This window comes from Diabrotica virgifera, chromosome 8 (assembly GCF_917563875.1).
Source record: "Diabrotica virgifera virgifera chromosome 8, PGI_DIABVI_V3a".
Taxonomy (NCBI): domain Eukaryota; kingdom Metazoa; phylum Arthropoda; class Insecta; order Coleoptera; family Chrysomelidae; genus Diabrotica; species Diabrotica virgifera.
The window spans coordinates 201310453-201860747 of record NC_065450.1 but is presented as its reverse complement, the minus strand read 5'-3'; the positions used below and the strand labels follow the sequence as shown (position 1 = coordinate 201860747).

Genomic DNA, 550295 nt, shown 5'->3' with positions numbered 1-550295 from the left:
TTTTGGGGTTTTTTGAGCGACCCGGCTTGCGGAGCGGGTGGGGGTGGCTCGGGGGTGGAGAAGATTAAGTTGTAGAAGGAAATTAGGGTTTGTGAAGTAAAGGGTCTTGTCTTTTTAATATCTAGGTATGAGGAATTCATTTTTTGTTAATTTAATAAAAATTATGTACTTACCTACCTACACGTACGTTGCCAATGAAGAGAAGTGTAATTTTTTATGAGATATGTATTTTAAATATCATGTAAAGATCATCATTATAAATAAACATATCAAGATGAAAATGCAGTAAAACAAATGACTACAAACACAATAGCCGATTAATATTATTACAAAAACCAATACCTATTAAACTCACCAGGCTTCCGGGTTGAACCGCGTCAATTGTCACTGTGCTGAGCTTTCGACATCCTCTTTTTTGTCTTCCTCAGGGCTTCGAGGATCTCAGTCTCCCGAGCTCCCAGATACTACACTCTTCACTACTCACTGCACTACAGCACTACTAAATAATAGTAGTGTCTACTAAATCGAAAAAATGTACCTACTATATTGCAGCTACATACTACTAAAAAACTGGAGATCCTAAAAAACTAAGAAACAGAAACTGTCTTGAAAGGTTACATCAAAACAAGTTGCTACTTAACTCCTTGTAAATGGAAGAACTAAGAATCGAAATAAGACCCAAACACTGAAACACTGGAAGAATACTGAATCAGGAGACAATACCACCTAGGAACTCCATTTACACTAAAACAACTCCACGATGGTATGAGCAGGTTAATATACGGAAGGAAAGAAGGAAAAGAGCAAAAAATGGATCCTACAACTTTAACACATTAACACGTGCTGGAGATCACGAAGAAAATCTAAAATAATAGCCTTGTTAATACCCGGAAATAACCAAAAATCAAAAAAATCCCAGTAGTCACAGGCCTATTTCCCCGTTGTGTCAATTTTTTAAACTATACGACAGACTCATCCTGGCCAGAGCAGAGAAAATATCGACAAGCACCTCATCTCACAACAAGGAGGATTAAGACCCGGCAGGTATATCTTGCACCTTGCACCGATCAACTCCTCACACTAACAGAACACATTGCTTAGGGCATCGAAGAAAAACTTTATAACAGGGGCTGCTTTCGTAGATCTGACAGCAGCCTATGACACAGTAAGGCACAATAAATTGCTCCAAAAACTGTACAACATTTTCCATGAAAGTTTTATCGTCAGCTAGAGGGCAAAGTAAGTAGGTAGAGAGTTCAAAAGCTTGGCTTCCAATTTTCAATATTACAAACGACTAACCCAGGCCGACCGAAACCAAGCACTTCCTCTATGCTGACAATCTCGCAATATGTGCTCAATGGACAGTTTTGAAGAAGTAGAAGAAAAACTGCCTCAAAAACAATGACTGCATACCTACTACCTGCAGAATTCCACCCAATCCTTAACACCCAAGTTTATGACTTCCATCTTCTCGCAGAGGAAGCTGCACGAAAATTGTAAATTGCGTGGAATGGTAATACATTAGGCAGATAATCTAAACATCTTGGAGCGGTCTCTCTGGACCGGCTCCTCACCTACAAACCACACTGCATAAGGACGAGAGGGAAAGTAACAACTTGGAATAGCATACTCATGAAGCTAACGGGAAGTAAATGAGATGCATGTCATGAGATCTTAAGAACAACGACATAGGCACTGTGTTTTTTAACTGTTGAATATGCGTGCCCCGTTTGGAACACATCTGCCCACACCAAACAAGTTACTATCATGAAACGGACACCACTCTCAAATCTATATAAAGCAGGGGGTTTTGCAAATCTCTTAACACGCAGAAATATCGCATAGCACATAGAGAAAATTAAACAAATTGCGGACGAGCTGCAGGATCTATACAGAGCTCGAACACCAAGAAAGCGACTAAGATCCAGGAAAAGCTTCCTTAGAATACTGCAGGACGAATATTTTCCTTTTCCCCAGGTTCAATGGACCGGCTAATCTCTAGACTTTAAAACGTGGAAAACTATGAATAGGATAAGAACGGGGGTTGTTCCAGTAAAGTCAAACATGGCAAAATAGGGGAAAATAAACCAACATAATATAAATAATGACTAAAGAAATGCAAAATTTGGATCATCTTCTTAAATGCAGAAACTGTCCTCATCGGTTTATCAAAAAGTGAATTAATGTTTTTTTTTAAAATTGTCACCCTTGTTGCAAAATAGCAATAATTTCGAAAAAAAAAACAAAAAAAAAACAAGTATTCGCATTTTACATTTTTCAACCATTTATGATACACTTAGGACCGTCATATTTTATCCAGAAAAACTTTATGATATAGTAAAAAAATACTGTGAATTTCATTAAGATCGGCTCAACAGCTTTTGCAAAATAAATTTTGCAATCCAGCTTTCGCAAAAAAATTCATTTTTTCAAAATGTTACAGGACTGAAAATAAAGCAATCAGCAAGTTGAATTTTTGTTTACATATAGAACAAAACTATATCTTTGATTAGCAATTTTCAAAATTAAAATTGGTTAACCACCACGACGTCAGGAATTCTTTTAAATAAACATTAATTTTTGGTGCTACGGGCAGGACAGCGGATAGTTTGCTCTGATTGAGTATTCCCTATCAATGACCTTTGATAATGATTGATACATTTTAATTTTTAGTACATTTCCATATAAATAAATAAATTTGTTTATTGCAAAATAAAAACACGTACACTGTCCTTTGAAATAACACTTTTTTTAGCAACTGTTTAGCTTTTTTTCTTTGTTCCTATATTTTAACTTAGAGAATAAAAGTTTATTATTTTTAAACATATGCAATATTGTTTAAACAATATTTCACAAACAATAATCAAATTATTTTGATTTTTGTAGAATTAAAATATTAAAATACAACAAAATATAGATTAAGAAAATAATATGTATATTAGATAAAGATTGGAAGAAATTTTGGTGGAAATTAACTTGTGTGAATCGAACACCGCTGTCCTGCGCGTAGCACCAAATATTATTGTTTATTTAAAAAAAATTCTGACACCGTGGTAGTTAATCGATTTTAATTCTGCAAATTGAAAATGTAAGGTACGGTACTTTTCTATATGCATAAAAAAATTCAACTTGCTAACTGCTTTATTTTCAGTCCTGCAACATGTTGAAAAAATGAATTTTTTTAGCTAAACCTGGATTGCAAAATTAATTTGCAAAATCTGTTGAACCGATCTTAATGAAATTTACAGCATTGTTTTATGTTATCATTTAGTTTTTCTGTGTAAAATATAAAGGTCCTAAGTGTGGCATAAAAGGTTGAAAAACGTAAAATGCAAATATTTGTTTTTTGATGTTTTTTTTTGCAATTATTGCTATGTTGCAACAAGGGTAACAATTTTTAAAAATTTTAACTAATCTTATATTATAGGAAATTTAATTACGCAACTTTTATGTTACTGCTACTTTTCTCGGAAATGAATACTTTTAAAGTTACAGTGGAACCCCGTTAACTCGGATTAATTGGGACCGCGGCCGATCCGGGTTATCGAAAATCCGGGTTAGCCGGAGAAGATGGTAAAAATTAATAAAATATGGTATGCTTACAGATAAACTCCGTTATAATTGTCACACAGACATTGGTAAACCACGTTCGCATTCCACACAAAACCACACATACAAAGCGTCGTCAAAAGTCTCATTCTTAGCTTTATTAGCTTTGCACCGATTAAACTGTCTTTTGTTATCATTTTGAAAAAAAAATTCTTCGATTTTAGTTCTATTTTTCTTCCAATCCGATACTGTAGATGTACCGACACCATAATATAATGCTCCAAGATTCACCTTTATCAATTCTACTTAATGCTTCTAGTTTCTTTTCCATTGTCACTACAACATTTTTACGTTTTGTTGCCCTTATAGACAAAAGACACGCAAACACAAAATCTGAATAAATTTACGAACGATTACAAAACAGAAGCGAACAATAATACGACTTTACTACACACAATACCGTCTCTGATGTTATGTTATTTAATAACAATGATGACTAAGACCATTGTTAAAAAAAGAATTTTAATAGTCTTTTCTAAACAATGCTAACACAGACAGTTTCAAAAAAATAAAGGATAATACAAGTGCCTGTTGTTTTCGACAATGAATGTGGTGTATCATGAGTCATTTTTACTATGATATATGTAGTTCAATCCGGTTCCATTATCTCTCAAATATTATATTACATAGAGTTGGTACAAAACCTCGTGAACCTTGAAAATGCGTATGTATAACCGAAATAAAATGAAGCCAAAAACATACGACTATTTTATTTGCTGCGAATTGCGCGACAGGGTCCCATCTGCACCCTGATATTTTCAGTAATGTCGGATTCATCAATCGTTTCGTTCGTATATTGACGTCACCAAATGAATGAATTAGGTTCACGAGATTTTGTAACAGCAATACATTTTTATTGTTGAAATGTTTGTCTGATAAAAATCGGTCCGGGTTAGCCGGAGTTCCGGGTTATCGGGGGCCGACTTATCGGGGTTCCACTGTATAATCAAAAAACGGAGAAAAAATTCGAATTTTTCCTTCATTTCTTGACATTTTGATTATCTAAACAAAGTTCCGGACCTTTTTGAGTGGGAGGATAACTCAATTATTATTATTTAAGTTATTTTCAAGCAATTTCTGCAAAAAATATTGAGTCACCTCTCAACGTCCATCTTAAAACAGATGTGCCCTGGACTATAAAAGTTGTCACAGTTCTTATTTATCAGTCTTAAAATCAGACTATATCGAAATCGCAGGTATTTCGTAGTCTTTTTCTCTATTTAAAAAAAATATGGTCCTCGATTATTTAGCGGACTTTAATTTGTTATTAATACGGGCCCCTGGGCGCCCGCCCAAAGCGCCCAATGGATAAAACGGCACTGCATGGAACGAATGATAGTTGAAGGCAACATAGAGGCTAAATAGTATAAGAGCTGTGAGACATTTTTGAGTAGGTATTTTAGGCAACCTGAACATTTTTCAGGTGACTTTTCCATGATAGCCTAATACAAAAATGCCGGTCTGGCTGGAGGGTAGCGGTTATTTGCCCCAAAAAACCCCCCCCCCCAAATTTAAAAAAAAAAGGTAAAAATTGTTATTACAAAAAATATCATTGATGTGACTTTAAAGTAAATTTAAATATTCAAATATAAAAAAATAAACAGGCCAGGCGAGTTGAGGGCGATTTTAACTCTGCAAGATACTTGCATGGGCGTCCCAGCATTATTTTCATGGGATGCATCTGAACTTCAGAAGATTTCATCTGAATCTGTATATACTATTAACGAGTATAAAATATACAACTATACATGCATAGCTATGTACATCTCTTCCGGACAGGGAGGTGCAATTGTTATTTTGACAGGGTATTTTTTAATTTTAAAAATAAATATTCTACAAAAGACAGGTTTTTTTTGGTGAAATTTTCCAACTGCCATATGATCAATCAAATTACGCGTGCATTATAAATGAAAAGCGCTATAGGTAAGCACCAGTGTGAGAAAGAGCGTATACCGATAGCTGTTTGCGTCCTTTGTTGTAACTGAGCGAGTCCGTTCACTCGAGAAAAATCACGTGACCTGGCGATACCCATGTTGTTGTAAGTAACTTTTTTTTAATTAAAGGAAAATAATACGGACTATACAATAGATTTTGCAAATACGATGAAGAAGACAAATTTATTATTATAAATATATAGGTAGAAAAGTATAAAGCTATAAACTAAATTAATTCTGTGTCCGAATCTTGTACTTCTTCAAACTCCTCATCTGAGCTTAAATATTCATTCTCTTTTTCATCGTCAGACTCCCCTCGAGACTCAGATTCCTCTTCTACCTGATCTGTAAATAGTTGTAATATGTATTTAGAGTTAATTAAAAATTAATTAGTGATTAATTAATTGAGTTGCTACGTATTCTTACTTATATAACCAATACTTAATACTTTTCCTTATATAACCAATCACATCAGGTTTTTTATTTCTTAGTATATGACCAAAGTAGCTCATTTTTTTCCTTCATAGTGTTGAGTATTTCTTTTTCCTTTTTCATCTTTCTTAATGTTTTCGTGTTTGCTACGTGGTGTGTCCATGATATTTTTTACATTATTCGATAACACCACATCTCACCAATGGCAAGTCTTTCTTCAGATGCGCCCGTGATTGTGCAGGCTTCGACTGACGAGTCTGAGGAAGAAGAAGAGAATGAATATTTAAGCTCAGATGAGGAGTTTTGAAGAAGAAGTACAAGATTCGGACACCGAATTTATTTAGCTTATAGTTTTATACTTTTCTACCTATATATTTATAATAATAAATTTGTTTTTTCTGTCATATTTGCAAAATATATTGTATAGTACGTATTATTTTCCTTTAATTAAGAAAAAGTTACTTAAAAAACTATAATATATAATAATTACTCTAACGTTTCGATGCACAACAACATGGGTATCGCCAGGTCACGTGATTTTTCTCGAGCAAACAACTCGCTCCGCTAGAACAGAGGACGCAAACAGCTATCGGTATACGCCCTTTCTCACAGTGCTGCTTACCTATAGCGCTTTTCATTTATATGCACGAGTAATTTGTTTGATGACATGGCAGTTGGAAAATTTCACCAAAAAAACCTGTCTTTTAGAATACTTATTTTTAATATTAAAAAATACCCTGTCAAAATAACAATTGCACCTCCCTGTCATAGCTATGTATGTATAGTTGCATATTTTATACTCGTTAATAGTATGTACAGATTCAGATGAAATCTTCTGAAGTTCAGATGCATCCCCTGAAAATAAACCTGGGACGGCCATGCAAGTATCTTGCAGAGTTAAAATCGCTCTCAAATCGCCTGGCTTGTTTATTTTCTTTATATTTGAATATTTAAATTTACTTTAAAGTCACGTCACTGATATTTTTTGTAATAACAATTTTTACCCTTTTGTTTAACTTTGGGGGGGATTTTTGGGGAAAATAACCGCTACCCTCCAGCCAGACCGGCATTTTTGTATTAGGCTATCATGGAAGAGTCACCTGAAAATTTTTCAGGTTGCCTAAAATACCTACTCAAAAATGTCTCACAGCTCTTAGACCAAAAAGATCCAGTAGAGATGCATCAAGTCAAACTAGTTTGATTTTATTCAACAAACTTGAACCAAACTTTTTTTGTAAAAAAGTTTGACTTGACTTGATTTCAATATCTTTAGGTTTGACTTGAAATCAAACTTCTTCAAAAAGTTTGAAGTTTGAATATCATATTGAACAACGTGTTTATTTCGAATTCTAATTGAGAGGGTAACGACTTTTGTTTTGACTTATTTGGATAGGTCTGAATCTGCTACTCTGCAAATTAGTTTGTAGTTCATATTATTAAGAAGTATATGTTTGGCTTGTTTATTAAGTTCGTTTTGAAGTGTGTGCTTTGTGAAATAATAACTGAACCTGAATATTTTTCGGCTCAGAATAAGTACCAGATCAAATTGAGTCTGATTTTGAAGGTATTCCCAGTGCAAAAATTAAGAGAAAAAAATCTGCATATGTACTTGTATTATGTAAAAATAAAGAACATCCTTATAAAATGACAAATAGTGAACCAATTCTTTAAGACGACAGTACAAAGTCGCAAAAAATTCATTAAAGTTACTCTATCAAAAATATAATATTTTGTAGTTCCTTCATAAATTTTTGTTAAACTGGCTGTTCAATTATTACGAAACGAAATTTTTGAAGCTCTTACAACCTCTTTATCCCACCTGTATCTTTTCATCTTTTGTTGTGAATAAAGGTCCAGCTATTTATTGCAAACACGTGTTACTGTGCTGGATCTGGTTAATACAAATTTTAAGATTTTTTTACTTCAATACTAGTGTCCTATTGTAACATGAGCGGAGCGTGAGGGGGCAATATAATACAATCCAGGGGTTCTATGTACAATATAAACGAAAGTTGAAAAGTTGGGAGATTGTGATTCCGTAGTTTTTTTATATAGGTTAAAAAACAATGTTACGTAACGCGCTGTTCAAACCCCCCTCCCTACCCCCCGTATAACGCGCCGTAACGTTTTACTTGGCCCCCTCCCCCAACTTGCGTTACGTAATAGTTGAAAGATTCCAAAGTAGATTAAATTACACTTGGTATGATAAAAAAACTATACAACGAATTCTTTGTTTTAATCTAGTAACACTCAAATATAAAAAAGTTATATCGATAAAACGAAACTTACCAGCATGCAATTCTAAACATACAGGAATCATTTTCAAAAAATTTACCCTATTTTCATTATTCGCGGTGTGCAAGTACTTGGAAGGGAAACGAGAAACGACCGTGCGCGAGTCACGGAGAAATATTGCAACTATCTTAAATAATTCATATTGTCAGTTGAACTTGTCAAATTGACGTATATTTCATACCTTCTGTCATTGAAGCAGAAAAATTATATATTGCTTCACAATATTGATATGATATGCAATTATTATATAAAGGTAAATTTAATTAATTGTATTTTGCTTGCAGTACTGCATTTTAATAACTAATTTTATTTACTACATACAATTGTTTACGTTTGCATAACATAACCTGCATCTTATTTTTTCTTCTTATTATTTTTTTGGACTATGGCCTTGACAATTATCCAGTAACCAGGACTAATATAATTGGCCAATATAATTAAAAGTGCGAATAAAAGTACAGAGCGCAGAAATAGGTGTCGCTTTGCCGAACTTGCACGGTCCCAATATTCGCTTCCTGTATCGAGGTACTTTTATGTGGCACTCCTTGTATTATTAATTTTATTATCTTAATTGGCAACTAACATGTCAATCTCGACAAAAAAGTATAGATATCTACTAAATTTTCAAACTCTTTCAAACTAGTTTGACAAACAGTTTGAATTTTCAAACCTGTACGATTGACCAGTTTGACTTGACTTGGATTATTTGCCAGAAGGATTGACTTGAGTTTGACTTGAAATTAAGTCAAACTCAAGTCAAGTTCAAACATTCAAGTTAAACTTGTGCAACTCTAAGCGGAAGATCTCCAGTACGATGGTCGGACCAAATAAAGTACGTGACTGGTTAGGTACTCATTCTCCGAAGCAAAACAACACAGGAGAGGGGAATTGGACAGAAATAGTCAAACAAATTACATATTACATGATGCCTCCACATCCTTACGAAGGAGAAAAGTTAGAGGCGGAGGAGTTTCTTATGATATTTATCTAATTCTCCTTAATTATACCTTTAAGAGCCAAATCCTGCAAGGGAACAATCTACTAATGTAACAAATGTCCTAGCACATTTTTGCATTGCTACAAAGATCTCGGTCGTAGCTTTATACCAACAGTTTGTCTTTTGTTAGAGTTTTAATATGGCTGTGATTCTTTTGACATGGTAATGTCGTCGTCTGGTTTAAAAGTTCGTATTAAATCCAACGTAAAAAAGTTAATATTGCACTTTAGAGCGGCGGAGGCGATTGCGGATTGCTCAATATGCAGCCCTCAGAACGATTACGCCAGTGGCGTAGGGCCAATTTTGAAGTCCACCACAAAATGCTATTACGATAAAGGTAGAAAAAACTTTCACAAAGTATAGTGAAATTAAATGATAAACAATGTTAGCAAAGTCGAGAGAGGTTCTCACAATTAAAACTAATTATTAATTGTATGAACCAAAAAAACGAACATGATAGAAAAAGCTACAAACAATGAAACAATAATATTAATGCCAGTTAGTCCAAAAACTAGTGGAAGAAAATACGTGGACGGAACGGGAAATAGAAAAAGCACATAATAAGGACATGAGTTAATATAAACATGATAATGGAGACAGGCAGAAACCGTATTTAAAGAGCAACAAAATGACAAACAACCAAACAAGGAGAAGGCTATTTTAAAAATGGCTACATGGAATGTAACAGGTAGAAACTGCAAGATGTGATAAATGATTGTATAGAAATAAAAAGCACAGAAGACAAGAATAAGAGATACAAGGAAATAATTAAAATATGTACACAAACTAAGGGAAGAACCAACGAAAATCACATATAAGGAGGCGTTAGAGAAAGAAATGTGCAGAGAAAGAGAAATGGCAGAAAGAAGAAGAATGGGAAAAATTTAGAAATGGTATGATAAATACAGCAAAACTAGTATGTGGGATCACAAGAGATAATCGGAAAGAGTAACGGGTACCATGGTGGAATAGGGAGGTAAAAATCGAAAAGAGAAAAATAGAAAAGAATAGAAATTTATGAAAAGAATACATGTGTGACAAACCGTAACAAAAATATAAGCTTAACAACCAAAAATACAAAGAAAAAAAAAAAAGAATGTGTGTGTACTTTGTACGCACGTAATAAGTTATTCTTCTATTATAGAATTTCAACGAAGTAAATATACTTAACAGGTTATTTGTATTTTATTTAAATATTAAACTAACTTTCTTACCTACCACTTTCAAAATTTTTTTATTAACCCGGGAGTAGTCGCGCTCACTTCTGTAACGTCGATAGTCGCGTGTGAGATTCTATCTCAAAATACGAATTTAAAACAAATTTTCATTTTGTACTACTTTTATCTACTTTTTATATCGAAAATATATATTTCTAACAATTATATTAAAAAAACCTGTGTTAACGGCCACCTGCCAACATCGGCCACCTGTCCTAATGGCCAGTTTAAAAATTTCCCAAACCAATTATATGTAGACTACAAAAACTGGCAATACTGTCTATCTTTCTATATCGGCCAATAGTTCTTTCATTTTTAGTGGCCGTTACTGACAAATTTTACTGTACAGTAAAACGTATGTTAACGGCCACCTGCCAACATCGGCCACCTGTAATTACGGCCAGTTTAAAAATTTCCCAAACCAACTATATCTAGACTACAAAAACTGGCAATAGCGGCCACCTTTCTATATCGGCCAATAGTTCTTTCTTTTAGTGGTCGTTACTGACAGGTTTTACTGTATTACGAAAAAGGATGAAATGTGAGATTCTATCTAACGGCGCGACTACTCGCGTGTTAAAGCTAATTGGCTGTCCCCAAAGCCATAAATTCCACAAAAAAAGAAGAAGAAAAGAAAAAAAATCCTACGCATTACTACACCCTTCCTCGATACACTTACGAAATTTTTTCAAAATTGCAAAATTTTTCATCAAGTTATCGCGAAAAAGGATAAAAATTGAGATTCTATCTCACCGCGCGACTACTCGCGGGTTAAAACAACCAAAAATTAAAAAAAAAATATATGAATCGTCCAGGATTGGAACCCGCAACCTTCCAATCATTGACCCAACGCTCTACCAACTACGCCACCGAGCTTCTTCAAGTGACACGTAAGTTTCGGATATAATTACTCAATACGGTGACAAATAGACATATAAAAATGTTATACCTACATACATAATATTTTATTATCTTACTACAGAGAAAGACAAATCCAAAAATTATAATAAATAATACATTTACTAAAAACACTAATATATTCTTTTAATGACTTATTTGCGCTGATACAGATACATACATACCTATCTTGAAAGATTAGCAACGAACTATTACTGTCTGTGTGCGCATGCGCGCAGATTTATGAAATTTTACTCTCAATCGCGCCTAAAGAAGAATAACTTAAAAAAATACAAAGGTTAAAACCTTTTAAATGTTGACTAAATTTGTAAGTACCTAGTTAAATCAATTATGAAGTCCAAAGGATGGATATAATCGCTAAGGATAAGGCCCTGTGTACATGGGTTTCTAGGTGAACATAAGTCTTCACATTGAGAGTGGTGAATGGCAACAACTCCATTTTTTTCAAGTTGTTGCCATTCACCGCTATCAGTATGAAGACCAGGCCCGGCCCCAGGGGTGGACGAACTGGGTGGCTGACCAGGGCGGCAAAAATTTAGGGGCGCCAAATTTTAGAGGACAGCCAATCTTTGAAATTGAAGAAATAATAAATTATGCTTTTAATATTAGAAAAAATCAATAGGTATTATGAACAAGAGCGGCAAAAATGCAAATGTAAAAACGAGAATTAAATAAGTGAAAATTGCAAGGTTCATTCGACGGGAGATCGACAACACCGTCTTCTTCACCATCGCTCATCACATAAGAATAGTGGGATCAGAACAAACTATAGTCGGTTCGCTAAACTCAGACACAACTGGCTAGTGATTTTAGTAAGTAGTTTTGCCAATTTTGGAATTTTGTCAAAATTGCCAATTTGCCAAAAAACCAAAAACAAAAAAAATACCTACTAAATTCACTAGCCAGTTGTATCTCAGTTTAGCGAACCGACTATAGCACTCACCACAACTCCCTCCCAGGATTGTTTTTATGCTTCAGGTGCAGTAGCACCGACTGATTCAATCAACTGATATCAATCTGTTGACTCGCGCTTTTCGTATTCTGTTACCAAGTTTCCATAGGTCATAGATGTGCCGTTAACAAATTTTATTGTGTGTTTGTAGGTGTTTTACTGTGTTTAGTTTTTAAATAAATTTAGATCAATTATTGTACAATGAAGTTTCCGTAGCGGTGTGTGCCAGGATATTCTTAAGTGTTTAGTGTTATTAAAACTTGTGTAAGTGCAATCATGGATGGTAGAATACGTCTTTCTGGTAGTCAGTACAGGAAATAGAGAGCAGAGAAAGAGATTGAAACAAAAAGGCTTAAAATTTCCCTAGGTAAATTTTTGAAACCGTTACACATTGATGCTGACAATATTGCTCAACCTAGAGAACATACAGCTGCTACCGTTCCTTTTGAGTCTGACAACATTCACCCAGACCTAGGCCTATCATGTAGGCCAGGTCTACTGCCGCCCCCTCCCAGTCCAATGACAGTCACGTAGAACAATCATCAGCATCCACGTTTTCTGCCATCGCCTCTCAGTCCAACGAAAGTCATCTAGGACAATCATCAGCATCTATATCATATTTCTGGGGCGGAACAGATGACTATTGTTGTACATTTTGTCGATTTAGGTTCTTGTTCACAAAGTGTTAAAATTGCAGAACATTTTCTTGGATTTGTACCTGTACTGGAAACCACTGGCTTGGGAGTTACAGAAAAGTTATTTTGCAAAAACTTAATTAACTGGGAATACCTTTGGAAGATATGAGAGGACAAGTGTATGATAACAGGGCAAACATGGAAGGGAAGAACTTGGGAGTTAAAAGAAGAATTTTGAAAATGAATCCTAGAGCATTTTTTGACCCATGTTCTAGCCATTCACTTAGCTTAGTCGTGAACGATGCTGCTAAAGCCTCACAGTTTGCAGTTTCTTTCTTTTCCTTAGTGACAAAAAAATTTACAACATTTTCTCAGCATCTATTCATCGTTGGGCTATGCTGAAAAATCATATTTCTAGCCTAAAATTAAAACCTTTGTCCGAAACTAGATGGGAAAGTAGTATTGATGCAATTACTCCCATCAGATACCAAATTGAAGAAATTTACGATTTACGAAAAAACAACGATAAAATGGTTGCTCATGAGGCAAGTTGTTTGGCAAATCAAATTGAGAACCCGAAAAGGAGACACAGTAATAGCCAGAAAGAGGAAAGTGAAAAGACAATTTGGTCATGAGGCTGAATATGAAAGTATGGACCTAGATCCAGAGACACGATATAAAGTTGACTTATATTTAAAAATTATAGACACAACCGTTAATACATTAAGGCCCGGTTGTTCAAACGCTAATCAAGAAGTTGATTATAATTAAGTATTAAGTCCCCTTAACAACCATCAAATAACAACACCCCTCGTTCGTATGCCAATCAGTTGATTGTAATCAATTAGGTTAATTATCATTTTATGATAATTAACATAATTGATTGATTAATTAATTATCAATTAACATAACAATTATTAACATAATTAATTAATAAATCTCATAATTGCAATCGATTATGTTTTCAGCAACCCAAACAAAGTTGACATTGACAGCTGGTGACAGTAATTAAATATTTGATAATGATCAGTTGATTCCATTTTTGATCAGCGTTCGAACAACGAGTGATAGATTTCAGCAAATTTATTAGAAGCCATGGTGAAATTTTTGAGTTTTTGGGTGTAGGTACCAAGGGGGCGGCAATCACCGACCTTGCCCAGGGCGGCCAAATCCCTAGGGCCGGGTCTGGTGAAGACTTTTGTTCACCTAGCAACCCACGTACCTCTTGGGAGTCATATAGTGCCCCAGGGCCTTATCCTTAGGGATAAGGCCCTGGATATCCATCCTTTGGATTTCATAATTGATTTAACTATGTGAGACATCTAGTCAACATTTAAAAGGTTTTAACCTTTGTATTTTTGGGTGGATCAGCATGTTAAGCTTGTAACACTGATGATGCTCTTTTTAGAGAGCGAAAACGTTCTGTGCTATTTGTGGCCCTTTTAAGGATTTTTTTAAATAAATATACCTTTTACTAAGAGAATCTTTTTCATTAAATGTACTTCTTATAATGTAGGTACAATAGAGTGGACAATTATTGGCTATCGAGTCTAGCGATATAATCCAAAAGAGTGGCAAATTCGTGTCTCACGATACAGATCTCAAGAAACGCATATCTTCATTTTCGTCAGTCTATGATTTATTTTCAGCTACTGAAGGAATAGTTATTTGTATAACAAGGGAGGAAAGTGCTACTTTTCCTCCCGAGAATGAAGTTTACTGCCCGACGCGTAGCGGAGGGCAGTAATCATTCAAGGATTATGATTTATTATTATTTATTATCATTCAAACATATATGATTTTTCCACCTTCCTCAAATAACAAGTCATTTTTTCATTTTTAAATAATTTATTTATGTAACTAACTAACACAATAATTTATTAGAAAACTAAAACTAACAAGTAGGTACATAGCAGAACTGTCAATCGTCAAATATAAGTCAAATTATTAACAGGGGCGGCCCGTCGGGGTAGGCAAGGTAGGCGCCGCCTACCTTCTTCAAATGTAGTACAATAATATAAATTATTAATATAAATTACTTATTTCAAAATTGTAATTTATAAATGTTGACACAATACCTACAATAAAATAGCAAAAATTATCCAAATTATTTTTAAAAATATCCAAAAAATTTTCTCCGTAGTTATAATTATTGTACGCTCCTTGTAGTATCAGTAGTACTGTATAAGATTCTATATTCTTCCTTGGTCAGGCACTTGAAAACGTAGCCTGAAATAGAACGACGCCAACACCGAACTGACGTGCGATCTCTCTCTGTTTACGCGAGCACGCCTGCTGCAGGTCTGCTGGTAGCGACCGTATTCTATGATTTTGAACGGGCGGATAGGCACAGAGTCTTATAGCCGGACCTACAAAATTTTATCAGTTGCTTCTCTTGTGTCTTGTGAAACTGTTTTAAATAATTGTTTTTTGATTTTGGCTGTTATTAGTAGGTTAAGTATTGAATAAAACTAGGTAGGACAATTTAAATTTGTTTATGAAAACTGAATAATAAACAGGTCAATTTGAGATCGGTCTATTGAAGGGCATTTTAATTTTATATTAATTTAGTAATAATTCACTAACGACAAATAAATCTGTGAATAGTTATTTGTCAGTCGTCCATTATATTTTTATTGTGTTTCAATACAATTTGGATAATTTAAAGTTAAACTGACGAATTGTGTTATTAGATTATGTAGATAATTAAAAATTTAAAGCGAGGTTAATTGTTAACTTATCAATTTATTCGAAGAGTAAATTATTATTATTTGATACATAAATAAAATAAGTAATATTTGACGTTGCTGAAACGTAGGTGTGTTAGTTTTATTGGTGGAAAAACTTTAGTCATCGAATATGAATATTTTAAACGATGTAATATGCAGTTTGATCGAGACGCCTTTCTCAAGGCGCCAAAATCAAGAAAGATCAGAAATTATTTCAATGGGCCGGCCTTTACCAAATTTAACAATTTTATCCACAGATAAGACAAAAGACAATCGACCATTTTCGAGATCGTTTAAAACAATATGGTATGAAAATCATAAATGGCTAAGCGGAAGTTATTTTAAAAATTCACTTTTCTGTTGGCCTTGTCTGTTGCTCTCAAATTTGAAGCAAAATGTTTGGGTGAGTCAGAGATATTCAGATTTGAAAAATTTATCAGCTAGGTAAAAAAACATGAATCTTCGAAAGAACATTTAAACAATTGCTTAGGTTTAAAACGGTTAGAAAAAAATAAACAAACTATTGACAGTGCTTTAGCTGGACAAATTTCTCTATCTAATAAGATATATAATGAAGAAGTTGAAAAAGATTGAAGAAGTTGAAGAAATTGATGTTACAATTCTGTTAGTAAAACAAGAACTTGCATTTCGCGGTCGTGATGAGAGCCATAATTCTTCAAACATGGGTAATTTTAAAGAAATTTTTAATTTAGTAGTTAAACGCGATCAGGAAATCCAGGATCATGTTAAAAAATAGAAGGGGTGTTCACGGGTTTCTCAAAAACAATACAATATGATTTAATAGATTGCCTTGCCGATTACGTAAAAAATGAAATTTCAACAGAAATTAATGAAAGTCAATTTTTTTCTATACTTAGTAGCGGACGATACTACTGATATAACCGAAAAATCACAGTGTACTTTAACAATCCGTTTTGTTAACAAAGTTGGTCAGGTAACAGAAAGAGTTTTAGGGTTTTTTGATGTTAGCGAGAATAGGTAGATCTGCAGACGCTAAATATAGTTTAATTTCAAACGTGCTTGAGCCATATGATTACAAAAATAAATTAATTGCTCAATTTTACGATGGTGCAAGTGTAGTGGCTGGCTCTTTAAACGGATTACAATAAAAAATTAAAGTAGATGCTCCAATAGCAATTCTTACACATTGTTGCGCTCAAGATTATTAAATCAAAATAACAATTTACTGTTTTTTCCATTCTGTAAAATACAGGGTGTTCTATAAATAAACGTTAAAATGTATATATACTTACGTAATAGATAATAGAATATTGTATATGTTTACTTTTACACCCTAGGGAGTAAAAGTACTTTGTCTCCCTAGGGAGGAAAAGTACGACTTTGCTCCCTACAATCAGGTCCGGAACGGTATACTTTCGGTAGAGGTAGGTGGAAAAATAATTATTAAAATCGTTTGTTGGGATGTTGCATGAATTTTATTTTTTTTATTTTACATTATTTTCCTATCATAATGATAACTTTTCAAGTATAATGAGGCATATTTTCAGATAGTCAGATTTTAGTTATATTTTTGATTGATAGTAGAGTGGTTTAAAAACTTTTTATATACATCGCAATTTTTTATAAAGTTGGCAATAGTCGTATAATTAATAAAATGCGTTAAAGATGCAACAGAAATAGATGAAACATGGTTGTAGGTGTTTTTGTCATTCATAAAAGTTACTTTTTCTAATAAAGTTATTATTACTGATACCAATGTGGATATTGTGTAGACAGTTCTTCATTCTAATTGATTTTCAAGTCTTCTTATCCTTAAATTTTGAACAAAAACCCAGTCTTATCAAAAGCCATCCTCGGGTTTGAACCAGACCACAGCAAAAAGATCCCAGATTATGTGGTTAGATAACATTATTATCCGTCAGGAAGCCCAGCATCCCCAGCATCCCCGCTTGTAATTGTCTCTCCCTCGCAGCGGGGTGCAAGGGCAAACTCCGCCCCGTCGGTTCATCTTTGTTCTCAATCGACATGCGCCATACAGGGGTGAGCAGGTAGTGAACGCCCCCGTTATTCAGTCCAGGTTGTGCGTCATCCCTCCCCCTCCCGCTTTCCAGGAAATGCGCTTCCTTCATTACCTCTTTTCTAAATTAGTTAATTATAAAGGGGTTAACTTCGGGTTTGTTTTAATTAGCTGTGTTCTTTAAGGCGATCAATTAGTGTAATGAGATTATGGGCCTCTTTTTGTAACTCTATCAAATGTTTTTTCTGCCTAAATGAATACGAGATCTTTGACAATAGTTTAGTTGTTATTTTTGTTAGTTTTATACATTACTGTTATAAACAAAGTATGCTCTGATAAATAGGGCCACTACAAAAGTAGGTAGGTATAGCTGTCAATGTAAGTAGGTAAGTACATCCAAATTACTATCTGGTGGAAAGTGGGAAATGAAATGGTGAAAGGTGAAATTTCATGAATCAAAAATACGATATAAGGAACAAAAAGATAACAACAGGAAAAACAATATAAAAAAGTAGAAAAAGAAGACTAGGACTAACGTCTATATTCGTTGCTAGGACATTGACAAAAACAAAAAGATATAAGTATACAAAGAATGGGACAGTGGCGGCCGATCAAGGTCGGCAGGGTCGGCAGTGCCAACTCACACATTTATAGATAGATTTTTTTTAATATTGAATTTAATCAGAGTTGATGTCATTTGTATCTGTGAAATAAAAAAAATCTGTAAGATAATAGAGACTGAATTTTATTCATGATTTTACAAAAAAAAATGAATGATCCGAGCCATTCATCTGACTGTTTTCGGCAAGCCGACCCCAGCTCATCTCGAGCTTGACGATTTACACGTAAAACTCAACGAAATACGAGTCGAAGAGCAATCAAACGTATATTTCTCTCCGTAGGCATTAAGCGGCAGGGACGGCACATTTAAATCTGCTGATGTATCATTTGGGAGCATCGGCAGAAATTGTAAAAAATAATCACGCCGTTTTACGTCGTTTAATTGATATTGTAATTTATTTAAGTTGTCAGGAATTATCATTAACGGGACATGATGAATCAGAGCATTGAGCATTCGTTAAGTCACAGTAATTATAGAGAACTAATAAAATTGTTTAAGAAATACGATTTGAAATTGTCCAATTTTTTTTTCTGATTCGAAGATATTTAGCGGCGTGTCTAAAACAGTACAGAATGAACCAATATAATGAATTAGTTACATTTTGAATAACGTTATTGAATCTGAGATTCTGAAAACCATTTGCTTTTCGCTAGAAGTAGATGAAACTTCTGATTATCATGTCATTCACAACTATCAATTTGTTGTTCGATAGGCGTTACGTGGTAATATTTATAAGAGGTTTTTAGGTTTTACAGACGTCAGTAAAAGCAATAAGGCAGAATATATTTTTGGTATTTTAAAGGACACATTAAAATTTTTGGATATCAAAAATACATTGTAAGGCAAATTTACGACGGCGCTGCCGTGATGTCCGATGAATTGAATGGTCTCCAGGCAAAAGTTAAAACTATTGCACCACAAGCTTTATTTACTCACTGTCATGCGCTTATAATGAATATATTTTTGCAGGATACGTGTAAAAAAATTAAAGAATATCGTCTTTACTTGCCATTTCAGCTCGCCTAAACAGACTACTGTTTTAGAACAATTTGTTTCGAAAAAAAAAAAAAATTGCCAACAGTTTGTCAGACGCGATGGAATTTTAAATCTCGGTTAGTTTTCACTGTAGCAGATTTTCGTGAACAGCTTTTTGGAAGTTTTTTTATTTTATTATCGAAGGCGACGATTTTGAAAGCGGTGATATCTCGATTCGTGAAGCAATCGGTTTGAGAACTTTATTAATGATTACTCTTTTAATATACTTTTAAATATTTTTAAGAAAGTGTTTGCCCAAACCCATTTGATATTCATTGTTGTTCAAAATCAGTCAATTGTCATTATTTATTCCAAAAATAAAATAAGAAATCTGGTGCAAAATCTCAGAGATTTTCGTAATGATAAAAGTTTCCAATATATAGTGACGTTTTGGATTCGCTTGATATTTTCGAACCACCCCAAAAAAGACAAAGGCCAAAGGCATGATACATACGTCGAAAAACAAGTATATTTTGAAATTTTGGATACCTGCTATTATGCAAATAGATACTCGTTTTTCGAATTTTGAAGATTAGCACATTTTTGACCTCTTTGATAATTCAAAATTTAAAAGTTACCTTTGCCAAAAAATTTCCAATATATTTATTTACAAGTTACTTAAAAATTATGCTGATTCAAATATTTACGGAAAGTGGGATAAGTTACAAATATGTATAATTTTATATAGTAAGTACTGCAATTCACTACAACAAACTGTTCATAAATTCTCTTATTGCCACTAATTTCTGCCTCAAATGAACGGGATTTCTCTTGTCTCAAAATAATCAAAACGTATTGTCGAAACACTATGACAAGAGAGAATGTCAAGTAAACCAAACAAAAAAAAAAACAAAAAAATCTCCTATGATGATTTAAGTCTATTAATTAGATGGTATACCTATATGAGGATACAACAAAATCTTGCCGACACTGTCTCTAAGGCCACGAGCCGCCACGAGCCGCCACTGGAATGGGACACATGTAATAGCATTAGAACATTAGGAAGGAAATTCTGGACATGCAGAAAAAAGAACACAAAATAGTGCAAAAACATATATACTTTACTTAACAGAATAAACAGAAAGAATGAATAATGCATACCGACGAAGGAAGAAGCGAGAGAATATACATACTTAGCGTATGCCACCCCATCTCGGGGGTAGAAATTTTTTATTTTATTTTGACCGCATAAGTTGATAAAAACAGTCATTCTAAGCAAAAAATATTCTATACATTTTTTTGATAAAGTTAATAGTTTTCGATTTATTCGCTATAGGAAGTGTTAGTGTTGTATAGAAAAAATCAATGTTTTTCGATATACTCATTTACGATTCACTTAATTTTTGCCGCAGAAAAATTTTTTCAAACCAAGTTCTTGAAAATTAAATAACCTACAATTTTATATTGAAATATTTTTTCGTATCTTTGATGCTAATCTTTCTATTCTGAAGAAAATGGCATTTTTTACCAAACTACAAAAATTCGTTATTCGCTTTTACCTCCAGTTTTTTAAAAACTAATCATTCTAAGCCAGTCAACCTTCTATAATCTATTAATAATACACAAATAAATAAGAATGAACAAGGCCAATGACTAAAAACACCGCTAACTTACATTATTATGCTCCAAATTGGATTTCCCTTTTTTTTTTCAAAAAAAAAATATATATTGATTTTTTAACCGTAACTTTTTATTTTTTATCTTAAAAAGATTGAAAAATAATTTTGTAGTATTTTACAAGATCTATAAGCCCATTAATATTAAATCTTTTTAAAATCCTCATTCGCAAAAAGAGGTGACTTTAAAAGGGTTGGTAAAGGTGATTTTAGTGTTATTATAAGTTTTAATAATTATTGTCAATAGCTCACTCAATTTCTGACGCAGAAAAAATTTTTGCAAACCATGTTCTTGCGAATTAAATAAGCTATAATTTCATATTAAAGATTTTTTCGCATCTCTTATGCTAATCTTGCTATTCTGAAGAAAAGGCCATTTTTTTCCAAACTACAAAAATTCTTTATTCGCTTTTAACTCCATTTTTTTTTAAACTAATCATTCTAAGCCGTTCAAACTTCTAGAACCTATTAATAATACATAAATAAAAAAGACCAAATAAGGTTAATGACTAATTTTAATTAGGGTGGTGATTAGGAGGTTGCTTGCGATTACTTTTTCGCTGAAATAAATAGGGACTGACATTCTTTTCATTATGTCACTTAATTTTTGAGCTAGACTTTTTTATTTTTGACGATAGATATTTTTAAATACTTTAAATTAGTTTATATAAGTTATTCTCGAAAAATGCAAAGTTTTCCCGTCTTTTGACTTTGAAACTACAATATTTAGCATTTGACGAAGAAGAGCCAACATATAATAAAGTATAGCTCGATTACTCTTGGTCTTAAAGAAAATTTAAAAAAATGGTTTGGTTTATTTTTTCAAAACGTACATTTTTTTAAGTAAAGTTGTTTTGAAAAAACGAAAAATTTGGAGTTATTAGCAGAAAACTTATTAAAAACATTGATTCTTTCGATATAAAACCAACACTTTCGATAGCGAATAAATCGAAAACTATCAATTTTATAAAAAAAATGTAAAGAACGTTTTTTGCTTAGAATGAACATTGTTACCAACTTTTGCGATTAAAATATAATAAAAAGTTTCCACCCCCGAGATGGGGTGGCAACCACCCCCATAGTAAAAGCGCTTTTCGGCATGATATAGATTTTGATCCTTAGACTATCCACTACTTATTCTCAAATTTTCAAGCAAATCGATCCATTCTGTAAAAATTGCGAGGTTTTGTCCTATTTTAAGCTTCATTACTTGGACTAGTAGTAACATTACTCTTTCTAAGATGGGGAAAAACCCTTTTACTGCTCTATTAGATATTTTATGAACAATTATTGCCACGCCGTGTCTATGTTGGTTGTCCTCGCTACTTGAATGCTCGCTATGTCTATTCTGACCCATATTTCATATTTCTGTTGTTTGATCATTATTTTCTTAAATCCAGTTTCCTATACTAAGTACAATCACAATAAAGATGCACTAGAAATAGACAAACCAAGACGCATTGAATGTTACAAGGAGCATTTCCAAATCATGATTCACAGATTTTTGAAATATAGGTATAGTATAGGTTCTGCATGTACTTAACTTATCTTGTCTTAATCTGACGATAAACAGAGTTTAAACTAAGAACAATGATGTGCAGAGGCAAGAGAGAACGAGATATACCTGTTAATGAGACAAAGTAAAATTTTAAAAAAATTAACAAAAGAGGAATTCAGTACGACTTTTTTCATCCAATTTTCTTCATTTTAGTTAAAACCGAATTTTGCCTAACTACAATAGGTACCTACATACAAACAATACTAGATTTCCATAAATCCTATTGATTTATTTACATAAGGATTTCGCTATATTGACTTTAATGCAGTCGCGGATGCGTCCGATGTCCAATTTACAGGGCTTTGCGTTAGCGTATTTGTACCGGTAATCCAATTTGGGTCCAGTTTTAATTGCCAAGCAGATTAAGCTCGTTACCTACCTGCGATAGGATGGTTACGTCACAGCTTTTCAAAATTTAATGACGATTTGTTTTCGAATCGGGGGATTATTTTTCAACGGCTAGTTACGTACTTGAGAAAAAAGAGTAAAGGTCACTGCATATTATCATGCACACAGCGTTCCCAGCACGTAGCGTTTAGTTGCCGAAAAATATGATTCATTGGTTTTAAATATGAACAATTCACACTGTCTGGATCGTATCGTATCAGACACCTTACGTTTCCGTTGAGGAAAATCAAATTTTTCGGAAAATAAACGCTACGTGATGAAAACGCTACGTGCATGATAATATGCAGCGATCTTTAGTGATGATTTTGAAAATAAAAGATACTCTCAAATTAAAACAGTTTTTATACACAAATATTGGAAAAAATCTTCTGTAAAAGGTATAAAATTTTATTAAAATCCCTTTAAATGGCTACATCACAACAATACAATTTTATAAAAAATCATCATTAGTGTTAGATCTAGAAATAAGTATAATCGATTTAATGAATGTAAAGTTATTATTTAAATTTTGACTAATGTTAGAGCAAGTTGGTTATAACCCAACCTTAGTCAAAATTTAAATACCAACTTTACATTCATTAAATCGGTTATACTTATTTTTAGATGTAACACTGATGATGATTTTTTATAAAATCGAAAACGTTTTGTTGCGATAGCTGTGTTATTGTAGCCATTTAAAAGGATTTTAATAAAATTTTATACCTTTTACAAAGGATTTTTTCCAATTTTTGTGATTGATTGTATACAGCCAACTACAGGAAAAACATTTTCTTTTCCTTGTGGATTTTTTATACACGTTATTGGTAGAGGCGGAATATCTGCAGCATAAAACAGCGTAAATATGTGCATATACAGGGTGATTCATTAGCCCTCCATTACTCGCACAACGGTGTATGAGACCGGCCCTCTAAATATCTTCCTATAACTCTGATTGTGGTGGAGATTTTGAATTGCTGCTGCATATACCTCTTCAGTTATCAGTCAACTGTGGGTGAAGTTCACGGACAGTGTAAAAAAGAGTTTTGTACTTTTATTATTAGGCAACACGGTGCGGTACAACGGGTGTGAGTATTTGTGCACAAATTTTTGTGTTTAAATCAGACATTGACAGTTTTAATTAGTAAGGTAATTTAAGATCTTTTTCGTATTGTCAATGTTTATACATTTGTTTATTTATATTTAGATATGGATTACGAGAAGGAGAAGCAAAGTTTATTAAAATTATTTAAGGAAGTATCGACTGACGAGGAAACGTATGAAGATGATAATGAACAAAGTTACTTTTTTTAAAGTAATATAATATTGACACAAACGCATATCTACAAAATTATATGATCAGAATATACAGGGTGTCCCGAAAAGATTGGTCATAAATTATACCACAGATTCTGGGGTCAAAAATAGTTTGATTGAACCTCACTTACCTATATACAATAGTGCACACAAAAAAAGTTATAGCCCTTTGAAATTACAAAATGAAAATCGATTTTTTTTCATATATCGAAAACTTCCAGAGATATTTTATTAAAAATGGACATGTGGCATTTTTATGGCAGCAGAATCTTAAAAAAAAATAAAGTGAAATTTGTCCACTCCATAAAAATTTTATGGGGGTTTCGTTCCCTTAAACCCCCCCAAACTTTTGTGTACGTTCCAATTAAATTATTATTGTGGCACCATTAGTTAAACACAATATTTCTAAAACTTTTTTGCCTCTTCGTACTTTTTCGATAAGTCAGTGTTTATTGAGATATTTTGATTATTTGTCGAAATCCACCACATATTTGTATAGATATGGTAAGTACGATTATACAGTGATGAGCGCGCTAATAACCGGCAAAACAGCGCAAAAGATGGAAAAGGTATTAAATTGTGAGATAAAAAGAAATAAAACTAGTAGAGATGTTAACTTTAGCAGTAGTAACATATAAACTGACATTATATTGATTGTTTCCCACCTTTAGACGTATCAGACAAGTATTTCAACTAAAACTGTCACTGTGACAGTGGAATTTCTCAAACTCGTCCTATACGTCCCAAGGTGGGAAACAATCAATATAATGTTAATTTATAAGTTACTATCGCTAAATTTAACACCTCTAGTAGGTTCATCTCTTTTTATCTCACAAGTTAATATGTTTTCCATCTTTTGCGTTATTTTGCCGGTTATTAGTGTGCTCATCACTGTACATAGAGACCTGTTAATAATCTGAAAATTTATTTATAATTTACATTTTTAGGTATATTTTGAAAAAGAGGCTACATCTCAATAAAAGGTGACTTATGAAAAAAAGACTAAAAGGCAAAAGTTTTAAAAACATTGTGTTTAACTAATGGTGCCACAATAATAGTTTAATTGGAACGTACACAAACATTTGGGGGTTTAAAGGAACAAAACCCCCATAAAAATTTTACGTAAATATATTGAAAAAGAAGCCACATCGCGATAAAAACTGCCTTAGCGAAAAAGTACTAAGAGGCAAAAAGTTTTAACAACGTTGTGTTTAACTAATGGTACCACAATAATGAATTAACTGGAACGTACACAAAAGTTTGGGTGGGTTTAAGGGAACAAAATCCCCATAATTTTTTATGGGGTGGACAAATTTCACTATAATTTTGTTTTAAGATGTTCCTGCCATAAGAATGATACATGTCCATTTTCAATAAAAATCTCTAATAGTTTTCAATATATTGAAAAAAATCGATTTTCATTTTGTAACTTCAAAGGACTGTAACTTTTTTACGAGCACATTTTGTACTAAGGTAAGTTAGGTTCAATCGAACTATTTTTGACCCCAAAATGTGTGGTATAATTTATGACCAATCTTTTCGGGACACCCTGTATATTCATTAAATACTAACTATAATTGTAAACAATTTTGCAAATTTTTTTTTGTAAATATTGCTGACCCATGTTTTTGGACCCGATCTACTGCACAGTGCGCGAGTATTCGATCACAAAAAATTGGCGCGAGAAACGGAAGGTTAAGAATGTCCAATCTCTGACTTGTAGATTTTAGATCTCAAAATATTAAAATTTAACCCAAATCACTTAAATAAAATGTGGCTCCTTAATGACTTACAGGGAGTTTTATTTAAAACTTTAAAAACTGTTTGTACCCAGTACTTTAAAACTATCTGACATATCCTTGCTATACTTGGCAGATAGTGTAGCTACTAAATTTTGTTAAATAAACGTTTCTGGCTACTACTAGAAACACACGACAGAGGAAAGTGAAAAGTTGAGCCTTTCCAAATTCTACGCCACTGGAGCAATGGCTATTTTAGCATAATTTTTTGATTCTCCAATACTTTATCTGTAAATAATATACTCTTTATTCGTAACGATAAAATCGTTAGTTTTAGAGATATTTGAAGTTAAAAATGAAGGGGCACAAAATACAATTTTATCAAAATAACTGTGGCGTTTAATTTTTAACTTCAAATATCTCGAAGACTAACGACTTTATCGTTACTAACGAAGAGTATATTTATTTACATATAAAGTATTGGACAAGCGAAAAATTGTGCTAAAATAGCAATTCCTCCAGTGGCGTAGATTTTGAGAAGGGTCAATCATTCACTTACCCCGGATGTACGCCTCTGGTAGCAGTCAGAAACGTTTTTTTATTATAAATTAGTAGGGGATACAGTACCTACACTTTACAGTAGGTACTCTGCCAAATATGACAAGAATATGTCAAATCAGGGGCATACCGATAAATCAGCGGGCCCTGGTTCCAGTTGGGATGCGGGCCCGTCTGTCTAATAAAAATACACATTGTATATTAAAAGTTTTTAATAAACATCAAATAATTATCATAATATATCATAAAATATAAGTATATCATTTATATTTACCGTATATTTGTCGTAAATTTTAAAGAACCGCATGGATTGACATGAAATTTGGCACACGCATAGCTAACATGTCAAATAAAAAAAGTGATAGTGTGCCGATATGTGCTTTTGCCCTGGGGGTGAGTTTCATCCCTTCTCGAGAGTGAAAAAAATACGTTCACGATAAGTTCGGAGGATAAACTGACTAATTTTAAACTTTAGTTCTATAGGTTTTTTCACTAAGTCAATACTTTTCAAGTTATTTGTAAGGGAATATCTTTATTTTTCAACAAAGGAAAAACACGTTTTTAGACAATTTTTCGTAAATAACTCAAAAAGTGAGTATTTTATCGAAAAAAATTTTCTTAGTAAAAATATAGCTCATAATAAAGTGCAAAGAATAGTGTAGGCGAAGTCTGTAGCCCCAGTAGCAGCAGAGTTGTAGGTTGTAGGTAACGAAAAGTAGGCTCTTATTCGTCAAATTCCAAATCAAATATTTCAACGTGGAATAATCAAAAAATGAAGTACGGCAAAAACTTATCACAACATTTTTAAAGTTATAAAAAATTTTATTTTTGTGTATTTTTTAGTTTCTAGCATCAATATTAAGTAGGTATGTAACGCTCAAAATAAAGTTAATCACTTTTTTTAGTAAAAAAATCGTAAAAATCACCCCTAATAACCAATTAAAATAATCGTTACCGTCTCACAAGTTACTTGACTTATGTATTTTTTATATGATCCGGAAGTTGTATTGGTTCCAAGTGCTCATGTAAAAAAAAATTGGTTTTAAATTAATTCTTTTTTAAATAAAAATGTATACCATTTTTATTCAGTTGCAATGCGAAGGCAAAACAATCTTACTTTTCAATTAGAATACGGAGTGCAGTCCAGTCCCTTGAATCGCGATTTTCGGCTCTTATTGGAGCCTCATCGGAAAGAACGTAGGCACTGTTCTCCATATTTTAACTGATTCGCATAGAGAGCTTTCCCCACCCATTGCAACCGAAGTGATGATAGTAGGTGGCTAGCGCCATCTGGCATTGAAAGACGAAGTAGTTTTCAATCCTAATAGTAAATTATTAATATTGAACATATTAAAAATATTACTAAAAGATTTTTAAATTGAAAACTTATTGGTACACTTTCCTGGTGATACCTCCAAGACTTCTACAATTTGCAAGTCAAATGGATGCTGCAGTAAAGACGAGAGGGAAGGAATTCTACACTATGCAATTCACATCCCCCGTCTGCAGCTGGTAAAGTTCCAACGGAAAAATGCACCTAGTTACTCTACGGAGTAATACGACTATAAAATAAAAATGTAAACCATTTTTATTCAGTTGCAATGCGAAGGCAAAACAATCTTACTTTTCAATTAGAATACGGAGTGCAGTCCAGTCCCTTGAATCGCGATTTTCGGCTCTTATTGGAGCCTCATCGGAAAGAACGTAGGCACTGTTCTCCATATTTTAACTGATTCGCATAGAGAGCTTTTCCCACCCATTGCAACCGAAGTGATGATAGTAGGTGGCTGATGATGGACTGGACTGCACTCCGTATTCTAATTAAAAAGTAAGATTGTTTTGCCTTCGCATTGCAACTGAATAAAAATGGTATACATTTTTATTTTTTATTTTATAGTCGTATTACTCCGTAGAGTAACTAGGTGCATTTTTCCGTTGGAACTTTACCAGCTGCAGACAGGGGATGTGAATTGCATAGTGTAGAATTCCTTCCCTCTCGTCTTCACTGCAGCATCCATTTGACTTGCAAATTGTAGAAGTCTTGGAGGTGTCACCAGGAAAGTGTACCAATAAGTTTTCAATTTAAAAATCTTTTAGTAATATTTTTAATATTTTCAATATTAATAATTTACTATTAGGATTGAAAACTACTTCGTCTAACTTTTTTTAATTTATTTTTTTTAAATCACTTAAAAAGTATTGGTGATACCAAAAATCTCAACTAGTAAAAAAATATAGGTTTTGCTATTGTGAATATTTTGGACTTTTTGTTTTCCTGAAGACAAAAATTGGTTATATACCTAATAAGATATGGCTGTTCAAAATTTGCATACACTCGTGATTAATGACTCGTTTAAGCCCATTTAACTACAGCCTTTTTAAAAATAAGCACTTTGAACCAACGAATCTTACATATCTTTTAAAAAACACATCAGTAAAATAATTTGTGAAGCAGTAATTTGTAAAGCGGTTTTCTTTAAAAAAATAGTGTCTATATGTATCCTTATTATCCTTACCACTATTGTCTATATTTAGAATTTAATTTCAGTTATGAAGAATTACCTAAAAGTACAGGCTGAAGGATGAGGGTGCTATAAACACGAATATCAACCATGGAGCCTATTGTATTGGGATTATTTTTATGACCCACCGTATAAAACTTGCACTGAATATTTCAGTTTACGAATTTCTGCAACTTTGTAGTTTACCTACATCTATTTCATGGATCGTGCTAATATAAAAAAATACAAGTGTTTACGTTAGCACGTGTAGGTAGGCACCGGCGGTTAGTTTTCGAAAGACATGCTGAAACAAGGGCTTCGGTAAACAGGTAAAACGAGTAAGGAACCTTACAAAAGCGTTTCCTGTGTTTCTTAATAAATTTTGTTTTCAAATTTTTTGATGAATAGGTATTTTTCGTTTTTAGTTATAAGTACCTACACAAAAATTAAAATTTAATAAGCAGTTACATTTCCTAGTGTGTACTTATGTAGCTCAAAATGTCCCTATCAAATTAGAAAGAAAAGAAGCAAAAACCCCGTTAGAGAGGGCCCCTGCGGGGCCCGGGCCCTGATTCCGCGGAAGCCGCGGAACCATGCTCAGTACGCCACTGTGTCAAATAGTTTTGAAGTACTGGGTACAAATAGTTTTGATATTTTTAAATAAAACGTAACTCAGTAAGGAGCCACATTTTATTTAAGTGATGTTAGTTAAATCTTAATATTTTGAGGTCTAGAATCTACAACTCAGAACTCAGTGATTGGACATTCTTAATGAATCACCCTGTATAGATATGCACCAAATTGGCTCAAATTTTGTAAAAAATTTAAATAATAATGCATAATATACTCAGGTGTGCGGACGTTAATTATCGTCTTGTTAATGGATGCATTTAAAACCAATTCATTATACATAGTTACATAATAATAATAGGTGTACTCTAAAATGCCTTCTTGCTAGTATTTAAAAAATCGTGTTTTTTTTAATATTGTGACACTTACTTATTTTAACATTAATATACCAAATAACAATATTTTAAGAAATGCAGTAACCATACATAGTAGATAGGCAATATTGGCTATCTGTGTATCAGTCTAACTACACCGCTCATTTGTTGCGCACAAAAAATCAAAATCCGTGTTGTTATATTTATTTGTGTCTATTAGAGCCTCATAAATGGTAATTTTCACACAGGAAACGTTCCTCTATAAACGCCTACATAAAATATGGTGACGTAAACAACTAGTGTTTGCAATTAATCCCAAATTGCTGTTCGATTTTGGATTTTATAGGGAATAATGGAAATTAAAATCGCTGTTAACCTATCGTCCCTGAAACGCCATAAAAACTTACCACAAGTCATCAAACCGACCGTTGAGAGTGAGTGCGTATGACAACGCTTTTCCGATTAAGTATTTTCCAAGGCAGCTTAAGGACGCAATAGGCCAGTCGCTCGATACGAGAGTGTCACAGAAACGTCCATATGCAAATGCCACAACAGCAATAAACCTCCACACCTAAACTCAAAAAATAAAACTAAAAAGTGGAGTTAGACAAGGAGACAACCTGTCATCAAAACTATTAAATGCCGTATAATGCACCATGCATTGCAGATGTTTGCCAGAATGGGAAAACAGAGGTTTGAATGTCGATGGCGAAAGGCTGAACCACCTACGATTTGCAGATACTAATAACCGACGACCGTTCTTCATTAAAGGAAGCCTACGAAATGCTGCAAGAACTACAAGTTTCCCAAAAGGTAGAGTTGAAAATAAACTTTGGGAAAACTAAAATGATGACCACTTTAGTACTTTGTACCATTGAAACTAGAAAACTGGCATATTGAAACAGTTGAAAAATACATCTATCTGGGCCACGAAATACAAATAGGTAGAGACAACCAAACATGCGAATTATCTAGAAGAATAGCTTTAGGATGGCAGGGTTTTCAAATTAAGAGACATGTTCAAGGAAAACATCACAATAAAGCTAAAAAGAAAAGTATTTAACAAGTGCGTACTTCATGTGCTCACTTATGGAGCTGAAACACTGACACGGACCAGGGGCGGCTCGTGATAGTAGAAGGTGGTGAGGCACACTACACCTAAGGAATTTTATTATGATGGTTAGCTTCGCTTTAATGGCCGGAAGGTCCATTTTGTGACGTCATAATGCTAGGACAAAGCTAGGACAAATAATCCCGGACAAAAAATCCCTACAAATTATCCCTGGACAAAAAATTCCCAGACAAATAATCCCCGGACAAAAAATTCCCACAAAAAATCCCCGGACATATAATCTCCGGACAAAAAATCCCCACAAAAATCCCGGGCAAATAATCTCCACAAATTATTTAGACAAAATATCCCCACAAAAAATTCCGGACAGAAAATCCTTAAGAAATATTTGCTGCCGATTAGTTCTCTAAAAGTTTTCCCGTGAATGCGATTGACTCAAATGCTTTCAGCCTCAGTGTATAGAGTTATTTTGAATTCCAATTCCATATCGAAAACTTCAAATTTTACGTAACAAAACAGTGCGAGTTTTTTTTCAAAAATCGTGGAAGATATGGGGAATGAGATAAGGCTGTGAGAATTATGTTCCAATATTATTTGCTTAAATCTTTTGCTCAGTCTTAATAGAATAACTATGCTCAAAACATTGCCATTGTCCAAAAAAATTTGTGGGGATTATTTGTCCGGGATTTTTTGTGGGGATTTTTTGTCCGGGGATTTTGTCCGGGGATTTTTGTGGGGATTTTTTATCCGGGATTATTTGTCCGGAGATTATTTGCCGAACCCTCGCTAGGGCGTCTACAGAACGGCGCCGTATTTATTTTAATGCTTGCAAACGATATTAAAATATTAAACAACAATTTTATTCGCTAAAGAATAGCAACGAAAGCTCTAAGCCTCCAACAGGTTCACACTCATAGGAGCTGTTTTTTAGTTAAAAATAATTACTATAGTATACGATAATACCACATATCAAACCAATATGAATCAGATGTTTCGTCCTTCCTTGGTCTCATCAGCGTTGTACAGCCATATTAAGCAAACTTTACATTAGGTACATACTACATGACAACAACGAACAACTGATTCTGTTATTATTAATCATTTGCCAAAATGAAATTATTGTACGCCAACAATATACCCATAAACACGTGATAATTTCATTTTAGAACCAATCTTATATTGTAAATGTAAGCAAGTAAGCAAATTACTGTTATATTATAAGATTGATTTTTATGTTAAGTAAAACTTCGTTTTTTTGGTATTTTATTTTATGTTTTTTTTTTATAAAAATCGTGCTTATAAGAAAATAAATCATTATAAAAGAAAGCATGATTTCAAAATTTTTTATTTATTTATTTAATTGGTATTGATAAATGCCACACAGCCAGTATGACATTGATAAAATCTAAACATAATCTAAACTAATATAAAACTATCTATATCTAAAACTACTTTACAAAACTACAATATAAGCGTCCATAGCAAATAAGGGAAGCAAGGTCAAGTACTTAACTTTATAACTAAAAAACACCTTATTGAGGCGTGCCTCAAGGATGGATGAATTTCGTTTCCAGAATTGGTGGCACATTTTTCAAATTTTGCCGCTTTGACTGTCCTATTTTAAGAAATAGTAGTGTGCTAGACAAGGAGGTTTGAAGCAATCCTCATCTGTAATGATTTGAGAAAAATGGAATGAGATGCATGATACATATAATAGTGGCACGTGGAAGACGGATACAAAGATAAAGAGTCAGGGCCGTACCGATTTTAATTTTTTTCATAAAAATAAAGTTATTTAGGAAATTTCAAAAAGCTAAATTATATTTAAAAAACTGATTATGAAATAAGGAAATAACGCAAATAATCGATTGATATACTGGTGAGGCACTGCCTCACCTGCCTCATAGGACAAGCCACCACTGACATGGACTAAAGCATCAATAAGAAAATTATAAGTAGCACAACGAAAAATGGAAAGATCCATTCTTGGTCTAAGTTTGAGAGACAGAATACGAAATGATGAGATGCGGCGAAGAACTGGAGTGAAAGACATCATAAAATGCATGACACAGTTGAAGTGGAAATGGTCAGGACACGTCGCAAGACAGAGAGACAATAGATGGACAAAGAAGATCGTATAAATTCCACTGTCGGAGCACAAGACAAAAGGTTTCTACGAGAAACAACCTTCTCCGGAAACTTGTAGGGAGCAAGTGGGGTGCAAATACTCAGGTCTTAAAGTCAACAGCTGAGGCCTTATGTTTCTCAACGGGGGAATATGCTTGTTCCGTCTGGGGTAGATATAGACACGCTCAACAAGTCACCACGGCGTTAAATGAAACATGTAGAATAATTACCGGTTGTATGAAGCCTACCTCTCTGCCCCTACTGTACTGGGCAGCTGGTTTCGCATCACCAGACGACCGTAGATGCGCCTCACAATAATATGTGGAGAAGTCCAGGCAAACTTTCGATGAAAGGCACCAATTATACGGGTTTGATGAACTGTCAGGAACCAGCCGACTTAAATCAAGGAAAAGGTTTATGAGTAATGTCAGCGTCGAACCACCCGAACTAATCCCCCTACATCCAGAACGACCTAATGGAATGAACCTGGACTGGAGAACCTGGAGGACACTCAAGCGCATACGTACAGGTGTTGCCCCTGTTAAACAGAACCTTATTAAATGGGGCATCAAGACAGATAACGACGCACTTTGCGAATGTGGGGAAATACAGAACGTGGAGCACCTGAGAGTATGCAGACTTTGCGTATCACATAGTGCACCCTCGATGATTTATGGCTCGCAAATACAAAGGGTGTAGACGTAGCCCGATACTGGGCAGAAAAACTGTAGTCGGATCCAGACACGAAAAAGTAAAGTAAGTTTCAGATCGAAAACGTTTTGTGATTTTGATGTAGCCCTTTAAGGGATTATAATAAATATACAGGGTGTTTCATTAATAATTGTCCATATAGTAACTGGAGAAACATTAGCACAAAATACGAAGATTTAACCTAAAACACTTAAATAAAATGTGGTTCCTTACCGAGTTACAGGGTGTTTTATCTTAAAATTTAAAAACTATTTTTACTCAGAATTTTAAAACTATTCGACATATCCTTTTCATACTTGGCAGAAAGTATAGATACTGTACAAACTACTAAATTATGTCAAACAAACGTTTGTGGCTATTACCAGAGGCGTACGACGGGGGAAAGTGAATGGTTGACCCTTTCCAAATTCTACGCCACTGGCGAAATTGCTATTTTAGTTCAATTTTTGGATTCTCCAATACTTTCTATAAAAATAATATACTCTTCATTCGTAACGATAAAGTCATTAGTTTTCGAGATATTTGAAGTTAAAAATGAAACGACACGGTTATTTTGATTAATGTATTGTGTCACTTCATTTTTATTTTCAAATATATCGAAAACTAATCATTTTATCGTTACGAATGAAGAGTATATTATTTACATAAAAAGTATTGCAAAATCAAAAAATTACACTAAAATAGCAATTTCGTCAGTGGCGTAGAATTTGGGAAGGGTCAACCAGACACTATCCCCTGTCGTACGCCTCTGGTAGTAGCTAGAAACGTTTATTTATCTTAATTTAGTAGGGTGTACAGTACCTACACTTTCTGCCAAGTATGATAAGGATACGCCAAATAGTTTTAAAGTACTGGGTACAAATAATTTTTAAATTTTAATCATATGGATCATATCATAAATCAATCAAAATAACTGTGCCGTTTTATATTTAACTTCAAAAATCTCGAAAACTAATGACTTTATCGTTACCAATGAGGAGCATATTATTTACGTAGAAAGTATTGGAGAATCTAAAAATGGCACTAAAATAGTAATTCCTCCAGTGGTGTAGAATTTGAGAAGGGTCAACCATTCATCATCCCCTGTCGTACGCCTCTGGTATAGCTAGAAACGTTTGTTTATCATAATTTCGTAGGGTGTCTAGTAGTCGCACTTTCTGCCAAGTATGAAAAGGATACGTCGAATAGTTTTAAAATGCTGAGCCAAAATAGTTTTTAATATTTTAGATAAAACACCCTGTAACTCAGTAAGGAACCACATTTTATTTAAGTGTTTTAGGTTAAATCTTCGTATTTTGTGCTAAGGTTTCTCCAGTTACTATATGGACAATTATTAATGAAACACCCGTATACCTTATTTATATAAAGGATTTTAATGAATTTTTTGTGATTAATGGTATACAGCATGAAAATTTTTCCTCGTGGATTTTGATTTTACAGTAGTTTTTAGCGAATATTTTTGTTTAATGCTCTTTTACCATATAAAAAACTGTCGTCATTAAAAAACAAGCTTTTTTAATTTCCATTGCTAACATTTGGAGAAAAACGTTCAGCACCTGTCCTATCGGTGGTTGGTATTGCGCAGATCAGGGCTGCTGGCTGATGGAGTTTGGGGTAAACAACACCCGCTATGTGTTTTCTATATAAGAGGCTAATTAAAAATCACAATGGTATTTCGTTTTTCGTTTTCCCGAACTCAGGCAATACACAGTTGATTGGGTAAGTTGGCATTATTCTATTCAGTGAAAAAGTCACACAAGTTTGGTGTTGAGTTTAATAATAATAATAGTAACGTTTATTTTCCATGAAAGTAGGTATACAATTAATAATAATAATACAATACTATACTTACATCACAATACAATAATTAATTTAATATTACATTTATTTAATTGTTCTGTACTTTGTTCAAGGTAAACAAACAATAGTGCCCATTAAAACAATGAAGTTGAGCATGGGCCAAATTTTTTTTTACATTGTTCATTTATATTGAGCTTACATTAAATTTTTATTTAAGCGATTAAACAATTTTACATAATGTAACAATTTTATTAAGTTTAAAAATTTTTTTAAGCGATTTTAATTAATTTAGCAATTCTATTAAAATAATTGACATAAAAAAGAATTTCTACAAAGGAGAGATATTTCGTGCCTATAACAATTGATGCATATATTTAATCTGAGACTACCAACTTTATTAATTGGTTTCAAAAAGGTGGCTGAATATTTTCCTGTGATTTTGTTTCAAATACCTACTAAACAATTTCTTAATCATTTTCAGGGAATTTATAGTGATTAGGTATGTTTTGTAAATTTAAGGGATCAAATTGTAGATTCTTCCTTGTAAATACTCAAAGTTTCGTTTCCCAACTGTTTTCTTTGCAATATTTAATCTAACACAGGACTGTGCTCTTGTTCTTGTATTATAGGTATGCTCTAATGGTGTGAGTAAATGTTTATTTTTGTATAGATTGGCAATTATGGTAAGAATATATAATTGTCTTGTATCTAACGTTTGAGATTCGCTATATAGATCATTAGTAGAGTATCTCGAAGGTCTATTGAAAACAAATTTCAATATTTTTCTCTGGATAATGTCTAATTGGTTTAGGTGTGTATTTACAACTCCACCCCAACTAAGGATTCCATAACGTATGGATTCTACCAAAGAATAGTAAATAACCTTTAGATGATGGATATCCAGTATGTTACGTAAATATCGAAATTTGTACAACATACAGTTTGAAACTTTAGTTTTGAAACTGTTTTCTTGTGGCATGTCTAAGTTAAATATTATGTTTATAGTCCTTGGGTTCACCATTTAAAAAAATGTATTACCTCCCTTATGAGCCTTTTTTTATCCAGTTATTCATGCCGAGTCGGACAACTTTTCTATTTCGGAAAATTTTCTGGAGGGTATTTTTCGTAAATATAGAGGATTCTAAGCTTTGGTGGTCCGACAACTGGAGTACTCTTAATAATATTTTTATCAAATAATTTTGCAAACATCAGCTGTGAGGGTATACACTTTATGAGTAGAAGGCCCCCTCTATGGGGGATGCACTATGGAGTCATAAATGATGATTTTTTTGCAGGATTGTTTGATAATAATACTTACAATTTACTGGTGATATTGTCCGACACATCTTTAAGGGTACTTCAGTTGTCGGGCGCATCAAAGTTTAGAAATCTCTATATTTACGAAATGCCCCCTCCCAAAAATTTTCCGAAATAGAAAAGTTGTCCGATTCGACATGAATAACTGAATAAAAAATATTATTAAATGCTTTTTATTTGAATTGACGTTTCGACAGGTATTCCATGTCTTTATCAAAACGATATCTAAAATACATCAATATTTCATAGTATTTACAAAAAACTAATAAAAACTTATTATAAATCGTAAATTACTTTATTTGGAATAAAATTTAATAACAGTCATTGGTGCATATAACACATAAACACAATTTTTGATGAAATTAATTCAACATTTTTAAAAATTTAGTGGTTGTTTCTTCTACCAACTTATCAATAATTTGGGAATATAAGTGGTGTGTTGAAAAGTAATGTGTTTGATGTATGTGTGGTAGTTAGTACAGGGTCGATTGCAATATCTTAAAATAAATTTTATTTAATAAATTCGTGTCTTTAATGTCATTTATAGCGTTTGTAAACTGTTTGATATAAACTTACGTGCATAGAAATAGGCCCACTTAAAAAGATGGTCATTTTTGATGTCTCATATTTCCTAAACCAGTTGGCCCATTTAAGTGATTTTTTGAACATGTTATAGCCTGATTCTTTAACAATACCACTGTAATAATATTGTTGCTAAACATGTAAATTTTCATTGTATACCGGGTGTACCAATCAAACTGTGTTTGTTTCTCAAAGTTCGCATCACCCTGTGGAATATTCTAGCATCTAGCATATAGATGACCGATCATATTACCCGTATGCACGCTAATGGTGAATATAAAATCCTTAATTTTATGTCAGAGAATCCGCAATAACTGTCTCTTAACACCTACCAAATTTCATTTGAATATCTCAACTGGTTTTAAAGCAATAAATAAATCGCCAGTTTGTAAGAAAAAATTCAACATCCCGTATCTCGGGAACGAAACATTTGCGGACATACGTTTATAAAGACAACTGTCATTATTTTTTCATGCAGAGTTACCCCTTAAAGTTGGTAGCACTTATTTAAAAATTATTTAAAAACACCGTGTATTGATGAAGAGCATATCTAGTTGTTGAAGTACCTAACTTTTTTATTATCCTGAGGCTATAATCACAGTTTGATTGGTATACCCGGTATATAATGAAAATGTACACGTTTAGCAACAATATTATTACAGTAGTACTGTTGAAGAATCAGGCTATAACATGTTCAAAGAATCACTTAAATCGGTCAACAGGTTTAGGAAATATAAGACATCAAAAATGACCAAATTTTTAAGTGGGCCGATTTCTATGCACGTACGTTTATTATATTGATTCATATATTTTTCTTCTTTTTTGTTTTGTTTAATTTTAAAATTTTTGTTTGCTCAAAATTGAAAGTTTGATCTCGTTGTTTTTCATATTGAAATGACTTTATTCAAGAATGTAGGTGCTGACTTGTTTTAATATGAACTCCTTGACAATCTTGATATGGAATTTCATAGACTATTATCTGTGTTTTTTATAGGGGAGTTTTACTTCAAAGTTTGCTAAAATATTTATTAAAAGATTATATCCTTTATACGCTATTTGTATATTATGTTTGGCAATTAAATAGTTAAATTTACGGCAAAGTTAAATAGATACATGGATTAGGTTTATTGTTTACTGAATTGTTAGTTTGATTGTAATGTCTATGAATTCTAGATTTAAAGATTTTGTGAATTACATGGTGAAGATGACTATTTTCTAACAGTGCTTGGTCATAAATTTTGTCTATGAGGTGTTAATTTTAAGACCAGATTTTTTTGACTCTAAATAGAGCGTTTCCAGCATTTTTGTAGCTTTATTAACTCTATCCAATATTTTTTTTTTAATTTGGCTTAAATGTATCGACAACTAAGGCCTTTGGCATGGTACCGTTGATTTCGCAATCAGATTCTAGTATAATGTGTATTGTGTGTGTTGAGTAAATGTCTTGGTATTTAGTAAAGTAGACTTCATTGTCTTTACAAAGAGACGCTAATTGTATCCGAACATCTGCGGCACTAAAACGATGTAATCGGTTAATCTTATAGTAGAGGATACGATATAAGGTCGATTTGCACCATCTGTTTAATGGATAAAAATTATTGGATATGTAATTTAGCATATTAACAATTACAAAAAACAAGGATTGCCGATCTAATCTTGTTCTAACTATATAATTAATTGATAATAAAAAAATGGCATTTTTTTATGAATTAAAAAAAATTCGACCCGGGCAGATATTATATCAGCTTTTTGGACCATTCTAAACACAAAAGGTCTTGTGTAATTTTTCTCTAAATTTGATCGTTTTCGAGTTATAAACAATTGAAAATTGAAAAAAGAACGAAAGATGACAATTTTCAAGGCTCAAAAACATAAGTAAAAAATATCATTTTTGTAATCGTCAAGTACAAAAATTTTAGTTCAAACCTTTTTCTATCAGGTCTCGGTAAGAATTTTAGCCATACTTTATTCTAAAACATATGTTTTTAATTGTTAATGAGGAAGGTTTTTTATGGTGAGATGTGCATTAACAACTAAAAATCAATGTTTCAGAATGAAATAATTTCAAAAGACTTATCAAGAGCTGATAGAATAAGGTTTGAACTTGAATTTAGGTATTTCGTAATTTCAAAAATGATATTTTATAGGTACTTATATTTTTGAGCCTTGAAAATCGTCATCTTTCGTTCTTTTTTCAGTTTTAAATTGTTTATTACTAGAAAACGATCAACTTTGGGGAAAAATTACAAGAACTTTTTTGTTTAGAATGACCTAAAAAATCTGAAATAATATCTGCCAGGTTCGAAATTTCTAATTTATAAAAAAAATGTAATTTTTGAATTATTAATTAATTATAGTTAGAACAAGATTAGATCGGGCTTGTTTTTTGTAATTGTTAAGGTCATGGGTACATTATTCGCAAATATTTTACGGTTATCCCTACTTTTTATGTCTTTACACGGCAAATTACTTGTAGTAAAATTTACACTGGTATGGATATGTAAATATTACTAGAATGTGATAGAACATATTTTTAACATACACCAAATATGTATGATGAATGTCGACATTCACCGGTGAATTTGTGACCGGTGATTTGTACCCCAGGCTGTGGGTGAAAAATAGGTCGATTTCAGGATATAATTCAGGAATTTTTGAAACCTATCAGGTGTTGTAAAGGACGAAGCCAGGAATAACTTCTACTAAAATGTAACCAAAAATATTGTGCGCTTTTTTTTAATTGCGATTTGCATTTGTTAAATTTGAAATTTTTATTGATTTTTAATTTTGTAGCTTAGGATATTGATTTTAGAGAAAAACTGTTTAATAGAAAGTTGTAGTAAATTAAAAAACCTACAATTTGAGCTATGGTAAGTTTAATTTCGTTAATTGGTTATTGCAAAACAGCCTGCGAAAGGTCCAAAATGGCCGTTATTTACAATTGCATTATTTATTGTACAAATAAGTTTTTTTATTTTTTAAAGCTTTAAAATGAAGATCTTTCAATTCCAAACATAAAAAAAATTGTAAAGCCTGATTAACGAATTTGTTGCTTAGATATTATAAATTGTTTATCACAAGAGGTCAAATGTCGAAGGCTATAACTTTAAAAAAAAATCGTAGAATGTTAGTGAAACATCCAATCTCCTTCGAAAGATTTATATTTTCATATTCTGATGTAAATAAATGCGTAAAACATTTTTAAACCTCTAATTTTTGGGTTTGAAAATAAGGGGGCAAATTTCGTTATAAACATTTAGAGCTGAAGCGGCCCTGTACATCCTATGAGTTTTTAACTTACAGATTATTGTTGCTGAAGATGAAACAAAGATTTATAAAAAAATAAAAAATTTCTACGACCAACTGAAGCCGAGATAATTTTTGGGTTTGTAAATAAGGGGGCAAATTTCGTTATAAACATTTAGAGCTGTAGCGGCCCTGTACATCCTAGGAGTTTCTAACTTACAGATTATTATTACTGAAGACAAAACGAAGATTTATAAAAAAATAAAAATTTTCTACAACCAACTGAAGCCGAGATAATTGTTTTTTTTTTCTTAAGTCGTAGTGCCATTATTTATAACAATTAAGAAATTATTTTACAGTCATTGACTAAAGAAAGACTTATATTATCTTAAAATAAAAATTATTATAAAATATAATTACATTTAATTATTAAAAATTATTTTTAAAATCGGTGCTTTTGCGAGCGGCCGAATTTTGCAAATCGCCGGCTCGCTTCAAATCCGCGCGGTCGGAAAATTTTCACGTAACTTATTAAACGTATTAAATTTTGACAGAGAACAATTTAATAATATTACCGTTATAATATACAATCTATTTACCACTCTATTTGTTTTTCTTGATAAACTTTTATATGTGAAATTTTATTTCTGAAGAAATAATATTACAAAAATGATACATATATATGAAATATATAACTATATTTTTAATTTTTTCATTGTTATATAAATATAATAATAATAATGTTACTTCTTACTATACATAATATACATAAAACTTTTTCTTCTTGTAGTGACTATTCTTTTTGGATTTCACATATAAAAGTTTATAAAGAAAAACAAATACAGTGGTAAATAGACTGTATATTATAATGGTAATATTATTAAATTGTTTTCTGTCATTTAATACAAGTTACGTAAAAATTTTCCGAGCGCGCGGATTTGAAGCGAGCCGGGCGATTTGCAAAATTCGGCCGCTTGCAAAAGCACCGATTTAAAAAATAATTTTTAATAATTAAATATAATTATATTTTATAATAATTTTTATTTTAAGATAATATAAGTCTTTCTTTAGTCAATGACTGTAAAATAATTTCTTAATTGTTATAAATAAAGGCACTATGATTTAAGAAAAAAAAACAATTATCTCGGCTTCAGTTGGTTGTAGAAAATTTTAATTGTTTTATAAATCTTCGTTTCGTCTTTAGCAACAATAATCTGTAAGTTAGAAACTCATAGGATATACAGGGCCGCTTCAGCTCTAAATGTTTATAACGAAATTTGCCCCCTTATTTGCAAACCCAAAAATTATCTCGGCTTCAGTTGGTCGTAGAAATTTTTTATTTTTTTATAAACCTTCGTTTCATCTTCAGCAACAATAATATGTAAGTTAAAAATTCATAGGATGTACAGGGCCGCTTCAGCTCTAAATGTTTATAACGAAATTTGCCCCCTTATTTTCAAATCCAAAAATTAGAGGTTTAAAAATGTTTTACGCATTTATTTACATCAGAATATGAAAACATAACTCTTTCGAAGGAGATTGGATGTTTCACCAACTTTCTACGATTTTTTTTCAAAAAGTTATTGCCTTCGACATTTTACCTCTTGGGATAAACAATTTATAATATCTAAGCAACAAATTCGTTAATCTGGCTTTACAATTTTTTTTTATGTTTGGAATTGAAAGATCTTCATTTTAAAGCTTTAAAAAATAAAAAAATTATTTGTACAATCAATAATGCAATTGTAAAAAGCGGCCATTTTGGACCTTTCCCAGGCTGTTTTACAATAACCAATTAACGAAATTAAACTTACCACAGCTCAAATTGTAGGTTTTTTAATTTACTACAACTTTCTATTTAAAAGTTTTTCTCTAAAATCAATATCCTAAGCTACAAAATTAAAAATCAATAAAAATGGCAAATTTAACAAATGAAAATCGCAATTAAAAAAAAAAGCGCACAATATTTTTGGTTACATTTTAGTAGAAGTTATTCCTGGCATCGTCCTTTACAACACCTGATAGGTTTCAAAAATTCCTGAATTATATCAAGTTTTTTCACCCACAGCCTGGGGTATTGGTGAAGTCGACATTCACTGGTGTATGTTACATTTAGCGGATTTCGGACTTTCACAGTAACATATACATTGTAAATTATGATTTGGGAGTGCTCCTAGTAGCATTTAACGTGTCTTTGTTTGTTTATTTCTACTGCATCTTGATTGTAAATTTACAAAAGCATTAAAACATGTTACTGATCTTCATAATATTATTCCATCAGGAGTCAGGAAAAATAAAGGAGTTGTACTACATATTAGAGAAACAATTCCCAGAATTGTGTACTCCACAGTAAACCTCTTCCCCCAACACAGTCCAAACGGGAGTTAAGCCGAACACAATCAAAGCTTATAAAACGATTAGGAAGCTCCAGGGGGGAAGAGAGCAATGTCACCGGAGAGAGAACTAAGTGGTCCCGTTCCCCTTCCCTAACAGCCCCCTCGCATTCCAGCGCCGACGGGAACGGAAAGCATTTCATTGTCGTGTGCCGATAGGAGGTCATCTTCAAGCAGGAGTGTACTTACACCAGTTCATTTTCGAAAAATACGAGTACAAGAATGTAATAAGATGTTACCAAAATATAAGTTCATCGTTCAATTTAATTATACAATCAATATAACGATACGTCTAAATTAATAATCTTCCTTTTCATTTTAATATTCTTTTTAAGGACAATTCTTCTTCATTTCACTTTAGTATTTGTTTGTTTACACTGAAGACAGTTCTGGCCATACGCCTTAATTTTCCAGCCTATCATGTCTTGTGTTATTTATTTTTTTTATTATTTATTAAATTAACAATGCACCTAATCCTAAGCCTAACCAGTAGTCCTGGATTAAGGATCTTGAGGCCCCTAGGCAACCCAAACTAGGAGGCCCTTAAGAAACTTTTTCTTTTCCGTCCAAAACCTCCGGATAACCCCTCCATCTCCGAGAGGTATTCCTTTGTTAAGTCTATTTTGTGCCACTGTCGAACGGCGACAGTTTTTAATAATTGTCATTTTTTAAAATGATCGTTCGCCTGTTGCATTTGTAATCATTAGCGTAAGATGAATCTTAGAAGCTACTGACAAATTTTGAAACTTCGATTTGAACCGAAAAGAATTTGAACCATGAATAAATTGTTTCGCTATCAGTCCTAAAGATGGGCTATAAAATGTTTGAACTGCAATAGATCATCATACATTTCTGGTGCGGGAGCACGCCAAATAGAATTCTATTTTAGTGACGTCACGTTGCCTAGCAACCGTCAATTCTCCCATTATGGAATTCTATTTTATGACGTCAGAAAAATAGAATTCTATTTGGCGTGCTCCCGCACCAGGTTCAATATAATCAGTATAGTTTTCATGTAGTTTTGAAGCACATTCCTTTATTTGAGTATCACTCAGTTTTGGAAAAACAAACAAAACAACATATATTATACTGAGTTACCGACTCATACGCTGTAAACTGACGACTCAGCTCAATAATTCGGCTGTCTCAAGTAGAAACACTGTAAGCGCCAATTCGAAAAATGTTCACCAGAGTAGAAAACGTAAAGGACTTAACATTTCAAATTTCTGTTTTGTTTTAAATAAAGGTGAAAACACATTAATTTAGCAAAAAGTACTCTTGTTTTTTAGTAAATATTTTTATGTCTGCATTTTATTTCCTGACTAGGTTTTGAACACATACAGTGTTTCTATTTGGGAAACCTGAAAATATAGCACAAAATATCTCACTTTTTAAAGACATTAAGTACTACAAATGATACTTTATTCAAGTTCCTTTAAGAAATATATAACAAATTGCAACAATTTAATGGTCAATGTCTAAGTCATGTAATTGCTGCTATCCAGGGTTATGAAAAAGCTTGTCCACTAGTGTCTCAGAGACTGACCAAGTACGTCAAAACGACCTTTGACACCGTTTTCAGAGATCAAAGAAATAAGTTTCTCTATTATTTCTGTATACATATACAAATTATATTAAATTCTCTATATAAACAAATGTAGGATTGTAAATATTTTATCTTAATTTTTAAGATACCCTGCATATAATATTTCTTTAATTATTAGTATTTACAAACACGAAACGAGCGGTTGTCGGCGAGGCTCTAATGCACAGATGGGTGGGCGTATCTAATCGAGGGGTAGTTTAGTGAGCAGATTTTGTTTATTTTTAAGACATAAAAATAATAAAGTAGAGCCCTTTGACCCAATTTTTATTACTAATAGGCTAGTTCCCACAAAAGCGAATTAAACCATGAAAAGGGGAAGATTAGCATTAAGTAAAAGAATTTTGGTTGTGTTGGAATATACATTCAGTCGATATAACATCTCAGCGACCACAGACGCGCTTCTTAGGTATAATACTTAGAAAAAGACGAATTAAGACGGGTATTATATTGATTAGACGCAAATTATTCTATAAATACATTTCCCTTTTGTAAGAATAAGAACACGTAAGATTTTTGGTCGCAATTACACAAGTACTTTTACATTTCGTTAATTTAATAGTAACAATAATTTAGTCATCTATTTTATTAATTAAAACTGTTAAACATCAAACGGACTTTTATTACGATCGTCTATAAAGAAAACCTACACAAATAATTATATTTATTATGAATTTTTTAATAAAAAATTTCCGTTAATTGTTATAATTTTGTTATATTATTTTATTATACTATTATTTATAATATATATTAGATTAAGGTTTAGTTTTACAGCTTGTAGTATTTTTTATTTATTTGGGCTATTATAAAGTTATCTTACTCAAAATTCAGCATAGAGTTACAAGTGAAAAATCGACTAAATTCTGTAACTTTTGCAATGTTTTGGCACTCATTTTGCAGCACCTGTGGTCTAATTATTGGTCAAGGTTTACCAAACATCATTTTGTGCGTTTTTTTAAAAGACCAAAATGCATTTTTAAATATGATCTATATTTTTTAGTTTATGAATTATAATAACTTAAACAATTAAATTGTTTATAATAAATTATCGTCACTTCCGACGCAAATGCAAGTTTGAAATTCGAATTCAGTAGGTCAAAATATATAAGGATACACGTATAAAAAAACATTAATATAAACGTGTAGTTTGATCGACCACGAAACAGTCACGGTCCTAATAAAGTTTTTTATTATCTATAAATAATATCTTTCCTTTGAGTATGGATGATTCTCACGAGTCATTTTTGTTCTGATTTCACATGTTTATTATTAACTGAATTATTCGATTTTAATTCATATTTGATAATTAATAGGTAACATCCCGTTGAATTTTAAAAATATATAACTTAAATAATTTATACACGACAAATTTTTACTCCACTTATCACAATAATCATTAATAACTAAAAAACAACTAAAAATTGCTTTAGGGATATCAATGGTCTTGGCGAATGCAAAATGTAAATCCTATGATTCCCATGGTAAATCCATGTAAATCACAAAAACCAAATAAAAACACTGTATATCCCGTATTTACAGTGTTTATACTTGGAGATATGGATATAATGTGTTTTAAATTGGTGAAGTGAAGATGGAATGTGATATAATGTGTTTCATAGCAATGTTAAATTGTGGTTCTACTCATTTTTTATTTTTTTCTTCCTTGGTAAATGGTAGATAACAACACCCTAAATCCAAAAATGCAATAAAAGCGATTTTGAAAAAATTGGATATACAGTGTTTTTACTTGGGGCAGCCGAATTAGCTTATCCAAAATTGGTTGATTCGTTTCAACCTTTAACTTTTCTCCACCCTGCAGAAAAACTTCATTAGAATTAGCATCATTAAAACGTAGTTTTCCTGCTCGCGTTTGTTTGCTATCGTCGGCAGAGTATTGCAGAGTATACAAGCAAAATAATATCTTCGGAATTTTAAGAACTCCAAAAGTGAATTTAGAAACTGAACTGCAGTTTTAGGTTCAATATCTTCTCTCTGTAATGATTTACAGACAGAGTTGATACGTTGTAAAATTGTTGCCCAAAACTCATTAAATATGAAAGTTTCTTTTTTTTGACATTTCTCTCAACAAACACTTAGCTTCATGAACTGTTTCAGCTTTCTGATTAGAGTCTTCAGCAAGAGTATGAAGAACAGATTTGAAAGCGTTGTAACCTTTAGACAAAGGTCTTGTTGCATGTGTCCTCGCAGTCCATTTTGTGCTGCTTATTCTTTTAAGGTCTAGATAGTGGTGAATGAGATCGCTTATTGGAGTTTCATGTAAGCATTTGATCATAACTTCCCAACGGTGGGTAGAGGCTGAAAAAAAATTGTACACGGATTGAATAAACCCAAATTAAGATATTCCATTTAAGGGAGAATACGTTAACCGATCTCTTTTAATTTTTGCTCCACTGATATGTTTTCGAAAAACCATAGATTGTGTAAAAATCTTGTAGTGCCTACAAAATTTCCTTTTGATGCTGAAAAACTTCCATCAAGGTTTTTACATTCTGAAGACCTTTCCCAATTCAAAATTTTCGTACTTATTCAGTTATTGTATTCCGTAACACAACTCGTAAAAATAAATTCAATTTATCTTTAACTTGAATTTCTAAATTAGTTTCGGTTTCTGGTTCTTTAACTTCTTGAACTGGAATAGAGCTGCCGTTAGATGTTTTTCATCTTCTTCAGTTACGGAAGCTATGTTTCCCTCAGTTATTTCTATTTTATCACGTGCATTTTCATTGGTTGCACCAGCTATGAATTTCAGTGTGAAACTGAGTTTAAATAAGGTTTGGTTCTCTTTTAGATTTTGTTTAAGGATCTTTTCTTTCTCTTGATTTTTCTTGTGTTTTTCGGCTCCACTCTCGAATATTTTTTCTTATTTCCATCTAGTACTGTTCCTTCTACCAAAGCGCATTCGTTAGCGATTTATTCTCACAACATAGACTTTCTATGTGATCAAAAGTATGCATTCTAATGTAGTATTATACATTCAGCATCACTTTATGGTATTGCGCGATATTTGAATTTTTCAACATAATATGATTTATAGTTTTTATTTACTTATAATTATTATTTTTTCGTTTTGGGCCCTGCGAGACCCCCTTTGGGGCTGAGGCCCCTAGGCAACTGCCTTCTTTGCCTATTGGTTAATCCGGCACTGCTAACCAGCATCTTCCATTAAATTAATCTACTACTGTATTGCCCTCTCCTCCTTGAAGGAGCAATATACCGATCGGTTTGAAAAGACAAGTGTTTGATCAATGTGTGCTTCCGGTAATGGCATATGGAGCAGAGACACTGACTCTAACCAAGGCAACAGCGTCCAAAATGCTGGTTGCTCAAAGGCGTATGGAAAGTTCCATGCTGGGTGTAACCCTAAGGATAAAATAAGAAATAAAGATCTCAGACAAAGAACCGATATCGCAGATGTTGTATAACGTATCACCAGGCTCAAATGGAACTGGGCAGGACACGTCGTCAGGCTGAAAAACTCAAGATGGACACGAAAGCTGATGGAATGGAGACCAAGAGAAGATAAACGCAGTAGAGGAAGGCCGCCTACACGATGGACAGATGATATCAGGCGGATTAGTAAAAACTGGCAACAATCAGCACAAAACCGTGAAGTGTGGAAACAATTGGGGAGACCTATGTCCAGTAGTGGACGTGAATTGGTTGGATGATGTATTGCCCTCGGTATTCCCAACGGTTCACCTTACAATCTAATAATAATTATTTTTCTCTACCGAAGCAGAGGTCGTGCAGCAACAGAGTCCAGCACGTTCGACTGATAATCTAAAACGTTGTCATAGGAATTGGATGCAAGAGGCACAATATCGAAACAGATGGAAAATTATGAGGGAGATCTATATCCAGCAGTGGACAAGCGAAGATTGATTGATGATGATGATAAGTTCAAAAGGTTTGGTGCGTTTGAGCCTGCGTACTAGGTATTGATTATCTAACAGCTCTAACAGTTCCCTGTTGGTATGGTTGTGGAGTCGGTTTACTTCTTCTTTAATTGTTGCTATACGAAGTTCCCGATGTAGGTCTTTGTTGCGGATATACCATGGAGCGATGATTATGTTTCTTAGTTCTTAACATTTTCTATAACAGTTCCTTCATTCTTTAACGTTTTTCACACAAATGATATTATTAAAATATGTTTCTTATTTTTAGTAATTATGACAATATTTTCTCCAAAAATTCTCATCGCATTGGGCCACATCATCGTTTGTATGCTGTTTGCGGAAACAGAAGGTATCTTTCTTCCTAAGAAGGTAAGTTGGTATCTTAAAATTACATACTGTTGAACTGTGTTTGAGAGAATAGCTTGTTTAGAGCCACAAATTGACCCCTATAGTAGGGGAGGCAAGTATGCTAAATTTGCAGTTACTCGAGCGTTATGGGGACCTGTTGGGGCTGTGAAGATTAGGTCCTAAAACCAAAAAAAGTTAAGTTTTCCATTTTTGTAGACTTTTCATTTTTTAATTTAATTTTCCATTTCCAACAAAATTTTTTCCGATTATAGCGCCAACTGTCCATAATTCGAAAAAATGTCTCAAATAAAAGTTACTTATTTTTATGTAAGGAACTGAAATCTACAATAAAAAATGAGGGCTCCCATTTAAGATTTTAAAGCAACCCCCCATCCCACCTCCGTGGGTAGTCGTGTTTGATGTGATTCGATAGATTTTAAAAAAATATTGAACACTTTTTTTCAGTTTTTTTATCTGAGATTCATTTCGCGAAATATCGCGGAGTTCCTATTTAAAATTTTAAAGTTACCCCCACTCCTCTTCGTGGGGTGTCGTGGTTGGTATCACTCGATAGATTTTTTAAAAATATTTAACACGTATTTTTCAGTTTTTCGATCTGATGTTCATTTAGTGAAATATTCGCTTCTTTTGTGAAAATTTGGAACTCACCAATTTATTTACGCCCCGCTTAAATCGTCAGATTTTTGAAATATACACTGTTCTGCATATACTTAACTTACCTTATCTTAATCCGACGATTTCGAGTTTTTCTAGAGATACATTTTTTTCGGACCCCCTTAACGAATTCCAATTTATTAAGAGTGCATATATGATAGGGTTACATTTACAGAGTACAATGTTTCTCAGCATGTGATTTTCTGACGCACTTGAGTAACTGCAAAAATCCCCGCTTGGGCTCCTCTACCACTATTATATACTTCTTACAATCATATAATAGTACCTAATAAAGTAATTTCCTTCAATTCTTCCTCTCTACCTTACATATTTCGCAATTTTATCCTCTCATCTATCTTGTAATTGCAAACTTTGTATTATATTTATAATCGCTAGTCTTGTAGGTAAAGTTTTTCCAAGATTGCTGATCTGCTGATCAGCTTGTCTTGAAGCCTTTTACTTCGGTTCGAACTTACTAAGCTCAATATTATTGTGGGTGCCTTGATTTTCCAATTTTCCAAAATTTCCGAAACATATACAATAAATACCCATAGGTTTTGTACATAGTTTATAAATGTGTGATTACTGTGATTGATATTAAATTTGATCATAAATACTATCTAGGCATCACACTATCCAGCTACGGAAGGCTAGAAACAGAAGTGGAGGATCAAGTGAATAGAGCAAACAGAGCAGCAGGTTGCCTGAATTAAACAATATGTAGAAATAAAAATATCAGAAAAGAAATGAAAGGCAGGAATTACAAATCAGTCATCAGACCAATAATGACATACGCGGCAGAAACACGACCCAACACAGAGAGGACAAAAAGATTGCTCGAAACAGCAGAGATGAAAACCCTTCGAAAAATCTATGGTAGGACACTATGGGACAGAGCTAGAAGTACATATATACGACGGAGATGCAAGGTGGACAACATTAATAACGATAAGAAACAGAAAAATAGAATGGAATGACCACATAAGCCGAATGACAACAAATAAAGTAGAAAGGACAGCGAGAGGCGGTTCCCCAATAGGAAGACGACCAATGGGAAGACCACGAAAACGATGGAACGACAATTTACTAGAGGCATATTGAAAAAACAGACAGTCATGTCTATACAAAAATAAGAAGAAAAAGATATTTTTATTTTCACCATGTTAACAAGTCAAACCACAGCTCAGATGTTAGCTGGGGGCATATTAATGAAAATACTTTAAAAATTCATGCTTAAGTTAGCATTTATAACCGATGTTTCCTTGACGGATTACTTTACAGGGCTTTGACCCACATATTTTTGTAAAATTATATCTTGGTGGTTAGCATGTAAATTTCACGTAAGCACTGATGATGATTGGTAAACCAATCGAAAACTAGTTCTGTGATGTAGCCCTTTTTAGGGATTTTAAATATATACCATTTATAAAGGATTCTATTGTTTTTTTAAAGATATTTGATCTGCTAAAACAGAGCATAATATCGGTGCATGATTTTCCTGCACGAAATCAACTTTCTTCTTCTTCTTCATATTCTCTACACTATTCTCCAATCTTTGATTAAAGTTTTCACAAGCATTGGGGAACCAGTTTAATGTGTGAAGCCCCAACTAGGTTATTATCTGTTGTACATGTTGTATTTTCTAGTCTTTGTTGATTCGACAACTTAAGCTACTAAGTAGCAGATGCTTCGCCTGTACCTTATTTATTGCTATATAGTATCCATACCAAATGAACCCTTTTTATTTAAGAGAGTTTTTATTACTGAATACCACCTTTCTCAACTACCGCTTATTAAGACGAGGCTGCAACTGATATAGCGAAGATATTATATTTAAATGTTTATATAAAAAATTGTAAAATATTGAGATCTAATAACTAATTTTGTTAGGGTGACTATCCTTACCTCACTAGGGAGAGAGTTTTCATCGAACCCCACAAAAGACCATTTTGCAATGCCTTTACCGGTAAGTGTTTCATAGATTTTCTCATATACATACATATACAAGGTGGGCAAAAGAAAAGAGTCCACCTCGATATTTGGCAGTAGATATTAGATTTTAAGAAAATGCCAAAACAGGTCGATTTTTATTTTTAAATTACAATTTTTTTATATACTTATATATCATACTAGTGACATCATCCATCTGGGCGTGATGACGTAATCCATGTTTTTTTTTAAAATGGGAATAGGGGTCGTGTGGCAGCTCATTTGAAAGGGTGTTCAATCCTCTATTCAGTAATATAAACATTAATATCCTTATTTATACAGGATAGCCAAAAAATAATAATTTTTTAATTAAATTAATTGACGCAGAAAGAAGAATGTGTGTAATTTATTTAACTCAAAATACATTCTATTGCTGTCAGTAAATAGAAAAAAAATGTTTATTTGTTTAAAAAATGTTTAAAAAAAATTAAAAGTTCAAACTGCCAATAGATAGGTGGGAGGCTGTTTGTGATTTAATTTAAGTGAAAAGAGATGTGTATTTGTGAAACAAACACTTTTTTCTATTATCCGACAGCAGTACAATGTATTTTGAGTTAAACAGTGCTAGTCAAAAGTCCGTACCCCCCCTCGTATCTTTTGAACGGTTATACCTATAATGGAAATGGAAGTGAAATTTGGAGGGAGGAAATAAACGGACGTAAGCTTCTTAACTAGTCATGACAGGTGACGTAATAGTGACAGATGACGTTACAGAGCCACTGTGACCGATAATTTTAAATGGGACCTTATGGCAAGTGATACCTCGTTTGAAAGGTATTCAAAATACCTATTCAGTCATACTAACTTTTTTGGGTTTTAGTTGATTTTGATTTTGGTGAATAAATTAAATAAATATAATATTGTAGTTTCGCATTTAATTAATAAAAATTCAAATGTCCTCCTATGGTTTTTTTTGTCAAAAAATTGACGTTTTTCAATTCTCTAGTAGTTTTTACGTCAACGTCAACCTTTTTGGCAAGTAATCATATGTGAAATTTTGATTTTTTTTTAATTAAATGCGTAACTACAATTTTATATTTATTTCATTTATTCATCAAAATTAGATTCAACTTAAACAAAATTAATATGACTGAATAGGTATTTTCAAGACCTTCCAAACGAGGTATCACTTGTCATAAGGTCCCATTTAAAATTATATGTTACAGTGGCGCTGTAAAGTCATCTGTCGTAATTACGTCACCTGTCATGACTAGTTAAGAAGCTTACGTCCGTTTATTTCCTCCCTCCAAATTTGACTATTATAGGTATAACCGTTCAAAAGATACGAGGGGGTTACGGACTTTTGACTAGCACTGAATAAATTACATACATTCTTCTTTGTGTGTTAATTCAAGTTAATTCAAAAATAATTTTTTTTTGATCACCCTCTATAAAAAATTGTATTAATATTTATATTACTGAATAGACAATGGAACACTCTTTCAAATGAGCTACCACATGACACTTATTCCCTTTTAAAAAAATCATCGATTACGTCATCACGCCTAGATGGATGACGTCAATAGTATGAAATATATTTCAAAAAATTATAATTTAAAAATCAAAATCGACCTGTTTCAGCATTTCCTTAAAATCCAATAACTATGTACTGCTAAATATCGAGGTGGACTTTTTTCTTTGGCCCAACCTCATAATAAATCAAACTTGGTTAAACTTTTATTTGAACTATTTAATAAACTAATATTTTCTCGGAATAGGACGGATTCAACGATAACAAACAATGCGAGAAAAAGGAAAACGAAAAATCTTCTTCGAATTGGTACGTCGAACGTAAAATCACTAACCAAAAGAGAACAAGAAATAACCAAAGACCTTAAAGAGGAGAATATTGGTATATGTGCAAACAAAAAGGGAAAAGTCCAAATTATGTTAGATAACTACTTAATATTCTATACAGTGATTTGCGAAAGAAACCAGAACCAATCAAGGCGTTGTCTTATCAGTATACCAGAAATTTGCAAACCAAGAAGAAGACTGTAAATATGTATCAGAAAGAATATATTGGATAACGATTAAACTACATGTCAAGGCATTAAATGTGATCCTAATTTATGCAGCCGAGGTCAACAGAGATGTAAATACAAGAAAAAGTTTCTACGAACACCTCATGAGCACTGTGAAATACTCTGTTTTTAACTTTTAACATTAAGTAAAGACTCCTTTTTGTAACTGGTATAATTAAATTTTAATTAGGAATTAAAATTAAAAATACTCTGCTACGCAGACGACGCAATATTGATAGCCCAAGATGAAGATACTCTGCAAAGATTAGTCCACCCTAACATAAGAGCAAATGAATTCAATATGACAATTTCATCTCAGAAAACTAAAACAATAGTAATCAGTAAAGAACCAATCAGATTTAAAATAGAAATTGATGGTATTAGCATTGAATAGGTAATGGAAGTAGAATATCTTGGAATTTCATTGTCAAGTTACGGAGACCTGGACAAAGAAGTGAGAAATCAAGTACAAAAAGCACATAGACTGACAGGATGCCTTAATAACACTATATGCCGAAACCGATATATTAACACTGAGATGAAGTCAATAATTTATAAAGCCAATGTAAGACCAATAATGCAGTGGCGGCTCGTCAGAGGAGGCAAGAAAGGCTCAGCCTCCCCATAATTTTTTTACACATTCTACACTGTTTTGTTTATCATGAATCGCGAAAACAATAAGCACACTCACTATTATACAACGTGTAAATTCCATACTATCACTAATTATCCATACGTACGGAGCATTAGCATTAGAACGCATGATCGCGTCTCAGTTTTATTAAATATTATTGTAGGCAGGACCCTGGGTTATCCCGAGATGCATGGACGGAGCCGAGAAGCCCAGCAGTCTCCGTTGCTAATGCTCCGTGCAGCGCAGCAGGCGTTTAAGGAGACCCGGTCTCCTAACAGTGGCATCTACGGCGCCATCACACGCTGCCCGGAGATATACTAAGGGAGGCAGAGTAGCTTCTCGGTTCCGTTGCGTGGTTGCGTGCGTCTCGGGACAACGAATTTTAGGGTCCTGACTAAAAATAATGAAAAATCTAAAAGTGCGAATTTTGTTATGAAATTTGGTATGTGGGGTTATAATAATATTTGGAACAACTTGCTCAAATAACTTTTTCCGATATCTCTAACTCAAAGCAAAATATCGGTAATTTATCGTGTTTATGAATTCGCAGTAGGCCGCGTTTAGAATTAAAAAAATTCAGTTGAGTATCTTAAAAAATTTGAAGCTTCATTATGTATGGACTGCAAAACTTCAAATCTGTATTTATTTTGAAATGCATAGGTATCTATTTACAAATAGATGGAATTGTTAACAAATAAACGACACAAACTTTGGTATTAAACTTTTAGAATTAGACTAACTATTTTTAAAATGATATGATATCATGAAATTATGAATTAGGATGATATTATGAAATGTAAATAAAAAATGGTCAAAAAATGGAGCCTTAAATTACATTTTTTGGCGCATTTTTTGCTAGTGCAAATTTGTCTAGATATTTTACAGTTAGGTATAGCCTCCCCTATTGTAAAAATCACGAGCTGCCACTGCAATAATGACATATGCATCAGAAACAAGACCCGATACAGCCAACACAATAAAGACTACTGGAAACGGCAGGGATGAGAGTACTGAGAAGAATTACAGGAAATACGCTGAGCGATCGAAAGAGAAGTGAAGACATTAGAAGACAATATAACGTACAATGTATAAACGAATGGACACTAAATAGAAAAAAAGAATGGAATAACCACATAACCAGAATGGGCGAGACACGTGTGGTCAAAACAGCAAGAGATAAATCACCAATCGGTAGAAGAAGTATCGGCCAACCGCGCAAAAGATGGAGTGACAACCTTCCATAGAGGTATTTATCCGCACAATGAACAAGCAGAATTGCTTATAAAGACGAGAAGAAGAGAAGAAAATTGTAAAAATGAATTAAAGCCGATGATCCTGGATAACTGTTCGGGAACATGAGATTTCCCTACTCGAGTAGTCCAAAGTAGAGCAAGGCGTACGTGTTAACAACGTTCGAATAAAAACATTATGTGAACGGCATGTGAACGGCCTGAATTTAAATGTATATAGTTGTAATCTTCTTCTTCAAATGCAAATCCACTAATGGATGTTGGCGATCACATTTTCCATTAACTCTCTGTTTCTTGCAATGTGTATCAGAGGTTGTATGTCGTTAATCCCTGTCCATTGCCTTATGTTTCGGAGCCAGGACATTTTCTTGCGTCCTATTCCTCTCCTGCCTTCAATTTTACCCTGGATTATAAGTTGAAGGAACTGGTATTTTTCGTTTCGCATGATGTGACCCAAATACGCCGTTTTTCTTTTCTTGATGTTTTCGAAAAGCTGACGTTCTTGGTTGATTCTTTTAAGAACATCCACATTTGTGATTTTCGCTGTCCATGGTATCTTTAGGATACGGCGATAAAGCCACATTTCGAAGGCTTCTAATCTGTTTATATCCCTCGTTTTGAGTGTCCAGCCCTCTATGCCATATAGCAGCACCGACCACACGTAGCATTTAGTAAACCTTAGTCTCAGTGTAAGGTCGAACTCTGAGCAGGTCAGTACCTTCCTGAATTTTACGAAAGCTTGTCGAGCTTGCTCAATGCGACATTTTACTTCCCTGTCCGATGCCCAGTCTTCAAAAAGCCACGTTCCTAGGTATTTGAATTTGCTCACTCTCTCAATGGACTTAGTATTCAGTGTTATGGTGGAGTTTTCAAATGCATCCAAGTTTCTGGAGATGATCATGAATTTGGTCATTTTAGTATTAATCTCTAGTCCCATTCGCTTACTGTATTCTCCGATTATAGTGACAAGTTGTTGAAGATCTGCTATGTTGTCGCAAATTAAGACAGCATCATCAGCATATCGTATGTTGTTGATCAATACTCCATTCACTTTGATTCCCATCTCTGCATCTTCCAAAGACTCCTGAAATATGGCTTCCGAATAAATGTTAAATAAAAGAGGGGAAAGCACACATCCCTGCCGAACACCCCTTCTTATATGTATGGATTTGGATATAGAATTGTCTATTTTTAATTGTGCTGCCTGATACCAGTACAAGTTTTCAATGCATCTTATGTCTTTTTGGTCTATATCAGAGGTCGGCAACGTTCTTAATGTAAAGAGTGAAATACTAAATTAAAAATTCATGGCGGGCGCCAACTATTTTTTGACCTAACAAATTTATAAATATAAACGTATAAAAAATATACGTTTTGAATTTTTTGTCTAAATTAACAATAGTTAAAGGGCGCCCGCGGGCGCCGCGTTGCTGACCTCTGGTCTATATCAAGCTTCTTGAGGATCTGCATTAACTTGTGATGTTGGACACGATCAAACGCTTTCTCGTAGTCTAAAAAGCACAGTAATACGTCCTGTTGTATATATGTAATAGTTGTATGTAATAGTTGTATGTAATAGTTGTAATCGCGCGTTATCAAAACGCGCGTTAAGCGCTTTTCATATGAACGTACCCTTAGACCCCGTTCACATGACAAGCGCTTAACGCGCGTTTTGATAACGCCCGATTACAACTACATACATGTCATACATACATTTTACTTGAGCCCGTGCACATTCTAACGCGCGTTATACACGTGCACATGATAACGAGCGTTAAACACGTGTTTAAGGCGCGTTAGCATGCGAATGACCTCAAATAAAATGTAGTTTTAATCGCGCGTTAAGCGCTTGTCATTTGAACGTGGTCTTAAAGTTGTAGAATGGAAATAAATTATTTTTTCTCAATTTTTTCCAGGTTGCGGCCGCAAACGCTCTAACCTGCCGGCGCTGACCTCTCAAGGCGAGGAGATGGACGAATCCATCAACAGTCTCCTGGAATTGAGCGCCGAGCCCGCCGTCGAGGACCTCTCCCGGCAGATCATGTCTGAGGCCAAGTTGTGGGAAGCAATCCAGGAAGCGAACGTCGAACTGAACAGGCGCAAACAGAAACAAGCCCTAGAGGGCATCCAAAACGACCAACCGGTTCCTGCTCGGAGCGCTACTGCTAGTTGCGCTTTACCCCCATGTTACATTTAAGTACTTATAGATGGCGCTAGGAAATATGGTTCGAATCGATTATAAAATAAATAGTGATTTTTAGCGTTTTTTTTTATTTAAAAATTGTTTTTTGGCTCTTCAGATCTAAATCAAGTATAGCTATTCATTAATTCAATCTCTTTTAAATTCCTTATTTAAAAGTACTGCTTATAATCTCTTTGTCATAGGCACTTTTCAGTGCGTCACAGTTTTCGATTTCTTTCTAACGCATTAAGTTTGAAGTGACAGAAAAAAACGTTTAAATTTTTTTCTAATAATTCAGTTCTATTTGACTCATTCATGTTGATAATTCCGACATACTTATAATGTAATATTTTAAAGTAGACGACTTTAAATTGATATTGCCAATATTTATGAGTTGTGTACCTGGACTTTATTGGAAGATATATGGATGTTCATTATATGAAATAAACTTTAACTAAAAATTATAGCATGTGGTTTGTCTTTAAAAAGACAAACCACATGCAATGATGACAGTAAAATTATCGTGTCAGTGATCTTATAATAAATCATGAGGAAAAAACCAGGAAAAAAACCTCATTGGTCTTACACTGGTCTTACATTTAGTTTACTCTCAAAATTATCACTAAACAACACTGATTTTATATGTATGTTATTATAAAATATAAATTATTTGTATCCTTAATATGTTATTGACTCGTTATTTTCTTTATATTAATTTCCTCTTTTAATACCATATCCTACTACACTCTGCCGAGGAATTTGCGACGCAATTGGTTTCATTTAACAGAATTAGAAATCCGCTTCTTTGATTTTTCTCTTTTTAGCATCTGTTTCTATCAGCACTATGGACTATTGGAGCACTATCTGCACTATTTCTATCAGCACTATTGGAGAAGCTTGTTGAAGGAGGCTAAGGCTAAGATTAGAATGTCTTCACTGAACTCTATGTCCATTTTCACATGCGTGTTTACATATTTCAAGAAACTAATATATGTATCCATCCATCCAATGGCACTACAGCCCAAATCGAGCCTTAGCCTCCTTCAACAAGCTTCTCCAATCATTTCGATTTACCGATGTTCTTTTCCATGAACGCGTTCCCAGGAAGTTCCTGGCATCCTCATCCACTTCGTCTTCCCATCTCTTTTTAGGTCTTCCAACAGGTCTTCTTCCCTGCATTCTTGCATTCAGCAATTTTCTGGGGATTCTATTCTCATGCATGCGGACCACGTGCCCTGCCCACCGTAATCTCTGCAGTTTAGTGTATTGTGCTAGAGTTGGTTCGCTATATTGCTCGTATATTTCTCTATTATACCTAATTCGCCAGTTGTTATTTTCACTTATTGGGCCCAGTATCCTACGTAACACTTTTCTTTCAAACACATCTAATGCATTGGCAGATTTCTGTGTCACCACCCATGTTTCGCAGCCATAACTTACTATGGGCCTGATTATTTTTTATATACCCGGAGTTTTGTTTTCCGGTGTACGTCTCGCGATTTGAATATGTGGCCCATCGCGAAATAGGCTATATTTGCCAGCACAAGCCTTCTATTTATTTCCGGTTCTTCTTCATTGCTTGCAACCAGATCCATTCCTAGGTACGTGAATCTATTCACATGTTCTATATCGTCAATAAAGTGTTGTTGCGCCGGTCTATTTGATCTGGTTTGTATGAGTAGTTTTGTTTTATTTTCAATAACTCACTTTATTTTCAACTACATAACTGTTTCAACTCAACGTAGGTTTCTTCCGCTGCATTCATTGTTCTGCTCATTATGTTTATATCATCTGCGTATGCTGCTAATTGGGTAGATTTGTTTGTAAGTATGTTATTTCTGCTCACCGTCAACCGTCTAATTACATATTCAAGAACAAGATTAAAAAGCGTTGGAGCCAGTCCGTCGCCTTGTTTCAGTCCTTGCGTTATCGTAAACGCATCAGTGATCTGTCCTTGAATACATACCAGCAGAGTCCATTTCTGTTTGAAATTGAAATTATTAGAAGAATTTTTTACCAAAGAACAAAATCGAATTTTTTTAAATTGATTAATAGTTTTTGTATTTTGAGAACGAATTCCGAAGTGCAAATCGAAACGTCAAATAAATTTAAAGTAAAATTGTGACTTATTCATACCAAAAATAATAAATTATAAAAGCTTATTTAAAAGTATGTTTAATATTGTTAACAATTTTTTGTACCATGTAAGTTACTTAATTCTAAGCTTTTTGACTTAACGCCATGTTTATGTTTCTGTTTTGATCAACATTCTTTGGTCTATCTCCTTCCATTTGAGAGACACATCTTTGACATTCGACAGATGGCAATTCAGGGTTTAAAGTTGACATTTGACGTTAATAATGTTATATTTAAGTTCCACCCTGGATCCATGTTTGGATTTTGTAGTGGAGAAGCAGAAAAATATGTTAATTGAATTGTTGTTTTCTTCTGATCTTATATTTTGTACTAAGTTATAACGATTCCAACCATATTGAAATTTATCTGAGTATACAAAGCCATCGACTGACTAAAATTCTTCAATTAACCTATTGATACTTCAACAGAAGTGAGGAATTAATACTAAAAAGAAATTCATATCTTGAAAAATTATAAAAGATTGTTTAAATTTGCATAGTAGAGGTTGTGTTTATATTCTTAGATTATATGTAACAGATATATTTAGAAAATATATTATAGAATAAATGTTACAATATTATTGTTTTTCTATTGCCCGTATCATTATCTTTGTCTTAATCCCTATGTAAAGCCAAGTTCCGGATTGCCTTATGGCAATCGATTAAACCAGCAGCATAAGAACAACCAGATCGGAACGAATGTCGAAGAAGAACACAAAAGAATAACAGAAGGTGCTCATCAAGCTGCTAAGGAAGCATTTGACATGAATGAACAGGGTAAAAATAGAAATCTATCACGGATGGCCAAAGAAGCAGTAGGTACAAATAATTATTACAGAAAAGAAGGTATAATACAGAAGATTAATAGATTAAACCTAAAAACAGAAGCAACATAGAATGACGATAAATAATTATCTCTCTCGTTCCATCCCTCCTTGTGGAGTATTGGGCGCCTATGCGTTTCTTGGCCAAAAGTGTAAGATTGATGTCTGGCCGGGACAGCGCATCTTCTTTTGTTTTTATTCTCTGGATAAATTGTGAACTAATTCCCTCCATTCTCTTCTATCTTTTGCTCTGATTTTGACTTCGCCCCATCTTAGCCCAATTCTTTCGTGTTCTCTCGTTGTTGTTCTTTTCCAGCTGTTGTCTGGTCTGCCTCTCTTTCTTTTTCCCTCTGGTTGGTATTCAAGTGCTTGTCTTGCTATGATGTTTTGGTCTTTCCTCAAAATGTGGCCGATCCATTTCCATTTTTTTCCTTAACTGTAGCAGTAGATATGTTAGTTTGCTTTGTCCTTTCCCAAAGTTCAGTATTAGTTATTTTGTTTGGCCAGTATATTTTCAGGATTTTTCTTAGAGATTTGTTTACAAATGTGTGTAGTTTTTTAGTGGTATTTTCGTCCTGTTTCCATGTTTCTGCTCCATAGAGCAGTATACTCTTAATGCAACTATTAAAGATTTTAATTTTTGTTGAAATTGTTAGTAAACAGATACGTGAATATCTTCTACTTCTTTACCGTTTATCATTATTTTATTATTTGGATGGTTATTATTTTTTAGAAGTTTAGCTTTCTCTTTGTTTATTCGAAGTCCGATCGTGTCTGAGTACTATGGTTTCGGTATTCAGTTATCAGGCAGATGTCATCTGCAAATTCGAGATCTTCTAACTGTTTGAATAGGTTCCACCTGATGCCTGTTCAATCGTCGATTACTTTTCTCATTACCCAATCTGTCGTAATAAGGAATAGGGTAGGGGATGATAGTACACAACCCTGTTTGACTCCACTTTCTATGGATATTTCTTCTGTTACTTCACCTGAATGTTCTAGTTTGGCTTTGTATCCTTCGTAGAAGAGTTTAATAAAGTTTATGATTTTTAGTGGTATCCCATATAATCTAAGGATTTTCCACATCTGTGCCCTATTAACACGGTCAAATGCCTTTTTGAAGTCGATAAAACTCACATTTATATCTTTATTCCATTCATTTGTTTGTTCCAAGATAATTCTAAGGGTGCAAATGTGATCAATAGTGGAATGCTTGGAACGGAAGCCTGCTTGATTGTTTCTCAGTTTTTTATCTAGTTCCGGCTTCAATCTTTCCAATATGATTTTGGTCAGCACTTTGGATGTGGCACTTAGTAGTGTTATTGCACGCCAATTGTTGCATTTGCATTTGTCTCCTTTTTTGGGTATTTTTATAATCAATACCACCTTCCACTCCATTGGCAATTCTTCGTCCGTCCATATTTTATTCAAAAGTGTATGTAGCATCTCTACTGACTGCTCGGTGTCTGATTTTATTATGTCAATGGGTATATTGTCGATTTCTGCGGCTTTGCCATTTTTTAGAAGTTGTAGGGTGTTTCCAATTTCTTCCCTTGTAATTTCTCCAATATTCACTTCTAGCTCTGGTGATTCTACTTTATCCTCTATGATTTGAGTTATTTCATGCTTAGCATATATCTCTTCGAAGTATTCCTTTCATCTTTGTATTATTTGTTTCTCATTTTTTATTCTATTTCCTTGTTTATCCTTTACTTCTCGTATATTTTGTTGTGCTTTTCCTGTTAAGTTTCGTAAGATTGTATATTGTGTTCGTAAGTCGTTTTGTTTCGCTGCTTCTTCTGATATATGTAGCGTAGCATCATAGTTTCTTTTATCTTTTCTGGCTTGTTTTTTTACTTCTGCGTTTTTTGCCTTGTATTTCCTTTCAAGTGCCCTCTCTTCTTCCGATCATTCCTTTTGTAGAATTTCTTCTCAGATTTTTTTTCTTTCTTCTATCAGTAGTAGTGTATCTTTAGTAATCCATTTTTATTTTGTCTTCTTTTTAATCCGATTGTCTCTTTTGCTGTATCTATCATCACATCTTTAAAATATTTCCATGTTTCTTCGACTGACTCTCCAGTTTGTTGTGATATTGTTCGGTTAATTGTTAGTTTCTCACTGAATTTATTTCTTATACATTCTTGTTTTAGAGCATCAACGTTGTACTTGCTCCTTTTGTTGATTTTTTGATTTTTATCTCTGGCTAATTTCATTTTTAGTCTCGCTTTGATTAGCATGTGGTCTGACCCCAGATCAGCACCTCTTAAGCTCCTGACATCTTGCAGCCAGCTTCTCCATTTATATTCAATTATTATGTGATCTATTTGGTTGTTGTATTTCTCTCCTGGTGATTTCCATATTTCCTTATGTATCCGCTTATGTTTAAAGATACTTCCGCCTATTAAAAGTTCATTTTGCTCACAAAATTCGATTAATCGATTTCCATTGTCGTTTCTCTCTCCGATTTCCTCCTTTCCCATCACATGTTCATGTCCTGTATTATCATTTCCTATTTTAGCATTAAAGTCTCCGATTACTATTTTTATATCTCTTCTATATTTATTTTTAGTCCTATTAAACGTTGTTTGTAGTTGCTCGTAAAATTATTCCTTCTCATTTTCGTCGTTTTTATTCGTAGGAGCATATACATTTATTACTATTATGTTATAATAATACCTTGCCTTCAGTCTCGCCCAAATAATCCTTTCTGACACTGGTTCCCACTCTACTAGAGCCTTTCTCCCCTTTTGGGCTAGCAGTATTGCCACTTCCTCCTCGTATTTATTTACATCTGTGGTCCCAGAATATATCATTAGTTGTTGGTTTCCTACTCGGGTTAATCCACTGTCATTGCATCTTGTTTCGCTTAGTCCGACAATGTCTAATTTGTACTTATCAATCTCTTGGCTTACCTGCTCCAATTTGCCGGTTTCGTGTAGGGTTCGTACATTCCATGCTCCTATAAATATGTTCTCTCTTGTGTCTATTTCAGGTTTATTTTTCGTTTTTGCTCTATTTCTATTTTCGTCCTTGCTTAAATCCTTTTTCTGTGCTTTGTCTGTCGTGATTTGTGCTTTTGTTTGTGTATTTTCATCTTCTGTTAATTTTTTGGGTTTCCCTGGTCTTCTTCTAGCTGGTTGCTGTATTGATTCCATTTGTGTGTTTTCCATCTATTATTAATTTATTATATTTTATAATAAATAAAATCTACAAATCTCATAATCTACAAATCGATAACTATAATCGACAAATTGTTAGTTTTTGGCAAGAATTTGAATATATTTGTTAATAATGCATTTACTAAGTCATATTTTTATTATATCTTTATCGAACAATAAACACGATTAGTTAAAAATCTTGTTTTGTTTGCTTTCATTCCAAACTTTCATAGTTCATTTCTAAGATTAAGACAAGACGAACACACACCTGAGTGACTGAGCTAAGCTAAGGGTGTAGCGATGGCTATCTTGGATGATTGAGGTAATATTTTCGAATATAATTTCAATTAGCTGGGGTTGTCCATCGCCTTTTTCGTTTCAACCTCTTTGCTATTCTTAAACTGTTCATTACTTACTCTTAGAGCTACCGTTTTTTTAAAGATCCTTAAAAGAGTAAAGAATGACTAGAACGGATCTTAGATTTTGGTGGAGGCGTTCGTGTTAAGTCTGTGCATTCACCAAATCACAGAGGGGTGGAGGATAAATTTAAAATTTTAAATAGGAACCCCGCGATATTTCGTGAAATATATCTGTGGTTCAAAGGAAAAGGGGCATAAGTCACCTAGTTAGTCATTTTTAGGATTTGCCAATATTAGCAAAAGAGTAAATAGAAGCTATGCGCGAACTAAATATTTCAAAATAACAATATATATAAAGCCTTTCTAACCAGAGTAAGGATGATTTATTAATTAATCTTCTTTTGTGATATTTGTGTAATATTGTACTTTTTGAATTATTATTATTTTTTATTAGTTTTGTGACATATGTCTCTTTTCCAAATTATAAAACAGGTAACACATTATTGTTATCCATCCTTTGTATTGTCAGTGTGTAAATAAAAGAGAGGTTTTTTTAATTATTTATTTGGAAATTTTGTTTAGGATATTATTGAAACATATCGTCCGAATCACAAACATAATCTGCATCACTGACATTGTTGCCGTCTGGTTAATTTTCATAAAATGCATGGCATTCTGAATCTATTAAATTCAAAATACTTAGTAAATCTTTCTTTTTCTCTCTGCTTATGCTGAAGAGCTCAAGGGTCCGGTGTTGCACCTTTCGGGTTGCAATGGACCCTTCGATTTTTCCCTTTGGCAAAATGAAATCCACTTAAATGGTTCTTCTTGTTTTAGGGATGTTTTGTACTTAACAATGCCTTCATCAGTGCCATATGAAATCAATCTAATATCGTGCCACACAAATTTGCTTCCATTTATATCAAAATGTCTTAGTTGAAGTGGCCCTTTTAAAAGTTTGGAAAAGTTCAAAAAGTCACATGTGGTTGTGGTTTTTCCATGAACACAATTATTGGATTTTGAGAAGTGAATTTGGGATTCATTTTTATACTTAAATATTATACAAAGGTATATAAAATTTTGCTGACTTCTAAGGAACTATCAAAAATAATAGTCTACTATTTAAAAAATGAACAATGTGTCCTTCTTCCAAAATAAATTAATATGTAATAAAATATTTTTGGCACTAAAATACTGACAACCACAAAAGTCGCAAAGTAGACTATGAAAACGCTTTACGTAAGCTATCTGTTACATACAAAGAAATTTATTTTAAACTCATTTCTGTAATCAATCGCCGAAAAGATAAGGAACAAAAATATAATACTCAGGTTAAGCAATACAATACCAGTCGTCTGCTTAATCAGCCTGCTTAACCACAAAATAGATTAGGTATGTTACAGCTATCCATTACAAGGAAATTTAAACTCATTTCTTTAGTCAATCGCCGAACAGATAATTAAATCCACACAAATAATACACTATTATAACGTAGTGTTTGAAAGATAAAATTGATGAAAATGTCAAAATCTCAAAAAAGTGCACTTCGTGATAATTACCTCTAATAGGACGATATCAAGAAGATGGTTACAGGGTTTTAGAAAAAATATTAACAATAGAGGAAATAAGAACACATACTTAAGCATCTATAAAAAGTGTAATGTAGATATGTATGGCAAAGAAGGAACATTTAAAATAGTTAAAATATGTATGTGCACCCAGTTACCATCTTCAATACTTTTAGATTTATTAACAGTTGGTATTTGTTCTCCTACAAGAAAGTTACTGCTTGAAGAAGTGCCTGAAAAGAAGTAAACCAAACACTTTAACAGTATAGCTAATAATTAGGTACGCTGGTCCACATTATAGTCCTTAATTTCCTATACAAAGCATAATACAACTTTTATTATTTCATTTAAGGGGAATAAAGGCGCAAAAAGTCGCCTGTCAAAATTTTCAATGTGTTTTAAATATATTCATTTTTTTGTATCCTGAGAAAACTAATAAGTATTTTTGAAACATTTAAACGCAGAACGAAAGACTACGTTATTGCCTAGGGCCAAATATGGCAAAAGTTATGTTGTATTAACCTGCTTATTGTGATGCATTTTCCAACAACAAAACGTAATATCTGTCTGCTTCTATTAGACTGAGACATTTTCAACGATATTATTTATTAAATTTTCACTTAAATAGCTGTATTATTTACACAAAGGTATAAAATAAACACATAAAAACCCTTTAAACAACGTTAACCGTAAGAAGCGCCTGTGAGTTCTGAGCCGTTCCGTAGAGCATTCCAGAACTAAGTCGACAAGATGCCTTATTCCAAAAGTAAAACCCTGCGCTGCGTGCCATTTAATAGGCGTAATTTAAGTCGAGTCCCTGTTCTTTATTGGTGTAGATAAAATATTAACTCATGCCTAATTTTTGAATGGCCCTAATGAATAAATGCATTACATTTTTCAGACATGTGGCCTTTTACCAAATAGAACATTTAAAATAATTTTCGTTAAACCGTTTTGACGATTTCAAGAAAAAATGTTACTCATGCCCCTTTTCCTTGGAACCACAGATATATCAGATCGAAAAACTGAAAAATACATGTATTCAACATTTTTGCAAAATCTATCGACTGACACTAACCACGATCCCCCACGGAGGTGGGGTGGGGGGTTACTTTAATATATTAAGTAGGAGCCCCCATTTTCTATTGCAGATTTGGATTCCTTACGTAAAAATAAGTAACTTTTATTCGAGATATTTTTTCCAATTATGGATAAATGGCGCTATAATCGGAAAAAACGATTGTTAGAAATGAAAAATTAAATTAAAAAATGAAAAGTCGCCACTTAAATGTAAAACTTTACTTAACTTTTTTTGGTTTTAGGACCTAATCTTCACAATCCAATAGGTCCCCACAATGCTCGAGTAACTGCAAATTTAGCATATTTTACTATTAAAAAAATACTCCGTTAAACCCCAACTTTAATTCAAACCTGCTGTTATCTACCTACTTTTTAATTATGTATGGCAGAATACACAGCCGTGCTATCGATACACCACATTTAATTTCGGGGTAAAATATCATCTATTATTAAGAGCCTTCAACACATGACGTATTGCCCATTAGCGAGTCCCTCTGAACATAAATATTCCATGAATGTTTGAACACTGAAAATCGACCCGTGATTGCTATTTACTCTAGCGATTCATCGTTTTATTCGGCTAGTTAATATTGTTTTTTAAATCAGTTTAGTTTTAATTATAGAATAAATAATATACAGGATTCAGAATTGGTACAGAAACGACAATTGCACAATTAAACAGAGAAAAACGGCATACCTGGGGCACCTAATTAGAAACTAAAGATACCAGTTTCTGCAAACCTTAATTGAAGGAAAGATCGAAGGAAGAAGGGGAGTGGGCAGGAAGAAAATGTCATGGCTCCGTAATGTCAAACAATGGACATGGCTAAGAAACATAGGAGACCTAAAACATACTGCAAGGGATAGAGAAAAATGGTCAAACGTGATCGCTAACATCCATTAGTGGATTGCATAAGAAGAAGAAGAAAAGTAAGTCATATGTAGGATCGAGAGTTTTTCTCCAATTATTCTTCTGAGTAGTTTTATTCTGAAAACTCCAAATGGACATGGTGCTGACTACTATTCTAATGAAAACTCTTATAAATGGTACACCCGTAGCTACAGCTTGTGGCATACTAACGGACGAAATCACAGCCATTTTTTGAAGACTTTCTTCAAAACGAGTAAAACGATTCTTCCTCATTAAATATTTACTCTAGAGATACGTGGTACGAAAGAATCTATCTAGATGGAATATTACAAAGGCTAGGTTGACAAATATAAATTTATTTATGAATGTTTTTATTATGAATTTTTATTATGAATTACTTGTTGACTCGTTAACACACTTTTCATTGCATATGCAGTGTGCTAGATTATATTAACCACCCTTAATAATTAATATAAAATATACTTTACGTCTAATTCTCAATAAAAATGTTATTAACCTTATATATGTTTATAACAGTCATGTTTAAACAAGTTGTAATATTTTTTCTTGCTAAAAATTTTGATATAAAAACTTTGACTTTTCTTATAAAAGTTTGGTTAATTTCAGCTCTTAATGTTGTTACTTAACGTAACAGTGATTAAAAAAAGGGGCCATCTCAGCCCCCAAGGGTGGTAGAACATTTATTTTTGTTTTGAAAGTTTTGTATTTTAACCAGATTTCCCTATTTTTTATTGCCATTTAATTTGATCTAATTTCTACGGAGTTATTGTAATTGTTTATAAGCTTACAAAGTGCTATTTATTAAAAAATAATTTTGTGTACATAAATGTATTTTTTTTACTTTTTGTTCATAGGTTATTAATATACATCTTAACGAAGGAAATAAGCCCCTGATTATTGAGATCCATTCAGCCAAATTAACTGAACCAGCCTCAGAAATTAGCTCGTTTTTCAAATAATTTTATAAACAAATTCAATTTCGCAAAACTATGTAACATATCTGGACCATTTTTTGCACACCATTCAAACACCATAATACCCTCAAGATTAGGTACATTTGAACTAACCTTAATAAACAATAAAATTGTTATTAACAATATTCAAAGACAGCGATTTTGTCGTCCGTTTTGCAATAACTTTTTTATTTATTAACCGATTTTCATTTAGCGTATCTCATTCGATGTATCTTTTTTTCTGAAAAAGTTACTTGTGGACGTCAAATCTCCAAATAAACAAGTTTAACGTTTTGATTGTTTATTTAAAAATTGTTCCACTAAAAAATTGATGAATCCCAAGATGGCAGTCTTTTTGTAATATCTCATAGTACATATTATTTCAACTGTAAAACCTCGTCCTTTTAGTTATGTCGAAAAAAGGCTTATTTTTACTAACTTGATTGATGTACAATACTTTTTGGGTAGTTTGATTGTTTGCAAAATCTACATCAACATATTACCCTATATCTTTGTTTCTATCTTTGACAAATTTAAAAAACATAATTTTCTGTAGACTTCAACTATCTCAAAACATGTTTCAAAAATTTTCCAATGATCTTCAATGTATCTGAAATACTGAAATTGAATGAATGTGAAAAGAAAATTATTTTAAAAGTGTATAAAAATATTATTTCATTTCTACAATAATACACAATGTACTTATAATAAATGAAACACGTACATCTTCGTAACAATATTTATTTGAAAAATAATTGTGGAAAGAAAAGTAGTTTAAGAAACATGTGACAATCTATACAATATTAATAATAAATACGATAGAATAAAAAATCCAATATCATTTAGAGACAATATAAACAATTCAAATACAAATTTAATTTTTTCTATCTAAACGATTCTATACAAGTATAATCTTAACAGTCGTTTTTTTCATCAATATAGTAATAATTCGATGATAAACCTACAGATAATTTGCAGTGTGTTGACCGCTGCTCCATTCAGATCAGAGATTTATTACAGAAAATTATTGCAATTTCATAAATCCAAAACAAAAATTGGCTGTATACCATTTAGTTAAAAAAACTTTAACATAGAAGTAAAAAGACTACTGTTGTAATAACTGGCATAAATATTTAATTAAAAAATAAATTAAAAATCCAAATGGATTACAGTAGTTGCCCAGCACGAATGTTTTTGGACTTATCAGTCCATCTTTAGTGAACTTTGAAGTACTTGCATACATAACGGCAAAACCAAACAGTGGTACGTTTAAATTGATGATTACATGGGCCCCAGGACGAAGAAGAATATTCTGGCTTGCTAACCTGAGAGGATGGTATAGAAAGACCTCAACACAACTATTCCGTATAGCAACCAACAAAGTCATCATAGCCAGAATGATCGCCAACGTTCGGAACGGACAGGCACCCTAATAAAAATTACATACTTAAAAGTGTTAAATTAAATGACATCAAGTCTATAAAAATGAATGAAACTATCCGGGAACTGCATGTGTCCCTACTCGAAATGCAACTACATCGGTATTTGACCGCAATAGACTGCCAACTGTTTGATAGAAAAGAAAAGATCATTAATCTCTGCTGTTTAGGTTGGAGATAGGAGCTGTTCAAATAGCAATCAATAACAGCTTAAACTAAAAAATAAACATTACATCCACCAAAGAGGATGTTCTAGATCTAACTAGGAGGTGGGTCTCCAAATAAAAATCTCTACTCAGACACACCAGGAAATAGCAATACTATTTCAGACAAAGGTAGAGATTGAGGGAGTTGTTTAAAGGCTATAAATCGTTGATGATATTTAAAAAAAGTCATCAGTGAACGATAATTATGACCACTATTGGATCTTTTGTGATAATATCTGTCACAATTATTGCAGATGAAACGTCAGGAAAGAATAATTACACACCACCACTTTAAGCTATGACCATGTCAAATAAAGTTTGTAGTTACCTTATCAACTTGACATATTTTCTAGCACTAGCACATGTATTCACCAATGAATTTTTGGCTAATACCAGAAAATCTTTGATAACTGCTTCGTCGTTAAGAAGCTATTCCACAAAATTAGTTCAAGTTCAAGATCAAAACAATAAATCAAATGTTACAAAGTCCATCGCAACTGAAAAAAGACTAAAAAATATATAACGTTTTATAAATAATCATTTCGTTTTAAAACGAAACAAGAGCCGTTTTATATTTCAGTTTGTTCAGAGAGCATCAAAAGCACCTAACCGGTTTCAAATCTTATTAGGTTATAATCAGAGAGTGCATATTTGACTATCTCTGAACAAACTAAAATTCGGGCTGCCAGTATCGATTCACGACGAAATAACATGATGGTGTGGATGTCGTGGCGACATCTGTTAAAAAAAGCGAAAGTTTTGCTTTAATAAAATTATTATTAAAAACAAAACTTTATTGGGGCCAATTTTCTGATAACACCTTCGTGGTTTCTAAAATTTGCAAACCAACGGATTGTTGGAGCAAAGAAGGCTGAACACTGAAGGAGACCAGACAGAGATACCAGAAAATAATTTTATTAAAGTAAAACTTTCACTTAAATATAACATTTTACTTACGACAAAACAAAAATTCACACTTTAGTCATAAGGCTACTACAGTAAGTAAACAGACTGATGCGACGGGCCTTCGTTCACTTCGTTCACAAATATAATAGCTAGATTATACATACATTACAAATTAAGAAGTTTAAACGAAGAAAAAATCTGAACTACGTATGTAGGTTTTGATCTGAGGAACAGCAGTCACAAGGTTACTCTTTAAAATGTTTTTAAATGAAAGAGAAGATCCAATAAAAATAATCAATTCATTAATTAATTATCAGTTTCCTAATGTACGGTTATGAAGTCCCTGAATCTTTACCCGTGCGTGATCATTTAAAGCATACGAAATAAGTCGATCCTAAGTCGGAAATTGAAATTTACTAAACGCAACAGCAAGTCACTTACTGTCACTTGCTGTTGCGTTTAGTAAATTTCAATTTCCGACTTAGCATCGACTTATTTCGTATGCTTTAAATGATGACGCACGGGTAAAGATTCAGGGATTCAGGGACTTGTTTGTATCAGCAAACAAAAAGAATTGAAAAGTGAGGGATGATTTAATGATGCGGTAATTAGACAAATAGCTGACAAATCAACATAACACAACAAACTAGCCAATTTCGTAGACTTTTTGTATTAATAATAATGTACTAATAAAGCTTATAGGTCTGGATCCCGCGTATGAAAAAAAAGTTGATTAAGAGCAAGCTGAAAATTTGTTAATAGCTTAAGGGTGTCTAGTCGGACAAACTTTGTTATATGGGAACACTGGAACAGGGGAAGTTTAATTGTGGAACAGGTTAAAAATTTGGAATGGTCAGACCACGAAAACGTCACATGTATTTTGTCCGACAGAACAGACTTAAATTGTTTTCTGCTTACCTACTTTTTCTCTGATCTGTTCATTTCGAACATGGTCCCATCTCGATATTCTGGCAGATCTTCTAAAAAAATCCATTTCAGTAGTAAGCAGCTTATTTTCGGATTTTTTTGTCATTTGCCACACTTCGGAGCCATACGTTAAAATTGGTTTCAGAATAGCGTCGTACATCCTCATTTTTGTATTTAAATTTATGTTATGTTGCCATAAGACAGGGTTTAGGGCTCTAGTAACCTTTCTAGTGAGTGACGAAGGCTAGAAAGGTTACCAAAAATTGATCAGACTAGTAAAAGTGACACTAAATAATTATATCTGTTAAAATGCTTGGCACGGTCACATTTCAGATCAATTTACAGTTGCAAAAGGCTTGAGACAGGGCGATCCTTTATCCACTACATTATTCAATTTAGTGTTATAAATTGAAATGACAAAATGCAGCATGAAGGTAGATAAAACAATCATGAAAAATGAGCACCAGTGCATGGCATTTGCTGATGAACTAACTCTTAGCAAGAACCGCGAAAGTATTCAGAAGAGTGGCGAAGAAAATTATTGAAGAAGCACAGAAATTCGAATTAGAGCTAAATGAAGACCAAATCAAATATGTGATCATGGGAGGGACAAAAGAAAAAGAGAAGAAGATTTTAGTGTGAGGCCTGTAAGTGGTAGAAGCTATAGGTTTAAAAGAGTGGATAATTTTGAATACCTGGGTGTAGGATTTATAATGGAAAAGAGAAAGGGGAACTCGATGCCAGAATAGCAAAAGGGAATAAAACATTAGCCACTTTAAGAGCCTAATGCCTGGTTGCACCAACAGATCTTAAGCTCCAGCTTAGCTAAGCTCTGCTTATAGATAGGGCCACCGGAAATATTATTTACGTTGCACCATAATTTTGGAATCTTACCTTGTTATCAAGTATAACTATTATTATATTATGATATTTCTATTATATTTTATTGGAATTATATTACACTAATTCTTATGATATTCTCGGCTTAAGCCTAAGATCTGTTGGTGCAACCAGGCATTAGTGAATTCAAAGTATGTTTCTAGACAAGGCAAAAACAAGGAATATATAAAACAGTAATTAGACCCACCGTAACATATGCCTGCGAGGCATGGATATTAAATAAGAAGGAAGACGGTACTATGGGTAGTTACTGAGAAAGGAAAATAATGAGACGCGTATTCGGAGCAAGGAAGACAGAAGACGGGTGGGAGAGAATAACGAACAACGAATTAATGGCTTTTTAACAAAGAACCTTTTGTAAAAAAAACTACCATCACCAGTTTCGTCGAGTCGTAAAGAATCAGATGGCTGGGACATGTAGAAAGAATGGCAGAGAACAGAATGCCTAAATTAGTTATGGCCAGAAAACTAATCGGTCCCAAAAGAAGAGCTAGATCCAGAACGAGGCGGATAAATTGGAGGAAGGCCTTAAACTTGTGAATGTGAGGAACTGAAAAAGAGAAGGAAAAACAGAAGTGAATGGAGAAATATTGTTCATCAAGTCTTTCAGAGTCGTTAAGAATTTTGTGTATGCTTGTTTAATTTTTGTTTAAAATAATTTTAATTATGATTCAGTTATAAAAACTGCCCTTGGTCTTAACGGTTAACCTTGGAAAAACTAACAAACGGTTGGGAATTAATTGGCGCAGTCAATAGTATAATTAAATATTACTTTCTTTAATACAAAATTGACATTGTTTTCGTTCACCTTCTATATAGGTACTAAATATAACTTATAAGTAATTTTAAAAAGTAACCTCACACTGCGACTTTACATTAAACAATTAAGGAAGAACGGGAATTGTCTAAGCAAATTAGTTTAAAGTTTATCTACACCTAATCACTTAATAGTCCACTGTTTGTAACAGAAAGTTGATACACAAATATGTATACATTACGTTATAAACATTTATTTTTCCAACATTATATACAGAGTACACAAAAACAAAAATATGTAAGTGGTAAATTCGGGATGTTCATTGCTTGAGAGTCATTTCTATTTACCAAATTTTATAAAATTTAAGTTATTAGCAGGTAAACGAAACAACTAGTCGACTTAATATAAGTCTTTAATTGGTGATCAAAGATATCAGTAATGATATATCTTCTTCTTTTTTTATTCGTCAGCCAGTTTGCACTCTACTCCTGGACAAATGCCTTTCCATGAGTTCTTTTCTCTATTTTGTGCTATTTGGTGCCAGTTGCTCCCTTTTTTGTGGCCTTTCTCTACTACGACAGTGCTCGCGTGGTCTCCAATGTACAATGTTTCTCGTCATTTTCTCGTTGTTTTGTCGTGCCACGTGTTCTACTGCTTATCATAGTATCCATGCATAGTATGCATAGTATCCCGCTTGTTCAACAGGCTGGTAACTATGGAACTTATTTGATACTCAGTTGGTAATTGTTTTGGTAAGCAGTTTGTAAGGATGTGGTAACAGGCTTATTGGTCTGTAATTTTCTAGTTTGTGTTTGTCTCCTTTCTTGTGTAGTAAAAGTACCTGCGCATTTTAACAAGAGGTTGGAATAGCACCCACAAAGAGGCACTTGGTCGATTCGATAAGATTTTAACTGCCTCAAATTAGTTTGATCTCCAGCTGTTATCACCGCTTTTGTTATTCCGTCGTTTCCAGATTTTTTTATTTTTCGTATGTTTTAAGGCATCTTACATATTCTTCGTTCCATATAGTGGTTTTCAGGTTTTGCTACTCTGGACGAGTATAATTCTATATAGTAATCATCATGATCAACAATATTTATTATCTGGTTTTTGTCATTTATAGTGATTCTATTTTTATCTTTTATCTTGTGTATTTTTGTTGTCGGCCTTTGCTATTTAACACTTCCATGCTCTTGTTTTTGTCTATAATATTTTAGATTGTTTCGGTATTGTTGTCCCTGATGTCTTATCTAATTCTTTTTCTTATTACCTTTATTGCCTTATTAACTTCCATTATGTTCTAGTGAATTCTGGTGAGTTTCGATCCAAGCAGTTTCTGTCCTTAATTATCTGTTCTGTTTCACTCTTTAATTTATTATTTTAGACGATATTTGTAATACAAAAATATTGCGAAAGCAAATTTTTCAGGTCATAAATACCCATATTATTAAATATATCTTACTTAACTACAGGCGCTGGCGTATTTTGTACGCCAGATATAAGAATTCTACTGCAAATATATTTAAAAATTTCATTTTTGACCTTGTTTATCTATCTAACCTATCACTGGAATGTGCTTTACAATTTGGTTTTAGTTTCGTTATAATCGGCGTTCTAAGATCGTTATTTAGTTTATTATTTGTTGTTTCCGGTGTGGTGGGCAATATACCGTTTCCGTGGTGGACAATATACGACACGATTATATTGATATAAGTCGTAAGATGAGTACATATTTCAATTGTTTTTTAGTCATTATGGCACAAAATATATTTTTCTTTATAAACAATACTTTTTCTCCTGTAAAAAATCACATTTCAAAAAATTTTTTATTAGTAATTTCATTTATCATGGAATCCAGTTATTCCATGATTCCAGTTATAAATCCCAATTGGCTTACTGAGAAGGAACTCCAAGTATTCACTGATGCCGAATAAGGTTTATAACAAACAACTAAGTGTATTTAAAAAAAAAAAAACAAATCCGCTCTTTTTAAGTGTATTTTCTTGTGGCGTATAAAGTACGCCACGCGTGTAGTTATGTTATAACTTGATGCGCGGGTAGTTAAAGGTTAAAACTTTGTCTTCAAACCATGTTTACTGTTGGTTCCGTAACATATAAATTCCATATACAAATTTTAAAATAAGAATTATTTTAATATTATAAATATGCTGGAAAACCAAAAGCACTTGAACATCTCCAAAAATACCATTGTTTTGTCAATATAACAAGTTTTTCAAATTGAGTAAAGTACATAACGTTCACTAAAAATTAGAGTACTGATCTACAGTCCCTTTTGATGTGCTTATTCGCACATTGCTTTCCTACAAGATATACATAAAACTATACACTTTTGAGTTTTGGTATATTTTAGGCCTTAGATAACAAACAAGAGTTAAAATATATATAATCGATCAACTTTTTGTGAACCCTGTAGTTATTTGTAGGTACTATTAACATCCGTACATCTATAACAATTTATAAAAATACATTTGAAAAAGAAAAATCCCTAAAAACTATTTCAAATACGGTCAATTCTCATAAACCAACTAGACTCTAAATGAAACTAAATATTTAAAACAAATACAGTCGGAAAAATGAAAGAATACCCATGAACGATCACATCAATCACTTATTTTGTATTTACTGTCTTTTTCTATAAATAACAAACGTTTGTTATAGAAAAAGATATTGTTATTTATAGAAAAAGATAGCAAATACAAAATAAGTGATTGATGTGATCGTTCATGGGTATTCTTTCATTTTTCCGACTGTACGTACTCTAGCAAACAATAAGAATAATGTTGTTCTGAAACTATTTTTTGTAGCATATTGGCACATAGCATAGGTATCATATCAACATTAGAAATTAAGGATATTTTTTCGAGCTTTGAAGAAGCTGCATTAAACATCGGTCGAAAAATAAATGGAGACAAAACAAAATACATGGTCGTCTCAAAACAAGAACGATGGCGAATAAGGCAAAACATTACTATAAACGATCACAACTTCGAAGTGGTTAAAGAATTTAAATATCTAGGAGCAACAATCACAAATGACAACAAATTAGAGCGAGAAGTTGAAACGAGAATAATGGCAGGAAACAGAAATTTCTTTGCAATGAAACATCTAATGTAGTCAAAACTTCTTTCACGAGGTGCAAAAATCCAGATATATAAGACCATAATACGACCAGCAGTCGCGTATGGAAGCGAAACATGGACGCTAACAACAAGGGAAGTAAATAAATTGCTGGTGTGGGAACGTAAAATCCTTCGAATAATATATGGTCCTTGCAGAGACAGCGTCACAAACGAATCGAGGCGCAGATACTGTTTGAATTCCATTAGAATTGATTTGGTTGTTTTAAATAGTTCGAAATCATATCCCATTTTTACCCTTCTCGACGCCCGTGTTCCTTGCTATCCATGTGTTCCTATTATCGATATCGGAGTTAAGGAATGTGAAATGGGTCGAACGCTTACCACTTGAGATGCGAGATTTTACCCCCGATGACGATTGTAAGTACCTTGTATTTTTACCTTATATTTTGTTGTTACCTATATTATTTATCCTGTTATCGTTTTGAGCTATTTAACCACCAATTGATTTGAACATGTGTGTATTAGTAATATGTTGATGGCACCTATGAGAATTTCCATTAATCTCTACCAATAGAAGCTATTCGAAGAAACATAGTAGAGGGCAGGTACTGTAATTTGTATTGTTTATTGTTTGTTTTGATTTTATTACTCGTTTTCGTTCAATACCTGCTAATAACCCACAGATACAATAACGAGCTAGAGTCTCTATTCGGAAAAGAAAATCTAGTTAGATATATAAAGAACAATAGACTCAGATGGGAACGGCAATCGCCTTATAAACAATGTGTTCTGGGAAAGGCCAGATGGAAGAAGGTCTGTAGGGTGGCCTAGAAAAAGGTGGAAAGATGCAGTCAAAGAAGATCTAGAGAAAATGGGAGCGCGACAATGGGAATTAGTGGCACAGGACCAACAAACATGGAAGGCAATAGTAAACGCGGCAAAGACTCACAAATAGTTGTAGCGCCATTGATGATGATGATAGGTATATGTGTTAAGTATAGGTACGCTCTGGGGTAGAGTAATTAATAGAAAAGCCGAATTGAGCTCTTTACCAGCAATCTTCTAGAATTTCGAACACTTAAATCTCTGAATCCACAGAAAAACGTAACAATATTACCTACTATATTACTGAAACGATGTCCTTTCTTCTCTTGTTACATGTTTAACACAAATATCTTTTTTCTTCTCGTCTTTCCTTAAAATTCTTATCTTCTATGGATGCTGGCTATTACATTGGACCACATTGCTCTACCTACTACCGCTTTTAAATAAAGCTGTTCGTCATTACCGTACATGTTCGTAGGTTTGGCAGCCTCAATGTTTTTCTGCTTCCTGCAGATGTTAGATCTTTTGTTTTCTCCTGCAGAAGAAGCTGAAGTTTGAACATGTCTAATGAACAGAGGAACATTTTAACGATCCATTTTTTTTTAAATTCCATTTGGTTCAGACCGGAGTAACTTTTATGCGACCCTGTTTATATATCATAAAAATTAGTCATCATTAAATCTCTTTCGTCCACTTCTGGACATAGGTCTCTCCCATTTTTCGCCACTCTACACGGTTGTGTGCGTCTTTCTGCTCCGTATGTCATAATAGGAACAACGCATTGGTCAAATGTCTTCCGTTTCATAGCTATCGGGAAGTTTTTCTTTAAGATGTCTCTTAGTGAAGCATATGCCGCCCAAGCAAGTGTTATTCGTTGTTGAAATTCATTTCTGATTATCCTTGCTTATTCTGATTTCATGACCGAGATATATGTACTTTTCTGTCAATTCGGCCACTGGATTTTGGATGGTTAGGTGTTTGCTGGGAACTAAATTTGTCATAAATTTGTTCTCACTGAGGTTCACTTTTAGACCTATTGTTGAATATACGTTTTCTAATTCTTGTAGCATTTGTTGTGGTTCACCCAGACCTTCGGTGATAAGTAATATATCGTTGGAAAAAACGCAGATGATTGAGCATACCGCCATCTATTCTTATTCCTCTATTTTCCCACTAGCATTTTGAAAGCTTATTCAAGGACTGTTATAAATAATTTAGGTGAGAGAGTCCCTATCTCTCTCTCTCTTATCGTTTCCCCATTACTGAGGATCGTGATTTATTAATATTCCTAACAATGTTTCTCCATTGATCTCTATCTTCAGCTGCTCTAAGAGCTTCGCAGAATGAGTTTCCAGCTGACTTCTTTATTTGGTCGGACCATCTAGTTGGTGATCGTCCTCTTGATCTTCTCCACGGAACGTTTCCAGAAACAATTAATCTCTCCAAACTGTCGTCACCAATGCGAACCACGTGACCAAAGAATTGCAGTATTCGTTGCAGACATATTGTGGACAGCCTTTTTTTAATCTTGAGTTGGTTTAGAATGGAAACGTCTGTCCTATGAGCTATCCAAGGTATGCGCAGCATTCTTCTCCTGCACCATATCTCAAAGGCATCAATTGTTTGGCGCTCGCATGCGCGAAGAATCCAAGTCTCTGCTCCATATAGAAATATTGAGAATACAAGGGCATTCACCAGTCTCATCTTGATATTTTGAGAGATATATCTGTCTTTCCAAACTTTAGTTAGGCGACTCATCGCATCTTTTGCTATACCAATACGTCTCCGAACTTATGCTTTACAGTTACCATCGTTAGTTGTACTAGACCCGAGATAGACAAAGGTGTTTACTATTTGGTATTCCTGTAACATATTAGTCAGTTGAATAGTGTCGAATCTGTCGACCACCATTATTTTTGTCTTAGTTTTATTGATTTTCAGACCCTGTCTCATACCTCGCTTAATATGTATTTCTCTGGTGGTATCATGTAGTTTTACACGCATTGTGGCATTCTGGTACAGATGTACCACATGTGCAGATGTACAGAAACTTTGTAAAGCGGTAGTCCATTCTACTGCTGTTCAGAGCAGTTATAATGCTGTCTAGTTCCACGGTGTCAAAGGCTTTGTGACAGTCTACGAAGATACCAAATTAATCAAGGTAAAAATCAGTATAGTTTATATAATCATAAACGTTTTCCGGTTCAGAATTTCGAATGAAAAGGCATACTATAAGTGTTTGTTTATACAGTATTAATTGCATCAAATAGCTCTTTGTCTGTAATAACTGCTTCTTAAAAGTGTCGATTGGAATAAACAAAAATCCAATCATTTATTTGTATTAAGGTGATACAGTAGCGATCAACAGGTAGCCAAAACGCGTTCCAAGATTGCGGCTGTAATTTTGAATATTTTTTCGAGATATTTGGCACACGTATTCGTAATATAATAAATAATGGCGGTACAGAGCCCAATTTGAAAAATATATTAATATGTGGAAATTACTCTGTAATTAAATACAATATTAAAAAAACGAGCCTGTACCGCCATTAAGAAGAACAAAAAAATACACTTTCTTCAAATAAACTTTTTTATCCGATGCCTAGATTTTGTGTCATTTTGGAACTACTAATGAAATAAAAAAATTTTGTAGTTCCAAAATGACACAAAATCTAGGCATCGGATAAAAAAGTTTATTTGAAGAAAGTGTATTTTTTTGTTCTTCTTAATGGCGGTACAGGCTCGTTTTTTTAATATTGTTTTTAATTACAGAGTAATTTCCACATATTGATATATTTTTCAAATTGGGCTCTGTACCGCCATTATTTATTATATTACGAATACGTGTGCCAAATATCTCGAAAAAATATTCAAAATTACAGCCGCAATCTTGGAACGCGTTTTCGCTACCTGTTGATCGCTACTGTTTCCTCTTAAGAGCTGTCGATAGCAAAATTAATGTGTTTGTGAAATAACTTAACAAGAAGTTTTTTCTACTTTTAAAAATTAAAGCTATTCTTGTTTGACGAAAAATGAAAATACCTCGAAATATTCTCGAGGTATAGGGAATGCTTCATCAAAATGAAAGAGTATCATAGATGCAATCTTTTGAAGAAATAAAATATTGGGTTGTATATTTAAAAAATATGAAAAAATCGTACTTCTCTTTTGTAGTTCATCCCGTATAAAAATATTTGTTAATGTTGAATGTAAAATTTTTGTTGAATTTAATTTTTGAAAACTAGAATACATATACCTATTGGTTGCCTTGTTATGTAAAATGAGTAGTTATTGATGAGGTCATTTTGGTAAGCACTTTAACATGCGGCGAACTGTTTTTATATTTCTTCTAAAACTCAGATGGATTTGATTAATAAAACAAAGAAAGTATTTTTTTTTTCACAATATTCTTTTAGAGTCTAGTTTTAAATATTTTTGTCATTTGGAATAATTTTTAAGGTTATCAGCACATTTGGCAGCTAATGACCCAAGCCAAACATACAGAACGTACACAATTTCTCGTGACAAGACATCTCGTAACGCGACAATTCGTAACGTCGATAGTTCGTAACGGCGCCAGTTCGTAACTTTACATATTTCGTAACGTCAAAACTGAATTATTCCGTTTATTTTTGTTAACGTGAAAACTAACTTTTATTACAGTTACAATAGGCTATTGATTATGTTCAAAATAAAATAGTCCAGAGTAATAAGGTTTTTTTCATGACACTTCAACAGCCAGGGCACTGAAGCGTTTTTTCGACAGGTAATACCTATAAGAGCAAATTGTAACTATTTCCTGCTCAGGATCTGGCGGCCATTTTTATTTATAAACAATTTATTGTCCAAATAGTGAAACTTATGGCTTTTTTAGTACAAACATCTTCTAGAGCATGGAAAAAGCTTTAAAATGACGTATTACAAAGTTTGATATAATCATTTATTGTTAATATAATTGTGAAAAAAGGTAGAACTTGCAAAAAAAATTAATTTCGCAATAATTATTGTAAAAATTAGTGTACAGTGTATTGAAATTTTTTGAGGGTTCTTTGGTGTTTAATATGTGATAAAAATTTAAAAGCCATTCATTTAATTGTTTAAATTATATTCTAATTGTTTATCCTAGAGAGCATATGCAATTGGACGGCGTTATGCAGAAAGCTACCAACCCTCAATAATGGCAAACTGAGATAATCAAGTTTAAAGTTTTTATTGATTTATAAAATCTGTAGGATATGTTGCTACTACTTTGTAACTTTTTTTTGACTGTGGATAAATATTTTGGTATTTTCTACATGTTTAAATATTTTAATTGTAAATTAAAAAGAGAAATGGCAAATTTTTGTGGATTGGTAGGTTTCTGCATTTTGCAAAGTGGGAAATTAATACCAACAATATTAAATAAAAACAACAGTAAAGTTAGAAAAATTATTTTTATTTACAGGAAAGTTAAGGATATGAATGTTTAACGTATTAATTTAATAAATTTTAATATTAATCTACTCCATCCACTTCAAAATCTAGATTTTCAACATTGACATTGTAACCCTCAACATCTTCAGTTACATTGGCACCCTGCAAATTTTGATAAAAAGTCGATGCATCGGCACGAATAAGGTGCATAATTTCCTTTAAATTTTGTAATTTCGCCTCAGCGATAGGCTTTCCGTTAGGCCACAGTGGTATTAAATCGCTAAAGATTTCTTCGTTAGCAGTTCTATCTCGAGAAGATTTTTTTATAGAAATTTTTTGATACGGTTGTGAAAAATCGTGTTGTTGTATCATTAGCCGAAATGGGTCAGACTTTTCTATTTTGATTGACCTAATCTTCAAAAAATTAATTTTTTCTTTATCTTCGGTCACTTTGCGATTAGTAATTTTTTTCTCAATGTTTATTACGCCTAAAAAATCTTCGACGTGCATTTGGGTTACTACCAATGGTCTCTGCTTTCTACAAGAACGCATTAAGTACCTCGATATAGTCATTTGGGGTATATAGTCTTTGCTGTCGTTTAAGAGCCGACTCAATATCACTGAAATCAGTGTCGTTGGGGAAAAAACTATGACCAGAACAGAGATATTTTACGGTTATGCTTTCTAGGTTTGTGCGTGTCCCATGCAAAATTGATTTAAGCATAAATATTAACTTAATTAATATTTCGATTTTGCCCACCGCAAGAATCACACCAAAGCGTAAGATGTTTGACTTCTGGAGTTAATTTAGTTGTAACATGTTTTATAAGGCAAGAGCCTATTTCTTGGGCGCCCCTTCCAGCTGAACCTTCTACTCAAACGTAGCAGTATCCTCTATTTTCTTTAGCACTGTGCATTCCTGCATTATACACCCACAACTGACGCTTATAAAATACGATGTCTGTAGGTATTCTGGGAAGCGGTAGGGTTTATTCCAAGTCAAAAATTAAACACTCTTGATCTGTTTGTTCAGTCGCTATCTTGAAATCATCTCTTCTTATTTTCTCTGCCTCCTCTGCAACTTGCAAATGCTTCGTATGTTCCTGCTTGAACACTTCTTTTTTTTTCTTTGTCCTCTTCATTATCAATTTTCATTTTAAAAGTATCGCAAACATTGCAGGTGTCTTTTTTTAATGGATTTATTTTCAAATTAAATTTCGTGTAGAATATGTTCTTGTATGACATTAAGCTTACGGGATTGGTTTCTTCCTGCTTGTACATCTTAAGTAAACAATTTGATTACCTAATTTATTTAGTCTAGTTTGTTTAGTCTCAATCCGTCAGTAAGCTTTTGTACCAAAATTTGGAGGATAAAAATTAAATATTACAATAATAAAAGATACTTGCCTGAATTTTCCTGTATTGCAAGAGCAGCCTTTAAAATCCTAATACTTCGATTACTGTACATTATGCTAAATAAAAAGTGTACTTTCAACCACTTTTTCACTGTATTTAAAGTTCTTTTTAACTATCTAGACGTAGACAATCTAGACCACTACTAAAACCCATTAAACACGCCGGTAATCCGGTAAACCACACGAAAAACAATACATAAAATTATTAGGTTAGGTTATTATAACTGTAGAGTTGTAGAGCCCAATATTTGCAGAAAGCTACCAACCCACTTGGATGCAAGTGGCGCTTTATTAAAATTCTACCAAGTGGGTTGGTAGGTTTCTGCAAATTAGAATATCAGATAAATTTAATATGTGGCTTAGCATTTTCATAGTTTTATAGGTTATATATTAATCTAGAGGTGGTAGGTTTTTACAGAATGCAGAACTCGTATTTTGTTGTCCAAATATGCATCCAGCCCAATATCGGATATATTGAGGGTTGGTAGCTTTCTGCATAACGCCGTCCAATTGCAATAACATAAGTCAGAAAAAAATCATCTTCTTCTTCTTTTTTTTGTATAGACATGACTCTGTCTGTTTTTTCAATGTGCCTCTAGTAAGTTGTCGTTCCATCGTTTTCGTGGTCTTCCCACTGATCGTCTTCCTATTGGGGAACCGTCTCTTACTGTCCTGACTACCCTATTTGTTGTCATTCGGCTTATGTGGTCATTCCATTCTATTCTTCTGTTTCTTACCTAGTTATTAATGTTATCACCTTGCATCTCCGTCGTATATCTGTACTTCTAGCTCTGTCCCATACAGTCTTACCATCGATTTTTCGAAGGGTTTTCATCTCCGCTGTTTCGAGCAATCTTTTTGTCCTCTCTGTGTCGGGTGGTTTTTCTGGCGCTTATTTCATTATCGGTCTGATGACTGTTTTGTAAATTCTGCCTTTCATTTCTTTTCCGAAATTTTATTTTTCCATATTGTGTCATTCAGGCAACCTGCGGCTCTGTTTGCTCTATTCACTTGATCTTCCACTTCTGTTTCGAGCCTTCCGTAGCTAGATAGTGTGATGCCTAGGTATTTAAACTCCATCACTTGTTCTATTATCTGACCTTCCAGCTCCAATTTACAGAAAAAAATCATGTTAGAACCATTCCACAGGTGTCAAATGAAAGAGCATGAGCTATATTTTCAACTTGGTTTGAAAAAAGTTAATAAAAATTAATTTATTAATAATAAATAATTATGCAAAAGTATCGTCAATTTTTCTTTATAAACTTTTTATTTTTTTATATAATAAATTATATATATTTATTACAATTTTTTATCAATTATTAAATAAATAACATTATCTGGTAGTTGTGCACTTAAAACAGGGTGAAAAAATATATTTTTTTGAAAAAAGTTATTCAAAAAGTGTATAAGGAAAATTGACGATACTTTTGCATAATTATTTGTTACTGATAAATGCATTATTTTTTATTAACTTTTTCTTTATACCAATTTGAAAGTTTAGCATATTTTTTTCATTTGACACCTGTAGAATGGTTCTAAAATCATTTTTCTTTCTGCAAAAAGAGCTCTCCGAAATAAACAATTTGAATAAAATTTAAACAATTGAACTAATCGCTTTGAAATTTTTATCACATATTAAGCACTAAAGAACCCTCATTTGACAAAAATTTAAAAGCTGTACACTAATTTTTACAATAGTGAAATATTGCAAAATTAATTTTTTTGCAATTTCGACTTTTTTGCAATTATATTAACAATAAATGAGTCCCTATATTAAACTTTGTAATACGCCATTTTAAAGCTTTTGCCATGCTCTCGAAGATGTTTGTACTAAAGACGCCAATTTTTCACTATTTTCCATTGTTTTGAAAAAAAAAAGGAAAAAGGCCGTTTTTTGACACAAAATTGTTTAAAAATAAAAAAGGCCGCCAGATCCTGCGCAGGAAATAGTTACAATTTGCTCTCATAGGTATTACCTGTCGAAAAAACGCTTCAGTACCCTGGCTGTTGAAGTGTCACGAACAGGGTATTTTTGTCTTATTACCATGATCTAAAAGAGCTAAAAGGAACTACAACGTTAACGGGGTTTTATTGTTTCATATGGTCAATCAGTGGCGTCGGGCCGGGGGGGCACGGGGGGCACGTGCCCCCCCAACATTATGCAAAAAAAGAAAAAAATAATATAAATTATCTTTAAATTACGTATATGTATACACAAAAAGTTACGAATGAATAACTAATATAGATCCCCCGTTAGTCTATTTTTCTGTATGCATCTAATTTGATTCTGTGTGTGTAAAGTATGCGCGTGTTACAACTAAATTTACAAGTGCCGGTGAGCCGACTCTGGCCGGTTGTGCCCGAGCTGGAGCAGCCGATCGAATGCACACGAGCCCAGCCGACGCCTGGCGGAGGGATATCATACCAGCTCAGTGCGCGTGTGTTGTGTTGTGTAGGTGGTCGCCACGTCTTATTCGTTTAATAAGCTTATTGTTACTAGCTGAGCTGCTATTGTTTGTGTAATTTTTGCGGATGTTCGTTTGTTATCATGTCTAAGAAACAGTCCTCTGTACTAACATTCTTTAAAAAACTTGGAAATTCAAGTGAAAGTGTAAATGAAGATAGACATTTAGCGGGAAGTAGCACTGGAGGTAGCGTTGGTGATGAATCGCCATCTTGTTTACGCCCAGATCGTGATGCTACATTCCAGGGCGAAAGTAGAGATCCTTCATTGGGAGTACAAAGTGCAGATATTGCAAAAGGAGCATTTCAGCCTGTTGATTGTTTTAAGGTAAGCAAGATTCAATCCAAATCGAGGCAGTTCAAAGAATCCTGGTACAGTGAATTTAATTGGGTCGAATATAGCCCCATTACAGACGCTGCATTTTGTTACCCATGCCGACTATTTTGTCAACATAAGTCTGGTCGCGGGGAGGAGTCATTCACTAAACTGGGCATGAACAATTGGAAGAAAGCTTTGGAAAAATTCAGGAAACATGAGAAGAGTGAAATGCATCAAAAATCTAAACAGTTTCTCAATGAGTATAGAAAAGCAGGAAGCACGGTAGCAGATTCGTTGTCCTCGGCTTATACTAAAATGGTTGAGATGAATAGGAGGTATTTAAAATTCATAATTGAAAACATCCTATTCCTTGGAAAACAGAATCTTGCCTTAAGAGGACATGATGAGAGTACTGCTTCATTTAACAGGGGGAACTTTATAGAACTGCTAGAACTGAGATCTACTGAAATGGAGGAAGGAATCCAAACATTAATGAAATCCCCAGTCCATTCATACAAAAGTGCCCAGGTACAAAATGAGATAATAGATTGCATAAAAAGTGAAATGCTTCAACAAATTGTCCAAGAGGTGAGTGAGGCTTTGGCCTACTCAATTATTTGTGATGAAACTACGGATATTTCAACCCGTGAACAGCTTAGCATTTGCATTCGATACATTACTAAAATAGATGGACACATTAAAATCAATGAAAGGTTTTTGGGCTTCGTTGATGTGTCGGACACTACTGGTGAAAATTTACATCACACTATTAAACAGTATCTGCAGCAGTTGGGTATAAGCTTAAATAAAATGCACGGCCAGGCATATGATGGAGCTAGTAACATGAGCGGCAAATTCAAAGGTGTTGCCTCAAGGTTCCAAGAAGAAGAGCCTAAAGCTTTGTACACACACTGCCATGCCCACTTGCTTGATCTGGCTGTTCAGAGATTTTGTGAAGAAATAAGACAGCTTCGGAATTGCTTATCCATAGTAAATAACCTGTATAACTTAATTAATGCATCAGCTAACAGGTTTTCAATATTTGAATCAATATGTAAGCAAAGCGGAGAAACAAAAATGAAAAGACTGGTGAGCTTGTCTCGAACTAGATGGACAGTTCGACACAAAGCAATCCATGTAATTCTAGAGCAGCTCCCTGAAGTGTACGAAACTTTGGAAGTTATTGCAAACGATGTATCAAATCGTAAAATTGCAGCCGAAGCTGATGGTCTAGCCAAACAAATCAGCACATTTGAATTTGTATTCAGTTTAAAACTATTGCACAGCGTTTTGAGTCAGACTGATATACTCTCCAAAGAACTGCAGAGTGAATCTCTTGACATTTCTAAGGTTTTTGCAAAAGTTGAATCAGTCATTGACTGTTTAAAACTGGACAGAAATGATGATGGCTTTATTCAGATGTGGAATGAGTCAGAAGAACAGTGTAACAAATATGGTATGAAAGGTTTGTCAGTTGAAAGGCCTTCACTACCACGCAAACGGAAGATTCCGAAAAAACTTGAAGCTAGTAGTAGCTCTTCAGATGCTGCATTTCATCAATCACCTGAACAGATGTTCAAGACTGACATTTACTTTGCTGCTTTAGACACAGTAATTGTAAACTTGCAATCTCGTTTTTCCAAGAACGATTATGATAAAATCAACTGCATTGCCCAGTTACTATTTAATTGGACCGAAATTGACAACAACGCTGTTATGGCAATCCAAAAGTTTTATAACTTGTCTTTAAGTTTCTCTGCACATCTTAAGTTTTTTCACTGTTATGCAAAGAACAATTTTGTCAAAACAGACAAAGCAACCACAAGAGTAACGTTCCAAGAGTTGGCTGATTTTTTTATTGAGAATGATCTTCAAGCCAGTGCACCAGATGTTTGGCAGCTACTAGAAATATCACTTTCGTGGCCTATCACAACAGCAAGCGCAGAAAGATCGTTTTCTACACTACGAAGGCTAAAGACATTTCTTCGAAGCACCATGACAGAAGACCGCTTAAGTGGGCTTGCCCTGATGTCTATTGAGCAAGAATTGACGTCTGAATACATGAAAGATAAAAAACTAGATCTGTTAGTTGACAGATTTTCAAATCTAGACGATAGGAGGCTAATGCTTCATTAGAACTAACGAAAATTGGTTCGTTGAAAACCATTACTGTAGTTCTGTTCACCTTAAAACTTTGTCTTGTACACAAATTTGTTTTTGTGTTATAAATGTCCATGCAGTTATGTCTAGAATAGAATAAACTTGTATATTTTGAAATTGAGTCTTTTTACAATCCATCAATATAGTAAAAATTGATTAAAACCAATGTTTAACAAAAATACACATATACTTTACTTTAGTTCTTAAGTGGTAGTTTTCAAAAAAGTTTCCACGGGACCACCACTCCCCCCCCCCCCGTAGACCCCGTGCCCCCAAATTATTAGGTCACGCTACGCCTATGTGGTCAATGGACCTCTAAATATGAAAAAACCGCGGAGTGCTGTGGTATATGCGTATAGATAATGCGCTTTTGTATAAATTCAGTAATACTAAATTTGCTAACAAAATTTAAATGTTGGCGTTACGAATCATACCGTTACGAATAGGTATAATTACGAAATGTCGCCGTTACGCAGTTTGCAGTTACGAATTGACGGTGTTATCAATTGTCCGTTACCATTTGTGGGGTTACGAACTGTCGCGTTACAAGAAGTCATGGAACCACATTTTCCATAGAAAATATGTACGCGCTGTAGAACTATGGCCGGAAGTGACACTGTTTTTTCGTTTTGTTGCTTTTATTTCACATCTATGTTCATAAGATCTGTGTATTAATAATTTACATTGATAGTGTAGTAGTATGTACTAACATGGTTCAGTACTAAAGAGAAAAAACGTCATCCACGTTTTTGCAGAAGCTTCAATTGGGCGTTAAAAAGTGGATGAAGCTTTTTAGTCAATTGCGGAATTAATAATTTTTTTAGGGGGCTTTCGGGGAAGTCAGATCGGTTTATAAAACAAAATTTGTTGTTGACTTAAAGTTATATAATTTGTCGATAAAAAAAGACGAAACAATTTAATTTTTAAATTACCTAAAAATCAAATTGAAGGGTTTTTAACAGTTATTTTAAACAACACAGATTCTCATCTCTAATATTCCTAGAGTAATTTACTCTAGATTGTCTAGATGAACAAGTCCTTATTTTGAGAATTTTGTAATTAGACTTTGACTGATATTAATAGTTTCCAGCCAAATTTTATTAGACAAAAACTAATTTGGGGCCTGCTGACGTATAGATGCTATTAATGAAAGTTTCCAGAGTTTTTAGGGTAAAGCTGCAATGGAAGATTCAAATAGTCCAGGGCGCATCTGTTTTGAGATGGACGTTGAGAGGTGACTCAAATTTTTTTGCAGAAATTGCTTGAAAATAAATCAAATAATAATATTTGAGTTATCCTCCCTCTCAAAAAGGTCCGGAACATTGTTTAAATAATCAAAATGTCAAAAAATTAAGGAAAAATTCGATTTTTTTCTTGGTTTTTTGATTATAACTTTAAAAGTGTTCATTTCCGAGAAAAGTTGTACTGACATAAAAATTGCGTAATTAAATTTCCTATAATATAGAATTGGTTAAAAATTTAAAAAATAGTCACCCTAGTTGCAAAATAGCAATAATTGCGAAAAAAACATACAAAAACAAGTATTCGCATTTTACGTTTTTCAACTAGTTGTGCTACACTTAGGACCTTCATATTTCACCCACAAACACTTTATGATACAGTAAAACAATACTGTAAATTTCATTAAGATCAGTTCAATAGATTTTGCAAAATAAATTTTGCAATCCAGCTTTCGCAAAAAAATTCATTTTTTCAAAATGTTACAGGGCTGAAAATAAAGCAGGTAGAAAGTTGAAATTTTTTTTGCTTATAGAAGTGTACTGTACCTTTCATTTGCAATTGTCAAAATTAAAATCGATTAAGACTAAGTTTTGCTTGCAGCACTCTCTGATTGGACTGGAATATGGTTCGGCTGTATTTTCGTTTTGCAACGAAATTGAAAATGGTTATTCATTTTTAAAATCGATTCATTACCACGGCGTCAGACAATTTTTGAAATAAACAATAATTTTTGGTGCTACGCGCAGGACAGCGGTGTTCGATTCACACAAGTTGATTTCCACCAAAATTTCTTCCAATCTTTACCTAATATATTATTTTCTTACTCTATATTTTGTTGTATTTTAATATTTTAATTCCACAAAAATCAAACTAATTTTATTATTGTTTGTGAAATATTGTTTAAACAATTGCATACGTTTATAAATAATAAACTTTTATTATTTAAGTTAAAATATATGAACAAAGAAAGTTTTTGCTAATAAAAGTGTTATTTCAAAGGATAGAGTATGTGTTTTTATTTTGCAATAAACAAATTTATTTATTTATATCGAAATGTAATAAAAATTAAAATGTATCAATCATTATCAAAGGTCATTGGAATGCCCAATCAGAGCAAACTATCCGCTGTCCTGCGCGTAGCACCAATAATTAATGTTTATTTAAAAAAATTCCTGACGCCGTGGTGTTAATCGATTTTAATTTTGCAAAATTGCAAATGAAAGATACATTACACTTCTATACGTAAAAAAATTTTCAACTTGCTATCTGCTTTATTTTCAGTCCTGTACCATTTTGAAAAAATGAATTTTTTTTACGAAAGCTGGATTGCAAAATTTATTTTGCAAAATCTCTTGAACCGATCTTAATGAAATTTACAGTATTGTTTTACTGTATCATAAAGTTTTTCATAGTGAAATATGAAGGTCCTAAATGTAACATAAATGGTTGAAAAGCGTAAAATGCGAATACTTGTTTTTGTATGTTTTTTCACAATTATTGCTATTTTGCAACAAGGTTGACTATTTTTTAAATTTTTAGGCAATTCTATATTGTAGGAAATTTAATTACGCAACTTTTATGTCAGTACAACTTTTCTCGGAAATGAACACTTTTAAAGTTATAATCAAAAAACCAAGAAAAAAATCGAATTTTTCCTTAATTTTTTGACATTTTGATTATTTAAACAATGTTCTGGACCTTTTTGAGAGGGAGGATAACTCAAATATTATTATTTGATTTATTTTCAAGCAATTTCTGCAAAAAAATTTGAGTCACCTCTCAACGTCCAAATGTACTAATATTTTTACAGATGCGCCCTGGTCTAAAAAGGATTTGGCAAACTCCAGTAAGGGGTAATATTTCTTTATATACCGAATTTTCCAGATAGTCCTATTATATTTTAGGTATAATGGAATAGAGATAGGATTTTTATAATGTAATAATAACAATGATAACTTATTTCATAACGACCCGACGTTTTATTTTTTTCTTCTACATATCCACGTTAATTTTTTGTTATGATGGTCTTCTTTATGATTTCGTCATTCTAAGCACCTTCTTGGTAGTACCTACACGACATCTTCAGAATTGAACGACCGTATCACAGCTCAAATAAATCCAATCTGTTCTCTAATCTATCTAATCATCCAAGATCATCCATATTTGATTACATGCTTCCCTATCTTTCCTTCATTGTTCTCTCTTGGGATATTCACCTTCATCTTGGTCCAGGATTTGTTTTTATTGTCTAATTTTTTCAATTGTCGAATATAAGTAACCATTGGTCATGCCTTTCGAAGACTTTCGCAAAGTATTCGATACGATAGAAATTAACGGCGTAATGAGAGCGTTGGAAAAAAGTCGTATATATTATCGGTACTACAAACTGATCGAAAACATGTTCGATACAATAATGCAACCATTACCGTAAGGTTGTACAAATATACAAAATGTATAAGAATCAAAAGAGGAATCAGACAAGGAGACACGCTATCTCCCAAACTCTTTACGGCTCTTCTGAAACATACTTTCAAAACAATTGTAGCGGGACGCAAAAGTCCCATCAGTAAATGCATCCATCGTATACATGGCTCCATTTCGCATATCCACCCTTATCGTTCGGCTGTTTGATCCTTTGCCAATGTGCCGTGGGACATTTCCCTAATGCATGGCTTAATGAATCGGTTTTTTACACCCCATCCGGCACCTTCTATCATGTGGTGTATTTGACGGGATGCCCCTTGTTGGTAGGAGGTTTCCTCTCAGCTGAATCGCTCTAATGTAATAGCTCCCCAACTAGCAGGGCGATGGATTACTTATCCACGGCTAAGCACACGGTCCTATCAACTACCTTCAGTATCTATATATTTGTACAATAAAGACACGTACACACATGGAATTAATAATATAATTTCAGTCTTTGTGATGTATGAGGTTTCTGGTTCAAGTGGAATTAAAAGGTTAAGATAAACAGACAATATTATAAGACTCTCAAAGGCAATAAGAAAAGACATAAGAAACTACAACGTAGAAAAAACAAAACAAGCAATAGAGCAAAATAAGAACATGAATGTTTTGAAGAGAAGCGTACAAAAAGGAAAAATAGAAATCAACAAACTAAGAAACAGAACTGGAGAAGAAAACACAAACAGAGATGAAATATTAACAATAGTCGAAGAGTTCTACGAGTCAACCTAAGATGACAATATGCAACCTCCAATTACAGTCAAAACTGGGGTATTAAATGAAGGATCAGATTTAATGCCCAATATAACAAAATCAGAAATCAATGAGGCTCTGAAGAAAATGAAAAATAATCGAACCCCAGGCGAAGATGGAATAGTATCCGAAGCACTAAAAATTGGAGGAAATATAGTACTTGAAAAAATTAAACTACTTTTCAATCCAATATCTGCCTTCACAAAGCCAATATCCCAACAGACTGGAACAACGCTACTATGATTCTATTACACAAAGCAGGAGACAAAGCCAATTTAGAGAATTACAGACCGATTAGCCTCCTCAGCCATTACATAAGTTATTTACGCGAATAATACATAGTTAAGAGAATGGAAAGAAAGTTAGAAAATTATCAACCAAGAGAACAGGCAGGATTCCGAAAAAGTTACGAAACAAATGAATATCTACAAAGTATAAAAACCCTAATAGAGAAAGTAGTGGAATACAATAAACCTCTAGTTTGGTTTATATCGATTTTCACAAAGCCTTTGACACAGTTGAGCTTAGCAAAATATTACAGGCACTTAAAGAATGCAGGCTAGATTATAGGTATACAAAATTATTATACAAAATATACTTACAGGTAACAACCACTGTCAAATTGCATATTAACAGTAATCGCATAAAAATAGAACGGTGGGTTAGACAAGGAGACCCAATGTCACCTAAACTTTTGAATACGGTCTTAGAACATGCTCTCAAGAGTTTGGATTGGATGACAAAGGGAATAAAAATATATGGAGAATACCTAAACAACTTACGTTTCGCCGATGATATAGTCATAGTAGCTGAGGATCTAGATATGGAAAGAAGATGGTACAGGAACTCGTTGTGGCTGCAGAAAATGTAGGATTAAATATAAATATCTCGAAAACAAAAATAATGACAAATTTGGTAACCAACCAGAACATCAGTATTGGTGGGAAAGAAATAGAACTCCTAGATAGATATAAATACCTGGGAGATGAAATTACGATTGGCAGGGATAACCAGACTCATGAACTGAAGAGAAGAATCGGTTTTGGGTGGGCGGCATTTGGAAAACTGAGAGAAACTTTTAAAAGTGAGTTGCCCACATGCCTACAGAGAAAGGTATTTGATCAGTGCGTCCTTCCAGTCTTGACGTACGGATCAGAAACACTTACCTTAACTAAAGCCTCGGCTACCAAACTAAGAGTCACGCAGAGAAGAATGGAGAGGTCAATATTAGGAATAACTCTGCGAGACAAATTAAAAACGAAGAAATCAGGAGAAGAACAAAGGTGACTGACGTCATCGAAAGAATAGCCAGGTTGAAGTGGAGATGGGCAGGACACATAGCCAGAATGACAGATGGGCGATGGACAAAAAGGTTATTAGAATAGAGGCCAAGAGAAGACAAGAGAAGCGTCGGTCGACCGCCTACAAGATGGACTGACGACTTAAGAAAGCTAAGTAAAACTGGATGAGAGCGGCGCAGGATAGATGGGGTTGGAAACGAGGGGAGGAGGCCTATGTTCAGCAGTGGACTTTTGAGGCTGGATGATGATGATTATAAGTTTATAAAAATCTTACCAAGCCCTCTATAGTTACTGCCACTATATAGTTACTTTCCCGATGCCATCGGGTATTAATCGACAGCTTCCGTTCCACACCTCGCCTCAGCTGAGTATTCCCATGGTCCTTGGGTATTGACTTAAGATCTTCCTTCGTCCCACTCATCTGAACGCCGCTAACGTTTATTTTCCTTTCATCGGCATCAACTTCTGACTTCAGTCCGTTGACTTTATTTAAAAGGATTCATATTTTTATTTTAAGTATTGTATAGAAATAAATTTTATTTAATTGTTATTTATTCAAATATATTTTTAGTTCAATTAAACTTACGTTTTACTGAATTTTGTATCTAATACAGATTATCTTTCACAGTGAACAGGTACTCATAACTTAAATGAATGAATCTGTAAATACAATTGTATTAAAATTTTTCTTTGAATCAATTAAAATGACCGAATGTTATGTTTTATAAATCGATCTGTGAAATATTTCATAACTAAAATTAACAGAAATTTAATTGATGCAGATCAGAGGCATCAGCGTCTAAGAGGCGAAAACCAAACGTTTCCTGTTAACCTAGAAAGAAAACCACATTGTCTGTCTGCCTGTCTACATACATATAGCCCCGTTTGGAACTTTGGCGTTAATATTGCTTGGTTGTTGTTTGTGTATTTGTATAAAAGGAACTTGGCTTTGTTCCCGAGTAATCAATACATAATAATACATAGGGGTATTCCAGCCAAAACAACATATTTAGTTGATGTTTTAAGCAGATTTCAAAAGCCAGTATTGTGTTCGAATTAGTGAAATCAAATAAGAGTAAATTTTAATTAGAAAAGGATAATGTTAGTAGTAATAATGCTCTATCCTGCCGAAAAGTCTTAAAAAATAATTAAAAATGTATTTAAAACGGGTCCTTCTCATTCTTTAACCCATTAGCGCCCACGGATACCATATGGTATCAAAATCCCTCTCAATATTATTGAGGCTCCACTGGAATTGTTTTAGTGGGAATTCGAATATTTTCAGTTTCAAGGTTAGCAGACATGACAGACTTTCATTCTATCTCATTTGTAAGCCGATTGCTGTATGTTTTATTGGTGTGCAATTTTTTTTCCTGAACAGTTTTCATTTTCAGTCGAAATTATGGATGTTCGACGAGCTCAAGTATATTTTCGCAGTAGTATTGCATATTTTAGTAAAAGTTTGATATAAACGCTAATGTAAATAGATCAAATATTTGTTTTGAGCATAAATATTTTGAATCAATTTTAATTTGCTTTTGATATGAAGCCCTAAATTAGCGTGATACCATGTCAAATTAAAAATCATTTTAGAATTCCTTTTTTAAATCTTGAATGGGTTGCATGTTCCTCAATTCCTTTTTTCTTTTTTTTTCATATGAGGCGCCGTTTTTATGTAAAAAAATAAAATATCTTAACGTTTACAAAGTATTTGAAATAAGTTTCTATGCTACTTCGAATAATTTGTAAGCGTTAAGATGTTTTATTTTTTTACATAAAAACGGCTCGGCATATGAAAAAAAGACAGGAATTATTTTTTGTCGTAAATTGAATTATTATAGAGTTAGGATAAATTGTATACATCCTGAAAATGAAGTCAGTGAATGTTATTCAATATTGTTGTTAAAGAAATCTTATCAGAAGCATAAATTAATATGACAAATAACCCAATGGAAATACGATTGCCTACCATTCGTTGCCCATCAATTTTCGCTAAAATACCCCTATTGAAACTAAACGATATTCAACGATAAATAAAATAGCTAATAGTTTAATTAGGATGGAGTCATAGATTTTTTATGTTAAGATTCATTGTCTAAAGATATTTTAGATAAACATCGTAATATTTTATAACCAAATCGTTCTGAATGCAAAAGAAAAACAATATAGCTATGCAATTTTAATCAATAATAGAAAATTATAGGAAAGTATATAATACAATTCGATCAATATTGTATTAGTAGGGGAGGAAAGTATGCTAAATATGCAGTCACTCGAGCGCTTTGGGGACCTATTGGGTTGTGAAGAGTAGGTTCTAAAACCAAAAAAAGTTAAGTAAAATTTTCCACTTTAGTGGGGACTTTCCATTTTTAATTTAATTTTTCATTTCCAACAATCGTTTCTTCCGATTATAGCGCCATTTATCCATAATTCGAAAAAATGTTTCAAATAAAAGTTACTTATTTTTACGTAAGGAATCCGAATCTGTAATAAAAAATGGGGGCTCCTATTTAAAATTTTAAAGTAACCCCCCACCCCACATCCGTGGGGGGTCGTGTTTGGTGCCATTCGATAGATTTTTCAAACATATTGAATAAGTGTATTTTTCAGTTTTTCGATCTGATGTTCATTTCGCGAAATATCGCGGGATTCGTATTTATAATTTTAAATTAACCCCCCCCCCTCTCCGTGGGCAGTCGTGTTTGGTATCCTTCGATAGATTTTTGACAAATATTGAGCACGTATTTTTTAGTTTTTAGATCTATCGTTCATTTCGCGAAATATTCGCTTTTTTCTTGTGAAATTTTGTGACTCACCCATTTCCTTACGCCCCGCCCAAATCGTCAAATTTTTGAAATATACACTGTTTTGCATGTACTCAACTTGCCTTATCTTAATCTGACGATTTCGAGTTTTTCTAAGGATAGATTTTTTTTTCGGCTCCCCTTAACGAACTCCCCTGTTTTAGAGCCAATATATGGTAGAGGTACATCTACAGGGTACCAGGGTTCTTTCCATATGATAATCTGACGCGCTCGAGTTACTGCAAAAATCCCCGCTTGGACTCCCCTACCATATGGCATTAATAATAAAATAATTCGTTAGAAAAACAAATCAGCAATTTTTTATTTTCTATCAAAATTATTAGTCTTTTAATTTTTATCTTATCGCCTATTATTCATTTTAGTATATAGTTTTTCTCAGATCCCTCGTTTAGTCATGAGATATTCTTCTTCTTCTTCTTCTTCTTCAAGAAATACAAAAATTAACAACGCCCCTACAGCAGACAAGTCAGAAGAAGAACTAAAGCGATTTTCTCAACAGATAGACAAAACCTTAAAGATGACTTCTTCTTTAGCCTATTTTTATCCAACTTTGGACATTCTGGCCTTCCTCAAATCTTTGCATATCTGTCTGTCCTTGGCTGTGCTTTTCCAGTGAATTCCTGCAGCTTTTACAATATCATCCTTTCATCGCATCTGAAGTCTTCCTCTTCTTACTGCCAGCGGTCTTCAGTTTTGTATTTTAGCATTCCATCTTTTATCTTCCTGTCTCACATTGTGCCCCGCAAATCTCCACTTTAACCCTGTTATATGTACTGTTACATTTTTTACTTTTGTCTTCACTCTTATCCATTTGTTTGTTTGGTGGCAACAAAACAAACAAAAAAAGGTGACAAAGAATCACGAAATTAACATCGTATTAGGAGAATTTAACGCGATAAGTTAAAGAAAGGCCATAGATCAGGTAGTTGGAAAATGTGGTCTTGATCAGAGAAACGACAGAGTGAGTAATTATATATGTATAACAGGTCTGAACTGTTGCCGGTATTCAAACTATCTGCGTCTTATGTCAATGGAAGCATTCCTCTCAAACCAGTCTACTTAAGATAGAGCGAGTAGACTGATACAGTACTGCCAACTCAAAGATCTAGTCGCATCAAATACTTAACGCCCAGTAGACTTTACTCATCGAGGTCTCCTTTAGACGGACATCATTGTATGGTAAGGAATCAAATAGATTACGTGAGAATTATTGGAAGATACAAGTATGCTATTACTAAGGTTTTGCATTTCCTGGAGCAGACATAGGATACGACCACAATCTTTTAGTTGTAAATATTAAACTGATTAGAAATAATTAAATCCAAATGCAAAGATATAATGTAGTTGTAGAAGATATTTGGGACCCTGACACTGAAATAAAGGGTAGAATAGAATGAGCCAAAAATGCTTTCTTGAAATATTTCGCAAATTTCTGACTAATCTTAAGTAATATTTCAACCTGAGATACAATATGCTAAAGTGTTATCTTTGGCCTGTTCTCTTGGACGGAATAGAAGCATGGACGTTAAGGTCCAGATTCATTAACAAACTTAAAGTTTTTGGAATGTTGTTCCTGCGTCAAATGATTAGAATTATGGAGGGCCTCGGAAATGAAGAAGTATTAAGAATAGTGGGCCTCAAGGACAGGGAACGTTTTGATTTTGTAAAAAGTAAGAATACTGTAAAAAAAGTAGCATTATATTATTACATACTATAGCAGCTGACAATTTTATTTGTGGCACAATTTTTAATAAAATTCCAATAAAAAACAAGTCCTTGAAAATATATATTTTAAAAGTAATTGTCCCATGTAATTAATATTAATAACCGAGAGAACAATACGGTACAGTTATTGAAAGGAATACAAAAAAAATCGAAATCATATTAGAAATAATAAACGGAAAGGATAACTTTCAAACCTACTTTATTACTAATTCCATTGCATGAGTCATAATGGCCACAGTTTACTTAATACATATTTCATCAGACCTTAGGCGTACGATATTAAATTTTGAAGGAGTAGTATTAGAAAAGGTTTTGATCAAATCGGCATTGTTGCAAGCTCAAGAAAATTCCAAACAAGTTTACTTCATATGAATACCATCTCATATGAACATCGAAGGCAATGAACAAGAAGTAAGTAAGTAAGGTATGCTTTATTGTCATAAAATTTTACCAATTTGTGGACAAAGCTTATACAAAATAAAAAAAATACAATAAAAAACAAAAAATAATAAAAAACTACAAACAAAACAAAAACAGATACAGACACCAAGTAAATGGCGTGAGTTATACTACTTAATATAATTTTACAGTTATTAAGTACACATTAAAAAATTAAAAATTTTGCAAACAATATGTATACAACGTCAGAGCGAAAAGAAGGCGAACAAGGAAAAGGGAAAGGGAAAGTAAATCAAAAGTTCTATGCCGCTGCAAATATGTACAAAAGTACTCGAAAGTAATAATCCTGCAAGTCAATTTGCTGAATTCAAATCGTTTATAAAAAAGTCATTCACTGTATAAAAAGCTCTCTCTAGCAAATAAGCTTTCAAGGCCTTGCGAAAAGCGGGAAATGCTGTAATAGATTTGATGTTAGATGGCAGGTGGTTGTGCATTTTTCTCGAATTGTATAGTATAGAGCACTTAACCAGCTCAGACCGTGGGGTTGGCAGATAAAGATTATGCTCCACGTTTCTAAGGAGATAGTTGTGAGTGGATCTCTCTGGACCTTCTGATGCATGTTTGCGGATTAAACAAACGGATTCAAAAACAAACAAAGAAGGAAGAGTTAATATTTTAAATTTTTTAAAGAATTCTTGGCAATGAACTCTGCTATTGAGTCTCAGGGAGTAACGAAGAGCTCTCTTTTGTAGTTTAAAAATACACTCAAAGTGAGTCGCACAACACGTACCCCAGAATGGAAGGGCGTACCGAAGATGAGACTCAAAAAGGGCATAATAAACGGTCCTAGATGTTGACAAATTCATTTCCGTAGCAACTGATCTTAGCGCAAAACAAGCAGAACTTAATTTTTGGTGTAAGGCATCAATGTGCAAGTTCCATTTTAGAGACTTATCCACAATAAGCGCTAAGAACTTCACCGATTCAACTACCTCTAGACTGTTGTTATTAAGTACTAAAGGTTGCATCATACTGTTGTAAGGTAGGACTTTGGTTTTAGAAACGTTAAATACCAGGAGATTCGAATCGCACCACGATTTAATGGTGGCTAGGTCTGTAGCTATGGTATTGTGAAGATCCATAATATCCGTGTTACTCCAAGTAATACTAGTATCATCTGCAAAGAGACATATTTTACCTTTAATGTTCAGACTAGAGATATCATTTATGTATATCAGAAACAATATAGGGCCTAGAACTGAACCCTGAGGTACCCCACATTCTAATGGCATGCAAGAAGACGTCTTCGTGTCAACCCTTACAAACTGACTTCTTTTATTAAGATATGATTTAAGCCATTTAAGAGCCTTTCCCCTAAATCCATAGTGCTGTAATTTGTCAGTCAAGATGTTATGGTTTACACAATCGAATGCTTTAGAGAAATCACAGAAAATTGTTGCTGTAGAGTGATGGTTGTTTAGACTGGAGTAAACATGATCGAAAAGGAAGAACATAGCATCATTCGTGCATTTGTCGCTCAGGAATCCAAATTGATGTGGAGTAAGCAATTTGTATTTCAACAGAAAGGATAAGATTCTTTTTTTGACCAGACTTTCAATTATCTTCGACAACGTGGGCAGGAGTGCAATAGGGCGATAATTCGAAGCAAGATCTTTATCGCCTCCTTTGTGTATAGGAATAATTATCGCTGTCTTAAGGCAGCTTGGAAAAACTCCAGTTTCGAATGACCTGTTTATTAAGGTAGTCTTCTTCTTCTTTGAGTGCCTCTCCTATCGGAGATTGGATATCATTAGGGCGATTCTAATTTGATTTACTGCTGTTTTCAATTCGTTAGTGGTACAGCCAAACCACTCTCTCAAATTTCTAATCCAGGACATTCTTCTACGGAATTAAGGAAGTAAGATGGTTTAAAGTGCAATCAGGTAGAGCAGAAAACATTTTAAGAGTGAGGCCATCAGTCCCAGATGACGATTTATTTTTAATGTCATTTATTGTAGAGCGTAGTTCACCTAATACTATGGGTGTAAAAAAGAAACTATTTACATTCTTATGCGAAAGATATGAAATCGGATCCTGAAAAGAAGGTATAGTATTTGTTAAATTTTTTGCCACATTTACAAAGTAATTGTTCAGGGTCTCAGGAGAAGTCGGGATTGTGGTGGGAGATCTTTTGTGCCCTATTGCCACCAATAAATCAGAAAGTGAGTGTTGTAGTACTGCTTATGATGCAAAAATAATTTGTGGTAAAAGATGTTAAAGCTGTGAAATCGGTAGTAGATGTATGTAACTTACAGACTAAGATATTTGAAAAAAAATGTGATGTTGATCTGTGGCAACCCAAAACCAGGTATAAAAGTCTATAGATAGTCCATACATGTTTAAAACCAGATTACTGTAAATAAAACTCTCTCCAATGGTACTACAGTGCAAATCGAGCATTTGCCTTCTCGGCCAGCCCATCGAAGTGTCTGGAGTTTAATGAATTCTGAGGTCAGTGTCTCTTTGAACAGTTGGTACACAGTTCATGGTTGTACCTGGGCCTCCATACTCCGTTTTCATTAACCCATTAGCGCCCACGAGATCTAATTTGAAGAATTAATATATTTTTCATTGGGTATTTATTAGTAAAATTATTTGTAACAAAACTTTAAATGTAACTATATTTGAAAAAAATAGAATTACTTAGATATAGTACCCAAATGAGTACCCAAATGAGTACCTACACTGGGCACTACATCGCCTTAAATATTGTAGCAGAAAAAATTAATTTAAATGAATAGTTTTTTAAAACAGTCACTATCAATACAAAGAGTTATATTACACTTTTCACCAACTTCATCTGGCTCTTTGATGACACTGAGCACACCTTGATTGTTTCATAAGTTTTTTTGGAAAGTGTCATCCTTTATGTTTCTTAACGGTAGGCAGAATATCTCCGGAAGGTCTACATTTCATAAACATTGATTTGGTATTACAACCTAAATAAACTTCATTTAAGTCTCGTAATTCATATTCCACCAATTTGTATAAGTTTTTGTCCATTGCGGGCCTAAACACTTTTGTTCTCGTAATATGTTTAACCGCAGTGCCAAAGTTACATCTTCTAAGTCTGCATACCAAGAGCAATGAACCTCAACTATTTCTCCTACGTCTTTAGGTAGTGTCAAACTGCCTTCATAAAGTTATCATCCTCAATGTCTTCCTCATCAGTTAGCATATCTGGGTCTGGAAGTATAATACCAATATTTACCTCAGACCGCGAATTAGAAACAGGGATATCTTTTAATGTTGACGGTAAACCTTCGTATTTCTTTTCGTAGAAATTTCGAACAGCAATACTCTCAAAATCATCTACAGATGCCATATATGTAGCAAAATTGTAAAATATCAAAAATACCGTCCTCTAATTTAATTGTGAGTCTGTTTCCCCTAACTCTTGTTAGTCTGTGCTCCTAGCATGTGTTATCTTTCGTATATTTTGAACATTTATTTCTAATTCGGTCTCTTATGCCCCTATTTTTAATTTTGAATATATTTCTGCCATCTCTTCCGTTTTGCGAGACATACTGTTGATGTCATCGGCATAGACGGCAATCTGTATGTTAAATAGCGTCGGTGCCATCTCCTTGCTTTAATTCTTTGACTATTGAAAAGTTCTTAGTGACCTCATTTTGTATTCTGGCAGTTGCTGTTGACGAGTCCATTGTTGCTTTTACTAGTCACATATATTTTTCGGGGATATTAAAGCTAAACAATATTTGATATAACTTGTATCTATTAATTGAGTCAAATGCCTGTTGGAAATTTCTGAATATATTGTCAATTGCCAATTTGTTATAGATATCACGCTCATCTTTTTTCAAATAGCGAGCCTCAGAAATGTTTGACTTTATATTATATATTACATAGCATACAACAATTTTTAATTAATTAAACAAAATTCTTCTCCTTTACTGTTTTTATTAAAACTTAATGCTATTCATCTCTCATGTAAAAAATTTATTTGACTAATCTACCAAGAACCGTTCTTGGCCTTTTCCTCTTTCCTTCAACAATATCTACACTTGTCCGTTTACATCCATCTTGATCCAGTATGTCTAACAATTGCCGTTTGTTACTTCACAGTCTCCAATATATAAGTATTTTGTTCTATCTGTCGTCTAGTTTACACCAACAATTTTTCTTACAAGTTGACTAATGAGGTAAGTCCACAGTCTTTTTTTTTTGGTGTGGTTACGATTTTCATCATTATTTTTTGTCTTTCACTAGATTGTTGTGTTTTTACTATCTTCTTTATATTGTCCTTGGTAAATGGTTGTTACGGTAGATATTTTGACCCTTTTGATTGTTCCTAGAGGTATCTCTCTTGCGTACAATAAGTAGATAACGTCCTCTAATATGATCAAGTCAAACGCAGTCTTCAGGTCCATAAAACATAAATATGCCACTCTGTTACATTCTAATGATTTATCTTGCATTTGCATTATTATAAATATAGCGTCGGTAAATGATCTTCCTGAAATAAAACCTTGTTGTTCTTCTGCTAGCGTTATAAGTTAGTCCAGTTTATTTGTTATCACTTTGGTTGTTAATTTTAGTCTGGTATTTAATAAATTAATTTTTCTGTAGTTCTCCAGGTCAGATTTGCATTAGATATTCTTAAATTACAGACAATTAGCTTGTCTCGCCTTTAATAATCCGACAGAAATATTTCCAAGAATTAAGGATCGCATCGGTCATTCTCTATCTGGCTCTGGCTGTTCGTCTGGCTTTCCAAGAAGCTGGAGATTTCAATCTGTATAGTAAAAGTACGTATTTGTTTTTGAATTAACTTTACTCATACAAAACTCGTTCTGGAACACAAAACATAGCAAAGCAGATCATTTGGAAGACGTTATTTACATTAGAAAATAATGTCGGGTGTTTAGTTATACACAATTTTAAGAAAAATTGTTTTATTTGTGATTTGAATATAAAATTGTATAAATAAACAATATTTTATTTAGAAAACTTAAGTCCTCTTTGTCCACCATACCCTCCGCCTTTGATTTGAGACTACCCCTATTTCACCCATTTCCATAAATCGATAGTTGTTGGACTTTTTGAGGCGTAAGCGATCCTTTAGCTATTTAAATGCCAGAATGAGATTTAATAGAGATAGAGGCGATTTATGAACGTGACCTTATAAGAAAGTAAAATTTTTTTCAGGAAGAAATGAATTAATCCTATAGAGCAGAGAGTCAAGATAAAATCAGTAAAATAATGTTTTATATATTTTCTTACATCTTTTATAGTGTTTTAATTCTTGTTTTCATAAATGTCTCCAGTATCTGCTTTTTCTCTCCGTATTTTTTATAATGTTATGTGAGACGTAAAAACAGACGGAAGAAACGCAAATAATGGTGTAAGGAATAGCTGCACAAAAGAATAAATTTACCCATATCAATCTCCTTAATGAATTAAGACATGATCCATCTCATTATAGCAATTTTCAGCGCATGAACAAATCAGTGTACGACTAGTTGCTATCACTTGTATCTCCCTTGATTAAGAAGAGAGACACACAAAAGAGAGCAGCTATATACTCACACGAATGACAACTACTATGATATTCTTTTGCAATTGGACAACCGAATGAGTGTATCAAATATTCAACTAGAGTTTCACCATAATCTCTTGGCCAAATTTATTCATGCTACATGTGTGGCTTTAACCAAAGCTCTGCAGTAATATATTAAGGCATATTCTCTATTTTTTTCTTTAGAAATCACAAAGAATTTCTGAATATTCGACATTCTTCAGTATATATATATATATATATATATATATATATATATATATATATATATATATATATATATATATATATATTAACTTATTATTTTATTTCCTCTTCTTCTTGACTGTACACTATAACACTTCATTTTGAGATCTTGTGTTTCCATTTACCATTGTGGTACCCCAATCCTAGGTAAATTGGCTTCAACATCATAGTTCCATCTTTCTCAGGAAAGGCGAAGGCCTGCTGATCTTCTACTGCCTGTTCTTTCAAAAAACACTCTCTTTAAACACTCTGTCTTTCTGTAATCTTACCACATGATCTGACCACCTTATCTGGTTAGAATTTATGTCTCTGACGATGTTTTCAGTACCATACAGAGTTACCAATTCAGCATTGCTGCGCCTTTATCACTCTCCTGACAATTCATCTCTTATAGTGCTAAATATGATTCAAGGAACCTTTCTTTCAAATACCAGCAGCTTATTTAATTTCCCGCTGATGTAGAGTCCATGTTGCACTTCCATGTGTAACAACTGGGCGAATAATTGACATGTACAGTCTTAATTTAGATTGTCTTTTTAGCAGCTTAGATCTTAATAATAATGATAGGGAGTATAATGCTCTATTTCCCGTAGCTATCCTTGCTGAGACCTCTTTTTCTAAGTATGTGGTTGTCATCTATCTGTGGTTACCGCCCCAGATATTTAAACTCTTTTACTACTTTGAAGTTATGGTCGTTAATAGTTGTTATATTCTGCCTAACTCTTGGTCTTGGATTTTTGGTTAATAACGTATTTCGTCTTATCTTCATTTATTCGAAAACCCAGACTACCTATTTTTTCCTCGAGTTGTGAAAACACCTCTCTCACGTCGCTTGTAGAATGAGCGACTGCACCTAGATCATCAGCAATTGGTAAAAAAGTTAAAGGAACACACACAATAGTAAAATAAATCAAAATTACAAAGCTTTAACCTAAAAAAGTAAATTGTCCACATCAAAACTGAGACTTGTTCACATACACATGATAAAACCCCCACACACACATCAAGTCTACTCGCCCGTCAGGCAAAATTGATCGAATTTTCATCAGTTCTCAGGTCGCCTTCAGGTCGCCTGAGAGGCATACCCACCATACATTATCAGGCACACCTGACAGGCTTGACTGTTCAGGCGTGCCTATCATGTGTACCTGATAGTGAGTGGTCAGCGTAATGTAAAAGTTATTTGAATAAAAAGTATATTTGTGTATCTGTGCGCTCCATGCCACATTAAATTTACCTCATTTTGTTAGTTAGCTATTTGATGAGAGCTATTTCTTTTGTATTTTTTTCTCTGCATACTATATTGGTTTCCTTCAGAATATTAAGGCAAAATAGTTGAGATAAAACGTTAAAAATAGGATTAAGAATTGCTGTTACTCTTATTCTGGTTTGAGCATAAAATATCTTTAAACAACCATAACGTCAATTTATTAAAAGTACTATAAGAGTTCGTATCACCACTACCTTCATATCTGTTCTGAGTCTACGGATTTCCTAAAAGTAACACTCACAATCGTCTACAACGTCAATAATCCACCAATCCATAAAGTCCAACGCACTGTTCACAAAGACCGATTTCGGTATTGGATGTTGACCCCGTGGATAAAGGCCTCATCACATTTATCACAGGACCGCGTCGAACATCTGCAATGACCTAGTGATGACGTCGTCTTTGAGACAGGATTCCATGAATTCTTCTATGGTGATGACGCCGTCTTGATTTAAATCCAGTTTTCGGAAGACTCGGTCTATCTGCTCCCTCGCTTTTCTATCATCTTCTACCTATAGAAATGCAGAAATTATTAATTGTATGCGAATAAGTGAGGTTATGTGTTGAAAAAGCTTGAAAATTTCACAGTATATACAATAGACGTAAATGTATTATAACTGTTTTGGTCTAATTATGAAGTGTAGGTGTTATGTCGTGTACTGACGTATTTTAGCATAGCTTTTAATTGTCTAAAAAACAAAAAAAGAAATCATCATTAGTTGGCGCTGCCACAATCCCTACGGCCAAAATCCCGACACGCCAGAATCCCGACAGGCCAAAATCCCGAGAGGCCAGAATCCCGACAGGTGTGATAAGTTTCTTTTTAACATATAATTACATTTATTTCTTGTTATTTGTTTATGGCCATCTGTTTTTTTATTTTTTGTTACTAAACAAAAGTAGTTACCATTTAATATGAACTAATTTTCTAAATAAAATTTCTAACATGGGTATATGAATTAAATTATTTTTTTGCCAATATACATACATAACATAACATAACATAATCGATGATTCTCTTATACCGTAAGGTGTCGTTCTTTACTCGTTATTCGCTGCGAACTTACGCCACTTTTTCGGTCCCTAGCTAATTCTTTGGCTTCCTGCCTCGATTTTCCTCTATTCTGCAATCTTTCCATCACACTGGTATTCCACGTTTTCCTTGGTCGGCCTCTCCTGTTTTTCCCTATCGGCCTCGCTTCCCATGTCATTTTAACCTGTCTGCCGTCGTTCATTCTAAATAAGTGCCCAGTCCATTTTAATTTCTTTTCATGAATTTTTTCCTTTAACGATTTTACTTTTAATTCTCTTCTAATATCTTCGCTACGTCTTTTATCAGTTCTCCTAGCTCCCACGACTTTTCTTAAATACCTCATTTCCGCGGCTTGCAATCTCTTTTCCTGCCTGTCGTTCAATACCCAACCCTCTGCTCCATATGTAGTGATAGGTACGTAAATTGTTTTAAATATTATCTGGAATATTGGAACCTCTCTGGTTATTTTATGTGTTTCTTTACGTTCGAAGAAAGTGTTCGTGATGATTAGGTCGTTATCAATGCAGAATTCTAATAATCTTTCCCATTTGTATTTATTGTTGTTTCTCCATGTTTTCCAATAGTTCCTTGCCATCTTTTGTTTTAATTTCCCACTCTGGAATTAAAATCGCCCAATATTATAAGTGATCCCCCATAATCCTCAATTGCCTGTTGCAGTTGGTCCCAAAATTTATTTTTATTTTCGACATTATTATTATTTAAAAAAATTAATTTATAACGTTTCGACGCCCAAGTCGGGTGTCGTTGTCAAAATACAAAATTAATTTATTCTGGTTAAGTGTTTGAAAACGTGATTAAAAATGAATCGTACTTTAGTTTCTGAGTTGCACCGTATAAGGATAATTATCGATTTAGTTGAAGAAGGCCATTAACAGCGGTTAGTGGTGGAAAGAGTGGGTATTTCTCAGAAGATGTCTCACGGATATGCAATAGGTTCCTGGAGACAAATTCGATGAAGAATATAGCTCGGTCTGGTAGACCCCAAGGTACCAATGATCGACAGAATGGATATATCAGAAATTCCATCAGTAGAAATTGTTCTATGTCTGTACCAGCCCCTCAAAGAGAATTCAGGCATGCTACAGGAGTCAAAGTATCGTTGGCTACAATAAGAAGAAAAATTTTAGACTCAGGTTTGAGGAGTCGTTGACCAATAAGAGTTCCTCAGCTATAACCTAGACATGTTTTGAACCGCCTCCAGTGGGCTTAAGAACACATACAGCTCCCCCAACAGTTTTTGAATTTTGTTCTTTTTTCAGACGAGACCAGAATCTGTTTAAATAGTGATAACCGGTGAATTCGTGTGTGGCGAGGGTCAACAAGAGCTGCACAACTAAGTACACACGAATTCGCCGGTTATCACTATTTAAACAGATTCTGGTCTCGTCTGAAAAAAGCACAAAATTCCAAAACTGTTGAGGGAGCTGTATGTGTTCTTAAGCCCACTGGAGGCGGTTCAAAACATGTCTATGTTACAGTGGCGGCTTTTCTTTATGTGCTGCTGAGCTGCAGAACTACCAAACAACCATAGCAAATCTTAATTATTAAAGAATAATTAATATAGTTTTATTTCAAATCTGCCATATTATCATATTAAACATCAACTGTTAATAATAATTCACCAACAACGATGATTAATATTATTTTTTTTACGTATTTACTCCTCTAGTGAAACCGTATAATTTTTTTACGTATTTGGTGCTCCAGTGAAGCAATCTTTTTACGTATTTGCTGCTCCAGTGAAGCCGCGTCGATAACAACCGAAACACTGGCAGCGGTAAAATGCATTTATTAGGCAAACGGCGATCTTAGCCGATGTGCTTCGGCAATCGGCTGATTAACGGCCTCGGAAATGTGTTTGCGAGCTGCAATTCACGACAGTTATTCGTGACCGTTGCATCTGTGCCGTGTTTAGAAATTCTTAGGTTACAATTTTGTTTAATTTGTTTTGTTCGAGCGTGTTTAAAACAATGGAGTTTCAATTTAAATTAGGTGTAAATAAATTTCAAAAACTTCACTATCAACAACAGTTGATTATAAAAGAACGTGGCCGTCCTATGCCTGATCTTAATATTGAAGTGTCCGGTAAAAGCCGTGGAAAAACATATACGCGTAAATTTAATAAAGACATGTATCTACGAAATCAGTGGATTTGTGGATGTTCCGAAAAAAATGCTTTTTTCTGTTTTCCGTGTGCATTATTCGGCGCAGATAAAGAGGAAAAATTGTGGCGCGAGACAGGAGTGCGGGATCTAGTGCATTTAAGTGAAAAAATAAAGAAGCATGAAAACACGCAAACTCATATGAACAATGAAATGCGATTTGCATTATTTGGGAAACTTAATATACAGGCCCAACTTGACTCTGCTTATTGGATAAATATACAAAAACACAATGAAGAGGTGACGAAAAACAGGTATGTTTTGTCAAAAATAATTGACTGTATAAAATTCTGTGGGGCTTTTGAGCTCGCCTTACGAGGACACGATGAATCTGAAACATCAGATAACCCTGGAATTTTTCGTGGTTTAGTGAATTTTTCTGCTGAACTTGATAAAACACTTAGTGAACACCTTACAAATGCGACAATTTTCAAAGGTACCTCAAAAACAATACAAAATGATATTTTGGATTGCATGCTAGAAGTATACGCTGAGGAGATTTTAAACGAAATCAATGAAGCCCCATTTTTAGCAGTGATAGCTGATGAGACAACGGATGTTTCTATGAAATTTCAAATGGTCATTGTTTTTCGTTATGTAAAAAACGGTGCTCCAGTTGAAAGGTTTTGGACTTTTTTGCTTCCAGAAAAACATGATGCTGAAACCTTAGCTAACACAATTTTGAATGTTTTAGACCCAATATTAAAGAATAACAAAAATAAGCTCATTGCACAAAGTTATGACGGAGCAGCTGTTATGAGTGGGATACATGGCGGAGTGCAAACAATAATTAAGAGAAAATATGAAACTGCTCATTTTGTGCACTGTTACGCCCATCAATTGAATCTAATAATGTCAAGAGCATGTTCTATTAATTCCCAAGTACGCGTATTTTTTGGAGATTTACATGATATACCTGGATTTTTTAGTCATTCACCTCAAAGAATAGCTGTCTTAAATCAAATAGTTGAAAAAAATATTCCTCGTTCAATCCCTACACGCTGGAATTTCAATATTCGTACAGTAAATGTCGTTTACGAATATAGAGACTTTATTATTGAGTGTATGGAGCAACTAGAAGAAGAGTCAAATGCTATTACTTCCAAGGAAGCAAGAGGACTTAGACGTATTCTGGAAGATCAAAATTTTACTTTCTGGCTGACTGTTTTTCATTATATTATGCCACATGTTGACGTTTTGTACAATAATCTTCAAAAAAAGAACATGGACCCAACCGAAGCACAGAAAGCTATACATGTTTTTGAGCAAAGTATTAACAATGTCCGAAATAAAATAGACCCTATCATACATCAAGCTTCAAATTTAAATGCGGCGCCTAGTGTCCAAAAAAGGAAACGCCCAAATAACAGCCAACAGGATCACCGTATTGCCTGTCTAGAAGTTTGTGATGTTATTATAAACAATGCAAAAGAACGGTTTGCATATACAAATCATCTAGTTGCCGCAACACTTTTATCTTCAGAACATTTCGAAAAATATAATAATAAGTTTCCTGAAAATGAATTGGATTTAACTTGTACAGCTTATACCTTCTTTGATAAAAACCGTTTGCGAACAGAACTGTCAGTTTTGTATTCCAATATCGAGTGTAGAACATTAAAAGGTGCAGTGCCTTTACTAAAATTTATAATTTCTAATAATTTAGAGGACACATTAACAGAAACCAAAAAGTTGATACAAATTTTGGTGACTACGCCAATGACCACAGCAGAAGCTGAACGTAGTTTTTCAACTTTAAAACGGATCAAAACATTTTTAAGAAATTCAATGCGCGAAGACAGATTAACAGCCCTTTCCACACTCTCGATAGAAAAAAAGTTCATCGCTTCAATACCGAACTTTAACGATAAAGTAATCGAAAAGTTTGCGACAAAAAAGGACCGGCGTATTAATTTCCAATTTAGAAAAATGCAATAAATGTAAGTTAATCAGATTTTTATAGCATGTCGTTATTAGTTACTATTAATTAGTATTAAAGCTAATTTTATTGTTTTTGTTTTCGTATGTTATTCTATTTCTATTATTTTATATTGGCCGTGGTTCATGCAGCACACCCTATAGCAGATGTCACGAGCCGCCACTGCTATGTTATATCTGAGGAACTCTTATTGGTCGACGACTCCTCAAACCTGAGACTAAAATTCTTCTTCTTATTGTAGCCAACGATACTCTGACTCCTGTAGCATGCCTGAATTATCTTTGGAGGGCTGGTACAGACATAGAACAATTTCTACGGCTGAAAATTCTGATATATCCATTCTGTCGATCATTGGTAACTCGAAGTCTACCAGACCGAGCTCAATTCTGTATCGAGTTTGTCTCCAGGAACCTATTGCAAATCCGTAAGACATCTTCTGAGAAACACCCACTCTTTCCACCACGAACCACTGTAAATGACCTTCTTCAACTAAATCGATAATTCTTATACGTTCCAACTCAGAAATTAAAGTACGATTCATTTTTAATCACGTTTTCAAAAATTTCACCAGAATAAATTTTTCAAATGTTTACACCTTGGTAAAACCAGGTCAATTAAATGGGTTTTCAAATAAAATAAAAAACCAAAAAAGGTACATTTTTTATAAAAAAGGCCCATTATATATGTGATAAAGATACGGACTTATAAAAGCGTAAACATCGTGAATAGGACGGGTGATGCATAACTTTTGAAACTATGTGTATAATTATTGTTACCACTTCATTTTTATTGCAGCTCATAGCTCATTGCCAATATACATATATTCCAATAATATATTATGTATAATCAAATCCTGAATTCAAATTTACTTTCATATAATAGATATTATCATGTCACTTACAACCTTCCATTTCAGTAAGTATAGCTTTTATATTATAAAATGAAGTGTTTAAATAATTTTTTCTTTTAAAATACATAATAATTAGTACCCGTACTTATTAGTAAGTAATAATTTTTCAATTTCAATATTCTATAATATGATTTGGTATTGCATTTGAAAAGGAAACAATACATATTCAAAATGTAGTAGTCGGAATTTTTACTTATGCGAGGATTGTTGCATGTCGGGATTTTGGCCTGTCGGGATTTTGGCGTGACGGGATTCTGGTGTGTCGGTGTTTTGGCCGTCGGGATTTTGGCTGTCGGGATTTTGGCTGTCGGGATTATGGTGGATCTTGGGCTGTTGCAGAATCAGCTTCCATTCCTTCCTATTCCGCCATTGCCCATGTTTCCGATTCATACGTGAGCACTGGCGTATTATTGCTTTATAAAGTTTGCACTTTGTTGCTCTTGACATACATCTCGCTCTTAGTTGAGAGCCTAGGCCAAAATAAGAGCGGTCAGCTACGCTTATTCTTCTTCTTGTTTCTTTAACTTTGGACGTGTTGTTTTTGTAGTCGGCCATTGACCCTCAGTAGCAGAATTTTCCACCGTTTCTGTAGTTTCGTGTTGCACTTCGAAGTTATTCTGTTGCATTGTTGATATGACGGCTATATATGTATTTAGTTTTCTGGGTGTTAATCAGAAGTCCGATGTTATCTGCAGCATTTTTGATACGTGTGATAATTTCAACTACTTCATTTGGATTATTCCAATGTTCACGTTGTCATCAGCATATGCCATTATTTGCATACTAGGGGTATATGTATATCGTACCTCTCTAGCGCACTCCTCTGTAGATGTAAATGACTCTAAAATATCCCCTTGTACAGACCCTTGACTTTCGACTTTCCTAATTGTTATTTAGGTAATTCTACCAATCCTTTTGCCGATTCTCTCTGTCTTGAGCTATTCTGAACGGATGTTCGACTCTCCGTATCTCGGGCATTCTCTGACATTCTTCACTCACGAAGCTGTTTTCTACCAATTCTCCTGCGTCCTTCTATTTTACTCATCATAATTTAAACCCATCAAACGATTTATGGGTGTGATTAATTTCATTACTTGTTTATTAGATTTTTATGCCAGGAACCGAAGCTTTTCACCTCACAATAATTTTTACAGAATGGACCGATTTGCTTGTAAATTTGAGAGTAAGTAGTGGATAGTCCAAGAATCAAAATCTATATAATTCCGAAAGGCGCTTTTACCATGGGGGTGGTTGCCACCCCATCTCGGGGATGGAAATTTTTTATTATATTTTGATCACAAAAGTTGATAAAAATATCCATTCTAAGCAAAAAATGTTTTATACATTTTTTTGATAAAATTAATAGTTTTCGATTTATTCGTTATCGAAAGTGTTAATTTTGTATAGAAAAAATCAATGTTTTTCGATATACTCAGTTACGATTCACTCAACTTTGCCGTAGAAAATTTTTTTCAAACCAAGGTCTTGGAAATTAAATAACCTACAATTTTATATTAAAACATTTTTTCGTATCTCTGCTGCTAATCTTTCTATTCTGAAGATACTAAAAAAATTCGTTATTGTCATTTAACTACAGTTTTTTAAAAACTAATCATTCTAAGCCTGCCAAACTTCTAGAATCTATTAATAATACATAAATAAATAGGAATCAATAAGGGCAATGACTAAAAACACCGCTAACTTACATTATTATGCTTCCAATTGGATATCTCCATTTTTTTTTTCAAAAAATATATTGATTTTTTAACCGTAACTTTTTTGTTTTTATCTTAGAAAGTTTGAACATTCTTAAACAAGATTGACATTCTTTTCATTATAAGTCACTTAATGTTTGAGCTAGCGACTTTTTTTTATTTCTGGAGATATACATTTTTAATTACTTTAAATTAGTTTAAACAAGTTGTCCTCGAAAAATGCATAGTTTTCCCGTCTTTTGACTTTGAACCTACAATATTTAACAGTTGACGAAAAAGAGCCAAGATATAATAAAGTATTGCTCGATTACTATCAGTCTTAAAGAAAATGAAAAAAAAAACGGTTTTGTTTATTTTTTCAAAAGGTACATTTTTGTTAAGTAAAGTTGTTTTGATAAAACGAAAACTTTTGGTGTTATTAGCAGAAAACCTATTAAAAACATTGATTTTTTCGATATAAAACTAACACTTTCGATAGCGAATAAATAGAAAACTATCAATTTTATCAAAAAAATGTATATAACGTTTTTTGCTTAGAATAAACGTTTTACCAACTTTTGCAATTAAAATATAATAAAAAATTTCCACCCCCACGATGGGGTGGCAGCCTCCCCCATGTTAAAAGCGCCTTTCGGCATGATATAGATTTTGATCCTTGGACTATCCACTACTTATTCTCAGATTTTCAAGCAAATCGATCCATTCTGTAAAAATTGCGAGGTTTTGTCCTATTTTAAGCTTCATTACTAGGACTATTTATGATGTCCCAACATGTTATTAAAATTCTTATAATCCGTTATATTATATTTCCATGATAAAAATATTCTCAACATATTCTACAAAAACTATAAAGCTGAAATTATTTATTAATGTATAATTATTAAATAAAGCATATTATATCGTAAAATCAACATACTATTTTTAGACGACCTCAATATTAAGTAATAAATAATAAAATTTATAATAATTAAACTACATAATCAAAATTTTAATATTAAATTTTCTATATCTATCATCTACGGTCTAATATCTATAAATTAAAGCAGTGACAGACAGCTACTAATAGGTAGGTATATAAACACTTTTGCAGTATTTTGTGATAACTTTTAATCCAAAAAACTAAATATAATAAAAACAAGCTATAAATGCGAGTATTATCATAACGAAAACTTTGTTTATTTACGTATTTAATTCGTAATATGGAAAATTGCTATTATGAAAAGTTGTTTAGAATTAAAAATGATGTTTTAATGTGCAATTATATCATTCTAATTTAAAAATGTTGTGAACTATAAAGGTTAGGTACCTTAAAGGTAAAGGTACCTACTTTACTCTTGATCGAAATTCATATTTTTTATATACCTTGTATAAAATTAATAAAATATGGTTGCATCATAAATCTTAGACCATGAAGAGCTTTTTATGCAGAATAACTTTTCTTCGTTCTTCGGAAAGGCCCAAAGTATGATGCCTGGGGAAATCGGAGAGAAGAAGATATGGGACTATTGATGATGAGGAAAAAAACCTCCGAAACCGGCATAGACTCTTTCTGCAGCCTCCGATTTAACCACAGAATTATGCAGCTGCTGCATTTTCGTGTTGCAAAGAAATTGAAAATGTTTATACATCATAATATATAATGAATGAATTTAAAAAAACAAAATTTCGCAAAGAAGGAAGGCGATGTCGACGAAATATCATATAGAATGGAGGGGATAATAAAAAGGACATCCAGAAATACGTCCCTAAAAAAGAAATAGAGATAGAAATAAAAGTAGTTTAATAATGATTACCATACACGTATTAAGAAAAAAAGAAAAGCCAAACAAAAGATGTTACCAACAGAAAAGGAAGAAGACAAAGCAGAATGATGAAAAACTAAGCCCAAAAAATATGTACCGGGTGTCCCAATAAGAATGGCTCTCGGCCATATCTCAGGAACCGTTTATAGTAGAGCTTTGAAATAAAAAATTTTATAACAAAAGTTGCCTCAGGAAAAGCCTGGAAATTATTTTCATAATTGTGGGACCACCGCTAGAGGGCGTAATTGAATATCAAAAATTAAAAAATCTAAATTTTACAAAATTTTCCTAATGAAGGGGCACTGGAAATCCGATCGTCGTATTCTTCATAAAATTCTACTCATATTTGATTTAACAAGTTTAGGTCTACCTTTGGAAATAAGAGGTGGGGATGAGTGGGAATCTTGTTATGAAAAGCTGGCTGTGAGTCCGCTTCTGCTTAATCAAAGTTTGCAAACTTGGTCTTGTTGAAGACAGATCGTTTTTATCAATGTAAAAGTTATGATTTCGAACCAACTTACTGAGTAATATGCCAGATAGAAGGCGTTATTTAATATTTTTCAGAAATCTAGTGTTCCTTGGAAAATATTAAATAAAAACATGCATTTTTAATACCATATTTCAAAATTTGACAAAATTAGCAACAGAATAGCGAAAACCGCATGTTAATACCTTTTTTCTATCTCGAGATATCTTACAAAACGTATAAATTTAAAAACATAACTGTTACTGTCACCGGTAAACGAAATTCATTAAAAGTAGTTTGCTATGGAAACAACAAAGAAACATTTTGTAGCTGTCAACGTATATTAGGTCTTTTCAACGCTTCTCATTTGTTTCGAGCCTCGTTCATATCTCGTTTATGAATATTATACACGGATTATACGGCATATGACAGAGGCTCGAAACAAATGAGAAGCGTTGAAATGCCCTATTACAAAGAAATAAAAACAACTATTTAGTGATGACATAAACGTTCAAATTTTTGCCCATAATTTTCGTTGCAAACATTTACTCTTTCAAGAGTAGATTGAACAGCAGTCTCAATTTCTGCTCTCGATATGCTTTGAATGGCGTTTAGTATTCTCTGGATAATGTATTCTAGAGTAGTGTATAATGGGCACCAATTTGAATATTTAGGTCGTCACTAAGTAGTTCTTTTTGTTCTGTGTTATATTTAATATTAATAGTATTGTTTTTCTTTATATTGTTGTTTTAATTAATTATAATTTTATACGTTGACATCTGGAAAATGTTATTTTGTTTTTTTCCACAGCACACTACTTTTCATTAACTTAGTTTACCGGTGATAGTAACAGTTATGTATAAAATTTACACGTTTCTCGAGATATCTTGAGATAGAAAAAAGGTATCGACATGCGGTTTTGGCTATTCTATTGCTAATTTAATCTAATTTTATAAAGTATGATTAAAAATGCATACTTGTATTTAATATTTTCCAAAGAAAACTAGATTTCTGAAAAAAATTAAATAACGCCTCCCAGCTGGCTTATTACTTATTAGGATGGTTCAAAATTATCACGCTTACATTGACGAAAAAGATCTGTCTTCAACAAGACCCAGTTTTCAAAATTTGATTTAGCAGAACCGGACTTACAGCCATTTTTTCATAACAAGGTTCCCACTCACCCCCACCTCTTATTTGCAAAGGTAGAGTTAAACTTGTTAAATCAAATATGCGCAGAATTTGATGAAGAATACAATAATCGGATTTCCAGTGCCCCTTCATTAGGAAAATTTTGTAAAATTTAGATTTTTTTATTTTTGATATTCAATTACGCCCTCTAGCGGTGGACCCACAATTATGAAAATAATTTCCAGGCTTTTCCTGAGGCAACTTTTGTTATAAAATTTTTTATTTCAAAGCTCTACTATAAACGGTTCCTGAGATATGGCCGAGAGCCATTCTTATTGGGACACCCGGTACATCAAGAAAGCAAACGTTCCTGGACGCTAAAATATAAAATAGAAGCCATTTTCAGAGAAAAGGACAGTAAACATTTCTTTCAAAAAGTAAGGAGTAACAGCAAAGAAACAGAAGAAAAAACTTTTCATAAAAGATCAAATAAGTGTTATTATTGATGTTGACGAAACATCACAAAACCAGATCTATTTACCAGCTAAAAATAACGTTTTTAGAAAACACTAAAAAGGTAAGACATAAGGACAGGATAAGAGCGACACAAAAAGAAGAAATAAAACAACAAAAAAATGAAAGGATTATATTATCATCACTTCCATTGGCTCCAAAAATAAGAAGTACTTCTTCTGCTGCGTCATGCTCGATTATCGAGCGTTTGCTATCAAATTGGATATTTCATTTTGTTGATTCTCCCAGGTTTCTAAACCATGACATTCTTCCTCAATCTGATCCTCTTCTTCGGTCTATCTTGCCTTGTATTATTAAATTAAGTATATAGTCCAGAGAAATTTTTCTCGTGACACATCCCCTTCCAGGCCGAAACCAATTTTTTTGAGTAGTATGGATATCTATAATAATACAGTGGAACCTCGATTATCCGTCAGGGCACCGGACCAAGGGTATGACGGATAATCGAAAAGACGGTTAACAGAACATTACAAAAAATTAAAAATGCACAGTAAAATTCTCTACAAATTATACATGTATGTTTTGTTAAACAATATAAGAGGGATTTTTGTTCCAGCAATTGAATCAATTTTGTTTAAAATGTTCCGAAGTCTTTGTTTTACTGTTGCTTCATATTTTACAATGGCTGAATTTCTTATCGGCATAAGCTTATGCAATCTACTTTATTGGCTTCTTCTTGTCGAGAATACCACTCGATGAATTATTGCATGTGCGATGCAGCTTCTCTAGCTTCTTTACGCAAATCTTTGTCAATTGCAATAGCATCATCGACATCGCCACCGTCAAATTCCAAGTCTGTGTTAGCTTCTGAATCTGTTTCGTCCGACTCTGTTGCCATTTCAACGATTTCATCATCTGTCAGCAATCGATAGCCGTTTGCGTCCTAACCACAAATTAACAAGTCGTTCATCTCGTCGTTAGGCAACGAAAACAAAAGAGTTGATTTAGCCATAACTTCATTTGTTACCACACCACGCTCTTCTATCATGGAAGCATTTTCATCTTCAGTTCATTCAGGCCATCATTTATTTCACGCTCTTTTCAGCATTACTTCCGAATCGTCAGCCAAAGCATCCGCAGCATTGTCGACTGTGTTTTAACTTGTATGCTTTCCAGTATTCTTGCAAAGAATATCCCTCTTCCGTAACGAGGTTTTGAATAAATATTTTTCTAAATCATCTTTTAAAGTTTCAATGAACGATTGATCCATTGGTTGTATCAATGATGTTGTATTCACAGGCAGAAAATAGCACGTGATATTTCCATCATCACTTCGTAGCCTACCGGCAGGATGGCCAGATGCATTGTCCAAAATGAGAATCGCTTTTTTTTTGCTTATATAGTCAATACAGCTTATGTACGGACTCTGACGGTTAACAGAGGTGACGGTTAATGGAGAGACGAATAATCGAGGTTCCACTGTACCTAACCTATATGTTTCCTGCAGCCTATTTTGATGATATACATAGATATAAACAAATAAAGATCAAAAAACCGTAAATTTTCGCTTTTTTTTCGTCTATTACCAAAAAGTTGAGCATTTTAAACAAATTTGAGAATAAGAAACTCATAAATCATATAAAAAAACTTCAATATGGCGTTCGCTGAATATGTCTATCCTTATTGGTTGCTTAGAAAATTGCACAAAATAAATCATAAATTTTGAGCTTTTATAAATATTCATAACTTATGTAAAAATTAACTTAAAACCTTCTTATTACACGGAATGCTGAGACTTCTGGTGCTTAAATCATACCCCAAATTTTAAAGCAATTAGTAAAATAGTTTAAAAGCTATTTAATTTGTTTATCCCAAAATTTTTTTGCAACACTATAAGTCAGAAAATTATGAGGTTACAGTAATACTTCGGACAGTTTATGAAAGAAAAACATTTATACTATTAACTTAATTAAAAAAAAATTACAAAAAGTAATTTCAAACAGTGCAAAATTATTTTGCAAAAACATGTCGATTTTTTGCTTCCTTATAAACAATTAAAACTTTATAACCGTTCCCGTAGAAAAATTATTTTTTCATATTTAGAGAGACTAATTTTTATACACATTTAGAAAGAAAAACAATTGTCCTAGGACAATTAAGAACGAAGTTAGCCCCCCCTTTTTTAATTCACATGTTCTTGCAAAATAATTTTTCAGTATTTAGAATTATTTTTTGTCGTTTATTTAAATTAAATTCATAGTGTAAATCTTCTTCTTTCATAAACTATCCAAAGTATTACTGTAACTTCATCATTTTCTGACTTATAGCGTTATAGTAAAAATGAATTTGGGATAAACAAATTCAATAACTTTTAAACTATTTTACCAATTGCTTTAAAATTTAGGGTATGATTTAAGCACCAGAGGTCTCAGCATTTCGTGTAATAAGAAGGTTCTAAGATAATTTTTACATAAGTTATGAATATTTATAAAAACTCAAAATTTATGATTTATTTTGCAATTTTCTAAGCAACCAATAAGGATAGACATATTGAGCGAACGCAATATTGACGCTTTTTATACGATTTATGAGTTTCTTACTCTCAAATTTGTTTAAAATTCTTAACATTTTGGTAATAGACGAAAATAGCGAAGATTTGCCGTTTTTTCATCTTTATTTGTTTATGACTATGTATATCATCAAAATCGGCTGCAGGAAACATATAGGTTATTATTATAGATGTACAGCCAGTTCCTAAAAAAACTGATACGACTCTTAGTAAGATTTCATCATGTTGAGCAGTGTATTTCATTGATCTGACATTATATTTATTATGACAGACAAATAATAAAATAAACAAACAACAAACAACTGATTCATGAAAAAACTAATAAGTATTTTGGAAAAATTTAAACGCAGGATGAAGATTACATTATTACCGAGGGCGGAAAGCCCCTTAGAATAAACAAGCAGTTTCTATTGAATGAAATATTTGAAATTAAATATCACACTTTTTTTTTTATTTTCAGCCCTGTAACTTATTAAAATAAATATTATAGAAGTTTTCAGGGACTTTCAGCCCTCGGTAATAATGTATTTTTTCATGCTGAGTTTAAATTTTTCAAAAATATTTATTAGCTTTCTCAGGATTCGGAAAAAAAATGGATACAATTAAAATACATTGAGAATTTTGACATGCGTCACAATTTTGCATTAACTCAATGTAAAATTCTAAACTGTTGAATTCCAGCTTCCCTAATTATTTGACATCAAAAGACATTAGAAACTATTTGTAGATGATTCAAATCTGTATTGAAAACAACTGTTAAAATTGGTCTACGTAATTAAACATATTCCAAAATTTTGTAAAAATGTAATACATTTCAGTTTTCAGCCCAAACTTAGGCCACACACAATGCAATAATGTTCATATTTTTGAACTGTCAATATTTTTATTTTATCATCTACTGTTTAAAAACAATACAGTTGATAAGATACCCTCAGTTGCGGAGAAAGTATTAATAATAAAGATTAATAATAAAGTGGAACAGAATAAGCTATCTGACAAATTTTAAGATTTGGCAGTGACATTGACAGTATGTAAATATTAAGTATTTATCCTTCAAAATACACTGCTCAATTTTCTACAAAATACGCGTCAAGAGTCGTATCAGTTTTTTTTGGAACCAGGTGTACATATTACTCAAAAAATTTGGTTTCGGCCTGGAGGGGGTTGTGTCACCAACAGAATATTTTTTTTCCTTATTTCTCTGAACTAATATTATATCGCATAATTAAAATTTAGCCAGTTTTGGAATATAGACAGTTTTAAACATTTTATTAAAAATATGAAGGACATAATATCTTTTATCTGAACTCTCGAAGAGCTTTATTATTTCACTTAGTATTTCATCCTATCCTGTTGCTTTTCTGGTCTTTGCTAATCCTTTTGCTTATTTAATTTGATCCATGTTTATGTCAGGTCGTGTCACTACTTCTTATTTTCAAGATCGGGCCTTTCATCATTAAAAAAATCCTTAATATACTCTTTCCGTCTGTCTATTATAACCAAATCTGTGATAATCCTGAGTTTTTTACTGGTCCGTTACTTCGGTTATTTTTTATACATATTAAATGCATCATGTCTTGGAGGAGCAGATAAAGAAGATGACTTCTACAGAAGATGATCTAACACTCGCAAGAGTCCAAGTAGCTGAAGCAACCAGACTCACATATCTAGGACATTTGTAAATAATGAATACAGACAGGGTATCAAACGTGTTGAGGTAAACAGAGCTGAGAAGTAAAAGAAAACTAGACGACCTAGAAAAAGCTACCTCGGTGAGGCGGAGACAGATTAACAACAAAAAATTCCAAGAATAGAAGGAAATCATCAGGCTATGGACTTAAACCATTCGTTAGCATTACATAATACACATGAATATTATTAAATAATTAAAAAAAGACAGGGTTCTGTTATACAGGGTGTCCCGAAGAGATTGCTCATAAATTATACCACAGATTCTGGGGTGAAAAATAGGTTGATTCAACCTCACTTACCTATATGCAATAGTGCACACAAAAAAAGTTACAGCCCTTTGAAGTTACAAAATGGAAATCGATTTTTTTTCATATATCGAAAACTCTTAGAGATTTTTTATTGAAAATGGACTTGTGGCATTCTTATGGCAGCAACATCTTAAAGTGAAATTTGTGCACCCCATAAAAATTTTATGGAGGTTTTGTTCCATTAAACCCCCCAAACTCTTGTGTATTTCCAATTCAGTTATTAGTGTGGCACCATTAGTTAAACACAATGTTTTTAAAACTTTTTTGCCTCTTAGTACTTTTTCGATAAGCCAGTGTTTATCGACATATTTTGAATATTTGTCGAATCCACCACATATTTGTATATGGTTAAGTACGATTATAGAGACCTGTTAATAATCTGAAAATTTATTTATAATTTACATTTTTAGGCATATTTTGAAAAAGAAGCCATATCTAGATAAAAGGTGACTTGTCAAAAAAAGACTAAGAGACTCCAATTATTGTCTGAGATCGGTTACCCTTAACGTTCGACATGCTTATAACGTTTTTTGCACGATTGATACCATTATAAATTATAAAATTAAACATTTTCGTCATATTGACTAGTTTCATTCATTTTATCAAGATAGATACTTTGGTTGTTAGGTAGTAACTAGGGTGCATAACAACAATGGAGAATTGAGTTTTTATTTAGTTGTCAATAATTTTAAGTACAATTTTGATTATTATGAATTAAAATATGAGCGAAAGTGAATTTGAAGAAATTGAACGGGCTTGGGAAGAAGGGTGTTCCGCAATTATTCCCGAAAAATCCAAAATCCGTTATCAAAATACCTACCAAAGTTTTAAAAAATGGTGCGAAGGCAAGAATTTAAGAATCGAAGAAAAGACTCTATTGGCATATTTCGTTCAAAGACATATGCAGTTGAAAGCTGCTGGAAGCCTCTGGGCAGAATATTCAATGATTAAATCCACCGTTTTTCTTTATGATGGCATTGATATTTCCAAGTTTTCAACTTTGATCGCGTATTTGAAGAGAAAAAATGTTGGCTATAGGCCTAAGAAAGCGAGCATTTTTACACGGGAGCAATTTGAAAAATTTCTGATGGAACCACCGGATGAAGAATTTCTAGTTCACAAGGTAATATAAGCTAGTTTAGGTAAAAGAAATACTCTAATGAAGATTTTTTCATAATTTGTAGGTCGCAATGATATTGGGAATATCTGGTGCCTGTAGAAGAGAAGAATTATATAATATTACTATGAATGACATCCAACAAACCGATGGTTTAATGATTATAAAAGTACCCAATACAAAAACGAACATCCAGCGTACTTTTACAGTCGTTAATAAACCAGACGATAAAATTCCATATTTAGAAATTCTGCAAAAGTATATAAATCTTCGTCCATTACAAGTAAAATCAAATCATTTGTTCTTAAGATACGCCAAAGGAAAATGTTGTGCTCAAGTAATAGGGAAAGGGACAATCGGGGGCTGGCCTTCTCAAATTGACAAATTCTTAAATTTGACTAATCCCGAGAACTATACTGGCCATTCGTTCAGGAGGACATCAGCAACGCTTTTGGCTAATAAAGGTGTTGATGTCCTCGGATTAAAGCGTCATGGAGGTTGGCGTTCATCGACAGTGGCAGAAAGCTATGTAGAAGATTCTCTTCAAAATAAAATAGATTTTTCCGAAAAAATATTGTGCAATACTAGTAATACTACTAATGTATGCGATTCTGCAGGAGTTTCTGTAAGAAGTGAAACCACAGCCCAAACAAGTGGGATTTCATTAAATAATTTAACAAATTGTACCATAAGTTTCAATATTAATAAATAATTCGTTAGTTTTCTTTATTCTTTCAAAAAATAAATTAAAATTAAGAGATTTTTTAACTCGACGGTAAGTGAATTACTTACCGTCGAGTTGGAGTACTTACCGTCGAGTTGGATTACTTACCGTCGAGTTGCTAGTAAATGTCACCTACTGACGTAAAATCTGTCACGGTAAACAGTCAAAAATGATCAATCGTGCAAAAAAGTTTTAAAAACACCGTGTTTAACTAATGGTACCACAATAATAGTTTAACTCGAACGTACACAAACATTTGGGGGGTTTAAAGGAGCAAAACCCCCATAAAAATTTTGTTTAATATATTAAATCTGGTACACGACAATTAGACCGAAATCATTAGACCGATTTCGGTCTCTTTACAGTAAACCAAATTGGGTTCGTTGTCAAAATACAAAATACTACTGAATATTTTGACAACGAAACCCGATTTGGGCTTCGAAACGTTAATAAAATCATTTTTTGGTAAAATTGTGTCTTATTCCCATTAAAAATAGTTGATTGTAAAAATGCCACAAGGAAATAGTTTCAGAACAACATGAAAAAATACTAAGAGACAAAAAAGTTTTAAAAACGTTGTTTTTAACTAATGGAATAGTTGGAACAATAATGAATTAATTGGAACGTACACAAAAGTTTGGGAGGGTTTAAGGGAACAAAACCCTCATAAAATTTTTATGGGATGGACAAACTTCGCTATAATTTTGTTTTAAAAAGATGTTCCTGCCATAAGAATGATACATGTCCATTTTCAATAAAAAATATCTAACAATTTTCGATGTATTGAAAAAAATCGATTTTCATTTTGTAACTTAAAGGGCTCTAACTTTTATTATGAGCACATTTGTACCAAGGTAAGTTAGGTTCAAACGATCTATTTTTGACCCCAGAATGTGTGGTATAATTTAGGACTAATCTTTTCGGGGCACCCTGTATAGAAATCAGTGTGTATTTCAGATTTAAATAAAGTAATTATTATAGAAATAAATAAAATTATCAATAAAACGGAGTTTAATATTTTCCTATGTACTCGACTGCCTATATTTATTAAAAAATGTATATGTTCTAAATTTCGGTATTGATATACAGGGTGTCCCGAAAAGATTGGTCATAAATTATACCACAGATTCTGGGGTCAAAAATAGGTTGATTGAACCTCACTTACCTATATACAATAGTGCACACAAAAAAAGTTACAGCCCTTTGAAGTTACAAAATGAAAATCGATTTTTTTTCATATATCGAAAACTCTCAGAGATTTTTTATTGAAAATTGACACGGGGCATTTTTACGACAGCAATATCTTAAAAAAAAAATTAAGTAAAATTTGTGCACCCCATACAAATTTTATGGGGGTTTTGTTCCCTTAAACCCCCCCAAACTTTTGTGTACGTTCCAATTAAATTATTATTGTAGCACTATTAGTTAAACACATTATTTTTAAAACTTTTTTGCCTCTTAGTACTTTTTCGATAAGCCAGTGTTTATCGAGATATTTTAAATATTTGTCGAATCCACCACATATTTGTATATGGTTAAGTACGGTTATTTAATACCTGTTAATAATCTGAAAATTTATTTATAATTTACATTTTTAGGTATATTTTGAAAAAGAAGCTACATCTCGATAAAAGGTGACTTATGAACAAAAGACTAAGAGACAAAAGTTTTAAAAACACTGTGTTTAACTCATGGTACCACAATAATAGTTTAATTGGAACGTACACAAACATTAGGGGGGTTTAAAGGAACAAAACCCCCATAAAATTTTTACGTAAATATATCGAAAAAGAAGCCGCATCTCAATAAAAACTGGCTTATCGAAAAAATATTAAGAGGCAAAAAAGTTTTAAAAACGTTGTGTTTAACTAATGGTACCACAATAATGAATTAATTGGAACGTACACAAAAGTTTGGGGGGGTTTAAGGGAACAAAATCCCCATAAATTTTTTATGGGGTGGACAAATTTCACTATAATTTTGTTTTAAGATGTTCCTGAGATAAGAATTAAACATGTCCATTTTCAATAAAAAATCTCTAATAGTTTTCGATATATTGAAAAAAATCGATTTTCATTTTGTAACTTCAAAGGGCTGTAACTTTTTTTGCGAGCACATTTGTACTAAGGTAAGTTAGGTTCAATCGAACTATTTTTGACCCCAGAATGTGTGGTATAATTTATGACAATTCTTTTCGGGACACCCTGTATAACAAACCTGACGCAACTCCAAATACGAACAGCAACATTTTTCAACAAACTTCAATTCTAACTCTAACGTCTAAAACCTCTCACAAATTTACCTAAAAGTTTCAAAAAAGTTTCTAAGCAAAGTGAATCTGCCTCGGAAAATTACTTAAAGTTACAAACTGAGACCTAAAAAATGGAAACAATTTTTCAATCTACTGGCTACGTATTTTTTAAATTACCTTTGTTGGTATTTGGGACAAAGTCCACAGATTTTACCTGAGAAAAAGTTTTCCACGTCACTCATATTTTAAATGGATTATTTAGGTATATAATTTGTGTAATTAAACCAAAAGTATTAATATACAGGGTGTAACAAAAATACAGGTCATAAATTAAATCACATATTCTGGAACCAAAAATAGTTCGATTGAACCTAACTTACCTTAGTACAAATGTGCACCTAAAAAAAGTTACAGCCCTTTGAAGTTACAAAATAAAAATTGATTTTTTTCAATAGATCGAACACTGTTTGAGGTTTCTTATTGAAAACGGACATGTGAAATTCTTATGATAGGAACATCTTAAAAAAATATATAGTGAAATTTGTGTACCCCATAAAAATTTTATGGGGGTTTTGTTCCCTTAAACCCCCCAAACTTTTGTGTACGTTCCAATTAAATTATCATTGTGGCGCAATTAGTTAAACACAATGTATTTAAAACTTTTTTACCTCTTAGTACTTTTTCGAAAAGTTAGTTTTTTTTGAGATATTTTGAATATTTCGTCAAATCCACCACATATTTGTGTACGATTTTAGAGACTTGGTAATAATATGAAAATTTATTTATAAATTACAGTTTGAGGTATACTTTGAACCATATTACAAAAGAAGCCACATCTCGATAAAAGGTGCCTTATCTGAAAAATAGTAAGAGGCAAGAAAGTTTTAAAAACACTGTGCTTAACTAATGGTACAGCAATAATAGTTTAATTGGAACGTACACAAATATTTGGAGGGTTTAAAGGCACAAAACCCCCATAAAATTTTTATGTAAACATATTAAAAAAGAAGCCGCATCTCGATTAAAACTGGTTTATCGAAAAAATACTAAGAGGCAAAAAAGTTTTAAAAACATTGTGTTTAACTAATGGTACTACAAAAATAATTTAATTGGGACACACATAAAAGTTTGGGGGGGGGGTTTAAGGGAACAAAACCCCCATAAAATTTTTATGGGCTGCACAAATTTCAATATAATTTCTTTTTAGGATGTTCATACCATAAGAATGCCAAATGTCCATTTTAATTAAAAAATCTCTAATAGTTTTCGATATATCGGAAAAAATCGATTTTCATTTTGTAACTTCAAAGGGCTGTAACTTTTTTTGTGTGCATATTTGTACTAAGGTAAGTTAGGTTCATCGGAAAAAATCGATTTTCATTTTGTAACTTCAAAGGGCTGTAACTTTTTTTGTGTGCATATTTGTACTAAGGTAAGTTAGGTTCAATCGAACTATTTTTGGTACCAGAATATGTGATTTAATTTATGAGCTGTATTTTTGTTACACCCTGTATATGACTAAAAAACATAAATGTACAGCATTATAGGCGAGGAGATAAAGCATACACCTCTAACTTTTTTAAAGTAAGACGGATCGTTATGAAACCTTATGCATTCGATTCGAGAGAGCTTCAGGAAAATTGTTGACCACTTGGCATGAGGGACAAATGAAAATTGCAGTTAGTAGGTAGTTGCAGTAGGCAGAAAATGCATTTTCCAAAGTGCGTCTCAAAATGTTCAAAAAATAAAAATTCACAACTCAGAAAATAATTATGGAAATGATTTCAGATTTCACACTCGGGAATTATGAGGTATGGCGCAATAATATCAGCCAAAACATATCCTGGAGCTGATATAAACTCTGATCATAATCCTCTTGTATCCCAATTACGAGTCAAACTAAAAACCTTAATCCAGAAACAGAATAACAAAAGATTAGATATGGATCAACTTAGAAATCCCGAGATAAAAGACAAGCTTACAAATAGCATTAATAGTAATGTTGCTTTAACAACCAATACTGATGATATTGAAAGAGACTGGATCAACTTAAGGGACGCTATATGCAACGGTGCGAAAGAAGTAATTGGTGACTACGAGCGGAAGAAGAAGAACGAATGGATGACAGATGAAATATTACACCTCATGGACAGAAGGAGGGAAAATAAGAATAATCCCGAACAATATAAAGAACTTGATAAAACTGTCAGCAGAAAGATAAAATAATCCAAAGAGAAATGGTTACAAGAAAAATGTCAAGAGATAGAAGAGCTAGAACGAAGACACGATAGTTTTAACATGCATAAAAAAATCAAGGAGTTTACTTATGTATATACACCGTTCTTAGGCGTCAACGCTCTTCGGTAGGGATCTATGGGGGAGTTTCACCGAGCCGCAAGCCCTTATCCCTTGCCGTACTGCTCCCTCATAGGTCGATCAGATGCCCGCATATTCAGGTCTAAGCGCCAGATTCATATTTAGAATTTTATACTGACGCGTTAGCCTTTTTGTTTTCCGATGGCCTGGGCTGGGCTTGAACTCTCGTACCTCACGGCGAAGTGAAGTGCGGGTCAGCCGCTACTCGCACTGAGCTATCTAATCGACAGTTTACTTATACTTACAAGAAAAAACAGTTTGGTAAGTTAATAGACGAGAACAACAAACTTATTGTAGATAAAGAAGAACAGTTACAGACTTGGGCAATTACATAAAAGATTTGTTTACGGATTATCGTCATATTTCTACGAACACTCTTGATCTGAATGGACCAAAAATATTGAAAAGTGAGGTGATAAAAGCTATAGATCAAACGAAAGATGGGAAAGCAACAGGATGCGATGAAATACCAGTCGAATTTTTAAAAGTTTTTAACGAGAACAACATGAATGTACCTAGTATTGGAACTGTTTAATAAGATATACGATACTGGTCAAATTCCATCGGACTGGTTGAAATCTATATTTGCGCCCCTTCCCAAGAAATCCAATTCTAAGACGTGTAGCGAATATCGCCTTAAGCGTTAACCTCCGATGGCGCGCAACGAAATGCTACGTACTCTCTACGCTACTTTACAAAGTAGAAGGGTGGACGTTAACAGCAGCAATTATAAAGACGTTAGCGGCTCTAGAAATGTGGCTGTATTGACGCATACTGAGAATACCTTGGACAGACAGAGTGACCAACACAGAGGTATTGAGACGAATGGGTAAAGAGGTGGAATTGTAAACAACTGTTAAAAGGAGGAAAGCGTCATACCTGGGCCATGTGTTCCGTAATGATAAGTACAGTCTACTATAGCTTATCGTGGAAGACAAGATTGAAGGTAGAAGAGGTTTGGGCAGAAAGAAGAAATCCTGGCTGAAAAAATTTGAGAGAATGGTTTCAAATACCAGAAGCTGCGAACATAATACATGCGGCACAAAACAGAGAAACCTATCGTTTGATGGTCGCCAACCTTCGGTAGAAGACGGCACATAAATGTAAGAGATGGCTGGTACCCGGTATCCCGGTATGCACGTCGTCTCTTGGCGTTTTATGGAAATTCATTATGGAAATCGTTGAAACTTGTTATCCCGAGGTATTTGAGGTCGCTGAACACGAATATTGTTTCAGCGATGCTAAATATTCGTTACTAAATAGTTAAAATTATTATCACTGGATATTTGAAATTCCTAAACACGAATATTGCATTGAAGATGCTGTATGAGGTACCTGGTGCCCTATATCTACGTCATCTGCTGGAGTTTGATAAAAATTCGTTATGAAAATAGTTAAAATTCATTATATCGGGGAGAAAGAAACATGTGGCAAGACAAAAATATCAGATATAAATATCAGAAGAACCGAATAGTGAGCAGAGGAGATACAAGTAAAAATAAGAAGAAAAAAAGAAAAATTGAAGAAATAAAAATACCCGACCATTACGAAACTTACAAAGAAACATGAAAGGAGGTCAAAATAGCAGTCAAAGAAACCAAAGAGAGGTTATGGGAGGAATTTGAGCAGAAAATAACAAGAAACTACAAGCAAGAAACATCACTGTAAAAGATAAAGACGAAAATATGATAACAGAACAGGAAAAAAAATGTAGAGGTGACGAGAATATCTTAAAGAATTAACGATACGGAAAACCTAGATGAAGAAAGACACATAAACGAAGAGCAAGGGATAGAACCCATAACAAGAGAAGAATAATTAGAGAAGGCAATAGATATGGTTAAACTAGGTAAAGCAGTGGTCAAACATAATTTCCTAAAAGTGATGATACAAATGAAGAGAAGGGACAGATGGGTTCTGCATGGTTTAATGAACAATATATCGAAAAAAGCGAAAATACTACAGGACTGCAAAACATATATTTTACTATAAATACATAAGAGGGGAGACAAGAGAAATTGTATTAACTATCGAAGACTAACAATACAAGTATACCAGCAAAAGCATTTGCAAAAATAGAAGAGAAAATAATGAGTTAAATAGATCAAACATTATAAGACACGCAATGTGGATTCAGAAAGAACAGAAGCACGCAAGACCTCATATTCAAAATAAGAAAAATGAGTGAGAGGATAAGATAAATAAGAACACAGTGATCTGCTACATAGAACTGGAGAAGGCGTTTGAGAGAAATCGAAGAAAGGATGTATGTCATTAAGAGGAAGGGGAATGAATGTTAACACAATAACCAGGCACCAGAAGAAAAAGAAAATTCTCAAACATTTGAGAGTCTGACCAAGATCGTGGTGACTTTTGGAATCAGGGTGACAGCCTTTATAAGAAGAATCCTCCTTAACATACTTCTTTTTCTTCTACGGCACTACAGCCCAAATTGAGCCTTGGCCTCCTTTATTTGTTGCCTCCACCCTTTCTTGTCTGTGGCTGTTCTTCTCCATACACGGACCCCTAGAAGGGCTTGTGCGTCGCTGTTTACTGTGTCTTCCCAGCGCTTTCTTGGCTTTCCAACCGGTCTCTTTCCCTGCATTCTAGCATTCAGTGCTCTTTTTGGTAGCCTATCCTCTCCCATTCTTATCACATGTCCGGAACATTGCAATCTTTTTATTCTCTGTAACCTTAATATACAGGGTGTAACAAAAATGCAGGTCATAAATTAAATCACATATTCTGGGACCAAAAATAGTTCGATTGAACCCAACTCACCTTAGTACAAATGTGCACATAAAAAAAGTTACAGCCCTTTGAAATTACAAAATAAAAATCGTTTTTTTCCAATATACGAAAACTATTAGAGATTTTTTATTGAAAATGGACATGTGATATCTTTATAGTAGGGACATCTCAAAAAATAATAACAGTGAAATTTGTACGCCCCATAAACATTTTATGGGGGTTTTGTTCCCTTAAACCCCCCAAATTTTGTATACGTTCTAACTAAAATATTTCTGCGGTACCATTAGTTAAACAAAATAATTTTAAATCTTTTTTACCTCTTAGTATTTTTTCGATAATCCAGTTTTTATCGAGATGCGGCTTGTTTTTTAATATGCTTACATAAAAAATGTATGGGAGTTTTGTTTCCTTAAACGCCCCAAATGTTTGTGTACGTTCCAATTAAATTATTATTGTGGCACCATTAGTTAAAGACCACGTTTGTAAAACTTTTTTGCCTCTTTATATTTTTTTGATAAACGATTTTTTATCGACATATTATTATGTTTCAAAATATATCTAAAAAATGTAAATTCACAATGAATTTTCATAATTATTACCAGGTCTCTAAAATCTTACTTACCATGTAAAAATTTGTGTTGGATTGTACAAATGTTCAAAATAGCTCGATAAAAATTGGCTTATCGAAAAAATACAAAGAGACAAAAAAGTTTTAAAAATATTTTGTTTAACTAATGGTGTCACAATAATAATTTAATTGGAACGTACACAAATATTTGGGGGGGGGGGTTTAAGGGAACAAATACGATTTTTATGGGGTGCACAAATTTCACTTTTATTTATTATTCTTATATTCTTGCCATAAGAGAATGCCATCGCCACTATTGTTCTCCATACTATTAGATGACGTAATGAGGAAAACATTAAACAACAAGAAGACAGGAATACAATGGGGATTAACTGAAAACCTTGAAGATCTAGATTTTGCAGATGATATATGCTTACTCTCGCAGAACCGGCAACATATGTAGGGAAAGATAGAAGTGTTAGAAACAGAGGCAAGCAAAGTCGGTTTAAAAATAAATAAAGGAAAGACCAAATCGATGAGCTTGAATACGACACAAAATATACAACTAAGAGTAAGAGAAGGAATTAGAGAAGAAATAGACGAGTTTAATTACCTAGGAAGTACTATGTCGAAAAAAAATGGAGTACTCAGAGACGTCGACAAACGAATAAATAAAGCCAGGAGCACTTTCGCAAGATTAAACAAGATATGGCGTAAATCAATGGTTAAACCAGTCTTACTCTATGGCGCAGAATCGTGGACCATTACTAAAACAGTAGAAAATAAACTACAGGTTTTCATAAATAGATATTTAAGAAGAATATTGAAGATATGGTGGCCCGAAGTCATAAGCAATCGAGAGCTATAGGCCCGAGCAGAAGAAGAGGAAATTGGAAAACAAATACGCACACGGAAGTTTGGATGGCTGGGACATACTTTAAGAAAAAGCGAAAACGAAATTCCAAAGAAAGTCTTACATTGGAACCCACAAGGAAGAAGAAAACAAGGACGGCCAAAGGAAACTTGGATTAAAAGTACCCAAGCAGAAGCCAATATGACCTTTAGACATATGAGTTACATCGCAAAAAACAGGCAGGGATGGAAAAATTTTTCGACTACACTATGCCCACAAGGGGGATAATGGGTTACATACATACATACATAAGAATGCCACATGTCAATTTTCAATAAAAATATCTAATGGTTTTCAATATATTGGAAAAAATCGATTTTCATTTTGTAACTTCAACGGGCTATAAGTTTTTTATGTGCACATTTGTACTAAGGTAAGTTAGGTTCAGTCGAACTGTTTTTGGTCCCAGAACATGTGATTGGATTTACGACCTGTATTTTTGTTACACCCTGTATACAGGGTGTCCCGAAAAGATTGGTCATACATTATACCATAGATTCTGGAGTCAAAAATAGGTTGATTGAACCTCACTTACCTATATACAATAGTGCACACAAAAAAAGTTACAGCCCTTTGAAGTTACAAAATGAAAATAGATTTTTTTTCATATATCGAAAACTCTTAGAGATTTTTTATTGAAAATGGGCATGTGGCATTCTTATGGCAGCAACATCTTAAAAAAAAATTAAAGTGAAATTTGTGCACCCCATAAAAATTTTATGGGGGTTTTGTTCCTTTAAACCTCCCCAAACTTTTGTGTAAGTTACAATTAAGTTATTATTGTGGCACCATTAGTTAAACACAGTGTTTTTAAAACTTTTTTGCCTCTTAGTACTTTTTCGATAAGCCAGTGTTTATCGACATATTTTGAATATTTGTCGAATCCATCACACGTTTGTATGGTTAAGTACGATTATTATAGAGACCTGTTAATAATCTGAAAATTTATTTATAATTTACATTTTTAGGTATATTTTGAAAAAGAAGCCACATCTCGATAAAAGGTGACTTGTCAAAAAAAGACTAAGGGGCAAAAAAGTTTTAAAAATACTGTGTTTAACTAATGGTACCACAATAATAGTTTAATTGGAACGTACACAAACATTTGGGGGGTTTAAAGGAACAAAACCCCCATAAAATTTTTATGTAAATATATTAAAAAAGAAGCCGCATCTCGATAAAAACTGGCTTATCGAAAAAATACTAAGAGCCAAAAAAGTTTTAAAAACGTTGTGTTTAACTAATGGTATCACAATAATGAATTAATTGAAACGTACACAAAAGTTTGTGGGGGTTTAAGGGAACAAAACCCCCATCAAATTTTTATGGGGTGGACGAACTTCACTATAATTTTGTTTTAAGATGTTCCTGCCATATGAATGATACATGTCCATTTTCAATAAAAAATCTTTAATAGTTTTCGATATATTGAAAAAAATCGATTTTCATTTTGTAACTTCAAAGGGCTGTAACTTTTTTTATGAGCACATTTGTACTAAGGTAAGTTAGGTTCAATCGAACTATTTTTGACCCCAGAATGTGTGGTATAATTTATGACCAATCTTTTCGGGACACCCTGTATACAGGGTGTTAGTAAATAAGTATGAAAAATGTTAAGGGCTAATTCTATATGAAAAAATAATGCCGGTTTGCTCTATAAACATATGTCCGCAAATGCTTCGTTTGCGAGATACGGGGTGTTGAAATTTTTATTTCAAACTTCCCATTTATTTATTGCTCTAAGACCAGTTGAGCTATGAAAATAAAATTTGGTGAGTTTTAGGAGGTAGTTATTACGCATTTTTTGACATACAATTAAGAATTTTGTATTCATCATTGGCGCGCATACGGGTAATAGTCTGAATTTTTTAAGGAAAAAAATAGTACGCCACTGAGATATTTCAAATTAAAAATTATTTTTATATTCCACGTTTAATTTTTGATAAAAAACCTTTCTTGCCTTTTTTTTCCGATGCACCGTTTTTATGCAGAAAAATAAAACATCTTGGCGCGTATTTTTCATTTCTTTAATAATACATCATCAAGGATTATCCAATATAATAATACTAAACTAGAACAATAACAGAAAATATTACTAATAATATTTCAACTAGGTGCAAAGCTGCAAAAAATGTTTAAAATGATCTCCTTTACATGTAACAGAAGAATTTTATATTCATCATTGGCGCGCGTACGGGTAATGGTCTGAATTTTTTGAAGAAAAAAATAGTACACCACTGAGATATGTCAAACTAAAAATCATTTTTGAATTCCTCGTTCAATTTACGACAAAAAATCTTTCTTACCTTTTTTTCATACGAGGCGCCGTTTTTATACAAAAAAATAAAATATCTTAACGCTTACAAAGTATTTGAGGTTGTTTCTATATGCATCGAAACTTAGTTCAAATACTTTGTAAACGTTAAGATGTTATATTTTTTTACATAAAAACGGCGCCGCATATGAAAAAAGGCAAGAAAGATTTTTTGTCGTAAATTTAACCAGAAATTCAAAAATGATTTTTAATTTGACATATCTCGGTGGCGTACTATTTATCTCTTAAAAAAATCAGACCATTACCCGTACGCGCGCCAATGATGAATATAAAATTCTTCTATAACATCTAAAGAAGGTCATTTTTAACATCTGTTGTAGCTCTGCACCTAGTTACAATCTTATTAGTAATATTTTCTGTTATTATTCCAGTTTAGTATTATATTGGATATTTCTTGATAATGTATTAAAAAAATGAAAAATTCGCGTCAAGATGTTTTGTTTTTCTGCATAAAAACGGTGCATCATATGAAAAAAAAGGCAAGAAAGGTTTTTTATCATGAATTAGACGTGGAATTTAAAAATAATTTTTAATTTGAAATATCTCACTGGCGTACTATTTTTTTCTTTAAAAAAAATCAGATCATTACCCGTAGGCGCGCCAATGATGAATATAAAATTCTTAATTGTATGTCAAAAATGCGTAATAACTACCTCCTAAAACTCACCAAATTTCATTTTCATAACTCAACTGGTCGTAGAGCAATAAATAAATTGGCTGTTTGAAATAAAAATCTCAACACCCTGTATCTCGGAAACTAAGCATTTACGGACATATGTTTATAGAGCAAACCGGCATTAATTTTTCATGTAGAATTAGCCCTTAAAATGTTTCATACTTATTTACTAACACCCTGTATATGAAGAGGGTGGAGAAGGAATGAGGTACATGATTTTATAATAAAGAAAACCTTCCATTATTTTCGAACGATTTTTAGATAGAAACTCCGCGCTTGAAAGTTTGTTTATGTTTGGTATCAGCGAGTTACCGAGCTTTAAAATACGAATGAGAAGAGGAACTGGGAACAAGAAACACCGGCAGCGAACGACGCGTATTTTTTGATTACAAAATAAACGAGACGTATATTTTGTATTCGCCTCCGTAATGTCTGAAACGTGCGACAAAGTGATATTAATAAACGCACCTGATGGGCTCTCCTTCCCATTAATTCGTGAACTGCCACGACTATTTCTGACAGCTCCCCTCTACTAATGCATCCATCGCCGTTCACGTCGTACAGTTTAAAAGTCCACCTTAGCCTCTCGTACACCGAACCCCGCAGGAGGGTCGATAATGTTATTAATAAGTCCTGCAACAAAAAAAAATAAAATGTATTTTATTATCCTCTAATGTTGGGGAAGAAGGGCATAAGTCAAATAATGACTGTATTGACTTAAGTACACTGGCGACACGGAATTTAATCTAAATAGACTTATTTCCTTTAGATCACAACTAAATTGACCATTCCAAATCACGTGATAAAATATGGCCGGCAGTGGGCAAAAATTTAATAATATAGGGCTTACATCAGTTTTTGCTAATTATTTTGCTAAGAATGCCTAAATTAGGCATTCCAATGAAACGTCAAACATGGCCGGGTGTGGGCAAAATCTAACCTTACATCGACATTAATTTGTAAAGAAAATCCTGTTTGGTTGTTTTTTTATGTTAATTGTGTAGGGAAATCTGCGAAATTGTGATAACAAATTAAATATGAAGTGGTTTATCGCCTACAGAACTGAATTATCCCATATTAGTTACAAGTTTGTGTCAATAACTACTATGGGATAATTCAGTTATGTAGGCGATAAACTAGTTTATATTTATTTGCTATCACAATTTCGGTGCACAATTAACAATAAAAAACAAAACCAAACAGGATATTCTTTACAAAAACTAATGTAAGCCCTATATTATTAAATTTTTGCCCACTGCCGGCCATATTTTATCACGTGATTTGGAATGGTCAATTTAGTTGTGATCTAAAGGAAATAAGTCTATTTAGTCGAGGAAATGAAACTGAAAAAATGGCAAAACCTCGCAATTTTTTCGTCTAGCATCGATTTATACAAAAATTTGGTATTAGGCTCATTTCACCCTCTAGTTCATTTTCTATATTGAGCCGTTGTACGCTTTTGGTTTTTTAAGGGTGAAAACTACCCCTAATTGTAAAAAATTATAAAATAATAACATTTTAAACTTTAATATGGTCAATATTTGGTTTGTATTAGTTAAATAATGATTGTTTTATGCTTTAGGATATAATATCATAATGTTTCAACCCTTAAAACCACCCTTGTTGGAGCTATATATAAAGAATTTATTTATCGTAAAATAATGATTTTGGCTTGCATCGATTTACATAAAAATTTGGGATTAGGATAATCTCACCATGTACCTCATATTCTCTATCATGCTCACAGGCGTTTATTATTTTTAGGGGTGTAAACTACCCCTGATTGTCAAAAATTATATAAAAACATTGTAAACTTTAATAATTTGTTTTTGATTGATTAAATAATGATTGTTTCATGCTTTAGGATAAAATATCATAATATTTCAACCCTTAAAAACCACCCTTAATAACATTGCAATTTTTATAAGTAGATAATTGAATAGATCTATACAGAAAAAAAGTAGAATTAAGAATTACAAAAACATTTATTTACACAAAAATACGAATTTGCAAATATGTACAAATACAAATACGATAGTATTTTAATCATCTTCTAGTATACGAACCGGTACTGTGGTATTATACAGGGTGTTTCATTAATAATTGTCCATATAGTAACTGGAGAAACCTTAGCACAAAATACGAGTTACAGGGTGTTTTATCTAAAAATTTAAAAACTATTTTTGCTCAGCATTTTAAAACTATTCGACGTATCCCTTTCATACTTGGTAGAAAGTGCGACTACTATACACCCTACTAAATTATGATAAACAAACGTGTCTAGCTACTACCAGAGGCGTACGATAAGGGATAGTGAATGGTTGACCCTTCTCAAATTCTACGCCACTGGAGGAATTACTATTTTAGTGCAATTCTTAGATTCTCCAATACTTTCTACGTAAATAGTATACTCTTTATTGGTAACGATAAAGTCATTAGTTTTCGAGATATTTGAAGTTAAATATGAAACGGCACAGTTATTTTGATTAATTTATGATATGACTCATATGATTAAAATTTAAAAGTTATTAATTTGTACCCAGTACTTTAAAACTATTTGGCGTATCCTTATCATACTTGGCAGAAAGTGTAGGTACTGTACACCCTACTAAATTAAGATAAATAAACGTTTCTAGCTACTACCAGAGGCGTACGACAGGGGATAGTGGCTGGTTGACCCTTCCCAAATTCTACGCTACTTACGAAATCGCTATTTTAGTGTAATTTTTTGATTTTCCAATACTTTTTATGTAAATAATATACGTCTCATTCGTAACGATAAAATTATTAGTTTTCGAGATATTTAAAATTAAAAATGAAGCGACACAAGACATTAATCAAAATAACCGTGTCGTTTCATTTTTAACTCCAAAGATCTCGAAAACTAGTAACTTTATCGTTACGAATAAAGAGAATATTATTTTCATAAAAAGTATTGAACAATCCAAAAATTGAACTAAAATAGAAATTCCGCTAGTGGCGTAGAATTTGGAAAGGGTCAACCATTCACTTTTCCCCGTCGTACGCCTCTGCTAATAGCCAGAAACGTTTTTTTAACATAATTTAGTAGTTTTTACAATACCTATACTTCCTGCCAAGTATGAAAAGGATACGTCGAATAGTTTTAAAATGCTGAGCAGAAATGGTTTTTAAATTTTTAGATAAAACACCCTGTAACTCAGTAAGGAACTACATTTTATTTAAGTGTTTTAGTTTAAATCTTCGTGTTTTGTGCTAAGGTTTCTCCAGTTACTATATGGACAATTATTAATGAAACACCCTGTATACATAGAAAATGCTCTATAAGCGGACTATTTCAATTTTTCGAAAAAAAAAATTCGTTTTATAAACGTAACTCCTTTATTTTTGGCGATAAAAAGTTTTTCCGAAAATGATTTTGTAGGATTTTTGAAGAGCTATAAGCGTATGTAAATTAAATTCCGTAAGATCCCTTAATTTTTAATTGGGATGGGTTTAAAGGGCTCGAATAAAGGGGTGTTTGCTAGTAAATAGAGGTTTTAAACAGCTATATCTCGCTATTATTTACGTTTTATTGATCATAATTCGCTTAATTTTTACGTTAGAAACTTTTTTCTGTTTCTTGAAACATCTAATTGTGTACTTAAAAAAGGTTTAGTAAGTTTTCCTCGAAAAATGCAAAGTTTTCCCGTTATTTGGCTTTTAATATTTCAAATTATACATTTGACCAAAAAAGTTAACTTTAACATGCCCTATCTCGGTTTGTGCTGATCGTAGAAAAATTATAAAAAAAGTATTTTGTTTTTGTTTCTAAAAGATGTAATTTTAGTATCTACAGTTTTTTTATTAAATGCATATTTTTCGAGTTATTCTCAATAAACCCTCTAAAAAAGTCAATTATTTCGTCGAAAAACTGTTACTTTCAACCGTGAATAACTCGGAAAATATTAGTTTTATGCAGAAAATGTAAAGAACGTTTTTTTCTTAGAATTACATTTTCCATCGACTGTCATGATCAAAATGTAACGAAAAAATCCCACCCCCGAGATGGGGTGGCAACCACCCCCAAGATTTTAGCGTACAGCAGCATGATATAGAAAATGATCTTTGGGCTATTCCCTACCTTCTGTGAAAATTTCAAGTAAATCCATGCTGGACGAAAAAATTGCGAGCCAAAACGCTTCATTCCTTGGACTAATAATTGTATTTCTAACAGCTTTATCCTCGATCGATCTAATGCAATTCGTGTAAAACCGATTCTGTTAGGACAAATGGACTTATGTTGACTAAAACATTTTGAAACAAAAAAATCTGATAGCAATGGGTTTAGAGGATTGCCCATGATACGTCCTGCACTGTTATTTTGTGTATATTTGATTATTCAATTCGAGGTTGTTTATTAACTCTCTAACAGAAATAGCCACAGATATCCTCACATCCAAAAATCTAACGACCGAATAAAACTATATAAAAATAACAAACCATTTTATCTTCTTAACGATTAATATATCCCATTGGTCATAATCGAACACTTATATTAATATATTGACATAACTCAAATACATCGTTTATTTTTAAAATACTTACTGCGCTATCCTTTCATTATAATTTTCAATAAATCGTTATTGTAAGCAGCTTATTTATTAGCATTTCACGCCAAATATCACGCTATGTACCAACTGTTGTTTAAATATCTAGAATATTTATGAATATTATCGGATTTGTAATTATATTGAGTTGAATTTATGTGTTTTACATCAAGATTTCATTTGAAAATCGTTTTAGTATTTGTATTTACATAATACATAAAATATTAAAAAGTATTTTTCACGAATTTTGAAAAAAATATTAAAAATTATTTTTACACGACAAAGACTATATCCAAAGATGAATGTGCGTGGATGATTACATACATAATATTATGTACATATATACATTTGTTATTCTTCTTCGTTAGGCGTCGAGGAAGGTACGTCTAGCTTCTGATGAATTTTCTTCATTCCTTTTTGTTCTTTGCCATTTGTGAGGCTTCTTGCCAATATTTTCCCTTATTTTGTAATATTTCTATTATGTCGCTGTTTCACCCATTTATTCGTCTGCCCCTTGGGTTTTTTCCTATTGGTTTAGCTTCCCACACTCTTTTCACATGCCGACCTAACCATGCTAATTTTGTCTCCTTTAGTGTGTCAAGTAATGGTTTAATTTTATGTATGTCTCTGATTTCTTCATTTCTGAGCCTGCCTGCCCTTCTTGCCTCTATCGTTCTTCTACGGTAGGTATTTCATATCTAACTTCATCGCTACCCGAAGCTTTCCCAGTCTTTAACTTTCTTATTACTTCCTCCAATTGTTCTTTCTGTCTAGCTTCTGTTTTCTTAGTGTCGTCCTCTAATTATCCAATTAGGTTGCTTTAATTTTGCTATGCTTTTCCTTGCTTTCTGTTCAATAGTTTTTCGAAATATTCCTTCCATCTTTCCATTATATTCTTGTCCTGGGATAATATTGTGTTGTCTGTGGTCATTATTTATTTTACCTTTATTTCTTTGGTGCTTCGTAGGTTTTTTATTATTCTATAAAAAAACTTTACATATTATTTGCTGTTGCTGCTTTTCTTTTTCTCATTTTTGATTATTTCTTTAACCTTTTATTCTCTCTATTTTGTATGTTTCATATTTTTGTTGCGTTTTATCTTCTATGTATTCCTTCCACAGTTTCTTCTTTTCTTTTATTTCGATTTACTCTTTATTCCATCATGTTGACCGTTTCTCTTTTATATTAGGTAGGTATATCTTGTGGTCCCACACACTAAATTTTTCCTTTGCTTCTACTAATATTTCTGTTATTTCTCCTTCTTTCTCTAACTCCTTCTTGTATCTGATTTTCGTTGTATCTTCCCTTAGTTAGTTCTTTAGTCACTGCCTATTCCATAAGTTTTTTTCACTCTTACGTCTCTTATCGATGTTTTTGCACTATAGTATAGTCAATAATAATTGATTGTTTGTTTCTTGAAATCATATTATTTATTTTTTTGCTCTGTTTATTTCAGTTATTATAATCTATATCATCTATATTTCAGTTATTGACATCTAGCTATTTTAGTTATTTGTTTATAAAGTTTCCTATCTCATTTTTTAATTGTTCTTCATCTGATGTCTCTAATGGGTAATCCTCTCATTATTAAGAAGTTATTTTTCTTCTTTTCTTTCTAGTATAAATCTAGTTATTTCTATTTTCTCTATTTTTTTGTTTAATGATCGCCCTTTACTTTTTCATATTTTCATTTTATTGTATTTACTCATTTACTTATAATTTATGTTCATTATTTTCCTTCCTCATCTGCCTCTTTTTCTTTAATTTTTTTCCTATTATATATTTTTTATATTCCCAAGCTCCTTATTTTTTCTTTTGTTATCGTTATTGCACCATTGCATCATTTTATTCTGGTTATATTCTTGCATCAGTTTATAGGTACATGTTTTGGTGTCGTCTGTTATTATTTCGGGAACAAAAAATTTTTACTTAGATGGAATAATTATCCGGGGGTGAATCGAATCGTTGTATTTTCTCCTATCTTTAAAAAATTATATGGAAAAATTGGAGGTCTGATTTTGTTACATACTCCTTGTATTATCCTGGAGATGTTCATAAGACTTTGCTTATTGAATTATTCAAATATCTCTTTTGCTATAAGAGCTGTATAATTTTTTGTAAATAAAAACACTGATTTACTCATAAACAATAGAGGCTGGATTGATAAGATTAGAATGGCCCGCATGCCTTCCAGATCTCAATTCTCTTGAGCATTTATGTGATGAATTTAAAATAGCTATTCGCCGTCTCCTAGGCCTTCAGAAAATTTGGTACAGATATGGCCCTGGTAGAGGAATATCGAGCTATTCCCCAGGCAAGGATAACCCATCTTTATTCGATGTCAAACAGATTGCGAGCAGTTGTTGCTGCGAGAGGTGGACATACCCACTATTGAATTGTTTTGTTTTGTGTTGTTGATTTTAGTGCGTTTGATATTTTTATTTGAGTGAACCTTCAATGCAGTGTTTTTATTTACAGCTTTTAGAAGAAAAGAGATATTCGGATAATTAAAAAAAAAACAAAATCTTAGGTATACCTCCAGAATATTGATTTTGGAGGTACTGATTTTGTTACAAAAGGAGTAACAAAATCAGCCCTCCAATTTTTTCCAGAGAATTTTTTATAGTTAGGAGAAAATACAACGCTTCAATTTTCCCCTGTATAATGACATCTAGGCAAAAAAAGAATGTGTGTGTACTTTGTACGCACGTAAGAAGTTATACTTCTATTATATGATTTCTTAAAAATAAATATACTTTAAACAGTTTGTTTTAATTTTTTTTAAGCACCAAACTAATTTTGTGCTTACCGCTTTCAAAAAAATAAAAAAAGTATAGGATTGCACTGGATTCGAACTCACGACCTCTCGATCTCTGGCCGAATTAGTCGAGGCATTGAAGCACAAAAAATGGCCTTACTCTCGATTTTTGGCGCAGTAAGACGGATTTTAATGCAGTTTGGTGCGTTGGATTCGTGAGAATGTCAGGAAATTTTGTGAACTATTGTAATGAATAAGAAATCTGAAATTGCATTTGTGCATAAGAAAAATTCATTTCAAAAGTGCATTTTGAAATAGGCAATTATTATAAATTTGCAACCCGGTAAATAGTTGGGCAACATCCTGATTAATTATTTTAATTATTTTTAATTATTTTTAATCATTTATAAGTCCATATAATAATAGTCTAAGATGTCAATAACCATTAATAATAAACAAAAAAAAATTCCTTATGTGGGAATTGAACCAAGTACTAACGGGTCCGTAGCTAAATAGACATACCGCTAATCTACGCAGACACTTGCTAGACAACGGCGATATTAGGTATAAACAAAACACATTGGTAAGTAAAAATTGTAAAGAAAATTACTACATACTTAAATGTATTAAAAAGTTAATATATTCCTAAATTTTAGAAGAAACATTCCTAAATAGGTATTATTAATATCTATTAATGTTACTAAATGAAATATAAATATTTTGACGTTTCACAATTTGATAATTCACTTTTAACTGCAGTGCCTTAAAATTTTTAAAGCATCGGTGCTTTAAAGTAGCATTTTTAACGCTCCTATGGAGTGCTATAAATTGCATTTTTAACACGTTTGTAGAAAAATATATTTAAAAACACTAATATATTCTTTCTACACCTTTTCTGGACTGAGAAATACATAAATTAAAACATTTAGTAACAAACTCCATACTGCCTGTGTGCGCAGATTACTAAAATTTCACCCTCAATGAAATCGCGTCTAAAGAAGTATAACTTCAAAAAGGCAGTATAACTATTAACTAACCTTTGTTGTTTTTCTTCCCACAAATTTTAACACGCAACAACCATACATTACATAACCAAACCGTCAACCGTCCACACCACAGCTGTGCTACGGCTGTCATATTGGATAATTTTTGACATGTCATTTGAACATCCAATCAGAACAAAGTTATATTGCGCATGCGCCCGGATCATAGGTTTTAACATATAAAAATTCACCCTCATATCGCCCATAAAGAAGTATAACTTCAAAAATCTTTGTTACCGGAATAATAACAAACGACATCAATACATGTACCTACAAACTGATGTAAGAATCTTGAAAATTGGATTAAAAATAATAAAGTTATAAATTGTCAAACTTAATCAAAAATTTTGGGTGGCGGAATTTTGTGCCGGTGAGTGTATATTAATTTGAATAGTATTATTGGCATGACGTTCGCCAATATCCTTAAAGGATGAGGCATATAAAGAAGAAGATTAATATCATATAACTCTTCATTATACCTTTTTCTGTCTTTCACAAATTCACAAGGAAAATGATTAAATGTAGCTGGCGGTACATATATCATTAATAAAAAAATATGAAAAAACTTTTTTTAAGAAACGCTTTTTGCTAAAAAGCAAAAAACAAAAAAAAATTCAAGCTCGAAGGATTTTTCAATTAAACAATTATTCGAAAAAAACTGTTCGACAGATTAAATATACAAAAATCTCACACATTCGTTAAAAAATTGAAAAAATCTAACACATTCGTTAAAGAAAAGCGTGGTAAAAAAAGTAAAAAAGTATCTATCCTCAAACCGTTTATTCGATGAAGACCGCCCCACGCTTTTCTTTAACGAATGTGTTAGTTTTTTAATTTTTTAACGAATGTGTGAGATTTTTGTATATTTAATCTATATAACTAGTCCGTTCTTTAACGGTAAAATATTGCAAAACCTCTAAATTTTAAAGAATCGCTTGGATTGACATGAAATTTGGCATACACATAGCTAACAAGTAAAAGAAAAAAAGTGATATTGTGCCGATATGTGCTTTTCCCTGGGGCAAAAGATTTGCCTGGGGATTTTCACCCCCTCTTGGGGGTGAAAAAATATTCGTCCAAAGAAAGTCAGGAAATGGATAAATTGGCTAATTTTAAGTAACTTTTGTTCTATAGAGTTTTTTCACTAAGTCAATACTTTTCGAGTTATTTGGCAGTGAATATGTTAATTTTTTCAACAAAATAACCACGCTTTTAGACGGTTTCTCGCAAATAACTCAAATAGTAAGTATTTTGTCGAAAAAACCTTCTTAGCAAAAATATAGCCTGTAAAAAATTACAAAAAATGGTGTATATGTCACGTCTTTACACCTAGTAGAAGCAGAGTTATAGCTAATGAAAAATTGGTTCATATTCGTCAAATTCCAAATGGAATACTTTAACGTGAAATAACCAAAAATGAAGCAGATTTCGGAGAAAACTCATTACAATTTATTTAAAGTGTTTAAAAAAAGCTTCATTTTTGTTTTATAAAAAAAATTCTAGCATCGAAATTAAACAAGTTACGCTCAAAATAAAGTTAGTCCCTTTTGGTTTTGGTAAAAAAATCGAGAAAATCGCCCCCCAATTAGTATCTTAAATGAACTTAATCGTTATGACTTCACAAGTTTCTTGACTCGTGTATATATTGTTTATATGATCTGTAAGTTTCATCGGTTCCAAGTCCTTATTATTGAAAGGGCTATAGTTAAAAAGGGTTGAACGAGTCACTGATCACGAATGTATGCAAATTTAGAAACATCAAATCTTAATCAATTTTTGTCTAACAGAAAAACAAAAAATACATAATATTCAGAAAAGCAAATCTGACTGTTTTTGTTTTTCGAGATTTTTGGTATCTCCAACAATTTTTAAGTTATTTTGAAAAAAAGCATATTTTCCAAAATTTAAGTGTTTAAAAATTTTACTTTGAAACCAAATTTTTTCAAAAATAAGCACTTTGAATCGATGAAACTTACAGATCATATAAACACAACATAAGTAAAATAATTTGTGGAGCGGTAACGATTAATTTAATTTAAGTTGCTAATTAGGGGTGGCCTTCCCGATTTTTTGCAAAAACAAAAGGGACCAACTTTATTTTGAGCGTAACTTGCTTAAATTTAATGCTAGAAACTTTTTGTAAAAACAGAAATAAAGCTTTTTTTAAACACTTTAAAAAAATTATAATAGGTTTTCCCCAAAAAGTGCTTAATTTTTTGGATATTATACGTCGAAATATTCTATTTGAAATTTGGTGAATATGAATCTATTTTTCATTGGCTATAACTCTGGTTCTACGAGATCCAGAGACTTAACGCCTACACCATTTTTTTAATTTTTTTATAGGCTATATTGTTGCAAATAACGTTTTTTTCGACAAAATACTTACTTTTTGAGTTATTTGCGAAAAACCGTCTAAAAATGTGGTTATTTTGTTGAAAAATGAACATATTCACTTGCAAATAACTCGAAAAGTGTTGACTTGGCGAAAAAAGATCTATAGAACAAAAGTTACTTAAAATTAGTCAGTTTACCCATTTCCGGACTTAGTTTGGACATATATTTTTCACCCCCCAGAGGGGGTGAAAGTCACCCCCAGGGCAAAAGCACACATCGGCACAATATCACTTTTTTTCTTTGACATGTAAGCTATACGTATGCCAAATTTCATGTCAATCCAAGCGGTTCTTTAAAATTTAGAGCAAAAACCGTGAAAGAATGGACTAAACAGTTTTTTCGAATAATCCTTCGAGTTTGAATTTTTTTTATATTTTGCTTATTAGTTGATTTTTTTAAAACATTTTTAATTTTAGTCACTCAGAACTAAAGAAAAGCGTTTCTTAAAAAATGTTTTTTCATATTTTTTTATTTTTTACTTTTTAGTCTTACACTTTTCAAACATTAAATATATCGTCATGTTTAAAAAAAGGATGTATATGATAGACATTTTTTGCATTTATTTCAACATTCGATACATACATTGTACATTTTCTGTAATTTCTTCATAGGTACATTTCTTAAATCAAAATCATTATTTACACCTATTACAGTTTTTGCAGCAATGCTTTACTATTGCACGGTGTAGATCCTGTTAATTTCGACTCCATCCATTAAGGGTTAGTAACAAACTTTGAATTAATACGCCAAAACGAATTCTAATGGTAATTGTAGCACGAAACATCTCTACTAGTAGTTTTTCTAAGACTACGTTAAAAACACGAATTTTTTGAATAATTCGAATTTTGGTTGAAGTTTTGTTTGCTATCGTATTAAAATTTGACACGGATAAGCGCCAATGTTTATATAAACAAAGATATGAGCGTTCAAAATCGTCGCCGCTTAGGATGTTTATAAATATGATGTACAAACATGAAAAGTAGACGGAATCGGCAAGAAATTTGAAACTTTATTATTTATTTATGAAGCGTAACGTAAGAAGTGAAATTATGTCTAGTTCATATAATTAGCTACAATCTGTAAAAGTTTCAAGTTTCTACATTGTAAAATTTAAGCATTTTTCATTAAAATCGTTTTTTATTAAACAATTAATAAACATAAAAAAAAATTATTGACTATTCGTGTATTGTTCACGCGAATGCGCGAATGCATATGTCTGCAAATTTTCATTCATTTGTATTGAAGAAAAGGCAGTCAAATTAACGTCTACAAATTTGACGCAAGCGATTGAACTAAAAAAAGCGTTTAAAAATTCTATTTATTAAAATCCTTTATAAAAGGTGTATAATTTATTAATAAAAGTCCATTAAAGGGCTACATCACAAATTCAGAACGTTTTCGATCTATTATAGATCATCATCAGTGCTGAACGGGATGTTCACATGCTAAGTAAGCACGGGTACAGTTATTAGTGCAAAAATAGTGCCAAATGTAGGATAATTTTAAACATCCATGTTATTTAAAATCAACAATGCAAATTTTCCCATTATTGTAACATTTTAAAAGGTTTTTACTCTCATATTTTTAATTTTGGTGGCTTAGCATGTGAACATTAGTAGAGGAAAAAGACGAGGAAAACTTTAGAGAATATGACATACTGACATATAGTGTACCTAACTTAACTTTGGTTGCGTCACAGTAAACAGATTGTAGGACAAAGGCAAAAGAGAAATTTGCCTAAACTTTACCTAAAAGAATTGTCTAAAATCAAGGTAACACGTTGACGGACAGTGCGTCAAATGTATAAGCAAGTGTTGTGACACTATATGTATTTTTCAAAGTAGAATAGGGAAAAATGCAACGTCTATAGACGTTGTGTCACATTATATCAATGGAAATTAAACGTCTATAGACGTTCTGTCCGTCAAAGTGTTAATTAACTTTTGGCTTATGAAGACAAACTACTAAACAGTCTGGTTTGTCGAATCGGTTTTTCTCAGTGTAGGCCACCTTACCTGATCTAGACCCCCAACAGTTTGATTAATATTTTCCCCGGGACCGAAATTAGTCAATTTGTCAGTCAGCCAGGCTGGGTACAGCTGGACAATCCTCACCGTAATCTGTAATCTGGCTAACGTACCGTACCCGTCAATAAATTATCGTTTAGTGCTTCAATTACGAAGGATGGAATACTTTACGCCGCTCTAACGGACATTTATCCAACGTGACCGAAATTTTGCGCCGAATTTTCTAGTTTCAATCTGGCGCAGTCGTGCCGCTGATCCTACTAATACGTCCGAATGAATTATCGCGATTAAAGAAACCCTGGAATGTTAAATTCGATTAAAACATTCGTGAGAAACACTTTCTATTAAAAGTTTTAATTTAGACAGACCTATTGGGAAGATGGAGGGTAGATATTTGTGGTATTCTTTCAAAAATTTTAAATGCTAAAATAAAAATTATTTAGTAATTTGTATAATATAGTAATATAGTATTATACAATTGATCCAAAAGATAGCATAACCCAGATATCCAAAGTGAAAGTTATCCTCCAACACCAAATTGTTCTATATTTTCCACATAATCTTCAGAAAAAAATCACACCATTTTAGGCGTCGGGTATGGGGGGAAAGGGGGTAGAAATCGGTAAATTCGTAGTTTTTTTACATTTTTCGTCAATATTTCTAAAACTATGCGGTTTAGCATGAACATCCTTCTACACAAAAATGTTCTACATTGAATTTTAAATAAAAAAGGCCCTATGCATAATTCTTCTAAAATGAACGGTTCCAAATTTACGGAGGTAGTCTAGTATAATTCGTCCAAAAAAAGGCCTAACCCAGACATCCAAAGTAAAAGTTTCCTCTAACACCAAATTGTTCTATATGGTCCACATATTGTTCAGTAAAAAGCTACACTATTTTGAGCGTCTGGTTTGGGGGGTGATGGGGCAGAAGTCGGTAAATTAGTAGTTTTTTTACGTTTTTCGTCAATATTTCGAAAACTATGCTTTAGCGTAAACAACGTTCTATACAAAAATGTTCTATATAAAATTTAAAACCAAAAAGGTCCTATATATAATTGTTATAAAATCAACGGTTTCAGAGTTACATAGGGTGAAAAGTGGAGGTTTTTTATACTTTTTATAGTTTTTGGACAATTGATGATGATTTTGGGTGATGAGGTTGACGTTTCTTCAAGGGCTTATCACTAACATACTATCGGCCACTGAAATAGCAAATTTTATTTACAAATACAATCCTGTTAAAGAAAATTTCTTTGATCAGAAATTGCCCAAAAAATATAAAAAGTATAGAAAACGTTCACTTTTCACCCTCTGTAACTCTGGAACCGTTGATTTTATAACAATTATGTATAGGACCTATTTTTGTTTTAAATTTTATGTAGAACATTTTTGTATAGAACATTGTTTACGCTAAAGCATAGTTTTAGAAATATTGACGAAAAACGTAAAAAAACTACTAATTTACCGACTTCTCCCCCATCTCCCCCCCAAACTGGACGCTCAAAATAGTGTAGCTTTTTATTGAACAATATGTGGACCATATAGAACAATTTGACGTTAGAGGAAACTTTTACTTTGGATGTCTGGGTTAGGCCTTTTTTTGGACGAATACTATACTATACTACCTCCGTAACTTTGGAACTGTTCATTTTAGAAGAATTATGAATAGGACCTTTTTTATTTTAAATTTAATGTAGAACATTTTTGTATAGAAGGATGTTCATGCTAAACCGCATAGTTTTAGAAATATTGACGAAAAACCTAAAAAACTACGAATTTACCGATGTCTACCCCCTCTCCCCCCAAACCGGACGCTCAAAATGGTGTTACTTTTTACTGAACAATATGTGGACCATGTAGAACAATTTGGTGTTGGAGGATAACTTTCACTTTTGGATGTCTGGGTTTGGGTCTAGTTATACCATACTAATAGTTTTTACAGGCAAATAGATTTCTCAAGAATACAGTCAATTAATTATTTGTTTTCATTATCGTATAATCTTTTGATCCTTGTGTAATTTTAAACTCTAATTTTATGTTTGTTAAGAAGATGGGAAAAGCTTACCAAAATCACTGTAGTTATATGAAAAATGGAGTGGAAAAAACAGTTCGAAGAGTTATTGAAGGGTGTGGAATACAAGAAATGGACAATCTGTTAATTTTCATATTAAACGTGTTAACCAATAGTATATTGTAAAAGTGAGAAAAAAGACATATTTCTCACGAGCGCAGAAGTTTGTTGGCACGAGCCGAGGCACGAGGTGAGTGCCGCAAATCAAGTGAGGGGGAAATATATGTCATTTTCTCTTGTATTGTATACTGTACCTTTTCAATGGATGCGTTTTTGCCGAGAGTTCAAACTTCAAAATTAAATAATTTACGTGCTTTTAGGTATATTGTATGCATAAATTGAAATAAAATACATATATACATGTAGGTTTTTAATATTTTTAAAATTTATATACGTTATTTATTTAAAATTCTAATTAACAGTTATTTTTGAACAGTTTTGAAAGGTAAGTTGGTAAGATTGCTTCAACACATTTTGTTTGACAAAATTAATTGTTTGTACTGGGCATGTTACCATATCATATGTATGGAAAACCGGCGGAAAACCAGTGAGAAAAATTATTTCTCACTTCAATGGCCGACTTTTCTCACTGCGTGAGAAATGTTTCGTTTTGAATGTATGTTAGTAGGGAGAGAAGTGGCACATTGTATAGCATCCATAGAAAAACATTTTATAACCAAACTTGATCAGTTCTATGCATTTGTCATTTCCCAGGACTTTTCTGAGAAAAATGACATATACATAGAAATGATCAAGTTTGGTAGAAATCAACTACAGGGAAGAATAACTATCAACTGCGTAATAGTGACAATATGGGAAAATAAAATGATGCCAACTGATTGGCATAATGCCAGTATAGCCCAGCTGCATAAAAAGTAGACAAACTAAAGTCTGACAACTATAGAGGAATATTTTTGCTAGATGCTGTATGCAAAATCTTGGCAAGAATATTAAAAAATAGACCAAGTTACTATACGGAAAGAATCTTACTAGAGTACCAGCCTTTAGAAAGGAGAGATCTATTATAGATGAAATCTTCTCCTTATAAAGGAGACATAGAGATCTTTTTACGAAGGTAAAGTTCCTCTGCATGTTTTGTATGTGGATTTTAGACAAGCATATTTAGAGTCGATAGAGTTAAAATGTATGGAGAAATGGAAATTTTGTGTACCAAAAAAATGATCAAACTAGTAAAAGTGACACTAAATAAATCTAAATGTGAAATTGCTTGACACGATCACATTTCAGACCAATTTACGGTCTGAAAGCAAAAGGCTTGAGACAAGGAGACCGTTTATCCTGTACATTGTATATTATTCAACTTAGTGGTAGAAACTCTACAGAAAATGCAGCATGAAGGTGGAAGAAACAATTATGAAAAGTGAGCACCATTCCATGGCATTTACTGATGATCTAACGATCTTAGAAAGAACCGCGAAATAATTAAAAAGAATATTGAAGAAAATTAAAGTGGTACAAAAATTTGGATGGAACCTAAATGAAGAAAAAACCAAACATATGATTATGGGAGGGACAAAAGGAAAAAAGAAGACTTTAGTGTGAGATCTGTAAGTGGTAAAATCTATAGTTTTAAAAAGGTGAACAATTTTGAATACATGGGTGTAGTATTCGATGAAAATAAAAAAGAGATACGGGGCTTGATGCCAGAATAACAAAAGGAAATAAAAAATTGGCCAGATTTAGAACACGTTTCTAGACAAGACAAACTCTGAAAAATATAAAACAGTAATAGTCCAGTCGGGTTAGACGAATAACAGGCCTAACCTTGCATTAGGAGCTGCCCCAAATTTTATTTTTCTAATCTTTAGTGAAAGTCAATAGTAGTAGAAATTTAAAATCTCGACTGAATTCTGCCGTTGCGTTAGCAGCCCTCTTGATTTTAAACGAGAACAGTTTTTGCTCAATATCTCCGCCATTTTCAACTTTTCGAAAAAAAAGGTATTAAAACCAAATTTGTTCAAAATGTGATTTTTTATAATTTTTATTGTTACAATTTTTTCGCGCGGTCGATATTTTCCGAGTTATGGTGGAAAATAGTAACAGTTAGAGCATAAGTATTCAATTATCTCGTGTATTATTAGTTTTACGACAAAAATGTTCCTATACAAAAATATAAAAAATTAAATTTTACACAATTTTGATCTCTTCCATTTTTTTGTTAAAATTAATATTTAAGGTACTACGTATGCGGCAATGTCGCGAGCGTAAGATCTGATTGCTTTTATAGCAATTGTTTTTGTTCAATATCTACGCCATTTTCAACTAAAATCGTTTCAAATATGATTTCCTACAACTTCTTTTTAACAATTTTTTTTCATGTAGTTGATAATTTCCGAGTTAAGTGAGAAAATAATAAAAAGTGGTGGGGGGAGTATAATTATTGAATTGACTCGTGTTTCCGAGCTGCCCCAAATTTTGTAATTCTGTCCTTTAGGGGAGATCAATAGTAGTGTAAATTTAAAATCTCGACTGAATTCCGCAGTTGCATTAAGCGCCATATCGATTTTAAAGGAGAACGGTTGTTGCTTAATATCTCCGTCATTTTCAACTTTTCGACTAAAATGGTACGAACTAAAATTGTTGGAAATGCAATTTCCTATAATTTATTTTGCACATTTTTTTTATGCGATCAATATTCTCCGAGTTAAGGGGGAAAATGGTGGAAGCGGAGGAGAAGCATAATTATTATTGTATTGTCTCAATTATTATTAACTTTACGACATAATTGTACACAAACAAAAATAAAGAGAATTATATTTTATACAATTTTTGAAACTTCCAATGAAACACCAACCAAACAAAGTACATAAAAGACATAAATAATAACTTATATGCATTAAGTTCACTTAATTTTATTAACTAGCGGGTTTTATTGGTTGAATTTGTCTGTCGATATTTTCAGTTTCATGTCAGCTAATATACAGGGTGTTTCATTAATAATTGTCCATATAGTAACTGGACAAACCTTAGCACAAAATACGAAGATTTAACCTAAAACACTTAAATAAAATGTGGTCCCTTACTGAGTTACAGGGTGCTTTATCTAAAAATTTAAAAACTATTACGAATGAAGAGTATATTATCTTCATAGAAAGTATTGGAGAATTCAATAATTAAACTAAAATGGCAATTCCGCCAGTGGCGTAGAATTTGGAAAGGGTCAACCATTCACTTTCCCCAGTCGTACGCCTCTCGTAATAGCCAGAAAAGTTTGTTAAACATATTTTAGTAGTTTGTACAGTACCTATACTTCCTGCCAAGTATGAAAAGGATACGTCGAATAGTTTTAAAATGCTGAGCAAAAATAGTTTTTAAATTTTTTGATAAAACACCCTGTAACTCAGTAAGGAACCACATTTTATTTAAGTGTTTTAGGTTAAATCTTCGTATTTTGTGCTAAGGTTTCTCCAGTTACTATATGGACAATTATTAATGAAACACCTTGTATAATATTTCAACAATTTTTTTTAAATTTTGGACCCTGTTGGGGTAATTTTCCCACCACCCCTTGTAGACCCGCCACTGGTTCTCTCGAAAAATTGTAGTAAATCATTATTGCAACAATTTCAGTCCTTACAATTTTTGTCGAGAAGTTGAAAATGGCGGAGATATTGAACAAAAACAAATGCTATAAAATCAATCAGGTCTTACGCTCGCACCTTTACCGCATACGTACTATCTTAAATATTGATTTTATCAAAAAAATAAACGACATCAAAATTGTTCAAAATTTAATTGTCTTCATTTTTGTATAGGTACATATTTGTTTCGAAACTAATAATAAACGAGATAATTTAATAATTCAATAATTATGCTCTAACTGTCGCCATTTTCCCCCCATAACTCGGAAAATATCGACCGCACGAAAAAACTAATGATAAACGAAATTATAGCAAATAGCATTCTCAACAATTTCAGTTCCTACACTTTTTGTCGAAAAGTTAAAAATGGCGGAGATATTGAGCAAAAACGGTTCTCGTTTAAAATCAAGATGGCGGCTAACGCAACAGTGAAATTCAGTCGAGATTTTAAATTTACACTACTATTGACCTTCCCTAAAGATTAGAAAAATAAAATTTGGGGCAGCTCGTAATGCAAGGTCATTCGCTATCTCGACTGGGCTATAATTAGACCCACAGTAACGTACGCCTGCGAGACATTGACATTAAATAAGAAGAAAGAGGATACTCTGGAAAGATGTGAAAAGAAAATATTGAGACGCGTATTCGGAGGAAGGAAAGCAGAAGACGGGTAGACGAGAAGAACCAACAACGAATTAATGGCTTTTTTCAAAAAACCTACCATCAACAAGTCCTTCAAGTCGCAAAGGATCATATGGTTGGGATATGTAGAAAGAATGGCAACGAACAGAATGGCTAAACTAGTTATGAACAGAAAACCAAAAAAGAGGTAGGCCCCAAAAGAAGGCGGATTAATAAAGTGGAAGAAATCCTTACACCCGTGAAAAGCACAAAAGAGAACCGGATGGGGAAATATTGTTCATCAGGACTATTGTTGATCAGAGTAATTAGGAATTGTGTATATACTTAGGTTTGAGTTTTATTTAAAATAATTTTAATTACTTAACATCATGATTATATTTTATACAAATTCCGTAGGTATTAGTGGACTGTTGTGCGTATAAATAAATTTAAAATTCCCAAATGTTAACCAGGCAGTCCATTTCAATTGTACCTTCCTATTTTCATCGGAAAAGTAGTCACAGAAAGTGTATGACATAACAGTTAAAGCTGCACTCACGAACAAAGCCAATATTATAGTATCGTACTTTTTATCTACATATAAATAGTTACCACGAAACATTGTTGTTTTATGGGAACTCATAAACATTTTCCCGGATGATGTAGATAACTAAGATTTTATTCATAGCAATAATTCCCTGAGAGTTGGACCATAAAATTAAAATGTTGCAGAAAAATGTTACATGTATGCAAAATTTGAATACAGATAACAGATAACAAATTAAAAACTTCAAGACAATGTTGTACCTAAGAGATTGAAGGTTGATATGATATCTGGTCTGAGCGTGACTATTTGACTTTGCTAACAAATCCAGTCTCCCTCCAATGATACCATAAGACAAATCGAGCCTTGACCTCCTCCAAATGGTGCCCTCAACCTTGCCGATTCCACGCCTATCTTTTCCAGGTTCTCACCGCTAGCAAATTGGCGCATCCGCTGCCACTTTATCCTTCCACCTTTTCCGTGGCCTTCCTTTTGATCCTGGACCCTATATTTTACTCTCTAGGGTTCTTTTTAGTAATCTTTCGGCCTCCATTCTCAATACCTGGCCAGTCTATCCAAGTCTCCAAAGTTTAAGTAATTCTGAAATCAGTGTCTCTTTGAACAGTTGGTAAAATTCATGGTTGTACTTGGATCTCCATATGCTGTCCTCGTTAATAAGTCCAAATATAGTATGATAGAATTAATTCAAAAAATGACATAACCCAGACATCCAAAGTGAAAGTTATCCTCCAACACCAAATTGTTTTATATGGTCCATATAATGTTCAGAAAAAAGTCACACCTTTTTGAGCGTCGGGTTTGGGGGGGGGGGGGGAGAGGGGGGAGAAGTCGGTAAATTCGTAGTTTTTAACGTTTTTCGTCAATCTTTCTAAAACTATGAGGTTTACCATGAACAACCTTCTATACAAAAACATTCTACATTACATTTTAAATAAAAAAGGTCGTATACAGAATCCTTCTAAAATAAAGGGTTTCCAAGTTACGGAGGTAGTATAGTATAATTGGTCCAAAAAAGGCCTACCCCAGACATCCAAAGTAAAAGTTTTCCTCCAACACCAAATTGTTCTATATGGTCCACATATTGTTCAGTAAAAAGTTATACCATTTCTAGCGTCCGGTTTGGGGGGAGATGGGGGAGAATCGGTAAATTAGTAGTTTCTTTACGTTTTTCGTCAATATTTCTAAAACTATGTTTAAGCGTAAACAATGTTCTATACAAAAACGTTCTACGTTCTAAAATTTAAAACAAAAATGGTCCTATCCATAATTGTTATAAAATCAACGGTTCGAGAGTTACGGAGGGTTTTCGATACTTTTTATATTTTTCGGGCAATTGATGATGATTTTGGGTGGTGAGGTTGACGTTTCTTCAAGGTTGTCTTATCACTAACATACTATGAGCCACTGAAATAGCAAATCCTGTTAAAGAAAATTTCTTTCAATCAGAAAAAAAAATTTATAAACTGCCCAAAAAATATAAAAAGTATCGAAAACCTCCACTTTTCACCCTCCGTAATTCTGGAATCGTTGATTTTATAACAATTATGTATAGGACCTTTTTTGTTTTAAATTTTATGTAGAATATATATAGAATACTGTTTACGCTAAAGCATATTTTTAGAAATATTGACGAAAAACATAAAAAAACTACTAATTTATCTATTTCTCCCCCATCTCCGCCCCCCAAACCGGACGCTTAAAATGGTGTAACTTTTTACTGAACAATATCTGGACCATATAGATTAATTTGGTGTTGGAGGAAATCTTTTACTTTTAATGTCTGAGTTAGGCCTTTTTTGGACCAATTATACTATACTACCCCCGTAACTTTGGAACCGTTCATTTTAGAAGGATTAAGCATAGGACCTTTTTTGTTTCAAATTGAATGTATAACATTTTTGTATAGAAGGTTGTTCATGCTAAACCGCATAGTTTTAGAAATATTGACGAAAAACTTAAAAAACTACGAATTTACCGATTTCTCCCCCCTCTCCGCCCCCCAAACCCGACACTCAAAATGGGGTGCCTTTTTTCTGAACATTATGTGGACCATATAGAACAATTTGGTGTTGGAGGATAACTTTCACTTTGGATGTCTGGGTTTGGATCTAGTTATACCATACTAATATGTTTCTTGACTTTTCTTTCAAAGAATTTCAGTTTTATTTTTGAATTTTCTGTCATCGCCCATGTCTCGGATCCATAACATACTATTGGTCTGATAATTGTTTAGTAAGTACCTGGGAACCTGTCTATGTGAGGACTGGATGTCGGATATGGAAATTAAATGTCGGATAGAAAGGGCCTTAAGTGCAGTCATGTAATTCAGAAACGTCTTTACGAACTCTGACTTTGACTTGAACCTAAGACTAAGATTCACGAAATACTAGATATGGTCGATGCTCCTATATGGCATGGAAAGATGGACTTTAAAAATAAACACAATGAATAAGCTAGAGGCATTTGAGATGTGGATTTATCGACGAATCCTTAAAGTTCCCTGGACCGCACGAATAACAAATGAAGAAATCCTGAGAAGAATTGGTACAGAACCACAACTGCTATACACAATTAAATAAAGAAAAACGGCATACCTGGGGCACCTAATTAGAAATGAAAGAAACCAGTTTCTGCAAACCTTAATTGAAGGAAAGATCGAAGGAAGAAGGGGAGTAGGCAGGAAGAAAATGGCATGGCTCCGTAATGTCAAACAATAGACAGGACTAAGAAACTTAGGACACCTAATACATACTGCAAGTATCGAAAACCTCCACTTTTCACCCTCCGTAATTCTGGAATCGTTGATTTTATAACAATTATGTATAGGACCTTTTTTGTTTTAAATTTTATGTAGAATATATATAGAATACTGTTTACGCTAAAGCATATTTTTAGAAATATTGACGAAAAACATAAAAAAACTACTAATTTATCTATTTCTCCCCCATCTCCGCCCCCCAAACCGGACGCTCAAAATGGTGTAACTTTTTACTGAACAATATCTGGACCATATAGAACAATTTGGTGTTGGAGGAAATCTTTTACTTTTAATGTCTGAGTTAGGCATTTTTTGGACCAATTATACTATACTACCCCCGTAACTTTGGAACCGTTCATTTTAGAAGGATTAAGCATAGGACCTTTTTTGTTTCAAATTGAATGTATAACATTTGTGTATAGAAGGTTGTTGATGCTAAACCGTATAGTTTTAGAAATATTGACGAAAAACTTAAAAAACTACGAATTTACCGATTTCTCCCCCCTCTCCCCCCCCCTAACCCGACACTCAAAATGGGGTGCCTTTTTTCTGAACATTATGTGGACCATATAGAACAATTTGGTGTTGGAGGATTGGTCTGATAATTGTTTAGTAAGTACCTGGGAATCTGGCTATGTGAGGACTGGATGTCGGATATGGAAATTAAATGTCGGATAGAAAGGGCCTGAAGTGCATTCATGTAATTCAGAAACGTCTTTACGAACTCTGACTTTGACTTGAACCTAAGACTAAGATTCACGAAATACTATATATGGTCGATGCTCCTATATGGCATGGAAAGATGGACTTTAAAAATAAACACAATGAATAAGCTAGAGGCATTTGAGATGTGGATTTATCGACGAATCCTTAAAGTTCCCTGGACCGCACGAATAACAAATGAAGAAATCCTGAGAAGAATTGGTACAGAACCACAACTGCTATACACAATTAAATAAAGAAAAACGGCATACCTGGGGCACCTAATTAGAAATGAAAGAAACCAGTTTCTGCAAACCTTAATTGAAGGAAAGATCGAAGGAAGAAGGGGAGTAGGCAGGAAGAAAATGGCATGGCTCCGTAATGTCAAACAATAGACAGGACTAAGAAACTTAGGAGACCTAATACATACTGCAAAGGATAGAGAAAAATGGTCAAACGTCATCGCGAACATCCATAGTGGATTGCATAAGAAGAAATTTTCGATATTCGTGTGTGTTTTTAGAGCGGAACACATGAACGAGTGAAATATATACTTTGTTTCCCTTTACTATTCCTCTTTAAATTTCTGGTTCTTCAATTCCATCCGTGTTTAATGCAACTCCCAGATACGGGAATCTTTCTACTGTTTCAATATCGTGTTAGCTTTTTTGTCTTTTGAATATGTATTTCTACTCTGGTCTCTTATGCCCCTGTTTTTATTGTGAATATTATATATTTGCCGCTTCTTCCATTCTACGAGACATAATGCTGATGTCATCGGCATAGGCGGTATTCATCGGCTGTATTAATTTATTTGTTAGGAGATAAGCTCTTCCTATATCCAACACTCTTATTATATATTCGAGAGACAGTTTTAGTCCAGGGTAATAAGGTTTTTCCCATGACACTCGAGCAGCCAGGGTACTGAAGCGTTTTTTCGACAGGTAATACCTATAAGAGCAAATTGTAACTATTTCCTGCGTAGGAACTGGCGGCCATTTTTATTTATAAACAATTAAGTATCAAAAAATGGCATTTTTCCCCTTTTTTTTTCAAATCAATGGAAAACAGTGAAACTTATGGTTTTTTTAGTACAAATATCTTTGAGGTTATGGAAAAGCTTTAAAATAACGTATTACAAAGTTTGATATACTCATTTATTCTTGATATAATTGCGAAAGAAGGTCGGAATTGTAAAAAAAAAATAATTTCGCAATATCTATTGTAAAAATTAGTATAGAGCTTTGAAATTTTTGTCATATAAGGGTTCTTTGGTGCTTAATATGTGATAAAAATTTCAGATCGATTCATTGAATTGTTTAAATTTTATTCAAATTGTTTACCCCAGAGAGCAGTTTTTTTGCAATAACATAAGTCAGAAAAACATGACGTTAGAACCATTCCACAGGTGTCAAATGAAAGAGCATGAGCTATATTTTCAATTTGGTTTAAAAAAAGCGAATAAAAATGCATTTATTTGTGATAAATAATTATGCAAAAGAATCGCAAATCTTTCCTTATAAACTTTTTATTTTGTTATATAAGAAATTATATATATTTATTACAATTTTTTATAAATTATGATATAAATAACATTACTTGGTAGTTGTGCACTTAAAACAGGGTAAAAAAGTTAATTTTTTTGGAAAAAGTTATCCAAAAAGTTTATAAGAAAAGATTTACGATACTTTTGCATAATTATTGAACAAAGAAATGAAATCGAAATGTCAGATTTTAAAACAAAGACGGAAAGACCCCAGGTGAGTAGGATAAATCCAGAGTCTCACACTGATTTATCAGTCTGTCCCAAGGATTCTGGGGGGGGGGGGGGGGGGGGGGACAAAAAACTGACGAAACGAGAAATACGAAAACCCTTTTCTTTCTACGTTGCCACCTATAATGCCAGAACTCTATTGTCAGAAGAAAAATTCTTCGAAATGGAAGATGCAATCATAGAAATAAAATGGGACGTAATAGGATTCTGCAAAATAAGACATCGTGGTGAAAACTTAAAGACGCTGAAATCAGGACACCTCTTCTATAGCATTGGCTCCGAAACCGAAGCAGTTCGAGGAGTCGGTTTCTTCATCCATAAAAAACATAGGAAGAACGTAGTTGATATAAAAAGTGTGTCTACAAGAGTTGCCTATGTAACCCTAAAGCTCAACAACAGGTATAAACTGAAAATTATTCAGGTATACCCTCCAACAACACAACGTTCAGACGAAGAAGTTGAAGACTTTTATGATGATATATCTGTAGCTCTACAAGACACACCCACCCACTTTACAATCCTGTGTGGGGATTTTAATGCAAAATTAGGCCTTAAAGAAGACGAAGCAGAGACATCACTAGGACATTTTGGAACTCTAGGTAGAAATGAGTGGGGAGAAACACTCTTAGGTTTCTTGCTACAAAATAACATGTTCCAATTGAACAGTTTTTTCGTTAAAAAACTACATAGAAGGTGGACGTGGGAAAGTCCTGATGGTAAAACAAGAAATGAAATAGATTACATTATCAGTGACAAAAAACAGATTATCACAGACGTGAGCGTCCTAAATAAATTTACTACAGGAAGTGACCATCGAATGGTAAGAGCCACAATAAAAATAGACCTCAAAAAAGAACGAAATCGATTGATAAAAAGAAAACTTTGCAAGCCTGGACGCCCCCATTAAATATTGATAAATACCAACACCATATAAACGCTGCTTTGGAAAGAAATATAACTTCAGATGAAAGTATAAATAACTTAAATGAAAACATAATTAGAGCCATTGAAGAAAGTCAACAAAAAAACTGTCCAAAAAAGAAGAGTGATGAAAAAATAAGCCCAGAAACTAAGACAAGAAAGTGTCAAAGGAAATAAGAAAAGATCTAAGGAAGTTTAAAACTTAAGGCATCCAGAAAACCATAGAAGAAAACAAAAGTTTGAAAGTTTTACGAAGGAAATTGAACAATGGAAAATTGGAAATACATAAATTAAAAAATAAAAAGGGCGAAATAACATCAAACAGAGAAGATTTACTAAATATCGTAAAATAATTTTATTCGGAACTATACAGGGTGTTAGTAAATAAGTATGAAAAATTTTAATTACTAATTCTACATGAAAAATTAATGCCAGTTTGCTCTATAAACATATGTCCGCAAATGCTTAGTTTCGGAGATACGGGGTGCTGAAATTTTTATTTCAAACTGCCAATTTATTTATTGCTCTAAGACCAGTTGAGCTATGAAAATGAAATTTGGTGAGTTTTAGGAGGTAGTTATTACGAATTTTATGACATACAATTAAGAATTTTGTATTCATCATTGGCGCGCCTACGGGCAATGGTCTGAATTATTTTAAAGAAAAAAATAGTACGCCACTGAGATATTTCGAATTAGAAATTATGTTTAAATTCCTTCTTCTTCTTTAAGTTCCATCTTCTATCGAAGGTTGGAAATCATCATGGCAATGCGGACCCTGTTGACTGCCGCTCTAAATATCTCTGCACTACTGCATTCGAACCATTCCCGTAAGTTCTTAAGCCAGGATGTTCTTCGTCTTCCCACATTTCGCTTTCCTCGGATTTTGCCTTGCATAATAAGTTGTAATAATAAGTATTTTTGCCCTCTCATCATATGTCCCAAGTACTCAAGTTTTCGTCTTTTGATAGTTAGTATTATTTCCGGTTGATTTCCGGTTGTTTAAATTCCACGTCTAATTTATTATAAAAAACCTCTCTTGCCTTTTTTTCATATGATGCACCGTTTTTATGCAGAAAAATAAAACATCTTGGCGCATATTTTTCATTTCTTAATACATAATCAAGAACTATCCAATATAATAATACTAAACTAGAACAATAACAGAAAATATTACTAATACCATTTCAACTAGGTGCAAAGCTGCAAGAAATGTTTGAAATGATCTCCTTTACAGGTAACAGAAGAATTTTATATTCATCATTGGCGCGCGTACGGGTAATGGTCTGAATTTTTTGAAGAAAAAAATAGTACGCCACTGAGATATGTCAAACTAAAAATCATTTTTGAATTCCTCGTTCAATTGATGACAAAAAATCTTTCTTGCCTTTTTTTCATATGCGGCGCCGTTTTTATGCAAAAAAATTAAACATCTTAACGTGTACAAAGTATTTGAACTTAGTTTCTATGCATATGGAAACTACCTCAAATACTTGGTAAGCGTTAAGATGTTTTATTTTTTTTGTATAAAAACGGCACCTCGTATGAAAAAAAGAAAAGAAAGATTTTTTGTCATCAATTGAACGAGGAATTCAAAAATGATTTTTAGTTTGACATATCTCAGTGACGTACTATTTTTTTCTTCAAAAAATTCAGACCATTACCCGTACGCGCGCCAATGATAAATAGAAAATTCTTCTGTTATCTGTAAAGGAGATCATTTTAAACATTTCTTGCAGCTTTGCACCTAGTTGAAATCTTATTAGTAATATTTCCTGTTATTGTTCTAGTTTAGTATTATTATATTGGATAGTTCTTGATGATGTATTAAGAAATGAAAAATACGCGCCAGATGTTTTATTTTTCTGCATAAAACGGTGCGTCATATGAAAAAAAGGAAAGAGAGGTTTTTTATCATAAATTAGACGTGGAATTTAAAAATAATTTCTAATTCGAAATATCTCAGTGGCGTACTATTTTTTTCTTTAAAATAATTCAGACCATTGCCCGTAGGCGCGCCAATGATGAATACAAAATTCTAAATTGTATGTCAAAAAATTTGTAATAACTACCTCCTAAAACTCACCAAATTTCATTTTCATAGCTCAACTGGTCTTAGAGCAATAAATAAATTGGCAGTTTGAAATAAAAATTTCAACACCCCGTATCTCCGAAACTCAGCATTTGCGGACATATGTTTATGGAGCAAATTGGCATTAATTTTTCATGTAGAATTAGTCATTAAAATTTTTTATACTTATTTACTAACACCCTGTATAGGAGCCAAAGGCTAAATCAAAATAATCTGAGGGAAGCGGTTTCAAAGAAAATAATAAACCAAGGCTCCGAAATACTACCAGAGATAACCACTAGTGAAATTCATCAAGCACTGAGAAAAATGAAAAATGGAAAATCACCAGGCAAAAATGGAGTCATAATAGAGGCCATTGAAAACGGAGGCCGCATTCTTATAGGTAAAATAAAAAATCTCTTCAACTTATGCCTTCATCAAAAGTCGATACCCGAAAAATGGAAAAACGCAGTAACAATACTTTTGCATAAGAAGGGAGATAAGACAGACTTAGAACATTACAGACCCATTAGCCTGCTAAACCACTTTTACAAACTCTTAACAAAAGTAGTGACATCAAGAGTAGAAAAGAAGATAGATTTTTATCAGCCAAAAGAACAAGCTGGATTTCGATCAAACTTTGGAACAAACGACCATCTGCAGGCAGTAAAGTTACTAATTGAAAAGTCAATAGAATATAATAAGCCCCTTGTCCTAGCATTCATTAATTTTCATAGCGATAGCATTTTAGAAGCTCTAAATGAATGCCGCATTGACTATCGTTACAGTACACTCATCTATAATATTTATAAAGAGGCAACAATGAGTGCTAAGTTACATGATAAAACCAAACAAATAAGCATAGAACGCGGCGTAAGACAAGGCGACACACTCTCACGAAAAATATTCATAACTGTTCTGGAATATGCCTTTAAGATGCTCAACTGGGACAATAAAGAGATCAAAATAGACGGAGAAAAGTTAAATCATCTTCGTTTTGCAGATGACATAGTCCTTATAGCTGATGCCCTAGGAGAAGTAAAGGAAATGCTAAACGAGTTAGATGCTATCTGTTGGAAAATAGGCCTGAAAATGAACTTTTCTAAAACTAAATATACGACTAATCTGATTCCTAGTGGACAGCTGATTATACGTGAACAAGAAGTAGAACTAGTGGAAAAGTACATTTACTTGGGTCATGAAATTAGAATTGGCAGAGATTAAAAAGAAGATTAACTCTTGCTTGGGCAGCCTACGGAGCTCTGAGAGACATATTTAGGAGCAATATACCGATCGGTTTAAAAGGACGAGTGTTTGATAAATGTGTGCTGCCGGTAATGACATATGGAGCAGAGACACTGACTCTAACCAAGGCAACAGCGTCGAAAATGCGGGTTGCTCAAAGGCGTATGGAAAGATCCGGTATCGCAGATGTTATAGAACGTATCACCAGGCTCAAATGGAACTGGGCAGGACACGTCGCCAGGCTGAAAGATTCAAGATGGACACGAAAGCCGATGAAATGGAGACCAAGAGAAGATAAACGTAGTAGAAGATAAAGCCGCCTACACAATGAACAGATGATATCAGGCGGATTAGTAAAAACTGGCAACAATCAGCACAAAACCGTGAAGTGTGGAAACAATTGGGGGAGACCTATGTCCGGCAGTGGACGTGAATTGGTTGGATGATGATGAATGATGATGATTCTTTTTATATTCTGACAGTTGAGGAGTTCATTGATACTTTTACTAGTCGGATGATTTTTGGGGGATGTTAAAGCTATTTGTATTTGATATAACTTGTGTCTAGTAATTGAGTCGTAGGCCTGTTTGAAATCTATGATTATATTGTGCTGGTTAATGTCGTATTCCCATGATTTGTTTAGAATTTATTTCAGTGTGAATAGCTGGTCAGTTGTAGATTTCCTATCGAAAACCTGTTGATATTCTCCGACAATATTTTCAGTTAATTGTTGAAGCTGTTTGTTGAGTATGTATGTAGGTAAATAAAAACTTTGTACACTGTGCGCAAGAGTGTTGTGCCGCGATACTTTTCGCATTTCAGTTTATCACCTTTTTTATAGTTTGGGCATATAATCCCGGTTTTCCAGTCGCTAGTGATCTTATTATCATTCAAAGTCTTGTTTATGATCATATGGCATTTGTCCTCTTAGGACAAATCGTCATCTAATTTATATAGTGTAGACGGGACGTTGTCAATACCTAGAGCGTTGTTATTTCTTTGTGCTCATATTGCATTTTCTTGCGTCCCTAAATGAGTTTGCAGATAGGTTTTTCAGACTAAATTTTTTCTCTTGGATTGCTGATTATATGTTCTTCTGAATTTCCGCATATACAGGGTGTCCCGGATAATAGTGCGTTCCTTTAAGGTATGGAGAGAATACACAATTTAGAACAAAAAAAGTCCTATACCATTTTTTTTCTAAAGTTAACCGTTCGCACAAAAAAGATTACATTGTTTTCCATATACTTGTATTTTAATGTTTAGAAATTTAAATAAACTAGCAACATGTACGCACTACGGAATAATATCAGATAATAAGAACTCGTTTGTGATTGTGATTTACAGTATTTAAAATAATCCAACCTAATAGTACTTATGTATTTATTATTTGTTTAATAAAATTATTTTTTTTAAATGTATTGAAATACTCATTGCATAATTTTAAACAAATTATACATCTTTTAACATAAAAACATCTTTTAACTGAACTAGTATATTTATTATGTATTTAGTAAGCTTTAAATGTGTTGAATACCGAGGGCTTTAACTGAGTTAAATAGTTTCCAGTGGAAAAATACACCAGATAATGTCTCATTAATTTGTTTACTTCTGAACTAAAATAATTAAGTGGTACTTACTTGAAAATAAATATTATACCTAATAAATGTTCAAAGTTTCACTTTCACGAACACCATTCATACGACGAGAAATACAGGCAACAGATTTTGAAAGAAATGATTATAATATGCCTCTCCATTTAGTGATCTGCCATAAATAGTCAACATAATAACATAATAGCTAATGCACTCACGATTCGAAAACATTTTCGGCATTGACACTAAACAAGATTCTTCCAAACTATCTGTTTACTAAACATGAGACTGACTATGTTTAAATTTTCGTACCTCACGTAGTTGCCAGGTTTAAATTTCCATACCAAAATGTATTTTAGTTTTTTGGGCAAACGGTTACATTTAAAAAAAAAAATGTTATAAGAGTTTTTTGTTCTACATGGTGCCCTCTACCTATACCTTTAAGGAACGCACTATTTTCCTCCGGGACACCCTGTATATGTGTTCAGTCTTGTAACAAAATTTTTCAATATCAATCAATGTCCTGATTATTGAGTTTTGAGACAGGGCAAAAGTGTCGATTACCATTCTGCTAAAATCTTTCGTTAATTCTGCTAAAGGGCCACTTCTCACTTGACTTTAGAGCTTACAACAGTCTAAAAACATTTATTTTTAGAAGAAGTTGTTAAATTGGTCATGTATGGAATATTCATACTCAGTCCGGTCAGATAACTTTTTAAGTTATTAAGATAAGTTGACTTTATTAAGTAACAAGACATTTACTCAATACAGACACTACAAACTACACTATAATTTGATTGTGAAATTAACTATACCATACCAATGGCCTTAGTTGTCGAGGCATTTAAGCTAGATAAAATAAAATATAAAAAAACTTGATATTTTCCATTAATCAATTTACAAAATATCTTTCTTCATATCTTTGTTCATTATATTTATTATTCACTTATTAAATTTTTATATAGCACTCATTTAAAATGTACAATATTAATAATTCATCCAGGGTCGATAAATAAAGTGTTTGTCGATCGTTACTTGATTTTGTCCTAACATTTTGTTTTTGTTTCATGGAGTCACGTAACTATTTTATCAACTGCCAATAAGAACAAAAATTGGGGAATGAAGTCTGGGGAAAAAAATCAGTTTCAGTTGATGCCGTAAAGGCCTGGCATTGGCATCTGAACTTGGCTGAATCCTTCCTTGAGCGTGGTCACTCATTGTATCATTCTAAGCCAAGCATATTACCACTGGCGAAGCGTCCATGTAACCACTGTTACCATTGGTAACAGTTAAAAATCTTGCAAATAAATATTTTATGACGACGAATAATCCCATTTACCAATATTTTTACAAACAGAAATATATTATGTGTTAATAGTACCTAATTCAGTAAATAGCCAACTACTCGTAGACACACGAAAATATTGGCGAGTTTATGTGACTCAGTTGCACTTTATTATACTCTGTTACCAGTCTCATTTGGGGTTACAATGGTTATATCCTCGCTGTCGCTCGAGACCGGCTAGTGTCTGAAAATATTGAAGGAGCGATGGCGTAAACCCGTAAGCGCGCTGTGTATATCGCACCTTGAAAACCATAGGGCAGTAAGTGCAAAAATCATAATATCGAGTTATGAGCATTTTAAGTTTTTGTAAAGTTAATTTTATTTCCTGTAGTTCCAAAAATTAAGCTACAAACCTGATATTTGGTATAATTGTCTTTAACTTTGCATATTTTTATATGAATTAAGAAGTACATAAAATTTCCTACAGGAAATAGGTATTTTAGCACATACGGCCATATGGTTTTAAAAAATATATCAATTTTCGCAAATAACGCATTAAAAATGCATATCAAATAACAATTTTTTTATTTAAGATTGTACTTATTTATTAGAAATTTTTAGTGTTAACACTTAATCAAAGTCTTGCATATTACAATCTGTCTGTTCGGTTTCTATTGTTGCATTGGTCACGTGTAAATCTGCATAAAACCTATGATAGTGCTCTTGAATAACATTAGCCTTACATAGTGAGAGTCTACATCTTGGTTTTTGAGATTGCATATTCCTGGAGATGCAATTATGCTTTACTTAGTTCTATATCAGCCACCATCCCTCGTTGTCTTTACCTTATATTAACGGTTCTGACCTCTGTATCGCTGAAGCTTGCCTTAACCTGAAACTTATTTTTAAATGTCTTCTCCACCTAGCTCATCTTATGTCATTCCAGACCATCTGATTTCCTTCTTCGCCAATGTTATAATTGTTCCCCATTTCCTTACATCGTTTTTTAAAGTCCAATATATCCGATGTACACCTTTAATTAGTTTTATATAAGGTTCACCTGGTTTTTTCTCTGTTTGAACTACTGTGAATCATTGAGCAGCCACGTAAATTGGTCATCTTTTAAAACCTTTTTTTTTTGTTTCTCAATCAAAGAATTCACGTTATCTCCTGTATTTTGGAAGTGACCCCTTATCAAAAATGTGTGGGTAATTTTAGGTTTGTTCAATTTCTGTACTGCATATTGATAAAGATAGACAATATATTTGTTCTTATTTTGCCCACAGTAGTTATCTGAGTATAATATTATTTTTTTTCCCTGACATGGTTCCTCAGAAATTGTTACAAGAACGACGCTATTTCATTTGAATCACGATTAGCAATTCGCTCGAACCAAAGACAAAAGTGTCCTGCATTTGTGGTCAGGTAAAAAATTGTGAAATTAAATAATGTTAATAATCTCCTTTTGTAATACAGTAAAGAGACTTCGCCTGAAGGCGTCGGTAATAATGATTGTAAATCAAAACAAGCAGTGATGCAAGTGTTGGATTTTGCACATTTTAAGTCATTTATTTCTCTTTCCTATTGAGTTCCACTTCCTGACGGTGAGTATTATAGGCTGTTTCTAATGTCGATTTATCTAATTAATTTCTGTAACTTTCTCACAGCAAGCAAAGGTATTTTAGGGCTTAAAGAAGTCTATAGTAAATTCCTTGTGTGTCGTGTGAAATATGGTCATCATCGTAGCGTAATTTCCGAACACCGAACCTTTTTCGTTGCAAAATTTTATATAATCGCGATGAATATCAGCAAGAGTTTTGTCATCGCTGACGAATTATCTGGTAGTTTGTTTCCTTAGTTAGTGAGATTCCACTATAGGAATGGATTCGATGTAAATCATTATGTTTTGTTTCACGACTTCGTTGATTCTTTTTCCATTCTTATGAGTTCCTCGCTTTTCTTTTGTTGGAATAAACCCATCTGCAGTACGACGTTGTATATTAATTTGTTATAGTCTTGTCGCTTATTTCCAGTGTTGTAATGAAATCTCTATGCAGCACTCTATGTTTTGTTGCATTCAAAGGATTTTTCCTCAGTACATCTTGCTTTTATTTTACGAGCGTGGGTCACATTTTGCACATATATTGCCATATAGATCTGAGTTTTTGTTCCAATTTTAGAACCGTAGAGCATCAACTGCAGATAATGCCTGATGGTATAAAAAGAAGAATCGATTTTTGAAAAAAGCCATAGGGATGTATCTTTCTGGTGCCGAAATTAAAATTTTTTCCAGATGCTGCTATATAGCATTAAAAAATAGATTTTTTTTCCTATTAGACTGCATTCAAAGGTCATTTCATGAAAAAATTGCAGTTATTGCCATATGGTTTTCAAGGTGCGATATCATTAGCCGTGTTACCAGATTTAAATTTGGTTACAGTACCTATAAAAAGTGTGCGTGCAGTTAACCACGGATGAGTGTCGTTGCGTAATCAATCAACTACTTGAAAAGGAATTCTCCTTGTATAATTTTAAAGAAAAAAAATGAGATTATTGAAAATAAAAAACCTATTTTAAAATTGTTTAAAAAGGAATCAAAAAAAGTAGTTCGATATTTTAAATTTAGTTGGTACAGTGAAAATCCTTGGTTATGTGGTTGCAAGAAAAATAGACTTTATTGTTGGCCATGTCTTCTGGTTTCTACAGAAAAATGGGTTGACCAGGTTCACGATTTAAATAGTTTTAGAATTTTAAAAAGGAGACATGAAATTTCTCCGTTACCCACATGTAAGATGTATATCCCATTTTGATTCAGTTTGGCAAAACAAGAATCGGGAGTTCTCTTAATCAAGCTTTTAAAGCAAATATGGCTAATTATAATGAGTTTGTTAAAAAAATAGATAGGTATATCCTTACCACACTTATAATAGATACCGTATGTTTTTTGGCCAAACAAGAATTAGCGTTTCGTGGTTATTTTGAGGGCGACGACTCTGACGATCGAGGCAATTACAGGGAATTGTTAACATTAATTAAATTGTTAACATTAAGGGGGCAAGCCCCCTTATGACGTACGGGCATGAAAACAGAGCTATGCCTATTCCCGGTCCGGTAGAATACAGGTGTAAAATTTCATCAAAATCTGTTCAGTCGTTCTCGAGTTATAAATGGTGTAACTAACATAACTCGACTTTCTTTTATATATAGATGTAAAATATTTAAAGGATAAAAAATTTTGCCAACATCTAGAAACATCAACTATTTTTTTGAGAGTTTTAAGTGATATAAAAAATGATATTATTGAAGCTATATATCTTCTTCTTCTTCTTCGGGTGCTATGTCCGTTTATCGAACGTTAGCGATCATGTTGGCTATCATAACTTTATTCGCAGCAGATCTGAAGAGCGATTCCGAAGTGTGACCAAACCATTGCCTCAAATTTCTTAACCAATATGTTCTTCTTCCTCGACTTCTTCTGCCTAATATTTTACCCTGCATAATTAGATGTAGAATGCTATATTTTTCCGGATGTCTACAAACATGCGCAAAATACTCGAGTTTTCTAGACTTTATCATTTTTACCAGTTCTCTGCCTTTCTTCATCCTGCTCAGAATAATATCATTACGCACCCTGTCCATCCAGCTTACTCTCAGCATTATTCGATAGCACCATAATTCAAAGGATTCAACCATCTTAAGCATTCTTCCTGTTAAGGTCTATGACTCAACTCCGTAGAGAAGAACGGAAAACACGTAACACTTTAAAATTATTGTCCTAAGACTCAAATTTATGTCATGACCGCATAGAATTTTCTAGTAACGGAAAAAATGCTGATTTGGCTTGAGCAATTCTGCAACGTATTTCGGTGGATGGATCCCAATTATCAGTGATTCTGCTTCCCAAGTATGTTATAGCTTCAACTGTTAAACTCTCTTAAATTGTACATCATTAACGTGAGTTCCAGCATCGATGACATTATCCTTACTGACGACCATATATTTTGTTTTTTTGGTGTTAAGGTGGAGACCATAATTACTGCACTGTGCTACCACAGAATCCAATAGATATTGTAATTCGGTATCACTACTGGCAATCAGTACAGTGTCGTCTGCATATCGGAGATTATTTATCAGTTTCCCGTTTATCACAACTCCACCTTGTGTAGTACTGAGTGCCTCTTCAAACACCTTTTCTGAATAAATGTTAAAAATTAATGGTGAAAGAATACATCCCTGTCTTACTCCACGTTGAATTTGAATCTCTTCTGTGTGATCACCGTCTACTCTAACTTTGGCTTTTTGATTTCAGTACAAGTTAGCAATGATTTTTAGATCTTTATCGTCAATATTAGTTGACCTTAGAACATCTAACATCTTAGTAGGTGATATTTTGTCAAATGCTTTTTCGAAATCAAGAAAACATAGGTACACATCAGAATTTACATCTCTACTCCTTTGTACTAATACCTGCAACCCAAACAGGGCCTCTCGTGTACCTAGTCCATTTCTAAACCCAAATTGAGTTTCGCCCAAATGTTCTTCGATTCTTTTATATATTCTCGCATGGATCACACGCAGAAAGACCTTAAGTACGTGGCTCATTAGGCTAATGGTTCGATGGTCATGACATTCTTTTGCCTTCGCTTTCTTGGGAATTGGTATAAAAGTAGATTTCAGCCAATCATGTGGTAAGTAACCATGATTATATATAGCATTAAACAAGTCAACCAATACTTTACTTCCGCAATCTCCTAGTAGTTTTAGAACCTCTGTGGGTATTTCATTAGGTCCCATGGCCTTCTTTGATTTTAACAAGCGTATAGCATCTTCCACTTCGCTTTTAGTTATAGGTGGTCCACTATTCGCGTCCGTTATGTTATGTTGTATTGGCCGATCATCCTGAAAAAGATCCTCAATGTATTTCCTCCATCGGTGCAGTTTTTGTTTGGTGTCAAACAATAGATTTCCATTTGAGTCAGCTATCGCACGACTACTTATATTTCCACACTTTGCTAATTCTTTTACCTTCTTATGCATGTTGAAAGAATCATATTTTCTTTTATACTCCTCGATTTCGCTACATTCTTGGGAGAACCAGTGCGCTTTAGCACTCCTTATTTTCCTTCTTATTTCAGTGTACAATAACTTATATTGGTCTTTATTGCGATTTCTGTGCTATATATATATTTAGCTATATATACATGTAGCCATATGTCCATTGTTTTAAATAAGATTTTTTGCATCTGGTTTTGGTAACACTTTAGAAAAAGTCACGCGTCGCCACTGCATATTACCTTAATCTTATTAATCCTAACCTTATTAATCATAAATTAATTGTTATTAATTTTGAAAACCATTCAATTCGTTACACCTAATTTGTTATAATATTGATGCCCAACAAGCGTCGTTTAAACACAACGATAAGTCACAGCAACTAGTTGTGATGACAAGTTGAAACGCAGTTTAGACGCTGCGATTCAATGCGATACCACCTTCAACCCAACTCCAACTTTGATAAGTTGTGCGATGCACCGTTTACACACAGTGATAAGTTGCAACAACTCGATTGACCTTGATAAGTTGTTTGATTTATCGCTGTGTTTAAACGACCCTTTTACAGGTCGATCGTTAAATTGAAACATTCTAATCTTTGGCGGATGCGTACCCAGCGCATCTGCCAGAATTGTATATCATTTTGGTTGGCCCATTTTATTATAATAGTACATTGTGTACCTAGTAGGAAAAGCTTAACATTCCCGCGCAAGCCTAGACAAGGCAATACAGAGTCCGGGAATGTGGGTTTTCCTACAAGGTATACATACTATTTCTCCGAAAATCGAACATTTAAATTAAAATAAACATGTTAAAATTTTCAAATAGAAATATTATTATTTTGACTCAAATATTCGTGATGCCGCCAAATACAGGTTTTGTTACTATAAATACAGGTTTTGTTATTATAGGAACAAAAATCTTAAATTGTCAAATTTGACGCATTTTTGCTTATTTTTGGCAGTATTTTTGGTGTTTTCTCGTGTTTTCTGTGATTGTAATTATTTTAAAAAGCAAAATTACCCAATTTAATCATGAGTGATGATGAGTGTTTAATTCCTGCTACCCTTCTAGAACAGATGGAAGTAGTGAATAATGCTTTATTAGATTTATTTCCAACAAAATCCAGAGACAAATTATTCATACAACCGTTTCATGGACTATCGTAAGAATAAAAATGCAAGTTCTTTCTCAGAAAACGTTGTAACGGTATACTTCTTGGAGAGCTATTCTTTAATAAATTTGTTCTGAATCTGCTGTAAGGAAAAATTATTTCCTTACAGTAAGGAAATAACATTTTTCTATGGACGCTATACAATGTGCAACTTCTCTCACTACTTACATACATTCAAAACGAACAATTTCTCAGGCTGTGAGAAAAGTCGGCCATTGCAGTGAGAAATATTTTTTCTCACGAGTTCCATACGTAGAATCGCGGTTTCCATGGTAACATGCACAATACAAATACAAATATTTTTGTCAATTAAAATGTGTCAAATCAAAACTTACCAGGAATTACCTTTTAAAACTGTTCAAATATAATTGGTAACTATAATTTGAAATAAATAAAAGTATACAAATAATAAGAATATTAAATACCTTCATATTATATGTATAATATGTATTTTATTTCAATTTTGGCATATAATCTACATAAAAGCACCTAAAATATTTAATTTTGAAGTTTTAACTCTTGACAAAAACGCATCCATAGAAAAAGTACAGTGTACAACACGTCAGAAAACGACATATTTCTCCCTCACTTGATTTGCGGCCCTCGCCTCGTGCCAACAAACTTTTGCGCTCGTGAGAAATATGTATTTTTTCTCTCTTGTTGTACAATATACTATTCCGTACAGTTATTATTCGTTTCCAGTCAACGGCTAACTGTAATTAAATATCAAACGTTTCTATCAAAAATTTTGTCAAAAATGTATAAATTCCTGACCGATTTTCGAAAAATATGATTGTTTTATATTATATTATTGTTCATCCACTTATTGTTTTATCTATCATCTAGCTGGTAGAATATTTCCAAAAGTATAGATCAAGTTAATACAATCAAACGCAATCACGTAGAAATTTCTAAAATACTTAAAATGCTCAAGATCAGAATGTGAAACAAGCGACAGAAACGGTTGTTATTGGGTACAGTAAAGGATGATGATGCAGGAAATCTTTGCTAAAATGAAAAAGTGTCTAAATTAAAAAATAACACAGTCCAATATAACGTAATAAACCGGCAGATACAATATAACAACGTAAAATAGAATAGTGGTTGAAAGAAGAACATCAAGAGGCACAAAGATTACAATGAGCAACGTAACTCAATTGCCATAAAAAATTTGCAGACGAAGAACAAAATAATAACAGATAATAATGAAATTTTCAAGGGCTGGGAAATATACTAAAATCGTGTATCCATTACATGGTTCATCCTGTAGATATACGGGCAATACGAAATTCACGGAACCAGAATTTGATAGTGTAGTCTGAAGGAGCATTAGTCCGATAATATTTATCCAGCTTTGCTTTTCTTTCCTAAACCGTTTTACTTCTCAGATAATAATGTTTGAGATCGAAATCTCAGATAATGATCAGAGATGAAAAATCGTTTTTGTCCATATGCATTATTTTTCCAAAAACGTCAACTTTATGCAGCTGTCAAAAAGATACTAATGACCGTATCAAGCTAAACTTTGACATGTATGTCTACATAGAAAAGAAGGTTAGATGTTCAAGAAATAATGTCTTTTGCAAGATCGCAGCACCCCAATCGCCAAAGGACGTTAGTTTTCAGAACACCAGTTACGTTTTTACACGAGCGGGACACCCTCAAAAAAGCGCTTAGTTTTCGAGATACTGACCACGAAAGGGTGAATGGCTAATTTTATTCATATTTTATATTTTCAAGGATGCTGAAAAAGTTTATTTTGAATTTTATGTGGGGGAACATTGTCAAAATCGCAATTTTAACCTAAATATAAAAACAATAAAATCACGTTTTTTGCGTTTACCTCGCTACAACTCTTTTCGATTTTAATATTTTTTTTTAAAGTTTTACGGTATATAGCTATAACATTTCTGAAGACAACAGTACCTGTTTCAAGCTTTTGTTCTTATCCTAATAAAGGTTATGAATTTTTCAAAGGAAAAGGTGCGGATTTGTGCATTGCAAAGTTTAATCGCAAAAGTTGTGCAACGAAGTTTAAAATTTAGCTTCTTAATCACGTTTATGATCAAGTAGAGAGTACAATGAAGTTTTCTGGTAAGTTTTAGATCAAATCGTTTTATAGAGAAAAAATAGTGCAACTTTTAGAAATCCCCAAAATAACGCTTATTTTTCGAGATACTGACCATGGGTGGAGAATGGCTAATTTTGGTCTTAGATTATGTTTTTGACCGTGATGAAGACGAAAATGAAATTTGTTTTAAATTTTAGGTGGGGGAATATTGTCAAAATTGCAATTGTACCCTGAAAATAAAAAAAAATTAAATCACGTTTTTTTGCGTTTAGCTCGCTACAACTCTGGTCCGCTTTAATATCTTTTTCTAAAGTTTGTAAACTATATATCGCTCACTTTTTTGAAGATAATGGTTTCTGCTTTAAGCTTTTAGTCTTATTCTAGTAAAAGTTATGAATCTTCTAAAGTACAAGGTGCAGATTCGTGAATTGCAAAGTTTAATCGCAAAATTTGACTGACAAAATTTGAAATATAGGTTTTAAATCAAATTCAAAAATAAAACATGACTACAAAAAAGTTTTCTGGAAAATTTTTGGATCAAAATGTTTTATTGAAAACAAATGGTGCAACGTTTAACATCTACGTTATAAATCCCCAAAATAACGCTAATTTTTCGACATAGTGATCATTGGTGGTGAATGGCTAATTTTGGTCTTAGTTTATGTTTTTGATGGTGCTGAAAACGAAAATTAAGTTTATTTTGAATTTTAGGTGGGAGAAAATTGTCAAAATCGCAATTTTGCTCTAAAAATAAAAAAAGTTAAACCACGTTTTTCTTAAAATTAAAAGTTGTACCTTATTTTTTTCTATAACACATCTAGACCTAAAACTTCTCACCATAAAACTTCTCTGAACTCTATGGTTTAACATAAACGTAACCAAATAGATAAATTTTAAATTTTGTCACTTAATTTTTGCGATTTAACTCTGCGATTCACGAATCTGCACCTTTTATTTTAAAAATTCATAACTTTTATAAAAAAAAGACTGAAAGACTACGGTTACTTTTATAGACTTCACAAAGGTAAGAGATACCTGCCGTAGAAATTAAAAAAATATATTAAAATGGAACAGAGTTGTAGCGAGTTAAACGTAAAAATTCGTGACTTCACTTTTTTTTCATTTTTAGGTTAAAATTGCGATTTTGACAATGTTCCGTCAAAAAAAATTCAAAATAAACCTCTTTTTAATTGTCAGCACCATCGAAAACATAAAATAAGACCAAAATTAGCCATTCACCTCCCATGGTCAGTATCTCGAAAAATAAGCGTTATTTTGGGGATGAATAACGTCTATATTAAAAGTTGATCCATTTTTTTTGTATTAAACATTTGTAACTAAAACTTTCCAGAAAACTTCTTTCTAGTCTATGTTTTAACATAAACGTGATTAATATAAGATAAATTTTAAATTTTGCCTGGTAACTCTTGCGATTAAACTTTGCAATTCACGAATCTTCACCTTGTACTTTAAAAAATTCATAACTTTTACTGGAATAAGAATAAAATCTTAAAACAGATCGTTGTCTTCAAAAAGATTGGCAAAATATAGTGTACAAACCTTAGACAAAAATATTAAAATCGACCAGAGTTGTAGCGAGTTAAACGCAAAAAAAACCTGATTTCACTTTTTTTATTTTTATGGTAAAATTGCGATTTTGACAATATTCCCCCACCTAAAATTTAAAACAAATTTCATTTTCGTTTTCAGCACCGTCAAAAACATAATTTAAGACCAAAATTAGCCATTCACCACCCATGGTCAGTATCTCGAAAAATAACCGTTATATTGGGGATTTCTAATGCCGATAATAAAAGTTGCACTATTTTTTTTTCTATAAAACATTTTCATCTAAAATTTTCCCGAAAACTTCTTTGTATTCTATATTTTAACAAAAACGTGATTATAAGGCTAAATTTTAAATTTCTTCACTCAACTTTTGCGATTAAACTTTGCAATGCACAAATCCGCACCTTTTCCTTTGAAAAATTCATAACCTTTATCAGAATAAGAATTAAAGCTTAAAACAAGTACCGTTGTCTTCAGAAATGTTAGAGATATATACTGTAAAAATTTCAGAAAAAAATATTAAAATTTAACGCAGTTGTAGCGAGGTAAATGCAGAAAACATGATTTCCTTTTTTTTATTTTTAGGTTAAAATTGCGATTTTGACAATGTTCCCCCACATAAAATTCAATATAAACCTCATTTTCGTTTTTAGCACCTTCAAAAATATAAAGTATGAATAAAATTAGCCATTCACCTCTCCGTGGTCAGGACCTGGTCATTTTAGGGGTATCTCCCGCTCGCCTATTTTACATTCTAATCCACTTGTACCCCTTTCAATCACACAAAATTTCCATATTAATGACACCTACATAAAATCCCAGTGTATTCGATTAGAACACCGTTATTTCCAATCGATAGTGATGCTTTTGTGCCTTTGAACGCCGCATAAAAAACACCGACACTATCCCCATGCTGTATTACCACATATTCTACTTACCCTGAAACTAATAGCCCCGTTGCAGTTGACATCAAAGGCCTTGAACACGTAATGTGCATACAAACTAGAATCTGAAACACAGCCAAACAAGAAAATAGATTAGACTGGTGTTCTGTTATTTGGATATCTTAATAGTTTGCATTTCATTAGAACATTAACTATGATTCTTATGAAATAAACTAAGGTACGTAAATGGGTTTTATGTTAATGTATTTTTTCATATATTTCATTGTCATTATATTTAATATTATAGGTTTTAAAGATTTCATATCACAGGGTTTAAGAATGGAAATTCCATAGTTTCCGGTCAATGGAAGTAATAAATTTTATTTATGTCATGAGAATCGTTAGTACCCTCTTTAACGTTAAAATATTGCAAAACCTCTAAATTTTAAAAAACAGCTTGGATTGAGATGAAATTTGGCATACACATAGCTAAGAAGTCAAAGAAAAAAAGTGATATGGTGCCGATGTGTGCTTTTGCCCTGGGGGTGAATTTTACCCCATCTCGGGGGTGAAAGATATATGTCCAAAATAAGTCCGGAAATGGATAAACTGATTAATTCTAAGTAGCTTTTGTTCTATAGAGTTTTTTCACTAAGTCAATACTTTTTGAGTTATTTTCGAGTGAAAATGTTCATTTTTCAACAAAATAACCACGTTTTAAGACGGTTTTTCGCAAATAACTCAAAAAGTAAGTATTTTGTTAAAAAAACATTCTTAGCAAAAATACAGCGTGCAAGAAACTGAAAAAGATGTTGAATATATTTGGTCTCTGTACGTAGCAGAAGCAGAGTTACTAGCTAATGAAAATAGGTTCGCATTCGTCAAATTCCAAATCGAATATTTTACCGTGAAATAGCCAAAAAATGAAGCATTTTTTGAGAAAAACTCATTTCAACTTTCTAAACTAAACTGTTTAAAAAAGCTTTATTTTTGTTTTATAAAAAAAACTATAGCATCAAAAGTAAACAAGTTACGCTCAAAATAAAGTTGGTCCCTTTTTTTTGGCAAAAAAATCTGGAAAATCACCCCCTAATCAGCATCTCAAAGAACTTAATCGTTACGACTTCACAAGTTTCTTTACTAGTGTATGTATTGTTTATATGATCTGTAAGTTTCATCGGTTCAAAGTCCTTATTTTTGAATGGGCTGTAGTTAAAAGGGCTTGAACGATTCACTAATCACGAGTGTATGCAAATTTAGAAACACCAAGTCTTAACCAATTTTTATCTTACAGAAATACAAAAAAATACAAAGTACACACACCGGCAAAATTAGCCGAACACGTTAAAAATGGGACATGTTTGATGTCTCGTATTTCATAAACCAGTGGTCCGATTTGAGTGATTTTTTTAGTATGTTATAGCCTTATTATTTAAGAATATCGTTGTAATAATATTGTTGCTAGACAGGTAAATACCATTTTATACCGGGTGTACCAATCATACTGTGTTTTTTTCTTAAAGTTTGGAACACCCTGTGGAATATTCTAGCATATGAAAAGTATTAGAATTAATGCTAGATTGTAGACTTAGGCTTGCTTAACATTTTCCTTTTCGATTCATTTACTTATGTGAGATAATAAAAAAGTTATGTGCGTTAACATCTATCCATGTTTTTCATCAATAAATCCTCATAGTAGGGGAGGAAAGTATACTAAATTTGCAGTTACTCGAGCGCTATGAAGAGTATGTGCTAAAATCCGAAAGAGGTTAAGTTAAGTTTTCCATAAAGTGGGGGACTTTTCATGTTTTAATTTAATTTTCCATTTGAAACAATCATTTTTCTCCGATTATAGCGCTATCTATCCATAATTCGAATAAAAGTCGAATAAAAGTTGCTTATTTTTACGTAAAGAATCCAAATCTGCAATAAAAATTGGGGGCTCCTATTTAAGATTTTAAATTAAATCCCCCACCCCACCTCCGTGGGGGCTCATGACACCACACGGAGAGGGATGGGGGGTAAATTAAAAATTATAAATACGAACCCTGCGATAATTTGCGAAATGAACATCAGATCGTAAAACTGCAAAATACACCTATTCAATATTTTTCAAAAATCTACCGAATGGCACCAAACACGACCCCGCACGGAGGTGGAGTGGGGGGTTACATTAAAATATGAAATAGGAGCCCCCAATTTTTATTGCAGATTTGGATCCTTGACGTAAAAATAAATGGCGCTAAAATCGGAAAAAACGATTGGTGGAAATGGAAAATTAAATTGAAGAATGGAGAGTCCCACACTTTATAAAAAACTTAACTTAACTTTTTTTGGTTGTAGCACCCACTCTTCACAATCCACTGCAGGTCTCAAGAACGCTCGGGTAATTGCAAATTTAGAATACTTTTCTCCCCTACTATGAGGATTTATTGATAAAAAACATGGTTAGTTCTTAAAGCACATAACTTTTTTATTTTCCAACATATGCAAATGAATCAAAAAAGAAAATGTTAAGAAAGCATAATTCTACAATCGAGTTTTAATTTTAATATTTTATATATGCTGGTATATTCCACAGGGTGTTCCGAACTTTAAGAAAAAAACACAGTATGCTTGTTACAACCGGTATAAAATGACATTTACCTGTCTAGCAACAATAATATTACACCGGTATTCTTAAATAATAAGGCTATAACATACTAAAAGAATCACTCAAATCGGACCACTGGTTTATGAAATACGAGACATCAAACATGTCCCATTTTTAACGTGTTCGGCTAATTTTGCCGGTGTGTGTATTTAAAAAGGCAAAGCCGCCTTTTTTTTGTTCTTTGAGATTTGTGTTATCTCTAAAGATTTTTAAGTTATTTTGAAAAAAAGCATGTTTTCAAAATTAAAATTTTTAAAAATTTTACTTTAAAACCAATTGCTTTCAAAAATAAGCACTTTGAATTGATGAAACTTACATATCATATAAACACAACATATAAGTAAAGTAACTTGCAAAGCGGTAACGATTAATTTAATTTAACCCTTAAGTACTAACATCTTAAATCAATGGCGCAAACACTAACTAACCGCCTGACAGACGGGTTTCACATTTTACTGGTTATTTTTCTTTTGTTAAATATTATAATGCAAAAAAATATTTCGATGACTTACTGAAAGTATTACTTATCTAAAAAACACAGTAATTGATCTAGTTTTTCTGTATTTATTAAAATACAAAACATTATAACAAGAATGGAAGGATTGTCTGTGCGACTTTTTATTCCTGAAAAAAAGTGTGATAAAAATGAAACAAATTAAAGAATCTTGATAAAAATTTATAATCGAGTTAAACAAAGAGTAATAAACATAAAAATAAAAAAAAATTTAAAAAATATTAAAACAAAAAAAAACTGACAGGCACTAAAATTTGTACAGTGTAGCAATGGTAGTCAGTGGCAACATTTTCATCACAAATTGATCCCACTTCGCTTACGTCGTCTTCTACCTCATCAAGTCATTTCAAAAGAGTTTCCTCATAGTCTTTATCCCCTTATTTGAACTTTTTGACGAACTGGGGCACATTATGTTTAATGACGAACTGGACACAAACACTAACACCCCGTCTATTAGACGGAAATCACACTTTGAGTCTAAATATCTTTCGAATAACAACCTGCAGCAAATTGCCGAATTCAATACTAGTAAATAACAACCCAACTTGAAAAGTCATAAACGGATGACCTTCAAATTTTTCTAGGAACGGAAATATCCCACTTTCAACAAACGATGCCGTCTGAGAGACGGTGTGTTAGTACTTAAGGGTTAAATTGCTAATTAGAAGGTGATTTTTCCGATTTTTTTTGCCAAAACAAAAGGACCAACTTTATTTTGAGCGTAAATTGCTTACATTTCATGCTAGAAACTTTTTTTTATAAAAACAGAAATAAAGCTTTTTTTAAACACTTTAACAGAAGTTGTAATGAATTTTCTCCAAAAAGTGCTTCATTTTTTGGATAATTCACGTTGAAATACTAAATTTGGAATTTGGTTCTGCTAGGTATAGAGACCTCATGCATACATCATTTTTTTTTTAACTTTTTTACAGGCTATATTTTTGTCAAGAAAATTTTTTTCGATAAAATACTTACTTTTTGAATTATTTGCGAAAAACCGTCTAAAAACGTGGTAATTTTGTTGAAAAATGAACATGTTCACTCGTAAATAACTCTAAAAGTATTGATTTTGTGAAAAAACTCTATAGACCAAAAGTTACTTATAATTAGTTAGTTTATCCATTTCCGGACATAATTTGAACATATATTTTTCCCCCCGAGAGGGGGGAAAACTCACCCCCAAGGTAAAAGCACGCATCGAGACAATACCATTTTTTTTCTTTGACTTGTTAGCTATGCGTATGCCAAATTTCATGTAAATCTAAGTGGTTATTTAAAATTTACAGCAAAAACCGTGAAATAATGTAATACGTAAACAATGGCAAAAATTGCGCAACTTTTATTTATTTAACAGCTTTATAGAAACTGACTTTATTTTCATCAAACAGCAAACATTTCATACGATAGCTGCACATTTCTTCTTTCTTGTAAGTAAGCTTTAAAGCCTGTTTCTTCTTCAATATTAGCTTCCTAAGTTGTTTAAATTATCGCATCATATTTTTCTTGGTCTGCTAATACTATTGCTAATTTGTCCATTTGATGACTTATCCTCTGCCATTCTACCAATGTGTTAGTTTCGCTCCTGTTTCCGATTTGTCACCCATCAATTTATGTCTTCTACATTGCATGCTCTTCTTATGTTTTCGCTTCTCTCCCTATCCAACAGACTTTTCCCTGAAATTCGACGAAGTATTTTCTTCTCTGTTGTTTCTAGTAGTCGTCACGTTTTAGATGTGGCAGGTGTCAGGTCTTGTCTCCGCAGTGTATGTCAATATAGGTCTAATTGCTGCTTTATAGATTCTTGGTTTTGTGTCTTGTCTTAGGTGTTTGTTCTTCCAGATTATGTCATTAAGAGATCCCGCCGCGTTACTTGCTTTTAAGCCTTGTTGTCATACTTCTTCTTCACATCTCGATGACTAGTTATATATATATATATATTCCCAAATATTTAAACCTTGTTTCCTGCTTTATTATTTTCCCATAAATTTCGATTTTACATCGCAGTGGGTATTTAGATGTTGTCATACATTCTTTTTTCTGTTGATATTATCATACTGTATTTCTTGGCTGTTGTATTGAAAATTTGTGGAGATCGTGTTGGAGATCGTCTTCTGTCTCGGCGATTAATTCGGCTTCGTCTGCATAACACAATATTTTGCTTTCTTTGTACCCCATTCTGTAACCACGTACTGCTTGTATTATTTTGTCCATTATTATATTAAAGAGCACTGGGCTTAACGAGTCACCTTGTCTGACTCCGCTTTGTACTAGTATAAACTGTGTTAGTTTTCCATTTATCTTTGCCTGTATTCGAATATGGAAGTAGATGTTTTCGATGGTTTGTATAATATTGATTGGTATGTTTTTTCTATACAGTAGGTGTACGACGTCTTCGACTTGGATGCGATCGAAAGCCTTTGTCAGGTCTATAAAACATAGATATGCTGGTTTATTGTACTAGATGGCCTTTTCTTTGATTTGTCTTAATACTCTGGGCTAATTAACAAAATTCATGGAAAAGTTATTTACCAGCAATTTTATTGCTGGGATCGAATTATAAGATCCTATATATTAATAATATAGGTATGCAAAGTCCGCAAATAGTGTGCTACTTTTTTTATAAACAAAATGGCGCCGACAAATCGTATTTTTTTCAATTATTGCTCTATAACTCCGAAGATTTTAACTTTACAACAAAAACACCCAAATAAAAATTCACCACAATTAAATTCTGCATAGAGATGTGTTTTTCCCAATTTGCTCCAACGAATATTTTCCTCGGAAAATGCGGGTTTTCCCAACAAAAACTCTAATATTCAAATAAAGTTTTAGGTAAGTAATTATTAATCAATAATTAAATAACTTAGTAACATCAAAGCTTTCTTGGTATAGATTGTAATTCCAGAAGCCGGTGAAAATTAAACGAATATTTTAGCAACAATTCAATTGTTAATTAACAATTTACGATCGCAATAATAACCAAAATAATCATGAAACATTGATCAAACTTATTTAATATTTTATCGACAAAATATAAATTTTTCGTTTTTTTGCATAATCTTTAAATTTTGAAAAAAAAAATAGTTATAATACGCTGGTCTAATTAGTAAAGTACAAAGAAAGGTTATTTACCTGAAATTTTATTGCTGAAATCGAATATTATGATCCTATTTATTAATAATATAGGTATGCAAAGTCCGCGCATAGTGTGCTACTTTTTTTATTAACAAAACGGCGCCCCCAAATCGTGTTTTTTTCAATTATTGGTCTATAACTCCGAAGATTTTAACTTTACGCCTAAAACACTCACATAAAAATTCACCACAATTTAATTCTTCATAGAGGCATGTTTTTTCCGATTTGCTCCGACGAAAATTTTTCTCCGAAAATGTAGGTTTTCCCAACAAAATCTCGAATTTTCAAATAAATTTTTTGGGCAAGTAATTATTTATCAATAATTAAATAACTTGGTGAAATAAAAACTTTCTTGGTATAGATTATAACTGCAGAAACCGGTGAAAATTAAACAAATATTTTAGCAACAATTCAATTGTTAATTAACAATTTACAGTCGCAATAACAACCAAAATAATCATGAGACATTGATCAAACTTAGAAAGGTTATAAAGATGTGATGCCTATTTAATATTTTGTCGACAAAATATAAATTTTTAATTTTTTTGCATAATCTTTAAATGTTAAAAAAAATAGTTATAAACAAATTAACATTTCTCAGAAATTGTTTTTTATATTCTAATTTTAAAAAATACTTAAAATGCGTATTTCAAAGGTCTTGAAAATGAATGCTTTAAACAATTTTTCCAACCATTTGCAAAAAAGTTATGAAACAGCAAAGTAAATATACGATTTCTCCGTTGTTTATAATTTATTTTAATTGTTTCAAAGCTTAAAAGTGAGTCTGTGGTACAATCTAATTACTTACAAAGAATGTCAAATATTAGTTCAATGGTTATAGTTTAGCGCGAAAGTAGGCTTGATACAGAGCCGGAGCTAAAATGTTCACTCGAAGCAACTGACACGCAGCATACATAATACTATAATTTTATTTATTAAGTGTACGTCGCGCGGCGGCCGTCGCGTCGCTTCGAGTGAACATTTTAGCTACAGTACTGTATTAGTCTACTTTCGCGTGTGTAAATTACAAAAAAATATATTTATAATCTTTAATTAAAATATAACCATTAAACTAATAATCTATATTTTTTGTAAATAATTAGCTTGTACTTTAAATTCACTTTTACGCTTTGAAAGAATAAAAACAATTATAAACAACGTAGTAATCGTATGTTTACTTGGCCAACTTTCATTGCTTTCATAACTTTTTTGCAAATAGTTGCAAAAAAGTTTTAAAGTATTCATTTTCAAGATATTTGAAATACGCATGTAAACTATTTTTTAAAATTAGAATATAATAAAAACTTTCTGAGAAACGTTAATTTGTTTATAATTATTTTTTTTTAACATTTAAAGATGATGCAAAAAAATAAAAAAATTATATTTTGTTGACAAAATGTTAAATACTCCTCTCATCTTTATAAGATTTCAAAGTTTGATCAGTGTATCATAATTATTTTAGTTATTATTGCGACCGTAAATTATTAATTAAAAATTGAATTGTTGCTAAAATATTGGTTCAATTTTCACCAGCTTCTGGAACTATAATATAAACCAAGAAGGCTTTTAAGTTACCAAATTATTTAATTATTGGTAGATAATTACTTATCTAAAACTTTATCTGAAAATTAAAGATTTTGCTGGGAAAACCCGCATTTTCCTAGGAAAATTTTCGTCGGAGCAGATCGGGAAAAAGTATTTGTTGTGAACTTAAAATCTTCCGAGTTATAGAGCAATAATTGAAAAAACACGATTTTCGGGCGCCATTTTGTTTATAAAAAGTAGCACACTATGTGCGGAATTTGCATACCTATATTATTAATATATATATATATATATATATATATATATATATATATATATATATATATATATATATATATATATATTGATGTGATCTTAATTATTGATATGAGATAATATTTTTATATGTCATTTAATTTAATCAATGCATTAATAATAATCTAATTAATTTACCAGATCACATATCAATATGTTTTCAATCTCAGGGCTTTTTATAAAATTAATTACTTACATACGTGGCTTCTAAGTATTTCTTAATGGTTCCTAATCGGGATAGGAAAGAAAAGAGTAAAATAATAACACATATGGGTTACAATTGTAATCAAAATATTGTTTATTTTATTTAAATGGCAATCACTGCTTAATATTTGCTATATCGTATTATTCTTAAACATAACATTTATACATGGGAATCTTATTTCCTTTTGATTTCCAATTGAAAGTTTTTATTAACATTTAACTATTATGATTTATTAGCAACAATTCTATTTAAGTTTGATGAAGCTTTTCTGATATTATTGATTATGTTTCTTCAATTTTAAATGTGGTATTTAATACGAAAAACCCATACATTCATGTCCAAACAAATGAGACTGACCTTTTTCTGGTGCACTGAGAATGTCTTCACACAAGACCCGTTTCCTGCTATCCTTGGCTGCAATCAAAACCTCGTCCTGGCTTCCAGTAATGTTCTCCTCTGAAACTAGCTCGTATAGCTCTCGTTTCCTGCTTCTGTCGTGATGCTGTGTTCTACCTTTTTCGAAACTGCAATCAGCTACCGGGAACTCTTGGCTCAAGGAGGTTCTTTTACTCTCAACCTGGCCTACCTCTCGTTCTACGATAGATACTCCACACTCACGGAACTACACCGGCTTTCTCACTCTCCGTACACTACCGTCTACTACTCGACTTCACTTCTCGACAGCTCAAAACATTCTGATCTCTATTTGTCATTCATTCCCCTACTTTCTAAATATCCCTTCCAGATTCACAAATCAAACTTCCACCACCAACTCTCATTCGCAGTCTTCGTCAAAACCAATTTTTAATCTTTCTAAATATGCTTAATGGATTTCAAAGAAAATAGTTAATTCCCATTCTAAAATTACTTTCTACTATATACAAATTTTAATGACCTATTCTCTATTTCCACTTAGTCTTATTTAGCATCGGCTAATGATCGATCCTTCCGCGAACAACGATAATGACCTATTATCGATTTCACTTGAGTCTTATTTAATCACTTCTTAAAATTAAATATAACAATTTGTTGTATACAGGTTGTTCTAAATTTATATGCCCGTGGTTGAGAAAATTGAAAATATTTTATATTAAATTGAATTTTGTTTATAATTATTAAAATTTAATTTTCATATCAAATAGAAATATAACAAATCCCCGCCTTGTATTCGATAAAATTTATCTGCATTTTTAAATAAATTTTCTCGAGGCAAAACCAACTCCCTGTATATTTCCTTACTTTAATCTACGTCTTATATCCTAACTTACTATCTACTTCATGTAATTCTGTCTTTTATTCGTGATATTTGTATACATCGTGAATATTATAAATTCCTCGGATCTTTTCCGAGTTCCTGTGCCTCAACTCATAACTATTTATCCCATTTTCATTATTTACGATGTACGGGCCTTCGAAAACAGGCATCAACTTTGCGCAAATGCCCCCAGGAAGATTTGATACTCGTAATGCCCTCACGAGTACTTTTTCACCCTTTTGGAAAGTCACTGGTCTTCTTTTTCTATTTTGTTCCTGTCTTTGGATATATTTTTCGTTGCTTCGCCGTAACCTTCTCTGTACGGTTTCAATCACCTGTTGATATTCTTTTGGCTCTTGGTCTTCCCATGGCCTTATCGGCAGTACACCCTTCATGATGTATTCTGGGGTCTCTTTTGTTACTGTGCTCGGAATTGTATTTAGATACCTTTCTATTTCCGCCATTTTCCTGTCCCAGTGGCGATGTTGACCATCTGTTGCAATGCGAAGAAATTTCGTCACTTCCTGTATGAATCGTTCCGACGGATTACTCTGTGGATGCCTGATGCTGACAAAATTGGTCTCTATTCCTCGTTCTCGAAGTTGTCCCTTGAAACGATCATTTCGGAAATACGTTGCATTGTCCAGTAGAATCTTTTTTGGTGTTCCTACTATGGCTATAAAATTGTCGATTTTTCTTAATATTTCTTCCCCCTTTGTGGTGCGGCAACTATATAATTTTACGTATTTTGAAAACACATCCACCATTACCAGAATATGTTTGTTCCTTTTAGTGGTCATAATTAGATCGCTTAACATATCTATTGCTACAATGTCTAGTTTGTTTCGGGCTTCAATATTTTTGGCAACATTTTCGTTTTTGAAATTCCGACTCTTATATTTTTGACATACATCGCACTTCTGGGTAATTTCCTTTGCAATGCGGTAATCCTGTCGGCTGATGTAATTTTCCCTAAAAACGAGCCAAACTTTTCTGCTACCGATATGCCCATTGTCCTCATGTAATTTCTTTATTATCTTTTCGGCCAATGTCTGTGTCACTAAATATAGTTCCTTTCCGTCTATTCTCTTAAAATATATGTTATTTTCTACTTCCGCTCTTCTTTTCTCTCTTTCCTCTAGGTCTTCCTGGTTTGTCCTTATCTCATTTAATGAATATATCCCTTCTTCTTGTATTAATCTATTTAGTCCCACCTGTAGAGTAATTGTTTCCTTTTTTCCGGTGTCCTCATCCCGTGTTAGAGCGTCGGCTATTATGTTGTCTTTTCCTTTTATATATCGGAACTCAAAATCATACTCCTGTAATAATAGAATGCCTCTATGTATTCTATTATTTACTAATCTATTCTTCATGATATGTACTAAAGCTGCATGGTCTGTTTCGATTGTGAATTTTGCTCCCAATAAGTAAAACCTCAATTTGTTTACGCAATATAGTACACTGGCAAACTCCAATTCTGTAACACTATATTTTCTCTCATGTGTTTTAGTCACTCGAGATATAAAACATATCGGCACTTCTTGGTCGTTTTGTATTTGAGACAGAACTCCTGCAAATTTTTGTATGGACGCATCAGTTCGGAGTATAAAAGGTAAATTGTAAATAGGGTGGTATATTTTCGTTCCTTTTGCGAATTCTCGCTTTAATGTTTCGAAAGCTTCCTCCTGTTCTTCTTTCCAATTCCATTTTATTCCTTTTTTAAGCAATTTTATCAGAGGGATTTCCTTTTGGCTCAAATCGGGAATCAGCTTTTTAAAATAATTTATCGTGCCAAGAAAACCTCTCAATGTTTTCAAATTCGTTGGTCTTGGGTATTCATCTATGAGCTTGACTCTGTCTTCGGCTAATCTTACTGTTTTGGTGTCCAATTGAAAACCCAAATAAATGACTTCTTTTTGAAAAAATTGACATTTTTCAATGTTTAATTTCAATCCCGCTGTGTCCAATTCTTCCAGAATTATTTCTATGTGTTCCAGATGACTCTGAGTATCTTGTGAAAAAATTAATAAATCATCGATATAATGAACTATGAAATCTTCATGGCGATTCAAAATGGTATGTAGAGCTCGGACGAGTGCAGCACAAGCACTCTGCAATCCAAATGGCACTACCTTAAACCGGTAGACAATACCATCAATAGAAAAAGCGGTGTAGTTTCTACACTTTTCAGCTAACGGTATCAACCAAAAACTGTGTTTTAAGTCAATTTTCGAAAATATGTGTGACCTGGTGATTCTTCCAAAAATGGCCTCGATGTTTAGAGGTGATTCATATTGTGATACAGTGTGCTGGTTGATATTCCTGGCATCTAAACATAATCTCAATTCTCCATTGCTTTTCTTTAGTATCACAATCGGGTTAACATACGGTGAATCACATCTTTCGATGATTTGATCTTCCAACATTTTATTTATTTCTTCTTTCACCTCTTGTCGATACTTGTATGGAATCGGGTAAGTCTTTGATCGAAAATTTCCCAAGTTTTTCACCTCAAATGAATGTTCGTACTTTTTAGCCACTCTGTTTTCCTCATTGATCAAATTTTCGTAGTTTCTTAACATCAACCGCAATTCTTTTTCTTTCCCTTCTCCACATATTAATTTTCTGTCTTCTTTCTCAGATTCTTCACACATGTTTACCGTGCATTCTGCATCCTCGTTTGCATATACCTCCTCTTCAAATACCACTGTTTCAATCATATTCTTTTCACTTTCATTTTTTAGCTTTATTTCTTCTTCTCCTGAGCTCGTCTCTTCTTTTGAGGAATCCCAGGTTTCCTTTGTTTCTGATACTCTCAAATTTTCTTCTTCTGGGCTCAACTCTTCTTTTGAGGAGCCACAGGTTTCATTTTCTTTTATCTTTTTCTGACCTTTTCTCCTTTTTTTTCTTTGTCCTTGCTTCGCTGCCAAATTCATTTCCACTGTTTGTTCTTTACCTGATTCATCCGTATTTTGTTTCTCATGTTCCTTGTCCTGTTCTTTTTCTTTTTCTTCTGTTAGTTTCATCGTATTATTTTTAAAATCTATCACTACATGTTTTTCTGCCAATTCGTCAACTCCTACTATCATGTCATGTGACATGTTTGGCATTATTACACATTGTAGTGCATACATATTCTTACCCAGTCGTACCATTACTCGTATGCCTTCATTTATAGTTGCCAATGTCCGTTTGTTTGCGCCCACTAAATTTACCCTAGGTATTTTGTAAATTAAATTTGTTAAGTTAACTTCTTCTATTAGTTTTCTGTTGACCAATGTTATTTCAGATCCAGTGTCTATCATAATTTTAATTGGTTTCTCGTTGATAAATCCATCCACAAATTTTAAATTAACTCCATTTTTCTTTTCGTAGTTTCCTGCCAATTTAATAAACTCCTTGGGGTGACAAAAGATTCCTGTTTGATTTTTGGTTTTTAGTGAGCGCCGTCGTGAAAAGACGCCGGTTGCTCATCGTTGTTTATATTTTCGTCATAATGTCTCTCTCCGTCATATTCATCTGCCTGGGTATTATTTACTTCTCTTCTATTTTCTCTAGGTCTGTCGGATCTGTTTCGGTTTTCTCGATATCCCTGTTCATTTTGTCTACCATTATTTCTGTTTTCTTGATTTGAGCGTGTGGTGTTTCTATTCTGGTATTCTCGATTTCTGTCCTCATTCCATTGCCTATTTCTTTGTTCATAATTTCCTCTTCCGTTGTCTCTATTTTCGTTTTCCCTTCTGGGATTAAAATCTCGTCTTGTATAGTCCCTCCTATTTTGATTTCTATCTCTGTAATCTTGTATTTCTCGGGGCCTGTAATCTTCTCGCGACCTTCTTGATTTTCTTTCTCTTAGACGTGATTCTCTTATTTGTAGGAATTGGCATAAACTATCTATGTCTTTGTAATTTTGCAATGTGATATGGTCTTCCAGCGTTTCCTCGAAATGTCTTGCAATCAGTTCGACTAATTGTTCCGATGAGTAATTATATTGTAAATGTTTTGCATTATTGTAAATTTGCAAAGCATATGTCCTTTCTGATACACCCATCCTATCATTGTATTTCCCATTTTGCAATTCCTTGTTAATTTCCAATTGTTGGACCTTTCCCCAGAAATAATTCAAAAATTTTTGTTCAAATTGTTGCCAATTTCCGAATTCTTCTTCTTTGCTATCGAACCATAGGCTTGCTTCATATTTGAGATGGTTTCTGATGGTTTCTTTTGCTGTTTCGAAATTTCCGATGTGTTGTATTTTCTTTTTCAGGCTATTTATGAACGGCACTGGGTGTAATCTTCTTACATCCCCGCCAAACCTTATCTTCACGTCATCTGTGCTATGTATAACCATTTCTCTTCTTTCTCCGACATTTTGTTGAGTATTGATTTCCGCAATCTTTCTTTCCACTTCTTCTCTGTCTGCTTGAATAGCGTTTTTAAACTTGTTTTCCAAATTTTCTATTTCCTTTTTCTGGCAATTCGTTACCTCCTTTATTTTGATTTTGATTTCTTTAATCTCTAACTCCTGTTTCTCGCTCTTTTCTGCAATCTCTTCTATTTTTTTAACCATTTCCTTCTTAATACTCTCTATATTTCTGTTGTTTTCTTCTATGGCTTGTTTTGTTTCCTGTTGATTGTCATCCATTTTTTGCTGTGTTTCATCCATTTTTTGATCCACTTTATCCATTTTCTTTGATGTTTCTTCCATGGCTTGTTTCGTTTCACGTTGATTTTCATCCATTTTTTGTTGTGTTTCTCTTTGATTGTCATCCAGTTTTTGTGACTGGAGTTGCATCAGTTGTAATAGTTTATCTATTCCTGATAATTCCTGATTTTCTGATGCCATGATTGTCGTGTCTGAACTATCTGCTTGGTCTGAATGTTCTTTTTGTTTTTTGTTGTCTTTGCTTTGGCTTCTTGTCACAGACATTTGTTTTCAAGAAGTACTGTCCCCGCCAAATATGAAATTTTACTAGTATGTTACCAAGACGACTTTTTCTCACCCAAATATTATAAATTGTCAATAAATATATCAAATGTAAATATCGTAAAATAAAATATTAAATCAGTTATGTAAAATTTGTACCTAAAGAGATCTAAAATTTTATGTTATCCAATGTAAGTATCTCACTTTTTACCACAGGCATATAAATTTTCAAATACCGGCTTTACTCTTTCTATCCTTCAAATTTGCCACTAGAAATACTTTTCCATGCTTTCCACGTTGGACGACAGTTGTTGTGATCTTGATTATTGATATGAGATAATATTTTTATATGTCATTTAATTTAATCAATGCATTAATAATAATCTAATTAATTTACCAGTTTTCAATCTCAGGGCTTTTTATAAAATTAATTACTTACATACGTGGCTTCTAAGTATTTCTTAATGGTTCCTAATCGGGATAGGAAAGAAAAGAGTAAAATAATAACACATATGGGTTACAATTGTAATCAAAATATTGTTTATTTTATTTAAATGGCAATCACTGCTTAATATTTGCTATATCGTATTATTCTTAAACATAACATTTATACATGGGAATCTTATTTCCTTTTGATTTCCAATTGAAAGTTTTTATTAACATTTAACTATTATGATTTATTAGCAACAATTCTATTTAAGTTTGATGAAGCTTTTCTGATATTATTGATTATGTTTCTTCAATTTTAAATGTGGTATTTAATACGAAAAACCCATACATTCATGTCCAAACAAATGAGACTGACCTTTTTCTGGTGCACTGAGAATGTCTTCACACAAGACCCGTTTCCTGCTATCCTTGGCTGCAATCAAAACCTCGTCCTGGCTTCCAGTAATGTTCTCCTCTAAAACTAGCTCGTATAGCTCTCGTTTCCTGCTTCTGTCGTGATGCTGTGTTCTACCTTTTTCGAAACTGCAATCAGCTACCGGGAACTCTTGGCTCAAGGAGGTTCTTTTACTCTCAACCTGGCCTACCTCTCGTTCTACGATAGATACTCCACACTCACGGAACTACACCGGCTTTCTCACTCTCCGTACACTACCGTCTACTACTCGACTTCACTTCTCGACAGCTCAAAACATTCTGATCTCTATTTGTCATTCATTCCCCTACTTTCTAAATATCCCTTCCAGATTCACAAATCAAACTTCCACCACCAACTCTCATTCGCAGTCTTCGTCAAAACCAATTTTTAATCTTTCTAAATATGCTTAATGGATTTCAAAGAAAATAGTTAATTCCCATTCTAAAATTACTTTCTACTATATACAAATTTTAATGACCTATTCTCTATTTCCACTTAGTCTTATTTAGCATCGGCTAATGATCGATCCTTCCGCGAACAACGATAATGACCTATTATCGATTTCACTTGAGTCTTATTTAATCACTTCTTAAAATTAAATATAACAATTTGTTGTATACAGGTTGTTCTAAATTTATATGCCCGTGGTTGAGAAAATTGAAAATATTTTATATTAAATTGAATTTTGTTTATAATTATTAAAATTTAATTTTCATATCAAATAGAAATATAACAATATATATATATATATATATATATATATATATATATATATATATATATATATATATATATATATATATATATATAAAATCATAAGCTTCGATCCCAGCAATAAAATTGCTGGTAAATAACCTTTCCCAAAAATGGCCTATTCTCCGATAATCAGCCCAGATTATAATACAAATACGGCGTCTACGCAGGATTTTCCGGATCTTAATCCTTATTGTTCATCTGATAAAGTTGTTAGTTTATTGACTTTGTTGGTTAGTGCTTTTGTGGTTATCTTATGTGCGGTGTTCAGTAAATTTATACCTCTATAATTGTTGGGGCCTTCTTAAGCTCTTCAGCTGCACTCTTTACCTTTAAAACGCATGTTAATATTTGTCGATATAACACTCTGATCAAAAGATCGGCATTGAATTTTTAGTCCAGTTGATACAAATTTTATTTAAAAAATTGATTTGGCTCGTGTAACTGAGATTCAAAATCACCGGTCGCTTCAAGCGTTGTTTCTGAGAGTGCTGTCTTCTTGGTACTGGGGGTTGTTACCCCCGATGATGGGGTTGATTAAGTTGAAAACACCATTTATCAGAAATATATTTATTTGGAACACTAAATACGCCAGTAACTAGTTGGTGGACAAAGTCTATGATCTAACTCCGTCGATGTCTAAATAATGAATCAATCCCTTCTTTACTTTCTCCGTATCTATAAATAAATCGTAATTGTTTTGTTATGATTGACGACACCCGAATGTGACCGTGAATTACTAATAATATTAGAATCGCTGACTTTGGAGTTTTCAAAACGAGTGGCCTACATTGCAACATCAATGTCACCCATTTATGTAATGTAAACAATGCATGTAGACAATGTTTGTTTAAGACTTTTAAAAATTAAATCGATATGGATTACTCTTATTTTTTGAATGCTAATATAAATCCTGTACATCCCTATCCCTTACAAGAAAAATTTTCTGAGATATGTACATTATTTTCTCTGTCTCTCCGACACAGAAGAAAATGTTTCTAGACAGCGTCACCAACTGATTACTGTGTTTTAAACAATACAAAATTAAATATTTGTTTCCTATAACTAATAACTAACCACAAAGAAAAAAAAATGTTCGATATCAACATTGTTCCCGTTTTCACTTGTCACTTACTGTGTTCTTGGACTGTAAGCATATAGTCTATTCTTATGTATTTCTTTGATCTTATTATTTTCCATTTTAATTTTACAATTAACGTTATTTACCTCTGTTATTGTGAAGGGGCCTACATAAAGATTATCAAACTTACGATTCTCTTCTCTTTTTAACAGGACTAGATCTCCTATTTTAAGGTGTTGTGGCGTCGGTTTGGGCTTATTCTTTTCTTGCCGCTCTTTTTTGTGCTTTAGTAAGAAGGTTCTAGCTCTCTCGTGTGCGCATTGTAGCTTGTATCGTAACTCATTGTAGTAGGCATCTATATTGTAACATGGTTGAACCTCTCGTGTAAAGTCTTCTGGTAAGTTAACTTTCCTGTCAAACAGCAATTCAAACGGCGTGTAACCATGATACGCGTTAGGGGTTGTATTGTAGCAGTATGTGAACATTCTGCAACACACATTCCAATTTTTTTTGTCTTCATCTATGAACGCTCTTACGTACTCGTTTAATGTTCTGTGCAGTTTCTCACAACTTCCAATGGACTGTGGATGGTATGCCGTTGAAAAGTTGTGCTCTATCTTTAAAAGCTTTGTTAGTTCATTCATAACTTCGTTTTTGTACTCTGTGCCTTGGTCTGTTCTTATTTGTTTCATGAGTACGTTTCAGGTTGGTATATAATGATCAAAAATCCTGGCAGAATCGCCATATTTTGGTACTGGGGGTTGTTACACCCGATGATGGGGTTGATTAAGTTGAAAACACTATTTACCAGACACATATTTATTTGGAACACTAAATACGCCAGTAACTAGTTGGTGGACAAAGTCTATGATCTAACCCCGTCGATGTCTGAATAATTAATCAATCCCTTTTTACTTTCTCCGTATCTATAAATAAATCGTAATTGTTTTGTTATGATTGACGACACCGAATGTGACCGTGAATTACTAATAATATTAGAATCGCTGACTTTGAAGTTTTCAAAACGAGTGGCCTACATTGTAACGTCAATGTCACCCATTTATATAATGTAAACAATGCATGTAGACAATGTTTGTTTAAGACTTTTAAAAATTAAATCGATATGGATTACTCTTATTTTTGATGCTAATATAAATCCTGTACAAACGGTTCATTCTGTACAAAAAGTGCTAATACACATTTTTGTCCAAACTTATCTTAATTACGTCTCATGTTTGAAACATTTTTCTCCTACTGCGTCCAGATTCGTGGTAAATCAATGTTTTCCGTTTCTCCCTTTAGGGAGGGGGGTTTAGGGGGAGTCCGGGGATAGGATTGGTAAACTTTTTTCATATTTTTGGGTCCCAAATTTGACATTGTTAGCAAAGAAGTTCGGATAGAACAGAATATAAAATCAAATAACAACTTAATAAACTTTTACTATAGACTTTCCTATTTAATTATTAAAAACATTTAAATATTAAAATATGATCGATTGCATTTGAACAAAGACATTATCGAACTAGTAGATACTATGTACTCGATTCTTAGGAATTATTTCAAATACCAGGTATCGTTAATGTCGAAAGTTCATGTCTAATAATATTATCAATATTTGATACAAAAATCAAAGTCTAGGGTAATTGATAAGTCAGGCTATTGTTTTGATATATTGCTTATTGATTTGATTTCTTATGACTGCTGTGTTTTTAATGGAAAGACAAATTATTACTCGTGAAACCAATTGAAAGAATTATAATATAGTTTTTTGTTAGATTTTTTTATGAGCTTATAGTCTAAAAACTTTAGAGATATTCCTGTACTCAAAAATATAAGTAAATAAACATTATAAATTTAAAACATTTTCCTCGTTATCATCATCATCTGTGACCCCTGATAGCTCATCAAGGGCCAAGGTTGCCGTTGGGGTTTCTAGACTCTAAAGTTCTGTTGTTCTGAAGCTATTTCCTTGTGGCATTTTTATAATAAACTATTTTCAATGAAAAATAAGCCACAATTTTACCAAAAAAATGATTTTATTAACGTTTCGACGCCCAAGTCGGGTGTCGTTGTCAAAATACAGTATTAATTTGTATTTTGACAACGACACCCGACTTGGGCGTCGAAACGTTAATAAAATAATTTTTTGGTAAGATTGTGGCTTATTTCCCATTGAAAATAGTTTATTCTAAAGTTCTGGCCTGTAGACTCTAGACCTGCATATAGTGTGGAGGTCAGCTACACACATAACTGCTTAAATGGTCCAATGTTTTATATCTGAAATAGTTACTTCCTAGATTGTCTTCTTTGAGGAGATCATTGAAGTGTCATGTATATTTTGCGTTCTTGACTATAGTTGACCATGCTTTTCTTTCCTTTGCGTTTCTTTCCTCGTATTCTTTTCCTCGTATTTTCTTTCTATCCTCGTATTCCTAGTTCTCTTAAGTCCTGGTTAATACCATCAATCCATCTCTTTCAGATCCTATCTCTCGGTCTCTTCCCCTTTAATTCTTTTCTAAGTACTGTTTTTGTATTTCTCTTATCATCCATCCTTTGCACGTGTCCCAACCAACTCTGTCGTTAACTTCGTATTTCTTTTGTGATAGTCGATCTATTAAACATTCTATTTAATTCGCGGTTCATTCTTATGTACCATTCTTCATTCTCCTTATAGGTTCATATATCTTCCTTAAAATTTTTCTATCCTATCTAAGAAGTTGTTTCCCTTGTTCACTAGTCATAGCCCATATTTCTGATGTATACCTTGCTACGGGTCTCATAACTGTTCTGCACATTTTTATTTTTGAGTTATTATTTACCAAATTTGACTTAATAATATTCTGTAGGCTGTAGAAGCATTTGTTTCCAAGTGAAGTTCTCGCTGTTACCCCATCACTGTTTTTATTTCCTTTTGTAATTATTGATCCAAAATGGTAGGAGAGCAAAGTATGCTTTTGCAGTCATTCTAGCGTTATGGGACCTATTGGGTTGTGATTATTAGGTCCTAAAATCAAAAAAAAGTTAAGTAAAATTTTCCATTTTAGTGGGGACTTTCCATTAATTCGAAAAAATGTCTCGAATAAAAGTTGCTTATTTTTACGTAAAGAATCCAAATCTGCAATAAAAATTTGGGGGTCCCATTTAAGATTTTAAAGTAACCCCCACCCCACCTCCGTGAAGTGTCGTGTTTGGTATCATTCGATAGATTTTTCAAAAATATTTTGAAAGTGTATTTTGCAGTTTTTCGATCTGATGTTAATTTTGCAAAATATCGCGGGGTTTGTATTTAAAATTTTGAATTTACGCCCCACCCCTATCCGTGGGGGTGATGTTAATACCATTCGATAGATTTTTGAAAAATATTGAAGACTTATTTTTTAGTTTTTCGATCTGACGTTCATTTTGCGAAATATTCGCTTTTTTTTGTGAAACTTTGTGACTCCCTCATTTCCTTACGCACCGCTTAAATCGTCAGATTTTTGAAATATACACTCTTTTGCATGTACTTAACTTACCTTATCTTAATCTGACAATTTCGAGTATTTTTAAGGATAGATTTTTTTTTCGGGCCCCCCTTAACGAACTTCCCCGTGTTAAGAGCCAATATTTGGTACAGGTACATCTGAAGGGTACCAGGTTTCTCGCGTATGATAATCTGAAGCGCTCGAATAACAGCAAAAATCCCCGCTTGGGCTTTCCTACCAAAATATTTGAAATTATCTACTTTTTCAAATTTTTTGAAATATTCTGTCGAGGTCAAAATAGGAATGGAATATATACTTATCAAAAATATCATGTATCGATTATAGCGAATATAAATGATAGCTTTCATTCATCTGGAATTTTCCTTCTATCGATGCAGATTTTGAACAGTTGGGTCAGCTGTTTATGTAGTTTGCTTGTGCTATATTGTATTAACTTAGCAAAGATATTATATATGGGATTAATTCACCCAGAACATTATTTTTTGTCCTGGTTTCCTTGGTGCTCAACTAATAGACATTTCCCAAGATTGCTTTTTTCTTCAGTGAGCTTATTGTATATTGAAGCCATAGTGTTCTACTTCTAGAATAGAATAGAATAGAAATATGCTTTATTGTCACTGAAAATTTTTACAATTTTATGGACAAAGCTTACATACAGTCAAAAGAAAACATAATATCAATAACAAATAACAACAAGTACAATTTACTATAATAAGATAAATAGTCAATATATGTATAGTATAATATAAGATATAAAAGCTAAGACAAAAACAATTATTGCAAAATTTATATAAACTGCAAATTGCAAAACATACTTACAACAAATATAATAAAATACATAAGGAACTGACAAGTTTATGCTACTGCGTATGAAACCCAATTGTCTTAGTTATTCATTAAGAAATTCTTCTATTAACAGTATGGTCTTTTAGATATATAGGCTTTTGTCATTTTACGGAACTTTGGGAAAGATGTTACAGATTTAAGTTGTAACGGGAGATGGTTGTACAGTTTCTTTGCGGAATATAATATAGATTTCTTTACTAACTCAGTGGATGGAATCGGTAAATAAATGTCAAAGATTGAATTTCTGGTGGAGTAAAGATGATTGGGCCTTGCTGGAAAGACATGAAGGTGTTTACGAATTAAACAAACCCTTTCTAGAATATATAAAAATGGAAGTGTTAAAATTCCGTGATCTCTGAAGTAACTTCTACAATGTGTAGATCTTCTGAGGCCAAACAGATATCTTATTGCTCTTTTTTGCAATTTAAAAATAACATCAAATTGAGCAGCTGTACTAGAACCCCAAAAAGGAAGACCATATCGAAGATGAGACTCGAACAACGAAAAATATGTTATTTTAGAAGATGCTAAATTGAGTTCCCTTGAGACAGATCTTATTGCATAGCAAGCTGAGGCGAGTTTCTTACTTAACGAATCGATATGAAGGGACCATTTGAGGTTGCTGTCTAAAAAAATACCAAGAAATTTTACAAAATCAACAGTACTGATCTGGCTGTTATTAAGAGGCAAAGGTTGAAGAGCTCCTTTATAGGATAATGCTACTGTTTTATTTACGTTAAAAGAGAGTAAATTAGAGTCAGACCAGGTCTTTATCGTCAGTAGATCCGAAGTTATAGTTTCACGAAGAGATGCAATAGTTGACTTGCTCCAAGTGATACTGGTATCATCAGCAAAAAGAAAAATTTTCCCATCCATTTTTAAATTAGTGATGTCATTTATAAAGATAAGGAACAGAAGAGGACCCAATACTGAACCTTGTGGTACTCCACATACAATGTTTTTGAGACTAGAGTCAGTATCATTTGCTCTAACTAGTTGTTTCCTATTATTCAAGTAGAATTGGAACCAATTTAAAGAAATACCTCGAATTCCATAGAAATTTAGTTTTGTAATCAAGATGTCGTGATTTACACAATCAAAAGCTTTGGCATAGTCGCAGAAAACAGTGGCAGTATAAAGATTATTGTTTAGTGCTTGGTAAACCTCATGTAGTACAGAAAACATGGCATCAGTGGTACAATTATTTGTTAAAAAGCCGAACTGATTTTGTGATAAAATGTTGTTATCAACGATAAAGGACATAAGTCGAGTTTTAATGAGTCTCTCGATAATTTTGGAGAGTACCGGTAGTAAGGCAATAGGTCTATAGTTGCAGGTATCAGATTTTTCACCACCCTTATGAAGAGGAATAATAATGTCTGTCTTTAGGCACAAAATTTACCTTTTTCGAAGGAATCATTAATTAGAGAGACGAGGATTTCCAACACATTTTCTGTGAGATTAGAGAAAATTTTTATAGATAGTCCATCAGTACTACAAGATGATTTGCTTTTGATACTATTGATTATTTGGTTCAGTTCAGAGTTATCGACTGGTCTTAAAAAGAATAAATTCGAGACCTTTCTTGAGTTAGGGAGATAGGAAATGGGATCTTGTTGCGGCAAAATAGTTGATGTTATATTTTTACTCACATTAACGAAGTAGTCGTTTAGAATTTCAGGATTTGGAAGGGAAAATGATTGAGCTGTGTGAGTTTTATTTCGAAGATCGTTTATTATAGACCACGTTTCTTTTGTAACAATTTTAGAGCTTCCCAGACGATTTTGATAATAGGCTTTTTTAGCTGATCTGACAAGTTTTAGATATGTTGTCCTGTAAATACTTCGTGATATATTCAGTGACAGAAACACTGGTAGTAAATTTCTTGATGTATAGTAGTGAACGCATATTCTTGGCTGATATGCGAATACCTTTCGTAACCAAGGTTTCCGATGTTTTGGCTTAATAGGGATTAAAGGAAATGCCTTATTGAAGATGCGGAGAAGCTTATCTAGAAAAAGACTGAAATTATAGTCCACGTCTATAGAAGGAAAATGCCACTCAGAAGTTAAGCATAAATTTTGGAATTTACGAAAATTCCCGGTGGAAAAAATCCTACCTAAACGTCGGGTTTTTGAGGAGGGTTTGCTGAAGATGTTAAACTTCGTATACACTGCTTCATGATCAGATAGTCCCGCATTAATAACTGTAGAGCAGACATCAAGGGGTGAGAAATCGGAGACAATATAATCGATTATGGTAGATGTAGTTTTTGAAATCCTTGTAGGAGAATTAACGTGCATTGAGAGACCATACGATTCAAATATGTTGGTCAGGGACACTTGGGTAGCACAAGCAGCAGCATAATTAATGTTAAAATCACCGCATAGAATTTTTCTGCTTTTATGAGGCAAGTCATCTAACAAATTTAGCAGGTTCTGAAAAAATAGTTCCACGGTAGAGTCAGGTGATCTATAAATGCAAATAATGTAAAGATTAAGATTTTTATTATAAACTAAGGAAAACTCAAAGAAGGATTCACTTAACAAAAAGTCATATTTTGTTATCACAGAAAAATCAATATTTCTAGAGAGAATTAGGGTGCCTCCATGAGCCGAACTTGGACGATCATACCTGGCAATTGTGGTATATTTTTCTACAAAAAAAGGCTCGTTGACTTCAAGCCAGTGCTCTGTAACCGCAACTATCGGGGGAAATCCTAATTCCTCCAGAATCAAAAATAATTCATCAGTTTTATTTCTTATAGAACGAATATTAATCAGAACCATGCCAAAGTTGTCATCACTAAAATAATTTGAGGTTTCTAGTCCCTCAGAACACGTCGTGATGTTTAAAAATTTCGCTTTGGAGAGCCAGTGGAATAATAACTTCGGTGACATTCCCTCGACTTTTGTAGGTGTATAATTCTATCCGAAGTGAGATAGGACCTATACGCGGCAAGATCAGCTTCCACTTCAGCTGGACCAATTCCATAGACATGGTTAAATTCTAGAAGAACTTTTCGTAGTTCTTCAGTCTTAGTAGGTAGTCCTTCGGAAGCCAAAAAGAGTTTCACGCTGGTGTTGGTGTATCCGTCATAAAATACAGAAGCAGGCTGATCGTGTAGAAAAGCAAGATGTAGTTTAATTGCCTTTAAGGTATCCGGTTCCCTTAATCTTGCAAGAAGATATCGACTGTTCGAGTTATGAGTTAGTCTAACTCTTGGTGGTGTTAAAGGATTCAAATTTATGGATGGTTCCAAAGTATCTTTCTTAACAAAATTGATATGGGAACGGAAAGGCTCTTGAGATTTGCAAATTGTGATCGCCTGCTTGTCTGTAAATATATTGGTGTCTTCAACTTCATTTTTGTTGTTGCTTGGAATGGTAATTGGATTTTCCAAGCTAACCGGGCTTCTGATGTACTTCGGATTCATATTTTCTTCAGATGACATCTTTGGTTCAGAGTATGATGATTCTGTGGGCCATTTAATGTTGACACCAGGTGGCCAAATTTCCTTATTAAATAATAAGTCGATGGATGGTTTTGATTTTATGCCTATTTTAAATGAGGAACCAGTTGCTGTGTTGGCGTCTTAAAGGAGGGCGTAACATCTAATATAATCCTTAATACCTAGCCTCTCTTTAATGTAGTGAACTATTTGTATAGGGGTGTATACTGGGGTTAAGTTACTAATAACAACAAAGTGGCACTTATCTTCTGAAATTTTTGACTTTCTTTCTGGGCAGGTTTGGAACTGTTGAGGGTCATCAGTTTGGGTGCTTGAAGTGACATACACTATCTTTTTTTTGATACCTCTTTTTCAGTTTGTGTAGCGGGTAGTTTGTTGGAAAGATTACTCATCTGATTAGATATTTCGCTGATGTTTGCAGATAGCCTTTGTAATCCCAATTTTATCTCGGATGAATTTGAGTCTTCAACTTGAACCTTAATAGTCTCATTGGAATAGCCGAAAAAAATATAATTATAGAGGAGCTATAATTTCCAGATATTATATCCAAATATTTTGTCCAAGTGGAGGGTCCACCTTGTATATCACTGCCATTACTTTTAGCAGTTTTCTCAGAATGACTCTTAATCGCAAGTATATCTCATCCATTTACACTTTTTATAAACCTCATAAAAGTTGTTGTTGTATTTTTTGAGTAACACGTGGAAATAACTTTTATTATTAGCAGAAAGCCAAGTCAAACACGCCAACAGTACATAAAATTTGATAATGGATTTTATATTTCGTGTTAGCCATTTAATGGTGTACTCTATAATTTGTAACAGTTGCCCATGATCTTTGTTATTATGCGTTTAAAATTCAATTCTTTATTTCACGGTACGTCTTAATTAGAAAATCAAGAGCCGGCGTGCATGAACTAATGATTAAGAAATTATTGTCACATATAATTGACTATATTTGTTAGGAATAAGCCAAAATTTACACCGCTACATCAAGTATACGAGTATAAGAATACAGAGAAAAATCAGCTAAGCTCGAGGAGTAAGACAAGGAGACAATATTTCACCTAAATTGTTCACGGCTGCTCTAGAGTCAATTTTTTAGAACACTCAATGGCAAGATATGGGGATCAATATAGATGGAGAGAGATTAAATCATCTGAGGTTTGCGGATGACGTTGTAGTAATCGCAGATAACTTACAGGATACTCATCTCAATCAATCAATTTTCTGGACCTCACTATTACCAGATTAAATGACCACTTCAATTTTAGTATCTATAGGAAACCAACACAGATTGACCATGTCATTCCATCATCTTCTAACCACCCTATGTCACACAAACTTGTTGCCTTTCACAGTTATATACACTATACACTATCATGAAACCATCCCCTTATCACAATCCAACTACAAGAAAGAATTAAATATACTTCGTCAAATAGCCTTCAATAACGGCTACGATCCACACATTATAAGCAAGCTCATTCATAATAGACAGCTCAAGGTCTTAAGATATGCTGCGTTCCCTAGGGATTTAACAACCAAACCTACTTATGCGACCATACCATTCCACCAAGATAGACTATTTGGGGATATTTCAAATGTTATCAAAAGATCTGTAGATAACATTCAAATTTCGTTTAAGGTATCCAACAACTTAGGACAGTCTCTTTCCAACTCCAAAGATACTATCAACTACATGAATCGTAGTGTTGTTTATAAACTACAATGTTATGACTGTGATGCTACTTACATAGGAAGAATTTGTAGATCACTTGCTTTTCGCTCTCTTGAATACACCAAAAGAGAGAACACCTCTACCTTTTCACAACATCTTATGCACAACATACTCTGAATATCCCAGATGACGTAACTCTACTGCACAACATCCCACGGAAAGACTTCTTAAAATTGGACTTGTACGAGGACCTAGAAATAATCAAAGAAAAACAAAAAGGTCCGAACTGTGTCAACCGCCATGTTTCGTTCAACCTGGACTTCCATCAACTTCATCGACAACTTTTTTCTTAACTCTTCCTCTTAATTACAATATTACTTTCCACCACTTTATTACTTCCTTCACCTTCTTACAGTCACATTTACAATTAATTTGGTGCAATTCACAATGATCTTTTTTCATCTCCATCCATCAAACCACTATCATCTATCCAGTGATATACATATAAACTGTCATCTGCTGTCATCATCCACATACATCTCCACCTCTAAATTTTCATCTAAATATTATCTATGACTATTTTCACAACACCTATTCAATCTGCCATCATTATAACACACCACTGGATAACACTCATTCATACTAAAACCAAATCTAATAGTCTCACTTCTCTTTCTGGGTCCCGTTCATGTCACATTTTCATTAACTATCTCATATACTTCTTACATTCCACCTTCTGCTCTCTCCCCCACTGATAACTACATCATATGACGGTTTGTTTTGTCGAACCCTTAGAGATCAGGGTAGCCTGCGGGATCCTTGGGAATTAGTCGCATAAGTCTGAGCTTGTTTTATGCATCCCTCCTAGATTATTGAGACATTTTTACACCTCGGTCACCTCTACTGTGATCTGTTCTTGAACTTATACATACTCCAACAACTACCAACTATTCAAATAGAATCGATAACTTGAAATCAACATAAAATTGCTTTTTCAAACCCCAGGTAGGTGTTTACACAAGAGGGCTTAATTTCGATTTATGACAGTTTCGATTTAATGTGTTATGTGGTTTGCCTACCTTCTTTATCACAAACATTCTAACTACAACATCACGTTTATTTTCATTTTAATTGATTATTCAACACAGTTAAAGTAAAGTTGTCACTATTCTCAATTTAACAAGCTTTACAATAGATTTCACATAACTAACAGTGGAAATTTTAATTTCCCGTGGAACTATCATTTCTGTCATGTCATCGTTCGGAATTTCCGCTATCACTGCCACTTTAGCCACTTGCTACCATAAAGTCATGATGTGAAGAAGTCAAACTCGAGCTCAATGGTACCTAGAGTATAAAACATTGGATATTTTAAACATCCATGTTTAATTTCACGTCTTTTATCTATGTTCCTATGACGGATCAATTGTAAAAGGTTTTTACCCACATATTTTTTATTTTGGTGGTTAGCATGTTAGATTCACGTGAGTATAACCTAAAAATTTTTAAAACCTTATTCCAAATTTTAATCTTATCAGGTTATACACATTTTAGGTAAACACTGATGATGATCGGTCATCCGATCGAAAACTAGTTCTGTTCTGTGATGTAGTCCTTTTTAGGAATTTTAACAAATATACCTTTTGTAAAGGATTTTATCGTTTTTTACAGGATACTGTTTCTATGATACATCATCATCATCATCATCATCTTGGTGCTACAGCCCTTAGAGGGCCTCGACCTTCTCAAGCTTTCTATGCCATTCTGTTCTGTCCCTTGCTTGCATTTTCCAGTTGCCGACTCCGATCTTCTCGGCATCCTGTGTTTCTATGATACATTCGCTTAAAACTCTGTCTTAGAGAGCAGGATTCAAAATAAATTTTGAGAAAACTAAACTTATGACAAATCTCGTAATGAGTGGAAATATAACTGGTGACAATAATACCATCCAACGAACAGACAATATCTGAACAATATGCCTTACATGGACAGCATTTGGCAAACTAAGACATATTCTAAAAAGTTTAGTTCCCAAGCGAAAGGTTTATAACAATGTGGTTTGCCTGTACAAACTTATGGAGCAGAGACTTTAACACTGATGTAAAAATCTGCGTATAAACTCAGAGTTACACAACGAGCCATGGAACGTGCAATGCTGAACGTGAGTGTTCGATACCACATAACAAACCAACAAATCAGGCAAAGATCTGGAGTTCAAGACGCCATCGAAAGAGCTACGACGCAGGGCACTTATCTAGTACACAAGATGGACGGTGGACACGACAAATCATGAAATAGAGGCACAGAAATTATAAAAGAAGCCAAGGACTACCACTGACTAGATGGACCGACGACATAAAAATAGTAGCGGGAAACTGGCTACAAGCGGCGGTCCAGTATAGAGAACACTGGAAAGAATTGAGGGAGGCATATGTCTAGCAGTGGACGCAATTGGTTGATTGATGATGCAGCCACAATTTTACCTTGAAATAAACGTTTACCTTTGACGTTTCAATTTCCACTTTGAAAATCGTATATCGTATCTCCTTAAAATACAAAACATTAATAAAAGATTAAATATTAAACTACCCAGGTTTCCGGATTAAACCCGGGCCGAGCATCCTCTCTGATGTCTTCTTCAAGGCTTCTCAGTCTCCTGAGCTTCCAGACACGACAATGTTCACTACTCACTGCACTACCGCTGCGCTGCTTTAAGTAGACAATTTAAATTTGGGTAGGTAAAGGATATATATCTTTATTTGAGAGAGGATTACATTGATTGTCCCTGTTTAGGATTGTGGTCCTCTTCAGGGTACATATGTGGTGAATGTGTGTGTGTAGGCAGAAAAAGCAAACAGTCCGAGAAAGCGCTGGGGCAAAGTGTCTGGGTGGCTTGCAGGATGCTAGACGGTGTTTTCCAGCTGACCATTAGTAACCAGAGAAGAGAGTGTGGATTGGAAGCTGGTGTTCTTTCCAGAGATGACATATGTGTGTACTGTCCATGCTTTGCCCTCGGCCACAGTCCCTATAAACCATTGTACACTGGACAGGCAAGCCTGCAGTCTTCGTTGGTGGTCAGGAGGTAGTTTTGGGCATTGCATGGTCAGTGAGCGTTTAAGTGAGTGTGTGTGAGAAATAGTTGCGGCTATTTCTCGGGGCGAACAGGTGAGGTGAACAGGATCAGATGCGGAGGGTGCGGTAGGCTAGCCGTGTAGCCTTGAGAATTTCTTCGTACTCTGCCGGGAGATCGTCAATGCATGTTTGCGTTAGAGCAGACGGGGGATGAAGCTTTTTCCGTTTGGGCTTTCGGCGACAGAGTACGTAGCCGAGAGATGAACAGGAACATTTCACAGATTGTTGGGTGTCATAGAGGGGGCCGTTGATGACTTTAGTTGTGAAGTTCCTGTTCAGAGAGTTTATTCTCTCGATAATAGTGGGGATATTTCACATGTTATGGATTTCGTTAGAGGGAAATCTCCAGGCTTTGTAGTTTGCTCCACGCAGGATTCTACGTTCCGCTCGCAACAACTTCAGGTTTTGTAGTCTATTGAATAGACAATAGAGGCCTGATTCTTACTCAATGACGGGTCGGATGTGTAAGTGTGTGTGTGGATGAGTGTTTTCGTGTGTCTTGCCAATTTTCCCAGAGAGAGGGTGGAGTAGTCTGGCTCTATTTCTTACCCTATCTAAAGTTCCCTTTAGATCTGCATCCCAGTTGAGAGTCCTGGTAAACAGAACTTCCAAGTAGGTTGCAGTCGGGCTATACGGAGATAGGTCTATAGGATTCCACGTCGGTATGGGGTTTACCTTTTTCAGGTAACATTATTGTGTTGGCTACTTTCCAAGGAGTTGGAAAGTAGCTTCTTTTAAGGCATGCATTGCAGATTTTAGTGAGAAGAGAGATAATACTCTTGAGCTTCCAGGCACTACACTGTTCATTACTCACTGCACTACCACTGCTGGAAAGGCAGACGATTTATTTATACTGTCGATGATGACGTGGTTCACTGACGTCGCGCTTCGGTAAAGGTTGGCGCGAAAATTGGATTAGTTTAATATCATGCATGTATTCATGCAGGCAAGGAAACTCTGTGTTCTTTATTTTATTTGAGGATTTTGTCGACTTTGTTAGTGACACCTTTGACGTAAGGAAGATGGTATGATAAGGGTCTGAGTCTTTGGGTTGAGACTGAGTGAGCAGTTGAAGCCTGTGGATGTTTCTATCGATGTGATTTTCGCCGTAACCGTTTTGGATGAGGGACTGTTTTAAAGAAAAGAGCCCTGCGGATCTACTTGCATATCATCGCAAAGGCGTATTGATCTGGAGACAAGGGTATTAATGATAGAATTAATTTGTGAATGTGGGTGATGAAAGTTGGCATGCAAATAGCTGATAGTAGGGGTGGGTTTTCGGTAAACAAAGTGATGAAAAGCTTGGGATTGGTTTTTTTATGAGAACATCGAGAAACGGTAGGGATTAATAAATTTTTTATCTCCATCGTGAACTGAATAATAGCATTCAGTTGGATTTGGAAAGATACTAAAGCATCCCTGCTGTGGAGCCAAATGATGAATGTATCGTTAACATTTATTTCTCTATAGAATTAATGTTGACAGATAAAACAACTGTCTAATGAAAGACAAGTGGTCTTGTTGGACACTGTATTTAGTTTCCAGAATGTTTATGGTTTCGGCTATAGAAATGTTTGCAAAAAGTGAAACGATGTCAAAATTTACTAGAATGTCTGAGGATGAGACAGGGTAAAGGATGAATCATTTTGGGCGAGAGGTTTTAGAGTTTTGGCCAAGTATTTTGCCAATAGTTGTGTATGGCAATTGTATTCGCTGACAATGGGACATATTGATGAGGAGAATAATACACTTTTTAGAATCTAGTACTAGAAGGAAAGATAGGGAGTAAGAGAGGTCTAGGATGTAAAATGATGTCATGACTTCGTAATATTCTACCGAAAAGGAAATAATTTAATCCTAACTATCTAACATTTTACCTGACAAGACAATTTACGGTGGACGTTAACGAAGACATTTACAGCAATTTAACCCTAGAAGGGCCAAGGAGCGTTAAAAAGTATCCACAACATTGCATTACATCCGATTTTCTAAATACCTTTGTTCCTAAAAATCTCAAATAATTAGTAGTTATCGGCGTACTACTGCCCTATTAGATAGCATAATTAGCATTGCTATAATTTAATTCATTTTCTCATACTTTTATGAAAACTTGACAGTGGACTATAAATAATCCCCTCGAATACCTTCAACACCATCCCAAAATGGAAAGGGACGATATTATCCATGTGTCAAATTAGCAAAATCTAAAAGAAAAAATGCCAATAAGTGGACAAAAACAACCATAGTTTGTTCAAAATGCAAGTATGTATGCGGTAAGCACAGCAAGAAGTCAAAAATGTTTCTGTATCCTACGATGATACCAATTCCACTGAAGCCAAAGACTCCGGGTAAATTATAAATTCGTATCACCTAATTGTTCCATTAACGTCTAGGAATAATATAAATAGTCCGTTCTTTAACGGTAAAATATTGCAAAACCTCTAAATTTTAAAGAACCGCTTGGATTGACATGAAATTTGGCATACACATAGCTAACAAGTCAAACAAAAAAGTGATATTGTGTCGATATGTGCTTTTGCCCTGGGGTGGTTTTCACCCCGTCTTGGGGGTGAAAAAATATTCGTCCAAAGAAAGTCCGGAAATGGATAAACTGGCTAATTTTAAGTAACTTTTGTTCTATAGAGTTTTTTCACTAAGTCAATACTTTTCGAGTTATTTGGCAGTTAATATGTTCATTTTTTCAACAAAATAACCACGCTTTTAGACGGTTTTTCGCAAATAACTCAAATAGTAAGTATTTTGTCAAAAAAACATTCTTAGCAAAAATATAGCCTGTAAAAAATAAAAAAATGGTGTATATATCACGTCTCTACACCTAGTAGAAGCAGAGTTATAGCTAATGAAAAATAGGTTCATATTCGTCAAATTCCAAATGCAATACTTTAACGTGAAATAACCAAAAATGAAACACATTTCGGGGAAAACTCATTTCAACTTATTTAAAGTGTTTAAAAAAACTTAATTTTTGTTTTATAAAAAAAATTTCTAGCATCAAAATTAAACAAGTTACGCTCACAATAAAGTTAGTCCCTTTTGGTTTTGTTAAAATAATCGAGAAAATCACCCCCTAATTAGTATCTTAAATGAACTTAATCGTTACAACTTCACAAGTTTCTTGACTCGTGTATATATTGTTTATATGATCTGTAAGTTTCATCGGTTCAAAGTCCTTATTATTGAAAGGGCTGTAGTTAAAAGGGGTTGAACGAGTCACTGAGCACGAATGTATGCAAATTTAGAAACACCAATTCTTAATCAATTTTTGTCTAACAGAAAAACAAAAAAATACATGATATTCAGAAAAGCAAATCTGACTTTTTTTGTTTTTCGAAATTTTTGGTATCTCTAACAATTTTTAAGTTATTTTGAAAAAAGCATATTTTTCAAAATTTAAATTTTTAAAAAATTTATTTTGAAACCAAATTTTTTCAAAAATAAGCACTTTGAATCGATGCAACTTTTAGGGGGTGGTCTTCCCGATTTTTTTTGCAAAATAAAAAGGGACCATCTTTATTTTGAACGTAACTTGCTTAAATTTAATGCTAGAAACTTTTTGTAAAAACAGAAATAAAGCTTTTTTTAAACACTTTAAAAAAGTTATAATGGGTTTTCCCCAAAAAGTGCTTAATTTTTTGGATATTTTACGTCGAAGTATTCTATTTGAAATTTGGTGAATATGAATATATTTTTCATTGGCTATAACTCTGGTTCTACGAGATCCAGAGACCTAACGTGTACAACATTTTTTTTACTTTTTTATGGGCTATATTTTTGCTAGGAACGTTTTTTTCGACAAAATACTTACTTTTTGAGTTATTTGCGAAAAACCGTCTAAAAATGTGGTTATTTTGTTGAAAAATAAACGTATTCACTCGCAAATAACTCGAAAAATGTTGACTTGGCGATAAAGCTCTATAGAACAAAAGTTACTTAAAATTAGTCAGTTTACCCATTTCCGGACTTATTTTAAAAATATATTTATTCACCCCCAAGAGGGGTTGAAAGTCACCCCCAGGGCAAAAGCACACAAATTTCATGTCAATCCAAGCGGTTCTTTAAAATTTAGAGCAAAAACCGTGAAAGAATGGACTAAAAAGTGTTATTTTTAAATTAGTTTAAATAAAGAAGCACGTTTGTGATTAATTTATGTGTGGACATTTATTGACCCTCCTTGGTCCTCGCTGTTTCTACTAAAAGGTTGGTTCTGCGAGGGTTAAGAAATGACGGTAAACTTTTTATTGCATCTTCCTCTAAAGGAAGAAACTATATGTGATGCTATTTTATTGGGATTCATGTCATTTTTTTGTTCTTGCTATACTATCTAGGCCGAGGATAAGTTCGTCCCCAATGGCTCATTTAGCCATTTAACTTTTCTCGCCCCATCCTGTTATGCACTTCTAGCGATAGCCTCTGGAAACATATTTCTTTGCTGCAGAAATTACTGCGCATATAAACCCTTCATTATTTGCTTGAGATAAACTAACAACCAGTCAGTGCTAAAAAAACTGACAAAATTTAAGTGAAAGAAGAAATTACATCAGGGATCAGTAATCAATGAGAAATAATAGAATACATATCAAAATTAAAAACATATTGAATGAGAATCAATCAACTACCAAAATACTAAATTACAAACCGAAAACAAGAAAAATGTTGGACGCTTATGAATATCTAGATTTTATTGATTGCATGCAGTACTTAAAATAAACACAAAAAATATATTCCTTTCAAGCGAACTATCCTACTAAACATCTGTATCTCTAATGGTATTTACCTTTCTATTCGAAAAGTTCGACAAAAACACTTAAGGTACATAACAAAAATTAAATAAAAACTTCTGATCATTAGTATAGGCAGTGTTTGTTGTCCTGCTAAATTTCATTTCTGTCGTTATAGCGTGTCGCGCCGCAATAAAAGCAGCAGAAATACACACACACATATATACACCGTCATTTCTTTATCTTTCTATTACTGCTTGTAACTTTTTTGAGGGATAGTCTGTATTATAATAAGCGAGAAACACAAATTTTCTCATGCGAATATCCAATTAAACTTGTTTATTATTTTTCTGATTTTGACAGAAAAGAGAACATAAACGAAGGAATGTTGAGTGCTTTTGTTGGTTTGAGAAAAGAAGAAATATAAGATAAGTTGAAAATTGTAGTTATTTTGTAATATACAGGGTGTCCAGAAACTCTACCGACAAACGAATACAGGAGATTTCTCAGATAATTTTAAGACAATTTAACCCAATTCACCTAGTCCAAAAATGCTTTCTTAGGGAGCTAGAGCTCTTTGAAGATGGCGTCTTGTATTTAGTTTTTCTTAAATACCTCCATAACGCTTCTAGTTAAGAAAACAAAAATTAGCAAGAATATTTATCTTCCATAAATCGACTCCATCTATTGCAAATTTCTAGTACCGGTCATACCGGTTTTGGGTAGGTCAACGGATATCCTGTCTTCGTTTGTCGGTAGAGTTTCTGGACACTCTGTATAATACCCAGCAATTCGTAAATGTATGAAATTTCTTGGAGTGCTATATCCACTTACTGGTCATAATCTTATTACCTAACTGCTTCTCTCAAAAGCGAGTCTGTTGTGTGTACATGCCACTGCCTCACGTTTTTAGGCCCACCATATTTCTTCTTTTTTCTGAACTACTTCATCGAAATATTTTCCAAGTATATCCATGATATTCTTAAGAGGAGCAACATTTTAGGTTTTATCTCCCTTGTATGTAACAAGACTTCTTTTCCTAGTTCGTCATCCGATTCCATCGTGTCACCTTGAATTTTCAATATATTCTCTTAAACTGCCTCCATCTTCCTCTATCCTCTGCAAACTCTGAAGCAAAGGTTTAGTAAAGCTCCGACTTCTTTTGTAATGTGTTCCAGATACCTTGTTGGTGATCCTTCCCCGGGATCTCGCTCCTTGCACCATCCCCTGCAATGTCAGCTACTCCAGACCATCTCTACGCACCACATGACCAAAGTACAAAGTCACAATGTTTCGAAGGCTACTTGTAACGTGCAGCTGTCTAAGAATAGACTCATTGGTTATTCTTTTGGTCGTCCAGGGTATTTGCAACCTTTTCGCCAGCAAAATCAACGCAATCTTCGCAGCTTCGCTTACTACTGCAATTATCTGCGTACCTTAAGTTGTTGATTCTTCTGCCGCCGATGGATATGTCCCATTCCAATTCTGAGATTGCTTCTAAAGATATGTTAAACAGAATGGAGCTTATCACGCAGCCCTGCCTTGTATCCTTGCTAACCCTGAACGTCTTCGACAGTTCTCCATGTGCTCTCACTTTTGCTGAGTTTTCGACGTAATGGTTTACTAGCAATGCCACTAGGTGTTTTGGAGCATCCATTTCCTCCAGGTACTTTTACATTTTGTTCCATTTGACATAATCAATAAAACACACATAATATGTGCTTACAAGAACTACCTTGATTTTTCTAATATCTGTCTTAGGTTCAGGATATGGTCTCTGGTGCTCCTTCCTGGCATTCTTCCTGTCTGATCTTCTGCTATTTCAGGGAGCAGGTACGGCTTGAGTCTTTCTAAGATAATCTATTGTATGAATTTACTAGCTTGTCGTATAAGATCAATGGTGCGGTAATTGTCGCATGTTTCATTGGATCCTTTTTGTGGATGGGTACGAAAACTGAAGTGTCAATAACACTTAAAGGATAAATAATATGGCTGGCATGGATATCATTGAAAAAACTGTATATACTGAAAAAAAAATATCTTCAATAAATGCTGGTAAGGGGTTTTGTTGGCGAATTGGGTTGTCGATGCACAGTTCACATAAACACTTTGAGAAAACCCATTGTTGCCTAGATATTAGGGGCTCTAAGAATAGTTCAACTAATACTTGAAATACTTTCATATAGGTATGTCTGTATATGAAATACTTCCATAAGTAATGTTTAAAACTTATACAATAAATATCAAAAACAAAAAGCTCATACTTATTTCCATGTCGTCCCATTCTGTAAGTATGGATCTAAAAAGCTACTTCATAAAGTTTACTTTTTGTAAACTGGAACAATAAATGGAAATCCACACCATCAAAGCTTCAGGAGATAAAAAATAAGGTTAAACGATGGCACCCACCTGTGGTATTCAAATGAAAACAAACACTTATTTTCCGTTTAAAACTTGGATATACCACGGTTCTTAAAAATTAACTAAAGTTGCCTACTCCGACTGTTGTGGGGAGACTTGATTTACGTCACCAGAGTACACAAGCCTATATTTAAATTTAAAAAAAACGTTAAACGTTAAAACGGTAAAATTTCATTATGTGTTAACGTAATAATAATGTTGATGAAATTTTAGAATGCCAGGTACAGGCTGTAGTGTGGCCAAATTTATTACCTATTATTTAAATTCTTACAATAAATTATAGTTACAAGTAATTCTAATTCACACAATCCTAGCTGACCTCTAGGGACGGTATGCATTCAATAGTTAATCCAGTATTAATGAAAATTCAGTATAAGCGACAAATTTTCAGTGTAGAGTAAATACTGAAATCCTAGATTTCCATAAATCTTGCATTAACCGTTTAGGTCTGGATCCCGCGTATGAAAAAAAAGTTGATTAATAGCAAGCTGAAAATTTGTTAATAGCTTAAGGGTGTCTAGACGGATAAACTTTGATATATGGGAACACTGGAACAGGGGCAGTTTTAATTGTGGAACAGGTTAAAAATTTGGAACGGTTAGATCACGAAAACGGCACATTTATTTTGTCCGACAGAATAGACTTAAACTCTCCGAACAGAAATTAAACTCTCATGCAAAAATCAGATTGCTATTTATCACCTGTCATAATTTCTGTCATTTGACATATTCTACATGTTCCACTCATTAAAACGCCCATTTGGTGATAAATAGCAGTCTGATTTTTTCATGAGAGTTTAATCTATGTTCGGAGAGTTTAAGTCTGTTCTGTCGGACAAAATACATGTGCCGTTTTCGTGGTCTGACCGTTCCAAATTTTTAATCTGTTCCACAATTAAAACTTCCCCTGTTCCAGTGTTCCCATATATCAAAGTTTGTCCGACTAGACACCCTTAAGCCATTAACAAATTTTCAGCTTGCTATTAATCAACTTTTTTTTCATACGCGGGATCCAGACCTAGTTGGATAAACATGAACAACCGGTCCTAATTAATTTTAAGTACCAGACCACCGAAATATCAACAGTTTTCAATTATTAGGTATTATAATCCTCTAAACATCTTCATTTCACAACTATCTTTATTATTTTCCATACATCAAAGACATAAAAGTACCGATTAATCATATTACGATTCAAATTACTGTACTCTCGTGACGTCATCGCGGTTTTAATGTTCATTGGTTAGTCGAAATAGGCAACCGTAGTAAATGTCCAAGAACCGTGTGGATATACCTAGTTTCTTCACGAACGTGTAGTTAAAAAAGAAGAACGTCCAATTTGTGCAGAGTGCGGTTCACCCCTTACAGCCAACCATGCGCCAGTGGAAAAGTGCGAAAAGTTCAATAGCCAGTTCAATAGCAAACAACCTTAAAAACATTTTAAACTCTATTGAAAACCTACTTTTGCTTTTAAAAGACTGTAACCTACTTAATAAAGTGTAATTATGTAACTGTTACCCTTCCGCTAATAACCTTATTAGGTTTATAGCGGATTTCTGTAAATAAAAAAAGCTCATACTTACTTCCGTGAGGAAAAAATTTGGAATAAATTTCTTTAAAGCTATCTTCATGGACGACACCCTCGGGGCATTCCTGTAACAAGAAAATTGAAAATTAAATACGGCACAGAATGAGAGAGTTTCATCTTATTAGGATTATTAAAATGTTTACTTTATAATCTCAACAGTGGTGAAAAATGACCTACGGTAGGTAAGTTTTGACTAAAATTTGCTTTGAAATTTTTGCCTGACTTTGATGTTTCGTCCAAATATCATAAACATGCAATAAAAAGTGTATTTAAAAATTACCTACTTTCAGATAGAAGTTTTTCTAGTTTCTTTTTTAGATGTGGAGGATAAATAATTAAAATGCATAATACTTATTGTTTTAGTCTTTGGATTATTTTGATTTTAAGTTTATTTTAATCTTGATATTTGTACATACATATTTGTATTTATGTACATACTTTTATATTAATGTGTAACAATATTTTATTTAGATGTAGCTAGAAAGGTCACGAATTAATATCGGGTGTCCACTTATATTTTCCACCATTTTAACTGCCTATAACTTCTAAACGGCTCAAGATAGAAATATGCGGTTTCCGCTAAAATGTTTTATTTTTGTAAAAGTTTTGTCTGAATAGATTGAGTTTTTTTTTATATCGCTTTCGAAACTTTCGTAAACTTTGTTGACATTTTTTTAATGAAACACCCGGTATATTTTTTGTAAATTGAAAGAACGGTCATTCACCTATCCAGCGATATAAAGTTTTTTAAAATCGGTTGTCAAATGACTGAGTAATTAATTTTTAACATGAGAGGTGCAACGTGGATATCACAAATTATTGATATTATGTTAGTGACTTTCACATTGCATCTAGGGATGGCGGTTTGTGACAAAACACCGGTTTTCGGTTATACCGGTTTTTTTGCTTACGGTTTAACCTGGCGGTTATAACCGGCCCAAAAAAACCGGTTTTTGGAAAAACCGGTTTTCGGTTTTTTTAATCCAATAGGTTACAAAGTTACATTTACAATACACTTTAGTTTGCGATACTCCATTCGACTCGATATCAATATGATCAAAATTAGTACTATCGAAAGAACATGTATTACTTTTAACACGTTTGTATATTTGTAGAATAGGTACATTTTAACTCATTTAATAGTTCCTGTATGAGTGTATCGTTTTGAAAACGTAGTGAAATTCTTGGAGATTTGTATTCGTAATCAGTAATTCGATACTCATGGTCACAGCATTATTTTTGGTAATCAGAAAAAAGTCATTCACCCACTTTCAATGTCAAGAGTTAAGTGTGAAAAATAGATAATGTTTGCGTCTAATTCAACCAGATCACTTCTTATGTAAATATTATGATTACAAATACCTTTTCAAGGAAATATTATCATAAAACTTAATAATTGTTTCTGGCTGATCTGAGATTGCACTTTCAGTTTGCTTCTGTATTTTACAAAATAAAATAAAATTTGAATCATGGTTTTGTTTGGAATAATTACTTGAGAATAATAATTATGACTGGGATCCAAAATAATACCTAACCTAATCCTAATCACCGTAAAAACCTAATAACCGGTTTTTACTTTAAAAAGAAAAAACCGGTTATAACCGGGACAAAAAACAACCGGTAAAACCAGTTATTGCGAAGTAAAAATACCGGTTTTAGGTTTAAACCGGTAGGTTTTTCCCATCCCTAATTGCATCTCTCATTTTAAAAATTAATTGCTCAGTCATTTAACAACGGATTTAAAAAATATTTCACTGGATAGGTAAATGACCGTTCTTTCAATGTACAAAAAATATACTGAGAGATTCAATAAAAAAAGTCAACAACGTTTTTTTCAAAAATTCGCCATTTTTTATTTAAATGCGATAAAAAATTCAATCCATCCAAACAAAACTTTTACTAAAATAAAACATTCCAGCGAAAACTGTATATTTCTATCTTGAGTCGTTTAGAAGTTATAGGCAGTTAAAATGGGGGAAAATATAAGTGGACACCCGGTATAATGCGAAGGGCAGCTAGATGATTGGTAGAAAGCGAGTGGGTTCGAAACTAGCTTTTGAAATTGGTATTTGGTTCAACAGAAAAAAATTACCACAGATAAGAAGAAAAAGATTGGAAGAGGGCGCCACTGAACTATTTATAAATAAAACAGAGGAACTAAGAAGTCTTGGAACAACAAATTATGTTCTTAAAACTAAAAATGTAAAATATATTAAAGTTACAATTATTATTGAGTAAATGTTGCCAACACACTCTATAAACGAATACCTATACAGGGTGTGACAAAAAGGCAGCTTATAAATTAAATCACATATTCTGGGACCAAAAATAGTTCGATTGAACCTAACTTACCTTAGTACAAATGTGCACATAAAAAAGAAGTTAAAAAATGAAAATAGTTTTTTTTTCAATACTTACATCGAAAACTATTAGATATTTTTTATTAAAAATGGACATGGCAAGAACATCTTAAAAAAATAACAGTGAAATCTGTGCACCCTATAAAAATTTTATGCAAGTGTTTTTCCCTGAACCCTCCCAAATATTGATGTATGGTTCCAATTAAATTATTATTGTGGTACCATTAGTTAAACACAATATTTTTAAAATTTTTATAAGTGTCGATAAGAACTGTTTGCCTTATGTGCCTTTCTGTTTTTAAAGTTTTGTTAACTGTAATTTTTTATTGTTAATTTAGTTTGGTTTCAATTAAATCACTTATTAAAGAATAAAAATATCTTCTGTTTCTAAAAATATCAGGGACATTCAAAAAACAAAATAATCAAAAAACATAAAACTACAATATAATTCCGATATATATAGGGTGAGGCCGATAACTGGCCTATTAGAAATATCTCGAGAACTAAAGGCAACAGAATCGTGAAAATTGGACTGAAGGGGTTTTGAAGGATGATCTATTAAATGAAAATATTTTCATCTCTTTGAAACTTCCGGTTATACCGGAAGTTGCTTATAACTTCGTTTTTTTTTAATAGTACACCCTGTATATTTTTACATTTTTGAATTCTCCTCAATATCTTCTTTCTTAAAATATGAGGTTTTGTAATATTATACAGGGTATTTTAAAAGATATTTACGTTTTTTTTATTAATTTCGTAGCAATATTCACACCCTGTAGAATTGTAATAGTTTGACACTAAAAACTCTGCTTACGTTCAAGTGATTTTTAATATAGTCTACTATTGTTAAGAATCATTAGTATAGCTAATTTTGAAATTTTACTATACAGGGTTAGTCGAAACTCGGAATGAATATTTTCTGAGTTTTCTTAAATGGAACACCCTGTATTTTAGTATTGTAATGAAATGCTATTTCATGGTACTTTTTTATTTTATAAGTATTCCCTATACCTAATTGCTTTAATTTGTGAGTTATTGGTGATTCAAACTAAACATTAATTGCAACAAAATATACGTAAAATTTTATTAGGTTGGCCGTGAAAAAATTCAATCACAAATAATTTTTCAGAAATAAATACATATTAATCCAGACTGATTCTTAAAATTACCAATAATGGTTTAGCTATCAAAATACCTACGTAGTTAAAATTGTTGGTGCGATTAACAATTAAGCACAAATTAAAGCAGTTAGGTATAGGGAATGCTTAAGAAGTAAACAAGTACTATAAAATATTATTTCATCACAATACTAAAATATAGGGTGTTCTATTTAAGAAAACTCAGAAAATACTTATTCCGAGTTTCGACCAACCCTGTACACTAAAATTAAAAATTTAGCTATACTTATGATTCTTAACAATAGTAGACTATATTAAACGTCATTTGAACGTAAGTAGAGTTTTAGATGTCAAACTACTACAATTCTACAGGGTGTGAATATTGCTACGAAATTAATAAAAAAAAACGTAATTATCTTTTAAAATACCCTGTATAACATTACAAAACCTCATATTATAAGAAAGAAGACATCGAAGAGAATCCAAAAATGTAAAAATATACAGGGTGTCCCATTAAAAAAAAACGAAGTTATAAGCAACTTCCGGTATAACCGGAAGTAGCAAAATATTTTCATTTAATAGATGACTCTTCAAAACCCCTTAATTAAAATTTTCATGATTCTGTTGCCTTTAGTTCTCGAGGTATTTCTAATAGGCCCTTTATTTGCCTCACCCTGTATAGTACTGTAACTTGGCCTCCCTATAGGGTGTCACAAAGTTAACATAAGAAAAACATTTCTTTTCTTCCCCCGGTATAAGTACAAAATAGAAGTTTGAGTAAACCTTTGCATAACTGTGTAAATACTGAAGAAAAATCTAAAATATTAATAGAAATTAGCGGAATCCATTAATCTGTTAAAGAAAAAAAGAATGTTTTTAAATGATTATTCCGAAACGGTTATTCCAAAATACGTATAAGCACATAGTAGAGGCTCTGTACTGTAATCAAATCTAAACATTGTTTTCTTTTTGTTTTTATTATTTTTTAAATGCAACTTTATGTAATGTGAAGTATGAAAAAATAGAGGATATGGCAACGTTGTTACATGTCAAGCTCGGATCCAATGCCAAAATACGCACATAAGCTAATAGGGTGCACTAATGTACAAGCTGTCCTGAAAATGAACATTTTCTATATCCCTGTCTTTTGACGAGCAGTTTATATTAACCTAGAGATAACTCAAGGATTGAGGAGGTTGCCGCAGGATATTATGGCGATAATACTTTGTCTAATTCAAATAACCCTATTATCATTATTCAGTCTTAACCTTTGCACACTCTCCCTCTGTCTATCTATCTGTCCCTATCGTGACATGATCCACTTGACCCGTATTAGAAGTTGCGACATTCCTTTCCATATCCAAAGCCAAAGCATGTTCCTAAATGCCTTCCTTTATGGAGCTGCGACTCCTCTCATACACGTTACGAACTTCGACAAATATTTGTATAATATAAGGGCTCCTACATACAACCCCAAAAAGGTATTCTATATTTTTGGCTCTTTGACTCGTGCGTTCCAAACTTTCATTTTACGTTTCGTTGCTTTTGATTTGGATTCTGTAGATGGGGAACGGTTTCCTGTTTGCTTTTTGTAGAATTTTTCTTTGTTGACTAGACGATTGCCTTTTTGACATTGATATTTTATATACCCAAATATACGATATTCCATATAAAAGTTTAAACATAAAAAGCAACGTTGATAGATTAACATTGCTTTTTTATATAGGGTGTCCCAAAAGTAGCGGAACGGTTGAATAAATATTTCGCGAAGTGAACATGGGATCGAAAAACTGAAAAACACGTGTTCAATAATTTTTAAAAATCTATCGAATGACACCAATGGGCAACCCCCAGGGGTGGGGGTTGCCTTATGAATCTATGTAGGTGGTAATTTAAAAAGATTTGAACATCTAGACAGAAAAATCTATGTACCTATAGACAACAAAATAATGAAGTTAGACACAACTATATCGACAATACAGGGTGATTGATTAGTGGGGTACAGCTCAATAGATCCGCTATAGTAATAGATAGCAATACAAGTTAACAACAAAAATTGTAGCCAACTTTGAGCTTCACCTTCCAAAATTAGTTAGAATGTTACAGGGTGTTCGATAACACAGTGGCAGACCAAACTTTTGTTTTTTTTTTAATAGAACACCCTATATTTTATTTTATATTCGAAATCCTGTTAACTTCTCTATCACAAAAATATAAAGCCTTGTTATGTTATATAGGGTATTTACAAAGTTATAACCAATTTTACATGAAAATCGTAACAAGTTCACCTCCCTGTATAAATAAAAATAAGCATAATAGCATAGGTTTATTAATGCCATTTTTTGAATTATTGTCAAAATATTCATCAATTATTGACATTGCTAATTTTCTTTATATTGAATACAGGGTGAGTAAAAACGCAAGTACATACAGTATTTTCTCAGTAATTTTAAATGGAACACCTTGTATTTTATATCACTGTTGAAAAGTACCATTCCAGTGCTTTAATTATTATATAACCTTCCCTATGTCCAAATTTATTAGTTTTCGAGATATTTTCCTTTTTCAAAGCAAATTATTTTAGGTGTCTAAATTTTTCCAAATTTTAAGTAAGCCATGACTGAATTGACAATTGACGATTACTGATTATCAATCCGGTAATCAATGTAGCAAATAAAGAAAAAATAGTTATTTATGAAACAGTTCGTGAAGTATGCTTTTTGCGAACGCACGTGATTTTTAGAGCACGAGCGACAACGGAGCGAGTGTTATAAATCGCGTAAGTTCGCAAAAAGTACTACACGCACAGTTTCATACAATATTTTATCTACGATAAAAAATAAAAAAAGCTGTAACTCTTCGTCATTGGAATTCATTTCTATTCTACAATTTTTAGAACTTTGACATTTAAAAATTCACTTAAAAACTACTTTCAAACCACATTTTTGTGTCAAAACTTTTGTTGTAATTCATTGCTCATATTGTCATCACCATGACAACGCGAAAGTTAAGGATTGTCACCATGACAACTCGAAAGTTACAAACAGTGCGAAAAAATAAATCCTATTTAAAATACATTGTTACTTCACGCACACTTTATATCCAGTTTTCACAAACTAAAAACTTATACATAATATGACATAGAGTAGATAAAATAATTTATAAGTAATACATTTTACAAAAAAACACAACCACAACATGCAGCATTTTTAAAACAATTAAAAACTACTTTTGTAAGTAAATGTAACAAATAAAGGAAGAAAAATAATTTATTAGTAATAAATTTTACAAAAAAAACACACAAACACAAAATACAACATTTTGTAAAGACAATTAAACACTACTTTGGTATGTAAATGTAACAATGTAACAAATAAAAACCGAAAAATATTTTATCAGTAATACATTTTGCAAAATAAACATATTTGAAAAAATTAAAAGATAATTTTAATAAAACATTTTTAATATTTAATTACATAAGGTGTTCAAAATTACCTCCTAACACATTTATGCACGCCTAAAAACGATCATTGAATGAGCTACTTACACTACGAAGCATTTGTAAATTAACACATCGAAATACACTTTGTATTCTATTTTTTATTTCATCCCTTGTTGTTGGAGGTATTTTACAAACTTCATTATTAACGTAACCCCAAAAAAATCAGTCCAGTTTATTAAATTCTGGTGATCTGGGTGGTCACGCTACTGGTCCATTGAAAAATGAAAATATGTCGAAAACTAATAAATTTCGACAAAGGGAATATTATCTAAAAATTAAAGTACGGTAATGGTATTTTCCAAAACAAAAGTCATGCACTCCGAAGAAACCGTTACAATAATAAACGACAAAGTTATAGAAAAAGTTGAAGTATATATGTATATACTTAGGACAAAAAATAATACTAAATAGGGAAATTCAAACAGAAGAAATAAAAAGAAGAAGAAAGTTAGCATGGGCAGCATTCGGCAAACTGAAATATATACTCAGAAATCAGTAAATTCAACTAAATCTTAGATCTAAAATTTTTGATGCATTAAGTTTTTGACAATCACCAAAAAGAATATGAACATAATCAGAGTCACTCAACACACGATGGAAAGAGCAATGCTTGGCATATCGCTTAAGGACAGGCAGGGCCGGCCCTAGGGTTTGCGGCGCCCTAGGCGAAAACAAATTTTGCGCCCTCATTACAGTTGAAAAAGTTCAACTAGCACTTTACCGGGACACGGTATTTCAACTCTGTGTTATGTTAATAATTTAATTTAATTTAATAAACCTTTGATTAATGACTGGGATATATAAATAAAATAACTGCTATTTTACATAACACAAACTTTAATTTCATAAAAAGCAAATGTAATTACATAAGACGTACTTTAACCAAAGGCATATGGGTTTAATGGGTCAAAGTTGAATTCTGTACATATAATTTTCATCATAAAAAACGGAGACTCAAAGTTAGTCTACAAATCTTTTATAACACTGTCTTAAACAATACACTGACTAACATATTGCAATATTGTTTGCTATTGGATTACTGTTCTATTAACTTCGGACTGAAAGTCACTTTTAAATACAGATTAGAAATTAACAGTATTTCTTGGCTAAAAACTAAAGTCCTAAGGGCACTTTTCTTGCTTTCTGCTTAGCAAATTCTTGAATGAGAACTTTTAAGTCTACTTGTCTTGCTCTCTCACTTTCAATAGATATTGTCGCCAGACCTACAAGTCTCTCCTGGCACATTGTACTGCGGAGATAGGTTTTAATTAATTTAAGTTTGGAAAAACTCCGTTCTGCACTAGCTACAGAAAGTGGCATCGTAAGCAAAATACGAAGTGCTACACATATGTTAGGAAATCCATTCTCAAGGTTGTGTTGGTAAATGTAGTTTAGGACTTCTTCAGGGCTTGATATAGAGTCGATGAGATGATGAGAAATTGCTTTCAATTCAGAACACAGTCCTACAGCATCAATATCAGATTCAATTAAACGTCCATCTTTTTGAATTCCTAATGATTTTTCTAAGTTGTTGCACATCGACTTAACCTCAGATGTAGTCTTGTTTTTAAGATCAGTAATGTTGTATAAAAATCCAAAGACACCAGATACTGTATTTAACTGGGAAAATCTTTCTTTTACCGCATTAGCAGCCGTGTCTAAAAGAGCAAAATAAAATTGAATCTTGAAACTTTCTGACGGGTCACTGGCAACATTTGCTGATTCATCTGTTGATTCATAATCAAACATTTTCTTCTTTTTTCTTATTCGGACCTTCTCCCTCTCAAAAATTGGTTCTATTCCAACTTCTTCTGCTACTTCCTTAGCATCAACCAGAACTCTCTGAAACTGTACATCACTTCTGGCTGTAACCAAAAACTCTTCGGTTTTTTTCAGGTGACTAACTGCTTTCTGGAGACTCAAATCCTTTTCTTGTAGTATCTTACTGGTTAGGTTTACCTGAAATAAAATATTGTGCCATGTAACAAGGGCAACAATAAACTTGAAGTCTGAGAGGTGTTTAAGTAATCCAAGTGCTTCTACCTTCGCAATACTGCCACTTGATCCTTTTAGAGAAGTGTCCTCAGAAATCTCCTCCAAAGCATCACACACATGAGACAAGTGGTACCGCAGAGGCGTTAGTGCATCAATTCGACTGGACCATCTTGTATCACTTAAGGGTTTTAATGTCAAAGCTGGAACATGACGGCGCAAAACATCCCATCGTCGAGTTGATGCCGAAAAAAACACATATGTTCGTTGAACCACATCGAAAAAAGTAGTAACCTCTACACAGCACGAAGCTGCATCGTTCACAACAAGGTTCAAAGTGTGTGAGCAGCATGGAACATAAAATGCACGTGGGTTGACATCTAAAATTCTCTTTTGAACTCCACTTTCTTTTCCTCTCATGTTGCTTCCGTTGTCATAACCTTGCCCACGAATATTCTCTACAGGCAAAGAAATCTCTTTTAACTTTTCTAAAACTACTTCCGTCATATACTCACCACTGGTACTTTCAGTGAGAGGCACAAATCCCAAAAAGTGTTCTTTTACAAGTACTTGATGATAACTAGATACTTCTGTTGAGGATGCCAGAGATGACTTTGGTAGTTCAACAAATCGAATAATAATTGTCATTTGCTCTACGTGACTAACATCTGGTGTGCAGTCTAAAATAATAGAAAAATATTTAGCCGTATGTACTGAGGACAATATATCTGCATTTATTGCATTAGCTAAAGTTTGAATCATCTCATTTTGTATATTTTTCCCTAAGTAATGAGTGTGCCTGTTGACATCACTTTTGATTTTTCTTAGATGCTCATTCATTATTGGGTCAAACATGGCCAAATATTCAATAAATTTTAAAAAATTTCCGTTGTCATTAACATCTAATTTTTCTGTCGTGCCGCGAAATGACAAGTTTTGGGACCCAAGAGTTTTGACGAGAGCAAACAGCCGTTCTAGAATTTTCTGCCAGTAAATTTCCTCTTGTTTTATTTTTTGTTCATAAACATTGTCAACAGTTAAATTTTTTTTAAGTGCTTTTTTCAGTGTTTTCCATTTTTCAAAGTTTTGAAGGTGATCATTTGATGTTTCGTGCGTTTCAAGGAGGGCCGACATATTGTGCCAGTCATTACAACCACTTTTGCCTAATGAAGAAGAGACATTTATGCCGCCAAACACCTTACAACAAAAACAGAAAACTTTGTCGGTAGATTTTGAGTATTGAAGATAGTCTCGGTACACATATTCACCATTTGGAAGCCTCCTTCTATAATGAAAGTCAGAAAATTTTCTGTTATTCACACCCTTCGGAAATTTTCCTTTTACTTGGTCAGGTCCATGCTCTACTAAAATGGTTCGTAAAGTTTGGCGATTAATATTTAGAGTGTCCCAAGACGCTGGATCAGCATAATCAAGCGTAACTTTGGGTGAGATTGAATTTTCCGGCAGTAATTCCACTGCATTATCTGTAACGTCAACGTCCATTTCAACGAAATTATTTTGAAATTCTTGCAGTTGACGTTCGTTGTTTTCTGCAGAAGTAGATGGCGGTTCAATAGCTGTTATCCTCCTAGGACATTCTTGAGGTTGGATCTGGATGATTCCCCCAGAAGTAGAAGGTGATTCAGTATCTGTTTTCTCTGTAGCATATTCTTGAGGTAGGAGCTGGTTGGTTTTTCCAGAGGTGGAAGGTGATTCATTATAACTTTCCTCCCTAAGAGTTGTGTCATTTGGTTTAATTAAATATTTTTCAAAAGACCCTTTAGCTTTTTTTGCTGACTCCTCTCTTTCCTGTCTTCTTTTCTTAAACCAAGAGCCCGAGTGTTTTCCTGACATCATATCTGGAAAGAAAACAATGATTGGATTAAGCTAACTTCATTTTGAAAAAATGAAAAAATTTTGAATGTCTTTACTCAAGATATGAAATTAGGATTACACCCCCAAGAAGCAAGGACTTCTCTTAAATAAAATTACATTAATAGCCTATTATTTTAATATTATTTATAAATACATTTAAAGTAGGCCTAATTTTGAAATCAATTTGATAGAAATTAGAAGTTAAAAAATTTTACAAAAAAATCCAATGGTCATTCTTGCTTAAAAAGTCAAGTTATACTGTTTTCAACAAAAAATAATTTGTTTTGATAAATATTTGGAAGCAAAATTAGAAATGTCCAGGTGGATTTCAAAACTAATAATTCATTCAACATTCATATTGTGTAATATTAAATAAATTAAACAACCACTCAGTTCGCCCAAATCCCAGAACAGCAGCCAGCATGACCAGCACTCAGCAGCCAGTTCCTAATCAATCACATCGGCATCGTAGGCGAAACAGAGGCAAGTGTTCACAAGGGGTTTTCTTTAAGTTATGATAATTAAACAATCTCAATTTTGATTTGATTTAGGCCTATATACAACAACAATATGACAATGGCCTATATGATATGATGACTGAAAAAAATTATAAATATGAAGAGTATAAGCTACTTACTTGTTAATTCAAACTTCCTTTTGCAGTTTTGTTATCGTAAATTAACAACTACTACTACTGTCAATCAATGCACAAACAAAGTCAACAACACTGCACTACTACACTAAACTGAAAAGTGAAAATGCATAACACGCAGCGCCCTAATGACAGACTAGTACTCTTATTCTGTTCACGTTCACGCTATGACTGCTGGCTTGACTGAAGTGAAGAGTGTGGGGTTGCCGCGACCACTGCGCCACTAAGTAGGCTTACGCTCAGCGAGGTTGCCAAAACGAGTAATTAATGTTAACGTTAAGTTATAGTTTTGCGTTTTCTTATTTTATAAGACAACTAAAATAAAATATCCTTCACCTTTCATTACCCAGTGATTTTTCTGTCTCTGCGAGTTACACAACTACTACATGAGAAAGTACTACGTCCCTAATTTTGCGCCCTAGGCGGATTTTGCGCCCTAGGCGGCCGCCTAGTTCGCCTATATGGACGGGCCGGCCCTGAGGACAGGAAAACAATCACATGGATAAGACAGAAAACCAAAGTCACCGATGTGGTACAAAAATCATTAAAATGAAATAAGAATACGCTGGACATGTAGCTAGGAGCGATCTAAACAAATGGCACAGAACAATTCTAACCTGGAGACCATACTAACACAAAAGACCCACAGGCAGACCTCCTATAAGATGGACAGATGATCAGAAACGAACTGCCTGGAAAAATTGGCTACAAGTAGCGTACAACAAAAAACAATGGAAAGGAAGACTTGAATAGGCTTATGTTCAGATGTGGACGTGAATGGCTAGACGAAGAAGAAGAAGAATGGTACTTTCCAAGAGTTATATAAAATACAGGGTGTTCCATTTAAAATTACTGAGAAAATAATTTACTTGTGTTTTGACTCGCCTTGTATTTGATATAAATAAAATTAGCAATATCAATAATTTTTTTAAATTTTGACAATACATAAAAAATATGGCATTAATACATTGCTGTTGTGCGTATTCTTATTTATACAGGTAGTCGAATATGTTAAGATTTTTCATATAAAATTGGTTATAACTTTGTAAATACCCTGTATATCATAACAAACCGTTATATTTTTGTGATACAGAAGTTAACAGGATTTCGAATATAAGATAAAATAGACGGTGTTCTATTTAAAAACACATAACTTTGGTCTGCCACTGTGTTATCGAACACCCTGTAACATTCTAACTAATTTTGTAATGTAAAGCTGAACGTTGCGTTGGCTAAAATTTTTATTATTAGTCCTGTCGCCAGGGGGGTACAACGGCCTCGTTAATTCAGATGGACTTACTCAAGGTTTTCTTATGTATTTTGACCCGTAGAACACGAATTTTTTGGGTAACAGTTGATCCGGATGTCGATAAGATTGTTATAGACCAAGAACTTGAGGAATCTAATAACAGCGATTTTTGGCAAAACAAAACAATATTTTGTATTTTTTGGGCCATTTTAAGTAAAAAATATTTCTACAAGTTTTTTCGTAGGATGCACAGTTTTCGAGATAAACGCGGTTGAACTTTAAAAAAATCGAAAAACTGCAATTTTTGAACCCGAATAACTTTTGATTAAAAAATAAAATAGCAATTCTGATTACCGCATTTGAAAGTTTAAGTCAAATTATATCGGTTTTGATTATTTGCATTGGTAAAAATTTATTTTTTTATTGTTTAACAAAGCTATAAACACGTAGGGTTTCCCGTGCTTTTACATGCGTTTTAACGCATGTAACGTAGAAATAGTCTTGATTGCACTAGTACCTATTCTACCTACTCGTTCGATTTTAAATGAGAAATCATAGAAACATCACTCACGCACTAGTTGTTTGTAGCTTTGTTTAACAATAACACAATAAATTTTTAGCAATGCAAATAATCAAAACCGACATAATTTGACTTGAACTTTCAAAGGCGCTTAGCAGAATTGCTATTTTATTTTTTAATCAAAAGTTATTCGGGTTTAAAAATTGCAGTTTTTCGATTTTTTGAAAGTTCAACCGCGTTTATCTCGAAAACTCTGCATCCTACTAAAAAACTTGTAGAAATATTTTTTGCTTAAAATGACCCAAAAAATACAAAATATTGTTTTGTTTTGCCAAAAATCGCTGTTATTTGATTCCTCAAGTTCTTGGTCTATAACAATCTTATCGACATCCGGATCAACTGTTACCCAAAAAATTCGTTTTCTACGGGTCAAAATACATAAAAAAAACTTGGGTAAGTCCATCTGAATTAACGAGGTCGTTGTACCCCCCCTGGCGACAGGACTATTATTAACTTTTATTGCTATCTATTACTATAGCGGATCTATTGAGCTTCACCCCACTAATCAATCACCCTGTATGCTGGTCGACACTGGGTCAGTGGTTTCAGGTCAGACTCAGTAGATAAGATAATTATTTATCAAGAGCTGACTTCTTTGGAGCTGAGTCAGCTCAACCATCTGTCATATGCCAAATGTCATACCATGCTCATAGATCAATCTGTGGAATACAATATACCTAAACAACAACTAAATAAACAATATATGATAATATATAATTTCGAAGCAATAATGATCGATAACAAGTTTAAAAAAACTATCAGATATGAATTCTTTTGATACCTTAGCATCAGTATAAATAGATACACACACCCAAACTTTCATCTGATATTTCTTATTATTTCGTGCGGATTTAAAAAACTAACATACGAAGTCAAATAATATTTATTTTAAAGCAATTTAGTTACAAATACATAACAATTAAATAAAACAATAAAGTATTCTAACAACAAATTGAAACTAGTTGTTTTAAAGTCAATAGCATCAAATATTTCAATGTAAAACTAATAATGTTTAAATTGTTTTTATTATTTTTTTGTTTTTTTGGTAGTCAGTGTTATCACCTCTAGTCCTTATGCAAGCTTCAGTTTGCGGGGGCACGCTCCTAATCAAATTATCAATATTTTGTTGTGGTAGGTTGCTCCATTCTTCAAGAGCAGCTTGTACTAGCTGTGCGGTGTTTTGTGGATTTTCCGGACGAGCTCTAATTTTTCTTTTAAGCATATCCCACAAATGCTTCCTAGGGTTGCTTAGGTGAGCAAACAGGCCACTCCAAACAAGGAATATCTTCTGCTTCAATGATGTATCTAGTCACTCTAATGGAATGTGGAGGTCCATTATCATGCATGAAAATTAAATTTTCTCCTATTGCACCTCTCCAGAGCCTAACTACAGGTTATCAACATACCTGTGGGCAGTTAACATTGATTGGATGAAAATTAAAGGAGTCCTTTTACGGATCACAATTCCTCTCCAGAACAGTACACTTTCCCTTTTATATTTGTGAACAGATCTGACAGTTTTCGTTCTTGCTTGTCTTCCTCGACCTCTAAGTACACGATTTCATGGGTCATCTGATTTTACACTAATCCTGACTTTTTTTGAAAATAGCACATTTTGTCAATTCCCAATGTTCCAGTTTTGGTGGTGAAGACACCAATTTAGGCGATCAATTTTGTGCTGCCTGGATAACTCGGGAACCCATAACTGTCTCCTGCTGTATACTTCTTGGCACGAACTCTTCTTCTTATCGTTTCAACTGAAACAGTTATACCTGTAGCTTCCAAAAGCTGCCTTTGGAGCTGCAGGTGAGAAATGGTTGGGTGTCTTCCAGCTGATTGGAAAATTAAACGATCGTGGCGAGCCATTATTACTTTTTGGCGCCTTTCCCTTGCTTTATTCTTGAGCTTTCCTAGTTCCTGTTACCTAGCATAGGTTTTGGACAGAAAACCCTGTGTTACGCCTAGCTCTACAGCAATGTCCCTCTGAGAACATTACTTGCTCCACAAGACCAATAGTCTTTTCCCGTTGTAGGTTCTATAACCCCACATGAGGCATATTTTCGTATTTGGACGCAAAAGTTAGTTTATTTATTTCCGTTCAATTTGCAACTCAAGCAAATAACCTATACCTTACCGATCTGTACTATCTGATTGTCTTATCGATTTGTTTATTTTCAATAAAAACCTTTATTCTTCGCAATAATAACAAGTTTTTTTAAAGAAATAAATATTGTTTTGAAATACATGGTGGTTCCATATAAATTTGGATTTGTGTATATTCCGCTTAGATGAAGCCAGAGCCGTAAATTATGGCTCTATAGGATAATCATCATGGTGTTTATAGTTTTTCTCTTCTAATCTAAAACTCCAGTTTGTACGTATATTACACGACCTCGACATTCTTCGTTCCCAACGTCCAAATGCTCAATTCGCTCCTGTTTTAATCAAAAGAAAGACAATTGAAGTCATTTCCGTTTGATTAAAAATGATAATACGACACGACTAGGTACAAGATGATGTAAACGAAGGGCAAATTTGTGCCATCTGCAAAATAACATGTCACCGATGTCGTCATATTGTCAGAGTATATCACACCGGATGCAGGCGGTGTGAAAAACTTACACGAAAACCAGGAACGATGGATAGTCCAGGAGCCCGAAACGTGAATGTTCATCGGATTTTTTAAATACCGCAAAAGAATATCTACAATTAAAAATACTAAGAATATTAGTATTATTTTTTTTAACAGAAATAATTTCAACTGTATAGGTACAAACCTGAAATCGGAAAAAATGCTATTTATTTCTGGATACAGGTTTTTCTTTGTTTTTTCAGTGGTATTGTTCATCCGCTATAACTTTTCCCATGCGTCACGATTCATTTTCAAACAAATTAAGTCAAAACAATAAATGAACAAGTTGATAAAGCGGCTAAAGAAAGCATACAGTTGGGAGAAGATGTTACACCCTTATTAACATTAGATGAGAGAATAAATATTGCTAAGGATAATTTATATAAAAAATGGTCTAAACAATATAAACATTTTATTTTGACAAAAGGCACAAGATATACATTGCTAGAACCCGATATTCGAAAAAATTACTGGTTTAAAAATTACGATTATCCGAGAAGTTCCATAACAACCATATCTCGGATGAAATTTGGACATGCTTGCTATCCGGCACATTTATACAAAATAAAAATAACTGATAACAATCTTTGTGATATTTGCAATGAAACGGCGGACTTGGATCATATATTTTTTAATTGTAAGAAGTACACACATCAGTCGGACATTCTTACAAAAAATTTAAGAAGTTTAAACGTTTACGGTCCCTAGAATGTTATGTATCTTTTGGCACTGAGTGATAAACGTATTTTTGATTTTATTTTGTTTTTCCTATATGACTGTAAAATTAAGTTATAGCATGACTAGATTAGACTTGTAACCTTAAATGATGTCTTTCCTTTTGATTGCCTACATGCCTGCCTTACCGTGTGGGGTGGGTATATAGGTAATCAATAATTATTAAGAAAAAAGAAAAATCCTTGAATGAGAAAAGTGTGACCCTTGTCCTTATCCCAAAATGTTTATTAAGATTAATTTAGCAAAAATTCGCTTAGAAAATAAAATGTTTATTATATCTATTCTTAACAAAAAGGTCGGTCAGACTTAGATAACCTTAACTTAGATTAGTAATTAGATAGTTTAGATAAGATATATATTACGTTTATGTATGTACTATTTACTTTGTTTCTGGCCGCATGGTCTAATCCTAAAGCCAATAAAAAAAAGTCAAAACAAAACAAAGTGAAACGAACGTCTATGTGTATACACATTTTGTATACTGTATACTATACTATATACTACACACATCGCCGTACGTTTCACTTTGTTTTAGTCCTGTCGCCAGGGAGGGTACAACGGCCTCCTTTATTCAGATGGACTTACCCAAGTTTTTTTTATGTATTTTGACCCGTAGAACACGAATTTTTTGGGAAACAGCTGATCCGGATGTCGATAAGATTGTTATAAACAAAGAACTTGAGGAATAACATAACAGCGATTTCTCGCAAAACATAACATTTTTTTGTATTTTTTGGGTCATTCTAAGCAAAAAATGTTCCTACAAGTTTTTTCGTAGGATTCATAGTTTTCGAGATAACCGCTGTTAAAATTTAAAAAAATCGAAAAATTGCAATTTTTGAACCCGAATAACTTTTGATTTAAAAATAAAATAGCAATTCTGCTTACCGTATTTGAAAGTTCAAGTCAAATTATATCGGTTTTGATTATTTGCATTGCTAAAAATTTATTTTTTTATTGTTAAAGAAAGCTATAAACACATAGTGTTTCCCGTACCTAATACATGCGTTTTAATACATCCTACGTAGATATTGCCTCGCTTGCACTTGTACCTACTCTACCTACTTGTTCGATTTTAGATGAGAAATCATTGAAAACATCACTCACGCACTAGGTATTTATTACTGTTTATAGCTTTGTTTAAGAATAAAACAATTAATTTTTAGCAATGCAAATAATCAAAACCGATATAATTTGACTTGAACTTTCAAATGCGGTAATCAGAATTGCTATTTTATTTTTTAATCAAAAGTTATTCTGGTTCAAAAATTGCAATTTTTCGATTTTTTGGAAGTTCAACCGCGTTTATCTCACAAACTACGCATCCTACGAAAAAACTTGTAAGAACATTTTTTGCTTAGAATGGCCCAAAAAATACAAAAAAATGTTTTGTTTTGCGAGAAATTGCTGTTATGTAATTCCTCAAGTTCTTTGTCTATAACAAACTTATCGACATCCGGATCAACTGTTACCCAAAAAATTCGTATTCTACGGGTCAAAATACATGAAAAAAACTTAGGTAAGTCCATCTGAATAAAGGAGGCCGTTGTACCCCCCCTGGCGACAGGACTATTTTGACTTAATTTGTTTGAAAATGAATCGTGACCCATAAGAAAAGTTATAGCTGACGAACAATACGTATCATTCTATCAAGTGCTGTTGCCATATATTTTGTCGATCAAGTATTTTCTCAGCATTCGTTTGTTTTTAGACCTTGTAGTTGTATGAAAATATCTGTCTTTACCTTACTACCTTTACCTTATGGTAAAGGTAGTACATACTTACCTTACACACATACTTACCTACATTGCAATTCCTTATATTGCAATTTATACCTTTCCTACATTGCAATTGTATATTAATAGAAACAGAGACTAGAAAATGAAAACAAGCAGTTCACACTGGTTAAATATTGTCGCTTTAAGTGGATATCAATACTATCAATAAAAAAAAATAAGGGAATGAAGAAACCAATAAAAACAAAATTATTTATAAAAGCACAGACCGATAGGAAGAAGAAATGAAGATGATACTATCTAATCTCTGGAATAAAGAGGAAGATTGGATAGACTACTTTCCCTAGATTCTACATTTAGGCAATAATAATTTTCTTTGGTGTTGTATTGACAAGCCCAAATGAGACATGTGATAAACTGAGACCGCACGTTCTTTAGCCAAAGTACTCGAGACCACTATCGCATACTAACCAATATTGTGCATACCAAAAATCTGGAATACTATGAAAACCACGATATTTCCCATAAAAATGTTTAAGAAGTTTCCAAATCAAGAATTTTTGAGAGTCCTTCCTCGACTTGATTTAATGGTTGTTAAACTAGCTGCTGATACTACTACTACCTCGGTATATACACCATTAACCTCAAGCGTTATTATCCTTATAATACCCTTGGTACCTTCCCACATAACAATGATGTTCGCATCATGTTCAAAGCATAATTCTACCAACATTCGTCGGAGTATATTCTTTTTAGTATATGCGTAGTATGGTACGTTTAGCAGTAAATGGTTGACTTCGATGGTCAATACTTGTACTGGTACTTCAATAGTATAAAAGGCCCGGTTTCAGGTAAAATTTAAATATGTTTGAATGTTTGTTTTCTATAATCTTAGCGATTGAAAGAGATTTAATTTATTTTAAAACTCATTTGAAAACATTAATTTCGGGTATATAAGGCAAAGCAAAATATTTTACATCCGTTTTTTTGAAGTTATACTTCTTTAGGCGCGATTGAGATTGAGGGTGAATTTATATTGATCTGCGCGCATGCGCACACCGACAGTTTGGTATTAGTCTTTATACGGGCTCTGATTGGGTGTTGAAATGATCTGTCAATAATAATTGTTCAATATGGAGGTTATCGGTAAACAAAAATATTGTATAATATATTAGTTTTTATTGTTGTGGGGACAGAAATAAAATCAAATTTATAATTATAGTGACTTTTTAAATAGTTTTGAAAAGCCACAGGTACGTAATTCTAAATGTTTCAGTTGTATTCCAATAAAAAATTATCTTCATACCTATTTGGAAAATGTAAAAAAAATAATGTACTTACCTAGTACTTGCTATGCTATACCCCTAGTAGGCAATGCTTTAATTTACATAATCTGATTACGAGCAAACTTTCTACAAATTTTCATCTAATGTATCGTTTTCTTACTCTATATATTGTTGGATTTTAATTCGACAAAAATCAAACTAATAAAAATTCATATAAACAAAATGTCAAAAAGTTGTTCAGTTTGTGTATATTCCCACATGACGTATACGCGAAGGTGGTGCAGTTTAAAATAGCTTCGACTCTCGTACGGCGGGATACACGGGAAGTAGGTTCAAGCCCAATGCAAGTTATATCATTTTTTTATTTTTTTATAGATTTTATGATTGTAAGTATATTATTATATAAATTTTTCAGAAAATACGTATTTAATTAAAATTTTTGGTAACAATTATTGTTCAGAAATCATTTGTGGCATTTTTCAATGTGTTTGTGTGTGTTTTATTCTTTTATTTTTTTAATTTTTGGTATTGTTTTAATAAAAATTTTTGGAAAGTAGTAGAGAAACTGTTTAAAGTATACTGATTTCGTTGAAATCATATAATAGAAGTATAACTTCTTACGTGCGTACAAAGTACACACATTCTTTTTTTTTGTTTTTGCCGTCGTAATTATTGTAAATTTTGTGGATTCTTTGCTTTATTATAAGAGTACCGTCTAGTCAGTGTTAATTGTCAAAAGACCAACTCTGTCTACCTCGGTTGCTTATCGCTCCGGGTGGGTCTTAACAATGGGCCAGGTCAGATAAATTTAATAATATTTACGACTGCACTAATTGAAGTCAAACATTTACTGCTAAACAAACTATACAAGCATAGCATGTACCTTAAAAACATTATAAATTTCATGTTCTTTGCATATCCTTCAAAGAATATTCTCGTACCGAATATACTGAGTACATTCGTGTATGGTTTGTTCAACAGTAAATGGTTTGAGTTCAATTAGTGCGGTCGTAAATATTATTAAATTTATCTGACCTGGCCCATTGTTAAGACCCACCCGGAGCGATAAACCACCGAGGTAGACAGAGTTGGTCTTTTGCAATTAACACTGACTAGACGGTACTCCCATAATAAAGCCTAAAATAAATTTTACCTGAAACCGGGCCTTTTATACTATTATCAGTTAATCCGGGCTGTTTATAGTGGTAACTAATTGAACTTAAATTAACTTGAACTTAAAAGCTTATTCTTAGAATATACCTTTATCAAATATTCTTAACACATACTTATAAGTAAATTCTTAACACATATTTATAAGTAGATACTTTTAAAATATCTTAAAGATAATATGTATGTATAAGAAGTATAATATTAGCCTTATAGATTATCAACTTGGTTATTTTTTAGAATAATTAATAAAATGGTAGTAATGGACCAATTTCATTTCAAAATTATTGTATGGTAAAAAAGTTTAAACATTAATTGTATTAACGTTTATTATTAAAAATTCGTTTTCATAATGGAAATGACTTTACCATTTCGAGTTTATCATGAGTATTTTTACATCGTTGGAATTTGAATTTAGGTACGTTCAATTCAATATGGGCCATTCCAGAACCAAAACGTGCCAAAATCCACAACCAAAGGCTTTGGTGTTGCCAACCGTCGAGTAAGCTTTTTCCGTCAACTTACCTTAAAAATTCCCACTTTTATAAAAAAATTCCCTCTTTTTACAAAACCTGAGAAGATACGTTTAATTATTTTCAAATATTTTGCTTTTTTTTTAATATATTACAATTGGGACTGGAACAAAAATTGCCTTTTGAGTTAACTTCTTCCTTTTATCACCTTTATGTTGAAAATTCCCGCAAAAAGGGAAATTTCTCTCCGTTTGGCAACACTAACCACCGATGTTGTTATTCCACTATACATATCCCCCGTCTTATTCTGACCATTTCTTACCTGAATGGATCAGGGATAGGAAACAACGGTAAAATATGAAAACGAACAGGCATTATTTGTATCTATTTATCTATGCAGTCTTAAGGATGAACACGAATGGTGAAGTACTAGGACTAAAGAACATACATAATCTCTTTATTTTGTTTGCGGTGCTTCAAAATATCTATTTTGCTAACTCAATATTAGGTATCTAGGTAAGTACATATAAGTATATAAATTTTAGTTACTTATACATAGTTTAGTTTAGCTAAATATTATATAATAATTATATAAATGACTTAAATTTATAAATATGTACTTATTTTTTAAGTAATATTGTAGAATGTAGGTACTACATTCTCGTTTGCAATTAAAATATATAAATATAATAGATATTTGGTAGAACCAGTAGAACCTAAGATAAGATTAGGTGATGCTGAAAACATAATTCTGATGAATAGAGCACTTGATAGCACTTTCTTAGAATATTCTTAATAATATATATTCTTCCCATACAAAGATGTGCGGTAGTACGTTCTAAGTATATAAATAGAAGGTTTATAGCACTTCCTTGGAATATTCTAAAAAGTAGGTTCTTGGTATAAACTAAAAAGATGTGAGGTAGTACGTTCTAAGTATAAAAATCGAAGGTTTATAGCACGTCCTTGGAATGTTCTAAAAAGTATGTTCTTGGTATATGCTAAAAAGAAGTGCGGTAGTATATTCTAAGTATATACATAGAACGTTTAAGTACTGTAATGTAGTATATACTCAGTATCTGCTCTGCACATTCACAATGGTAATTACGCATATTCTCAGTATATACTTTTTCTGAAAAGTGTGTTCTATGAATCTACTAAGAACATGAAATTGTTATGTGGGGTAATAACTATAATGTTCGACTGGTACATTATTTGAAAAATATTGACATGATTTCGAAGTCAGTTAAGTATGATATATACCCTAGGGCATTAAATTTAAATAACTAGTTAAATAGTGTCAAGTTGACAAATAACAACCTACGTAAAACTATGGTTACCACAAACTATGGTTAGACTATTGCTGGTAAATATACTTATTTGAAAACTAATTAATTCAAAATTCATTCAAATTTTGTGCATATAAAGAATAATTTAGTCGGACATTAAACGTTGAAGGCACCACGGGTATTATGGATAATAACGCTTTCGCTCAACGTATATCCCTTCTTCAACAACACTGAAGAAATTAAATAAAGATATCCACCGGTCAATCCGAAAAGACATAAGAGAAAACAATACAAGAGAAATAACTTAAATAATTCAAGAAAACAAAAGTTTAAAAGTTTTGCGGCGAAATACGAATAACATTGGCAACAAAAATATGTACTGAATAAGAAACAATAGCATTGCTACGGATAGAGCCGAAATCCTTAAGGTTGTCGAATCGTTTTATCGCGAAATATATGAGAGCACCAACGCAAGGCAAGATCAGCTCCTGCCCAAAATCACAAACCAGGGATCAGAATTAATGCCAGAAGTAACACCATACGAAGTTAAAAAGACACTTTCAGAAATGTAAAATAATAAATCCCCTGGCGATGACGGAGTAGTGATTGAGGCAATCAAACAAGGTGGAAATAAAATTATCCAGGTTTTGGCCAAACTTTTCACCGAATGCATTTACCAAGGAAAAACGCCTTCTCAATGGAACGATGCAGTCATTGTTTTATTGCACAAGAAAGGTGACATAACAGATCTAAAAAACTACCGTCCTATCAGTCTGCTATCACACATATATAAACTTTTCACAAAAATTATCAAAAAAAGACTGGAGGCTAAGTTAGACTTCTATCAGCCTAGAGAACAAGCTGGCTTCAGATCCGGATATAGCACTAACGGCCACTTACTGGTAATAAAAAACTTGATCGAGAAGTCTGCGGAATACAACAAACCATTGGCACTGATATTCGTGGACTACGAGAAAGCGTTCGATACCATAAACCAGCAGAAAATGTTAAAAGCATTGACAGAATGCCGAATAGACCATCGCTACACTAACATGATAAAATATATCTACCACAACGCAACGGCTAGCGTAAGACTATCTGATCAACAAACAAATAAAACCTGTATACAGCGAGGAGTACGGCAAGGAGACACCATCTCACCAAAGCTGTTCACAACCCTTTTAGAACACAGTTTTAAGACGGCAGATCTGAACGAATATGGTATCAACATAAATGGAGAGAAGCTCAGTCATTTGAGATTCGCAGATGACATCGTCCTTATAGCCGATCGTATGGATGATGCAATAATAATGTTGAACAAGTTATATCACGCTTCCTTAGAGGTCGGACTAAAGATTAACATCAACAAGACGCAAATAATGACTAATCTGGTGCTAAATCGTAATATTGTTGTTGATGGAATGGATATTGAGCAGACTGCATCTTATAAGTACTTGGGACATGAAATTCGGTTGGGAAGAGATAACCAGACTTGCGAGCTCCCACGTCGCATAGGATTGCCTGGGCAGCGTTTGGTAAACTGATCTATGTATTTAAATCGGACTTACCCATATGCCTGAAAAGGAAAATCTTTGACCAATGTGTATTGCATGTACTCACTTATGGAGCGGAAACATTAACACTCACAAAAAAGGTAGTGAGCAAGATTCGCATAACTCAGAGGGCTATGGAGCGCCAGATGTTGGGTGTCTCCCTGAGGGAGCGAATCCAAAACGAAGAAATACGTCGTAGAACAAAAACAGCGGACGCCGTCGAAAGAATCGCGTCGCTCAAGTGGAATTGAGCAGGACACGTCGCCAGATTGTCAGACAACCGATGGACAAAACGTATTGTCGAGTGGAGGCCACGAGAAGAAGCACTACGGAGCAGAGGACGACCACCAACCAGATGGGCTGACGATCTGAAGCGTATTGTCGGCAACTGGATGCAAGCCGCACAAAACAGAGAAAGATGGAAAGAGCTGAGGGAGACCTATGTCCAGCAGTGGACGCGTACGGGTTGTTGATGATGATGATATCCCTCGGACCAAAGGCCCTCGGTATATACACCATTGACCTCAAGCGTTATTATCCTTATAATACCCTTGGTACCTTAATAACTATAATATTATGATCAATATCGATATATGAACGATTCTATGTGATTTCTTTCGATTTACATCCAATAAACTGGGTTAATGCAAGATTTGCTTGTCTAGTTAGATGTCGGTAATATTTTTCTACGATTAAAATGCAACTCGGAAGAGACCAGCTCCTGTACTATCGAATAAAATCTGAGACTAGAACTAGAATTCCCGGATTCCAGATTCCCTTTGACACTCAACCTATTGAAATTGTTGGCTGCTGCCAGGTTGCTGCCAAGTGCTTTTTGTGCTGCTGGAAAGAGATATATAAAAGATGATAAAAAGTTAAAAGGATGGATGTGTCCGTCCGGTTGCAGATTATCCCGGCTACGGTTCCAACATTAATACCTGTCTACCATTGTACAGTAAGATTGCCCAGATAAAAGTTTAAATGCCGCCCGCCGTTGGATCGACTTTATTTCGGATGTAAATGAGACAGCTTCAGAAAGAGTAGTTAAGTTCTTTATTTGTTTTATTTGGTAGTTAGATAATAAGAAAACACATATCCAGAGGCGTAGCTACCGCCGTATCAGCTGTATCAATTATACGGGGCCTCCGACATTCAGGAGCCCCGGCGCGGAGCGTCGAAACAAAAGTTCCATTTAAAATAATTGAACAAAATATACTATACAATTTCACTATTAAAATGCTTTGAAACAGTGTTTCAAAGTGTTTTATTGTTTGGATATCAACATTTTCGTGTAATTGATTCTTTATCTATCTTATTATATGTAAGTTGTATGGAAGTACAGGTACCTATGTATATCTATTTGCCGCCGCTCGCCGTTATTCCAAAATCACAGATCTTCTTTGTTTCCAAGCTACTTTTCATTGTCCATTCACCGTTGGCTGTGTGTGAGACACTGTATAACGTATAATGCCAAATTACAATTTTTGTAATCGCTATACCTTTGAATATTTAAAACAGTGTGTATTGTTTGGGTACATTTTCCTGTAATCTATTCTTTATCTATAATTATACGCCAGGGGTTCAGTATTGGGTCCTCTACTTTTTCTTACCTTTATAAATGACATCACTAATTTAAAAATCGATGGAAACATTTTTCCGTTTGTTGATGATACGAGTATCACTTGGAGCAACTCAAATATTCCAACTCTTCATGAAACTATAGTTTCTGATCTACTTACAATAAAAACCTGGTCCAACTATAAATTACTCCCCAATTAATGTCAATAAGATTATTCAACCCTTGCTTCTTAATAACAGCCAGGTTAGTACCTTTGAGTCTGTAAAATTTGTTGGTATTTTTTAGATAGCAAACTTTAATAGTCCCTTCTTATCGGTTTGTTAAGTAAGAAACTAGCCTCAGCTTGCTATGCAACAAGATCTGTTTTGAAGGAAATCAATTTTGCATCTTCCAAAATAACATATTTTTCTTTGTTCGAGTCTGATCTTCGATATGGTCTGCCAATCGGATATTATTTTTATATTACAAAAAAGGTCAATAGGGTATCTATTTGGCCTTAAAAAACAACACATTGTAGATGATACTTCAAAGATCACGGAAGTTTAACACTTCCTTCTATATTCTAGAAATTGTTTGCTTAATTTGTAAACACCTACATAATATGTCTTTCCAGCAAGAGATAATCATGATTTCACCAGAAATTCAACCTTTGGTTTATATTTACCGATCTCGTCCACTGAGTTAGTAAAGAAATCTATATTATATTCTACAAAAAAACCATACAACCATCTTCCTTTACAACTCAAATCTGCAACATCTTTCCCCAAGTTCCGTAAAACGACAAAATCCTATCTATCTGAAAGACCATATACTAATCGGTAGAAAAGTTTATTAATGAATAACTAAGAAAGTACAGTTACCCTTAATTAATTAAAGTATTTTTATCTATATTTGGATGTGATATAGAGAACTTATTAGTTCCTAAGGTTGTATTATGCAATTTGCAATTTATTGTAATTTTGCAATAGACTGTTTTTGCTTATTTTGTAATATTGACGATTTATGTATGTAATTTCAGTAAACTGTATTTGTCGTTGTTTTTTCCTACTCTTTGTAAGCTTTGTCCATAAAACTGTAAAATTTTCAGTGATTATTTTTTTCACCTGTCAAATTCTGACGTTTTTGCTTTTTCAACCAATCACCATGCGTCGTTCTAGCCAATCATTGAGTGTAATACTGATAAAACAGCATCTTCCTTGATAAAACAGTCTCTTCCCTGATAAAACTTATGGTACCCTAAATTTAAAAATATAAAATAATTTATCTATAACCTACTTAAGACATTGATCCTAGTTGTCTTAAAAATATTTCACAGATGCCCGTATTTACTAATAATACATATTGGTTCACAAAATAATCTTTTCAAATACCACTCGTCTTCTAAATTTTGTTTGATAAATTGTTTCGTTTTCATACTTAAACTTCTTTATTTAGGGTAAAATCACTCAAACAAACCGAAATGGATAAAATCACTCGTCCTTCGGACTCATGATTTTATCATTCGGTTTGTTTTCGTAATTTTACCAAATAAAGAAGTTTTCGTGAAAACAAAAAAATTTATCGATAAAATTTAGAGGACTCGTGGTATTACCCTTAAAAATAAAGTATATTTCTATTCTATTCTATACAAGCATTTTTGCTGCTTTTGTTGAACATTTTTTATTACTATCCCATATCAGTCGTGGAAAAGGGCCCCGCGACAAACTTTGATAGGGTGCCCCTGAGGGGCTAGCTACGCCACTGCACATATCGATCCATGGTAGGTATATTCCTTTCTGTCTTCTTTCTTTCTTATTTTACGCACCCCAATCCAGATCCTAAAAACGTTGTCGATACTGGTATACCAGAGGAAAACCATAAAAATATCAAAAATGAATAACCATTTTTCAAGCAGGTTGCAATACGAAACTACAGCCGCATCATATTCTAGTTCAATCAGAGAGTGCAGCAAGCACCTCTACCGGTTTCGAAACTTATTAGTTGCTCATCAGGAGTCACATATGCTGCTCTCTCTGACCCAACCAGGACAAACCCCGGCGTGCAGTTACCGATTGCAACGAACGAAATGGCAGGGATGGCCTAGCGGCAACTGCTAGAAGCAGACTAAGTTTTCAATCTAATAGCACATAAAATAATACTAAAAATATTACTCTACATCCCACCAGATTGAAAACAATGGGAACCTTCTCTGCTTACACCTCCGAGGCTTGAAAAATTTGTAAGCCATAACGGATCCTGAGACTAAAGAAGATGAGGGAATTTTACAATTTATAATTCACGTCCCATCTGCTCAGCGCGGTAAAGTTCCAACGAGAATGGTTCCCTTCGTACTCCAATCAGAGTAAACATGTAAATAAAAAATGAATAACCATTTTTCAATTTCGTTGCAACACGAAACTACAGCCACATCATATTCTAGTTTAATTAGAGAGTGCAGGAAGCACCTCTACCGGCTTCGAAACTTATTAGTCTCTCATCAGGAGGCACATAGGTATGCTGCTCTCTCTGACCCAACCAGGACAAACCCCGGCGTGCAGTTACGGACTGTTTACGGACGTGATTCCTGTATAGGTCAGAGCCTATTTTACTTCAAATCAGGTCCGAGGCACTACTAGAGATGCATCAAGTCAAACGACTTTGATTTTACTCAACAAACTTGACTTGACTTGAAAATCAAACTTTTTGTATAAAAAAGTTTGACTTGACTTGATTTCGATATCTTTAGGTTTGACTTGAATTCAAACATCTTCAAACAGTTTGAAAAGTTTGAATATTACGCAACGTGTTTATTTTCAATTTTAAATGAGATCGCCTACGCCTTTATTTGTTCAGTGGAGGATCAACGGGAGGAGGGGGGAGGGGTAGGGGAATCCCCCTCTCCCAACAAGGTAAAAAAATTTATTTTGATAAATTTCAATAAACAGAAATGTATTGGCTTATACGATATTAAAACCGCAGACAGACAAATAAAACCCAATAAACGCGCCAGTTAGGATAATTATTAAGAAAGCTTAATGCATATTTATTAGTGATATTCAAAAAGTAACTATTCGTTACAAAGTACTCGTTACTTACTAATACCGAAAGTAACGATTACTATACAGAGAGGCAAATCGTTATTTTGATTACTCTGATTACTTCGTACCAATCGTATTAGAGCGAGTAACGACTATTGTATCTACTTTGATTATTTTGATTACTCTGATTATTTCGTTACTTACATCTACTTTGTTTACTAGTAGATATCTACTTTGATTACTTTGATTACTCTGATTACTTCTTACTTCGTGAAGGTCGTTATTATATCGGAATACCTATTAATACAAAATACCTACCCACAGAGAAATACGATTCTTGATATAATTACCGATACTCAAATGCAATAGTAACAAAAGTAATCATAGTAATCAAATCATTTTTATCCCCTAAACAGATCGGTGAATGTCGTTGTTATATCGAAATACCTATACAAAATACCTACCTACTGAGAAATACGATTCTAGATATGATTACCGGTACTCAAATACAAAAGTAACAAAAGTAATCATAGTAATCAAAGTAACCAATACTGTAAATGATTACATTATAATATAAAATACCTACCTACTGAGAAATACGATTCTCGATAGGATTACCGGTAGTCAAATACAAAAGTATGTAATCATAGTAATCAAATTAACGAATACTGTAAATGATTACTTTATACAAAAGTGACGATTTGTAACGAATACTCGAAAGTAACTATAATCAACATCACTAATATTTATACATTAATTTTTTTAAAATTCAAACCCAACATTTGTAGCCTATAATATTACTAAATTTTAGTTGAAAGAACTTTGTGCTATTCTAAAGGACTTTGTTTTGGATTGTGATATTGATAACTTTGCTTCGCACGGTGTGTAGTGGATATTTGCTTGTTTCGTGACCATTAGGTCCTATTTGATATTTACCTCACCCACTACTACTGTTATTAAGTTTTGCTTTATATATTAATTGTTCTATATTTCATATTTAGTATAAATAATATATTTATTATTAGTAAAGGTTGATGTTTTATTTCAATCTATATCACCAGTATACAGGGTGAGTCACCTCTAACGGGACGGAAGATTACAGCGAAATGGTAAAAGATTTGAAATTTTTTTAAATTAGTAGTGTGTAAGTTGATAAAATCTACATTTTGAAATTATTTTGAAATATACAGGGTGTCCCAATAAATGAGGGCGTGTCAAAGTTATATTTTTTCTTATGGAACACCCTATATTTTATTGCATTTTTAATTGTCCGCAAAAAATAAGGTATAGTTTCATAAGCCTTCCCTATACCTATGTACAGAGTGTTCTGAGTTATGGTGACTTTTCTTAAAATGTAAAGTTTTAAAAGAAGGCCTATTCTCAAGTTATTTAAGAAAATATGAAAAAAATACTTTTACATCTAAATAGTTGGATATTGGTTGAATGTATTCCATAATTAATTATTACACAATTATTTACAGGGTGTTCAAAATTTACAGTTTCATTATTGGATTATTCAATGTGTCATATGATGCTTATTTTAAATGGAACACTGTGTATATTAATACACCATTATACTAAACGGAGTCACCTCTTTCAAATGGTAGATGGATGTCCTATAACTAGGTCTAATAGTTTTTGCGTAATTTACAATTATTTAAATTCTTAATCTGTAAATCGAGTTTAAAACAAAAGATGATGTATCGCATTGCATGACATCGTCATTTTATGACAGTACGGTCTGGTAATTATCAAAAATATAAACACTCGTGTATGAAATTCAAATTTAATTGTTCCTAAAAATGAATAATCTACGAAAAAGTAGACATGGTACTTACTTTGCATTGGGGAGTGTTTGCAAAATTGTATCTTACCTTCTTAAGTTTACGCTCAAAATTATCCTGATAGAAGACACCCAAAAAAGGACGTTTTTGAGAGATTTCAATGGATTCCGTGCTACTGGTAATGTTGCATACGGAAAGTTAAATAAAACGTGCTACTGGTAATGTTGCATACGGAAAGTTAAATAAAAATATACCAGTTATTTGTGATGACGTCAAGGAGCTTGATGTCCTGCTTTCTGTTACGGAAAACCCAAATACTAGTAAAGAAAAATTTCGGGTGAATTGAAAATCAGTCAAACGACTGTTAGAATACTTAAGAGAAACCATTATTATCCGTATAAAACTCAACTACACCAGTATTAGACCAAACAGGATTATGATAAATATTTAACTTATCGTTTATGGACTTTAGACTTTATAGAAGATCCTGATTTTTTTAATGAATTGTATACAGACCAATATACCTACTTTTCATAATAATGGTCTAGTAAATAGACATAATTTTCATTTCATTATGATACAGTAAACAAACATTTATTTCGTACTGTTTAAAAATCGAGAGTGACTATAAATATTATTTTTAAAATCAATTTACCGTTTAAGAAAATTGTAAATTACGCAAAAACTATGACTCCTAGTTATAAAACATCCCTATACCATTCGAAAGAGGAACCTGTGCTTAGTACAATAATTTATTAATATACATGGTGTTTTATTTAAAATAAGCATCATGACACATTAAATAATCCAATAATGAAACTGTAAATTTTGAACACCCTGTAAATAAATGTGTAATAATCAATCACGGAATACATTAGTTATAAAATAAAAACCAGAACATACTGTCATAAGGTGACAATGTCATACAATGCCATTAATTAACTACATCTTTTGTTTTAAAATCGATTTACAGATTAAGAATTTAAATAATTGTAAATTACGCAAAAACTATGAGACCTAGGTATAGGACACCCATATACCATTCGAAATAGGTAAAATTGTTTAGTATATTTATTTATTAATATACATGGTGTTCCATTTAAAATAAGAATCATATGACACATTGAATAATCTAATAATAAAACTGTAAATTTTGAACGTCCTGTAAATAAATGTGTAATAATTAATTATGAAATACATTCAACCAATATCCAAATACTTAAATATAAAAGTAATTTTTTTATAATTTCTTGAATAACTTGAGAATAAGCCTTCTTTTAAAACTTTACATTTTAAGAAAAGTCACCATAACTCAGAACACTCCGTACATAGATATAGGGAAGCCTTATAAAACTATACCTTATTTTTTGCGGAAAATTAAAAAATGCAATAAAATATAGGGTGTTCCATAAGAAAAAATAAAACTTTGATACGCCGCCATTTATTGGGACACCCTGTATATTTAAAAATAATTTTAAAATGTAGATTTGATCAAATTACAAACTACTAATTTAAAATTTTTTTCAAATCTTTTACCATTTCGCTGTAATCTTCCGTCCCGTTAGTGGTGACTCACCCTCTATAATATAGCAAGACAAGGTTAGTATTTAATATTTTTGTATTTCAGGTGATTGTATCCAGTGTCCTTTATTTCCTGTCATTCGTTATTTAAAAAAACAGCTCGAACTTTTCCAAATTCTTGGTTCCGAGAACCGAGCTGTTCGTTCGAGTTGGCGCCTTTTTTCTACTTTTTTCCTTGTTGTACCTCCATTTCATTTTAAGTATATCTAGCATTCTTATCTACTTTCCTTCCATTTTTGTATTGACGGGTCTAATTTTCTTCCGTATTACTGTCATTTCATTATCCCATCTATCATTTTATATCTCAAAAGCCAATATTCAGTGTATTGAAGCTAGCCCGAATACTCACTTGAGATTTAGTGTCTCTCTGCCCTTTTGATTTTTTCTTCTGATTTAAGCCACTTTTCATTTTTGTCTTAAATCTCTTCTCTCCTATTTTTCCCATAGTTCGTCAGTTCTTTTTTTTCAAAATCTCAATACCCAGGGTATAGAGGTTTCAGTTTCTCCGCGTTGATTTCTCTCTCCTAATCCATGTGGACCAATATGTTGCCCTTCTTTTTCGTTACCTATTTTCGCATTGAGATCTCTAATGACTATAAGGAGTTTGCGTCTTGGTATATCTCTTATAAGGTTGCTTATTTGTTTGTAGAATTCTGATATTTCTTCATCACTGTGGTCTGTTGTGGGTGCATAGACTTGTATGATGTTTGTATTCACCGGTGACGTATTTATTTGTAACAGGAGGATTCTATCGTTCACTGGTATGAAGTTGTTGACATGTTTGGCTATACTTTTATGTGTGATAATTCCAAGTCCATTTTCATATTTACCATTTTCTGATCCTCAATAGTATACTCTGTAGTCTTCTATGTCACAATAACTTGAGTCAGGCCACCTCATTTCGCTTGTGCCCATTATTGCTATTTTCATGCGTTTCATTTCTTTGATTGCGCATTGGATTTTTCCTGATTGAGCCATCGTCCAAACGTTCCAAGTGGATATCCTCTTCAGACAATTCGTGTGGATTTTTCTTAAAGGTGTGTTATTGTGTATTTCACAGGGATTTTGCATATTAACGACCTGGGAGGCCCTGTGGTCATGGGAATGACCTCTCTTGCCGGATCTTGGTCTCCGATGTCCATGATCAGTAAACGAATTTGTATTGAGTTGTACAGCCATTATGATTGTACTAGAGATATCCATAGGGATCTTTAATATAGTGGTTTCTCGTTGCCTTCTATATTCTTATGTCGTTGACCAAACCATTGATTCTTCCGCCTTTGGGGCCGGTTTCTCAGCCCCAGGACAAAAGATTGCCCTACCACCTACCAACTCGTCCGCCCGAAGCCGTTGGTCGGTAAGTGGGGGATTGCTTATACCGGCAATCACTCGGTCCCTATCTGCGTTAGTCATCAAAATTGATGTTGCCCGTCCTCTACCGCGTGGAGGTGCAGATTCGGATTTTTCTTTCATCGAGATTAAGACCTTCCGGCATTTCCTATTCTTTCCAGAGATTTTAGAAGACTTCAAATGGAACGCTGTAAAACGAGTTTAATTTGAAATTTCTAAGATTTCTGCCTGTCCTTAAGTCACAAGGTGTAGCAGCGATGTTAAAAGAATATATACAACATGTTCTTAGTTCCACGCATGACTGCACAAGACTTTAAATAATGATTTACTGTACCTATATGCCTGCATAATAAATTTCCCCTTAACACCACTTCCTCCACTACAATACTCCATTCCCAGCTTGCTTGTCGGGCCACAGTCACTCCCGAAAAACGGTGTCAAAGGGTCTCTCACTATTCATCCTACATTTAACATTTATTTCCTTTTGAAGCCCGGCTTGGCGTTATTCGTCGGGAAACAACGCCGTTATCGGTTACGGGGATTTCGAGTGCAGGAGAGCAACGATCGATGGTATACAAAGATAGACGGCAGAAAGGAATTTTTATAGCATTCTTCTAAAAAATTTTAGAGTCGAACTAAAAGATTAATGCGGGGAGATTGCGAACTTAGGATAAAGTATATTATCTATAAAATAAACTTTGTTTTAAAGACGACCACACATTGTGGTAAAGGTGGGAAAATCCTACCGGTTATAACCTAAAACCGGTTTTCTTACTCCGAAATAATAAGTTTTTCCGGTTTTTTTAGACCGGTTCTAACTGTTTTTTTCTTAAAGTAATAACCAGTAAAAACCGGTTAAGTTACCTCTGGAAAAAGTAGTAAATTGAGATAAACAATTGGAAAATGTTTCGCCCTCACACGTGTGAGGGAGAGATTGTAAGCTGACCGAAACCGAAATCAATTTGACTACAACACTGATGAATGATTTCTATTTTCGATCCCAATTGGTTCCATCTATCTTCCAGTTCCCCCACCTATTAAACTACGCAACACGCAATACAGGCCAACGCCGTATACTATTTTTTCCTTCTTCTTCTTCTTCTTCTTCTTCTTCTTCTTCTTCCTTCTTGTATGTAGGCTTTAAAGCCTGTTTCTTCTTCAATATTAACCACCTAAATTGTTTAAGTTATCGCACCATCTTTTTCTTGGTCTGCCAATACTTTTTTGTCCATTTGGTGACTTATCTCGTGCTATTCGTACTATCCTATCCTCTACCATTCTACCGATGTGTTCGTTCCACTCCTGTTTTCGTTTTGTCACCCATCCATTTATGCCTTCTACATTGCATGATCTTCTTATGTTTTCGCTTTTCTCCCTATCCAACAGACTTTTCCCTGATATTCGTCGGAGTATTTTCATCTCTGTTGTTTCTAGTAGTCGTCTCGTTTTAGATGTGCCAGGTCTTGTCTCCGCCGTGTATGTCAATATAGATCTAATTGCTGCTTTATTGATTCTTGCCTTTGTGTCTTGTCTTAGGTGTTTGTTCTTCCAGATTGTGTCAATAAGAGGTCCCGCCGCTTTACTTGTTTTTAAGCTTTGTTATCGTGCTTCCTTTTTAACATCTCCGTAACTGGTTATATATATTCCTAGATATTTAAACCTTGCTTCCTGCTTTATTATTTTCCCATCAATTTCGATTTTACAGCGTAGTGGGTATTTAGATGTTGTCATACATTTGGTTTTTTCTGCTGATATTATCATTGTATTTTTATTATTTCGTCCATAATTATATTAAAGAGCAGTGGGCTTAGAGAGTCACCTTGTCTGACTCCGCTTTGTATTGGTATAAACTGCGTTAGTTTTCCATTTATCTTTGCCTGTATTCGAATATGAAAGTAGATGTTTTCGATGGTTTGTATGATATTGATTGGTATGTTTCTTCTATACAGTAAATGTACGACGTCTTCGACTTGGATGCGATCGAAAGCCTTTAAGATAAAACATAGATATGCTGGTTTATTGTACTCAATGGCCTTTTCTGTGATTTGTCTCAGTACAAATACGGAGTCTACGCAGGATCTTCCGGATCTGAATCCGTGTTGTTCATCTGATAAAGTTGTTAGTTTATTGATTTTATTGGTTAGGACTTTTGTGGTTAGCTAAGTGCGGTGTTCAGTAGATTTATACCTATATAATTGTTGGGGTTTCTATTTTATTTTATTTCGTTCGCACTAATTAGAATGTCTCCCTACATACACATCATCATCATCATCATCATCAGCCTCTCTCAATCCACTGCTGGACATAGGCCTCCCCTGTTTGTCTCCAAAGTGTTATATCTTGTGCTTTCTGTATCCAGTTTTTTGTTGTCTTTCGTAAGTCGTCTCGTCATGGCGAATTTCAAACAAATCGTGAATAGTGAACCCCAGGTGGGTAGATCAGTAATGGTAAGCCTACATACACACACCGGCAAAATTAACGGAACACCTTTAAAACGGGACATGTTAGATGTCTCGAATTTCCTAAACCAGTTGCCCGATTTGAGTGATTTTTTAGTATGTTATAGCCTTTAAGAATATGGGTGTAATAATATTGTTGCTAGACAGGTAAATGTCATTTTATACCGGGTGTAACAATCATACTGTGTTTTTCCCTTAAAGTTTGGAACACCCTGTGGAATATTCTAGCATAAATAAAATATTGAAATTAAAACTTAATTGCACCCTTAGGCTTTCCTAACATTCTCTTTTTTGATTCATTTCCTTAAGTTGGATAATAAAAAAGTTAGGTACTTTAACAACTAGCCATGTTCTTCATCAGTACATGGTGTTTCTAAATAGTACGACAAACTTTAAGGGGTAATTCTGCATGAAAAAATACTAACCGTTTTCTTTATAAACATATTATGTCCGCAAATGCTTCGTTTCCGAGATACGGGATGTTGAATATTTTCTGATAAACTGACGATTTATTTATTGCTTTAAAACCGCTTGAAATATGCAAATAAAATTTGATAGGTTTTAAGAGGTACTTATTGCGCTTTTTTTACGTACAAATAAGAATTTTATATTCACCATTGGCGTGCATACAGGTAATATGATCATGGCTAGTTGTTAAAGTACCTAACTTTTTTATTATCCAACATAAGCGAATGAATCGAAAACCCAGTGTTAAGAAAACCTGAGGCTATACTTGGGTTTTAATTTCAGTATTTTATAAATGGTAAACTTTGATTCATCAAAGATATCATATTCCACAGGGTATGGTGAACTTTGAGAAAAACCACAGTTTGATTGGTACATCCAGTATAGCTGTATAAAATGACAATTTACCTGTCTAGCAACAATATTTTTACCGAGATATTATTAAAGAATAAGGCTATATAACATATTAACAAAATTACTGTAATCGGACAACAGGTTTAAAAAATTTGAGACATCAAAAATTACCCATTTTGTGGGTGGCCCGTTTTCTTTGCCGAGCAGTGTATTTAGTTTTCTTAAAGTTGATTTTTGATCCGTACTGATCAGAGCTTTGTTTTATTTTGTTAGATTATTATATTTTTAGGTTTTGAAGGTCTTCTCCGCAATAAGCCAGCACTAAGGTATTGTCGGCCGGTGCCGCCCAAAATCCCGACAGCCAAAATCCTGACGGCCAAAACATCGACACGCCAGAATCCCAACAGGCCAAAATCTCGACATGCAACAATCCTCGCATAAGTAAAAATTTCGACTTTTGTTTTAATACTTTTAATACAAAATACTTTTGTTTAGTAACAAAAAATAAAAAACAGATGGCCATAAACAAAAAACAAGGAATAAATGTAATTTTATATGTTAAAAAGAAACTTATCAAACCTGTCGGGATTATGGCTGTCGGGATTTTGGCTGTTGGGATTTTGGGGTAGACCCATTGTCGGTATACCTAATATTGTTCACGTTAAACCATTCACAGTAATACCTTCTGTTATCTCTATTAAGGCTTCGTTAAATATTTCCTCTGAATACAAGTTAAAGAGTATAGGCGATAGAATACAGCCTTGTCTCACTCTCCTTTTTATATATATATTTCATCCGACAGTTCTTGTTAATTATTTTACAAAAATTAAAGAAAAAACAATAATTGCCAAATTTTTTTCTATCTATCCAAAGATCTAGTTGTAAATTTTTCACTATACCACTTTGATTTAAAGCTTACAAATTAAAAATCACTTATCTTGTTCCTCCCCAGATAAAAATTGGTCGTCCGCAAAGCTGATACCGTTCAGGATCGATGAAAACTCAAGCAAAAAATATCATTCGATTGCCTCGGCTGATGGTGATCTGTTAATCGTCGAAATGGCCGTTATTGGCCCACTGAACAAACTTTTAATCGGGAAGTGGATGTTACAAGATAATCTGCAAATAAATTCCTTTGGTATTTAAAAGTGGAATAGTGGGTAAATTGTCGTTTAGAAGATGAAATTGCAACACAATTGCTGCTATTGCAATAAAATTTACTGCCTCTTTGTCTTTTGTTAGATAAGAATTGGATTAGCGAATACATCGTTTGTTTCTAGAAAATGGCGCATAATGGGATAACTCCAGTTTCTCTTTATGTGTTAACGTTTTTTATATACAATCTAGTTTTTAAATATTTAAAATGTCTGTTTAAAAAGTTGTTTATTGTGAATTTCTTTTTCTTTCCTTTGTCCGATCTCCTTTTTTGATTGGATATTCTTTGTTCAAATAGTGACTTAACTAAATAGTAATCACTATCTATGTTTGCTCCTCTGAAAGACCTAGCATTTTATAATGTATTTTATAATACATATTGTTATGATCTGCTTTCTATTCCTTTTATATTAATTAGTATTTATTTGATTAATTATTTAATTGTCGCAAATCATACATAAAAAATATTAAGAAAAAAATCTCAGGGTGCCTTTTGTCATAAAAAATTTAATTAAATTCTCTTAGGTTATTAGCCCAGTCGGGATAGCATTTGACCTTGCATTAGGAGCTGCCCCAAATTTTATTTTTCTAATCTTTAGGGAGGGTCAATATTAGTATAAATTTAAAATCTCGACTGAATTCCGCCGTTGCGTTAGCCGCCATCTTGATTTTAAAAGAGAACCGTTTTTGCTCAATATCTTCGCCATTTTCAATTTTTTGACAAAAAGTGTAAAAACTGAAATTATTGAAAATGCGATTTTCTATAATTTTATATATTATATTTTTTTTCGTGCGGTCGATATTTTCCGAGTTATGAGGGGAAAATAGTGACAGTTGTAGCATAATTATTGAATTATTGAATTATCTCGTTTATTATTAGTTTTACAACAAATATATACCTGTACAAAAATTAAGAGAATTAAATTTTGTACAATTTTGATGCCAAACATTTTTTTGATAAAATCAATATTTAAGGTAGTACGTATGTGGTAAAAGTGCGAGCGTAAGACCTGATTGATTTTGTAGCAATTGTTTTTGTTCAATATCTCAACTTTTCGACAAAAAGTGTAAGAACTGAAATTGTTGCAATTACGATTTACTACCATTTTTCGAGAGAACCAGTGGCGGGTCTACAAGGGGGAAATGGGAAAATTCCCCCCAACAGGGTCCAAAATTAAAAAGAAAATTGTTGAAAATTCACGATACATTAGCTGACATAAAACTTAAAATATCGACAGACAAATTCAACCAATAAAACCCGCTAGTTAATAACATTAAGTGAACTTAATGCATATAATGCCTTTTTATGTCTTTTATATATTTTTGGTTGATGTTTCATTGGAAGTTTCAAAAATTGTATAAAATATATCATTCTCTTTATTTTTGTTTATGTACCTACAATTATGTCCTAAAGTTAATAATAAATGAGACAATTCAATAATTATGCTTCCCCTCCGCTTCCATTATTTTCCCCCTTAACTCGGATAATATTGATCGTATAAAAAAATTGTGCCAAAGAAATTGTAGGAAATTGCATTTCTAACAATTTTCTTTCGTCATCTTTTAGTTCTTCTTTTAGTGCGTTGTCCAACAGCAGGACTGCCTTTCTCGGCAGATTTCGGTAGAGCCGGACGGCGCAGAACCGTCCGGATATGAGGAGGTCCGGATATGACAGGTCCGGATATGGCAGGTTGTACTGTATCTCTTAGTTGATCCTTATCGGGATAAAATAGGAAAAGGAAATAAATAGAAATACCATAAATAAACACATACAAATACCTTTATTATCAAAAGCAATGCTCTGTAAATTTATCAATTAAATTCTGTGGACATAACTGTCCAAAAGAAACTTTTACCATATACTTAAATTAAACTAATTCAAAACAAATATTTATCGCTTTGATCTTGATACCATTAATAAAAAAAAGCTAAACAAACAAATTTGGTATTCGCAAAATTACTTATACTTCCTATTAAGTTTTTGAAATGTTGGAATCTTAAATTCATATGCTTTTACGTAAAAAAAATTAACTTCTGATTATAGAGAAAATCTATCACATAGGTTATTGACTGAGCTTTTTGATTCACACACAATGATGTCTCCTCTTGACCCAAACAGCTCCTCCTTGTTGATTATGTTAGGCTACCAATCAAAGACCTCTCCGTTCTCAGCAAACCATCCAGCAGGATACCAGCAACTATTTCTCCAAAACACAAGCCAGGCCTCTTTTTGCCAGTACTCGTTCAATAAACTCCAAAACTCTCTCCTCTCTTTCTCTCAACGATAATCTCCTGAGACCCAAGTATCTTTTTTACTTGGTGTCACAAATAATTTTAATAACGATAATTCTTGTAACTTACTTTCTTGGACTTTACAGAATCAAAGAGGTATTTCTTCTCGATTTGATTTGTCTCTCGTTCCACTTTTCAGCTACTCTCACTATCAAAACAAAACACTAGTACTTGCTTCTGAACTACTCACGAAAACTTTTGACTGCTCTTTTCGGATGCCGGTAACACAATAATCTTCTCTTTTCCAAACTTTCTCAACATTCAAACAAAACTTTCCCCATTCCAAATTGCCAAGCCAATCAGAAACATTTCTCTCTCCACCTTCCTCTGTTTCATTCGAAAAACCCAGTCATTCTCTCAAACAATACTTCTACTCAAAACTTATGACTTTTCGGAAATTATCTAAATATTCCTGTCAATAAACAAACATATTTAAAATTCCAATTCTCTTTACCTCTATTTTTCTAAAAACTAATAATTACATCTACTTGTGGTTTTACCTTTCCCGTAAACAATCTTTTTAAAATTATAATCCTAAATAAATGTTCGTTTCACTTTTTATTTACAAAAATGTTTTTAATTCTTCATGGAAAACTCATTAAGGAGAAACCACCTTGCGTGAAAGCTAACTTCTAATAAATATTTACAAATCAATATACAGGGTGTATCAAATTTATGTGCCCGCGGTATATTAAAAAAAATAAAAAATTTTATTCTATCTTTGATTGATAAATTGATACATAATAATATATACGTATCGCGTTAAAACGTGCGCCGACGTTTTGCGATTCCTAATCTCCCTTCTTCCCTATTTGTCCACATGCCATCCACCAAGCCTCCTTCTCTGATCTTCTTGTCAATAGCTTCTCGCCAACTCTTCCGTGGTCTTCCTCGTCTAATTTTTCCTTTTGGGTTCCACTGTGCTGCACCAATTTAACATAACCGCCAGAAAATATAACATATCAATTTCTCCAAAAAAGACAAAATGCGTGGTTATAACAGCAGATCCAATAAGATGTAAATTGGAGCTGGAAGGTCAAATAATAGAAAAAGTGATGGAGTTTAAATATCTAGACATCACACTATCTAGCTACAGAAGGCTCCAAACAGAAGTGGAAGATCAAGTGAATAGAGCAAACAGAGCCTCAGGTTGCCTGAATGACACAATATGGAGAAATAAAAATATCGGAAAAGAAATGAAAGGCAAAATTTACAAAAGAGTCATCAGACCAATAATGACATACGCGGCAGAAACACGATCCGACACAGAAAGGACAAAACCCGATACAGAGAGGATAAAAAGATGCAGCGGAAACTAGAAACCGCGGAGATGAACACCCTTCGAAAAATAGATGGTAAGACTCTATGGGACAGAGCTAGAAGTACAGATATACGACGGACTATCCATAATTCGAAAAAATGTCTAGAATAAAAGTTACTTTAAGGAGTCCGGTCCTGATAGCAAGCAAATCTTACAGCTTTATATCACTCCTGACAAATTTATACATTCAAGTAGTTAAAAGTTGAAATATAATTTAATTTTTACATTGTTTGCAAGATAAAGTTTAAATGTGACAGTGTGTTAAAAAACCAACGATTCTGTGAGTACAAAATTGCATTATTTATATCTAACCATAAAATCAGAAGTTAAAAGGCAATATTTTATCGATTTCAATCCAAATTATCGATTATCGACAACAACTTTTTGCTGATTCAAGTAATTAGGCTGCCGTCTAATTTTGTTAAGAGGCCAGGTCCGGCTTCAGATCCGCTGTTCCAATGCATGTAAATTTTCAACGGGACGATGGCTGAACCGGAATTAGCTACTACTTCACGAAATACACCGACTACGTCACATATCTCTTACTCTCATGCATTAAACAGTTTTAAACATCCTTCAAAAGACCAAGGTATCATACTTTCAACCATACAAGGAATACAAGTTTTCGAATATGTAAAAGCTGTTGGATCAATAGTACAGCCCAAAAACGTTATTTGGGCATCCAGAATCGCAAACAACCGCATCTGCATCTACCTCTCGTCTAAATATATAGTTGACCAATTTCTTAGCTCCCACAAACATGTAATTATTGACGGCAACCAAATTGAAGTAAGAAGATTAATAACTCCTGCCCAGAGATTAATCATATCAAGTGTATGTCCTACTATACCTAATAGCATAATTGAAGACCATCTAAAAACTATGGGTATAAAATCCGTCTCCAACATGACGTTTCTACGAGTAGGCATGCAAGACCCGGAATATAGCCACGTGCTTAGCTTTAGAAGGCAAATCTTCATAAGTCCTTTAGAAAATGCATCGATTCCTGACTCATTCCTAATTTCATTCGACAATACATCATATAGAATATACATTTCCATAGACGGTTTAAACTGCTCCAGATGCAAGACGGTCGGACATCAAGATTCTGACTGTCCTTCTTTATCATCATTAAGTAGTCCAATTAATCAAACGGAAACTGACCATCAAGTGAACGTACTCAACTCTGCCAATAAAGAATATAGCCAGCCAGAAGAACAACCACGGAAAGAACACGAAGAAGGTACCCAGACATTAAAGGAACCGAAACTTAACATTACAAAAAATCACGAATTAACATCAGCCACAAACGACCAAACCACTTCCATACAAACAAACAAAGAACTACAGATTTCGTCACAACCACAAATATCCCAAGATTCAGTAATTGAAAGCGATAGAAAAATCTCTGAATCTATTCATGTTACTAAAAGACAAATTTCCACTTCTCCCGAAATCCTTGAAAATGACCTACCTCCTCCCACTACTGAAAAACAAAAAAATAAAAAGCCTAAAACTCAAGATTCTATTCCAGATATTCTCAATGAAATTAAAGAAAAAATTGAAAATAGAATCCCTTCCTTCACACTTTCTTTTCATGAAATATGTGATTTTCTGTCAAATTCCCTTCACTCAAAACATCCTGAACTTATTGCTAAAAATTATTCAAATGAAAGCGATGAAATCAAAGAACTTCTAAACTTTATATATTCTCAAACACAAAATAAAAGTTTAAAAAACAATATTACCAGATTGAAGAAGAAACTACTTCTAAGCAGTCTTTCTTCTACTGACGAAACTGACTACGAATCAAGTTCTCAAGTAAATAGTTAAAATGGCCAATAATACATTCATATTACAGTGGAACCTCAATGGTTATTTTACCCATATAGAATCCATCAAGCTTCTTATAAACGATTATCTTCCTTTAGTCATATGCATAGAAGAAACCCATTTCAAACATCAAAATGTAACATTAAAAAATTATGTTCCTTTTCTAAGAAACCGAGTTACAGATCATTCAAGCGGCGGAACAGCAATTTTCGTAAGGGATGACATAGAGTCAACCGAAATACAATTGCAAACAAACCTGGAAATAGTTGCAGTGTCAGTCACCCACAAAATGAAAATCAATATTTGCAACGTATACTTACCTCATCCTACTGATTTAGATATAACTGAACTAAGCAATGTTTTAAACCAAATTCCACACCCAAAAATAATATTAGGCGATTTTAACTGTCACAACAGTACCTGGGGAAGTAACAAAACCGACAAATGTGGTAATCTCTTAAACAATCTCATCGACAATTTAAATTTAGTGTTACTGAACACTGGCAAATCTACTAGGTTCAATTCATACAATGGTACATTTTCAGCTATAGATCTCTCTTTATGCAGTCCGTCGCTAGCTACTTTATTATACTGGGACACATTGGGGTATTTATATGATAGTGATCATTTCCCTATCACAATAAACATAGATACTAATGATATATTGACTTTTCCAATTCACCAAACATGGAAAATAAAGTCAGCTGACTGGGATTTGTATCGAACACTTATAGAAGGACAAACAAACAACTTTAATTTAACCAATACCGCAAACGAAAATCTGGAACTATTTAATAATATTATTATTTCTGCAGCAACAATCGCAGTGGGGAAAACAAAATCAAGTAAAAGGCAGCCAGTTCCTTGGTGGAATAACGAAATTGCGCAAGCACTTACTTTGTCTAAACACGCTTTCAACGTTTATAAGAAACATAAAACTATCGATAACCTTATAATTTTTAAAAATCTCAGAGCAAAAAGCAGACAATTGATCAAGAAAGGAAAACGAGACAGTTGGAAAAAGTATGTGGCTTCAATAAATCCTTCCACTCCCATAGGCGACATATGGAACAAAGTACGCAGAATAAAAGGAACAAAATACTTCCGAGGCATAGATACGCTATCATACAATAACCAAATGCATTCAAACAAGGTAGCTATTCCAGAAATACTAGCAGATATATATGAACTTAATTCTAGTGATTCCAACTATAGCATATCTTTTTTAGAATATAAAAATCTAATGGAATCGTCAAATATACAAATCACCGAGAGCGACAATCCAATAAACAAACCCATAAGTCTTCAAGAATTAGAATTTTGTTTAAGCGCAAAAAATTCGACGCCAGGACCTGATGATATCCACCCTCTTTTCTTACGAAATCTTCCTCTAAATGCAAAACTAATATTAGTTGATATTTTTAATAATATTTTCATTCAGCACGACTTTCCTGATCTATGGTCGCAAGCAACTATAATTCCAATCCTTAAATATAATAAACCAAAAGACGATCCAAATTCCTATCGTCCAATCTCACTTACTTGCTGTACCTGCAAACTTTTAGAAAAAATCCTTAATTATCGTCTTAAATGGTATCTCGAAAACAATAACCTAATAAGTATCAGACAAAGTGGATTTCGTACGGGTAGATCCACAACAGACAATCTAATAACCCTTGAATCAGCTGTACATGAATCTTTTCTGCACAATCAAAAACTTATTGCCGTATTTTTTGACATAAGAAAAGCTTTTGACACAACATGGAGACATCTTATACTAAAAACACTTCAAGAATGGAATGTCCAAGGGCATATGTTGTCGTTTATTAAAAATTTTCTAGAAACACGAACTTTTCGAGTTAGAGCCAATGGATTCACATCTTCCAGACGAGTACTGCAAAATGGCACTCCACAAGGATCTACTCTAAGTCCTACACTCTTTCTGATTGCAATAAATAGTATTATACATCAAATAAAGCTGCCTGTATTTACTAGCCTATATGCAGACGACTTAGTCATTTATCTAAAAACAAATAATGTAACTCTGGGATCACATATATTGCAAACGGCCTTACATACAATTGAAAACTGGTCGCAAAACACGGGTTTTATATTTTCTGGCGAAAAGACACGTTATTTAATTTTTAGCAAAAGGAAAGACTATCCTAATATTCAATTAACACTTAACGGAGTTATGCTGAAGCAGTCAGAAGAAATAAATTTCTTAGGACTTTCTTTTGAACGTGACTTAAAATGGAAAAACCACGTAACGAATCTGCAACGTTCTTGCCAATCCAGAATTAACCTACTAAAAATGCTGTCAAATACCTCTTGGGGGGCTGATACAACAACTTTACTTAATCTATATAGATCATTAATAAGAAGTAAATTAGATTACGGCTGTTTATGCTACGATACTGCTAACAAAACATCTTTAAAAAAACTTGACTACATTCAAAATACGTGCTTGAGATTGGTTTTAGGTGCCACACGAACTAGTCCAGTAAGTAGTTTACAAGTTCTGGCTAATGAACTCCCTTTAAGCCAACGAAGGCAACTTCTATCACTGAATTACGTTGCCAGAATTTCAGCAAACAAAAGCAACGTAACCTACTCAACAATATTCTACAGAACAAATATATCTTCTGATCATTACGAAAACATTGCAAGAAATATGCTACCATTTCCTGAGCGAACAAAACGTATTGGTTTTAATTTAGAACAGTTCAGTCTCACTATACCCATTCATGTAAATTTTCCTCCCTGGATGATCAATCCTCCAAAAATAGATATGTCTCTAAAAGATCTCCCTAAACATTCCACACATCCCTTCCTTATCCAGCAAGCTTTTAAAAATTTAATTTCCAAATACCCAACAACTCATCGAATCTTCACTGATGCTTCCAAATGTGATGAAGGACATGCTGCAGCTTATATCTGCGGAAACATCAAGTCTACCGTACGAATCCCAACAAATTGTTGTATATATACCGGAGAACTTACAGCAATTCACCAGGCAATGAAAAAATGTGGTTCTATCCATGAAAGCAAATTTGTGATTATCACCGATTCAATGAGCGCATTACTTGGGATAAAACAGCTATATACAACTCACGCTATTCTTCTCAAAATCAAAGAAGAATTATCTTATCTACAGAATCAACAGAAAGATATTCTCTTCATCTGGGTACCTTCCCATATGGGAATAATTGGCAACGAGGAAGTGGACTCTCTAGCAAGCAATGCAACTACCGACCAAAGTATTTCTATCACAGATCAAATACCTTGGACTGATCACAAAGTAAATATCAAAGGTCATGTCCACAGAACGTGGCAAACTACTTGGGATCAGACTAACAACAAACTAAAAGAATGCCTAAGTCAAGTAGGAACTAAACTCATGTTACCAAGAAATAGAAAAGACCAAGTCATCATCAACCGACTCCGAATAGGACATACGTTACTAACACACAAGCATATCTTCAACAAGGAGGCCGCTCCGATGTGTACCAATTGCAACACGCAACTGACAGTGAAACATATAATTATCGAGTGTCCAGTGTACCAGAAAGAAAGGATCGCGTGTGCTCTTAGTGACAATATTAAAAGTGTACTGACTTCAAACCTAAACTCCTTATTAAATTATCTCAAAATGACTAAACAATACACCAGATTGTAAAGCATGTTTATATAATAATATGTATCTTACTGTTTGTGTATGTCCCCCCGCTAATAACCCTTAGTGGTTGATGCGGGTTTATGTGTGTAAATAAAAAAAAAAAAAAAAAAAAAGTTACTTATTTTTACTTAAGGAATCCAAATCTGAAATAAAAAAATGGAGGCTCCCATTTAAGATTTTAAAGTAGTCACACACCCCACCTCCGTGGGGGGTCGTGTTTGGTGCCATTCGATAGATTTTTCAAATGTATTGAATAAGTACTCGTATATTTTTCAGTTTTTCAATCTGATGTTTATTTCGCGAAATATCGCGAGATTCGTATTTAAAATTTAAAATTCCCTCCCCACCCATATCCGTGGGAAGTCGTGTTTGGTATCATTCGATAGATTTTTGAAAAATATTAAGCACATATTTTTTAGTTTTTCGATTTGTCATTCATCTCGCGAAATATTCGCTTTTTTCTTGTGAAACTTTGGGACTCACCCATTTCCTTACGCCCCGCTCAAATCGTCAGATATTTGAAATATACACTGTTTTGCATGTACTTAACTTACCTTATCTTAATCTGACGATTTCGAGTTTTTATTTTTTTTTCGCCCCCCCCCTTAACGAACTCCCCTGCATTTAGAGTCAATATATGGTAGAGGTACATTTTCAGGGTACAAAGTTTCTCCCCATGTAATATTCTGACGGGCTAGAATAACTGCAAAAATCCCCGCTTGGGTCCCCTACCTTTATCAGTTTTTATGTTATAATGTCTAAATCGCGCTTAAATGGCTGATTGAAGCTTAACCTAACACAAAAAAATTATTTTTTTAATAATTGTAGACATTTATTGTTTCCCTCCTTTTTACATTTATAAAAATAAGTACATATTGCAAATTATGGCTATGTCTTCGTGTCTATTTCCGATCTCTACTAATGACTCTAAACGCTACCAACTTTCCATCAAATTGGCCAGCCAATCGACTAAAATGCCGTCGCAAAGTAAATTCATTGATCACGCCTTCGTAATCTTTAAGGCTTTGGATATCGAAACAACTTTTAATCTGGCAAACTGGAAACTGGAAGTGGAAGTTTCGGACTGGCCCGAAACCGAGCAGACCAATTAATTGCCCAGCCAGACTATGCGGACTTACAAACGCACGTGAAATCGCCTTATAGAGGGAGTAATTTGTTTCGATGGCTATTTGAGTTGCTGCCAGTTTGGGAGAGGTTAAGCATTTTTAAATTTATGATAGTAATCTAATTAGTCCATGTGGTGAGACCGCTCCCGTCTGGAAAAATTTCTGATTCGGTTTTTTGGTCAGAAATTGTTTAAACAATTTTTTTAAACAAATACAAAAGATCACGTTTTTTTGCTCTAGATCATATATTTTTAAGTATTGTAGGTCATCCTAAACAAGAAAGGTATCTTGTAAATTTTCTCAAAAATTGATAGTCTTTGAGTTATAGGTGATTTAAAATCTGAAAAAAGCGAAAATACGCATTTTCGAGGCTTAACAACTCATATTCAAATTAGTATCTTTGAGGTTGCCACATACTTAAATTAAAGACTAAATATTCAGCTTCAAGATTCTGAAGAATGATCGCGTCTAACTTTAATTTGTACCGTTGTTTTTTAATTGTTAATATAAATATACGCGTTTATCCGATTTTTTTGCCGGTGTGGCGTTCTCCGTTTCAGAAATCTTCTATTTTCCTCCGAAAAATATTTTTTCTAGTTTCTTTGGGACATTGTAAATAAAATAAGTTTCTTGACATTTTTCTCAAAACTTAATAGTTTTAAAGTTATAAGCGATTTAAAATCCGAAAATGCGATTTTTGTCATTTTTCGGATTTTAAATAGCTCATAACTTAAAAACTATTAACTTTTGAGAAAAATGGCAAGAAACTTATAGGTCTGGATCCCGCGTATGAAAAAAAAGTTGATTAATGGCAAGCTGAAAATTTGTTAATAGCTTAGGACAAGTCTAAACTAGACAAGTTTGTCTAGTCGGACAAACTTTGATATATGGGAACACTGGAACAGGGGAAGTTTTAATTGTGGAACAGGTGAAACGGTCAGACCACGAAGACGACACATGTATTTTGTCCGACAGAAGAGACCTAAACTCTCCGAACAGAGATTAAACTCTCATGCAAAAATCAGACTGCTATTTATCACCAAATGGGCGTTTTAATGAGTGGAACATGTAGAATATGTCAACTGACAGGAATTATGACAGGTGATAAATAGCAGTCTGATTATTGCATAAGAGTTAATCTGTTCGGAGAGTTAAAGTCTGTTCTGTCAAACAAAATAAATGTGCCGTTTTTGTGGTCTGACCGTTCCAAATTTTTAACCTGTTCCACAGTTAAAACTGCCCCTGTTCCAGTGTTCCCATATATCAAAGTTTGTCCGACTAGACACCCTTAAGCTATTAACAAATTTTCAGCTTGCTATTAATCAAGTTTTTTTTGTCATACGCGGGATCCAGACCTATTATTTTATTTAGAATATCACAAAGAATCTAGGAAAATAGGAGGTTTTTGAAATGGAGCGCGCCGCACCGGCAAAAAAATCGGTTAAACATGCATATTTAACAATTAAAAAACAACGGTATAAATTAAAGTTAGACGCAATCACTCTTCAGAATCTTGAAGCTGAATATTTAGTCTTCAATCTAAATATCTGGCAACCTCAAAAATATTGACTCGAAAATGCGTAGTTTCGCATTTTTCGACCCAAAAAATCTAAAAATATATATTCCAAAAAAACATGATCTTTTGTATTTGTTTAAAAAAATTGTTTAAATCTCTGCCCAAAAATTCCGCCGGGCACCCTTCAGATTTGTTTAAAACGGACATTTTTGAATAGGAATCCACAAAGAAACCGAATCAGAAATTTTTTTCAGACGGGAGCGGTCTCACCTCACTACTGAAAGAGAGGGAGAACTACTTTAGAAGAGTGTAAATATTTAATTCCTAGCTGAGCGCTTTCGGCTTATAAAACCATCTTCAGAGCTATTGTCAATAATTTCAAAATACCACTATGAAGGGAGGGATCCCATGTAAGATTTAAAAAAACTTTTTCTTAGGCAGTTTTTTATTGATATATTGACGTTTGGAAAAAATATAATAATGTTGTCGATTGTGGTTAAAACATTAAAAACATTTAATACGGGCACAAAGGACACTCACAACAAACACATTACAGAAATTAGATCATGGTAAGGTAAAAAAAACCTTATCATCTGAAGTGTACGTTGGCAGCATGCAGAATGGAGGCATGATAGTAATCTAGCTGCGTAATCAATAGATTTTTCTAAATAATTTTAGAATCGAATTAATGAGAAATAAAAACTGCAAGGGATAAAAAAATCGTTTTCTTCTTCCTGCTTCCTTAATAGGCTCGCGCCTGTTCCATCTTCGGATGCCTCCTCATCAGATATCCAGGTTGTCACTCCATCTCTTCCTTGATGTTGTTCTGAAGCTATTTCCTTGTAGCATTTTTATGATTAACTATTTAAATGGGAAATAAGCCACAATTAGGAAAAACATAATGATATTAACGTTTCGACGCCCAAATCGGGTGTCGTTGTCAAAATACAAAATACTACTAAATTAAACAAAAATGTTGTTGCTTAGTAAAAATTCTTCTAATAATTTATTTAATCTGACTCATTTATATCGGCAATTCAAACATATATTATACATTTTAAAGTAGAATACTTTAAAATAACAATTTTTATTGCCAATATTAATGAGTTGCGTTCCTGGGACGACTTTACTGAAAAATAGTTCATTCGATTACATGAAATCAACCCTAACTCAAGAATATCTGTCACAAAAAATTATAGCATGTGATCTGTCTTTAAAAAGACAACCAAATGCAACGATGACAGTAAAATTCTCGCGTTAGAGATTCCATAGTAAATCACGAGGGAAAACCAGGAAAGAAACCAGAAAAAAAACCCACAGTATGGTGGAGATATGTAGATGATGTGTTTTCAATATGGCCTCACAGATCAGAATTGTTGGATATATTCCTGAATATTATAAACGATCAAGAAGAGAGAATAAAATTTACAATAAAAAAGGAATACAATAACACTTTGCCTTTCCTCGATTTTTTAGTCTCAAAGAAGGAGACTGGATATGAGACTCAAGTGTATAGAAAACCACCACACATACCAACAGATATCTCAATTACAAATCAAATCACAACATCAACGTTAAAATGGGAATAATTAAATCCTTATATGATAGAGCCAAAATTACTTGTTCTAACGAAAATTAATTTTTAGAAGAAAAACAATTGTTAACATCTGTTTTATTAAAAAATGAATATCCTTTATCGTTTATAAATAAGGAATCGTCAAGATTGGATCGAATGGAACAGAACAACTTAGAACGGGATCCTACAACATTTACAAGAAATAATACGAGGAAAATATCAATACCATAAAAGGACTATCCGAGAAATTTAAAACAATAGGAAATAAATTCAACATTTCAACAACATTCAAAACAATAAACACATTGAGATATATTCTATCTAAAACCAAAACTAACAATGAACAAGAAAAAACAAAGAATTGCATTTATAAAATACATTGTGAATGCGAACCATTTCATTTAAGTGAAATATCAAGACCATTAAACGTTAGAATAAGTGAACATCAGTCTTATATTAAAAATAGAGAATTTGATAGATCCCAAATATGTCAACACGCATGGGATAATGAACATAGAGTTCAGTGGAGAGATTCAAGTATAGTTCTGAAACAATCAGATAGTAAAAGAGAAAAATCAAAGAAGCGGCTCTAATTATGCTAAATGAAACCAATTGTGTCGCAAATTCCTTGGTAGAATGCAGTAGGATGTGGTTACCTATACTGAAAGAGGAAGTCAATAGAAAGAAAATACCACGATTTGTAAGTCAATAACATATCGAGTTAGTACAAATTTTATATTTTAGTATTACTTATTGTATACCTATATACCCATGTATTATTAATATTATTTATAATTTAAACATATTAAAGTCAGAATTTGGTATTAGTTTTTGAAAGTAAATTAAATGTAAGACCAAATACTTACGATGTCGGGATAGTATCACGAGGTTTTTTTCCTGGTTTCCCTCGTGATTTACTATGGAATCTCTAACGCGAGAATTTTACTGTGATCGTTGCATTTGGTTGTCTTTTTAAAGACATATCACATGCTATAATTTTTTGTGACTGATATTCTTGAGTTGGGATTGATTTCATGTAATCGAATGAACTATCTTTTAGTAAAGTCGTCCCAGGAACGCAACTAATAAATATTGGCGATATCATTTTAAAGTCTTCTACTTTAAAATGTATAATATACGTCTGAATTGCCAATATAAATGAGTCAGATTAAATAAATTATTAGAAGAATTTTTTTACTTAACAACAACATTTTTGTTTAATTTAGTAGTATTTTGTATTTTGACAACGAAACCCGATTTGGGCTTCGAAACATTAAAAAAATTATTTTTTCAATTTATAATTAACTATTTATTTATTATGGAAAATAAGCCACAATTTACCAAAAAAAAGATTTTATTAACGTTTCGAAGCCCAAATCGAGTTTCGTTGTCAAAATACAAAATACTGAGTATTTTGTATTTTGACAATTAAACCCGATTTGGGCTGCGAAACGTTAATAATATCTTTTTTTTTTGGTAAATTGTGGCTTATTTCCCATTATAAATAGTTAATTTAGTCCAGAAAGCCACTTCGCATCCGCTAGGAAAAATATTCTAATTCGGATTTCTTGCACAATCTTACTCAAAAATGACCCCTTCTAACAAATTTGCATGTTGCCAGGACCAAAAATTGGTCAAAAATTTTTAAACGTTTTTTTTTTGTTCTTTTGTAACAAGGTAAGTAGATGTTCTTTAAACATCGATTGATGAAATGTTGAACAATATTTTTGTAATACAATATTCAAAACTCCTTTGTTTTTTAATTGCTAATCAGGCGTGCGCGACACTATTTTCCACCGTTGCATGTGTATACAGTATGGTGCAAATAAAAGAAGTAAATTAGTTATTTCGTAAACCGGCGACTTTAAGGAAAAATCCCGAAATAGGTCGATTTTTATTATTAAATTATGATATTCTGGCATATATGGTATACTAGTGACGTCATCCATCTGGGAATAATGACGTAATCGATGATTTTTTTAAATGAGAATAGGTGTCATGTGACAGCTCATTTGAAAGGTTTTTCAATTCTCTATTCAGTAATATAAACATTTACATAATTACTTATACAGGGTGTCCAAAAAAATTTTATTAAATTAAATTATTTGACAAATTGACAAAAAATTATATTATTGGACTTTTATTATTTATGTATTTAATTACCCTGTATAAATAATTATGCAAATGTTTATATTACTGAATAGAGAATTGAAGAACCTTTCAAATGAGCTAGCACACGACCCCTATTCTGATTTAAAAAAAGCATCGATTACGTCATCACGCCCAGATGGATGACGTCACTAGTATACCATATATGCCACAATATCATAACTTAAAAATAAAAATCGACCTATTTCGGGATTTTTCCTTAAAGTCGCCGGTTTACGAAATAACTAATTTATTTCTTTCATTTGCACCATACTGTATATAGTCCATTCTTTCACGGTTTTTGCTCTAAATTTTAAAGAACCGCTTGGATTGACATGAAATTTGGCATACGCATAGCTTACATGTCAAAGAAAAAAAGTGATATTGTGCCGACGTGTGCTTTTGCCTTGGGGGTGACTTTCACCCCCTCTTGGGGGTGAGAAAATATATGTCCAAAACAACTCCGGAAATGGGTAAACTGACTAATTTTAATTAACTTTCGTTCTATAGAGCTTTTTCGCCAAGTCAACACTTTTCGAGTTATTTGCGAGTGAATATGTTCATTTTTCAACAAAATAACCACATTTTTAAACGGTTTTTCGCAAATAACTCAAAAAGTAAGTATTTTGTCGAAAAAACCGTTCTTAGCAAAAATATAGCCTATAAAAAATATATATTAAAAAAAATGGTGTACGCGTTAGGTCTCTTTATCTCGTAGAACCAGAGTTATAGCCAATGAAATATAGATTCATATTCACCAAATTTCAAATAGAATATTTCGACGTGAAATATCCAAAAAATTAAGCACTTTTTGGGGAAAACCCATTTTAACTTTTTTAAAGTGTTTAAAAAAAGCTTTATTTTTGTTTTTACGAAAAGTTTCTAGCATTAAATTTAAGCAAGTTACGCTCAAAATAAAGTTAGTCCCTTTTGTTTTTGCAAAAAAAAATCGGGAAAACCACCCCCTAATTAGCAACTTAAATGAAATGAATCGTTGCCGCTCCATAAATTATTTTACTTATATTGTGTTTATATGATCTGTAAGTTTCATCGATTCAAAGTGTTTATTTTTGAAAAAATTTGGTTTCAAAGTAAAATTTTTACAAATTTAAACTTTGAAAAATATGATTTTTTTCAAAATAACTTAAAAATTGTTAGAGATACCAAAAGTCTCGAAAAATAAAAAAAGTCAGATTTGCTTTTCTGAATATCATGTATTTTTTTGTTTTGCTGTTAGACAAAAATTGATCAAGATTTGGTGTTTCTAAATTTGCATACACTCGTGATCAGTGACTCGTTCAACCCCTTTTAACTACAGCCGTTTCAATAATAGGGACTGAATAGATGAAACTTACAGATCATATAAACAATATATACACGAGTCAAAAAATTTGTGAAGTCGTTACGATTAAGTTCATTTAAGATACTAATTAGGGGGTGATTTTCTCGATTTTTTTACCAAAACCAAAAGGGACTAACTTTATTTTGAGCGTAACTTGTTTAATTTTGATGCTAGAAATTTTTTTTATAAAACAAAAATGAAGCTTTTTTAAACACTTTAAATAAGTTTAAATGCGTTTTCCCCGAAATGTGCTTCATTTTTGGTTATTTCACGTTAAAGTATTCCACTTGGAATTTGACGAATATGAACCTATATTTCATTAGCTATAACTCTGCTTCTACTAAATAAACAAACGTGATATATTCACTATTTTTTTTAATCTTTTATAGGCTATATTTTTGCTACGAATGCTTTTTCGACAAAATACTTACAATTTGAGTTATTTGCGAAAAACCGTCTAAAAGCGTGGTTATTTTGTTGAAAAAATGAACATATTCACTGCCAAATAACTCGAAAAGTATTGACTTAGTGAAAAAACTCTATAGAACAAAAGTTACTTTAAATTAGCCAGTTTACCCATTTCCTGACTTTGTTTGGACGAATATTTTTTAACCCCCAAGAGGGGGTGAAAACCACCCCCAGGGCAAAAGCACATATCGGCACAATATCACTTTTTTTCTTTGACTTGTTAGCTGTGTGTATGCCAAATTTCATGTCAATCCAAGCGGTTCTTTAAAATTTAAAGGTTTTGCAATATTTTACCGTTAATGAATGGACTAATACACATGCAACGGTAGAAAATAGTGTCGCGCACGCCTGATTAGCAATTAAAAAACAAAGGAGTTTTGAATATTATATTGCAAAAAACTCTTCGGCATTTCATCAATCGATGTTTAAAGAATATCCACTTCCTTGACAACATTCAAATTTTCAGTTTTTCACATAGTTTTTGAGGGTTAAAAATGGCCGATTTGGCAATTTTTCAATTTTTAATCGCTTATATGTCATAAAATATCAACTTTAGAGAAAAGTCATTAAAGACCTTTTCTGTTTGGAATGATCCAAAAAACCTAAAAAAAATTTGTTCCATGCAAAAAAAAAAATTTAGGAGAAAACCAAAAAAAAACGTTTAAAAAATTTTTGACCAACTTTTGGTCCTGGCAACATGCAAATTTGTTAAAAGGAGTCCTTTTTGAGTAAGATTGTGCAAAAAATCCGAATTAGAATATTTTTCCTAGCGGATGCGCAGTGGCTTTCTGGACTAATTATAAAAATGCCACAAGGAAATAGCTTCAGAATAACATTTTTCAATTTAATTGTGGCTTATTTCCCATCTAAATAGTTAATCTCTTCCTTGGCCTTCCTATACTCCTTTGGCCGTTTGCTTATCTGTCTCATGCTATCTTTACCAGTCATCCTTCTCCCATTCTGCTTATATAGCTACACCACTCTTTTTTTTCAGTCTCCAGTCATTTATGTTCTCTATATTACAGCTTTGTCTGAGGTCTGTGATACGTTGTCCCTCCCATAATGATTTTCCTGTGATATCTTGGACAATTTTCATTTCACACGTTTCCATCAGTCTTTTTGTGGTGTCGTGTCTTGTTTCCACAGTGTAAGTCATAATTGGCCTAACCGCTGTCCTATAAATATTGGTCTTTGTTTCTGTCCGTAGATGTGTGTTGCGACAGATAGTGTGTTTAAGACATCCTGCTATTCTGTTGATTTTGTTTACTTGTTGGACGACTTTCGCTTCTGTATCTCCATAACTGTACATTAGTACTCCCAGGCAGCTGATACTTCTTTCGTGCTGGATTATTTTGCTGTCCACTTCCCGTTTGCGCCTTTCTTCTTGTTTCTCTCGAACCTTGTTTAGCCAAAAATCTGCTCGTTTATTCCCATTCACTCGTTCATGACCGGGCACCCATCTTAAAAACAACGTATTGTCTTTTTCCAGGTTGTTGAGGAGATCTTAATAGTTCCTTGCCAGTTTTTATTTGGTGAGTGAGTTCTTTACGGTCATAAGGATAGCCGCTTGGCTATCTCCATAAATGTTGATTCTCTGTGCCTTGATGTCTTCATACATAATTTTACTAACGCAGGACACCAAAGTAAAAAATTCAGACTGGTTCATACAGTTGTGTATTGACTTTATCTGTAAGATTTGTTAAAGTTACATGCCGAAGACTTCTGATCCCATACCATGTAATTTTATATCCAATTAATTATAAACAATGTTAAGTCCCCGTTAATTTGTGAGACTTTTTGTTCTCTGGTCTAGATGGTAAAAATATGTTAATCTTCTCAGTGAAGATTAGCTCTGGTATCATTATATCTGAGCTCATCTGAAAGATGGATGTGTGGACTAGATAGTCTTCTGTGTAATCTGTTTTTTCTGGCTTAGGAATAAACGTCATTGTCCTTCATTTCCAAACTTCGGCAATATACCTCACGTCACCGCTACCTATTGATATTATTATTTGGTTCACTTGTATAGAAGGTATGAAACAATCGTGGCAGATCATTTAACCCCCAGGAGATAACAGAATATGAACTTTATCTGACAGTACTTCACTATGTCTAAAAAACTATAAAATCGTTTATAAAAGGTATATTTGTTAAAATCCCTATACAGGGCTACATCAAGAACATAACTAGTTTTCGATCGGTTGACCGATAATCATCAGTGTTTGCTCAGAATCCAACATGCTTACCACCAAAGTAAAAAATATTCGGGTAAAAGCCCTTTACAAATCCGTCATCGGAACATAGAAAAATGATGCGAACTCAAACATGGATGTTTAAAATATCCAATGTTTCCTGCTCTAGGTACCATGGAGCTCGTATTTGACTTGTTCACATCATGGCTGTAAGGTATCACTTGCTACCATGCAGCCATGATGTGAATAAGTCAAATATGAGCTCAATGGTACCTAGAGCAGGAAACATCCATGTTTGAGTTCGCATCATTTTCTATGTTCCGATGACGGATTATTTGTAAAGGGTTTTTACCCGAATATTTTTTACTTTGGTAGTTAGCATGTTGGATTCTGAGCAAACACTGAGATTCTGATGATGATGGGTCAACCGATCGAAAACTAGTTATCAGTGGCGACGCGTGACTTTTTCTAAAGTGTTACCAAAACCAGATATTAAATATATACCAGATATATTATATATTATCTATATGTAATGTGTTTTATAAATATTTTTATATATACAGTGTTACCATACATCAAAGTTTGTTCGACTAGACACCGTGAATTTTCAGCTTGCTATTAATCAACTTTTTTTTGGTACGCGCGATCCAGGTCTATTATAAAAATAGATGAAATAAAATTAAAAAATTAAAAATTTAAGAAATTATATAAAGTATCTACAAACTAAAAACATATTTGTTGTTTTTAGGTAAAATATGTATTATATCACCTTTATACTTTATTAAAAAATCCAAATTGTTAATTAGTATACTAATCAGTACATTCATTTGTCATTTTTAGCCTAAAATATTAAATAATTTTTATTTTATTGATTATACACTACAATGTACTGTATAATCAATATTATTATATGTCATATTATAATAATGTTGTTGTTAATTAATATATTTCGATAAGTAATTAAAATCGATTAATATGATTTATATAGGATAAAAAGGTATAGATATATTATCTGTATAATAAGCAAGTAGAGTTACAAGTTATAAACTAATAATTAATAATGCATATTATGCAATAATCGAATCCAAAGGGCCGGTACGGTTAACTAACCGGAGTTTAATCGAGAAAATACCGGCACTAAGAATAACAGACTTCATAAATGGAATTATAATTATTACCTATAATTATAATAATAATTAAAATTGCATTTATTAAGTCTGATATTCTTACGGTCGGTATTTTCTGTCCCGATAGACACCGGCCCTACCTAGCGTCACCAAATTAAAATTTGGTAACACCAATACGCGGTTTCAGAGCCATCGTCCCCGCAAAATTTTCAGAGACGATCCAGTCAAAGATCCTACTATCGTTGCCACTCACAGAAGTGGTAAACGGCGCGGCGCACGGTAAGGGCACAGTATAATAAATACGGAACCTCTTTATACTGTGGTAAGGGCGTATTATAATAACGTGCAACCGATTTTAAATAAACTCGCTGATATTTTCGTGCGTCTAGTTGGCTATTTTACTGAATTAGGTAGATACTATTAACAAATATTTCTATTTTAAAAAAATATAAATCGAATTATTTCATAGTAGTAATAAAATATTTATTTACAAATTTTAACTGTTACCAATGGTAACAATGGTTACATGGACGCTTCGCCAGTGCTAGTTATGTTCTTGATGTAGCCCTGTATAGGGATTTTAACAAATATACCTTTTATAAAGCATTTTATGGTTTTTTGTAATAAATGGTATACAGCCAACTACAGGAATTTTTTCCTCGTAGAATTTTTTTTCACTATGTCTAGTTCTTCACTCTATCGCACAATCTGGCAATGTTTTTCTTGTTTGCAGCATCGCGAAAAAGCTCCACATGTGTTATGTTGCACCAGGTTCTGAGATTCTTTAACCGGGATGATCTTTTCCTTCCTGCACCTCGATTTCCAAATATTTTCCGACCTAATTTACTCTATTTCAAACTACAATATTCTCACTGCGTTCGTTCACTCTTAAGCCAGTCACTCATTCTCTTTCATCACCGCAGGAATCATACCCATTAGGTACTCTGGGCTAATTAGCAAAATTCATGGAAAAGTTATTTACCAGCAATTTTATTGCTGGAATGGAATTATAAGATCCTATATATTAATAATATAGGTATGCAAAGTCCACAGATAGTGTGCTACTTTTTTTATAAACAAAATGGCGCCGACAAATCGTATTTTTTTCAATTATTGCTCTATAACTCCGAAGATTTTAACTTTACAACAAAAACACTCAAATAAAAATTCACCGCAATTAAATTTTGCATAGAGATCTGTTTCTCACGATTTGCTTCGACGAAAATTTTCCTCGAAAAATGCGGGTTTTCCTAACAAAAACTCTAATTTTCAAATAAAGTTTTAGGTAAGTAATTATTAATCAATAATTAAATAACTTAGTGACATCAAAGCTTTCTTGGTATAGATTGTAATTCCAGAAGCCGGTGAAAATTAAACGAATATTTTAGCAACAATTCAATTGTTAATTAACAATTTACGATCGCAATAATAACCAAAATAATAACGATACACTGATCAAACTTATAAAGATTATAAAGATGAGATGCTTATTTAATATTTTATCGACAAAATATAAATTTTTCTTTTTTTTTGCATAATCTTTAAATTTTGAAAAAAAAATAGTTATAATACGCTGGTCTAATTAGTAAAGTACAAAGAAAGGTTATTTACCAGCAATTTTATTGCTGGAATCGAATTATAAGATCCTATATATTATTAATATAGGTACGCAAAGTCCGCAGATAGTATGCTACTTTTTTTATAAACAAAATGGCGCCGATAAATCGTATTTTTTTCAATTATTGCTCTATAACTCCGAAGATTTTAGCTTTACACCAAAACCACTCAAATAAAAATTCACCCCAATTTAATTCTACATAGTGGCAAGTTTTTCCCGATTTGCTCCGACGAAAATTTTCCTCGGAAAATGTGGGTTTTCCCAACAAAATCTCTAATTTTCAAATAAATTTTTTGGGCCAGTAATTATTTATCAATAATTATATAGCTTGGTGAAATAAAGGCTTTCTTGGTATAGATTATAAAATCAGAAGCCGGTGAAAATGAAACGAATATTTTAGCAACAATTCAATTGTTAATTAACAATTTACAGTCGCAATAACAACCAAAATAATCATGAGACATTGATCAGACTTAGCAAGATTATAAAGGCGTGATGCCTATTTAATATTTTGTCGACAAAATATAAATTCTTTCATTTTCTTGCATAATCCTTAAATGTTTAAAAAAATTGTTATAAACAAATTAACATTTCTCAGAAATTGTTTATTATATTCTAATTTTAAAAAATACTTAAAATGCGTATTTCATAGGTCTTGAAAATAAATGCTTTAAAAAAATTTTACAACCATTTGCAAAAAAGTTATGAAACAACAAAGTAAATATACGATTTCTCCGTTGTTTATAATTTCATTTAATTGTTTCAAAGCTTAAATGTGAGTCTATGGTACAAACTAATTACTCACATAGAATGTCAAAAATTAGTGGAATGGTTATATTTTAATCAAAGATTAAAAATACTTTTTTTTGTAATTTTTAGCGCAAAAGTAGGCCTGATACAGAGTCGGAGCTAAAATGTTCACTGGAAGCGACTGACACGCAGCATACATTATTTATACCCGTGTTGAGCTGGCCCCCCCCACTTGCAGAAATTAAAAAACAAATAGCCCTGATTTATGAGCTATTTATGAGCTCTCATATTCCGCAAACTAAAAATTTTGAGCTCGTTCCACTGAGCAGGAATTTAATACCCTAGTGGGGGGGGGCTGAGTCAGCCCCCCCCACTACTTAAAAATAGGAATATTGAATCGGTTTTTGCGGCAGAATTACGAGCTATTTATGAGCTCTTGAAATTATATAGTTTCGATTTTTGAGCTCATCCCCTTCACCCCCAAACAACCCTTTAATTGATTTAACTGAAGAGAAAGATGCTGAGAAAACTTAAAATATATCGTATTGCGAATATAATTCCTATAGCTTATATACTCTAAGAATAAACTATTAAATCAAGAGCATTTCGATTATTGAGCTACAACCCCTTCGCCAGAAAACCACCCTATCTTCCCGGCTTAAGAGAAAGTTGTACTTAAAATGCGTTAAACTAATTATTTGGCGACTACATATCATTTAATAATTTATAAGCTTCCAAATTACGCGCATTTAGATCAGTAAATTGCAATTTATTTTGTATAGTGCAGTCACTGAAGGTAAAAATAAACGATTACCTTCAATTTCGGTGAACCTTCATCGATTTTCACGAAAATTGGTCAGTGGTTAGAGGATACGTCAAGAAACAAAGGTGACATGGTACCACCTTGCGCCTTTACCCTGAGGGTGGATACCGCCCCTTCTCAGGGGTGAAAATTATTTTATAAAAAATAACTGCACAAATCAATAAAAGAACAAATTAAAAGCAAAATTTATTATATAAAGTTAATAAAATAAGTAAATACTTTTTACGTTATTAAAGATCAAAGATTTTAATTATTTGTGAAAAAAATGCATGTTTTGAAGAGGTTTTTTGTAAATCACTAAAAAACTGCAAGTTTTTACAAAAAAGTAAATAGTAGTTTAATTCGTATAGCTTATATTCTAAAAATAAACTCTAAAATCACGCGCCTTTCGATTATTGAACTACAACCCCTTCGCAAGAAAACCATCCCATATTCCCGGCTTAAGAGAGGGTTGTACTTAAAATAATTTAAATTAATTATTTGTCGACTATATATTGTTTAATAATTTATGAGCTCGCAAAATATACGCATCTCAATTATTGAACTGCCATTTTCTTTCTATAGTGCAGTCACTGAAGGTAAAAATCAACTATGACCTTCGATTTCGGTAAATTTCCATTCATTTTCACGAAAATTAGTGAGCGGATTTTGATACTATCAACTTTTTCTGGATCTTATTTTTCATAGGTATTTCTAAGTACTTTGACAAGTATTTAGTACCTAAGTGTTATAAAATGCATCTCTTTCCCGTTATTTAAGCTTGAACCCTTAGATTTGAACAGTCGCGGAAAAAAATATACATTTAATTACCAATAACTTACTTTAAATTAACATCAAAGGGTTTTTCAAGTAAGCAATTTATTATATTTTTTATTAGCTTCAATTTTAGTGATGAAAACTTTTTTGTAAAAACTTACAGTTTTTGAGTCATTTTAAAAGTCAATTAAAATATTTGATCTTTATTAACTCAAAAAGTATTGATTTATTTTAATCACATTATATAACAAATTTTGCTTACAATTTGTCCCTCTCTCGATTTGTGGGGTTATCTTTAATAAAGTAATTTTCACTCCCGAGAAGGGGTGACATATACCCCAGGCTAAAACCCCAAGTTGTTATTGTCAATTCGTGAAAATAAATGGCGATTTACCGAAATCGAAGGTAATAGTTGATTTTTACCTTCAGTGACTGCACTATAGAAAGAAAATGGCAATTCAATAATTGAGATGCGTATATTTTGCAAGCTCATAAATTATTAAACGATATGTAGTCGCCAAATAATTAATTTAAATTATTTTAAGAACAACTCTCTCTTAAGCCGGGAATATGGGGTCGTTTTCTTGCGAAGGGGTTGTAGCTCTATAATCGAAAGACGCGTGATTTAAGAGTTTATTCTTAGAATATAAGCTATACGAATTAAACTACTATTAACTTTTTTGTAAAAACTTAAAGTTTTTCAGTGATTTACAAAAAACCTCTCCAAAACATGCATTTTTTTCACAAATAATTAAAATCTTTGATCTTTAATAACTTAAAAAGTATTGACTTATTTCATTAACTTTATATAATGAATTTTGCTTTTAATTTGTTCTTTTATTGATTTGTGCATTTATTTTTTATAAAATAATTTTCACCCCCGAGAAGGGGCGGTATCCACCCTCAGGGTAAAGGCGCAAGGTGGTACCATGTCACCTTTTGTTTCTTGACGTATCCTCTAACTACTGACCAATTTTCGTGAAAATCGATGAAGGTTCACCGAAATTGAAGGTAATCGTTGATTTTTACCTTCAGTGACTGCACTATACAAAATAAATTGCAATCTACTGATCTAAATGCGCGTAATTTAGAAGGTTATAAATTATTAAATGATATGTAGTCGCCAAATAATTAGTTTAATGCATTTTAAGTACAACTTTCTCTTAAGCCGGGAAGATAGGGTGGTTTTCTTGCGAAGGGGTTGTAGCTCAATAATCAAAATGCTCTTGATTTAATAGTTTATTCTTAGAGTATATAAGCTATATGAATTATATCCGCAATACGATATATTTTAAGTTTTCTCAGCATCTTTCTCTTAAGTTAAATCAATTAAAGGGTTGTTTGGGGGTGAAGGGGATGAGCTCAAAAATCGAAAGTATATAATTTCAAGAGCTCATAAATAGCTCGTAATTCTGCCGCAAAAACCGATTCAATATTCCTATTTTTAAGTAGTGGGGGGGGGCTGACTCAGCCCCCCCCACTAGGGTATTAAATTCCTGCTCAGTGGAACGAGCTCAAAATTTTTAGTTTGCGGAATATGAGAGCTCATAAATAGCTCATAAATCAGGGCTCTTTGTTTTTTAATTTTTGCAAGTGGGGGGGGGCCAGCTCAACACGGGTATTATTTATTAAAAGTGTACGTTGCGCGGCCGGTCGTCGCTCCGAGTGAAAATTTTAGCTACAGTACTGTATTAGTCTACTTTCACGCGTGTAAATTACAAAAAAATATATTTATAATCTTTAATTAAAATATTACCATTAAACTGATAATCGGTATTTTACGATACTCACTTCTACGCTTTGAAAGAATTAAAAAAAATTATAAACACCGTAGTAACCGTATGTTTATTTTGCTGTTTCATAACTTTTTTGCAAATGGTTGCAAACAAGTTTTAAAGCATTCATTTTCAAGATATATGAAATACGCATTTTAGCTATTTTTTAAAATTATAATATAATAAAAACTTTCTGAGAAACGCTAATTTGTTTATAACTATTTTTTAAACATTTAAAGATTTTGCAAAAAAATTAAAAAATTATATTTTTTCGACAAAATGTTAAATAGGCATCTCATCTTAATAGTGCGGCCGATATATGAAACAATTGCACATTTAATGATACAATCATATAATTTGCACCACATATACTACACATATAAAGGTTCAAATTTAGATATGAGGCCATCTCAGATTTTGTTTTTTACAAAAATGGCGGGCGTTCAAAATGGCGGCTATACTTATGTGTTTAATAGTACCATAACTTTTGAACGAAAAGTCCGATTTCAACCAAATTTGTTATATAGATTCTTATTTTGATGTGTTAGACCAAGGTCTTGAACCGGAAGAATCGATTTACCAGAAGTTGTGTTTTTCCTGATTTTTATGTAAAAACATGTTGTTTTTTTACCAATTCTTTCACCCTGTATATATTAATTCTTCAAAAAGTTAATACCGACGTTGAAAAGAGCGTAAAAATATTTTCTAGGAAATATTTTGAACTATTTAGTTATATTAATTATCAATTAATAAATGCATAACGTATCTTAACATGTACCTATGAACCTATGTGCGGCGCATTCGTGCAAATAATATAAGAATTATTGTACATTTAATGGTAAAAGCATATAATTTGGACCACACACACTACACATACAAAGATTCAAATTTAGATGAGGCCATCTCAGATTTCGTCTTTTACAAAAATGGCAGGCATTCAAAATGAATCTACCGCACATAGGTACATGTGAAGATACGTTATGTATTTATTAAATGGTAATTAACATAACTAAAAAGTTCAAAATCTTTCTTAAAAAATATTTTTACACTATTTTCAATGGCGGTATTACCTTTTTGAAAAATTAATATATACAGGGTGAAAGAATTGAAAAAAACAACAACATATTTTTACATAAAAAACAGTAAAAACACAACTTCTGGTAAACTGATTATTCCGGTTCAAGACCTCGATCTTATTCATCAAAAAAAGAAACTTTTAAGTTTCTTTTCTATAAAAGAAAAGATACCAAATTTGGCTAAAATCGGACTTTTCGTTCAAAAGTTATCGTGCTATTAGTCACATATGTATAGCCGCCATTTTGAATGCTCGCCATTTTTGTAAAAGGCAAAATCTGAGATGGCCTCATATCTAAATTTGAACTTTTGTATGTGTAGTATATGTTGTCCAAATTATATGACTCTACCATTAAATGTACAATAATTCTTATAATATTTGCACGAATCTGCCACATATAGGTACATGTGAAGATACGTTATGCATTTATTAAATGGTAATTATAATTAACATAACTACAAAGTTCAAAATATTTCCTAAAACATATTCTTACGCTCTTTTCATTAGTGGTATTACCATTTTGAAAAATTAATATATACAGGGTGAAAAAATTGAAAATAAATTATTTACATAATATAAAATAATTTTACATAAAAAACCAGGAAAAACAAAACTTCTGGTAAACCGATTCTTCCAGTTTATGGCATCGATCTTGTAAATCACAAAACGAACCTACGTACCAAATTTGGTTGAAATCGGACTTTTCATTCAAAAGATATCGTGCTATTAGTCATATATGTATAGTCGCCCATTTTGAATGACCGCCATTTTTGTAAAAGGCAATATCTGAGATGGCCTCATATCTAAATTTGAACCTTTATTTGTGCAGTATATGTGGACCAAATTATACGCTTGTATCATTAAATGTGCAATTCTTATAATATATTGCACGAATCTGCCGCACTATTATAAGATTTCAAAGTTTGATCAGTGTATCATAATTATTTTAGTTATTATTGCGACCGTAAATTATTAATTAACAATTGAATTGTTGCTAAAATATTAGTTTAATTTTCACCAGCTTCTGGAACTATAATCTAAACTAAGAAGGCTTTTAAGTCACCAAATTATTTAATTATTAGTAGATAATTACTTATCTAAAACTTTCTTTGAAAATTAAAGATTTTGTTGTGAAAACCCGCATTTTCCGAGGAAAATTTTCGTCGGAGCAGATCGGGAAAAACACGTCTCTATGCAGAATTTAATCACGGTGAATTTTTATTTGGGTGTTTTTGTTGTAAAGTTAAAATCTTCGGAGTTATAGAGCAATATTTGAAAAAAACACGATTTGCGGGCGCCATTTTATTTATAAAAAAAGTAGCACAATATCTGATGACTTTGCATACCTATATTATTAATATATAGGATCTTATAATTCGATTCCAGCAATAAAATTGCTGGTAAATAACTTTTCCCAAGAATGGCCTATTCTTCGATAATCAGCCCAGACTACATGGCAATCGGGCTGAAGAACTTAATGAGGTCAGTCCATATTCACCACTTTGAAGATTTATAAGACAAAATACTTTATTATATGGCTGTCGAAGCCAAGAAATTACTCAAAGAAAATCCAAGAAAAGTAGATTTCAAGTTAGTAAAATAAGATATTAACTCAAAACATAAAAATCTATACTACGACTCTATTGTCGGTCGCTTAGTCACTTCAATTTTATATTACACTTTTTATTTGCTGAGGGATTCCGAATGATATAAGTCATCACGAGTTTCTTTGCCGGTATATAGAAGGGATTTGCGTGCCCTTTATTGGGGATTTTTCATTGTCGCTTTTTGCCATAATACATATCGTACCGCTATTAGGTTGAATTTTAGCATTTTTATTACGAATATCTTTTGACATCATCGCGGAATAGAGCTGAGACGCGTTTCAACACGAAAAATAGAGGTACCTATAGTTTGTGTCTTGAAATTTTTCAAACGATTTTGTTAAGGTAATAATTTTTAATTCAATTCAAGAAACCCAGTTTTTTTATACTTATTTACTTATCATTGAAGTGATTTTAGTCTGGGCTGATTATCGGAGAATAGGCCATTTTTGGGAAAAGTTATTTACCAGCAATTTTATTGCTGGAATCGAATCGTATGACTGTATATATTAATAATATAGATATGCAAAGTCCGCAGATAGTGTGCTACTTTTTTTATAAAAAAAGTGGCGCCCGAAAATCGTGTTTTTTTTAAATTTTTGCTCTATAACTTCAAAGATTTTAACTTTAGACCAAAAACACTAAAATAAGAATTCACCGCAATTAAATTATGCATAGAGACGTGTTTTTTCCGATTTACTTCGACGAAAACTTTCCCGGGAAAAAGCGGGTTTTTCCAACAAAATCTTTAATTTTCAACTAAACTTTTAGATAAGTAATTGTTAATCAATAATTAAATAACTTGGTAATGTAAAAGCCCTTTCCGTATATATTGTAATTCCAGAAGCCGATGGAAATTGAATGAACAGTTTAGCAACAATTAAAATGTGGATTAAAAATTTACGGTCGCTATAATAACAACAATAATACAATAATTATGATGCATAAGAATAACTATGATTTTTTCATAAAAAACACTATACCTATCTAATGTACTTTACAGAATTGAAATTTGACTATTTAAGCGGCCTCGGGAATATTTTAAAATTATAAACAATTTTTTGGCTTATAAACAAATAGAATATCTCGGGAAATATTAAATTAAATTAAATCGTGAAGACGGTATTCGAAAGACAGCGGCAGGACGCTTCGTTTAAAAGAAAAACGTTTAATTATGACAAGTGGTTCCTGAGATACAACCGGTCAAAGTTGACCGAAATTTACGGCAAAGATATAAACAATAGGATCATAATTTTTAAACCATCACCTTTTTATTTTTGTCCTCTTTACCCACACCAATTTTCATATCTTTAAAATCCTCATAACATATATTATTATAATAAAAACTATCGATACTACGTGTGAAAATTGCCAAAAATAGCAAAATTCCAATCAAAAATTAGATTGGAGAGAATGTAACCCTCAAAGTTCAAAATCGGTATACGTTAAAAAAAATGCATTTTCTCGGCTTCCCATGGAGCAATTTCCTTCATTCTTTTTTTGTTCCCAAGTAACTCGAGTAGAGCCATCGAACTAACGCATTATTAAATGTCAAACTTGCTTTTGTTTTGTTATAATAAATTAATTTATTTATTATAACACAATATTTTAATTTGTTTAAATAAAAATTGTTTAAATAATTATACAGCTTTCAAATGAGAATATTTATGTTTTTAACTTTAAAAGGTACACTTGTAGTAAGTTTATCTAAAAAAAGCCTACAACTGGAAAAAATAGGTAATGTTCTGTTCTTATAAATAAATTAATCTATTATAACAAAACAAAAGCAAGTTTGACGTTTAATAATGCGTTAGTTCGATGGCTATACTCGAGTTATTAGGGAACAAAAAAAGAATGAAGGAAATTGCTCCATGGGAAGCCGAGAAAATGCATTTTGTTAACGCATACCGATTTTGAACTTTTAGGGTTACATTTTCTCCAACCTAATTTTTGTTTGGAATTTTGCTATTTCTGGCAATTTTCACACGTATTATCGATAGTTTTTATTATAATAATATATGTTATGAGGATTTTAAAGATACGAAAATTGGTGTGGGGAAAGAGGACAACAATAAAAAGGTGATGGTTTGAAAATTATGATCCTATGGTTTATATCTTTGCCGTAAATTCCGGTCAACTTTGACCGATTGTATCTCAGGAACCACTCATCACAATTAAACATTTTTTCTTTTAGAGAAAGCACCCTGCCGCTGTTTTTCGAATACCGTTTTCATGATTTAATTTAGTTTAATATTTCCCGAGATATTCTATTTGTTTATAAACCAAAAAATTGTTTATAATTTTAAAATATTCCTGAGGCCGCTTAAATAGTCCAATTTCAATTCTGTAAAGTATATTAGTTAGGTATAGTGTCTTTTTATGAAAAAATCGTAAGTATTCTCATGCATCATAATTATTGTCGTTATTATAGCGACCGTAAATTTTTAATTAACATTTTGATTGTTGCTAAACTGTTCATTCAATTTCCATAGACTTCTGGAATTATAATATATATAGAAAGGGCTTTTACGTTACCAAGTTATTTAATTATTGATGAACAACTACTTATCTAAAAGTTTAGTTGAAAATTAAAGATTTTGTTGGAAAACCCGCTATTTCCCGGGAAAGTTTTCGTCAAAGTAAATCAGAAAAAACACGTCTCTATGCAGAATTTAATTGCGGTGAATTTTTATTTGGGTGTTTTTGGTCTAAAGTTAAAATCTTTGGAGTTATAGAGCAAAAATTGAAAAAAACAAAAAAGTAGCACACTATCTGCGGACTTTGCATATCTATATTATTAATACATACAATAATAAGATTCGATTCCAGCAAATAAAATTGCTGGTAAATAACTTTTCCTTGTATTTTGCTAATTACCCTAGAGTATTTGCAAATCAGTTTCCTGTCTTATGTTTTTGTAAAGGATGGAAACCACTAATGGAATAAAATTATTTGTCCTTGTTTTAAAAAATTATAAATAAATCTAATACCCGTCAATTTTTATATACAGGGTGATTGATTAGTGTGATAAAGCTCAGTAGATTCGCTATGGTAATAGATGGCAATAAAAGTTAATAACAAAAGTAGCCAACTTTGAGCTTCACATTACAAAATTAGTTAGAATGTTACAGGGTGTTCGAGAACATAGTGGCAGCTGTATAACATAATAAGCCTTTATATTTTTTTGATGGGAAAGGTAAGAAGATTTCCAATTTAAAATAAAATATAGGGTGTTCCATTAAAAAAAACATAAGTTTGGTCTGCCACCCTGTAACATTCTAACTAATTTTGTAATGTGAAACTCAAAGTTGGCTACAATTTTTGTTATTACCTTTTATTGCTGTCTATTACTATAGCGGTTCTACTGAGCTTTATCACACTTCTGCTGAGCTTTTTTTATTAATGTTTTTCTATATTTTAATGCTATCCACCTTTGTCCGTCAGCTTCAGTAAGAAAGTTGTATATACATATACAGTCAGTTTTAATTTGTTGACCGAATTATAGAAATAGATCATCAAATATACCTATTTACGGGGGTCCTACAGCCTCTGCAGCATCCCGCATTTTGATCTCCACATTTTTCAGTCGGTCCATTCCTCCTCATTTATGACTCTATTTCTCATTACGCCTTTGATTCCTTCTCTCCCTCTAATGCTGGTCTTCCTCTCCCTCTTCTATTCCATGGAACATAGTTCGAGGCCTGTTTCGGCCATCGTTTATCTTTCATTCGCATTACATGCCCGTACCATAAAAATTGTTTGGATTCTATTGTATCTATGGTATTGTAAATCCTTCGTGGTTTTCTTCTGATTTCTTCATTTGGGATGAGATCAAGTCTAGATAACTGACACGTTCTTTTAGATAATATATTTCTACCACTTCCAGTTTTTCCTCTTTCATCGTCTTTTGCCAACATTCAGATCCGTACGTCAAAATTGGTTCTACTTGCAGATTATCATTTTTGTTCATAAACTAATTTTAGGAAAACAAAGTAACGAATTTAGTATTTGTACCACATTTCGGCCCTATTGTATTTTCTGCTTGATGTCCCATTTCGATGATTCTCTAAACCTTTCCTAGGTTTTTAAATTCTTTGTATTTTTTTATATCTCTAATCGAGAGTTGTGGGTCTCTTTCTTCGTCTTTTATTCCAAGATATACCCTTTTATTTATGTTGATTGTGAATCCCCAGTTTTCGTATTCATCGGTTAACTTTCGAATCATATAATCCATGTATTACTCATCGTTTGCCATAATCACTTGATCGTCTGCGAAGAAAAGATTTGTTATGTACTTGTTTCCAAGTTCTATTTCCATTCCTGTGCATTTTCTCCTCCTGTTGTTTAATGCTTTCTGAATATAGAATTCAAATACAGTTGGGGACAAAGATTATCCTTGTTAAGCCTTTGGTCCAACATAATAATAATAATAAATGTCTTTATTCATACAAATGTATGTAAAATAAACATTAACATATTGTATTATTTGGGCGAGATTCAGTATGTACACCATTGTCAGACAATAATGTACATCTGCTCTTCCACCTAACCCACAAAATACAAAAATGACAGCTATATGTTTTGAACATAAAAGCATACCCCATATACTTAAAAATATGAAATTAAACATATTAGTGAAGTTAAAGTTCACACCAGATAGGTAATGCATAATTATTGTTCAGAAAATAATTTTTGATAAATAACTATCTTAAATTTGGTTCTGGACAAAATACGGACATCCTCAGCCAAGCTATTCATGCTATTTGCAATGCAAAATGAAAAAGATCTTCTATAATAATGTGTAGCATGTCTAGGTATGGTAGTGTTTAACCACAACATTTGGTAATGGATCAACAACCAAGAGATAAGCGCACGCATCGGACAAGCTAGATCGACCTTCAACCGTATGGGGGCCTTTTTCAAGAGCCACAACCTTTCTCTTGGTATAAAAGTAAGAATACTGAGATGCTACGTCTTCTCTGTCCTTTTTTATGGTGTTGAATCATGGACCTTAAACGAAGATATGTGCCGAAAATTGGCAGCATTTGAGATGTGGCTATATCGGAGAATTCTTAAAATCCCTTGGACTGATCGGGTCACTAATGAGGAGGTCCTTAGAAGAATGGGGAAGAACCGAGAGGTACTAGCCACCATCAAATCTCGAGAGTTGGAATACTTTGGACACATTATGCGAAATGAATCCAAATATGCTCTCCTACAAATCATCCTGCAAGGAAAAATATTTGGAAAGCGAGGTCCAGGAAGAAGAAGAACATCCTGGTTAAAGAACCTCACCACCTGGTTCAACACAACATCTGTGCAGCTTTTCCGCGTTACTGCAGATAAAGTGAAGATTGCCATGATGATCGCCAACATTCGCCACGGATATGAACATCAAGAAGAAGAAGAAGCCTTTGGTGACAGGAAATGCGTCTGTTTTATTCTCCACTTCAACGTAACTATTTTCATTTATGTACCAGGTGCCCAAATAAGAATGGCTCTCGGCCTCGTAAGAGTGGCCTCGTGAAAAGCCTGGAAATTATTTTCATAATTGTAGGTCCACCGCTAGAGGGCGTAATTGAATATCAAAAATTAAAAAATCAAAATTTTACAAAATTTGCCTAATGAAAGGGCACTGGAAATCCAATCATCGTGTTCTTCATAAAATTCTGCGCATATTTGATTTCACAAGTTTAAGTCTACCTTTGCAAATAAGAGATGGGGGTGAGTGGGAACCTTCTTATGAAAAAATGGCTGTAAGTCCGGTTCTGCTAAATCGAATTTTGCATACTTGGTCTTGTTGAAAACAGCTCTTTTTCGTCAATGTAAGTGTCTTATTTTCAAAATAGTCTAATAAGTAATATGCAAGCTAGGAGGCGTTATTTAATTATGTTCAGAAATCTAGTTCTCTTTGGAAAATATTAAATACAAGTATGCATTTTTAATCCTGCATTAAAAAATTAGACCAAATTAGCAACATAATACCGAAAACCGCATGTCGATACCTTTCTGCTATCTCGAGATATCTTAAGAAATGTGTAAATTTTAAACAAAACGGTTACTGTCACCTTTAAACGAGGTTAAGGAAAAGTAGTGTGCTATGGAAAAAACAAATAAACATTTTCCAGATGTAAACGTAGGTATATAATTAATTAAAACAACAAAAAGACAAACAACACTATAAAATATAACAAAGAAATAAAAGCAACTACTTACTTAGTCTTAGTGACTACCTAAATGTTCAAATTGTTTCCGATCATTTTCGATGTAAGCATTTACTCTTTCAAGAGTAGATTGAATAGCAACAGATTTAACTGTTTTAGACTTTTATTTGTGAGGACGGATTAAAGACCTTGTTTTTGCCGCTAGGCCCACTACTCAAAAAAACATGATCTAGAATCTAGAGAATACGAAACGCCATTGAAAGCATTGCGAAAGCAGAAATTGAGACTGCTGATCAACCTACTCTTGAAAGAGTAAATGCAATGCATCTCTTGCATCGAAAATTATGGGCAACAATTTGAATATTTAGGTCGTTACTAAGTAAGTAGTTGCTTTTATTTCTTTGTTATATTTTATAGTGTTGTTTGTCTTAGTTTTGTTTTAATTAATTATATACGTTTACACCTGGAAAATGTTTCTTGGTTTTTTCCATAGCACACTACTTTTCTGTAACTTCGTTTACCAGTGACATTAACAGTTGTTTAAAATCTACACGTTTCTTAAGATATCTCGAGATAGAAAAAAGGTATCGACATGCGGTTTTCGGTATTATATTGATAATTTTGTCTAATTTTGTAACACAGGATTTAAAATGTATACTTTATTTAATATTCTCCAAAGAAAACTAGATTTCCGAAAATAATTAAGTAACGCCTACTAGCTGGCATATTACTTAATAGGCTATTTCGAAAATAAGACTCTTACATTGACGAAAAAGAGCTGTTTTCAAAAAGACCAAGTATGCAAAATTCGATTTAGCAGAACCGGACTTACAGCCATTTTTTTCATAAGAAGTTCCCACTCACCCCACCTCTTATTTCGAAAGGTAGACTTAAACTTGTGAAATCAAAGATGCGCAGAATTTTATGAAGAAGACGATGATTACACTTCCAGTGCCCTTTCATTAGGTAGATTTTGAAAAATTTAGATTTTTTAATTTTTGATATTCAATTACGCCCTCTAGCGGTGGACCTACAATTATGAAAATACCTTCCAGGCTTTTCCCGAGGCAACTTTTGTTATAAATATTTTTTCTCAAAGCTGTACTATAAACGGTTCCTGAGATATGGCCGCGAACCATTCGTATTGGGACACCCGGTACATTTTCGCTATAGCGTTGATGTGTGCATTAGTTAGGCCTGGCTTCGTTAATATTTGAAATACTCTATTTAAGGGTACTGTATCATAGGCCTTATCTAAGTCAACAAAGATTAAATGAGTCGGTAAATTTCTGGCTTACAAATATATATCGTCAAATATATCGAAGAAAAAAGACCATCACCACCAAAGTAGAAAAGAAGTAAATGTTGCTAGAAGACTAATGGATCTTCCGTCCAGGTCCACTTCACGTCAAATCTACCATTCGTTTAAATAAAGAAACCAGCTGCAAGAGCGCAACTATCGATCACCGAGTAAGAGAAATGCCAGGTCATGTTCCCTTAAATTTGTCAGTTTTTCATCTATACCATTTATAACGACGCTTGAATTTGTTGGTTCCTTGTTCCTTCAGATATATCCTGAAAGATTTATTAAGACACACAAGCGGGACATCCCGGACGTTAAATATTTCCATCAAGATGATAAAACGCTTTGGTCCTTCCGAAATTGCGTACTCGTTATGAGCAATGTGCGGTTTTTATGAGAGGATGAGGATTTCGGTGGATGCTGTACTGAAAAATAGGAAATGGCTGTACTTATGTGTAGTCGTTAGTGGAATGATTTTTTTTGGAAATTTGACAATAAAAGAGATAATCCAGTGATTTTGTTAGTGGTACAGGAGAGTCTTTAAAATGAGTATCTAGTGTATAGAAAATTGTTAACGTTAATCTTCTTTTTTTTTTAGGATGTTCTCATTAGTTTTTGATGGTCTAATCTTTTTCATAATTTGATGTTGCGTTACTAGGTTATTTGCTGCCAGCTGCCAGCATTGCGTCTGCCTTTAATCATAAACTCTAAAAGTTTATATCTGCCATAACGTATGTCCTAAATGTTTTAGCACAAAATTCATTGGATTTAATTTTGACAAAAACAAATTAATATCAAGTTTCTTTTGGAAACAAAAGCTTGTTTACATTGTCTACTGTCAGTTAAGACTTATTTATTTTGAAGTTTTTGTTTTAAGATGTAGTATAAATTACAAATAAGAAAAGTATCTACAAGTTGGTTGGGCGGGCACTAAAAGCTGAAATCTATCGAATATTTCAGAATGAAAACAATTCACGCAGAACCATTTATACTGAATGCAAACAGGGAATAAATACCATGGCTGAAACTACCAAAATGTGAAAGACCACGTGAATCTCCTGCAGAGAGGTCAGCGAGGGTGGTAAGATTTCAGTGAATTGTTGCAGTCTTTTAATTTTGCTCCTTCTATTTTAGAATATACACGGGTAAGTAGGACTTCTCAAAGTTGTATTGACAATATTTACACTAATATAAACGTTTTTGATGCAGAGGTGGTAGGCACTCATATGTCTGACCATACTGCCCAGAAGGTGTCCTTTACTTTGCAAATAAGTGGAAAACTCAAAAAAGTTAAAAAAAGAATTTTTTCAATTACAAATAAAAATAACTTCAAGTCTATGCTTTTTAGTCAAAAATGGGACTCAGTGTTTTTTACCCCTGAATCACTGGTAAATGAGCAATGGGATGCTTTTGTCAGTATTGTTGGGTCTACCTTTGATTATTGCTTTCCTATAGTCTCAGTTCAGCAAAAATGTACGGCAAAAAAAATACTAAAACCTAATCAGCAGGTTGCTGCATGTAAGAATGAGCTAGACATCCTTCTAGTGCTTAGTAGGTCTGACAGGGTCTATAGTGAGGCTTACAAAACAAAGAAGCAGGAATACAATCGTCTCCTGAGCGATGCAAGAAGTGCTCATTATGAAGAGCGTATAAATAACAGTGAAAGCAAATCAAAATGCGTTTGGCAGATTGTTAGGGAAATTAATGGTACAGTTACAGAATATGTCGATCAAACTTCGAATATTAGTGGTAAGCCTGAGGATATTTGTAATAACTTTAACAAATTTGTACTTCATGCAGGTCCTAATTTAATAAAAACTCAACCTCAAGCCACTTTTTCATGCAGTATTCCATATAACACCAAATCTTTTTTTCTTATACCAGTAACTATTTCTGAAATTCTTAATATCATCTCAAAGCTAAAAAATAAAAAAAGTGCAGGTTATGATGGGATCTCGGCGAATCTGTTGAAACATTGTGCAGAAGAGATTGCAGAACCATTGTGCCACATTATTAATAACTCTTTTAAGTATGGTATTTTCCTTAACCAACTAAAGTTAGCTCTAGTGAAACCTTTACATAAAAAGGGAGATAAAACCAAATTGGAAAATTATAGACCCATCAGTTTACTACCGACATTTTCAAAAATTTTCGAAATAGCAGTGTGCACAAGACTTATAGCCTTTTTCAATGATGACCACCTAATTGCTGAATCACAACATGGATATCTCAAGGGAAGGTCTGTTGAAACAGCTACATACGAATTCGTGGATAAGATTTTGAATGGATGGGAGAACGGGGAGATTTCCTTGGGAATGTTCCTGGACTTATCAAAAGCGTTTGACAGCATAGATCATCATATTTTGATCAACAAACTAGAAAGATATGGAATTCGTGGCCCTGCTCGGGACTGGATAAGAGATTACCTCACTGACAGACGACAAAAAGTTATTATAACTCGAGAAGGACAACAGTTTTCTTCAGAAGAAGGGAATTTACAACTTGGTATTGCTCAGGGCAGTGTCATGGGACCACTTCTTTTTGTTTTCTACATTAACAATCTTGGTAGCGAAATACTGAGCAGTGAGTCTCACCTTGTAAATTTTGCAGATGATGCAAACTTATTAACATTAGCATCAACGTTTGAGGATCTTCTGAGTATTTCTTCAGATCACTTAAAAACAGCTCAGAATTGGTTCTTAAAAAATAAATTGGTTTTAAATACTGAGAAGACTAACTGTGTTTGTTTTCACACAAAGCAAAATAATGAGATAATTCCAGAGGAGATTGAGTTGGATGATCAAACTGTTGAATTATCAACAAATACAAAATTCTTGGGTATTTACATAGATCAACATCTAAATTGGTCAGAGCATCTGTGTGTTGTTCGCAAGAGAATCAACATGGCATGTTATTCATTACGAGTAATGTCTAAGTATTTGAATTTACAACACCTTAAGACAGTTTATTTTGCAAACATCTACTCAGTGCTCAGATATGGTATTATTTTCTGGGGAGGAGGAACTGATGTTGATAGAGTATTCATTGCTCAGAAGAGAGCAATAAGAACAATGCTCAAGATAAAAGCTCGAAGGACCTGTAGGGGAAAATTTAAGGAGTTAAGATTATTAACTGTGGCAGGGCTTTATATATATGAGTGTTTACTGTTCCTGTTCAAGAATAGGGATAGGTTTACACATTCTGAGCCAAAACACAGCATACCCACTAGGTATGTAGGGCTCAATTTTCCTATACATAGGCTAGTCGCAACAGAGAGAGGACCTACATATTCGTGTATAAAATTTTTTAACAAATTGCCTGTTAGAATTAAATTGCAACAGAATTTTAATATATTTAGAACTGAAATAAAAAGCATTTTATTGGATTTAGAACCATATTCTGTGTATGAGTTTTTAAATCACACATTTTAACTTTTAACTCATAGTATTTGTAATTGTAATTTTGTATGTATATTAGACACTTATTATTCAATTGTGACAATTTGCTGTAAGTGTGTTGTTTACAATTTTTTTTAATAAAAGATATTTTGAATTTGAATTTGAATTTGAATTTGAAGAAGAGCAAAAAACTAGCTTGAAATGAAAACTAGAATATAGGCTCGTCAATACAGATCTTCTAAGAGTTTGATAGCGTTTAATTTGAGGAGGAATGGTCTTAAATATCGAAAGAGACATAAGTGCCCTAAATACTCTCGAGCGCAACTCCTTCAGACCTACATCATACTATTACTGAAGATATACCCAAAAATGGCTTCTACAACACCAAATACCCTTTATTTCTAAAAACGATAATCATCTAATCTTGCCGCAGGCTCGCCCTATAGAGGATTTTTGGGCTTTATTGTCTAGAAAAATGTATCAAAGGGGCTGGGAAGCCCGAGATAAAGAACAATTAAGACGGCAAATTTACAACAACTAAGAGAAATTGATCTGAATTCCGCCCAGGACCTCATGAAAGACATCCGTAGAAATTGGTGTCTAGTAGAGAAGAATGGTCCACTCCATATAATTTAAAAGTATAGTTTAGTTAAGCATTAAGTTGTAATTTATGATACCTAGTTAGTGTTTAAATAAATTTCTTCATTAACAAAAAAGAATGAAGATCAAGCATCCTAATACCTCTCTTCAAAAAAGGAGACAAATCGGACCCGAAAAATTACAGAGGAATTAACTTATTAAACACAACATTAAAATTAACAACCAAAGTGATAACAAACAAATTTAATGAAATTATACCATTAGCAGAAGAACAACAAGGTTTTAGGTCGGGTAGGTCATGCACTGAAGCTATATTTATAATGAGGCAAGTTCAACAGAAATCGTGAAAATACAATAAACCGGTATATTTATGTTTCGTGGACCTTAAGAAAGCATTTGACAGGGTCACATTAAAGGACGTTATCCATTTGTTATACTCGAGAGAGGTATCTCTAGGAATAATTAAAACGATCGAAAACATCTACCAGAACAACACAATAAAAGTAAAAGTGGAAGATGAACTAACAGACCCAATTGAAGCCGGCAATGGGATAAGATAGGGGGATTCCTTGAGTCCTTTATTGTTCAACCTGATCATGGTCGAAATAATAAAAAAAAGTAAGAACTAAAAAAGGATACCAAATGGGAGAAAAACAACTTAAAATAATCTGCTATGCAGACGACGCAATACTAATCTCTTACAGTGAAGATGATTTACAACGTATGCTACACCAATTTAACATAACCGCCAGAAAATTTAACATGTTAATTTCCCCAAAAAAGACAAAATGTATGGTTATACCAGCAGATCCAATAAGATGTAAATTGGAGCTGAAAGGCCAGATAATAGAACAAGTGATGGAGTTTAAATACCTAGGCATCACACTATCTAAATACGGAAGGCTCGAAACAGAAGTGGAGGATCAAGTGAATATAGCAAACAGAGCTGCAGGTTGCCTGAATGACACAATGTGGAGAAATAAAAATATCGGAAAAGAAATGAAAGGCAGAATTTACAAAACAGTTATCAGACCAGTAATGACATACGCGGCAGAAACACGACCCGACACAGACAGGACAAAAATATTGCTCGAAACAGCGGAGATGAAAACCCTTCGAAAAATCGATGGTAAGACTCTATGGGACAGAGCTAGAAGTACAGATATACGACGGAGATGCAAGGTGGATAACATTAATAACTAGGTAAGAAACAGAAGAATAGAACGGAATGACCACATAAGCCGAATGACAACAAATAGGGTAGTCAGGACAGCGAGAGACGGTTCCCCAATAAGAATACGATCAGGGGGAAGACCACGAAAACGATGAAACGACAACTTACTAGAGGTACATTAAAAAAACAGACACAGTCATGTATAAACAAGAAGAAGAAGAGGAAGAAGAAGAAGAAGAAGAAGAAGAAGAAACAAAAAATTCGATAAATATTTTATGCCAAAAGTTTGAGGACATACGTTACTTGAATTTTTGTCATTATAGTGTTTACATCAGTCTATCTATGTTTTTTAGTTTGTCTTTGATATGGTACAATCTACGTTACTACTTTGATGCATGGATGCGTTGTAACGATCCAAAAAGTATAGTTGCTATAAGAACTAAACGTTTTGCGTTTTAGAATTTCGAACGAAAATACATACCATAAATGTTTGTTTAATACACTCTAAATTATACAGAATAAGGCTTTCTCTTAGAATCTCATAAGTGACTATAAACACTTTGTTTTTAAAGTGCAATTGATAACTTTTTTGCTATTGGCCTAATTAAATTATACGATAAACTAAGCTCTCTTGGCGTTGGATCCTCGAAAACTATTAAGGATTACTGGTTGAGCTTCTAAACAGGCGGGTGGTCTGGCTTTTAGGCCAGTTGCTAGGTTTTGCTCAACAATTTCCAGTTTAGCCCTTTAAAATTCAAAATCAAGTAAAAATTTCTATCTTCGTCTGTCAAATATGGGAGCTTTTTGAGTTTTTTAATGTTGAGCACTGTGATTTCCTTAACTTTTCTACCTATTTATGGGAGTGGAGGTGAGGCAGTCTATAATTCATCAATTTGTTTGTTAGGAAAGAGCCCGCAAAGTCTACAGTGAAAGCAAATATAGTGAAACAAATAAATTCAAAGTTATTTTGTTAATCCTCCTTCAGCAGATAAATACTGAGCTGAATATTGCTGAACAACGAACAATATAAAGAAAGAAACCTGGTAGTAATTTTATTTTCTTCTATTTGTACCTAGGACATTGTAGTGCTATAGTTTTTTAATGGGGCAGATACTCGTAATTTTTTTGTGTATCACCATTGTTTTTATGTACAACACTAAATTAGAGGTATCACATTGTAATGGACATTGTGTTATATAAGATGATGTTAAATATGTTCAACTATATCTGTTTCGGCAAATAATAAATACAGCCAGTATGTAGCAACTTTGTGTGTTTAATTTCTCCGACAATCTTCTTTTCTCTTGGGCAGCAAAAACACAATTCTAATAAATTTTAATTAAGACTAAATAAGGTAAGTTTGATTGTTCCTTTTAGAAAAGTTCTATTTGTTCCATCGTGTCTTGTTATTTGGCTATGTATGTATTGTGTCTTGTTATTTCCCAGATGTATTTTGGTTTTAAGAGTTTTCTTTGTCTCTCCAAGAAAAGAAAAAGTGGCGCCCATTTAATTTGTTTATTAGTATTTTTCTTAGCAGTTGCCGCTAGGGCATCTATGCCATTTCGTTCGTTGCAATCCGGGACTGCACGCTGGGGTTTGTTTTGGTTGGATCAGGGAGAGCAGCATATGTGCCTCATGATGAGAGACTAATAAGTTTCGAAACCGGTAGAGGTGCTTGATGCACTCTCTGATTGGACTAGAATACGGTTCGGCTGTATTTTCGTTTAGCAACGAAATTGAAAATGGTTATTCATTTTTAATTTGTTTATTGTTTATTTTATTTTTTCTCTTTATTCAATATTTCTGGTGTAGCTCCAGTAGCTATCATCTTATATTTTTTTCCTTTCTTCAATTTGATTTTTTTATGTGATAGTAAGAATGATCCAAAAAAACACCCCCACATCTTGTCCGATTCTGAGCAACGCGGCCGCGTTCATTTTGTGGTACATATTTGTGTACTCATCATCATCATCAACCCGTACTCGTCCACTGCTGGACATAGGTCTGCCTCAGCTCTTTCCATCTTTCTCTGTTTTGTGCGGCTTGCATCCAGTTGGCGACAATACGCTTCAGATCGTCAACCCATCTGGTTGCTGGTCGTCATCTGCTCCATAGTGCTCCTTCTCGTGGCCTCCATTCGACAAAACGCTTTGACCATCGGTTGTCTGACAATCTGGCGACGTGTCCTGCCCAATTCCACTTGAGCGACGCGATTCTTTCGACGGCGTCCGTTGTTTTTTTTTTGTGCCCATTTGTGTACTACTACGTATAATATCAGATTGCCCAAAACTATTCACTACAATCAAACTGATAATTGATCAAGAGGTTTCAGATAAAATATTATCACCTCTAGCGCAAGCTTGGAAAAATTACTACGCTGCTGAGAAACTTAAAAACGAGAAGAAGACTGTGTAAAAGAATGTGATTCATTAATGAGGGTGTAACAGGCTCTAGAACAATTCTTCTTTAGGTGCCGTGTCGAATGGTGGTTGGCTATGATTTCTGTAAGTCATAATATATTAGATCATTTCTATCCTTTGATTTTCTTAATAAGGTTTTGAGGTTTTTCTGTCTTGTGTCTTAATGTTACGCAGTCAGGTTAATTGTCGTCTACTAGGACCATGTTTTCTCTTTAGGTTCTTTTTTGTAAACATTCTATTAGTTTTTCGTGCTTGACGTTATCAAAGCCTTGTCATAATTAATGAAACACAAATATGCATCTTTTTGTTGACCGTGATATTTTTGCCTGAGCGCAAAGAAACTAAACAAGGCCTGAGTTCCTGAAAGCAAATTGTTTTGGACCCATAACCTCTTCACAGGTTTTTAGGACAAATTATTCGGTCAAATTCTTCGTTTTTATTCTTTAAACGTTTTATGTATCTACAATAAACATTTTAATAGTTTTTTGGCTCTTTTATCGTTTACAGTAATATACACATTTTATGAGCAACTGTATTAGTCAGATAAATGCAACAATTAGGTAATGGGTTTACTCTGACGTATCCGTTGTTGATAATAACAGCTTTTAGTACATAACATCGCTGTTTCCTAGTAATATTTCGCTACTTTACCGGCCATTAAAAATTGGATATTTAAGTAATAAAATCCAATATCGACTACGTGCTTCAAATATTTTGTTTGAAAATATAAATCAAAATCCGATTTAATTGAGCTTCTCTGGAACTACTTGTAATCAAAAGCGCGAAATGATTTTCATACCTATAAATAACAGGGTATACTATATAAATAGAGTAATTCTGTATGTATGAATGTTTTTAGAAAATGAATGACCCGCGGACGAGAAAGCAATGAACTATTGCTCAATGCAGGATCACATCATATTTTCAAATGACTAATTTAAATCTGTCGCAGTAGCGTGCAGTCTGAGGAACTTATAGACCAAGAGGCAGCCCTGAAAAATCTATTTCTATTTACTAAAGCTAGATTTTTCACAGTTGATTACTGTGAGTGTGTAGAGAAACATACTGCGGACGGTCAAGCGAAACGTAGAACAGGGGTTACTGAGAGGGTATCAAAATTGCTTTCCTACGAAAGTAATTATTTCCATTTACTAAGGCTGAAAATCAGTACACACATTCTAAATTAAATATAAATAAAAGTTATTATAGTCGGTCAGCTGTAAGACGGGACAGAGCCGGTCGGTCGGCCCCAATAGTCGATTGAGGAACTGAAGCATTTTGGCTCGCAATTTTTTCGTCCAGCATGGATTTACTTGAAATTTTCACACAAGGTAGGGAATAGTCCAAGGATCATTTTCTATATCATGCCGCTATCATACGCTAAAACCTTGGGGGTGGCTGCCACCCCATCTCGGGGGTGGAAATTTTTTATTACATTTTAACCATGCAGTTCGATGGAAAAAGTAATTCTCAGAAAAAAATGTTTTTTACATTTTCTTCGTAAAGCTAATACTTTTCGAGTTATTAGCGATTGAAAAGAACAGTTTTTGTACGAAAAAATCGACTTTTTTAGAGGGTTGTTTGAGAATACCTCGAAAAATATGCATTTAATCAAAAAAACTGTAGATATCGAAATTGTATCTTTTAGTAACACAAACCAAATTATTTTTCTATAATATCTTTAAGACTAATACAAACCGAGATACGGCATGTTTAAGGTTAGCTTTAAGGCACCTTACGGAATTTAATTTACAGTCTTTTAGCTCTTTAAAAATCCTACAAAATCATTCTTGAGGGGTCTTATTACTGAGAGGGTATCAAAGTTGATTTCCTACGAAGGTAATTAAATCCAGTTACTAAGGCTGAAAATCAGTACACAGTAAGATATAATATTTTTCCAAAATTAGGCATTTAAATAGGTCAAACTCCTTGAGTGCATTGATAATATAAATATAAAAGGAACTACAGAAAGGTGAAGACCAATTTTAAAGTAGGAAGGTAGCTAGTGGGTTGTTTTCACTGATTTTTTCGTAGAAAAAAGCAGGTACCGACATATTTTTGATTATAAGTCGCTTAATTTTCATGCTAGAAACTTTTTATTATTTTTTTTGAAAGGCCTAATTGTATACTTGAAAAAAGTTAATTTATGTTTTCCTTGAAAAATGCAAATTTTTCCCATTATTTGGCTTTGAATATTTCAAATTATGCATTTGACGAAAAAAGCTAACCTTTAACATGCCGTATCTCGGTTTGTATTGGTCTTAAAGATATTATTGGAAAAGAATTTGGTTTGTGTTACTAAAGGATACAATTTTGATATCTACAGTTTTTTTGATTAAATGCATATTTTCGAGGTATTCTCAAAAAACCCTCTATGAAAGTCGATTTCTTCGTCGAAAAACTGTTATTTCAAGCCCGAATAACTCGAAAAATATTAGTTTTGCGAAGAAAATGTAAAAAACATTTTTTTCTTAGAATCACTTTTCCATCGAATTACATGGTTAAAATGTAATAAAAAATTCCCACCCCCGAGATGGGGTGGTAACCCCCCCCCCCTCAAGGTTTTAGCGTATGACAGCGGCATGATATAGAAAATGATCCTTGGACTATTCCCTACCTTCTGTGAAAATTTCAAGTAAATCCATGCTGGACGAAAAAATTGCGTGCCAAAATGCTTCATTTCCTCAATCGACTATTGGGGCCGACCGACCGGCTCTGTCCCGTCATACAGCTGACCGACTATAATAACTTTTATTTATATTTAATTTAGAACTTGTCTACTGATATTCAGCCTTAGTAAATGGAAATAATTACCTTCGTAGGAAAGCAACTTTGATACCCTCTCAGTAACCCCTGACCTACCGCAGTATGTTTCTCTACACACTCACAGTAATCAACTGTAAAAAATCTAGCTTTAGTAAATTCAAATAGATTTTTCAGCGCTGCCTTCCGTCTATTATAGTCTAAGATCCGAATATAGATCGATCTGTACCCATCTGCTTTCCGGATGAAACATTTTTTTTATTAAACATACAAATACAAATATTTCTAGCATGGGTTGCCTATCAAAATCGTGTCATAGCTATCCGTCAGGGGGGGGGGGCGTAAGGTTTGAAATCAACATTTCAAGCACATTTTTGTGAATTTTTTTAAAGTATGGTAGAATTATGTTATTTTTAAATTAAATAAGCATATTCAGTACAATAATTTATGGATCATTCAAAAAAAAAAATTCAAGGAACAATATTAAAAAATAAGCCAACGGTGGCAAATTTTTGAAGACACCTCAAAATATAATGAACTTTGCGGTGGACATCAGAACTCATCATTGGATCATAGTAAACAAAAAATTTAAAAATATTTTATTAGCATATGAGTTTTTCGAGGTAACGCTGTCGAGTTTTTCTTTAGTTTTATCGACTTTTGACTTTTTGATATCACTCAAATTTAAAAAAAAATTGCAAAAAAGGGTGAAAATCAACATATTTATTATTGTTAAACAGAAAATAAGCATAAAACAAAAAATATCTCAATAGCGTTACCTCAAGAAATGTCTAAAGAAAATATATACAAAATTTCAAGTAGGTCGGACAAGTAGCTTTTGAGATACAATGCCTTTACCTACAATCTTTGAAATAATCAGTTTTGAGGAAAAATACTTTAATCCTCTAACTAGCAAGATTCTAAAAATTATTCTATTTAGCTGGGTATTTTTTTCTAGTTAAAGAATGTATTAAGAAACCTAGAAATGCTACTAAAATTTAATTAACAATTTTTGTTTGGCTTCCAGGTAAAATCAGGTAAAGGGGTCCTCAGGTGTCCCTTGCCGGTTTAATGTAAAAAAAAGTTAAATTGTGAAAATAGCGTTTTATTGATTTGAACGGTTGTTATTAAAATAAAATTGAAAAACAAACATAGAACAGAATAGCTGTAAACTATTTTTATGGTGACAATAATTATAAAAAACAGTCTTTGGCATTAAAACAACATAAATGAATATCACATTTGCTACACACACATTGAGTTTTCGACACTTTACAAAATTTCCATTTTTTTACCACCCTCCTTGTTGAGCCGAAATGGAAAGTGATCAATGCTGTCGAAGCGAATGTCATCAATGGGATGTTTTGCTTTTTTTCCAATCCGTTTCAACAGAATCCATAAGTTCTTGGATTTCATCTTCGGTCATTACCAACAAATCAAACTATTTCTTTCTCCAGTTGATATTTCCAGAAGAAAAATATACAAATAAGATAAGTGATCAAATGTTTGAAAACAATAGCACAACAACACACAGCAATCACAACAAATTGAGTCGACATTTCACATAAACCGGCAAGGGGTCCCTGAGGAACCCTTTCTAATTTCGTTTCTAAAGCACACTCAGAATATTTGTTTTGTAATAATGCCAATATACAGTGAAACTCGAAGCTGTAAACCACTCATAAAAAAATGTTTTCACTAAATTCAGATTACATGTAGTATCAAAATTTTACTTCGAAAAAAAAATTAATGAGAGATACAGTAGGAAAAATGAAAGAATACCCATGAACGAACATATAGAACACACTGTATTTTTCTGTCACCGTGTAATACATGTAATAATTATTGTTACATGTACTTGCACTGAACAATTTTCTTTGTGACACGGTGACAAGAAAATACAGCGTATTTTATATGTTCGTTCATGGTTATTCCTTAATTTTTCCGACTATATTTGTTCTGCGTTCACCTCAACCTGTCGCACAAACTTGAGGCAGAAATGTAATTATACGGCGTAATGCATTTAGAATGCATTTAAAACGTGTCTAGAAGAACTAGAGAAGAAGATTCAAAACAGTTTGCGACTACATTAATTTTACCTGTGGCAATAAGCGAAGGGGCCCTCAGGCTCCTTTATTTTCAATTTCTTTTTTTACTGTCAAATCGTAAAATAATGCATACCGGAATATACTTTTGAATCGCAGAGTAATTTACAAGAGAAAATGAGAACAGCTGTTGACCGTTGTTCACTACGTTCAAGCGTGCTGGCGCGAGCGTGATGCAAAGCGAGTCGAAGGTAGGGATATTTAACACTATCTCCCTATCACCTTACCTTCGACTCGCTTTGCAGCAAGTGCACGCCAGCGCTCTTGAGCGTAGTGAGAAACGGTCAACAGCTGTTCTCATTTTCTTTTGTAAATTGCTTCGCGATTCAACAAGATATTCCGGTGTGCATCACTTTACTATTTGACAGACAAAAAAGAAATTGAAAATAAAAGTTGACAATAGTTTAAACGCGTTTTTCCCAAAACTGCTTTTTTCAAAGGCTGTACACATTGTAACTCAAAAACTACTTGACCAACCCACCTAGAATTTTGCATATATTTTTTTTAGAATTTCCTTGAAGTAATGTTGTCGAGATAATTTTTGTTTTATGCTTATTTTTTGTTTAACAATAATATATTGTTGTGATCTTGATTATTGATATGAGATAATATTTTTATATGTCATTTAATTTAATCAATGCTTTAATACTAATCTAATTAATTTACCAGATCACATATCAATGTGTTTTCAATCTCAGGGCTTTTTATAAAATTAAGTACTTACATACGTGGCTTCTAAGTATTTCTTAATGGTTCCTAATCGGGATAGGAAAGAAAAGAGTAAAATAATAACACATATGGGTTACAATTGTAATCAAAATATTGTTTATTTTATTTAAATGGCAATCACTGCTTAATATTTGCTATATCTTATTATTCTTAAAACATAACATTTACACATGGGAATCTTATTTCCTTTTTGTTTCCAATTGAAAGTTTTTATTAACATTTAACTATTATGATTTATTAGCAACAATTCTATTTAAGTTTGATGAAGCTTTTCTGATATTATTGATTATGTTTCTTCAATTTTAAATGTGGTATTTAATACGAAAAACCCATACATTCATGTCCAAACAAATGAGACTGACCTTTTTCTGGTGCACTGAGAATGTCTTCACACAAAACCCGTTTCCTGCTATCCTTGGCTGCAATCAAAACCTCGTCCTGGCTTCCAGTAATGTTCTCCTCTGAAACTAGCTCGTATAGCTCTCGTTTCCTGCTTCTGTCGTGATGCTGTGTTCTACCTTTTTCGAAACTGCAATCAGCTACCGGGAACTCTTGGCTCAAGGAGGTTCTTTTACTCTCAACCTGGCCTACCTCTCGTTCTACGATAGATAATCCACACTCACGGAACTACACCGGCTTTCTCACTCTCCGTACACTACCGTCTACTACTCGACTTCACTTCTCGACAGCTCAAAACATTCTGATCTCTATTTGTCATTCATTCCCCTACTTTCTAAATATCCCTTCCAGATTCACAAATCAAAACTTCCACCACCAACTCTCATTCGCAGTATTCCTCAAAACCGATTTTTAAACTTTTTAAATATGCTTAATGGATTTCAAAGAAAATAGTTAATTCCCATTCTAAAATTACTTTCTACTATATACAAATTTTAATGACCTATTCTCTATTTCCACTTAGTCTTAATTAGCATCGGCTAATGACCGATCCTTCCGCGAACAACGATAATGACCTATTAACGATTTCACTTGAGTCTTATTTAATCACTTCTTAAAATTAAATATAACAATTTGTTGTATACAGGTTGTTCTAAATTTATATGCCCGTGGTTGAGAAAATTGAAAATATTTTATATTAAATTGAATTTTGTCTATAATTATCAAATTTTAATTTTCATATCAAATAGAAATATAACAAATCCCCGCCTTGTATTCGATAAAATTTATCTGCATTTTTAAATAAATTTTCTCGAGGCAAAACCAACTCCCTGTATATTTCCTTACTTTAATCTACGTCTTATATCCTAACTTACTATCTACTTCATGTAATTCTGTCTTTTATTCGTGATATTTGTATACATCGTGAATATTATAAATTCCTCGGATCTTTTCCGAGTTCCTGTGCCTCAACTCATAACTATTTATCCCATTTTCATTATTCACGATGTACGGGCCTTCGAAAACAGGCATCAACTTTGCGCAAATGCCCCCAGGAAGATTTGATACTCGTAATGCCCTCACGAGTACTTTTTCACCCTTTTGGAAAGTCACTGGTCTTCTTTTTCTATTTTGTTCCTGTCTTTGGATATATTTTTCGTTGCTTCGCCGTAATCTTCTCTGTACGGTTTCAATCACCTGTTGATATTCTTTTGGCTCTTGGTCTTCCCATGGCCTTATCGGCAATACACCCTTCATGATGTATTCTGGGGTCTCTTTTGTTACTGTGCTCGGAATTGTATTTAGATACCTTTCTATTTCCGCCATTTTCCTGTCCCAGTGGCGATGTTGACCATCTGTTGCAATGCGAAGAAATTTCGTCACTTCCTGTATGAATCGTTCCGAAGGATTACTCTGTGGATGCCTGATGCTGACAAAATTTGTCTCTATTCCTCGTTCTCGAAGTTGTCCCTTGAAACGATCATTTCGGAAATACGTTGCATTGTCCAGTAGAATCTTTTTTGGTGTTCCTACTATGGCTATAAAATTGTCGATTTTTCTTAATATCTCCTCCCCCTTTGTGGTGCGGCAACTATATAATTTTACGTATTTTGAAAACACATCCACCATTACCAGAATATGTTTGTTCCTTTTAGTGGTCATAATTAGATCGCTTAACATATCTATTGCTACAATGTCTAGTTTGTTTCGGGCTTCAATATTTTTGGCAACATTTTCGTTTTTGAAATTCCGACTCTTATATTTTTGACATACATCGCACTTCTGGGTAATTTCCTTTGCAATGCGGTAATCCTGTCGGCTGATGTAATTTTCCCTAAAAACGAGCCAAACTTTTCTGCTACCGATATGCCCATTGTCCTCATGTAATTTCTTTATTATCTTTTCGGCCAATGTCTGTGTCACTAAATATAGTTCCTTTCCATCTATTCTCTTAAAATATAGGTCATTTTCTACTTCCGCTCTTCTTTTCTCTCTTTCCTCTAGGTCTTCTTGGTTTGTCCTTATCTCATTTAACGAATATATCCCTTCTTCTTGTATTAATCTATTTAGTCCCACCTGTAGAGTAATTGTTTCCTTTTTTCCCGTGTCCTCATCCCGTGTTAGAGCGTCGGCTATTATGTTGTCTTTTCCTTTTATATATCGGAACTTAAAATCATACTCCTGTAATAATAGAATGCCTCTATGTATTCTATTATTTACTAATCTATTCTTCATGATATGTACTAAAGCTGCATGGTCTGTTTCGATTGTGAATTTTGCTCCCAATAAGTAAAACCTCAATTTGTTTACGCAATATAGTACACTGGCAAACTCCAATTCTGTAACACTATATTTTCTCTCATGTGTTTTAGTCACTCGCGATATAAAACATATCGGCACTTCTTGGTCGTTTTGTATTTGAGACAGAACTCCTGCAAATTTTTGTATGGACGCATCAGTTCGGAGTATAAAAGGTAAATTGTAAATGGGGTGGTATATTTTCGTTCCTTTTGCGAATTCTCGTTTTAATGTTTCGAAAGCTTCCTCCTGTTCTTCTTTCCAATTCCATTTTATTCCTTTTTTAAGCAACTTTATCAGAGGGATTTCCTTTTGGCTCAAATCGGGAATCAGTTTTTTAAAATAATTAATCGTGCCAAGAAAACCTCTCAATGTTTTCAAATTCCTTGGTCTTGGGTATTCATCTATGAGCTTGACTCTGTCTTCGGATAATCTTACTGTTTTGGTGTCCAATTGAAAACCCAAATAAATGACTTCTTTTTGAAAAAATTGACATTTTTCAATGTTTAATTTCAATCCCGCTGTGTCCAATTCTTCCAGAATTATTTCTACGTGTTTCAGATGACTCTGAGTATCTTGTGAAAAAATTAATAAATCATCGATATAATGAACTATGAAATCTTCGTGGCGATTCAAAATGGTATGTAGAGCTCGGACGAGTGCAGCACAAGCACTCTGCAATCCAAACGGCACTACCTTAAACCGGTAGACAATACCATCAATAGAAAAAGCGGTGTAGTTTCTACACTTTTCAGCTAACGGTATCAACCAAAAACTGTGTTTTAAGTCAATTTTCGAAAATATGTGTGACCCGGTGATTCTTCCAAAAATGGCCTCGATGTTTAGAGGTGATTCATATTGTGATACAGTGTGCTGGTTGATATTCCTGGCATCTAAACATAATCTCAATTCTCCACTGCTTTTCTTTACTATCACAATCGGGTTAACATACGGTGAATCACATCTTTCGATGATTTGATCTTCCAACATTTTATTTATTTCTTCTTTCACCTCTTGTCGATACTTGTATGGAATCGGGTATGTCTTTGATCGAAAATTTCCCAAGTTTTTCACCTCAAATGAATGTTCGTACTTTTTAGCCACTCTGTTTTCCTCATTGATCAAATTTTCGTAGTTTCTTAACATCAACCGCAATTCTTTTTCTTTCCCTTCTCCACATATCAATTTTCTGTCTTTTTTCTCAGATTCTTCACACATGTTTACCGTGCATTCGGCATCCTCGTTTGCATATACCTCCTCTTCAAATACCACTGTTTCAATCATATTCTTTTCACTTTCATTTTTTTGCTTTATTTCTTCTTCTCCTGAGCCCGTCTCTTCTTTTGAGGAATCCCAGGTTTCCTTTGTTTCTGATACTCTCAAATTTTCTTCTTCTGGGCTCAACTCTTCTTTTGAGGAGCCACAGGTTTCATTTTCTTTTATCTTTTTCTGACCTTTTCTCCTTTTTCTTCTTTGTCCTTGCTTCGCTGCCAAATTCATTTCCACTGTTTGTTCTTTACCTGATTCGTCCGTATTTTGTTTCTCATGTTCCTTGTCCTGTTCTTTTTCTTTTTCTTCTGTTAGTTTCATCGTATTATTTTTAAAATCTATCACTACATGTTTTTCTGCCAATTCGTCCACTCCTACTATCATGTCATGTGACATGTTCGGCATTATTACACATTGTAGTGCATACATATTCTTGCCCAGTCGTACCATTACTCGTATGCCTTCATTTATAGTTGCCAATGTCCGTTTGTTTGCGCCCACTAAATTTACCCTAGGTATTTTATAAATTAAATTTGTTAAGTTAACTTCTTCTATTAGTTTTCTGTTGACCAATGTTATTTCAGATCCAGTGTCTATCATAATTTTAATTGGTTTCTCGTTGATAAATCCATCCACAAATTTTAAATTAACTCCATTTTTCTTTTCGTTGTTTCCTGCCAATTTAATAAACTCCTTGGGGTGACAAAAGATTCCTGTTTGATTTTTGGTTTTTAGTGAGCGCCGTCGTGAAAAGACGCCGGTTGCTCATCGTTGTTTATATTTTCGTCATAATGTCTCTCTCCGTCATATTCATCTGTCTGGGTATTATTTACTTCTCTTCTATTTTCTCTTGGTCTGTCGGATCTGTTTCGGTTTTCTCGATATCCCTGTTCATTTTGTCTACCATTATTTCTGTTTTCTTGATTTGAGCGTGTGGTGTTTCTATTCTGGTATTCTCGATTTCTGTCCTCATTCCATTGCCTATTTCTTTGTTCATAATTTCCTCTTCCGTTGTCTCTATTTTCGTTTTCCCTTCTGGGATTAAAATCTCGTCTTGTATAGTCCCTCCTATTTTGATTTCTATCTCGGTAATCTTGTGTTTCTCGGGGCCTGTAATCTTCTCGCGACCTTCTTGATTTTCTTTCTCTTAGACGTGATTCTCTTATTTGTAGGAATTGGCATAAACTATCTATGTCTTTGTAATTTTGCAATGTGAAATGGTCTTCCAGCGTTTCCTCGAAATGTCTTGCAATCAGTTCGACTAATTGTTCCGATGAGTAATTATATTGTAAATGTTTTGCATTATTGTAAATTTGCAAAGCATATGTCCTTTCTGATACACCCATCCTATCATTGTATTTCCCATTTTGCAATTCCTTGTTAATTTCCAATTGTTGGACTTTTCCCCAGAAATAATTCAAAAATTTTTGTTCAAATTGTTGCCAATTGCCGAATTCTTCTTCTTTGCTATCGAACCATAGGCTTGCTTCATATTTGAGATGGTTTCTGATAGTTTCTTTTGCTGTTTCGAAATTTCCGATGTGCTGTATTTTCTTTTTCAGGCTATTTATGAACGGCACTGGGTGTAATCTTCTTACATCCCCGCCAAACCTTATCTTCACGTCATCTGTGGTATGTATAACCATTTCTCTTCTTTCTCCGACATTCTGTTGCGTCCTGTTTTCGGTGACTTGTTTTTCTATTTCTGTGATTCTTTTTTCCACTTCTTCTCTGTCTACTTGAATAGCATTTTCTAACTTATTTTCCAAATTTTCTAGTTCCTTTTTCTGGCCATTCGTTAACTCCTCCATTTTGTTTTGAATTATCATTTCTTGTTCTTTCATGTGGTCCTTCATTCTAATTTCTTGTTCTTGCATGTGATCTTTAATTTTCATTTCTTGCTGTTCTATCTCGTTTTTCATTGTTGTCAAACATCCTTTTATTTCCTTTTCATACTTTTCTATGCGTTCCTCTATTTTCTTATTGTTCTCTTCTATTGCTTGTTTTGTTTCCTTTTGATTGTCATCCATTTTTTGCTGTGTTTCATCCATTTTCTTTGATGTTTCTTCCTGATTTTTATCCATTTTTTGTTGTGTTTCATCCATTTTCTGTTCTATTCTTTGTGACTGGAGTTGCATCATTTGTAATATTTTATCTATTCCTGATAATTCTTGCTGTTCTGATGCCATGATTGTCTTGTCTAAAATATCTTCTTGGCCTGAATTATTCTCTTGATTTGAATGTTCTTTTTGTTTTTTGTTGTCTTTGCTTTGGCTTCTTGTCACAGACATTTGTTTTCAAGAAGTACTGTCCCCGCCAAATATGAAATTTTACTAGTATGTTACCAAGACGACTTTTTCTCACCCAAATATTATAAATTGTCAATAAATATATCAAATGTAAATATCGTAAAAATAAAATATTAAATCAGTTATGTAAAATTTGTACCTAAAGAGATCTAAAATTTTATGTTATCAAATGTAAGTATCTCACTTTTTACCACAGGCATATAAATTTTCAAATACCGGCTTTACTCTTTCTATCCTTCAAATTTGCCACTAGAAATACTTTACAATGCCCTCCACGTTGGACGACAGTTGTTGTGATCTTGATTATTGATATGAGATAATATTTTTATATGTCATTTAATTTAATCAATGCTTTAATACTAATCTAATTAATTTACCAGATCACATATCAATGTGTTTTCAATCTCAGGGCTTTTTATAAAATTAAGTACTTACATACGTGGCTTCTAAGTATTTCTTAATGGTTCCTAATCGGGATAGGAAAGAAAAGAGTAAAATAATAACACATATGGGTTACAATTGTAATCAAAATATTGTTTATTTTATTTAAATGGCAATCACTGCTTAATATTTGCTATATCTTATTATTCTTAAAACATAACATTTACACATGGGAATCTTATTTCCTTTTTGTTTCCAATTGAAAGTTTTTATTAACATTTAACTATTATGATTTATTAGCAACAATTCTATTTAATTTTGATGAAGCTTTTCTGATATTATTGATTATGTTTCTTCAATTTTAAATGTGGTATTTAATACGAAAAACCCATACATTCATGTCCAAACAAATGAGACTGACCTTTTTCTGGTGCACTGAGAATGTCTTCACACAAAACCCGTTTCCTGCTATCCTTGGCTGCAATCAAAACCTCGTCCTGGCTTCCAGTAATGTTCTCCTCTGAAACTAGCTCGTATAGCTCTCGTTTCCTGCTTCTGTCGTGATGCTGTGTTCTACCTTTTTCGAAACTGCAATCAGCTACCGGGAACTCTTGGCTCAAGGAGGTTCTTTTACTCTCAACCTGGCCTACCTCTCGTTCTACGATAGATAATCCACACTCACGGAACTACACCGGCTTTCTCACTCTCCGTACACTACCGTCTACTACTCGACTTCACTTCTCGACAGCTCAAAACATTCTGATCTCTATTTGTCATTCATTCCCCTACTTTCTAAATATCCCTTCCAGATTCACAAATCAAAACTTCCACCACCAACTCTCATTCGCAGTATTCCTCAAAACCGATTTTTAAACTTTCTAAATATGCTTAATGGATTTCAAAGAAAATAGTTAATTCCCATTCTAAAATTACTTTCTACTATATACAAATTTTAATGACCTATTCTCTATTTCCACTTAGTCTTAATTAGCATCGGCTAATGACCGATCCTTCCGCGAACAACGATAATGACCTATTAACGATTTCACTTGAGTCTTATTTAATCACTTCTTAAAATTAAATATAACAATTTGTTGTATACAGGTTGTTCTAAATTTATATGCCCGTGGTTGAGAAAATTGAAAATATTTTATATTAAATTGAATTTTGTCTATAATTATCAAATTTTAATTTTCATATCAAATAGAAATATAACAATATATATTGATTTTCACCCATTTTTGCAAAAAGCAGAGATAATTGGACAAAATAGTCAAACAAATTACATGACGCCACTACATCCTTACGAAAGAAAAAATATAGAGAAAGGGGTAACAAAAACTAAGTCCGTGCCTGATTGAGGAATTGACGTATATTTCGAAAAGGAAGAAGAAATGTACGATCCAAAAAATCTGGATTTATGTTCAGCGTATTTTACATAGTCAGCTGAAACTTTACGCTCAAATTATTGTGATATACCAAAACCCCTCTTAAAACACATAAACCGTTTTTATGAACAATGTTAACAATATTTTACTGCAACTATTCATTCGGCGCAAATCGCATTTTCCAGTTTGTTGTGTTATTCGTGAATATAATCAATTACCCTCTCCATTAGTCACAGGTATGCCGGAAACCGGGCGAAAACAATCATTTTCGTGCATAATTGCCACAGCTGAAACTAGAAACTTTCCATGCATTCTCGAATATAGCATTTACACCAACAACCATCAACCACTCATCACGCCAATTATGAAATCATGAAATTCGCTGCTAATAGCCCTCCCCCACTCTCGGGCGTCGCACTAATGGGCAATGTACGTCACGTGTATTTTCCTGCTACACTCTAAAAATCGGTTTTGGGGCATGTTCCTGCCGAGGGTTGATTCAGTTGTTGGCGGTATGTACGTACTACAATGTTAAAAAATTTATGGGAGTTTTCAGTTTTATTGCTGTGGTAATAGTTTCGAAAAGGGTTGTTATACGGCTGTGCGATATAATTGTTAGGGAAAATTATACAGATTTCGGTATTTATGTAGGTTTGATTCACAGCTCTCATGAATCTGAAAATTGTAAATATGGATTCTGAATTATCAACCTATAATAAACAGATTTACTTGTACTGCTTTAATTTTTCTGTTTATCGTGTTTAAAAATGTATTTTCACATAAATTTAAAAATATGTCCTCCGTGACAGGATGATTTGAGCTCAGTTTATTGAGAAATATTGCCATTATTCTTTCTTTCTTCTGCTTTCATTCTTTCTTACTTATTCTTTCTTTCAATTTGCTTGTCCGTAGCTGCCAGCTAGGTCAGTCTCATTTATTACGAAAATAGAGTATTTGTTCATTAAATAGGGCTATTCATCGTAGCCATTTTCTCGTACACGTATACGTCATTGCCATATATAAATTATATATACCAAAGATGAAGGACGTACATGTATATATCATACGTGGTTCGTGGCCAAAAATTAACATTTCAACCAAGGGCTGATAAAAGAAGTAATAGTATGCTCATGTGGAAATTCTTTAAAAATGGACGGTTAAATGGCTTTTCTATACAATACATACCATAAAAATTTCTTATGGAAGAAAAAATCTTCTAAAAAGTGTGGGTTTTGTATATCATCAAGCAAAGGTACATTTTTTGGACACGCTAGATTGCCGTTTTGTTACCGAAACACGAAATGTTTCGGTTATTGTCGGCTTTGTTAGATTTGAAGCCTCCGCGTCAAACTATCGTGCAGGTTGAATTGGGGATATCTGCCTCCCACGTTATTGCAGAGAAGGATTTATCAGTTTCCCTAAAAACAACAAACTTTTGCCTCAAGATGAGGCAAAATTCGGTAGGAGAAAATACTATAGGGAGCGATTGTATACCGGTCAGTGGATATTTGGCGGATTTGAGCGAAACACTGGGAACTTTTCGTTATTCTTGTCCAAAGGGAGGAACGCCGATAATTTGATCGGAAAAATTCAAGAATCGATTCTTCCTGGGACAACCATTTATAGCGATTATTGGAAATATTATAATATATGATATTAAACTGTGAATCCTTCAAAGCAGTTTGCCCACCCGGATACAGGGACTCACACAAATAATGAGAGTTTATGGCGTGAGACAAGACCACTTTGTCGGATATCTTGCTGAGATTTATTTCAAGACTAGATTTCCTGACCAAAGGAGAGGTTACACACTTCTTTTAAAGCTGCAGCAGAATTATATCCAACGACATAGGTACTAAGGCATATTGATAAAATACATATTCATATGTATTAGACTTTGACGTATTTTTATTTAACAACATACATAAATATTTCTTCCATAAAAATAGATTATTTCATTGTGGCTACAATGTGTATATCTATAAAAACTCAACTAGTGGTAATAATGGTAATTTCGATGTACAACTTAAATGAATTTGGACAATTTAACAAAATTAATATGTATTTTACCATATTTTATATTAGGTATTTAACATCAAAAAGCTGTTGATAATTACAATTGTTTGATTATCTACATATTTGATATTATTCAGATTATTTCATTCATAGAGATTTTGATCAATATAAACCTACAAAAATAAATTCAGCGATTATTTCATTCATAGGAGATTCTGACCAATAGAAAGCTACAGAAATAAAAATTAAACTGATAATTTTTGATAATTTCCCGTCGTCAAGTATATTACGTCAGATGCCCTTCGTTGCTATGATAAAATATATGCAGTGACATTAATGACAATTAATGTTTTAAAAATTATAAAAGTGATGACTTTCAACCGTAAAATATTTATAACAACTGTGTGTTTAATTGTACTAATTTGTACTTACATAAATAAATTACAATAAAATTTTGGTTTTGAACAGTTTTATTCATGAAATAATCGCAACAATTTGCACTCGATCTCTAAAATTAATATAGAATATTAGAGCTCTTGTGCAGTTACTACTGATTATTTTTAATGATTTTAATTTCCAATCGTATAGTAAGATTTTTCACCACGTGTGTAATTCTGTCCAATCAGGAATATTCTCCCTAAATTATTATACTGGGAATAATAAGTATTTTTTTTTAAATCAATGGGAAAGTCCCCGTAGCTGGCTGTATACCATAGTTAAAAAACCATACAGAAGTAAAAACTTCTTTTGTATATTGGTAAAAAGTTTTATTAAAAAACATAAAAGTCCTCCAAAAGGATTTGCAAAACGTTTTCAATCTGAATCAGATCATCCTCAGTGCCTAGAACGAAGTATTTCCACGTTAAAATGAATGCAAAAGGTTAAAATTGTGACTAGGTTAAAGAAAAATGTGGCAATACTTACGTTCTGCTTCGTAAAAGAAACTAGCAACTTTTTGAAAAAGGTTTTGAAAAGGTTTGAAAAACCTTTTTCAAAAAGTTGCTAGTTTCTTTTACGAAGCAGAACGTAAGTATTGCCACATTTTTCTTTAACCTAGTCACAATTTTAACCTTTTGCATTCATTTTAACGTGGAAATACTTCGTTCTAGGCACTGAGGATGATCTGATTCAGATTGAAAACGTTTTGCAAATCCTTTTGGAGGACTTTTATGTTTTTTAATAAAACTTTTTATACCAATATACAAAAGAAGTTTTTACTTCTGTATGGTATTTTTTTTTTGTTTAATTACAACGAGTTTCCTACTTTTGACAACTGTCACTGTTTTAAGCGCTCGAGTGTACTTCGGTAAGATTATTTCATGAATAAAACTGTATGTATAAATAATTTTAACTAATATTTTATTAATGTCTTCGTCTGAATATTTGTTAAACTGTGCTTTTCACTTTGTCAAATTGAAAAATGTGTGTCACATAATTGGGATAAATGTCACTGAATGTTTATTTACAAAGAATTGAATTTTGTATATAAGTAATAAAAAATAATATGTCAAATATCACACGATAGTAAGAATAAATATAAAAAAATATTGCTCCAATTTGTTTCTCAAACTTGTTTCCATTGGGCAATAGTCACTTGAGCCCTGCGGACTCTCTTGTCTCTTTCCAGGTAACAAGTTTTCAAAAACTTGTCACATTATTGTCAATTTATTCTCGCTCTCTTGTGATATTAATGTTGATAATCATTTTTGATAATTTTATCCGTCGTCAAGAAGCGCGGCAGATGTCTTTCGATATTTCGGGGAGTGCAATTAGAACGAAAACATGCATTGTTTCGGAAAAATTCAAACAAGCTTATATTTTTCTAAAACTTTTTTTGTTAGTGTATATACATGTTAAAGTAAAAAGTTGTACTCGGAGATTTGGCCGCTAATTGTTTATTAATTGTTTAAACAATAACAATTATTTTGTATAAATAATTTTAAAAATATCGTTAAATTCATCATTTTACTTTGATCAAATATATTTCTATTTTGTTTTTGATTATGCTGAATCCGAATATGGCATTGCAATTTGAAAATTCTTATACAGAAGCTCTTATACAGTGTGTCTGAGTAGCTAGGAACCACATGGAAAACTTTTTTATTATCAATTTTACGAAAAAAAGTTATTCTTAATAAAATGCTCTGGATAGTCGAAAATCTAAAACTGAACAATCAGATATCAAATTTTATCAATTTTATACGAGTTATGTCAAAAATATGAATTTCGTTAAAGAGTAAAGTACCTTTATATTCCAGAATATCAAAAAATGCTATTATGAAAAGTTGTTTGAAATTAGAAACTATGTCTAAATATAAAATTACATCATTCTAATCGAAAAAAAATTTTTTCTCAAATTACGGATACTCATCATTTTATTACAATTATGATAACTATTTTATTATCACTTTTACGAAAAAAAGTTATAAAATCTAAGATACAACCATCAAATATCAAACTTTTTTAATTTTATACGAGGTATGTAAAAAATATGAATTTTTTTAAGAGTCAAGTGCCTTTATTATTCACAATATTTTAATTAGAAGGATGTTATTGAACACTAAAACAAATTTTTTAATTCCAAACAACTTTTCTTAATAACAATTTTCGATATTGTGAAATGTAAAGATACTTTACTCTTGAGTGAAATTCATATTTTTTGACATACCTCGTATAACATTAATTAAATTTGATATTTGATGACTGAATCTTAGATTATACAGGGTGTTTCATTAATAATTGTCCATATAGTAACTGGAGAAACCTTAGCACAAAATACGAAGATTTAACCTAAAACACTTAAATAAATTGTGGTTCCTTACTGAGTTACAGAGTGTTTTATCTAAAAATTTAAAAATTATTTTTGCTCAGCATTTTAAAACTTTTCGACGTATCCTTTTCATACTTTGCACAAAGTGCGACTACTAGACACCCTACTAAATTACGATAAACAAACGTTTTTAGCTTCTACCAGAGGCGTACGACAGGGGATGGTGAATGGTTGACCCTTCTCAAATTCTACGCCACAGGAGGAAATACTATTTTAGTGCCATTTTTAGATTCTCCAATACTTTCTACATAAATAATATACTCTTCGTTGGTAACGATAAAGTCATTAGTTTTTGAGATATTTGAAGTTAAATATGAAACGGCACAGTTATTTTGATCAATTTATGATATGATTCATATGATTAAAATTTAAAAATTATTTGTACCCAGTACTTTAAAACTATTTGGCGTATCCTTATCGTACTTGGCAGAAAGTGTAGGTACTGTACACCCTACTAAATTAAGATAAATAAACTTCTCTAGCTACCACCAGAGGCGTACGACAGGGGATAGTGGCTGGTTGACCCTTCCCAAATTCTACGCCACTGACGAAATTGCTATTTTAGTGTACATTTTTGATTTTGCAATACTTTTTGTGTAAATAATATACTTCTCATTCGTAACGATAAAATTATTAGTTTTCGAGATATTTGAAATTAAAAATGAAGCGACACAATACGTTAATCAAAATAACCGTGAAGTTTCATTTTTAACTTCAAATATCTCGAAAACTAATGACTTTATCGTTACGAATCAAGAGTACATTATTTTCATAGAAAATATTGGAGAATCCAAAAATTGAACTAAAATAGCAATTTCGCCAGTGGCGTAGAATTTGGAAAGGGTCAACCATTCACTTTCCCCCGTCGCACGCCTCTGGTAATAGCCAGATACATTTGTTTAACATAATTTAGTAGTGTGTATAGTACCTATACTTCCTGTCAAGTATGGAAAGGATACGTCGAATAGTTTTAAAATGCTGAGCAAAAATAATTTTTAAATTTTTAGATAAAACACCCTGTAACTCAGTAAGGAAACACATTTTAATTAGGTGTTTTAGGTTAAATCTTCGTATTTTGTGCTAAGGTTTCTCCAATTACTATATGGACAATTGTTAATGAAACACCCTGTATACGATGCAGAGTATTTTATTAAGAATAACTTTTTTCGCAAAACTGATAATAAAAAGTTGTCAATAGATTCCAAGTTTTTGCTGAACATTTATAATAATTGTTGAAATATATTATTAAATGTATTTCAGGTCAGTTTTACAGAAAAGAGTTTTGATCACTTTGTATAAACATTTTTTTAGCTGGTAATTTTCGGTTTTTGTATTACATTTTTGTTATCTTTCTTAATTTTCTTAAAAATAAACAGTTTTTTTCATTTCCAAAGTAAATTAATTTAGTGCATTTTAAAGATTACATCCTAAGCTTTAAAAAAGCACTTATAAAACTGAAATAGATTTGTTCGAACTTGAGTAATACCGTCTTAAAATGGTGGTAATTCTATAAAACTACGAAGATTTCAAAAAATACATTTTTTGAGACGTCATATCATTTGAATTAAATTTTTGAAATTTTTTTTTAACTAAACATCATTTAGTAAGATGCTTGAAAGGTAAGTTGTGCAAAATTGAGAGTATTATAAGAAAAATTGTATTAGTTACACATTTTTAAATCATTTTTAAACAAAATTCATGCAAGGCTCACTTTCCGCCCACACCATACTTATGCCCATACAGTTAATTTCTTTCTATTATAACCATAAGATAGCTTAATTATTCTTCTTTCATGTTCAATTTGTAAAATTTCATTTGATCCATTAGTTAAAGAATTACATTAAAATAACTCAACCGTGCACTTCGCCGTACGTTAGTTTACAGTGCGTCAATGTTTGTGAGAAGGGCGACTTTAGCGTTATAAATAAAAAAATTTAGAAGATACAGATTTAATTTTAGAAAATTCTTTATATAAGTTTATTTTTGTAAAATTTTCTGAATTTTTCAATGGTCAAGTCAGTTTTTTTCTAAAATTTATATTTTCGGAGTTATTTAAAAAAAACATCTAATTTCGTAGTTCATTTGTTTAATCAAAAATGAAGCACCCACTTCTCGAGTAGAACTTTTTGATATGTTGTTTATTGAACATTTCTTAATGAAATTACAAAAAGTTCTATCTTGTTTGATTTTTTCCGAAGTGAAAATCTATATGCACTCCCCTAATTACGCAAATTTAAAATTAAATAAACATTCAGTAACATTAATCGCAATTCGATATTGTTTTACAACTTTTTTCCAAAAAATGTTTATTAAATTAAATTATTTGACAATAAAAGAAGTAGAAGGACACCTTGTATAAATAATTATGTAAATGTTTACATTACTCAATAGAGAATTGAAGAACCTTTCAAATGAGCTACCACACGACCCCTATTCTCATTTAAAAAAATCATCGATTACGTCATCACGCCCAGACGGATGACGTCACTAGTATACCATATATGCCACAATATCATAACTTAAAAATAAAAATCGACCTGTTTCGGGATTTTTCCTTAAAGTCGCCGGTTTACGAAATAACGAATTTATTCCTTTCATTTGCACCATAATGTCGGTGGAAAATAGTGTCGCGCATGCTTGATTAGCAATTAAAAAACAAAGGAGTTTTGAATATTGTGTTGCAAAAAACTCTTCGGGATTTCATCAATCGATGTTTAAAGAATATCTACCTTGGCAACACTCAAATTTTCAGTTTTTCACATAGTTTTTGAGGGTTAAAAAAGGCCGATTTCGCAATTTTTCAATTTTTAATCGCTTATATGTCAAAAACTATCATGTGTAGAGAAAGGTCACTAAAGACCAGACCTTTTCTGTTTGGAATGATCCAAAAAACCTAAAAAAACTTTTTTCCATGCAAAAAAAAATAATTTTAGGAAAAAAACAAAAAAAACGTTTAAATATTCTTTGACCACCTTTTGGTCCTGGCAACATGCAAATTTGTTAAAAGGAGTCCTTTTTGAGTAAGATTGTGCAAAAAATCCGAATTAGAATATTTTTCCTAGCGGTTGCGCAGTGGCTTTCTGGATTAGTACTATAATTAACTGTATGTTTAATTTTTCAAGAATCAAAAACAATTTTTTATAATGTATTCCGTTATATCGAAACCCTTATATTTGTCCCTCACAACTTCTTGTTCTCTCGGTGACATAGACGAGAGCCGAAGCATGAGCTATTTTAAAAGTGTAAGTCACGTGTTAGCGCTTCTGGTGAATTGCTTCCAACCCTAATTTCTGTTATTCCATTCCATCCTGCTTCTCTTCTCTATATCTGGCCTAGTGCTTCTGCTACCCTTGCACTTGCTCAACTCACTCACGTCATTGATCGCACCTTTAACAGCTGGTAGAATAGATACAGTGACGGAGTTTCGCACGTAATTTCGAGTTTCTTTGGTTTACGTAAAATGTTAAAGAAAAAATGTCATTATCTCCAGCTGTTTTCATAGCTTGATTATGAAATTCAGTTATATTAAAATCATCATCATTTCGTGTAGAAACGACAAGGCATGGTGCAGATTATGGAGTTGATGTACAGGAAAAGTGAAAAAAGTTACAAACAAATGGTGGTATTAGCTGGAAGTGCACAACCAAAATTTTATTATCATTTTCTTCGTCTATCATTTTCCAGCCAGTCCTAAATATAGGTCTCTCCCAATTTCTTCCATCTTCTCGATTTTGCGCCAACATAATCCATTGTTTGACTGTCACTGCTCTTATGTCATACACCCATCTCTTTTGAGGACTTCCCATGTTCCATTGTGTCCTCCTGGGTCTTCATTATAGGATTCTCCATGTTCACCTGTTATCATCATATATCTGGCTATGGCTATCTGACCGGCCCAGAGCCATTTCCTTTTTTAATTTTTTCCACGATATCCCTGATCTGGGTTCTACGTCTCACCTCGGTGTCGTAATTTGTAGTTATAAAGACATCTTCTAGGACTATATTAAACAGCTTTGGCGATATTACGTTGGGTTAAACGGGATATTAAACGGGTTAAGTATTTAATTATGATTGACGAAAGTTTATAAAACCTAAATACCCCTAATATTCACTGCTAAAACTTGACAAGATGAGTTATCAAGTTATTTTTAAATCGAAATAATCCTGAATGCGACATACACTGAATGCTACAACTAGCTAACTCAGTTATCTAGCACGTGTTTTTCTGAAACCATTGAGCCTACCACGTAATTGCTATCAGTTGATTCGGTTCATGCTAATGCAAAAATTCGAGAATTGTTAGCAGATCTGCCAACCTCCATGGCGAAGGGATAATTTTCACCAAAATAATGCTTAAAATATTAGTTTTGTTAAAAAGTTCACTTAGATGCAACTTGGCACGGCATGCGACATTACCAAATGTTAACATTATGGTAGTGCTAAAAGTTGATAACTTTATTTTTCATGATATTTTCCATATCGGAAAACAAATTGCATCGTATTCTTAAATAGATCAGTAGCCAAAAAGTTAAGGAACAGTATTTTAGAGCTGCAGATTGAATTCCGTATTTACCAACATCATGGTAGAGGCACAAATATCTTTAAAATCTTTAAATTCGTTTATCTCAGAACTACTAATTTTGAGTTATCAAGTTATAGTATTAAGGCGACGATATTACATATTTATTAATTGCCTATATCTCGAATCGATTCGAATTGATTGTTCATAGGGCCCAGATCTCGATAGTGTCAAATGCCTTTTTATAGTCTAAGAAGGCAAGAAATACGGGTAGTTGGTATTCATATGTCTTCTCTATTAATGTTCCAATTATCAGCAGACGGTCTGACGTACTAAATCCTTTGCGGAAGCCAGACTATTCTTCTTCTTTACGTGCCATCTCCGCGACGGAGGTTGGCTATTATCATGGCTATTCTGATCTTAGATGCTGCTGCTCTGAATAGTTCGGTTGATGTGCATCCGTACCATTCCCTCAAGTTACGTAACCATGAGATTCTTCTCATTCCTACACGTCTCTTGCCCTGGATTTTCCCCTGTATAATTAATTGAAGTATTTTGTATCTCTCATTACGCATAACATGCCACAGGTATTGCAGCTTTCGTGTCTTGATGGTTTCCAATATTTCCAGTCTTTTGTTGACTCTTCTCATGACTTCGTTGTTTGTTACATGCTCGGTCCATGATACCTTCAGGATTCTTCTATACACCCACAGTTAAAATGCTTACAACTTTTTAGTAGTCGAAGCGTTAAGTGCCCATGCTTCTATCCCGTAAAGCAGAGTCGAGAAAATATAACACCTTGTCAGCCTAACTCTCAAGTCTAATTTCAGTTCTCTTGCACAAAGTACCTTTCTCATTTTATTGAAGTTTGTTCTTGCTTTCTCTGTTCGAACTTTGATTTCTTTGGAGTAATCGTTTGTGTGATTAATTATTGTGCCAAAATAGTTGTAGTTTGTAACTTGTTCTAAAGTTTTACCTTTAATTGCCAGGCTTTCATCATTATTTTGGGTTTTTGATATCCTCATAAATTTAGTTTTCTTGATGTTTATTAAATAATCCATATTCTTCTCCATACTTAACTATCTTGTTAATTAGCTGTTCTACTGGTTGGTAATTATTCGTTTTGCCAGTCCATAGGTTGTTGATAATGGACTGTGATAGTGTGACGTCAAACCGTCAAAAAGGTTTCCAAACAAAGCAAACGTTTGACGTCTGTCAATTGATTATACACGTGGTTTGTGTAATCATTTTTAATTTTATTTTGCTTTAAAAATCATCTGCACATTTTTTATAAAGACACAATCCTTGTTAGTCATATCAATCATATTGCTTTTAATTTTATAAATAATGTCTCTACGCAAAATCAAGGATTTACACACTACATAGTACTTACTGCATTTCTTCAGGATCTTACCCAATCCTATTTGGAAATATGGTGGAAAATATACTATGAGCATTGATTACAATCGGGTACCCAACACATTACCATGTTGTAAAAATTAAATATCGTACAAGCAATATATTCCAATTATAAAAACGAGAATAAACATTGGAAAACACCACGTGTGAATTTTTGATAGATTTTTGTTTTGTTTGGAAACCTTTCCAGAGTAGCCAAAATTTATTTGACAATTACTTTTAATGGCAAATAAGCCACAATTTTACCAAAAAAAAAATTTTATTAACGTTTCGAAGCCCAAATTCCAAAGGAATCTCTAACGCGAGAATTTTACTATCATCGTTGCATTTCGTTGTCTTTTTAAAGACAGATCACATGCTATGATTTTTTTGTGACGGATAATCTTGAGTTGGGAGTGATTTCATGTAATCGAATGAACTATCTTTTAGTCAAGTCGTCCCAGGAACGCAACTCATAAATATTGGCGATATCATTTTAAAGTCTTCTACTTTAAAATGTATAATATACGTCTGAATTGCCAATATAAATGAGTCAGATTAAATAAATTATTAGAAGATTTTTTTTACTTAGCAACAACATTTTTGTTTATTTTAGTAGTATTTTGTATTTTGACAACGAAACCCGATGTGGGCTTCGAAACGTTAATAAAATCATTTTTTTGGTAAAATTGTGGCTTATTTCCCATTAAAAGTAATTGATTATAAAAATGCCACAAGAAAATAGCTTCAGAACAACATTGATTTGACGTCACGACTATCACGGTCCATTCTCATAGAAACTTTAACAGGGCCTATTTTACCACTAGGCCCATGAGGCCCCTCCCTCGGGCCCGAAAAGATCACTAAAAGAAAATTTTTATTGGAAAAACAAAATAAATTTTCACAAGTCTTTCATTTTACGAACAGAAACTGACAAATGATAACAATAAGAGTTATATTCATAAACAATAAACCGTTCTTAAAAATTTATTTCTGATAAACATTTCATATGAAGATGAGCTTTTTCGAGGACGAAAAAGAAAAAAATTTTTGATGAAAATTCAAGTGTGGCCGAAACGATTTTTTTAAAAGGACATGAAAATTTAGTTTTTTTATAAACTCAATTAAACAATGTTTAATTGTTAAAATAAGTATAAATTTTATTTACTGTTAATAAAAATTTAAATTACTGGGGCAAGTATATTTCTATTAAATAATTATTACATTTAAAACAGTTATTATCAGAACCTATTTTACTTAAAATCAGGCCCGAGGCACTACATAATTTTCGGGCCCCTAAATATAATTTAATAATAATATTAATTAAGTTAATTAGTTAATATTGATATCAAATTTTTTAATTGTTCTAAGACCTATTTCTTCTTAACGTGGCCTATCAAGTCCTCTTGACGTTGGCGATTAACATGGCGAAACTGTCTCTGTCTCGAGCTATTCTAAATAGTTGTTCTGCTTTCTTTATTTCTGTCCACTCCCGGATACTCTTCAACCAAGAGGCCTGCTTTCTACCAATTCCTCTGCGTCCTTCGATTTTACCCATCATAATAAGTTGAAGAATATTATACCGGTCTCCCCTTACTACGTGTCCAAAATAGGCCACATTTCTATATTTAATGTTATCAAGCAGCTCGCGGGCAGCATTTGCTCTCTTAAGGACTGCCACACTTGTCAGAGTAGCCGTCCATGGTATTTTCAGTGTACGCCTGTGCAGCCACATTTCAAAAGCCTCCAAACGATTAATGGTCGATATTTTTAATGTCCATGCTTCGACACCATACAAAAGAACTGACCAAATGTAACATTTAATCATGCGCTTTCGAAGTTTAAGTTGCAAGTTATCATTACAGAAGAATGACCTCATTTTTTAAAATGTCGTGCGGGCTATCTCGATTCTACATTTTATCTCTTTATCTGGATCTAGTTGTTCAGTATGGTAACCAAGATATTTAAAACTGGGTACTCTTTGAATTATATGACCATATATAATATAACTGTGAATCTTAATGGGCCAAACGGCTAAATACCGTGTATTTTGTTTTTGAACAGTTTATGTTTAGGCCAAACTCTCTTCCCATTGTGTCAATGGCACTTAAAAGGTGTTGTAATGTATGCATATCATCACTTAAAATAACTGTATCTTCTGCATATCTGATTGTATTTATCAGAATTCCATTAACTTTCACACCCCATTCCAAAATATGGAGCGCTTCTTTAAATATTCTATCTGAATATAAATTGAATAAGAGTGGGGACAGTTTACATCCATGTCTGACACCTCTTTGTATTTTGCATATTTCTGTTAATTTTCTTTTAATGCAAGCTGTCGCTGTTTGACGCCAGTATAATTTTTCTATGATTCGTACATCTTGACTATCAACTCCTTAATCCTTTAATATTTTAATTAATTTGTGATGTTGTACTCGATCAAAGGCCTTCTCATAGTCAATAAATACAGCAAATACGTCTTTCCTTTGATCTCGGTATTTCTGCAATAATACATTTAGTGCAAAGAGTGCGACCCGGGTCCCAATCCATTTCTGAAACCAAATTGTGTTTCATCCTGGTCTTCTTCACATTTATCTTTGATTCTACTGTGGATGATACGTAGAAAGATTTTCAAAGTGTGGCTCATGTGGTTCTAAGACCACAGTTGACAAATTTGAAAATTTATCTTGTTTTATTGCAATAAAAATTTTTCTGGTGATCTTTCCGGGCCCCATTAAAATGCTGGCCCGAGGCAGGTGCCTCACTGGCCTAGTGGTAAAATAGGCCCTGGTTATTATTATTATTAAATTATATTTAGGGGCCGTTTATATTTAAAGATGTGTAGTGCCTCGGGCCTGATTTGAAGTAAAATTGGCACTGCACTTTAAGCCTCTGTTGTTTTCCAGAAAACAGCAGAAACTTTTAGCTCAATTCTATATAAACGAAACAAATAAATAGTGGCAACACTGCCGGTCACCATCTGTTGGTGTTTTTCGTTAATTTGTCCATTATTGAAAAGCGGACCCATCTTTCGGGTTAAGGGTCGTGTAAAATATCGAGGATTGGAGCCAAGAAAGTGCCTTACTGTCTCCGGGGAATGGCAAAGAAGCTTACAGCCCTTTCCTAAAAGAGAAATGCATCGTTCGAAAGGGAAAGTCTTTTGGAAGGGTCTAAGAGGTCGAAGGTTGAGAAGTGAACAGCGAAATTACAAAATAAATCAAAAAGAGTTAAAGTGGAAGTACATATAAATAAAAGACTAAAAGGTCAGTGTTTTATAAATGTAGATCCAAATTATTACCTAGTTACTCCTACAAAGATATTTTTAAATTTAGTAATTAATATTTTTGATACAAATATTAACACATATGTACATTTGAATTGTTTTAACATAATAATTGTACTCAAAGCATCGATTATTGATGCTTTGTGTACAATCAGACCTAGTACTAGGAAGCAGGTACGTGCCTCGGGCGGCACATTTCAGGGGTCGGCAAAATTTGAAAAGTTTATAAAAAAATAAAACTATAATATTTTTAAACTTTAAAGATAATATTACGGCGATAAATGTTGGTTAATTATATTCGATTTTGTTTCACAATATATCAACTTTATTAAGGCCGGGACACACATATCCGCATCGAGCCCGCACCGCGTCCGCACCGAGTAGAGACAGCATGGCCAGCCTTGATGTCTCTACTCGGTGCGGACGCGGTACGAGGTCGGTGCGGATATGTGTGTCTCGGTCTTACGCCTCTTTCATACTTTACGACTTTGGTCGTCACGACAAGCGGTCGTACGACCGTTTGTCGTGCTCATCGGACTTTCACACCATACGACAGTATTCATCTTATTGTCGTAGAGAGCACAAGGCGTAGAATGAATCGGGCAAACATTTTGGCTTTATGGTTAATTTATCGCCGTAAAAAAAGACAGAGACGTAATTATGTGCATCAAATCAAAGGAAGAAGAGAAGAAGTAGGTTTATATCATACACTTTTTGAAAATTTAAGAAATGACCAAAATAAATTTTTTAATTATTTCCGCATGTCAGTAACAAAGAGTTTCCTCGCCCTTCTTATACATTGGTAGTATTAAATGGTTTCCCAATCTTTTGGGATCCTTTTCTTCTTCCATGCATCTTTGCATATTGTCCACAGCCAGTCTTTCCCTTTCTCTCCAAGTAGTTGATCATTTCTGGTGCAATTTCATCCTCCCCTGGAGCTTTACGTATCTTTAATTTTCGTATCGTTTCTACCAGTTCTTCTCTTGAAATCTCTCTTAATTGTTCCCCAATGCCATTTGTTTCTTTTAGCCTTTTTTGCGGTGTACTTCCAAATTTTTCTTCATACAAGATATCAAAATACAAAACATTAAATTACATAAATTTTGTTTTTGTTCGCCCTGGTCATTTTTGGTAATCCCAGCTTATTAAATTAAATGCATGCTTTAAGGATTGTTGTCCCATTTTTGTCGTCCCAGTTCAGTAGCAATGTGTTGTTTAAGAAAATATATACCTATTTTGTTAATAAATACAATTCAATTAGTGAACAATAATTATTGTTATAGGGCTCAATTTTCATCTTTCAATATTTAAAAGATCCGTCTAAAAAACTGATTATAGATTATTTAATATACCGATTATATTAATATCTATACATATTTAAATAATCATTCATAAAACACGAATATATATCTACGTTTATGTCAATGGACACTAATAGGTCTGGATCCCGCGCATGAAAAAAAAGTTGATTAATAGCAAGCTGAAAATTTGTTAATAGCTTAAGGGTGTCTAGTTGGATAAACTTTGATATATGGGAATACTGAAACAGGGGCAGTTTTAGTTGTGGAACAGGTTAAAAATTTGGAACGGTCACACCACGAAAACGGCACATTTATTTTGTCCGACAGAATAGACTTAAACTCTCCTAACAGAGATTAAACTCTCATGCAAAAATCAGACTGCTATTTATCACCTGTCATAATTCCTGTCATTTGATATATTCTACATGTTCCACTCATTAAAACGCCCATTTGGTGATAAATAGCAGTCTGATTTTTGCATGAGAGTTTAATCTCTGTTCGGAGAGTTTAAGTCTGTTCTGTCGGACAAAATAAATGTGCCGTTTTCGTGGTCTGACCGTTCCAAATTTTTAACCTGTTCCACAATTAAAACTGCCCCTGTTCCAGTGTTCCCATATATCAAAGTTTATCTGACTAGACACCCTTAAGCTATTAACAAATTTTCAGCTTGCTATTAATCAACTTTTTTTTCATACGCGGGATCCAGACCTATAAACTGTGCTATAAAAGAATCTTTAAATTATTAACAAGAAATTTTAGATATTCTTGATGAAACATTTATGATTTAATTTTTATAATAGGGCACATTGATAATGATGCATTTTATAATTTCTCGGCATTTTGACAAAGGCATAAATATTGTTAAATCTGAAACTTTTGTCCTCACTATAAAATAATACCAACCAGATGCTTAGAAGAATAGAAGAATAGAAGCGTTCGAAATGTGGTGTTACAGAAGAATATTGAAAATTCAGTGGGTTCAAAGGATTACCAATGTTGAAGTGCTACGACGTTTAAATAAGGAGTTAGAAATTATGAAGAGTATAAAAACTAGAAAACTGGAATATTTGGGTCACATTACCAGAGGAGAAAAATATGAGTTGCTGAGAATTATTATGCAAGGAAGGATCCAAGGAAGAAAAAGTATAGGAAGAAGACGCATCTCCTGGCTGAGGAACCTCAGAGAATGGTTTAACTGTAGTTCATTACAAATGTTCAGAGCAGCAGCCAACAAAGTGACCATAGCCATTATGATATCCAACCTCCGATAGGAGAGGGAACTTTAAGAAGAAGAAGATGCTTACCTATGTATTGTATACAGGGTGTCCAGAAACTCTACCGACAAACGAAGACAGGAGATTCTTCAGATAATTTTAAGATAATTTAACACAATTCACTTAGTCCGAAAATGCTTCCTAAGGGAGCTAGAGCTCTTTGAAGATGGCGTCTTGTAATTAGTTTTTCTTAAATACCTCCAGAACGCTTCTATTTAGAAAAACCAAAATTGGTACGCGTATTTATCTCCAAGATATAAATCTAATATATCCATTGCAAATTTCTAGTACCGATCATAGGCGTCCGTTTTGGGTAGGGCAACGGTTATTTTATCGCATAACTTTTTTATGCATTTCTGATACTGAATTATTAAATTGGGAAGTATTTTAGTACTAAAAGGTACTCTTGTTTTAAATCGGTAGGACACACAGTTTTCTAGAAAAATCGATTTGAAAACTTTTCGCTTTTTGAATTAAAAAAAAAAATAAAAAAAACTGTTTAGAAAGACGAAAACTGGTACATTTATTTATATTCCAGAGATATATCGATTTCATTAATTGCGAATTTCTAGTACTGGTCATAGGCGTCCGTTTTGGGTAGGTCAACAGTTATTTTATAGCATAACTTTTTGTCTTGAATTTTTGAGCATTTTTGACACTAGATTATTAACTTATGAGGTATTCGAGTACTAAAAGTTACTCTTACTTTATGTTGGTAAAATACTTCGTTTTTTGTTGAAAAGTTCTTTCAACTTTTTTTCAAATTCCAACAACGAACAACTTTCAAATCGATTTTTCTAGAAAACGGTGTGTCCTACCGACTTAAATCAGGAGTACCTTTTAGTACTAGAATATCTCACAATTTAATAATCTGGTGTCAAAAATGCATAAAAGTTAAGGACAAAAAAGTTATGCGATAAAATACCAGTTGCTCTACCCAAAACGCACGCCTATGACCGGTACTCGAAATTTGCAATAGATGGAATCGATTCATCTCTGAAAAGGAAATATGCATACCAATTTTCGTTTTTCTAAATATAAGCGTTCTGGAGGTATTTAAGAAAAACTAATTTCATGACGCCATCTTCAAAGAGCTCTAGCTCCCTTAAGAAGCATTTTCGGACTAGGTGAATTGGGTTAAATTGTCTTAAAATTATCTGAGGAATCTCCTGTCTTCGTTTGTCGGTAGAGTTTCTGGACACCCTGTATATGTAGGTAAAAATTCCCCATCTATATTGTCTGCCATTATGTACGTGCCACTGGATTCACTAGTACTACACGACTAACTGTCGTTAAGTATGGAAGCACTGATTTATGCCCGTGGTTCACTGATAGCACGGCACGACACGACCGTCGTCCATTGCAGTGACATTGGACGACAGCCGAAGAGCAACGGCACGACAGTTAGTCGGGCTCCGTATATTGCTGTATTGGACTAATGGAATGTACGACAAACTACGTACGGTACTGGAATGTACGAATGAACTGTACGGTCGTTACGACCGTTTGTCGTGACGACCGAAGTCGTAAAGTATGAAAGAGGCTCGAAAACAGTGTTCTTAACAGTCAGTTGATAAGAACCGAAAGTTTTTTTTATTTTATTTGAATGTAGTTATTAGTGTTACCGTACTGTTTATCAGGATCTCGAAAAAGAAATTGTTTAGTACATTTTGAGCTGCGTTTTTATCAGTTTCCAAATTATGGATAGCAGAAAACTATTCAGTGGAGCCGAGTGTAGAAAACTTGCCGAAGAAAAAAGAAGAGAAAAAGCGATTTGCTGTCATTGACACCAAAATTAACATTAAAAAAAACAAAATTTAGTGAAGTTAAATGCTCAAAAAACTCAATAATTAAAAAATACAACATTAGGGAAGAGAAAAAAATAATTGTGCCTTTATATTATCGGACTTGAAAAGAATTTGAATGGTAAAACATTTCGAATTGAGTTAAATAAAAAATTTTAAATTATTTTAACAGTGGTTTCTATTATAAAATAATTATTACTCTTATATCTGCTAATATTTTGGAGTAAAAAAGTAAGTATATATAACACCTATTAACATTTATTAGTTAGTGTTTGTGATCTATTTGTTTCTACAAAGGAAGTGAAAAAATAGTATATCAAAGTGAAAAACAGGAAAAACGGCCACAAAAACATTACAAACACATTAAAACTTTTTTAATTGCGTGGGCGTATTACCCAACCCTTTTGGCCTAGGAGAGATAGCTGACTGACCTTCTTTCTACCTCTCTTAGGCGAAAGTGGTCTAGGAGAGACCTATCTTCCCATCTCTCATGGAGAGGCCAAAATAGTCTAGGAGAGACTTATATTCCTATCTCTCATGGGAAGAATTTTCTTTATATGCTTCTTGCTTCTTTGGCTCGCTGTTCTTAAATTGACTGATATTTGGTGACGTATTGGTTTTTTCTTCCAGTTGCAGCGAGCTCCAGTTTAACATCGTTAGCTAGTTTAACATTAAAAGCAATTAATTCGGATCTCTGCTATCAATATATGAATAGTAGAGGGATTTTCCAATGGTACTCATTACTCCTGTGTCCTTTCCATCGCAATTCAGTTATGTCGAGTTATTCATTCTTTTAAAGAGAAAATTTTAATAAAAAAATGTTATCAACATTAATATCACAAGAAAGTGAGAATAAATTGACAACAATGCGACAATTTTTCGAAAACTTGTTGCCTTGTTCGGAAACAAGTTTAAGAAAAAAATTGGAGCATTATTTTTTTATTTATTCTTACTATCGTGCGACATTCGGCCGATTAGTTTTTAATACGTACATATAAAATTCAAGTTTTTGTATAAAAACATTCGGTGACATTTATCCCAATTAATGTAATACATACTTATCAAAGTGAACATCACAGTTTAACAAATATTCAGAAAAGATATCAATAAAATATTAGTTCAAATTATTTATAAATACAGTTTTATTCATGTAATAATCTTACAGAAGCACCATCGAGCGCTTAAAATTGCCGATTTGTGTTGTCCTCGTTACAATTTGACATTAGATGCAGAACTAAAAGTTTATTATGGTTCATTTTCTTAAATGTGACGGATGTCAAAATTAGAAAATTCGTTGTAAATAAACAGAAACAATCTGCCTAAAAATATTTCCAGTAGGGGAAGTGCGGGTATTGCCGCCCACTTAAGCAATTTACTGAATTATTCAAAAACTACAGGTCTTGATAAAAACTGTCAACTGTCAAAATACAGTCATTTTATCTACTTCTAATTATTTAAGCCTTAAAGTATTCATTTATTTTATTTTGCGGAGTATGACATTTATTTTCACAAACCTACACTTGGGCGGAATTATCAGACTATGCGGGTAATAGCGCCCACTGATGGTATAATACCGCCCAGGGTTTACATTGTATAAAAATCAAACACAAAATAATTATTTAAGCACAAAAAACATCTATATATTTTTTATATAAAAAAACATTCAAAAAAATACTTAAGTAAAAAAACATTTCAAACTACACTCTATTTGCAATAATCGCATATAAAACTTTTGTGATTATCGTAACCACTACATTCTTTATGCGCCCATTTATGGCAAACTCCGCATCTGTACCACATTTCCGATTTTCCATATTCGCCACAATAGATGCACTCTTCTTCTACGTAGCTGCTGGGATCATCGGAACTGTGGTCATTGCAAATCTCCATTTCATCGTGTAGGGATGAACCGCTTGAAGAACTATCATCGAAGACTTTCCTCGTAACACGTTTAATTTTTTTATTAACGTGTTTTACATTTTTTGAAAGTTTTTGCTTTTCTTTCTTTTGTATTTTTCTATTTTCTTTTTGCTCCAGTTCTATTTTTTCTGGAGTTGCCGTCAAAATCTTTGAAATGCCTAATTTTCTACCCCTCTTTTTAAATTTATTTTCAGTTATGACACACAACGGTGTCATTTCTTCAATCGATATATCTCCTTGTCTTTCATTTGTAATTCCTGATTTTGATGTTGAAGGAGTGACATCTGCATGAGCTTCGTTGGCTTTTGATGTACTTGGAATAACATTAGGTTCATTTGTTTCCAAGACTGCATCTTTTGAAGGCACTCGATTTGTTTCAGAGGTACAGGGAGTAAGTTCAGTTTCAGGAAGTTGTAGTTCAACAGCGGGAATATTAGAAAGGGTAGAAGGCAAAAAATCTTCGTCCGTGAAAATATTTGGTCTATATGGAACAATACCGCTTATTTCAAAGCCTTTTTGAGCTTTTTCCATGGTAGCTACACGAACGAATGCTCGATTCAAAATTTCAGATACATTAAATGGTGTTATTTTTTTGTGAACATTTCGTCTCATATAGAGTGAACATTCATTTGAATAGGCAGATTTTAGCGGCCCAAAAAATGTCAAATCTAGTGGCTGTAGCTTATTGGACGTGTGGGGCGGAAACGATAACATAATGATCCCATTTTCACGGCAAAATTCATAAGCAGCTAAAGAACAATGACTGCTGTGATTATCTAGCAACAGCAATGCTGGGTTGTCGTTCGAAGTAGATGCGTGTTTATTAAAATGTTTAAGCCAAATCAAGAATAATTCTACAGTCATCCAGCCTTTGGCCGAGCATTCATATATGGCACCTACCGGTCCATTGCGTTTAAGCTGTTCCGACATTCGGATTCTAGGATAAATAAACATCGGAGGTATATATATCCCTGATGCACTTACTGAGCAGCACAGAGTTATATTTCGACCTCTCTCCCAACTTACAGCTTTTCCCAGTTGTTTGACACCTTTTGGAGCTACAATTTTGGATGGAACCTGCACCGTGGTAATGCCTGTCTCGTCAACATTAAATATGCGGCAGGCTTGAAAGTTATATTTTGTTAAAACTATATTTAAATTTAAAAAAAAAGGCCTACACTTTTAGCATTAAAACCCGAAATTCTCCCTAAACTGGTTGCCTCGGGTTTCCTCAAACTAAGATTTGGATGCCGTTTTAAGAAAGCTTGAAGCCAGTCTTTACCGGCCATTTTTTTGTCATCGTTGAAGCAGTGTTTGATATTATTTTTAACCGCAAACTCGTAGACGATTTTTCGTAAATCAGTGGCCGTTAGACCATAGAACATCTTTGCCAAATAGATGCAGCGATCAGCCACTCGCTTTTCTTATTCAGTGGAAAATATAGGATGACGACCTAGTTGTGCTGCACAAGCATTGTTTGTATTTAACCTATCTTTTAATGTAGAATATGGGATACCTGAAAAAAGAACATTAGAAAATGGATTAAAAAATAAAGATCATATATTATTACCAAACTCTCTTGCACTTTGCCTTTTCCCCTTTCCGCTTCTAACTGCATTTATAGCTTCCTGAAGCTGTTCTGCGCTCCATCTTGCCTTTTTCCGCGAATTCATCATTGTCTTTGGCATTCTTTATCCTAAATTAAAAATGTATAAATCAATGTATAATACCGCCCACTGGAGGGTAATGCCGCCCAAGTTGGGCGAAATTACCCGCCATCGCCATATTTCAAACAAAACAATTGTTAATCGTTATTTCTCAAAATATTGAAAGAACCTGTTTCGATTCATATATATAAGAGGACCGGTTACTAATTAATAAAAAAATCAATAAATTAAGTATAAAAATAAGTTACTCACAAATTATTTTCGAGCTCCTAAAAATTATAGTGGCACCACACAAAACACGTTGACTTCTCTGAAACAACTAAATATGATTATGGCCGGCGACCTTGTTGCACGGTTCTCTCAGTAGTATCGTGGCGTCATTTCGATGTTGCCAAAGTTACTATTTCTCTATATTTAAGATATTTTATAGAGTGGGCGGTATTTGCCGCTGGGCGGTAATACCCGCAGTTCCCCTATAACAATCTAGATAGAAAATCTCCACTATAATAATCTGATTGGACAGAGTTAAACAGGTGATGAAAAATCTTACTACACAATTGAAACTTAAAATTATTAAAAAATAATCAGTAGTAATTGCACGAGAGCTCTAAAATTATCGATTTGTTTCCCGAGTGGCACTTTGACAGTTTTAATTTCACAACCCGAAGGGAAGTGAAATTAAAAAGTGTCACGAGGACAACAAATCGATAATAATTTTAGAGGTCGAGTGTAATTCGCTGAGATTATTTCATGAATAAAATTGTTTTTTTAATCATTTTAACTAATATTTTATTGATATATTCGCCTGAATATTTGCTATACCTGTTCCTGGTGTTCTCTTTGACAAGTTATAAAACATGAATTGTCATTAATGTCACTGAATGTTCATTTTTTTGTAGCAACGAAGGGAATCTGACGCAATACTTGACGAGGGGATATTATCAAAAATTATCGCTGTAATTTTTATTTCTGTAGCTTTCTATTGGTCAGAATCTCTATGAATGAAATAATCAGCAGTAATTGCACTAGAGCTCTAAAATTATCGATTTGTTTCCCTAGTAACGCTTTGACAGTTTTCATTTCACGACCCGAAAGTGTGTGAAATTATGTCAAAGTGTCGCGAGGGTAACAAGTCCATAATAATTTTAGAGATCGAGTATAATTCGCTGAGATTTTTTCATGAATAAAACTGTCTTTTTAAATCATTTTAGCTAATGTTTTATTGATATCTTCACCTGAATATTTGCTAGACCTGTTTCTTGGTGTTCTCTGTGACAAGATGTAAAACATTAATTGTCATTAATGTCACTGAATGGGATATTATCAAAAATTATCAGTAGTAATTGCACAAGAGCTCTAAAATTCTATATTAATTTTAGAGATCGAGTGCAATTTGTTGCGATTATTTCATGAATAAAACTGTTTAACACCAAAATTTTATTGTAATTTATTTATGTAAGTACAAATTAGTACAATTAAGCACACAGTTGTTATAAATATTTGACGGTTGAAAGTCATCACTTTTATAATTTTTAAAACATTAATTATCATTAATGTCACTGAATGTATTTTTTCTTAGCAACGAAGGGCGTCTGACGTAATATACTTGACGACAGGAAATTATCAAAAATTATCGGGTATAATATCACAAGACAGTGAGAATAAATTGAAAATAATGCGACAGTTTTTCGAAAATTTGTTGTCTGGCAATAGACACGAGAGCCCGCAGGGCTCGAGTGGCTATTGCCCAATGACAACAAATTTGAGTAAAATGAAGCATTATTTTCTTATTTATTCTTACTGTCGTGTGATATTTGTAAGATTATTTTTTAATACGTATATTATGGATATTTTCTTAAATGTGACAGTTGTCAAAACTAGGAAACTGGTTGCCATTAAACAGAAACAATCTACTTAAAAAAATTCTATCGGTAATTTTCTACAGTAGATAATTCTCAGTATAATTTTAATCTGATTGGACAGAATTAAACACGTGATCAAATATCTTACTATACGATTGGAAGTTAAAATCATTAAAAAATAATCGCTGCAATTTTTATTTCTGTAGCTTTCTATTGGTCAGATTCTCTATGAATGAAATAATCAGTATATAGCAATTGCACGAGAGCTCTAAAATTATCGATTTGTTTCCCGAATGACGCTTTGACAGTTTTAATTTCACGACCTGAAGGGGTGTGAAATTATGTCAAAGTGTCACGAAGGCCAACAAGTCGATAGTAATTTTAGAGATCGAGTGTAATTCGCTGAGATTATTTCATGAATAAAACTGTCTGTTTAAATCATTCTAACTAATGTTTCATTGATCTCTTCACCTGAATATTTGCTAAACCTGTTTCTTGGTGTTCTCTGTGACAAGCTGTAAAACATTAATTGTCATTAATGTCACTGAATGTTCATTTTTGCGTAGTAACGAAGGGTATCTGACGTAATACTTGGCGACAGGATATTATCAAAATTTATCAGTAGTCGTTGCACAAGAGCTCTAAAATTCTATATTAATTTTAGAGATCGAGTGCAATTTGTTGCGATTATTTCATGAATAAAACTGTTCAAAACCAAAATTTATTGTAATTTATTTATGTAAGTACAAATTAATACAATTAAACAGAAAGTTGTTATACATATTTGACGGTTGAAAGTCATCACTTTTATAATTTTTAAAACATTAATTGTCATTAATGTCACTGAATGTATTTTTTCGTAGCAACGAAGGGCATCTGACGTAATATACTTTACGACGGGAAATTATCAAAAATTATCAGTTTAATTTTTATTTCTGTAGCTTTCTATTGGTCAGAATCTCCTATGAATGAAATAATCGCTTTAATTTTGATTTCTGTAGCTTTCTATTGGTCAGAATCTACTATGAATGAAATGATCAATACAATAATTTGCACCTAATATAAAAACACAGTCGCATCGATATATATTTTGTTCGACTTACTTTTTGATACAACTTCCCGTATCTTTTGTCATAAAGTTGAAAAATATTAGAGAGAGTATTTTTTACACCCATCATGAAGTACAATAAATTAAGTCTTGCTTCCAATATATATCATGTCGTCTCGTACTCAGTAAATATAAATTTATGGCACATATGTAGACCTATAGGTGCCGTCTTATGGGTCCCTAAAGAATTTTCTGCCTTCCAGAGTCAAAACTTGGGAGATTTTGACAAGATTTCATCGCTGTGGACGAGGTGAAAAATATCGTAAATGTAAATAACCGTTTTGGTGTATTTTACAGTAAAAAAAAAACAATCTATTTTAAATCAGGTATTCATTCTAATTGTTGAACAGATACATTAGTAGTTATCGGTGTAAACGTATTTCCCGTTCATTTACTGGGCTACTACACTAATTTAGTGAAATGCTGCTGTATTATTTATATTAGTGACTTAAGTAGTAAATATTAATACCAAACATTGTAAAATAAATTAGACTTACGTGGTACAGTAGTTATGGATGCAAAACTTACCTGAAATCAAAATCAAAAAACATTATTAAACCGGATCATTTACATAGGCACAAAAAATATTATACAGGGTGTCCCGAAAAGAATGGTCATAAATTATACCACACATTCTAGGGTCAAAAATAGTTCGATTGAACCTAACTTACCTTAGTACAAATGTGCTCACAAAAAAAGTTACAGCCCTTTGAAATCACAAAATAAAAATCGATTTTTTTCAATATATCGAAAACTATTAGAGATTTTTTATTGAAAATGGACATGTATAATTCTTATGTCAGGAACATCTTAAAACCAAATTATAGTGAAATTTGTCCACCCCATAAAAAATTTATGGGGATTTTGTTCCCTTAAACCCCCCCAAACTTTTGTGTACGTTCCAATTAATTCATTATTGTGGTACCATTAGTTAAACACAACGTTTTTAAAACTTTTTTGCCTCTTAGTATTTTTTCGATAAGCCAGTTTTTATTGAGATGCGGCTTCTTTTTCAATATATTTACGTAAAAATTTTATGGGGGTTTTGTTCCTTTAAACCCCCCTGTTTGTGTACGTTTCAATTAAACTATTATTGTGGTACCATTAGTTAAACACAGTGTTTTTAAAACTTTTGTCTCTTAGTCTTTTGTTCATAAGTCACCTTTTATCGAGATGTAGCTTCTTTTTCAAAATATACCTAAAAATGTAAATTATAAATAAATTTTCAGATTATTAACAGGTCTCTATAAACGTACTTAACCATATACAAATATGTGGTGGATTCGACAAATATTCAAAATATCTCGATAAACACTGGCTTATCGAAAAAGTACTAAGAGGCAAAAAAGTTTTAAAAATAATGTGTTTAACTAATAGTGCCACAATAATAATTTAATTGGAACGTACACAAAAGTTTGGGGGGGTTTAAAGGAACAAAACCCCCATAAAATTTGTATGGGGTGCACAAATTTTACTTAATTTTTTTTAAGATATTGCTGTCGTAAGAATGCCACATGTCAATTTTCAATAAAAAATCTCTGAGAGTTTTCGATATATGAAAAAAAATCGATTTTCATTTTGTAACTTCAAAGGGCTGTAACTTTTTTTGTGTGCACTATTGTATATAGGTAAGTGAGGTTCAATCAACCTATTTTTGACCCCAGAATCTGTGGTATAATTTATGACCAATCTTTTCGGGACACCCTATTATTTATAAAACAGACGAATCAAAATTGAGTCTAGTTAGTGGGAAAGTGGCTGGGTTGCCAACGCCATAGGGAACATCCCAAATACACAATTAGGTACTATATAAAACCATTTAATAGAGGTTATTAATAGACCCAAAAAGTTAAAAATGTTCTCCTATGGGTACCATTTTAAAAAGCTTTTAATTTTTTTTAATAAGGTTTTTAATTTAATATTATTTTATACTATGAGTCTATCTATCTATCTAATCAGCCCTAAACATCCATCCTTGGATATAGGCCTCCTCTTCCTTCTTCCATGCCTCTCTATCTTGCGGAATGGGACGTTTCGATGCCGCCGGTTCATCGCCAGTCCATTTCATCGCCGTCATATCTCGCATTTCCTAGAATTCCTAATTAATACTAAAAATAACTAATAATTGTAACTGTCGAAAATTCGGAAATATATCAGATAGCGATTAATTGACTGGCGATGAATCGGCCGGCATCGGCATCGAACTGGCGGCATCGAAACGGCGGCGATGAAACGTCCTAGACCCTCTATCTTGGGCAATTTGCATCCATTTTGACCCAGTGTGTTTCTTCAGGTCATCTGACCATCGCATCTGTGGCCTTCCCCTTTTTCGTTTGTGGTTCCATGGTCTCCAATGTATTACCATCTTAGTCCATCTTTCATCCTTCTGCCGTAGGGTGTGTCCGGCGAACTTCCATTTAAGCTTTGCTACTTGGGTAGAGACGTCTTTCACTTTTGTTTTGTTACGGATCCATTCGTTTCTTTTCCTGTCTGATAATTTAATGTTCAGCATTTGTCTTTCCATGGCTCTTTCTGTCTTTGCTATTTTTTCCATATTCTCTTTTGTAAACGTCCATGTCTCAGAGCCATATATTAAAACAGGGAGTATACATTGATTGAAGACTTTTGTTTTTAGGTATTGCGGGTATTTTCTGTTCTTTAGAATATAAGACAGTTTTCCGAATGATGCCCAGGCCAACCTTATTCTTCTCTTTATTTATACTATGAGTACCTTGGATAAAATCAGGGGTAATAATAGGCGGTTGAAGCGTAGCACTGGCCCTATTACCTTCCTTGTATACCATAAGCTCTAGATATAGCAGACTACCCTGCTATAATCTCAAAGCTGCGTTAGCGGTATAAAACGGGAGACTATTCCAGATTTAGCCATACGGCTCACACTCCCTCTAAGGGGAAAATTGACTCATCCCAGATACCTACGGTATCAAAAGGATTGAGCTCTGGTGGGACTCTTTCCGTGTTATCGAGCCCTAGGTGACTTAGTATGCTGGAGTTTCTCCCAGAAATTTTCGTACGCATCTGGCCGTCGCGAGTAGTACAGCTTTCTGCATGGTCTTATAAAGGTGTTCATTTAGACCCATTATTATTATTATTATTCCCAGATTTAGCCATACGGCTCACACTCCCTCTAAGGGGAAAATTGACTCATCCCAGATACCTACGGTATCAAAAGGATTCTTTAAAAGGAGACTATTATTATTATTATTATTATTATTATTAAATACAAATTTTCATGCAATTGGGAGTTGACCTTGAAAATTACTCGGTATCGCCGATATTGATCAGAGACATGGACACTGTCGAAAAGCGATGAGAACCTATTAGGTACGTTTGAACGAAAAATCCTTAGACACATAATATATAAGGGGTTAAAAGAAAATCATGTATGGCGCAGAAGATATAATTTTGAACTATACGCAGCATACAACGAACCAGTAGTCATAATATCCATAAAGATCGGACGTCTGCGCTGGATGGGCCATGTTGAGCGGATGTTGGAGACTGGAACACCAAAAAATATAATGAAGCAGACACCAGTAGGGAGAAAGTCAAAGGGATGACCCAAACTTAGATACATGGAACAGGTGGAACAATATCTGAAAACACTTAAGATTACCAACTGGAAAAACAAAGCAAGGAACAGAACAGAATGGCGGAAAATCCTAGAACAAGCCAGGACCCAAAAAGGGTTGTCAAGCTACTGATGATGATGAGCGCCGTATTTCCCGTTCATTTACTGGGCTATATTTAGATATATAGTCCTGTCGCCAGGGGGGGTACAACGGCCTCGTTAATTCAGATGGACTTACTCAAGGTTTTCTTATGTATTTTGACCCGTAGAACACGAATTTTTTGGGTAACAGTTGATCCGGATGTCGATAAGATTGTTATAGACCAAGAACTTGAGGAATCTAATAACAGCGATTTTTGGCAAAACAAAACAATATTTTGTATTTTTTGGGCCATTTTAAGTAAAAAATATTTCTACAAGTTTTTTCGTAGGATGCACAGTTTTCGAGATAAACGCGGTTGAACTTTAAAAAAATCGAAAAACTGCAATTTTTGAACCCGAATAACTTTTGATTAAAAAATAAAATAGCAAGTCTGCTTACCGCATTTGAAAGTTTAAGTCAAATTATATCGGTTTTGATTATTTGCATTGGTAAAAATTTATTTTTTTATTGTTTAACAAAGCTATAAACACGTAGGGTTTCCCGTGCTTTTACATGCGTTTTAACGCATGTAACGTAGAAATAGTCTTGATTGCACTAGTACCTATTCTACCTACTCGTTCGATTTTAAATGAGAAATCATAGAAACATCACTCACGCACTAGTTGTTTGTAGCTTTGTTTAACAATAACACAATAAATTTTTAGCAATGCAAATAATCAAAACCGACATAATTTGACTTGAACTTTCAAAGGCACTTAGCAGAATTGCTATTTTATTTTTTAATCAAAAGTTATTCGGGTTTAAAAATTGCAGTTTTTCGATTTTTTGAAAGTTCAACCGCGTTTATCTCGAAAACTCTGCATCCTACTAAAAAACTTGTAGAAATATTTTTTGCTTAAAATGACCCAAAAAATACAAAATATTGTTTTGTTTTGCCAAAAATCGCTGTTATTTGATTCCTCAAGTTCTTGGTCTATAACAATCTTATCGACATCCGGATCAACTGTTACCCAAAAAATTCGTTTTCTACGGGTCAAAATACATAAAAAAAACTTGGGTAAGTCCATCTGAATTAACGAGGCCGTTGTACCCCCCCTGGCGACAGGACTAATAAGGTTTATGAAATCTTCAAACATTCCTAATTTATCTTATAATTGCATTTGATTGTTACAAATATTAACCAAAAAAATATCTTAAAATAAAAATTTCATTCATCCATATGCGTTTCCAAATTGATTCCAAAACTGTCGCTTAAATTTTTAATGTCTAAACGGAAACCTCCTTTAACATTCCCCTCAAACAATGATCTTCAACCCTTTTGTGTATCTTGTCTCCGAGCGGAGAGATGCCAGCCCAAGAACAGACCCTTATGTCGAGGGGCTATAATAAAACTGCTTTATACAGCTTCAATTTCACTCGCGGCAGGTAGAAGCTATTCGATGATGTTCCTCAGAATGGAAGTATCCTGAACGTAATGATCTGACCTAGTTTGTGTAGGAATATAGTGGAAAATGCTACAAGAAACTTATTTGCTTGGCTCATATGAATGGAACGTATTAAAATATTTAGAAAATATTGGTGCTACTATAGTATGCGGTCTACCCCGAGGATGCGGTCTACCCGTGCATATAGCACTATTATAGTGTGCGGTGTACTGATCGGAATCTCAACAAATTCTTGAAGGATTGGCGTAAAATAATAAAATGCAAGAGAAGTAGAAAAAAATGTTTATTTAGAGGTAATAAACATTTGGACGAGAAAAAAGGTAAAACGGGACTAATAATCTACAAAAAAATGCACCCAACTATTTACAAAAAAAAATACATGAACCTCATTATTAACAAAACGATACAACGTAATTGTTATTAAAGAAAAAAAATCATAAACCTTAATTAAAGAGAGAAAGGTAGTCAATAATTCTAGCTTAAAAAAGTCAGGCAGGCACCCTAACCAAGAAGATTATGGTGTTATTTATTGTTAAGCTCTGTATTTCTCTCTGTTATGATATTGATCAGCAAATTCTTATTTTGATTAATTACTTACTTATTTTAATTATTACTTATGTAAAACAAAACCAAAATTAAATTCAATTTTCTAATAAATTTTATTCTCAGGGCTATTTTAATTTTAATGCATTACCTTTGGTTTTTGTGGCTTCCAGTATCTCTAGTTGCTTACTTCATCCAGGGACAAAACAGGGAAATTAAACGCGCTCGATATCATATAAATGTTATAAATATTTTAATATTTTAAAATATTAATGGAGTTTATTTGTAGCAAATAAATTGTACATATAAAATAAACTCAATTCCCCACTGAAGTTGTATGTACAACTTGTGCGTGAGGGTTAAATTTTGATTATAAAACAACATTAAATAATTTTAAAATTTACAAAAAGGAATCAAAAATAGTCTTTTTGCTCATCTGTCTTCAAATTTGGGCTCCTCTTCTCACTGATTCAGTTACTGTTAAATTTTGTTTATTGGACCTACGAAAATCTCATAGAATGTTAAAAAAGGATTGCGAATAATTTGTGGTGGGACTCCTCTGGCGGGACTTCGTTTTCTATGAGAATTACCATGACTTTTGATTGTGTTTTATACATTTTTACAATAAATTTTATGATTTAAACACTTACAAGTGACGTTTCAAATAAATCATTTTTGACATTTTTTTTTATTGATATTTCAATATCAATAATTAAGTTAAAATTAAAATCTTAGCAACAACATGTTTGTTTTATTTTAATAGTATTTTGTATTTTGACAACGAAACCCGATTTGGGCTTCGAAACGTTAATAAATTCATTTTTTAATAAAATTGTGGCTTATTTCCCATAAAAAATACGTAATTATAAAAATGCCACAAGGAAATAGCTTCAGAACATCAATAATTAACTTCGAAAAATTTTTAAAGGAATTTTATCTGTAACAATGTCAGTATATTTTTTACGTTTATATCTTGTTAACTAAAAATTGGGACGTTTATGATTTATTTTAGTGACAGTGACATTAGCTGACATTTTGTTTATGTTAATTGGAATTTATAACTAATATTGTGTTTATTTTTCAAGTTACATTGTGTTAAATATGTTATAATATATTATGTATAGTTATACTTTAAATTTATAGTTATATATTATTATATTAAATATTATAGTTAAATGTAAATATACATTATAACTATTGAAATACGTCCACCGACAATAGCCATTTCCTATTTATTAAATTAATTGACAGCAGGTACAAATTTAAGTTATAATTTTTCGGAAACGAATAGAATTTATATTGACTATTTCTAGTTGTATTTTTACAATAAATAATAATTTGGTAATAGTAGGCAACCAGTTATTCAGCCACGTACTAGGGGTAAATAGCATTTAGGTATTCTGGTAAATTATTATAATTTAAATCTCGAGTAGTTGATAATTAAATTTTTTACTAATTAAAATAAAAAAAGGTCGTAGAAAAAGTATAGTATTCTACTCGCATGTAATGGCTATTACTCACTCTGATGAATTAGGCGGCTGTGTCGCAAACTTCATCATCGTGAGTAATAGCTATCATTCATTACATGCTCGTTGAATAATATACTATTATTCAATAAAATAATCATTGTAATTTATATGAACAATTAAATTTAAAAAATGTTTAAAGGATTTTTAACTTTAACAATGGGTTAGTATATTTTTTACCTTTAAATTTCAACATTTGACATTTTAAGATTGACGTTATTAAAAGATAAACAATAAACAATCGGTATTAATTTCGTAAAAGGACTTACGGATATGAAATTCATATCAATGATTTCTGTTCATTGTACAATAGATTTTAATTGAGAGCACACGTTCTTTTTCATGTAATTGCCTTAAAATATGTCTTATTTTTAAAAGCCACCGCCATTCCATGACATAATGACAACTGCTTGATTGTTTTATAAGCTCAACGAGTGTAATTCTAACAGTGTTGCAATAGTTATATAAAATATATTTTCTTATGAAAAATAAAATATTTTGTTTTAAATAATGTTAGTAGTTGATAATTATATTTTTGTACTAATCCAAATAAAAAAGGTCTTAGAAAAAGTATAGTATTCTACTTGCATGTAATGGCTATTACTCACTCTGATGAATTACGACACCCGCCAACGGCTCGTGTCGCAAACTTCATCATCGTAATAGCCATCATTACATGCTCGTTGAATAATATACTAATATTTATCCAATATACCATAAATATAAGATTTAAAAATTATACTAAAATTCAATTCTGTTGCAACTTTTTCTCATCTAATAAATTAAGCTTTAATTCTGATATCTCCTTTGTTTTAACAAAAATTTTATTTAAATAATTCGTTAGACTATTCAATACTTCAGAGGTAGACTATACAAAAATACTAAAATTCACTTTTCTACTTTTGAATTGATTACTTATCTCTTCTTTAAATTTTGGAATGACTAAATTATGCTATAGAACTGCTCAATACAAAAATAAACAAATATGGTGTGGATATAAAACAAACTCTCACCGTTTCACAAAAATTCTGACTAACCTTTTTGTTTCGTCTTTACTTCTTCTTCCTGAATTGCGCAGTCCTCGATTCTCCCACACGTGCTCCTAGGATGTAGCGAAAGGTCCTTCTCGTCCAAACTGCTTCACCAACAAACAACGGGACTCGCTCGAAATCTCTATTCAGTTTTCTCTCTGCTCGACACAAGGAAAATTAACTTCTCAAGTCGGTCAACGATTTCGTTTCACTTCACAAGATTCTGCTCGCAAAGGCCAATTTCGCCACTTTACACCGACTTCTCACTTTTTAAAAACTGGACTGTACTCTTCAGATATTCATTACACAGTGATCATTTTTTCTCTCCTCAAAATCAGACTCAACACTCTCATCCTTTCGATCCATCATTCTCCGCCAATCACAAACATCCTCGCTACCCACTACATCCATATTTTCATTTCTTAAGAACCAATTTATTTTGTATACAACTTTTCCATTCTGTTAAATTCTAGGAGATACCAAATTACCTTCGTTGTTTCAAAATGCTAAACAAAAAACCTTATATTCTAAACTCAATAAATTTGTTTACTGTCTTTCCTTCTACGAATCATTTACAAATGTCATATTGTCGATTCCAAAGCGAAATAAAATGTACTTTCTAATGTTCCCGCACCATTGTTTAAGTCCGTTCCGAGACCCATTAACAAACCACCTTAACTTATTTTCACTTTCCGCGAAAACACTGTTTACTAACTAAATTTTAATATTTACAATTTTGGTCATATACAGGGCGATGAAAATCTATGATCTTGTGGTCTCTGATATAGATTTATTTTCTAAATTTTTCCCATAAAAATTATATAACATTATATAATAATAAAGAACTAAGTTTCAAATAAGTTAAAGGAAACATGGCACGGAATCAAGAAATTCGTATGTTGTTCGTCGACCTATGGAAAGCCTACGATAGCGTTCCACTGAACAAGCTGAGGCACTTCTACAAGTTATTTTGTTAGGAATGGCCCTTGGATCAGCATTTTTGGTAATTGTAGGCTATTACCTGCGATATTTTAGGGCGATTGTTTCGAGGATATCCCAGTACTCATCAGAAAGTTCGTTGCCGGCTATGTTTAGAAGTTTAGCAGGGAGGAATGGAATTTTAGTTTTGTAATGTCTGGTGAGGACTTGGCCTCTATGGTGGCATCTTGTTTTCAGGACCTCCTTAGCTCTGTTATTCGAGCTTTCAATTGTTTTTAGTGCACAATATTTGCTTAGGAAAAGTTTCCTATCATGGTAGTAGGGATATTGATTGTCCAACCCTGTTCATATTGTAAATATTGTATAACCTTTGAACATTATAATAGTATTCAGGCCCGGCCCCAGGGGTGGGCGAACTGGGCGGCCGCCCAGGGCGGAAAATTTAGGGGCGCCAAATTTTAGAGGACAGCCAATTTTTAAAATTGAAGAAATAATAAATTATGCTTTTAATATTAGAAAAAAATCAATAAGTATTATGAACAAGAGCGGCAAAAATGCAAATGTAAAAACGAGAATTAAATAAGTGAAAATTGCAAGGTTCATTCGACGGGAAATCGACAACACCGTCTTCTTCATCATCACATAAGAATAGTGAGGTCAGAACTATATAGTCGGTTCGCTAAACTCAGACACAACTCGCTAGTGATTTTAGTAAGTAATTTTGCCAATTTGGAAAAATTGGCAAAAAATAATTACTAAATAGTTAATTATTACTAAATTTAGGAATTTTGCCAAAATTGTCAATTTGCCAAAAAACCAAAAACAAAAAAAAATGCCTACTAAATTCACTAGCCAGATGTATCTGAGTTTAGCGAACCGACTATGACTATATACCACTCACCACAACTCCCTATCAGGATTGTTTTTATGCTTCAGGTGCAGTAGCACCGACCGATAAATGATATCAATCGGTTGACTCTCGCTTTTCGTATTCTGTATTCTGTTACCAAGTTTCCATAGGTTATAGATGTGCCGTTAACAAATTTTATTGTGTGTTTGTATTTCGTTTAATTATATAGGCTTTTAGGTGTTTTACTGTGTTTAGTTTTTAAATAAATTTAGATCAATTATTGTACAGTGAAGTTTCCGTACCTACCGGTGTGTGCCAGGATACTCTTAAGTGTTTAGTGTTATTAAAAATGATTGTGTAAGTGCAATCATGGATGGTAGAAAACGTATTTCTGATAGTCAGTACAGGAAATAGAGAGCTGAGAAAGAGATTGAAACAAAAAGGCTTAAAATTTCCCTACGTAAACTTTTAAAACCGTTACACACTGATGCTGACAATATTGCTCAACCTAGAGAATATACAGCTGCTACCGCTCCTTTTGAGTCTGACATTCACCCAGACCTAGGCCTATCATCTAGGCCACGTCTGCTGCCGCCCCCTCTCAGTCCAATGACAGTCACCTAGGACAATCATCAACATCCACGTTTGCTGCCATCGCCTCTCAGTCCAACGACAGTCATTTAGGACAATCATCAGTATCTATATCATATTTCTGGGGTGGAACAGATGACCATTGTTGTACATTTTGTCGATTTAGGATCTTGTTCACAAAGTGTTAAAATTGCAGAACACTTTCTTGGATTTGTACCTGTACTGGAAACCACTGGCTTGGGAGTTACAGGAAAGTTATTTGGCAAAAACTTAATGAACTGTGAATACCTTTGGAAGATATGAGAGGACAAGGGTATGATAACAGGGCAAACATGGAAGAGAAGAACTTGGAAGTTCAAAGAAGAATTTTGAAAATGAATCCTAGAGCATTTTTTGTCCTATATTCTAGCCCTTCACTTAACTTAGTCGTGAACGATGCTGCTAAAGCCTCACAGTTTGCAGTTTCTTTCTTTTCCTTAGTGATAAAAGAATTTACAACATTTTCTCAGCATCTATTCATCGTTGGGCTTTGCTGAAAAATCATATTTCTAGCCCAACATTCAGTCGTGTAATGGATGACCGAAGTTAAGTTTAACGTTTGAGTTAAAGTTAAGATAACTCTCAGGAATAACGTGCCCATAACTATATAGGTAAAAAATTTGGTGTGATGTATCGGTCGCAGTAGAAAGAAGTTTTAAGGAACAAATTTTGAAGTAACAAAGAGAACCTTATGTACAAATAGTACAAGTTGGAGTGAGCGCGAGAGATTGTTCCGAACATACCCGTCGTCGGCTACCGCCGATGACCGAACAGCAAACAGCTGTCTGGGTTCGTTGGTGTTTCTAAGTTGCTTTCAAACGGTAGATAGAAACAGGGTTGCCAGATTGGTGTATTTTCCCAAAATTTTGGGTTAATTTGAAAGCGTCTATTGAAATTTTTCTAAGCAGAAATTGTAGTGGGATTTTTTGGGGGCGGAAAATTATGGATGATTTTAAGGGGTCATGGTAAATTAAATTTGCGAATGTACATAGAACATAGAACTGTATATTATACTCCCATATAATCGAAGACGATAGGAACTATGAATTATTTCCATGGCCCTCGTTGATATTGTAGTATGAATTTTGCTTTACTGCTCTTCATTTGACTAATCCATCCATCCAATGGCACTACAGCCCAAATCGAGCCTTGGCCTCCTTCAATAAGCTTCTCCAATCATTTCGATTTACCGCTGTTCTTTTCCATGAACGCGTTCCCAGTCATTTGACTAATAATTTATTAAAATGCGGCAACAATTTAAATTTGAGGACTTTGGGGTATTTGAGCTTCAATTTCAGGGAATTTCAGTTTCTAAGTGGGGGATTTATAAAATATCATCTGGCAACTCTGGATAGAAAGCTCAGTAGGTACTTAAAATAAAATTTCAACTTAATATCACTCGATTTGATTTTTGTGTAATTTTTAAAATTGTATTACCCTTCTATTCTTAATTATTAAATTACTAGCTTCTAAATTCACTTGATTTCTGTCTAAAAACAAGTCAAAAAATGAACCTAACCTTGCATAACTACAGAGTTATCTCATAACTTGAGGTTTAACGTCGCGTTATAAAGTGACCAGATAACTCAAGAACTGTCAAGAAATAACGCAAGTAGTTAAGTTAAGTATGATACATCACACCAATTCGATGGTTATAACATAACTAGTGGATAATAGAGATCGGAAACTATCGATAGTGCTATCGATAACTATCGATAGTTTTGACTATCGGAAACTATCGATTGTTTTGCTAACTATCGATAAATATCGGTCTATAGGGCTTTTCATTCACAGTCATTTGTTTCGTGCTTCTGTCATGTGTCACATACATAATATTAATATATCTACGTCATACGTTACTGGTATCTGGAATGATACAAACCAAAGACGTATGGCGTAGATATATTAATATTATGTGACAAATGACAGAAGCTCGAAACAAATGACAGTCGATGAAAAGCCCTATTGTCGTATGTCGAAGATTTGTTGATGTAAACACAGGGCCCGGATTACGTACACTCGATACGCATCGTATCCGCCATGTTTTCCCATAAGGCGCTACAGTAAAACATGACGGATACGATGCGTATCGAGTGTACGTAATCCGGGTCCAGATTACAGAGGTACAATCGTTGACGTCCTTCCAAATTCATGTCTCATGTCACATTTCATGTGTCATGTCATGTCCATTCTTGGCTTGGGTGTGGTTCGATTAAGTTGTATTTTGTTGTTATTGTTGTTGTATTGTATATTATAGCGAGTCGAAATTATTTTTTTATTTTGTTAGTTGAATTTATTTTATTTCAAAGAATTTTTCCCTACTAATACATTGTCCAATTAATTACATAATATTGTACTTCCATATTCTGTGGTGATTGATATGCATTATGGTATTCTTTAAATGGCAAAATAATTCAATTTAACAGTTTTCTCTTTTTAATGATCTTATTTTAATTTTTATTTAGGATCTTATTACACGTCAAATTCAAAAATATTATGTCATTTGTCAAAATAAAAGATTCTTATACCTGCGTTTGCAATTACGCATGCGCAGGAGTGACCATTAAAAAATACATCACTATCGAAAACTATCGATAGTTATCGATAGTTTGACGCCAACTATCGATAACTATCGATGGCACCGACTATCGATAGTTTCCGATCTCTAGTGGATAACTTTACGTTAACGATAACTTCGGTCATCCATCACAGGGCTGCTGATTAAAACCTTTGTCCGAAACTAGATGGGAAAGTAGTATTGATGCAATTACTCCCATCAGATACCAAATTGAAGAAATTTACGATTTATGAAAAAACAACGATACAATGGTTGCTCATTAGGCAAGTTGTTTGGCAAATCAAATTGAGAACCCGAAAAGGAGACACAGTAATAGCCAGAAAGAGGAAAGTGAAAAGACAATTTGGCCATGAGGCTGAAGATGAAAGTATGGACCTAGATCCAGAGATACTATATAAAGTTAACTTCTATTTAAAAATTATAGACACAACCGTTAATACATTAAAAGTGATAGATTTCATCAAATTAAGAGCCATGGTTGAAATATTTGAGTTTTTGAGTCTGGGACCATTCAAGTATTACGTAACGCAGGTTGGGGGGTCAAAAATCTTCAAAAATTGCGTTATGTAATAGTTAAACGCCCATTAGAGTACGTTACGTAGGAGGGGGGTCAAAAGTCTTCAAAAATAGCGTAACGTAATACTTGAACGCTCCCTACCAAGGGGGCGGCAATCGCCGACCTTGCCCAGGGCGGCAAAATCCCTAGGACCGGGCCTGATAGTATTGTAACTGTAATGCAGTAACACACTGACCGCAATAAAACATAATAAATCTATGAAAACAGTCGCTAAATTACATATTATAGAAATAAATACACGCTAAAAATGCTGCTCTTGTCTGAAAATACCACACAAAAAGAAATAAAAGAGTAATATAAGGAAAATAATTGATCGTTCGTATGTAAGTAACGTCAGTGAAAGCGAGTAATTTGGTGTGTATTTTGATAGGTTATAATAACAGAGCGTGCGGCCTCTACATCAATTCGTCGGTGTTTGCTCACGAAACTTCTGTCGGGTGGCTATTTGCCTACACAAGTGTATTGCTCGTGAGTAATTGCTTATGAAAACACTTGTTGATTTTCGATTTCACTCGAGATCAATCTTGCCAGGTCGCACAGGTGTCGATATCACCGTTGTAATAATAGTAGGTGGTTTTCATCTTTGGTTAATTGACCTAGCGCATATCTTTACGCCAGTGGCGGCCTTTTTGCGAATAATAATTCAATTGAAAAATACGGGTCGACCCCAAAATCTTAACTGTCATCAACACGCCTAACTTTATGTTACCTACATCCAAAATTCATAGGCAGCAAGTTGGATAGGACCCTAATATACACAGCAACTCCCATACATAATATTAAGAAAAATATAAAATATATTTAGAAATTGAATTAATGAATCCATGCTGTTATATTTATTACTAGCTGACCCGGCGAACTTCGTACCGCATTTTAGGGAGCGTTGAAGTATTACGTAACGCGATTTTTGAAGATTTTTGACCCCCCCCCCCCAACCTGCCTCACGTAATACTTGAACGGCCCCTAGAAATAAATCAATAATGTGTCAAAGTTCAATAAATAAAAATTAACAGAAAATAAAAAAATACTTAAAAATAATATACGTATGTACGTATGTATTACCTAATATAAAAGTATATATTTAATTCATTCTGATAAGTAATATTATTTTCCGGTGCGTAAATATTAAACGATGACGGATTTTCAAGACACGATTAATTTTCCTTGCCAGAAACATGGACACTCAAAGTTTTCCACAAACTTCCAACAAACTTAGTAAAATACTGTAGTAGCAGGTCTACGTCTCTCCGATGAGACTCCAACAAGAGTCGAAAATCGTCGATTCAGAGTGCTGGACTGCGCTCCGTATTCTAAGTGAAAAATAAGATTGTTTTGCCTTCTCATAGACCTGGATCCCGCGTAAGAAAGAAAATGTGATTAATAGCAAGCTGAAAATTTGTTAATGGCTTAATGGTGTCTAGTCGGACAAACTTTGATGCACGGGAACACTGGAACAGGGGAAGTTTTAACGGTGGAGCATGATAAACGTGTCGTCCTGACAAGTTTATGATTGTGAAAAATAGCAAGTTGTTTTTAAGTTTATTCGATAGCCAACGTTATGTAATATATGCGAAAATGTTTGTCCGACAAAAATGTTATGCATTTTAACGAGTCCGACACGTAGAACATGTCACATCAGAGGAATTATGTTGGTGATGAATAGCAGTCTGATTTTTGCATGAGAGTCTAATGAAAGGTTAAAAAAGCAATTGGAAGTTCTGTCCGATAAAATTAATGGGAAGTTTTCGTAGTCGGACATTCTAAACAGGTAAGATATAGACAAAAATGCTGGTGATAAATAGCTTTCCGACAAAGACGAAATTTAATTAAGTAAATTATTCCTTACCAAGAATGACTGTTGTCGGAAAAAAATAAGGGGTAGATTTTGTAGTCGAACAATTTAAAAAAATAATTTTTGAAATGTCAATAAGGGGTGATTATTCTATGTCAAAAGTACCTGCAATCAATTACAATCGATGTCTTTCGATTTATGTCAACATCATTTAGATACCTCACTGTAATACATTTATAGTAATTAGATCAGGCAAATTATATTATGGATTGAGTGGTCTAGCTATCTTTGTCTGCCACATGCGCGGGATCGCTTGGTTAAAAGAGATAGATAGACCACCTATCGACTTAATTATTTATATGGGAAATAAGCCACAATTAAAATGAAAAAAATAATTTTATTAACGTTTCAGTTAATTTATTTATTTTCAGTAATATTTTGTATTTTGACAACGGCACCCGATTTGGGCGTCGAAACGTTAATAAAATTATTTTTTTCATTTTAATTGTGGCTTATTTCCCATATAAATAATTAATCATAAAAATGCCACAAGGAAATAGCTTCAGAACAACACCTATCGACTTTTTGCACTGTATTCCCTGTCTACCCTTATGTCTATGAATACATTTCCATTTAAGAAAAACTGTCGCTTTTGACAATAATTCATAATAAATTGCAATCGTAACTTCAAATTTAAACTAATCGATTTATTTTGGCAGCAAATTATTTCTTGCCATGTGACATATTAATTACATTATTATTTCATTTGTAGAAAGTTGAGAAAAACTACGTTATACAATTTTAGTAATAATTTATTTAGGTACCCTTTTTCAATCAAGCAAAGCATTATAGCACGAAGAATGATATTCAATAGAACTTTCACAATTATCTGGCAACTGAACCTCATTGAATTGATGACCAAGTATTTTACTAACTTTGTAAAATGTTCGAAAATTACTCAAAAATGTTCCGTTGAATGGTTTCACTTTTGATTTGGCGACTTAAAATTTAAACTGTTGACAGTCAAAAATAGACACAAAACACTCCATAGTTAATATAAATTTTAATTTCCAACACACGTGGCAAACAGAAACTCAGAGACCATGTACTTTCAAATACTACTTTGTATAGCACAAAGTGTCACACTGACAAATGCAGCCTTCTAATACATACTTCTAAGCATAATGTGTCATATTTATGTCTATTCTTATAAGCACCGAAGTTTTAGACTCTTCACATTTTTCAATGTCGTTTACAGGGTTAAGATTTGAGTATGGAAAAAAATGTATACAACGTTTTTTGTAGGAAATTTTCCGTACTTTCTGATGCGTCTAATTAGAAAACCCTAAGAGATTGCTTTCACATGTTCTTTGACATTTTTTATTGTCATTTTGAGAATATCTAGAACAAACTCCACCCAAAAAAATAATTGTTTTGCAATATATACATGCATTGATACTTACCTCACTGTTTTTGGAGTGTGCATGTACATATGTACATGCAAATATGTGAATAATAATATACAACTAAAATAACTTTATCAATATGTGACTAAGTCATTCTGAAAAAATGTTTTTTATTTATTTCCTTCGATTTGCCCAAACTTTTTATCCGACATATAACTTTTTGCGTTACAAAATATAATTTGTACATAAACAAATCAAAATTAGCCTGCTATTTATCACCAACATTTTTGTCTATATCTTACATGTTTAGAATGTCCGACTAGGAAAATTTCCCATTCATTTTGTCCGACAGAACTTCCAATTGCTTTTTTAACCTTTCATTAAACTCTCATGCAAAAATCAGACTGCTATTCAGCACCAACATAGTTCCTGTGATGTGACATGTTCTACGTGTCGGACTCGTTAAAATGCCCAACCTTTTTGCCGAACAAACATTTTTTCATATATTATATAACGTTGGCTATTGAATAAATTTAAAAACAACTTGCTATTTTTCACCATCATAAAGTTGTCAGGACGACACGTTTATCATGCTCCACCGTTAAAACTTCCCCTGTTTCAGTGTTCCCGTGCATCAATGTTTGTCCGACTAGACACCGTTAAGCTATTAACAAATTTTCAGCTTGCTATTAATCAACTTTTTTTTCTTACGCGGGATCCAGGTCTATCATTGCAACTGAATAAAAATGGAATTTTTATTTCATTTTTATATTGGTCGTTGCTTCTTTGAGTAACTAGGTCCATTTTCTGTTGGAATTTACCAGCTGAACAGACGGGGTCGTGAATTGTAAGTTTTTGAATTCCCTCTTGTCTTCTTCGCTTCAGCATCCATTTGGCTTGCAAATTTTAGAAGCCATGGAGGTGTTACCAAGGAAATGGACCAATAAGTTTTCAATTTAAAAATCATTTTTCTACAACCGTGTTAAAAATGCAATTTTTAGCACTCCATACGAGCGCTAAAAATGCTACTTTAAGGCACTAGTGCTTTAAAATATTTTTAAGGCACTGCAGTTCGTATTGACCGTATAGGCAATTTTGATGTAATGTCAAAAAAATATAAAAATGGAATGTCAGTCAAGTTCAAGTAAAAGTTTTTGTAGATATTGTCCTGTGATTACGTTTGCAGAAAAAATATTGTATGATATGCGTGTTAAAAAGTACATTTTTAAGGCACTCATGTGAATTGCAGAACTCGCTATAGCCCATTCTGCAAACTTTCACATGCGTGCTTTAAACGTGTACTTTTAACACTTATATCATAAATAACTATTAGTAATATTTTAATATTTTTAAATATTATTAATATTGCTATTAGGATTGAAAACTACTTCATCTTATTTAATATAAGTTTGCATAGCACACCTACTCAAAACAGCTGCATTACTGGAAACATTTTCTCTATGAACTCAAAGTAAATATCCGATTCAACTGTGCCCCGTGGATAAGAGATTATCATAGTGACACCTTTGAAACGCAGAATATGTATCACATCCTGTATCCGCAGCGCCTCTTTGCTTCCAACCCTTACCCTTCCACACACATAACAATGGAACGTCGACTTTCCATCCCTACACCGTCGTCGCTATGTCTACGACATCCGAACCCAAATAGGGTTGTTATCTCTCATAGTTTCATTCGCTTAGAAAAAAGAATAGCCAACGATATGAGTCGCAATTGTCTTGTCTGGTCTCTAGTGTGTTTTGTTTGAGCGACAATGGATATTATGAATTTTATATTGAAGACGAAGCGAAGAAAAAGAGGGTTTCGTGCATATTTTACGAGATCTACCCTACTTTTTCTTATTTTTTATTTCGAATACATTAAAAATAACTAGAGCAGAGCCAACAAAAAAGATTCTTGTACAAGATTTTTAAATAAGTGCCTACTTCTAAAACTTAGCCACAAAAATCATAAGAAATTTGGCAAAACTACGATAAATTTTGAAATAAAACTTATACAATTCAAAGTTCTTTAAAAAAAATAAATGAATATACAATTATTAGTGAAGAACAATAAAGTTTTCGGAAAGTAGGTCCACAATAGACGCCATATTCATAGCCAGACAAATTACTGAGAAAGCACTGAAATATAATAAACCTGCATTTATGTACTTTATAGATCTGACCAAGGCCTTCGATTGTGCAAGTGTGGAAGATGTGCTAAAATTGTTAAAGGAGAAAAATCAGTCCACCAAGATGATAAGAATAATTAAAGACATCAATACGAAGAACAAAACTAGAATAAAAGTCTAGAATGAACTAACATCGGAAGTAGAAATCAACTCAAGAATCAGACAAGGGGATAGCTTATAGCTTGAGCCCATTGCTTTTTAATTTAATAATGGACAAAATCATAGAAAACATTACAGGTACTGGAAAAGGATATAAGATGGCAGAAAAACAAATAAAAATCCTCTGTTATGCTGACGACGCAATCTTAATCTCCCATAACGAGGATAACCTACAGCGAATGGCACAAACTTTCAATACAGTGGCGAAGAACTACAACATGAAAATGTCAACAGCTAAAACAAAATCCCTGGTAGTGTCAAGGGGACCCATAAGATGCAAATTTGTAATTAACAACGAACTAATGGAACAAGTCTCGAGATTCCAATACCTGGGAGTCGAAATATGTACTTAGTTTTGGTGATGTTAAAGAGGGCGTCCGAAAGCAAGCAAATAAAGCCAATTACGTGTCAGGATGTCTAAGGGATGTCATCTGGAGAAACAAAATCCCTTCGAAAAATCGATGGTAAGACTCTATGGGACAGAGCTAGAAGTACAGATATACGACGGAGATGCAAGGTGGACAACATTAATAACTGGGTAAGAAACAGAAGAATAGAATGGAATGACCACATAAGCCAAATGACAACAAATAGGGTAGTCAGGACAGCGAGAGAAGGTTCCCCAATAGGAAGACGATCAGTGGGAAGACCACGAAAACGATGGAACGAGAACTTACTAGAGGCACATTGAAAAAACAGACAGAGTCATGTCTATACAAAAAGAAGAAGAAGAAGACATTATGAGACACCCTGAAAAATATGAATATTTGATCATTCGGGAGAAGATTCAACGTAAACGTTTTCCTGGTAGAAGAAGAACATAATGGCTGAAAAATCTACGACAATGGTACGGAAGATCGACTACATCATTATTTAGCATGGTACAATAAAGTTGTAGGAAAAAAAAATTTTCTTTAAAATAATCCATTAATTAAGTAATCAAATAGAAAAATAAAATGTTTACATAACACATTTTGGTGGCTCTGGCATGTTATTTTTTGTAAGTATGACCTCTTGTTTTTTAAAACCTCTCAATTTTTTAAATTTTTTCTCAATTAATTCGGTTATACTTAATTTTAGGGCTTTTAGAACACTGCTGATGAATTTCTTAATCCGAAAACGTTTTGTATTATTGTAACCCTTATTTAGGGTATTTTAAAATATACCTTTTACAACAAATCTAGTATTTTTTAGTAGTAATAAAGTTGTATTTCATATGTGTTTGTATACTATAGGGCTTTTCATTCACAGTCATTTGTTTCGAGCTTCTGTCATATGTTGTATAATCTGTGTATATTAATATTATACACGGATTATACGACATTTGACAGAAGCTCGAAACAAATGACAATCGATGAAAAGCCCTATTGTGTATTATTGTATTGTTAATTGAATGTAATTTTGCTTTGGTTTGCTAATTATGCTTTGACATTAATAAAAAATTTATATTTGCCCACCATTGTCGTAATTATGTATTTATTATTAAGAGTAGCAACTATATATCAAAAAATAAATAGAAAAATAGTAAAATCCTCATAACCCAGAACCAATTCACAAAATTGTTTTATTAAAAAATCTCCTTTGAAGTTCTGTGCTGTTTCTGCTGTTTTCATCTCGTTCTGAAAGACTAATTTCTGAAAAAGTATTATTCTTTTAAATCCCACAAAGCCTTGTTTTATGATTTTCTAGGTTTGCAGTATTTCAAAGATATATACTTTCATCTACGATGGTAAAAAGACGAGAGCAGGCTTGGTTTAAGGAAATTTTCATATTATGTACCTATACGAAATGATATCCAAAACAATAATTTGAACTAATATATTTTTTATACAATCACTTGATAAAGAAGACTTTTTCGGTTGTCAATACAATACAAACACATTGAACATTCAAACTAAAAGATATTATAAAAGTTAATGTTATGACATTATAATGACAGATATAAAATAGTTACAATAAAGTTAATGATTTAAAAATAGTTTCATTTGATTAAGTGATTGTAGAAAAAATGTTGTATGTATTACAAGCGCAAAGTGCAAAATGGCATTATTGCTTTCGAGTAATTACCGCTCTCCGCTACGCGTCGAAAACTCTAAAGCCTCGGTTTCTTCGAAAGCGGCACCGACAAACTGCGAGCATAACACTGCGATGAATGACGTCATAAAAAACTGTACCACGCAAAATAATAGCGGTGGTTTCCAAGGATGCGTTGGAAGCCACCGCTTGCTGAGTTTGCACATTCCATTGCCGCAGTGAAGAACCTTGAATTTTTCACCGTAATCTGAAGTAATTATTGGTGAAAATTACATCAGAGAAGGTATGTGGATAAGTTAAACAAAGCTGAGAGATTAAGAAAGAAAAAAGAAGAAATAAAATGGATATGTGGAGAAGAAAAGGAGAAGGAACTGCGTGTAATATTGAGGGAATGTGAAAATTTAATAAATGAAGAAAACAGAGTAGCCAAAAAGTATGAAAATTCAGTTGAGACTAAAGACTTAGGAAATTTTCGATCGAAAACTTACTATATCCCATCTAAGTACAGACACTGGGAAAAAGAAAGCAATTGTTTTTCAGGTGGGACTCAATATTTTGACACAATAGAAAAGTGTTGTTGTCGAGAGAAAATCATATTTTTTTTGCACTTATTAATACTGATTTTATCTCAAAACAAGGCGGGGATGTTATTGTGTTTTCAATTTTATCAATCAAAGGCAAAATAAATATTAAATTAAATTTTTTTTTAAATAACGCGGGCACATAAATTTGATACACCCTGTATATTGATCTGTAAATATTTATTAGAATTTAGTTTGGTTGTAAGTGGATTTCTCTTTTAATGAGCTTTCCGATGAACCATTAAAGACTTTTGTGAATAATTAAAGTGAAAAGGACGATGTATTTAGATTTAAAATGAAAATAGATTGTTTATTACGAGAACTATAGAATCCACAGGTAGATGTAATTATCACTTTCTGGGAAAGTGGTTTAAAAAGAAAGTTTGGAATTTTAATATCTTTGTTCAACACGAGTAAATGTTGTAGAGTTTCCCCGAAAGTAATTAGTATGGTCGGAATAATTTTGAAAATGACTTTTTGTTTGTCGAATGGAAAAGTGGATGTTTCTGATTCTTGGCAATGTGGAAGGGGCAAAGTGGATTGGATGATTGAGAGAGTTTGAAAAAGAAGTCATTATGTTTTTGGCATCGCTGAAGAGCAGTTCGACGTTTTCGTGAATAGATAGTTAGCAAGTACCAGTGGCTGTTTGATAGTGGAGAATAGTGTTGAAAAGTGGAACGAGAGACAGATCAAATTGAGACGAAATACCTCTTTGATTCTGTATTATTGTGAGAAGGAGAGCAGAGAATTTTTGGAGTTTTGTTTGAATCGAGTACGTGTCAAAAGAGGCCCGGCTTGTTGGAGAATTGGTGCTGGTATGCTGATAGTTTTGAAGCTGGAGAACGGAGAGGGCTTTGATGAGTAGCCTTTAACATAGTCAACGAGGGAGAGCTGTTTTGGGTCACGAGAAGACATCTGAGTGAATGAAGAAAAAGGTCAGTCAACTTATGTGAAAGATATTTTTATGTTCAGAAACTAAAATTTTGAGTAAAAAGCATATGAATTAAAATTCCAATATTTCTAAAAGTAAATAGGAAGTATAGCTAATCTTGCGAATACATAAATTTGTTTTGTTTATTTTGTTTTACCAAAGTCATCGGGAACAAACCGATAAATTGTTTTTTTTTAACTATAATAAATTTAAGTGGTAAAAATTTCATTCGGACATCTGTGTCCACAGGTTTTTAGATTCGATAGATTTTAGAGTATTGATTTTGATAAATAAAAGACAATTCTGTATTTTTATTTTAATATTTTGCTTTATTTCTTTTCCCTATTTTATCCCGATTAGGATCAACTAAGAGATACTGAACCCACGAGAGAAGATAAGTATAACGTAAGATTATTTAGACATTTTTTTAAGATTATAAAAAGGCACCCTGAGATTTTTTTATTGTTTTTTATGTATGATTTGCGACAATTAAATAATTAATAAAATAAATAATAATTAATATAAAATTAATAAGAAGCAGATCATAACATTATATTACAATCAAGTAGCCTCTATCCAAATTGGAGATAGTTGTACTGAAAAACTACACATCAAACGTAGAGTACAACAAGGTTGTGTTTTGTCACCCAGTCTTTTTAATCTGTACTCTGAAGAAATATTTAGGGAGTCTTTGGACGACAGTCAAGAGGGAGTAAGACTGGGAGGAGAAGTAATTAATACTAAGCATAATAATAAAAGCTAAGACAATAAAATACAAAGGACAGAAACTAGAGGAGGTCTTAACATTTGAATACCTCGGAATTATCTTTTCAAATGACGAAAAATTTGATTTGGCGAAAGCTGATAAACAAAAGAAAGTGACTAAAATTTACTATACGCTAAATCAAACAATATACGAAAAGAGGAAATAAATAACAAAACTAAATTACTATACTAATATCACAATAAATATGCACTAGAAATAAACAAATCAAGAATACCTACACGTTGCATTTTACGAGGAACACTCCCGAATGATAATTTACAATGTAAATTTGTAAATCATTATTTGGAATTTACAATGTATATACATTGTAAATCATGATTTGGGAGTGATGCTCGTAACATTCAACATGTCTTGGTTTATTTATTTCTAGTGCATTTTTATTGTGATTTTAGTATAATATATAATACGATTTACTAACATACTAATAGTTACATATTCAAGTAAGAGCTGGGAATTACAAATAAAACAAAACACCAAACTAAATCCTATCGAAATGAAAGTATTGAGGAAAATAGCACACAACACCAGGAAAGACACACTCAGAAATGATCAGATAAGCAAACAACTAGACTGTTCAATCGTAAATTAATCCCTTAATTTGTAATCTCACATTATTCTTAACTTCCTAAACTTTTATAGTTTGACTGTGTATAATTGAAAAATTGGGAAAGCACATCGAGTAATATTTTAATTATTAGAGTTCAGTAAACCTTTAAACCTTTTTAAAAGTTTTACAATAGCTTGATTAAACTGTAGTTTACAAGTTCATTGTTTTTGTTACCAGGCGCAATTTATTGATGATTTGTATATTTTGATGGGATTATAAATTATAGCCAAAGGAGCTATTCTGAGTCTCAGTCTAATTAGAATAGTTACCTCGTTAACAAGTGCGTAAGTCATTGTTTGAAGTTACGTCACTAGAGTATAAGTATCAGTAGCTGTCAATAAAACCATATTCTTACTCCACACTCCAACCACTTATTTACCATCGTAGATCGAGAAGAATCGGACAAAAGGTCATTAAAAATCAATTCGATCCTGATATCGAATCTATAAGTATCCTGAAGAATCTATAAGTAAAACAACTAGAAAACAACCAAAATAATTTGGACACGTACAGAGGATGAGAGACGAAAGATGACCAAAGTGAATAATAAAAACTAAGAGAGTAATTAAAAGAAATTAAAGAGAGAACGACCAAGAAAAGCGTGATAAATGAAAATTTAAAAGCAGATAAAGCCAGAGGGATAAACTACACAGAAATGAAAATGATATACAGTGGTACCTCGACATACGAGGGCAATTCGTTCCGTAACCTTGCTCGTATGTCAAATTGCTCGTATGTCAAAGCAACTTCCCCATTGAATTTAACTGAAATGTCATTAATCCGTTCCAGTCCCAAAAAAATCACTTTAGTTGTTTTTGTTAAACGTTTTTAAATGAGAAAAATGTTTTTACAAGAAGAAACATTTATTTATAAATAACAAAAAATACATACATATTCTGTAAAAACATGAGAAAAAGTGAGGTGCTTACGGAAGCGCTTAATTTTCGTCAGTGGTCTTCGCTTTTTTCGTTACACTTTGCTCATTTTCATCTGCAGCTCGTTTAAAAAAACTGTCCAAAGAGGTTTGTTTCTTCCTTCCTTTCATAAATCGCTCGTGAACTCTCACATATTATGCTTTGTGTTAAGGTTCCTCCTTGAAGCTGCTTCTCTGTCACCCACACCATCATTAGTTTCTCCATCTTTTCATGGAGAGAGGTACGGAGCTTGGAAATTATTGTAACGCCCTTAGCTGGCATTATACCCTTTATCACCTACTTGAAGTTAGAAGTAGGTAGTCAAAAAGAGGCATGAATTTTAATAAAAAACGGTTGCTCGTATCTCAAATTTTGCTCTCATCTCAAAGCAAAACATCGCTCGCTCGGCGGCTCGTATCTCAAAACACTCGTATATTAGGGTGCTCGTATATCGAGGTACCACTGTATATCGAAAAACAAAAATCGATGGAAAAAGAGAAAAGACGCTAACACAAAAGAAAACCCGACACCTTAGTGGAAAGAGGAAATTAGGAGAAGAAGAAGTAGTAGATAAAGGAGAAGAAGAGGAAAATAAAGTTTTTTTTTACTTTATAATTCAAACGGATTCAAAAAACACAAGATTGTAAGATATTTGAAACATCACAAAATACTACTGTAATATCGCTGAAATATATCTATTCCGCTCCTGTGTATCCCGCTTGAGTTAGTCTCACTACATGCAAAAGCACTTTTCCAAATAAAGATCCATCCTTTGGACACAATAAAAACAAAAAGAGTTTACTATTTTTGCGGCATACATAGACACACACAATACATTTTATTTTTGTTTTGTTTATTTGATATAACACCTTTTCCAAAAGTGCTTCCATTTTCTTCTAATTTAAATATTTCTTAAACCTTCTGTAAGTCCCTATATACTTTTTTTAATTTTCGATGTTGGAATTGCTTCAAAACTATTACAAAAACAATTATAAAAAAAGATCAACACGGTTTTCGAAAAAATAGGTCTACTAACGACACTGTGACGAGCGCGCTAATAACCGGCAAAATATTGCAAAAGATAGAAAGCATATTAAGTTGTGAGATAAAAAGAGATTGAAACTAGTGGAGGTGGAAAATTTAGCGATAGAAACTTATAAATTTACATTATATTGATTGTTTCCCACTTTTAGGACGTATCAGAGGAGTATGTCAACTAAAACTGTCACTGTCACAGTGGTAGTTGCCAAACTCGTCCGATATGTCTAAAGGTGGAAAACAATCAATATAATGCAAATTTATAGGTTTCTATCGCTAAACTTTTCCCTCTACTGGTTTCATCTCTTTTTATTTCACAACTTAATATGTTTTCCGTCTTTTACGGTATCTTGCTGGTTATTAGCGCACTCATCACCACTGTATAACATGTAAGTTTATTGAATATTTTTACGTAGTAAAAACTACAGTCATGGCACAATAGAAATAAAACAGTTATTTTTAGATGCACACAAAAGTAGTAGAAATATTAGGTATATTATTAGAAAGACACACAGTCTGGAATATGTTATAATGTTATACTGATTGTTGAACAGCATAAATGTGCTTTGACTTCTTGCAAATTATTATGAACAGTTAACAAACTTTCAAATATATTTTATATAATGAAGGTAATGGTAGAAAAATATACTTTTTAAATAAAGTTTACACCTGTCATGGTATTCTGCTGAATCGATAATTCAAATTTTTGTAGAAAGATATGCGTGAGACGAGTTTCCCCATGTGATTATAGAATATTTCAGGAGACTATGAACCATTCTAAAATAAACTGATTTAAGGACATTTCGACTCATACAATTTGCCAGCCTACTGGTGACAAAAATCTGTAAGGCGAGATTCTTACACAGTCCTCCAAAGACCAATTCAACCTTATATACACAGTAGCACCTAGTAATCGTACTGGTTCAGATGGTTTAACTCATCTACAAGCAGTACGTTTTTCAGCTCTTATTGCTTGCTTGTAGTTGTTTGCCATTTGACAATATTTAACCCAATCATCAGCAGTATGTGTTTCCTATTATGGGTGAGGCAGATAAAGGGCCTATTAGAAATATCTCGAAAACTAAAAAACTAAAGGTAAGAGAATCATGAAAATTTGAATACAGGGGTTTTGAGGTATGAATTAGTTAATGAAAATATTTTGGTCTCTTTGCTACTTCCGGTTATACCGGAAGTTAATTGTAACTTCGTTTTTTTTTAATGGGATACCCTGTATATTTTTATATTTTTGGATTCTACTCGATGTATTCTTTCTTAAGATATGAGGTTTTGTAATATTATACAGGGTAGTTTGAAAGATAATTACGGTTTTTTATAAATTTTGTAGCAAACTTCACACCCTGTAGAATTGTACTGATTTGATATCAAAAACTCCATTTATGTTCAAGTGATTTTTATTTATATAGTCTATTATCATTAAAAATTAATAATAATACAGGATGTTTAATTTTAGTATACAGGGTTGGTCGAAACTCGGAAGGAGTATTTTCTGAGTTTTCTTAAATGGAACACCCTGTATTTTTGTATTGTAGTGAAATGATATTTTATAGTACTTTTTATTTCTTAAGCATTCCCTATACCTAACTGCTTTAATTTGTAAGTTATTCGCAGTTCTTTAAGCCAAACTTTAATTGCAAATAAATTACGTGAAATTGTATTAGGTTTTCCGTGAAAATATTCAATCATAAATAATTTTTCGAAAATAAACACATATTAATCTTGACTGACCCTCAATTTATTAATACTGGTTGATATATCAAAATACCTACGTATAGTATTTTTACTACAAAAACGTTATTACGTAGGTCAAAATTTTTGACGTAAGAGAACTGTCAAAACATTAGAATGTGACTTTTCATTCTTGCCATGTTTATAATAAACATGGCAATAATGAAAAGTCACATTCTAATGTTTTGACAGTTCTCTTACGTCAAAAATGTTGACCTACGTAATAACGTTTTTGTAGTAAAAATACTATAGTTAAGATTATTGGTGTGTTTAATATTAATAAAAACATACAATATTCTATCTAGTTAGCTCATGTTTAATCAAGTTTAGTGTCAAAGCCATAGCCAACTAGGTAGAATATGGTTTGCTTTTATTAATATTTTATACATCAACGATTTTATGAATATATTCACGGCCAACCTAATAAAATTCACGTAATTTTTATTGCTATTAATGTTTGGCTTAAAGAATCAGGAATAACTCAAAAATTAAAGCAGTTACGTATAGTGAATGTTTAAGAAATAAAAAAGTACTATAAAATATAATTTCATTACAATACTAAAGGGTGTTCCATTTAAGAAAACTCAAAAAACACTCATTCCGTGGTTCGACCAACTCTGTATACTAAAATGAAATATTTCGCTATATTAATAATTCTTAATAATAATAGACCATATTAAAAATCACTTGAACATAAATGGAGTTTTTGATATCAAATCAGAATGTACAATTCTACAGGGTGTGAAGTTTGCTACAAAATTTATAAAAAACCGTAATTATCTTTTAAACTACCCTGTATAATGTATAATATTACAAAATCTCATATTTTAAGAAAAAAGACATCGAACAAAAAATGTAAAAATATACAGGGTGTCCTTTTTAAAAAAACGGAAGTTACAATTAACTTCCGGTATAACCGGAAGTAGCAGAGACCAAAATATTTTCATTAAATAGTTCATACTTCAAAACCCCTGTATTCCAATTTTCATGATTCTCTTACCTTTAGTTCTCGAGATTTTTATACATAATTTCATATTATGACAAAACCTTTTCGCTACATTAGCTTTATGATTCCCTGCATATTATTTATACGACTTTCCTGTCTGACCTAATACTGCAGACTTCCTGACATTGAAATTCTCCAGTTCGCATGCTACAGTCAAATATATTCATTACGAAACAGATGATTGAGAAACAAGTTTAATATATATGGATTTGGAAAACGACTTTGAAGTCTTAATAAACCGCCAAATATATATAATAATTTCATATTATGACAAAACCTTTTCGCTACATTAGTTTCATAATTTCCTGCATATTATTTATACGATCTTCCTGTCTGACCTAATACTGCAGACTTCCTGGCATAAAACATTGAAATTCTCCAGTCGATATGATACAGTTTCCTTAAGTTATTTCCTTATACGTTTCGAAGAAATCGCAACAATATACTCCGCGCCTCGAATCAATTTTCGACCACAGCCAGATGCCAAATTGTGTTCTTTTGGCACATAAACATTTCGCCTTATCAAAATGTATGAGGCTGGAATCAACTGCTTCCTTTCCAGTTACCGTTTCGAGAATTTTTGCAGTATTGATTGGCCGGTGCGGCTCTATATCACTGGTAGCTTATATTATGGGACATACGTTTCCTTGATTAACAATTATAAATGACCGGAGTATCGGGAAGTAAAATAATGGTGTTACTTTTTATTAATAGTTTTACTGCTACAGGTTACAAAATATCGAGAAATTAAGGTAGACCGGGCTGTATCGTCGCCCCCACTAGCGAAATTATTCCGATTCGATATTTTGCACAAACTTACTCAAAAAGAAGTCCTTATAACATATCCACAGGTGCCGGGCGGTGCCGTGGTCGAAAAATTATTTAATAGTATATTACATACCTAGCGGGAAAGTACTCTATTTCAGCCGAGCGGCAAGGTAGTTTACCGAGGTGCGAAGCACTGAGGTAAACTACAGACGCGAGGCTAGAATGAGTTCCCACGAGGTTTGTATACTATTTTACTCACAATCGGTTAGTAATTTATGGATTTCTAATACTCACAATCTACCAATAATAATTTCGTTTCAAATATCTGTATCCATTTTCATTATGTGATAAGATTAATTATTTTAAGTAACCTGTGAGATCGTTGCTAGGTAACAAAACAAGTTTGTTGAATCTGACATTTAGGCGATACACGACGCCATTAATTGTATATATAATTTTGAGCAACACGGTCTTACTTTAACCGTTAATAGTAATCATAATTCCAATGTAACTATTAATATTTATAATTCCAAATAGTTTTCTTTTTGTTATTGTTGTTGTTGTTTCTTGATTAAATAAATGTTGAGTGGATTCTATTCTTTCTAAACCATCTTTTAATCAAAAATGACATTGACATTTGCAGGTAGAGAAGTGACAGATGCTAGCCGGGAAAGTACTTTCCCGGCTAGCTGGGAAAGTAAAGTAAGTAATAAGTCGCTTCCTGATTACTTCAAAGGTTAGAAATCCATAAATTACTAACCGATTGTGAGTAAACAATTTTTTTTTAACAAATTCACAAAAATAATTTTTTTATTACGAACGATTTTTTTTAGATAATTTGGGTTATTTTGAGCAAAAAATGTCTCTTGTGATTTTTCTCTAAATTTGATTGTTGTCGAATTATACGGCCATTTTCGCATTTTTCAAATTTTAAATCGCGTATAACTCGACAACAATCAATTTTAGAGAAAATCACAAGAGACCTTTTTTACTCAGAATGCCCCAACTTATCTAAAAAAAATGTTCGAATGTTCGAATGTGAAAAAACTATTTCTGTGAATTTGTTTAAAAAAGTTGTTTAAACAATTTTTCGACCACGGCACCGGCCGTCACCCTGTGGATATGTTATAAGGACCTCTTTTTGAGTAAGTTTGTACAAAAAAATCGAATCGGAACAATTTCACTAACGGGGGCGACGATACATCGTGGACTATAGCGTTAATTGTTAATAATTAAAAATAACAGCTTTGTAATAAAATAATGACAAAACTCTCTTCAGGACCCTGAATAAGGGGTTTGAAATTTGATTTGGTCACTTTTTGAATTTCATAATAATAATTTTTAATCGAGTTATTAAGCCTTGAAAATGGCCATTTTCGTATTTTTCAAATTTTTAATCGCATATAACTCGACAACAATCAATTTTAGAGAAAAATAACAAGAGACCTTTTTTGCTCAGAATTACCCAAATTATCTAAAAAAAATTGTTTAAACAATTTTTCGACCACGGTACCGCCCGGCACCCGGTCTTTTTGAGTAAGTTTGTGCAAAAAAATCGAATCGGAATAATTTCACTAGCGGGGCGACGATACAGCCCGGTCTAAGAGCGTAAGCGCAAAATTTCGGGCCAATGATTTTTAAATGCATTCATTTTCTTTTTCGAATCCTGAGAAATCTATTAAATATTTTTGAAAAGTTTAAACGCACAATGAAAGATTATATTATTACCGAGGGCCGAAAGTCCCTAAAAACTTTTTAATGCAATACTTTTCGAGTTATTTGAGAGTGAAAATTTGTATTTTTTAACAAAAAACACGTTTTCAGCCGATTTTTTGCAAATAACTCAAAAAGTAAGTATTTTATCGAAAAAAATGTGATTGGCAAAAATGTAGCTTATAAAAAAACAGAAAACTGTGGTTTATGAAGTCTATAAACCCAGTATAAGCAAAGTTGTAGCTCATGAAAAATACATTCTCATTCGTCAAATTCCAAATCGAATATTTAAACGTGAAATAACCAAAAAAATCAAGCAATTTTCAGGAGCACTCAGTAAAATTGTTTAAAGTGTTTAATGAGCTTTATTTTTATTTTTTATAAAAGTTTATAGCATCAAAACTAAGCGAGTTTCGCTCAGAATAAAGTTGGCCCCATTTTTAGTAAAAATAAATCGTGAATATCTCCCCCTATTTTTGGCACCCTAAACAAAATTAATCGTTACCGCTTTACCATTTGCTCTATATGTGTATTGTTTAGGTATAAGTTCTGTAAGTTGGATCGGTTCCAAGGGCTTATTTTTGAAAAAAATTGCTTTTTATAGTAAAAAAAATGTTTCTAGAATTTTGGAAAAATACCCTTTTTTCAAGGTATGTAACTTAAATACGAGTAGTATTAGTTATACAAAAAATCTCAAAGAGTAAAAAATGTAGGTTTTGATTTTATAAATATGCCAGTTTTTGTTTTCTGCAAGACAAAACTTGGTTAAGATAGGGCTGTTCAAAATTTGCATACACTCGTAATTAGTGACTCGTTCAAGCCTTTTCAACTATAACCATTTCAAAAATAAGCACTTTAAACTGGTGAAACTTACAGATCCTACAGAAGAAATACATAAGTAAAGTAAATTGTTTGTGAAGCGGTAACGATAATTTCATTTGGGGTGCTAAATAAGTGGAGATTTTCACGATTTAAAAAAAAACTTTATATTTTAGTAAGATCTACATGTAAGAGCTACATTTACTACAACATCTAAAAGACATAAAGCAATAAAATGTTTATAATATCGTTTTATAAGCTTGATAATTATTAGATAAGATATAGACTGATAAGATATTTATAATAATACTTCAAAACAAATTCAATCGACACATAAATTTTGGTTTATTATACTGGAATAATCTATTGTAGTCACACTACTATAAATATACAGCACTATTTTTTTTATTTGTTATTGCACTGATATCACACATTTCCATTCTCTTTGGACTATAATGTGCACTTGGACATCTATATACAGAGCTCATTGAGGCTATCCCTGATTTACATTTAACCAGCAGCAATTCAATATTGTTTTACCACACAAAGCAAAATGGGCTCACAGAAATGGCGTAAGTTAGTCAGTCACTCATCACCGGAGCATTGTTGGAACCTATTTTCGAATGTTTAGCAGTCAAAACTTGTTTTGATTAATTCACATCAAGCATTTCTAAATTTAATCACTTAACATAAAATTTGGCATCCACAATTAATCAAAACGTTTGTCTACGCGGAGAAAAACAAATGGTCCCGCTGTTATTAGTCAATATTGAATTAAAAACAGAGTTAAAAACTAATTAATCAAAAGTTATTCAATGAAGGTGGTAGCGGCGAACCAGATGTAATTAGAAAAAGGTTAACAACATATTGTACTATACCCTGTTTTTAAACTAGTAGATTCAAATTTACCGCGCCGCAATGCTGTTTGTAATTGGTCCAACCTCAGGCAAGTTTACTCCACTGTTATGAAATTTTGACACTATTGACATTTATGAAATTTTGACACTATTAGCATTTCATAGGTTAATTAAGTTATATTCGAGTTTTCTTCGTTTTATCGTTAACAAAATTTCTGGATCTTCTCCTATCTTTCGTATTACTTCAAAGTTTGTGACTCTTTCAACTCATCTTATCTTCAGCATTGGACGGTAGCACCACATCTCGACATTCAATATTTTTATGTTGTTCTGTTTAGAGTCCAGGCCTCTACATCGTATGTTAAATACGTAGCCTCGTAGCATTCTTAATCGTAGAGGAATGCTTATATCTCTGTTGCAGAAGAATTTTCTCATCTTTATGAAGGTGGCCCTGGCAATGTCGTCTTTTGATTTTATTGTTTTTCTCTCCAGTTTCGTTTATTAAAGTTGACAAGTATTTGTAACTTGATACTTTTTCAATTTGAATGCCGTTTATACTAATATGGGCTGGTTGTGTCATGCTTTTACTGAAGAGCATAATATGCTTGGTTTTTTATACTGACATTGATGCCATAATTGTTGCAAGCAATATTTATGTATGTATTGTTATATAATTTTATGGGAAGAATTCAAAAAATTAATTTTATGTCCAAGACCACGAGATCGTACATTTTCATCGCCCTGTATATGGCCAAAATTTGTAAATAATATATATTTTAGTCGTAAGCAGTGTTTCGTGGAAAGTGAAAAAACATTAGTGATTAAGATTCTACGAACGGACTTAACAATTCAAGAACAATAGAACTAAATTACGATCGGTTTTAGAAAGTGGATGTATTTGCGTTTGACGTGAACAATAGAACAATTTTAAATGCTTCCTAGAAAGATGGTAATAAACAAAATTGTTTCGTTTTAGAATATAGGGCTTTTTCTAGCATGTAAGACAAAAATTAATTTTGGTATCTCCTGGAATTTACCATGACGGGAAATTTTGTATACAACTCTATTTGTTTATAAGAAAGGAAAGTAGGGATGTAATGTGTAGAGAGAATGCTTGTGATTGACGAGAAGACTGATGGAGGGGAGTAGAGTGTTTGAGTCTCAGATGGATGAAGGAAAAAGATTTACTGTGTAATTAAGATCTGAAGAGAGCAGTCCAGTTTAGAAAGTAGTGATTTTGTGTGAAGTGGTTAAGTTGGTGGCCGTATAAGCAGATTTCTGTTGAGACGAAATCGTGATCGAGTCGAGAAGTAAAATCTCCTCGTGTTCGAATAGATTCCAGTTTCTGTCTGGAACGAGTAGCCGGTTTTTTGTCAATTTTGCACAAGATATCGAGCTGAGAAAAAAATCTTGGAAGTATAAATATTGATATTGTTTGTATCGAGTCAGAGACTAAATTGAGGAGAGATTTCTAGCGGGTGCTGTTTGTTGATGAAGCAGTTGGAAGAGAAGGAGAGTCGCAGCATCCGAAGGAGCACGTATGGGGGGACCGAGGACAACACAATCCATGACAAGAAGTATAGAAGATAAAAAAGATAGTCAGATCATTTGTAAAAAGTAGAGAGTTGTTACATACCATATTTGTTTCATACATTAATTGTTACATACCATGACCATGACAGTTGTTACATACCATAATTCATTCATTCATAAATTCATAGAAGATATAAGTAATCTACTTAAAAAGGTGAAAATTAAAATTTGTTTTATTTTTATAATAATAAGAACAGTCTACCGAATCTTTTAAAGGAAAATTTGTTAAAAAAAAGGAGATAGTAGAATTAAAGATTAATTTATTAGATAAGAAATTTTTACAACAAAATTGAGTTTTAGCATAAACTTGGAATCGTATATTTATGGTATAGCACAGTGTTTCCCAAACTTATCTAAAGCGCGACCCCTTTTTGATAAAAAAATTGTTCACGACCCCCTACTCATCACCCAAACCAAAATAGCGACAAAAATAGCGTGCCTAATTTACAACTGATGGTTTCTCAAATTTTATTTTACTTTACTGTTTAAATTCAACCTAAATACATTTAAAAAATTCAACAATTATTTTAATAATTGCGATCTGTTCCACTAGTACACTAGTAGTACTTCTGCCAGACTAGCATTTACAATAAAAATAAATAATAAAAAGTCGACTGCACATTGTACACCGCGACATCTTTGTGTCTACATCGCAATACTTTTCCATGATATTCGCGAAGGCTCTACTCCTTACTTCGCTACTAGATGGCACTCTGGAACGTTCTCGTAGCCTCGTTTTGGCTTTATATAAGCGGCGATGTGCAATGAGACCTCAGTTCGAAACAGCACGTTGTGGCGAATGCAGCGGTATTAAGTAATGAGTAAATATTTTGCGACTTACGTATTCCCGTTTACGTATTTACGTCTACGATAAATTACAAATTATGGATAAGTTTTTAAAAAGAAGTGCAGAACCATCTACGTTTGAAAGTGGCAGCAATAAAAAGAAAAACAGACTTTACAGTGATGAATATCTTAAATATGGTTTTACCATTATTTCCAATAAACCACAATGTATTTTTATTATACACGGATTATACAACATTTGACAGAAGCTCGAAACGAATGACAATCGATTAGAAGCCCTATACTATACGACTGTTTTGGATTATCGCGACAACTAATATTCTAGTGTGCAACAGAAAAAGTACGAAAGTATTTTGTGGAGAAGTATTGTCAAACGAAAGCATGAAGCCATCAAAGTTACTTCGACATTTAAATAGCAAACATCCAGATAAAAAAGACAAACCCGTAGAATTATTTGAAAGAAAGTTGAACGTCCTTCACAAACAGCAAGATACTTTTCAATTGGCAACCACTACTAACGAAAAAGCATTATTAGCAAGTTATAAAGTTGCTTATCGCGTTGCCAAAACTAGTAATCCGCACACAATTGGTGAAAATCTGATTTTGCCAGCAGCTGTTGAAATGGTACATATAATGATTGGTGAAAAAGAGTCTGCAAAGTTAAAAACAATACCTCTGTCAAATAATACTATCCAAAGAAGAATTAGTGATATGGCAGAAGATATTCAAGCGCAAGTTGTGGAAAATCTTAATAAATGCACGTACTTCTCTCTTCAAATGGACGAATCCACGGATATATCTAACTGTACCCAATTTATTACGTTTGTAAGATATGATACAAATAATGGCATTCAAGAAGATATTTTATTTTGTTCCCCATTGGAGACCAATACCACTGGAAAATGTTTATTCGACAGTTTTGTGAAACGCACAAGTAAATATGTTATTGACTGGGGAAAATGTATTGCTATATGCACAGATGGCGCTAAAGCTATGACAGGACATCAATCTGGTCTTGTCGTCAGATTACAAGAAATAATGCCTAATGCCACATGGAGACATTGTTTTTTACATCGAGAAGCTCTGGCGTCAAAAGCTTTACCTCCTGAAATGGACTGTGTTATGAAATCCATCATTAAAGTTGTAAATTCCATTAAAGGAAAAGCTTCACAGACCCGTATTTTTCGAAAAATCTGCGAAGACATGGGTGCTATATTTCAAAATCTTCTTTATCACACCGAAGTAAGGTGGCTTTCAAGGGGCAACGTCTTAAAAAGAGTATTTGACTTAAGAGCAGAGCTTTTAATGTATTTGAAAGATGAGAAGTCCCCATATGAAAATCAATTTTCCGATCCTATTTGGCTTTTGAAACTAGGTTTCCTTGCTAATATATTCGAACAATTAAATATTTTGAACAGTAATTTGTAAGGTCGCGACATTAATATAATTACAGCCACAGATAAAATTAAGGGGTTTATAAGAAAAATCGATTTATGATCAACTTCACTTGGCAAAAAGCAGCTCGATTCATTCCAGTGCGTTCAGGAAATTATAGAAAATGTATGTTACAGTGCTACAAATTTTGAACAAGTTTATGCAGGCATGCAAGCTACTTTGCTTAATTTAAAACAACAGCTCTGTGATTATTTCCCCGAAGAAATTCAAAACAGTTACGACAGTTGCAGATGGATACTGAATCCGTTTTTAGCCGATTCCTTTCAACATGCTGAAATACCAATAAACATGAAAGAACAACTTATTGAAATATCAAGTGATGGAATGTTGAAGCTCCAATTTTTTTCCCAGAACCCGGACGAATTTTGGACCAAAGAGATGCAGGAATACCCTCAGTTGGCGAATGAAGCTGTAAAGTGTTTGGTTCCATTTGTAACATCATATTTATGTGAGTTAAGTTTCTCGTCTATGTATATACACCGTTCTTAGGCGTCAACGCCCTTCGGTAGGGATCTATGGGGGAGTATCACCGAGCCGCAAGCCCTTATCCCTTGCCGTACTGCTCCCTCATAGGTCGATCAGATGCCCGCACATTCCAGTCTAAGCTCCAGATTCATATTTAGAATTTTATACTGACGCGTTAGCCTTTTTGTTTTTCCGATGGCCTGGCTTGGGCTTGAACTCTCGTACCTCACGGCGAAGTGAAGTACGGGTCAGCCGCTAGTCGCACTGAACTATCCGATCGACAAGTTCTCGTCTATGACTGCCATTAAAACAAAAGTGAGAAATCGTCTCGTACTTGAAAACGATATAATTGTGTGTGTCTCAAATACACAGCCTAGATTTGAAAGACTAGTTTCAAAAAAACAGGCGCATGGGTCTCATTAACATTGTAATATTTGACTTTATTTTTTTCTTTTACTTTTAAGGACTTTTAATATTTAGTTTTATGTTTTGTTTGATAATTAATTGTTAATTTTTATTTACGGCTTTATTAAAATAAAAATACATGATTTAACAAAGTAGTGTTTTGTCTTATTTTGGAAATTTCCGGCCACCCCCCTAGTACCTCATTGCGACCCCCCAGGGGGTCGCGACCCACACTTTGGGAAACACTGGTATAGCATATAAATAAATAATATTTGTAGAATTTACATGTTTTTGAGTACACTTATTTTCCTTGTTTTGTCCTGGATGAAGTGAGCAACGAGAAATTCTAGAAGCCACAAACTACAAGGTAATATAATATATAAACAAGGTAATATTTTAAAATCAATTAGCCCTGAGAAAAAAATTTTATTGGAAAGTTTTATTAAATTTTGGTTTTGTTTCCATGAGTAGTAATTAAATTAATTAATTAATTATTAATCAAATTAATAAGATGCTCAGCAATCTCTTAACAGAGAGAAAATAGAGAGTTAATAGTATGTAATCGTTGTTATTCTTCTACTGTTCTTGCAACTAGTACAGCGTCGTCAATTTACTTTTTAAGATTGTTTAAATAAAACAAAGCAAAATCAGCTGTATGTCTTCACGGATCTGTAATCAGCTACCCTTTATAATTATGCCCTTTAAAACTTTCAAATATCTGTATTTTTACGTAAAAGATTTTTACGTAAAATCAACGATTTTTTCGCAGATTGACTATCTGGATTAGCCTCTACATCCTTCTGATAACCATCCATTTCGCACCATCAGCCAACAAAACTTCCGTTTCTCAATTCCTTAATCGGATAAGGTCAAAACTGATTTATTAAATTAACTCTAGGACGAATCATCCGTTCGCTATTTAAAACTCGGCTGATAGTCCATGCGGTGAGACCGCTCCCGTATGAAAAAATTTCTGATTCGGTTCCTTTGCGGATTCCTATTCAAAAATGTGCCACAAATCTGAAGGTTATCGGCCAAAATTTTTGGGCAGAAATTGTTTAAATTTTTTTTTAAACAAATACAAAAGATTAACTTTTTTTACCCAATAAATATTTTTTTAGGTTTTTTGGGTCATTCTAAGAAAGAAAGATATTCTGTCATTTTTCTCAAAAGTTATAGGCGATTGAAAATCTGAAAAATGCGAAAATACGCATTTTCGAGGCTTTAAAACTCAGATATAATTTTTAATGATCTACAACCTTTATTTGAACCATTTTTCTCTAAAATGAATAAGAAACATTTTACAGGCGAACCCGCTTATTGGAATAGCCTTCGTGCCGATCAAAAATATTCTTATAACCGGGATATTCTAATAACCGAGCATTGGTGGCTAGCCGAAATAAGTGTACCGAATATGTATATGTATATGGTTTTAGTTATTTTTATGTCGACAATACAGTAGTGTGACTATTACTTATTTATTAAAAATCACAAATTACATTATATTATGTGGATGCATACAGGTAATTAATATGAAATGTACCTATGCAATATATAGATATGTAAATATGCAAAAAAAATCGGATGAGCACGCATATTTAACAATTAAAAAAGAACGGTCTAAGTCTAAATAATTGAAGTTAGACCAGATTACTCTTCAGAATCTTGAAACTAAATGTTTAAACTTTAATTTAAGTACATGGTAACGTCAGAAATACTAATTTAAACATGAGTTTTCAACAGTTAACGTTCATATTTTTAATGTGAAAATGCACATTTTTGCATTTCTCAGATTTTAAATCACCTATAACTCGAAAACTATCAATTTTTGAGAAAAATCACAAGATATATTTCTTGTTTATAATGACCCAAAAACACCTAAAAAAAATTTCCGGATCAGAAAAAAGTGATCTTTTGCATTTGTTTAAAAAAAATTGTTTAAACAATTTCTGCCCAAAAATTTCGGCCGGCAGATTTGTTTAAAGGGAACATTTTTGAATAGGAATTCGTAAAGAAACCGAATCAGAATTTTTTCGGACGGGAGCGGTCTCACAACATGAACTATGATCTAACGACAGCTCTAAAACATTAAAATCGCTACTTTGAATATTTGACGGGTTTATTTTCTCTGAGAGTGAGTGAGAAATGGTTTCATACTCGTAATGTTGTAACATGAAATATTGATCTCTGGAAGAAATTATTCAACCACGATTGTTTAGATTTGGCATCGGCGATTGAAACAAATTGGGTATCGCTAAGTGCTTTGATTTATACAGAATGTCCAGATATTAGAAGTTTAAAAATAAGTGCGATAATTAAAATATACACTAAGCCAGTTTTCAATGTTTTTGAGTCATGTACCACAAAATTCTTATATTTATTTTTGGTACCACCTGAAAACACCAACTGAAATACCTATGGAGGTAGGTAATCTAATTAACTACAAATATGCTGGATTTTGGGAGTATTTTGCATTTTGTTTACCACCGCACATAATGATATGTACCACCAGTGGTACCCCTGCACTAAGCGACAAAATTAACTGAACACCTTAAAAATGGGACATGTTAGATGTCTCGAATTTCCTAAACCTGTTGTCCGATGTGAGTGGTTTTTTTAATATCTTATAGCCTTATTACTTCAGAAAATCGATGTAATGATATTCTTGCTAGACAGGTAAATGTTTTTTATACCGGGTGTAACGATGATACCTTGTTTTTCCTTAAAGTTCGGAACACCCTGTGGAATATTCTATCACATATAAAATATTGATATTAAAACTCAATTGTAACTCTAGGTTTTATTAATTGTAACCCTATTTTACTATTCATTTGCTTTTGTTAGATAATAAAAAAGTTAGGTACGTTAACAACTAGCCTTGTTTTTCATCAAGAAATCCTCATTTTCTGCTTAGTTTAATAGACAAGCCTAAAGCAGGCTAAGAGGAAATACCAATTTAATAGATCTCAAATTGTTAACAGTCAGCAGTGATTATTTATTATTTTTATTAGTACTACTCCTAATCTGAATATCAGGAACTGATCTTTGTTGGAATTTTACTGTGTTGGACAGGCGGGAGGTGAGATGCAACCTGATAGATTTCCTTGGGCTGGCAATGTATTGCCGATAGCTCCGGCAATTCGTTGGCTTGCAAATTTTAGAAGCCACGAGTGGTGTATTTTTTTGCTTGGACTATAGTCATTCAGCCAGTCTCAATCAAAAGTAAATGTATTAAAGATATTGCCAATTAGTGAAACATGGTTATTATAATAATATTACAATATTTTACTTCTCATTTTACCTACTCATTACAGCTAATGTACATACTATGTTAATATAGTTATTTTCCTAACAAGTGCAGAAACTCCCGCTTCGCGTCGTTCGGCAAACTGCAGTCGCGTGTGGAAAAGAGACTTTCTGCAAGAGTTAGGAACAATATTTTTTCTAAGAGTCTTTAAAAAATTACCAGATCTTAATCTATTAATTTAATTAATATGAAAATACATACACAAATTAATTCTTTGACAAGGTTGTCAAAACCAAACTTTCAATATAATTAGTTAGCATGACGACGATCTTGGTTTCCATGACGATGATTCAAAACGACTGTTATTGTCTACCGATTTGACTTTCGAATATTATGTCAAAATAATTTTATTTCATCGAATTGTCGTGTTAATTTCATTAAAACAGGAACACAATAAGATATATTTGAAATAAATTAGTAAATAATATCTAAATATTAGTTTATTGCATGTATTATAATTACTTTAAGGCCATATTAACATATCTAAATTAACACGCGTGCGGAAAAGTAAAAACCGCGTGCGGAAAAGTAACACGCGTGCGGAAAAGTAACACGCGTGCGGAAAAGTAACACGCGTGCGGAAAAGTAACACGCGTGCGGAAAAGTAAAACTTTCTAAACTAAAATGCGTGCGCGAAAGTAGACATTTTTGCACGCTCGTAGAAAAAATATTATAAATATATTATACTTAATGTTTATCAAGAACACATAGTGTATACATTTTAGAAATAAAAATATTAATGTTGATTATTTAAATAAATGCATTCTTTCTGTATTTTTTTTGTTTTGTTTTTGTTTTGTTTTTTTTTTGTCACTACGATAAGATGTCAACCCGGTTCAACCCCTCGGAGGTTTAAATCCTCTTAGCGATTTTTTTTTAATTTTTTTTAATTTATGTTTTTTAATTTTGTTTCAGTTCTTTATTATTTTTTTTATTTTTTTATATTTTTTTAAACATATTTTACAAATACCTATAGTTAATTACAATAATATTTTACTTTCCGATAAATAAAAATTTTCTTTTTATTCAGTGACAGAATAAAGAGAATATTTACAGGGAGTGGGATGTCCTGGTCTATAATTATTCTAATTACGTGATTGGTTAGGTGTTTATGCTTCTTTATTATTTTTTATGTTCTTTATTATTTTTTTTTATTTTTTTATATTTTTTTAAACATATTTTACAAATACCTATAGTTAATTACAATAATATTTTACTTTCCGATAAATAAAAATTTTCTTTTTATTCAGTGACAGAATAAAGAGAATATTTACAGGGAGTGGGATGTCCTGGTCTATAATTATTCTAATTACGTAATTGGTTAGGTGTTTATGCTTCTTGCATTCAAAAAATATGTGGTTCAAGTCACTTTTAACCTCACATTCTTGACAAATATTCAAATATAATATGTTTATTTTAAATAAATGTACAGGATTATTTCATTCATAGGAGATTCTGACCAATAGAAAGCTACAGAAATCTGAGTTAAATCGATAATTTTTGATAATCTCCGTCGTTAAGTATATTAGGTCAGATGCCCTTCGTTGCTACGAAAAAATACATTCAGTGACATTAATGAAAATCAATGATTTAAAAATTATAAAAGTGATGACTTTCAATCGTCAAATATTTATAAAAACTTTGTGTTTAATTGTACTAATTTGTACTTACATAAATAAATTACAATAAAATTTTGGTTTTGAACAGTTTTATTCATGAAATAATCGCAACAAATTGCACTCGAACTGTAAAATTAATATAGAATTTTTGCCCTCGTGACATTTTGACATAATTTCACTCGCCTTTGGCTCGTGAAATTAAAACTGTCCAAGTGTCACTCGGGAAAAATTCAATAATTTTAGAGTTCTTGTGCAATTACTACTGATAACATGCATGTCCAAGTCTAATTCTACTGATTGTAGATATGTATTGGCGAGGGAGGGTGAAATTATTATACCAAGGTTTTTCCGGAATAATCGGTTGTATCAAACTGAATTGTGTTGTTGATATGCTACAGTACCTTTCCCAGTGTGTCTTCCAGTTCTTCATCTGTTCAGTTCTTAAACAAGCAAAAGCATCTAGAATGCAGGGCTGATATTTGGTTACTGTTCCATGGACGAGTGGTGTAACAAGAAGATTAGTTATAATGAAGTTTTATTTTTGATATTGTTAATATTAAAAGTAAAACTTTCATTCGTCTTTAGCAGATGCCGCCATGGCATCCATGCCATCATGTTATTTCGTTGTGAATCGATGCCGGCAGCCCGAGTTTTAGTATTTCGGAGAGAATCAAATATGCACTCTCCAATGAGACCCTAAAAAGAGTTGAAACTAGTTAGAGTGCTTCTGGCGCTCTCTGAACTAAATAAAATACGACGGCTCTTGTTTCGCTTTACAACTAAATTATTATTTATTGTTTATAATAATTCTCCTCCTAATCAGAGTATTAGGAACTGATCTTTGTTTGAATTTTACCGTGCTGGACAGGCGGGAGGTGAGATGCAACCTAATAGATCTCCCTGGGCCTTCTTAGCTCCGGTAATTCGTTGGCTTGCAAATTTTAGAAGCCACGAATGGTGTAACCAGAAGATTAGTTATAATGAAGTTTTATTGTTGATATTGTTAATATTAAAATAAAAGTTTCATTCGTTAGTAGATTTATTATTTATAATTTCAATTAAGTCCGTATGTTTTTTTTTGTTGTTTGGTGAAAATTGAACGTGCTACAAGGAATTTGACCCGCGATGAGTGTGTTTAAGCAGTGATCTTACAAAGCGAAGGATTTAGCTACCATGCTATCGGCTCCTTATATTGGTAACAATTTTTTGCTAATGCACGATAATGTAAGACCTCGCGTTCACAAGTATGGATCTAATTCTTGATTACACTGTAAGGTAATAGGTATGTTTTAATTTTCTCATTAAGAAAAATTTTGAGTGTTGTTATTATTTTATCAGTAAAAACTTACCACTATTATTTAGAAAATCCACAAGGAACAGAAAAATTTTCCTGTAGTTGGCTGTATACCATCGATCACAAAAATTTAAAACAAATCCTTTGTAAATGGTATACATTTTTTTTTATTAAAAATTGCTTTAAGGACTACATGACAGAACGTTTTCGATTTTATAAAAAAATCATCATCAGTGTTATATCTAAAAGTAAGTATAACCGTTTTATTGAATGTAAAGTTGGTATGTAAATTTTGACTAAGGTTAAAGTAAGTTGGTTATACTTACAGGTTGGATGCTAGCTGAGCCATCAAAGAAATATTAGGGTAAAAATCCTTTAAATATTAAGTTGCATTAAAGGTGCACACCTAAAAAACACTCCTCAGTATGGATACATATTAAGCAGAATAATGCCCTTAGGTAAGGTATGGACCTTCCCAACACGTGGGACGTAAATTGAGTTGTTTACATTACAATAATTGAATGGCAACTAAATGCAAATTAAGTGATGTTTCTGAAAGGTATCAAAACCAAGCCGACAATGTGACATTGAGGTTACCCAGTATTACTACAGCCAACTAATTGAAGATTTTTAAAAAATTATAACAATTACAACAAATTATTTAGAAACAATAGAATTTGTGATGTTCTTCTATTTTTGCACTAATAATAATTATTAAAGATTGTGCTTTAACTATTGGAGAATTTGCTATTAACTTTGTCAGCGCAGCGGACTGATTAAGTCAAAACTTTTATCCGTAATCCAAAATAGTCGTGAAATCGTGAAATATACTATAGTTATCTATCCTTAACATTGCTTTTACATTAAATGTTCGATAAACTTATATTTTATATTTCACAAACTCAATTTTTTGAGGCGTTATCAACAAATTAATAATTCAGTTATAATTCTACAAAGTTTCAAAGAATAACTTGTTATTAAAAGTTACTAAATGTAAAAAGTTCTTCCCGTTATCACCCTCAATAACGTAAAACCGCTTTGGATATGATCGATCAATAATAACCCACTTGCTGCCTATTTTCAGAATAAATATAGAATAGTTGTGTAAGCCTATCTCCCGGTGAGCCTAAATATAGATAGGGGCTTTCAACTCTTTCAAGGGTTTCTGATTAAACGGTATTAAGGAAATATTTAGGGAAAAATAAAACGATAAAACAAGGAATTTGCGTGTTTTACAGCAAACAGCGGAAATAGACTGTTGAAAATCAGAGTTGGTTAAAAGATACTTGTTTTACTAGGGTTAAAAATTTATTAAATATATATGGGGAGGTATTTATTTTGAAAATCTCCCCACCGTGGCGAAAAGTGGTTAAGTATTTCCTTTTCCCTAATTGGACATCAGCAAATATTTAGGACCACGCACGACACCGAGGGAAAATACTGTCCTTCGATATTAATAATTAAGAGTGAACTTCTAGGAAAACTGGTTCAAAGATGTATGTATTTGGTTTTGGTTTAAAATAACGAAGAGATGCTCATAAAATTACTTCTACAAAAAATACAATTATTATCAGAGAAAGGGTGTGATGGTTGGTCAACTGATGAGAAGAAAGATGGTATTGAGTATAAGATTTAATTGAGTCCTGTTATTAACATATTATCATTATCTAAAACATTTAATTTTTCCTGAATATCACAATTTTTCTCGAGAAAATTAAAAAACTGTGAAAGGGTAGGTAAGGTCTTTGTCCCAATATTGTATTCAAATGACGTATGTGTAGCAAAATCTAATTTTTGTAAAAATATTTTAATTAATAGTAATTCCAATGCTCAATTGATACATATACAGAGAGAGTCTGTAATTTGGAATAAATTCAATATCTCAAATACCAATTGTTTTTTTGAAAAATGCTCAGACTCATCGATTAGTATTTCAAATTGTCCTTTTTGACATACAATAATAATGTATACAGGGTGTCCCAATTTAGAGATATGACGTCATCATTGATTTTCTAAAATGGCAGCACTGTCATTTTGATAGCTATTTTGATAGGGTGTGTAAAGCTATACACAACTGCAAAATATCAAATTTTTATTCTCTACCATTTACAAGATAATAGAAAATAACAAAGTAATATTTGTATTTTGGAATAAATTCAATAATTAAAATACTAATTGTTTTTTTGAAAAATGCTCAGACCGGTCGATTAATATTTGAAATTGTCATTTTTGATATAAAATAATAATGTATACAGGGTGTCCCAATTTAGAGATATGACGTCATCGTTGATTTTCTTAAATGGCAACACTGTTATTTTGATAGCTATTTTGATAGGGTGTGTAAAATTATACACAACTGCAAAGTTTCAAATTTTTATTCCCTACCATTTAGAGGATAATAAAAAATAACAAAGGTATGAAAAACAAGTAATCAAATAATAATTGAATTTAATCATTTCAAATACGCAAATGCTCATATCGTTGCTCATTGACAATTTGACAATAATTGAGGGCAACATTATGAGTATTTGCTTATTTGAAATAATTAAATTCAATTATTATTTGATTACTTGTTTTTCATAACTTTGTTATTTTTTATTATCTTGTAAATGGTAGGGAATAAAAATTTTAAATTTTGCAGTTATGTATAACTTTACACACCCTAACAAAATAGCTATCAAAATGACAGTGTTGCGATTTAAGAAAATCAACGATGACGTCATATCTCTAAATTGGGACACCCTGTATACATTTTTATTGTATGTCAAAAATGACAATTTGAAATACTAATCGACAGGTCAAAGCATTTTTCAAAAAGCAATTAGTATTATAATTATTGAATTTATTCCAAATTACAGATATAACTTTGCTATTTTATATTATCTTGTAAATGGTAGAGAATAAAAACTTTGATATTTTGCAGTTGTGTATAACTTTACCAGTGGCGGCTCGTGATTTTTACAATAGGGGAGGCTATACCTAACTGTAAAATATCTAGACAAATTTGCACTAGCAAAAAAATGCGCCAAAAAATGTAATTTAAGGCCCCATCATTTGACCATTTTTTATTTACATTTCATAATATCATCCTAATTCATAATTTCATGATATCATCATTTTAAAAATAGAGTCTAATAGTAAAAGTTTAATACCAAAGTTTGTGTCGTTTATTTGTTAACAATTCCATCTATTTGTAAATAGATACCTATGCATATCAAAATAAATACAGATTTGAAGTTTTGCAGTCCATACATAATGAAGCTTCAAATTTTTTAAGATACTCAACTGAATTTTTTTAATTCTAAACGCGGCCTACTGCGGATTCAAAAACACGATAAATTACCGATATTTTGCTTTGAGTTAGAGATATCGGAAAAAGTTATTTGAGCAAGTTGTTCCAAATATTATTATAACCCCACATACCAAATTTCATAACAAAATTCGCACTTTTAGATCTTTCATTATTTTTAGTCAGGACCCTAAAATTCGTTGTCCCCAGACGCACCCAACCACCCAACGGAGCTGAGAAGTTACTCTGCCTCCCTTGGTATATCTCCGGGCAGCGTGTGATGGCGCCGTAGATGCCACTGTTAGGAGACCGGGTCTCTTTAAACGCCTGCTGCGCTGCACGGAGCATTAGCAAAGGAGAATGCTGGGCTTCTCGGCTCCGTTCGTGCATCTCGGGATAACCCAGGGTCCTGGCTACAATAATATGTAATAAAACTGAGACGCGATCATGCGTTCTAATGCTAATGCTCCGTACTCCGTACGTATGGATAATTAGTGATAATATGGAATTTACACGTTGTATAATAGTGAGAGTAATTGTTGTTTTCGCGATTCATGATAAACAAAACAGTATAGAGTGTTTAAAAAATTTATGGGGAGGCTGAGCCTCCCTTGCCTCCTCTGACGAGCCGCCACTGAACTTTACACACCCTATCAAAATATCTATCAAAATGACAGTGTTGCCAATTAAGAAAATCAACGATGACGTCATATTTCTAAACTGGGACACCCTGTATACATTATTATTGTATGTCAAAAAGGATAATTTGAAATACTAATCGACGGGTCTGAGCATTTTTCAAAAAAAACAATTAGTATTTGAGATATTGAATTTATTCCAAATTACAGACTCTCTCTGTATATATATTTTGCAAAGCGAGTAGCGTCTGCTTAGCTAGAGTTAAAAATCCACGTAATGCCTTTGAATTACTTTTAACTAGAGATGGAGCTTTTAACAATTTTTGAATATGTATACTAATCACACGCGATTTGTTTTCGTAGCGAGTTTTGAGAGTCTCTAAAGCTATCACGAATTTTTCTTCGACAACTTCGATGTTGTCGATTAAGATTAAACAGTAGCGATCAACAGGTAGCAAAAACGCGTTCCAAGATTGCGACTGCAATTTTAAATATTTTTTCGAGATATTTGGCAAACGTATTCGTAATATAATAAAGAATGGCGGTACAGAGCCCAATTTGAAAAATATATTAATATGTGGAAATTACTCTGTAATTAAATACAATATTAAAAAAACGAGCCTCTACCGCCATTAAGAAGAACAGAAAAATACACTTTCTTCAAATAAGCTTTTTTATCCGATGCCTAGATTTTGTGTCATTTTGGAACTACTAAAATTTTTTATTTCATTAGTAGTTCCAAAATGTGTATTTTTTTGTTCTTCTTAATGGCGGTACAGGCTCTTTTTTTAATATTGTATTTAATTAAAAAGTAATTTCCACATATTAATATATTTTTCAAATTGGGCTCTGTACCGCCATTCTTTATTATATTACGAATACGTGTGCCAACTATCTCGAAAAAATATTCAAAATTACAGCCGCAATCTTGGAACGCGTTTTCGCTACTGTTTCTTCTTAAATGGAGAGCTATATTTATCTCCGCATTATTCAGTATCAGCGTCTCGAACAGCTGATAAAACGCGTTCCATTCCGCGAAGGTCTCTGCAAACACCTCCACTGTGATTTCCGGAAGTCCAATGTTAGGATTGGCCACTGTTGACGGAGTACCATTTGAGCTGAGAGAGGGAGCGTATAACTGTAACTCGTCCATCCTATGCTGTAAGCCCGCGCGAGTAAAAAAATATTTTTGTTCCGATATTACCCTATCTTCTGCTTCGGTGCCGGCTTTATCAATCTCGTCGATTTGATACATCACCTCTTCATATTGCAGATATCAGGTTTTTGATGCTGTTTGCCTAAATTAAAAATGTAGCGCATCAGTTTCCGCACCAGCCTTTTCTAGCAACCAGTTTGAAATTCTTGTAATCTTAGCCTTCAATGGCGTCCTTTCCTTCTTGAGGTCTTCCATATCTCATACCGAATTCTATTGAGTAATGCGTGTAGCACACATGGTGAGAGAGTCTATCAAAAGGCGGCAAAGTCTAAATTACACTGAATGATTTTGATTTACAATTATTAAATACGGCAAGAGAATAAGGCCCGGTCCTTTATGTCTCGATTAACAGCCGGTTGGTTAACCGGGGTTTAATCGGGACCTCTTTAGGGTCTCTTGCGTTGTAATAAATGCAATTAAAATTATTATTATACTTATTTATAATTATAATAATACTTGTAATTGCATTTATTACACCGCAAGAGACCCTAAAGAGGTCCCGATTAAACTCCGGTTAACTAACCGGCTGTTAATCGACACATAAAGTACCGGGCCTTAGAGTCTAAATTACACTGAGTTTTACAGCATCCACGGTAAATGTCTTCAAAATTCCTTGTCTTTTGACAGTAAAAGGTCTTTTAGCAAATCGGTTTACCTTGTATCAACAATAAAAGTTTTATAATGTAAAAATCTTACTAAATTTAATCCAATGGTTACAGCGGCAGGCAGCAGGCACTAACCAAACACAATAACTTCACTTCCTTTTATAATTTATAGAGTTTATCAGGAACTAACAAGTCTTGTAATACACATACTTTCCTTCGATATTAATAATTAAGAGTGAACTTTTAGGAAAACTGACTTTTAGGAAAACTGGTTCAAAGATGTATTTGGTTTTGGTTTAAAACAACGAAGAGACGCGCATAAAGATTGTGCATGAGAAGAGAAAGAATAAAATTGTTAAGCGACAAACATGTATTAAGAAACAACTAATTTAACTACATAAATGTATTAAGCGATTAAGAGCGTGTTTATTAGCGGGTTAAAACTTGACAAAAGAGTATCCACACATGTTTCTTTCCTTGCGAGATGCCAGGATGTAAAATGAAAACCATGTGTTCGTTATCTTTTGTTCCTACATAACATTCTAAAAATTTTAATTCGCATTAGCAAATGGTTAAAACTTAGTCGATGGTAATCGTCGTAAACGCATATGCTCTAATTACAGAGGAATAACTGTTACCAGCTCAAGAGGAGGGTTGTAAGGTCGAATAATAAAAGAAAGAATAGAATCAGAATACGAAGACATGGAAGAATAAAGTGGATTTGGTGCAGGAAGATTGTGTACTGATAATATATTCGTTCTGCAGCAGGTAATAGAAAAACGGATGGCAAGGAATCTATCTACCCACCTATTGTTTGTAGATTTAGAGAACGCATACGATACGGTACCTTTGAAAAAACTGTTTCAAACATTGACGAAAGTAGGTCTTAGTATGTGAATTCTATCGCAAATATATACAAAAATGCAAGAAGTGTCGTTAAAGAAGGAAACTTTATATCTGAATAATTTCCAATAGCAAAGGGGCTTAAACAAGGATGTTGTCTATCTCCGACTTTATTTAAAATATATATTCAATCATCGCTAGAGCAGTGCAGATAACAAGTATCCAGAATGGGAATAGACATAGGCAGTGGTAAATGTCTAACAACTTTGTTTTTCTCAGATGATCAGGTAATCGTAGCGAATGATGAGGAAGACATGGACTACATGTTTAGAAAGCTAAAGAAAGAATATGTAATATGGGCCTCAATATGAATATGTCAAAGACAGAGTATCTTAAAATAGGATGATGAAGAAGATCCAGATTTAGAAATTAGAGCCACAAAAACATGTAAAGGATATAAATATCTCGGACCTATAATATCTAAAGAAGGCACTACCAAAAGAGACATCGAAAACATAACGCAGCAGGGCACAAAAGCGGTAAACATTCTAAACTCTCTACTATGGTTTCAAAATATTAGACAAAAAACGAATTGACAATCTATCGTGCCTTGGTAGAGCCTATTATGACTTATGGGGCAGAGTTTGGCAGATCACGAAGAAAGATCGAAAAAGATAGAAGTAGTAGAAATGGATTATCTAAGGAGAGCGTGTGGTATATCCAAAAAAGATTACATCAGGAATGAAGATATTATAAGAAGGACAAATACTATATATTCCAGTGTAGATAGAATTGAAACGAGACAACTAGTGTGGTATGGTCACGTGAAACGAATGAATGAAGATAGATGGCCAAAGAAAGCTTTAAATTACATACCACAACAAAGAAGAAGAAGAAGAAGAAGAAGAAGGGGAAGGTCTTCAGTTGGCTGGGAAGAAAATGTGCGGCACATCAAAAGAGATAGAGCCATCAAAGAAGACGAATGTATGGACAGAAGAAGATGGCGGTTGAAATGCGAGAAACGGCAGAGGCTGTAGAAACCTCGCTTATAGATATAGATAGATTAGCAAATGGTACAGATTGTCCCAAAACGATTTTTAATCTGCATGTTGTTAATAGTAAATAATATGCTGTTTCTTTCATTTATTGTAATCGATTTAGTTTTATTAATATTGATATAAGTGTTTCCAGTTGGTCAGCCACATCTTGGAACCTTAGTCGTAAGAGGCAGATATCATCGGCGTATTCTAGATCGCTTAGGCGTGTGGTTAACGTCCATTGTATACCTTTTGTGCGGAGTCTAGTTTGGAGAGAACATAGTCTTCAGGTATGTTACAAACGGAGAAAGCACGCATCCCTGTCTGACTCCTGTAAGTATGTTAAATTCGTTACTGTTGATTCCACTGTAAACAGATTGATAGTTTCAGACCGATAAGGTCATTTCTAAACTGAGTTTAATAATAAATTTCATGAAAACTTGCAAAACACTAGTTTTAACTGTTTTATTTGTTTAAAATGTAATTTTCATACGCATTAATCAGGAGAAGTCCTCTCAGGATTTCGGTGTTTTCATCAAAATCAACAGCGAACGCGTCACCTCCATCCCAGAATGATTGACTAACGTAATAAATGGGCCTTTTACGACAGGCGAAACATTAAAATCGAAAAAACAGCTTCGTAATCCATATTTTCCAGCAAATCGGTCGCATTTATCCAGGAAATGAACATAGAGAGAATCGTCCTGACGTTTTTATTAGTATTTACAGCGTGCGATATCAGAAATATTAAAAAACGTGAACTAACAGTGTTGAGGAGGAAAGCAGGTGTTAAATTTATGGGGTTTGAGGAAAGGGGAAGCTACGTTTTCATATTGTGCTCTCGTTGATATCTAGTAGTATAGTGCGCAGGATTTATTCAGGATTTCCTTATTTAGCAAATTGTTTTGTTATCTTTTTTATGGACATGTAGACTTAAAATATGACGGACATGAATTGATACAGTTCTATTCTTCTTATTTGAGAACAGAGAACATTCTTATTATTTATAGAAAACAAAGCTTCCTTTTTTTCCAATCCTCCTCGGAAACCGAATTGTTTTTTTCCTATTCTTTCTTTCCATTGCTGCTTACTTATATTAAAAATTATTTTGAGCATCAGTTTGAGAGAGTAAGTCATAAGACTAATTAGTCTAAAGTCTTTACATGATGACGTATTACACTTTTAAATGAAGTAAAGAAACACAGACTTACTCACAATCATTTAATTTACTTCGACGACCGGTTTCGATCTCTACAATATACAGATCTTCTTCAGGTCGGCGTTACAAGTGATTAAATGATGCCGTTACAAGGGATGATTTTTGTAACTTCATCAATAACATGTTTAAACGTCCAGATTATGCTAGATAGTCCAGTATGTCCAGTAGGATAGCTAGGTGAAGGACTGGGTAGGCGGACATGCTCCGTAGGTCAAAACACAGTGAATTGTAATGGATCCTGAAGGCCGATGTGTGATGTGAAACAGAGATAGATGTATTAGTTATGAGAAAGACAACGTTTGATGGAACTGTTCGTAAATGCAGCTAAAGTGTTAATTGACTCTGTGTATGCACTTGTACGATTGTAAAGGTCTTTGCCCTTAGGTGTTTTTGGGCTATGGGCAGAGGTCGAAGTAAGGAAAAAGACAAATAGGAATCAGTTGTAAGATTGTATATTTTCCAGTCAAAGGACTAAGGGATGTCAGTTAGTTTGTATCACGGTAGGTGCTTAACACTAGAAAATCTTTTAAATGTAGATAAAAATAGGAAAAATTAATTAGATAAAGAGAAGGTCAAGATAAAACATTGGTTAAAGACTGGAGATTATTAAAGGTGCTCTGAGACAAGGTGGGGTTTGTTTAAGCTATTGTATGATGATGTATATGCAGAAAAGTAATGAATTAATCATTACAGGGTGTAGGCAGTTACATTGAGAAATTTAAAATAAATTAACACAATACAAGACACAAAACACATTTTGTGTCACACACAGGATTTATCAAAACTACACAAACGAGAAAACAAATGGTTTAAAATTGGTAAGGAGTAGCACTACATTTGTTAAATTCACTGAACTAATTGATTTTTTAAGATCTCAAACTTGGTTTTTTGTGTTTATTTTTGAGAGAGAACATTGACAGATTTTCTAGTGTTAGGCACCTACAGTGATACAAACTAACTGACATCCCTTAGTCCTTTGACTGGGAACAATACAATCTTACAACTGATTCCTATTTGTCTTTTTCCTTACTTCGGCCTCTGCCCATAGCTCCAAACACCTAAAAGCAAAGACCTTTACAATCGTACAAGTGCATACACAGAGGCATTTAACACTTTATCTGCATTTACGAACAGTTCCATCCGACCGTTGTCTTTCTCATAACTAATACATCTATCTCTGTTTCACATCACACATCAATCTGCCTTCAGGATCCATTCCAATTCACTGTGTTTTGACCTACGAAGCATGTCCGCCTACCCAGTCCTTCACCTAGCTATCCTACTAGCATAATCTGGACGTTTAAACATGTTATTGATGAACTTACAAATCGTCCCTTGTAAAGGCATCATTTAATCACTTGTAACGCCGACCTGAAGATGATCTGTATATTGTAGAGATCGAAATTAAATGATTGTAAGTAAGTCTGTGTTTCTTTACTTCATTTAAGATGAACTCACATATGTAACCCATTCAACATTTTTATTTCACTTTTATTACCGAGACCAAATTGAAAATGACCAATACGTCCTTAAGTCATAAAAATATGTAGGTACAGTAAAACCCATTTATCTGCAACCGCAAAGAAAAGACACGACAGACGTTGATGCGGTGCAAGTGAACTTAAGGATTTCAGTTAAATCTGTTCAGTTATAGTGAACTAACTTATCTCCTTATCAGTTCGAATTTTGGCAACACTGTGAGTCTTTTACAAACCAATACAATAATTTTATGAAATTTACAATAAAATAGAACATGTGCTAATATGCAGATCCATTTCGTCCGAAATAAATTGAAAATTAATTAAAACGGTGTGCTTTCGATGCAAATATTCCTTTATTAAGCTTCACTTGTTTTGATACAAATTAACAAATTATTTTACGGTCTTATTACCGTTCAATTAATAGTAATAAAATGGGAATACATATACAAATAGATATTTTGAAAATCTATTGTGCCTCTGTTTCATTAAAACGCCTCATCTAGGCTAGTATTTTTGATGAGGTTCTACATTCTTGGAAAATACAATGGAAGCATTGTATTTTTTCGTAAGTTTAAAAAATTCTGTGAAAAAATTGAAGGGCGGATTTTGTTTCATAGTCCTTTCGTTTTATCTCGGAGGCATTTCTAAGATTTTGTTTATTGAATTATCCAAATATCTATTTTTTGTAAATGCTGTAAATAAAAACACTGATTTGAAGGTTTATTTAATTAAAAATATCAAACGCACTAAAATTAACAACACAAAACAAAATTAACAGCAGAACAAAAAAATTCAATATAGTCCATTCTTTCACGGTTTTTGCTCTAAATTTTAAAGAACCGCTTGGATTGACATGAAATTTGGCATACGTATAGCTTACATGTCAAAGAAAAAAAGTGACATTGTGCCGATGTGTGCTTTTGCCCTGGGGGTGACTCTCACCCCCTCTTTTGGGGGTGAAAAAATATATATCCAAAATAAGTCCGGAAATGGGTAAACTGACTAATTTTAAGTAAGTTTTGTTCTATAAAGCTTTTTCGCCAAGTCAACACTTTTCGAGTTATTTGCGAGTGAATATTGTTATGACAGTTCCGTAGATTGATCCTACATTGAAAAAGTCCCTTGACGTAAAAGAAGAAGTAGTCACGTACGAGAATGTTCTGGATGTCATGGAATAACCCAGAAATGTCTGGTGACGTCCAGAACGTCAGAAATCTATATAAACATACGTGTTTGACATTTTACAGTTCAGTTGTAATTGAGTATTTAAAGTTGATAGTTGTCATTGAGTTTGTATTGTAATTGAAGTTAAATAAAGTATTTTAAAGAAGTTGTAACATTGGTGACAGCGGTGGGATTGAAGACATAACTACATTTTGAATGGTTAATACGAGATCAACAGAATTTAAGAAAGAAATGGATAAGTCCGGACCCCCAGAATGGTTTTTACAAATGAAAGCAGATGAAGAGAAACGTAGGCAAGAAGAAAATATAGAGGAAGAGAAGCGTAGACAAGAAGAGAAAGAGGACAAGGAGAAGCGTAGGGAGGCGAAGGAGAAGCTTAGACAAGAAGAGGAGGAGAGGCGTAGAAAAGCAGAGGTAGAAATGATAAATAGCTTAACCCAAATTCATGAAAATTTTCAATTAGAGGTAAGCCAACTTAATAATAGAATAGACACATTAGATGAAAAACAAAACTCTTTAGACAATAAAATACAGCAGCAACAAAATTCTTTAGTTAATTTAGAGCAACAACAAAACGATTTGAAATCTAATTTAGAAAGACAAATAGTTGAGTTACAAACCAAAATTAATACCCAAGCTTCATTATCACATATTTCAGTAACTAATATCGATTCTGAACAAACAGCCCCTTCATCTTCGATAGTGTATCCAGGTACCGTCAGAACGAGCAAAATCTTAAAACCACCGACATTTGATGGCCAAACAGCATGGGAAACTTATCGTTTTCAATTCGAAGCTGCAGCTAGAGCAAATGGCTGGAATGAGAACGAAATGGCAGCTTCCTTGGTGGTGTCGCTTCGAGGTCAGGCAGCGACCGTTTTGCAATTTCTTCCCCAGGATGCACCCAATTATACCTCTCTCGTACAAGCTTTAGAGACAAGGTATGGCCAGCAACATCTGAAGCAGGTTTTTCAAAGTCAGCTGAAAGTTCGATATCAAAAACATAATGAGAGCCTGCAAGAATTTGAAGCCGATATTAAAAGATTATTACATTTGGCATACCCTCAGGCACCAAGAGATTTTCTGGAACAAATCGGTATACAGGCTTTCATAGATGGACTGCATGATATCGAAATGCAACAGGCAATCCGATTACAACACCACAAAACGCTAAATGGAGCACTAGTTTCAGCCCAGGAGTTTGAAGCGGCTAAAAGTATTTCAAGATCTCGCCCAAGATTAAAAGAAATAAGATTTCGAGAAGATGAACAAGTCCCTACCACAGATAATCAACAACCTATTTTGTCCCAGATGTTGAACATACTCCAAAATCTTCAACAAAATCAACAAAAAGCTGAAAATCAAAACAGAAGATGTTTTAACTGCGGAAGAATTGGACATTTGCAGGCCAATTGTAGAAGCCGATCCCAAGCGAGAAAAGAAGAATACAAGAATGATGTCAGAAGGTCGCCTAGATCGACATCCAGAAGCCCATCATATAGTCCTACTAGAAATATTAGTGGAGATAGGTATGTAAGAAGTCGATCTCCCACAACTGACCACATATATTCAAACAATAGCCAGGGAAACGAATAAAAGTCGACACTAAGGGGCGGGCGTCGGCTGAATGTAATAAAAGCCCCCAAATTCGCAGTTATACTTTAAACAAAAATGAACAGAATTTATTACTTAAGGGCTACGTTGACAATCAAAAATGCACTTTTCTTATTGATACCGGTGCAACAAGATCTTTTGTTCGCAAAGAACTTCTGAACAGAAAACTACAGCCATCTAAAACAAACTTAGTTCTTGAAACAGCTTCAGGTCAAACTATTCCAATTCATGGAGAAGTAACGGCGACCATAAAGATTGGCAACACCTTGATAAAACACATATTTCTTGTAGCCGATATTAAAGATGAATGCATTCTTGGAATGGACATTATGCAAAACAAATTTATCATAGATCTTCAAAATAAAATTTTGTTTATTGAAAATGAAGAAATAGTCCTAAATTTTGAAGAGTCGATACCTCAAGTAAGAGTTATAGTTAGTGAAGATACAGAAATTCCTCAAAATTCTGAAAGTATAGTCCTGGCGAGACTAAGTAAAAAACCTGAAGGTTTACATTTCGGCGTTGTTGAAAGCGAGGAACTTGTTAATGACGGAATCTTGATAGCCAGATGCCTCGTGAATGTAGATGAGATGATTCCAGTAAGGGTTGCTAATTTGTCAAAAAAACCTTTAAAGTTGAAGAAAGAACAACAAATAGCACTCTGTACGCCAATAGAAAAAATAATCAAGTGCGAAAAATATTTGAAAAGGAATACAGCCTTAAGTTACCAACTTGACGCTAACCTGGCGAAAGAACTGATAAAAAATGTTGATCACTTAACATCTGAAGAAGTAGAAAAAGTTAATGAATTTATTAATGAAAACTATGACATTTTTGAATCCGAGAAAGCTACAGGGCGTACTAGTCTAGTTCAGCATAGAATCGATACTGGAGATGCAAGACCAATTCGTCAAGCTCCACGGAGATTACCGTTTGCTAGACAAAAAGAAGTTGAAAATATAATACAAGACATGATAAGTTCCGATATCATCGAAGAAGCTTCGGGCCCCTGGTGTTCACCAGTAGTCTTAGTAACGAAGAAAGACGGATCTACTCGTTTTTGTGTAGACTACAGAAGATTAAACCACGTTACACAAAAGGACAGTTATCCATTACCACGAATAGATGATACACTAAACACTTTATCAGGTGCTAAATGGTTTTCAACTCTAGATTTAAAAAGCGGTTACTGGCAAGTAGAAGTACATCCTGATGATCGAGACAAAACAGCTTTTTCAACTGGCCGTGGTCTCTACAGGTTTCAAGTTCTACCATTTGGTCTTTGTAATGCTCCAGCTACGTTTGAACGCCTGATGGAAATGGTTTTAAGAGGACTTACTTGGAAAACATGTCTAGTATATCTTGATGATATAATGATTATGTCCAAAACCTTTGATGAGCACCTGAAAAACTTAAGCGAAGTATTTGACAGATTGCGAAATGCCAACTTAAAGCTTAATTATAAGAAATGTTCACTATTTCAAAGAGAAGCGTACTATCTAGGACATATCGTTTCAGCAGATGGAATTAAAACTGACCCAGAGAAGATTTCAGTTATTAAAGATTGGCCTAAACCAGGAAATAAAAAGGAAATTAGAAGTTTTCTTGGACTCTGTTCATATTACCGAAAATTCATAAAAGATTTTGGCCGCATCTCTAAGCCCCTTTATCGACTAACCGAAAACAACAATGAATTTGACTGGACACCGGATTGTCAAAATGCTTTCGTAGATTTAAAAAAACGACTTACAACAGCACCTGTCCTAGCCTATCCACGAGAAGATGGAAAATTTCTGTTAGATTGTGACGCATCTCAGCATGGTATTGGCGCTGTATTATCACAAGAACAGAAAGGCGAAGAAAAAGTTATTGCATATTTTAGTAAAACAATAGGAAAGGCAGAGAAGAATTATTGCGTTACCAGAAAAGAGCTCCTAGCTATTATAAAAGCCCTAGAACACTTTCATACCTTTCTTTATAACAGAAATTTTACAATTAGAACAGACCATAGCGCTTTGCAGTGGTTAATGAATTTTAAAAAGCCAGAAGGACAAGTGGCTCGATGGATAGAGAGACTCCAACAGTATAACTTCGCCATAGTACATCGAAAAGGGCGTCTCCATAACAATGCCGATATTCTTTCTAGGCGACCCTGTTTAGAACGACAATGCCAGTACTGTAAAAGACTTGAAGAAAAAGAGAGCGTAGCCGAAGAAGTAAGTCTTTGCATGACCACGGTTGAACAGGAAGAGGATAATGATCAGTCTTCTTTGGAAAACATTAAGAAAAGTCAAAAGAAAGATAATGACTTAAGAGTCATACGAGAATGGGTTAAAAATTGAGTAAGACCTATTTGGCAGGAAATATCCAAATACAGTGGAACTATAAAGGCGTACTGGGCTCAATGGGAATCTCTATATCTTTCGAATGGTCTGTTGTATCGGAGGTGGGAAAGTACAGATGGAGTACGTATAGTTCAACAAGTGATACTGCCAAAATCGCACATTAAAAGTGTGTTGCAAGAACTTCATAGCAGCCTGTCTGGAGGACATTTTGGAGTAAAAAGAACACTGGCCAGAATTCGAGACAGATTTTATTGGATAAATTGTCGCCGAGATGTAGAAGCTTGGTGTAAGAAATGCGATTTATGTAACGGAAGAAAAGGTCCTAAAACAAGAAGTCGTGGTAAAATGGCACAATATCTTTCCGGAGAGCCTTTTGAACGACTTGCAGTAGATATTCTCGGTCCACTCCCGCTGACAGAGAGAGGAAACAAGTACTTAATGGTTGCAATGGATTATTTTTCGAAATGGCCTGAAATTGCACCCCTTCCTAATCAAGAAGCGACTACAGTAGCAGAAGCATTTATAACACACGTCATATCAAGACATGGAGTCCCTTTAGAGTTGCATTCTGATCAAGGTCGAAATTTTGAATCAGAATTATGGCAAGAATTAATGAAAATCTTGGGTATTAAGAAAACTCGAACTACGCCTCTCCATCCACAATCAGACGGAATGATCGAAAGACATAATAGAACTATTTGTCAATATCTTTCAATGTTTGTTGCTGATAATCAAAAAGATTGGGATACCCTAATTCCTCTGTTCTTGTTAGCCTACAGAAGTTCCGAACATGAAGCAACTGGTTATTCTCCATCGATGATGATAGCCGGAAGAGAAATGAAGCTTCCTCAAGATCTTATTTTCGGAAGATTGCCTCCCTGCGAAGAAGAACCTTCATCCCTGACCTACGTTGAAAACTTAAAAGAAAGATTGGAAAAAGTCTACGAATTTGCTCGTAAAAGTTTGAAGCTCCAAAGTGATAGAGCCAAGTCCAGGCTCGATATGCATGCTACTGGGACAATTTTCGAAAGAGGCGACCCAGTATGGCTATACAATCCCACACGCAAGAAAGGACTTTGTCCGAAACTTCAACGAAACTGGGAAGGCCCGTACACCATTTTGAAGAAAATAAATGATCTAGTCTACCGCATCCAGTTTTCAGCTAGAAGTAAACCCAAGGTAGTTCATATCGAGAGATTAGCCCCATATCATGGAACTGATCCACCCTGTTGGCTTCAACCAGACCCTGATAGACCAGTTATTCGAGGCGAATAACTATAAAGGAGGGAGCAGTGTTATGACAGTTCCGTAGATTGATCCTACATTGAAAAAGTCCCTTGACGTAAAAGAAGAAGTAGTCACGTACGAGAATGTTCTGGATGTCATGGAATAACCCAGAAATGTCTGGTGACGTCCAGAACGTCAGAAATCTATATAAACATACGTGTTTGACATTTTACAGTTCAGTTGTAATTGAGTATTTAAAGTTGATAGTTGTCATTGAGTTTGTATTGTAATTGAAGTTAAATAAAGTATTTTAAAGAAGTTGTAACAATATGTTCATTTTTCAACAAAATAACCACATTTTTAGACGGTTTTTCGCAAATAACTCAAAAAGTAAGTATTTTGTCGAAAAAAACGTTGTTAGCAAAAATATAGCATATAAAAAATTTAAAAAAAGGTGTACACGTTAGGTCTCTGGATCTCGTAGAACCAGAGTTATAGCCAATGAAAAATAGATTCATATTCACCAAATTTCAAATAGAATATTTCGACGTGAAAGATCCAAAAAGTTAAGCACTTTTTGGGAAAAACCCATTATAACTTTTTTAAAGTGTTTAAAAAAAGCTTTATTTCTGTTTTTACAAAAAGTTTCTAGCATTAAATTTAAGCAAGTTACGCTCAAAATAAAGTTGGTCCCTTTTGTTTTTGCAAAAAAAAAAAAATCGGGAAGACCACCCCCTAATTAGCAACTTAAATGAAATTAATCGTTACCGCTCCACAAATTATTTTACTTATGTTTTGTTTATATGATCTGTAAGTTTCATCGATTTAAAGTGCATATTTTTGAAAAAATTTGGTTTCAAAGCAAAATTTTTAAAAATTTAAATTTTGAGAAATATGCTTTATTTCAAAATAACTTAAAAATTGTTAGAGATACCAAAAATCTCGAAAAACAAAAAAAGTCACATTTGATTTTCTAAATATCATGTATTTTTTTGTTTTTCTGTTAGACAAAAATTGATTGAGATTTGGTGTTTCTAAATTTGCATACATTCGTGATCAGTGACTCGTTCAACCCCTTATAACTACAGCCCTTTCAATAATAAGGACTTTGAACCGATGAAACTTACAGATCATATAAACAATATATACACGAGTCAAGAAACTTGTGAAGTCGTAACGATTAAGTTCATTTAAGATACTAATTAGGGGGTGATTTTCTCGATTTTTTTACCAAACCCAAAAGGGACTAACTTTATTTTAAGCGTAACTTGTTTAATTTTGCTGCTAGATTTTTTTTTATAAAACAAAAATGAAGATTTTTTTAAACATTTTAAATAAGTTGTAATGAGTTTTCCCCGAAATGTGCTTCATTTTTGGTTATTTCACGTTAAAGTATTCCATTTGGAATTTGACGAATATGAACCTATTTTTCATTAGCTATAATTCTGCTTCTACTAGGTGTAGAGACGTAATATGTACACCATTTTTTAAAATTTTTTACAGGCTATATTTTTGCTAATAATGTTTTTTCGACAAAATACTTTCTTTTTGAGTTATTTGCGAAAAACCGTCTAAAAGCGTGGTTATTTTGTTGAAAAAATGAACATATTCACTGCCAAATAACTCGAAAAGTATTGACTTAGTGAAAAAACTCTATAGAACAAAAGTTACTTAAAATTAGCCAGTTTATCCATTTCCTGACTTTCTTTGGATGAATATTTTTTCATCCCTAAGAGGGGGTGAAAACCACCCCCAGGGTAAAAGCACATATCGGCACAATATCACTTTTTTTCTTTGACTTGTTAGCTATGTGTATGCCAAATTTCATGTCAATCCAAGCGGTTCTTTAAAATTTAGAGGTTTTGCAATATTTTACAGTTAAAGAACGGACTAATAGCGGGTATTTCCAGCTTTCTCAGCAATGACTGCTCGGTATCTGTTTGGCATCGAATGAATAAGGTATTACATTTCCTTGCCTATGGAATAGCCCGGTATTCCTCTACCAGCGCCAACCTTAACTGTACCAAATTTGCTGGAGGCCTAGGATGACGGCAAATATCTATTTTCAATTCATCCCATAAATGCTCGATAGGATTGAGATCTGGGCCGCATTCGGGCCATTTTAATCTTATCAGTCCAACCTCTATTTAAGGTATTTATGTTTATGAGTCAATCAGTGTCTTTATTTACAAAACATTGTGCAGCTCTTACAAGGAAAGAGATATTCGGATAACTCAAAAAACAAAATCTTAATTATTCCTTATCTGCGAAAGGACTATGAAACAAAATAAGCGCTTCAATTTTTCCACAGAATTAAAGTTAGGAGAAAATACAACGCTTCTATTCACCCCCGTATAATGCCATCTAAGCAAAAATTGTTTATTACCAGAATAACAGCAAACGATGTCAATACATGTACCTACAAACTGATGCAAGAATCTTGGAAATTGGAATGAAAAAGTTATAGTTTGTCAAACTTAATCAAAATATTTGGGCCGAGGAGTCTACATACATCTTTTTGCCTAATAGTTCAGGGTAATGAGGTTTTTTCCATGACACTTGAACAACCAGGGTACTGATGCGTTTTTTCGACAGATAATACCTATAGGAACAAATTATAACTATTTCCTGCGTAGGATCTGGCGGCCATTATTATTTATAAACAATTAAGTGTCAAAAAATGGCATCTTTCACTTTTTTTTTCAAATCAATGGAAAACAGGGAAACTTGTGGTTTTTTTAGTATAAATATCTTCGAGATTATGGAAAAAGCTTTAAAATGACGTATTACAAAGTTTGCTATACTCATTTATTGTTAATATAATTGCGGAAAAATGTCGGAATTGCAAGAAAAATTATTTTTGCAGTAACTGTTGTAAAAATTAGTGTACAGCTTTGAAATTTTTTGTCAAATAAGAATTCTTTGGTGCTTAATATGTGGTAAAAATTTCAAAGCGATTCATTCAATTGTTTAAATTTTATTCAAATTGTTTATCCCAGAAAGCATTTTTTTTGCAATAACATAAGTCAGAAGAAAATGACGTTAGAACCATTCCACAGGTGTCAAATGAAAAAACATGAGCTATATTTTCAACTTGGTTTAAAAAAACTGAATAAAAAAATGCATTTATTAGTAATAAATATTTATGCAAAAGTATCGTAAATCTTTCCTTATAAACTTTTTATTTTGTTATATAAGAAATTATACACATTTATTACAATTTTTTATCAATTATGATATAGATAACATTACTTGGTAGTTGTCCACTTAAAACAGGGTAAAAAAGTTAATTTTTTTGGAAAAAGTAATTCAAAAAGTTTATAAAGAAAAACTGACGATACTTTTGCATAATTATTTATTACTAATAAATGAATTTTTTATTCACTTTTTTAAACGATGTTGAAAATGTAGCTCATGCTCTTTCATTTGACACCTGTGGAATGGGTCTAAGGTCATTTGTTTTCTGACTTATGTTATTGCAAAAAAAATGCTCTCTGGGATAAACAATTTGAATAAAATTTAAACAATTGAATGAATCGCTTTTGAAATTTTTATTACATATTAAGCACCAAAGAACCCTCATTTGACAAAAATTTCAAAGCTGTACACTACTTTTTACAACAGTTATTGAGAAAATATTTTTTTTTGCAATTCCGACATTTTTTCGCAATTATATTAACAATAAATGAGTATATCAAACTTTGTAATACGTCATTTTAAAGCTTTTTCCATAATCTCGAAGATATTTGTACTAAAAAAATCATAAGTTTCACTGTTTTCCGTTTATTTGAAGAAAAAGGGGAAAATGCCATTTTTTGACAGTTAATTGTTTATAAATAAAAATGGCCGCCAAATCCTACGCAGGAAATATTTATAATCTGTTCCTATAGGTATTACCTGTCGAAAAAACGCTTCAGTACCCTGGCTGCTGAAGTGTCACGAACAGAGTATATTTTTGTCTTATTACCTAATTACCTAATTACATTAATGTGTAATCAACATTATCGAGCTTTAAATTGAGTCCCATCTTTTAAATAAGTATTACTGTAATTATTATTGTTCCTTGTAATTTCTTAAATTACTCGAGCTTGCCATGAAAGCGTGCATTCAAGCGACCTAATGAAAGTCTTAGCATAAAAGAATTGCATCTCCTAAATTCTAAAAGGACCTCTCAAGATCTACTAAAAAGGAGCTGATTAATACAGGACGACGTTTGTAAAGTTAGGACTTTATCTTTTGCCTAATGATCCTTGATAATGTGCTTAGTAGTTAAGATCGAGATGAAAGAAAGTGGATTTTATTTTCATGCTAATTTAAAGCGGAAATATACATAAGGCACGGAAACGTTACAGATAATAGAAAAATATCTGTGTTAGGCCGATGCCACATTATGCGTTTTGACCGGATGCGTTGAAAACGCATCCGTTTCCAACGCAACCGGACCGACCTGTCACACTATGCGTTTAGTCTGGTGCAGTTTGTAAGCGCGTACCGATGACTCAAAACGCATCCGTTTCCAACGCAACCGGACCGATCTGTCACACTATGCGTTTTCACCGGATGCGGCGGAAACGCATCCGGTCAAAGCGCATAATGTGGCATCGGCCTTATGGATGTACGGTGTGTAATCTGTTAGTAAATGTTAATAGATATAGTAAAAATAAATTAATGTTCTGGAAAAAGAAAACATGCAAAACCTACTAAATTACTATATCTACATTAAAAATGTATAAATATTTTTAATTTCGTTGCAACTTGAAAATGCAGCAGCATTATATTTCAAATTAAGAATGAAGTAAAAGACAGACGTACTCTCAATCATTTATTGTAACTTCTGACGACCGGTTTCGCTCTCCAAAGTCTGCAGAGCATCTTCAGGCCAACGGTTACAAGTCATTAAATGCTACAAATAAAAACCAGAATTAGAACAATGTCTGGTTGCAAAAGATTCTAAAGATCCATAAGATCAAGCCAATATTGAACAACATACATAAAAGTAGTTAAGATAGCAGACAAATACATATGCATGTAAACTCGGGGGCTGTAACAAACGTCCCCAAGCTCACAAACACATGCAGATGTATACCGTCTGTAATCATGCAATGATAACGTGTCGCACTTACATTCGGTTACAAGGAGCTACTACCTCAGTATTCATTAACATGATATTTCTGCTTAAGTTATGCTAGAGACGGATGATGTTGCATGATAGACGGAGAATGTTGCAAAGGTAAACAAGTTTATGGAGTTTGGGAATTCTTGAGGGGGAAGAGATAGTTGGTGAAAGACAACCATCAAATATGTGCCTGTTATTTTTGTTTGTGAAGTACACTAAAGTGAATGTCATATATACAATTTTTAAAATGTAATGGTTTTAAAAATTTTTATTTCTATTTATTAAAAGATTTTTATTTTTATTTCTATTTATTAAAAGACTTCTATTTATTAGTGTATGTGTTAGTGTAAGAATGACAACGTTTGGATCAAAACGGGTCGATATGTAATATGTATGTTAGATGTGGACGTGCAGCTGTAACCTAAATTGTTAAGGTCAGTACTCCTTGATGTGGATGTTCTAATGAGACGAGTAGTGGTCGTATAAGGGATGAAAAGTCGGAAAGCTTAAAAATTGTAGCTAAAAGATTATATTAGCAGTCATATAATAAAACAGTAATAAATGTGAATTGATAGACAACAATTTAGGTACATAAAACTAAGATAAAAATTAAAGGTTGGATAATTAGAGTAGAAAAGAAAAGAAAGGAAATAAAATTCAGTTGAAAGTAATTGATTGTAAATTGAGACTATGTTTTAATGACTATGAGACTATGTTTTCAATCAATTACTTTTAACTAAATTTTATTTCCTTTCTTTTCTTTTCTACTCTTAATTCTCCAACCTTTAATTTATATCTCAGTTTCATGTACCTACATTGTTGTCTATCAATTCACGTTTATTACTGTTTTATTATATGACTGCTAATATAATCTTTTAGCTTTCCACATTTAGTATTTCCACATCTAACATACATATTACATATCGACCCGTTTTGATCCAAACGTTGTCATTCTTACACTAACACATACAATAATAAATAAAAGTCTTTTAATAAATAGAAATAAATATCTTTAAAACCATCACATTTTAAAAATTGTATATCGTCGGTATACTGCGAAAACCAGATAAATGACAAATTTTAAAATATTGAGTTAAGTATACCAAAATTCTCAGCTTTTTACGCTCTACATACAGGTAAAACTCAATAAATGATACGACTTACCATTCAGCAGATAATTTGTGTAATAAACAAATAAGTTACACCTAACCAACTTTTCGTTTTCAAATAAAACAATATATCGCTACTTACTTCCATAAAATCAAAGTTCTGTTGCATGTAAAACCAACTAAGCGCACATTTATATTTGCCGGACAATAATATATTTCTACTGCTGTATATCTACCATATTCAGTAAAAAGGTGATAAGTGTCTTTAATACAGTGTGATTTATTTTGATTTACAGGTAAAACCAGGTAAGTGATTGTACCTGGATCTTAAATTTAGATTTAATCAGCTAGGTCGCTTAACTTTTTCAAACTAATTATAGAATGTTATTTCTGATATATGCATCTTTCACTAGCATATCGAATATCAAACACAACTGGGCCTCGATTTTTGACCCTTCGCTTCGTTATCAAACGTATTCGCTTCGTATCTGTTTAGTATACGTAGCGCATACGTTCGATAACGAAGCGAAGGGTAAAAAATCGAGGCCTGGTCCGCTTAATTCAAAATAAAGCACTAAACTTTAAAAACGTTTTTTCTCGATTTCGGTATTTCGACATTTACCTGGTTTTCGTTGTATACCGACGATATGGCATTCACTTTAGTCTACTTCACAAACAAAAATAATAGGCACAGATTTGATGGTTGTCTTTCGCCAACTATCTCTTTACCCTCAAGAATTCCCAAAATACATAAAATTGTTTACCTTTGCAAAATTCTCCGTCTCTTCCACCATATCCCGTTAGCATAACTTAAGCAGAAATATAATGTTAATGAATACTGAGGTAGTAGCTCCTTGTAACCGAATGTAAGTACGACACGTTATCATTGCATGATTATATACGGTATACATCTGCATGTGTTTGTGAGCTTGGGGTCGTGTGTTACAGCCCCCGAGTTTACATGCATATAAATTTGTCTACTATCTTAACTACTTTTATGTATGTTGTTCAATATTTGCTTGATCTTATGGATCTTTAGCATCTTTTACAACCAGACATTATTCTAACTCTGGTTTTTATTTGTAGCATTTAGTGACTTGTAACCGTTGACCTGAAGATGCTCTGCATATTTTAGAGAGCGAAACCGGTCGTCGGAAGTTACAATAAATGATTGAGAGTACGTCTGTCTTTTACTTCATTCAAAATGAACTCTCACATGCAGCCCATTAAACATTATATTTTAGTTCAATCAGAGAGTGCAGCAAAAGTCTTTACCAGTTTCGGGGCTTTTTTCGGGAACCTTCTCTGGTAACAACCTCCCAGACTTTTAAAAATTATAAGCCATTCGGGTGCCAAGACTATCAGAAGATGAGGGAATTTTAAAATTTGGTAAAGCTCCAACGAGAAGGTTTCCTACGTACTCCAAAAGAGTAAGGGCCGGTTGTTCGAACGCTAATCAAAACTGATCATTATCAAATATTTAATTACAATTATATTTGATTAAGCGTACTTCTGACACATTTATGAGACACTACATTTTGAGGTTATGTTGACTGATTTATTTTATTATTTTGGTTTTAATTTAAAATAAAACACAATTAAACTCTTTCTGATGTTAATTTCTTGTTTTTACTTACAAATCAATCATAATAATAAGCAATTTTTAATAATTTAAGAGCTGCGGCTATATTTTAATTACTGTTTTACCTACAATCAATAACTGATTAGTGTTTTACATGTATTTTTCATGTCGCGATTTGATTCCAATCAAGAAAATTGATTACAATAAATGACTGATTATAATCAACTTCTTGATTAGCGTTCGAACAACCGGCCCTAAATAAATTAAACATTAAAAATTAAAATGCAAACTGTATCAAAGTTACTCTTTTGTGGCACGTTTTACTTCAAATTTAGCAAATATTATGTACAAGTCTTTCAAAATAAAACTAGAATTTAGCCTAATAAAATAAAAAAAAATCTAAATGTAATTCCGTACAGGTTGGAATAAATTTTATATCAAAGTTTAGGTGAATACAAAAGATATTTTCAAAAAAGTATCCAAATCATATGAGGGGATCATTGTTTAAATAATTAAAAAAGGGTCCTTTTTGCACAATATTTACTTTTGTAACTGCTGAGGTAATTTACATTTTAATGAAGGTCTTTAGGATTTTTTTCTACAAATCTGAAGGATAACTATATTACGTAAGACGTACTATATTAAATTTGACCCCCTATTTATTTGAATAATTATATATAAAATTTAAAAATCAAATTTGCAAAAAATATTATTTGCGTTTTAAATAAGCCCTGTAAAGTATTTTATTTAGTAGGAGAAGTTGCGCTATATTACCAGTATTAGGGGAAAAACATTGGTTAAAAAATATTTAATAATTTATGAGATATTTAATTTGTTTATTAAATGTTACTATATTTTCAATTGGAAAACGCGATTTTTACGAAAAGAATATAAATATGTGTAAAACCTCATTACTTTTATTTTTATGTATGTTTTCGATAAATGTATTGATGAATTCAAATTTCAATCTAACTCCCCTCTAAAATGGCATTTGAAAATTGTTCTAATTTGTTTATAATTTGTTTTTTCAATAACGTCGCGGGGATTAAATATTTTGAAATGCTGTTCCGATAATCGGGATCCTGGGAATTTTTCACTAATTAACAAATTTTTTTTGTCGTTTTTTCTTCTTCTTTTTTTTCCTTTTAGTAAAAGATATAGTTTTGCTTATAGAGGGGGTTTCATTAAGAATGTCTAATCTCTGAGTTTTAGATTGTAGAACTCAAAATATTTAAATTTAACCAAAATCACTTAAATAAAATATGGCTCCTTATTGAGTTACAAGGTGTTTTATTTAAAAATATATTTTTGCTCAGTATTTTAAAACTATTCGACGTATCCTTTTCATCCTTGGTAGAAAGTGTAGGTGCTATACAACTTATGAAATTATGTTAAATACAGGTTTCCGGCTATTACCAGAGGCGTACGACAGGGGAAAGAAAATGGTTGACCCTTCCCAAATTCTACGTCACTGGTGAAATTGCCATTTTAGCACAATTTTTAGATTCTCCAATACTCTCTATGTAAATAACATCTTCTTTACTCGTAACGATAAAGTCATTAGTTTTCGAGATATTTGAAGTTAAACATGTAACGGCACAGTTATTTAGTTATTTTGATTAATATATTGTGCCGCTTAATTTTTAGTTTCAAATATATCGAAAACTAATGACTTTATCATTAAGAATGAATAAAATACTCTTCAGTCTTAACGATAAAATCATTAGTTTTCGAGATAAGTATTTGAAATTAAAAATTAAGCGGCACAAATCATTAATCAAATTAACTGTCCGTTACATGTTTAACTGCAAATATCTCGAAAACTAATGACTTTATCGTTACGAGGGAAGAGTAAGTTATTTATATAGAGAGTACTGGAGAATCTAAAAATTGCGCTAAAATAGCAATTTCTCCAGTGACGTAGAATTTGGGAAGGGTCAACCATTTGCTTTCCCCTGTCGTACGCTTCTGGTAATAGCCGGAAACCTGTATTTAACATAATTTCATAAGTTTTCTAAGCATCTACACTTTCTACCATGTATGAAAAGTATACGTCGGATAGTTTTAAAATGCTGAGCCAAAATAATTTTAAAATTTTTAAATAAAGCACCCTGTAACTCAATAAGGAGCCATATTTTATTTAAGTGATTTTGGTTAAATCATAATATTTTGGGGTCTAGAATCGACTACCCAGAGATTGTATGATTCTTAATGAAATCCCCTAAAAAAAAAGAATAAGAAAAAACGACAAAAAAAGTTTGTTACTTAGTGAAAAATTCCCAAGAACCCGATTATAGGAACAGCATTTCAAAATGTTTAATCCCCGCGACGTTATTAAAAAAAAACAAATTATAAACAAATTAGAACAATTTTCAAATGTTATTTTAGAGGGGAGTTAATTTGAAATTTGAATTTATCAACACATTTAACGAAAACATACATAAAAATAAAAGTAATGAGATTTTAAACAGGTTTATACCCCGGTGGTAACAACCGCGTTTTTGCAATTGAAAATATAGTAACCTTTGAGAAAAAAATTAAATATCTTATAAATTATTGAATATTTATTATATTTTTACGGCGTTTAGCGGTTTTTTTATTCTTGTTATTAATATACGTGCAAGAACTGTTGTAGAACACTAATCTTTCATCACAGTGGAAGAAATAGAAAATTCCCGTGGTCAATATATGATTCATGTTATTATTGTCATGTCACATGAAGACATCAAATAATGTAATCCGTTTCTGATAATACACCTTTTTGTCATGCTTGTAATCCGGTCTTTAATTATAGCATCCAATCCTGAGCGGTTATATTCATGCCACGTATTGATAAATATTTCAAAACGTTGACGTTATTCTCCGCATTTGAAAAATTTAACACCAGACAAAAACCTCCAGCAAGGTTATTTTACTGAAAAGAATTCCGGACTGCATGTTCTTTAGACATTTTTAAACAAGACTCCTCCCTTTCGCAGGCCTCTAATTATCCAGTCATTCATTAGAGAGAAAAAATACCCGCACACTACTACACTCGCTTTCAACTCCAGGCACAAAGAAAATTTAGAGTAAACGCGTATTTTAAGACAATAGTCTGACGTTTTTCGAAGTTACCAACAATTTAACATAAACATAGCAGTAAAAAGTATATGTAATGTAATCTCGGCGAAATATGGAGTCGTAAAAGAGGTGAAGCTGTAAATTGTCTAGTAAATGCTACAATGTTTGTAAATAGTTGATTTTTATATCTTTTAAAATCCTTAAAAATACTTTGTTTTCATTTTATTTTTTCTATAATATTTCCATTAAAGATATAGTGGAGTCAATGAAGGTTTTCACCTCTGATTTAGTTGAACCTCCATCGATTTTCATGAAAATTGGTGAGTAGTTAGAGGATACCTCAAGCAACAAAGGTGACATGATGCAAACTTGCACTTTTACCTTGGGGGTGGAAGCCACCCCTTCTTTGGGGGTGAAAATTATTTTATTAAAAATAATACCATTAATTGATATAAGGATACATTCTAAGAAAAATTTGTTATATAAAGTTATTAACATAAATCAATGCTTTTTGAGTTATTGAGGATCAAAGATTTTATTTTTTCGTAAAAAAATGCATGATTTAAAGCTGTTTTTCACGTATAACTCAAAAACTATAAGCTTCTACAAAAAAGCTTTAATTACCAAAATTTTTCGACGAGTACTCAAATCTAAGTATTCAAGCTTAAATAAAGGGAAAACTATGCATTTTATAAAATATATACCTGTTAAGCACTTGTCAAAGCACTTCGGATTACCTATCAATGGAGCTTCGGAAGAAGTCAATAGAATTAAAATTAAGCAAGTTATGATGAAAATAGGAGAAACCTTTCGATTTTTTTAGGAAAAAGTGAAAAATAAAACATACGTCATTTCCACAAAAATTAAAATTCATAGTAATCGTTACAATAATTTCTTTATATTAGCATAAGAAATGATTTAAACAATTTTGACCGGTTTAGAATGAAAATTTTTGAAAAAAAGTATGATTTAAAAAAATCGGAATTTTTAAAATGATCGTAATTTTCATTTTATTTTGATAATAACTCCAAAAATACTTAATATACGTAAAAAATTATACATAACCAAATTTTAGTTTTTTCTGTATCAAATATTTTACTTTTTTTATTATTTCTGTAGGGTAAAAAAAACCGAGATAGAAACGTTTAAAGCTTAAATTTTGCTGCGAGAACCATGCAACCGATGCCATTTAACCTTTTATTTTTAAAAAAGTAAGGGGTATAAAAGATTAAATTTAACGTTGTTTAATATTTTTGTAGCATAAATTTTAATGCTATCAACTTGTTCGAGGACTCATTTGATAGATATTTCTAAGTACTTTGCCAAACGTTTAATAAGTTTATGTTGTAAAATGCATCATTTTCCCGTTATTTAAGCTTGAATATCTAGACTTGGGTACTCGCCGAAAAAAATATCCATTTAATTACCGATAACTCACTTTGAGTTATCATTAAAAGGTTTTTTTTAGTCAGAGGTTTATTTCATTTTTTATTAGATTCAATTTTGGTAATTATAATTTTTTTAAAAAAACTTACAGTTTTTGAGTTATTTATGAAAAATCGGTTAAAAACATGCATTTTTCTCACGAAAAATTAAAATCTTTGATATTTAATAACTCAAAAAGTTTTGATTTATTTTAATAACTTTATATAACAAATTTTGCTAAGAATTTGTCCCTTTATCGAATTATGGGACTAATTTTAATAAAATAATTTTCACCCTCAATAAGGGGTGGCAGCCACCCCCAGAGTAAAAGCGCAAGTTATCATTATGTCACCTTTGTTCCTTGAGATATCCTCTCACCAACAATCATCATCATCATACAACCTCTTCTGTCCACTGCTGGACATAGGTCTCTCCCATTCTTCGCCACTCTTCACGGTTCTGTGCTTCTTGTTGCCATTTCTTGGATATTCGTTTAATGTCGTCCATCCAGCGTGTTGGTGGTCGTCCTCTGCTGCGTTTGTCTTCTCTTGGGCGCCAGTCAATTAGTTTTCTGGTCCATCGTGAGTCTTTCAGTCGCGCTATGTGACCTGCCCAATTCCATTTCAGCTTGGCTATACGTTCAACGACATCAGTGATACCTGTTCTTTTCCTTAAGTCTTGGTTCCTTATTTTGTCTTTTTTTGTCACGCCGAGAATCGATCTTTCCATGCGCCTTTGTGCCACTCGCATTTTTAGTGCTGTTGTTTTTGTGAGCGTGAGAGTTTCTGCTCCGTATGTCATAATAGGAAGAACGCATTGGTCAAATGTCTTCCGTTTCATAGCTGTCGGGATGTTGCTCTTAAAGATGTCTCTTAGTGATCCATACGCCGCCCAAGCAAGTGTTATTCGTCGTTGAAATTCGCAGGTCTGATTGTCCTTGCCTATTCTGACTTCATGACCGAGATATATGTACTTTTCTGTCAATTCTACCACTTGATTTTGGATGGTTAGGTGTTCGCTGGGAACTAAATTTGTCATAAATTTGGTCTTACTGATGTTCATTTTTAGACCTATTGTTGAAGACACGTTTTCTAATTCTAGTAGCATTTGTTGTGCTTCACCCAGATCTTCGGTAATAAGTACTATATCGTCGGCAAAACGCAGATGATTGAGCATTTCTCCATCTATCTTTATTCCTCTATTTTCCCACTTTAGCATTTTAAAGGCGTATTCGAGGACCGCTATAAATAATTTAGGTGAGAGAGTGTCGCCCTGTCTCACACCTCGCTTGATATGAATTTCTCTGGTAGTATCATGTAGTTTTACACGCATTGTGGCGTTTTGGTATAATGTTTGCACTAACTTTGTAAACCGGTAATCTATTCTACTATTGTTCAGAGCAGTTATAATGCTGTCTAATTCCACAGTGTCGAAGGCTTTGTGAAAGTCTACGAAGATAAGTACCAGTGGTTTGTTATATTCTATCGACTTTTCTATTAAGGTTTTTACTGTTTGTAGGTGATCGTTCGTTCCGAATTTTGAGCGGAATCCAGCTTGTTCTCGGGGTTGGTAGAAATCTAACTTTTTTTCTAGTCTTGTCGTAATTATTCGGGTAAACATTTTATAGATGTGGTTCAATAAGCTGATTGGTCTATAGTTTTCTAGGTGCGCCAACAATACTACTCACCAACAATACTACTCACCAATTTTCCAGCAAATTCACCTTCAGTGACGGCACTAATAAAATTAAATTATAATGCTTCAAAAACCATAATCTACATAAAAACTTTGAATATGATCAGCACGACCAAATTCACTTTGTATTTGAGATTTGGATGCGCACTGGTGTTGACGTTCGGTTTTTCCAAATTTTTTGAATTGTGTTTTGGTAATGTCTTTGTAACCTCGGAAACCTTTTTTTTTGGATGGTGCTAGAAAGGTCACCAATGGAGACACTGCGACGGCAGCCAGATGGTAGGTGGAGAGCGAGTCGTGGGTTCGAAACTAGCTTTTGAAACGTGGAAGGGAGTCAATAGAAGAAATAGGTAAAGATAAGACAAGAGAAGGTAGATAAGAGAAGAGAGAGAAACAGATAAAAAGATAGATATATAAAATTACCTAAGATAAGAGAAGAGATACAGGGCGCCACTTAACTTTTTGGGGTTGAAAGGGGAAAATTAAGAAACCTTAGAAACGAAAACAGGTAGGTAAGGAAAGATAATGAGGTTCTGAGACCAAATACAAGAAAATATATAGACAGTTAATTAGTTAATATTTAGCGGTAATTTCTTTTATCACGAAACTTATTAATAGTAGATAAATAAAACTAGTGAAATAAATAAAAAACAATATATTAACAAATGGCTCACCAGAAGGGCGAATCCAAAAAAAAAAACAAGAAATAAAGCGAAAACAATGTACACCAATCAAAACTGCACCAACGTTTAATGTGTTGTTGTGTACAGTTCGAAATAAACAATAATTATGATAGAATAACGCAAGTATCATATTATAACAAAAATATGCACAATTAAAAACACACTAAAGAGAGCCTGGTTATGAATAAAAAAAACAAATCAAGCATCTATAATGAGAAACCTCTCTTTACTGGTTTAGGGCTTATCTCGAGATAACTGATATGGTAAACTTAAAGATTTATAGAAAATATAAAGTACAAAGATATAATAAAATTGAATGCAAAGCATACCAAGTTAACAAACGTTTATTGTTCAAAAATCAAAAACCACCCCGCACTTGGTTTCATAAACAAAAAGCCAATTGCACAGCTATTAACGAATTAGTGAATGTTTGTACTTGGTTTCGATAATGAAAAGTTTTATTAATGAACAAAAAATTGTATTGATGAAATCGCTGATGAGATTCATCGGAGGTTAGCCTTAACCACAGAGGAAGATATGTTGAGGTAGATAGCCCTTAGATTGCTCTATTTTTGGAAATAGTTTTAGGTAGGATTATTAAGACACTTACAGTTGCTCTGCCTCTTAATCTGCACTGACTCAATATTATTTACTTTACTTAGTAAGCAAACACTGAAGTTATTTGGTAATTGAATCTAAGCGGATGTTAGATCCAATTACAGATACGATACGAGAGTGAATATCACTCAGATAAGATATATTGTAGGTAAGGTAGATGGTAGATAAGGTATTAGATACTAGACAGACGTCTGTACCCCAAGATACTCAGCCACGAAGTCCCCTTTTCTCTTCGCAATCTTTGCGATGCTTTCCTTCTAAAAAAGTGGGGATATAATCTCCCTACTCAAAAAAATTGCAACTCTTAAAAAAGATCCGACCTACTTGCGTTTTTAGGTAAATTAACGGTACATCATACAAATACCGCAAAATGAAGTCAAAATACCTAACAGTTGTTTTCAGAAGGGAAAGTGGTTCCTTTGAAATCTTACTGAAACGGAGAGTGATCATAAAACTTGGTAATGCCCTTGCCGCTTTGAATAGGATGGAATACCTAACGGAATTTTAGTAGTGAACTCCTTGGAAGGTCTATATACGAAACAGATAACAATAGTAGTTTATTAGGGTCTCTATAACTTATTTGTGTTTGTCGTACCGACAACGAAATGTGCTAGTACCGCTAAGTTTCTACCGTTATGGTAATAAAATTAGCCAGGGGTAGTTATTTACGAAAACGGCCATAGGCGTACCCGTAATGAGTACTAGTGGGTTTAAAATTTAATCCAACGGGTAAATTAATTATTAACTAATCCTAGTATATAAAAAAATGTTACATCTTAACAAGTAAAATACTTACACGATACCAAAATAAAATTCAGAAAATGTGGAAAAACCAAACGTAAATAACAGTGCGCATCCAAATCTCAAATACAAAGTGAATTTGGTCGTGCTGTATTGTGGAGTACAAAATACAAGTGTGAAGTACTACATACGAAAGACTCCTGTGGAATTAAGAACATTATAAAACACCAAAAGCGTGCCATAGTGGACAAATCGAGTAAAAACAGCTATCACTCATAAAAAAAACAAGCATTTAAAAGACACGTGCAAACAAAAGATCCAAGGGACAAAGAACTATATAACAATAAAAAACAAAATTGCCAAAAAGGTAGTAAGAGATGAGAAACAAAAATCCTAGGAAGAACTTGGGGACAGCTTAAATGCAGGTTTTAAAGATGACAGTAGATTTTTTGAAATAATATTAATGCATTGAGGTGGTAAAACGGAACAGAAATATACAGCAAAAAAGATGGAAATAATAAGATACAAGATAAATAATAATAAATCTTTAATATAATTATTTGAATAATAAATAAATAAGAAATCGTAAAAGTCTGGAAAGAGTATTACACCTGTAAATTTAAATTAAAGGAGGACACAAGCTTGAACTCAAATGGCACATCAAGCTCAAGGGAAGAAGAGAGCAGAACATGGAGAATAGAGAAAAAAGGCACAGAAGCAACAAAAAGAAATAAAAACCTAAAAGCTGGAGGGGAAGATGGAATAGAACCAAAAATAATGAAATGGATGGACGAGAAAGCCATAGAATCAGTCTAGATAAAATAAAACACCAAAAGAATGTAAAAAATAATCTTAGTCTCTCAATTTATAGGAAATATGACAGATCCCACTGGAGAACTATAGAGCGATGCCTAGCGGAAGTAGTATTTAAAGTATATACTAAAATAATAGGGAATAAAATATGAGCCGAAATTGAAAAGGGCCGTCATATATGAAAATACTAGTGCGAAAATACAAATCAAGGGAGAAAGATCAGAGGATTTACCTCTAGAAATAGAAGTGAAACAAGAATATAGTCTTAGCCCTTTGATTTGCGCATTAGTTTTCGCAGTGAATTGAAAGTAGATATTGCGTCACCAGAGAATTAACACAGACTGAACGATTTACAGATGTGTACCTACAGATTGTAACAAGTAATTCTTCTAAGGACGACAGACTCAGTAAAACACAAGTTAAAAATAAAGTAAATATGTTAAAGATAATTATATACAGTTTAAAACAAATAAAATAAAATATAGCTCCGTCTTCTGCAAAGGAAAAACAACATTAAACTTTCTTACAGTTATCTGATGATAATAGCAACAATAAAATAATACGATAAACAGTATATTTATATACAATAACAATCCCGCTACGTTAAATCAACATAGCCCCATATTCCGATCCGGAGATCATTCCTCGCTACTACCGCACACTGCGATAACGGTCATGTCAAGACTCCACGTCACTACTGTGGCGTCCGCCTAGGCATAGTCCTACCTCACATACGGTGCATCTATTGCCAAGACAGCTAATGCTCGTTCAATACGCGAGCAGCAGCTGTTGAGCCATGGTTAGTTCAATTCGCTAGCCATGACTGATTTTATCATTCTCCTGGCTCGCCTTAAATATGCTGTCGCTGCCACTACTCCTTCGATTTCCCCCAGTGGTGCTATGCGCCAACGCTGACACTCCTCCGGTCGTCTCTGGTAAGGCAGCTCATCGTTTGTCGAGGTATCATATCGTTACAAGATGTGTTGTCAGCTCGTGATAATACATCGGCAGATGCATCCGCAGACGCGTTTTCCGATGTGTAGAGAAGGCACTAGGCGTAGTTCTAACCTTATATCTCGACAACACAGAAACATTTTAAGTTTAATGAATGATGCAGGTGCTATTTCAATACGTGTCTTAATATCTTTGGTTTGGTCTTTGGTTTGGGGAGAGAGAGAGAGATAGAGAGAGAGAGAAAATGATTTTTAAGGTCAGAAATGCAAAGACAATAACATACAAAGGGCACAAACTGTAAGAGGTCTCAACATTTAAATACCTAATAATTATCTTTTCATGAGACAAAAAAATCTATTTGGAGATAGCTCCAAACAAAAGAAAGTAAATAATATCTATTATACGCTAAATAAAACAATATACGGAAACACGGAACTAATAGAGGTATTAAGGGCGTAGGTGCAAGATTTCGCGCCAATGTGTTTTTAATGCATTCATTTTTTTCGAATCCTGAGGAAACTAATAAGTATTTTTGAAAAGTTCCAACGAAGAATGAAAGATTACATTATTACCGAGGGCCGAAAGTCCCTTAGAATAACCAAAAAGTTTCATTTGAATGAGATATTTGAAATTAAAAATCCCACTAAATTTTCTCTTTTTTTCACCCCTGTAACTTAATAAAATAAACATTACAGAAGTTTTCAGGGACTTTCGGCCCTCGGTAATAATGCAATCTTTCATTCTGCGTTTACGTTTTCAAAAATACTTATTAGTTTTCTCAGGATTCGAAAAAAAAATCACATTGGCGCGAAATTTTGTTTCCACTACCTATTACTGTCTTATTTTTTCTGTTATGTTTTTGTGTCTGGCTATATTATGACGGAAAGTCAATGCCAAAAAGATGCAACTCTCAAATGTAAAAATCTATTAGTTTAAACAAAAATAATCGCACTTTTCAAAAGTGTTGGTTTAATCAAGAAAAATACATTTACGGCAGGTTGGTTTCGGTATCTGTTCAATTTTATTCGAGCGCTTGGTTATTTTCGCAGGAGATTTGATAAAAATTATTAAAGGTTAGTCATAACAGACTTCAGTAAATTCAAATATTTTCAGGGCACTTGCACCTAGATGTAAATACGTAGATTTCATAATGTTTTGCCAGAATCTGACTTGAAACAAAATACATATTTTATTTTTATAGGCATCTATATTATATTTTTGAAATTTGTGATGATTATTAACATAAACCTCTGCTAATTTCCTGTATAATATATTATTGCGTGGGGTTTGTTCAAAAATACCGTGTAATTTGGAACCAGAAACGCAAAAATCAGCTAGAACTCAAACAAAAATTGCTTCTTCTTCATATTCCACTTTCTGAACGGAGGTTGGTCGTCATCAACTGGAATTCTTCTCTATCTTGTGCTAATCGTATAATGGACCGTGATAGTGTGACGTCAAAACTTCAAAAATGTTTCCAAATATTGATAAAAAAATACCAAACAAAGCAACTGTCAATTGATTATAACTGTCAAAATCTAGTATCTATAGTAAGAATTTACACACTACATAGTACTTACTGTGTTTCTTCAGGTTTTTATTTTAACCAGTCCTTTTTGGAAATATGGTGGGAAATATAGTATGAGCATTGATTACAATCACGGGTACCCAACACATGACCGTTTTGTAAAAATTAAACATCCTACAAGCAATATATTCCAATTGTAAAAATCAAAACAAACACCATGTGCGAATTTCTGCTTTGTTTGGAAACCATTTCAGAGTCGCCAACATTGATTTGACGTCACGACTATCACGGTCCATTCCGCTGGCTTCCCTGATGTCAAGCCATTGAACCAAGAGAACTTCTTTCGTCAAATGCACCGTCGTTCGTCGATCTTTCCTTCAATGATCAACTACAGAAATCCTTCCTTATCGTTTCTAAAGATATCAGTCTCAAAAAACATTCTAAATGTACCACCCAGAAATACAGGAATGTTAAAAAATTGAAAAAGACTAACACATTCGTTAAAGAAAATCGTGAAAAGTAAAAAAGTATCTATTCTCAAACCGTTTATTCGATGAAGACGCGCCCGACGCTTTTCTTTAACGAATGTGTTAGATGTTTTCTTTGTATTAACAAATGTGTGAGATATTTATGTATATGTATTTAATCTGTCTAACAAATTTTTTCCAATAGTTCTTTGAGTTTGATTTTTTTTTTATTTTTTGCTCTTTAGTTGATTTTCTTATATTTTTAATCTAATAGCCAGGAGGTAGTGTCAAATTTGACCGGAGCATTTTAGCATGGCTGCTTTCTTTTTATTTAGTTAGGTATTCCAAAGCTTTAACTATGGAGACCTGTAAGAAGGAGTGGAAACGCAATGCATCGTTTGTGGGCTAACTTTTCAACCTCTAATTCAACTTTCACCAATCGCCGCTAGAGGCGCAAGTGTTCGAATAGGTGCTACAAATACATTAGCTCTTATGGACTTATTTAATATTTAACTCATTTTATTTTTGTTTTTAGCGTAATTAGATATTAATTTATTGGTGGATTGTAGCTGAATATGTTTTATGCCAAAAATAAATTATTTTAACCTTATAACATATCGACGTGTGGTAAAAAGTGTATTCTTTATATACCATTGTAGATGGAGATGTGACATCAAATTTAAATTTGTCATTACTTTAATATGTAGGACAGCTTATTTTGAAGCGGAAATATTTTGTCACATTATCTAACTGCCACATTTATATACCAATGGTATTTCAACTGCAAATTAATTTTTTAATATCTTTGTAACTGATATCAAAAAGTTTGTTAGTTGAAAAAATTGACTTAACTGTACGTAATTGTTTTTAAAAAGTTTAAAAAGTTATTTAAATAATTTGAAGTTTATTGATCAATTTTTTTAATTATTCTTTTTATCAAAATTTAAACTGCTTTTTTTTTAATACTTCATTTATCTATATTCTGAAAGCTTACCTATCAGATGTTTAAATTTAGTTAATAAAAATATATGTCTATAAACTACGCAGACGATAGTCTGACTTTTATAAAATTAATGTTAATTTTTGTGAAATATTTTGTCTCAAAAAATGCATTGTTTCGACAGAAAAACTTTCAAGATCGTCCTACTATTATCACTATAATTTTCAGGTTAAAATAAAAACCAATAATAGGCACAAATTTTATTTACACCGAAGGAAATAACATACAAACGAATAGGTTTAATCCACGAACGTTATAAATAACATAAAGACAAATATTTATAAAAAGTCTTTATTAACTTCGTTAAGTTCCCTTTTGAATTTTTTATCGGAACGATAACTCGATATAAATCCCGGTACGAAGCAAGTTCTTTTAGTGGAAGCTTTCTTGGCACTCATATTTAAATAATATTAACCACCAAAACCAATAATCTTATATTAACTACGAATAATTAATTATTTTCGAAATTTTCACATTCACTCCAATGCAAAAGTAGCATCTATTTCTACGCCACCGCCGCCCTAGCGAGAAACCAAGCAAACAGGCAAAATTGTGTACAAAAATTTCAAGGTCGTCCTATCTCGATTCCTCTTCTCTGTGTAGGTCTCCATAGCTTTAACAAATGATGTGTCAGCTGGCCCAAAACCGGGGATTTTAGATAAGAAAAGGTAAAATATGAAACTTAATGGACAAACGTTACAACTTATGTCAAATATATATCTATGTGACTTACAACTCTTAATAGCCTTGCTGACTTCTCTCCTAGCTTTCACTCAGGCAATCCGGGTTCAAATCCTGGCGTTAAATTTTTTTTTGTTTTTAAAATTGACATTTTATTTTGAAAAATAATTATTTTTATAATACCACATTTGTATTATTTATACGAGACAATATAAAAAAATCTGTATGTCGTTTATAGAATTATGCATAGAACTTATGAAATAGAACTATGCATTTGGTCATAAATATTATGATTGACCTTAATAAGCAAAGTTGTTGTAAATGAACCCCTGAAGCTTCCTGAGTTAGTACGACCAATCTAAGTGACAAAGGGGGTTGCCCTCCCCACCCCCTCCCGACATTTTTTTATTTTTTGGACAAACTCTTTTTTCTTAATGTAATATGATGTAGAACCAAAAGATACATACAACCCTAATTTTTCACTTTTCTATCACCAACCCCCATTTTTAATAGCAATCCAAATATTTCCCTGTTCTCCATAATAGGTATATAAAAATGGATGTTTGCTTGTATGAGGAGCGAGTTAAATTAATACTAAATAGCTTTGTCATGAAATATATCCAGTGGTTACAGCCGATTCCTTCCAAGCGGAATACATATATCCAATAGAAAATAGCTATCGAAAGTGTGCAAATCAATCAAAACCCAATAAATCCAGTATTCCGCTGAATAACGCCCTTATTATAAAAATAATTATTTTTCAAAATAAACTGTCAATTTTAAAAACAAAAAAAAAATTCAACGCCAGGATTTGAACCCGGATTGCCTGAGTGAAAGCTAGGAGAGAAGTCAGCAAGGCTATTAAGAATTGTAAGTCACGTAGATAAATATTTGACATAAGTTATAGAGTTTTTCCATCAAGTTTCATATTTTACCTTTTCTTGTCTAAAATCCCCGGTTTTGGGCCAGCTGACACATCATTTGTTAATAAGCTTTGGAATACCTAACTAAGTAAAAAGAAAGCAGCCATGCTAAAATGCTACGGTCAAATTTGACACTACCTTCCTGGCTATAAAGAAAACTCGAAAAATCTAAAAGTCACTCGTAACTAAAGAAAAACGTGTCTTAAAAATTTTTTTTCATATTTTTTATTTTTTAGTCTTACACTTTTCAAACATATCGTCATATTTAAAAAAGGATGTATATGATAGACACATTTTTTGCATTTATTTCAACATTTGATAATATATACATTGTACATTTTCTGTAATTTCTTCACACATTTCTTAAATCAAAATCATAGTCCAGAGAAATAAGAGTTTTCTCGTGACACATCCCCCTCCAGGCCGAAACCAAATTTTTTGAGTAGTATGGACATCTATATTAATAACCTATATGTTTCCTGCAGCCGATTTTGATGATATACATAGTTATAAACAAATGAAGATCAAAAAACAGCAAATGTTCTCTTTTTTCGTCTATAACCAAAAAGTTAAGCATTTTAAACAAATTTGAGAGTAAGAAACTCATAAATCGTCTAAAAAATTTCAATATTACGTTCGCTGAATATGTCTATCCTTATTGGTTGCTTAGAAAATTGAAAAATAAATCATAAATTTTGAGTTTTTATAAATATTCATAACTTATGTAAAATTTAACTTAGAACCTTCTTATTACACGAATTGCTGAGACTTCTGGTGCTTAAATTATATTCTAAATTTCAAAGCAATTGGTCAAATAGTTTAAAAGTTATTTAATTTGTTTATCCCAAATTCATTTTTTTTGCAACACTACAAGTCAGAAAATTATGAGGTTACATTAAGACTTCTGACAGTTTATGGAAGAAGAACATTTCAGTACAATTTGGTCGACAGTGCTAACTGCATTTTTAGTCATTTTGTGTTTAGTGTACACAAATAATCAAAACAACATTCTTTATCGTTTAGGCAGACGCTGCTAAATGCACAACGGATATAATTTGATTGGCAGCATTGGTTATTCAATGATAAGTGCACATTTTTTTGTTTATGCGTGATCAGATTATCATAAGTATTGTTATCACACAATGATCAAAATACATTTTTCATTTTTTATGGTCAAATAGTGATAAGTGGTACAAGTCACTTGTGCATAAATCACAAATTAGTATTTTTGTGGAATCCAGTTGTATTAATTCATTGTTAAATGCATTCAATAACATGAAACAAATACTTTGTAGTAGAGACCTCAGCCTAAATCTTAGAAAACGAGTAATAAATTATTGTTATGCATTTTCTATTCTTGTGTATGTTGTGGAGACATGGACTCTTATTAAACAATGTAATAATAGATTGGAACCATTTGATTGTGAGAATCTCCTGGGCAGACAGAATAACCAATGAAAAGTACTAAGAAAAATAGAGCACAACAGGGAGATACTGGATTCCACCAAAATAAAAAAACACAGTATCTGGATCATATGACACGTGGTGACAGTTATGAATTCTTTAAATTAATAATGCAGGAAAATATTCAAGGAAGGCGTAGCATAGGTAGAAGAAAAATATCTTGGTGTGTATACAGCTCAACTGAACTCTTTTGAGCTGTAGTGTCAACCTTCATCGCAGATGAAGACATAGTGAAGACATAAAGATGACATACAGAAGAAGAGGAAGAAGAAATTCCACAAAAAAGTCCAATAATTCCAGAATAGGAAGATAATAAGTGATATTCTTTAACAATAATCATTTGGTCAAAACATGATAATTTGCAATTTTTTCAAATTTCTTTTTATTTTCAAACTCTTGTTCCACTTTTTCGAGTCCGTAAAATAAATTGTAACATATCACAGAGATTCACATATCTATTTATTCTGAAAATTGCTAATTCCTAGGTAAAACCTTAAACACAAACTCCCATAAACGGTTTTTTGTCTCTCCTATAAAGTAGTAAAAATGGACATAACATCATCTGATCAAATGGTACAGATTTATACTATTGACTTTATTAAAAAAAAAATGACAAAAAGTAATTTTAAACAGTGTAAAATTATTTTTCTACAACCACTATTCAAAGTGCACTTTTCTGCACGGTTTTATGTTAGCAAACTTGATATTTTCTCACAGTATAAGATATTTGACATTAGTGTGCAGAAAAGTGACGTTTCTGTGCCGCAAAGTGATGTTTCTGTGCCGCAAAGTTCTTTTCTGCACAGTTGACTACCTCATTCTGAGTAACGTTATATTCTGTTTACATCCGTGGACTACCGCATTCTGAGTAACGTTATATTCTGTTTACATCCGTGGTTAAACTTTAGACAAATATATAACCTATAAGACAATTATTATATTTAACTATAGCATAGAAACTAAATTATGGATGTTACAACTGTTTTATTTTACAATTTTATTCTTATTAAACATTTTATAATTATCAAATAACCAATAAGGATTTAGCAACCTGTGCAAGAGACGTCGAATGAAGTAGGTTTTGTGTAAATCCGTGACTGCATAAATATAATGTCAATAATGTGTAATAATTGTTTAAATTTAAACAAATTAAGGCAGTGCATTAATTTTTTAACTGATTTCTGTGCAATTTATTTAGGTATAAGGAATTTAAATTGATTAGTAGGTATTAATTAAATACAGTTTAAAATTTATCACATAGGTACCTATTATAATTAATCGTCGTTTGGAAATTGTGATTTTTATTTTTAGGAAAAACTATGCTTGTAGAAAAAGTATAGTGTGAAACACGTGCAGAAAGGTAATTTCTCACTCGTTTGAATTGCGGCACTCGCTTGCGCTCGTACCGCAACTTTTCAAACTCGTGAGAAATTAGTACCTTTCTGCACTTGTTGCACAATATACTATTTTCTACGAGCGTGCAAAAATGTCTACTTTCGCGCACGCATTTTAGTTTAGAAAGTTTCACTTTTCCGCACGCGTGTTACTTTTCCGCACGCGTGTTACTTTTCCGAACGCGGTTTTTACTTTTCCGCACGCGTGTTAATTTAGATATGTTAATATGGCCTTAAAGTAATTATAATACGTGCAATAAACTAATATTTAGATATTATTTACTAATTTATTTCAAATATATCTTATTGTGTTCCTGTTTTAATGAAATTAACGCGACAATTCGATGAAATAAAATTATTTTGAAATAATATTCGTAAATCAAATCGGTAGACAATAACAGTCGTTTTGAATCATCGTCATGGAAACCAAGATCGTCGTCATGCTAAAACTAATTATATTGAAAGTTTGGTGTTGACAACCTTGTCAAAGAATTAATTTGTGTATGTATTTTCATATTAATTAAATTAATTGATTAAGATTTGGTAATTTTTTAAAGACTCTTAGAAAAAATATTGTTCCTAACTCTTGCAGAAAGTCTCTTTTCCGCACTCGACTGCTTGCCGAACTCCCGCTTCGCGTCGTTCGGGAAACTGCAGTCGCGTGCGGAAAAGAATGACTTTCTGCACTTGTTAGGAAAATAACTATTTGCATAAACACTTCGATTCTTTGCTTACTTATAAACTATTAGAATAACTTTTTAACCGTTACGCGTAGAAAAATTATTTTTTCATATTTGGAAAGACTGAATTTTTATACACATTCAGAAAGAAAAACAATTGTCCTAGGACACTTAGGTACGAAGTTAGCACCCCCCTTTTTTTTAATTGAACTAAAGAAAAGCGTTTAAAAATATCCAAATAGTTGTCCTTTTATTCAATCACATTTATGATACAGGAAAAGTACTCCGAGACTGGCTAGAATCAATATTCATTCCGCTACCAAAAAAGCCAAACCTGCAATACTGCAATGAGTTCCGTCTGATAAGCCTTATGTGTCATGCAGTAGAAGTCCTATTAGTCCAGGACGCATCTGTTTTGAGATGGACGTTGAGAGGTGACTCAAATTTGTTTGCAGAAATTGCTTGAAAATAAATCACATAATAATATTTGAGTTATCCTCCCTCTCAAAAAGGTCCGGAACATTGTTTAAATAATCAAAATGTAAAAAATTGAAGGAAAAATTCGATTTTTTTCTTGGTTTTTTGATTATAACTTTAAAAGTATTCATTTCCGAGAAAAGTTGTACTGACATAAAAGGTGCGTAATTAAATTTCCTACAATATAGAATTGGTGAAAAATTTAAAAAACAGTCACCCTAGTTGCAAAATAGCAATAATTGCGAAAAAAACATACAAAAACAAGTATTTGCATTTTACGTTTTTCAACCATTTATGCTACACTTAGGACCTTCATATTTCACTTTATGATACAGTAAAACAATACTGTAAATTTGATTAAGATCGGTTCAATAGATTTTGCAAAATAAATTTTGCAATCCAGCTTTCGCAAAAAAATTCATTTTTTCAAAATGTTACAGGACTGAAAATAAAGCAGATAGCAAGTTAAAATTTTTTTTGCTTATAGAAGTGTACTGTACCTTTCATGTGCAATTTTCAAAATTAAAATCGATTAATTACCACAGCGTCAGAAAATTTTTGAAATTAACAATAATTTTTGGTGCTACGCGCAGAACAGCGGTGTTCGATTCACACAAGTTGATTTCCACCAAAATTTCTTCCAATCTTTATCTAATATATTATTTTCTTACTCTATTTTTTGGTGTATTTTAATATTTTAATTTCACAAAAATCAAACTAATTTTATTATTGTTTGTGAAATATTGTTTAAACAATTGCATATGTTTAAAAATTATAAACTTTTATTATTTAAGTTAAAATATATGAACAAAGAAAGTTTTTGCTAATAAAAGTGTCATTTCAAAGGATAGAGTATGTGTTTTTATTTTGCAATAAACAAATTTATTTATTTATATCGAAATGTAATAAAAATTAAAATGTATCAATCATTATCAAAGGTCATTGGAATGCCCAATCAGAGCAAACTATCAACTGTCCTGCGCGTAGCACCAATAATTAATGTTTATTTAAAAAAAATTCCTGACGCCGTGATGTTAATCGATTTTAACTTTGCAAAATTGCAAATGAAAGGTACAGTACACTACTATAAGAAAAAAAATTTTCAACTTGCTATCTGCTTTATTTTCAGTCCTGTAACATTTTGAAAAAATGAATTTTTTTTACGAAAGCTGAATTGCAAAATTTATTTTGCAAAATATATTGAACCGATCTTAATGAAATTTACAGCATTGTTTTACTGTATCATAAAGTTTTTCAAGGTGAAATATGAAGGTCCTAAGTGTAGCATAAATGGTTGAAAAACGTAAAATGCGAATACTTGTTTTTGTATGTTTTTTTCACAATGATTGCTATTTTGCAACAAGGGTGACTATTTTATAAATTTTTAACCAATTCTATATTGTAGGAAATTTAATTACGCAACTTTTATGTTAGTACAACTTTTCTCGAAAATGAATACTTTTAAAGTTATAATCAAAAAACCAAGAAAAAAATCGAATTTTTCCTTAATTTTTTGACATTTTGATTATTTAAACAATGTTCCGGACCTTTTTGAGAGGGAGGATAACTCAAATATTATTATTTGATTTATTTTCAAGCAATTTCTGCAAAAAAATTTGAGTCACCTCTCAACGTCCAAATGTATTAATATTTTTACAGATGCGCCCTGGTCTATATTAAAAGTCGTACATAATCGAACTATAGAAAGTGCAAAACAATCATCAGAGACGATCAGTTTGGATTCAGAGCCGGCATGGGAACGAGAGAATCCCTCTTCAGTGTACTAGTTCTTGCCCTCAAACTTCTCAAACTTGTTTCCATCCGGCAATAGTCACTCGAGCCCTCCGGACTCTCGTGTCTATTGCCAGGAAACAAGTTTTCGAAAAATTTTCTCATTATTTTCAATGTATTCCAACACTCTTGTGATATTAATGTTGAGTATTTTGTGTATCGTAATAAAAAACGAAACATCCCGTACGTACGCAAGAAATAAAATTTTTTTGGAAGATTGATTGAAGAAAGGCCTAGGTTCAAAGCAATTTGATACCAATGGTGTATTCCGAATCTTCTGGAAGCCGGTCCTTTCATCACGTTCAGCGAGTACAGCGCCGGTTTAAAAATAGGACAGATTCTGTTTTTGATGTTCATATGATGTACGAGTAACAAAATTTGTCTATTTACTTTTAGTAAAATAAACTGATGAAAATTTATAATTTAAAGAAAACAATTTATATAAAATAGCCGAGTGGATACGTATTCAGCTAATTATAATTTTGTTTGAGGGAATTTCATAAAAGTGGGTCGGAAGTGAGAAAGCCTGGAGGGACTTAATATTTGTTTGTTACTTTTTTCTCTCTAGATAAGCTTAGTAAGTTCTGTTGTGTAATATCAGTAAGGGCCTTGCAGGAAGCATCTAGAACAGTGATACTTAACCCGCGGGCCGCATGCGGCAATCTAGCGTTTTTTATGCGGCATTAAAACTAAAGGGCCCTGTGATGAAATTATTTGTCAAATTTCACGTGTTTTTCAAATTATTTGAGAGTGTGTCGATGTGTTTGAGGCGTGTTTGGGCGTGAGGCAGACAATTTTTAATGACTTTAATTTTAAATTATATTGAAATTTTTAAGAAGTCTGATTAAAAAGCAAAGTATTATTAATTTTTAAAAATAAATTATTAACGTTAATGAACAAATACTCATTTTAAAAATAATTAATACTTATTTACCATATTGCATCGACCCATTTAGTAATCACAAGGAAAATTTAGGTCCGGATTAACAAAAAAACATTTAAAATAATTGTGAACTGGAAACAACACCATGTATATTAAAATTTTCAAAATTCGTCTGAACATTTAAAAAGATCACAAAAAACTAAGTTTAATTGCTCGCTTCAATTTTTTGCGCAGATAATTTAATGACATTAATTTTGAAATTATATCGAAATTTTTGTTTTGAAAGTTCTGAGTTCTTAAAAATTTCGGTATAATTTCAAAATTAGTCATCAAATTGTCTGCGCAAAAAATTGAACCTCCATTAAAGCTCTTTTCAAATGTGCAAACGGGTTTTGAAAATTTAAATATACAGGGTGTTGTTTCAAGGTCACAACGGATTAATAATTTTGTTTAATCCGGACCTGGATTTTTCTTGTGATTAGTAGTTAAGTGATTTGGGTTCTAAATGTGACATATGTGTACCAAATATCAAAAAAATATACAAGGTGGTTCTAAAGTTATGGGTCCAGAAAGAAATGGGCAAAGTCGATAAAACACCCTGTAACTCGGTTATAAAGTCGGTGGAGCAATAAATTTAGTATATCTAGAACCGCCTCATTTACCTCTATTCACCATTCAAGTATTTCCGTTTCCCAATGAAACACCCTGTATACTACTACACTTGATTGCGGCCCGCAAGCTGTGGCAATAGCTACTACTCGTATGTGGCCCAGGAAAGAAAAAGGTTGAGTATCGCTGATCTAGAATTAGTAAATAAAAAGAACTAAGTGTTTAAGCACTTCTGGATGCATTGTTTGCACTTTAAAGTGCAATTATGCATTTCCACCCATTTTTGTATAGTAGACTTTTTTCGTGATATCATCATGAAGATAATGCAAAAAGTTGCAAGTCTCTAGGTATTGTATTTAGAAATCGATTTATTTTGTGCTAAATGGGGGGTTTGGGATCCACTGTACATATTTTGTTAATTATTGTTTTCTTAACAAAGTAAAGTGGTGCAAAATTTGAAAATTTAATTTTTGAAATTTTGTCAGTGGAATTGACTATGTATTCTTGAATTATAATATTAGTTATCGTAAGATAAAATATAATTATATATGTTACTTAGTTTATTTATGTCAGTTTTTTTATTTACACATTAATATTTTTATTCATGCACACAATTTCTAGAAATTCCCTTTTATTTAGTTTGTTTCATGTTTTAATACCGTTTTAATAACCTCAATAAAAAACTAAAGTCTACATATTGTCATTCAATATTACCCAACTGCTTCATATATACAATATGTCCCTGTAAGTTGGAACCATATGGAAAACTTTTTTATTATTAATTTTACGAAAAAAGTTATTCATTATAAAAAGCGCTGGTCTAAAACCTATGATTCTACGATCAGATCTCAAATTTTATGAATACAGTAAGGTCTCTTTTTATGCGGATTTTTTTAAGTATTATGTTCCATAAGAAGAGGTTTTTGCAATCTCAATATCGTTAGTCTGCGTTTTTAATTTCTTCTTTAAGATTTTATTTGGCCCAATGGAAAAAAAACATCAAAGACACAATTTTTGGTGGACAAACGTCCACCATTTTATGTGATTTTAGAAAACTACGGAACGTATCCCTACTTTTTCAATGCAAGTAAAGTCTATTTTTGTGCGATTTTTTTATATGCGCTTTTCTGAAGAACGTATCCACCGCATAAAACGAGACCTTACTGTATTATACGAGTAGCTTTATTTTTCACAACAGTCAAAAGTGCTATTAAGAAAAGTTGTTTGGAATTAAGAACTATATTCTAATATGCAATTCTTCTTCTTTAAGTTCCATCTTCTATCGAAGGTTGGAAATCATCATGGCAATGCGGACCCTGTTGACTGCCGCTCTAAATATCTCTGCACTACTGCATTCGAACCATTCCCGTAAGTTCTTAAGCCAGGATGTTCTTCGTCTTCCCACATTTCGCTTTCCTCGGATTTTGCCTTGCATAATAAGTTGTAATAATGAGTATTTTGCCCTCTCATCACATGTCCCAAGTACTCAAGTTTTCGTCTTTTGATAGTTAGTATTATTTCCGGTTGATTTCCTATCCTTCTAGTTACTTCCACGTTCGACATTCTTTGAATCCATGGTATTCGTAGGATTCTTCTGTAACACCAAAATTCAAAGGCGGCCAACTTATTCAAATGGACTTGTTTCAACGTCCACGCTTCCAAGCCATAAAAAAGAGTAGAGAACACGTAACATCGAAGCATCCTTAGGCGTAGTTCTAACCTTATATCCCGACAACAAAGAAACTTTTTAAGTTTAATGAATGATGCACGTGCTATTTCAATACGTGTCTTAATTTCTTTGGTTTGGTCTACATTTGATGTTATCCATGTTCCTAAGTATTTGTAGTTATCCACACTCTCAATCACAGTATCTTCAATAGTTAATTGGATGTTTACGTGTGCTGATTTAGTTATGATCATGCATTTAGTTTCGTTTAAATTCATCTTCAGTCCGTACTCATGACAGCGTTCATTAAGGCGTTGCATTACGTTCTGTAAATCATTGTTATTATCTGTTATTATTACGGTATCGTCTGTAAAACGTAAGTTGTTCAAAACTTCTCCATTGATAGATATACCTTCTACTGAATTTGAGAGCGCTTCTTGAAATACCGCTTCACTGTAGACATTGAAAAGTAGTGGAGACAGCACGCAACCCTGACGGACTCCTCTCTGTATTTTGATATCTTGGGTGTCCTGGTTGTCAACTCTTATCTTGGCAGTTTGATTCCAATATATATTAGATATAATTTTCATGTCACGACTGTCAATATTTTTGCTTTTTAATATATCTACAAGCTTTTTATGTTGAACTTTATCAAATGCCTTTTCAAAGTCTACAAAACATAAGTACATATCCTGATTCATGTCCATGCGTCTCTGGGCCAGCACATTCAAGCCGAACAAAGCATCTCGTGTGCTCATACCATTTCTAAAGCCAAATTGTGTGTCACTGATTTCATATTCGAGAGTTTTAACAATTCTACTGTGTATTATTTTCAAAAATGTTTTAAGTGTGTGACTCATTAAAGATATTGTTCTGTGATCCGAGCAGGTTATTGCACTTGACTTTTTGGGAATTGCTACAAAGGTCGATTGCAGCCATTGTTTGGGGATTGTGGCAGTCTGATATATTAGATTAAAGAGTTCAACCATTACATCAATACAATCGTCATCAATAAGTTTTAATAATTCGATGGGCACATCATCTGGTCCAGTAGCTTTACCCTCTTTCGTGTTTTTAATGGCATAGATGACTTCGTCTCTTAATATTGGTGGTCCGGTATCCTCTGTGATTTCTAATGACAGTTCTCCTCTTTCATCATTAAAGAGTTGTTGGATGTAATTGGTCCATTGACACAATCTCTCCTTCACGTCAGTAATATTATCCCCTTTATCATTTTTAAGGGTATTCGTTCTTGTGCTTTTTCTAGAACCTATCATTTCTTTGATTTTTTTGTGTAAATTAAAGCTGTCATACTTTTTATCCAGGTCTTCTATTTCTTTGCATCTGTCGGAGAGCCACTTCTCTTTTGCCTCTCGAATTTTATTTCTGATGTTTCTCTGAATTTCTTTGTATTTATTCGGGTCTTTTGTTTTAAGTTTTCTTCGTTCTTCCATAAGTTCAAGAATTTCTACTGTCATCCAAGATTTTGTTCTTTCTCCAAGTGGTTTGAGTGTTTCTTTTCCAACTGATACTAAGGCATGTTGAATTTTTCCCCATTTTTGGTCAACAGTCAGAGTTTCCGCACTATCTTCTTTGACTTTCCTTAAGTTCTCGTTTATTTTAAATTTCGTTTCCGCATAGGTCTTGTCTTGTTTGAGCCGCCTTGTATCCATGATTTTATTGGAGCTAGGGCTCTTTACCTTCTTTAGTTTTACTCTCATAGACAAAACAACCGGGTTGTGATCGGAGGATATGTCCGCTCCTGGACAAGTTTTAGATGATATTATAGAATTTCTATATCTTCTGTTGACGATAATATAATCTATTTGATTTCTGACTATTTTGTTGTTATTGTCAGCTGGTGACTTCAATGTATATAGTCTACGTTTAGGAAGTTTGAACAATGTATTTGAAATTATAAGTTCCTCATTGATACAGAAATCAACAAGCCTATCGCCACGTTCATTTCTTTCCCCGAGTCCATATCGCCCCACACAATTCTCCACTTCTCCTTGACCGACTTTAGCGTTCAAATCGCCCATTATAATATTTATGTCATATGCAATTACATCCTTCTAATTGAAAAAAAAAATTGGTTATTTCAATTCTCAAACTATTTTACTGTTAATTTTACGAAAAAAAATGATTCTTATTAAAAAGTTCTACATAGTCCAAAACCTAAAATACAATATTCTTATATCAAATTTTATCAATTTTATACGAGCTATGTCAAAAAAGAATGAATTTATATCAAAAGTAAAGTACTTTTATAGTTCAGAATATTTCAATTAGAAGGATATAATTACATATAGAAATATAGTTTTAATTCTAAATAACTTTTCATTATAACAATTTTTGATATTGTGAAAAATAAAGGTATTTTGCTCTTGACGGAAATTCATATTTTTTGACATACCTCGTATAAAATTGATAAAATTTGATATATGCAGAACTTTTTATTAAAAATCACTTTTTTTCGTAAAATTAATAATAAAAGAGTTAGGTATCAGAATTGAAATAACTAAAAATAATGTTGGTTATCTATAATTTTTCAAATTTTTTTTTTTTTCAATTAGATGGATGTAATTGCATATTACAACATATTTCTTAATTTCAAATAACTTTCCATAATAGCAATTTTCAATATTGTGAAAAATAAAGCTACTTTACTCTTTGACATACCTCGTATTATATTCATAAAATTTGATATCTGATGGTTGAATCTTAGGTTTTGGACCATGCAGAGCTTTTTATGAAGAATAACTCGTTTTCGTAAAATTAATAATAAAAAAGGTTTCCATATGGTTCCAACTTACAGGGACATACTGTACATATATTTACAGTGAAACCCCGATAAGTCGGCCCCCGATAACCCAGAAGTCCGGCTAACCCGGACCTATTTTCATCAGATAAACATTTTGATTTTCAATATTTTGTATTTTTCAATTTAATTGTGGCTTATTTCCCATCAAAATAGTTAATTATCAGACAAATCTTTCAACAATAAAAATGTATGTAATATAATATTTGAGAGATAATGTGTATGTGTGTAATTTGAACTAAGTATACGATATTAAAAATGACTCATAGCACACGCCGCAGAAACAACAGGCACCTGTCTGTAGTACCTATTCCTTTTTATTTCAATTTTAGCATTGTTTAGGAAAGACTATTTAAAAAATTCTTTTATAAACAATGGTCTTTAGTTTTCACTGTTCTTAAATAATATTACATCGTTGTGACTGTATTGTGTGTCTTGTATTGTTCGCTTCCGTTTGCTTACGTTTGTGTTTGGTGTTTTTTTTAGTAATTTTAATGAGTACGTACTGTGCATATTTATAAATATATTTCATGTTATTTCAATTCTAACGGAGTTTATCTGTAAGTATACCGTATTTTATTAATTTTTACCATATTCTCCGGCTATCTCGGATTTTCGATAACCCGGATCGGCCGCGGTCCCGATTAATCCGAGTTATCGAGGTTCCACTGTATGTAACTACATAATATATTTATAAATCAAATGATTTCTGCTCTACAAACACGAATCATATGTTGCAAACCGAAGCATTTTTTCGATACAACCGATGCAAAATTCGGTGTACATTCTAATATTTAAATAATCGAAATGTCGCCAACATGAATTATTCCGTTCGGAGCTTTAACAGTGGACAACAATTTTCCGGCGATAAAATTGCGAATATTAAATTAATTTTGCGTCCACAGTTGGCAAATATATTATTGGAACGTATTGGTCTATTTTTATGTAGCATGTGCGTTTTGTTCGATGATGACTAAATATTTTTCCGATCGAAAATTAATATTGTAATACAGTAATTATTTAGTCCCCATCTGTGTTTGACAAGTTGTTATATAAGTCTTAAACAATTTAATCAGTATTTTTAATTAAAATACAAAATAATTAATGTACAGGGTGTCCAGAAACTCTACCGACAAACGAAGACAGAAGATTCTTCAGATAATTTTAAGACATTTTAACCCAACTCGCTTAGTCCGAAAATGCTTCCTAAGGGAGCTAGAGCTCTTTGAAGATGGCGTCTTGTAATTAGTTTTTCTTAAATACCTCCAGAATGCTTCTATTTAGAAAAACAAAAATAGGTGCGCGTATTTATCTTCCACAGATAACTCTATTCCATCCATTGCGAATTTCTGGTACCGATCATAGGCGTCCGTTTTGGGTAGGGCAACGGTTATTTTATCGCCTAATTTTTTTGTCTTTAATGTTTAAGCATTTTTGACTCTGAATTATTAAATTGTGAGGTATTCTAGTACTAAAAGGTACTCTTGCTTTAAGTCAACCGTTTTCTACACCGTTTTCTAGAAAAATCGATTTGAAAATTTTTCGTTTCTTGAATTTCAAAAAAAAATTCAAAAAAAAACTATTTAGAAAGACGAAACCTGGTACATTTATTTATATTCCAGAGATGAATCGATTTCATTAATTGCGACTTTCCAGTATCGGTCATAGGCGTCCGTTTTGGGTAGGTCAACAGTTATTTTATAGCATAACTTTTTTGTCTTTAGTTTTTAAGCATTTTTGACAATAGATTATTAAATTATAAGGTATTCGAGTACTAAAACTTACTCTTGCTTTAAGTTGATAAAATACATAGTTTTTTTTAATTTTTTTTAATTTTTTTTTTCAAATTCCGAGAACAAAAAACTTTCAAATCGATTTTTCTGGAAAACAGTGTGTTCTACCGACTTAAAGAAAGAGTACCTTTTAGTACTAAAATACCTCACAATTTAATAATCCAGTATCAAAAATTCTTAAAAGTTAAAGGCAAAAAAGTTATGCGATAAAATATTAGTTGCCCTACCCAAAACGGACGCCTATGACCGGTACTAGAAATTCGCAATGGATGGCATCGATTCATTTCTGGAAAGTAAATATGTATACCAATTTTTGTTTTTCTAAATAGAAGAATTCTGGAGATATTTAAGAAAAACTAAGTACATCACGCCATCTTCAAAGAGCTCTAGCTCCCTTAGAAAGCATTTTCGGATTAGGTGAATTGGGTTAAATTATCTTAAAATTATCTGAGGAATCTCCTGTCTTCGTTTGCTCTTAGAGTTTCTGGACACCCTGTATATCTAGATATACAGAGCGAGTCTTTAATTTGGAATAAATTCAATATCTCGAATACTGATCGTTTTTTTGAAAAATGCCCAGACCCGTCGATTAGTATTTCAAATTGTCCTTTTTGACATATAATAATAATGTATACAGGGGGTCCCAATTTAGAGATATGACGTCATCGTTAATTTTCTTAAATGGCAACACTGTCATTTTGATAGCTATTTTGATAGGGTGTGTAAAGTTATACATAACTGCAAAATATAAAATTTTTATTCTCTACCATTTACAAGATAATAAAAAATAACAATGTCTGCAATTTGGAATACATTTAATATTTCAAATACTAATTGTTTTTTTGAAAAATGCTCAGACCCGTCGGTTAGTATTTCAAATTGTCATTTTTAACATATAATAATAATGTATACAGGGTGTCCCAAATTTAGATATGACGTCGTCGTTGATTTTCTTAAATGGCAACACTGCTATTTTGATAGCTATTTTAATAGGGTGTGTAAAGTTTTTCATAACTGCAAAATTTCAAAGTTTTATTCCCTACCATTTACAAGGTAAAAAAAAACTCAATCAATAAAAGTAATCAAATAATAATTGAATTTAATTATTCCAATTAAGGAAATGCTCATAATGTTGCCCTTATTGTCAATAATATTGTCAATAAATGGGCAACATTATGAGCATCTGCTTAATTGAAATAAATATATTTAATTATTATTTGATTACTTGTTTTTCATATTTTTGTTATTTTTTATTATCTTGTAAATGGTAGGGAATAAAAATTTGATATTTTGCAGTTATGTATAACTTTACACACCCTATCAAAAGAGCTATCAAAATGACAGTGTTGACATTTAAGAAAATCAACGATGACGTCATATCTCTAAATTGGGACACCCTGTATAAATTATTATTGTATGTTAAAAAGGACAATTTGATATACTAATCGACGGGTCTGAGCAATTTTCAAAAAAACAATTAGTATTTGAGATATTGAATTTATTCCAAATTACAGACTCTGTATATAATGTTACCATCCTAAAATCTAGCAAAAATAAAATAGATAGGTACAGAGAATAACGAAGAACGGGCGGAAACATAATCCGTTAATAAAACTACTGAGAACAAACAACATCGACACACGGGATATTAGAATAATAAATAATCTGTATTATCACCAAGAAGTCGTAAGAATAAATAATTTAAAAACTAATTCAAATAAATATCAAAAGAGGTGTGTTAGACAGGTCTGTGTCTTGTCGCCATCACCGTTTAATGCATACTACTGTCTAATGCATGGTTATTTTGGTTATATCAAAGTAAAATATTAGAAACATCAATCTACACGTAAATAATAAGACGATAGAACGAGTTCAGAATTATAACTATTTAGGGACAAACATTAATGAATCAAACCTTTATACCAAAGAAATGAGAGTTAAAATAGAAAAGGCTAGAAGTGCATTCAATAATATGAAACAAATATTATGTAGTAGAAACATCAGCCTAAATCTTAGAAAACGAGTACTAAAGTGTTATGTATTTTCTCTTCTTTTTGTATTCAATAAACAATGTCTCAATAGATTGAAAGCATTTGAAATGTAGACATATCGAAGAATGCTGAGAATCTCCTGGACAGACAGAATAACCAATGAAGAAGTACTAAGAATAATAGAGAACAGCAGGGATTCCATCAAAACTACAATATTAGAAAAGAAAACTACAATATTATTGGGTTATATATCACGTGGTGACAAATATGAACTAAAATTAATAATACAGGGAAAGAATCAAGGAAGGCGCAGCATAGGTAGGAGAAAAATGTACTGGCTGAGAAACCTAAGAAGTAGATCTTAAAAAACGCGAACTAAATAGAAACAAACATTTCTCTTATGGACGATTCGTCCATAAAATCTCATTGGACCAAAAAAATTAAAGTTAAAAGCTTGATTTTCATTGTCAGCTAAAACTGAAAATTTACGTAAATATACAGGGTGTTTGGTAATGAATGGGCCATAGCTTAACCTTAGGTTTCTGAGCTTAAAATAAGTCGATTTAAGCTAATTTACCTTAGTACGAAAGTTGATAATAACCAAAATACATGGTGTCAAAGTTAAACTTTTATTTTATTTATTTTTGAATATTTCCTGACAGGCATGGGATACTAGAAACGATTATTTAACGTAATTTAGTAGGGTGTACTACTACAAAGGCAAGGACAAAGCAAAACACAGGTGGTTGGCCACAGGGAAAAGATCTCCTACACTATAAAGAGAAGAAGAAACAGTCAGGCAAATGTTGCAGAACTAAAAAGAAGAAATGGATTGAATACTTACTGCTGGAAGTCGAAGCTAATAGTAATGATAATGCAAGACTATATAAACACATACCTAAAAGCACAGAATAAGAAAAAGATACCGGCAAATATTGGGAAAAGGAATAGGAAACACACTATAGAGAATTGTTCAAAATGAAAGACGATGCTGAAAATGCAGAAAATGAAGAACAACCCGAAAATAGGAATGAAGAACAATCAGAGCCTCCCTCATACAGCGAAGTATTGGCGACCATAAACAGAATAAAGACAAGGAAAGCAGCAGGACCAGACGACATTATAAATGAGTTCTTCAAGAAAGGGGGAGAGGAACTAGCCCACAGAATCCACAAGCTGATAGAATGAATATGGGAAGAAGAACGCATGCCGAACGACTGGAATTGCGGTCTGATAACACCAATCCCTAAAAAAGGCGACAAGACGAATGCACTAACTACAGGGGAATCACGCTATTAAATACAATGTACAAAATATTAACTAATTTGATCAGACAAAGAATAGAAAAAGAAACGAGAACAAAAATAGGTGAATACCAACATGAATTCAGAGAAGGCAAGTCAGCAATAGATGCAATACACATTGTAACGCAAAGCGTCGAAAAAAGTTACGAGCACGGAATATATCTACATATACTGTTTATTGACTACAAGCAAGCCTTTGACAGTGTAATAAGGGAGGAGCTAATTAATGATATGAATCAACTAGGCATTCAAGAAAAACTAGTAAGTCTCACGAAAATGACGATGAAGGAATCCAAGGCACGAATCTTAACAAGGAAAGGCCCGTGAGATGAAGTACAATTGGAGGTAGGTGTCAGACAGGGAGACTCCCTGTCAACAACATTATTTAACATTGCCATAGAGGGGGCAGTAAGAGCAGCCAAAATTATGGGAACTATGATCGAATCTTCAGCCCAACTGATAGCGTATGCAGAATTGCACTGGTTAATAATATTAATACTAGATAAAGAAGCAAAGAAGAGAGGTCTAGTAATAAACCAAAGCAAAACGAAATACCTCAAGTGCTCAAGAGAGAATACGAACATCGAGAAAGAATTAAGCTTGGTGCATATACATTTGAAAGAGTACACCGTCTTAAATACGTGGGAGTGATGGTGAATGGCAGAAATGATAGAACAGATGAAATAAATGAACGCTTCCTACTGGGTAATAAAACCTACTGGAACTACCAAAAATTCTTGAAAGAAAAGCACATTAGTAAGACAACCAAATTAAAAATTTACAAGACTGCAATCAGGACAGTGATCACCTATGGTGCAGAGACGATGTGCCTAACACAAAAAGATGAAATGAGAAGAAAGATAATTCGACGAATAATGGAACCGGTGAGGATAAGTGTAGGCGAATTTAGAAAATTTACCAATGAAGAAATTAAAGAAGTCATCCAGGGTGAAGACAGAATCAAGTTCGTGAAGGCGCAAAGGCTTAGGTGGCTGAGACACACAGAAAGAGCTAACCCAGACTCTACGCTAAAGCGATAACTGGCTGGAGACCAACAACAAAGATACCAAAGGGAAGACCCAAAACAAGATGGAGAGATCAAGTCTTAGGAGACATAAAGAAGTTGAGAATCTACAATTGGAAGGAGCGCTGTATGGACCGGAAAGAATGGAGGAAAATTGTAGACAGGGCCAAGTAACACACGCTGCTATAATAATAAAAGACAACAGCGGACTGATTCTCCGTAATAAATGAATCAGAGAGCCCAAAAGGGCGGCAAACACTTCGCCAGGAGTGAATAAGCCATGATGATGATGAGTAGGGTGTACAATACCTACACTTTCTGCCAAGTATGTTAAGGATAAAATTGTCAAATAATTTAATACAAATAATAGTTCTTGAAGTTTTAAATAAGAATAAATTATTTAACAAAAAATAATATTTAAAAACATTTTGACGTATCCGTGTCATATTTGGCAGAAAGTTTGGTGCTGTAGACCCTACTAAATTATGTCGAATAATCGTTTCTGACTACTACCAGAGACATACGACAGGGAAAAGTGGATGGTTGATCGTTGCCAAATTCTATGCCACTGACGGAACTGCTATTTTAGCCTAATTTTTAGATTTTCCAATACTTTATAAATAAATATTGTACTCTTCATTCCCAACGATAAAGTCTTTAGTTTTTGAGATATATGGAGTTATAAATGAAACGGCACAGTTATTTTGATTAACGTATCATGCCCCTTCGTTTCTAAGTTCAAATATCTCGAAAACTAATGACTTTATCGTTACGAATAAAGAGTATAATATTTGCATAGAAAGTATTTTGAAAAATCGAAAAAAGATTGAATTTTGCATCGCTGATTTAAAATGCGTTTATCTCGAAAACGGTTGAGTTAAGTAAGATTAATGTAGTTTACCTAGTAAAAATAATAGTGAAATAGAAGTCTTCTATGTAAAGGGGGGGATAAAAAAATGGAACGTAATAAATGAGCGCTGAAAGACGTATGTGAAGCCCTCTGGCATGGGTATGTGGGTAATATATAATTTTTGGTGAAAAATTTATATTTCTCGTCCCAAAAAACCCCCGCTTACCAAATTTCCTGTTGTTATCCCATGTCTGTCAGGAAATATTCAAAAATAAATAAAATAAAAGTTTAACTTTGACGCCCTGTATTTCCGTTATTATCAACTTTCGTGCTAAGTTAAGTTAGCATAAATCGACCTCTTTTAACCTCAGACATCTACGGTTAAGCTATGGCCCATTCTTTACCAAACATCCTGTATAAATGAAAAAAAAATCAGAGAAATGAAGATATAATACAGGAATTAAACACGCAGTATAATATGAGTATACGAAAATACAATTCAAATAAGAATAACATATAAACAGAAATACAAACCGAAATAAACAATACGACGTGTTCTGAGGAACTAGAAACCTCGAATAATTTTAGTGATGACAACTTTAGTATGGTTCTGATTAATATTCGTTCTATAAGAAATAAAACTGACGAATTATTTTTGTTTCTAGAGGAATTAGGATTTTCCCAGATAGTTGCTGTTACAGAACACTGGCTTAAAGTCAACGAGCCTTTTTTGTAGAGAAATATACCACAATTGCTAGGTATGATCATCCAAACTCAGCTCATGGAGGCACCCTAATTCTTTCTGCAAACAATGATTTTTTTCTGATAACAAAATATGACTTTCTGTTGAATGAAGCCTTGTTAGAGTTTTCCTTAGTTTTTAATAATAATCTTAATCTTTACATTATTTGCATCTATAGATCACCTGACTCTTCCGTGGAACTATTTTTTCAGAACCTGCTAAATTTGTTAGATGACTTGCCTCACAAAAGCAGAAAAATTCTATGCGGGGACTTCAACATAAATTATGCTGCTGCTTGTGCTACCCAAATGTTCTTGGTCAACATATTTGAATTATATGGTCTCTCAATGCACGTTAATTCTCCTACAAGGATTACAAAACTACATCTACCATAATCGATTATATTGTCTCCGATTTCTCACCCCTTGATGTCTGCTCTACAGTTATTAATGCGGAACTATCGGATCATGAAGCATACGAAATTTAACATCTTCAGAAAACCCTCCTCGAAAACCCGACGTTTAGGTAGGATTTTTTCCGCTTGGAATTTTCATAAATTCCGAAATTTATGTTACAACTTCTGAATGGCATTTTCCTTCTACGGACGTGGACTATAATTTCAGTGATTTTTTAGAGAAGCTTGTCTGTATCTTCAATAAGGCATTTCCTATAATTACGATTAAGCCAAAACATCGCAAACCCTGGGCTACCAAAGGTATCCGCATATCAGCCAAAAATATGCGTTCACTACTGTATATCAAGAAATTTACTACCAACGTCTCTGTCATTCAATATATCACGAATTACAGAGTCACCTACCTAAAACTCATCAAATCAGCTAAAAAAGCCTACTATCAAAATCGTCTGGGAACTCCAAAAGTGTTGCAAAAGAAACTTGGTCCATAATAAACTATCTTCGAAATAAAACCCACGCAGCTCAAACATTTGCCCTTCCAAACCCTGAAAATCTAAAGGAATACTTCATTAACGTGAGTAAAAATATAACATCAACTATTCAGTCTCAAAGATCCCATTTCATATCTCCCTAATTCAGGAACTGTCCAATTTGATGTTATTTTCAAATTACAAATAAGAGCAATAAGATACCTGTTTGGCCTCAGAAGAACAACTCATTTCAGAAGGTACTTTAAAGATCTCGAAATTTTAACCCTTCCATCTTTGTATATTTTAGAAACTGTTTGCTTAATTCGTAAACACCTGCATGTCTTTTCAGCAAAGCCTCATCATGACTACTCCACCAGAAATTCAACTTTTGATGCTTATTTACCGATCCCGTCTTCTGAGTTAGTAAAGAAATATATACTATATTCCGCAAAAAAACTATACAACCATCTCCCTTTACAACTTAAATCTGCAACATCTTTCCTCAAGTTTCGTAAAATGACAAAAGCTCATTTATCTAAAAGACCATATTATTCAGTAGAAGAGTTTCTTAATGACTAACTAAGAAATTACAGTAATGTACAAGTAACTAACGTATATTTATCTATATTTGGGTGTCACATACAGCAGCTTAAACTTATAAGTTCCTTTGTTTGTGTTTTATTATATTATGTTGTATGTTCAATTTTGCAATTCATAGTAATTTTGCAATATATTGGTTTTGTTTTTTGCTTCACTTTTTTAACTTGTATATATATTTTTTTATTGACGATTTATCTAATTTCAGAAAATTGTATTTGTTATTGTTATATATTTTTTTGTGACTCTATGTTAAGCTTTGTCCATAAAATTGTATAATTTTCAATGACAATAAAGCATATTTCTATTCTATTCTATAACAAATAATTTTCAAATTTTGTAAGGTATCGTTTAGACGATGAAACTTTTTAAATTACTAAAATTTTCCAACGTCCGGGACTTACCGATAAATGGTTCTTTAAAAGTTCCAAACATTTTCTACCTCGTATTTTTTTAATTAACGCTTCTGACCGAAATCCTCTTAATAAAAAAACAGCAACCCAAGCTGAAAACAATGAAAACATTACACCGCGAGTATAATACGGATTTCCCGAAATACACCACCGAATAAAAAAAATAAAATAATTTTAATATGTTAGGGGCGAGTTGGTCAATTTGTTCCTGCTTATTTTACAATCGTTTCAGTATAACTTTTTAATTTTGGGAATATCTCTGTCGTCAATTTCTATATTTAGTAATATAACATTTTTCTCGTAACACATCCCCCTCCAGGCTGAAACCAAATTTTTTGAGTAGTATAGAGTTTAATGATATACATAGTTATAAACAAATGAAGATCACAAAACGGTACTTTTTCGCCTTTTTCGTCTATTATTAAAAAGGAAAGCCATATTAACAAATTTGAGAATAAGAAACTTATAAATCATAGAAAAAGCTTCAATATGGCGTTCACTGGATATGTCTATCCTTATTTGTTGCTTAGAAAATTGCAAAATAAGTCATACATTTTGAGATTTTATAAATGTTCATAACTTATGTAAAAAGTAAGTTAGAACCTTCATATTACACTGAATGCTGAGACTTCTTGTGCTTAAATTATATTTTAAATTTCAAAGCAATCGGCCAAATAGTTTAAAAGTTATTTAATTTGTTTATCCCAAATTAATTTTTTTTGTAACACAGAAATTTTGTTTTTTTTTTTTGTATAAGTCAGAAAAGTATGAGGTTACAGTAACACATCGGACAGTTTATGAAAGAAGAACATGTATACTATTAACTTGATTAAAAAAAATGACAAAAAGTTATTTTAAACAGTGTAAAATTATTTTGCAAAAACATGTCGATTTTTTGCTTACTTGTAAACAATTAGAATAACTTTTTAACCGTTACCAGTAGAAAAATTATTTTTTCATATTTAGACTGAATTTTTATACATAATCTAGAAAGAAAAATAATTGTCCTAGGACAATTAGGAACGAAGTTAGCCCCCTCCTTTTTTTTTAATTCGCATGTTCTTGCAAAATAATTTTTCAATATTTAGAATTATTTTTTATTATTTTTTTTTTATTAAAATTACAGTGTAAATCTTCTTCTTCATAAACTATCCAAAAGTATTACTGTAACTTCATGATTTTCTTAGAGTGTTGAAAAAAATTTAATTAGGGATAAACAAATTAACTAACTATTAAACTATTTGACCAGTTGCTTTAGAATTTAGAATATGATTTAAGCACCAGAAGTCTCAGCATTCCGTGTAATAAGAAGGTTCTAAGTTAATTTTTAAATAAGTTATGAATATTTATAGAAACTCAAAATTTATGATTTATTTTGCAATTTTCTAAGCAACCAATAATGATAGGTAGACATATTCAGCGAACGCCATATTGAATTTTTTTATACGATTTATGAGTTTCTTACAAATTTGTTTAAAATGCTTAACTTTTTGGTAATAGACGAAAAAAGCAAACATTTACCGTTTTTTGATCTTCATTTGTTTATAACTATGTATATTTTGATATCATAAAAATCGGCTGCAGGAAACATATAGGTTATTATTATAGATATCCATACTATTAAAAAAATTTGGTTTCGGTCTGGAGGGGTTTGTGTCACCAACAGGATATTTTTTTTCCTTATTTCTCTGAACTAATTTTTTAGTATCTACATTAATTTTACGTTGGCCTGTATCACATGCTCGTTAAGCCATATTCTACGAAGTTCAACTCGCCTGTTTCAAGCAAAAGGTTTATAACCAATATGTTTTGTCCATACAAACTTATAGAACAAGGATTTGAACATTACACAAAAATCCGTAAATAAAATCAAAGCTACATAAAGAGCCATGGAAAGTGCAATGCTGGACGTGAGCCTTAAAGACCACATAACAAACCAACAAACCTGGTAAAGATCAGGAGTTCAAGACATCATCGAAAGAATCACGACGCTTAAGTGGAATGGGCAGGGCTTCTTCTTCTTTCTTCTTTTAGCCCATTTCTATCCAACTTTGGACATAGGCCTTCCCCAAATCTTTCCATTTCCGTCTGTCCTTGGCTGCGTATTTCCAGTTAGTTCCTGCAGCTTTAACAATATCGTCCTTCCATCGCATCTGAGATCTTCCTCTTCCTCTTCTTCCTGTCCACTGTCTCCAGTTTTGTATTTAGCATTCCATCTTTTATCTTCCTGTCTCGCATTGTGGCCCGCAAATCTCCATTTTAACCCTGTTATATGTTCAGTTACATTTTTAACTTTTGTTTTCTCTCTTATATCCATTTGTTTGATATTCTGTCTTGTAGTTTTATTCCCAACATGGATATCTCCATTTTTCTCTGAGTTATTTCAATTTTGTTTGTGTTGGCCTTTGTTAATGTCCACGTTTCTGAGCCATACGTCAGAACAGGAAGGATGCACTGGTCAAATACACGGGTTTTTAGGTACTGTTGTATCTTTGTGCTTTTTAGTATCCATCTTAACTTTCCAAATGCTGCCCACGCCAATCGGATTCTTCTCTGTACTTCAATTGTTTGGTTCTCTTTATTAGCTTTGATTATTTGACCCAGGTATATATATTCGTCAATAACCTCAATATTGACATTATTTATATTTACATTTATTCTGTCGTTTGTATTTGTCATGATTTTGGTTTTATTCATGTTCATTTTTAATCCTATCTTCTCCGATGCGTGTCCTAGTTGAGTCGGCATTGTGGCTAGTTCTTCTTGGTTGGTTGTAATAAGGACAACATCATCGCAATATCTGAGGTGATTGAGATTCTTCCCGTTTATGTTGATACACATTTGTCTTCCCATTCCAGTTCTTTAAAGACGTCTTCCAGAGCTAAGGTGAAGAGTTTTGGGGATATTACGTAATATGTAATTATATTATGTAATATCCCCAACGGGGCAGGGCACTTAGCTAGAATACAAGATTAACCGTGGACAAGGTGAATCATAGAATGATTCCACCGACTAGACGGACCAATATTGCAAGAACCTGAGGAAGGTATATGTTCAGCAGTGTGCGCGATTGGCTGTATAATGAATCAAGCAAAGGGAAATTCACCGAAGAGGTCAATAGGAAGAACACAAAATTCCTGGCTCAAAAATCAACGCCGATGGCTCGACAAAACATTATCCGAACCCTTCACAGCCGCCATTTCATATTTAACTATACAATAGAATCGTCATCCTTAGAAGTGAGACAGCACATTGAAAAGAATAAGAATCCCACTTTGTTACATTAGTCGTAAATGAAATAGAGTATGCTACTCACAATATTGGCTATTATTCCTACGGAATTATTCTTCCTAGCCGCTAACGCATTTATCGTAAAGGTATAATGCTTTTATCTTCTTCTTCTTCCTCTTTATAAGCAATTCTGCTTGTTCATTGGCGAATTAATACCTCTATGGAAGGTTGTCACTCCATCTTATGCGCGGTCGGCCGATACTTCTTCTGCCGATTGGTGATTTACCTCTTGCTATTTTGACCACACGTGTCTCCCCCATTCTGATTATGTGGTTATTCCATTCTATTTTTCTATTTAGTGTCCATTGTCCATAGTGTCCACTAATTTTATATTAAACGAATCTTCCGCCAATTTCGCGTGCTAAATTTTAATCTTCTTCTTTACGTGTCATCTATGCGAAGGTTGGCAATCATCATTGCTATTCTCACTTTCAACACTACAGCCCGAAAGAGTTCAGTTGAGCTGCATCCAAACCATTCTCTGAGATTTCTCAGCCAGGACATTTTTCTCCTACTTATGCTGCGTTTTCCTTGAATCTTTCCCTGCATAATTAATTTTAGGAGTTCATATCTATCACTACGTGTTATATGACCCAAGTATTGAAGTTTTCTTATGTTGATGGAATTCAGTATTTTCCTGCTGTTCTGTGTTCTCCTAGTACTTCCTCATTGGTTATTCTGTCTGTCCAGGAGGTTCTCAGCATTCTTTGATACGTCCACATATCTCAAATGCTTCCAATCTATTGAGGCATTGTTTATTGAGAGTCCATGTTTCCACACCATACAAAAGAACAGAAAATGCATAACATTTTAGTACTCGCTTTCTAAGATTTAGGCTGAGGTCTCTACTACACAATATTTGTTTCATATTAGTGAATGCACTTCTAGCCTTTTCTATTCTAATTCGGATTTCTTTGGTATAATCGTTTGTTTCACTAATGTTCGTCCCTAAATAGTTATAATTCGGAACTCGTTCTATCGTCTTATTATTTACGTGTAGATTGGTGTTTCTAATATTTTTCTTTGATATAACCATGAATTTCGTTTTCTTTATGTTTAGTGACAGACCAAATTCGTCACTTGTTGTAACAACCTTATTTAAAATTCTTTGTAGATCTATAATAGTGTCTGCTATTAGTATTGTGTCATCGGCGTATCTAATTTCGCATATGGGTAGGCCATTTATTTTTATGCCTGCTACTTCATCTTCTAATGCTTTTTTGAATATTTCTTCTGAGTATGCATTAAACAGCGATGGCGACAAGACATAGCCCTGTCTAACGCCTGTTTTGATTTTTATTTTATTGGTGTTTAAATTATTTATTCTTATGACAGCTTCTTGTTCATAATACAGATTATTTATTATTCTTATATCCCGGGTGTCGATGTTCTTTGTTCTCAGTAGTTTTATTAACGGATTATGTTTCACCGTATCGAATGCCTTGTTATAATCTAGGAAGCAGACATAGACGTCCTGGTTTACATCTAAACATCTCTGGATTAGCACATTTACTGCAAATAATGCTTCTCTGGTTCCTTGAGCATTTCTAAATCCGAACTGAGTTTGTCCAATGTCTTGTTATAACTTTTTGTATATTCTACGATGAATAATCTTTAGAAATACTTTAAGTACTTTGAATACTTAAATTTTAATAAAATATCACAAAAGGCTAGAAACTAGTCCCCAAGTGACCTACACGTCTACTCCGCTGGCGACTGATCACTCCCGCATTATAGACCGGCTGCTAACTAGTAGCGCTGTGTGAGGACACTCATTAAAATACATGGGCAGTGACTACTAAGTAACTGATTGGTAACTAAAGTTACCAACTGGTTTCTTTTTAGTAGCTGCGCGTGCGGATGGCCTAAACGCTCCGTGTACGGAGCTCAATGCCACAACGAAGGAACTTGACTGGCGGGGAGAGACCTACGCGACTGGAATCGAGTCGAGTAGTTCGAGCGTCGCCGCATGTGCGGACGGCCTTAGCTTTCGACTTTAATCTTGGTGGTGTATTCTGCTGTTTTGTTATCACATAATATATTATGTGTTTTCATTCTGATTTTGCACAATAATGCTTTTATGCATGAATAAAAGCTCATAATATTATTTATTTTCTTTTTCTGTTACATTATGAGTTCGTGAACAGGATTAAATCTTAATAGACAACTCTCCCCCATTTTCCGCAATGTAAACCATCGCGACCGTAGCCGTTTTCCATTATTTAGAGAAAATTTGGTATTGTTCTCCGCAGTGGTCTGTGAATTAAATCGCAACGGGTATGTCGACCGAAGTTGGATCATCAAAACTTGCCTAATCTGATTTAAAATAGTTTTGTTGTATTTGGAAGCGGATCTGGAACGAAATTAAATTGCGAATGTATGTTAACGAGGCTGTCGAGGGAGAAATGGGGATGTCGTGAAGAATTCCGAATGTTCGGGTCGACAGATCTTAGCTATTTACAGTAGGTAGAGGTTACTTCAAGTCAAACAAGATATATATGCGTGTTTTATTGACTATAATAAAGCATTCGACAAAGTACGACATGAACAATTAATGCATGTCCTGGAATCAAAGAAGCTGGACTACATTGACCTCAGGATTATATCGAATTTATACTATAAGCAACGAGCAAAAGTACGTGTTAACGACCAGCTGTCAAAGGAAATTGAAATCAGACGTGGAGTAAGACAGGGATGCGTGTTGTCGCCAATTTTTTTAATGCCTACTCGGAAGAGATCTTGAAAAAAAGCTCTTAAAGGTGAAACAGCTGAAATAAAGGTAAATGGAGTTTCCATTAACATTAGATATGTGGATGACACTGTCATTTTAGCTAAAAATATTGGGATCTTCAGAGGCTGGTGACCAGAATAGCAGAGTTTGGACAAGAATACGGGCTAACAATGAATGTCAAGAAGACAAAGTTTATGAGAATATAGAAAACTCAAAGAAATAACGAAAATCTTTTCATAAACGGATCCAATATCGAACGAGTCGACCAATATGAATACCTTGGAATAATGATCAACTCCACAGGAGATTACTTACAGGAAATCAAAATCAGGATAGTAAAGGCTAGAGCAAATTTCAACAAAATGAGAAAAGTGCTCTGCACAAGAGATTTGAAGTTGGTGCTAAGAGTTAGGTTGGCCAGGTGCTACGTTTTCTCGACTTTGTTTTATGGAATGGAAGCTTGGACCTTGAATTCTGCATCAATGAAAAAACTAGAATCATTCGAGCTGTGGGTGTACAGAAGAATTCTGAAAATATCGTGGACAGAACACGTCACAAACAAAGAGTTTCTGAGAAAGACGAATAAAGAAATGGAAATCCTAAATACCATCAAAACAAGAAAATTGGAATATCTCGGACATATTACACGTGGAGAGAGATACAGCTTGCTCCAATTGATTATGCAGGGAAAGATTCAAGGAAAGAGAAGCATAGGGAGACGCAGAATATCGTAGCTGCGCAACCTGAGAGAGTGGTAAGGATGTACATCAAATGAACTTTTCAGAGCAGCCGTCTCTAAAATCCGAATAGCTATGATGATTGCCGACCTCCGCCGCGGAGATGGCACTTAAAGAAGAAGAACAGGTTTCTTCGTAAGTCCTATTAGGTATTTATGTAAGACTTGCGTAGTTTTTAATTCTTTACAAGTTTTTGATTAAAACGGATCTAGCAATAGTTGGGAAAGTTCTTCGATCTTTAGTAAAAGGTTAATTGTCCGGGAAATTCAAAATCCACCTATACAATTATCAATAACGAAACATGAACCTTTATAATACTTCTATATATAGACCAGGGCGCATCTGTAAAAATATTGGTACATTTGGACGTTGAGAGGTGACTCAAATTTTTTTGCAGAAATTGCTTGAAAATAACTCAAATAATAATATTTGAGTTATCCTCCCTCTCAAAAAGGTCCGGAACATTGTTTAAATAATCAAAATGTCAAAAAATGAAGGAAAAATTCGATATATTTTTTTTTGATTATAACTTTAAAATTATTCATTTTCGAGAAAACTTGTATTGACATAAAAGTTGCGTAATTAAATTTGCTACAATAAAGAATTGGTTAAATATTTATAAAATAGTCACCATTGTTGAAAAATAGCAATAATTGCGAAAAAAAACATACAAAAACACAATTATTCGCATTTTACGTTTTTCGACCATTTATGCTACACTTAGCACCTTCATATTTCACCCAGAAAAACTTTATGATAAAGTAAACAATACTGTCAATTTCATTAAGATCGGTTCAACAGATTTTGCAAAATAAATTTTGTAATCCAGGTTTCGCAAAAAAAATTCATTTTTTCAAAATGTTACAGGACTGAAACTAAAACAGATAGCAAGTTGAATTTTTCTTGCATATAGAAGTGTACTGTACCTATCATTTGCAATTTGCAAGATTAAAATCAATTAACTACCTTTTTTTTAAATTAACATTAATTACATTTCGATATAAATAAATAAATTTGTTTATTGCAAAATAAAAACACATACTCTATCCTTTGAAATAACACTTTTTTTAGCAAAAAAATTTCTTTGTTCATATATTTTAACTTAGAGAATAAAAGTTTATTATTTTTAAACATACGCAATTGTTTAAACACTATTTCACAAACAATAATAAAATTAGTTTGATTTTTGTGGAATTAAAATATTAAAATACAACAAAATATAGAGTAAGAAAATAATATATTAGATAAAGAGTGGAAGAAATTTTGGTGGAAATCAACTTGTGTGAATCGAACACCGCTGTCCTGCGCATAGCACCAATAATTAATGTTTATTTAAAAAAATTCCTGACGCCGTGATAGTTAATCGATTTTAATTCTGCAAATTGAAAATGAAAGGTACAGTACACTTCTATACGCAAAAAAATTTCAACTTGTTATCTGCTTTATTTTCAGTCCTGTAACATTTTGAAAAAATGAATTTTTTTTGCGAAAGCTGGATTGTAAAATTTATTTTGCAAAATATATTGAACCGATCTAAATGAAATTTACAGTATTGTTTTTCTGGGTGAAATATGAAGGTGCTAAGTGTATCATAAATGGTTGAAAAACGTAAAATGCGAATACTTGTTTTTGTATGGTTTTTCGCAATTATTGCTATTTTGCAACAAGGGTGACTATTTTTTAAATATTTAACCAATTCTATATTGTAGCAAATTTAATTACGCAACTTTTATTTTAATACAATTTTTCTCGAAAATGAATACTTTTAAATTTATAATAAAAAAACTAAGAAAAAAATCGAATTTTTCTTCATTTTTTGACATTTTGATTATTTAAACAATGTTCCGGATCTTTTTGAGAGGGAGGATAACTCAAATATTATTATTTGAGGTATTTTCAAGCAATTTCTGCAAAAAAATTTGAGTCACCTCTCAACGTCCATCTCAAAGCAGATGGGACCTGGACTAATAAGAGATTGTTATAATTGTAGTAGCCCTGATTGTTATATCTAGTTACCTGCTGCAGCTTTATACAAATGACGTCGTCGCTGATAATTTTGAGTACCATGATCTTCTTGTTCTATTTGTTGTTGTATTCAATTTTGCTTGTTCATTAGCGAGTTGTTGCCTCTATGGACGACTGAACTAGCCTTTGAAGGCTATCTTCCTTTTGTAAAAGGTATAAAAATTCTTTTTATTAAAATCCTTTTAAGAGCTACCTCGTAGAATGTTTACGATTTTTAACAAAATCATCATCAGTGTTTAGAACTGGTTGATCACAAGATGAGCCACCAAAGAAATACCAGGGTATGAACGTTTATAAGTCGGTTTATAAGCCAAAAGTTCTCAGCTAGGATTTATACAGGGTGTTTCATTAATAATTGTCCATATAGTAACTGGAGAAACCTTAGCACAAAATACGAAGATTTAACCTAAAACACTTAAATAAAATGTGGTTCCTTACTGAGTTACAGGGTGTTTTATCTAAAAATTTAAAAAATATTTTTGCTCCTCATTTTAAAACTATTCGACGCATCCTTTTAATACTTGGCAAAAAATGCGACTACTATACACCCTACTAAATTATGATAAACAAACGTTTCTAGCTACTACAAGAGCCGTGCGACGGGGGATAGTGAATGGTTGACCCCTCTCAAATTCTATGCCACTGGAGGAATTACTATTTTAGTATCATTTTTAGATTCTCCAATATTGTTTACGTAAATAATATACTCTTCATTAGTAACAATAAAGTCATTACTTTTCGAGATATTTGAAGTTAAATATGAAACGGCACAGTTATTTTGATTAATTTATGATATGATTCATATGATTAAAATTTAAAAATTATTTGTACCCAGTACTTTAAAACTATTTGGCGTATCCTTATCATACTTGGCAGAAAGTATAGGTACTGTACACCCTACTAAATTAAGATAAATAAACGTTTCTAGCTATTACCAGAAGCGTACGACAGGGGATAGTGGCTGGTTGACCCTTCCCAAATTCTATGCCACTGACGAAATTGCTATTTTAGTGTATTTTTTTGATTTTCCAATACTTTTTATGTAAATAATATTCTCTTCATTCGGAGCGATAAAATGATTAGTTTTCGAGATATTTGAAATTAAAAATGAAGCGACACAATACATTAATCAAAATAACCGTGTCGTTTCATATTTAACTTCAAATATCTCGAAAACTAATGACTTTATCGTTACCAATGAGGAGTATATTATTTACGTAGAAGGTATTGGAGAATCTAAAAATGGCACCAGAATAGTGATTCTTCCAGTGGCGTAGAATTTGGGAAGGGTCAACCATTCACTATCCCCTGTCGTACGCCTCTGGTAGTAGCTAGAACCGTTTGTTTATCATAATTTAGTAGGGTGTATAGTAGTCGCATTTTTTGCCAAGTATGAAAAGGATACTGTGAACAGTTTTAAAATGCTAAGCAAAAATAGTTTTTAAATTTTTAGATAAAACACCCTGTAACTCAGTAAGGAACCACATTTTATTTAAGTGTTTTAGGTTAAATCTTCGTATTTTGTGCTAAGGTTTCTCCAGTTACTATATGGACAATTATTAATGAAACACCCTGTATATTTTACACACTTCAAAAGCACGCTTATTTCTGTCTTTCATTAATATTTTGTACTCCACTAATAATAAGTTGAATTACAGAAGTGCTATCTTCTGGTAGTAACGGCCGCAAAATTTTGCAGTGTAGAATTTGGTCGAAAATGGCCGGCTAACGACACTGTTTAAATTTTTAGCATTTATATACAGGGTGTCCCGAAAAGATTGGTCATAAATTATACCAGACATTCTGGATTCAAAAATAGTTCGATTGAACCTAACTTACCTTAGTACAAATGTGCTCATAAAAAAAGTTACAGCCCTTTGTAGTTACAAAATGAAAATCGATTTTTTTCAATATATCGAAAACTATCAGAGATTTTTTATTGAAAATGGACATGTATCATTCTCATGGGAGGAGCATCTTAAAACAAAATTATCCCCAAAAAATGTCCACCCCAAAAAATTTTTATTGGGGTTTTGTTCTCTTAAACCCCCTCAAACTTTTGTGTACGTTCCAATTAATTCATTATTGTGGTACCATTAGTTAAACACAACGTTTTTAAAACTTTTTTGCCTCCTAGTATTTTTTCGATAAGCCAGTTCCGATCGAGATGCGGCTTCTTTTTCAATATATTTACGTAAAAAATTTATGGGGGTTTTGTTCCTTTAAACCCCCCAAATGTTTGTGTACGTTCCAATTAAACTATTATTGTGGTACCATTAGTTAAACACAGTGTTTTTAAAACTTTTTTGCCTCTTAGTCTTTTTTTGATAAGTCACCTTTTATCGAGATGTGGATTCTTTTTCAAAATATACCCAAAAATGTACATTATAAATAAATTTTCAGATTATAATAGGTCTCTATAATCGTACTTAACCATATTATACAAATATGTGGTGGATTCGACAAATATTCAAAATATCTCGATAAACACTGGCTTATCGAAAAAGTACTAAAAGGCAAAAAAGTTTTAAAAACACTGTGTTTAACTAATGGTGCCATAATAATAATTTAATTGGAACGTACACAAAAGTTTGGTGGGGTTTAAGGGAACAAAACCCCCATAAAATTTTTATGGGGTGCACAAATTTCACTTTAATTTTTTTTTTAGATGTTGCTTCCATAAGAGTGCCACATGTCCATTTTCAATAAAAAATCTCTAAGAGTTTTCGATATATGAAAAAAAATCGATTTTCATTTTGTAACTTCAAAGGGCTGTAACTTTTTTTGTGTGCACTGTTGTATATAGGTAAGTGAGGTTTCATCAACCTATTTTTGACCCCAGAATCTGTGGTATAATTTATGACCAATCTTTTCGGGACACCCTGTATAAGTATCGTATTATCATATAAGTAACTACAAAATAAATTGTTAAAATAACACCGAATACTGGCATTAATCTTTTAAACATTGATTTTATACGTATTTCTTCAAAAAAGAGTTGAAGATGAGACTACGAGAGGTTTAGAAGCCTTAATAGAAAATCCTGCAAAGTCCTTACTTAAAACTCATTGCATAATATGTCCTCTACTATATCTTCATAAACTTACATCTGAGGCACTCCAGGAAAATAAAATAAATGAGTTAAACTAAATTAATATAGTTACAGTAATGTCATGTCAAACAAAAGTCAAAAGGACTTACCGTTTTAAATCCCCTGTACATGATCCGAATTTCTTGTCTGGTGAATTTGGTCAGTCTGCAGAGGTCCTCAAGGGCTACTGGCACCGGTTTTGGTACCCTGGACGGTTCGATTTCGAACATCACCTCCTCGACGGGACTGTCTGAAGGAGTGCCCATCTTGGATTTGGTTCTGGTCTACCTACTGCCTATTCAAAACTGAAAATATGAGAAAAAAGGTGTATTATTTGTGAAGAAAGAAGGGAAGTTGTATAAACTAGATATGTATGATTAACAAGTCAGTCAGTGGTTGTGGTATGATAAGTAATAAAGTAGTGGTAAGGATGTAGATTGTTTTGTAATATACTCAAGAGAAATAAGGTTTTTGTCGGGACACTTGGGCAGCCAGGTTGCAAATGGGTTTTTTGGGTACTATGTACCTAGTACATTATAAATACAAAAATGCCCGTCACAGTTCGGACGAGAATTTTAGTTATTAACAAATAAGGGTCAAAAATGGCAGTTTTTTGGTTTAAATCGCTACAGGTAAAAATAGGGTAACTGAATATCTTATTTATGGTATTTCTGTTTTAGTAGATGGGCCAAGGTTTAAAATGGCAGTTTTTGAATTTTGGTCCAATCATTTGTTGCTTCGCTAATTGCAAAATAAGGCTACAATTTCAAAAATAAAAAATTGGCTATAACTTTTGCGCAAATCAACTTAATACTTTGATATTGCACGAAAAGTTGAGTCAAACAGTCCATATAATGCAAAAAAAATTTTAAGATGATTCTTCAATTAGTTTAAATTTTATTCAATTTGTCTATCCCAAAGAGCTTTTTTTTTCGCAATGTTATTGTTCAGAAAATAATAATGATATAGCAATTCTGTGGAAACCACGTGAAAGAATAATAGTTATATTTTCAAAGTATTGAAAAAATAATTAAAAAGTCGTTTTTTTCGCTCCGAAAGCATTTTACTAAAATAGAGTCATTTTTGGCTAATAAACAATGTGAATAACTTTGTTAATATTGACTGTAGAGTAAATCTACTTAGGGATTTCAAAAGTTGGTATTTTTACAAAAATTTTCAAAAAAACTTTTCGCCTAGATTAAGTATGGTCAAAGTTAGCTATTTTTATTATTTAATTCACATTTACTTCTATATACATAAAATTCTCCTGTAACAGTGTTAATTACCATACTACTCCGAAACGGCTTGGCCGATTTTATGAAATTTTACACCTATATCCTATAGGACTGAGGATAGGTTTTAATCTATTTTTCAGACCCATAAGTTATAAGGGAGGTTGGCCCCCTGACATTTTTTTTTATTTTTTTGGACAAAATTGTCTACCCTAATTTTATATGATGTATAATTAAAAAATACATACAATCCTTAATTTTCACTCTTCTATCACCAAACCGTATTTGTCAATAACCATCTATATATTTACATCTATAAAATTCTCCTGTCAAAGGAGACAAAGGGTCCTGAAAGTGAGTCGACTTTGACTCAACTTTTCGTGGAATATGAAAGTCTTAAGGTAATTTTTGCGAAAGTTATAGCAAATTTTTTATGTTCGAGATTTTAGTTTTATTTTGCAATTTCCGAAGCAGCAAATGATCGGACCAAAATTTAAAATCAGCCATTTTAAACCTTGGCTCATCTTCTAAAACAAAAATACTATAAATAAGATATTTAATTACCCTAGTTTTACCTGTAGCGATTTAAACGAAAAAACTGCCATTTTTGACACTTATTTGTTTATAACTAAAATTCTCGTCTGAACTGTGACGGACATTTTTGTATTTATAATGTATTAGGTACATAATACCCAAAAAACCCATTTGCAACCTGGCTGCTCAAGTGTCCCGAACATGGTATATTTTTGCCTTATTTCCCTGACGTAATAGTAGAACTCTTCAGTTAACAGTAAATTAGTATTTTAAATAATATAAAATCATCTAATGGGGTAGTGATGCGGTTCAAATAGCGTCACCTACTCAAATGTCAACATCACCTTCGCGGTGGTGAACAATGTTATCACAAACGAGGCTCTGACGACCGAGTATCAACGGAATAACTGTCTTCTTCTTAACGGTCCCTATCAAGTCACCTAAACGTTGGTGATTAACATGGCGAAACTGTCTCTGTATTGAGCTATTCTAAATAAAAATCCACGAGGAAAATAACATTACCAGAAGCGTAACAGAGACCCCCGCAGCATGAAGCTTGCGGGGGGCCCCAATATATCAGGGGCCCCATTTTGTCGTCTAATATATGTAAAAATGTGTTATTGGTATATTATTTTACGCTTGCATATGCAACGTTTTTAAGCAGTGCCTGGAAATCTTCAAAAACTTCCCTCGATTCGATTTACCAAAGAATGCAGAAAAACGTCCAACTAAAATCACTTACTCTAAAAACGTTATCGGTGACTAGGTGGGCATCCAGATTTCAAACTCTGCTTGGTGTAAAGCAGAACTACATGACAATTTTAAAAACACTGTCTAAAATAATATTAACTACCACAGATCGTGAGTAGAGAATGACAACTAAAAATTAAAAAAGTAAAATGGAATAGTTTGAATATGTCTTCGCATCTATTTTACAAAATAGTAGTACTTTTACATAACTCTAAAGAATTTTTGTCAAATCTTTAGGCAAAACGATACGTCATTTTGCAAGAATCCAAAGATTTTGCTACTAATTGTGACTTTCCCTGTACTTTTAAAATCAAAAGGTTTGGTAGAGTTAAGAAATATTTTGATGAATTATTACATAATCAACACATCTCAAACCCTAAAGAAATATAATATAATATTATAGAGTAGGCGTGTTTTTCAGAAATCTCGATGTAGTCATTAAACAAACTCTAGCTGGATTTATAAGTATGTACAAAGTGAACAACGATTTTAAAGTCTTACATCTTAGAAGTGGGTATCTTTTCATATCGGATTCAGGAGTTCAGGAGTTTTTGCAGGAGCCAGTAAATTAGTTGCTGCGTACCCGTCAGATTTAAATAAGAATTTTTAGAGCAACTGCAATTTGTTAGAAAATCATTAAGGACACAGTTGGAATCAGCGAACTCAATTTATGATGCAGCCAAAATTATTCTTATAGATTTTCATTGCACTAGTGCTTGCATCTTGCGTACCAGAAGTGTGTCATGCGTACACCTTGTTTTCAACTTTACTTGTTATGACCGCTAGTTCAGAGTGATATATTTCTAAACTTAAATTAATAAAACCATATCTTCGTAGTACAATGTCAGAAGCACGGTTATCTTCTCCTTATAAGTATTGAAAATGAAGTTGCCCATCAGATAGATATTAATAAAATAATTGTAGATATATATTCTCTGATAGTAGTGCACAAAGAAAGTTGTTCATCTCATAGAATAATACTATGTAATAATGTAATAATTTAAAGAGTGTAGTCGCAAAATTTCGGACTAATGCTTTTTAAATGCATTCATTTTTTTTAATCCTGAGTAAACTACTAAAATTTTTGACAAGTTTAAACGCAGAAAGAATGATTACATTATTACCGAGGGCTGAAAGTTCCTTAGAATAAACAAAAAGTTTCTTTTGAATGTGATATTTGAAATTAAAAATCATACTAAGCATTCTCTTTTTTTCACCCCTGTAACTTATTAAATTAAACATTATAGAATTTTTCAGGGTTGATATGTAATCTTTCATTCTGCGTTTAAATTTTTCAAAAATTACTTACTAGTTTTCTTATGATTCGAAAAAAAATGAATTTAAAAAGCATTGGCACGGAATTTTGCCCCTACGCTCTCAAGTTTTGTTCTATTTTATTATATACCAATAAAATCAAAAATATAAGTTTTTATAAACAGTGCATAAATACACTAACACATATACGTTTTTGTTACACAAGTCGCATTTAGTAATTTTTAAAAGGGGGCCCCATTTCCTATTCTGCGGGAGGGCCCCGACGGAGTTTGTTACGCCACTGAACATTACTGTAGCTGGTTGTATATCATAAGTAACAAAAATACGAGATCCTTTGTAATCTAAATAGTTGCTCTGCTTTCTTTATTCCTGTCCACTCCCTGATATTCATCATGGCTTAGAGGTCTATTTTCTACCAATTTTGCCGATCATAATAAGTTGAAGAATATTATATCGGTTTCCCCTTACTACCTATCCAAAAAAACTGTAATAACTGAAATTAAGGAAATGTAATTCCAACAGTAAGTAGTGCCCAACGTCTTTCCAAGACGTGTTGGTTACACTGACTAGGCCTAGGTTACACTGCTTAAGCTTAACTTCAGTTAGAACGGTAGAAGTTGCACATTATTCTACCTCACTAACCCGTTTTGCCACGTCCATCAAATTAGCAGAACAAAGTTAGCAGAACACAGTTATTCTTATACCATAATTAAGTGTAAATAAAATGCAAATTTAATGTTTCATAGAAAAAATCTATTGCTTTTTTTTTAAGTTATCGCATGTTCTGCTAACTTGATAGTCAAATAGTCAAGCTAGCAGAATAGTAGTTCAAAAATTGGATAAATCATCTATAATTGAATGCCAAAGTATTCTCTGAATTAAATGCAAATTTAATGTTCCAAGAAAAAATGTATTTTTTTTAAGTTATCGCATGTTCTGCTAACTTGATAATCAAGCTAGCAGAACAGTAGTTCAAAAATTGATGATTCATTTATAATTGAATGCCAAATTATTATTTGAATTAAATGCAAGCAAGCAAGCAAGCATAGTGATTTAACCCAGCCTGAGAGACTTGCTCACCCCTAGAGAATGACATTCGGGTGATACAATTCATTGAGGCGAGGAGGATTAACTCCCGTAAGCAGGAATCACTCCACCCCGCCTCAATGCTCCAGACCATCCACTTACTTCCCGATAGCACTCTGATGCGCTATAGGGGCTCTCAATCAGCAAAGTGCTTATCATATGGGAGTCTTGGGTACACGGACTCCCATATGAAATCCTACCCCGATCAATGCAGGCCAGCGTGAGGCGCTCTATTCCCGCTATCTCTAGTGACTTATCTTCGATCTGTTTTGCTTGCTCGGGCGCCGAGTCCCCGCTCTGGGCTATGTCCAGTTCGGCGACTCGGCGCTCGAGGATGTGGGCCCCTCATGCCCTTTTTTGGGTTTTGTTACTAATATTTTTTTTTTGTGGCTTTCGCCTATTGTTAATATTTTATTGATTTGTTTAGTGGCTGAAGCCGTTTTGAAGTTTTTTGTATATTTTTTTTTGAGGGATGTCTGAAAATTATAAAAATCAACATTAATAAATATAATGAGATGCCAAAGGTGAGCAAGTTGTCTTCTTTTGATAGAGCTACGATTATCTAGCCTTTATTATATATTTAATAATATTTGTTGTTTGGGTCTCCTATGTTTCCATCTATGGTACACATCATACCTTAATATCTCTTGCAAGATCCGGTTTGGGTGGTCTTCTAGCTCAGCAAATTTTGTTCTGGCTTTTTCCTCCATAATATCCAGTACTCTTATTTGTTTTAGGTCTCTAAATAAGAACCGTTCGGCGACGTATCTGGGCACGTTTGCAGCTTCTCTGAGGCAGTTGTTGTGTGCCGCTTGTATCTTCTTTTTGTTACTTTGACTTATGTGACCCCATGCAAGAGATGCGTATGTAATTATTGGCAGTATAATGCTATTTATCAGTCTTAATTTTGTTTTCATAGCTAATTTGCTTCTTCTTCCTGTGAGTCCTCTTATTGCCGATCTGGCCGCTGCTGTTTTCTGGACTGTTGCGTTGACATGTGATGTGAATGTAAGACCTTGGTCCATTGTGACTCCTAAATATTTAACTTCGTTTTGCCATTCGATGGGTCTGTCTTGCAATGTTAGCTGTTCTTCTGGGTTATCTCTTCTCTTTTTGAAGATAACCGCTTGGGTCTTATCTGGATTTATTGCTATTTTCCATTGGATACTCCATTCTTCTATTGTATCCAATGCCGTCTGTAGATTTCTTACAGCTATATCTAGGTTCATGTGTTTTGCAGCAATTGCAGTGTCGTCTGCATAAAGGCTGATCAATGTTCCGGGTGTTCTTGGAACATCTGCTGTATATATGGTATACAGAAGGGGTGATAAAACTGCCCCCTGTGGTACTCCAGCTTCCGGCATTCCGTGTTCTGATAGAACTGGTCCTATCCGGACCCTGAACTTCCGGTCGCTTAGGTACGAGGAGATGAGTTTCGTCATGGCCCCGCTGTATCCATAATCTCTCATTTTGTATGTCAGTCCTTGATGCCACACTCTATCAAAGGCTTTGCTTACATCCAGAAAGGCTGCTCCCGTATATTGTTGGTCATTGAATCCAGCTACTATATATTCGGTAAGTCTTAATATTTGAAGTTCGCTGGAATGTTGAGCTCTGAATCCAAACTGTGATTCTGGGATTATGCCTAGCCTGTCTGTCTCTGATTGGAGCCTGGTTTGGATGACCCGCTCCACTATCTTACTGACTGCTGGAAGTAAGCTAATCGGCCTGTAATTTTGAGGAAATATGTGGTTCTTTCCTGGCTTGGGTATCATAATTACATGGGCTTCCTTCCATCGATTTGGGAAGAGCCTGTATCTTAGTATTGCGTTTGTTATATTTGTCAAATACACAACTGCTTTCAAGGGAAGATACTTCAGAGCTCTGTTAGTGATTTCGTCTGGACCAGGTGCTTTCTTTGGTGAACTTTTTCGAATCAGTTCACTTATTTCTCTTGGTGATGTGGGATTTATTATTTCTTCTTGTTCTTCGGGCGTTTCTAGTTCTGTTTCTTCGACTTCTTCGATAAAGTCTATATCTTCGTCTTGGTGATAATTCAGTGTACACTCTCTTTCAAGTGTCCTTCTCATCACCTCGGCTTTATCTTCTTCTGTGTAGACGATCCCATTTTCTCCATGTAGTGGGGGAATGGGTTTTCTATCGTTTCTTAAAGTTCTTTGGAGCCTCCATATTTCTTGCATATTTTGGCTCCTTTCCTCCATTTCTTTTATGTAGTTTTCCCACTTTTGGCTTCTATGGTCTATTAGTGCCTGTTTGACTTGTCGATTCAGTCGATTTGCCCTATTTTTATCTTCCTGGTTTCTTGTTCTTCTGGTTCTCTTTTTGGCTCTGTTCTTTTCCCTTATCATTTCTTTTATTTCCTGATTTATGTCTCTAAATCTTCCCATATGAATTTCATATTCTTCTTCAGTAGTGCTATTTCTTAGTGCTTCTTTTATGATGTTTTCGAGCTCTAGGACTTTTTCCTCTATTTCTTGTGGATTGTCAATTGTAGGAATGTTTCCAATTCCTATGCTCACTAGGCGTTTGAAGTTAGACCACTTGGTTTTCTTTCTTTTCTTTGTTGTTCTGTTATCTTCTTCCCATGTACCTATTTCTATGAGTATGGGGTTGTGGTCTGCTGATCCTTCGTTTAAGGTTCGGATGTCTGTTTGTAGTCCTAGGCTTTTGGCCACTACTAAATCTAAATGGGTTGGTAGAGCATTTCCAGGAAAGTATGTTGGTTCGATGGGCCCAATCACCATGGTGTCTTCGTTGTTCACTAGATAATTATTCAGTATTCTACCGTTTCTGTTTGTAGCTCTATCGTTCCAGTTAGGGGATCGGGCGTTTAGGTCTCCTATTATTATGGACGGTTCTTCGGCGTTCAGGAACGTATTCAGGTCGTCGTCGTTTAAAGGATCTGTTGGCCTTACATATGCTGAAGTGATCCTTATTTCACCTTGTCTCATCTGGACTTTTATTGTTGTTACTTCCATAGTGTTTAGTGGTGGCGTATGTTGTAATGTATGATTTATTCCTTTTCTCACTAGGATAGCAGTTCCTCCTGAATTTGCTCTGTGGTCGTTCCTGTAGATGTCGTATCCTGGAAACTTGATATTGATGGTATGAGTTAGTTTAGTTTCTTGCAATGCTACGACATCCATTTCATATCTATTTATTAATTCGTCCAGCACGTTTGTATTAGTTCTTATGCCGCCTGAATTCCAGGAGCCTATCTTCAGGTATCCCCTAGTTTCGTGCCTTAGTTCAGTGCTATTTTTACATTTTTAATCGCTTCACTTACCGTTTTTATGACTAGCTCTTCTATCATCGTGGCCAGTCCTTTTTGTTGTTCTTTTGAAATTAATATGGTCGAATCTGTTGTTGGGTTTTGGGTTGGTTTGGTGATTTGGGCGTACGATTGCCCATTGTTTCTTTTAGGTTGTTGTGTTCTGTTTTCTATTGTTATTTGTCTGGGTTTTCCCCAGGCAGGTATCTTTGGGCATCCTCTATAACTTGCCGGGTGTTGCCCTTGGCAATTAGCACATTTTGCTTTTTGTTCTGCTGGAATTTGGCAGAATTTACTCTTGTGATTTTCTCCGCACTTTACGCACCTAGCGTCTTTGAAGCATGCATTTTGGGCGTGGTGGAAGCCCTGGCAATTAAAACATTGAGTTGGTCCGTTGCTCTTTCTTAGATCTTCTATTACTACTCTCATGTACATAAGGTTGGTAATTTTCTTGGCTTTGGGTACGTCTTCTTTTTCCACTGTAATTATAAACATTGGCAGAGATTTTTTGTCTGCCTTCCTAGACTTCATGTTTGTTACGTTAATTGTATTTATTTCATGTTTATTTAATAGTTCCGTTTGTATATCTATAGGTTTTGTATTTGAGGGAAGTCCTCTAATAACCATTTTGGGCTTGATATCTTCGTCTAATGGGAAGGCGATCCACTGAATTTTGATTTCTTTGTTATAATCTTCCAAGATATGGGTAAATTTTCTATAATCTTCAGGGCATTTTGTTTGAATGAGTGTTTCTCTTCCGTTTTTGGAGATTTTATTGTCTGTGTATATCTTTTGAGTTTCAGCAATTTTCAATATTGTTCCTGTTTCGTTTACTGTTTGTAGTTTTATGACGGGTGGTTTTGGTTTGGACCTGTTTATAGTGCTTTCTTGATTGTTTTGTTCGGTGATAAGGATATTATCAATTTCGCTTGTTTCCATTGTCTCTTCCCTGCCCTTATTCGGTAGGGAAGGAAATAGTTCTTGTACCTTAGATGTTGATGGCACGCTGTTGTCTTTTCCGACCTTTTTTGGCAGGGAAGGGAAATCTTCATTTGTTTTTGTTGTGGGTGTTATGGGTAAATTTTTTGTATTTGCGATGTTATTATTAGTATCTTCAATTTTTTTCTTTGGGATTGCTGTCATCGATTTTTTTTCATTTATTTGTATATCGGTTGTCTGGTTTTCGTTTTTAAGTTCGTCGAATCTTTTATCTATAGTTTCGATTACTTTTTCTTGAGAGTTTATTATTGTATTTTGTAGTCCATTGATTTTTTCATTCAATTGATGGATTTGGTTTCTGAGTTTTTTAATTTCTTCGTCCTTTTCTTTTAGTTGCTTTTTCATTTCAGCCACTGAATCTTCATCTTCCTGGCACTCATTCGGCCTTTGACGTTTTGCTGCCTTCTTATTTTTGTTTTTAGTTTTATTTTTCTCTACTATTTCTGATTCGTGTTCTGGTTCCATGTTGTTCTGTTTTTTCTTTTCCGCTATGGCCTTAGGTGTTTTAGAAACGCCGTTTAAGGCACTGCACGTTAAATTTTCAATATTTTGATCAATATCAATATCAGAATTATCAAACAGCGGAAGATTTGAGTAAATATTTGGACTTACCTCCATCGGTCCTCTTTATAATTGTTTTTTTTTAACTTACTTTTCTGCCTCACGAAATGTATACCTATTTTTGAGATATTCGATGTTGTACAAACTCGTCGGCAGCCTGTCTGATCCTTCAAAAAGGTTTAGAACTTCGAAATGTTTAAAGTTTTGGAAAGAACTTTTTAAAATGAATTAAATGCAAATGTAATGTTCCAAGAAAAAATGTATTGCTCTTTTTTTTAAGTTATCACATGTTCTACTACATACTAAAATCTACTATATTTTCTACCAGATTCTAAAATCTAAAATCTAAAATCAAAAATATTTGGTAGATATCAAATTGATAAATTATCTATAATTGCATACCAGAGTATTCTCTGAATTAAATGCAAATTTAATGTTCCAAAAAAAATGTATTGCTCTTTTTTGAAGTTATCACATGTTCCGCCAACTTGATTTCAAGCTAGCAGTAATTCAACTTTAACATTGAACAGTAGTCCAATAATTATTGATAAAATATCAAATAATTGAATACCACAATATTCTCTGAATTAAATGAAAATGAAATGTTCCAACAATAAATTTATTTAAGAAGTTAATAAACCGTGGGAATTTTACCAATAATTACTACCAAAAGCAGATACGATTAGAAACTCTAGAGCCATTCTCCTTCATTGCACAATAGAAGTTTTTGTACCATATTCAGGGTTGCGAATTTAGTAGGTTTTTCTACTAGATCTAGTAGAATTTCTTGTAATTTAGTGGGAAAATTTTAAATCTAGTAGATTTAGGATCTGGTAGAAAATATAGCAGATTTTAGTAGTAGAACATGCGATAACTTAAAAAAAAGCAATAATTTTTTTCTGGGAACATTAAATTTGCATTTAATTCAGATAATAATTTGGCATTCAATTATAAATGAGTCATCAATTTTTGAACTACTGTACTGCTAGCTCGATTATCGAGCGATAACTAAAAAAAAAGACAATACATTTTTTCTTGGAACATTAAATTTGCATTTAATTCAGATAATACTTTTCCATTCAATTATAAATGATTTATCAAATTTTTGAACTACTGTTCTGCTAGTTTGATTATCAAGTTAGCAGAACATGCGACAACTTAAGAAAAAAGAGCAATTAATTTTTTCTTGGAACATTAAATTTGCATTTTATTTACACTTATTTATGATATATGAATAACTGTGTTCTGCTCACTTTGTTCTGCTAACTTGATGGACGTCGTCTTGCCAGCGTGGTGAGATGTGACCAAAACCTCTAGAGGACAAAAAGGTCGACTTTAACAGAGACACGAAAGGTTCCCCAAGTGGGTAAATTCCCCCAAATTCGGGGATTTGGTTTTCTTTTAATGATATATTGTAGCGACTGGCAACAACGTCTATACTGACTTGTAAGAATTTCCCATTTATGAATAACAATCAGCGAGAATGACTTTTATTACATACAGTTCAGCAAAGAATTCAAGAAATAATCCCTAAAGCTGAATTCGTACCTTGCTCAAATCATTCGTTAAACCTAGTTTGTTTACATGCTGCCTCAGCTGAGGTGGATTCAGTAACTTTTTTCGGCACCTTAGAACGTTGCTATTCTTTTTTCCTCTTCTACACATCGTTGGGAAGTTCTGAGAGCAGCTACAGGCAAAAGCTTAAAAGGTTTCAAGACACGTGGTGGAGTGCAAGAGGCGATGCCGTAAATGTGACATGGCATCATTACAAAGCCATTCTCGTCACTTTGGAAAAACTGACAGAGGCAGGTGAAAGCTTAAACACTAGGGCAGATGCAGGTGCTTTACTAGTTTCGATGCAGTCATTTTCCTTTCTTTGTTTTTTGGGTCTATGGCAACAGGTGCTACATGAAGTGAATAATGCACAAAAATATTTAAAAACAAGGGGACTTGGCATAAGATTGTGCGCTCAGAAAGTAAATGCTTTGCAGATGACATTGACAGAGAAAGGGAGGAATGGGCAAATGGCGTTGTAGGTTATGCAAAATACATTTGTGAAGAACTTGGAATTTTCCTAAAACCTGAAATCGCATAACAAGAAAGCATATTTTTGATGACGGAACTAGAGATGCTAACTTGTCTTGTGAAAATGAGTTGAGACGAAAGCTGTTTTCTTCATTAGATAGAGTTATTGTAGAAATTCGTGAGAGTTTTCAACAACTACAGAATTTAACGGATAAGTTTGCTTATCTAACGCCGGCTATATTATTAGATCCACACAACACTAAATGTAATTGCCATGCATCTGACGAAATTGACGAGCAGGATTTCAAGCTGGAAAGACTTCGACTGCGGACTTTCGTTGCTGCTACAGGCAACGAAAATTCACTTGAATTATTTAAATTTATTGTTAAATCGAAGCTGGAAGATACTCTACCCAATATTTCAATAATGTTCCGAATAGTTTTCACAGTTGCTATAAGCAATGCCAGCTGTCAGCCAGCTAAGACCGAGGATGACTAAGACTAAAAATAATCTGGCTATTTTGTCTATGGAGCAAGAGGTGTGTGATACGATAGATATTGACGGTGCAATAAAAGACTTTGCTCTTAAAAAAAGTAGACGTATAAATGTTTAATTGAAGAAGAGAGTTTTGTTTTAATTCTAACAAATACTCATATTAATTTTCAATAAAAATAAAAATATAACTTTATAAGTAGTAGGTATCATTCTAGTTCTAATTAAAAATTTATTTTATTTAATCTTGCGATCGTCAAGGTGTAGGATCTTAAGTGATGGGTACCTAAGTTATATCAATTTACCTAATTGGTTAAAGTAAAAGAATTTTTGTATTAATAAACGTGATTGTAAAACATAGATAAACTTTTCTATGTAAAATCTAACCTGTATAATGCAAAATAATAATACTGTTCTTGCCGAAAAGTTCTCTATAATTAATGTATGTAATGTATAGTATATATTAAATTAAAATACCTAAATAAGACGGCGGCAAAATTGTCTTGCGCCCCGGGCAGCCGACACTCACGCTACGCCACTGGCATATGTGCATCCTTGCGATGAACTCGTAAAATGCATACTGTACTGTAGAAGACAATTAGTGTGACTTTTTTTCCAAAATGCTCTACAACATTCCTCATTAAAATTTGCCCAAAACATTACATTTTTTATATTTCTGTGCGAGGACGCTTCAAACACAAAACAAAATCAATACGAAAGCCTCTTTTTCTAGCGCTCACGACGCCTTCACTAATTAAGCTAGACAAAGTGGATGATCTTTTGTCAGAGGATCCTTTCGCATATATTTTTATAACCACCCACTTTTTATGTAAATGTGGGTGAAAGAGTCGAAAAAATTTAAGAGAAATTTCAGATGATCTTGTCAAGTGAACGCCAAATGAGCCCAAAAAGAAAATAAAGCTGACGAAAAAGTGTATGCATACATACATATGTGGTAGATGTGCTTTAAAAACTATAAATTAGTAAATAATTGAATAACAGTAAAATCGCCTGTAATTAATTACGAAAGAATTCCACTTTGTCATAATTCATTATTTTAAACGATAGTCCTTTGTTTTGCAATGATAAAACTACATAAATCAAATTGTGTTCAATAAATTATCACATATATTCATTGTTCCATTTGATTTGATTAATGTGACCTGTTATATTGTACTCGGTTACTTCTTTCTTCAGTAAATTCGTGTCTGTTTTGGTTCTTCCTTTTTGTTTTGATTCTTGTTAGTTTATTTTTAAATTTTGCTACAAGCAAGGTCTGTTCGATGGGACCACCTGCACAGGGGAAGGTTTTTGCACTTATAATACTGTTTTGGTATCTTTAGTTAATCATTATGCAGTCTAACTGATTTCTAATGCAATTTTCTTTATTGTTTTGTGGCGATTTCTACGTATATAATCTGCGAGCTGTTAATTTGAACCACGTATTTATAACAAACATGTTCTGTTCTTGACAAAACTAAAATAGTATCTGGCCTCTTTCATTCTGTAGTTCCAGTCCATTTTCACCAATAATATTTTCAACAATCTACCTATTTACCTAGACACAGCTCTAAGGAAAATTATAGGACTCCAGACAGACATAGTCACTAAACGATGGAGCAAGAGACTATAATTACATTCTACTGGACATTAGCAAATGAGAAAAAGTTCACTCCATTTACAAAAAGAAAAAGACAAAGTGGCCAACCTTCGAAAGACTAATTAGCGAAGGAATCGGAAACACCTAACCAGAAACAGCCAAGAAAAACTAGAGGCAAGAGTCATAGTCTTCGAAAACATAGAAGAGAAGCCATAAAACAGCACTACTGAAGGGGAATATACCAGCAACGGAGGTAAATTCGGAGATATCAGCCAAGAGCTATAGGAAGTAATTAGGGAGAAGAACAGAGCAAAAGAAAAGAGCCAGAAGAAGAAAACAGCAAAAACATGGACCATGTGTGGAGACTACAGACAATCCTAAGAAACGACAGCAAATCAATGCCACCTCTACATGGTGAAAGGGGCATAGTATACAGGGTGAGGCAAATAAAGGGCCTATTAGAAATATCTCGAGAACTAAAGGCAACAGAATCATGAAAATTGGAATGAAGGGTTTTGAAGGGTGATCTATTTAATGAAAATATTTTCATCAATTTGCCACTTCCGGTTATACCGGAAGTTGCTTAAAACTTCGTTTTTTTAAATGGGACACTCTGTATATTTTTACATTTTTAGATTCTACTCGATGTCTTCTTTCTTAAAATATGCGGTTTTGTAATGTTATACTTCTTCTTCTTGTGCCACTCCTATCGGAGATTGGAAATCATCAAGGCTACCCTGACTTTGTTTGCAGCTGACCTAAAAAGTTCATTAGTGGTGCAGCCAAACCACTCTCTCAAATTCCGCATCCACGACATTCTTCTACGGCCTGGATTCCGTTTTCCTTCTATTTTTCCTTGCATTATATTTTGAAGTAATGCGTATTTATGACCTCTCATCAGGTGACCCAAATACTCGAGTTTTCTTCGTTTTATCGTTAATAAAATTTCTGGGTCTCTTCCTATCCTTCGTATTACTTCAAGATTTGTGATTCTTTCAACCCAACTTATCTTCAGCATTCGACGGTAGCACCACATCTCGAAACTTTCAATATTTTTTATGTTGTTCTGTTTGAGAGTCCAGGCCTCTACACCGTATAATAGCGTGTTAAATACGTAGCCACTTAGCATTCTTAATCGTAGAGGGATGCTTATATCTCTGTTGCAGAAGAATTTTCTCATCTTTATGAAGGTGGCCCTGGCAATTTCGATACGTCTTTTTATTTCATTGTTTTGGTCTCCAGTTTCGTTTATTAAAGTTCCCAAGTATTTATAACTTGATACTTTTTCAATTTGAATGCCGTTTATACTAATATGTGCTGGTTGTGTCATGATTTTACTGAAGACCATATACTTGGTTTTTTTGATATTAATGTTTATGCCATAATTGTTGCAAGCAATATTTATGTTTGTAAGTAATCGTTGTAATTCTTCTACTGTTCTTGCAACTAGTACAGTGTCGTCTGCGTATCGAATATTATTTACAACCTCTCCATTGATTACGATTCCTTCATTTGCTTGCAAAAGGGCTTCCTGACAGATGCTTTCACTATATACATTAAATAGCAGTGGTGACAAAATGCATCCCTGTCTTACTCCTCTACGTATTTCTATTGCTTTTGATATCTCGTTTTCTATTTTGATGTTAGCTTTCTGATTCCAATATAAGTTGAGAATTATTCGCAGATCTTTATTATCTATGTCTTTTCTTTCAAAAATATCTCTTAGCCTATCGTGGCGTACTATGTCAAACGCTTTTTCAAAATCGATAAAACATGCATGTACTTCTTGATTAACGTCTAGGCATCTTTGTGTAAGAACATTCAAACCGAAGAGAGCTTCTCGAGTACCTAGTCCTTTTCTGAACCCCATCTGTGTATTACTAATATCTGACTCCAACTTTTGATAAACTCGGTTGTGGATGATTTTTAGAAATATCTTTAGTAGATGGCTCATTAAAGATATTGTTCGATGTTCTGAACATTCTTTTGCATTGGATTTCTTTGGCAGTGTAACGAATGTAGACAGCAGCCACTCTTGAGGTATAATACCAGTATTGTATACTGTGTTAAATAAGTGCAATATTATACCTATTGATTCATCATTCAAGAGCTTTAGTAATTCAGTAGGAACCTCATCGGGTCCATTTGCCTTTCCAGTTTTGGAATTTCTAAGTGCCATTTCTACTTCACATTTTAGGATTTCAGGTCCCGTTTATATGTTTGTTATACAGGGTAGTTTAAAAGCTAATTACGTTTTTTTATTAATTTGGTAGCAACGTTCACACCCTGTAGAATTGTAGTAGTTCAAAACTCTACTTACGTTCAAATGACTTTTAATATAGTCTACTATTATTAAAAATTATTAGTATAGCTAAATGTTAAATTTTAGTATACAGGGTTGGTCGAAACCCGGAATGAGGATTTTCTGAATTTTCTTAAATGGAACACCCTGTATTTTAGTATTGGTATGAAAAGACATTTTAAGGTACTTTTTTATTTCTTAAGCATTCCCTATACCTAAATGCTTTAATTTGTGCTTAATTGTTAATCGCGCCAAAAATGTTAACTACGTAGGTATTTTGATAGCTCAACCATTATTGGCAATTTTAAAGATTAGTCTAGATTAATATGTATTGATTTCCGAAAAATTATTTGTGATTGAATATTTTCACGGTCAGCCTAAAAAAATTTCACGTATTTTTTGTTGAAATTAATGTTTGGCTTGAATCACCAATAACTCACAAATTAAAGCAGTTAGGTATAGGGAATGCTTAAGAAATAAAAAAGTAGCATAAAATATCATTTCAGTACAATAATAAAATATAGGGTGTTCCATTTAAGAAAACTCAGAAAATACTTTTTTCGAGTTTCGACCAACCCTGTATAGTACAATTCAACATTAAGCTATACTAACAATTTTTAACAATAGTAGACTATATTAAAAATCATTTGAACATAAATAGAGTTTTTGATGTCAAACTACTACAATTCTACAGGGTGTGAATGTTGCTAGGAAATTAAGAAAAAAAACGTAATTATCTTTTAAACTACCCTGTATAACATTACAAAACCTCATATTTTAAGAAAGCAGACATCCAGGAGAATCCAAAAATGTAAAAATATACAGGATGCTCCATTTAAAAAACGAAGTTATAAGCCACTTCCGGTATAACCGGAAGTAGCAAATGGATGAAAATATTTTCATTAAAGAGATCACTCTTCAAAACCCCTTCATTAAAATTTTCATGATTCTGTTTCCTTTAGTTCTCGAGATATTTCTAATAGGACTTTTATCTGCCTCACCCTGTATACTACCGAAGACAAGGATAAAGTCATGAGAACTAACATAGAAAGACAGTGCTTTGTGAACTAGCACCAAGAAGAAGACTCTAACTTTGAAGAGGAAATCGAAGAAGACTACTACAGAAGACCGGTAAAAGTTGAAGATCTACCACTGAAACACCTGTACAGGGGAAATATCCAACATGGCTCTAAAATACCTCCCATAGAAAGCAGTCGTTCATCTGACCAAAATAATAAACGCACTGATGAGATTCAGAAGATTCAGCGATATTGTATTTACAATAGGTCAAAGCAAATGTCATTGTCGATATGTTAAGCAATATTTCGTAGACCAAAGCACAAAGGACTGTAGCTTGTGTGTGGCTGTGGCTCTATAATAACTCTGTGTTCTATGATATAGTTCAAAATTCAATTCAACTAAATGAAAGCTATGATGTACTTGTCAATCATGAAAACTTTTCAATCATGTTTATTCGACTGGTGATATCCCTGAAGATTGGTTCAAGTCGGGATTCATAACCCTAACAAAAAAACAACGTCTGAAAAACTGTAACGATTATTAACTAGTTCTGATGGGAGAAATTTTGACGCGAGAATTTTACTGCCACCATTGCATGTGGTTGTCTTTTTAAAGACAGATCACATGTTATGATTTTTTTGTGACGGATATTCTTGAGTTGGGGTTGATTTCATGTAATCGAATGAACTATCTTTCAATAAAGTCGTCCCAGAAACGCAACTCATAAATATTGGCAATATCATTTTAAAGTCTTCTACTTTAAAATGATAATATATGTCTGAATTGCCGATATAAATGAGTCAGATTAAATAAATTATTAGAAGAATTTTTTTACTAAGCAACAACATTTTTGTTTAATTCATTAATATTTTTTGTATTTTGACAACGACACCCGATTTGGGCGTCGAAACGTTAATAATAAAATCATTTTTTAGTAAAATTGTGGCTTATTTTCCATCAAAACTAGTTAATTGCAAAAATGCCACAAGAAAATAGCTTCAGAACAACATGTAACGATTATAGAATGATAAGCCTTATGAGCCATACTTTGACAATATTTCTACGTATCATCCACAGCAGAAGCAGAGATAAATATGAGGAAGACCAGGATGAAACAAAATTTGGCTTCAGAAATGGACTGGGAACCCGGGACGCACTCTTTGCACTAAATGTATTATTGCAGAAATGCCGAAATCAAAGGAAATACGTCTTTGCTGTATTTATTGGCTATGAAAAGGCCTTTGATCGAGTACAGCATCACAAATTAATTAAAATATTAAAGGATAAAGGAGTTGATAGCCAAGACGTACGAATCATAGAAAAATTATACTGGCGTCAAACAGCGACAGCTTACATAAATGGAAAATCAACAGAAATACGTAAAATACAAAGAGGTGTCTGATAGGGTTGTATATTGTCCCCACTCTTTTTCAATTTATATTTAGATAGAATATTTAAAGAAGCGCTGCATAATTGGGAGTGGGGCGTGAAAGTTAATGGAATTCTGATAAATACAACCAGTTATGCAGACGCCACAGTTATTTTAAGTAATGGCATGAATGGATTACAATGCCTTTTAAATTCCATTGACACAGTGGAAAGAGAGTTTGGCCTAAACGTAAACTGTTGAAAAACAAAATACATGGTGTTTAGCCATTTGCCACATCAAGATTGATGGTTATATATGTTTTTTTTGGCTTGGACTATAGTCATTCTGCCAGTCTCAATCAAAAGTAAATTTATAAATAAAGATATCGCCCATTAGTGAAACATGGTTATTATAATAATACAGTCGAACCCGCTTATTAGAATACCTCTTATAGGAATATCCCGCTTTAAGGAATAGAAATTTGAGCCCCACAACGTTTCTACTAGCCACCAATGATCGGTTATTAGAATATCCCGGTTATAGGAATATTTTGCTTGGCACGAAGGCTATTCCAATATGCGGGTTCGACTGTATTACAATTTTTTACTTCTTATTTTACCTACTTATTACAGCTGATGTACATACTATGTTAATAAATATTATAAATATATTATACTTAATGTTTATCAAGAACACATACTGTATACATTTTACAAATAAAATAATTAATGTTAATATTTAAAATAAATGCTTTTTTGTATTTATTTTTTTTTTGTTTTGTTTTTGCTTTGTTTTTTTGTTTTGTCACTACGATAAGATGTCAACCCGGTTCAACCTCTCGGAGGTTTAAATCCTCTTAGTGATTTTTTTTCTTTAAATTTTTGTTTTTATATTTTTTTTTTTATTTTTTTTTTATTATTCTTATTTCAATTTTTTTTAAACATATTTTACAAATACCTATCCACAGAGAACGGCAGTTCTCACCAGTGGCGCACAACACCCCTACAAGCGACACTATATATACACGAAATTTTCGATTTTCTAAACCTGACTGAATTGAAAATTGGGCCACATCCCATCTTAAAGTTTACGAAAAGACTCGTCCATCCATATGTTACTTCTTCATTTTGGTCCAAGGGTGTGGAATTTACGGCCCTTCCCATTTAAAGCCTGTTTTTCGTTCTCGTCCCCAAAACTCCCAAAAATTTCAAAAATTTTAGCCCGACCTTTGCGGCTTCTGATAGCGTAGATCATTAACTTTCCAACGCATGTTTAATTTTGAAAATCGGTTGTACCATCCAAAAGTTATCGAGCTCAGAAATATAACTCAATTTTTATTTAAAAAATGAAAAATGTTTGTGGATATGTATGTTTGTATGTATGTATGTATGTATGTGGAAAAGTTAAACCGATCTGAATTTTTTTTTCTGTGTTTCAAGAGGGTGTGAGGGCCGATTCAGAACCGGTCTAATTTTTGACTTCTGACTACCCGTAAGTTAGCTAGAGGACTAAGTAGATACAAAATAGCATATTTTTTGGGCGTGTATATCTTAGGTTCAAGAAAAGACAGGAAAACCGCAAATACACCAAATTAATAGGGTTGAGTTAAGCTTTCAAATGACCCTTAAGCGATCAAGCTGAGACATACCCACTGCTCACCATAGCCAAAAAACTGAAAAATTAAACTTTGAAAATTTTGGTTTTTCGACAATTACTCAAAATTTCAACCTACGAATTGCGCCAATAATTGAGCGTTTGTAGAAGGACTCAGGACGCGTCTAACGGTGTATACCTTATATCTGGAAAAATTCGAATTTTTAAGTTATAGGGTTCATAAGTATGATCAAATCTATTTCTTATGGGAAAAACGGTTTTTCAAGCTTAATAATTCCTGTAATACGTTCAGTTATCATACTCGATCTTGATGCGTCAGATACTACTTGTCAATACGTTTCAAATTCATGTTTAGTGATTAACATCAGGTAAGCCGTTCAGAAATTATAGAGCTCCAAAGGTATAATTAGTCCAGGAACTGAAATTTTTCACTTCGCAATTTTTACAGAATGGATAGATTTGTTTAAAAATTTGACAATAAGTAGTGGATAGTCCAAGGATCAAAATCTATATGATGCCGAAAGACGCTTTTACCAAGGGGGTAGTTGCCACCTCATCTCGAGGGTGGAATTTTTTTTTATATTTTGACCGCAAATGCTGGTAAGAATATTAATTATAAACAAAAAATGTTCATTATACATTCTTTTGATAAAATTAATAGTTTTCGATTTATTAGTTATCGAAGCTGTTAGTTTTATATCGGAAAGATTACCAGATAACGGCAGTTCTCGCCAGTGGCGCATAAATACACCCCCCTACACGCGACACTATTATATACACGAAATTTTCAATTTTCTAAATCTGACTGAATTGAAAATTGTGCCAACTCCAATCTTCAAGTTCAGAAAAAGACTCACCCATTCATATGTCAACCATCCATTTTGGTCCAAGGGTGTCGATTTTACGGCCCTTCTTATTTAGGGTCTGTTTTTCGTTCTGGTCCCCAAAACTCCCAAAAACTTCGAAAATTTAAGTCCAACCTTTGCGGTTTCTAATAGAACTGATCATTACCTTTCCAACGCATGTCTAATTTTGAAAATCGGTTATACCATTCAAAAGTTATAGAGCTTAGAAATGTGACTCAATTTTTATTTAAAAAAGGGAAAATGTTTGTGGATATGTATGTATGTGTGTTTGAAAGTTAAACCGATTTGATATTTTTTCTCTGTATTTAAAGAGGGGGTTAGGGTCGATTTAGAACCGGTGTAGTTTGTGACTTTTGACCACCCATAAGCCAGCTATAGGACTTTGTAGGTACAAAACGGCATATTTTTTGGGGGTATATATATTCGGATCAAAAAGAGGCATGAGAACCGCAAATATATCAAATCAATAGTGTTGATTTAAGCTTTCAAATGGTGTCCAAGCCGTCAGGATCAGATATACACACGGCTCAGTATAGCCGAAAAACTGAAAAACTAAACTTTGAAAATTTTGGTTTTTCGACAATTACTCAACATTTCAACGTACGAATTGTGCCAATAACTTAGCGTTTGTATAAGGACTCAAGACGAATCTAACGATGTATACCTCATATTTGGGAAAATTCAAATTTTTAGGTTATAGGCTTCATAAATATGATAAAATCTATTTCCTGTGGGAAAAACGGTTTCGAAAGCTAAATAATTCCTGTACCTAATAGCTTCAGTTATCATACTTGACCTTAGATCCATCAGATACTACTGGTCAATACGTTTCAAACTCATGTTTACTGATCAAAATCGGTTAAGCCGTTTAGAGAAGTTATTAAGATACAAAAGTATAATCCAATTAACGATTATTCCCCAAATGGTTTATGAGTTGTAGTGGTTACGACGCTAAATTTGATCTGGCAACGGGCAATCCGACTTCATTTACCGGCCATCTCAATATATTTTTTTTTCAATCTATTTCGAATAGAAAAAAATCTAGTGTACATTCGATGGACACTAGATGATTTGGGAGGTAATGCAACAAAGGTGACTATTTATAAAGCTTGACGTGTAATAGAGGAACATTGCATTCAACTTCATACATTTAATTTATAAATAACTTTGAAAAACTCCTGATACAAGAATAAAAAACCGCTAAACGCCGTAAAAATGAGTGGCGCATAAAATATTCCAGCTACAAAAGATCTGATATGAATGTTACGTGGCGCGAAAATGGATTTTCATTTGATGCATAACAAAATTCTAGTTTTATTTTAAAAGATTTTTCCATAATATTTGCTAAATTTGAAGTAAACGCGCCACAAAAGAGTTTCAAAATTCAAACTGTATCAAAGTTACTCTTTTGTGGCGCGTTTACTTCAAATTTAGCAAATATTATGGAAAAATCTTTTAAAATAAAACTAGAATTTTGTTTTGCATCAAATGAAAATCCATTTTCGCGCCACGTAACATTCATATCAGATCTTTTGTAGCTGGAATATTGTATGCGCCACTCATTTTTACGGCGTTTAGCGGTTTTTTATTCTTGTAACTAATTACAATAATATTTTATTATCCGACATAAAAAATACCAAACAGCCAAGAATTTGCTTTTTATTCAGTGACAGAACAAAGAGAATATTTACAGGGAGTGGGATGTTCTGGTCTATAATTCTTTTAATTAGGTGATTGTTTAGGTGTTTATGCTTCTTGCATTCGAAAAATATGTGGTTCAAGTCACTTTTAACCTCACGTTATTGAGAAATATTCGAATCTAATATGTTTATTTTAAATAAATGTGCAGGAAAACATGCATGTCCAAATCTAATTCTACTGATGGTGGATATGTATTTGCGAGGGAAAATTATTATACCAAGGTTTTTCCGGAATAATCGGTTATATCAAACTGTATTGTGTTGTTGATATGCTACAGTACCTTTCCCAGTGTGTTCTCCAGTTCTTCATCTGTTCAGTTCTTAAACAAGCAAAAGCATCTAGAATGCAGTGTTATTTGGTTACTGTTCCATGGATGAGGGAATTTTTAGCTAATTGGTCTACATGTTCATTATGTGTAAGTCCTGAATGTGCTTTGATCCACATAACTTGTATTTTTTGGGTGTGTTTATTAATTTCAAATAAGATTTTTTTATTAAGAAAATGTATAGATTAGAAGTACTACAAGGTAGTTGAGGTGTTTGAATAGCAGTAAGCACAGATAATGTATCAGATAAAATTACTGCAGAATTATAGGATGCTATATGAATTATGGATATATATGTTGATGATCATATAATTCAAAGAGTACCCAGTTTTAGATAACTTGCTTGCCATATTACTGAACAACTAGATCCAGATAAAGAGATAAAATGTAGAACCGCACAACATTTTTAAAAATGAGGTATTTCTTCTGTGATGATAACTTGCGACTTCAACTTCGAAAGCGCATAATTAAATGTTACATTTAGTCAGTCCTCTTATACGGTGTCGAAGCATGGACATTAAAAATATCCACCATTAATCGTTTGGAGGCCTTTGAAATGTGGCTGCACAGACGTACACTAAAAATACCATGGACGGCTATGCTGACAAATGTAGTAGTCCTTATAGACCAAGAGGCAGTGCTGAAAAATCTTTTTGAATTTACTAAAGCTAGATTTTTCACAGTTGATTACTGTAAGTGTGTAGAGAAACATACTGCGGTCGGTCAAGCGAAACGTAGAACAGGGGTTACTGAGAGGGTATCAAAGTTGCTTTCCTACGAAGGTAATTAAATCCATTTACTAAGGCTGAAAATCAGTACACACATTCTAAATTAAATATAAATAAAAGTATTATAGTCGGTCAGCTGTATGACGGGACAGAGCCGGTCGGTCGGCCCCAATAATCGATTGAGGAAATGAAGCATTTTGGCTCGCAATTTTTCGTCCAGCATGGATTTACTTGAAATTTTCACAGAAGGTAGGGAATAGTCCAAGGATCATTTTCTATATGATGCCGCTATCATACGCTAAATCCTTAGGGGTGTTTTCCACCTCATCTCGGGGGTGGGATTTTTTATTACATTTTAACCATGTAATTCGATGGAAAAAGTGATTCTAAGAAAAAAATGTTTTTTACATTTTCTTCGTAAAACTAATATTTTTCGAGTTATTCGCCCTTGAAAATAACAGTTTTTCGACGAAAAAATCGACTTTGTTCGAGGGTTTTTTGAGAATACCTTCCTCGAAAAATATTCTATATATTTTTGGCGATAAAAAGTTTCTTCAAAAATGATTTTGTAGGATTTTTTATGGAGCTATAAGACTGTGTAAAATAAATTCCGTAAGATCCCTTAGTTTTTAATTGGGACGGGTTTAAAGGGCTCGAATAAGGGGTTATTTGCTGATAAATAGAGGTTTTAAACGGCTATATCTGGCTAACTGTTCATTGTAATGAAAATCTATAAACAGAGTAATTTTAGTCATTAGAAAAACTACAAGTTAGTAGCTTTAATTATTTTTCGTATCTTCAGTATTCTCGGAGATATTTTGAAGTAAAAGGTGAAAAATACCAAATTGCAAAAAATCAATTTTTCTTTAAACTCCAATTTTTCCAAAATTAGGCATTTTAAATAGGTCAAACTCCTTGAGTGTATTGATAATATAAACATAAAAGGAGCTACAAAAAGGTGAAGACCAATTTTGAATTAGGAAGGTAGTTAGGGGGTTGTTTTCACTGATTTTTTCGTAGAGAAAAGCAGGTACCGACAGTTTTTTGATTATAAGTCGCTTAATTTTCATGCTAGAAACTTTTTATTTTTTGAAAGGTCTAATGGTATACTTGAAAAAAGATTATTTAAGTTTTCCTCGAAAAATGCAAATTTTTCACATTATTTGGCTTTGAATATTTCAAATTATGAATTTGACGAAAAAAGCTAATCTTTAACATGCCGTATCTCGGTTTGTATTGTTCTTAAAGATATTATTAGAAAATAATTTGGTTTGTGTTACTAAACGATACAATTTTGATAACCACAGTTTTTTTGATTAAATGCATATTTTTCGAGGTATTCTCAAAAAACCCTCTAAAAAAAGTCGATTTTTTCGTCGAAAAACTGTTATTTTCAACTCGAAAAATATTAGTTTTACGAAGAAAATGTAAAGAAGATTGTTTTCTTAGAATCACTTTTTCCATCGAATTACATGGTTAAAATGTAATAAAAAATTCCCACCCCCGAGATGGGGTGGCAACCACCCCCAAGGTTTTAGCGTATGATAGCGGCATGATATAAAAATGATCCTTGGACTATTCCCTACCTTTTGTGAAAATTTCAAGTAAATCCATGCTGGACGAAAAAATTGCGAGCCAAAATGCTTCATTTCCTCAATCGATTATTGGGGCCGACCGACTCGCTCTGTCCCATCATACAGCTGGCCGACTATAATAACTTTTATTTATATTTAATTTAGAATGTGTGTACTGATTTTCAGCCTTAGTAAATGGATTTAATTACCTTCGTAGGAAAGCAACTTTGATACCCTCTCAGTAATCCCTGTTCTAAGTTTCGCTTGACCGGCCGCAGTATGTTTCTCTACACACTCACAGTAATCAACTGTGAAAAATCTAGCTTTAGTAAATTCAAAGTGATTTTTCAGCGCTGCCTCTCCGTCTATTAAGAGAGCAAATGCGAGCTGCTTGATAACATCAAATGTAGAAAGATGGCCTATTTTGGACACGTAGTAAGGGGAGATCGATATAATATTCTTCAATTTATAATGATGGGTAAAATTGAAGGACGCAGAGGAATTGATAGAAAACAGGCCTCTTGGTTGAAGAATGTCAGAGAGTGGACAGGAATAAAGAAAGCAGAACAACTATTTAGAATAGCTCGAGACAGAGACAGTTTTGCCATGTTAATCGCCAACGTCAAGGGACTTGATAGGGCACGTTAAGAAGAAGAAGAAGAAGAAGAAGGTGTACTTGTGATCAATATTTTTGTGACTCCCTGTAAACATTTATCGATTATACATTGGCAAAGAGAAATAAAGTTCGAAGCTAACGTAAATATTTTGTTATAATAACCTACATGTAGACGATTTTCACAAAGCTCAATAATCTGTTCTCAATTGTTGATACGTGTCTATGAGAAAAACGTGTAATTCCACGCTTACTGTCAACAATCAGATGAATAATACACCAGTCCGATGGCTAAGTGCCAATACGTGTAACGTGTAACTCAATTTATTTATTTATAGTTGCAGTTTTATTGGAGACAAATCAACAATTTCAATCATCATACGAGTTTTATTAACCTACCATTGTCCAACACGTTGTTTTGTTGTCGTGGGGTCTGGTATAAAATGTTTTCTTTACATTTTATGTCAAACACGTGAGTATATATGTGTGACCAGAGGAGAAAATTAAATCATTGTGGCTATATATAAAATATACATCCATGGTGTTGTTTTTACAATTTATTCGGAATACACCAGAAATTTTAAATTAACGGTTTATTATTGACATTTTGATATTCATAAGTATCTGAAATCAGGGAAGATAAATACATTTTACTTTTTTTGCATTGAGAAATTTGCAGTGACATGCAGAAGTGGCCTAGATCAGGGGTCACCAATTAGCGGACCGCGGTCCGCATCCGGACCGTAAGCTACTTTTGTGCGGACCGCGATTAAATTCAGAATATAGTGTTTTACAATTTTGAAAATGTTTGGCCATGAAATTGTGTACTATGTTTGACTCAACTTATATGTGCGAAGCCGCTTTTTCAAGAATTAACTTTATTAAAAATCTGTACAGATTTCAGCTACCAGATGATTCTTAACTCCTTAATGAAAATCTGTTGCACTAAACTCATTCCAGACTTCAGACAGGTTGTACATTTTTTTACATAGGAAACAATTTTTTTAAATAAATTCAAAATTATATTTTGCGCAAAAATATATTTTTAGTTTTTTTGGGCGATTTTAAATAAAAAAGGTCTGTTGTCATTTTTCTCAAAAATTATTAGTTTTTCAGTTATAAGCGATTTAAAATGTGAGGAATGCGAATACGCATACGCATTTTCGAGGCTTGAAAACTCATGTTAAAATTATTAGTGTTCCGGTTGACAAGTACCTAAATTGAAGCTTACACATTTAATTTCAAGATTCTAACGAATAATCGAGGCTTAATTATTAAATAGATCGTTGTTTTTTAATTGTTAATCGTCGGGCGTCGCATTTTATATTTTAGTATGGTATAGTTAGACCCAAACCCAGACATCCAAAGTGAAAGTTATCCTCCAACACCAAATTGTTCTATATGGTCCACATAATGTTCAGAAAAAAGTCACACCATTTTGACCGTTGGGTTTGGGGGGGAGAGGGGGAAGAAATCTGCAAATTCGTAGTTTTTTACGTTTTACGTCAATATTTCTAAAACTAAGCGGTTTAGCATGAACAACCTTCTACACAAAATTGTTCTACATTAAATTTTAAATAAAAAAGGTCCTATTCATAACCCTTCTAAAATGAACGGTTCCAAAGTTACGGAGGTAGTATAGTATAATTGGTCCAAAAAAAGGCCTAACCCAGACATTTAAAGTAAAAGTTTTCCTTCAACACCAAATTGTTCTATATGGTCCACATATTGTTCAGTAAAAAGTTACACCATTTTGAGCGTCCGGTTTAGGGGGGAGATGGGGGCGAAGTTGGTAAATTAGTAGTTTTTTAGGTTTTCCGTCAATATTTCTAAAACTATGCTTTAGCGTAAGGAATGTTGTATAGAAAAATGTTCTACATAAAATTTAAAACACAAAAGGTTCTATACATAATTGTTATAAAATCAACGGTTCCAGAGTTACGGAGGGTGAAATTTGAGGTTTTCGATACTTTTTATATTTACCGGTTTCTCCCCCATCTCCCCCCTAAACCCGACTCTCAAAATGGTGTGACTTTTTTTTGAACATTATGTGGACCATATAGAACAATTTAATGTTGGAGGATAACTTTCACTTTGGATGTCTGGGTTTTTGGTATAGTTATATCATAAATATTGCCTAAAAAATATAAAAGGTATCGAAAACCTCGACCTTTCACCCTCCGTAACTCTGGAACCGTTGATTTTATAACAATTATGTTTTATAACATTTTTTGTTTTAAATTTTATGTAGAATGTTTTTGTATATAACATTGTTTACACTAAAGCACAGTTTTAGAAATATTGACGAAAAACGTAAAAAAACTACTAATTTACCGACTTTTCCCCCATCTCCCCCCCAAACCGGACGCTCAAAATGGTGTAACTTTTTACTAAACAATATGTGGACCATATAGAACATTTTGGTGTTGGAGGAAAACTTTTACTTTGTATGTTTGGGTTAGGCCTTTTTTGGACAAGTTATACTATACTACCTCCGTAACTTTGTAACCATTCATTTTAGAAAGATTATGCATAGGGCCTTTTTTATTTCAAATTTAATGTAGAACAATTTTGTATAGAAGGTTGTTCAAGCTAAACCGCATAGTTTTAGAAATATTGGCGAGAAACTTAAAAAACTACGAATTTACCGAACAATTTGGTGTTGAAGGATAACTTTCACTTTGGATGTCTGGGTTATGCCATCTTTTGGATCAACTATACTATACTATTTCGTCTCTGTCGCATGTATTATACATATTATACGTACTTATGCAAAAAATTCCCAACAAATATTTGACATATTATATTAAAATTATATAATATATTATTAACATAGATTTTTTAAAATTATTTACTTATTTATTTAATTAATTATGGCCAATGTGATAATTAAATACGCCAATCATATAGTGCGATCCGCACCACATAGTGAGACGCGCAGCCACGCTCCGCGGCGGATTAAGGGTTGAGAGGACGCGCATAATTAACAATTAAAAACAACGGTATAAACTGAAATATGCCCCGATTACTCATTAGAATCTTGAAATTGTATGTTTAAACTTCAATTTAGGCACTTGACAACCTCAAAAATAATAATTTACACATTAGTTTTCAAGTTTCGAAAATGCTTATTTTCGCATTTTTCAGATTTTAAATCGCTTAAAACTCGAAATCTATAAACTTTTGAGAAAAAGACCTTTTTTGTTTAAGATGGACCAAAAATGCTAAAAACATATTTTCGGGGCAAAAACGTGATATTTTGAATGCGTTAAAAAAAGTGTTAAAACAATTTCTGCCTTAATATTTCGCCCTGCATCCTTATCATTTGTTATTATAATGGGGATGATATTTTTTAACAAGAATCCGTAAAGAAACCGAATCAGAACAACCGGACACAGGTAGCATTAAGTCCGGACCCCGAAGTGTCATAGGTTTTCAAAACGGACTCTCAGGGAACATAATTGGTGACCCCTGGTCTAGATCACAACGCACGTATCGGCAGGATTGCACTTACACTTAAAAATATTAAAAGACATTCACCAGGAGAAGGTCAGCAAGAAGATCTAGACCAAAACACATAAGAAACGACGACATTAGACAACAAATGGAAATAGAAAGAACAATCATAGATAACATCGAAAGACAACAGGTAGTATGGTGCGGACACGTAAGACGAATGGACGAAAGGAGAATCCCCAAAAAAGTGTTTGAATGGACCCCCACAGAAAAACGAAAACGAGGAAGACCAGCAACCACATGGATAAACGGCATCTCCAAGGCGATGTAGGAAAGAATTTTAGGAGAATAAGACTGTCACAATAGAACGGAATGGCGATTTGGAACGGAAATGCGTAGAAAGGTATAAAACCGGTTTAATATTTATAAATAGTTCCTGCAATAGACCCAAGCCAGTTTAAAGAACCCAGTGTAAAAGAATGCTTTCAACACGAACTGCATATATAAACTGTAGCCAACTTAACATAGACACCAATAATATTAACTGTTAGATTTCATTTTAGAAACCCTCCTGTACATACTTTAGATGGTCACTGGGCAAATAGTAATGAGGACAAATTTTACCGTTTACACATCGTAACGATGTCGCAAGATCCATACATTTGTTGAATCCAAAAAATTCTGAGGGATACTACGTAATTAGGTAGTGCTAAAATTCTGAAAAAACTTTTGCCTAAGAGACTGAGGTATTGAACCCAAATTTTCAATAGGTATTTTAAGAAAAGGATATTTGCCGCTTTTGTGGAAGGTATCCCAAATTATACTAATCCCTAAGCCAGGAAACCTGCTGATCAAACAACATATTACAGGCCTATTAGCCTACTCCTGCTATGGCAAAGTTACTATAAAAATTACTTGTAGAGAAAATAGAACCAATTTTAAAAGTAAATTAATTAATTCCTAATCATCAATTTTGATTTTTAGAGTGAAACAGATTTGGATTTAGAGTATGACGAACCCATAGAAAATCACCCCAATACATTGACTCGACCATAATGACGTCCCATTTAACGAAAAATGCCACGTGATCTGCCTGTCCGATTTTCGAACCTTGGTACTGTTCTATGGTGTAGTGCTGTGTAATAGTTCGCAAACCTAACCATTAGTCCATTAAAATGTTACATTTTTTAGGCCGTACCTTGCATTTCTTAGAGGAGTCAATTTTATTTCTTTAATGTGTAGGGGGGATCAGTAGAAGCTTAAGTTCAAGTTTTTGGGGTCGCCATCCTTGTTCCCCGGTCGCCATCTTGGAAATGGGGTGCAAAGGGGTTTCGCGCTATATCTCGTAAACTACCAAACCTACGGAAAATATAATTAAACATAAAATGTAGAAAATTAAATTTTTCACAATTTTGTTTCTATTACTTTTTATCGTCAAGTGACCAACAAAAAAGATATAACCAAAAATATGTAAATTTTTTTTAACAAGTTTCTTTTTGGATGTTACAACTTTTTTTCAGTTAATTTTAAAATAAAATAACATTATAGCAATTTTGTAGAGGGTTTTTCAGCGAACAATTTCCACTATAAAGTTGTTTAATTTTATTTATTTATATAGGTTTCACAGCGCTCCAAACTTGACCAGATTCTCGAATGTTCATAGGGATACAATAAAAACAAAAGTTAGGCTTACTTTTCTATCTATATATATTTTTTATTCATACAATTTATTATGATTTTAACATTCCTATGCTATTATTAAACTGTTTTTGACCTTTCTTCCCACTATAAAACTTATAACTCTAAGCATATAGAAAAGGCCCAAGAAGTTGTTTGAGGACAAATTCAGAAGAAGAATGACGCAACCGCAAAATGCAAAATTCTTAAGCAGAGCAAAAAACGATTTTTGATATCAAAATCATAAAGTATGATAAAAATTAGCCATTCACCACACCGTGGTCAGGATTTCGAGATATAAGCGTTTTTTGGGGTGTGCCGCTTGTATATGAAGTAACATAACTTTTTTCCTATTATATATTTTGACTTCAAATTTTCCAAAAAACTTCTTCTTGAACTATATTTTATTGTTGTGTTGGTTAAAATTATAAACTAAAAAGTTTGTCACTCAACTTTTTTAAGTAAACATGAAACTAACGAAATATGATGACAAAATGTTAATAAATTAACAACTCATTTTTTAATGTGTTTAAGCATTTTGGACAAATTTCATTGTTATCTACATACTTCAAAGATGACACAGTAAAATTTATAAAAGGAAATATTTACAGCGACCAAAGATACAGCGAGGTAAATTTGAAAAATCATCAAAATTGATTTTTGGCATTTTTGTATAAAATTTATTTTTTTAATATGTTCCACAAACTCTAGATAAAAATAAACTTCATATTCGGATTCAGCGACCTCGAAAACATAAAAATAGACCAAAATTGATCATTCACCTTAAATTTGATTTTCGTGGTTGGCATAACGGTTAATGCCGCTCGTCTAATATACAGGATATAACAAAAATACAGGTCATAAATTAAATCACATATTCTGGGAATAAAAATAGTTCGAATGAACCTAACTTACCTTAGTACTAATATGCACATAAAAAAGGTTACAGCCCTTTGAAGTTACAAAATGAAAATCGATTTTTTCAAATATATCGAAAACTATTAGAGATTTTTTAACGAAAATGGACATGTGGCAATCTTATGGCAGAAACATCTTAAAGAAAAATTATAGTGAAATTTGTACACCCCATAAAAATTGTATGGGAGTTTTGTTCCCTTAAACCCCCCAAAATTTTGTGTACGTTCCAATTAAATTATTATTGTGGTACCATTAGTTAAATTGAGTATTTTTAAAACTTTTTTGGCTCTTAGTATTTTTTCGATCAGGCAGTTTTTATCGAGCTGCGGCTTCTTTTTTAATATGTTTACATAAAAATTTTATGGGGGTTTTGTTCCTTTACACCCCCCAAATATTTGTGTACGTTCCAATTAAACTATTACTGCGATACCATTAGTTAAACACACTATTTTTAAAACTTTTTTGCCTCTTTGTATTTTTACGATAAGGCACCTTTTATCGAGATGTGACTTCTTTTTTAGCATAGTTCAAAATATACCTAAAAATGTAAATCATAAATAAATTTTCATATTATTACTAAGTCTCCATAATCGTACTTAACCATATACAAATATGTGGTGGATTTGACAAATATTCAAAATATCTCGATAAAAACTCGACTTTTCGAAAAAGTACTAAAAGGCAAAAAAGTTTTGAAAACATTGTGTTTAACTAATGGTACTACAATAATAATTAAATTGGAACGTACACAAAAGTTTGGGGGGTTTAAAGGAACAAAACCCCCATAAAACTTTTATGGGGTGTCTAAAATTCACTATCATTTTTTCTTAAGATACTACTGCCATAAGAATACCACATTATGTCCATTTTCAATAAAATATCTCAAATTATTTTCGATATACTGGAAAAAATCGATTGTCATTTTGTAACTTCAAATGGCTGTAACTTTTATTATGTGCACATTTGTACTAAGGTAAGTTAGGTTTAATAGAACTATTTTTGGTACCAGAATATGTGATTAAAGTTATGACCTGTATTTTTGTTACACCCTGTATAGATAGAAAAGCATTATTTTTCTACGAGAATTCGAGAATCTGGTCAAGTTTGGAGCGCTGTAAAACCTAGATAATAAATAAAATTAAACAACTTTATAGCGAAAATTGTTTATTGAAAAATCCTCTACAAAATCGCTATGATGTTATTTTATTGTGAAATGAACGTAAAAAAAGTTATAACCTCCAAAAGGAAATTTCTTACAAAATTTTCTCTTGTTTTTGTTTATAACTTTTTGTTGGTCACTTTACGATAAAAAATAATGGATATAAAATTGTAGAAAATTTAATTTGCTTCATTTTATGTTAAATTAAATTTTCTGTATGGTAGCTAGTTTACGAGATACAGCGCGAAAGCCCTTTGCACCTCTTTTCCCAAGATGGCGGCCGGGGGACAAGGGCCTCAACCCCAAAAACTTGAACTTAAGCTTCTACTGAACCCCCCTACACATTAAAAAAAATAAAATTTACTCCTTTAAGAAATGCACACTAAATGTGCATATGGACACATATGTTTCAATGGACTACATACCTAAATAAGTAAAAGAAAACTGTCACTGGACAGTTTTCCAAAATGTTTTGTTACTGTCATTTAACATTTGCCTATTGTAAAATTTACAGATCGCAAATTAAATGGGATGTTTATCAAAAAAAAATATGAAGGATAGTAAACACTTACCACTGATAACAAAAATGCAATAAAGTATATAAAGACATCTCGTGACAATACGCAGTGATAACTCACAAACACAGTTCACGAACAACAGATACAAACTTCCACTACAATAGTTTCATATAAAAAAAGTCTACTTATATGAATAAACTACTTTCGCCGTTTTTGTTTACCTTTTTCTGTTCCGAAACGTCCGTTTTCTATGAACGATGTGCCGGCCACGCAATCCGTCGGCTTTCTATCATCTGCGGTGCGCTTGCAGAAAATTGTTACGCCTCATGTTGTTTCACTCTTCTATAATTAGAACGATGCAGGCTCATTAGGCGTTGCCGGCGAAAGGAAACATCAAAAAAACGTGCGAAAAATGGAAATTATTTTTTTTTCCGCTATTGTCCACTCCCGACGGACTCTCCTCTGGGATGACGCACGCAGTAGGGCAGGTCTCGGATCGACGACGGTGACGTATTCAACTGAAAAATTAAAAGTTTTGATTAGTTACTACATATATCATAAAATAGTAAAAGAAGACAATTGACGGAAAAATACGACTCCAACTACACAACACTGAAGAAATTAAATAAAGATATCCACCGATCAATCCGAAAAGACATAAGAGAAAACAACACAAGAGAAATAACTCACATAATTCAAGAAAACAAAGGTTTAAAAGTTTTGAGGCGTAATACGAATAACATCGGTAACAAAAATATGTACAAAATCAGAAACAAAGATGGCAACATTGCCACGGATAAAGCCGAAATCCTCAAGGTTGTCGAATCGTTTTATCGCGAAATGTATGAGAGCACCAACGAAAGGCAAGATCAGCCCCTGCCCAAAATCACAAACCAGGGATCAGAATTAATGCCAGAAGTAACACCACATGAAGTTAAAAAGGCACTTTCAGAAATGAAAAATAATAAATCCCCTGGCGATGACGGAATAGTAATCGAAGCAATCAAACAAGGTGGAAATAAAATTATCCAGGCTTTGGCCAAACTTTTCACCCAATGCATTTACCAAGGAAAAACTCTTTCTCAATGGAACAATGCAGTCATTGTTTTATTACACAAAAAGGGTGACATAACAGATCTGAAAAACTACCGTCCTATCAGTTTGCTATCACACATATATAAACTTTTCACAAAAATTATCAAAAAAAGACTGGAGGCTAAGTTAGACTTCTATCAACCTAGAGAACAAGCTGGATTTAGATCTGGATATAGCACTAACGACCACTTACTGGTAATAAAAAATCTAATAGAGAAGTCTGCGGAATACAACAAACCATTGGCACTGATATTCGTGGACTACGAGAAAGCATTTGATACCATAAGCCAGCAGAAAATGTTAAAAGCATTGACAGAATGCCGAATAGACCATCGCTACATTAACATGATCAAATATATCTACCAAACGGCAACGGCTAGCGTAAGACTGTCTGAACAACAAACAAATACATTCTGTATACAGCGAGGAGTACGGCAGGGAGACACCATCTCACCAAAGCTGTTCACAACCCTTTTAGAACACACATTTAAGAAGGCAGATCTAAACGAATATGGTATCAATATAAATGGAGAGAAGCTCAGTCATTTGAGATTCGCAGATGACATTGTCCTTATAGCCGATCGTATGGATGATGCAATAATAATGTTGAACAAATTATATTACGCTTCCTTAGAGGTCGGACTAAAGATTAATATCAACAAGACGCAAATAATGACTAATCTGGTGCTAAATCGTAATATTGTTGTTGATGGAATGGATATTGAGCAGACTGCATCTTATAAGTACTTAGGACATGAAATTCGGTTGGGACGAGATAACCAGACGTGCGAACTCCCACGTCGCATAGGATTAGCCTGGGCAGCGTTTGGTAAACTTAACTATGTATTTAAATCGGACTTGCCCATATGCCTCAAAAGGAAAATCTTTGACCAATGTGTGTTGCCTGTACTCACTTATGGAGCCGAAACATTAACACTAACAAAAAAGGTAGTGAACTAGATTCGCGTAACTCAGAGGGCTATGGAGCGCCAGATGTTGGGTGTCTCCCTGAGAGACCGAATCCCAAACGAAGAAATACGCCGTAGAACAAAAACAACAGACGCTGTCGAAAAAATCGCGTCGCTTAAGTGGAATTGGGCAGGACACGTCGCCAGATTGCCAGACAACCGATGGACAAAACGTATTGTCGAGTGGAGGCCGCGAGAAGAAGCACTACGGAGCAGAGGACGCCCACTAACCAGATGGGCCGATGATTTGAAACATGTTGTCGGTAACTGGATGCAAGCCGCACAAAATAGAGATGAATGGAAAGAGCTGAGGGAGACCTATGTCCAGCAGTGGACGCGTACGGGTTGATGATGATGATATCATAAAATTACTTTAAAGGGGATTTCAATATATCTTTGAAATTTCCCTTAAATAGGCAATTAGGTTTTGTGTTGATTCAGAGGCGGGCAAGCATCTGTACTGACAAAGGTTATACCAGAAACAGTGCTGTCTGCAGATTATGCCTTGCCTCTGAATCGAAATAAAACATAAGTTGCCTTTTCATTTAATTTACTTTAAGAGAATTAAAATACCATACATAGAAGAGGACGAAACTGCTGTGACCAAGTAGTCACTAACTACATTTATCAAAGCTGGTTTTGAAAGACGTGAAAAATCTGCCATAACATTCACAGATCTCACGGGATCTAGGACATTTCGCCGTCGCCGTTCCGCCGTGGCCATTTTGCCGTCGCCGTTTCGCCGTCGAGCCATTTCGCCGTCGCCGTTTCGCAGTCGCCGTTTTGCCGTCGAGCCATTTCGCCGTCGCCATTTCGTGTTAGCATTCCTACTTATAATTTTGGGATGATCATTAGTTGTATACAGTGTCGGATTTAGGGTATTTGCGGCCCTAGGCCAAATTACCCCGAGCGGCCCACGACAACTTCACGATTATGTAATTAAAGCATAAAGACTTAATAATAATAATAATAATTAAAACGTTGGCGACGGCCAGATGCGTACGAAAATTTCTGGGAGAAACTCCAGCATACCAAGTCACCTAGGGCTCGAAAACACGGAAAGAGTCCCACCAGAGCTCAATCCTTTTGATACCGTAGGTATCTGGGATGAGTCAATTTTCCCCTTAGAGGGAGTGTGAGCCGTATGGCTAAATCTGGATTAAAACGTTTATTTTAATTTTACTTTTTAAAATTCGTAATACAAAGTATAACATAAATGAATAGAAATGCCTCTAATGTTCTATTTAAATACGGATATAAATAGGTTGAAATTTATTTACTAATTAAATAATCTTGGTTTGCAAATTTGGCTAAAACTCCAAAACAGCTCTAACAATTTCATATTTATAGAAATTTCGAAAAAGAAAATTTATAGAAAAAATGCTATATTTATAGAAGCCTTTGAGATGTTGGTTTTTCGAAGGATGCTGAAGATCTCTTGGACAGATCACGTGACCAACAACGAGTTGCTGAGAAGAATGGAGACTGAGAGAGAATTCCTAAATATTGTAAAAAACAGAAAAACTAGTTATCTAGGAAATAATTTACGTAAGAGAAAGATACAACCTTTTACGACTCATAATGGAAGGGAAAGTGGAAGGAAGAAGAGGTTCAGGAAGAAGAAAATTCTCCTGGCTGAAGAACGTAAGAGACTGGACAGGCATGGACAAACATTCGACACTAAGAACCGCTCAAGATAGAGAACAATTTGCTGTAGTTATAGCCATAACCTTCAGTAATGGAGAAGGCACCTTAAGAAGAAGATAGAAAATATATAATTCAAAATGTTAGCAAACAGCAGTTATTTGTAAAATTATTAATATTGCTATAATATAAATAATTATAAATAATTCGTATTGTAGTTAATTGTTAAAATTAAATACCATTTGTTTCATTTGGACGGAAAAGTACAGATGACAACAAAAAACTAAAAAAAGCCGAGTTGAAAAGACATTATAAGTAAAAGAACAAGCAAAATAATATGAACTGTACTAGTAATAGGCTACGGTACTGAAAAATAAAAATATTAATGCCTGGTTGCACCAACAAATCTTAAGCTCCACTTAACCCAGCTCAGCTTATAGATAGGGCCGATTTAAGTGTCACATACGTTGCACCATAATTTTCAATTCTTATCAGCAATGGTGCAACACATATGTTTCGTTAATGCACGCCTTAAGCTTAAGATCTGTTGATGCAACCAGGCATAAGAATACAACAAATAAACTTCTAGATCGTTCAATTCATTATTTATTATTCCCTTATAATAAATATCATATCTAAACTCTAAAAACTCACTTTTCTAGCTTTTTTGGCTGCAAAATCTTTAATCAAATTTTTAAAGTCTAAGGCTTGAAAAAGCTCAGCATTTGAAACAAAACTGACCGAACTAGACAATCTAGAATCTTCGTCAGAAGTCGAGTTACTCAAGTAGTTTTTGATTCTTTTCAACACGCTGAATGATCTTTCTCCAGATGCATTAGATGTCACCATGCATAGTAGAAGGCGCAAAGCCGTGTCCGTATTCGGAAATAATGTTGTTAACTGTTTTTCATGAATGATTTTCAGATACTCCAAAAGTGTATTTCTCGGAGGCTTGGTAATCTTGTTGTTATGAGGTTCTCTTTCTTCATCAAATATACCTTCAACAAAGCCTTTGAACTGTACACACTCTTCTCCAAAGTCGCCATCTATGTCGATTCGATACTTTTTAGTCAAAATAGAAACGTTTACCCAGATTTCTTCATTGGAAATTTATGATAAGTTGTTTTATATCCAAATTCTTCATTAAGACTGAAATAAACTTCGACTTTTCATTCAATTCTGAATAAAGCGTGTCAATTACAACATTAAATCTTTAAGTTTTCTTTGCCATTAAAGTGGGGTTCAGTGGATTTATCTTCTTTGTGTTAGCCAGGGAGAGCTTTTCTTTTCGGACGTCTTTTAATTTCAAGAATATAGGTTTCATTTTTAGACAACTCTTTTCCTCTTTTTTTATAGGAATCAAAGTTGTCTCTCAGACTCAATGCATACTCCTTTGGAGATTTGTATGTTGCAAGTCACATTCAAGTCTGTAGCAGTTAATGTTTTCCTACTCTTGTCAAAACGTTGTAAAATACCGTACCACGTGCTTAGTAGAATAGCCATTCTCTTATTTAAAAAATTGTTTACTGATTTCAATTCAATTAATAAAATTTTTTTACCAAAAAAGTTTTTCTTTACAAAACGCTGCGGCCCCCTTTTGCTTGCGGCCCTAGGCCGCGGCCTAGTCGGCCTAGAGGTAAATCCGTCACTGCTTGTATATAAGTTTTGAATGGTTTTCGAACGATTATATACTATCACTTTTGCATAATGAAGTATTTTTATTTTTGATACAGTAAAAACAATTGAAATTGAAATCCCTTTTCTCAATATTGTTTATTTCCGGGAATCTGATAATAGTCATACTTATCTATTTAATGATGATTTAATTATACTCTTGTTTATTGTCCTTAATTTCCTAGAAATAATAGGTTAAACTTAAAATTACAAACAATAGGTGACTATTAAAGGTTGGCAGGTACATCAGGTACCATTAACAGATTATGTCCCTTTTCCTCATTTCTCTCTTTTGATTTACTATATAAGCGCAGAATTCATCTGAAGAGTTCAGTCGTATCTTGAAAGTGTTTGCGAAAATTACGAACTTAATTATGGACCGACAAATTCTATCTACTAGAGGAATGCCAAAATTTAGCTCAGATGGTTTTATTTATGTTTTTGAAGCCCTTAGCAAAAATGACGATGAAATTTGATTTTGGAGATGTGAGAGAAGAGGCATGTGTAAGGCAAGAATTCACACTAAAAATGGTGAAATAATAAAAAAAAAGGTTAACCTGCACTCTCATGACGCCTCGGCTGTGGATGTAGAGGTTGCCCAAATAGTAACAACCATTAAAAGACGAGCAGAAGATACAATGGAAGGAACAATTCAGGTAACTTTCAATTTATTCTAATAAATTTTCTTATTTCCAACAATATTTTACTTTGAAATTTTCATTGATTGATTCATTTTTTTATTTTAGATAGTCAACAAATGTTTGAATAATACCAGTCAGGCTTCTCACGCTCGACTTCCAAATAGTTGCGCACTGAGGAAGACCATCAGACAAAAACGCAACGAAATTCAAGCTGAACCGCCAAACTCTGTTAATTTGGAAGAATTGCGGATACCGGAACATTACAGGATTTATGAAGTGTCAGATGGCGTGGAAGAAAATTTCCTTTTGGCGGACAATGGAGAAAGGCCCAACAGAATATTGATTTTCGGGAGAGCCAGCTGGCTACAGCATTTGCAAACTTCGCCCATATGGTTTGCCGATGGTACATTTTCAATAACACCGCCGCTTTTTCCCAAGTGTACACCGTGATGGCAACTAAAGTAATGGGGTCCACCCTATATTTTATGCCCTTTTGCCAAACAAATCACGAGCTACTTATAGCCGTATGTTCGAGCTAATAAAGAATTTGAAGCCAAATCTGAGCCCTACTGCGATCCATTGCAACTTTGAGCAGGCAGCATTCGCAGCCATGGAAGATTGCTTCCCAGGAGTAAATATCAACGGATGCTTCTTCCACTTAGCACAAAACATGAAGAAGCATGTGGCACTATTAGGCCATCTTACAGAATACAATAACGACACCCAATTTGCCTTAAATTGTAAGATGGTGACATCCTTTGCATTCGTTCCAGTTCGTCATTTAGATCAGGCCGTTGATGTGTTGGGAAACGCTTTACCTGTTGCGCTTCAACCACTGTTGGATTGGTTCGAAGACAATTACGCAGGACGTACGAACAGGTAACTATAAAGTGTACTTCTTCAGAAATTCCAAAATCTGTATATCATTTTATTAATTATTTATAGACGAGGAGATGGTAGACGCCCTCCATTATTACCCCAGGAGATGTGGAATCTCTATCAAAGGACGATGAAGAGGGAGGATCGAAACAACAATTACGAGGAGGCAGCACACAGAAGGCTTCAAACATAATTAGGAGTCTACCACCCTACAATATGGAAATTTATCGACAGCCTCCGTAAGCAGAAGGGTGGGGACGTTCACTATGAACAATTAGTTGCTGGGAATCTGCCACCTTTGAAAAAGAAAAAATATAGGGACACGGATGAGCGAATTTTAAGATTAGTCCGAAACTTCAATGCCGATGGAGATATTTTAGAATATCTTAGAGGACTTGCCCATAATTATGAAATGTAACTTTTTAAATATTTTTAATACTGTAAATATTTTATTTTTCAGACCAAAACAATGTATAGTTTAATACGAAAATATAACTTGGCTTTACTAGCAACATCAGCATTTTATTTACACTGACATTTTTAGTATAAAAAAAGTTAGTATGTTATCACGTTCTTGCGACATTTAGTATAAAAAAAGTTAGTATGTTATCACGTTCTTGTAAACTTAAACAATGCCGGGATGGCGATGGCGAAACGGCCGACGGCGAAGTGGTTCGACGGCGAAACAGCGACGGCGAAACGGCGACGGCGAAACGTCCCAGTCCGGATCTCACGGATGCCTATGACACTGTGTGAAGAGAGGATCCCTATTTAGTTGATGAACATCATACCCTGCCTCAAAGCTGACAAACAATCTACTAACTTAGGGCGCGTCCATAGTGAACGCAGTTTCAGAAGTCAGAGTCCAAGTTCGTGTGCAAATAATCCTAATAACAGCGCAGGTGCACTTTGGACAGGCCTGTTTAAATGCCAAGTAGCACCGAACGGGTTTATTAAGTCTTTTAAGGATGCTTTCAAACTGTAGAATAAAACTTAAATTAATACCATTTGGTTTTTGAGTAAACCTTAAGGTTGCAATAAAACCGATTTCAGCATAAAAGGGCCCACTCTGAAAGAGGTCAATAAAACCAAAAATAAAAACCTTCTTAAAACTTTGTTTTCTTGCAACTCGTTTTAAAGCTGCTGTGAAAGTGCTTTTAAAACCATGTTAAAAGACACTTTAAGTGCAGGCAGTTTTATAACAAACTTAAAAAGGTTTCTTAAATGGAGACTTTTAAAGACAATTTACCATATTAAATGATTCTTTAAACCCATATACTCCATATAGGCCAACAAGTTTTTACATGTGTTATGATAGGTAGATACGTATTTGTAACCATAAAATAATAAAAAGTACCTACTTGGTTATTTCGGAGTGTTAAGGTAGAAAAACACTTGCGCGCCCAACTTTATTGATAATGTTAACAAAAATAGTTCTAAATAACTCACGGGCCCTAAAATTTCTGACTTTTGGCGATTAAAAAATAATAATAATAAAAAAATATAAATACGAAAAATATTAATTTGGAAGAAAAATAATTGTATCTACAATTTTAATGTTTTAATGTTAAAATAAATCGAATTTATGTCTTCAAGTCGCTTATTTATAATTTTTATGTAAGCCTTATATTGTAATCTATTATGGCTTTCGCATCTCCAGAAAGCAATCTGGCCGAAATCCAAATAAAACTATTTAGTCCATCGACAGAGAATTGTTAAGATCTAGGTAATGGTTTTATTTTATACCTTTCCAAGAGCATATATCCTACATAAAAGCAAGGTTGCCTTGGAATTAAAACCGTTTAGTTTTAATGCTGCTGTAAATAATGCCACTCGGTTTTAATGTGAATCTAACCTAAAATCGAGACGTCGTAGTGCTGTCTGTGTGCGTTGTTTTCTTCGAAAAATAAGCCGCTTCCACTTTTTACGACACACTACACCACTGTTTCACTCTAAAACAAATGGCCGACCATTTTGGACATGTAAGAAGAGGGGATGAGTTAAGTTTTATTGTTTCTAACAAGAAGCATAGTTTAGTCTTTACCATAACCAAATTGATTCAGTTAAGAGCGTTTGGTTTTAATACAGCCTACTAACTGCTTTTAAGAAAGCAACTTTAAAGAACAAAAAAATATTTTTAAGGCATATGTTTTACTGACATAATAGTCTTGAGATCAAGTAGTTTTAATAATAGGTCTTATTAGTCATATTAGGAAAATCTTTAAAACTGCAATAAAACTAAAAGGTCACAAACTAGAATCTAATAAAACCAAACAGTCCGGAAATTCTTCATAAAACTGATTGGTTTTAAAGTGAACTGAGAATAAACCATTTTAAAACTATAATAAGACAAATTATCTATTAAGATTAATTAGTTTTATTTGATACTCTTATTAGATACTTTAAAACTAGTGACAAATGCTTAACAGTTTTAAAGTTCTGGCAGTATATCTACAAGGTAACTTTAAAACCATTATCTTCTTATTTACCACAATAAAACCTTTATAAACCTTAAATAAAACTAAAATGTTTTTATTGTGCTACTTGGGATGCGAAGGATTAAGCTGGGCATTCACGCTCAATCCATTTGAAGCCCATTCACGATCACTCCAAATTGGTTACCATTTCATATTTGACGTGGTTCAGTGAAGACGCACAATGTCGGATTCCAAAGAAGAACTAACTTAGGTAGAATGAACGAAAAATGAACGTGAGTTTGGACATTGACAGAAGGGTGGCGCGATTTTGGCGTCTAGCCAAAAAAGAAATCATGATTCAACACTCACGATCAAAATTTGGCTGTATATTACGCCATTTGACGCGATGGCATGACCGTGAATGTCCACCTTTATTCATACACGAATTCGGGTCTGACTTCGGCAACCAGCGTGCACCTTGAACGTGTCCTAACAGACTGTTTCAGGTATATATTTATGAATTATGCACGGAGTTACGCTAGAAAACTAGTGCTAGATCCTTTATTATTTATATTTAACCTTTATATGGCAAATATACCAGAAACAAAATCGAGAAAATTCGCTTATGCTGAGGGCCTGACCATTGGCTTTCAAGATAATAGTAAAGAAGCAGGAGAACGAGCTCTAAACGAAAACCTAGCCACACTAAGTAGGGGAGAGTTGGATAAAACGGGATAGTCGGATAAAACGGGATACCTAGCCCAGATACCCAACAAGTGCTGCTATCAATCGGACAAAGACGAAAACGTGTTCTTAGTCGTCATTTTAACATTCTCAGTTCGTTTTACCTCGATGCCACTATTTGATGAAAAGTTGTTGCGTTTAGAATTGTTTGACTCTATTTTTTGGTACTTTGCACTTTTAAGTGCGTCGTTTTCTACTATTACATATATAAAAATATAATTCCGGTGACTATTACATTTAATTAAGCACTCATTAAAGACTATTCTCATGTGTCATATATCTAATTTTACTTCATGTTTAGGTAGGAGCTATTTTTGTTTTAAAAAATGTCTGAGTTGGACAACACGGGACACATAAGTTGGATAAAATGGGATAGAGTTTCTTATGTTCCTTTTTATCCACCTATTTATTTGTTCGCCTATTAATTTTTTAAATAGCAATATGAAGCGTGCTCTCATACCGCAGAAACGAACAACAAATTTTTATGTGACTTTTGTTCTAATATACGTACCTATTTTTTATAGTCCTAAATAAAAGGTCTTATTTCCCATTTTGCAATAAAACAAAAAAGCCTATTTTTAAGTTTTATTTAAGTAAAAAGATATTGTTTTTTAAAGAGTAAATTTTGCTTTGCAGTCTTATGTCTACTTAATTATACTTTTTAGATAATTTTATACAAAAAATTAGATATTGTGAACCTCTCCCGTTTTATCCAACCATGGTATGCTAAAACGAGATGTGTAGGACTTTAATAAATATATTTTTTTACTATTTTCCAGTCATTAAAAATAGCTAAAAAGATGTTTTTTGTATGCTTCAATAAATGTTATACCTAAAAAAAATAATAATATGATAATTTCTTCAACATATTTTACGTAGTAAAAATAAACAAGAATGGTGTCCCGTTTTGTCCAACTCTCCCCTACCAACTTTAAGAACTGGCGCTTACGCCCTAACACAAGCAAAACTGAAGCCTTTCTCTTTCACCTATAGAATCAACTTGCGGGAGATACTCTCAATGTAATTCTAAATGATACAGCATAACCCTTATACATAACAACAACCCCAGATATCTATGAGTCATACTTGATAGAATACTAAAATTCAAAAGTGACCTTACAAACGCAGCCAGTAAATTGAGAACAAGAAACAATATAATAGCAAAACGTGCTGGAACAACTTGGGGTGCTTCTGCAGATACACTTCGGACCTCTGCTTTAGCTTTGGTTTTTTTTCAGTGGCAGTGTATATTGTGCACCAGTATGGCTATATAGTGCACGTGCAAACAAAATATATGTCCAACTTAATCAAACAATGAGAATAATCACTGGAACAATAAAATCAACCCTAGTGAGATGGCCCCCTATTCGACTTTACTAAGTAACAAGACATTTACTTAACACATATACTACACTATAACCTGATTCCGAAATCAACTGTATCATGCCAATGGCCTGAGTTGTCGAGGCATTTAAGTTAAATAAAAAAATCCTTCACATTTCTCTCATTAATCAGTCTTTTTTAATGCTTTTTATAATTGTGCAGTCACTGAAGGTTTTTACCTCCGATTTCGTTGAACCTCCATATTATTTAGATTTGAAGATACCTCAAGAAACAAAAGTCACATTGTTATAAATTGTGCTTTTACCCTTCTCGGGGGTGAAAATTATTTTATTAAAAATAACCCCATAAATGGATATAGGGAAAAATTCTACGCAAATTTTGTTATATTAAATTATTAAAATAAATCATTACTTTTTGAGTTATTAAAGATCAATGATTTCATTTTTTGTGAAATACATTAATGCATATTTAAAAGCGGTTTTTCATAAATAACTCAAAAACTATAAGTTTTTACAAAAAACTTGTTATTACCGAAATTAAATCTAATAAGAAATCGAATAATCTCCTTACTTGAAAAACCTTTTAATATTAATTCAAAGTGAGTTATAGCTGTATAAAAATTGTATATTTTTTTCTGCGAGTACTGAAATCTAACTATTTAACCTTAAATAACGGGAAAATGGTACATTTTATAAAATATACTTACTAAACACTTGTCAAAGTACTCAGAAATACCTATCAAATAAGCTCCAGAAGTTGATTTCACTTTGAATTATTATTAAAGAGTTTTTCAAGTAATGAATTTATTCGATTTTATATTGGGTAGGAATATTCAATTTTGGTAATAATAACTTTTTTGGAAAGAAGTATTATATATAGTTTTTGAGTTATTTATGAAAAACCGTTTTAAAACTTGCATTTTTTCGCAAAAAATTAAAATCTTTGATCTTTAATAACTGAAAAAGTACTGATTTATTTTAATAACTTTATATACGTAACAATTTTTTCTAGAATTTGTCCCTAAATCGATTTATGGGGTTATTTTTAATAAAATAACTTTCACCTCCGAGAAGGGGTGGCATCCACCCCCAGAGTAAAGGTGCAAATTGGCAATTTTCCTGCAAATCTATGGAGTTTCAACAAACTCGGAGGTAATAGCTCATATCCACCTTCAGTGACTGCACTATAAAATGTAGCCACGTTGTTTAAATTCTTAATTTAGAAATTATACCTGAATGATCAGATATTCAGGGAAATTTCCCTGGTCCGAAACAGGGAAAGAGATCCATAGGAAAGAGACCTAATTCATGGCTGAAGAACCTTAGGGAATAGTTTGGATGTAGTAACAACAAATTATTTAGAGCCGCGGTCTCAAAAGTAAAAATCGCCCTGATGATTGCCAGACTTCGGAGCGGAGACGGCACCTAGAGAAGAAGAAGATCAGATGTTACAGGATTGAATACCTAGACCTGTAGCCAATTGAATATCATTAAGATTTCTATCATTAGATTTTCATATATTATAATGATATAAATGACATAATGTGATATGATAATGACATAATATCATATTATAATAACATAGCATATCAAAATAATTTAGTTTTAAAAACAGTAATATCCCCTTTACAAGACTGGCAAAGTGCAGTCATACGAAAACGATTACCTTTAATTTTAGTACCACAAAATGCATCAATATATTTTTACATAAAGAAGAACTTCACAAAAGTTATAATTTCCTAATTCTTACATCGATGTGATATTTTAATTTTAACTTAGATTTAATTCATATAAATTAATTAATCACGTTTGTGAAAAGAGCCCACGAACTGGTTATATCATAGTTTCTGTATAATTCTGTAAAAAACAAAGTCTAAAACTTATCTCTAATTAATTAAGATTGATTAATGTCTTGGTAGTTTCCATTGACAGAGTGTGCCTAACGTCGATATTCATTAGTCACATTCATCAGTAAGTTTTCTTTGGTAGGAAAATGCAAGAGAAATCAACACCGATATCCAACAACGTCGTCATTAATGCAGATCCTGTCATGATCTCATCCGCAGAGAATAATTCATAAGGTCCCCGTGATCCATTAAACCTCATTGGGGTTAACCATCTATGATATGAGCTTTTAATAAAAGTTGACTTTAATGGATGGTAATAAAAAATTATATTTTTTATAATTAGAGAACGGTCATAGTTACAGAATGGGAAACAAAGAAATCCAAATATTATGTTTTGCAGACGACGCCGCATTAATCGCCGAGACAAAAGACGATCTCAAAAGATTAACAAACATCTTCAATAGGGCTTTTCATCGACTGTCATTTGTTTCGAGCTTCTGTCATGTGTCACATAATATTAATCTACGCCATATGTCTTTGGTTTGTATCATTGGTATATATCAATAACGTATGACGTAGATATATTAATATTATGTGACACATGACAGAAGCTCGAAACAAATGACTGTGAATGAAAAGCCCTATACAACAGCTAAGAAATACAATATGATAATATCAGCAGAAAAAAACAAATGTATGACAACATCTACATACCCACTATGATGTAAAACCGAAACTGATGGGAAAATAATAAAGCAGGAAGCAAGGTTTAGATATCTGGGAATAGATATAACTAGTTACGGAGATGTTGAAGAAGAAGTACGGCAACAAAGCTTAAAAGCAAGTAAAGCGGCGGGATCTCTTAATGACACAATCTGGAAGAACAAGCACCTAAAACAAGACACGAAAGCAATAATCTATAAAGCAGAAATTAGACCTATATTGCCATACACGGCGGAGACAAGACCTGACACATCTAAAATGAGACGACTACTAGAAACAACAGAGATGAAAATACTCCGACGAATATCAGGGAAAAGTCTGTTGGATAGGGAGAGAAGTGAAAACATAAGAAGAGCATGCAATGTAGAAGACATAAATGGATGGGTGACAAAACAGAAACAGGAGTGGAACGAACACATTAGTAGAATGACAGATGATAGGACAGTACGAATCGCACGAGATAAGTCACCAAATGGACGAAGAAGTATTGGCAGACCAAGAAAACGGTGGTGCGATAACTTGAATAATTTAGGAGGCTAATATTGAAGAAGAAACAGGCTTTAAAGCTTACATACAAGAAGGAAGAAGAAGAAGGAGATAATTAGAGAAAAAGACAAACAAAAAATATTCTTGGAATCGGTACGTGTAAGGTAAAATCACTAACAAGAAAACAAAAAATAATCAATGAACTTAACTTAAAAATAAACAAAAAACAATAAAAAAATATAAAAAAAAATTTTTAGGAAACGCTTTTCTTTAGTTACGAGTGACTAAAATTAAAAATATTATAAAAAAATCAACTAAAAAGCAAGAAATAAAAAAAATTCAAACACATTCGTTAAAGAAAAGCGTGGGGCGAAAACCGTTTATTCGATGAAGATGCGCCCCACGCTTTTCTTTAACGAATGTGTTTGAATTTTTTTTATTTCTTGCTTTTTAGTTGATTTTTTTATAATATTTTTAATTTTAGTCACTCGTAACTAAAGAAAAGCGTTTCCTAAATTTTTTTTTATATTGTTTTATTTTTTACTATTTAATCTAACAGTTTTCAAACATTAAAATATATCATGTTTATTAAAATATATGTATAAAATATAACATGATTAACAAACATGAAAATTAGTCAGAATCGGCAAAAAAATTTAATCTCTATTGTTTATTTATGAAGCATAATGTAAACAATTAACGTAAAAAGTGAAATTATGTATAGTTCATATAACTAGCTACAATCTCTAAAACTTTCAAGTTTCTTCATTGTAAAAAACTAGGGAATTTAAGCATTTTCCATTAAAATCGTGTTTTTTTATTTAAACAATTAACAAACATAAATTTTTTTATTGACTATTCGTGTATTGTTTCTGCGAATGCATATGTCTGCTAATTTTCATTCATTTTTATTGAAGAAAAGGTAGTCAAATTAACGTCTAAATATTTGACACAAACGATTGAACTAAAGAAAAGTGCTTAATAATAAATTACATACATTCTTCTTTTTTGTCAAATAATTTCATTAAACAATTATTTTTGGACACCCTGTACAAATAATTATATAAATTTTTATATTACTGAATAAAGAATTGAATGACCGTTCAAATGGGCTATCGCATGTCGCCTATTCTCATTTAAAAAAATCATCGATTACGTCATCGCGCCCAGATGGATGACGTCACTAGTATGACATATATGCCAAAATATCGTAATTTAAAGTCGCCTTTTTACGAAATAACGTTTTATTCCTTTCATTTGCATCGTACTGTATAAACAAATATATGAGTGTTCAAAATTTAAAACTTTATTGTTTATTTATGACGCATAACGTAAACAATTAACGTAAAAAGTGAAATTATGTATAGGTTATATCATTAGCTACAATCCGTAAAAGCTTCAAGTTTCTGCATTGTAAAAAACAAGTGAATTTAGGCCTTTTTCCATTAAAATCGTTTTTTTTTATTTAAACAATTAATAAACATAAACAAAAATTTTTTGTTGTCTGTTCGTGAATTGTTCCCGCGAATGCATATGTCTGCAAATTTTTATTCATTTGCATGGAAGAAAAGGTAGTCAAATTAACATCCAAAGATTTGACGCAATCTATTGAACTAAATAAAAGCGTTTAAAAAAAGAAGAATGTGTGTAACTTATTAAATTTAAATTAAAATACATTTTACTGCTGTCAGAAACCAGACAAAAATGTTTATATCACAAATAATCATTGCTTTTCGCGTAAATTAAATGTTAAAATTTCCAAGAGGTAGGTGGCTGGTGGAAGCTGGTTGAATATTTAATTTAATGGAAAAGCAATGTTTATTTCTGAAATACACATTTTTTTCTGTTTACGGGCAACTGTAAAATGTATTCTGAGTTAAATAAATTACATACATTCTTCTTTTTTGTCAAATAATTTAATTAAAAAATTGTTTTTGGACACCCTGTACGAATAATTATATAAATTTTTATATTACTGAATAAAGAATTGAATGACCTTTCAAATGAGCTATCGCATGTCCCCTATTCTCATTTAAAAAAATCATCGATTACGTCATCGCGCCCAGAAGGATGACGTCACTAGTATGACATATATGCCAAAATATCGTAATTTAAAAATAAAATCGACCTCTTTCGGGATTTTTCCTTAACCCTGGATTGCTACACTTATTTTCTAAACTCAATCTGCTACATCGAGGTACAGTGGTACCCCAAATAAAATCGACCTAAAATATTTATATATGTATGTTTTAAGAACTTATGACAAAAACAATCTTAAGATAACATGCTAAGAATTTATTTTGTATACAAAAATATTTTATATTATTATTCACAAGTTTATTTTCATATTTTTTACACCTACTACTGCAAATTGGTGTAACTTACAAACAAGGTTGGGGTACAAGTGTACCCCAGGTAGCATTCCAGGGTTCAAGTCGCCTTTTTACGAAATAACGAATTTATTCCTTTCACTTGCATCGTACTGTATAAACAAATATATGAGTGTTCAAAATTTAAAACTTTATTGTTTATTTATGACGCATAACGTAAACAATTAACGTAAAAAGTGAAATTGTGTATAGGTTATATCATTAGCTACCATCCGTAAAAGTTTCAAGTTTCTACATTGTAAAAAACAAGAGAATTTAGGCCTTTTTCCATTAAAATCGTTTTTTTTTTATTTAAACAATTAATAAACATTAACAAAAATTTTTTGTTGTCTATTCGTGTATTGTCACCGCGAATGCATATGTCTGCAAATTTTCATTCATTTGCATGGAAGAAAAGGTAGTCAAATTAACATCCAAAGATTTTACGCAATCTATTGAACTAAATAAAAGCGTTTAAAAAGAAGAATATTGATATGTAGGTATTAGGTATACACTTCAAGAAACAAATAAATAGGAAAAAGGCCAAATTATGGTAGACAACTATTTAATGAACAATAGTTGTTCAGAACAAACGTTTTCGGACTTTTCAGTCCATCTTCAGTGAACTTTGAAGGATTTGCGCTAATAACCTCAAAACCAAACAGTGGTTGGGTTTAAGCGGTTGATTACAACATACCTAAAAGTATTAAATTAAACAACATGAAATCGATGTAAATAGATAAAAACCGTTCCATTTCTTATTATTCCTTTTCCTAGGAATAATAAGAATAAACTGTGTAAAAAAAAGTAAAGATTTTATAAGAAAATTTCCAAAATTCAACCATTTTATGAAGCTGAAACACAAACAAGTCTTTTTAATTTGTACTGCAATACATAGGTATTAATAGTAGTACGTACGTGATAAATCTAGGGTTAATCTTAAGAAACTAACTCAAGATTATATTAATGTTCGTGCAAATGATAATACATACAATAGTTCAATGTGTATGTAAGTTCACTAGAGATAAACAGATAAGCAATATAATAACAGAATAACAAAAACACGAAACTCAAATCAATAAATACAGCTAAAAAAACTCTGTTTCCCCATTTACACCGATATTTATCATTGTAGAACAGCGGACACGTAGACTACATTTAAAAATAATAACCCTAGAATATACAGTATGGTGCAAATGTTTGGAATAAATTCGTTATTTCATAAGCCAGCGACTTAAAGGAAAAATCCTGAAATAGGTCGATTTTTATTTTTAAATTATGATTTTTTGACATATCATACTAGTGACGTCATCCATCTGGGCGTGATGGGTCCAGAATAGGGGTCTTGTGCTAGCTCGTTTGAAAAGTTATTCAATTCTCTATTCAGTAATATAAACATTAACATAATTATTTATACATGGTGTCCCAGAACAAAAAATTTGGTTAAATTATTTGACACAAAAAGAAGAATGTATGTAATTTATTTAATTTAAAATACATTCTACTGCTATCAAAAAACAGAAAAAAATATTTCTTTTATAAATAAACATTACTTTTTGCTTAATTTCAATGTTCAAGCTGCCACCCATCTGCCTCTTGGCAGGCAGAACACTGAATTTAAGCGAATAGCAATGTTTATTTATCAAATAAACAATTTTTCTGTTTTTTTTTGACAGCAGTAGAATGCATTTTGAATTAAATAATTTACATACATTCTTCTTTTTGTGTCAATTAATTTAATTCAAAATAATTTTTCCTGTACACCCTGTATAAATAAGTATGTCAATGTTTATGGGTCATTCCATTTCAAATCACTCAATTTTGGAGCAAAAAAAAATTTGGACCTCCGATTTGTCTGAAAATTGGTATATAGCTTCTGCGGGACGTAAAAATAAGATATTTAAAGTAAAAAAATCTTCTTCTTCTTTTTTTCTCAAAATGTTATTTTATGCGATTTTACAGTGATTTGGTGTTTATTTATACAAATTTGCATTTTCTATCGTAAAGTATCAATGTAAAACATAATATTTTAATAGAAGGGACTCAAAAATATCATTATATGGCATTATAACAAGTTACTTTGATTCAAAACAAGCTTTTGATCAAATTTTATAGTATAGAATACGTTAAAATACCGTTTTTTACATTTTTCTCCATTCCCAAAATACGTCATAATCGATTTAGCTGAAAATTTGCCCACAGATAGACAAAACATAGGACTTCAAGTGGTGAGAAGGATTTGAATTATATTACAATACCAAAAAAGTTACATGCAATATTATAGTCAAAAATATAGGCGTCTACTGTAAGTACAATTAACTCGAAAATATCGACCTCACGACAAAAATTGTTAAAAATAAATTATAATAATTGTAAATACGATCTATTTGGAACAATTTCAGTTCCTACCATTTTTGTCGAAAAGTTAAAAATGGCGGAGATATTGAGCAAAACAGGTTCTCCTTTAAAATCAAGATGGCGGCTAACGTAACGAAGGAATTCATTCGTGATTTTAAATTTAGGCTTCTATTGACTCCCCTAAAGATCAGAAAAATAAAATTTTGGGCAGCTCGGCATTCAAGGTCAAATGCTATCCCGACTGGACTAATATATACTTTTGAGTCTGATATTACTGCATGTAACTTTTTTGGTATTGTAATATAATTCAAATCCTTCTCACCACTTAAAGTCCTATCTTTTGGCTATCTGTGGGAAAATTTTCAGCTAAATCGATGATGACGTATTTTGGGAATGGAGGAAAATGTAAAAAACGGTATTTTAACGTTTTTTACACTATAAAATTTGATCAAACACTTGTTTTGATTCAAAATAACTTGTTATAATGCCATATAATGACATTTTTGAGTCCTTTCTATTAAAATATTATGTTTTTCATTGATACTTTACGACAGAAAATGCAAATTTGTTTAAATAAACACCAAATCACTGTAAAATCGCATAAAATAACATTTTGAGAAAAAAGAAGAAGATTTTTTGACCTTAAACATCTTATTTTTACGTCCCGCAGAAGCTATATACCAATTTTCAGACAAGTCGGAGATCCAAAATTTTTTGCCTGAGTGATTTGGCATGGAATGTATGTACCTTATACATATTACCGAATAAAGAATTGAATAGCCTTTCAAATGAGCTAGCACACGACCCCTATTCTCATTTAAAAAATCATCGATTACGTCATCACGCTTAAATGGATGAATTCACTAGTATGATATATATGTCAAAAAATCATAATTTAAAAATGAAAGTCGACCTATTTCAGGATTTTTCCTTAATGTCGCCGGTTTACGAAATAACGAATTTATTCCAAACATTTGCACCATACTGTATGTACATGTACGAAAATTTCACTGGAAACCAATCTCATAACACAACTTCTGTTGTTGAATACTGTCATTGAAGAAGAAAAATTATATATTGCTCCACAATATTGATATGATATGCAAGTATTATATAAAGGTAAATTTAATTAATTGTATTTTGCTTGCAGTACTGCATTTTAATAACTATTTTTATTTACTACATACAATTGTTTACGTTTTAATAACATAACCTGAATCTTATTTTTTCTTCTTATTATTTTTTTGGACTATGGCCTTGACAATTATCCAGTAACCAGGACTAATATAATTGGCCAATATAATTAAAAGTGCGAATAATGTTGCTGAGCGTAGAAACCAGGTGTCGCTTTGCCGAACTTGCACGATCCCAATAGACCACGTCATTGTTGGAAGATTTCGATTCATGTGTCAACTCTTCTTAAGAATAATAATTACATTACATTCGATTTTCTACTTCAATTGAACTTAAGAGCGTAGGCGCAAAATTTTGGACCAATGCTTTTTAAATGCATTCATTCTTTTCGAATCCTGAGCAAACTAAAAAATTTTTAAAAAATTTAAACGCAGCATGAAAAATTACATTATTTTATTATTATTATGTCTTATTTTATGTTTTATTCACAGCAGTCATGTCTACAGTAAAGATTTCGTGTTATATTGGGGATATTATTCTAACGAGGAAAATTGGGATATTAATATAAGAAAACAGAGGTTTGAGTGTCGATGGCGAAAGGCTGAACCACCTCGACGACTTAAAGGAAGCCCACGAAATTCTGCAAGAACTACAACGAGTTTCTCAAAAAGCAGGGGTTGGAAATACACTTTGGGAAAACTAAAATCATTAGTACCTAGCGGACCATTGAAACTAGAAAACTGCCATATCGAAATAGTTGACAAATACATCTACCTGGTCCACGAAATATAAATAAGTAGAGACAAACAAACATGCGAATTATCTAGAATAGCTTTAGGATGGGCAGCGTATGGCAAACTAAGAGACATGTTCAAGGAAAACATCCCAATCAAGCTAAAAAGAAAAGCATTTAACCAGTGCATACTTCGGATGCTTACTTATGAAGCTGAAACACTGACATTGACTAAAGCATCAATAAGAAAATTACAAGTAGAACAAGGAAAAATGGAAACATCCATGCTTGGCGTAACTTTGAGAGACATAATACGAAATAACGAGTTACGACGAAGAACTGGAGTGGAAGACATCATAAAACGCATTACGAAGTTGTTTGGGCTGTGGTTTCACTTCTAACAGAAACTCCTGCAGAATCGCATACATTAGTAGTATCCAACATTTTTTCTCTTCAAATACGTGATCAAAGTTGAAAACTTGGAAATATCAATGCCATCTTAAAGAAAAACGGTGGATTTAATCATTGAATATTCTGCCCAGAGGCTTCCAGGAGCTTTCAACTGCAAATCTCTTTGAACGAAATATGCCAATAGAGTCTTTTCTTCGATTCTTAAATTCTTGCCTTCGCACCATTTTTTAAAACTTTGGTAGGTATTTTGATAACGGATTTTGGATTTTTCGGGAATAATTGCGGAACACCCTTCTTCCCAAGCCCCTTCAATTTCTTCAAATTCAATTTCGCTCATATTTTAATTTATAATAATCAAAATTGTACTTAAAATTATTGACAACTAAATAAAAACTCAATTCTCCATTGTTGTTATGCACCCTAGTTACTACCTAATAACCAAAGTATCTATCTTGATAAAATGAATGAAACTAGTCAATATGACGAAAATGTTTAAATTTATAATTTATAATGGTATCAATCGTGCAAAAAACGTTATAAGCATGTCGAACGTTAAGGGTAACCGATCTCAGACAATAATTGGAGTCGTCGCTCCGCTCCTCCTCCAAACAATTGTCTTCGATCGGTATAAAACCCTTACCGTTCTCCATACTTAATATACTATTTGTGCTCTCTGAGGTCATTGATTCTATATTGTATCTCTCGATGTATGTGGGGATTTTTTGATTTTAATTGGTCGTTCTATCTGCAAAACAATAATTTTCCTAATAGGCCAGTCAATGAGAGCAAGAACGTGATATTACCTCCGAATTCTATCCTACTGCATGGATTTTAATAAAATTTTGGAAATAGCCTCTACTTATCTTCTAGTTCAAAGTCTACCCTATATCGATGTCCGCTTTTATCTTGGGGGCGGTTCCCATCCCTTCTCGGGGATGGAAATTTTTTTGTTAAAATAACCACGGAAGTGGCTATAGAACCTAATTCTGAGCAAAAACTGTTCTATAATTTATTTGTGAGAAGTCAATACTTTTTCAGTTATTCATGGTGGAAAATTGGCCGTTTTCATTCAAAAAGACACCTCTTCGGACGGTTTTCTGCGAATACCTTAAAAACTATGCATCTTACTAAAAAAAAACTATATGAAATATTTTTGTAGCTTACAAAAAAACAAAGAGATTCGTTCCTTTATAAATCTTCTAGTTATAATACAAAAAGAGATATTATGGTAGGTGAAAAGAGTTTGTTCTTTTGGTGCATGCTCAAATCGGTGTATTCAACTTGAAATAGCAGAGAAACGGTCAATTTTAATTATCTTAAAAACTATGCATCTAACTAAAAAAACTATATGAACTATTTTTGTAGCTTATAAAAAACAAAGATATTCGTTTCTTTACAAATCTTCTAGTTATAATACAAAAAGAGATATTATGGTAAGTGAAAAGAGTTTGTTTTTTTGGTGCATGCTCAATCGGTGTATTCAACTAAATAGCAGAGAAACGGTCAATTTTAGGTGTATAATGCTATTAATACCTTTTGTAGTGCTTGAAAAAAAACTTTAAAATGAGCAACCTCAAATGTCGATTACATTCAAACTAAGCGAGGTATGCTGCACAAAAAATGATAACTAATGTATTTTAAGAAATAATGAGAAGTATAGGTATTTGACCTATCATCCACCAGAATTTAAATGCATCGTTTTCCTTCTACAATACCTTTTATTATAGCGTTATTTATATCTTAAAAAAGTTGGATGAGTTTAAAATGAATGGTTTTTGAAAAAATAAGATCAAATTATAGAGCGCCTTTTTAAATTTTCTTAAAAATCTTCCTTTTTCTCCATGTAACTTGAAAATGATAAGAGATACAGTTATAAAAAAACAAATTTTTTATCTAAAAAAACCCTATATCTTTATACGGTATCTTTTTTTCGTACCTTTTATCATTTTTGAGTTACACGGAGAAAAAGGAAGATTTAAAAAAATTAAAAATGCACTCTATAATTTGATCTTATTGTGTTCAAAAACCATTCATATTAAACCTGTTCAACTTTTGGAACATAGAAATAACACTATAGTAAAAAGTATTGTAGATGGAAAACGATGCATTTAAATTGTGGTGGATGAGGGGTTAAATATACTTGTCATTTTTCCATAAAAGATATTAGTCATCAATTTTTGCAGCATATCTCGCTTATCTTAAATGTAATCGACATTTAGTATTGCTCATTTTAAAGAACTTTTCAAGCACTACAAAAAGTATTGGTAGCACTATACACCTAAAATCGACCGTCTCTCTATTATTTCAAGTTGAATACACCGATTTCAGCATGCACCAATAAAACAAACTCTTTTCACTTATCATATCTCTTTTTATTTTATAACTAGAAGATTTATGAACGAACGAATTTCTTTGTTTTTTATAAGATACAAAAATGTTTTATACAGTTTTATTAGATATATGCATAGGTTTTAAGGTATTCACAAAAAACCATCCGAAAAGGTGGCTTTTTAAATGAAAACGGCCAATTTTCAACCACAAATACCTAACTGAAAAAGTATTGAGTTTTCAAAAAAAATTATAGAACAGTTTTTGCTTAGAATTACGTACTCTAGCGACATCCTTTGTTATTTTGACCAAAAAAATTCCACCCCCTTGAAGGGGTGGGAACCGCCCCCAAGATAAAAGCGCCACAGTATATAAGGTAGACTTTGTTTATTGAACTATTCCTTATTTACTGTGAAAATATCAAGTAAGTCGATGTAGTAGGATGGAATTCGGAGCCAAATACCCCCATTGACTGCCCTATAATAATTAATCTAAGAAAGCCGCCTGTGAAATTTTTTTCACAGCTAATAATTAATATACAGGTCATAGAAAAGCTTCCTAAGCTAAATGAAATGAAACCATTTTTCTTCCAGCACGGCATTCCGTCTAGCTATCTTCTCCTACACTTTTCAGTGACATATCACATTTGTCTATCTCTACGATTTTTCAAACTGAATATACAACTGTCTGATATCCGAGAAAGGCTTTCTCGGATTCTATATCGAGTTTCCCTTACAGGCTACGAATACTACAAGCGTTACATGCCCAATTTCCAACGTATTTACTAGTTTTACCAACTCGTAAGTGGAGAAGTTGTGTTAGGAGATTGGTTTCCAGTGAAATTCCCGTACATAATATATTCTAGGGTTATTATTTTTAAATGGAGTCTACGTTTCTACTGCTCTACAATGATAAATAGCCGTGTAAATGGGGAAACAGACTCGTCGTAGCTGTATTTATTGATTTTAGTTTCATGTTTTTGTTATTCTGTTATTATATTTATCGCTTATCTGTTTATCTGTAGTGGACTCACACACATATTGAACTATTATGAACTAAATTTTTCTCTTACAGTTTGGAGTTCACGAATTTTAAAGTGAAATAAAATGGTTCACATCGTTGTTTCAAATATGCAAATAATTCTACAAGCAGCCTTTACTAATTCAGGATCCTTCGATTCTTCATAATCCTTCCATCTTTTTCTGGGATGGCCAATCGATCTTCTATCGTCTCTCAAAAAACACCGTCTTTAACACTCTGTCTTCCTCTGATCTAGCACATGGCCTGCCCATCTTATCTTAGCTTTTGTATGTCTGACGATGTTTTCAGTATCACTCTCCTGTCAATTCATCTCTTTGAGGACCAAATATCATTCTGAGGACTTTGCTTTCAAATCCAGCAGCTTATTTTTATTCCCCAGTAGCTTATTTATTTAATTTGTGACAACATAGCCGATCTTCAACAACTTGTCACTATAATCGGAGAATACAGTAAGAGAATGGGGTTAGAGATTAATACCAAAAAGACCAAATTCATGATCATCTCCAGAAACATGGATGCACTTAAAAACTCCACCATAAAACTGTATACCAAGTCTATTGGAAAAGTGAGCAAATTTAAATTCCTGGGAACGCGGCTTTTTGAAGACTATAGGTACATGTAATAATTATTATTACATGTACTTGCGCTAGGCAATTTTCTTTGTGACACGGTGACAGGAAAATACAGCGTGTTTTATATGTTCGTTCATGGGTATTCTTTCATTTTTTCGACTGTATAAGACAGTCGGATAGTACAGCTCGGTACGGTATAGTTTATTTGCTCGAGTTGCAAATTGAACGAAAATAAATAAATTAACTTTTGCGTCCAAAAACGAAAATATGCCTGATTTGGGGTTATAGAACTTACAACGAGAAAAGATTATTGGTCTTGTGGAGAAAGTAATGTTCTCAGATGGACATAGCTGTAGAGCTAGGCGTAATACAGGGCGTTCTGTCCAAAACCTATGCTAGGGTACAGGAACTAGGAAAGCTCAAAAATAAAGCAAGCGAAAGTCGACAAAAGTAATAACGGCTCTCCTTGACCGTTTAATTGTCCAATCAGCTGAAAGACACCCAACCATTTCTCACCTGTAGCTCCAAAGTCAGCTCTTGGAAGCTACAGGTGTAACTGTTTCAGTTGAAACGATAAGAAGAAGAGTTCGTACCAAGAAGTATACAACAGGAGACAGTTATGGGTTCCCAAGTTATCCAGGCAGCACATTACTGATCGCCTAAATTGGTGTCTTCACCACCAAAACTGGAACATTGGGAATTGACAAAATGTGCTATTTTCAAAAAAAGACAGGATTGGTGTAAAATCAAATGACCCATGAAATCGTGTACTTAGAGGTCGAGGAAGACAAGCAAGAACGAAAACTGTCAGATCTGTTCACAAATATACGAGGGGAAGTGTAATTTTCTGGAGAGGAATTGTGATCCGTAAAAAAACTCCTTTAGTTTTCATCCAATCAACTTTAACTGCTCACGGGTATGTTGATAACCTGTAGTCGGCTCTGAAGAGGTGCCACAGGAGAAAATTTTATTTTATTGCATGATAATGGACCTCTACATACCATTAGAGTGACTACAGATATCATTGAAGCAGAAGGTATCCCTTGTTTGGAGTGGTCTGCTTGCTCACCCGAGCTTAATCCTATAAAGTATTTGTGGGATATGCTTAAAAGAAAAATTAGAGCTCGCCGGGATAATCCACAAAACACGGCATGGCTAGTACAAGCTGCTCTTAAAGGATGGAGCAACCTACCACAACAAAATGTTGATAATTTGATTAGTAGCGTGCCCACGCAAACTGAAGCTTACATAAGGACTAGAGGTGATAACACTGACTACCACAAAATACAAAAAAAATAAATAAAAACAATTTAAATATTATTCGTTTTACATTAAAATTTTGTACGCTATTGACTAAAACAAGTACTTTCAATTTGTTTGTTAAATACTTTATTGTTTCATTTAATTGTTATGTATTTGTTATTAAATTGCTTTAAAATAAATATTGTTTGACTTCGTGTGTCTTTTTTTAAACTCGCACGAAATAGTAAGAAATATCAGATGATTCCATATAAGTTTGGGTGTGTGATATGCATTATTGATGTTCATAATAATTATGAATTCATTGTGTACCAGTGACTGACCAAACAAAAGAAGGGGGGCTTATTCGAAGGATTACTCTAATTAAAAAACTTTAAAAATTTCATAAAACTTTTAATCTTCTCATTTAAATAAATTAGACTTGTAATTTAAAATTATAAATAGGATAGACAGACAAATATCGTAACGCTACAGTGATAATTATCAGTTAAGCGAGTATTTAGTTGCGTTGCATCTTGCCAATTCATTTGAGCAATTCTTCAAACTACATTTTTTAATTATTTGATTAGTTTGTCGGTAAAAATTGCAATAAAGATTATTGGATGAGTTTCAAACTATTTGGTAACTTTAAATTAAGTTGAGGAAGTGAATTTCGCTCGAGATAGCTACTGGTATTCAGGTTATTTAATATAGAGAGGTTTAAAATTATAGAATAAATTCATTTTTTCAAGATAAGGCCACTTTGGAGAAATATCCCGAAACAGGTCAATTTTTATTGAAGATATTCTTCTTTAGCGGCGAATCGATTGAGGGTAAAATTTGATTGATCCCCGCGCATGCGCACACCGACAGTATGGTATTAGTGATTATACGGGCTCTGATTGGGTGTTGAAATTTTGAAATGATCTGTCAATAATTGTTCAATATGGAGGTTATCGGTAAACAAAAATATTGTATAATATTAGTTTTTATTGATGTGTGGGCAGAAATAAAATCAAATTTATAATTATAGTGACTTTTTAAATAGTTTTGAAAACCCGCAGGTACGTAATTCTAAATGTTTCAGTTGGAAATACCTAATAGTTTCAATACCTATCTATTTGGAAAATGTAAACAAAATAATGTAGTTACCTATTAGTAGGCAATGCTTTAATTTACATAATCTGATTACGAACTAACTTTCTACAAATCTTCATCTCATATATCGTTTTTTAACTCTATATTTTGTTGTATTTTATTTCGACAAAAATCAAACTAATAATTTTATTAAATTCATATAAATTTATGGTGTAAACGTTTAGTTTGTGTATATTCCCACATGACGTACACGCGAATGTGGTGCAGTTTGAAATGCCGTCAACTTTCGTACGGCGCGGTAGACGTGAAGTGGGTTCGAGCCCCAAGCAAGTTATTATTTTTTTATTTTTTTTATAGATTTTATGATTGTAAGTATATTACTATATAATTTTTGAAGATATTCTTCTTTTTTGAAAGTGATAGATAAGAAAGTTAGTTTGATTTTTAAATAAAATAAGTACAAATAACCTTTTAAGTATATTTACTTCGTATAAATTACCTATTATATAATAGAAGAATATTTTCTTACGTGCGTACAAAGGACACACACATTCTTTTTTTTAAATTACGACTTTTTGGCATATTATATCATACTAGTGACGTCACCCATATGGGTGTGATGACCAAATCGATGATTTTTTTAAATAAGAATAGTGGTCGTGTGATAGCTCGTTTAGAATAGAATAGAATAGAAATATGCTTTATTGTCACTGAAAATTTTTACAATTTTATGGACAAAGCTTACCTACAGTCAAAAGAAAAATAATATCAACAACAAATAACAAATAACAAATAACAACAACAATTTACTAAAATTAAATGAATCGTCAATATACAGTAAATATGATACAAAACCAAAAACAAAAACAATTAGTTGCAAAATTTATATAAATTGCAAATTGAACATACCTACTTACAGCAAATAAAATACAACATTAGGAATCGACAGTTTAAACTACTGCGCATGAAACCCAATTTTCTTAGTTATTCATTAAGAAATTCTTCTATTGAATAATATGGTCTTTTAGATAGATAGGCTTTTGTCATTTTACGGAACTTTGGGAAAGATGTTGCAGATTTAAGTTGTAAAGGGAGATGGTTGAAAAAATTTTTTGCAGAATATAGATTTCTTTACTAACTCAGTGGGTGGGATCTGTAAATAAATATCAAAGATTGAATTTCTGGTGGAGTAAATATGATTGGGCCTTGCTGGAAAGACATGAAGGTGTTTACGAATTAAACAAACCGTTTCTAGAATATATAAAGATGGAAGTGTTAAAATTCCGTGATTTCTGAAGTAACTTCTGCAATGTGTAAGTCTTCTGAGGCCAAACAGATATCTTATTTCTCTTTTTTGCAATTTTAAAATAACATCAAATTGAGCAGCTGTACTAAAACCCCAAAAAGGAAGACCATATCGAAGATGAGACTCGAACAACGAAAAATATGTTATGAAGATGCTAAAGTGAATTCCCTTGAGACAGATTTTATTGTATAGCAAGCTGAGGCGAGTTTCTTACTTAACGAATCGATATGAAGGGACCATTTGAGGTTGCTGTCTAAAAAAATGCCAAGAAATTTTACAGAATTAACGGTACTGATCTGGCTGTTATTAAGAGGCAGAGGTTGAAAGCTCCTTTATAGGATAATGCTACTGTTTTATCTATATTAAAAGAGAGTAAATTAGAGTCAGACCAGGTCTTTATCGTCAGTAGATCCGAAGTTATAGTTTCATGAAGATATGCAATAGTTGAATTGCTCCAAGTGAAATTGGTATCATCACCAAAAAGAAAAATTTTCCCATCGATTTTTAAATTAGTGATGTCATTTATAAAGATAAGGAACAGAAGAGGACCCAATACTGAACCTTGCGGTACTCCACATACAATGTTTTTGAGACTAGAGTCAGTATCATTTGCTCTAACTGGTTGTTTCCTATTATTCAAGTAGGATTGGAACTAATTCAAAGAAATACCTCTAATTCCATAGAAATTTAGTTCTTTAATCAAGATGTCGTGATTTACACAATCAAAAGCTTTGGCATAGTCACAGACAACAGTGGCAGTATAAAGATTATTGTTTAGTGCTTGATAAACCTCATGTAGTACAGAAAACATGGCATCAGTGGTACATTTATTAGTTAAAAAGCCGAACTGATTTTGAGATAAAATGTTGTTATCAACGATAAAGGACATAAGTTGAGTTTTAATGAGTCTCTCAATAATTTTTTAGAGTATCGGTAGTAAGGCAATAGGTCTATAGATGCAGGCATTAGATTTTTCACCACCCTTATGAAGAGGAATAATAATGGCTGTCTTTAGGCACTCTGGAACTTTACCTTTTTCGAAGGAATCATTAATTAGTGAGACGAGGATTTCCAACACATTTTCTGTGAGATTAGAGAAAATTTTTATAGATAGTCCATCAGTACTACAGGATGATTTGCTTTTGATACTATTGATTGTTTGGGTCAGTTCAGAGTTATCGACTGGTTTTAAAAAGAATGAATTCGAGACCTTTCTTGAATTAGGGAGATAGGAAATGGGATTTTGTTGCGGCAAAATAGTTGATGTTATATTTTTACTCACATTAACGAAGTAATCGTTTAGACTTTCAGGATTTGGAAGGGAAAATGATTGAGCTGTGTGAGTTTTATTTCGAAGATCGTTTATTATAGACCAGGTTTCTTTTGCAACACTTTTAGAGCTTCCCAGACGATTTTGATAATAGGCTTTTTTAGCTGATTTGACAAGTTTTAGATATGTTGTCCTGTACTTCGTGATATATTCAGTGACAGAAACATTGGTAGTAAATTTCTTGATGTAGAGAAGTGTACGCATATTCTTGGCTGATATGCGGATACCTTTCGTAACCCAAGGTTTCCGATGTTTTGGATCTCTAGAAGATAAATAGGCGCACCAATTTTCATTTTTCTAAATAAACGCGTTCTGGAGTTATTTAAGAAAAACCAATTACAAGACGCCATCTTCAAAGAGCTCTAGCTCCCTTAGGAAGTATTTTCGGACTAGAAGAATTGGGTTATAATGTCTTAAATTTATCTGAGAAATCTCCTGTGTTCGTTTGTCGGTAGAGTTTCTGGACACCCTGTATATGGTCCTTGCAGGGACAGTGTGACAAATGAATGGAGGTGCAGATACAACAATGAATTAGTGACTCTCTTCGGACAGGGAAACATCGTGAGATACATAAAGCCAATAGACTAAGATGAGCAGGCCACGTGGTACGGAGTGATGACGACAGACTGATTAACAATGTGTTTTAGGAAAGACCAGACGGTAAAAGACATGCAGGAAGGCCTAGAAAAAGGTAGAAAGAGGCAATCAGAGCAGACCTGTAGAAGATTGAAGTGAGTCCATGGCAAATAGCAGTACAGGACCGGAACCAATGGAAGACAATAGTAAACGCGGCAAAGACTCACGAAGAGTTATAAAAGTCAAAGATGATGATGAGACTTCTGAAGTTCGTAGATTGAAACGATTACTGCCGTCCCACCTGCCTACAGGTTGCAGTCAAACTTAGTGAAGTGCATGCAAATTAATAAAATCTTAATTTTAAATTAGATTTAATGAGGTTACTTACTGGAGTAATACTCTATATGTCATTAGATTTAACAAAATAAATGCTTATTGCCCATGTAGGCAGATTGCTGTACTCATTGGAGTTGAATAAAAGAAATTCAATTACCTGGTGCGTTGAAGTTTTGTGAAAGATAGACATTGATCACAAGATTGACAGATGTCAGTTATGCTAAAAAATTTCCAAAACATTAGAGAACGAGACAAGAAATGATACAATGATAAAAGTCAATGGCTCCAACGCCACTGCTTTATGGATGTGATAGCTAAAGAAACGCAAAAATAACTCTATAACCCAACTTAGCGAAATATATTGTACATATAGCTAAGATCGACAGCGAGAATACAACAATATTTGAAAAAAGCTCTAATAGAAGACATTAGCAGTGGCGGATCCTAAGGGGGTGTCACGGGGGTCATGGCGTCAAACAAACAAATTGTAAACTGTATAACGAACTGTAAGATTTCACAAAATGTTTGTATTTTTCAAAACTGCTATGTAAATGTAAATATGCTATGTGTAAAGACCGTTTTCTAAAATAGAAATAAACCTCTCTGCTAATAATTCTAGGGGTTGATGAGGTTAAAAAATACCTAAATCCTGGAATAACAGGGAATAATTATATTTTTTATTTAGCTTAATGCCTCGACAACTAATGACCATTGGCATAAGAATTATATTAAATTTGTGAGATATAGTATGTTTTAGTTTATATTGAATATAAATAATTTAATTTATGTAATTTTTGTTGTGAATGGATCAATGAATAAAATTTTTAAGTATTTCAATGAAAACAAAGTATAAGATGCCATTGCTGTTCATTTCAAATCAAAACTGGAAAACACATGTCAAGTGAATAGCTACAGTAGCCTATTCATTGATTTATACTAAATTTACAATCAAGATGCAGTAGAAATAAACAAACCAAGACACGTTAAATGCTACTAGGAGCACTCCCGAATCATAATTTACAATGTATAAACTTTGGAAATCATGATTTGGGATTTACAATGTATATACTTTGTAAATTATGATTCGGGAGTGCTGCTAGTAGCATTTAACGTGTCTTGGTTTGTTTATTTCTACTGCATCTTGATTGTAAATTTAGATAGTGATTCATATCAAGTTTACACCAAGTAATACACTCAACTAGATATAAGATATATATTGGATTATGCTGTGAAATTATTTGTGTTGTGACGTCACGATTGACAGTGACAGCAGCGTGAAGAAAAAATTACTCCTCAATTTAAGTTTAGTAAGTATGTAAAAGTCAATGTTATATTGTATTCTTATTGGACAAATATCATTTTGGACTAACTGTTAATCTGCAAATAAAAAGTTTTGTTTTTGTATTTGGTCAAGAACTGAGTTTTATATAAATACCAAATAAACAGATAATGACCAAATGATTTTAATAAACGATTTTATAACAAAAAAGTGAACTGCATATTGTAGCGATAAGGTTTTCCTTGTCAAGCATTCCATATATTATATATAATAAGATGTTAGTGGTCAAATACGGTATGAAATACAGATACAATATTGTAGTAGACTATTTCCCAAATTAACAACCGACTGAAGGAAAAATTTGATCGATTCCACCCTCTTTTAATTCATAAAATCCCAAAAAACCATCCCCTAACCAAACCTATCGGTTATGTCACGTACCTCTCCAAGATCCTCGAGTTAGCTCCTCGTCTTGTCCCGGCAGCACTTCCCCAGAACCCTCACACGACGTTTCGTCAATGTTCTAGCCTACTTCGATCACCCGCCGCGGAATTTTCATTTAAAAGTATCAAGCAGGCTGTGGCAAAAGGCAAAGACAGTGGCGACAACGAAGGGCCCGGACTTTTAGCCGGAGCTCCGAACTAGGAACTGGTCCTTGCGTTGCTGGGCTGCCTGCAGTCCTCGAAGGAGCTTGCGCTTGCGCCGTGGAGGAGTCGACGGCATGAGCGCGAGAGAGTGAGTGTAAACGTTAAGGTAGGGCGAAAATAACGTGCTGTCTGGCTTGTTCAATCTCTCTTTGATGTAGATATGACAGATGGAGGGATGTAGGATCTACGGGACTCGTGATCCCGAAATCGCGAAAGCGTTTACACTAGTCCTGAGCAAAAAGAACAAAAAAATATAATATGTTAACGTAAAACGATTTTTAGTGTGTAACCTGTTGATCGCAATTTTTAAACGATTTTCTTTAGTTCAATAGTTTGCGTCAAATCTTTAGACGTTAATTTGACTGCCTTTTCTCCAATGCAAATGAAAGAAAATTTGCAGACATATGCATTCGCAGGAACAATACACTAATAATAGTCAATAAAAAAAATTTATGTTTATTAATTGTTAAAAAAAACGATTTTAATGGAAAATGCTTAAATTCTCTTGTTTTTTACAATGTAAAAACTTGAAACTTTTACGGATTGTAGCTAATGATATGGACTATACATAATTTCACTTTTTACGTTAATTGTTTACGTTATGCTTCATAAATAAACAATAAAGTTTCAAATTTTGAACGCTCATATTGTTTATATAAAAATCGGCGCTTATTCGTGTCAAATTTCAATACGATACGAAATAAAACTTCAACCAAAACTCGAATTCAAAAAATTCGTGTTTTTATCGTAGTCTTAGAAAAACCACCGGTAGAGACGTTTTGTACTACAATTAACATTAGAATTCGTTTTGGCGTATTAATTAAACGTTTTTCTTTAGCTCAATCGTTTTGGTCAAATCGTTAGACGTTAATTTGACTGCCTTTTCTTCAATGCAAATGACTGAAATGTAAATGAATTCTCGCATTCGCGGGAAAAATACACGAATAATCAATAAAAAAATTTCTTGTTTATTAATAATTGTTTAAATAAAAAAACGATTTTAACGGAAAATGCTTAAATTCTCTTGTTTTTTACAATGAAGAAACTTGAAACGTTTACAGATTGTAGCTAATTATATTAACTATACATAATTTCACTTTTTACGTTAATTGCTTACGTTATGCTTTATAAATAAAGAGTAAAGTTTCAAATTTTTTGCCGAATCCGACTACGTTTTATGTTAGTACATCATATTTTATACATATTTTAATAAACATGACGATATATTTTAATGTTTGAAAAGTGTAAGGCTAAAAAGTAAAAAATAAAAAAAAAATTAAGAAACGCTTTTCTTTAGTTACGAGTGACTAAAATTAAAAATATTATAAAAAAATCAACTAAAAAGCAAAAAATAAAAAAAATTGAAAAAATCTAACACATTCGTTAAAGAAAAGCGTGTGGCGAAAACCGTTTATTCGATGAAGACGTGCCACGCATTTCTTTGACGAATGTGTTAGATTTTTTCAATTTTTTATTTTTTGCTTTTTAGTTGATTTTTTTATAATATTTTTAATTTTAGTCACTCGTAACTAAAGAAAAGCGTTTCTTAATTTTTTTTTCATATTTTTGATATATTTTCCCTTTTATTTGCTTTTCAAAATTTATAATATAATTAACTAAAAACAGGGTTTTTCTCATTTTGGCATAGCCATTTGATCAAACTATTTTGTAACTTGTAGTCACAGATCTGCAATCAGAGTTCGAATTAGTAATGAAATTAAACCAAGAACTGTAAATTTTTCCTATTTTATTTTTTTCTTCTTTGTTTAGTTTTTTAATTACCTTGTAATACTCTTGTTAAATAATACTTTTTATCGTGTTTTACAATACATATTAGTATATTTCGCAGATTACTTACAAGTTTCTTTTTCTATTTTCTAGAGAAGATTTCTATGTTACCAGAGAAAATTAATTTATTTAAGTGCAATGGAAAGCAAGCATTTAGTTTTCGCAAGTCTTCGCAAAAACATAAAATATGTTCTTGTTATTTTTCACATTCTAATAGAATGTGTGTTAAATCTCCATATTTTTCACAGATACAGTTTGGAGAATCTGATAGATTCATTTGGTGTCGCGAAAAAAGGTCGCCAACAATTGGTCGAGCGAAAAAATGTCGCGCACATTTGAGCGCGTATCAAAAGGTCGCCGGCGAAAAAACAGCGCCGACGAAATAAGGTCGCGTGCAATTGATCGCGCGAAAAAAGATCGCGTCATGTTTTACATTATTAAAACCATTCAATTGGTTTTCAAAAAGGTTCTAAAGAAATTCTATTTGCATACTTTAACTTTATGCATTATGAGCCGATTAGTCTTGGAATTCCATCTAATTACTTTTTAATGTATTTTGGATGTATAAGAAGATGGGAAAAATAACGTATATCTAAATACTTTTTAATGTATTTTGGATGTGTAGGAAGATGGGAAATATAGGAGAATGGGAAATTATTTCATATGGTATTTTCAGGTTATTCAAGTGAATATACTTGAAAATTGAACAATTTTTAACATGAAGAAAGTATTTTTTTTGTTCTACGTGAATAATTTTAATATATGGATCTAAATTCAGAAAGGTACTTTCCTTCACACTTTTTACAGGCTTAGGACTGTCAGCAAAAAACTGGCGTGTTTAAAAGTGTTTGCTCTTCCTAATCGGATATCGTTAAAAATGTACAGTAATAATAGTTCTATTTACAGTATATATTACATACAAACGAATACCAGGTACCAGTTTACCTATTTTTGGTATTTTCAGAGACCGGTAATTAGCATAATTGGTTCTTAGTAGAAAGTCGTTATGCAGATTAGTGAAGAATAAGTAGTTTAGATAAGGGCACCTTATTGTGTAGGTATTTATTAGGAATTCCATGAAGTCATTACGATAAGACATTATTGGAAATGCTAAAATAAATATTGTACAAAAGTTCTTTGTCTAATTGTGCGTTATTCACTAATGTGGTAATTATTATTCCATATTCGTGAAACGTACTTTTATTACTTTTTAATGTATTTTGGATGTATAAGAAGATGGGAAAAATATCGTATATCTCATTATTCATTAGCTTGTCGATTTGTCAAGATGGTCTTAACTTACGTAAAGAGTCAAAAAGGTGCCAATATGTTGGTGTATAATGGATATATCCATAGAAAGGAAAAAACGATTGATCAAAAGACAATTTGGAAGTGCGCTCAGTACAATAAGCATAAATGTACCGGGAGAGTTCACACAGTGGGAGATGAAGTAGTGAAAAGTACAAGTCACAACCACGTTGCCGATGCGTCAATATTAGAAGCAAAAAAGGCTTGTAACAGAATGAAAGAACTGGCTCATCAAGTTGAACTAACAACACAAGGAATCATAGCTACCGTTTCACAAGAAGTGTCTGTGGGTGCAACTGGGCAGCTACCTTCTATTTCATCCCTAAAGCGAACTATTCAGAACACACGCCAAAGAGTGGAAGCTATTCCGGCAAATCCAAGAAGCTTAACAGAGCTTATTATTCCGGAAGAATACACCAGAAACAATAACGGCGAACCGTTTCTTTTATTTGACAGTGGTCCAAACGAACAGAGAATTTTAATATTTTCCACTGAAAGAAATTTAACTTTGATGGCGAGCTGTGAACACTGGTATGCCGATGGAACATTCACATGTACTCCTCTATTGTTTGGTCAGCTGTATACAATACATGGCGTACAGTATAGCAACGTTATTCCAACTGTTTTTGCTCTACTTCCTAATAAAACTCAGGCAACATACACTCGACTCTTCCATGAATTAAAAACGTTACGACCAGGTTTACGTCCTACAACAATAATGGTGGATTATGAAAAAGCAGCAATTAATGCTTTACAACAAGAGTTTCCTGAAGTCAGAATCCGTGGATGTTTCTTTCATTTCACACAATGTTTGTGGAGAAACATGCAAGGTACAGGACTGCAACAAGTTTATACAGAAGACGCGAATTTTGCTCTACATCTGCGACAATTGGCAGCCCTAGCCTTCGTACCTGAAGTAGATGTTGTTGCAACATTCGGAGAGCTACTGGACAGCGAGTTTTACACTCAAAATGAAAATTTACTAACACCTTTAATAAACTACTTTGAGGATGTATGGATAGGCAGATTGGATCGACGACAACAAAGAAGACCGCCAATGTTTCCAAGGAATCTTTGGAATTGCTTCGAATTTATAGAGGAAGATCTACCGCGTACTAATAATGCTGTCGAAGGTTGGCACAACAGCTTCTCCTCGATATTAAATGCAGCACACCCAAATCTATGGAAGTTTATTACGGGGCTAAAGAAAGAAGAGAGTTTAAATCGATTAAAAGTGGAGCAATACATAGCTGGAAACCAACAACCTCAAAAAAAAATTTATAAAGATACAGCGCGGCGAATAAAAACGATTTGTTTGCAATACGGGAACCGGCCAAATCTAGAATATTTAAGAGGAATTGCCCAAAATTTTCAACTGCAAGTATAAAAAACTAAAAAACAATTAAAAAAAAATTTTTAAAAAAACAAAAAAAAATAAAAATTAAAAAAACACAAAAAAATAAAAATAAAAAAAAAATAAAAATTAGAAAAAAATAAAAAAATTAAAATTAAAAAACTTTTAAACACGCCAGTTACTAACTGCCAGTCCTAAGCCTGGATAAAGTGTGAAGGAAAGTTAAAGTATGCAAATCTGTTATTAATATAAATGTATTCTTTAACTATGATATCTTCAATAAGTACTCACCAGTGACAATGTATTAATGAAATTGTGCCTGTTAAATAATTTTTAACCACAATATCATTATTTTATTTGGGAAATTTTATTTTAATAAAGATGGTAGCCCTTAACCTACCCTATCTATATGTAGTATATACCCTGTAAAATATATTAAGCTTATATTAAAACTTACTCTTAAATAACCAAGGGTAAATTTTGAGACACTGCCAAGTCGTGAAATAATACCTCTAGGTACTTTCCCTACAACATTTACAGTTAAAATTACCTTAATTCGACCATTAAATTGGTCGAACATTTTACATGATCAATTTCAAATAGGATTATTTACTTCCAATTATTTTCCTATTATTTAAAGTGGAAAATAAAACTAAAGTCATTTAGAAGTCAATATTGGGTTGACGAAATATTTTTTACCAATAGGTTAAAATGACTAATAAGAAAATATTTAACTGTTTGGGTCATTATTTAACAGCAATCCTTTAGTTCTATTGCATCATCTAAATCTGACCTAAGCCTGGATTAAGTGTGAAGGAAAGTTAAAGTATGCAAATGAAAACATATTTTCTGACGCGATCTTTTTTCGCGCGATCAATTGCACGCGACCTTATTTCGTCGGCGCTGTTTTTTCGCCGGCGACCTTTTGATACGCGCTCAAATGTGCGCGATATTTTTTCGCTCGACCAATTGTTGGCGACCTTTTTTCGTAGATCCGATTCATTTTGTAATTTCTTGAGGGTGTTTAGAGTTTGGTTTGACTTTATTCCACTAATAGTTTTTATAAAAATTCTGTTCGATTCTGAGTACAACCATTTTTTTTTAAGAAGTTTGGGTTACGATTGTTTAAAGGATGACTTTCTCTCTCTTTGATGTACAGTGGCGTAGCGATAAATCCGGGGGCCCTAGGGCAAGTCCACTCACGGGGCCCCTACTACAAAAAAAATTTCAGCTTGCTTTTGGGTGAATAAAAATTTTTTAATTGATTCTATTTTTTTTTTATTTTAAAATATCTAACTATTTTGCAGTTCTAGCTCCTTAATCTACTTTTAAATAAGCTAATCATGCTTAGCCTCAAAATGATTTTTTTATATAAACTTAACTTGAATTCTGCATATTCAGTGAAATATATTTTTTTAGGTGTAATATTTTTTTTATATTTTTTATTAAATCTTTAGGAAATATAGATTAAAACTAAAACACCAGTTTAAAATATCATATAATTTAATAATTTGTTGAATATGTACAATGTTGAAATGTCAGGTTGTATTTATTTAAAAAAGTCTTTCTTTCTAACTTTTGCTGAAGCAAAATCATCTGTAACACTATCAATGTCAATTTGTTTGGCACGATCAATTTCAATTGAAAGTATCGCCAGATTTGCGAGTCTTTCCTGGCCCATAGTACTTCTCAAATAGTTCTAAATTATCTTTAACTTTGAGAATGAGCGCTCCGCTTTAGCGACGGTGACCGGGACTGTCAAGTACATGACGCACGCTGTACACACATCAGGATAAGTTGAAGACAAAGAGCTATGGTCAATGAGCAATAAATCTGCAAGCTCTTTGACAGTGGACATGGTTTTAAGCTCTGTTTTGAAAGTTTCTTTTACGGAGCAAATTTGTGATGGAAATGAAGGAGAGATGTCATTAGGAAACCTTTTCACAAATTCAACAGCACAGTTATGAATTTCACTTTCACTTGCTTTTGACAGGAATTCAGGAAAAGTTACTTTATAAGTATCTAAAACAGATTTCATTCCTAGAAAACGTGCTTGTATTTGGCTGCACAATATGTCAATCATAGGGAGAAACACTGTTACTTTAAAACATGATTCCGGTTCCTGCAACCTCTCGTCCTCACACAGTTCGTCAAAATGTTTTTTTGACTTGATCTGTCTTTTCTGAGAAAACCCAGGTTGAATACCCCAACGGTTGCAAATTGTTGTCGCCTCACATACGAAATCATCAAATTGTTCTCTCATCTCTTTCAGTTTTAGAAGAGTGTTATTGAGTAAGTTGTAGGCTGAAAGTAGGTCTACTGTCTCCGACTGCAAAGTTTTAGACACTATATTAATACATTCCAGAACTTCACATTGAATAACCAGCAGCAAAACAAATTTGACAGATTCGAGCTTCTTTTTCAGCTGAATTGATTCATACTTTTCCTTTTTCTTTTGACTTGTCAAATTTAGCTTGGTTAGGCATTTCAATACGTCACAAAACCTATGTTTTAAAGCACTGACTGCATCTAACTTCCCAGCCCAGCGAGTAATAAAGCCCCTGCAATTATAGACCTATTGCACTACTACCGGTACTCTCCAAAATTATTGAGAGACTGATAAAAGCCCGACTTATGTCCTTTCTCGTTGAAAACAACATTTTATCACAAAATCAGTTGGGCTTTTTAAATAATAAATGCACCACTGATGCCATGTTTTCTGTACTACATGAGGTTTATTAAGCACTGAACAATAATCTTCACACTGACACCGTTTTTTGTGACTACGCCAAAGCTTTTGATTGTGTAAATCACAACATTTTGATAAAAGAAACTAAATTTCAACGGAATTCGAGGTATTTCTTTGAATTGGTTCCAATCTTACTTGGATGATAGGAAACAACTGGTTAGAGCAAATGATAAAGACTCTAGTCTCAAAAACATTGTATGTGGGGTACCCCAAGGATCAGTATTGGGTCCTCTACTTTTCTTTATCTTTATTAATGACATCACTAGTTTAAAAATCGATGGAAAAATCTTTCTTTTTGCTGATGATACCAGCATCACTTGGAGCAACTCAAATATTGCAACTCTTCATGCTACTATAACTTCTGATCTACTTACAATAAAAACCTGGTCTGACTCTAATTTACTCTCGTTTAACGTAGATAAAACAGTAGCATTATCTTATAAAGGAGCTCTTCAACCATTACCTCTTAATAACAGCCAGATCAGTACCGTTGATTCTGTAAAATTTCTTGGTATTTTTTTAGACAGCAACCTTAAATGGCCCCTCCATATTAATTTGTTAAGGAAGAAACTATCCTCAGCTTGCTTTATAATAAGATCTGTTTCGAAGGAAATTAATTTAGCCTCTTCCAAAATAACATATTTTTCTTTATTCGAGTCCCATCTTCGATATGGTCTCCCTTTTTGGGGTTCTGGTACAGCTGCCCAATTCGATGTTATTTTCAAATTACAAAAAAGATCAATAAGATATCTGTTTGGCCTCAGAAGAACAACACCTTGCAGAAGCTACTTCAAAGATCACAGGATTCTAACACTACCTTCTTTATATATTTTAGAAACTGTTTGCTTAATTCGTAAACATCTACTTACATGTCTTTCCAGCAAGACCTAGACATTACTATTCCACCAGAAATTCTACCTTTGACATCTATTTATCCATCCCGTCCAGTGAGTTAGTAAAAAAACCTATATTACTTATATTCTGCAAAAAAACTTTACAACCATCTCCCTCTACAACTTAAATCTGCAGCATCTTTCCCCAAATTCCGTAAACTAACAAAATCCTACTTATCCGAAAGACCATATTATGCAGTAGAAGATTTTCTGAATCAATAACTAAGAAATTACAGTACCCTTTGCACAAGTAGTATTTTTATTATTATTTTTCATCTATATTTGGGTGTCATATGCAGCAGCTTAACTTTTAATCTTTTAAACTTAATTACTAGGTAGACTATGCAATTTGCAATTTATTAAAATTTTGCAATTGATTAACTGTTTAACTTCATTATTATTATTTTTTTAATTTATATTGACGACTTATGTATGTAATTTTAGTAAATTGAATTGTTATTGTTTTGTTTTCTTGACTTTTTGTAAGCTTTGTCGATAAAATTGTACAATTTTTCATGACAATAAAGCATATTTCTATTCTATAGGTTACTACGGGTCTGATCAATGTTCTGGAGATAGCCATTTTGGTTCTTTTGACTAATAATTTCAATGTCATCAATATTTTATTAGCATAGTGTGTAGGATTCCCACTGGAAATACGTGCATTAGTTTCGCTACTTAAGAAATTCTTTTGATTGATGTCTGTGCCCAGATATGTGTAGACATCCACACGTTCAATATTATAGTTGTCTATTGAGATATTATTTTCATTGTCAGGTGTTCATTTGGTAGTCATGTACTTCGTTTTCGTTTCGTTTATTTTAAGCGCTATTTTTCGTGATTCAGGCGTGATTTTTCGCCCTTTCTTAAATGCTTCCATCAGTCGGTGCTTGACCAATGAGCTACATCCTCTGCATATGCAGTAATTTGTTCTGTTTTGGTATTTATATGGCCGGTTATAGTGACTGCTATGACTAGTGACTACTATATGACTGCAAAAAATTAAGTTCATTTTGATGGAAATATTTATTTTCCTAACTATGTAGTGCGGAAAGTGATACTTTCACGCACGAGACTGCCATTGACCCGAACGACGCGATAGCGGAGTTCGGGCAAGCAGTCGAGTGTGGGGAAGACACTTTCCTCATGAGTTAGGAACAATATTTTTTCTAGAGCCGTACGTTTGGAAAAAAGCCACAAAATATAAAGTTATATATCAATTTTTATTTAAAAGTGAAAATACTCAAATTAATTCTTTGACAAGGTTGTCAAAACCAAACTTTTAATATAATGGGTTACCACGACGACGATATTGGTTTCCATGACAACGATTCAAAACCATTTTACTTCTACTGTCAGTCTACTGATCTGACTTTTAAATAATATGTCAAAATAATTTTATTTCATCGAATTATCAGTAATAATTGCACAAAAGCTCTAAAATTTTATATTAATTTTAGAGATCGAGTGCAATTTGTTGCGACTATTTCATGAATAAAACTGTTAAAAACCAAAATTTTATTTTAATTTATTTATGTAAGTACAAATTAGTACAATTAAACACACAGTTGTTATAAATATGTATTTGACGGTTGAAAGTCATCACTTTTATAATTTTTAAAACATTTGTCATTAATGTCACTGAATGTATTTTTTCGTAGCAACGAAGGGCATCTGACGTAATATGCTTGACGACGGGCAATTATCAAAAAAGTTATCAGTTTAATTTAGATTTCTGTAGCTTTCTATTGGTTAGAATCTCCTATGAATGAAATAATCAGTAGTAATTGCACAAGAGCTCTAAAATTATTGAATTTTTCCCGAGTGTCACTTTGACAGTTTTAATCTCACGAGCCGAAGGCGAGTGAAATTATTTCAAAGTGTCACGAGGGCAAAAATTCTATATTAATTTTTGAGATCGAGTGCAATTTGTTGCGATTATTTCATGAATAAAACTGTTCAAAACCAAAATTTTATTGTAATTTATTTATGTAAGTACAAATTACTACAATTAAACACACAGTTGTTATAAATATTTCACGGTTGAAAGTCATCACTTTTATAATTTTTAAAACATTAATTGTCATTATTGTCACTGAATGTATTTTTTCGTAGCAACGAAGGGCATCTGACGTAATATACTTGACGACGGGATATTATCAAAAATTATCGGGTATAATATCACAAGAGAGTGAGAATAAATTGAAAATAATGCGACAGTTTTTCAAAAATTTGTTGTCTGGCAATAGACAGGAGAGCCCGCAGGGCTCGAGTGGCTATTGCCCAATGACAACAAATTTGAGTAAAAATGAAGCATTATTTTCTTATTTATTCTTACTGTCGTGTGATATTCGTAAGATTATTTTTTAATACGTATATTATGGATATTTTCTTAAATGTGACAGTTTAGGTTGCCTGGTCTAGGAAACATGTAGGTCTAGGAAACTGGTTGCCATTAAACAGAAACAATTTACTTAAAAAAATTCTATCGGCAATTTTCTACAGTAGATAATTCTCAGTATAATTTTAATCTGATTGGACAGAATTAAACACGTGATCAAATATCTTACTATACGATTGGAAGTTAAAATCATCAAAAAATAATCACTTTAATTTTTATTTCTGTAGCTTTCTATTGGTCAGAATCTCCTATGAATCAAATAATCGCGCTTATTTCATTAAAACATGAACACAATAAGATAAATTTGAAATAAATTAGTAAATAATATCTGAATATTAGTTTATTGCATGTATTATAATATATTATATTACCATATTACAAGGTATTTTACTTTCCCGCACGCCGTGTGGGAAAATTTACTTTCACGCACGCCGTGCGGGAAAGTGCAACTTTTGGAAACGAAATGCGTGCTTGAAAGTGGCTCTTTTAGCACGGCCGTAGAAAAAAACAGTTTTTTATAAAACTATGTACGTAAATGTATGTTTTTCGTTTCGGAATTTATAATTTGAGTGTTTAAGATATCTGTCATCCCCGAAAATTAACCTGTTTATCAACATCACTCCAGTATCCGCTCAAAATGTGGGAAAGAAGCAAGCGTCACAGGATCGCGAGTCGGTTACACGTAAGAGAGCAATTAACGTTTCGTGGTTGGTTATTAGCGAGCAAAAATAATTTGCATACCTGCTGCCGTGCTCGAGATGCAATTAAAAACTAACACTTTTATAATATCTCGCTTCCTAGACATGCTAAATTAAAATATACTTGTGCTGAATTGGATATTTTGGAAGACCTGTTGTAGAGGGATCTTTAAGGTACTATTACCGCCTAGAATGCTAAAAAACACATGTTCAATAATTATTTTTTGTATCTTATTTAGTATATGTGGAAATTAAACTTTTTATATCATTATATAACTTTTAAATATTACAATTATTGATGTTAACCACACGCCTACACGATCTAGAATACGCCGATGATATCTGCCTATTAGGACAAAGGTTCCAAGATGTGGCTGACCAGTTGGAAACACTTTCCACTAAAGCCAATAAAATAGGTTTGAAAATCTTCTTCTTCTTATATTAAGCCTCTTGAGCTGTTCTTAACCGATTTTAAGCTTGTATGCATAGATGTGATGTTGACTGCCAGCTATCTCGCCACCGTTTAAAGAGCCCTCCTATTGGTCTCTTGCCTGATTGCTTTGAATCTCTGGTTATATGGGCTATTCTCTCGCTGTCCATTCTCGTCACAAGCTGATTCCACTCTCGTCTTCTCTGTCTTCCCCACCGTACTATGTCTTGTACGTTACAGATATCTCTTATTCTGTCGTTCGGTATTCTGTCTCTCAGTGTTTTCCCAGTTATTGACCTCAACGTTCTCATTTCTGATGTTCTTAGTTTCTGCTGTGTTACATCTTGTTGCTATCGCGTACGATCGGTTTTACACATGATTTGAATATGCGTACTTTCCCTTCCAGCCTCATATCTTTATTTCTCCAGATGACATATAATACCTCAGACATCTTGACACATAATTGGCTTTATTTGCTTGTTTTCGGACGCTCTCTTTAACATCTCCATAACTACATATTTCGACTCCCAGGTATTCGAATCTCCAAACTTGCTCAATTAGTTCGTTGTTAATTACTATTTTACATCTTATGGGTTCCCTTGGCACTACCAGGGATTTGGTCTTAGCTGTTGTTATTTTCATGCTATAGTTATTCACCTCTGTATTGAAAGTTCGTTGTTATCCTCGTTATCAGATATTAAGATTGCGTCATCAGCATAACAGAGGATTTTTATTTGTTTTTCTGCCATCTTATATCCTTTGCCTGTACTTTTAATGTTATCTATTATTTTGTCCTGTACTAAATTAAAAAGCAATGAGCTCAAGCTTATCCCCATGTCATTTCCGAGTTGATTTCTACTTCCGATGTTAGTTAATTCTCGACTTTTATTATGGTTTTGTTCTTAGTATTTACTGTCTTTAATAATCCTTGTCATCTTGTTGGGCTGATTTTTCTCCTTTAGTAATCTTAGCACATCTGCTAAACTTAAACAATCGAAGTCTTTAGCCAAATCTATAAAGAAGATCCACCCACGCCCAATATGGGCCCTCTGGTACTTCATTCTTAATATTAACAATCGGACCAGACATTGAAAGTTTGAAGTCATCTTTTATTTTAAGTATTTGGTGTCGGTATTTCAGATAGGATCCAAATAAACTATGGGCAACCCCGTAACACCATATATGTACCGGGTGTCCCAATAAGAATGGCTCTCGGCCATATCTCAGGGACGGTTTATAGTAGAGCTTTGAAATAAAAATTTTTTTAACAAAAGTTGCCTCAGGAAAAGCCTGGAAATTATTTTCATAATTGTGGGTCCACCGCTAGAGGGCGTAATTGAATATCAAAAATAAAAAAATCTAAATTATACAAAATTTTCCTAATGAAGGGGCACTGGAAATCCGATTATTGTATTCTTCATCAAATTCTGCGCATATTTGATTTAACAAGTTTAACTCTACCTTTGCAAATAAGAGGTGGGGGTGAGTGGGAACGTTGTTATGAAAAAATGGCTGTAAATCCGGTTCTGCTAAATCAAATTTTGAAAACTGGGTCTTGTTGAAGACAGATTTAATTGAAACTTAAAACGATAGGAAATAAATTCAACATTTCAACAACATTCAAAACAACAAACACATTGAGATCTATTCTATCTAAAACTAAACCTAACAATGAACAAGAAAGAACAAAGAATTGCATTTATAGAATACCTTGTGAATGCGAACAATTTTATTTAGGTGAAACATCAAGACCATTAAACGTTAGAATAAGTGAACATCAGTCTTATATTAAAAATAGAGAATTTGATAGATCTCAAATATGTCAACACGCATGGGATAATGAACATAGAGTTCAGTGGAGAGATTCAAGTATAGTCCTGAAAGAATCAGATACTAAAAAGAGAAAAATCAAAGAAGCGGCTCTAATTATGCTAAATGAAACCAATTGTGTCGCAAATTCCTTGGTAGAATGCAGTAGGATGTGGTTACCCATACTGAAAGAGGAAGTCAATAGAAAGAAAATACCACGATTAGAAGTCAATAACATATCGAGTTAGTACAAATTTTATATTTTAGTATTACTTATTGTATATCTATGTAATATTAATATTATTTATAATTTAAACATATTAAAGTCAGAATTTGGTATTAGTTTCTTGAAGATAGATTAAATGTAAGACCAAATACTTACGATGTCGGGATAGTATCACGAGGTTTTTTCCTGGTTTTCTCTCGTGATTTACTACGGAATCTCTAACGCGAGAATTTTACTGTCATCGTTGCATTTGGTTGTCTTTTTAAAGACAGATCACATGCTATGATTTTTTTTGCGACGGAAATTCTTGAGTTGGGATTGATTTCATGTAATCGAATGAACTATCTTTTAGTAAAGTCGTCCCAGGAACGCAACTCATAAATATTGGCGATATCATTTTAAAGTCTTCTACTTTAAAATGTATAATATACGTCTGAATTGCCAATATAAATTAGTCAGATTAAATAAATTATTAGAAGAATTTTTTTACTTAGCAACAACATGTTTGTTTATTTTATTAGTATTTTGTATTTTGACAACGAAACCCGATTTGGGCTTCGAAACGTTAATAAATTCATTTTTAGTAAAATTGTGGCTTATTTCCCATAAAAAATACGTAATTAATATACGAGATATGAACGAGGCTCGAAACAAATGAGAAGCGTTGAAAAGACCTAATATACGTTGACAACTGGAAAATGTTTCTTTGTTGTTTCCATAGCACACTACTTTTAATGAATTATTTCGTTTACCGGTGACAGTAACAATTATGTTTTTAAATTTACACGTTTTGTAAGATATCTCGAGATATAAAAAAGATATTAACATGCGGTTTTCGCTATTCTGTTGCTAATTTTGTCTAATTTTGTAATATGGTATTAAAAATGCATGTTTGTATTTAATATTTTCCAAGGAACACTAGATTTCTGAAAAAAATTAAATACCGCCTTCTAGCTGGCATATTACTCAGTAAGTTGGTTCGAAATCATAACTTTTATATTGACGAAAAAGATCTGTCTTCAACAAGATCAAGTTTGCAAAATTTGATTAAGCAGAACCGGACTCACAGCCAGTTTTTCATAACAAGGTTCCCACTCACCCCCACCTCTTATTTTCAAAGGTAGACCTAAACTTGTCAAATCAAATATGCGTAGAATTTTATGAAGAATACGACGATCGGATTTCCAGTGCCCCTTCATTAGGAAAATTTTGTAAAATTTAGATTTTTAAATTTTTGATATTCAATTACGCCCTCTAGCGGTGGTCCCACAATTATGAAAATAATTTCCAGGCTTTTCCTGAGGCAACTTTTGTTATAAAAATTTTTATTTCAAAGCTCTACTATAAACGGTTCCTGAGATATGGCCGAGAGCCATTCTTATTGGGACACCCGGTACAATCTATCGAGGATACATCGTGTTGCACACAATCAAAAGAACGACTGAGGTAGTCGCATTTTCACTCTACTAAAATCACAACCAAGATTCACTAGAAATAAATAAACCACTACACTTCAATGTTAGAAGGGGCACTCACGAATCATGATTTACAATGTATAAACTTTGTAAATCATGTTTTGTACAATACAATGTATATGCATTGTAAATCATGATTTGGGAGTGCTCCTCGTAACATTCAACGTGTCTTGGTTTGTTATTTCTAGTGCATCTTGAAATAAACTGAACTGTAGGTTCAATTGAGATTAAAACTTCCATATAGAAACTGTTAATGGCTGTGGAAGTAGAAAATGTATTTCAAAATACATGTTGATGTTTTGTGATAATTTGGTTGATACCTAAAAATGATAAAAGTTGTTTTAGCATTGCATATTCAATAATCTTAGATGCTACAGATGGAACAGATAAGTGTCGAAAATTTGACATTAATTCAGGATCACGAAGCATTTATAATGTGAGCAAGTGGAGTTAAAATGTGAAAAAAAAACATTCTGAATTGTTACTATAACCGATATTTCATCAAGACCACACGATGCTTTGTTTTTAATCTTATATTTAATTATGTCTAAAATATCTTCCTCTGTTATAATATAAGATCGAACAAACTATTTTGAACAAAATTGTTGGAATACTGAAAATTAAAATTTAGTTTAAGTATTTTACTAATTATATCTTCTGGTGAATTCATAAAGTCGTAGTAGAATTGGTGGGAAAATTTGTGTTTATAATAAAAGAAATAATAGGAATAAAAGGAAAACTTTTCAGATATTTTGTAACAAAACCTTGTAATACCTTCTTCTTAACGTGCCCTATCAAGTCCCTTGACGTTGACGATTAACATGGCGAAACTGTCTCTGTCTCGAGATATTCTAAATAGTTGCTCTGCATTCTTTATGCCTGTCCACTCCCTGATATTCTTCAACTAAGAGGCCTGTTTTCTACCAATTCCTCTGCGTCCTTCGATTTTACCCATCATAATAAGTTGAAGAATATTATATCGGTCTCCCCTCACTACGTGTCGAAAATAGGCCATCTTTCTATATTTGATGTTATCAAGCAGCTCGCGAGTAGCATTTGCTCTCTTAAAGAGTGTCACATTTTTGTCAGCATAGCCGTCCATCGTATTTTTAGTGTACCTACGTCTTTGCAGACACCGTATAAGAGGACTGACCAAATGTAACATTTAATCATACGCTTTCGAAGTTGAAGTTGCAAGTTATCGTTACAAAAGAATGACCTCATTTTTAGAAATGTTATGCGGGCTATCTCCATTCTACATTTTATCTTTTTATCTGGATCTAGTTGTTCAGTAATATGGCAACCAAGATATTTAAAACTGGGTACTCTTTGAATTATATGACCATCAACATATAACCGTTAATCTTGATGTGCTAAACGGCTAAACACCATGTATTTTGTTTTTGAACAGTTTATGTTTAGGCCAAACTCTCTTCCCACTGTATCAATGGCATTTAAAAGACATTGGAATCCATTCATGTCATTACTTAAAATAACTGTATCATCTTCATATCTGATTGTATTTATCAGGATTCCATTAACTTTCACGCCTCATTCCAAATTATGCAGCGCTTTTTTAAATATTCTATCTGAATATAAATTGAACAAGAGTGGGGACAGTATACAACCCTGTCTGACACCTCTTTGAATTTTACATATTTCTGTTGATTTTGCATTTATGCAAGCTGTCGCTGTTTAACGCCAGTATAATTTTTCTATGATTCGTACGTCTTGATTATCAACTCCTTTATCCTTTAATATATTAATTAATTTGTGATGTTGTACAGGATCAAAGGCCTTCTCATAATCAATAAATACAGCAAAGACGTCTTTTCTTTGATCTCGGCATTTCTGCAATAATACATTTAGTGCAAAGAGTGCGTCCCGGGTTCCCAATCCATTTCTGAAGCCAAATTGTGTTGCATCCTAGTCTTTTGACATTTATCTCTGATTCTACTGTGGATGATACGTAGAAATATTTTCAAAGTGTGGCTCATAAGGCTTATCATTCATAAAGTGGCTCATAAAGGCTCATAAAGCAGTCTTCTTGCAAAGCCTCTTTGATAAAGGGTAGACCGTAGAGACCGTAGACCCCGAAACACGGTGTCAAAGTATAGTCGCTGGAATAGTGAAGAAGAAAAAAAAATAAGTAGGTACCAGAGAAGAAAAAAAATTTCTTTAGTTTTCGTGGATGTAATTTGGCACTACTGGATAATATAGCTAATCTTAAAGGCCCGCTCGTTGTCCGTTTATTTACAAACTTCAAATTAAACAGAAAGCCGACCTTGCCCGTCTCCTGATTTACAACGTCATTGACCTCCGTAAACCATCCAGCACCGGTGGCAAATGGTTTAATGCAGTATCTCTATATAAATAGCACCTTCAATTAGGGTCAGGTGTAAATGTCAGCAGGGGGTGAAATGAAATAACACAACACAACACGGAGAGAGAGTCCTCGCTGCTCGCCCCGCCGATCGGCGGCGGCCCACCGCCTCCTACCGACGACCTACTGACTATTTCCTTAGAAAAGGACCAAGGATTATAGGCTGATTTACGCGAAAACGACGGATTTATGGCCGCCAAGCATGCACGAGGTGGCTGGATTTTTAGGCGCAGTTCTTTGCTGCTTCAACAGGGAGGACACTGAAAAAAACAATGTTTTGAACACTTTACACTTTCTTCTATAATCTTTTCCATGCCCCACTGACAATCTGTATGTTCTTGTCCGCCATTTTTTTGGGCAGTTTTATATGTATAATTAGGAAAAATATTTTTATTCTGTAATCATCTGTATAACACAAAAGCACCTAAAGAAAAAAATCAAAGATGTCTTTGGAAACAGAAATCCATTCTGAATGAAAATTTATTTATTTAACACTTTTCTAATCGTTTCCCGAGAAATGAATGCTATCTCTTCTGTAATTCTGTCTTTGAGTCTGTCTAATTGGATAGTCTGTGGCCTACAGGGCCGGATTTAAGGGTTGGCAGGCTGGGCAGCTGCCCACATTCCGGGAGCCCCCACAAATCCCGAAACTTAAAAAAGCTGCACATTATTCACATAGAATAATTTTTATCAATCAATTAACTCTGATATTTCGTTACATGGAAGGTTTTTCTCCTGTTGAAAATTGAATAAAAAGAAGTATTTGCTTTTACTTACAAGTATTTAAGTATTTACTTAATAGTAATTGAATAAACTCATTTCTTGATTGCTTTATTTAATTACTATTAAGTAAAAATTTAAATACGAGGAAGTAAAAGCAAATACTTTTTTTATTCAATAGACCCAATGTATTTTTGCGAAATCACGATCATAAAGCAGAAGATATATTTAATTCTCTAATTCTTCTCTTTCAAGAAGATGATATCGATTTGAAAAACTGCATGGGACAGTCCTACGACAACGCGTCAGTTATGAGTGGAAAATATCTTGGCGTTGTGGATTCCGTGTGCCGCCCACCCTCTAAATTCAGTTGCAAAAGCTGCAACAGTGTTGTCCTGCTGCTATAGCATTCTTTGGTTTCTTAGAAGCACTATATGAACTATATGTATTGTTCACTTCCTCTACATATAGATACAAATTTTTAATCGAATATTTAAAAGCTGCGTCTTTAAGCGAGAGCAACGCCAACCGTGGCAGAAATATTATTGTTCCTAAAGGAGTAAATACTACTAGATGGCCATCTAGAAGTGATGCCGCAGAAGCACGAGTTCAGAAGACGATCAGGAACAATTTTAAAACTCGTAACAATGCGAATGGTTTGTACTTATAATCGAATGTGTTTACAGGAAACAGGAATATTTGCAATATTTTCGAATGAAATCTTAGAGAGAACAAACAGCACAATACGTATTATCTAATATCCAAATATTGACCTTAATTCAGGAGTGGCGGCACTTAGATTACTTAACGAATTTATGTTCTTTCAAGAAATATTCGACTGTCTCCACTAGAACTTCACGATACGATACAATATCGATACTTTTTAAGTATTGAGTATTGTATTGGTTATGTAAATGAAGTATCGTATCGAGTATCGATATCGGCAATACTTTCTTATAAAAATATCGTATTGATATTGATTTCGATACGAGATCGATACAATACTCCATAAGATATCGACATAAAAAGAATAATTATACATCTGAGCTGTGTAGGCTCTTTATGCCCACTTTTGCAAGCTTGGCACATGGGCATTATTCTAAAAATATTACAAATACTATTTCTTATAACTTATAGATTCTTATAAAAATTGAATATGGCTGAATGTTTCTTTGAAACGACTAATACTAATTCTGTATCTATTGTTTAAAAACTAGTTTTGGAAAGATAGAGAAATCCCGGAGATTCGGAATAAATCGCAATTCATTATTTTTGTTGAAGATTATTTTTGCGTCATCATCATATACTTCCATAATATTGCCACAAATGCCACATGATATAAACAGTGTAATCATAACAGTCATTTAGTCACTCTCAAGAGCTTCAATTTCAAGCACTCAACTGTAAAATATTATAACAGCTGATGCTTGGGTTGTAGATCACTTATCTAAATGCCTATTCCACGAAATATAATTAAACAACTGTGGCGTTTTATTTTTTTTTTCTCGATATCGATAATATCGAGGCAAGCGTATCGACAATACAAGAGTATTGTATACCCTATTCCACGAACATACGCCTGTTTTGGATTACTTCGACAACGAATATTTTACTGTGCAAAATAAGAAGAACGAAAGTAAATTGCAAATTACATTGTTGTTTATTGGAATAATTATTAGCGCCATTTACTTTCGTACTTCTTATGTTGCACAGTAAAATATTCGTTGTCGAAGTAATCCAAAACAGGCGTATATTCGTGGAATGGCCCATATTGATTTCAGATAATGAGTATCGTATCGACATTAATATTGGTAAGGTGTGTATTGTATCGGTATCGTATTAATTTTCGACACGATATCAATACAATATCGATATTTTTATCGAATATCGTGAAACTCTAGTCTCCACTGGATTATGGAACATCTCTAGAGACTGAAATTACAAAATCAGAGAGGCTCAAAATTTTACCGCTATTACAAATCACTTCATTTCGTCTTTAAGTCAGAGGCTTTCTGCATATGAATCCATTCATTCCAATTTTGGATTTTTACATCATTTGGAAAATTTAACTCCCAATGAAATTGAAGCTCACTCACTGAAGCTTCCCGACTCGTACAACAATGATTTAGTTGAACACCTAGGTGTCGAACTGGTATAATTTGTAGAATTTTTCAATTCATTTAAAGAGGAGGTTGGCTCATCAATAATAGGTAAGTCAAGAAAGAGCTTCAAATGTACCTACCGACTGATAAAGGAAAAGAATGTGAATGATGTGTTTCCAAAGGTTGAGGTGACACTTCGTTTATATTTAGTTCTGATGATAACTAACTGCAGTGGAGAGAAATCATTCTCAAAACATAAGTTAATTAAAAATCGACTCCGGTCTATGATGAGCCAGCCAAGAGCGTTTGAATCATCTCTCTATAATCATGAGCATTGAACACGATATTTTAAGATATCTAGACATGTCCGACATAATCAAGGAATTTTTAATTAAAAAATCTCGAAAAGTACCGTGACTTTAACCTTGCATCTTAAAATATGTTTATTTTTAATATTTTACTGTAACAAGATGCAACTTTACTGTACAAGAGCTGTACAAGCCCTTGTATTTTTTATTACATATTTAAAAATATATTGATAAAAGTAGATCAACATTTTTTTAATATTGTTCTGAAGCTATTTGTTTGTTGCATTTATGTAATTTACTATTCTAACTGGAAAGTAAGCCACAATTTGACTTGAAAAATGAATTTACTAACATTTCGGCTTCCACTTCGGACGTCATTATCAAGATACAAAATATTAATTATATATGAATAAGTGGATTAATATTTTGTATTTTGATAACGAAGTCCGAAGTGGAAGTCGAAATGTAAATAAAATCATTTTATCGTGGCTGAATGGATCAAGCAATCCAAAGCCAATAAGAAAAGAAAAAAATAATTATTCAATTTAAATTGTGGTTTATTTCCCAGTTAGAATAGTATTTTTTTTTATTTCTGAAAGGGAAAACCCTGTAGTTCACTATGTACGTACCATAGTTATAACAACAATCTTTTAATGGCAGGATGTACGGCCTCACACCAATTCTGCGCAGGGGCCCCCACTGCCTTAAATCCGGCTATGGTGGCCTATATTCATACACTTTCCTTTTTAAATAACCCCATAAAAAATAATCTATAGGTGTCAAATCCGGGATCTTGTCGGCCATTCGATGCCTCCTCTTCTTCCAATCCAACGATTTGGAAATGTATAGTCGAGAAACTCACGAATGCCTCGAAGATAATGAGGTGTTCCATCTGGCTGAAACAAAATCAACATATTCACGAAATGGATTTATATAATCAGGAAAAGGTCTGGCTAATTCTGTAATTAACTGCAGTTCTAAAAATGCCCAGTATTCTTTACCTTTTATGGTTCTATCCCAAGAATAAGGTTCAATAATGGTATTATTACTAAGTAATGGACCGTGATAGTGTGACGTCAAAACGTCAAAAGGGTTTCCAAGCAAAGTAAAAGTTTGACGTCTGTCAATTGTTTATACACGTGATTTGTGTAATCATTTTAAATTTATTTTGTTTTAACAATCGTCAGCACATTAATTCTAAAGACACAATCCTTGTCAGTGATATCAATCATATTGCTTTTAATTTAATAAATGTCCTTACACAAAATCAAGGATTTACACACTATATAGTACTTAGGTACTACGTTTTTTCAGGTTCTTAACCAGTCCTATTTGGAAATAGGGTGGGAAATATAGTATGAGCGTCTATGAGCATTGATTACAATCACAGGTACCCAACACATTACCATTTTGTAAAAATTAAACATCCTACAAGCAATATATTCCGATTATAAAAACGAAAACAAACACCACGTGTGAATTTTTGACAGATTTTTGCTTTGTTTGAAAACCTTTCCAGAGTAGCCAACATTGATTTGACGTCACGACTATCACGGTCCATTCCTGCCGACATATTGATCTTTTGTCGATACTGCGTATGTGCCTCCACCATCCAATGTGGATTTTCATCTGAGCAGTACCTATAGTTTTATTTATTAACGGTGCCATTTAAATGGAAAGTAACCTTATACTTATTATTAGTATGAGCTCTTCTGATCAGTTTTTCGCGGGGGATCACTCCACCTTTTCTTTGTTTTCTTATTCTATCTCGTCTTCCTTTGCAGGTTGTTGGTAGTGCGGCCGATATGTGAAACAATTGCACATTTAATGATACAAGCATATAATTTGGACCACATATACTACACCTATAAAGGTTCAAATTTAGATATGAGGCCATCTCAGATTTTGTCTTTTACAAAAATGGCGGGCATTCAAAATGGCGACTATACATATGTGCTAACTCTTGAACGAAAAGTCCGATTTCAACCAAATTTGGTATATAGGTTCTTTTTTTGATTTACAAAGAAGAACGCAAGATGGATGTGGTGAACCAGAAGAACCGTTTTACCAAAAGTTGTGTTTTTACTGGTTGTTTATGTAAAAATATGTTTTTTTTTTCAATTTTTTCCCTCTGTATATATTAATTTTTCAAAAAGGTAATACCGCAATTGAAAAGAGCGTAAAAATATTTTGCAGAAAATATTTTGAACTTTTTAGTTATGTTAATTACCATTTAATAAATGCATAACGTATCTTCACATGTACCTATGTGTGGCAGATTCGTGCAAATATTATAAGAATGATTGTGAATTTAATAGTAGAATCATATAATTTGGACCACATATACTACACACGTCAAGGTTCAAATTTAGATATAAGGCCATCTCAGATTTTACCATTTACAAAAATGGCGGGCATTCAAAATGGCGACTATACATATGTGACTAATAGCACGATAACTTTTGAACGAAAAGTCTGAGATCAACCAAATTTGGTATATAGGTTCTTCCTTTGATGTGTAAGACCAAGGTCTTGAACCGAAAGAATTGATTTACCAGAAGTTGTGTTTTTCCTCATTTTTAACATGTTGTAAAAACATGTTGATTTGTTACCAATTCTTTCATCTTGTATATATTAATTTTTCAAAAAGATAATACCGGCGTTAAAAAGAGTGTAAAACCTTTTTTAGCAAATATTTTGAAGTCTTTAGTTATGTTAATTACCAATTAATAAATGCATAACGTATCTTCACATGCACCTATGAACCTATGTGCGGCAGATTCGTGCAAATAATATAAGAATTATTGTGCACTTAATGCTAAAGGCATATAATTTGGACCACATAAACTTCACATACAAAGATTCAAATTTAGATATGAGGCCATCTCAGATTTTGGCTTTTACAAAAATGGCAGGCATTCAAAATGAATCTGCCGCACATAGCTACATGTGAAGATACGTTATGCATTTATTAAAAGGTAATTAACATAACTGAAAAGTTCAAAATCTTTCCTAAAAAATATTTTTACACTCTTTTTAATGACGGTATTACCTTTTTGAAAAATTAATATATACAGGGTGGAAGAAATGAAAAAAAAAACAACATATTTTTACATATAAAACAGTAAAAACACAACTTCTGGTAAACCGATTCTTCCGGTTCAAAACTTAGATCTTACTCATAAAAAAAGACCCTTATTTTCAAATTTGTCTGAAATCGGACTTTTCGTTCAAAAGTTATCGTGCTATTAGTCACATATCTTCAGCCGCCATTTTGAATGCTAGTCATTTTTGTAAAAGGCAAAATCTGAGATGGCCTCATATCTAAATTTTAACTTTTGTATGTGTAGTATATGTGTCCAAATTATATGCTTCTACCATTAAATACACAATAATTCTTATATTTGCACGAATCTACCACACATAGGTACATGTGAAGATACGTTATACATTTATTAAATGGTAATTAACATAACTAAAAAGTTCAAAATATTTCCTAAAACATATTCTTACGCTCTTTTCAATGGTGGTATTACCATTTTGAAAAATTAATATATACAGGGTGAAAAAATTGAAAATAAATTATTTACATAATATAAAATAGTTTTACATAAGAAACCAGATAAAACATAACTTCTGGTAAACCGATTCTTCCAGTTCACGATTTCGATCTTGTAAATCACAACAGGAACCTATGTAGCAAATTCTTTTGAGATCGGACTTTTCATTCAAAAGATATCGTGCTATTAGTCACATAATATGTATAGTCGCCCATTTTGAATTACCGCCATTTTTGTAAACGGCAAAATCTGAGATGGCCTCATATCTAAATTTGTACCTTTATATGTGCAGTATATGTGGACCAAATTATATAATTGTATCATTAAATGTGCAATTCTTATAATATTTGCACGAATCTGCCGCACTATGGGTGATTTGTCCCGATTTGTGATGAAGTTCCATTCTTTTCTATTTTCTATTTCAATAGACTAAACATGCTAATATATGGTAATGAACACTTCTAGCATGTCTATCAGTCGCAGTTTAAAAATCGAAGACATAAGAGGGAGATGCTCTTCCTGAATATGATTCTATTTGTTAGCTGTCTATTTGTTCGAGGCTAGGTTGGAACATCGAGAATGGCTAGCTGAATTATCTACCTTTTTCCAGAACAAATTCGGACTAATTATAAATAAGAGAACTTGTACGGAACGGACTCAGACTTTGTAGAAGTTATTTATAACCGTAAAATAAATTATATAAAATAATTAGATATAAATTAGATGTTTTAGCATATGTTTTAGTGTATAAGTAAATTAAAAATAAAGACTAATAAACTGAATGTTTTCAATTAAAATAAGGAAAATCAGAAGAATATTCCAATTTTTCATCCATCTATATTTCACTCTACAATTTTTAAGTATAATATGGTATATTTCATAAGCATTCACCTTGTAAACCTCAGCTCCAGTTCATAAAATATTTTTTGGCACCAAAAATGCTCGACGAAATGTAAATTAAGGCCTGGAGTTAACGTACGATGGGGTTATCAAGGGGCGAATGTATAATAAGAAGTAAACAGTGTATAGGGTCATGAAAAAGCGGCATACATAAACGTGTGACACAGAAACTCGCTTACTGGCCAAGGATTTTTATACCCTCGTAAAAATCGGCGATGGAGCTTTAAATTATGGTTATGGGGTTGCAAACTACAAGTGCTAAGATAAACGTGAATCTGTAGTTTGATTTTCAGGTAGCGATCTATACCAGTGTGAGATTTTATTTAACTTTGACTATATTACTGGACTATTTGTTATTGTTTTCGTCTTCATTACGTGATAATCACTTTTTTCATATTTTATATGGTGGGTAATGGAACCAAATGGAAAGGTGATTTTTCGAAAGAACGGTGTTCCTCCTTTTCAAAAGAACTAATATTTTCCACGACATTGAATTGGGAGGAGAGGCAGCATCGAATGGCCTCCTCGCTCACCAGATTTGTCTGTCTTGGATTTTTTGTTTAACTTATCGGAACTAAAAAATAAAACCTGCTTCATTTTGTGTAAATTAGTTTAATGTATATTAGTGATTAGTTCTTCTGTGATATCTAAGAATAAAAGTTGTGTAAGGGGTCATGAAAAAGCGGCATACATAAACGTCTGACACATTTATTTAGCGTATGGCTTAAGTAGGTACATCACAGAATATATTTAGATGTATGCATTATACAATGCATCACAAAGAGATGTCCAGTTTTTTTATATATTCGATTGACCCTTCGGTTGCCATTACAAAGTCTATAGGGTCGCCTGTGTATGCTCTGCGTGGGCAGTCCTGAACAATGTGTCTGATCGTCTGTCTTACAGCGCCGCAGTCACAAGAAGGCGAGGGAAGTTTACCCCATCTGTGGAGGGAGTCGGCGCATCTTCCACAATTTGTTCGAATTCGATTAAGGGCTGCCCAAATCTTACGGGGACGTTCAAATTCGGCAGTTTTTTCTATGATGTTTGGTAGACTATGGTAATGCGGATCTGTCTTACTTTCCCAATCTTCTCTCCATCGGGTATTTAAGTCAAAGTTGGATTGCTGCAGCGCTTGAGCAGATTGTAGAGAGGGTAACCTGGATCGGAGACGATTTCCAAGAATATCTGGGATGTTGTTGTGGACTAGAAGCTGGCGACTGTCCATTATTTTGTTATATTCTTTAACCAATGCATGTTCGCGGCGTAGGTTGGCTGGTGCTATATTACTATAAGGGTATGTAGCCACATTGCAGGGGTGGGCTTAATTGTGCCTGTTATCATACGCCTAGCACGGCTTAGTTGAGTGTCGACCAGGTGGGTATGCCTGCTATTTAGCCACACTGGTGCACAGTATTCTGCCACCGGATATATCAGGCCAAGAGCAGATGAGGATCTTAAAGTTGATGCTGTGGACCCCCATGTAATGCCGCAGAGTTTCTTATTATATTGTTGCGTGTTTTCAATTTTGCTGCTGTTTTTGTTAGGTGTTCTCTGACACACAGGTGTGACACAGAAACTCGCTTATTAACCAAGGATTTTTATACCCTCGTTAAAATTGGAGATGGGGGTTTAAATTATGTTTATGAGGTTGCAAACTACAATTGCTAAGATAAACTTGAACCTATAAAAAACATAAAAACACTCTACAAGAATAACAAAGTACCTATCAAAACGGGCAATAGAATATGCAGTCCATTTAAGACGACAAAGGAGCTGCTACAGGGCTGCTCCACATTCCCTACCATGTTCAAAATATTCCTGGACAAAATAGTGATAGCACAAGACGAAGATGACCTTAACTTTATGATGAGAAAACTGGAACAGGAATAGAAATAGCAATATACAAAGAATGGAATGGAAATAAACCTAAAGTAAACTGGACATCTAACAACGAAGAATATAGAAATAAAATAGCTGGAAATAGTAGACGAAGGTAAACAAATCAAAGAAACAGACAAGTAGATACAAGTATTTATGTTTTCAGAGTATCAAACAAAGGAAAAACTGAAGAAGATATAAAAAAATAGACTAGAACAAACAAGAGACAGCATACGAAAATTGAACCCGGTACTGTGGAATAAGAACATCAGTATAAAAACAAAAAAAGGATATACAGCGTGTCTACTTAAGTTGGAAACATATGGGAAACTTTTTTGTTATTCATTTTACGAAAAAAAGTTATTCTTTATAAAAAGTTCTGCATGCTCTAAAACCTAAGATTCAATCATCAGATATCAAATTTTGTCAATATTATACGAGGTATGTCAAAAAATATGAACTTTCGTTCAAGAGTAAAATACCTTTATTTCTCTCAATATCGAAAATTCTTATTATGAAAAGTTGTTTGGAAATAAAAACTAAGATCAAACATGCAATTACATGCTTTTAATTAAAAAAAAAATATTTTCCAAATTTTTCTCAAATTTATTGATACTTAACTTCGTTTTTATTTATTACACATACGATAACTCTAATATTTTTAATTTTGACGAAAGAAAGGTATTCTTTATAAAAAGCTCTGTATGTCCTAAGACCGAAGATGCAACTATCAGATATCACATTTTATTAATTTTATACGAGGTATGTCAAAAAATATGAATTTCACTCAAGAGTAAAGTACCTTTATTTTTCACAATATTGAAAATGGTTATTAAAAAAAGTTATTTAGAACTAAAAACTATGTTTCAATATGCAATTACGTCCTTCTAACTGAAGTATTGTGAAATATAAAGGTACTATAATCTTGAGCGAATTTCATATTTTTTAACACACCTCGTATAAAATTAATAAAAAGATGATATATCATGGTTGTGTCTTAGATTTTAGACCATGCAGATCTTTTTATGAAGAATAACTTTTTTTCGTAAAATGAATAATAAAAGAGTTATCGTATTTGTTAATAATGAAAAACGATGTTGAGTATCCATAAATTTGAGAAATTTTTTTTTAATTAGAAGCATGTAATTGCATATTTGATCTTAGTTTTTAATTCCAAACAACTTTTTATCATACGAATTTTCGATATTGAGAGAAATAAAGGTACTTTACCCTTGACCGAAATTCATATTTTTTGACATACCTCGTATAATATTAAGAAAATTTGATATCTGATGATTGAATCTTAGGTTTTGGCGAATGCAGAACTTTTTATAAAGAATAACTTTTTTTCGTTAAATTAATAATAAAAAAGTTTCCCATATGTTTCCAATAAGTAGACACGCTATATAACACGATGAAAAGAACCCAGGCAACCAAATTACGTCATATAACGTCGAGGAAACGTCAATTTTGGTCGAATATATACACGTGCTTGAAAATTACGTCATATAGACGTCTTTTGTAGGTG

General features: G+C 33.0%; 3 protein-coding genes across 4 annotated transcripts; 2 read left to right on the top strand and 1 right to left on the bottom strand.

The window, feature by feature from the left end:
- The first annotated feature begins 35570 nt into the window (after positions 1-35570).
- Positions 35571-60582, top strand: LOC114327805 (cardioactive peptide). Its single transcript, XM_028276513.2, has 4 exons — positions 35571-35620; positions 49028-49128; positions 51673-51748; positions 57596-60582. Exons 2-4 carry the CDS (start codon positions 49033-49035, stop codon positions 57874-57876), a joined length of 453 nt encoding a protein of 150 aa, XP_028132314.1. The 5' UTR covers positions 35571-35620; positions 49028-49032; the 3' UTR covers positions 57877-60582.
- Positions 60583-105284: 44702 nt separating this feature from the next.
- LOC114327806 (Kv channel-interacting protein 1) lies at positions 105285-489122 on the bottom strand. Of its 2 annotated transcripts, XM_050659621.1 has the most exons (6): positions 488619-489122; positions 454989-455183; positions 217762-217831; positions 179232-179302; positions 136892-137056; positions 105285-107002 (listed from the first exon to the last, which is right to left on the bottom strand). In XM_050659621.1, exons 2-6 carry the CDS (start codon positions 455142-455144, stop codon positions 106844-106846), a joined length of 621 nt encoding a protein of 206 aa, XP_050515578.1. In that variant the 5' UTR covers positions 455145-455183; positions 488619-489122; the 3' UTR covers positions 105285-106843. The 2 variants fall into 2 exon arrangements, with proteins under 2 accessions (XP_050515578.1, XP_028132315.1); XM_028276514.2 differs by lacking the exon at positions 488619-489122 and having other exon boundaries at positions 454989-455302.
- A 5990-nt stretch (positions 489123-495112) lies between these two features.
- On the top strand, positions 495113-495658 carry LOC114327816 (uncharacterized). The gene is made up of 2 exons (XM_028276525.2): positions 495113-495465; positions 495532-495658. Exons 1-2 carry the CDS (start codon positions 495113-495115, stop codon positions 495656-495658), a joined length of 480 nt encoding a protein of 159 aa, XP_028132326.1.
- The last annotated feature ends 54637 nt before the right edge of the window (positions 495659-550295 follow it).

What these genes read in the sequence shown, in the direction of transcription:
- LOC114327805 (XM_028276513.2), top strand. Translation starts at nt 49,033, where the DNA reads ATGACAATATTTTCTCCAAAAATTCTCATCGCATTGGGCCACATCATC. An exon ending in GTATCTTTCTTCCTAAGAAG is followed by an intron (nt 49,129 to 51,672) that starts GTAAGTTGGTAT and finishes TAATTTTGTTAG; the next exon opens with GGTGACTATCCTTACCTCAC. An exon ending in ATTTTGCAATGCCTTTACCG is followed by an intron (nt 51,749 to 57,595) that starts GTAAGTGTTTCA and finishes AATTTTTTCCAG; the next exon opens with GTTGCGGCCGCAAACGCTCT.
- LOC114327806 (XM_050659621.1), bottom strand. Translation starts at nt 455,144, where the DNA reads ATGGGCACTCCTTCAGACAGTCCCGTCGAGGAGGTGATGTTCGAAATC. An exon ending in TGTACAGGGGATTTAAAACG is followed by an intron (nt 217,832 to 454,988) that starts GTAAGTCCTTTT and finishes TTCTTGTTACAG; the next exon opens with GAATGCCCCGAGGGTGTCGT. An exon ending in CAAATTTTTTCCTCACGGAA is followed by an intron (nt 179,303 to 217,761) that starts GTAAGTATGAGC and finishes GCTGTGTTTCAG; the next exon opens with ATTCTAGTTTGTATGCACAT.
- LOC114327816 (XM_028276525.2), top strand. Translation starts at nt 495,113, where the DNA reads ATGTTCGAGCTAATAAAGAATTTGAAGCCAAATCTGAGCCCTACTGCG. An exon ending in TACGCAGGACGTACGAACAG is followed by an intron (nt 495,466 to 495,531) that starts GTAACTATAAAG and finishes AATTATTTATAG; the next exon opens with ACGAGGAGATGGTAGACGCC.